Here is a 541,667-nt window from a genome sequence, read left to right on the forward strand (position 1 = left end):
GGGAACCACTCTGTGCCCTTCACTCCAGAAAGGGGCTTTCAGCCCAGATACTTCCTGCTCAATACTTCCCCCCACACAGAGTCTGTTTGCTGAAGGCCCCCTGCAGGAGTGAAGGGCACAGAGACAATGCCAGCCCCAGCAGCAGCTTAAGACTCAGGCTCGTAGATAAGACCATTGATTTTTAAGCCTTGTTTACTAGTCTCTGAATATAAAAAAACAGAAAATGAGCACATCGGGGAAAAAAAATTAATGAAACGTTCATGGCTCCCCCGCTGAACCCTTCTTGGCTCCCCAAGAGAGCATGGCTCAGACTTTGGGAAAGGCTTAACTACAGTATCATATGGTTACCCATATTATAATCTATATTTTGATAACTGAGTTAAATGCACAAAAGGGAAGCATTTAAAGCATTTTCAGAAGTGACATGGCTGGATGCTAGAGCCCTAGTGACAAACACAACTCTGCAAAAATGCTCTTCATGCATTGTATGTTAACTATGCGTATCAATTTCTAGCTATAAACACCTGATTTTACCCCAGGATTTCAAAGATGCCAAAATCGTAACAATCTACAAGCACAAAGGGGACGGACCTGACTGCAGCAATTATTGTGGCATTTCGCTCCTCTCCACCACTGGTAGGACCCTAGGTAAGCTGTTGCTGAAAAGACTTCAGGTTATTGCAGATGATGTACTTCCTGAATTCCAGTGTGGGTTTTATTCATCATAGAATCTTAGACCTTAAAGTCAGAAGGGACCATTATGATCATCTAGTCTGACTTCCTGCACAATGCAGGCCACAGAATCTCACCCACCCACTCCTGTATCAAACCCCTAACCTATGTCTGAGCTACTGAAATCCTCAACTCATGGTTTAAAGACCTCAAGGTGCAGAGAATCCTCCAGCAAGTGATCAGTGCCCCATGCTGCAGAGGAAGGTGAAAATCCCCAGGGCCTTCCCGATCCCAAATATGGTGATCAGCTAAAACCTGAGCATGTGGGCAAGACTCACCAGCCAGACACCCAGGAAAGAAGTATCTGTAATAACTCAGATCCCACCCCATCTAACATCCCATCACAGGCCAATGGGCATATTTACCACTAATAGTCAAAGATCAATTAATGGCCAGAATTAGGCTATCCCATCATACCATCCCCTCCATAAATTTATCAAGCTTAGTCTTGAAACCAGATATGTCTTTTGACCCCACTACTCCCCTTGGAAGGCTGTTCCAGAACTTCACTCCTCTGATGGTTAGAAACCTTCGTCTAATTTGAAATCTAAACTTCCTGATGGCCAGTTTATATCCATTTGTTCTTGTGTCCACACTGGTACTGAGCTTAAATAATTCCTCTCTCTCCTTGGTATTTATCTCTCTGATATATTTATAGAGAGCAATCATATCTCCCCTCAGCCTTCTTTTGGTTAGGCTAAACAAGCCAAGCTCTTTGAGTGTCCTTTCATAAGACAGGTTTTCCATTCCTCAGATCATCCTAGTAGCCCTTCTCTGTACCTGTTCCAGTTTAAATTCATCCTTCTTAAACGTGGGAGACCAGAACTGCACACAGTATTCCAGATGAGGTCTCACCAGCGCCTATATAATGGTATTAACACCTCCTTATCTCTACTGGAAATACCTCAACTGATGCATCCAAAGACCATATTAGCTTTTTTCACAGCCGGCGCTCATAGTCATCCTGTGATCAACCAATACTCCAAGGTTCTTCTCCTCCTCTGTTACTTCCAACTGATGCCTCCCCAGCTTATAACAAAAATTCTTATTATTAATCCCTAAATGCATAACCTTGCACTTTTCACTATTACATTTCATCCTATTATTATTACTCCAGTTTACAAGGTCATCCAGATCTTCCTGTATGATATCCCGGTCCTTCTCTGTATTGGCAATACCTCCCAGCTTTGTGTCATCCACAAACTTTATTACCACATTCCCACCTTTTGTGCCAAGGTCAGTAATAAAAAGATTAAATAAGTTTGGTCCCAAAACCGATCCCTGAGGAACTCCCCTAGTAACCTCCCTCCAGCCTGACAGTTCACCTTTCAGTATGACCTGTTGTAGTCTCCCCTTTAACCAGTTCCTTATCCACCTTTCAATTTTTGTATTGATGCCGACCTATGTCAGTTACAGGAGAAAACTACTGGACAACAAATGCCCCTGTACTTTCCTTTGTCTACCTTAGTAAGGCATTCAGCTCACTCAGATGCTCTGCTCTCTGGTGCTTTCTTGCAAAGTTTGGCTGTCCAAACAAACTAATCAACCTTATACGCTGTTTCCATGACAACATGCAGGCCCATGCACCAGTGAGTGTCGACTCATCTGATCCTTCCCTGTAGCCCAAGGGGTTAAACAGGGCTGTGTGCTTGCTCCTATATTATTTACTTTGTTCCTGGATGGAGTGCTATAAGTCGCTGCACTTACTACCATTATAGGTGTCACTCTAACAACCTGATTCGATGACAGACTTCTAAACCTCCGCTGATTCTAGGACAAAAGCAAATCCCAGCAAAGTGAAGTAAAGGATCTACTGTATACCGACGACTCAGCGTTCGTAGCCCTTTCTGAGAACAATCTGCAACATTTGCTGAATTCCTTTGCCCATGCTGTATCCCTTTTTGGCCGCTGTGTTAATGTAAAGAAAACAGAAATCCTGTACCAATCATCTCCTGGCACAAACCCATCATTTCCATCACCACCAGAAATAAAACTGAACTGCTGCCAATTCAGCAATGTCAAGTCCTTCAGCTAAGTAGGAAGCACAATTAATGACAACACGCACAGACACAAGAGCTTTCAGCTTTCCGTCATCTACATAAAAGACTATGGACAAGACAGGGGATCAAAGTGTCCACAAAATGCCAAGTTTACATAGCTGTTGTGCTTCCTTGTCTTCTATACACATTAGAGACCTGCCCAGTTCATCATATTCATATCCAAAAACGCAACTGTCTGCAACAATGCCACCTACGCAGTATAATGGGAATCAAATGGCCAGACAAACAATGATGTACCATGGCTGGCAGCTGTGCTAAGCATGGAAGACATCTTAGCACGGAGGCAAATGACCTGGATTGGCCATGTTATATGTATGGATAATGATGGACTGCCTAAGAGAGTTCTGTATAGTGGACTCAAAAAAGGCCGTAGGAAGGTTGGCCATCCCAAACTCCACTACATTAAGCGGTACATATAGTCTGCCGGGCTGGACTTAATGACCTGGGAAGCGAAATGAGCAACAGAATAATCGTTGTGCCACCTGGCCAACAGTAAGAGGGAACGTATATACCAACTTGCCCTGGCACATCTCCTGAACCCTACACGGGGAAATGTATTTGTAGTCATAGTCATACTAGAATACGAGTGACAGTCATTATAAACAGCCATTTTGTACTAAGGGCATCTGGTATTAAATACAAAAAAGTGAAAGTGCTGAGAAGAAGCCATTTGATAGTTCCAAAGGAAATTATTAGTATATGTGATACATGAGATTGTATCTATATCCATGTAAAGGGTTTCCACTCATCAAAGGTGTGTTGGGGCTGGGAATCAGCCCTGTCTGTCACCACTTTCCTCCCACTTCTATCAGTTGCTTGCACTGTTGCCCCTCTCTTTCTGTCCATGACTCAGGGTACTCCCTCTTTGTGATCAGCTCACTATATAGTCCTCCCCTTCCAGGGTAACAAAGTCCCACCAGACAAACTATCCATAAGCCATTTCAGGCAGTCTTCCATTCCACATCTCCAGGTCCTGTGCCACTTTTCCACTGGCTGGTAGGGGAGCCCAGGCCCACCCATTATTCCAGGGAACCTATAACTAGCAACTTAGGCCTGCTTAGTCTCAGACTCTGTTATTTCCCTGAGCTCCTTTCTGCACTGCCTGTCTGTCTTCTTGCCTATCTTTGGATTTAGACCTGGAGCATCCTCTGCTCCCTGTGGGCTACTTCACCCTTCGCAGCATCTTGCCTGTGTCCTTAGTCCAGGAAAGGATGCCAGGGCTTACTCTTCCCCTGTACTTCCTCCTTGTCCCTACCCAGGTCCCTTTCCCTCTAGAGAGTGAATGCAGACCCCTTCCTGCTCTGGCTTCCTGTGTTATAATCCTATCCCAGCTCCTCCCCCAGCTGCGCTTCATCTGCCATTAGACTTTATCAAACCTTGTTTTCCCTCCAGGTGCATCATATAAGGCTAATTGGCTCTTCCTGGCCCATATTAACCTGATCTGGGCTTGGGTGAGGTGAACAAGCCATCACAATTCTACATAATTACTACATATGATTACATCATTAGATAACAATTATAAGACGATTAATTGTTTAACATGAAATCTACTTCCCTTTCAATGTTCAGAAATGAATATATTTCCCCCCTTTAAAAAATGGTGATTTTGAATAAAATAAAAGCAAACAGGTGAAATAAGTGACCTCTCTTACATTATGTTACTCACTGCAACAATGAACTCTGCAAGCAGAACTGGCCATTGTGTTCATTGTCTATTTCTATGTCTACACTCTGGGCCTGACTCTGCCACCCATACTCACACTGAATAGTTTTGGGACTAGTCATGGAATAAGATCCTAGTCAGCCTATGTAAAAGTGACAGAGTTAATCCCTAGATAACTGGCCCAGTTATATGACAAAATGACTATTCCACACTGCCCCTGTTGAATTGTGGAGAAGCCAGAACATTACCCAACGTATTTACATTCATATTCATTTCACAGCTGGGATAGATAGTAAACTTCTGTTAATGTAAGATTATAAGTAAAACCCTTGCTGGCCTTTAGGCTGCTGTTTGCATGAAGTGTGTTGGGACTTCGTTTTCCCCTTATTATTTCTTAGCCATCATTCAATCTAATCAGAGCTTCTGAAACCTTTACAGAGTATTATATGGATAATTCTGGTTCATCATCACTTTTTTGGTTCTGGTTTTCTTTGGCTGTGTAATTATTATTATTTATTTATTTTTGCCCTTTTTCCCCTCCTAGAGTTGCACTTTCAGTGAATTAAACAAATGGAAACCTGAAAGACTCAGGAAACTAAAGATGTATTAAAGAAAAAAGCCAGATAACTAAAAGGAGAATTATTTGCTGGAGCACATAATCTCCCCTTTTGTGTGGTTATCCACTGATTACAGGCAGAGCAACATTAGTGAAATCACAGGTGGCTTTCAAAAGAGACTTGCATAATGGGGCAAATTTGAGGTGGGAGGAAAACATTTACATGAAAATCCCTGTGGAAGAAAAGTAACGTAATTTAATAAGGATGAAACCATTATGGTTTTGTAGTGGTTGGGTTTTTTTAAAACCCTCCTCTGGAACTCTACAGTAAGGATATAATTCCTCCAATTTTTTTGTGAAGGTTTAAAAATCCTATAGAAAAGTTACCTATAAAATTCTGAAGAATATCTCCACATGCATATACATTCACAAATTTCCTTTCCCAGTCATTTTCTGTATCTCTTCCTAATATTCAAATATTTGTGTTTGACTAAGAGCTTTCTTCTTCAAAAAACAGACCTTTTTTAATTTTGTCAAGAAATCATAAATCAAGATTTAGGACAGTCTGTTGCCATGGAAATAACTGTGTTGTTACAAATTTAGTAATATGACTTCCTGTGTCAGAGAATAGTCTGGAAAATAGAAAACCTTAAGTTTGAAAACAAATTTTAAAAAAAATAGATAATCTGACAAGCAAAATCCTGGAGAAAGGTATCAGTGAGCCATTAACCATAGAATATTAGACTTATTACTGCGTGTTTATTGGTGTGCCATGCGTTCAGAGCATGCAAGCACTGTGGTTGCGATTAACCCCTAAGTTGGTGCATAGCTGGGAGGGAGAAATATTTCTCTGCCTTTTTCAGACTTGCACAAGTCAAGACACAATGTAACCCTAAAACAAGCTTTGAGGAGAGACATTGCAAGATTAGGATTTACCCTAATAAGGTGCACCAACATTTTCCCAATTCTCAGCTCTCCTATCCCTAATATTGGAGATATGTACTTGGGCTTAAACCTCTTTCACAGTTTGCTCTGCAAAACAAAGTCAAGAATAATGTCATTATTGTTCGTACTGCGTCATTTTGACATATGATTCTAATTGCCCTGATATTAGGTGAATGAAGAAGCAATGATGGTGCTACAAGCTCATCACTGCCTCCAGGTACTAAAATATACCTCTTATGGGTTTCTTCAGGTCATCATTGTTCAGAATTGAAAGAATGGGCAAAATTCAGCTGTGCTGTAAGCAGATGTGACTCCACAGTAGTCAAGGCAGCAGAAGGTAGTGTTTTGGAGGAATAAACACAGAGCAAGGAGTCAGGGGCCCCTGCACTGTAATCTTGGCTTTACCACTGATTATCCATCATTTAATTACTTTGATTAGCAGTAAAATATTTATTAATATTGACAGTCCAAGTCCTTATAAGTAGACTTCAGCATTAACACCCACTGAGCTGAATAAGAGCCCTATTGGTTCAGGCAGTCTGCAGACTCAAGTTGACATCACTACATCGGTGACACTCATGTCCATGTTCAAAGGTTAGAGATGTGTTTTTTAAAATGAAAATGTAGATTCTGGAATTGGCAGCCACCACCCAACAGTTCCAATTCAATCAGTTGCAGGCGACTCAGTGCAAGCCAGGAATATAACAAAACCATCTTCAAAATACAGAGTAAAATTGTCAGTTATCTCAGTTGAAATTCTTCACCTCTTAATTTAACCTGATATGATCTCTGAAGAAAAAAATAAAAATAAAAACCCTACACAAGGCAGCAATAAGACTGATGTTGGTAGGAGGACATGCTCTAAAAGCCTGATCATCCAGATGGAACAGATAAATCTGTTACCATTTCTCTAAATATCAACACTGCATAATTAGCAGCTGCTAAAATAATAGAAGCCAATTGAAGAAAAGCATGGTATACTCTACGTACATTTATTAAATACATTGTGTTTTCAAACATAGCTTTCCATATTTGCTGCAAAACTATGTGGCTTTGTGCACCACACAACTGAGGGGAAAATGACACCAGTGAAATAGGCTATTACTATTTCCATCAGGAAGATAGGGGACTAGTCTACGTGAGCAAGATGGAAAAATATATTCATCAAAAGGAAAAGCTTTTAAAAGCTGCCACTATCTAAGGGATCAGCATCCCGTCTCCCTTGGAGACAGCTAAACCCCACATTTATCTAAATTATCTTGGTAATATGACAGAGTGATTGCTCACTAATGGTCAGTAACAGTTTTCTTTGTCATTTTCCTTGTCATTACCTTCTCAGAATGAACTCCAGAATAAACTGCTTGTGTGCTGTGACTAGAATACAAAGCACACTGTTACAAGAGACACAATTTCTATCCAACTCGTGTACCCACACATTGGACTTTTGACATTTTCATTTATGAAAAATAATAGCCTGATGAGCTTAGAGATATTTTATACTTAATCAGAAAAGAAGCAGTATTTACTTGGCACAACTGTCTTCTATTTTTTCATCTGATATGATATACACTAGCTATGTTCTCTGCAAAGCGAAGGGTTTAAATGGATAGCTCTTCAAGGAGATCTACTTTTCTGGATGGATATTTTTGTGCTTTGTGGTCCATTCATCTGCATTTTTTAATTTGGATGTTTAACTCCTTTTGCCCTTTTTCAATGGCTATGGAGAATCACTGATTATACAGTCAGTCTGAAACTCATTTCCCCTGCTGAGCCTGAGAAAAGCCCTTACAGAAGGCTGGTACACATGCAAACTGATTATTGGCTCTTTTTCCTCCCCTTAAAGAATAGAGTTTTTCAATGCCTGACCTCCATTGTGTTTATTTGTAATTAAATGGGAATGATACACTGAGTTGCAAAGAGGAAGGAACTAAACAAATTAATGGGCGGAAGCAAAGGAGCAGACATCTTCCCATCTCAAGCTGTCCAGCTTTAAATAAACATCAGACTGAAAAAGGAAGATTTAGAAGTCATACTCTGGCAGTGAACACACAAAGTTTATAAGTAGTTCACAAAATATTTAGGTCCAGCTCCTCTAGTGCAGTTGGGAAGCTTTGTGCTGTTCTGTTAGGACACCGCTGCCCTAAAACCAGTTTAACAGTCCACAGGAAGAAGTCCTCTCCCCAGGCATAAGAAGGCTCAGTGATCTAGAGCTATCTCAGCGCTTCCAACACATTCTCACTCCCTTTGGCTTGCACTAACTGGATGTTTTCAGGGCAGTTCTGAACCCGGATGATCCCTGACTGCTGTAACAACCCCTTGACACCATAGACACCTGGTAAAACTTAGATCAACCTTGAGATTGCCTTAAATTATGCTGGGGACTGGTCCAGCACCCAGTCAGCTAAAGATGGGGGCAGGAAGAGCAAACCTCTTAAGATGTGCCATGTGATCCTCCATTTATAAGCCAACTGAAATTCAGATGAGCTGGTAGCCATGTAGTAACAGCGACAGCACATGTTGTTGTAGTGTCTCAGCTATGTACTGTTGGCCTCCTCCATAGACTCTTGCCATTCTGATAACATACTATGCTTTGCTGCTGGAGCCTTGCAATAACTGAATTACCAGCCACACCAGATGGATCACATTTTAGCTACACTTTGCTTAGTCCTCCATAGCAGTGTTTCTCAATGGGTGAGACACAACCCCCCGGGTATCATGAAAGGCACTGAAAATTTCCTCTTGTCATTTGAATAAGAAGCTGCCAACCTGAAACTGAGAAACACTGCTTTGTAATATTCTAAGGACACTAATCACTGTGGTATTTGAGACACCCTAGTTGAAGAGTTACATCTCTCTTAAAACAAGCTCTGCCTCACATCACAGAATTTCCATGGACTCAAGGCTTCTAATTTCAACTGTCACCATGTTCACCAGGTCCTGTAATTTGAATAGCAATTTATGAATGCAAAGCTCAACCATGGAAAACATTTAATCCTTATGCAGAACTAATTACTAGGAAAGGTTTGATTGATTTATTTCCATGTATGTGTTAGTATTCAAAGGACAGATACTAATCTCTGATCCAGGACACACAGTGCCACATCTGAGACTGAAATGTCTGCTACCGAGATGCTAAAAGGGCAAGAGTGCCCCAGGCATGAACAGCCAGTTGTCCCTTTGTTACAGGGAGATTTCCTAAGCTGAGGCAAGGTAGCCCATGTTCTGGCAGCAAGGCTGCTGAACTTTGTGGACCTTTACTAGAGTCACTCAATAGTGTAGTTCAGACAAAGGCACCTTTGTTTATTTGGCTAAACAGCTGCTAATACAAGGAGCTGATGCTGCAGTGATTAAAACAAAAATAAAAACAGACTTGCATAAAATACTGTAGACCTTTATGAGGCACCTTTTTGTACCTCACCCTCAGAAAGAGGCTGACCTCACACTTAAATGTGATAAAGCTTCACAAAAACCACTATGACAACTGGCACTAATTAGAATCCTTTGCTGGCAGTCTCTGCAGAGAGGCCAAGAATTGAATGGTAATGGCCTCTCCCAGCCCACTGGAGGTGGTCTCCTGTGTTGAGCCACATAGGCAGGAAAGCCATAATAGCCAATCCTTGACTTTATCAGAAAAGTGGATGAATTAAAGAGTTCAGTCTCCATGGCTTTCAATATGGAACATTTTATATTAAAATACGGCAGGGGCAGAGAATGAGATCAGCTTGAATTTAACTGGGCTTTCAAGCAGAGTCCATGTTCTTTCACACATATATTTTTCACCCTGAAACACAGCCTCATTGTTTGCTGTATTTTTAGTGCCTGTGCAGATACTAGATCTCTTTGGCAGGGTATGTGTTTGAACCAGAAGAGAGTGGATGATTGGCACAAAACATTAATAGCTTTTGTGTCCAGGCTTTGGTGCATCGTTGGTTGTCACATCTACTCAGACTCCAGTTTCTTGTTTTAAAAATATCACTTACTGCCTAAAGACAAGCAGTCTCCTTGAGTGTTATGAAACACAGCAGCAAATCATTTCCACACACTGAATTGTGCACAAGCCTGAGATCATCAAATCATGCCTAGGGAAGGCTGGCTGATGCCCACACATATGATCTGGGAAATCAGCACATCCTACGTATTTTAGATGAATCAGCCACTGCTGTGTATATGTAGCACTTATCTCCTTTGCATCCAATTTCAGCATAGCACTGTTTACGACCTAGTATTCTGGAAACAGATCAACTCTTAAATTTTCCAGATGAAGAGAGGCTAAGGCCTTGTCTACACTACAAAGTTGCAGCGCTGGTGAAGGAGTTACAGCTCTGCAACTTAGGATGTGTACACACCTGCAGGGCATTACCAGCGCTGCAACTCCCTGTTTGCAGTGCTGGCCGTACACCCGGTCGTGCCTCGGGTGTAGAGGATCCAGCGCTGGATCACCAGCGCTGGTCATCAGGTGTAGACACTCACCAGCGTTTTTGTTGACCTCCGTGGAATAAGCAGGTATCCCAGCATACCTGAGGAAGCCTCTCCGGTAATCAAGCAAACTCCATTGCCCTCCAAGCAGGTCTCCTTCCCCGCGGTGTGCTCTGGCGTTCCCCGACCCCCCCTCCAAGCAGGTCTCCTTCCCCGCGGTTTGCTCTGGCGTTCCCCGACCCCCCCTCCAAGCAGGTCTCCTTCCCCGCGGTGTGCTCTAGCGTTCCCCGACCCCCCCTCCAAGCAGGTCTCCTTCCCCGCGGTGTGCTCTGGCGTTCCCCGACCCCCCCTCCAAGCAGGTCTCCTTCCCCGCGGTTTGCTCTGGCGTTCCCCGACCCCCCCTCCAAGCAGGTCTTCTTCCCCGCGGTGTGCTCTGGCGTTCCCCGACCCCCCCTCCAAGCAGGTCTCCTTCCCCGCGGTTTGCTCTGGCGTTCCCCGACCCCCCCTCCAAGCAGGTCTCCTTCCCCGCGGTGTGCTCTGGCGTTCCCCGACCCCCCCTCCAAGCAGGTCTCCTTCCCCGCGGTTTGCTCTGGCGTTCCCCGACCCCCCCTCCAAGCAGGTCTCCTTCCCCGCGGTGTGCAACAGCGCTGCAGTGTGGCCACATCTAACACCACTTGCAGCGCTGGTTGCTGTAAGTGTGGCCACTCTGCAGCGCTGGCCCTATACAGCTGTACTAATACAGCTGTAACAACCAGTGCTGCAAAATTGTAGATGTAGACATACCCTAATACAAAACTGAAAGCTACAGATTTGTTCCTCTAGAGAGTCTAGGAAGGATTTAGAGTGGGAGCTCTACCACAAAATTTCAAGTAAAACTAGCATTATGTAAAATATTTTGCATAATGCAGGTCTGTCAGAAATTGACTATCTGTCTAAAGATAAATATCTGTCCAGATAGCCGCGGACTGCTAGTCAGGTTATTTTCACCAGTTAGCCTATCACTCCTGAATCATGTTCAAACATTTCATAATAAAACATTGCCATAAATTGTCAATAAAAGTGTCACAAGGTGCTGCTAAAGTGAGGGAGTTTGAAGTCAGCTCCCAAATTTCCACAACTAACAATCTTTTGCATACAATGAGAATCTATTCTACTCTATACATTTTCCGCTGTGTAGAATTACTTTCTTTTGTATCAACAAATTTATGAATGCTGTTGAGAATGATTCTGCACATCCCAATGTTCTGCAGTGTGCACCGAGGTCTTAGACACACTGAATGTGTGTGTTTGTGTGTTGTATGAGGTGCCATTTCAAGTGACCATCCTTTATGGGTGAGTTTGTGCTGAACATACCCAGTGCCAAAGCAGCAGTAATAATTTAATACTTAATATTTAATAATTTATTACTGCAGGATGACAGACTATCTAACTACTGAGCAGGCGGCACAAATCCAGTGGGGCTTTTCAGAAAGTACAGTAAATATGAAAAGATTGTATGACTCTAGAGGAGAGTTAATTAATGTTAGGACACTCTTGGATGGGTTGTCTGCAGGAAGTGAACCCAGACTATCTGAATCTAAAGCATGAATCCCTACTATTTGAGCCAAAGGGCCAGATCTGCTAACCTCAAAGACTGGCACAAACATGCATGCATAGTCTAGCCACTAGAGGGGGACAAAGAGCCATCCTGTATTAGCATGGGTTACATTTAGGTCTACACAGTAAGAGCTGTGCACTGGCTAATTTACACTACCAAGCTAGTTTGACTCCCACTAGCTTGGGTAACAATAGCTAGCCTGTGCTGTCTTCACTGCAAGCTGAGTACATACCCAAGATCCATGCCAGGTTTGTGCTGCCCATGCTGAAGCTCACCCTGTTCTAACTTCACTACTATTGTTTCCCCACTAGCTGAATTCAAACTAGCTCAGGTAGGCTAATTCATGCACAGCTTGTGCTGTGCAGAACAGTTAATTTTAATGTTTGCTTATTTTTGCATATTTAAGAGTTACTACTTAATAGGATCTGGTATGCGTGCAAGCCTGTTGCCTCTAGGAACAGGCAAACAAAGAACTTCCCAGTGTATGTTGGCATGCACACATGTGCACATCTAACAGTCTTCCCTAAGAGCATGTGATGTAAGTGTGCCCGCACTAGGGTGACCAGACAGAACATGTGAAAAATCGGGATGGGAGTGGGGGGTAACAGGAACCTACATAAGAAAAAGACCCCAAAATCGGGACTGTCCCTGTAAAATCGGGACATCTGGTCACCCTAGCCCACACTGACACTCAGGCTGCCAGTCACTGGACTGCAGGCGTGCTCCTTCATGAGGGAAGTGCTGCAAATTAACACGCATGTGTTGCTCAGACCAAGACCAAGAACAAAGTGGTTGATGGAGGTTGTTCGCAGTTACACAGTAATTCCTCTTGCCTTCTTTTGGGAACTTGCCCTTCCACTCTCTTTTCAGCATCATCTTTTCCAAGATAAAGAGGTTGAAGATAAAAGGGAGATAGGAATCCATGGATGACTCAGTCCCAAACTCCACAGAGCCCTGTCCATAGTGGTGGAGCTCAAGTTTCACAAAGGCTTCAGCAGCAATCCATGCTACCACTGACCCTTGGTTCTTCTTCCAGAGGGCTAATGCCAGGGTGAGGGAGTTACAGCTGCTCCAATCAGAAGAGTGGGCCCAGAAAACAGCGTCATTTTATTTTGAAGTAACTTTGCCTCTTTTTATGGAAAAAGCACACTGAAGTGGGATCCTGATCCTGCCAAAATTTGTTTTATGGGAACGATGGAGGGAAACACTGCAGAAAGGCAGGATGTTCCCCACTTCTCTGCCCCCTCCCCTCACCCAGCTCTTTCCATCCCTGGAGAGGGTCAGGTCCAAAGTTTGAATTTGTGGGGAGAGGGGAGTTGGAAGGAAATAAAATAATTCTATCACATGTATATAGGAGGCAACCATAGAGCCTTTAGAGAGAGAGAAGATGTAAAATCAGAAACTCATCATTTGTAATTTTAACAAAGGTGCTCTTCTGAGTTTCAACCCCCGCCTAACTTCCTTCCTTTGGACACTTCACCTAGGTGCTTACTGTGCTGATGGAGACCACAGATCAGAGCACTCTCTCTTTTTCTTACTCTCTCGGAGTCCATGGTATGCTTCTCCAGTGCTGATTTTCTCTTCTCAGCCACAAATTCAACAAGAGAATCCCATTGTACTTACAGAGATAGTCACCACCAGGGCTCAGATCCACAAAGGTGTTTAAGTGCCTAACTCCTTTGAAATCAATGGGAGTGAGGCACCTAAATATCTTGGATGATGTAGGCCCAGAATTTAATCTCGCATGAATTGCTTTATGTATGACTGTAATGGTCCCTCGCTCTCCCGCTCAGAGGGAGGCCACTCAGGCTGGTCCTGTCAAGTCAGGACCAGGACCATCCTGATTATCACTACAAAAGTTTTTTGTTTCATGCTGATAATAGCCCACCTTAATTGATTAGTCTCGTCAGATTTGGTATGGCAACACCCACTTTTTATGTTCTCTGTGTACATATGCCATCCTTTCACTGCATGCATCTGATGAAGTGGGTTTTAGCTCATGAAAGCTTATGCCCAAATAAATTTGTTAGTCTCTAAGGTGCCACAAGTACTCCTCATTCTTTTTGCCAATAGGGCTGGGTGATTAATAGCCCCTGTCAGGCTTTTGCCTGGATTTGGGCGGCTCAAGCAGTCAGACCTTAAACCAAGTCTATTCGGACTGGCTGTGGCCTTGGTGGGGCTCAGGCAGCCAGCAAACAAAACAGTCTATAGGTGAGTGGTATGGGAAGCTCCTCTTCAGAGCTAGAGCCTCCTTTCACAGTGTAGGGGGTCAGCCACCCTGGGGTGAGGTGGCAGGGGGATGCGGGCCCACCCTACTCCACTGCGTCCCAGTTCAAGGCCCTGGCAGGTGCAGAATTGGCTGCCTCTGCATCAGCGGGGATCCAGATGCAACACGCCGACCGGGCCACCCCTGACTTTGCAGCCAGCTGCTTCAGGGCTGCCCCTGGGCCACTTCCTGCCACCCAGGGGTTAGGTACCTCTAGCCTCCAGGCCTCTTCCGGCTCCTTGGGGGAGATGGTGGCAGGCACTCTGGGCCAGTCCTCATGAGCATCTGTGGATTGGGCACCACCTGTGAGAGTTCCTCTCAGGGATGCGGCCGAACCAGCAGACTCTTCCCAAACTATGCTGCAGGGCCGGCCTTTTATATTTCCGGCCATGCCTCGGTACTTCCAGCAAGGGGAGTGTAATGGTCTCTTGCTCTCCTGCTCAGAGAGAGGCCACTCGGCCTCGCTACAATGACCAAATGATTAACACAGACCATTATCTGTTCAAATATCCTGAACCAATACATTAATTAATTAGAAAGAGCCATATCCTCTTCCTTATCAAATACCAATGCTATAGTGGGCAGTAATAATAAAAATAATGACATATAGAAATTATTTATCATTTCCCATGTCCAGAGCACTGTATAGATCAGGGATTGGCAACCTTTGGCATGTGGCCCGCCAGGGTAAGCACCTTGGCGGGCCAGGCCAGTTTGTTTATCTACCGCATACAAAGGTTTGTCCGATCGCAGCTCCCAGTGGCCTCTGTTCGCCGCTCCAGGCCAGTGGGGGCTGTGGGAAGCAATGGTCAGCACATCCCTCGGCCCACACCACTTCCTGCAGCCCCCATTGGCCTGGAGCAGTGAACCACGGCCAGTGGGAGACGCAATAGGACGAACCTGCAGACACGGCAGGTAAACAAACCAGCCCCACCTGCCAGGGTGCTTACTCTGGTGGGCCACGTACCAAAGGTTGCCTATCCCTGGTATAGATATTAACTAAAAATATCAGAGAACCAGGAAACATTTCTGCAATGCCTTCTATTCCAAATAGGTCAAGAACTCTTGTTTGCAGAATAAAATATTTTATATTAAATGCATAAGAAAATCTCAACTCCTACAGTTAAAGCCTTGAGACAGCTTGTATGCAATGCTGAATAACTATCAGTCCAATGGAGAAAGTTACAAATGGATGGTTGAGATGCAAAAAGAGATCTAGAATTGAAATAGTGTCCAAGTGTGAATGGTGGCAAAGAGTTTGGTTTCACTGAATCCTTTTCTCCCAGACTTGGTCTTCTTAATCAGTTGATGGCTTTCTGTGGAGCCTCGGGTGGAAAAAGAGGGAGAGCTACAACTGGTAGTTATGTGCAGGAAAGAGCATATTCTTTCAGTGACTGATTTCTGGACCAAGCAGTTGGACATGTCCAGTTATCTTTTTTAAAATGTATCAAAAAACTACTTTTCTGTAGTGTCTGTACATTTTCTTTCCCAACTCTCACATCAATAAATCAAATTCCTTCCTCCCACCAGCAAGTGGAGAAACCTTCTGCAGTTGTGTTCCCTTTACTTTCACATTGGATTCAGATCTCTTCAAAAACGTGTTATGGCTTGTGAGAGAAATTGCCTGCATAAGAATACAGACCCTGTATAAAACTGAAAATCTAAGATTGTCCATTAGTTTCATCTAGAGAAGCTTCAAAGTAGCTTCCTCGATTAAGGTGAACATTTCAGGAAGAGAAGCCAATTGCCTTATGGCCCAGTGCCAAATGTTACTGTAAATTTATCTTTGTGACAAGAGTGGTGACATTGGTCATAAATTGTTTAGAGATGAGTGATTGGTTGTTGCTAGGATGGTTCTTTAATCAGCTATTTTATAGGATTTTTTTTATACTGTACTTTCCACTAATACCTTAAGACCTTTTACACACATAAGACCTCGCCGCCTTCCTCAAAAGTGTATTAAAATCCAAATTTTATAGGATTTTTGGGATTGGGTCTCAGACTTTCAGTTTCTGCAGTATGAATTTTTTTTTAATTGATGCTTGCTATGGATGACCTCATTCAAACTAGATTGGGCAAAGCTGCATAGCTGTAAGGCAGGCCTTGCACCAGATGTATCCAAAGACATTGGAGGGAGAGGGCCTGAAAAGTGAAGTAAGAGAAGTTCACAATCTAGAAGAAATCAAGGGTAGTCAAGACACTTTTGGGGTCAAGTCACCTGAGGAAAGACTGATGTTTCTGAAACCCTGAGACTGATCACCTGGGGCAGAGAAAGTCCAGCTTTTGACCAATCCGTCCCTGCACACGATGGAGGCCCACTAGCACAAGCTACTATGCAAGGAGAACATCACCGTCTGGCTCCTTGACCACAGTCTCAGTTCCTGCATTGAGAGCATTCAGAATACTGCAAGAGCTGAAGAGTTTGTGAGCCCTTTGTCACCTTAGGTAACTTATTTTTCCTTTTTCTATTATTATCTGGGGCATGTCCTAGTCCTTTCTATACTCTTTAATTTTAGGGTATGAAATTGTGACTGTTTGCCTGGGTTAGCATTCAATGTCCACATGGGACCATCTAATGTGGGACCAAACTACAACTCCCATAATGCAGTTGAATGTTTTGTTGAAATAATTTGAAAAAAAATGTTTCATGTCAGTTTAGTGAAAAGAAATATGTTGATCTGAGTCAAACCAACAGAAAAGGAACCATTACATTTTTATTTTCCTAATGGAAAAAAATCAAAATATTCCCTCAGAAAATTTTAATTTAGCAGAAACTGCATTTTCCATTGAAAAATCACTCCTATGGAAAATTCCCAACCAGCTCTAGTGAATAGGTTCTCTTAGTGTCTCAGGCTTGCCTGTGTATTTATTCACAGCTTGTTGCTTTTTCTAAGAGCTATTTATAGCAGAAAGTAGAATCTCAATGAGCTGGAACCTATTACTGCTTCAACAGATGTTTTGGCAAATGGTTTCCTGGCTGCTCATAGACTCATAGACTCAAGGACTGGAAGGGACCTCGAGAGGTCATCGAGTCCAGTCCCCTGCCCTCATGGCAGGACCAAATATTGTCTAGACCATCCCTAATAGACATTTATCTAACCTACTCTTAAATATCTCCAGAGATGGAGATTCCACAACTTCCCTAGGCAATCTATTCCAGTGTTTAACTACCCTGACAGTTAGGAACTTTTTCCTAATGTCCAACCTAAATCTCCCTTGCTGCAGTTTAAGCCCATTGCTTCTTGTTCTATCATTGGAGGCTAGGGTGAACAAGTTTTCTCCCTCCTCCTGATGACACCCTTTTAGATACCTGAAAACTGCTATCATGTCCCCTCTCAGTCTTCTCTTCTCCAAACTAAACAAACCCAATTCTTTCAGCCTTCCTTCATAGGTCATGTTCTCAAGACCTTTAATCATTCTTGTTGCTCTTCTCTGCACCCTCTCCAATTTCTCCACATCTTTCTTGAAATGCGGTGCCCAGAACTGGACACAATACTCCAGCTGAGGCCTAACCAGCGCAGAGTAAAGCGGAAGAATGACTTCTCGTGTCTTGTTTACAACACACCTGTTAATGCATCCCAGAATCACGTTTGCTTTTTTTGCAACAGTATCACACTGTTGACTCATATTAAGCTTGTGGTCTACTATGACCCCTAGATCTCTTTCTGCCATACTCCTTCCTAGACAGTCTCTTCCCATTCTGTATGTGTGAAACTGACTGTTCCTTCCTAAGTGGAGCACTTTGCATTTATCTTTATTGAACTTCATCCTGTTTACCTCAGACCATTTCTTCAATTTGTCCAGATCATTTTGAATTTTGACCCTGTCCTCCAAAGCAGTTGCAATCCCTCCCAGTTTGGTATCGTCCGCAAACTTAATAAGCGTACTTTCTATGCCAACATCTAAATCGTTGATGAAGATATCGAACAGAGCCGGTCCCAAAACAGACCCCTGCGGAACCCCACTTGTTATACCTTTCCAGCAGGATTGGGAGCCATTAACAACTACTCTCTGAGTACGGTTATCCAGCCAGTTATGCACCCACCTTATAGTAGCCCCATCTAAATTGTACTTTCCTAGTTTATCTATAAGAATATCATGCGAAACCGTATCAAATGCCTTACTAAAGTCTAGGTATATCACATCCACCGCTTCTCCCTTATCCACAAGGCTCGTTATCCTATCAAAGAACGCTATCAGATTGGTTTGACACGATTTGTTCTTTACAAATCCATGCTGGCTATTCCCTATCACCTTACCACCTTCCAAGTGTTGGCAGATGATTTCTTTAATTACCTGCTCCATTATCTTCCCTGGCACAGAAGTTAAACTAACTGGTCTGTAGTTTCCTGGGTTGTTTTTATTTCCCTTTTTATAGATGTGCACTATATTTGCCCCCTTCCAGTCTTCTGGAATCTCCCCCGTCTCCCATGATTTCCCAAAGATAATAGCTAGAGGCTCAGATACCTCTTCTATTAACTCCTTGAGTATTCTAGGATGCATTTCATCAGGCCCTGGTGACTTGCAGGCATCTAACTTTTCTAAGTGATTTTTTACTTGCTCTTTTTTTTATTTCATCTTCTAAACCTACCCTCTTCCTGTAAGCATTCACTATATTAGACATTCCTTCAGACTTCTCAGTGAAGACCGAAACAAAGAAGTCATTAAGCATCTCTGCCATTTCCAAGTCTCCCGTTACTGTTTTCCCCTCCTCACTGAGCAGTGGGCCTACCCTGTCCTTGGTCTTCCTCTTGCTTCTAATGTATTGATAAAAAGTCTTCTTGTTCCCCTTTATTCCCATAGCTAGTCTGAGTTCATTTTGTGCCTTTGCCTTTCTAATCTTGCCTCTGCATTCCTGTGTTATTTGCCTATATTCGTCCTTTGTAATCTGACCTAGTTTCCATTTTTTATATGACGCCTTTTTATTTTGTAGGTCACGCAAGATCTCATGGTTAAGCCAAGGTGGTCTTTTGCCACATTTTCTATCTTTCCTAACCATCGGAATAGCTTGCTTTTGGGCCCTTAATAACGTCCCTTTGAAAAACTGCCAACTCTGATATGAGTTAAAATGACAAGAGGGTTTGGCACTGACCAATGGGAGATTTCAAGGTCCTGTCATTATCATGAAGTAAGTCAGGACTCGTTTATGTAGTAGACCATACACAGTAACAAGGGCCAGTGGCTACAATGGATGCACACAACACCGGGTTAGTAAAGATGAGATCCTTTACACAATATCACTAACAGGGTACTAGGCCTTGACACACATGCCTATTCCCCATTGCGCTTGTTATAGCTCTTTGTTAAGGCTGGGAGTTGTAGTTGCAAGGTACACTCTTACACCTAGTCATATGCCTTATATGACCTCTCCTAGAGGGCTCCCTGTCACTTAGGCAGAGAAGCAGGTGAGATCTAGAGATAGGGAAGGAGCTAAAGACCTGGAAGGGGGCTCTCATCACTCAGATGGAAGGCCTGAGAGGGAGACATCTAAAGAGTAGTGTCTTCTGGGAAGGTCTGTAAGGACTACGAAGCTTGGAGACAAGAGCTAAGATAAGACCCCCCAGGGGAGGTGAGAGCACATTGGGTTGTGTCCGATTCTTTATTAATAAAGAATGTCTTGAGAAGAGAACTGGGGCTTTGCCATTGTTTGGAGAGTGCAATCACCTTCCTTGACTGGTAGGCCGGTCCACCAGCATACGTACCTTGACAAAGGAAATCTGGCATCTGCCTAATAGACTAACACTCTGGTTTGAAATTAAGAGAGACAGACATCGGTAATAAATGACACCTACAGCCAAATTCGGAGGTGGAGCTAAGGACATCCATGTTGATGGAACTTACAACTTCTCATAGACCCCTGAACACCAGCTTGGAGTCCCTTAGACTTAGTTAGATTCCCCTAAAAATTACACCCTTTTATAAGCTGTACTCCTCTATATGTCACCTCTGAAGTTATGTCAGCAGTCTAACTGTATCTGAAACAGAGACAAAAACGGTCTGTAATTTTAATGCACAGGGCTTGGAAGAGCTAGGTGGTATAGGAAAAAAACCCCTACACCATCCTTTTCTATCTTCTCAGCACCTAGATTAAACCAGCTTGGACTCCTGTCTCAAGAGCATATTCAAAATTATATTGCTTGTTTGGAAGTTGAATTAGATCTATGCAAAAAAGAGTGAATCTTTACTTACCAATTCTTGTTTGTCTGACTGTTTACACACAATGCCCTAGCCATGCTACATGATCACATTACAAATTAAAAAAAAATACAGGATTTGAAGGTCTTCCAAACCTGAGAAGTTTGGAGCTCCTTGATGTACTGAAAGGTCAGAGAGGGTGTACCACAACTCACAGATTGCTGGAAGATCTTTGGTTTCAGGATCTGTTAGCTGGAAAGTAAAGTTGGATAATTGGTCAGGCTACCTAATAACTGGGAGATCCTACCTTGAGGGATAAAAAAAATGTTGACTTTCCCAAGCCATTAGGATGCTCTTACTTCCTTCTTTTGCTTCCTTGCTGTTAATTATTATTAGTTAAGTGCTGATGTTCTTTCCAATTTATTAATGGAAGACCATGCTATATGTTCAGCTCACTACCATGCTTTACTCTAATTCATGAAGGCTATTGGGTGAGATACATCTAACTGGCTTGAGAGCTGCTTGATGAGGAGAACTTTCACACATGAACCTAATACCCAATATTCATCAACTCGTCATCTCCAGAAGTAAGAGCATGACATAATCACTGCCTGTTGCAAGCTGGAAAGGGAAATTTAATTTTCTAAGTTTTCATCTGAAATGTACTAGAAATAATATAAAAAGTTTACTACTCTTTTGGGGTGAAGGAGAGATGAATTGAATTTTTATATGGAAAACATACTATTTTAAAAATAAATACCCTCTTGACCTTAAACATTCATGAAAGAATTGAATTATAATCTTCTTAAGAGTAACCTTTGTGCCATAACATTTTGAGAGGTGTTTTAGCACTTTATTGCCAAGGCTGCATGAATTCAGAGAGCACATGACTAGCATTAAACCAAAAAGCATTTTAGTCCCTTTGCAAACTTAAAAGGTTGCCAAGAAAATAAAACACAGTGTTTCTGGCTCTTTCTAAATCAAACTTTATGCCCAACAAAAGCAGTAAGTTTTAGAGATGAAGAACTTGAAGGTTATATGCCTTAGATTCTGGTGTGACTTAAATGGATGTCTAAATCCAGAGCAACTCCATCAGCTTCAGTGAAGTTACTCTAAATTAATACCAGTGTAACAGAGCAGAATCTGCTCCACAGACCTCAGATGTTAATCAAATCAATGGTGGATTATTTACAGCTCCCTAACAGAGAAGCTTACAAATAAGTGGCTCAGGTTAGTAAGGCCAGTTTACAAGTTGCATGGTACAATATAAAGCTTCCTGGGGAGAGGGATAGCTCAGTGGTTTGAGCATTAGCCTGTTAAATCCAGAGTTGTGAGTTCAATCCTTAAGGGGGCCACTTAGGGATCTGGGGCAAAAATCAGTACTTGGTCCTGCCTAGTGAAGGCAGGTGGCTGGACTTGATGACCTTTCAAGGTCCCTTCCAGTTCTAAGAGATTGGTATATCTCCAGTTATTACTTTATTTTAAACAAATACACCAATTTTAGTTCAGTCTCATTTGTTATTGAAATGAGAGCCCAACAGAAATTGATTAAATCAAGATTTTAGGTTTCAAGTCTTGCACACCTGTACCACTGATCAATAACTAACTCAGTCATTTAAAAAAGTCTTCCATTTTTGCAAACTGTGCACATATGTTTTTGAAAGCCTAGCTGTTTGTATTATTGCCACTCTGTCCTTTCCCTGCCCCATTTGTAACCTCTTCTGTTATGTCTTTAACTATCATTGTAAGCTCTTTGGTGCAGGGATTTTCTTTTACCGTCTGTGTATATAGTACCAGAAATATGCTTAATAAAACTATATGAGTACTATTCAAAAACATTAAAGAGAGATATTCTCCCATCCATGTACAGTAGTTTGCATGGCAATTTTCCATTATTGCTAATGGAAATTACATGCACATCAGTGGAAGGCTAGATTTCATAGTCTAAAGCAGGGGGAGAGAGAGAGAAAATCTAATAGATGTTTGAAGGATAATAGAGTGGGCCCCATTACTGCAGTATAAATAATATACAATTCCCCCCCAAAAAAAAATACAACTAGATTGTTACTTACTTTGAATGTTGGATGTCAAAAAAGAAATATTTACAAGCCCCCTGACAGATGATGTGCTGCAGTATGACAGGTGCACACATACTGTGGTAACAGGGTTATATGTCTGCATTAGATAGACAGATGCAAAAACAGAGAATCAAGACTTTGGACCTGATCCAAAACCAATTTAAGTCAATGGAAAGACTCCTATTGATTTCAGGGGTCTTTTAATTGGGCCTTTTCCTCTAGGTCCAATGAGATATTTATTCTTCAGCTGGTTGCCCTTTTAAACAAAATAGTAAAGGAAATATATTGATAAGAATGATATTTGATGAGGCTATTACTGCTACAATATTCTACAGCAACAGAATTCAAACAGATTGCAAAGTTTCCAGGGAGGATGTTCAAATGCTATATTTGTTTTATTTAGAGCTAGTGTAACTGGATCCACCTCTTCCTAAGTGGCCCCTTGTGGCCTAGGATGGCTCTGCAATACCATGTCTCAGTTTCCCTCTTTCACTGAGTGACTCAAAAGCTCTACCCAGTCCACATCGTCTTAAGACGCTCCACTTCTGGAAGGGGATCCAATGTATTTAACACACACAGACATCCATCCTTCATGTTGGCTTCACCTAGCTGGCCACCAGTTCTGGGGTTCCAACGATTCTCTCTTCTTGACTCAGGAGTCCCAGCCCCACTTTCTGGAGCTGGGTTATAATCCACAGTTGCTTTCTCCTCTGCAGAAGCCTGTCTTGCTCCCAGCAGCATTCACTGGCAACTGCTTCTTTGGGTCAGCTGCAGCTTTCCAGACTTTTGTCCTGACTGGCACTCGCAGCCCTACCTACCTACTTGGAGCATTACAGGCTCCCACTCTTCCTTGGGTCCTTCTGTGTATCTCTGCTCTGCAGCTGGGAGCAAGCCTCCTAGCCTAGGAAGATGCACAAGTCATGCAAGTCTTAGCACACTAAAAATAGCTGTGTGGATATTTGACTCAGGCTATCAAACTCACCCAACCCTCTAGGCTTCAGAGCCCAAGCCAGAACATCTACATTGCTAGTTTTAGCATGCTAACTCAAACCCCAGTAGTGCGAGTCTGTCTACCTGGGCTGGGGTGCAAACATACACTTCTTTAGGGCCTGAGTTAGTCACATGACCTCATTCATCATCACTCATTCTCCCCAACTGGGGCTAAGCTTGTCATAGAGGAGGGGCTGATGTCTATCTCCCCATAAGGGGCCCAGCCAGTCTGACAGCTTAGATTCTGCCACCCTTACTCATGTTTGGTAGTAACTTACTTTGCAAGTGGGCCCACTGAAATCAGCACTGGATATCAAAATATGGTATTAAGGCCCCAATCCTGTACAAACTTGTTCTTGTTAGCCTAAATTTACACAAAAAACTAGTGATTTGCAGTATGTCATAGGGCAAGTATACCCTGTCCCCCTTTGGGGCGGGGAAGGGCATTGTAGCCTCATGGTTAAGTCTGGCTGACTACTCTTAGCCTCTGGGAGGGGGCTCAGGGCTGGGGCAAGGACTTGGGGTACAGGAAGGAGTTTGGGGTGCAGGCTCTGGGACGGGGCTCGGGGTTGGGGGTTGGGGTGTGGCCTCCTGCTGGGCAGCACTTACCTTGGGTGGCTTCTGGTCATTGGTGCAGCAATAAGTTATTTCCCAAACTGGAGCACTTTCAATTTGAAAGGGCTTTTTATTGTATAAACCAAAAATACTTATTATAAATTGTATACAAATACTAGACTATAACCAATCATGTCCATTACCTAATATCACAACATTTTTCTAGCAATCTGTGATAAACAGATCATATGTAAATAGGTCATATGGAAAGCATGGAGCATAACCAACAGCCCTATACTTCAAGAGTAAGAAATTAAAACAGTGAAGTAAAGCAAAAAGTAAATCATAACTTCATAGCTGCTATAATACATCTTGTTAGAACAACCATAGAGTCCATTGATTTTAAAATTGTTCTATAACAGGGTTTCTTTCATCCTTTGACTGTCAAGATGATTGCACTACAGACTTTTTCCCTTCAGAGTTGAGAAGATATGTTGAAGAAGAGTGTGACAAAACTGCAGTCCTTAAATAAATGAAGAAAGAAATATTATAGGTGTACTAGTATTATAAAAGTACTAGTACTGTTTTAGGCAGAGATCTCAAGATGTAAATGAAAACCAACTCTACCACAATGTTGCAAAAAGGGGTCATTTACTAGCAAGTACTCATTTTTTATTCCTAATGAAACAGAATAATTTTTCATTGAACTATAAGTTTCCAGACATGTCTATAGACTGTCTTCCATTGCCTACTTGAGCCTATTTGAAAGGATGTTTGTATTCAGTGTGAACATTGTCTGGACCCTTGAGAGATCTACTGCATGGTGATCATGTGAGGTAGAAATAATGAATACAGAAGGCTAGATTCTTAGCTGCAGCTGAAATAGGCTTGGCAGAGCTGAGAAGGACGACAAAGGTAGCTGCTTTAAGATCTCTGTGGTTTCCTAATCCTGATGTTGCAAACATCCTGGCCACCGATATAAATTAGAACAGCCCTGAAGTTGCTCTATATTATGCAGACCTGCCAGTGGCCTGAAGGGGCCTTTCTAGCAGCTGGAAATCATCCTTGCGACAGCACTCGAGCTATATAACCTTTTCTTCTGCACTAGCTGCTGATTGCTCCTGAAAGGTATTTAGCACTCTCAACTCATTAAAAATATCAATGGCAGTATAAGGTGCTTGACAGGGTTAGCCCCTGCAAAAAAAAAAATAAAAATAAAAAAAGCAGAACTCTAGGCAACCTGCTGCTCCTCTCCACCTGCACTGAACAGCGTGTATTTACATGTGTGTAGTTGCTGGAATGTGTTAAATTGTATTCTTTTTGGATAAGGCTGTTAAATCATTTTTTCTCTTAAGCAATTGACCTTGTATATTGTCACCTTGATACAGAGACCATTTTTATGTCTTTTTTCTTTCTTTTTATATAAAGCTTTCTTTTTAAGACCTGTTTGAGTTTTTTTACTGGTTAAGGCGAAGGAACGACGGGAGGGGGAAAATCTCTTTGTGTTAGATTTACTAAGCCTGACTTTGCATACCCTCTGGGTGAGGGGAGAGAGAGATTGAGGTCTCGGTACTTGTGTTTCAAGGGCTTGAAGCAAGGAATATCCTAGAGTACCCAGGGCAGGGAAATCTGGGAGGAGGTAAAGAGGGGGAAGGGAAGTGGGTTATTTCCCTTTGTGGTGAGACTCAGGGCATCTGAGTCCGGGGGGTCCCCCAGGGAAGGTTTTGGGGAGACCAGAGTGAGCCAGACACTGGAATTTTCTGGCTGGTGGCAGCGATATCAGATCCAAGCTGGTAATTAAGTTTGGAGGTTTCATGCTAGCGTCTCATGTTCTGAACTCTAAGGTTCAGAGCTGAGTAGGACAGTTATGACATAGGCATCCTGCTGCTCCTATCCACCTGCACTGAAGAGTGGAGATGGTTTCCCAGTGTGTTCAGAGTCAACTGTGGCCCTTTCTTGGGCTGGAGGAATTTGGCCTAATAAGGAATAAAAACCTGACACACCTTTAGAGTGAAGAGAACCCTATCTTGGATGTATGCTTGGAACAATAGAATTCCATGCCTGTCGAGAGAGCAGCCTGTTTTCTCAACAGGGAAAGCTTGAGATACAAAGTGACTCCACGATTCCTAAGAAAATCAGCCGCCATCTGAGCTAAAGCACAAGCCAGAAAAGCTCCTCTCTCTATACTGGTGCCTTGTACTAATCAACAGCAATCAGCGTTAGCCAGATAAAGACAAAGCTTGTTACTGGTTATGCAAGAGACAATTTCTTCCAGGTAACAAGAGAGGAGGGACATTGCTCTGGCATAAAAGAGAATTACACTGTGGTGTTATCTACCTGATATGGAAGACAAGCATGCACTATGTAATGACAATTCGAAGTGATATCAAATAAATATTTAATAGATTGGCTCTGGAGAATGACCCTGAGGAAATCTCACACACTTACAGCATGGATGAGTAGCTGTATAGGAATGGGCCCTCTGAGAACTCAAAGCAAACTAAGATGGACTGAATAGGTCACAGTGAAGCTCCACAGACATTTCAGTAAAAGTAAATGGCCTGCAGTATCAAGGAGTATTGGAGGGAAAAATCTTCCAGTTATACATTTCGGTGAAGGGATGGGTTGGGAGGCAGGGAGTTAGTTTGAGAAATAGGTCTGACAAATAGTTACACCCTATGCACCACTGGCTTACAGTTTCATCAGGTATGCTTGCTGGGCCAGATCCTAGCCAAACTAGCAGAGAATCTGGCCCCCTTTCTTTAAGGAAATTAGCAAATCCCATTTATGCTGAACGTAACACCCACCTTAATTCATAAAATTGTAATTTAACAAGAATGCAAAAAAATCTGATTCCAGGATGCTGTTTCAAATGTTAAATTATTAACAATTAAACACCTTTTTATTTTTCTTGATTATCTCCCCCTTCACCACCACATCACTTTAAAATATCTTGCCTTGCTTTTAAAGGCCCTAAGAAATTATACTCCTGCCTCCATTTATGACCCTGCTCGCTCATATCACCCCTGTTTCTTCCACTCTGCTAACAACTCTGGCCTCAGCATCTGACTTGCCTGCTTCCCCCACAACAGTCTGTGCCTTCTTCAGTGGTTCCCCCATACATGAAATGGCATCCAATTGCTCCCTATCAAACCACACTCTACCATATTACCACCATGAAGTTGTGAAAGAGTTTGGAAACGTAATGCTACTTTCTAGGGGAAAATCAATGTATCATCTCTTGTGGTTTCCTGGGAGGCTGTTGATAAATCGGTTAGTGCCACCTTTAACATCATGTATTTTAATGTAATGGGCACCTAGAAGTGCATCAGGGAAGTTGAACAAGTACTTCATGAGGAAAACATCTATCTATCAACAACTTAGATATTGGCATAGAAAGTACGCTTATTAAGTTTGCAGATGATACCAAACTGGGAGGGATTGCAACTGCTTTGGAGGACAGGGTCATAATTCAAAATGATCTGGACAAATTGGAGAAATGGTCTGAGGTAAACAGGATGAAGTTTAACAAAGATGAATGCAAAGTGCTCCACTTAGGAAGGAAAAATCAGTTTCACACATACAAAATGGGAAGAGACTGTCTAGGAAGGAGTACGGCAGAAAGGGATCTAGGGGTTATAGTGGATCACAAGCTAAATATGAGTCAACAGTGTGATGCTGTTACAAAAAAGGCAAACGTGATTCTGGGATGCATTAACAGGTGTGTTGTGAGCAAGACACGAGAAGTCATTCTTCCACCAGTTAGGCCTCAACTGGAGTATTGTGTCCAGTTCTAGGCACCGCATTTCAAGAAAGATGTGGAGAAATTGGAGAGGGTCCAGAGAAGAGCAACAAGAATGATTAAATGTCTTGAGTACATGACCTATGAAGGAAGGCTGAAGGAATTGGGTTTGTTTAGTTTGGAAAAGAGAAGACTGAGAGGGGACATGATAGCAGTTTTCAGGTATCTAAAGGGTGTCATGAGGAAGAGGGAGAAAACTTGTTCACCTTAGCCTCTAAGGATAGAACAAGAAGCAATGGGCTTAAACTGCAGCAAGGGAGGTTTAGGTTGGACATTAGGAAAAACTTCCTTACTGTCAGGGTAGTTAAACACTGGAATAGATTGCCTAGGGAAGTTGTGGAATCTCCATCTCTGGAGATATTTAAGAGTAGGTTAGATAAATGTCTATCAGGGATGGTCTAGACAGTATTTGGTCCTGCCATGAGGGCAGGGGACTGAACTCGATGACCTCTCGAGGTCCCTTCCAGTCCTAGAATCTATGAATCTATGAATCTATACTGCTGCTATTTTAAAGAAACAAAGCAGGTTTTGACTGCCTGAGGAAGGAACACAAGGGAAAAGCTGGTGGAGGAAGACACTCAACCACAAGAGAGACATGGAAGTGTATGAGATGAACACCCCTACTGAGTTGGATTGCGTCACTATCAAGTTCAAGGATGAGGTGCTCAGAACTGTTAATGTCTATCATTCAGATGCCAGCCTAACTGACAAAGAGGAAAATGCGATAGCATTGGGAAACTTCAGCCACACAATTATCTGTGGAGATTTTAATTCCATAAGTGAAGTTCGGGGGTGGAGGGGAGAGAAAATGACTGATTGAAATAGAATTTTAATAGAGAACTTTGTCATTGACAATTATTAAGTTGTTGTTGTAGTCATGTTGATCCCAGAATATTAGAGAAACAAGGGGGGGTGAAGTAATATATTTTATTGGATGAACTTCTACTGGCGAGAGAGACAAGTTTTTGAGCTTACGCAGAGCTCTTGGGCATTAGCTATAACTCCGATCAGCAGCATGTCCATGAGCTTGGGTTTGTTTTGGAGGATGTTGGATCATTGACCTGCACTCACTTGTTGGAGTAGGAAGTTAGTGAGCTCTCAATTGATAAACAGGAGATAGAACTTTCATAAGTTGATGGGTCATATTTCACAGACGCACTTGAGACCATTATTTTTCAAACATTACGAAACAATCTTGAGGAAGATCTTAAGGACTTTTGAATCTGCTGTGCAGAAATCATCTTGCCTCTTGAGATGCTTTTTTTACTGAAGAAATGGGGTCTCACATTAGGAATGATACTGGCAGAGAAAATCTTATTAAGGAAAAGAAGTTTGATTTGAGGTTGAATGGAATCCCAGAGATGAAGAGACCAGAGGAAAATAGAACAAAGTCTTGAAAGAGGTCAGTATGAAAATAGCTGAAAGTAGACTAAGGCATTGGGAAGAGATTTGTGCAAGTATGGATCCTCACAGAGGAAAAGATTTCTAGCTACTGAAGAAAATTGAGAGCAAAGAAATGAAGACTTATAATCTAAAAAAACCCCTCCACCAATAACCTGAAAACTGGGTGTACAGTGGCATTAGATGACAAAGTCTGTGAATATGCTGGACAGACATTATGCCAAGACTAGCATGCTTATGTACAAAGATGAGGATAGAGCCACTGCAAAATATTCAAGACAGATTAAACAAAGTGTGAAGGAGTAGAGGAACTGCTGCCTGGCACAGCAGGGGTTGAAGAAAACCTGTGGGTTCAGCTAGCCCTGCCCCATTATACCTGAAGCCAATGCCAGGCCTGGAGGGGGGGAGAAAAGAAGGGAGCCCAGCTCAGTTGGGGGATGACTGATGAGGAGGCAGGAGCTCTCTGTTTGCCTGCCTGAGGCTCAGACGAGCAGCCTGTCAGCCAAGGCAGCTACTGAAGTCAGTCCTCCCCTGCCATGAGGAGCCCCAATTGCAAAGTAACTGGCCCAGTGGGGCCACACCACAAACTAAAAGGACTTTCATAGGAAGCAGCCCAGGAAAACATGTCCTGAATCCCCCTGGCCAGGAGAAAGATCCATCTCCCCTGTTTAGGGGGTTGAGTGACACAGGACTCTGGGCCAGAACCTGGTGGAGAGGGATGGGTCAGGTCCCCCCTATAGCCCATCCCCCTTAACCAATGATCCAACCACTAAACTGCCCAGCCACTAAAGGCCCTATCACACAGAGAGACAAATAATCTGATGTACAGACAGATTCAACTGAGTACCTCGGCTTCAGGAAGCTCTCATACATGAGCTAGAAGATGCATCAGAGAAGCGCAAGCCAAGCATATCCTCTGGACTGGACCATATCTATGGCTATATGGTAAAGCACTTTGGGAAGCAGGCTAAAACTATGTTGCTGGACATCATAAACAAATCATGGACAAATGCAAAGGTATCTAACTGCTGACTTCCACCATTTATTTCTTCCTAGAACGCGAGGATTCCTCTTCTCTGGGCACCTATTGACCTGTGTCTTTAACCAGTCAGCACTGTAAGACAGTGGAAGGAAAGGTACAATCGAGACTTCTATGGTGGCTTCTAAAAGAAAGGAAGCTAGAACATAGCCAAATGGCATACAAGCCCTTGCACTTCTCAACTATGGACATTTGTCTTTGGTCAACTTATTATTGATGGATTTCAACAAAAGTCATCCACAGGAATCTTTTTGGATCACAGTGTTGCATTTGTTAGAGTCTGGCATGATAAGCTCTTGGTGAAATTCAGTGAGATGGGAATCCGTGGCAAAATGCACATCTAGATAAGAGATTTTCTACAGTATAGGAAAACAGTAAAATTAAATGGTACTCTTTTGAAGACCAGGCCAATCAGGATGGGAGTTCCTCAGGGCTCAATTTTAGTCCTCTTACTTTCCTGCTGTATTTCTCTGAACTATCAGGCCACTTGAGATCTGCGTATGTATTGATGTTTGTTGACTTGCAAGTGGCAAGTTCCTTGGTTCCTTTAGAAGAAACCAGATTGCTATCAACAATGCAGTTTACTTTACAAATGCAAAGTACTCTACTTAGGACTGAACAATCAGTTGTACATAAACAAAATGGGAATGACTGCCTAGGAAGGAGTACTGCGGAAAGAGATCTGGGGGTCATAGTGGATCACAAGCTAAATATGAGTCAACAGTGTAATACTGTTGCCAAAAAAGTGAACATCATTCTGGAATGTATTCGCAGGAGTGTTGTAAGCAAGACATGAGAAGTAATTTTTCCACTCTACTCTGCACTGATTAGGCCTCAGCTGGAGTATTGTGTCCAATTCTGGGTGTCACATTTCAGGAAAGATGTGGACAAATTGGAGGAAGTCTAGAGAAGAGCAACAAAAAGGATTAAAGGTCTAGAAAACATGACCTATGAAGATTGAAAAAATTGGGTTTGTTTAGTTTGGAAAAGAGAAAACTGAGCGGAGACATAACAATTTTCAAGTACATAAAAGATTGTTACAAGGAGGAGGGAGAAGCATTGTCCTTCTTAACCTTTGTCAACAGGAAAAGAAGCAGTGGGCTTAAATTACAGCAAGGGAGGTTTAGGTTGGACATTAGGGAAAAACTTCATAACTGGTGGTTAAGCACTGGAATAAATTCCTAGGGAGATGTGGAATCTCCATCACTGGAGATTTTTAAGAGCAGGGGATGGTCTAGATAATACTTAGTCCTGCCATGAGTGCAGAGGTCTGGACTAGGTGACCTCTTGAGGTCCCTTCCAGTCCTATGATCCTATGATTTATACAGAGGCTCAGAAAGGAAGGCAATGGATCTTTTCAATGTATCCAATAACACATTGGTATATATGGGAGTGAGACAGCTGATGATCTGGACAAAGTTGGAAGATTGATAGGAATGATAACGGTCAAGGATATTGATGCCTTATCAAGGAAAAATATTAGCTGAAATAAATGGTCAAGAGAGAAAAGATCCTCTGATATCAAAATATCTTGGAAAATAACATCCACTATTGAGAGGGCACACCTCAGGAATGAAAAATCAATAGAGATGGGACCAAGATATATCAACGTTGCTAGTTGTGTCAGGAGCAGGCTTTAACACATTCTTTTGAGCATGATATTGTAAGGAAAGCAATGATCTTAGATTTCACTCCTGGGATCAATCCCTGGATTTCACTCCTTGGATCAACAAAGGACCCTGTAAGAGTCACTGAATTCATTCTCAGACTTCATGTCTTGATATGATTATTGTGGGACAAGATGAGATCACACCACTCTACCCTCTCTGAGGATAGAAAATCCATCCACAGCAGGAACTTGAAATAGTCAATTTTGCAGATGAATCCTGAATCATTTTCAGAAAATCACTTAGAGAAGGAACACTTGGGAATATGTTCCCATTTCTCAAATGTGTGCCTGATGTGCTCATTTAAAAACAGATTATTTCAGTCTGTGACAGACCATTACAATGCATGCCTTCACCTCTCCCTTTGCTTTATGCATAATAGTCTTAAATGCTCACTTAACCTGGTCAAACTGAGCCCAGCAAATCTACTTCCACTCCAAAATGCAAATCAAATAATGACTGGAAAATGAAGGCAAACTACCACCTCAGAGAGAGAGAGAGAGAGAGAAAGAGAGTGTGTATTATATATATAATGGTCCAATGCAAATAATGGTCTCTAGAATATGTCCTAACACAGATCAATACCTATAATGAGGTTCCTCATGCTCCAATAACTACTGGAATTGAATGGTAAGAAGCATACTGGACAACGAGTAAAACTGCCTTCTCCGGGGGGGGGGGGGGAATGAATAAAAAGGAATTCACTTTAAGTGAAAATTATCTGAAGCTAAAGAATTAACCCAAATGGCTGTTGAATAAAAAGAGTTGCGTACACTAATGAAAAAGCTCCCAGAAATGGTTTAGAACTATATGCAACCATAACATAAAACATAAGAGCACCCAAGCAGATATAAAAATATTTTCTATTAGGTTCTGCTTAAGTGGTGTGACCTGTGCAGTATTAGTGGAAGTGAGGTCTTTTTCCTCCTTTGCAGCTGGACAATTACATTTTAATTCCTTGTTAAGAATGTGATGACTCTTCCTACTATAAGTAGATATGTGAGAGGGCTTTGTAACAAAGTAATTGGAGAGACCATTCTCCTCACCTCACATTTAAAAATGTGTCAATTTCTAAGAAAAATTTGGCCAAGTTATAGTTTAAAAATGTGCTTGGTTTTTTGTTTACTTTAATTAACAGATAGGGAAATTCACAATTATTTCCCCATACTTTTAATGCAAGAACAAGATTTTGCATAAAGAGATTTGGGGCACGCAAAAGAAAACAGAATAAAACACATTCACAAGAAATTGAATGAAATGGTCATTAAGTGTCTCACAGCTCTATCTGAAAGTGTAACAAGAAATTACATGACTCTAGGCTCCTACTTTTGGATCCAAATACAGATACACAGCATTTTCTGATAACCAAAGAAATAGAAAACCTATCACATCAATTCTACTGTTCAAATCCACAATGAGAATGTTAACTAATGCAGGAAGATCTGTCAGTAATACATAAATAATAATTAAAAACAACCCCACAAACACACACTTCTTGCAAATAGTACAGATTGGTCAGCTTGACTGTCAGGATAACATTAGACGTTTTGCACTAAGCATACAAGTGAATACACTATTACAGCTATCTAGTACCTGGTCCTACTCCCATTATCATCAGTAGGAATTTTTCTGCCAACATCAATGGAAGCAGAATCAGGTCCTTGGTGGTTCTGTGTTGATTAATCACATCTAACACATCACTTTCTAATTCAGCAGTGAAGGACAGTGTGCTTTTGTTTGTTTTGATGGTTTGAAGAATTTACCAGTTTTATTCATTCTCAATGGGAATAAAGTAACCCATTAAAGCTAAATAACTAACACAGAAGGCAAGCAAGACCTGTTTCTTTTTCAGGATCTACCTCCAGTCACCTGATCACACTGCCAGTTAGTTCTTCACTGTGTTTCTGGCAGCCAGCAAGCAACCTCAGAGAGCAAAAACCAGCAGGAGAAGTAACAACTTGGGAGAGAAAAGTGAGTAAAATTATTTCAACCGAGAAAGTTAGATTCCAACGTAAATAGAAGAGAAACTAGGGTTAGAAGCTAAATCTCAATGAAGGGAGGCAACTCAGATTACTGACACTATAAATTGGAATAAAATTACATCATACAAAAAACGTCGATGAAAAGTGACAAGGATTCAAGTGAAAACATTGAAATGAGACAGGCAACTACTGTGGCATGATTTAAGAAGAGAGGATCAGAGGTAAAACAGAAAGCAAGATGCAGCTGACCCAGAACTGAATGAGAAAATAGAGTAAAAATAAAGTGAAAGCCCAGTAAAACTAAATTGAGATAGAAATCAGTAGGTAAATAGAAAAGGGAAAAGAGAAAAGAAAGAAGATGATTTCAATGGTACTCTGCAGAAAGTGAAATTAAGTACATAGACTGATGGGGAACATTTTAGTATTCTGCATTAGTTTTCACAGAAATATACTTTTGATTGACAGAAAAATGCTATTGTTATTTAGAAAACAGGCAGATTGTTTTTATCACCCTGGAAGTGCACTTACAAAGTCTTCCATATGCCCACATCCGCATTTGTAAAAGAAAAAATGCACCTGTTTGCATCAGATTCATCAGCAATAGCTATTGTATTGAGCAGGCTACAAGCAGCTTGCAGCAAACTGCAGTTTATACCTACCTGAATTTTGATAGTCTCTTCTATACACAGGGGTGGGAGCAGAGCACAGATCTATTTCTGGAATACCCCCCGAGGGAGTGCTTTACCTTACCTTGGATACACCTACAGTACCACTGGATGTCACTGTTGCTTCATGAAAGACAAAAGCTGTACCAGGTGCCTATAATATTTTGTAAGAAGCTTACTTGTTATCTGGAAGATTTTTCCAGAAGGACCAATGTTATAAAAGTAATATACACTATTACAGAGTACTTTACAGTGCTTATGTTGCCTTGTATGGCATTTTAATCAATCATTCCCCTCATGAATTGTTTCTTTCTGTCACAGATATACTGTTTAGCATATTTCCAATATTGAAGTTTGCTCATATTGCGTTACTTCACTTTTCCTTGTACCAGTTATTGAGGTTTGTGGGTTTTTTTGTTTTGTTTTTAATTATTGTCTCCCTGTGTGGGGAAAACAGGCTTTCTCCACCTGTTGCATCTGGTCATGTAGGCTGTGAGCCTCTCTGAGGCAGAGACTTCTTTATTTGTCCATGCATTGCCTAACAGAATGGAGCCAAGAACATTGACTAAGGTACCCACATGCTCCTCCAATACAAATATCACATCAGAAGCAAATGGGGGGAGAGGAGGCTAAGGGGGGGGGGAAGAAAGGGGAAGGCAGTAACAGTTCCCATTAATTGCTTGTGTTACTGGTGACTGATTGAGGAGAACTTATCTTTCTATGTAGAATCCCCTAAGAAAAAGGGGAGCCAGACTCCACCTAAGCCTCTGGGCTAGCACTCAAGGGCACACTTGGTGCATCAACCCATTAAAGAAATGAAGTTATATTGATTTACATCAGGTAAGGGAGTGGCCCTCTGTGTTCTTGTCAGCATAAAGTCAAACTGAGAATTTCAAACAACTTTTATCGTGGCGAACACTGACTGTTTTAATGGTCACCAACACTAACTGCTTGCACTATTTCCCTGTGCATAGAATAGGAAATAAATGAAGTACCTCATAACACTGAGTGGTAAGACCTGGTGAATGCTGACTTTTTAAATGGTGGCCATAGTGTAGTGCCCCAAGTGAATCTAGGCACAGAGTTCCCTTTACCTACTTCAGGAATACACAACTTTTCTATGTATTTGTGTACTTATGAGTGTACACAGCAACACAACGGAGCAGGAATCATGCCTTATCCAATTGAACCCCCCAGGACAATTTTAGGGAGGCAGAAAGTACCACAGTTATCCACACAGGAATTTAATTAGGACCATGTGCAGATGATAGGGTGTTAGACCCAAAGTGCCATGGACTCTTTAATAACCACATCCATTGTTGTATAATATAAAAACAAATTGTCAGAAACAATCCTACATTGGGGTGTAAAGATCGAGGTGACCCAATGGGTGTTCTCTGTCTGTAACATATACAATTTACCAGTGATCAGAAAGACCTTGGTTCTATGAATTATTCAAAAGACAACTCCCAAAATCATACTTTCATCCTAGGACACTCACTCATAGTATTGACTTAGAGGGGAGAGTGTTATTTACTCAGTCCTACAACATTTGAGTATCTCTGGAGGTCTCCCATCCACATATTGACCTAGCCCAATGCCTGATATCTATTACATCCATGTAAATGGGTATCAGACTGTAGGTTCCTATATGGAGGTACAGTGCTATTCTTTTGACTCACCTTGGCAGCAGATCAGGTGGCTCTCACTAGCATCAGTCAGGAATATAAAAAGCGGAGAATCTCCCTGATTTTGAACTAGAAGGGGAGAGAGATCTTGCTAAAAGAAATCCTAATTAGGAATTGAGGAGTAAGCAGGCTTGGGGCTAAGGTTTATGTTCATGAGTACAGGGTGACCTTAGGAATTTGCTATTTAAATTAAAGGCAAAGCCCCAAAGGAGGGGGTGATAAAAGCCATTTTGTGTGTGTTATGCTATATTGAGAATGGGATGGGCAAGGCACTCCACTACAACCCCGTTTAGCAGTGACATTTTAGTTATGGACTCTTCTTCTGGTTGCATAATTAATAAATAGATGCTTGGGTGATGGCATGTGTTAGTGAAAATATATGCATCATGGGGCATTAGCATCAAGGTAACCAAATATGTTAATGCCAGTTTTGGAGAAAACTGTGTCAGCTTGAGGTGATGTCTTGAGAGGAAGGCAATAGATTATTATTTTAAGATTATGTTGAAAATTAGGTGTCACCACAGAATTTGGAGAAGCTGAAGTCAAGGTGCCACTGGGAAACAGGAATGGTGGAGAGAGATAGGGAACTAACCAAGTCATGTGGAACAAAGTGATTGCTAGAGGGCTGGTCTGCACACGGGTATGAGGATTGATTGGCAAGACTGAAATCAAAGGAAAGAAACCATCGTGAAATAAGATGTGATTCACAAACCCAATGAGCTTTGCCTTGGCTAACCTCTTACCCAGTTCATTTTCTGTCTGCAGTCTTTGTTTGGGGGTTTCTAACAGCAAACAAATGCTGTTAATTTCCTCATTTTCAATACAGCAGATACCATAGAACCAAGGCATCAGAGAGGGAAAAGACTAAGTAGACCACTCAGTTCACCTTCCCACTGACTCTTCATAAGAATACACCGCTACCCCGATATAGCGCAACCTGATATAACATGAATTCGGACATAACGCGGTAAAGCAGTGCTCCAGGGGAGCGGGGCTGCGCACTCTGGTGGATCAAAGCAAGTTCAATATAACGCGGTTTCACCTATAATGCAGTAAGATTTTTTGGCTCCCGAGGACAGCGTTATATCGGAGTAGAGGTGTATTCTAGCCTACATTGGAATAGTTCCAGTTATGGAGTTTTCACAACTGAGATTTGCTGCAGTTTCCATTGGCTGGCAGAGCTTATGTTACATTCTATCATGGGGCACATAGGGAGCTTGGATACTTGTTTATCTGATCCAATAAAGTTTTGACCTGGATATTCATTATACACTAGAGGGTCGCACATTTTGTGGCTTCTGTCAGGCAAACTTATTACACACCCTAGAGGCTCCTTGCATTCCTCCTTTCCTGCCCCCCCCCCACCCCAATCTCCTTGGGTGTTAGCTGCCAGTGCCTTCTATTTAAGGGTCTTCCTGCAACCCCTCCAGCCCTTCTTTCATACCAGGGGCTCTGTGTGCCCCCATTCCCCTTCATCCCCCATGCTAGTGGCTTTGGGTGCCCTACTTTCCCCCTTCCCTGCACATGCTAGAGTCCCCAATATCCCAGTACAACAGTCCTCCCTTCTTCCCCCCTCCCCCACCATGGACTTTGTGAGTCCCCCATCCTTTGCATGCTAGGTGTATCACTGTGCCAGTGGGGATAATTAAATGTGTGTCTTTTAAACAGAACATTGTAGAAGTGTATGTAGGTAATGTGCCTGCCAAAGCACTGTCAGTGTACATCCCTACGTAGAATTGTGTATACAATTGTATCTATTTGAAAGATATGTAAGGTATCTGGGATATAATACAGTGGAAAAATCCTCTGTCTTAAGATTCATGTGAGCAGATCTACATACCCATTCTGTCCTCACTGCAGGATTTGGACCTACAATTATATGTACATATTCCTCCTATTTTTCAAAATGTGCAGATACTGATTTTTATAGCACTCACCATGTGACCAGTTCTTCACAGAAAATATAATAGACATGATCTCTGCCTAGAAAAACTCTTTACATTCATTATACAGGTTATTCTGTGGTGCTCAGCACCATAGCTGGAGGGACCCACATCTGGTTCATGCTCATAATCTAGCCACTCTAACATCAACATAGGTTCGTTGGTGAAAACAATATTTTCTTTTATCCTGCGCAAGACTGAGAATTCTTTTTTTTTTAAATCCATGATTCTGACACCTCAAAACAGTGTGTGAGCTCCTCCTGGTGGTGCAGAAGTCTTGGAGAGTCAAACAACAGGAACAAGGAATAAAAGGAGAAAAATCAAGTGGCTATGCTGAAGCTTCAAGAAAGGTATTACACATGAGGGTGGGGAGAAAAACAAAATAAGAGCTAGCTGGGGCAGTGCCTCTTTAGAAGGTTTTAGCATCTTCTCTAACGTCCATGAGATGTACAAATGTATTGCACAGTCAGTGCAACTGTTAACCATTAACGATAAAGGACATTTCTAACAGATTTGCTACTCTCAATAGTCTCCACCTCTCTTATGTTTGCAAACTGAGTCATTTATTCTCCAAGATGTGCTGACACCGATACTAGTAACAGGCAAAATTTCCCTTCTCTCCTCCCACTCTACTCTAATTTTTTTTCAGTCCTTCATGATTTTAGTCTGCTGCTTTAAAATTTCTAAGCAATTAATTTTTTGGCTCAAATACCCAACCAACAGGTGTGGAATGATTGACATGACCCTGATATGCTCCATCTGTTCGCTCCTGATAACGTAATCCTGTTGGCTACTGGGTAATATCTTCAACATACTTAAAAGGCAGCAGTCTAATCTATCTGCAGGAAAAGAAAAAGCCCTGCAGTTAACATCATTATGTGACAGGAACAATTGGCAACAGACAGCACTTCTGTAGGTACAGTGGGGAGGCTTTTATTCAGCTATTTTCTCCACTGGGAGTGATGATTCACCTACTGCACAATTTCTCTCTCTTGAAAATATAAAAAGCTTTATTTTGTGACTAGTTTGTAAAAACAAAATCTGCATGTAGCCATTCAATTATTGTTTTGCTTTCACTTCCATATGCCGTAGGAATCTTACTTAATTTTAAGAAAGTGATGGAAAAAAAGACTAATATTAACTATACTATGTATTATAACTACAAAGCTATGATGGTAAATATATACCAAACTAGCAGGGCTGGTGTCTGCGATCTAGGTAAAAGAAAATTTACATGTTCTCATGGGTATTTTCCTGTATGTAACTAACAGTAGTAGATTAAGGGATCTATTATCTCCTCAATGCACATTTTTCATTCTCATTAATGGTAGGAAGGGCTCTGCATGCATAATAAGCAGGGAATACAGCTTTAGATCTGGGCAATACCTTTTGCTAGATTGTGAAATAAAATACAGAGTGCAAAACTGAGATTGCATGAAACTTCTGTGGGTTGGTCTTCACTGTACAGTTGAGAATGAACCTGGCTCTCCCTCAGACTGTAATCTAACACCCCCTGACCCCAAATATTAGAGCTTGCCTTTTTGGGGGGCTGAAACATTTTTTCCACCAAACAATTCAGATTCAGGACAACCAAAACATTGTTAATTTGTATCAGTTTTGGCTAACTGTTTTGGTCAAAATGAAGAAAATTCAAAAATATCAAAATGGTTTATTGATGTTAACGAAAAGGCTCATTCTGATTTTTGGGAGCTAGATTCACAAGGGGATTTAGGCACTAAAACCACTGGAGGAAGAGATGATGGTGGTCCCTCTTTTATAACATTTATGGCAGTGGTTAGGGCCCTCAACAAGGTTGTGACAGACTGAGCTTCAAATCTCTACTCTCAATTTCTTTTGTTGACAGTGTTCTACTTGTAGAATATATTGTAATAGTCATGAGGTGTGTGTGAGAGAGAAATTCTATAGCCCAGTGGTTAGTGCACTTATGTGGAAGAGGGGAGATGTGGGTTCAAGTCCCTGCTCCAGAGGGTATTTGAACCTGGGCCTCCTGCTATCAGAGCAGCCTAGCCTAGCAACAGGCACAGGCCAGGGACCCAGGCCAGGTTGGAACACCAGAAAAATCAGTGTCAAGTGACAAACTAGAGGACCAGAACCAAGAGACAGGTGTCTGGCAGAGTCAGGTTACCTGCAGGTCAGGATCAAACAACAGTATCAGACAGCCAGAACCAGGATACCGGGGACAGGGAAGCATTCCATGGCAGGGTGAAGTCCACTTATTCAGGCAACTTTCTGGCTTAAATAGGTGCTTCAGTCCAATCAGACTTGGACCTATCCTAGCCAGAGCGTAGGGGTAAGGCTGGTGCCCCAGTTGGTCCTCATGGGTCCCAGTCCCAGCTGCTGTCTGTGAACTGCGAGAGGGAAGATTGGAGTGTGATGACTCCATGGACCTGGGTTCAACTCAAGGCCCATAAGGCCTGACACTCACATCCCAGTTGAGTGCGCTGAGCTAAAGGTTATAAAGGGAACCCCACCACCATCTCCTTCGACATTGGTTTTAGTGCCTAAATCCCCTTGTGAATCTAGCACCCAAACATCAAAATAATTAATCACAACCCCCATCCCTCCCTCATCGCCTTTGATTTTATTAAAGATTCCTGAAATGAAACATTTTGTTTCAGGTCAAATGAAAACCCAAAATGAAATTTTTCCAACCTTTTGAATTTGCCAAAAATTCTGAAGAATTTTGGTTTCATTTCAATCCATACCAAAATTTCATTTCCATTTTTCAGAATTGGCAGTGTACTGAAACATGAGTTATTCACTCGGCTCCCCTACTATCCCCACAGGAAAACCTCTGACCCAGGTTTTAGGTGCTTTAAGCCAGGGCTACCTTACCTGGCTAGGGTATAGGTTAGAACCCCAGCTCCACTTTCCCTCATGCTGGAACCCACCTACCCACAGTGAGGAGGCAGAGAGAAATCACTCAAGTTCTAAGAGTCCTCCAATGCCTTCCCACAATTCCCCCCAAAAGACAGACAAGTTCTCCTCCAATTGACTGGCAAAGAACCGTAGAGCATCTCTGTACAAAGAAGCAGGGGATATGCTCCCAGGCATACCCACAGGTGAGTGCAGAATCAGTGAGGACACAGTGGCATGAGTAGGGGGCTTTGCTGTGAGAATGTTCACACTAATTTAGACTAACCCAAGAGCTCAGACCTGGGTGACACTCACCCAGGTTAACTGCGTAGTGAAGACACCTCTCGGAAGGTTTCCTAGGCCCAAGCATATTTACCCAAATGCCCAATAACATTCTGTGGGATTTCTGCCTATAGATCTGGGATGCCTTTTACTTACTGTAACAGTGTCAGCATCCACCTCTCATGAGCACCCCCTTTCTGGTCAGGTGTGACAGCCTGCTGTTTCTCTGTTTGGCATGGGAGCAACACTCACCTCTCACGGACATCCCCCACTCAATGCCTTCAGTGACTCAGCCCTCCTGAGGCATCACACACACTGTCTGTAGGTGGAACAGAACATACAATCTTCCAGGGTATAGAGTCTTTACCTTCCACCAACGCTTCCTACCTGGAGTCACTGCCCTTTAGAACAGTACAATAGGGCCCATTGCAGTACCCTCCATTGATGTGTCTTTTTCATCAGGTCATCCCCCTCCCCCAGGCTCAATCTTTACCCAGACCAACAAGGCTCATCACAGTACCCTAGCTTGGTCTGGCTAGGTTCTGGACTCAGTTCCCAATGCCAGCCAGGAGCTCTTTCTTAGCACCCCCTGTCTTCGGTAACCTTCCCTAGCCTCATCCCTGCCAACCCTGAGCTGTGCATGGTCCTGTTGCTCTTTCAGCCAGAAACCCAGTTTTCTCTCTCTTTTCCAACTCCAGGCAGTAACTAACTGCTCTGTGTCTGCTGCTCCTTTATATATGGCCCTCCTGGCCCCTGATTGGCTGCTCCCCTGCAGACACTCTAGGCTGCCTGGAGGATTTCTCCTCTGCTCTTTTCTTGGGTGGGGTGAGGCAGCGCTGCAAAGCCTCCAGCAGAGGGCCTGTAGACCTAGTGCATCCTGTCACACTTAACTTATTCTTAGGGATTTATTTGTTCACACACCTTATCTTAGCATCTCTTACAGCCTCAACTCAGCAAAGCCCATAAGCATGTGGGCCTGGTCTCCTGTGGATTCCCAGAGTTCCACAGGGATTGGTAGAGTTTAGTGCTGGGCCATGCACCCTATTCTGTGGGGTGCAGCACTGCCAACTCCCATATTTTATCGTGACTTCAGTGACTTTTGGGTGTTGTTTTTACCAGTCTCATGAAAACATGATGACAGTCAGCCAGCTCATAAATTTCCCTTTATTTGAAATGGCCAACATTTCCTACTAATGGAGCTGAAGTCAGCAACATGGCTGTAATTACCTTGCAATCTACCTGCATGCTCTGAATAAACTTGGCTGCCACCTCCCACTGTTTTCAATTAGATTGAAGCCAGCCCACAGACAAAATGGCTGCCATTGTATTGTTCAGGGTGCTAAATAGGACACAGGAGTGTGAGGAGCAGTATACACACTGTGAAAGATGGATAGGGAGAATGAGAGGGAAAAGGTGACTGTGGGGAGCAGGAGGCAGATTTGGAGGCTGCAGAGGAATGGGAGCACAGGATTGTGGGAGAGAAGGGAGGCTGAAGGGTTGCAGAGGACAGGGATGGGAGATGGAGGAAATACAATGGCAGCATCTCAAGCTTGGGGGCAGTGGTAGGGAAGGGGAGTCCCCTCCAAGTGGCCAGGTGAAGGCAGTGTTGACATCTTTTGTGAACTGATTGCATGTCATGGGATTTTGGCACCTGCAGGAGGAGCTGTCACAATGACATGAGAAACTCCACTGATCCCACAGCTTTCAGGGCAAGGCAGAGATCTGGGTGAGAACCTCAGGGCTGAGGTCACAGACTTGCCCTGCACAGAGCCCTGCCTTCATGTATGGTCCCAGAGCAGAGAGACAGAGTCCTGGAGCAGCAGGAGGCTGTGGAGAGGGAAGTTGAAGAAATGCTGCTGCTGGGTCTGGAGCTTCAGACCTAACAACAGCCCTTCCCTGCCTATTTCTGTCTTGGGACTTCTCCTCTGGTCACGATTGTGAACTCTGCTGCCCAGGGGTCTGGCAGACAGGAAGCCGCCCCTCCCCGTTAGTGCCAATGAATTTTTGAAATTCTTTTTCCTGATTGCCTGGCTTGGTGAGCACACCTAGCAACTCTCCATTATTGTGTGCAAGTGACCAGCTGATCATGCAGGCTACATGCTGGAGCTGCACTCCTGTCTGGACATACATTGCAGCTCCTGGGCCGGTAGGGAGAAGAGGCTGTGCAGGCACAGCTCCGATGCAGCGGTAGAAACATGCCCATATACAAGCATTTTGTCAGGGGATGCAGGAGAAGGGCTACAACATGGACCAGCAGCAGTGCTGCATGAAAGCCAAAAAGCTGTGACAGGAATACCAGAAGGTCAGGGAGGTCAGCAATCGATCTGGAGGAGAGCCACAGACCTGCTGCTTTTACTGAGATTTACATGCCATTCTTGGCTGATACCCTACCACCACCCCCAAGAGCCCTGTGGATACATAGGAGGAGTTCAAGTCACAGGCCCCTGCCGTGAACAGTGAGGAGGAGGAGGTGAATGAGGAAGAGGAGGAGGAGTATGGGGGACAGACGACTGGGGGATCCAGCTGCACAGTGAGCCAGGACATGTTTTTGACTCCACGGCAGTCCAGTCAGTTCTGACAGTCGAGCCTGATGCAAGGGAAGGAAACTCTCATAAGTATGCAGCTTGCTTTGAAATTACAGGGATGGCACCTCCAAAGTAGCAGGACACACCTGTTGATTTACTCTTTTATACATGTGCTAGAAGACATAGTGAAACAACCAAGAGAGGTAGAGTTGCTCTTTGCTTTTTATTCCCATCTCGAGATAGGCAGAGGGGGCCATACAGAACAGTTTGTTTATGTGCACTGGGATGTCCCGTGAATCCTTCATAGAGATCATGATGGAAATTTCATGGAGGTACTCTCCCGTCCTCTGCTGAAGGTTTCTGGGGAGTGCTGCCTTATTTCTTCCGCAGCAGTAGTACAGTTTCCCACACCACTCAGTGATTACTTTAGTAGGAACCATTGCTGTATGCAGGCTAGCAGCATACGGGCCTGGGCGGCATTGGATCGCCAGCAGCAGTTATTCTTGGTTGGTCTCTTGTACAGTCCAGAGTGAGATATCAGCTAAAATCACCATCGCCCATAGAAAATGGTGCCGGTATTCAGTTCCATTGACCTACACAACTATAATCATGCCAGCCAGGAGCGGCGCCAGAGTTTCTGGCTCCCTAGGCAGAATTCGGGGGGCGGCATTTTGTGTGCTTCCCACAGGGCGTGCGGGAGCTTCCAGTTCCACTCCCGTCATGCTGCCAAAGAAAGACCCTCCGCCGAAATGCCGCAGGCGACAGCGGCAGTCATTGAGCTGCTCAATTGCCTGCCGCTGTTTTCTGCGGCATGTCAGCAGAAGGTCATTCTTTGGCGGTGCGACTGGAGCGGAACCGGAAGCTCCCGTGCGCCCCGTGGGGAGCGCACAAAATGCCGCCCCCCGAATCCTGGCGCCCTAGGCAACCGCCTAGAGTCGCCTAATGGAAGTGCCGGCCTTGATGCCAGCGAGCTACTCCTTCCTCGTTTCCCAAACCGCTCCCAAGGACCATACTTACCAAGGCTGGTGCTGTGACTTGTGCTGTGCTCTACCAAACCCAGGCAGAAGTAACACTTCTTGAGGAGCAAGGGAAGTGACTTCAGTATCTTAAGTTTCAATTTCTGTTGTAAATACACTGACAATGGTACCTCTGTGTGTTCTATCTGCAGCTGCTGCCAATGGAGCATTTAGGGTGTTTCCCACCACACCTGCAGAATGATTGAACCCAATAACAAAGAGAAAGAAGAGGACTTGGGATGGCATGTTCCAGGAGATTCTGTAAGCCAGTGCTGCATCAGAGAACAAAACCAGGGCCTGGAGGATCATCCTTGCAGACAGCTTGGAGAAGGATACAGCAGAGAGAGGAGAAAGGTTCAGGAAAAGGAAAAGGACATGCAACCGGAGATGCTTTCACTTCTCAGACAGCAAACTGAAATGCTGCAGACTCTGGTAGACCTGCAGATTAAACAATCCCATGCTTGCCTCCCTCTGCAGAACTCAATATTGGGATCTCCCTATGCCATCCCTCAACATTCCACGTGGCATCAAGGGGCCACTGCTCTACCCCTACCACTCCATCCCAGGGAATATTAAAGACAATCACAGCTTCACATACACTGCCCTGTGAAAGCCACGGGTGGTGTACATGTACCTGGAACAGAGTGTTCCTTCCTCTTCATAAGTTCTGTTCCCTTAATTTATTAAGTTTTAAATTTTTTTTAATTGCCTGGTTCATGTTACAGATAAAATTCAGTTTTTTGGAACAAAATTAATCTCTATTAGTTTACAACATATGCTGGTGCTGAGCATGTCTGACATGCACCAATTTCCTGTTATTTCACTTTGTCACAGAACCCATAATATCATTCACAGACACTATTAATAGGTTATATTACAATGTTATATTCCTACATACAGAGTAATCACTACAAGATTAATTCCAGGCTGCAAAAGAGCAACGCCAGGTAGAGAACACTGCAGCAACAAACGGTATTCTGGCTCAATATTAAAATGGTCTTTCAGAACCTCCATGTGTGTATAGCTTTACATTGAGCTCTTCTAATAGCCCTTGTAGCTGGCTGTTCAAATTCAGCAGACAGCCGATGCACCTCTGCCCTCCACCTCGATGGAGACTTTTGCCCCTTAGCTTCACAGATATTATGCAGGACACAGCAGGCAGCTATAACCACTGGGATATTTTTCTCATCGAGAGCCAATCTTGTACATAAACAATGCCAGCAATCCTTCAAACAACCAAAAACACATTAAACTGTCATTCGGCACCTGCTGAGCCTGTAGTTGAATCTCTCCTTGGTGCTGTCGAGGTGGCCAGTATGAGCCAGTGGAGCACAGGGTTAGCTGCGTCCCCCAAGATCACTACTGGCATTTCAACATCCTCAATGGTAATCTGTTGGTCAGGAAAGAAAGTCCTCTGAGACCAAGATCTGGTTTCTTAGGAAATCACTGGTGGCCTGAAACTCACCCTGCACAATGCACACAATGAACCCTGCTGGGCCATATAAGTGATGTTGTGAGAGTTTTGGATTACCAAGGACTGCTGATAGTGGGGTAAGAGGCCTTTGATCTTGGCAAGCTTCTCCACTTAATGCCAAGAGAGAGGCTTAATGTCAAGCCTCTCTCCTGATTTTGTCATTATTTATTTTTCTGCACTTGGTTTGAACTAGACCAGAAATGTCTGAATTTGATTTTTTTTTAAATCAATCTTTAAAAAATCCCCTCCTCACACATAAAACAATCAAGCCAAAGGTTCAGGCTAGTTTGTAAATTATCTCAATGTGTTCATCCATCCCTAGTCCTAACAAATTATATATGTAAAATATAACTCAACCTATGGCAGATGTTTAGTTCAAAAGCTTTTGTTCCTATAAGAGGTGGGCATGTTAAACACAGAAGGGGTGTAACTAATTCCATGGAAAAGAGCTAGTCGAGTCTTCCCATGGCTTTCAAGAAACAGATACTGTAAATAAGTAATTGGATGGGTCTGTTTACTGACATGTCATTTCAGGAAGGAACTATAAAGGCCAGATTCTGATCTCACACCAGCATAACTTCATTGATGTCAACAAAGTTACACAGGTATAAGATCAATGTAAGTAATCGCTGAATCAGGCACCACGTGTTTTGCTTTTCCTTTAGTTCTTTACAACTATGTTTTAGTCACATCAGATAGCGTCTGTCAAAGTGAAGAGTGTAACAAAAGGGAAAAAATAGCCTAAATAGTGATTAGTGAGAAACTGTCCATATTTAATCACAGTTTTTAACTCCGACTTTTATAATTTAAACTTCACAAACTGTCTTCACGATCTTGGCATCCATTTGTCCTGGCCAACGCGTTGTCTTTGAACTAACAGCAGAGCTTATCTTTGTAATTAAGCATTCAGTGTAGCAACAAATCTTCAGTTTGGTATGAGTCACTCAGCTGCTAAATCAAACAATGTACCATAAACAAACTGGTTTCCTCCAGACCTCAAATGATGATAATGTTATGCAGCTATACTTACATTTCTTTAGTATAATTTTCTGATACTTTTTGACACAGTCATTTTCAAAAAAGGGAACACACAAATATACATACAATTTATGCTAGTTATCCTGGAAAAATGACACCCCAGTTGATAAAAAGGCAAGACCTCCTTAAAATTATAAAACTTGGATGGCTATAGCAAAAAATAAATGTTGTACAATGACCATTATCATACTGATCCTTGAACTTCAGCATACAGTTAAGGTGAAAACTTAATAGTATTACCTTACCTGTGTTTGGTTTGAAACAGCATCTAACAGTCCTTTTGCTGAGACAGCACCTTGTGTTCTTACAACATAGGCAAAAGATAGCCTGATAAAAGCAACGGCTCTGGCAAAAGTTGCGAATGTACATGCACATTAATATCCATTTCATTTGAATCAAAAGAAGATTCACATAAATAGATTTTGGACCTTGCCAGATACAGACAATTGCTGACACTTATAAAATTGCCTCATTACATTCATGTGTTTGACATCATTCAGTATGTTTCAAGACTAGATGAAAAGATCAAGCAGCAATATAATGCAAAATAACAGAAGTCTAGCAACATATTAGATGAAAAGATAATTAAAGCTATTAATTAGGAAGCAGTTACAGGAAACAGGCTGTTACTCCAAAAACAGTGGTTAGCATTAAAAAGTTAGCATTTGTCATGTTACCACACAGATGTAGCTCAGGTGGATAGTTCCACTTTCCTCCATTCAGAACTGGAAAAATCTATGGTCTTATATTGGTGTCCATCACCACAGCCTTTGGGCACCTCTTCAGTACAGAAAGGAGAGAGATAGTTGTTGCCCTTCGTCCCTGTCAGCAAGAGGTTTAGGTTTTTCTGGGGTGTCAGAGTGTCCCTTTACATTGTTTGTGAGCCTGCTAGTGGCCTCCCTATCTTCTATATCTAAGAAGCCACCAGAACCCTAATGAGGTGCAATGTATATCTGTAGCTAGGTCTTGTATGCTACATATGTTCAGTAAACAGGACTATTTGGACCCCACCATATCCTTGTGGTTCCTTCATAGTATATCTGTTGTGTAAAGAGCAAAGGACACAATCATTTTTAAATTATTCCTGAACAGAGGCGAGTGGGAGCATCAGTGCACAGGCACCATTGTGGAAAGCTTGGGCGAAATGTGTGCTCTCTGCACCTTTTCTGAACGCAGCAAGATCAGCAGGTTTTGGAACTTTTTCATTCAGGGACAGAGACCTTGAACTGGACTCTGTGGACAGATGGACTGCTGTGCACCAGGCTAGGTGGAGCTTGTGGCAGACTGACAATATCCTGAACAACCCTGATGCAATTAAGATAAGCCTCAGGGAGTTACATTCAACCTTATTGAATTAGGGTTAAAACCTTTGGGGTACACAGTATTAACAATACAATTGTGTATGCGGTAGTATGGCATTGTAGGTACCTTCTCTAATAGGAGCACCTTTGTTTCTCTCCTCATGCTTTCTCTACCTTATCTATTTAGACTGTAAGTTTTGGAGCCAAGGACCCTCATTGTGTGTTTATAGAGCGCCTAGCACAACGGGGGCCTGATCTCAGTTGCAGCTTCTAGGTGCTAGTGTAAACACAAATAATAAAATCAGACAGCATCAAATACTTTGATTCTTTACACTGCTTCTTCTGATTAACTTATTAGATGTGATGTTAATATGATCCCCCAGTGCCCTGGTAGGCAATGAGGTACAACAGGGGTTGTGAATCACTTATTAGAAGTGATGCTAGTCTGTGGTGATTCCCCGATATCCCCTGTAGGGAATTAAATATAATAAAGTTATGAAGAGAACAACGTGTGCAATGGATGTTTCCATATCAAGAGCTGCACCCATGTGAGGGATGGGAGCAGGCTGTGAGGGCAAGTGCATGAAGAATAGAGCAGGGAAACAGTTCAAAAAGCGCTCTGACAATATTGGTTAGAATAAAAAGCTAGAATTGGCTGTGGCTGCTTTCCCACCACAGGTGGTTGCTTTTCATCAATAGTCTAGTGAACATGTTTCCTTCAGGAATCATTCCCCACTTAGGCATTATCTTTGTGTGTATGGCAGGACTGTTTTTTGGTAGATCACCAAGATGCCGTTTGAAGTATTTTTTAGAACATGAAGTGAGGGCCAGATCCTGCACCACCGAAGTCATGGGAGTTTCACTACTGACTTCAGTTAAAACGTGTAAAGTATTTTTTTGTATGCATGAGTCAGTAACATCACCATCTATGGTCTGTCCCACAAAGAGGATGAGCAACAGGCTACTGTTAACAGCTACACTAATAGAGGCCAGTGTTTTAGGAACCAAAGAAGCAGGGTGCAAGTTCCAGCTCCCTACGTGTATAGCTTAGAGAACGTAGAAATTGTGGGCCTGACTCTTCACTGCCTTTCATGCTGTGAACCCAACAGTACATGTGCAAAGCAGGTGCAGAATGCTACATAATAAAACATTTGTTCACAGTGTGTATTTAATATAGTATAGCAGTGTGCTGGGTGTTTTCCAGATGCTGAAGGAGAAAAGGTCCCTGCCCTAAGGCGCTCACAGTCTCTGGACACACAGAAGTTAGAAGAAGAGGAACACCAGATAGGGATTTATTTATATCAGCAAGTTAGATTCACTGCAGGCAGCATGTCAGAAGTGGGTCTTTAAATATGGGCAGGAGAGGGTCCTCCCCTGTGAACGAGTTCTGGAGGGTTGTCCCATGCACTAGGGCTGCATGGACCAAGGTATGGGGCAACATTGTGATAAATTGACAGGTAGGGAGGAACACTGGCAGAGTGGAGCGGCTGGGGGCAACAGAAAGCCTGAGGAGGGCTGTCAAGGGCAGAGTGTCATAAACAGATGGTTAAGGGTTAATGTCTCTTTTACCTGTAAAGGGTTAAGAAGCTCAGTAAACCTGGCTGACACCTGACCAGAGGACCAATAGGGGGACAAGATACAAGATTTGAAAGTATCAGAGGGGTAGCCGTGTTAGTCTGGATCTGTGAAAGCAGCAAATAATCCTGTGGCACCTTATAGGCTAACAGACGTTTTGGAGCATGAGCTTTTGTGGGTGAATAACCACTTCGTCGGATGCATGTAGTGGAAATTTCCAGGGGCAGGTATATATATATATATATATGCAAGCAAGCTAGAGATAACGAGGTTAGTTCAATCAGGGAGGATGAGGCCCTGTTCTAGCAGTTGAGGTGTGAAAACCAAGGGAGGAGAAACTGGTTTTGTAGTTGGCAAGCCATTCACAGTCTTTGTTTAATCCTGAGCTGATGGTGTCAAATTTACAAATGAACTGAAGCTCAGCAGGCTCTCTTTGAAGTCTGGTCCTGAAGTTTTTTTTTGCTGCAGGATGGCCACCTTAAGGTCTGCTATAGTATTGCCAGGGAGGTTGAAGTGTTCTCCTACAGGTTTTTGTATATTGCCATTCCTAATATCTGATTAGTGTCCATTTATCCTTTTCCATAGAGACTGTCCAGTTGGGGCGATGTACATAGCAGAGGGGCATTGCTGGCATATGATGGCGTATATTACATTGGTGGACGTGCAGGTGAATGAACTGGTGATGGTGTGGCTGATCTGGTTAGGTCCTGTGATGGTGTCGCTGGTGTAGATATGTGGGCAGAGTTGGCATCGAGGTTTGTTGCATGGATTGGTTCCTGAGCTAGAGTTCCTATGGTGCGGTGTGCAGTTACTGGTGAGAATATGTTTCAGGTTGGCAGGTTGTGTGTGGGCGAGGATTGGCCTGCCACCCAAGGCCTGTGAAAGTGTGGGATCATTGTCCAGGATGGATTGTAGATCCCTGATGATGCGTTGGAGGGGTTTTAGCTAGGAACTGTATGTGATGGCCAGTGGAGTCCGGTTGGTTTCTTTCTTGGGTTTGTCTTGCAGTAGGAGGCTTCTGGGTACACGTCTGGCTCTGTTGATCTGTTTCCTTATTTCCTCGTGCGGGTATTGTAGTTTTGAGAATACTTGGTGGAGATTTTGTAGGTGTTGGTCTCTGTCTGAAGGGTTAGAGCAGATGCAGTTGTACCTCAGTGCTTGGCTGTAGACAATGGATCATGTGATGTGCCCGGGATGGAAGCTGGAGGCATGAAGGTAGGCATAGCGGTCGGTGGGTTTTCGGCATAGGTGGTGTTAATGTGACCATCACTTATTTGCACCGTGGTGTCTAGGAAGTGGACCTCCCATGTAGATTGGTCCAGGCTGAGGTTGAGGGTGGGTGGAGGCTGTTGAAATCATGGTGGAATTTTTCCAGAGTTTTCTTCACATGGGTCCAGATGATGAAGATGTCATCAATGTAGCGTAGGTAGAGAAGGGGTGTGAGTGGACGAGAGCTGACGAAGCGTTGTTCCAGGTCAGCCATAAAAATATTGGCATATTGTGGGGCCATGCGGGTGCCCATAGCAGTGCCAGTGATCTGGAGATATATATTGTCATCAAATTTGAAATAGTTGTGTGTGAGGATAAAGGCACAGAGCTCAGCAGCCAGTTGTGCTGTGGCATCATCAGGGGTACTGTTCCTGACAGCTTGTATTCCATCTGTGTGTGGGATGTTTGTGTAGAGAGCCTCCACATCCATTGTGGCTAGGATGGTGTTTTCTGGAAGGTCACCAATGCATTGTAGTTTCCTCAGGAAATCAGTAGTGTCACGGAGATAGCTGGGAGTGCTGGTGGCATAGGGTCTGAGTAGAAAGTCCACATAGCCAGACAGTCCTTCAGTGAGGGTGCCAATGCCCAAGATGATGGGGGTCCAGGATTTCCACGTTTGTGGATCTTGGGTAGTAGATAGAAGAACCCTGGTCGGGGCTCTAAGAGTACGTTGATTTGTTCCGGTGTTAGTGTAGGGAGTGTCCTGAGTAGATGGTGCAGTTTCTTAGTGTATTCCTCAGTGGGATCTGAGGGAAGTGGCCTGTAGAATTTGGTGTTGGAGAGTTGTCTGGCGGCCTCCTTTTGGTAGTCAGATCTGTTCATGATGACAACAGCACCTCCTTTATCAGCCTCTTTGATGATATTGTCAGCGTGGATGGCTAAAACCCCTCCAACGCATCATCAGGGACCTACAACTCATCCTGGACAATGATCCCATACTTTCACAGGCCTTGGGTGGCAGGCCAGTCCTCGCCCACACACAGCCTGCCAACCTGAAACATATTCTCACCAGTAACTGCACACCACACCATAGGCACCCTAACTCAGGAACCAATCCATGCAACAAACTTCAATGCCAAACTTCAATGCCAACTCTGCCCACATATCTACACCAGCGACACCATCACAGGACCTAACCAGATCAGCCACACCATCACCGGTTCATTCACCTGCATGTCCACCAATGTAATATACGCCATCGTATGCCAGCAATGCCCCTCTGCTATGAACATCGCCCCAACTGGAAGTCTCTACGGAAAAGGATAAATGGACACAAATCAGATATTAGGAATGGCAATATACAAAAACCTGTAGGAGAACACTTCAACCTCCCTGGCAACACTATAGCAGATCTTAAGGTGGCCATCCTGCAGCAAAAAAACTTCAGGACCAGACTTCAAAGAGAACCTGCTGAGCTTCAGTTCATCTGTAAATTTGACACCATCAGCTCAGGATTAAACAAAGTCTGTGAATGGCTTGCCAACTACAAAACCAGTTTCTCCTCCCTTGGTTTTCACACCTCAACTGCTAGAACAGGGCCTCATCCTCCCTGATTGAACTAACCTCGTTATCTCTAGCTTGCTTGCATATATATATACCTACCCCTGGAAATGTCCACTACATGCATCCGACAAAGTAGGTATTCACCCTCAAAAGTTCATGCTACAAAACATCTGTTAGTCTATAAGGTGCCCCAGGATTCTTTGCTGCTTTCAAATCTTGCTGGAGGGAAATCTTCGTTTGTGCTTTTTGTTTTGTTCGTTGTTTACTCTCGGGACTGAGAGGGATGGGACATCTTTCCAGGCTCTCCAAATCTTTCTGAATCAGTCTCTCATGTTTCAAAATTGTAAGTAAGAGTCAGGCAAGGCGGATTAATCTTATGTTTGTTTTCTCAACTTGTAAAGGTTTCTTTTGCTGTAAGGAATTTTTACCTCTGTTTGCTGTAACTTTGAATCTAAGGCTAGGGGAGGGATCCCTCTGGTCTATATGAATTTGAGTACCCTGTAAAGCATTTTCCATTCTGATTTTACAGAGATAATTTTTTACCTTTTCTTTCTTTAATTAAAAGATTTCTTTTTAAGAACCTGATTGATTTTTTCCTTGTTTTAAGATCCAAGGGATTGGGTCTGAACTCACCAGGGATTGGTGGGGGGAAAGGAGAGGGGATGGTTAATTCCTCCTTGTTTTAAGATCCAAGGAGTTTGGATCTGTGTTCCCCAGGGAAGGTTTTGGGGGAACAGAAAGTGTGCCAGAGACTAAATTCTGGCTGGTGGCAGCATACCAGATTTAAGCTAGTAATTAAGCTTAAAAGTGTTCATGCAGGTCCCCACTTTTTGTACTCTAAAGTTCAAAGTGAGGAAAAAACCTTGACACAGAGAGACAGAGTCGAGCAGGACTTTGAAGTTGGAGAAGAGGTTAAATTTGACGCATAGTACATGGGAGCTAATAGACTTTTTATATATGGAACCCTTCTGCCAGGTGGAGCCAGCAGCAACCAGGGCTGGGTTCAATATCTAGGGGTTCCTTTCCATCAATACAACACAGAACCGGCTTGAGCCTCGCCAGTAAACTGGGAAAATGACGCACCACTCCTGGGCACCTCTGAGAGACAGTGCTTCCCCACTCGCAAGCAGAGTCCAAGTGTAGAAAATAAACTTTTAATAAAAGGAGGGAAATAACTCTGAGTTAATTTGGGAAAGAATGCAAACAGGGTTCATAAATACAAACCATGAGTAAAAGACCCACCCCCAAGTAGGTTATGCAGTGTCCTTTTCCCCTCAGGTTCTTAAGTCCAACAACCCAAAAGTCTCTTTCACATGCCCAGCCCTTCTCTGCACCCCACTTACAGTTGCTGTCCTTGGTCAGTGCAGACCCAGAGTTCAGAGGTGCATCTGCAGAGTTCATCTCCCCCCAGGTGGGGTAAAGAGGCATCTTACTCGCTCTGCTGGCCGTTCACTGACCACCTGCTCACTGCTTTCGCCGTGCCCCTCCACCAGCTGCCCTACTGGCTGCTCATCATGCATCTCCACCACCGTCCTGCTGGCTGCTTGTTGTGCCTCTCTGCTGCTGCCCTGCTGGCCACTCATTACGCTTCTCTGTCTCCACCCTGCTGGCTGCTCATCACGTCTCTTCACCACCACACTGCTGGTCAGGTTGTCTCTCGGTGATTTTCAGCTCTTTTGCAGGCTGGGCAGAAACACTGCCCCATCTCAAGTGATTTCAGCTCTTAGCAGGCAGGGCAGAAACACAGTCCTACCACAACTGGTTTCAGCTCTGACTGAACAATTAAAATAACAAAAGAGGCTCCTAAGGAAGCCTATGTAGCTCTATTCTTTGAACAGTGGGGGAGGAAAGAGGGCGGGGGGGAGGGAAGGGGTGCCATCTCTTGACCAGGATTTCTGTCCCCACCCCTCTTACTTTCACAGGACTCAGACATTTGAGCCCTGCTTAATAAGGTTCTTTCAACTGAGGGTACTTCCCCACCCCCCTCATTTGGGACAGTTTAAGCACAATCCTGCTACAATAATTACAACATCGGTAACCATATTTCACTATCCCTGCATTCAGCACTAAGGTCATTTCTACCCAACACCAGCCAAAGTTGATCCTTTGACACAGCTGTAAATGATGAATATGTAAACAGAGCAGGATCAAACTGTATTTACATAAACACACCCATATTCTCTTCCCCTCCCAGCTAGCTGTCATTCAGACTCTGCTTACAACTATGTGCAATTTGAGCATAAAATGATCCCTGAGCAGAATAGCAGGTTTTACACCTACTTTACGTAGAGCTAAATAATAATGAGTGAGGAAGTGGAGAGAATCGGGCCCACAGTTCTGATCTTGACAATTGTTAAAAACCTGGAAGAAAACATAATCACTGATAAAGTTTGTAGAGGACACAAAAATTGGGGGAGTGGTAAACAATGAACATGACAGGTCACCGATACAAAGCAATCTAGGTCAGTTGGTAAGCTGGGCGCAAACCATCAATGTGTGTTTTAATACAGCTAAATGTAAACATATACACCTAGGAACAAAGAATGTAGGCCATGATTACAGCATGAGGGACTGTATCCTGGGAAGCAATGGCTCTGAAAAGGATGCAGGGATCATGGTGGATAATCAGATGAACATGAGTTTCCAGTGCAGTGCTGAGGCCAAAACCACTAATGTGATCCTGGGATGCATAAACAGGGGAATCTCGAGCAAGAATAGAAAAGTAATTTTACCTCTGTATTTGGCACTGGCACGACCACTCTTGGAATTCTGTGACCAGTTCTGCTGTCCACAATTCAATAAGGACGTCGGTAAATTGGAAAAGGTGCAGAGAGGAGGTACAAGAATGATTTTAGGATTAGAAAATGTGCCTTATGGTGATAGACTCAAGGAGCTCAAACTGTGGAGCTTAGCACAGGGAAGGTTAAGGGGTGACTTGATCACAGCCTGTAAGTGCCAACACAGAGCGAATATTAATGGACACTTTAGTCTAACAGAGAAAGGCATAGCATGATTCAATGTTGAATAGAAGTTGAAGCTAGACAAATTCAGACTGGAAAGAAAGCAAACATTTTCAACAGTGAGGGTTATTAACCATTGGTACAATTTATCAAAGGCTGTGGTGGAGTCTCCATCACTGGCAATTTTTAAATCAAGATTGAATGCATTCTAAATGAACAGGAATCAGCAGCGGAAAGTCTATGGCCAGTGTTATACATGAAGTAAATCTAGATGATCACAGCGGTCCATACTTTTGATTTATATTCCTTGCATTTTCAGCACGTCAGTTGTCTTCCTACACATCAGCAGCCTGATTAGGCAAGTTAGCTTGATCACAATGGTTGAACCAATGGTACATATCATAGGTCTAAAGTTACTAATGCACCATATTTTAAGCAACTGGGAAAAATATATACATGTGCCCCAATTCTACCATATATTCATTCTCACAACAGTTGGGAGGTAGAAGAATATCACTATGCACATTTTGAAGATGGAGAATTGAGGCACAGAGAGAAATTAAGTGACTTGCCCAAAGACACACAAGAAGTCTTTAGCAGAGCCAAGATCAAAATTCACATCTCCTGAGTGCCAGCCCAGTGCCTTAGCTAAAATAAAATCTGCTCTGCATAAAAATAAAGTAAAAAATAAAATGCAGTACTATTTTTATTCTGCCTGCAGGCATTTTGGAGTCAATTTTCATCAGAGCCAATACCAGGCCATATATATATTTGCTGGTGTGAACACCTATTAAACTTACATGCTCCTGTTCTTTCAGTAGTCAAACATCAGAGCTGGTTGGAAGATTTTTCTTCAAAATGCATTTTTGCTGGAATATGCTGTTTTGTCCAAGCCAAAAAGGTTTCATGGAGACATATTGACTTTGACAGAAATTTCATCAGAAAGGTTTCTGATGTCCAGAGCTTTCCAAACAATGCAGACCTGAGAGAGAGGGGGAACAGAAGCAAATCCTTACCGAGAGGAAAAGAGACATTTTGACACTATTTTGTTTTGCCAAAGCATTGGAAAAGTTTGGGTTTTGTTCCAATGTGGTATGAAAATAAATTTTGAAACTTCAAAAGTTGTCACAAAACAAAATTGTCACCCTCCAGTCAGCGGTATCCCACACTTTTGTTGGTATACCTTTCATACAGTCTGACACCTGTGACACAAATATTTGCATTTGCACCTACAAAAACCTCTAGCTCCAAAACAAACAAAAAATTAATCTAGTATTACCCAAAAGACCATCTTTCCCCCCAAATTATTTTTTTCATATGCTCATGCCATATGGTGTAAGTCAGCATAGATCCATTGTCTTCAGTGTCGATTTACACCAACTAAGGTTCTGGCTTTTTTATGCCCAAACATCCAAATTATTGTAGATTAAGAACACTAGATGCATATTTCAAAATGTTATATCAATTTACAAAGAGGGGGCTTAAAAACTAACTATCTTTAAACTGATCTGAATGGTCTTTGATCCACCATAACATTTTATAACAAACATCTTAGGTTAAAATTGAAAAACAGGTGACAGCCTGAAGAAGAAAGTTTCTGTATAAATTTATATTGAGAGACCTAGGCCCAGATCTTCAACTGGTGTAAACTGGCATAGATATACTTCAAAGGACGCACACTGATTTGTAAACCTCTGAAGATCTGGCCTTTAAAACCTAATAATTCACCCATACTCCATACTTGAAAATAAAGAGTAACTTGCATCAGTTACTGGAAATACTACCTGCAAATGGCCTGCATTCCTACCTGTAGAATTAATCATATATAGAACTCTTATTGCAAAATACAGTAGATATCACAGATAAGTGGGCCTGCGTCAACAGTTACAGAATTATAGAAGGACGCCTGATTTGTGACCTGTGGAGATATACAAGCAGCTTAATGTAGGCAAGAAGATAAACATTACACATGCATACATGTGCACGGCAAGGTTTTAAAATGCATATTATGCTGCCCCACAACTTTCTCTTTAGAAGGAGAATGTTGGATATATTCTAAATCCTGCAAGATGAATCACATAACACACCATTTTTATACAACTAGCTGGTAGATCACCAGCAGGTATTGCATAATGTAACATAAATTCATATATAAATCTACGAGGGTTGCAGACTTACTGCTGGCACATTTTAATATCTTGAATCACTTATGCTGGATACCAAGAGGATAATAAACTGGTGCTTAAAACATTCAGTTTATGCTGTCACTGTTGCATCATGTCCTGGAATGTGTATTCACTTGTTCTGGACATGGATGCAGATAAACCATTTTTAGAAACAAGTGTCACCAAAATAAAAGTTTAATTTTAAATACAGTACAAGCACCCGCATTCCAGAGTCCTTTTGAGTTTAAGATGCCGTGACAAAGCAAAACACATTTTTCAAAAGGAGACGTTAAGTGGATTAAATTTATCTTTTTGATAGCAAAGAAAATACTTAGATACTGATGGGATTTATCACCACCCTCTAGAAAAGAATGGGCATTTGTATTGTTGAATGCTGCTGCAGCATGAAAGATTTGCTAATCCCTCCCCTTGCCTTAGAGTGGGTCAGCTGTGAGGATTCCTTCCTCACTCCATCAGCCCCTTTATAGCACCTCAGTGCACAGTTTAGTTATATGGGCTGTGTGCTGAGTTAAGAACTTGGCTCTACCGAAGAGTTCCACTGTGTTTTATAGCTGACATCGATATAACATTTACCAAAAACTAACTCTGATAGTTCACACTTGGTACCATATTGGCAATAACATTCTGATCATGTTGGTATCTCATCAGTCTAGCATCCTGCCTTGGGTTTCTTTTCTGAAAGCGCTCTGCAGACAATCTGCAGTTTTGCCACATGACTGCAAATGCATTGCTAGGCCCAGCCAAGGAGAAGAGCTAGTCACATTATTTTATGATTATCAAGCACCATCTGGAAGCACGGTCATATGCATTGTACAGCAATCATTTTGCACAACATGGTATCCCAGCAGTAGATGAAGCAATTAGAAATGTGGCCTGGTTCATTCCATACGCTGAAAAAAAATCTGCCATAGTCCTGCAGAGGGGAAATAAAATCATTGCTTGGGTACTATTCTATAGTTTCTAGCAAAATAAATCCCAATTGCAAAATGTGCCTCCTTATCCATTAGCCTGGCATTATGTTCCAATTATTTTTCTCCTAAGCACTCAGGCAGTAAATATGAAGTTACATGTTTATGCTGAACTTTAATGGGCTTAGGACCTTAATGAATAATAAAGTCAATAGAAAGATTTCCATTGGCTTGAAGAGCCAGGCCCTGATCTTTCTCTGAGATCCTCTTTGTGTAGATGGGTGTCATGCATGTTTCTTCCTGTTCTACAGTAGGGCCTGATTTTCAGATATGCCGAGCAACTCCAACTCCAGTCGATGGAAGCTGTGGATGATCAGCACCTCTGGAAATCAGAACATTTTTGGAGTCCTTTGGCATCTTTCTGGTTTGTGTCCCAACTAAAATCAATGAGAGTTTGTGTGCAAAGAGGCTTGGGCCCTTAGCGGTATGTATTTGGAGCCTAAAATACAGTGATTTTTATGCTGTACCTTTATATATGATACACACTGTAGTTTTCACATCTACCAAACTCCATCTATTGCTGGGAAGGAACACACAGAGTCTCTGTTAAGGTTAATGGTTTAACACACAGTCTCTCTGTTAAGGTTAAGAATAGAGAATGCTGCTCAGGCAGAAAGGAAAGCAAGGAAAATGTATTACTTGTTCCAATGAACTTTGTGATCTGCAGTTGTGTTTGTCCTTTCCTAGCCTCCTGTAGTGGCATCTTTATAGTCTTGTGAGTTATAATATTACATACATTGCGTCAGGGACTTCTGAAAATAGTATATTTTTTAATACTTTACTGATACTTGGTATTTCAAAGAATGATTGAAATAAAGCAGCAAAAAACTCCCAGCAACTTGGAATCTAATCTTGATTTGGTGAAGAATAAACTGTACCACAAATATATTGCATATGAGAATTGTACAGTTTACAATCAATCCAACCACAAGCACAGTGGTTTTCCCAAAAGTATGCTATGTATTGACATTTAGCTAGATCCTGTAAACTGGATCAGAGTGAACCAGGATCACCATGAATGCATCTAGACACAGCTTACAATACCACAGGAGGATATAGGCATTTGTAGGTCACCAACAACATTTTGATCTTCTCTGGGCAAATAAATCTTCTGAAAATCCTACAGTGACGTGAGGAAATCTAAGGTGGTGATGGCGTAAGTGATAGTACCCATGCTAGCTCATCAAGACACAAGGAAGAAATCTGTTTGTTTAAATCAAGGCTTTCTGGTGGAAATCTCTGCTGTCAGCTGGGAGTGGGATGAAGATGACCAAGGTTTATTGAGGAACAATACTTCAAAAGGTAACTATCAGCTCTAACATATTTGATAGTTTTTTCAAACACTTTTAAAGGATATTTCATAATTATTATTCGATGAGGGGCTGAGTATTGGTTCCAATAAAATGTAATGATTATAATGATTAAGTAGCACTTATACCGATTGCTTTCCAGCTCTAGATCTTTACAAGGAGGGCTGGATTAACATATAGACAAACTAGGCATGTGCGTAGGGCCCAAATGAGTGGGGGAACCAGTGAGCAAGTCCCAACAAACAGCCACACACTGCAGCCTGGCTGGCCATGCTGTGGATCCACCACAGTCGGCTTCTCCTCCTGCTGCTCAGGACACTGCTCACCATGACAGAAGGGTGGCTGGGCCAAACCTGAGTGCTGATGTGACCACATTACAATGTTTCTCACACAAAGTTGGCTGAGTCTTTAGTTATGACAGAGGGTGGCTGGGCCAAATTTGAGTTATGGCTACTTTTGCCTATTTTTTACAAACTCTCTATATTGGATTTAAGATTAGATTTGCATATCTAATCCCATTTATATTTATGAAAACTAAGATATCTTCCTTGCATGTATAGTCAAGTCATGAGAGCTGACTGATACCTGAAGGAACAGCTGAGAGGTCTTAAAGAAATTTACTCATTCAGAAAGTTTCAGCATCCCACAAACGCATCTCTGTAACAGGGACCTTTCCTTTCCATTACGTGTCTGAGCCCCGGTTTCAGTTTCCTCACTGCTAGGTAAATTACCTCTTACTGACTCTCTCTACACCAAAAAAGTTCCCACTTCCAGCGTAAACAAGAGCTCAATGGCACAAAAATTCAACCCATGTCCTCCAATCCTTCACCTGTTGCTGCATGAGCTCTTTTCTTATCAATGAAATAACCACAACTTCCCATACAAGACCAAACTGCCCCCACTCTTGATCCAGCAACTCCCAAGCACTCTTCCATGGAAAGATCAATTCACCTCTCCCTGGGGGTTCCTTAGTCTCATGCCTGCCTCCTCCTTGACCCATCCACAGCCTGTTGCAGCCTGCTCACCATAGGCTCCCAATCCCCTCTGCTATAGAGAGGTTCATCTTCCCACACTGCTACTCTCTCCAAAGAAAGGGAGATTATGTATATCCCAGCTCCCTTTCCCATCAGGCTTTGCTCTTGGGCTATAGTTCCCAGGGTCCTTCTGGGAACGATGAGTCTCAGAATGCCTTATTGCTAACTCAGAGTAATACCAAGCCATAAGCCTGCTTTAGTGACCTCAGTGCACCCTGTTACAATCTCCTTCACATTTCTGGCGGGGGCAGAGTGCCTGAAAGATATGGCTAATGACACTCTAGCACTGCGGAAGATAATTAAAAGAGACTGCACTCTCCAGAGCGCACAGCACACTGTCAAGTGACTACCATCAGCTTGGGCAACATATCACGAGGGATACAAAAGGAAGGAATGTGGTGAGTGGTATGAACACAAGTGATTTATTTGTGAAGTTTCTGGGGAGCAGGGAAGCTATGTAAAGCTCTAAACATTGATGCCTGAGGTGCTCAGCGTGTCAACCTATATAAAGCCAATTCCAATCCAAAACACAGAAAAATATGAGAGAGAGAGAGAGAGAAATGCATTTGCTGCCTGGGAAATCATTGCACATTGAGAGGCAGGGAACAGATTGATTAAGGGAGGAAATGTCCCTCACTTCCCTCATTACACATATATCAGTAAGGAATAACAGCATTCAGCTTGGCATTGGATAACCAGCAGTGTGTGAACTGGCATTAAATGAGGTTTGAAGAGGCTAGAGGGACAATGCCTGAAGAGGAGAAAGAGAACTGTGAGGATGAGACAAGTAGGGGGAAAGGAAAGGTGTCACATACAGAAAAAGCCAAGGAGCACAGTGAGAGAAAGAAAGGTGTCCAGGAACTTTTAAAGGGGTAATAGTAGCTTGGAGACAGAGAGAGAGAGAGAGAGAGACTTAATTTCAGCCAATAAAACCTGCAGCAGAAATGGGGATCTGGAAGCAATAAGAGATGAGGGCTGGGGCCTTGAAGAAGAGGAGGACAGGACTACATAACAACATGGGGCTGAATTCATACTCCCCACAGTTACCAGGGCACAGAGAATAGAATTCTTCTCTCCACCAATGATGCCATCTATTGCAAGCTAAAGAAGGACCACCATTAAGGACCATCAATTGCAGCAGGCTTTAAATACTCCCTTTCTACCACCACTACAGTGTAAGATCATCATAAACTATCAAATGTGCAACCGTTCTGCCAGGTGTTACCTGCAGCGAGCTCCCTACCCTCTAGAGTTTCAGGCCACAGGGCTTACTGATGCTTGAACGGATCGGATTCTATTCACTAGATCAGGGTCTCAAACATATGGCCGATAGATTGGATCCAGCATGCAATGAGGTATTCATGTGGCGTACATGTCATATGTATGCCAATGCAGAATCTCAGCTTTCATTTTGAATCAAAGAGTAAGTTTCTAGCCCTCTTGGCAGCAGAGAAAAATCTCCAAAGGAGAACTGAACATAAATTTGATGTTTATCTGCATCTGCATACGGCCTGAAACAGTGACCCAGAGAAGTGAACCCCCCTGTTCCCTATGAATTTCATTGGGGAGTCAACGCCTTAGTCCAGTGACGATACTTCAGGGTCAACATTAAGGAATCCATTGTTGAGCTTGTGAACGGGTAGAACAGGAAGGCGGTGGGAGTAAAGCCCTCAACAGGTGAAAACTGGGAGTTGCTGCAGGGAAGCAACTGCAGAGGGAAGAACAGAGAAGACATGCAATGACAGGGAAAGGAAAGAGAATCAGAGGAAAGAAGATGGGGATGAAAAGGAAACAAAGATCACAAGTAACACTGGGACTAATATTCTCTAACTGAGCCATACATTTGTGGGAGAGTCACTGTAGCTTAAAGGGAACATGAAATCCTGGATTTATATCTCCTAACACCTGAGCAATAATTAAACATGGACTCAAGCCCTCTCCTCTGACTGAGTTTGACACCTGTGCCCTGGAGTGTAGTGGTACATATAACACAAGATAGTATGTAACAATGAGTCCTGAGGGAGATGGGTTGGGGGGAAGGGAAACAGAGAAGGGGGTGGGGTAGGAAGTGTCATGGAAAGAATAAGGAAACTTTGGTAGAGACAGAGTTTCAAGTTTAGAAAGCCAAGGTCAAAGAACATTCCTGAGAGTCTAAGCATGAGAACTGTGCAATAAACGTGCGAGACACAGGGGAGCTGAGGAAAAAAAGATATTTCTTTCCTGGCTCCACTCACCTGGGTTGGGTCAATGTTACAAGGTTAATATCTATCTCTCATGACATGACAGGGGTCAGCATCCATTGTGACTGACTAATGTTACAAACGATGGGTAAATCATTTTGTTTTGTTTTATCAAATGTAAAGTAATCTGGGCAAAAATCACAGTAAAATATGTTTTTAAACAATTAGAGACATTCTAACTTAAAAAAAATAAACATTGAACAATTGGAACGTTTTGTTTTCTTAAATAGTAAAGATATTTTAGAAACAATGTTAGCGTAATTAGAATTTCTTCCTATCCACCATCAACAGTTACTGCTTCCTGTTCAGCACTGCCTCACATCTCTGCTGCGCAGAGGTCAAACTGTGCTAATACGACATCTGAATGTCCCCAAATATAGAACTGCCAATCTTGTTAGTGGCTGGAGTGTGAGTCCAGGATGACTCTGGGGCCTTGGAAGTTACCGTAGCAACCTACATTATAGATAAGAGCTTTGATGAGGACACTGGCTAAATTAAGTCTCTCTTAAACTGCACTTCAGCTTGATAAGCCTGCAGCTTTCAGGAGACAGTGGGCCACATTCTGTTCTCACTTACACCACTGCAAATCTGGAGTAAATACACTGGTTTTTCAGAAGATTTACAGCTCTGGGAAACTAAGAACCAAATTTGGCTCAGTGAACTGGTATCAGGTGCAAGAACCAACTGCTGGGCTGACCAGAAAGGAAACGAGAGCCATCAAATGATGCTCAGACACAAGCACTCACTGAGGCCTGCAATATTCACAGCTGCATACCTTGCAGAGATACTGCCAGCATTTGCAGCCCAATAAATATAGCTGGTGTAAGAAAACAGGGAATAGACACAGAAGTGAATGTATAATGCTGTGACACTTCAAGCTTGCTGCTGGTGGGAGCTCCTGTGCTGAAGAGCACCTTAAAAAAACAATAATCAAGTACTCAGCAGCAGTACAGCTCAGGGTCTGGTAATGATCTTTTTCTGGTGGGTTATTTTACCTTCTGTTTTTGTTTCTTTCAAGGCTTGTGTTGCCATCCACTGACCAGATTCTGTGATCCACAGACCTGCTTCTTGGATTCAAATTGGCTGGTTGTTTAGAGAAAGTTATTGAGTATAACATGCAGCACTTTACTTAGAATTTGTTGTCTGTTTCCTAATTATAATTATAGCATGATTTCTAGAGAGGCTGAGCACCAACAACTCTTCTTGGGTTCATTGGGAGAAATGGATGTTTGCCTATGCTGTATATCCGTCAGCTATTGCAGTGGTCCCCAACCTTTTTGTGGCCAGTAGCACATTCATGTTTTCAGAAGAGTATGGCAGGCACCAACAATTTTTCAAGGCTTATTTTGCATTTGTACATTAAATAATATGAAAATCATATTTAATATTACATAATTTATGAATCCATAAGAGTAAAAAAGGTAATTGTACATGTAAAAGGTATTAATTAAGTTATTCGTCAATTACTCTTTCACCTAACTATGTGAATTTGCTCTTTTTTATCTACCTGTAAGAAAAATTAAGAAGTTTTTACAAAATAAATATCATAAACAGTTTTCATCTTAGTTCTGTCCCCGGCTGGTGCGGGGCCGGAGAGAAGCGGCAGCCTTGCGCCTGCCGGGATCAGAGAGCACTGGCGCCTGTAGTCCTGGAGCTCTCTGTCCCCGGCAGGCGCGGGTCGGGGCTTCTTTCCGCTGCTGAGCACTTGGTGGGCGCACATAAATGCCCCAGCAGGCGCCATGGCACCCGCAGGCACCATGTTGGGGGCCACTGAGCTATTGCGTAGATGCTAGGGACTATTCCTGTCTCTCCTTAGACATTATTGAAAGAAATAAAACAATAACTGCGTAAACAGAAGACATTTTTTCCTGGACTGTGACGATAGGGTTCTGGCGGGACCCAACTGAGACTGCCAATTCAGGACCAATTGCTCAAACAGGGCAGTCACAGCCCAAGGCGGGGGTTTTTCCACCTCTAAGGCAAACCAAACCAGCCAGACAAAAATGACTTTGGTTTCACCCCACTAGCTAACCACATGTCACACAAGCAATTTCCTTAGACACTCCAGTCTCCCAGTATCACCACCAGTGCCACTCGTCCTGGGGATGAAAACCAACACCCCAGTAAAAGAAAAAGGTTCTCTTGATCCCAAAGAATCAAGCCCCAGACCCAGGTCAATATACACACACATCAGATCTTACCCACAAATCACGCTGTTGCCAATCCTTTAGAATCTAAAATCTAAAGGTTTATTCATAAAGGGAAAAAGGTAGAGATGAGAGCTAGAATTGATTAAATGGAATCAATTACATACAGTAATGGCAAAGTTCTTAGTTCAGGCTTGTAGCAGTGATGGAGTACACGGCAGAGTCAAATCAAGTCTCTGGAGTACATTCCCAGCTGGGATGGGTCATCAGTCCTTTGTGCAGAGCTTCAGCTTGTAGCAAAGTCCCTCCAGAGGTAAGAAGCAGGATTGAAGACCAGATGGAGATGAGGCATCAGCCTTATATAGGCTCTTCCAGGTGTAAGAACACTTCTTTGTTCTTACTGTGGAAAATTACAGCAAAATGTAGTCTGCAGTCACATGGGCAAGTTCCTGCACACCCTGCTGAGTTACAAGGTGTATCTGCCTCCTTTCAATGGGTCAATTGTGTAGCTGATAGTCCTTAATGGGCCATCAAGCAGGCTAGGCAGAGCTAAGACCAACTTGTCTGGCTTGTTTCCCAGAAACACAGCATAAATTTGAAATACAGACAGTATAGATCCAATACTCATAACTTCAACTACACAATGATACAGACATACAGACAGTATAATCATAACCAGCAACCCATAACCTGGTCTTAGACACCTTATATGACCCCCTTTACATAAGATTTGGTGCCACTACAGGACCTTGGGTGCAAACCATGTTCTATATGGTCCCAGTTTATATCAATAACGTCACATGGACTTACAGGAATCTCTCTTGCTCTCTTCTTCGCAAACAGCTTTCTAAATAAACCATTAAAGTTTTAACCAAAGTCATTTAGGGAATGCCTCCCTGCAAACAAATTGTTTGAAAGAGTAAATAGTTTTTATAGCCACTAACTAACTGTGTGCTCAGTGGAGTTTATGGGTTTTGTCTCAAATCTCTCAGTTTGTGCCTTTTTATCCAAACTGTGGTTCAGTCAGTGAGAGTGAGGTATATGACTTTATTGCTGTTGGTAGCACATGCAAAGCTGTGTCCTCCTTTCAGAGAAATGTACCGCTAAGACAAAGTGAAGGATTGGATGGGAGATATTCTGGTTAAAAAGCACCAATCTGAACTGAGGAAGCAATGAAGCCATCTCTACATTTTAGGTATTTCTCTGTATTTCCAAGTTCTCTGCAACCAAAATATTCCATCCCCACAAAAGCCTTTTCTTGTATTATTCTAGCTGGCTGGGTTTCTAAGAACCTCTAGTGAATTTCAGGTCTCTGCAGAAAGGAAATGAGATTATCTGATTATATTTGCGGCAGAGTTTTTAGACTTGACCACAGGAATTAAAAGAGCAACACACCAGCTGTCTCCTGACTTCAAGAGGCTGAGCGTGTGCAAGGTAGGAAACTTGCTACAACATGCCACCTTGTGGTTACTATCCAAATCCAACATGCTGTAGGAAAAAAGTCTTGTGCAGGCCAATAAAGAAGGTTGAGCAGTATCAGGTTATGGTAGAAGTCCACAAAGTAAGCATCAGGGCATGGGGACCCATTGGTAGAATTAAAATAGTGAACTTTCCTAGGTTGAGACTATAGAAAGAGTCAGACATTTCAGTCAGTGCTAAAAAAGGGTTCCAAGAAGAGAGACAGAGGTGCCTGAGGACAAACAGATAGAGCTGGTTCATGTGTGCAAGTGGGGAAAGAGTAATGCTCTGATTATGCAATGCTAATATGCCCATCCAAAGGTGTATACATACAAAAGGACTGGTGATTACTATACATCCAAACTGCCCCAGATCCATCCTGAAAGCCATTCCTTAAACAGAGTCCCATTATTATTATTATTGATAGTTATATTACTGTAGGCTAGGGGGGTAGGAGGCCGAGGGTATCGCCCCATTGAAATAGTTTTGAAAATGCATATCATTTGATGAGACATGAGCCAAGGAGGCTGGGTCTGGGGTTCAGGATGGACAAACTTGTCAGTCAGATTTTGGCTTTGCGAAACCCAAACAAGGGCAGGCACTGATCTGTCTTCCATTTTGTCCAACCCACTGAAATGCAGAGGGGCAGAGGAATGATGGTTAAATGACTCTAACAGTGCCCCATAGCTATATTTGAGGCCACGCAAAAGTAAAGTAAAAATTACCTTTCCATAAGTGTTTTATTTTTAATAATCCAAGGATAAAGAATCATCCATGGCAAGGAAAGTTTACTAGTATCTGGCAATGGTGACAAATGCCAACATGCCATGCAAGGGATTATAATAGCAAAGGGTTGCCAGAGCACAGTGGCTGAAGGCTGCGTGGCATATGAGTCAGCTACACTAACTTTGTGTCTGCTAGGGGCTCTTTCACACTAGGAAAATTCTCAGCTGGAGAGAGGCAGCTGCTATCAAGCCCCTGTGTGTGACCAGACTGGAAAGGAGCCAGGTTGCAAAAGAGAATCTGAGCCCTTTGTTTGGGTTACTTGCTCTATGGTAGAGTGTGAGATTCACTCTCAGAGCTAGAGAATTGAAAAATATTTATATCAAACATTTCATCTAGCATTGGCTGTCTGACACATTGCCAAAGCACAGGCCATCTAGCTTGGTTTTTTCCAACATTGCCTGATGAGGATAAACTTAAGGGAAACACATCACACATAGAAAGGTAGGCAGTGTGGGGCTGGATTATGAGAAGTCAAGTCCAGCCCCCTGCACTGAGGCAGGACGAAGTAAACTAGACCATCCCTGACAGGTGTTTGTCTAACCTGTTCTTAAAAACCTCCAGTGATGGGGATTCCACCCTTGGAAGCCTATTCCAGAGCTTAACTTCCCTTAGAGTTAGAAAGGTTTTCCTAATATTGAACCTAAATCTTCCTTTCTGCCAATTAAGCCCATTGCTTCTTGTTCTACCTTCAGGGGACATGGAGAACAATCCACCACAGTCCTCTTTATAAGAGCCCTTAACATATCTGAAGACTTTTACCAGGCCCCCCCAGCACCACCACCACCCTGTCTTCATTTCTGAAGACTAAATGTGCCCTGTTTTTTTAACCTTGCCTCATCAGTCAGGATTTCTGAAACTTTTATTGTTTTTGTTGCTCTCCTCTGGACTCTCTCCAATTTGTCCACATCTTTCCTAAAGAGTGGTGCCCTGAACTGGACTCAGAACTCCAGTTTAGGCCTCACCACTGCCAAGTGGAGCGGGACACTTACCTCCCATGTCTCACACATGACACTCCTGTAAATATACCCCAGAATTATATTAGCCTAGATCTCAGCTGTTAGTATACACAATAATTAATTGTTTTCATAAATATTATCAACTGCTTTCAGGTTTATTTTAAACTGTTTCATGCCTATTGTCTTACTTTGTTTTTTAATTTGAAAAAGATGGAGTTAGAGGACCAAAGTCAATTTTTACTCTGTCCTCTCTCTTACAAAGTCCCACAGCAATTCTCATGTGACCTACAAACTTTATATGGAAGTTAAAATACGAACAAGGAACAACTTAGATAAATATTCACACAGAACAACTTTGTTTAATGTTAGTTAGGGAGGCTTTGTTCCACTTTAGCAGTATTTTACTCAAATGCTGAAAAACTAGGAAATACAAAATTAAGGTCAACAACCACACTTCTGTTTCTCTACCTATGCTAATGTAAAACATATCAACTCTGACCTATTACTGTCCTCCTTCCACAACACATTGTTCGCACCCACAACTCATAAACTACTGTGCAGCCTTGATTCCAACATACATATAAGGAAGGCATCTGTTAAAAGTATATGTCCTTCTTTTGAGAGAAGCTTTTGTTTCTGGATTTCTTTGAAGAAAAGGTAAGTTTTAATATTTGTCTCCTTGATATATGTTGTAGTTAAGGCAGTAATTCAGTTTATAAAAGGAGGAGCCATTTTTTAAACTACATTACTCCTCCACAGATTCCATCTGCACAGAAAATTCAATGCTTTCCTCCATTCTTTGTGGCATGTTTCTTTCTCCCCACACCCAACTAAGACATTTATTGGATATTTCCATTTTCTTCCCATTAAGCAAAAATCTCTGATGCAACCTTAACTTTGGCTTCAGTATCACACCCTCAGCACATCTTAGTAAACTAGATGCCAAACCCAAAGATTCTAACTCAATATTTATTCATTCCATTGAAGTCAATGAGAATTGGTCCAGTTAAAGACTAAATAATAGCTGGCAGTCAGATCATTGCCTTCTATGCCCGCAGGATGCAGTGAAGGGTTGGAAATTTCTATCAGACTGGTTTTCTGATGGAAAATGCAGTTTCTGCAACATTTAAATTGTCATTAATATTTCACTTTGGATCCGTTCAACCTGAACTGGAATATTTCATTTTGTTAAATATTTTGTTTCAAGTCAGTTCAACGTTAAACTATATTTCCCTAGAGTAGCACATTGACTCATGGGAGTTGTAGTTTGGGCACCCATTCTCTTCTCTGAGCTGAACTCAATGGAAGACTACATATCTCATGATGCAAGGTGAACTCTCCTCTGATCAAACTACTTGGTGCATCATAGGAAAAGTAGTCCTACCAAGGAGCCTCGCCTAAAGGAAATAATAGAGACATCAGGCTCCTGAACTACAGATCCCATGAGGTAATGTGCCACAATGGGAAAACATAGTTTAATGTTGAACTGACTTGAAACATAGCATTTCAGGTTAGCTTACAAAACAAAATGAGGCATTCTGATTTTGGAATGTTTCCTTTCTATCAAAACTGTCACATGGCAAATTCTGATATTTCCACTTTTTGCCCCAATTTGGTATGAAAACAAATGCTGAAATATTAAAATTTCCTAGTCAATGGAAATTCCATATTTCACTCAGCTCTAGTGGAAACCTCTGTGAGTATGAGGTTCCCCTTGTGATGTTTTCTCCACATTATTCCTCCAATGACCCCCATGTAGAAGAACCAGTGACATCCATGAAGAAACACTAACCTCCATATTGGCTATGGGTCTTCAGCGCCACACTCCTCTTCCCTTGCTGGGTAGCTCAGTAATTCTGCTGGTCATGTCTATCACAAAGATCCCCTGAAGGTGGGAGTGCCTGTCATAAACAGATAGCTAAGGATTAATGTTCTTTACCTGTAAAGGGTTAACAAAGGGAACCAAACACCTGACCAGAGGACCAATCAGGAAACAAGACTTTTTCAAATCTGGGTGGAGGGAAGTTTTGGGTGTGAGTTCTTTGTTCTTTGTCTTGGGTCAGTGACCCTCTCAGCTCTGAGAGTGATCTTTCTATCTCCAGGCTTTCTAATCTTCTGTTTCCAAGTTGTAAGTACAAGGACAGTAAGACAATAGGTTTATATTGTTTTTTGTATTTACATGTGTGTAGTTGCTGGAATGTGTTAAATTGTATTCTTTTTGGATAAGGCTGTTTATTCATTTTTTTTAAGCAATTGACCCTGTATATTGTCACCTGATATAGAGACCATTTTATGTCTTTTTCTTTCTTTCTATATAAAGCTTTCTTTTTAAGACCTGTTGGATTTTTTTTTTTAGTGGGGGCTCAAGGGGATTGAGTCTGCAGCTCACCAGGGAATTGGTGGGAGGAAGAAGACAGGGGGGAAGAGAGAATCTCTTTGTGATAGATTTACTAAGCCTGAATTTGCATAACCTCTGTGTGAGGGGACAGAAATATTTGATCTCTCAGTACTTGTCTTTCAAGGACTTGAAGCAGGGAATATCCTAGAGTAACCAGGGCGGGGAAATCTGGGAGGAGGTAAAGAGGGTGGAATCCCTTTGTTTAGATTCATGGAGCTTGAATCTGTATATCTCTCCAGGAACCCAGGGAGGGAACACCTGGAGGAGAAGAGGGGAAAGGGAAATGGTTTATTCCCCTTTGTTGTGAGACTCAAGGAATCTGATTCTTGGAGTCTCCCAGGGAAGGTTTTGGGGAGACCACAGTGAGCCAGACACTGGAATCTTCTGGCTGGTGGCAGCGATATCAGATCCAAGCTGGTGATTAAGTTTGGAGGTTTCATGCTAGCTTCTCATGTTCTCAACCCTAAGGTTCAGATCTGAGTAGGAGAGTTATGACAGTGCCCCCTCATGAAAACATACTACAAAGCCTGGTTGTGGTACTACAATCTTTGCCTCCCTGTTTTTTGGTGCAGACTGGAAGGGGAATGAAAATGATGTCTACCCCACCACTCTCAGATTATGTATCGCCCATCCGTAATTTCACAGTGGAAATGCATGAAGAGTAAACAACAGTCACTGAGCTGAATTCCTGAAATTCAGGCCTTCACTTCATAGTACGTTATGACACATCAGGTTAGTTTTTTGATATATTAATTACAAGATGGGAACACACCTTCCATAGCTCTGTTCTCTGAATAATAATTCAGGCAATCAAAGACAATGAACCTATACTGCACAATTAATTAACTAATCCACAGACTCTAATGACAATTTACTGAAGGAGGCTATTCAAGAATAAATAGTACAAGTAGTTAAAATTGGGATATTTTACAAAATGATGAGGTTCCTGGCCAGATTTATCCACAGTAACTATGTATCTTCAGTAACTCCACTTTGAGATATGGTTCTGGTAATCTCAGATTATGGACAGAAAAATTTAGAGAGAAAGAAGAATGCATCCAGTTTTCAACATTTTGTATTGCGAAGGAGCAGATTTGAAATTGGACCTTAAGGCAGAACATAAGGAAGTCAACAGAAATATTCCAGTGATATGATGTGAATATTCCACAAGGGCTTTCTGTGAAGATCTAATTTAAAGGTGGATGAATCTTACTGTTATAGTCTCCTAGAAACACACACATCCTCACCACTCAGCTCTGTGAAACCATCCCTTACCACTCAGACCTGCTATATCTCATCTTCCAGCTGCCTGCAACATCTCTGGCCCCTACGCACAAACCCTCACCTGACCTGGCTCCCAGCTCCTGGAATTCTTCCCTGTCCCTTGGACAAGAGTCTCAAATTGCAACCACTTCCAACCGCCAGACCCCTCCCTTAGCTCCCAGACAAGAACCAAACTTGGTTTGCCTCATAATTACTAGACTCCCCCCATACCACATAGGAAGAGCTCAGCTTGTCCCAACTCTCAGCTTCTGGTTTCTTTTCATTACCCTGTAGGCAAAAGATTTGAGTTGATCCCTCCAAGCTGTGAGATCCATCCTTCTACTTACCTGGGTACTGGACCCAATTAGATCCACCTCACTACTGCTGCAGGGCTTCTGCTTCCTCCCAGAAAAGTGCTCCAGGACAAGCCACCTCTCAGTTCCCCAAAATCCTCCAACAAAACCCAGACAAGACCCTCGAGGACAGTTCATCTCCGTCCTACTGAGTGTTTCAACGGTTTTACAAAGATGACTTTCTAAGGGGAAAAATGGGTTTGTATCTATTTCCTCTTCCTTATGGTGTAATAGAGGCAGCCTGAAAAGTTGTTTTTGTAGTGTTTTTTTCTTTTTTCTGTTTCAAACAGGATGAATTAAAGTAACTTCCTAGTTCTTAACTAATCAAGTTTCACTGCCTTGGTATCTGTGATGTTCTCCATCAGTGGCTCTCAACCTTTTCAGACTACAGTTTCCCTTTCAGGAATCTGATTTGTCTTGTGTACCCCCACATTTCACCTCACTTAAAAACTACTTGCATAAAAATAGAAAAGTGTGACAGCACACTGTTACTGAATAATTGCTTACTTTCTCACCTCTACTATATAATTTTAAAATAAATCAATTGGAATATAAATACTGTACTTACATTTCAGTGTATAGTACATAGAGCAGTATAAACAAATGTTGGTATGAAATTTTAGTTTGCACTGACTTTGTTAGTGCTTTTTTTGTAGCCTGTTATAAAACTAGCCAAATACTTAGATTAGTTGATGTGTCCCCTGGGAGACCTCTGAGTATCCCCAGGGGTATATGTACCCCTGGTTGAGAACCATTATTCTACACCTCAAGTTCTTCAGCTGACCATAGAATTTCCCAGGGCAGACAAGATGTGGATTTTAATGTAAAACAAGTAGAAAAAAATTAAATTAGAATAATGACTTCCATCTGCTTTATATATCATAAATAATAAGGACAGGGAATAAAAAAGGACAGCAATGTGTGAGATACTGTATGGCATAAAAGGTCTGTTTTTCAAGTGTGGAGCTGCCCTTGCATTTAGATAATGCCACTCTCCTGCTGAGTGGTAGCAGATGTTGCTTCCTGGTGGAAGAGAAATTAGTGACACAGAGTCTGAGTATATTCTTAGGGTAGCTTGTTTATTTTAATATTATATACACCAGTCCTTGAACAGAGATGGCCACAATCAGCCCACAGGCAATTCTATCTTTCAGGGATCTCAGCCTAAACCACAATGCCCACTTCCAAGGCAGTAACTCTGCCTCAAGAATTGCCTTTTGTTAGAGAGATAAAGAGAGAGCAAACTTCCTTGCTGCTTGCCAGCTTCGCCAAAAATATCAAAAAAATAAACACCGCTGCGGTATTTTTTTCAAAGTCTAAAATCTTGCTTGTACATTAAGGAAAAGAATTTGTAAAGCTAAATGCAAGAGTGTCATCTTGTGACATGCTACAACAATAATATTTGAAACCGTCATAGAATGATAAAAATTAAGCCAGAAGCTATACTGATTTAACAAAATCCATTTCTAAACTGATTTAGTTTACTCTATACAGTTCCCGTTGCAGACACTCTAAGTTAAAGAGAGACTGTAACTGATCTAGCTGAAACATATTAATTAAATTGGAACAATTTTCATGTACAGAATGGGTGCTAGAACTGGGAAAGGATCTTTTAGGTCACGTAGTCTGTCCTGTTGCCATTAGAGGCATGTTACCTACAGGCTATTCTTGAATACTGTCCAGTTTAGTTTAACTTATTCAGCTACATCTCTGTGGATACCCTTCTCTGCCTATTTTGCAGTCTATTGGGCACTACTGATATGACATTTTCCCTGATACTCAGCACATACTTTCCTTTACTTAGTCTCATCCCCTGTAACTCATGGTTAAATGCTGTTACTTCTCGCTTCCTTCCAAAGGCAAAAACAAAGCATAACAACACCCCCTCCTACACTCACACTTCTCAATGCTGTGTTCTCATTAGGGTTTGGCTTCTTTCAATGTTCTGTCATTCCTAGCTAGTGTAAATAATCCCTTGTCCTGTGTTATGCTACCAACTCCCAGACAATTATAGAGGATAAAATGTTCACAAGTGTCTACATGAGTTAGGTGCCTGAGTCTCATTTTCAAATGGCATTTAGAAGCCTTGGTATTACTGACTTCCAAAGAGACTGAAGCACCTACATGCCTGTCATGTTTGAAAACGGGGTCTAGGTGCTTTTGACCATCTTACCCTTTGTTACACCTTTTTCTCTCCTTACCTCTACGTTTTACAGAACTGGCCAAACCCAGACCTGGTGCAAGTGAGTGAAATTCCACTGAAGTCAATGATATTACAAACCCACTTACACCGTGTCAGAATTTGCCCCCTGTGGGGCTGTAACCTCTTGGCATATGTTCTAGTCCACATAGCCTTTTCTGTTACAGTTTGTTTCTGGTTTCTCCAGTGTGCTGATGTTCCTTTTAATGATGAGATGTCCAGAACTGTACACAGTGCTCCTTTTCCCCTGCACCTTAGTTTATATTCACGTGTAAGAAACTCTTTTCTTTTCTGTCTGGTAATAGCAGTGGGTCATCTGGGAAATCCACATTCTGAAGGGGGCATGGAGCTATCGGACCCATGCCTTGGGCAGACAGGAATATAGCTGACTCTTCCCCCAATATTTACACTGAATGTGTCATTTTTCCTATGCATATATTTTAATCACTGATGTCAAGATATTTTGCTGATACAGTTTTACTCCCTAGGAACTAACAGGGCACATAGGGACAAACTGTAAGTGCTATATGATTGTTTTGGTCAGATGGAACAAAAAGCTCTGCCTGCATATTGAAGGCCACATTCCATTTACATTACTTACATGAGTACTGTCATTTAATTCAATGGGATTACTTACATGAGTAAACTGATCAAGATTTTGGGCCTTATCCAAAACCCATTGAAATCAATGGTCTTTCCAATGATTTTAGTGAACTTTGATTCAGGCTCTCGCTTTTAACTGTGTAATTTCTTCTCGTCTCTATCTATGTTTGCTGTAGGGTTAAATTCTGGCCAGAAATCATAAACAGGAAGTATTCAGGGTTTGAATTTGTTCAGCTACTATGGCTTACCTGAAGTAGAGCATCTACTGGGATCTTTTCCTGTTGATTTTTTTTCTTGATCGACAAGGTGCAGTAGCTTTCATTACATTTACACAATAGCTCAGAATCAATGAAATGAAAGCTTTCTCTCCTATGTAGTACTCCATTCTGTCCACTGAGGGTTGCTAATGTACTGGATTTGAATCAGTGCTGCCTGTCTCAAACTGATGTTACAAAAGACAGTGATGATGCAATCATCTTCCCTGCATGTATTTCCATTACAAGTATTGTTTTCACTTAAAACAAATGCATATGTCTATTTATAAACATCTTTCTAAGCAAAGACAACTCTCTTTATTCTGATTAGCCAACTGCATCCCAGAACCAGCAACTGAAAAGAAATGCAATGCAGAATGAAAGAGTAAATACTGTGCAGCATCCTTCAGTATGAATTGATTTGCCTTTTACACCTCTACTCTGATATAACGCTGTCCTCGGGAGCCAAAAAATCTTACCACGTTATAGGTGAAACTACGTTATATCGAACTTCCTTTGATCTGCCAGAGTGCACAGCCTCTCCCCTCCCCTGGGAGTGCTGCTTTACCACATTATATTCGAATTCATGTTATATCGGGTTGTGTTATCTCAGGGTAGAGGTGTACCTCTTTTCTATATCACTGTTAGCAATTATCATGCAATCTTTTCCCCTCCCAATTTATCCATGTCTCCTACAATCCTGTTATGAGTTGAGAACCCTGAATACTACATTTTTGGACATCACAATACACTACAGATAAATCAGCAAATTGTGTTGTCACAAAACAGAGACTAGAGCCTGGTGTCAACGGAAGCTGAGGTGGCCCAATGCCTGTGAAACTCAGACCACTCTTTAGGTCCCTAATTCTGGTCACACATGTTTGAAAGTTTTGGCCTCAGGGAGTCGCACAGGAGGATGGATTATCTCACCAATTAAACAGAGGACTGAAAATCCCAAAACCTCGGTTTTAATCCTCATTCTCAAAATGCCTTGATTTGTAGACTTGTGAATTTAACTTCTCTGCACCACTTATTCTCTGCCCCAGCTATAATATGGGAAAATGATATTTAAGTGCTAAACTGGGTTTTGTAATGTCCTACAGCGGCAAAGTATTATTAAGGTCAGTCAGTTCGGAGACATTTTTTAGAAGGTCCAAAATCATGCACAACAAACTGGTGAAAAATTGCATGACCTCACATAAATCCCCCACTATCTCATACCATTAAAATATTTTTGGTAGCCCCCTTAAGGAGAAGTGATAACATGAATCTGCAGGAGACAGCGCAAGTGCCTTGAATTAACTTTATCAATAGTGAAGACGAAAACACAAAAGAACCTTGTAGACTTGTGATGCATACAGAAACATCACTAGGTGGAGCTCTGGCATTCATAGATTCATAGACTCTAGGACTGGAAGGGATCTCGAGAGGTCATCAAGTCCAGTCCCCTGCCCTCATGGCAGGACCAAATACTGTCTAGACCATCCCTGATAGACATTTATCTAACCTACTCTTAAATCTCTCCAGAGATGGAGATTCCACAACCTCCCTAGGCAATTTATTCCAGTGTTTAACTACCCTGACAGTTAGGAACTTTTTCCTAATGTCCAACCTAAATCTCTCTTGCTGCAGTTTAAGCCCATTGCTTCTTGTTCTATCCTTAGAGGCTAAGGTGAACAAGTTTTCTCCCTCCTCCTGATGACGCCGTTTTAGATACCTGAAAACTGCTATCATGTCCCCTCTCAGTCTTCTCTTTTCCAAACTAAATAAACCCAATTCTTTCAGCCTTCCTTCATAGGTCATGTTCTCAAGACCTTTAATCATTCTTGTTGCTCTTCTCTGGACCTTCTCCAATTTCTCCACATCTTTCTTGAAATGCGGTGCCCAGAAATGGACACAATACTCCAGTTGAGGCCTAACCAGTGCAGAGTAGAGTGGAAGAATGACTTCTCATGTCTTGTTTACAACACACCTGTGAATGCATCCCAGAATCACGTTTGCTTTTTTTGCAACAGTATCACACTGTTGACTCATATTTAGCTTGTGGTCCACTATGACCCCTAGATCTCTTTCTGCCATACTCCTTCCTAGACAGTCTCTTCCCATTCTGTATGTGTGAAACTGATTGTTCCTTCCTAAGTGGAGCACTTTGCATTTGTCTTTATTGAACATCATTCAGTTTACCTTAGACCATTTCTCCAATTTGTCCAGATCATTTTGAATTTTGACCCTGTCCTCCAAAGCAGTTGCAATCCCTCCCAGTTTGGTATCGTCTGCAAACTTAATAAGCTTACTTTCTATGCCAACATCTAAGTCGTTGATGAAGATATTGAACAGAGCCGGTCCCAAAACAGACCCCTGCGGAACCTCACTTGTTATACCTTTCCAGCAGGATTGGGAGCCATTAATAACTATTCTCTGAGTACGGTTATCCAGCCAGTTATGTACCCACCTTATAGTAGCCCCATCTAAATTGTATTTGCCTAGTTTATCGATAAGGATATCATGCGAGACCGTATCAAATGCTTACTAAAGTCTAGGTATACCACATCCACCGCTTCTCCCTTATCCACAAGGCTCGTTATCCTATCAAAGAAAGCTATCAGATTGGTTTGACACGATTTGTTCTTTACAAATCCATGCTGGCTATTCCCTATTACCTTACCACCTTCCAAGTGTTTCCAGATGATTTCTTTAATTACTTGCTCCATTATCTTCCCTGGCACAGAAGTTAAACTAACTGGTCTGTAGTTTCCTGGGTTGTTTTTATTTCCCTTTTTATAGATGGGCACTATATTTGCCCTTTTCCAGTCTTCTGGAATCTCTCCCGTCTCCCATGACTTTCCAAAGATAATAGCTAGAGGCTCAGATACCTCCCCTATTAACTCCTTGAGTATTCTAGGATGCATTTCATCGGGCCCTGGTGACTTGCAGGCATCTAACTTTTCTAAGTGATTTTTAACTTGCTCTTTTTTTATTTTATCTTCTAAACCTACACCCTTCCCATAAGCATTCACTATGTTAGACATTCCTTCAGACTTCTCACTGAAGACCAAAACAAAGAAGTCATTAAGCATCTCTGCCATTTCCAAGTTTCCCGTTACTGTTTCCCCTTCCTCACTGAGCAGTGGGTCTACCCTGTCCTTGGTCTTCCTCTTGCTTCTAATGTATTGATAAAAAGTCGTCTTGTTTCCCTTTATTCCCATAGCTAGTTTGAGCTCATTTTGTGCCTTTGCCTTTCTAATCTTGCCCCTGCATTCCTGTGTTATTTGCCTATATTCATCCTTTGTAATCTGACCTAGTTTCCATTTTTTATATGATGCCTTTTTATTTTGTCGGTCATGCAAGATCTCATGGTTTAGCCAAGGTGGTCTTTTGCCACATTTTCTATCTTTCCTACCCTTCAGAATAGCTTGCTTTTGGGCCCTTAATAGTGTCCCTTTGAAAAACTGCCAACTCTCCTCAGTTGTTTTTCCCTTCAGTCTTGATTCCCATAGGACCTTACCTATCAGCTCTCTGAGCTTACCAAAATCTGCCTTCCTGAAATCCATTGTCTCTATTTTGCTGTACTCCCTTCTACCCTTCCTTAGAATTGCAAACTCTATGATTTCATGATCACTTTCACCCAAGCTTCCTTCTACTTTCAAGTTCTCAACGGGTTCCTCCCTATTTGTTAAAATCAAGTCTAGAGCAGCGTCCCCCCAGTAGCTTTTTCAACCTTCTGAAATAAAAAGTTGTCTGCAATGCAGTCCAGGAACTTATTGGATAGTCTGTGCCCCGCAGTGTTATTTTCCCAACATATATCTGGATAGTTGAAGTCCCCCATCAACACCAAATCTTGGACTTTGGATGATTTTGTTAGTTGTTTAAAAAAAGCCTCATCCACCTCTTCCACCTGGTTAGGTGGCCTGTAGTAGACTCCTAGCACAACATCACCCTTGTTTTTTACCCCTTTTAGCCTAACCCAGAGACTCTCAACACTTCCGTCTCCTATGTCCATCTCCACCTCAGTCCAAGTGTGTACATTTTTAATATATAAGGCAACACCTCCTCCCTTTTTCCCCTGTCTATCCTTCCTGAGCAAGCTGTACCCATCCACACCAACATTCCAGTCATGTGTATTATCCCACCAAGTTTCAGTGATGCCAATGTCATAGTTGTGTTTATTTATTAGCACTTCCAGTTCTTCCTGCTTATTACTCATACTTCTTGCATTTGTATATAGGCATCTAAGATACTGGTTTGATCTTGCCTCCCAGTTTTGCCCTGACCCTCCTTTCTCTCTGCCATTATAGCCCACGCTCCCTCTTGTTTCCGACCCATCTCCCAGGTCTTGTTCCCCACTTACCTGTGGGCTTTGCTCACCTGTCCCTGTCGAACCTAGTTTAAAGTCCTCCTCACTAGGTTAGCCAGTCTGTGTGCAAATAGGGTCTTTCCCCTTCTCGAAAGGTGAACGCCATCTCTGCCTAGCAGTCCTTCCTTGAGTAGCATTCCGTGGTCGAGGAAGCCAAAGCCCGCCTGGTGACACCATCTTCGCAACCAGGCATGCACCTCCATGATGCATCTGTCTCTGCCCTGGCCCCTACCTTTGACAGGAAGAATCGAAGAGAATACCACCTGTGCTCCAAACTCCTTCACCTGTACTCCCAGAGCCCTGTAGTCACTCTTGATCCGCTCAGCATCACACCTTGCAGTATCATTTGTGCTCACATGGATGAGTAGCATGGGGTAGTAGTCAGAAGGCCGGATAATCCTCGACAATGCCTCTGTAACATTTCGGATACGGGCCCCCGGCAGGCAGCGTGCCTCTAGAGATGAAATGTCAGGGCAACAGATGGGCACCTCCGTCCCCCTCAGCAGAGACTCTCTGACCACCACTACCCTACGATTCCTATTTTCAGTGGTGGCAGCATTCCTTGCTCTATCTCCTCCTGCCCCCAGCACTAACGTCGATAAATAAATCCATTTATATATTACAATTAAAAAGTGTTAACTTTTGAAAACTTTGAGATTTATTTTAATTTTACTACTATGTATAATTACAGTGGTTTATATAAGACCATTGCATAACATATAGGTTCAATGGTGTACTAAATGTAAAAGCACTAGAAATACAATCAAAAGCATTTCCCTTACAATCAGTATCCTGGATGGTAGGAAAGACTCAAATAAGCTGTTAAAAGTCCTCATATGATCTTTTTCTGCACTTCTCAGGTGCAATTCCTTGATCTTGCTGAATTGTGGTATCTACAGCCAGCATAGGGATGGTTGTAGTTAGTTTTTCCTCTCCTTACCCATACAAAGCAGGATTTGTAAAGCTCATTAGATATATCAGTTGCCATGCAGTAGCTAGTTCTTACTGTGACGATAAAGGAATCTCAAGATAACATCCTTGTTCCCTCCCCTCCACCTCCATTATGGCTGCTTTGCACTGCATATGTGAACCACAGCAGTGATAACAGTGGCTGATGCAGAGGGTGAAGGGTTCCCCTAATGCCAGGAAATCCCAAGGATGCATATATTACTCCTGGGAGGATTCTGTGCCACTGCATGTAGGAAGAATTCATGTCTGCTGCAGATTTCTTTGCTTCCCTGCAGAAAAATGGCTGTCTGACAGGAAAGCAAAGGCAAGCTGCAAGAGCAGTCATGTGCAACTTCCCAGCAGCACTAGTGCATTGTTTCAGGCACTCAGAGCAGCCATCGGAGTGGTAAATCACTGGAGGGGAGAGGTTTAGGGCACGCCCCAGCCAGTGGCTCCTACCCTGTGCCAGGCTCAGCTATTAGTCTTGGCTGGGGAGGACAAAACTTCCACTTCCTCTGCAAGGAGTGGCCAGGACTGGGTCAGATCCACCCCCAGAAACCTTTCTGGCTGCAGGAAGCGCTGCCTCCTCCCCCTGCTTCCTGCCCCCATCACTCCTCAGCTGTGGGAGGGAGGGGTCACTGTATGGGAGAGCTGCTTCCCCATCTGCCCAACCCCCATGCATCTGGACCCACCTCATATCCAGACCCTAGGTGACAGGACATGGATCACTTGATGATAACCTGTTCTGTTCATTCCCTTTGGGACACCTGCCATTGGCCACTGTTAGAGGACAGGATACTGGGCTTGATGTGGCCATTCTTATGTTAGTATATCCAGATTGTCCCACCAAGCCTCATCCCTGCACCCAGAACCCCCCAGTGACCTCCTCTGAACCCAAACCCACACCCTGACAAGCTTCACTCTCTGCATCTGGAAACCCCTGCACCAAGCTCCACCTCCCTGCATCTGAACCCCCCACCCCTGAACCCAGACCACCCCCCATGCTTGAACCCCCACCCCAACTAGTCCCACCCCACCTGAACCTGGACCACCCTGCATCCAGGCTCCCACCCCACTGAACCCACCAAGCCAGCACCCGACTCACACCCAACCAAGCCAGCATCTGGACCCTGCTGAGCCCTTGACACCAGAACCCCTCCTGCTGAGCCCCAACCACCTTCACCTGGACCCCTCTGTAGAGTCTCATTGTGTCTGCACCAAGAACCCATCCCCCCAATGAGCCTCTGTTCATCCAGATCTCCATCACACCCGAATCCCGCACCAAGCCGCCCATACCCAGATTGCCCCACACAGAACTCTCTCACCCTACACCTGGATCTCCCCACACTAAGCCCCGCCATACTTGGATCCTGTTGGGCTGAGCCTGCCTGCCTGCATCTAGTGTGCTTGGCATGGGGCAGCAGAGTTGGGGGCAGGGCCCCAGGTATTTCTGGGACAGTGCTGGTCTTTGCGCTGTTTCAGGGTCGGTTGCAGCTTACCACAGAGACCATGTCTGGGGGATTGGGAGAGGGGTGCACGGTGATCTATCTCTGTGCAGTCAGTGGCCTGTGCTCGCCACTGCCATGCCAGAGCCTCCACATTGATTTATTGACAAATATAATTTGCAGAATTTTAAAATATTTTGTGCAGAATTTTTTTTTTTTGGCACAGAATCCCCTCAGGAGTAATGTACACAGGATCGGGGTAAAGGGGAAGCATCACATTCTCCTCTGAGTTACACCTCTTCAACGTTGTTGATTTCAGTGGGATTGCCCCACTGTAACTGGAGGGAAAAGTGTATTTCCACCCAGCTCTCTGTCAACATTCTGTGCTCATGGCCACCGTTATGATCAGATGGCAGACACAGGGTACTCCCCACTATTACAATGTTTATCCCAGCAGGCTCATCCAATGGCCCTGGCCTCTCAGATGCTCTCTTTGACAGCATTGCTACATCCTTCCTGTGTAGGACTAGATCGCTATCCTTTCCTAACCAGTGTGTCCTTGACAGACCAGAATTACAACATTCCCGTCTTTTTCAGAAATGCCAACACAGGGACAAACATCCAACATGCATGTATAAATCAGAAACATACAGCTACAGGGCCCACTGCTGCCACTCGTTCTCGCATTGAATTGCGTCTCACTCTGGGAGTAGCCCTAAGTAAATCAGTGGAACTACTACATCCTTCGTTCTTCAGCAAAGCACTTAAAACGAGTGATTAAGTCCCCCCAAAGTCAATGGAACTAGACACATACCCAAAGTTGAGCACATGCTGAAGTGTTTTGCTGAAGAACTGTAGTCTGGGGCCAGCATAAGATGGGGTGCTTGGGGAGAGCACATTTTGCTGTTTCTGACACTGTGCTTGCTGCCTAGGCTGCTGAATGGGAGCAGCTGCAAGGAGAAGGCCTTTGGGTCAATCCCTGACAGGGAGTGGTACTGCAAGAAAGCCTGGCTCAGCAAAGCAGGAGAGCAAAGGTTTCAAGCTGAGAGAGACAGAGCCGAGAGCCCAAGGAAAGTGCTCTGGAGCTGACAGACAAGGAGGAGATAGACAGAAGGCAGCTGAAAGACAGGACTGGACTGGCAGATGCAAAGAGGCCTTTTCAACCAGCCCGAAAAATAGGGACTGATCCCATAAGGTGCTGAGGTCCCCATGGGAGATGAGAGGTCGTGGCTTTCTGGAGTACCTGCTCAACAAAACTATGCTTGAGAAATGACACATTCCAAAATCAGGAAATTCCAAAAGTTCAGGGTTATTCCATGTTAATGTGTCCACCTGCCCATCCTGTATATTTTCTTAATTAAACTGAAAACAGTAACATCTTACATTTAACATTGAAAGTGGGGTAGAAAATGCAACCTATGTGCAAGGCGAGTTTCTGCATTGAGAATCCACTTCTGCTCCCATTAAAGTCCAGGAGAGTCTTGCCATTGTGCACAGAGGATTGTTCACCTATGTGCTACACATCCTTATGTGAGATGTTCAGCCCTCACGTCACCATAAATGTGCAGTATGGGGCGGGTGAACATGAGCACAGTGTTTTCCATGACTGTTGGCTAGTAAACTGGAAACTTTCACCTCAGTCCTCTCCCCATGAAGTCAGTAGCAAGGATTCAGCAGGCCATGTAGCTGCATGATATGGAGCAGTGCAGAGCTGCCACACCACAGGGAAAGCACCAGTAGACATTTTCCAGTAGGCCACTTTTGTACACACATCCCTGTGTGAGATCGCTGCAGACTGGCTGTTCCCCAGCCCCTAAGAGTTTGGAATCATCTGAGTTTTGAATGCTTGATTTCTCAGCTTTACCACTGCAGTCACAATAGGTTTTGTTTTCAATATTATATATGCAATATTGCTAAAACTTACTGAGGAAGGATGGCCTGGTAGTTAGAGCACATGTGAGGGCTCTGGGTTCAAGTACTGCTCTGTTACAAAAACAAGTAATTTAGTTTCACTGTGCCTCTGGTCCCCAGCTATAAAATGAGACTAATAGCACTTCCCTACCTCACAGGGGTGTTTTGAGGACAAATACATTCAAGAGTGTTAGGTGCTCAGATACCACAGTGATGCGTGATATAATTACCTAAGCTGGAGAATGAAAAGCAAATGTTACATGACAGCCTTTTGGCACATGTGTACAGTAGTTTTAAAATATAACTGGAAGTGCTCAGCAACTCATAGGCCAAACAGAATTGCCAGATCTAGCAGTCCATCCAGTCCAGTGTTTTGTCTCAGAGAGTGGCTAGCACTAGATACTTCAGAAGAAGCTGCAAGAAACTCCTACTAGTTAGTGGCTGGCTTATGCCCTGAAGCATGAGTGTTTATGTTCCTTCATGAAAACATTTTTTAATTTTCACTAACATAACTACAATCACACATTTTGGGACAGTTTTTGAAAGGATCATTTTTTCCTGCTACAGCAGGAGTGTGCAGTTTTCTTTTCCTCCTAGGCCACGTCCAGACTAGGAATTAAAATCGATTTTAGATACGCAACTTCAGCTACGTGAATAACGTAGCTGAAGTCGAATTTCTAAAATCGAGGTACTCACCAGTCTGGACGGCGCGGCATCGATGTCCGCGGCTCTCCGCGTCGATTCCGGAACTCCGTTCGGATTGATGGAGTTCCGGAATCGATGTAAGCGCGCTCGGGGATCGATACACCGCGTCCAGACTAGACGCGATATATCGATCCCCGAGCAATCGATTTTAACCCGCCGATGCCGCGGGTTAGTCTGGACGAGGGCTCAGTCTAAGAGTCTTAAGGTTGCCTGGTTACCAGGGCCGGCGCTTCCATTTAGGCAACCTAGGCAGTCACCTAGGGCACTAGGATTTGGGGGGGTGGCATTTTGCGGCCCTCAGTGGCAATTCGGCGGTGGGGTGTCCTGCCGTACTCCGGGTCTTCGGCAGCAATTGTGCAGCGGGTCCTTCACTCGCTCTGGGACCCGCCGCCAAAGTGCCCTGAAGACCAGGAGCCGCGGAAGGACACCCCCTGCCGCAGAATTTCCACTAACGACTGGGATCGTGGAAGGACCCCCGCCTAGGGTGCCAAAAACCCTGGTGCCACTCCTGCTGGTTACTCTGAATCAGAATCTCTGTGAGATGTCTCTTGATGAAGAAGCAGTTACAATTTGGCAATTAGAGTAGCTTGATTTGTCATCTGAATGTAGAAATCCTTGGGGGCAGGGAAGAGGGGAACACTGAAAAATGATGGCTTATAGACCGCAGTGAGAAAATACTTATGCACATGCACTTGAACGGAACGGAATTTAAAAGAAATAAACGAAGGTTGCTAATAGTAGATGAGAAGGCAGTATGGCTGCTGTGGTGTCTAGAAATGGAAATTACCACATGTGACTTGGAAGAAAAGCTTAAAGAACGTATCAGAGGGGTAGCCATGTTAATCTGGATCTGTAAAAGCAGCAAAGAGTCCTGTGGCACCTTACAGACTAACAGATGTATTGGAGCATGAAATTTCGTGGGTCAAAAGTTCATGCTCCAATACTTCTGTTAATCTATAAGGTGCCACAGGACTCTTTGCTGCTTTTAAAGAATGTAATGAACTCAAACTGGGGGGACCAGATAATTTCCATCCCAGAATACTCAAAGAACTGGCACATGAGCTTGCAAGGTAGCATGGGATTTTTAAAAAAAAATTATGTATTCAGGAGCAGTCCCATATGACTGGAGAAAAACTAATATTGTACCTATGTTTAAGAAAGCGGAAAAACATGATCAAGGCAATGGATAGTCTGCCTTCAGTAGTACTCATGCTTTAGAACAAACTGTAAAGGAAAGACTAATTACATTCATGAAGGTAAATGGAAAGGAGGATGTAATGCAACATGAGTTTACCAATGGTAGATCGTGCCAGACTAACCTACTTTCCTTCTCTGAGAAAATAACAAATGTTTTTATAAAAGAAGCACAGTGTAAATACCTAGTTTTCAGTAAAGCATTTGGCACAGTACCACAGAGGAAATTATTGGTTAAACAGGAGCAGATGGGGATCAGTCCAAGCATTGTAAGGAACTGGCTAACGGGCAAAGGCAATGGCTTGTGCTAAAAGTAGAATTATCAGACTGCAGGGAGGTTACTAGCCGAGTTCCTCAAGCATCAGTCTTGGGATCAAACTTATTTGATGTTATTACTGACCTTGGCACAAAAAATAGGAGTGTGCTAATAAAAATTGCTGGTGCTACAAAGTTGAGAGGCATTGTCCATACAGAAAAGGATCAGAACATCATTCAGGAAGAGCTGGATGACCTTGAAGACTGGAGTGACGGAAATGAGATGAAATTCAATAGTACAACATGCAATGTCATGTACTTAGGCTCTAATAATAAGAATTTCTACTACAAGCTGGGGGTGCATTAGTTGGATGTGACAGAGGAGAGAGACCTGGATGTGTGGGTCAATCATAGGATGACTATGAGCCACCAATGAGATGCGGCTGTGAAAAAAGACAAATGCGATCCTAGGCTGTATCAGGTGAGGCATTTCCAACAGTGACAGAGAAGTATTAATGCCATTGTACAAGGCACTGGTAAGACCTCACTTGGAATACTATGTGTAAGTCTGGTCAACTATGTTCAAGAAAGATAAATTTAAACTGGAACAGGTGCAGAGAAGAGCTACTACAATGATCAGGAGACTGGAGGACCTTTCTTATGAGAGGCAACTGGAAGAGCTTGGCTTGTTTTTACTAGCAAAAAGAAGGCCAAGAAAGAGAGATGATTGCTCTTTCTAAATACATTGGAGGTGGGAGGCAGGGAGGGGGAAGAGCTATTTAAGCTGAAGGACAATGCTAGCCCAAGTACAAATTGATCTAAACTGGCCATGAATAGATTCAGGCTGAAATTAGAAGATGGTTTCTAACCATCAGATGCGCAAGGCTCTGGAATAGCCTCCCAGTAGGAGTTGTGGGGACAAACAACTTCATTGAACAAAGGTGAGTGTGACCATGTGACAGGGTTGCTGGTGATGGTGGGAGGCAGGGCTCAGCAGCTCTGGGCTCACTTACAATTTATATTCCTAACAGTTTCTGTTTCAGGATCACAGTCAGCCACCTGCAGGGGTCAGGAAAGGATTTTTTCCCTACCCTTTCAGGGGAGAAGGGGTAGCACCTTCATCTAAAACATCAGGGCCATGGCTCTGAGGTGGCACAGAGCATTCTCTGGCTCAGGTGCTTGGCTGGCTGGTTCTTGCCCATGTGTTCAGAGTCTGATTGCCACATGTGGGCACAAGAAGGAATTTCCCCCAAGGTCAGATTGGCAGTGACCTTGGTGTTGTTCCACCTTTCTCTGCAGCATATAGGTGTGGGTCCCTTGCTAGGATCATCTGGGTGTCGCTCACTTAATCATTTCTCGGCCTTGGTGCACCTCCGTCCCTCCTATTCTCTGCCTGTGGCATGTAGCAGTCTAGTCTCCTGTGAGCTGTGACACTTTGGTCTAATTTTATTTGTTGAGTTTAGTGTACGGGTGCTGGGTTGGTGACCTGTGGTGCACAGGAGGTCAGACAGATGAGCTGGTGGCCCCTGTTGGCCTTATATTCTACGACTGTGTGAGAGGACTAGCAGTAATACAGCTTTCTGCTGTGTTCCATTCATGTTTTAATATAATCCTGTTCCTACAACAGAGCAATTCCCAACATGATTAGAAAATCATTTTTGTTGAAGAACCTCCTCCCCCCTCCCACAATTCGCAGTATGAAAACGTTTCCAATCAGCTGGCAATCTACTCATCTTAATGCAGATTTAAAGGGCCACCATCAGTTCAGAGGAGGCCCAGAATTCAGCTACTAAAGCAAATTCACATAGAAGTCAGAGTCCCTTCAGGTATATGGTGTTGTCAAGTATATTACATTGGTGAAGACCTGGAAGATTTGTAACTGTTATAATGCTTTAACACTGCAAGATATTTCATTTAGAAGTGAATCAATGTTTTTATATCAATATCTGGTTTTGTGATGTATTTTTATTGTTTGAATTTTGCTTAATGGGAGCTGCCCCTTTAAGAACAATAAGGGGCACTTGCTTGGGGTATGTTTGCAGGAGGCTCAGATCAGCGGGTGAAACCCTGTTCTGGGGCCGGGAAGGGGAAGGGGTTGGAGGGGGAAAGGGATCTGCTTGGGTAACTCCAAAAAGTCAGAATTTGATTTAATAAATGTTCCTGTCAAGAAAACAAGCTTTATTCTTGAAGTTGTAGCATATTTCCTTATGGCAGCTTTACTGGACAGGCACTAGATACAAATCAAACACAAGTAAGAAAACCTGTGTTTTTTTCAGTATATTTGAATTTTAAATTGAGTAAATCCAATAATTTTATATGTACAGTTTCCCTAGGTGCACAGGACCATATTTTGGCCCTTCTGCAGTGTGTGTAGTGGAGCTGAGGTAAAACCACAACATTATAAAACCTCTTTTATACCACTTAGGCTTTTTAAGGCTCACATGTGTGCTTCTGGGTTGGCCTAAATAACTCAGATCTGATTAGTGTGTACATATTGCAGCTCATGCACTGAGCACTGTGATATTACTTTGAAAACTCTTTTATATCTCAGAAGCTCTGTTGGCTCACATGCTCAAATGTTTGAATTTTCCACTGACATGGCTGTTTCTTCAGCTAATCGAAACCAGAGGAGTGGAGTATAGCAGACATCCCTCTTTTTATAAAAAGGTAATAGAGATGATCCAGAAAATGACCATGTCAGTAACCCTTCCCCCTGCAGTACTAGGTAATTTGGTTGAAACAGTCAACACAAATAGAATTACAAAATGGTCATGACATCACAGGAGCTAAGCAGCCTGGCTTTGGACCAGGAAAATTGTGCCTTTTTAATGAAGTAGAATTTTTGAATGGGTCAGCCACATGGCTGGATATAGAAGAAAAAGATTGAAATAACTTTTAGAACTTTTCAAAAGACATTGACAAATTCCCTATCAAGAGGCTATTCAGGAAACTAAGTAGTCCTGGAGGGAGAGGCAAAGTACTGCCATGTGTCAGAAAATGGAGATTTGGAATGAATGTCCATTTTTTAGCATGGTAAAAGATTGGCGGCGGGTTGACTCAAGGTTCCACACAAGCACTGGTATTTCATATGATCATTACTTATCTGGAAAACAGAGTGAAAAGAGAGGTGGGAAAATTGCAGAAAACTAAGCTAAATAATTCTGTGTCATGACCACAGAAGACTGAGAAACTCCAGAAGGATTTAACAAAGCAAAGATGAGTGGCATGGCCACCCGGGGGGGGGAGCGCAAGTGGGTCAATTTACCCCAGGCCCCGGGCCCCTCAGGAGCCCCCACGAGAGTTTTTCGGGGGCCCTGGAGCAGGGTCCTTCACTCACTCCAGGGGCCCCAGAAAACTCTCGCTGGGCCCGGAGCTTCTTCCGCTCCAGGTCTTCGGTGCCAATTTGGCAGCAGGGACCCGCTCTGCCAAAGCATGTCCCTGCTGCCAAAGTGCCCCAAAGACCAGCTGTGCCCCAAAGTGCCAGGGACCCGCTGCCGAAGTGCCCCAAAGACCTGCAGCAGGGGGTCCTTCTGCCCTGGGACCAGCCGCCGAAGACCCCAGGCCCCCTGAATCCTCTGGGCAGCCCTGATGAGTGGGCAATGCAATGGTAGATGAAATACAGTGGTAATAAATGCACGTTGGATAGAATCATTTGAAATAATACTGACCTTAATGAGGTCTAAATTAATATCAACAAGGCAGCAAAAAGACTGATGCGTCATAATAAACAGGTCAATGACAATCTCTGCTCAGTGTGCATCTGCCATGAAAAAAAGCAAATACTGTTAGGATAAATAAGAACTAGGATAGAAAATAAAACAATGCCTTTTATAGATCAGTGATACATCCTTGCCTGGAAAACTGGATTCATTTCAGGGCTTTACAGAGAGGGCTTCAGGGATAGGTAGTGGCAATGATTAGACATGGAAAATTATCCATACATGAAAAACTGAAAAGATTGGGACTGTCTACTTTAGAGGTGAAATGAATAAGAGGAGACATGATAAAAGTATACAAAATAATGAAAAAGACTAGTGAAGATAGGGTGAATAGCAGTGCCTCATTATTCCAATAATAGAGGAATATAATGAAACTTCATGACACAAAAGTTTGAACTGATAGAAGGAAAATTTCTATATGCACACAGGAGCTCAGTGCCACAAAGCATGCTGGAAAACAAGAACTTAGCAAATAGTTTTTTTAAATTGAATATTTAGTTGAATAGTTCAAATATCCAAAGTTAGACAAGTAGGAACTTAAAAGAGCAAACAATCTATAAACAGTCATGCTTCAGTGTATGAGTCAATCTCAAAATTAGAGGGTGGGGAAGAATCTTCCTTATGGGCAAGTAAACCCATAATTGTCCCCTTCAGCATTTCTTGCATCTTGCAGCTGATACTGGCTGCTTCCTAAGACAGCTATTAGACTAGATGACCCACTGATCTGCTCCAGTACAGCGATTCCTATGTTTCCAGTGTCTTAAGGTACACTCTGGTCCTGGTTTAACAGGCTTAGTTGATTTGGCTGGACTTTAAGTGTGTATGGTAAATTATAAATAAAATATTTGTTATTTGAGCCTATACATCTTTTCCTTGTATTTGGTGCTTTGTTGGTTTCTATTTTGAATTTCATGCAGTCAGTGAGATATTCTCTTAGATCTTTGGCCTATATATTTTTGCTTATAGAGGTTGGACCCCAAGGAGATGCATCACATATAATGCAGATGGAAAGCCTAGGACATGAATAACAGCATGCTTGTGAGTAAGGCTCTCAGTCTCTCTCGTGCTTTTTTTCAGCAGAGTTTCATATAGCAGCAAACAGTTCCCAGCGGCATCACATATAAGGCAGTACTCTAAAACGCTCTGTTTAACGAAAGTATTAAAATTTACCAAAAAACAGACAGCAAGTAAAAAGCTTTCAAATCAAACCCAAGTGTTATGAAATTCACAGAGGAAAAGTCACTCATTATTAACAAAAGACGGTGCACAGTGGAGGAGACTTACTTTTCAAATCCTGAGGGACTAATAGATTCCTGACTAAATTGGATAAATGGCAATTTTGCAAATTTTACTCTTAGCTGAAGCCCTCAGAAGGATCTGCCTAATGGCAAGCTGCATAATTCATTTTTACACTTCTGATTTAGTTTTAGCTCATGGAAAATTGATTTAGATATTAGTCTTTTTCATAATTAATGATCAGTCTTTCAGATCTTTCATGGGAACTATCTTGGACCCGGTTCTGTTCCCACTAACTCTAGGGAGCAGCATCTGTCTTGGAGTTAAAAAGATCAGTATCCAGTATGTAGCATGTGTGTGAGAGAGACACGTAAATGCCTACGTTTGAGGACTTAGACGCTGAACTCCTTTCTACAGTACAGTCTACACAAGAGTACATCTCTCTTCAACTAAATCGAGTTGGGGAGAGGTAGCTAGTGGGATACCACAGGGATCTAGCTTCAGTCCAGTCATATTTAGTAACTTATTAATGATCTGGACCAGTATCAGAGGGGTAGCCGTGTTAGTATGGATCTGTAAAAACAGCAAAGAGTCCTGTGGCACCTTATTGACTAACAGACGTATTGGAGCATGAGCTTTCGTGGGTGAATACCCACTTCGTCGGATGCAGGTACATGCATCCAACGAAGTGGGTATTCACCCACGAACGCTCATGCTGCAATACGTCTGTTAGTCTATAAGGTGCCACAGGATTCTTTGCTGCTTTTACTGGACCAACATGTTAGTGAAATTCTCAAAAAATGAGTGGAGCTACAATTACCAGTGAGGACAGAGAACTAACCCAGAGAGCCAAGAAACTGACAGAAAACAACAAATTGATATTTCACTTGGAAAACTGCAAACTCCTACAGAGGTTGCTGTTTAAAATAGCTTCATTTACGAATGGTTATCACCCAGTGGTGTGGGGATGTTCTTGTTTTAACTTGTTTTAAATATAGGCTAATAAGCAGTACTAATATTTAGCTCTAATACAGCATTTTTAATCCATACATCTCACAGCACTTACTGCTGTGTCTCCGAGGCATAGTATCATAGACTATTTTAGAGGTTGAAGGCTCAGTGGCCAAGGTCAGAAATTTCTCACTTGAGTGGGAAAGGGCTGGGACAGCACAGTTGCAAGCTCTGAAATAACCTAGATTCTCAGTCTAATCATCATGCAGGTATAGCTGGCTGCACATGAAGGAGAAATGTGATGATTGCATGGAACATTCCTCTCCAGAGGCCAGTGCTGATGATATAGGGGGAGGTAGGGGGTGGCATATGTTCACATTCACAGTGAAACTGAACAAATTACCTCTGGGAAAATGGCCCCTTGACAAATCTTCAATGGGATTTCTGGTTTGGTGCAAATGTTTATGTAACGAAGGCTGTAACTGGAGCAGGGCCATTGAGCTACAAATGTTGTTCTGAATGCTGAAATATGTAGTGTAGTGGCGTGCATAGTAGCAGAAGCTGTGAATATATAGTGATGTCATTCAGATTTGTATATGATGGCCCCATAGACAAATGCCTGATGAAAAGCAGTCTGCATGTGTGTGTGACTGCATGCAGGAAATAGCTGCTTCAGACCTTAAAAAATCCTCCTCAATGTTATCTTTGTACAATAAGTAACTTCCTATCAACCCAAATAATGCTGCCCACACAGAGTTTGAATAAACAGGCTTTTGGTATCACTAACGCCAAGCACTTAAAAATCCTGAGTCAGCCACCCCCCGCGCCACACCATAATAAGATTGGTTTAAAAATCATGAGATTTTTAAGAATAATAAATTTGGGCTTTTTATTTGCAGTGTGGGGTTTGAGCCTTTAGGATTCCTCTTTTCAGGCCTTTCTCTGCCACCACAAGGGCTAGAAACTTTTTTCAAATGAAAGCTGAGTTCTCCCCATAATAATTAACTCCCAGCTCGAGGAGTCATGTTAAAAATAAAGTGTGAGACTCCTGATAAAATTGCGAGAGCTGCCAACACTGAATAGACGGAGTCTGAAACCGGTTGAGAGGGAAGGAACGTGTCCCTCGTCTATCCAACCTTTGGCTTCACATAAATGGGCCGGGCAGCCATGGTGCCATCACTACTGCAGAGCATAAAACAGAGTAGGAGCTGGGGACCTGCGCATTTCTTACACAGGAGCTGTTAGGCCTGTGGATCCACTGGCCATTCTCCTAGCTTGTCCCTGCCGCAACCTGAACACCCCTCTATATTGCCAGGAACCCAGACACCGTAACGCGGAGCTCAGAGTCATGCAGCAGAACCACTGCAGACGTGACACTGAAGTTTTTCCGCCGCCATAGGAATTTATCTCATTTGTTAGCAAATCCTCCGAATGGCCATCTTTAAATGGTATGGGCAGCTACTGGTGGGAGAGGACAGAAACTGCAAACTTTGTGACGCCTCAATGAAAAGAAGAGGCCAAGGGGGAAATGCTAGGAGAGAAGGGGCACGCTTGCTGTACCAGGACAACATCTTTTCCAAATGTAAGATAGGTTCAGTCAATGGCTGAGTCTTTCTGAAAGCCCTTAGAAACACTTCCTTGTCCGAAAAGATATCATCTTACACTGAGGGTGAGACGGGGAAAGAGGGGCGGTGGGAATGCCATAGCTACAGGGACAGGGTCAAAGTTGTTCAGCTGCTTTAACTGCACTTCTTTACTTTCAAATTTTCAGCTTGCTATTAGATTTAAAATTCAGGCTGAATTGCCTGGCTTTCTGCTAACTACAGCAGTGTTATAAGGTTTGGGTTTTTTCCCTGAAGTTACTGCTAGGTACTCTGAATCTTAGCGTTAATCAAGGTAAGTCTGGAATATAATACTAGTAGCAGTGTAGCAACTCTAACATGCTCAGCTATATAGCACCATACAGTCTGCAAAATAGTTGTACATTAGGGACTTGCTTTATTGTCAGTGGGAAAGTTGACAATGATACCAGCATTTTCCTTTACTCTGGAAAAAATACCATTATGTATTAAACCTCACCAAAGATGGGCAAAAAAGGACCAGGCTTAACAATGCTTGTTAAAATGGATTAAATATCACTGCAGTAACAACTGCAAAGTTCTATATGACACGCTGACTCTTTTTTTTTTTAATTAGTGCCTAGAACAAAGTTGATTTCTCATATCCACTTGTCTGAAGGTCTGCTTGCAAGGAGAACCAGTTCACGCTTTAATGAGTCACTCCAGCATATGTAACACAAACAATCTCCCAATGGTGCCTTGTTCTTTTTTTCTGAGTCAGACGTCACCCCAGGTGGCACTTACTGAATACAGATGGACTGATTGCTACCTTACACATTCAGTTAAAAGCTGGAACATGATCCAGATACATTGCAGAGAATGTTCATCCGGGTGAATTTGCACCTTAAAATGTTGGTAGAATCCCACCTTTACACTAGAATCATTGCGTCAGCATATGGCATCGTGTGTGTTATTATGGACTTTTTTGTGTACACTTTTAAAATAATTATTTTAAATGAATTAACCAAATATGTCAGGGTTTGTGGGCCGCATCCAGGAAATAGGTCAGATGAGTTTTTGAAAGGTATGTTAAGGAAGAGAGTGAGTTTGCAAGGCATATAGGACCATACTCCATATGTATTCAGTTCAATTTATGTATATATAAATATATGGCAATATGGGAGAACTCATGAAATTATTTGTGGGAGAAGCAGGAGAAGGATCTGTACGGGGAGATTTGGCAAACCAGTAAAATGCCTGAACCCACTACGGCATACTGCTAAAAGCAGCCAGGTCAGCAGGCTGTAAATTGGCCATGTCACAGCCTCAGCTTGACCAAGGCAGGAGGGGAGGGGGTTTTGGGCGCCATAGAAAGGACAGCTTGACCCTGCATCCTTCCTGATAAGAAATGTGTTAAAGTTGCTGATTCATGCATTTTAGAAGAGCAGGATGTGCCCTCAGGAATGTGTCTAACAGGGTCTCAAGGCTGCAAACTCAGGGTAGGGGGGAACACACCTGGTTAATCAATAATCAGAAGAAAACCTCTTGCTTGACCATTGGAACTGCTTGCTTAACAAGTTTTCTTTAAGGGACATGTCATTCTATTACTAATCCATAAATAAGGGGGAAAAGTTTGAGGTAGTTGGACTCTTCTGGATTCTCCCTCTGGATACATCTTGCAGTCCCCAGCAGCAGACGGGCTGCTGCTGTGCCACTCAAGAGCCACACTCAGCTTTGGTAATTATCAAGATTCGGGGGTGTTTTACTAGCCTGTTGCGGATGTGTGTAAGTGCTTGAGACTAAGTAAAGTTTAGCTTTAAGGGAAAGCACTCTTGTGTTGTCCTGTTTGTGCCACCCATCTATCGGTCAGACGGCCATGTCTCCCCTGATTTATTTCCTGACATGACTCGCATAGAGTAAAAGTTACCAAGAGCTTTGGGCTGAAAGAACCCCAGGTAACAGAGCACCCAGGCGCACTGGTGGCCACTGTGTCATCCAGGAATGAGGAGAGGTGGGCAGTCAAGATGTATGCAGAGGCAGAACTGTAAAAGGGGTTTGACTGCAATGTGGAGAGAGACGGGAAGCTATTGCAGTGGGGGAGCAATATGGCATAGAGGTACTAGTCAGAAGAAATATTTCATTAGTATCTCATCATTAAATTTACTGAATTAATGCAACGTTCATTCATAACTCAGCAGAACTTCTCTGAATTTTATCAAAACCAGCAGCTTATAAAGATAGCATTAAAGCATTAAATTGCAAGCAAGAAAAATAAAATATGGTTATAACTACAGAAATAGCTACATAGCTTATACACAGTGCTGAAAGCTCATCAAGAACTGTTAATAAACTCTTATGAACATAATCATTGCAAATTCATAATTGGATATTCATCTGATCAAACTATATGCTGGGAAGACAATTTTGCTTTCACCAGGGTGCACTATAGGTCATGTTATCTGTCAAGGCTGCATCCCCACTCTGTCACTCCGAGTGCAGAAGGTGGGGGCCTGCAAGGATTCTAAAAATAAATATTGGCCACTCCAGGCTGGTATTAAACTCCCAAGGTTACAGCTTTTCTCTGCCCTTGGCATGGCAAATGCTGCCACCAACTAAAATTAAAAAAAACACCTTTGAATCCAGGAAGGAGCACTCGGGAATTCCTCCCTGTGGGGTACCCTCAAGCCCTTTCACCCCCTGCCTCCAGAGAAGAGCAGAGAAAGAAAAAAAGGGAAATTAGCTGTAGCTATCACCTAATTAAACAAAATGCACAAACCTCTTGGGACACCAAAAATCCAATCCTGTTCTTAAAAAGGTAAATTTTATTAAAAACAAAAAGAGGAAAAATACTTAGAACTTAGGCTTTTGCTAGATTTTAAAAGAGCAATTCCAAAAATCAAGCACCTACAATAGCTTTCTTGGGGGTTCATCTTAAAGGTTACAAGCAAACAAAAGCATCTGGGGTTAGCACAGAGGAGATCCACAAGCCAAAATAAAAAATAAAAGAAATAACCCTAATCGTGCCTTTTTAGACATTCCCTAATTTTACTTACACATCTGAGGCTCCAGATAAGTAGGTTCGAGGTATGAATCGATAATCTATAATCAGACCTGGTTTAAAGCTAGTTACAGCATTACTGCTCCATGTCCCTGTAGCCCAGAGAACAGCAGAAAAAGGGAAAGTTTCTTTCTCAATTTTAAAAAGCTCTACCTTCCCATTGGCTTTTTTGGTCAGGTGCCCACTCCTTTTCTTTTACCTGTGGGCTTGTTAACCCTTTACAGGTAAAGCAAGCAGAGAACAGACGAAGAGGGATTTTATAGCTAACTGTCTGGGTGTCCACCAAAGGGAACTACACCCCCCGCCCCCGCCATGTATCACATTATTAAAGTATCAGGGGTTAGCTGTATTAGTCTGGATCTGTAAAAAGCAACAAAGAGTCCTGTGGCATCTTATAGAAGTAACTGGTCACAAGGGCCAATGGGGCTAAACCCATCAATTCAATCACCTCTCTTTTTCTTCATTAAAGCAAACTTTTTTTTTGGCAGATGTTGCCTTTTCCCTCCTCCTCCTCTCCAGCAGCAGAATGAAGAGCACAGCATGGGGTGTGCATGGGAGAAAAGAAGCAGGACTGGCAGAGTCTGGCCGCTTTAGTGCTGCAGTCAGTGGAAGGAGGGGTAGGTGAGGGTGCTGGGGTCTAGCTCCTAAGAGAGCTCCTCCCATCATCAAAGACAGAGAACCAGGCTGAGATCAGAGCATGTTCACAGGCTCCCTTCTCAGTCCCCTTTGGGGCTAAAGAATTGACCCAGTTAGAGCACAGGCTCAGCATCCAGACCAGAGCTGCACAGGAACAGAGAGAAAGATGAGGTAGAGGAGGTGAGGAGCTGGCCTGTAATTTCAGGCTTATGGCTTGGGAGAGGCACCAGTGACTTTGTAAAGGAGCTAAAAGGCAGAGAAAGGGAAGCCTATGACCCAGCAAGGGTCATGTGGTCATGTGGTAGCAAGCAGAGCAGAGGGAGGCTGCCAGTCAATTTTCAAGAGCAACAGGGGAGCAGAGGTGGGAATTATAGCAGAAGAGCTATGGGAGAGGGGGGAAGAGCATAGCATTTACTTCTTGGGGCAGGGGAAGAGTCCCCAATGATCTAACTGGTTGGGTGCTTTTCTTTGGCAGATCAGAAAATATTTGGGGGGGGAGAGTGCTCAGAAATATTTTGTCAGGTGGGGTGGGAGGTGCATCCCATTTCCAGCCCCAAAGCCCACCATTTATTCCAGCCCCAACCCCCACCACTTACCAGCCACCATCAATAATTGTCCAATCAAAGTAAATTCTCTAAGATTAACAGTTTGAATAATTCCGTTATTCACTAAATAAGGACTAATTTGGCAGTTGTTGCTATGGTCACTACACTTTATAGATACAGTCCCTCATGCTCTCTCCCACCCACACAGAAGATTTCCTGATATATCAAAGTACCAACCCCAAATTCACTCTATCAGTGTTCAACAGTCTCAGGTGTTGTAATACTCCTGTACTAGTTAGGCTTAATCATAGGTAGTTGTTCAATAACCTTAACATTCAAATCACCCTACATGTACATTTTATCATCAAACACTGTTACAATCCTGCCACTCTTAATTTCAGTAATTTAAGATGTTTGTACAGTATTTTAAAACGATATCTGTTTCATATACCTCAAGCCATGTATTTAAGTCATCTCAAGCTTCCAGGTGCTTTAGATGACATCTTTTCAATTACACCCTTTCAGAGTATATAGAGCAGTTACCCATCAAACAGGAGGAGTCATAGAGCTGCACTGAGTTTTCAAGGTCACTACATTGTTAACAAACCTTGTTATTTGACACAAGTATTAATCATAAAGTTGAGTAACAGCAACGATTAAGCCACTAAGTTCCTTTCAAACCTGTTGCTCGCTTTCTAAAAAATGGTCACTTAAAGTCTGATCCAAGGCCCATTAAAATCAATGGAAAGACACCCATCAGCTTCAGTGAGCTTTGGAGTAGGCCCTTAATAAAGAAGCAAACCATCACCATTATAAAAGAGTATAGAGCAGACTGATCACTTGGATAATACCACCAGTGACTTGTTCAGATATCCGCTTCTCAGTTACAGTTCATAGCTATAGCAGTCATCTCAGGAAACAGATGGAACTTGAGGTCAACTCCAGGTGGTGTTGTAATTACATTTTAGCACCACAGATTTCTCTTATTGTTAGAAAGCATGGCCTAAATATCGTCTCTGTTTGATGGGTCTTGTTGATGTTGCCGTATGGAGAACTGTTAAGAAGGAATGGTCTTTGCTGTAGATTCAGGTCTCTCCTATCCTGTTCCCAGGTTTCTGCATTTCAAACAGACTGGAAACAAAGAAACAGACATGTTCCTTCTTTTATGAGGCATCCGATGAGTAAACCTGTGGCATCTATATTTTTGTGTTCCTTCCAGCAATACATACGTGAACCAACTGGTGCAGAAGGTGCACTTTTGTACATCATTTTCCTCATCACTTAATAGGAAGCCCACTGTGGGTTTGATTATGTGAACTTACTTTCTAGTCAATAAATTTCCTCTTTTGGGATATTTTTTAATCGCCATGGGGTATTTTGGCTGGACTGCGATCAGGTGATATGAGGTCCACTTGCTGTAATATTTCCTTTGTTTCGTGTCAATGTTTTCTCTGTTGTTATAGCAGATGAAATTCACAACAACATTCACCTATGTGCAGAGTATTGAACAATACCCTTTGTATTGTCTCTGCATATAAGGATTAAGGATCTCAAAAACATGATGTATCACTAATTTCTGCCATTTAGCATATGTAGCAACCTATATGGAGCTTGGAAAGAAGACTACAGGTTGCAGGAAGGAAGCATTTGGAGGAGGCACCACAAAGTCAGTCTTTGTACACATGGCTAGAATGCTAGGTGCAGCATCTCTATAAACTGTCCTCTTGAAAATGAGCCTGATTAGTTGACAAGCATGCAGTCCTTTCTTCATGTTATCACCCAGCCTTCAGGAAATGAAACATTCTGGATATAAACCTCCCCCATTTATTGAACTGAGACAGCACAATTATTTTGATCGTTTAACAAAAAATCAATGGAAAAACCCACTTTTGGCTGATTATATTAAATATTTAATAGGAAAATCTGGCTAGGGAGGTAGCAAGCAGAGATCTCTGCTGGTTATGCATGTGTTCATTTTACTGTCACCATATCCTTCCTACACCCTATTTTGTTTGTTTTGTCCATCTGTTGTGTCCTAGACAGTAAGCTCTGGAAGATGAGCACTGTCTAATGTATATGTTCGTACAGTGCCCAGCACAATGAAGTCTCAAACTTTGATTGGGCCTTTAGATACTAATGTAATACAAGGTCTCGCTCTCATATAAGAGACCCTAGGTTGGGCGTGATGTGGTTGGAATGTCAGTCAAAGAAGGTTATTTTAGCGGCAATGAGCTGGACAGACCACACGCCTTACAACATTTCAAGTGGCTAAAGAGGGATGCAGTGCCCAAGCTGTTAACACCATCCACCCCTCTGCAAATGGAGATGGAGGGATAGATAGACCAAACCTGAGTGGTCCTGTGACCCTATGTGCCAGGTTGCAAAACTGTTTACAGGGCCGGCTCCAGGTACCAGCCGACCAAGCATGTGCTTGGGGTGGCACCTTGTGGTGGGGCTGTCATAAACAGATAGCTAAGGGTTACTGTTCTTTTACCTATAAAGGGTTAACACAGGGAACCAAACACCTGACCAGAGGACCAATTAGGAAACAAGACTTTTTCAAATCTGGGTGGAGGGAAGTTTTGGGTGTGAGTTCTTTGTTTTTTGTCTTGGGTCTGACCCTCTTGGCTCTGAGAGTGATTTTCGATCTCCTGGCTTTCTAATCTTCTGTTTCCAAGTTGTAAGTACAAGGATAGTAAGACAATAGGTTTATATTGTTTTCTTTTGTATTTACGTGTGTAGTTGCTGGAGTGTTTTGAATTGTATTCTTGTTGGATAAGGCTGTTTATTCATTTTTTCCCTTTAAGCAATTGACCCTGTATATTGCCACCTTGATACAGAGACTATATATTATGTCCTTTTTCACTCTTTTTATATAGAGCTTTCTTTTTAAGACCTGTTGGAGTTTTTCTTTAGTGGGGACTCCAGGGAATTGAGTCTGCAGCTCACCAGGGAATTGGTGGGAGGAAGAAGTCAAGGGGAAAATCTCTTTGTGTTAGATTTATTAAGCCTGACTTTGCATACCCTCTGGGTGAGGGGGAGAGATTAGCTCTCTTGGTACTTGTGTTTCCAGGACTGGAAGCAGGGAATCTCCTAGGGTCGTCCAGGGAGGGGAGCCTGGGAGGAAGTACCAAGGAAACAAGGGGAGGGGGTTATTTCCCTTTGTTGTAAGACTCAAGGCATCTGAGTCTGGGGGTCCCCCAGGGAAGGTTTTGGGGAGACCACAGTGAGCTAGACACTGTATAATTCTTAGCTGGTGGCAGCGATACCAGGTCCAAGCTGGTAACTAAGCTTGGAGGTTTTCATGCTAACACCCATATTTTGGATGCTAAGGTCCAGATCTGGGAAGAAATGTTATGACAGGGGCGATGCTTGGGTTTTTTTGTTGTGTTTTTTTGGTTTGGCTGGGCAGCGCTGGAGGGGTTTGTTTGTTTGTTTTTGTTTCGGTGGCATGGTGCTCGGGGGTGCAGGGGCTTGGGTGGTGCGGTGCTTGGGGGGGGTGTTACAGTGGGGGGTGCTCTTTTTTTTTTTTTGCTTGGGGCAGCAAAAAAGTTAGAGACGGCCCTGTTTGTTTAGGGGGTCCTCTCAAATGTGGGGGGAAACTGCCCCTTTGTCCCCCTTCCTGGAGGGCTCTGAATGCAAGAACTCTTCTGTTTCAACTGGGACAGGGGAGTTTGGGGGATTAAAGCAGGACAGTCCCCTGAAACTCAGGTGTGGTGGGAGGTCTGAGACTGAAAGGGTACAAAGTGAGAGTCCAAGAGGCAGGAGAGCATTGTGTTGTGGTAGTCAAGGTGAGGTTCGGAGAGTCTGCTGTCGGGATGGAGACGTTAGTATGGATTTTGGAGCTACGGTAATGCAAGAACCAGCATTACAGGATTTAGCAATAGCATAAATGGGGGGTTAATGGAGAGAGGGGAGGAAAATATAACACCATGGTTGCCAGGCTGAATGACTGGAGAGATGGTGGAGTGGTGAAATTAGGAAAGAGAAGGAAAAGAAAAAGGGGATAGGGCCCTGTGTGGGAGGGAAGATTGCTGTAGGATTTTTTAAAAGCCCCTAACTGACTTTGGAGAACACGGCCCTTTTAGTTTCAACGGGATTTGTGCACCCAAGTCAGGTAGGTGCTTTTGAAAATGCCACCAAAGAGGTTTTGTTTTAAGCATGTTGAGCTGGAACTGTAGTTGGACATCCAGGACAAGCTATCAGCCAGAGACCTGCAGGGATGGATTTCAATGGAGTAGAGCAGTACGTTTGGAAGCCATCAGCAAAGAGATTCTAACGTGTCTGTGAAAGCAGCTGAGATCACCCAGGTCATTGGTTGTAAGAGAAAAGGAAGGGATGAAGGTCAGATCCTTGAAGGGCACTAAGGGTGGGAGAAGGGTGGATCAGGAAACTAAGAAATGTGTTGAGAAGCCGCCTTCCAAGCAAACCCTGGGCTCATTTTGAAGGTGATATTAAGCACAAATAAAGTTATTTTCAGTTGTAGATTCCTTATCTGCACTTTGTGCCACTGTTTACATATTCTCTGATCACACTCAGCTCGGTTTACCTAGCCCAGATTTTCAGATAGGGATTTAAAAAGAAGCAGGCTTTGATATGTTTTATTTGCATTTAACTACCTCCACAGAATCAAAGAGAAATGAAAACTGGTATAATTAAATAGGTTTATGAAATTGCAGCTGGCAAATGCTGCAGATGTAAATATCCAAGAGGATCCCAATGACATTTGTGTGGTATTTGGAGTACTTGCTCCTCATGTGTACAATGGCATGGCACTATGTAATAGGCAAATTTAAAAGCAGTCAACGTAATGCCCAGAGTCCTTCTGAAGTCACTCAGTTTAAAATTGCAGGGCTTTTATTTCACATATTTAAACAACTGGGGAGCCATAAAACTGTAATATGGTGGCGTGTGTTCCCTCTGTGTGCTGCCCCAGCTCTGCGCAGATAGCTGACACAGCAGACCCGAAGAGAACCCCCAATGACCACAGAGTCTAGTAAGGTACTAAGGCACGTCAGCCAGGTTTATTGCGCTCGGACACAATTGCAGTTCCTCTGAGATTGTTACTCTACAGGGCATACTACGAGAGAGTGCCTCTTGGCAATGGACTCGGCTCAGTTAGTGGCGGGACTTTCCACTGCCCCCTAGGCCGGACAAAGACATCACCCCAGGGATACATTTTTATACACAGGTACAAACAAGTTACACATCACTCTTGACGTATTGAGGTGCAGCCCCTCTACGTAGTAAGGTACAACCCCTCTATGTAGTAAGGTGCCGCCTCTCACCTTGTACATGTTGGTTCGATCAAAACAACTCTATCCATCATTTTACCCTTTTGCCCCTGTCATTGGGATGGGTCAGTCTGTTCCTTGTTATCTGTGTGGAATGTGCAAGTATGTGAATGTTCTGATCTCTAGTGTTCAGTACCTTTTAGGTACGTATCTTCTTGCAGCATCAGCCCTTTCCTTGCCAGCTTCTGTGAGCAGGGCCTGCCTCTGGCTCACAGCTTCACTTTGCTTTATGTTAGCAAAGTCTTGACCATTACTTTAGTTCAGGCCTCAGGCCTCATACTGGGCCTTTATCAGGGCCTTCACTTACTACAGTTAGGTTCACTGATGATTTGCACAGCTTTTATTTCCTTTGTTAAGGAAAACGTTAAGGTATAGTATAGGGTCAAGATTTAGCCTCTTGTAGCACAAAGGTACAAGCTTCTGAACCAAGCTTCTACAACTTCCAAATTCCCAGTCACATATTTCATAACCCTCTGGGATTCAGGATGGATTTTACTTACGCCAGCTAGGATGTTAGAGGAATTAAATCCAAGTTAGTATCAAAGGCCAAGGACAATATACTCTTTTATGCCACCTCACGATCTTTCATGCCTCTCTCCTCACAACACCCTTGTGAAGCAGGACTATTATCCCATTTTGCAGCTGGGGAACTGTGGCAGAGAGATGGGGGCAGATTTTAGAAAGATAAACATAGGTGCCTTGTGAGATTTTCTGAAACACCAAGTTGCCTAATTCCTATTTAATTTCCTAACTTCCTTTTAATATCTGGCCCTAAGTGACTTGCCAAAGGTCACACAGACAGTTTCTACCGGAGCTGGGAACTGAACCTGAATCTCAGCCTAGTACCTTAACCACTGGACAACCCTTCCCCACTAGTTGCACTGCATCATTCTGTAGATGTATTACTCACGCGGCCTTAAAACCAATGGAATTACTTGAGTAAATGCATGTGAGGGCTGCACAATTGAAATCAATGACATTCCAAATGGAATAAAGTACTAGTCCAAATGAGAAAGGCATCAGAATCTGGCCCTCAATGTCTTACTGATTTTTCGGGGGGGGGGCATCTCACTGGGAAGTGTTGCATTGTGATGATAAGTGAAGTTTTAAAAGGTACAAACAATGTGACAGGAGGAGGTCAGGAGCATAGTGCTGCTGTGTACTCTGTGGCTGAGTTCAGAAAAGTGACTCCAGGGGAGCAGAGAGGCTTTAGCAGCAAGACGAAATGTTTGCCAAGAGCTTTAGTTTTGTATAATGCTGCCAGCCTACAACTGAAATAAAAGCAGAACCAAGCATGAGCAGGAGAGAAAGGAGCCACTGTGACATTTTACTGAAATGCCAAGTCTTTTGTTCTACCTGTGTGTGAGCTATATCGGGCAGTGCCTGATAAGAACCAGCTGTAAGGCAGGGCTGGAATGGAGGGACAAAGGAGTGAGGAGCATTTCCTCAGTTCTGAAATGTGTGTTTCTTAAGAAATGTTGGCCAATGGGATTGCTTGGAGCAAAGTCCTAGGGTGGGATCCACAAAGGTAGTTAAGTGCTTAAGTCTTGGGTTTAGGTGTCTAATTCCCTGTTTTGGCCCCACTGAGATCCACAAAATTCCCCATGAGAGTAAGACTGGGAATGACTCTGTAGTCCACTGGTAAAGGCACCCACGTAGGAGGTGGGAGATCCTGGGTCCAGTCCCCCTTCTCCTATCACTTTTTCATTATTTATCCACTGTGGAACAGCTTCAACAGGCCAGACTGCAGGAGCCCCACATCAGACTATCCCATTGCTCAGTGGTTAGAGCACCTTTCTAAGGAGACCCCCCCGGTCAAATCCTTTCCCCTGCCCCCCATCAGAGAAAAGGAAATTGTACCTGGGTCTCACACATCCCAGGTAAGTCCACTAACCATTGGGCTAAAAGTTGTCAGGTGGGTGGCACCACCACCATGGATCACTCAGAAGAGCACTGCACTTCACCCCAAGATAGGGGCAGGGCTTAGCACACAGCCCTCCCCTTGGCATTTCCTACTGGCTACCTTAGGTGACTCCCTGCCTCTCATTCTGGCTTTTGTGGGTCATATTCTTAGGCAACTACCCCTCCTCATTCATTGTATGGGGAGTCTGGGTGCCTAACTTGGCTTTGTGATTCACAGTGTTGTTCCTGTGATTTTCTAGATGCTGCGATGCTCAGCATTTCAATATCAAAGTCCTTTTGTGGATCCCACCCAAGGTATGCACATGAATCAGCAACCAAAAGTCATTACCACAGGACAGCTATTTAGTGCCCTGAATAAAATGATCATGTGGTTTCTATCCAGATCCAGATCATGTGGTTTCTATCCAGATCTATCCTAATCACCCCTTTCTGGTACTATTAATGCTGTTTTGGGTGGTCTGAGCAAGGATTGTCTCTGATTGAAAGGGTTATTAAAATTCCAATTAAATACAGTTCTATTTCTCATTGGAAATGGGTTCTCATGCAAAGAACCATTTGGCATGGTATCCAGCACTTTCATCTAAATTATCCGTTTACCAGGGCATTGTCTCTCATTTTTTCCCCTGAAAACATTCATAATCCTTTGTTCCAGATGTAGTATTCAGGGAAATAATGCAGTTACATTTGTTTAGGCAAAAGGTTTGATTTTTCTGACACAATGTATGTCAAACAGTACAGACCTTTGTATCAAAACAGAAAATCAGTACAAAGATTTGTCCAACAAAGAGAACAATAATTAGGATTTTCAAAGGAGCCGTTGGAATTCAGTGGGTTTTGGGCAAGTAACTCCCTTAGACATCTTTGCAAAGATTTGATTTCTGTTGTAAGTGTCAAGCTATTAATAATGTTCCTATGGCATGCTATAAAATCTACTTTGCAACTGCTGCCCCCCTCCCACACACTTGTGGATTTTTTTAAAATTATCCTGAATGTGTTTCCTTTTATCAGTGAAAGAGGAGGAGGCAAGGGGTAAATTAAGGAACAGTGTGAACTCTAAGGCAAATTATGTTGTGAAATAATTTTTTGTTGAAACTTGCCTTAGTGACCAATTGGAATTCTACATTACCATTTGTGACTTACTATGGATAAGGCTAAAATTTAGTCATGTGTATTTTTAGTAGAAGTCATGGACAGGTCACAGGCTCTAAACAAAAATTCATGGCCCCTGACCTGTCCATGACATGTATTATATACCCCTGATTAATCTTGGGTGCTCTGGAGCGGGAGCTCCAGAGGCACTGGGGGTGCTCTGGGGCAGGCGTGGTTCTGAGGATGCCATGGGTGTTCTGGGGCAGGGATTTCCAGGGGTGCCACAGGTGCTCTGGGACAGGGAGTGGCGGTGTGTGGCCAGGGACTGCTGCTGGTGCTCTGGGGTGGGAGGAGTGGCACGCAGCCTGAGACTGCTCCAGCAGCAGCTGGTGCAGCTGGCCTGGAGGATGCCTGAGCAGCTCAGGCGGCCCCGTGATCATTGCATCAGCCGCTACAGAAGTCACTGAGGTCCCGGAAAGTCACATAATCCATGACTTCTGAGACAGACTTGCAGCCTTAACTATGGATACTGACAACATGAGATCCTAAGTGCACACACACAAGCCTTGTCTACACTTAAAACTTATACCTGCTTAGCTTTGTCAGTCAGGGATATGAACAAATCTCCCTTGCTAGTGACAGAACTTTGCCAACAAAATCTCCAGTGTAGATACAGGTATACCAATAGAACAGTGCTTCTGTCATCATAGCTGATATCGTTCAGGGAAGTGGTACGATACTGGCCGAAAAACTCCTGTCAGTGTACAATGTGTCTACACAGGGGGGCTATGGAATCTTAGGAACCAGAAATGTAACAAAGTATTACTAAAAGTGTAATACAAAAAATAGGTGCTTTCTAGCAAAGTAATAATAGACTGACTGACTGCTACTGTGTTTGTAGAGTGCCTAGCACAATATGGCCCCATTCTTGGCTGGCCGTTAGGCACTACTACAGTAATAAATCAATCCAGCTGTCATTGATTACTCAGGGATGTTAGCATTTTTTACATCATTCCCATAACTGGTTCATAATTGGAAAAGATAAAACAGCTTTGAATCTTGTTATCTAACTGATTAGCATTGACTTTTACGTCCTGTAAGCCGAATTATAATGGAATTCCCATGGAACTAAGTACAATAGTGAAAACAGAACAATATATCTGACAAATATTACAGTAAACACTAAAGCACATAACTTGGCTTTTATTTAAAATGTTTCATAGGTACCTGCTCACTTGCACAGACAATATGTCAGATATGAAAAAAATATCTACTTACACCTTACGTTTTTGTCATAATATATTTTCTTGATTTCTGTTTTACTGCAGATGAGTGACAGAGTGGAAAGACTGTGCACTTCATAGTGGTAATTTATAATTAATTATAAACATTGGAAGCAAATATGAGCTTAGATGCTACTTGGATAGCAATGAACATAGTGTTTTCCTTGCAGTTCATATTTATTGTATTTTTGAAGGACATTACCAGTGAAAATGGAAGTTCTCATGAAAGTCAGCAGAATACAAATTCAACGTAACATGTACATGAATTTTCAACACTGTATTCTCAAACATTTGTTTTTCATCAGTCACTCTATAAACTGTGTCTCTATTGCTTTTGTACTTCAAGTGCATTTAAAAATATTTTGAATTAACAATGACTTATACTGAAGATGTTGAGTTATATACCAAAATATTACAGGAGGATGTCCTGTGAGTCAATACATATAAAAATATGAAGACAATAAAATTACTATTAACAAAAGAGAAGAAAAACATATAAGTAAAGAGAAAAGCTAGCCAGGTTTGTCTTTTTTAATTAAACAAATTGTGTATTTTCCATATGCCTCACAAGAAGGTAGCATGTCTGAATACCATTAGCACAGGTACCCTTTTCAGTACTGGTGAGATTTTCCAATAGGTAATATAGCTCATCTCTCAATTACAATTTGGACTACATAGGCTTTTTTAGAATCCTCTGTCATGTAACAGTGTAAGCATGGTTATGTGATTTTTTTTTTTAATGAAATGTGTCATATCAACATATTTTTCATTGATAGCACCCAACTGCTACAGCCCTCCAGTCACCATCTCTGCTACCCCAGCACCAACTATTGCACCTCGCAACCTCCACCTCTAACAACATCTAGCCAGCCCCCAGAACATGTCATCCATTCAGCATCCCCATAAGCCCACCACCCCACAAAAGCAGCTGCAGTTCCTTCTTGAAACCACTGAGGATTGTAGAATGTCACTGCAAAGTATTGTGGGATTGGGGTCATGAAAAGAAACCATGTCTAGCTGTGTGGTTCAGCCTGGAAAGGCTTGGGAACCCCAGAACTAGCAGAGCCAATTTACACGTATAGCTTTAAAAGAGAGAGAATGGATTGACTTGCACTACAAGGTTTGTATTGATCAGGCTTTAGAATGACATGTTTCATCATAAATTTAGCAACATCTGCCCTTCCTTTGAAATGGTCCCTATGACTGTTGCAATCCACAGTTGTGAAGCCATAATGATTCCACATACCCTAGGCCACCTGGATTATAAAGCTGGACACTAACCAATGTACAAAAGTGGTGGAAAAACATCTCCTCACATGGATGGCGCTAGTTTGATATTCACGTACCTGCACCTGAGAGCATGAGCATTTCTTTGCAGAGATAGCAGCTGCTATAGATTGAATGTCCCATATGCAGAGTCTACACTTCATCTCATTTTACAACTAGAAATTTATCTGTTATGTTCTCCTTCTTATCGTTGTTAGAGCACACAGCTGTAATATTTGGAGCACTATACTCTTTTACATCTTTGGAATGCAGTGGAAACTTAGCACCAATCATATCTTGGAGCGTAGATTTCAATAATTTGGTAGTAAAGTGTAAAGCATGACATTTGTTCGCAGAGAGTCAATAACTAAAACAATCAATAGCATGCATGAAAAAAATAATGTTCAACTTTTTGAGTATTAAAGGAACATAAGATTGAGCATTATTGCCAAACAAAGGGTGTACGATAAACCAAGTTAAAGAATAATAGAAATCTTTTGTTATACTCCTAATATTGCTGGAGCCAATCTGTGATTAAATTAGCCCCAAACAAATGTTAGCAATATTGCCTCTTTAGGAAAAAAAAATGTATGACAGAGAAACAGAGAACCAAAGAAATTTAGGGCTGGAAGGGGTACCAAGTATATCTAGACCAAGGCTTACAGGTGTTTGTCCAACCTGTTCTTAAAACCTTCCAATAACAGGGATTCTATAATATCCTTTGTTAACCTATTCCTGCGCTTAACTATCCTCAGAGTTAAAAGAAAATTCTGAATATCTAACCTAAATCTCCCTTGATGTAAATTAAGCCCATTACTTCTTGTCTAAACTTCAGTGGAAATAGAGAACAATTGATCAGTGTCCTGTTTATAACTGCCCTTAGCATATTTGAAGACCATTATCAGGTCTCCCCCTCACTCTTCTTTTCTCAAGATTAAACATACCCAGTTTTTTAACCTTTCCTCTTAGGTCAGGTTCTAAACCTTTTATCTTTTTTGTTTCTCTCCTCTGTACTCTTTCCAATTTGTCCATATCTTTCCTAAAGTGTGGCACCCAAAACTGGATACAGTACTCCATGAGGCCTCACCAGTGCTGAACAGAGCAAGAGCAGAACAATTACCTCCCATGACTTAGATATGACACGCTTATTAATGTTGTGCAAAGCACAAGTTATACTTCATCATAAAACTGAACCAAATCAAAAGTCATATTGAAATAAATATAATCAAAAGCTTCAATTTTGAATTTTTAATGAAAATTTTCATCCAAAATTCAATTTTTGACAGAAAAAACAAAAAAGTTGATGAAAATGCATTTTTTTTTATTTTGGTCAGTGACAGATACTGCCACCTATAGATCTGGTCAAAATTTTCTGATGATCAAAAAACTGTCAAGATTTCAAAAAAGAAGCACACATTTTCAAAAAAACTCTCCAATTTTTTCCATATTCCAACCAGCTTTAGAAATAATTATGACTATCTGACATTAACAGCGTGCCTAATTCTGCTGCAGTGATCTGAAGAAAATGAATATTATATGCAACATACGAGAAAAAAGATATTATCGTCATAAGATCAATGAATACCTTTAATGTGTTGGAAGACTCACTTGAAATGCTATTTTTCAAGCTAGATCAGAAAACAGTTCAGTTTGAAACAGCAGTCACTTTGCAATACAACATAAAAGGATCAGAAACAGATTTTCATATAAATGTGCTTTATTGCAGAGAAGTTACATTATTTATATGCTGTGACACATTACAACATAAAGCTATCAAATATTTCATGGTGGATACTGTAGGTTGCCAGATAATATTCTTATAAGAACTACTGAATAAAGTGAATAGACTTACAGCTTTATTTACTCTACAATTCTGAGTAGCTAAAATGTTAAAGTGAAAAGGCAGTGTTTTCTCAGGCGGGCCAGTCATCGAATGCATGCAAAAGCCTAAGGAGAGAAAATATAAAAGTGCTGTCTGTTTTCAGATCCATAATGCCACCAAAGCTGATGGGTGAGTAATTATTTGTATTTTAAGCATATAATTCTTGCATAAAATATACAAGTCTATTAAGATTGGTATAAATCTAATTATTTATGAACCATAGTTTAGAAACAAAGGAGAGATGCAGCTTACACATGCATTTGAAAAGGACAACCTAGCAAATGTTTGTGGCCTGAGCGATCATCATCTATCTTCTTAACAAATCTGCTAGAAAACATCTTAATTCTAGAGTAGCATTTCTCTTGGCTGAATAATGACAATGGAACTCCAGAAAAAGACAACTAAGCAATCTAGCTAATATATGCTGGTGGAGAAGAATCTATGGAATATAGAAAATCATTTAGGTATAACTTAGTATGCTTTCTTTAAGCAACGTTTCTAGCAGGACCATAGGGAAATAACAATTCAGTGAAATTTGGCCCCTTTGTTTTCTAAAGTGTTAAAACAATCTAAAGTACTAACAATATCAGTTACTGTATATGCCAGGGAAATCATTCCTTAATGAGTGTAATTGCTTTTTAAAAAAAGTTCTCCCATTTCACCAGGCTTAAAGTAAATGACGTGAGCAAGCCTAAAATCCATATGTATAATATTTAAAGAGAGGGAAACAGTTTGTGCATCAGAAAACAAACGTAAAATGAAAATATCCATTCTGGGTGAGATCCTTGGCTGATATAAGTCACTGTTATGCCATTGACTTCAATGGAGAGATGTCAATATACACCTGTTAAGGATCTGGCCCTATTTCTTTGCTGCTAATGAATTTTCCCACTCAAGATATCCTAAGGACAAGCAATCAGCAGAGGGATCAGCAGTGGCACAAATACAGTAACACATAGGAAATGATTCTGCCTGTGGTGCAATGGGTAGCACCAGAGCACGGCTCACATGTGGATCCCCAGCGGGCCTGGTTTGGAGAGCTACCCACACAACTGCTACATAGCAGAAGCAGTTCATTCACATGCCGCACCACAGGAGTGCACAGAGGGCAGAAGGGTCACAGTGACTAGCAAAATCAAGGCATGACATCACACCCCTGTGAACATGAGTCCTAGGAGGGGCTGGGTGGATGCAGAAGATACCCCCACCCCATTGCCCTCTGCATGCCAGCTGCAAGTGTGGGTGTCATCATGCAGACAGGGACCAGGCAGGGACCAAGCTGCATCATGGCACCAAACACACAGCCCTGCTGGGGAAAGGGGCATATCTAAAGACCCATGTGCTCCTCTGCTGCTCAACAGGGGCTGTCTTGTGCTGCACAGGCAGATCCCTGCACATGGACGGGATTTGTACTGTGTGCCTCTCCAGAGGGCCCCCAGCATGCTCCTGGAAGGCTCTCTCTGCTTGGTAGCACCCTGAGATCTATGCAATGGCAGAATGGAGCCCACATATCATCCAGAGGACTTTTGACTTGCTAACCAGGAGCCTGATCCTAATCCTACTGAAGTCAATAGACTCCCACTGACTTCAACAAGCTTCGGCTCAGGTCCTAGATAACGTTTGTGCGGGATGGGGAGGACAGAGAGAATCTGTGTGTGTGCATTCTAATTGTAACTCTTCACTATGGGCACAGTGCTGGAGGCAAGGCCAAGTCTCTCACTTTCCCTTTTCACAGCTCAACGCAACAGGACTGGCTGCCTTTGCTTACACCTTGAAAAGGAGAGGGAATGTCCTCCTCATTTCACTTTGCCCAAGTCTCTTAGGAACCCACTTCTATGAGGCCCATGAGAAGTCAGATTATATTACATATGTGTATCTCCATATGCATTAAATATATCTATTATGTATATATAATATACACACATACATTAAACAACACAGCATTAAGTTATCCTCCCTTCTGGTTTTCCCAGTGAATCCCATCATCTCTCTCAAACTGGAAACTCTTCAAGAGGACTGGGATTGCCTTTACTTTGGGGTATTGCACATCTCCAAGCACAAAGCTCGTTACATGACAAGTCCTAGATTTAGATAAGCCAAGGCCACACCTGGTCTGCTAGTACTTTACTTATTATTAGTCCTTGTAGCCTCTACAATAACTATTAAGCCCTGACCGTGCTAAGATTTATTCATGTGTAAATCCCATTGACTTCAACTGGTTACTCAGAGTGTATAAAGTTAAACACGCATGAGTCTTTGCTGGATCAGGGCCTTAGTTATCACTGGGGATTACTTGTATCTAACGTATATGTTATTACAAATAAAAACATTATCGGGGGGGGGAGTTTAAGGAGCGGGGAAGAGTGCGATGCCCCATCCTTTTCTTCTCTTTCTGTCTCTTGATTGCATTTCGGGGGGAAGTGCTGTGTTAGGGTTAATCTCTTCTCTTTTTGACATTTAAAGGGACAGTTCTTGAAAGTTCACCAGCAGGAAACATAGCAGCTCTAAACTATCTAAAATGTTTCCCTTAGCTGTGTGTTTCTAGTGAAACAGATCATATAAACTAAGGTTATTTTTTGTTATCTTTGTTCTTTTTCTTCAGCAGAATATGCTCAGTTTGAAATACTGAGGAATATATTGATGATGGATGATTAAAGCAGGAATTCTGGAGTGATAAATGATATTTGTCAAACTTGTAACAAACAACAGATAAGTTGTCCTTGGACTTATCCAAATACACAGCTAAATAGACGACTTGCTCTCCACTAATAAAGTCTATGAGTGCTAACAGAGAAGTGCCAAACAAATAACTTACCTTGTATAAAAACCCTGAATAATACAGTATCAAACTATAATTTTAAATAATAGACAGTAGAACAGAAAATTCACAATATAAATCACAATAAAACTCAACGTATTTTCCCATACAAGTTATGGCTTTCATAGCCAGTGAAAGCTTACTGTAATTCATAAATAAACAAAAGTCTATAGCAGGTATTGTAAATTGCGATAACAATAGAATATCTGCAGATTGCATAAATGTGTTGTTGTGTCACATAATATCAAAGGTATTTGCAAAATGTATACAATCTGGAATGCTTTAATATGAGACACAACAATGTATTTAAACATACATGTATAAGAAAATGAGAGCAATCATTATATAAAATGTATTTTTGGGATGCATTAAGTTAGCAGTGCTATCAAGGTTAAATATGAAAAGTCATCTTTTCAGTAAGTTGCTCATTGATACCAAATTTTGCAATCAAGACATTTTCCATGCCATATTTCTATTGGATCTTTAAAGTCCCAAGGGCAAGTTTCGCCCAGTTTGGGGCAATCAGGAATAATTCAGTTGGAATTTGATTGATTGTTAGAGCCATTCACTTTTTTTTTCTTTTTGTAAGAGAGAAATGGTTTTGCAAAGGCAGGTGTCTGTTCATTTAGACTGTAAACTCCTCAGCACAGGGACCATGTCCCCTCCATGGTTTGGATATCACTGATCACACTGTTGGCACTCAACAAATAAACAACAACAACAACAATAATTTATTTTGCTTATTTCCTACTTTTTTCATGTTCTGGTCCCCTCAGTTAAGTGATACTCCTTAGGAATTTTCAGATCCTCTTGGCCTACTCCCCCTGTCACTTTCCTCCTTCCTGTAGTCTTTCTTCTTGGTGCTGCTACTCTTTTCAGTCCAAAACTTCTTATTTTTGAGACATTGCTGTTTTATTTGCACCTAAAGCAGCTGTGTTTGATAAAGCTACACCTCTTTCTGCATTTGGTAAATCTGGTGTTTCAAACTCCCATGGACAGACTTCAGCTCGAGATGTTAAAGCTTGCTGTAAATTACTACTTGATCTATAGGAGTCAGATGAAAGCACGTTTCCCTCCAAGGATGTGTTTTTTTTCTTTTCTCCCAAATTATTGAGCTTTTCCCTTTCAGCTGTTTGCACTGCAGCTTTTTTTGGCAGTTCCTCAGATTCCCCAGCACAAATATTTGCTGCATAATATTTATTAACATTCTCACACTTAAACCCAGGGATGATCTGAGACTTGGAATTTAAATGTTTTTTCTCATTTTCAAAAACCTGCTGCTCTTGGGTCTCCCGAATGCACGCTTCCGACTTCTCTGTGCTCTTTTGATTTGATTGCTGATACCCTTCAGCTGTCTTAAGCTTGTGATGAGATTTCCCCTTTGGCTGGGAAGTGTGATTTTTCTCTGTTTCTGAGGAAGCAATAGACACATGTTTTTGAACTTTCGATTCAGAAGGCACAGAATCAGGAGTTTGGTCATAAATCTCCCAAGGACAAATTTCTGCTATGTCAAAATTGTCCTTAAGCAGGGACTTGCCTGTGCCTGCGTCAGGATTTGCAATTGTCTGACTAACCCTTTGTTGTTTCATAATTCCAGATTTATGTGGTTTCCTTGTCTCCTCAGTGTGAGTAGAGTTTTTCCGATGTGAATCTTTATGCTCCCCTTTATCGCTGGCTGAGTGTTTTTTGCTGGCCTCTTTACCCTTTTGCTGAGGTTTATGGGATCTATTGCTTTCTTCTAGACTTTGCGTTTTCCCAGTAAACCCCAGTGTCTTTTCCTTGGCACTAGCAATAACACTGAGAGATTTTTGTAACACAGATGTTCTTGGATGCAGAGGCTTCTTATCCGCACTCAAGTTGTGCGCACTTAGTGATTTGCACATTAAAGGGACAGATTCAGTGGACACAGCTTCAACGTTTTCTGTAGATTTTTTTGTTAATTTTTCCCCTGTCAAGGAATCCAGCAGTGAATTATCAGCAGTTATAACTTCTGCGCTTTCTGTGGTTAAGCTATTGGACTTTTCTGTTTGATCTCTAACATGATCATAAGTGCTATGGGACTTTTTTAATGAAAAGACTCTATTTTTCAAAGACTCCTCCTTTGGCTTTACATAACTTGTGGAATCCTGCGGGTTTTTTCTCACAACTGCAGTGTTCTTTGTAGCATTGTGGTCCATAAGGTCCTTGTCCTCCCTGGAGCACTGCCTGGTGACTGTCTCAGGGATTTCAGTAATTCGTCTCATTATTGAACGACCCAAGCCCTTCTTGGAGCACCTCTTTTTCTGGAGATGTGGGTTATTAGCAATCATCTTTTTCCTTTTATAGATTTCAAGCTGGGCATATAGTTTCTTCAACTCATCCTAGAAAACAAACGGCAAAACTAGTACATACGACATAAATCAAGTCAAATGAACAGTCTCAGTGAATTCCATTTAAGCTCCAGCTGTCTAAATATGACATTAAATTAATTGCATCTTTTCTACTGTTTAAATTTGTCACTGCTCCATGTAATTGGATTACATTTTTGTTAAGGGTAAGTTCAGATTTAACCCATTGCACAGAATAGCCATCACATATTGTCCCAGAGCATATTCCATGCACAGACAGTTATAAAATACTCATGCTGTAATTTTAGGCTTCTTCTGGAACCAAATGGGGTTACTGTGAATTCTTTATTAACCAGAGGAAAAGATAACAGCCCCCCCTTCTCTGGGCAGTGACAGTCAAAGCACTCTTGGGAGAGAAGTGCCCTTTTATCAAATGAAGTAGGGATGGCGTATTTTGATCAGTTTATGAAGTTTTATAACAAGTAACACAGTCTCTGCTCACATTAGTATGTTTTCCCCAAAATATGTCACATGATTTGATATTGCTAGAACTGAGCTGGCCCACTTCATCTGATGTCTGCAATAAAAAAAAAATCAAACTGACATGGCTCAGAGTTTATTGGTAGAAAAAAACTTGTCCTTAAAAATGAATTACAGTTAAAAGTTTTGTATTTACCCTGATGTCCTCAGGGTCCAAACTATGCTCACTCCAGGCTGAATTGATACTGCTGTTTAGATAGGACCCAGATCTACCCATGTCGAGTTCATCTTCATATGCTTCAGCAGCTATGTCATCTCTTGGGTTATTGCTTGAGTGTGAAAACTGCAATAAGTATTTGTAAAAAGATGTTGCAGTTAGTGTATTGATAAGGGTCCAATCAACATTCAGAAGTGTACAACTATTCTCCAGGTTTCATTTTACAAGCCTGGATTCAAACAATAGCTGTCTCTCAGTAGGCATTATTAGAAGAGGTACTATATTAATTAATTAATACTCTTATTGAATAGATACTATTATTAGTGGTGGGTTAACCTGAAAATGTTCAGAGGTTCACTTCAGAAAATCCAACCCTAAGCTGCGACTCCTTCAATTTCAACTCAGTGCTGGCCCTTGGCAATTGTTCCTGTTTCCTATCTGACTTTAGCTCTGACCCCGGGCTTGACTCTCAACCTCAATTCGTGATCCAACCACAAGATCTAACTTCCCAAGTCCCAGTTGTGACCCCACCTTACTATAGGCCAAAGATGCCACCCATACCTTGTATATCTTCCTGTTACATGCTAGATATCACAATATTCCCCCTCCAAGCATAGATCAAAATCAACATCCTCCATTCGGAGGGCCCAAATTCACCCGCACTCTTTTACACTGAACAAATAGAGGCCTCACAACAGTTACAGAACAGTTATACTGAGGAAAGTTACATTGCAAAACTATTACTCATATGGCACTGGTGTACTATAATCTAGATACTCAGCAGAACAGACATGCATTTCATGTGGCAAGTGATCAGCACTACGGGGCATATGCAGAAGGTGGCCAGGAATATGGAGACAGAATTAAGGCCATTGTAAGTATGTTAACTTTCAGTTTCCTTTTGTTTGTGTAATGGAGTTTTTTTCTTATTATAATGTTCTAACAATTGATTTTTATAAGTTAAATATATTCACAAGGTTAAATCTATTAACAAAACTATTTTGTGGGAATTTCCTTATTGTTCTTTCATCAAGAAATTCCATTCTAAAATTAAACTTTCCTAAAATGGAAATGCTCTGAACAACAACTGAAATTGAAGATAATCACAATAATGTTAAAATACAGCAGTGGGCAAACATATCATTTCCTCCAAGTCTTGGGTGAATTCTGATATGTTCCTTCGCAATACTTTTGAAATCGTATGCGTCTCAAACACTAAATGTCATAAAAGCACTTCTGATTAGCAAATAAACACAGTGGCTTGTGTTCTTTGTGGTTAACATTATAAAAAATAATTGATTATTCAAAGCAAGAATTTCTGCAAATGTAGTATTAAAAGAGAACAAAAAATAGTGCGTTTCCCCAAGTATTTTAAGATAAGAAGAATTTTAAAATATACATATTTGAAATTATATTGGACCAATATCATAGAATATTAAAGTTAGAAGGGGACCTTTACGCCAACCCCCTGCTCAAAGCAGGACCAATCCCCAGACAGATTTTTAACTCAGTTCCCTAAATGGCCCCCTTAAGGATTGAACTCACACTCCTGGGTTTAGTAGGCCAATGCTCAAAGCACTGAGCTACCCCTTCCCAGTTACTTGCTAATTTAACAAAGAACTGCTTCTGCAGAGTTATACTGTTCTTTCTGTGGACTTGACAAGAAAAAAAGATAGAAGAAGAATACCTTAGGTATCAGAAGTAACCCAATGGTAACTGTCAAAGTCAAGTGCGTGTGTGCAAAGAACAACATCAGCATCCAATCGGACTGAAGTCTTGAGGCAAGACTAAATCTGAAAATAGAATTCAGAGTGTTGGCAATTTGTCTTTTTTAACATGGTAAACTTAATATTCCTGGACGTAAATTGAAGATAAAATGATGTGTTTGTTTTGTATTACTTTGATATAGACTAGAAGTTCCATTTTCATCCTTTATACATGCACCATAACTCCAAAGGAACTGCGGGGGACAAAAAACAGACCTTTAAGACTATAGGATACTTAAATATTCTCACTCTATTTGTTCAGAAAGCCATTGACTACAACTGAGCTCTGATAATTTACATATGTTGAGGAGTTGGCCCTACAATTTTTAGATTATTCACAAAAACACATTCTTCTCCATTTTACAGCACGTTTTCTAACTAAGTTGCAGCTACAGAATGGGGCTGACAAACTAGCCAGCCGTAGTCACAGAGAACTGAACTGAAATACATTTTAGAAGGGCTAAGAGGGGAGTACAGAAATGGCCTTGATCGCAGGAGCTCCCAGCTCAATACTACAGGGCCTAACAATCTTGCAAATTCTAGTGAATGAAAAGCTAATTTGATTAAATTCATTACATTAAGCTATATTAAGTAATTCTTTGCTGTGCTTTTTTAAAGTGTCATAAAATAAGCACTGCAGTTAGAGCTGGCTGAAGCATGTTCGATTTATCTGCATATGAGAGTTCCCCAAAATGGTAAGCAACGTAATGGACGAATGGATGTACTACTGGCTTGTAATATGCAGGTTTAAAAAAATAATTCAAATAGAAATGATGTTTGCAACCTCTTTCAACTTAAGATACATTTTATAAGAACTTTTATTAATGTCACTGGTCCAGCATGAAACATTAGTTTTTGTGCTACAATAATATACACATAATTTCTTGTTTATTACTTGTAAGCATACTGGTTCATGCACACAATAAAATATAGCAGTCTCTTCCTTAAAGAGATGTTGCCACACTTACATTTTGGAATATTTTTTTTCTAAAGCTCAGAATATTAGAGATCACTAATTGTAGTCATCATTTGGTTATACACCTCTACCCTGATATAATGCAATCTGATATAACACCAATTCGGATATAACACAGTGAAGCAGCGTTCTGGGGGGCAGGACTGTGCTCTCCAGTGGATCAGCGCATTAGCGTGCCTGGCTCCAACATGCTGCTCTGAGTGGTGTGTTAAAGGTGCTGGGCCAGGGCCGAGGGGTTGGATAAGGCACAGAGGGTCTTGGGGGGCAGTCAGGTGTTGGATGGGGGCGGGGCGGTCAGGGGACGGGGAACGGTGACATTGGATAGGGCATGGGAGTCCTGGGGTTGATTAGGGACAGGGGGGGTCTCTGAAGTGGGAGGTCAGGGAACAAGGAGCAGGGGGGCTTAGATGGAGGTGGGGTCTTGGGTGGGGGGTAGTCAGGGGACAAAGAGCGGGGGGGTTGGATGGGTCAGGGGTTCTAAGGGGTCAGTCAGGGGGCGGGAAGTATGTGGGGGTCGGATATGGGGTGGGGCCAGACTGTTTGAGGAGGCACAGCCTTCCATACCCGGCCCTCCATACAATTTTGAACCCCTATGTGGCCCTCGGGTCAAAACATTTGCCCACCCCTGCATTAGGCATTCTCATCTCTCCCACTTATTTTAATCTCGTTTCTAAATTATGTGCAGTATAGACTAAGCTTAAGTTGTCTCACTAGTTGTATTTTGAAAACATTGTAACTCTGTGCTGACATTTTCTAAACAATTAAATTTTTTTAGCATTAATACAGTATTAAAATATCATTAATGTGATGGCAAGTAGTTCACAGCCACGGAAATGAAAGTCATGGTCAAATTAAAATTGGAAGCTTTGGACAGGCTGAAATCAGGAATAAGCCAAGCGAAGGTCTCAAAAGAACTAGAAGTGGGAGAATCAACATTAAAAGTGTGGATCAAAGATGAGGAAAAATTACAATCAATGCTAGCTGAACTGGATGAAAGTGAAGGCCTGGAAAGGAAGCGCCTAAAAACTTCCCAGGATAACCATTTAGACAGAGCAGTACTGATGTCGTTTACCCAAGAACGCTCCGATGGCACACCAATTTCTGGTGACATTATAAGGAAACAAGTGGAGAAACTGAAGAAGGATCTCGATTTTAGATGCTCGGGCGAGGATGCTTCTGCACATCAAGGTAATGAATTTAAAGCTAGCAGTGGATGGCTTAAAGGTTTTGAAAACGTCATGGCATTTGGCAAGTCGCAATTTCAGGAGAGACGTGCTCTGTAGGTATAAAAGCTTGTGACAAATACCCACTAAAGTTACAAGAGATCATCATCGAGGGTAACTATGTTCCAGAGCAAATCTATAACGCTGATGAAACCGGCTTATGTTACTATATGCTGCCGGATAGAACACTTGCTTCTAGGACCAAAGAACAAAAGGCCAAAGGTTTTAAGGTGATAAAAGAGAGAGTGACAATACTTTTTTGCGTGAATAAAACCAGTTCACATAAACTTAAACCTCTGTGCATAGGCAAATCCAGGTCACCTAGGGCTTTCCACCATAAGAACATGGATTCGGTTTCATTCATTTATCGCCATTCAAAAAATGCCTGGATGACATCAGATATTTTCAAGGAATGGTTTAAGAAATATTTTGTACCAGCTGTCTGGAGCCACATACGCAGATAAGCAAAGGCATTGCTCCTGCTTGACAACTGTCCCACCCACCCCCCGGTTGAGACCTTAACCAGCAAAGATGGGAAGATAAAGGTGAGCTACCTTCCTTAGAACACGACATCCAAAATACAGCCCCTCGATCAAGGCATTATAGCCAAATTTGAAATGAACTATCATAAAGCCTTAGTAAAGAAAACTGTTGAGGACAACTCAATGCAGCAATGCCCCTCTGCCATGTACATTGGCCAAACTGGACAGTCTCTACGTAAAAGAATAAATGGACACAAATCAGACGTCGAGAATTATAACATTCAAAAACCAGTTGGAGAACACTTCAACCTCCCTGGCCACTAGATTACAGACTAAAAGTCGCAACATTACAAGCAAAAAACTTCAAAAACAGACTCCAACGAGAGATTGCTGAATTGGAATTAATTTGCAAATTGGACACAATTAAATTAGGTTTGAATAAAGACTGGGAGTGGATGGACCATTACACAGTAAAACTATTTCCTCATGCTTATCTTCCCCTCCCTCCCTCCACAGTTCCTTATATATCTTTGTCAATTGCTGGAAATGGGCCATTTTCATTACCACTACAAATAGTTATTTTTCTCTCCTGCTGACAACAGTTCACCTTAACTGATCCTTCTCCTTATAATGTGTATGGTAACACTCATTGTTTCATGTTCCCTGTGTGTGTGTGTGTGTGTGTGTGTATATTATATATATCTTCCTTCCGTATTTTCCACTACATGCATCTGATGAAGTGAGCTGTAGCCCAGGTAAGCTTATGCTACATATAAATTTGTTAGTCTCTAAGGTGCCACAAGTACTCCTGTTCTTTTTGCGGATATAGACTAACACGGCTTCTACTCTGAAACCTGTATCTTTTAAGTAAGCTTATAAAATAATTATTGTAATTAAAGAAGATACAATTTAACCATTGTAGAACAGATTTATTTACTGCATACACCGTGTTAGTTCTAACAAAAATGATTTGCTGACTATTAATAACGGAAATGCTCGAGGCCAAATCAAGTTTGATATAACGCAGTTTCACCTATAACGTGGTAAGATTTTTTGGCTCCTGAGGACCACGTTATATCAGGGTAGAGGTGTGTATTAGAGCTGGTCAAAACATGTAGGATTTTCCATGGAAAAGTTCAACAAACAAGAAACAAAGGTGTTATTTTCATCTAAATTTTCCATAGAAAATTTCTATTTTCAGCAAAAATTTAAAAACAAATAAATTTTGTTTGGGAGACGCTGCTGCAAAGCATTATGAGAGTTGTAACTTGGGTGCCTCACACCCCCATTCTCTATAGGAGGCCAGGCACCTTGGTTGGACTATATCTCCCATGATGAATCATCTCTCTTCTCCAATACAGTTGGGGGGAACATTTCAGTTTTCAGCGAAAACACAATTTTTTCATGGAAAATGTTGACATTTTTAATCAAAAAATTCATTTGATCAAAAACTCAATTTTACTTTTAAAATGTTTTTGATGCATTTTTTTAACCAGTTCTCATATTTTTCATATAAAATTAGTACAAGTTACTTCAAAAATAATTCTATTCCGGCAAAAGGCAGAGACTGAGTAAAACTTGACAGCAATCAGATGGGGGTGTGACTGCAAGCCCACCTTGATTATTCACTGGCCTCCAGTATAAGTACTAGGGTGCCGTCAGTGCTGTTACTCCTGCCTCTCTGTGGGAGAGAACAGATCCTTTCTGCTCTTTAAGAGACTGGAGCCCCCGCTACCATTTCTGGGAGGACAACTAGGCCATATGCCAACTGCCTCAGCTTCTCTGGGAGGGGAGAGAGGGCCCCTACCACCAACACTGCAAAAGGAGACTGAGGCCAGAGTGCAGGGGTAGAGGTACAGGGGAGGAGCCAAGAGTGCCCCATGACGTGGTGTCCTCGTTGGATGGCTGTTCAATGGCCTGGCAGATGTAACTATAGCATTTTTAGAACATCCATTACTGCTAATGCCTTGTAAAAATACGTACAGTATTGTTCCAAACACAAAAAATAAAGGGACATTTCAAGGGCACTAACTGGCATTCTCAGCAAGAGGCCAAAGCCTGTATGGGTCATGGAGACTGATGTATTTTGTCACCCACAGATCAAGCAGAAGGCATGCTGGAAACATCATGCCTGTCCTGCGGGGCGGGGCCGGGCTTTGCTCTACCCAAGTCTGGTGCAGGGAGAAGGTGGGGGTGGGGAGCACCTGGAGAGCAAGCCCACCCAGCCCCACGCTCACCTCAGACAGTGGCAGCTCCTGTCTTGCGGCCATGGCACTGGGGGTTGCAGAGCAAACCCGACTGGCCCCACACTCATCCTGGGTACTAGTGGCTCTGTCCTGTCCCATGGAACTGGCCTGGGCCTATCTCCCCTCTCCAGGTCATTGGCTCTTGCTGCTAGAAGGAGCCCACCACCGCATCACGTGGTACAAGCCAAGTCTTTGCCTCAAGCTGAACATGTATGCAAAGGGCAGTTGGTGACCTGGGCTCAGATTTCGGGGGAGGGAGGGGTTGAGCTCCCTCTAGTCCTAGCCACCTGCTGTGTCTGACTGGGGCTGGTGCACTCGTAACCACCTTGGCATAAAATGCCCAGCAGAATTCATTCTGTCCTTATGGGGTGGAGATTTTGCTTCTCTACAGTTGTCTGATTTTGTCACCATTTTATTGTTCCAGCTCTGGCTATATATACCTAAGTTCTTATATGGCATGTTTCACAGTGGTATTTGAGTGCTTCCCCTAATTACCGTGCATACACAATAATACATTTATCTGTTTCCTCCAATTTTCAGAGACTGGACTGTGGTTTGTGGTGTTATTTTGGGAAGGTGAGCCCAAAGAAGTGGATTTTGCATTTTGGTGTGAAGATACAAATAATCATGGTTGTTCTGATCTCAACCCATTTCACCCAGATTGGTGGCCAGTTGTTGAGAAGTTCCGTCTCCTACATAGACAATTTTCACTCAAGCTTGACACATGGTCAATCGTTTCCTTATAAGGAGGTTCTATGTGTCTTGATGTTGACTAAACACATTACATAAGCATAATATTATCTAACTTGAACTACATCACAAAATACCATGATCTGCCACATAGTAACCCCATTTTATTTATGTGCCATGACTTATGTCACCAACGTATCCATTAACAAACTGTATCATATATGTGGGTGGGAGAAGTGAACATAAGAACAGCCATACTGAGTCAGTCAAAAGGTCCATTTAGCCCAGTATCCCGTCTTCCGGCAGTGGCCAATGTCAGGTGATCCAGAGGGAATGAACAGAACATGTAATTATCAAGTGATACACCCCATTGCCCATTCCCAGCTTGCCACAGCATGGGTCCCTCATGGTTTTACTTCTGCTGCCTGAAAAAGTACTTACTATCCATCACTAGTCCTATTGTTAATACTGATTGATAGGAAAGGGGGGACTCACTCTCTCATCTTCATATGCTAATTAAATAAAAATCTATTTAAAAAGAGGGATTCCTGTACACAAACTTAGAGGTGGTCTACAGTACTGTGGTTTTGAAAAGGGAATGATACCTGATATGTAAATGATTGGCAAATATCAAAAAGTTCAGGGTTTGATTTGGATGCTTATCTGAATTTAACTCAAACTATCTTAAGCTGCTGGAATTGTCAAATATTATGGTGTTTATCTCATCAGAACAGGTTATGCTGCAAGACATTCGATGCATCCAACTTTTCACACATACTCTGTGAAAATGCTTGGATTTTGGCTGTTTGGGTTACATCCAGAATTTAGGGAGAAGGAGGAGGATAAAAATGAAAGAGGATGGGAAAATAAGTGCACAAAACATTTCAAGAAGATTTAGTTTATGTTGGAATGTTCAAAAAGTTAGAAGGTGTCTTACATTTTCCAAACCAGTTCATTCATCCTTATTTAATTATGGTATATGCTCTCTTATTTCAACAGAATGCCAATACATCCAACAGTAAGAGAGGCACAGGACAACTATAACAAACAGCAAGGAAGGAAAAAAAACCTAGACCATGTGCTGAAAGGAGTAATTCTTCACCAGCAGAAACAGAGAATAAATGCCCTACTGGCCTCTTCCAGCTCACATTTATGTGATTCTTTTCACTTCCTTATTCTCGTTGTGCTATATTTACACTGAGAAAAGCAGCTATTACAGTCAGTGACAGATGGGAAATGTCTCCAGAACTGCACATTCAGAAAATGACAGCTGGTCTGGCCAGTGCAAGGACTATAAGAATGATAATAAAAGAGTCTGGAATTCTACTGAATTTTTGAAAAGTTGAGCTGATCAGAAAGGAAATAAAATCAGACTTATAGAATAGAGGGGAATTCTCAAAAACTCCAATGTTGCAACTTGAGTGGCATGGTAGAGTTGTCAGCTGTGATGAAGGAAATGGGGAGGGAAGAGAGTTCAGAAGGAAAGATGAGAAGTTCTGTTTTTCCTGTGTTTGAGGTTTGAATCAACTGTGAATCATCTAGCAAGACATCAGAAAGGCAGCAAGAGACATGAGCCTGATCAGAGGGGAAGAGGTAGATTTGAGAGTGGTCAACACAGAGATGGTAAGAGACCTTAGGAGTGGGTGTGGCTGTCCAAGAGACAAAAGGAGGAGGCAAGCAAAAGGATACAACAAAAGACATAAGAATCTCACATAGTGTGTAGATTATACCAATATTTTGGATTTTCCAGGACAATTTTATTTCTGCAGTGAAAATTTTGCAAAACCAAATTTGATCACCCCTAATTTTTTGTTATCAGTTACTATAATTTCCCACAACTAAATTCAGGGTAAATTATAATCCCCATAAGACATGAATTTTCATACATATTTGTTATAGTATTACATACATAAACAGTATATTATTATTTTATTTTATATCCAGCATATAAACCACTATGCTTCAAGCACAAGTCAATATAATTATCTCAAGGATTTTCACCTGCTGATCTGTTACACACCAGGAAGAATTCACATAAACTAATATACTTAATTGCCAGTTTTTGGGAGATACAAACCAGTGTGTGCTGTGTAAATGAATTCAAATGGACAGTAATTCTGCTAAATCTAATTTGTTATATATATTAAATTTTGATCCAATTGGCATAAAGAACATGTAAACTAGCTATACTGAAAAAAAATCACATGATTAATAAGTTGATTGCACATATTTTCCAGTCCTATGAGAACATTAGGTTTAATAATGTCTTAATTTGCAGATTAAAATATTTATGAGGTCATTCCATTATGCATCCTATCCAGATTACCCATTTTAAATTGCACCACAGGAAACCTGAAAGATAAACAGTTAAATACTAGATCTACAGATCACTTGCCTAATTGTATGAAATATAGCAGAGATAATGAGCTCATTGTGAACTGCAACAGTCATATAACGTGGCTCATGAAATGCTGATGGGACTGTCCGCACTGCATAGCAGAGATAAACACCCCACAAGAGGAATAAAAATTCAGCTGTGAGAAGAACAAAAAGAAATAATTTGCCATTAGTTTTATAGATGAAAAATAAAGGAAATTTGAAGTTACATAGCATGTTGTATATGTCTGTGTCTATATAAATATAGCCACATATAATCATAAATATATACATTCATACACAAGTATTCATATACTTTCAGATATTTTAAAATTGACATTAGTATCTAACATTTAACTTCAAACATTTAATTTTTACACAATGTGTCATTAGACCAGGAACTTTTGCCTTCATGTTTTCCCACTATTTTAGCTTACAAGTGTTAAAACCAGCCTTTAGAAATTTCTTGTCTGTTTTTCAGCTTGATACCTTAGAAGCCTGACATTATTTGTAATACATTCCTGATTTTTATCTCAGGTTCCTGTTATAAAGGCAGCTACAAGTGCCACTTCAGTTAAGAGTCTGTAAGCCTTTTTAACATGAATATTCTATTTCTAAGATTTATAACTCAGCTGTAACTGTTTCTTCTGGGTTGAAGTACATCCTCTGCTCACTTTAATTCTGTTGTGCCTATGTTTTATAGACATTATGAGCCTCTTTTGAGGAGCCTAAGGACTTGGCAATTACAACAAATGATACATTTCTCCTTAATAAGTAAGAAATAGGTGATGAAAGGAACAAAATAGGAATGGATGAATGCTCAGGGCCAGTTCAAACCATCCCTGTATGAAGGGACTGAACCCCACACTCAAGAGTTTGCATTTCAGTCAGTGTTTTACCGTGACACAATTTTGTTTGTGACACAAACATCTTTCACATCGGCCCAGAAAATGCCACATTCCAGGGATCTCTCTCAGGGGTGTGGTTATTAAAACAGCCTGTTTCTTTCATCTCTTTTCTTCTGACCTGGGATGTCCTCAAGAACTGGGCTGGAAGTGGCCAGCCCTGTCTTGCCACATGCACTGCCAGGATCAACTCCTGGAACATGGCTCTTCTGGGCCGGTATCAAGACATGATGATGTCTATGTTGCACTGAGTTTGCTGAATTTTGTGACTAGTATTTTGCTCATGACACCACTCTATATTTATCACCCTAAATTATATGTTGTTTTCTGAATTCAGGTTAGTTATATTAGAAACACGTCTTCATCACATTTCACCACATCATAACTCCTAGCTACAGACTCGTCTGTTAGATCAGCAAACAACCAGCATACCATGTAGGTACCTAAACAACCTTATCATTTTCAGATTTCTTCCCATTGAAATCAGTGGCAAAGCTCCTATTGACTTCAACCGATGGAAAATTGGGCCCTAACACAGGAAATGTGAAACAGGAGAAACAGGGAAATAATTGTCAAGGATACACTGCTACTGTTACTAATCAATTAACAATACTGTCTCTCTCTCAGAAGAAGTGTATTATCTCATTCAAACATTACCATGCTGGGAAGCTCTGCCCTAGAACATCTTATGCTCTATTAGAAGCAAGTTCATACACTATTAACACAAGAAAAGAGAAAAAGTAAAACTGTGGCTGTCTATCTCTGGAATTAATTCACCTGTATGAGCTAATGGAAAATTTGCTATAAATGCTTATTCCTTCTCTATACTTTTATGCTTATTTTTGATAATGTATTTAAATATATTATTGGCCATTCACAAAAAAGGAAACTTACAGTAAGAAATACAGATAATAATTGGTGTTACTTTATTTTTCTTTTTGAAAATTCTATTTACATAATGGGCACCTGTTCCATTTAATTAGTAACATCACAAGTAATGATTGGCTAAAACAATTACCAATCTGTTTTTAATAAATATGCAACAGTTTGGAATAGTTTCTGAGTTAAGTCTGAAATTATTCTCCTAGTATTTTAGACCTTCCAATTCTGTTTTTGGTCTTGTATGCAACCAGGAAGTGCAACGACTTGAGAAAGTGAAAATGAATTTAGCATTATGTGAACTTATTTCTGCCTCAATAAAAGAATCAGTGAGTTTTGAGCAAAGCTTTGAGTGGCTCTTGTTTTAATGTGAGTGGTTTGCCCAGCCCTAAATCTATACGTTTGCTGACCAAAAGTTACGTATCTTCTCACAACTGCTACTATGTAGCACACTTGTATTACTCTCTCTCTTTTATGTCTCCTCCCAAACCAACAGTAATTACTATTAAAAATGGAACAAATAACAGTTTGATTTGGGATTTTAAAAAGCGTCTCTTTGGGAACTCATAGTATGTCTTTTGTGATTTTTTTGACTGGGTCTATTTCTGGGCTTCTCAAATGAATGTAAAGTAGTACAGCAGGACAGCACTCCCATGTGTTCTATAAATGACTGCTTGGGCAAACTGGGTACTAGTTTCATTTCACTACCACTTCATTGGCTACACTGCCAGTGAAGTCTATTACTATATCGCATTAATATCACCAAACTAGGCAAGATCCACTGAAATATTTTTTCCCCAAAAGACTTGTCTGAGTATATGGAACACAACTTCTGGGTCGAATAAATTCAAGCAAACCTTAACAAGCTAAATAGCAATCTTAGCCTTTAGAACTATTTCAAATACATTCAGTGATCATTTGCAAGCTCTCTTTTTAAATATATTCTTCTCTTAAATCTAGAACCACAGCACAAAAAATGTGCAGTTCTAACTTGGTATTAACTTCACATACAATTAAAAAAAGAAAATCCTGTAATAAACTAAGGTTGGTACAGCTACTTCATTGGCTCTTCTAAGGGTCTGCAGAAATTTCTCATTGACCCAGCAGAGTTTGAGAGATGTGCCACCAGAACATATTGCCCCTGGTGTTTTTACGAATTCTATCTTTCAGTCCAGTGTCATCCTTGATAAACAGATATTAACAGTACTATAGGACACAACAATGTCAGTGCTAGCTGCCAAGGAACAATCAAATTCCTGAATACTACACACCTAGGCCTCTCATTTCTCTTTCTCCTGAACAACCAAACTAAGTGAGAAAAACCCCAAATCTCTTACTGATACAAGGAGAAAGTGATATGTTTCAAGAGCTAAGTGAGGATATACACTGAGAGTTCCAATAAATAAGTCTGTTAAGTGCATGGAAAGAGAAGTTTAAAACTCCATGTTCTGAAGATACCTTTATTGAAAAAAGGAACCAGTATATCTGGAATAACTCTAAAGAAGGCATTGTAGTTACTCTATATTTACAGTGCAGTAACCAAAAGAAGACTTTAACTATGTTTCCAGATACCTGTAATCTCTTAAAATATCCTAATAAGCAAGTGAAATGGAATAAGTCACACTTCAATTAGCAAAAGTCAATTACACTGGGCTTTCATGGGCATAAATGATGGCAGAATTTGATTCTAAGTTGAAAGAAGTTTTGTGCATTTCATTTTCACATATGCAGGTAATATCACTGTTTCTAAGCAGTCACTTATACTATGACTTTAATGCCAACAACAATGGAATTCAAAATACGTGTATACTAGAGCACAGCAGACAGTTGCAATATTTAATGTAAAATGTTTCTACCAATGCTTTTCATTTAGAACAGAGGTGGCATTTCTGACTGCAGAAAATAATTGGCATGACATCTAGTATACTACACAAATGGGAATAGCTCTTAAAATGCAAGGTAAAATAAGAGTGCATATACTAGCTAAGCCCAATATTATAATAATTTAATTAGAAATAGCAAACAAAATATTCTGATTGAGAAACAATATATCATGTAGAAGTTGTGCTTAAGGAAGAAAATCAGGTTTATATAATTAACTTCAGGATAACACTGCAATTTACAAAGAAAATCTGCAGATGTTACTGAATTTTGCTGCACTTTTTTGTACACGGGCATTGGACAACATATTGTGATTCTGAATATAAAATTAAGACTGATATTTTAATATCTGTATTATACTGATGGATAGTACATATATAAATAAATGAGTTTTTTTTTTAAATCAAGTAAGAGCATGGAACACACTTTTGGAATGCTGAAACTAATTCAACAAGAGAAACTGAACACTACTGTCTCAACTATCATCTAAATAGCGGTCACACACAAAACCACAGAGGAACCCCAGGGATGATTAGCATTGTTGATCATGCACTATCCTAGGCAGCTTGTGCCACACAACTTTTAATGATAAATCTGCCAGGTCTGAAATGAGGATTTATATTTGACTCAGGAATGAAACACTCAGAGAATGGACTAGAGGAGTGCATGGGCAAAAGCTAAAGGACTATACAGGTATGTTGCCAAAACTGCTAAGAAATGTTTTGCAGTGTAGCAATGTTATATCACTGATATGCTACAGTAGACTTTGTAAACTGCATTAAAATACTGTAAGGTGTAGGGTTTTGGACTAGCACTGTAGTGGTTTTTTTAAAAAAAAAAGGGATGGTGACATCTTTAACAGAAGCAGTGAGGTATATTTTGACCCACAAAGTACTAAAGTAGTATTTCAGTAAATGAAATCGGTCACACTTTATATTAATACCAGAAGTTGTGACATTACTATAGTTGTTGCTTGCTACCTGGATAAATAGTTTGTTATACTTTGCAGGGACATGAGGACCACTCTGACATCCCTTATTCACATGAGCACCAGTCCCTGTTAATTAGTGTTTATCTCGAAACACAGCTCTTGTTCTAACTGATACTGTTTCCTCTGCTTCAGTTCAGTTGGAGTGAGCAACAAATAATGATCTTGCACTGTTCCATGACCCTAAGCAGTGTGATACTTTCCATTCAGCATGTTGGACTAGGGACTAATACCCAGACCTGTGCTGGGTCATACCGTTTGCCAATCACTTGCAGCCAGCAGCGTGTACTGTACTTAATGATTTTCCACATAGCCAATATCATCTGTTGTTGATTCAGATAGGAATGCGTCTTCTGATTATAAGGAGCATACTGAAGCCTAGATGGAACTTCTGGAAGGCAGATTGGGGTTCCTGTACAGAGTACAGAGCATTGTAACCATCCCATTAAACATCATCTCCATAGAAGATGCAAATCGTCATTTCTGTTGTGCCATTTTTAAAGCTGCAAGTGCAACAATTCCATGTGGCTTCCAACCTGTATACATTCCACGTTTGAATGAGGATTGTGCACACTTGCTGAGGCAAAACAAGCAGTCAGGTGTTCCAGAGATTGCAGACCATCTTATAGAATCAAAGGGCTTCCAACATAAGCTGAAGACTAGTTTAGTTTTTCTTGACCAGACCGTGGCATACGACACAGTTTGGCACATGGGCCTTTCGGTGAAATTGTCAAGAACTATGACAAATTAGTTTGTATATGCAATGGCTTTGTTTTTGAGAAATCACTATTTCTGTGTGCACATTGGTGACAGAACAAGTGCTTAGAGGCACCAGAAGAATGGCCTACCGCAAGGATCAGTATTATCTCCAACATTATTCAATTTACATTTGAATGACCTACCACATATCAGACCTCACAAGTTTGTTTATACATATGACATATGCCTCGGCACTCAGTCACACTCCTTTGACATACTTGAGAGTGTTCTGAATGCAGATATAGTGGCTATGGTCGATTATTGTCATCAGTGGCATCTGATACCAGTGAAAGTAAGACTGTTTTGAGTGTTTTCCACTTACATCATGCCCAAGCGGGGAGAGAGATGAATATAGTTCTCAATGGTTAGCGAATAAAGCATGATTTACATGCATCTGAGGAAGTGGGTATTCACTCACGAAAGCTCATGCTCCAAAACGTCTGTTAGTCTATAAGGTGCCACAGGATTCTTTGCTGCTTTTACTGATCCACACCTGGTTTATCTACGCATCATGTTGGATAGCGCTCTCAGCTATCATGATCATCTTACAAAGACAGCAACTAAGGTCAAAATGCACAACAATCTGCTCAGAATACTGGCTGGAACGACATAGCCTTTGCACTCTGTTATGCAGCAGCAGAGTACTGCATTCCAGTATGGGCTTGCTTGTCTCACACAAGGATGATCAATGCACAACTTAATTCCACAATGTGTATTATTTCAGGCACACATAAATCTACTCCTCTACCATGGTTACTGGTTGTCTGCAATATTGCTCCACCCAGTGTTCGCTGAGAGGAAAACGTAGCAAATCTCATGACAAAATTGTGTGATATGCCACATCTATAGTTAATTAAAGGCCATGTCTACATCTAAAATTTTGCAGCGCTGGTTGTTACAGCTGTATTAGTACAGCTGTATAGGGCCAGCGCTGCAGAGTGGCCACACTTACAGCAACCAGCGCTGCAAGTGGTGTTAGATGTGGCCACACTGCAGCGCTGTTGGGCGGCTTCAAGGGGTTTCGGGGAACGCGAGAGCAAACCGGGAAAGGAGACCAGCTTCGCCGCGGTTTGCTCTCGCGTTCTGCGAACCACCCTGCAAACCGCAGGGAAGGAGACCTGCTTGCTCGGGTTCGGGGAACGTGAGAGCAAACCGGGAAAGGAGACCAGCTTCGCCGCGGTTTGCTCTCGCGTTCCGCGAACCACCCTGCAAACCGCAGGGAAGGAGACCTGCTTGCTCGGGTTCGGGGAACGCGAGAGCAAACCGGGAAAGGAGACCAGCTTCGCCGCGGTTTGCTCTCGTGTTCCGCGAACCACCGTGCAAACCGCAGGGAAGGAGACCTGCTTGTTCGGGGAACGCGAGAGCAAACCGCGGCGAAGCTGGTCTCCTTCCCCGGTTTGCTCTCGCGTTCCCCGAACCGCCGAGCAAGCAGGTCTCCTTCCCTGCGGTTTGCAGGGTGGTTCGCGGAACGCGAGAGAAAACCGCGGCGAAGCTGGTCTCCTTCCCCGGTTTGCTCTCACGTTCCCGGAACCACCCTGCAAACCGCAGGGACGGAGACCTGCTTGCTCGGGGTTCGGGGAACGCGAGAGCAAGCCGGGGAAGGAGACCAGCTTGATTACCAGAGGCTTCCTCAGGTATGCTGGGATACCTGCTTATTCCACGGAGGTCAAGAAAAGCGCTGGTAAGTGTCTATACTTGATTACCAGCGCTGGATCACCAGCGCTGGATCCTCTACACCCGAGACAAAACGGGAGTACGGCCAGCGCTGCAAACAGGGAGTTGCAGCGCTGGTGGTGCCCTGCAGATGTGTACACCTCCTAAGTTGCAGCGCTGTAACTCCCTCACCAGCGCTGCAACTTTCTGATGTAGACAAGCCCAAAGACTTGTTTAATCTACCACATGGTCGTCTGTCTTCAGAGTGCCCATTGTGGATAAGTTTATGGGTGTGGGATTTACAGTAGAGGATGCATGGCGAGCTTCATGGTCCACAGAGATAGTGACAAATAATTATCTTGTCTCAGACCCCACTCAATATCAACCCAGGTTTGATTTACCATGAAGGCAATGGTGCCTTCTCAACCGGTTTCATACCAGACATGGAATTCGCGCTGCAGCAGAATTTCGGTAGCATTTTATAGACAGTCCACTATGTCAATGTGGGCATCCACAAACCATGTCACATGTTGTTGAGGACTGAAAAAAGACTCATCTCTCTGGAAGTCTTTGTGCCTTGAACACTGTTGGTAAAAACGCTGTGACTTCACTTGACCGGATTGCATACACTACATAAATAAGTGGATTGTATCTGTCTAGACTGGAATCCAGCACAAATTGAGAGGTCTGATCCCAATTACTGGGTGGTTGCGGGAATTGGGAGTAGAAGGGAGTACTGTTACTTATCAGCTCTTTCCTCACCTCAAGTTAAGCATTTATTGGAAATTTAAGACACAGCCATCCATAAAAGACCAATGAACAACAAGCTTCCTGTTTACCCAAACTGAAATCTTCAGAGGATATGATTCTGTACATTTCATCTTGAAAGGTTTGCTACTAGATGTTTGAAAACTATTTTGTGCAACCCTTTCCTGGTCAAAAAAATGTCAACTAAACCTGTTTCCATAGAAAAATGACATTTAATCAAAATAGGAGTGTTTTGACTAACATTTTGTTGCTATAAAATGGAATGAATAGGAGAGCACGCCACCCTAGACTAACAGTACACAGCGATAAGGGCACTCACCTGAGATGTGGGAGACCCAAGTTCAAGTCCTTTCTCTGTTTCAGGGACTTGAATCTGGGTGTCCTACATCCCAGGCGAGTGCCTTAATCAAAGGGCTCCTGGCTATTCTTAGAGGGGGATCTTTCTCTCAATATTTTTCATGAAAATTTTCAGGTCTCAGCTTTGTTTCACATTTTGAAACATTGACTTTTTTTGTGAAATGGAATTTCTGTTTTCTGGCCAGCCCTAATGTTGAATACTACTTACTCATTGGGAATGACATAACCATGGATTGCAGAACCAGGCCCTTACAAAAACAAAACAAATTTGTAGGAGATGACTAACTATTCTTATTCATCAGGCACAAGAAATGGGCTGCACATTCTCCCATTCCTACAAAAAGAAAGGCAGGAGAGAAAAAAACAGAGAGCTGTCAACATCTGCATGCAAGAGAAAGCATTAGCTCACAAAACAGGTCAAGACAATGTATCCTCAGAAATGAAGTAACAACAGTATAACTGCAAGGTAAGCATTCAAGGTGGATGGACACATGAGAGATGTACTGAGACACATATGAGAGTAAGACAAGTGTTGCTATGAAGGCATATGTGGATGTTCATGTAATTAGACGGCAAAAGACAAAAACAGTGTGTAACTTAAATATCCCACATACGCGGATGGAGTTTTTAAATGATCTCTTCCACTGTTAACTACCTTGTTCTTATCTAGATTACATCTCATCCAGTCTTTGTGTTACCCAATTAACCAGTTTTATTGTATCCCCCAATTCCTAGGAACAACGGCTGTTTTCAATGGCATTTTTACATTATTTTGATAGCAATTAAGCTATTTCATGATTTTAGTTCATTTGGAACACATGGACTGGTTATCCAATACACTGAAACAAATTCATGCCATATTCTACACCAGTGGTGGGCAACCTGCGGCCCATCAGGGTAATCCATTGGTGGGCCGCAAGACAGTTTGTTTCTATTGACCGTCTACCAGGCACAGCTGCCTGCAGCTCCCATTGGCTGGGAATAGTGAACTGCAGCCACTGGGACCTGCGGGCAGCCATGTCCGTGAATGGTAAATGTAAGCAAACTGTCTCACGGCCCACCAGCGGATTACCCTGACAGACCACGTGTGGCCTGCGGCCTACAGGTTGCCCAGCATTGTTCTATGCCATTATTCATGCCTGGTGTAACTGAACCATAACATCAACTGTACCAAAGATGAATCTCTCCCCTTTTCTATTTAAAATTGAATTTGTAAATGTCTTTTTTTGGTGTTTTGCACATTTCGGTGAGGAAGGGCAATGATAAGCTTGCACTCTGTAGTGCATGTTTACTATATACAGTGGACCAGATCCTCATCTGATGTAGATTGGTATAGTTCTACTGACTCAATCAATTTATACCAGCAGAAGATCTGGCCCTGTATGTTTACAATGTATTGTATAACAGGGAGTTGTCTGTGAAAGTTAATTATTGTTCTTGAACAATGAAGTGTTCTTTTAATGCACATGCCTCTGACTCCAAAGCCTCCTATCTCCAATATAGTTTATTAATTATCTTAGTATTAATTGGCATTTTAATAAAACTTTCCCTACGATTTAGACTCTCTTAATGAAAAGGTTTAATGTCTACATTCACTCCTAGCTGCCATTTACTTTAGCTACAGTTCATATCCACTTTTCACATATGTAGTTAAACCGTTACCATCCACACAAAAACATGCAGATGGGGAAAACGCATGCATAAAAGACTGATGGCTTTAGGCATTCTGCATGCTGTGAGAAGGATTAGAACAGCGGTTCTCAAACTGTGGTTCAGGACCCAAAGTGGGTCGTGACTCTTTTTTAATGGGGTCACCAGGGCTGGCATTAGACTTGCTAGGGCCCAGGGCCAAAGCCCAAGCATGACCCCCCACATGACTCCTCCTTGCCCTACTCCCAGCCCGGGGCCCCGGCACTCTCCCTGTCCCCTCCCCATCCCACGTTACCTGTGGGGGGAGTTCTGTCCTCCCGCTGCACCGGATACCGATTTCTGAAGCACAGGGCTCTCCCAGGAACCGCAGTGGTGAAAGGAGCAGAACTTGGGGCTGCTGGGAGGCCCCAAGCCAGCAGCTCCTGCGGTGTAGCTGAACCACCCCCAGACCAGTCCTCCCGTGGGGCTGTACAGACCCCAGACAGAAGACGCAGCTGCGTGGAAGTGCTGGGGGTGGAGCTGGAGGTGGTACAGTTGTGCTGGAGGAGCTGCCAGCGTGAGGCCAACCGGCGGCCCCTAGTTCTGCTCCTTTCACCACTGCAGTTCCCAGGAGAGCCATGCGATTCTGAACGTGTGTCTTTCCAGTATGGTGTGCCGGCAATAAATATCTTAATGGTACGGTATCAGAGGGTAGCCGTGTTAGTCTGGATCTGTAAAAGCAGCAAAGAATCCTGTGGCACCTTATAGACTAACAGACGTTTTGGAGCATGAGCTTTCGTGGGTGAATACCCACTTCCTCAGATGCATGTGAGGAGATGCATCTGAGGAAGTGGGTATTCACCCACGAAAGCTCATGCTCCAAAACGTCTGTTAGTCTATAAGGTGCCACAGGATTCTTTGCTGCTTTTAATGGTACGGAGTACCTGACTGTATCTGCTTACTTGCACCACTGTTTACAAACATATACTGTTGCATTGTATTTTGCAGTGGTGATTTCCATTTGTAATGTACCATTCTGCAGTGTGTACAAGGCTCCTGCTCTCTAAAGGTGGCCTTCCAAATCACTGTCTAATCTGGCGCACCTTTCATTACAGTTATTTCAGAAGGGGAAACCATTAACAACTACAATTCACTACAAATTTACTAGGCAATTATGAAATATGTACCGCCTGCAAAACAAAGAAGTATTCCATTACACTGAGGACATCTTTTCTCAGAATACTGACAGATTAGAACGCTAATTAAACCCATAACACCGGCTATTCGATTTTACTCAGTTTTAACTAGCATTTTATTTCCTCAGTCTATTGTCTTTATTTCAAGTTCTGTTTGCTGAAATTCACTGAGCCATGGATCTGGAAAGCCGGCTGTTCCATCCATTTAACTGCTCAGACTGTCATTTGGAAGCTAAGTGAACACAATTTTAAAACAGGAAAAAATATTATGCCCTAGATTCTTCTTCTTCTCCCTGTAGAGTCTCTTTCCGCTTTGCTGCACTTCACCTCTCACCTGGAGGGCTGTGCTGTTTCATATTAAAAGTTCCTTTTCACAGACTGAAAGGGTTTTCAGACAATGCAAAGATCTGTAATCCATTTATATTTCTTCAGTTCTGAATTGTTTCCTAGATCAGTCTGTCACCAGGGTTTTATCTACCCCTTTTAATTAAGCTACACTTATTTCAGTGTCATTTTAATCTTCAAAGCAAAACAATATGCATTCCTTTGCAATACGCCATATGTGGCAACTATTAATTACCTGGGGCCAAATCCTCCCATCTTTACTGAGGCACAACTCCCACTGACTTCATCTGGGAGCAATGTGTGATCTGACTGCCCGAGTTGAAGCCTCTGAACACAGTCTCTCCCACTCCTATCCTCTCTCCCTCTCGTTTTATCCCCTCCATTATTCCACCTGCTTTTCCAGTCACTCAGTTCTTCTGCACTGACTCCTCTCCACACCCCGTCTTCATTACTGCATCTACACTCCCACCCACATTCTCCTTCTCCAGCCTCTCCCTCAATTTCAGTGTGTGTGTGTGTGTGTGTGTGTGTGTGTGTATATGTGTGTGTGTACAAAAGATAAAAGATGGAAACTGAAAGAGAGAAAAGATAGAGAAAGCGAAGGAAGGAGGAAAGGTGAGAGAGGGATAGACTCATAGACTCAAGGACTGGAAGGGACCTCAAGAGGTCATCGAGTCTAGTCCCCTGCCCTCATGGCAGGACCAAATACTGTCTAGACCATCTCTAATAGACATTTATCTAACCTACTCTTAAATAACTCCAGAGATGGAGATTCCACAACTTCCCTAGGCAATCTATTCCAGTGTTTAACTACCCTGACAGTTAGGAACTTTTTCCTAATGTCCAACCTAAATCTCCCTTGCTGCAGTTTAAGCCCATTGCTTCTTGTTCTATCACTGGAGGCTAAGGTGAACAAGTTTTCTCCCTTCTCCTGACGACACCCTTTTAGATACCTGAAAACTGCTATCATGTCCCCTCTCAGTCTTCTCTTTTCCAAACTAAACAAACCCAATTCCTTCAGCCTTCCTTCATAGGTCATGTTCTCAAGACCTTTAATCATTCTTGTTGCTCTTCTCTGGACCCTATCCAATTTCTCCACATCTTTCTTGAAATGCGGTGCCTAGAACTGGACACAATACTCCAGTTGAGGCCTAACCAGCACAGAGTAAAGTGGAAGAATGACTTCTCGTGTCTTGTTTACAACACACCTGTTAATGCATCCCAGAATCACGTTTGCTTTTTTTGCAACAGTATCACACTGTTGACTCATATTAAGCTTGTGGTCCACTATGACCCCTAGATCTCTTTCTGCCATACTCCTTCCTAGACAGTCTCTTCCCATTCTGTATGTGTGAAACTGATTGTTCCTTCTTAAGTGCAGCACTTTGCATTTATCTTTATTGAACTTCATCCTGTTTACCTCAGACCATTTCTCCAATTTGTCCAGATCATTTTGAATTTTGACCCTGCCCTCCAAAGCAGTTGCAATCCCTCCCAGTTTGTTATTGTCCGCAAACTTAATAAGTGTACTTTCTATGCCAACATCTAAATCGTTGATGAAGATATCGAACAGAGCCGGTCCCAAAACAGACCCCTGCAGAACCCCATTTGTTATACCTTTCCAGCAGGATTGGGAGCCATTAATAACTACTCTCTGAGTATGGTTATCCAGCCAGTTATGCACCCACCTTATAGTAGCCCCATCTAAATTGTACTTTCCTAGTTTATCTATAAGAATATCATGCGAGACCGTATCAAATGCCTTACTAAAGTCTAGGTATATCACATCCACCGCTTCTCCCTTATCCACAAGACTCGTTATCCTATCAAAGAATGCTATCAGATTAGTTTGACACAATTTGTTCTTTACAAATCCATGCTGGCTATTCCCTATCACCTTACCACCTTCCAAGTGTTTGCAGATGATTTCTTTAATTACTTGCTCCATTATCTTCCCTGGCACAGAAGTTAAACTAACTGGTCTGTAGTTTCCTGGTTGTTTTTATTTCCCTTTTTATAGATGGGCACTATATTTGCCCTTTTCCAGTCTTCTGGAATCTCCCCCGTCTCCCATGATTTCCCAAAGATAATAGCTAGAGGCTCAGATACCTCCTCTATTAACTCCTTGAGTATTCTAGGATGCATTTCATCAGGCCCTGGTGACTTGCAGGCATCTAACTTTTCTAAGTGATTTTTTACTTGCTCTTTTTTTAATTTTATCTTCTAAACCTACCCTCTTCCCGTAAGCATTCACTATATTGGACATTCCTTCAGACTTCTCAGTGAAGACTGAAACAAAGAAGTCATTAAGCATCTCTGCCATTTCCAAGTCTCCCGTTACTGTTTCCCCCTCCTCACTGAGCAGTGGGCCTACCCTGTCTTTGGTCTTCCTCTTGCTTCTAATGTATTGATAAAAAGTCGTCTTGTTTCCCTTTATTCCCATAGCTAGTTTGAGCTCATTTTGTGCCTTTGCCTTTCTAATCTTGCCTCTGCATTCCTGTGTTATTTGTCTATATTCATCCTTTGTAATCTGACCTAGTTTCCATTTTTCATATGATCCCTTTTTATTTTGTAGGTCACGCAAGATCTTGTGGTTAAGCCAAGGTGGTCTTTTGCCACATTTTCTATCTTTCCTAACCATTGGAATAGCTTGCTTTTGGGCCCTTAATAGCGTCCCTTTGAAAAACTGCCAACTCTCCTCAGTTGTTTTTCCCTTCAGTCTTGATTCCCATGGGACCTTACCTATCAGCTCTCTGAGCTTACCAAAATCCGCCTTCCTGAAATCCACTTTCTCTATTTTGCTGTACTCTCTTCTACCCTTCCTTAGAATTGCAAACTCTATGATTTCATGATCACTTTCACCCAAGCTTCCTTCTACTTTCAAATTCTCAACAGAGATTTTGAGCTCCTTACCACCAGCATGACGTACCACGAGATATTCAGTGACAGGGAAGCCCTCAGAACTCTTTCCTGTCCCCTCAGACAAACACCACAGGAACTGGCCATGCAAATGGGAAGCACCCATGGGCAGTGGTGTCAAAAGTGTCAGAGATAGGGGAAGTGGTCAGGGAAAGGAGAGCCCCGGCTTGCCTCCCCAGCCCAGGCCACTGCCACTGAAAGTGTCCAAAGAAGAGGAGACCTGGAACACCTCCAGATCTCAGCCAACAGTGCTAGAGTGACCTCCTCTGAGTGGCAGGTACCTAGCTGAGCATCAGGTTTGGCAGCAGGAGCACAGCCATGCAAGTGTGTGTTGCTTTGATGAAGCCTGGCATAGGAACTGTGCCTGAGGCCTGTTTTACACATGCCGCTTAAGTCGATGTAAGTTACGTCACTCAGGGGTGTGAAAAAATCACCACCCTAAGCAACATAGCTTACATCGACCTAACTCAGTGTCTACACTGCGCTATGTCGGCAGGAGCACCGACTTCGCTTCTGCCTCTTGAGGAGGTGGAGTACTGAAGATGACAGGAGAGTGCTCTGCAATTGACTTATTGCTGTTTCACCAGTCCTGCAAAATTGACACCACTAGATAGATTGCAACAGTGCCGATTTAGTGTGCCAGTGTAGACAAGCTCCGAGATAACAGAATTTGATCTATGCCTCTTGTAGGTGCTAAGAAGGGGCAATATTGTTAGCAGGGAGCCTAATCCTGCACTGTTGAAGTCAATGGGAATTTTGCCATGATAATTTTGCTATGATAGGTGGAAAATTAGGGCTATAATAATAGCATATGTGCGCAAAATATCGATTTCTTGTTCATTTGCCTTAGTAAACCTATGGATAATTAAAGTAATCATGATGTAATTACAAAACATTTGCCATGAAACACACATGTAGCTGTGTGATAAAGAATATTTATATGTTATATGTGACTGGTACTTTGTAAATATACTATACTTATACTTTTTGAGGTTTAATCATTTGTTAAAAATTTAGATTAAAAGTCAGCTGAAACAACAGTAATTTTAGAGGTTTTTTGTGGCTAAATCGCATTTTAGATTTTTTTTTATTAAAAATTTCAGTGGTTTTCAAGTATTACACAACAGTTTATAAGGGGCATAGAGAGGAACATAGTTAATTGAATTGCTTCATATTCCTAAACAATCTTTGTTATAGGAAAAGCTCATAGTGCTGCCTATAATTAAAGCATGATAAGATCCTGTTTTCAGCAGCTTATAACTTTGCCAATTTTTAACTGTTTAGACTGAAATTTCCCATGCAGGTTGTCTGCCTCTGGCTAAATCCTTTTGGAATGTTTCAGCTAAAACAGTGCAGCTATTTCTGAGAACATGATGAAGAAAAAATAGGTTGTTTTGCCCATTAAAAAAAAAATTCTTAGAACCATTTTGTTGAGCTCTAGCACCTATACACTAAAGCACAATCTTCAAATTTGGCAGGGTCACTTTGGTGTCAGTAATGTGGTTTTTGCTGTCCCTGGGAAAAATGACCCTTCAAGATCCCCCTTCCCCCCACCACCACCCCAAAAAATTTCACTTTGCAGATGCTCAGTAGAGATTTATTAGAGCTTGGTGGCAAAATTCTTCATAGATTCCATCTGACCAAGTATGCCCCAGCCCAGGCTACTGGAGCTGAGCAAGACTTTCCCTTTAATTGCTCTTCCCAGCAGCCAGAGGCCACTGCAGCACTAGGCACAAGTACTGAGAGCCAGGAGGTTCTCCCAATGCTCTCAATGCTCCCCTTATGTCCACTGAGCGAGGAGAAGGAGAAATCCAGAGCCGTTCCTTGGGTACGATGAATTGGGGCGACCACTCCAGGCCCCATGCTTTGGAGGGCCCCGCGGGCCAGTGTGATTGGCTGGCGCGGTCAGTCCCAGAAGTGATAGGTCGGTCCCGGAAGTGATGAATTCGTCGCTTCCGCCCCGGGTCCCGCAGTCCCCTAGGGATGGCCCTGGAGAAATCAACCACATTGGAATGCACATAAGTGAAGACTGGGGTTCTGGGCAGCAGGAGAGGGGATTGCAGAAGACACAAGGGTAGGGAGGAGCAGAGAGATTGGGTGACCAGGAACCAGGATAGGAGGATGGATAGCTTAATTAGGTTATCAATGGGCTCCTGATGGAGACATCTTGCCTCTTATTATTCTTATCTTCATATCAAGATAGTTTTCTGTCGTGCTTTAATATTGTCTCTTTGAGAAACTGCCAGCTCTGCTGAACTCTTTTTCCCCTTATGTTTTCTTCCCACGGGACCTTACCTACCAGTTCTCTGAATTATTGAAGTCTGCTTTTTTGAAGTACATTGTCTTTAGTTTGCTTCTCTCACTCCTTCCTTTCCTTAAAATCATGAAATCTATAATTTTACGATCACTGTCACCTAAATTGACTTCCATGTTTAGATTTATAACCCATTCCTCCCTGTTAGTCAGAATCAAGTCTAAAATGGCTGTTTACTTAGTTACTTCCTCCACCATCTGAAACAAAAAGTTGATCGCAAACCACAATATATTCTGAGTCCTGTGGCACCTTACAGACTAACAGACGTTTTGGAGCATGAGCTTTCGTGGGTGAATACCCACTTCGTCAGATGCATGTAGTGGAAATTTCCAGGGGCAGGTATATATATGCAGGCAAGCTAGAGATAATGAAGTAGTTCAATCAGGGAGGATGAGGCCCTGTTTTAGCAGTTGAGGTGTGAAAACCAAGGGAGGAGAAACTGGTTCTGTAATTGGCAAACCATTCACAGTCTTTGTTTAATCCTGAGCTGATGGTGTCAAATTTGCAGATGAACTGAAGCTCAGCAGTTTCTCTTTGAAGTCTGGTCCTGAAATTTTTTTGCTGCAGGATGGCCACCTTAAGGTCTGCTATAGTGTTGCCAGGGAGGTTGAAGTGTTCTCCTACAGGTTTTTGTATATTGCCATTCCTAATATCGGATTTGTGTCCGTTTATCCTTTTCCGTAGCGACTGTCCAGTTTGGCCGATGTACATAGCAGAGGGGCATTGCTGGTATATGATGGCGTATATTACATTGGTGGACGTGCAGGTGAATGAACCGGTGATGGTGTGGCTGATCTGGTTAGGTCCTGTGATGGTGTCACTGGTGTAGATATGTGGGCAGGGTTGGCATCGAGGTTTGTTGCATGGATTGGTTCCTGAGCTAGAGTTCCTATGGTGCGATGTGCAGTTACTGGTGAGAATATGTTTCAGGTTGGCAGGTTGTGTGTGGGCGAGGACTGGCCTGCCACTCAAGGCCTGTGAAAGTGTGGGATCATTGTCCAGGCTGGGTTGTAGGTCCCTGATGATGCGTTGGAGAGGTTTTAGCTGGGGACTGTATGTAATGGCCAGTGGAGTCCTGTTGGTTTCTTTCTTGGGTTTGTCTTGCAGTAGGAGGCTTCTGGGTACACGTCCGTGCTGTAGCATCATCAGAAATACTGTTCCTGACAGCTTGTATTCCATCTGTGTGTGGGATGTTCGTGTAGAGAGCCTCTACATCCATGGTGGCTAGGATGGTGTTTTCTGGAAGGTCACCAATGCATTGTAGTTTCCTCTGGAAATCAGTGGTGTTACAGAGATAGCTGGGAGTGCTGGTGGCATAGGGTCTGAGCAGAGAGTCCTCATATCCAGACAGTCCTTCAGTTAGAGTGCCAATGCCCAAGATGATGGGGCGTCCAGGATTTCCGGGTTTGTTGATCTTGGGTAGTAGATAGAATAACCCTGGTCGGGGCTCTAAGGGTATGTTGATTTGTTCCAGTGTTAACAGCACAACTGGCTGCTGAGCTCTGTGCCTTTATCCTCACACACAACTATTTCAAATTTGATGACAATATATATCTCCAGATCAGTGGCACCGCTATGGGCACCTGCATGGCCCAACAATATGCCAATATTTTTATGGCTGACCTGGAACAACGCTTCCTCAGCTTTCGTCCACTCACGCCCCTACGCTACATTGATGACATCTTCATCATCTGGACCCATGGGAAGGAGTCTCTGGAAAAATTCCACCACGATTTCAACAGCTTCCACCCTACCATCAACCTCAGCCTGGACCAATCTACACAGGAGGTCCACTTCCTAGACACCGCGGTGCAAATAAGTGATGGTCACATTACCACCACCCTATACCGAAAACCTACCGATCGCTGTGCCTACCTTCATGCCTCCAGCTTCCATCCCGGGCACATCACACGATCCATTGTCTAGAGCCAAGCACTGAGGTACAACCGCATCTGCTCTAACCCCTCAGACAGAGACCAACACCTACAAAATCTCCACCAAGCATTCTCAAAACTACAATACCCGCACGAGGAAATAAGGAAACAGATCAACAGAGCCAGATGTGTACCCAGAAGCCTCCTACTGCAAGACAAACCCAAGAAAGAAACCAACAGGACTCCACTGGCCATTACATACAGTCCCCAGCTAAAACCTCTCCACGCATCATCAGGGACCTACAACCCAGCCTGGACAATGATCCCACACTTTCACAGGCCTTGGGTGGCAGGCCAGTCCTCGCCCACACGCAACCTGCCAACCTGAAACACATTCTCACCAGTAACTGCACATCGCACCATAGGAACTCTAGCTCAGGAACCAATCCATGCAACAAACCTTGATGCCAACTCTGCCCACATATCTACACCAGCGACACCATCACAGGACCTAACCAGATCAGCCACACCATCACTGGTTCATTCACCTGCACGTCCACCAATGTAATATACGCCATCATATGCCAGCAATGCCCCTCTGCTATGTACATCGGCCAAACTGGGCAGTCGCTACAGAAAAGGATAAACGGACACAAATCCGATATTAGGAATGGCAATATACAAAAACCTGTAGGAGAACACTTCAACCTCCCCGGCCACACGATAGCAGACCTTAAGGTGGCCATCCTGCAGCAAAAAAACTTCAGGACCAGACTTCAAAGAGAAACTGCTGAGCTTCAGTTCATCTGCAAATTTGACACCATCAGCTCAGGATTAAACAAAGACTGTGAATGGCTTGCCAACTACAAAACCAGTTTCTCCTCCCTTGGTTTTCACACCTCAACTGCTAAAACAGGGCTTCATCCTCCCTGATTGAACTACCTCATTATCTCTAGCTTGCCTGCATATATATACCTGCCCCTGGAAATTTCCACTACATGCATCTGACGAAGTGGGTATTCACCCACGAAAGCTCATGCTCCAAAACATCTGTTAGTCTATAAGGTGCCACAGGACTCTTTGCTGCTTTTACAGATCCAGACTAACATGGCTACCCCTCTGATACTTAATACATTCTGAAAACGTGTTGGAAATTTTGTGTTTTGCCATATTACTTTTCCAACAGATGTCTGGGTGATTACAGTCCGCCATTATTATCAGATCTCGTGTTTTGGACATTGTTGTTATATTTTTTTCTACAAATGCCTCATCCACCTCTTTTTCTTCATCTGATGGTCTACAGTAGATTCCTACCATGACATCACTCCTTTTTTCCCCCCTTGTATCTTCTTCACCCAGAAACTTTCAATTGGTTTGCCTCTCACCTCCTTCTGAACCTCAGAACAAATACATATATTCTTCATGCATTATGCAACACTGCCTCTCTTTTCCTCCTCCTGTCCCTCCTGAACAACCTATACCTCTCTATACCACAGAGGATAACCACCTACTATTGCTACCATTTACTCCATAAGCTCAAGGTATGTTTGTGCTGTGGATCTAAAATTTCAAAGCAGGCTGATTACCCAGCTGGGGCTCAATATGGTTCCATGTGATGGAATTCCTGTTTTTTCAGATTTTTCTTTAAAAATATAGGAAATTATATCTATTAATTACATTACAAGAACATTAAGGTTACAAAGTCAAGCACTCCAAAGTTAAGAAATGCCAGAATTAAGGTTGCCTGTGCATTCTTTTTAAAGTAATATAGCATACAGTGAGAGGGAGTTCTTTAGGCACCACAAACACGAGTAGCTTCTTTGTTATTTTTGTGGTAGTGGCTGCTCAGTGGCCATTGTAACATTTTTATTTGCATGTTAGCTGACAGCCAGCATTGAAAATATGAGTCACTGATTGGTCAACGGTTCACTACCATCAGAGAACAGCTCAGGAAAATTGCTCGTCAATCAAGTGTGTGTGGGGGAATATTTGCTTGGGTTTAATCCACAAATATTTGCCATTAGTTTCTGATTTTAATAAAAGTTTTATAGACTCACATAGATAATATTTGTTAGTGTTATACATATTGTGTGAAACCCTAGCCCTGCTGAAGTCAATGGTAAAACTCTGATTAACTTCAATAGGATCAAGATTTCATTATTTTTATTTGGGTCTGTATATCTTTCTCTCCTGCTTGAGGTTTTGGCTATTAAACTTATTAAGTTGCTGTTAGTCCAGTTAGTGACAAGTTTTAAATCTTGTGCTGATATATATTTGGGTCAGAGAGGTCCCCAAGATGAAGTACCACAGTTTGATCTCTAATACTCTGAGCCCTTTGGTTTCATGTCATGTGTTTATTCCTGGCTACCAGAAATCTGTTTGTTGCCAGTTTGGAGACAGAAATGCAGCCCCTAAAAGAATACAGTCAAGTTATAAAATATAAGGTTATTGGATGGTTTTTTTTCAAGCCCTCAGCAAGTCTGCCTCTAAAATCTCAGAACTGTCAGTGGTGCCACAGCTACCAGTGTTATAGATGCCACAAATTTGAAAGTGACAGTGTAGATAACGGAGGGGAAACAGCAAGCTACAAATAAGACAGTATGGAGACTCACCATTATCCAAGCTCACAGAAGATTCAGATATATTATATTTCTTAAATTTAAATAAAATTCCTTTTATAGGATGTTGATTTTTCTCCTCAATACATCTCAGACTGCAGATGGAGGAATCAGGAACTGTGATGTCCAGTCTTGGTCTAAGACCACACTGCTCTCACCATAAACATATTGTCAAATGTAATAGAAACTTAAACACAAAACATTCACTGTTGCTAAAGGGTGTGGATAAATAACATGATTAGTATGGAAAATACTCCATAAATCCTAACTCCCATAATCTTTGTCAGCATAAAAACTTTATCTCATTACGGCTTTGCAGCAGAACCTTGTTAATTTTCACTTCAATAATCTGCAATCTGGATGATTCTCTCTCTGCCTTTCAGCAAAGATTTGACAGCAGAGTGCAATTATGAATCTCACATTAGTAGGATTTTATTTTACAAAATATACTACAGAACACTCACTAGTATTCTATGAAGCTTTATACTCAATTAAAATTAATTAAATCAACAAGATAAACTTTGCAAAGCAGCATCGTTGGTTTTCATTTTATTATTATTAATCACATATCTTCACATATGTGAAAATTTATAAAATGTAATCATTAGCAATGGAACTCCCAGTCAATGGTGTGAATTAGTGAGGTTCCACACTATGTATTATTTCTCCTGTCAAGTCTCAGAAAGGAAGTATCCTGGTTTTGAAAACACATCCAGTTGGTCAAGAGCTTTTCAGATCTTTAGTTACCACATAAACTTCTGGTGTGTGCAATTGTATTGCATCTGTAATCTTCTGGTATCTGTGATGCTGATTCTAGGAATATCTGTACGAACATATTTGCACATGTAGTTTGGGTTAACAGGCAAAATGATAAAAACACAAGACATTTATACTTTTCCATTTTTGTTCAGGCTTATATTCCAGTTTTATCTTCATTCCTATCTGATGCATTTTGATAGTCATCAACAAATCTAGATGTATATGCATCTTGAAATACATTCCTTGTCAATTTCTAACTCCAGACAGAGAGACTATTTGCCATTTGCATTGGTAATCACATTGGCTATTCACATTGTTCGGTGTGAATATTGTAATTCAGGCTGCTATTGTGGGTACAAAACCAGGAAAATAAAAATCTTTGTTTACCATTCTGTAATAACTACCAGTAGAAGAGCAGCAGGAATGTTCTAATATACTATTGTACCTGATGAGCAATGAAATTATGGGACAAACTAGCTTAATATCTGACAATAACAAATGTTTCACACTTTCTCCTCTTGTTATCGAACTTAAAAGAGAGGTGTCTGATGATGGCTGTGTTTTATAAACATGGCGTTACTGGAGAACTTCCTTTTACATCATCCGTCACACTTTATTATATTGCATAGGATAAGGCAACATACTTTAGTAATATTTCCAACACACCACAGAACAGCAAACTAACCCAAAGAAACCTTCCTACCTACGCTACAAAAAGAAGGATTCTGCATGGACTCCTCCTGAAGGTCAAAACAATAAACTGGACTTCTACATAGAGTGTTTCTGCCGACGTGCATGGGCTGAAACTGTGGAAAAGCAGCATCACTTGCCCCATAACCTCAGTCATGCAGAACACAACGCCACCCACAGCCTCAGAAACAACTCTGACATTATAATAAAAAAGGCTGACAAAGGAGGTGCTGTAGTCATCATGACTAGGTCGGCTTATGAACAAGAGGCTGCTAGGCAACTCTCTGACACCACATTCTACAGGCCATTACCCTCTGATCCCACTGAGGGTTACCAAAAGAAACGACCCCATCCATAGGCGCCGACTTCTTTTGGTGCCAGTGGGTGCTCGACCCCCCTCTATCCCTGGTCCCGCCCTGACTCCACCCCTGCCCTGCCCCCATTCCAACACCTTCCCCAAAGCCCCTGCTCCAGCTCCGCCCCCTCCCTGCCCCTATTCAACTCCCTCTCCAAATCCCCACCCCAGCCCCACCTCCTCCCCTGAGCACACCACATCCCACTCCTCCTGCCTCCCTCCCGGAGCTTGCTATAGCTGTTTGATGGCGGCAAGCGCTGGGAGGTACATGGAGGAGTGGGGACACAACACACAGAGGGGAGGAGGAGGCGGAGGTGAGGAGGGGTAGGGAGCTTAGCTGCCAGTGGGTGCAGAGCACCTACTAATTTTTCCCTGTGGGTGCTCCAGCCTCTGGCCTATGACACCATCTGCTCAAAAAACTGCCTGAAGCAGCACAGGAACAAATCTACACAGACACACCCCTAAAGCCCCGACTGGGAGTATTCTATTGGCTACCCAAGATCCATAAAGCTGGGAATCCTGGACACCCCATCATCTCAGGCATTGGCACCCTGACAGCAGGATTGTTTGGCTATGTGGACTCTCTCCTCAGGCCCTAAGCTACCAGTGCTCCGAGCTATCTTCGAGACATCACTGACTTCCTGAGGAAACTACAACCCATTGGTGATCTTCCAGAAAACAACACCCTAGCCACTATCGATGTAGAAGCTCTCTATAGCAACATTCCACACAAAGAGGGACTACAAGCCATCAGGAACAGCATCCCTGATAATGTTATGGCAAATCTGGTGGCTGAACTTTGTGACTTTGTCCTCACCCACAACTATTTCAGATTTGGGGACAATGTATACATTCTAGTCAGCGGCACTGCTATGGGTACCTGCATGGCCCCAAGATATGCCAATATTTTTATGGCTGATTTAGAACAACACTTCCTCAGCTCTCGTCCCCCAGCATCCTTACTCTACTTGCGCTACATCGATGACATATTCATCATCTGGACCCATGAGAAGGAGGCCTTTGAGGAATTCCACCAGGATTTCAACAATTTCCACCCCACCATCAACCTCAGCTTGGACCATTCCACACAAGAGAGCCACTTCCTGGACACTGCAGTGCAAACAAACGATGGTCACATAAACACCACCCTATACCGGAAACCTACTGACTGCTATACTTACATACATGCTTCCATCTTTCATCCAGACCACATCATATGATCCACTGTCTACAGCCAAGCTCTAAGATACAACTGCATTTGCTCCAATCCCTCACACAGAGACAAACACCTACAGGATCTCTATCAAGCGTTCTTAAAACTACAATACCCACCTGGCAAAGTGAAGAAACAGATTGACAGAGCCAGAAGGGTACCCAGAAGTCACCTACTACAGGACAGACCCAACAAAGAAAGTAACAGCCCCCAATTAAAACCTCTCCAGTGCATCATCAAGGATCTACAACCTATCCCAAAGGATGATCCGTCACTCTCACAGTCCTTGGGAGACAGGCCAGTCCTCGCTTAAAGATAGGCCCCCAACCTGAAGCAAATACTCACCAGCAACTACATACCACACAACAAAAACACTAACCCAGGAACCAATCCCTGCAACAAACCCCATTGCCAACTCTGTCCGAATATCTATTCAAGAGACACCATCATAGGATTTAATCACATCAGCCACACCATCAGGGACTCGTTCACCTGCACATCTACCAATGTGATATATGCCATCGTATGCCAGCAACGCCCCTCTGCCATGTACATTGGCCAAACCGGACAGTCTTTATGCAAAAGAATAAATGGACACAAATCATACATCAAGAATTGTAACATTCAAAAACCAGTAGGAGAACACTTCAATCTGCCTGGACACTCTATAACAGACTTAAAAGTAGCAATTCTTCAACAAAAAAAACTTCAAAAACAGACTCCACTGAGAAACTGCAGAACTGGAATTCATTTGCAAACTGGACACCATCAAATTAGGCCTGAATAAAGACTGGGAGTGGATGGGTCACTACAAAAAGTAATTTTCCCTCAGCTGATACTCACACCTTCTTGTCAACTGTTGGAAATAGGCCACCTTGATTGCACTGGCTTCATTAGCACTACAAAAGTGATTTCCCTTCCCTTGGTATTCACTCCTTGTCAATTGTTGAGAATAGGCCACTTCCACCTTAATTGAATTGGCCTGTTTGCACTGATTCCCCACTTGGTAAGATAACTCCCATCTTTTCATGTGCTGTAATATATACAGGTGCCTATTGTATTTTTCATTCCATGCATCTGATGAAGTGGGTTTTAGCCTACAAAAGCTTAGGCCCAAATAAATGTGTTAGTCTCTAAGGTGCCACAAGGACTCCTCATTGTTTTTGCTGATACAGACTAACATGGCTACCACTCTGAAACACTTTAGACAGTATTTTCAAAAGTAGTGATTTACCTGGTATATTATCAAATGTTCTACTGAGTGCCAATTTCTACCCACCAGCACATGGTCTGCAGGCCATTGGCTAGAATGTTAACAAAGAAATTAGGTATCTAAGGGCTGTCTCTGACTGACCCAGAGATCTCACACAAAGGAAAGAGGGGCAGAACAGAGGGAGTAGAGGGATGGGATGAGGTGACCTTGGAACCATCTCATACCCACTTCAGGAATAGTCCCTGGTGAAGTGGGAGCCAGGAGCCTGGTCAGGTGCTGTCTCTCTTTAAACTGCCATGATGCCAGCCTTCTGTGTGCTACTATGGTACCAGACTAAAGCTCGCTAAAAGGAACCGCTCTTATAACCCATAGCCAGCTTCTATCTATCTCTTCTTCACTTCTCCCTGGGAGAGACGGAGAACACCTTCACCTCACCCATCAGCAGAAGATCTCTACTGTAAACCTGGGGGCGGGGGCATGAAGAGGATGAGTCAAGGGGATAAGGAGGTGAAACAACTGTCGGGACAATATTGGAGAATTTGATATAGTTTGGTGGATCCAGACCCTTTGGCTCACCAGTACCACTGGAGAAATGACAGGATTTAGGTATGAAAATATTAAAGGCAACTACATATTGGCAGGTAGTCCTCTTTATAGATACACTGGACTTCAACATGTGAAACCCAGCACAACCTATTACAACAAATCAAAAACAAACATGCTGCCTTTCTCCTTCAACCTGTGATAAGACAAGAGCCATTGCAGGTTGTCACTTCCTCTGTGCCTCAGTAATCTGTCCCAAACCCTAGTAACACTCCTAATAAATAAATAAATGAAGTTGGCAGTTTCGACAAAAATTTAACATGTCATCACTTTGATAATAAATTGTGAACCTGCACTCTCCTAAATCAGCCCAGTTCACACAAGGATGATCTATCCAGATCTGGTAGAACAGAAATAAAATGCTTGCATTAAGCTTCTCCATACTTTGTCAGTTTAAAGAGGATGTAGTAGGTAGGACCTTCCTGGTTTCAAAGCTCTTATTTTCATGAGCACCAGATCACACTATCGTTGTAGTCAAAGTTACATACCTTTGAAAATGAAATAATATTCAAAATCTTTGGATTGTGTTTCATGTTTCAGCGCATTTAAAAAGTGTTATTTCTAGGGCTGTCAAGTGATTAAAAAATTTGTGATTAAAATAATTAATCACAATTAATTGCACTGGAACAATAATAGAATATCATTTATTTAAATATTTTTGGATGTTTTCAAATATATAAATTTCAATTACAACACAGAATACAAGGTGTACAGTGCTCACTTTATATTTATTTTTATTACAAATATTTGCACTGCAAAAAAACAAAAGAAATGGTATTTTTCAATTCACCTAATACAAGTACTGTAGTACAATCTCTTTATCATGAAAGTTGAATTTACAAATGTAGAATTATGTACAACCCCACCCCCCCGCATTGAAAAATAAAACAATGTACAACTTTAGAGCCTACAAGTCCATTCAGTCCTACTTCTTGTTCAGCCAGTCACTCAGACAAACAAATTGGTTTACATTTGCAGGAGATAATGCTGTCCACTTCTTGTTCACAATGTCACCTGAAAGTGAGAACAGGCATCTCATGGCACTGTTGTAGTTGGCGTCACAAGATATTTACATGCCAGATGCACTTAAGATTCATATGTCCCTTCATGCTTCAACCACCATTCCAGAAGACAGACCTTCATGCTGATGACGGGTTCTGCTAGATAACAATCTAAAGCAGTGCGGACCAATGCATGTTTATTTTCATCACCTAAGTCAGATGCCACCAGCAGAAGCTTGATTTTCTTTTTTGGTGGTTCGGGTTCTGTAGTTTCCGCATCGGAGTATTGCTCTTTTAAGACTTCTGAAAGACTGCTCCACATCTCATCCTTCTCAAATTTTGGAAGGCACTTCAGATTCTTAAACCTTGGGTTGAGTGCTGTAGCTATCTTTAGAAATCACACATTGGTACCTTCTTTGCGTTTTGTCAAATCTGCAGCGAAAATGTTCTTAAAATGAACATGTGCTGAGTCATCGTCCAAGATTGCTATAATATGAAATTTATGGCAGAAGGCAGGTAAAATAGAGTCGGAAACATACAATTTTTCCCCAAGGAGTTCAGTCACAAATTTAATTAGTGCATTATGTTTTTTTAACGAGCATCATCAGCATGCATATCCTCTGGAATGGTAACTGAAGCATGAAGGGGCATACGAATGTTCAGCATATTCGGCATGTAAATATCTTGGAAAGCTGGCTACAAAAGTCCTATGTGAACACCTGCTCTCGTTTTCTGGTGACACTGCAAACAAGAAGTGGGCAGCATTATCTTCCATAAATGTAAACAAACTCATTTGTCCTAGCAATTGGCTGAATGAGAAGTAAGACTGAGTGGACTTGGAGGTACTTAAGTTTTGCATTGTTTTGTTATTGAGTGAAGTTATGTAACAAAAGAAAATCTACATTTGTAAGTTGCACTTTCACGATAAAAAGACTGCACTACAGTACTTGTATGAGGTGAATTGAAAAATACTGTTTTTTTATCATTTTTACAGTGCAAATATTTGCAATAAAAATAATAATATAAAGTGAGCACGGTACACTTTGTATTCTGTGTTTTAATTGAAATCAATACATTTGAAAATGTAGAAAAACATCCAAAAATATTTAATAAATGTCACCTGGTATTCTATTGTTTAACAGTGCGATTAAAACTGTGATTAATTGCAATTAATTTTTTTAATCGCAATTAATTTTTTTTAGTTGATCGCATGAGTTAACTGGAATTAATTGACATCCCTAGTTATTTCATTTTCCTATATGCTTTTCAGGTGAAGCTCGAAGGTCTGACAAAGGCTTTGAGAGGTTTTGTTTTGTTTTGTTTTTTGTAAAGAAAACAAGCTTTATTTAAAAATTAAGAGACAAGCCAAAAACCAACATACCAATAGCCATCATGTAATCCCAGCGGTCTAGGAGGCACATATTGAAGATCAGGTGGTCTGATGTTTGCCCCTGGCCAATGACTGAAATATTTCTCTCCAAGTTTTGGCAGACTGCAGAAGTCCAGCCAATCAGGAACCAAAAGACTATCAGAAGAATTACAGCCAGCATCCTCATCACTCGACCACCTGTCATGTATGGAATACGTTGAGCAGTTTGGGACAGGAATACCTTCAAAACTCTGTAAAATCAAAGAATGACATTTGAAGCATCATTACTTTCACATTTATTATATTTAAATTGAACTGATTGCTTATTAGAGACTGCCAGGAACAAGAATTAGTGAATTTGAACAGTAATTTTTAAAGCAAACTTTGTGTCCAAATCCCCTAATCAGCCTTCAATTTTTTTCTACAAATGAAGAACAAAAATACACAAAGTCTTCTGTCTTGAGTCTCGTCATATGAACAACCCTTGATGTTCACCAATACAACTTTACTTCAAGATTAGCATCTACATTTACTTTTACAGGAGAGAGAGTAAACGTAACAGACATTTCCTAACAAAGAATAGAATAGGGTCAATTAAGGCAGAAGTGCTAGAGCTTAAATCACAGTTTGACTATAAATACAAGCTTAACACTGCACATTAGGTGAACTTGGAGATCTCAATAAGTTCAACATTATTCAGCTGTTTTCTTCCCAACAGCTACACCATACGGAGGCAAACTTCTTAATCTTTCCTTGTTTTATAGATGTGATATTCAGTTCTTCCTTTTAAGATACAAAATATTTTATGTTTGGTGCAGATTCCAAAACACTTCAGACAGGAAGAGAGACAGGATCAGGACAGATAACAATTTTCACAGGGGTGAGTCACACACAAATTCCCTGTACCTTTAGCAACCAAAAACTAATTTTGCATTCTCATTTTTAGAAGGAGCTTGCTACAGTTCCTGGACCCTTAAAAATTTAGTCTGACCAAGAGATTTCCTGCCCTGCAGGGTTAATGCCACTGAACAACACGGAGTTCCTCGGGGAGGAAAAATAACCACCCTTTTCTTGCATAACTGGGGGAATGCGAAGGCTATAAATTAGACCACAATTCAAGAAAAATTTTATAGCATGAAGGATATGAAGCTTTGAGAATTATGGAAGCATTACTTATAAACGATTTGAGAATTATACTAGCAAATTTCCTTTTCTATCTCTTTTGGCTCTTCAAAGTCAATTTTTAGATAATATTGAAAGCCAACATGTTAACCTGTTTTGGTTGTGATGAGTCAGGACATGTCAAATTTCTTCCAACACCAGCTCAATGACTGTTATCCATTAAATACTTTCCCAATGGAATTTGTGGAAGCTGTATTGTGTGATCACTGAAAACTAGATTGGACAGATCCCTGAAGACATGCTGTATACTGTTATTCTGGAAGGTATTAATGGCTACTATCAAGTTGATCTTAGATCTATAGAAAATCACAGACCTCATTAAAGCTGATAGGTGTGCTAACCATCCTTCTTTTAGGCTAAATGGAAAGAGCAATTAGCCCTTTTATGGAGTAAAACAACTAAAGACAGTTGAAGCTACTGTTCAAAGCAACTGGCGAAGATGGTGAAAGCCTGAGCAGAGATAAACCATGTGTTCTGAGGGGTTTCACCTGGACTGGTTGCAAACACAGGGATAAGGGGACTTACCGGTTGAGTGTTGTGTGAGAGTATGTCTACACCACGAGAAAGGGATGTGATTCCTCTGCTTGTGCACACATACTTGTACTAGCTCTCATGGAGCTAGCACGAGTATAAATAGCAGTGTAGCCACGGTTGCATGGGTAGCAGCCCATGAAACCCCCGGTTTCAGGCATGTACATACTTGGCTAAGCTGTGTCTCTGCTGCAGTCACCTGCACTACTACAGCTACCTGCTATTTATACTCATGCTAGCTCGATGAGTATACACAGCCTGAGAGGCTGAGAGTTGGCAGAAAGGCAGCACACAGCCAGAGAAGCAGGGATGAAAGTAGCTCTAAGAGGCAGTAGAGGGACAGAGCTCATTGGGGCACAGGACTGGCTGGAGAGGCAGGTCTGAAAACTGTGAGCAAGAAAATTCCCAGCTGTTTGATTCCTGCTGTGTTCAGGGAAACAAGACTTCATGTACATTCCCTTTAAACAAAATACTTGACTTGTATAATCAATTTCTCCTCCTAAAGGGAACAACTTGGCAAGCCCCCAAATATTAACTGCATGGATCCAAAGAGGCAACAGCATGAACAGTCCTGCAGTGGCAGCTGAATGTATTAAATGACCTACCTGAGCAATTCTTTTTAAATTCTAATTTCTATGATTGTATGGCCTTTCTGAGTCATCTTGTCAAACAGCTCCCTTATACAAAAGGTATATTTACACATATTAAAAGATGAGAAAAAGGTTAAGAAGTTGGCAGAGTGTATTGCTGACCAGACTTCCCTATGGAAGGCAAAGTTTGCTGGCTATTTTCACTGGAGAAACACAGTATAATCGGGCTAGCTACTCAGCATGTTTAAATTAGTATAATTCCAATGAAGTCAATGGAACTACATCAATTTACATCAGCTGAAGACCAGCCACGCGATTTCTACTTACTGGACCTTTTTTAAAGTAAAGTTTTAAAAGGTCGCATCTATCAGAGAAGTCCAAGAAATGTAGATTAAGGAGATTCAGGCTCAGGCTCTGCTATTTTTAGTACAGCTGAGCTTGCCATCACTTTTTGCATGACGTAGCACAAATGACACAAAAATGTTGCTCTAGAGAAGAGCATAACCTTGAATATATGGAGACACCCCACTGCTCTGCCAGTGCACGATATTAGCGCTCCTGGACAACAGTTCAATCTACTACTGAAAAAACTTTTCAAAATCATCTTCTCACAATTCTACTTGTGCAAGAGCATCGCAAACGCCAAAAGAAATACAGGAGACACCAGAATTTCTAGAACATTCTTATAGTGTTTCTTACCATGATGTCAGCAGAACTGTTGGAAAAACATGGAGAACTAGCACACCAGTGACCCATCAACAATTTACATCTATCATCCACAATAACAATAAAAAAAAAACAAAACTTAAATTATGCCCCTCATCTGGATATCCCACTTTGTCTTCTCTGTGTCTCTCTTTCAGACAGACTCTTTGGGCCAAGATGTCAGCAGTTAACAATTAAAAGTAGTCGCTGTAAACTGAAGTAAAGCATGCACTGGAGATGACTGCATGCTTCAAACAAACAGAGAACAGAATGCAGAACCAGCTGGTACATGGAATAGATGCAGTGTCTAGAGACTACAATAAGTAATGGGTCAGCATTTCAATTTTGTCTGTAAATTGGTTATCACTACCCCTGCATTGCTATTTAGGATCCAATGCTGCCTTTGCTGAGTGGGTGTGGGTTAAGGGAATGAAAGGGAAGAGAGACTCTTGGGGCTGTGGAGCTCCAGTGGGCTAATTTGCTCAACATTGCCTTGAATATTCTACCTAGCTATTGCACGGGCCCATCAGGAGTAGGGGAACAGGCCTTCCTCCCATCTGTTCCTCCAGTCCATATGTTAGGGACCAGATCATAGGCAGTCAGACCTAGTGGGTCAGAGCTGGAGCCAAGCCAAGGGTCAGAATGGAAGTTAGGAATTGAGCTGTGGGATGGTAGCCAGAAAATGGTCCTGACTCAGAGCTGAGACTGGTAGCTAATGGTCAGGAGCAGAGCATACGGGCACAAACCAGAGAAAAAGCAAGGATCAGGCATGAGGCAGGAGTGGGGCAGGAATTGAGGGCAAGGGCAGGAGCAAGGGATGAACCAGGAACAGGACGGGAGCAGAGCAGGAAGTGTGAACAGGAGTCGGATGCAGATTGCAGGAAACAAGCAAGAGTGGGGTCTGATGCAGCAGCAACAGAAAATCCATATGATTGCTCAGCCAGGCGACCCCGGTCATGGGTGGAAACCAACCAGGTGACCACACCTTGGGCACTCCAACAGACTTCCTGTGGGCCTGACGTTGGTGAGCTGCTGCTTTGTCTCTCTCACTTGGAGGCGATAAGGGAGCGTCAGAGACCCAAGCCCCTCACTGACCCAAGTTTAGACCCGCTGAAACAGAAGACCTGCCACTCAGATCCTTAGAGCAGTATAGTGACTCCAGCCAAGGAAGAATTTGGGCCAAAATAAATTACTGATCAAACAGACAGGGGAATTCAGTTATGTGTTTCCTAACAAATCATATTGACTTTTAAATAGACATTGTTTCCATGATTCCTTACCTTAAAGAGGACTTCTATTATAAGAGACCAGACCAGACCAGACTTGTCAGACAAAATGTGACTCAGAGGAAAGAGAGAAATGCTATTAAGGAGGGGTGGGATTTCTTTTTTTCTTAATGCATGGTAACAACTACCTTTGCAAGCACATAAATCTAGGATCTAAACATGGTCCTAATCTATATATTATTTCTGTACAAGTCCTCCCCCATATCTCCTGAGGGTTTCCTACTCCCTGTTTTCATCCTACATTGAGTGTAGCTATTGTACTGTATCTGTAAATAAATATTAATGTTTATACAACACACAGAAGACTATTGGACTGGATTTTGGAATACTCCACTGGAGCCAGAGAAACATTATTAAGGTAATTTTGAGACTCTTTGACAAAAGTTCTATTAAGAGTGTAGGGAATAATTTATGTGCCATAATTTCTATGCATATGGGTTAGGATGAGGAAAGTTTAAAGGAAGGAGGCGAGTGCACATGCAGGAATCAAGAGGAGGTTAGTGGTAGGAGACTGCAAAAAGGGGCTCAATACTTATCTCATTTAAATCAGTGGCAAATTTTCCCACTGACTTTAATGGGAGAAGGACTGAGCCCAGTATCATGCAACTTTAATAATATGGAAATATTAAAAATACTTTATTTGCTTTCATTGAAATTTATTAATTTAAACTAGATCTTGTCAATCCATCCACATGTGGATTTGGAACGAGCAAACTGATTATTATTTTCTTAAATTAAATCAGTGTCACCTAGATTACAGTATTTTCCCAGCCTGCATACATGTTTTGTATTCATCTTTCATCTCTGTGTCTAAAATTTCAAGCCAATGTTAAATGTAAAATGGGCCCACTGAAGAAAGCTGATTTTCTTTTGGAATTCTGATGAAAATGTTTCAGTGTGTGGAGCTGACTCTAAAGAGCACAGCTAGAGAGTCTTTTGACAGATCAGCTGAGGTTTGTTTGTCCCTTGAGTCTTCCCATTTCCCAGCTGACTCTTGTGCTGCATGCTTTTGTTCTGGTGGCTGCTGTACTCCATTCCAGAGGAGACTGCACTGCGCAGATGATGTTTTTGAAGCACTGTAGTTTGCTTATTACCATATTGCCAAGATATCCCACCCTCATCACAAATGGCTGCTCCTCCTCTGGTTTTGTCCATTCTGGATCTGGGTCTGTGTTGTACCAACTATCTTGGGATTGAGGGGTAATAAGAATCAACACAGGACCTGCCGTGACACATAACCAGGTTTCAATAATGCGAGCATATTGGATCTCATTAGTATGAAATCCTTGTCCACTATCCATTAATTATATCTCCTAACGGAAATAAACCACCCCAAGGATCAGTTTCTGTACTAACACACCAGGCTAGCCCACTGAGATCTTACAAGACTGCATAGAATATAAATCAGCACAGAATTTGACCCCTTAACTGTAAAGTTATCTGGTCACTCAGAACTATCACAGCATATACAACTATAATTTACGCTGTTAAATAAGGAACCCCGTCAAACCATTCCCAAATGATTAGTAGCAGCAAGACTACAGTCTGTCAACTTTTCACCTTTGGGGTTAAGCTGCATAGTTACGTCTCCTTCTTCAACATCTAGAGCTGTCAATAATAACGTCCTGTCTAAAATTCCTAGAATTTTGAAAAACACCTGCTGCCAAGAGAGCCTCTATAGAGTCTTTGACTCATGTCCTTGAGCCACTGATTCTACTTTTGTTAACATAATCACTTCAATTATTTCTCTGTGGCAGACATGTTTAAAATGATTATACATACTTCACCTGCTAAAAATGAATTCTGTGTTTCGGCTCCTCAAACATCCTTTTTCCACAAGCAACCCAATCCAGTCCAACCCTTTCCCTCCATTCAGACTGAAGGTGATTTGTTGTAGAACCGTTCACAAATCCCTAAGGTCTTTCTTCTACTGCTTTGGTCTAACAACTAAAAATCTTTCAGGCTACACAAGCACTGGCTAAGCTAATTATTTGCTTCTAAAAATCATCAGGTGATCATTATTTTTTTGTAAATCTAAAGCCATTCACTTCTTTACCCTTACCAAGACTTTCAGAATTGGCAGTACAATAGCTCTCAAGGTCACTATTTATCAGGAAGCTTATACCGTGAAAATAGATCTGAGTAATGCCTGCCTGTTAATCTCCTCTAACCATAGTTCAGCACATTTTCAAATCTTTCATTTCAAAACTAGGTTCACGTGGAGTTTATGGATTTGAACTCACCACTCCAACTAAACTGCAGGACTTCAACCTGTGTTGAACTGAACCCACCGATTTTAATTTGACTTAATTTGGTGAATGAAAGCAGTAGGTTTGAAAGAGTTCTATTTCCTTTTAGTTTTGCTCTCCACAGACATTCTCTTTTGCTGAAAATATATATAGACACTTATAATAAGCATCTTCAGAGTCAGAGATATTTCTCCACTGGTCAATCTTAGGGTACTGTTAACCAGATGTGGTCAAAACGTCAGTGCTGTGGCATACGTTTTTATTTGTAGCATATATGTTCACATACTGCTAGTGGCAGGGATTGTATGGTTAATTCACAGCACCAGGACTAGGAAGATATAGTTTCTGTTCCCAGCTCTGCCACTGACTTCTAGTGTGACCCCTGCCAAGTCACTTAACCCCTCTGTGCTGCAGGTTTCTCCATTTGTTAAATGGGGATAACAACAACTTCTAAAGACTTGCTTCTTCCACAGTGCCTCAAGAAAGGAGTTAATAACAGCATATAGTATAGATGCTAAACAGTTATTCCCTCCTCTGTGTTTTTCAGAGAATTCTGTCTTAAGCATTTGCTTAATTGCTTTGCTGGATCAAGGCATCAGATCTTTAGAACAGGGACTACTTTTATTTATATATGTTGTACAGTGCGACCACACTGTTGGTCATTTAATAACACAGAATTTCCAGCCCCAACTGATCAAAAATCATGAGTCAGACACAGGGCCAGCTTTAGGAAGCGTGGGGCCCAATTCGAACAGTTTTGATGGGGCCCCGGCAGGGATGACTAAAAAAAAACCCCACACATGTAAAAAAACACATGAGGCTTGTACTCACCGGGCAGTGCTCCGAGTCTTCAGCGGCGGGTCCTTCACTCACTCCAGGTCTTTGGCAGCACTGAAGGACCCGCAGCCGAAGTGCTGCTGAAGACCCAGAGCAAGCGAAGGACCCACCACCGAAGTGCCACTGAAGACCCGGAACGCCACCAGGTGAGTAAAAATTAAAAAGGCACCTCTAGCCAGGAAAGGGATTCTCACTGGGCGCAGGGCCCGATTCGGGGGAATAGGCCTAAAGCCGGCCCTGGTCAGACCCCCAAAACTCATAAGATTGGCTTACAAACCTCAAGGTGTTAAAATAATAAATATGAGTTCTTTTTATTTGCCTTCTAAGTTTTGAGCCATTATGGTTCACTTGGCTCACATTTTCTTCACAATCATGATGACTACTAGAAATTTACTTTTTTAAAAAATGAAAGCAGAGATTCTTGTGTGTTCACATACTCCAGGAGTTAGGACTTCGAGAAAAATACCACATATCATGAGATTTGTGATAACATTTCAAGAGCTGGCAACATTGATAACAACAGCCCTTGCCTACCTCACAGGATGTTGTGAGGCTTATTGTATGGCTACATTTGAAATTTCAAAGCGCTGCCACGGCAGCGCTGCGGGAGCGCTGCCACGGCAGAGCTTTAAAGTGTGAGTGTGGTCGGAGCCCCAGCGCTGGGAGAGAGCTCTCGCAGCACTGCACGTAAACCACATCCCTTACGGGTGTAGCTTGCAGCGCTGGGAGCTGTGCTCCCAGCGCTGCGGCACTGATTACACTGAGGCTTTACAGCGCTGTATCTTGCAGTGCTCAGGGGTGTGTTTTTTCACACCCCTGAGCGTGAAAGTTGCAGCGCTGTAAAGTGCCAGTGTAGCCAAGCCCTGAGTTCACCAAGGATTGTAAAGCACTTTGAGATCCTTTGATGGAAAGCACTATAGAATAATTGTACAAGGTATTATTTTGAGACAGAAACCAAAGACTAGTTCACTAACCATAAATATATTTATCAGTTGCATATTCACAAATTATCTTATTGGTATTTTGCTTTATTTTTAAAAATAAATTTTATTTGACAAACAAATAATATTTTAGCAACAGAGGAAAAAACCACAAGAGAGTCAAGAAAAGTATGTACTGGGATACTTAACTGTTTTTACTCTTTGTCTTGTTTTATATATGGCGGATATGACATGTTAATTGTTAATTTACCTATGGTGTAATTGTGTTTGAAACAGACAGATATCATATCTTTAAAATAAACTGCTATTTTAATTCACTGACTTTCCTATGCTCAAATTAAAGAGCAAGTTTCTGCACTAAATCAACCACTAAATCATTTCAATTCTAACTGGTCCCTTATGATTTATTATTGCTTTGAATGGTAGTACTGAAAAACACTAATAGTGCAATTATCATGACTTAATTCAATTCTGTTACTGAATCTTCTAATGGAATAAATTAGCTGAGTTAATGCAACCTGCTACAAAATTCAGGCTTGTAACCATAGTAGGATCTATGAACTCAGTGATTACTATGAAAACTCAAACGCTTACTGTTATGCGAAAAATAGAGTACAATTCATTTACTTCTACAGCCACATTCTGTTTTCCTTGCATATACCTACATGATTATAAGATTTTACTGAGATGTCTAACCCTGTCAGACAAGATTAAAGAAACATATTTAACAATATAAGCTAGTTCTTTGAAATGAGCAGTGGTTAATACCAATAGATCCTAGACTAAATCTACTTTGCTTAAATCCGGCATTAACACTTCCATTTTTAAAACACACTGCTTTGAAGCAGCCCCATTTGAGAAAGAAATGGGCTCTAGATACTGTATCAGATTATTTAGAAGGCACACATACATGATCATTTACTAATATCATTTCACTATTACAGAACTTCCTCTCCAGAAATTCCAAGTTATTTATTTATTGTTCTCTCTAAGCATTCTCCAAGAACACTGCAGAAAACGAAGAAGCCATTATGTGCTCAGTAATAACTCATACAGTGCAGATAAGAAATTTTGGACAGGATGGAGTAAAAAATGGAAGGATCAGAGGAATTCAGTTCCCCAATTAAAATACTAAAATAAAGAAAAGAGTAAGAATCACTTCAGAAATACTGTATATATACAAGCATCTGAAAAGCTGTTGCAGAGGGATGGATTGTTCTGCTCTGATTAGCCTCAGCTTGGCTTGTGAAGTGTTGGCAGCAAGGTACACAGCTGTGTGCAATACCCCTGTGTTTGTCTGTAATGTACTTCTCCATAAATTATGCACACTATCAACTAATGGTATTGTTATTTAAACAGATCAATTAAATTCAAACTCTGGAAGAGATGAATTACATTAATTACACTTTTTTCTGCAGTTTCAAATAACATGCAACCTTTAATTAAAGAAAAGATTTGAAAATTTAGGTCATAACCATTGTCTTGTTTCAGTAATGGCTGGAGATGATGAATCCTTTCTTAAGATTCAGTGTTTTACTGTCAGATAAATGCTCTTTCAGCTGTATTTACTATGTGTATGTGTGTAGCAATGGGAAGATCCACTCACAATTAGGTTAATCACGAATTAATATGCCTTATGAATATCACAGAGGATCTCTCCTTAAAACCAGTTTTTAAATTTTTTTAAATTGTCTGTCTGCATTTAAATTTGGTGAAAATGATTCAGGAGAAAAATTGCATCTCTCAGCAAGTACAAGCTTCAGGCTTCTTTCTCATGACCTAGTGACTCACTGCTCTAAGCTATGTATACACACTGCCAAGAATATCATACAACATGACAGGATTATCTACTGACAGTAACTCAGCATTAAAGGTGCCTATTCTGAAATAACTATTCTTGATCTTTATGTATGTTAGTGCAAGGATATGGAGGGAGGTGCAAAGAAACTAATGAACAGTGGTTCTAACAGAAAGCACGCTGCCTCAGGCTTCTTCTCAGGATCTTAAATCCTTTAGAATATCTGTTATTTAACTGATGCTATGAGACCTCTGTGCATTGATCAGATGTGTAGTGAAGGCACAAATCAGTTCAGTAACACAGTGGGAATATTCTGCTCTCAGATGCACACCAGGTACATTATTTCTCTTTAGTAATAATATTTAGTATTGTACAACATTACACACACGTAATGCAGTGAGTAATATGCCAGCCTCATTCCACACACAAAGCTATATACATACACCAAAAACAGCATATGGCTTTGTCGTGAGAAGGCGTGGCCTCCCTCAGAGAGTGACAAGGAGGGATCACAACACGCCCCCTAGGGGGCCAAACCATGTCCGCCCCGACAAAAGCACAGGATAGGAACAGGAAGTGCAAAAGGCGGGCCCTGCAGCTCAGTTGGGCTGGAGTCACTAGAAGAGATGGACACATCCCGTCTGCTGCTGGAGCATGCAGAGGAGGCCTTCTGAGGACTGGCCGGAGCAACCAGGACCACTGGCTGATCAAGACGCTGAAGAGTTGCCAGGGCTTCCACCCAAGGACTTGCCAGATCTCCTCGGGCTGCCAGCTGACCGAGACGCTGAGGAGATGCTGGGGCTGCCACCTGCAGACTAGCCAGAGCTCCCTGAGATGACAGACACAAGTACACCAAGGAGGAGAGTAGGAAGCAGCCCAGGGAAACCAGGCAACAATGTGGTTGGGAGCTGGCCTGATACAAGGTCAGCATGTTGTGGGTGGATCCCCATTGACCCCATGGCCAACCACTCCGCCGCTGTTAGGGCCCTGGGCTGGGACGCGTACATGTTGGAACAGAGGGGAGCCAGAATGACTTGAGACTTAGCCTAGGAATACTATTGTTACATTATAGCAGTGCTGGAAAACCTACTAGAATATTGTGACATACTTCTGTTGTGAGCCACCTCAGTGGGTTTTAATCGCCCGCAGCTGACACTGATATACCAACTGAAAGCAGACAATCAGCAGAGGGTCCTCAAAGGTAACACATTTTGGCCATGGTTTTGTGCTGAGGAGAGTTTCAACACACTTTAAGGGCCTCATTGAGCAATGATTTTGTTATATGTTAACCGCTCTTTTTCGGGTTGCTTTATAGGGAGCACTTAAGTAGGGCTCTGTGAAATCCGCATTAACGAGAATATGGACAGAATCAAAGAATCCTGCTCCCTCCAGCACTAGGACAACAGCAGTAGGCAGGGCTGCAAGGATGAGCTACCTGCAGCAGCTGCATGTAAGACAATCAAGTTGCTTTGGATCAGGAGCCTCTTGATCTGCTATCCTGCACAAAGCCAGGGAGGGGCTGATGTTGGGGTGTCCCCCTCCCCCCGCTGGTGTAGCTGGTCTCCACTGACCTGGGGAGGGGGGAGAAGGGGGTGCCTGTCTGTGAGCCAATCTCTGGCTCAGGAGTGAGTGCTGCTGGCTGCTCTCTGAACAAGTGTTCAGACTGGTGAGTACCCTGCTTACAGAGACAGTGCGTGGACACATTCACTCAGGCACGCACACTCCCCCAATGCCCACACACACACTCCCCCCAACACATAGTTTCTCTCTCTCTCTCTCTCTCATACACACACTCCCCCCATACTCACTCTCTCTCTCACACACACACACACGCACTCCCCACCACACACACACTCTCCCCCCATACGCTCTCTCTCTCTCACACACACACACACTGTTCAGCAGTGTTCCCAAGTTCTACTTAAAAAAATAATTTCAAATGTGTAACTTTTACCGTATACTGTATATCTGCAGAATGTTTTGCTTAAATTGTAAGATTTTTTCGTAAAATCATTTTTTCCCATGTGCAATCCAATTCTGAACATTTTTATTATTCATAGTAAGACTAATTGTTGTCAATGTATCAAACAATTTTGATGGAATTAATTTTTTTAAAAAGGAAAAAAAATCAGAAAATAATAAATCTGAAAATCTACAATAAAATGCAATTCATAGGGCCCTACTTAAGCATTAAGTTCTGTAAGGCTTTGAGAAGGACTTCACACATCCCTTCCTCACAATGTTTTCTGACACCATTGCCTACAGCACTTATCAGGTGCTATGCATGATTACTCCCTGGGCATAAGCACTACCATGGTTTCAAGAACCGATGACTGTTTGATAAGGGTTGAGTAGGATGAGTTGTAAAAGCATTGCTCAGTGTCAGATATCTTCAATGTTAATTTAGTTTTGTTTCCATTGTCTGTATTATCACTTAAATTATTAAGAAAGATATAAATATGATTCACTTAACTTGCCTTCTGGTTTTCATTCTGGTGCTTTGTACAGCAACAGTTATTTCATGGCTTACTTCATTGTCATGAACACTTGTTTTTAAGTATGACAAATTCATAGGCACTGGATCGAAGGGGTTGACGGAGGGAGGAAATTGTTTGCATTTCCATGGCATCAGACTTTTAAGAAATCACAGTCATGTGCTGTGAATGCTGCTACTCCATCCCAAACCTTTAGGATGAATCATGTTGATCGCACTCAGAAAACAAGCTGCACACACAAGTGAAGTGAACAGTAACTTTTATTTACATACAAATATTGAACAATAACTAAAAAAAATATTCCCAGAGAAGTGGGCAAATATTAATGTCTGTGGGCACATCTCCTCCACCTTCCCCTCTTCCTTGCCCTGACAAGGGAGAATGAGCTGTGGAATATTGTGCGGGCAGAACAAACACAGTCTTGTCTGTGTGGGGTTCGAGGTGAGGGCTGAGCATGGCTGGGCTACAGGGACTGCCCTAGGTTCACTGTTCTCCTGAACGCTCTGCAGGGTTCTCCTGAGAGGGTCTTGGGTGACTAAGGTGGATGTGGTGCCAAGAGTCCAGGATGCTCCTCACCAGCAGGGTAGGAGGTGGGATTCACCACCTTGGCAGCACACTGGATGGCAGCTAGATGAGGATGAGGTGCCACCTGTTCTGGGAGAGGAGCAATGGTGAGGCAGGAGGGCCCCAAAAGTCCCGAGTTGTACCACGGACTGCATGAGTGTATGATCCCATTCCTTCTGGCATAATCCATGAAGCAGTTCATGAGAGCTTCCTTCTGCCTAAAAGCCCGAACCTCCTTTGCCCAAAGGAATTCAAACTGTTCCTGATATCTCTCTATGCCAATGAGTCTGTCTTCCAGTGTCTTTCTTCATCTTCCTCTGTTGTCACTGGGGTGCCACTCCTGCCGTCCCAGCAAAATGGGTTCCTGTCAGCATTGGAATATCCTGGCAAGTCAAACACCTGACTAGCACTGTATTTCTTTTCTCCTTTGAAGAAACCTAAGAAATCCCACTAGATAACATAGTTGAGCTACCAAAAGCAACAATACTGATACTTTTTAACATCCCAGGAATGTTTCTGTTACAGCTTCCTTCCTTCAGACTACTTTTGCAGCCCAAAGGGAAGGAGCTGAGGGTAAAAATAGTAAGCAACTTGCATTACTTTTATTAAATTGTTGTGATGTTTACAGTGCATCAAAGAGACAGTTGGGGTGTGGTTTGGTTCCCTCACTGGTAAGGTTATCAGTCATCTTTTTCTTCCTTAAAGGCTGGAGAACTCCGGAGAACTGCTATGTTCTTCCATCACTTCAAGAACATAGTAGTTGAAGGTATTGGAATAGAAGAGAGATATGGTTTTCTACCCAACCATCTATGCCACAGAGATGTTTCTGCTAATGGTCACCCCTCTACATATTGCTGAGTGAAGGGGTATGGTGAGCTACCAAGGTGGACCAAGTACATTTGCCCTGACATTAAACTTGAAGAACCAGCTTGAATTGCTACTACACTAAAATTTTGCTGAATTATTCTTACAAGGCTGGATGTCAGTTTGAGAGAAAACCAACTACATTCTATGCTAGCAGACAGAGCGTGCCCATGGAAAAGGAACAGAGAATCATAGAAAACATCCACTCACCCCCAACCCCCCTGCATCACCAAAAAGTCCATCCTTGGTGTCCAGCAACCAGCACTGAAAGGGACAGGGAAACAGAGAGTGACTCCAGAAGTATATTTTCTTCTCTGAATTTTTGGATTAACACCACAAGCCAGAGCCTCTGCACTGCTATGGGACACAGTCTTGTGTATCTGTAACCATCAGAGTGGATATTTTACCCACCCCTGCTTCTCCCAGATCCTGCAGAGTGGCTCAGCATGGGGAGAGGAAAGACTTTCCTCAGACAACCAAATGGCTTTCTGCACCTAGGTGGACCTGTGCACAAACCACCAACCCTATTTCCACAAGGTTCCCATTTGTAAGGGGAGGGACAGACTGGACATGTGAGTGGAAGAGGGGTGGTACTGGGTTTTTGCACAACCATAAATGTTATGAAACTGTTCTTTCTCCATCCAGAGTCTTAAACCCTTCTACTTCCTCTCTCCCGCATGTGTCACCCTGGGACCATGTCAGGGTTGTGGGGGAATGTGGTGTGGTGGTGGGGGGATGTGCTGAGGCATGTAGCACCTGAACAAGAGGGGATGTTGGCAGGGAAGGTGGGGGGTCCATCCACTGTAAAATCTACCACTGTTTTCTGCAGTATCTCTTGGACTTTCTCAGGGCAGACTTCCTCATTTGGGTCCACCATGTAGGTGCAGGATCATGTGCTCCTCTTCCTCCATGTCTCCTTCCCAGGTCCCTACAATCTCCTGACTCTGCTCCTCATCGGTGTCCCATTGTATAATGAGGCCAATGGGGTTAAGGAGGGGTCCATGAGTCACTTCAGGCTCCATACTCAGAGACCTGGAGAGCACCTGGTCAAGCTCATCAAAGCAAGGGCATATGTTAAGTCTCTTCCCAGAGTGACTGCTGGAGTACTTCACCCTCCATTACAAAAGCCTGAGGAGCTTCATGCATTCCTGGTGCTGGGATGGAGTCCAGTGAATGCCAGCCTCCTTGAAATCTCCCAGCACAGGCGAATGTTCCTGCTGACCTGGGAGAAGTCGCAGAGGACGGTGTACTCTGACCACACATTGATCAGCACCTGGGTGTTCAGAGACCAGGCAGCTGCTCTCAGACCATGATCACTTGTATTGATCAATAGATTTTAGCAGAAAACTGTTCTGAGGGGCTCAGCACAGGTTACTACTACTGCTGGAAATGGGAGTTGGGGAGGGGGTAGTCAGGAATCTTTATACCTTTGAGTAAGGGTCATGCAGCAAATGGATCAAGGCATTGTTGGAATGGCCTTGGAGAACTACTGATACCCATGACCTGACACACAACCCTGCCCCCATCCTCACTACACTGTAGAATGGGTACAGTGCCATGCCACAGCAGAAGCATGCATATGCCCACACCCCTCATGCGACCTAGCTATTGCACACTACACTGTCCTTCAGGAACATGCTTCAGGGCTTCAGATATGGACAAGGGGTGCATAACATAACAACGCACACATAATTATGTACAGTCGCAAGGGTAGACGTACTTTTATAAAGAGAGTCACAAGCTATTAACCGATAAGCTAATGGCATGTACAACAACTACCAAAATATAAATATATTTAAATTGTGGACAAAGCATAGAAGATAGAGAAGGTTCTGGTATACTGCTGGCTGAATGATGTCTATGAGACACAATTATGCATTCACCTAAAGGAATACCTTGCACAGTCACAGATCCACCCATCTCATTACAGAAAATGAAATTCTTATGATAATAGAAAAGAATGAAAAGAAAAAAATGTTTTAGAGAGCAGAAGTTAAGAGAAAGACAGCAATGAGGAAGCAAGCAAAAACTGCCCCTGCTCTGTCGACTAGGCACAGTACAAAAAATTAATTAATTGCTATCACTATATTGCCAGCCACAGTAAACATTTTTAGAAAGAGATAAATTGGCTACCTAAGAGTAGCCTCATCAGAGAAACAGCAAACCCTAAATGTTAATGATCATGCTTCAATATGGAAAAAAAAGGGGGGGGGGGCTGAATAATGTTCAGACACTGGGTCACATTCTGCCCTGGAGACTTCAGTGGAGTTAAAATTGTTTACATCATCACTGAATTTGGCCCCTTCGATTTAGTACATTGCTAAATGTTCCATATAGCATGAAATAGAGAAGAAAAAGTCAGTACCATCTATTTGAACATGGAAGACAGAATATCAATGGAAAATCTACACTCCTTGCTGCTCAAGGCAGAGAATAATTTAACAATCCAACATTGACCTCCAAAATGGATTATTCCATAGGAGACAATGAACCCCTCAAAACACCACCTCAGTGAGAAAAACTTTCCCTATCACTAGCTAGATGAAAGACTACCACCGATCCTCTAGTAATTTAGCAATCAATCAAAAATTCTTGGTACATGTGTGGGGTGGGATTTGTTGTTGTTGTCGTCGTTATTTTAAATAGTCTTGGGAAATAACCTTAGTCCCAGATTTGGACCTTAGCGTCCAAAATATGGGGGTTAGCATGAAAACCTCCAAGCTTAGTTACCAGCTTGGACCTGGTACCTGCTGCCACCACCCAAAAAATTAGAGTGTTTTGGGGCACTCTGGTCCCCCTGAAAAACCTTCCCTGGGACCCCAAGACCCAAATCCCTTGAGTCTCACAACAAAGGGAAATAATCCTTTTTCCCTTCCCCCCTCCAGGTGCTCCTGGAGAGATACACAGACACAAGCTCTGTGAAACTATACAGAGACTCCCCCCTCTCTGTTCCCAATCCTGGAAACAAAAAGTACTTTCCTATTCCCCCAGAGGGAATGCAAAATCAGGCTAGCAATCCAACACACAGATCTCCCCGATTTCTTCCTCCCACCAATTCCCTGGTGAGTACAGACTCAATTTCCCTGAAGTAAAGAAAACTTCAACAGGTCTTAAAAGAAAGCTTTATATAAAAGAAAGAAAAATACATTCAAATGTGCTCTCTGTATTAAGATGATACAACACAGGGTCAATTGCTTAAAAGAATATTGAATAAACAGCCTTATTCAAAAAGAATACAAATCAAAGCACTCCAGCACTTATATTCATGCAAATACCAAAGAAAAGAAACCATAGAACTTACTATCTGATCTCTTTGTCCTTACACTTAGAAACAGAAAATTAGAAAGTAGAGCTACTTCTCCAAAGCTCAGAGAAAGCAGGCAGGCAGACAAAAGACAAAAGACTCAGACACAAACTTCCCTCCACCCAAAGTTGAAAAAATCCGGTTTCCTGATTGGTCCTCTGGTCAGGTGCTTCAGGTGAAAGAGACATTAACCCTTAGCTATCTGTTTATGACACGCCCCCCAAATTGCAGACAGTGGGGAAGCTCACTGGCGGCGATTTCCTTCTAGAACTTGAAAATAAACAGATTAATACAACACATGCACCTTTACATATACTCCTAAGTATATAACTAACAGACTTCTACATTTTAAGAACACTTTTTAACTACTGAATTCTGGGAAACTCTCACGGGAGAGTGCATCAGCTACTTTGTTAGAAGCTCCCGTGATGTGCTGAATTTCAAAATCAAAATCTTGGAGAGCTAAACTCCAACGAAGAAGTTTCTTGTTGTTCCCCTTGGCAGTATGAAGCCACTTTAGTGCAGCATGGTCAGTTTGTAGTTGGAACCGCCGTCCCCAAACATATGGGCGTAGCTTTTCCAGGGCGTACACAATGGCATAGCATTCCTTTTCACTGACTGACCAGTGACTTTCCCTCTCAGACAGTTTCTTGCTGAGAAACACGACAGGATGGAAGTTGTGATCTGTTGCTTCCTGCATGAGCACTGCTCCTATACCACGCTCAGATGCATCTGTGGTTACTAGGAATGGTTTGTCAAAATCCGGGGCCCTGAGCACAGGGTCAGACATGAGCGTTGCCTTAAGTTGGGTAAAGGCCTTTTGACACTCATCAGTCCACTTAACGGCATTTGGCTGGGTCTTTTTGGTCAGGTCGGTCAGTGGGGCAGCGATTTGGCTGTAGTGTGGTACAAATCGCCTGTAGTATCCGGCCAAGCCTAAGAAGGATTGGACCTGCTTCTTTGACTTTGGGACAGGCCACTTTTGGATAGCATCCACCTTGGCCTGTAGGGGGTTTATGGTTCCTCGACCCACCTGGTGCCCCAGGTAAGTCACTCTGTTTTGGCCTATTTGACATTTTTTGGCCTTAACAGTTAGTCCGGCCTGCCTGATGCGCTCAAAGACCTTTTCCAGGTGTAGTAGGTGTTCGGGTCAGGAGTCTGAAAAAATGGCCACATCATCGAGGTAGGCAACTGCAAATTCTCCCAGTCCAGCTAGTAGACCATCTACCAGCCTCTGGAAGGTGGCGGGTGCATTTCGAAGGCCGAAAGGAAGGACATTGAATTCATACACCCCCGCATGGGTGACGAATGCTGACCTCTCCTTGGCAGGTTCATCTAGCGGTACTTGCCAGTACCCCTTGGTTAAGTCTATTGTAGAGATGAACTGGGCACGTCCCAACTTCTCCAATAGCTCATCGGTGCGTGGCATTGGATAGTTGTCCGGACGAGTTACCGCATTTAGCTTACGGTAGTCCACGCAAAAGCGTATTTCCCCATCTGGTTTGGGTACCAGAACCACTGGAGATGCCCATGCACTGGTAGATGAGCGGATTATACCCATCTGTAGCATGTTCTGGATCTCCCGTTCTATAGCAGCTTGGGCATGAGGAGACACTCGGTAGGGTGGGGTTCTGATTGGGTGAGCATTACCTGTATCAATGGAGTGGTATGCCCGTTCAGTCCGTCCTGGGGTGGCTGAGAACAATGGGGCGAAGCTAGTGCACAGCTCCTTGATTTGTCGCCGCTGCAGACGTTCCAGGGTGGTTGAGAGGTTCACCTCTTCCACGCCACCATCTTTTTTCCCGTCGTAGTAGACACCGTCAGGCCACTCAGCATCATCTCCCTGGACTGTAAACTGACAAACCTGTAAGTCTCTGGAATAGAAAGGCTTGAGAGAATTAACATGGTACACTTTAGGCTTTAGTGAGGAATTGGGAAATGCTATGAGGTAGTTTACAGCTCCCAGGCGCTCTTGGACCGTGAATGGCCCTTCCCATGATGCTTCCATCTTATGGGCCTGTTGCGCCTTCAAGACCATAACCTGGTCTCCTACCTTGAAGGAACGTTCTCTGGCATGTCTGTCATACCAGGTCTTTTGCTCTTCCTGAGCATCCTTTAGGTTCTCTCTAGCAAGGGCTAAAGAGTGTCGGAGGGTGCTTTGTAGGTTGCTTACAAAGTCCAGAATGTTAGTTCCTGGAGAAGGCGTAAACCCCTCCCATTGCTGCTTCACCAACTGTAATGGCCCCTTAACCTCGTGACCATATACAAGTTCAAATGGTGAAAACCCTAAACTGGGATGTGGTACAGCCCTGTAGGCAAACAGCAACTGCTGCAACACTAGGTCCCAATTATTGGAGAATTCGTTGATGAATTTTCGTATCATGGCCCCCAAAGTTCCATTGAACCTTTCCACTAGGCCATTGGTTTGATGGTGGTACGGGGTGGCAACCAAGTGATTCACCCCATGAGTTTCCCACAGTTTTTCCATGGTCCCTGCCAGGAAATTAGACCCTGAATCTGTAAGGATGTCAGAGGGCCAACCTACCCTGGCAAAGATGTCTGTTAGGGCCAGGCACACCGTGTTAGCCCTGGTGTTGCCTAGAGCTACTGCTTCTGGCCATCGGGTAGCAAAGTCCACTAAAGTCAGTACGTACTGCTTTCCTCTGGGCGTCTTTTTTGGGAAAGGGCCCAGAATATCCACAGCTACTCGCTGAAATGGGACCTCAATTATGGGGAGTGGCTGGAGAGGGGCCTTGACCTGGTCTTGAGGCTTACCCACTCTTTGGCATACCTCACAAGACCGGACATACTTGGCAACGTCCTTGCCCATCTCCTCCCAGTGGAAGGACTTCCCCAACCGGTCTTTGGTTCTGTTCACCCCAGCATGGCCACTGGGATGATCATGGGCTAAGCTTAAGAGCTTCTCCCGGTACTTAGTTGGAACCACCAACTGTTTTTGCGGCTGCCATTCTTCCCGGTGTCCACCAGAAAGAATTTCCTTGTATAAAAGTCCTTGGTCTATAACAAACCGGGATCGATTAGAAGAGCTGAGAGGCGGTGGGGTGCTCCGTGCCGCCGCCCAAGCTTTCTGAAGGCTGTCATCCGCTTCCTGCTCAGCCTGGAACTGTTCCCTTGAGGCTGGGGTCACCAGTTCTTCCTCAGACTGTGGACTTGGGCTTGGTCCCTCCGGAAGCGATGTAGGTGATGGGGTTGTTTCCGTTGCTGGTGAACCGCTCTCCGCTGGTGCACCTGAGGGTATTTCAGGCTCTGGCTGAGCCTTTTGGGTATGGCTGTCTTTTGCTTCTGCCAGTTGTGGCTCGCTGGCGCCCTCTGGCGTCGAGTTTGAAGATGTGGTTGCACTTGCTGGTGCTGGTTGCTGTTCCAGTTCCGGGCCTGGGACTGGAGATGCTGTGGCTGTTTCAGTGTTAGGCATGGAATCCAGGTCCACTACCTCTGTCTGGGTCTCTGGTAACACAGACGGGGCCTCTGTGGACGGTTCAGGAACAGGAATGGGTCTGGAAGCTTGCCTGGTTTGGCTACGTGTAACCATTCCCACTCTCTTGGCCTGCCTCACCTGGTTGGCCAAGTCTTCCCCCAGTAGCATGGGGATAGGATAATTGTCATAGACTGCAAAAGTCCACATTCCTGACCAGCCTTTGTACTGGACAGGCAGTTGAGCTGTAGGCAAGTCTACAGCTTGTGACATGAAGGGGTAAATTGTAACTTTGGCCTTTGGGTTGATGAATTTGGGGTCAACGAAGGATTGGTGGATAGCTGACACTTGTGCCCCCGTGTCTCTCCACGCAGTAACCTTCTTTCCGCCCACTCTCAAATTTTCCCTTCGCTCCAAGGGTATTTGAGAGGCATCCGGGCCTGGGGATCTTTGGGGTGATGGTGGTGTAATGAATTGCACTCGCATGGTGTTCTTGGGACAGTTGGCCTTGATATGTCCCAGTTCATTACACTTAAAGCATCTTCCATCTGATGGGTCACTGGGCCGAGGTGAGTTACTGGAGACTGGTGAGGTTGAAGGGTAGGGTATCTGTGGCTTTACTTGGGTGGTATGTGGGGTCTTTGGCTGTCCTCGGTTGTAGGGTTTATGGTCTGTGTGCCCCCTGGGGTAATCGTTCCCCTTGACAGTAGCTTTCTTGCTTTCTGCCAGTTCCATCCATTTGGCTCCAATCTCCCCCGCCTCAGCGATATCTTTGGGATTTCCATCTTGTATGTACCGTGTGATGTCTTCAGGAACACCATCCAAGAACTGCTCCATTTGTATGAGGAGGTTCAGTTCTTCCAAGGTTTGAATGTTGTTTCCTGTTATCCAGGCCTCATAGTTTTTTGCAATGTAGTAGGCGTGTTTGGGAAATGACACCTCGGGTTTCCACTTTTGGGTTCTGAAGCGCCGACGGGCATGATCTGGGGTTATCCCCATTCGGTATCTGGCCTTGGTTTGAAAAAGTTTATAGTCATTCATTTGCAGCTTAGGCATTTCAGCTGCCACCTCTGCTAAAGGTCCACTGAGCTGTGACCTCAATTCTACCATGTACTGGTCTTCGGGGATGTTGTACCCAAGACAGGCTCTTTCAAAATTTTCCAAGAAGGCCTCGGTGTCATCACCTGCCTTGTAGGTGGGAAATTTCCTGTGCTGTGGAGCAATAAGGGGCGCCGGGTTGTTAGGGTTGGCTGGCACATGCAGCCCAGCTTTTGCCAACTCCAGTTCATGTTTTCTCTGTTTTTCCTTCTCTTCATTCTCTTTTTGTTGTTTTTTCCATTTCTTTTTGTTGTTTTTCCATTTCTTTTTGGTGCTTTTCCATTTCTCGGCGGTGGGCCACCTCTTCTTCTTCTAGTTTTCTTTTGTGTGCTGCCTCTTGGGCTGCCTGTTCTCTTTGGAAGGCTGCCTCTTTGATCTGTTCTTCTCTTTCTTTCATCTCCATCTCTTTTTGTTTTATTTCCAGTTGTCGCCTGTGTTCAGCTTCTTTGATTTGTTCTTCGGCCTCAATTTTTGCCTTAGAAGTCATGATTCCTGTTTTCTTGTGTTGGGGTGCCCTCCGGTGTTTATCTTCGGCACTGCAGGTTCTCTGTTGCCTCCTGAAGTCTGCCTAGCAACAGTGCCTTTAGCTAATTTTCCTTTTCTCTCTCTAGCTAATGTTCAATGAAGGGAAACCAGAAAAACCACTTTATTTGCATGCATAGAAGTGCTGGTACTTGCCTCCTAATGGGAGGGCTATTGCATGACAAAAGACCCTCAACAGTTTGGTAATGGCTTCTCGCTTAACATGCAAGCCACAAACTGCCAGAGAGAGCAGAAAAAAAAATTCTCTCTGGTTCCCTTTTAAAACCAACTGTTTCTCTCTGCTAAAAAGCCCTTAGCAGAGAAGAGAAAAATATAATATTCCTACTGGCTTCTGGATTCTGTCTATATCCCACCAGCTGCCACCATATCATAACCTTAGTCCCAGATTTGGACCTTAGCGTCCAAAATATGGGGGTTAGCATGAAAACCTCCAAGCTTAGTTACCAGCTTGGACCTGGTACCTGCTGCCACCACCCAAAAAATTAGAGTGTTTTGGGGCACTCTGGTCCCCCTGAAAAACCTTCCCTGGGACCCCAAGACCCAAATCCCTTGAGTCTCACAACAAAGGGAAATAATCCTTTTTCCCTTCCCCCCTCCAGGTGCTCCTGGAGAGATACACAGACACAAGCTCTGTGAAACTATACAGAGACTCCCCCCTCTCTGTTCCCAATCCTGGAAACAAAAAGTACTTTCCTATTCCCCCAGAGGGAATGCAAAATCAGGCTAGCAATCCAACACACAGATCTCCCCGATTTCTTCCTCCCACCAATTCCCTGGTGAGTACAGACTCAATTTCCCTGAAGTAAAGAAAACTTCAACAGGTCTTAAAAGAAAGCTTTATATAAAAAGAAAGAAAAATACATTCAAATGTGCTCTCTGTATTAAGATGATACAACACAGGGTCAATTGCTTAAAAGAATATTGAATAAACAGCCTTATTCAAAAAGAATACAAATCAAAGCACTCCAGCACTTATATTCATGCAAATACCAAAGAAAAGAAACCATAGAACTTACTATCTGATCTCTTTGTCCTTACACTTAGAAACAGAAAATTAGAAAGTAGAGCTACTTCTCCAAAGCTCAGAGAAAGCAGGCAGGCAGACAAAAGACAAAAGACTCAGACACAAACTTCCCTCCACCCAAAGTTGAAAAAATCCGGTTTCCTGATTGGTCCTCTGGTCAGGTGCTTCAGGTGAAAGAGACATTAACCCTTAGCTATCTGTTTATGACACCTTGTGATTTGTGTATTCCAGCTGACACACTCTGCAAACTATATCAATGATTCTGACTTTGTCTGTGTAGTAATCCTGCTGAATGATTACAGACCAAGCCTCTCTGATGGTAACAGGGCAAGGCGCCAATTCTTTATACATCTGATTGCTCTTGAGCAGCATCCAGCCACAGCAAATTAGTAAGCAGTAAGATGGAAGGGTCCCAGAGCTTGGACTGCAGCCTGAGCCCAAACATCTACACTGCAATTCAACAGCCATGCAGCCCGAGTCCCACAAGCTCAAATCAGCTGGTACGGAACAGTCTCGGGTTTTTAATTGCAGTGTAGACACCCTAGGAAGCTAGTCACAGAAGTAGTGTTCCTCCAGCTATGAGTTTGGGCATGCTTCAACTACTGGCCATTATAGGTCTCATTCCATTCAGTATCTCCAACACGGTGGTAACTCAGGATGACTGTTCAGTCATCCTAGAAGTTAGGGAGTCCACATAAGATGAAACGTTGGGGTTTAAAACTGAAGATAATGGTTGAGGCTTCCAGCGTGAATCCCTCTATATCAAAATCTTCAGGTTCATTATTGTGTTCCTTGAATTGGAGAAGGAAAGTTTTCATTTTTTTAAAAATTAATCCCTTTGTTTATATCATGCCAATGGATTACAGAAGCTAGAGTAAAACATAAACATGAATACTTTACAGCTTCACAGTTTTCTACACGCTAATATTGATATACTCCCTTTTGCTCTCTCTTCATAAATACATTTATGGAATGGATGTATAAGTATTCCTCTATATTTCTTTTCATTGTGGTGTAAGGGTGAAAGTGTTTAGATTTTATCTAAACACATGCCCACAAAAGGCATTGATTTATAAGGAGGCTGTAGAGATGGGACTTGAAGTTGGGTCTCAAAGTATCGGCATCCCCAGTTGAGTGCTCTGCCAGCTCAGCTGAATTTCTTCTAAGATAACCCAAAATTCCCTGCACACTTTCTCTGGCAGGCAGTTACATCTGAGATAGTTCAGTCTGTCTACCATCTGTGCCTGAGGAAAGCAACCTTTGGCTTGTGAGCCTTGAAAAGGATTACAATAAGCATGTATAGCATTCTGTCTGTTTCCCGGTTCTCTATAGCATCCATTACCATGTGGTATCAAAACATTTATAACATTAAAATAAAAAAATCCTTTACCACTTTCCTCTTCGGACCCTTGAAGGAACATTTAGATATTTTACTTCCCTTTATCTTCAAAAAAATCTTTCCCCCTTCTGTTAAAAACTCTGTATGATTTTACAATGTGCCTGTGTAATAGGGAGATCTCTCTTTAAGAGACCCATTGAGGGTGGTAGAACTGAGTTGTGTCTGGGTCATTGTTGTGAGGTGGATTTAGCACTCCCCATCCAGAAGCTTCTGGAATTGGGTTGGCAGTTTTGGATCTGCTTCAATAGGTTCTTTGTTGCTGAGGCCAGACTCCATGAGGGCAAGTTGTCAGGGCAGCTGCTTTACAGGGGGTCAAATACCCAAGGTGGTCCTTAGGCCACGCAGCCGCATAGGGCACCCTGAAATTTGGGGCACCAAACTGCCCAAAATTTCAGGGTGCCCTAGGCAGATGCATGCTACATATGCAGCAGCACCAGCCCCGGTGACCAGCCCTATCCCTTGGCTGCGCCCTATCCCCAATAAGGGGCAGGGCTGTCCCTCGGGGGGGGGGAGGGAGCGGCTCTGGACAACTCCCTCTGCCCTGTCTCTTACCCTTACCCCTGCTCTGCCTCCATTCCACCTCTTTCCTCAGCGACTCTGCACTCACCGGCAGCGGTGGGAAGCGGAGCAACCCAGCTCCAGCCCACTCTACTCCGCCAGCTGCGGCGCTCAGCTTCCTGCCGCCGGTGAGTGCCCCCTCCCCCGAGCGACACTGCTGGGGCTGGGGCGAGGGAAGCAGAGCATGCTGCTCCTGGCCCCCTGCTAATCCCCCAGGCCACTCCGGGCCTGTGGGGCTCCCAAAAGTGGCCCCCTATAGCTCCTGCCTCCCAGACCCTAGGGGGGGAGGCCTGGGGGCCCCCACAGCCCCCCTACAGGGGGGCTGCGTAAGGCACCCAAATGGTTAGGGATGGCCCTGCATGTACCCTGCATAAGTTGGGAGAAACTGAGCCCATGAGCAGAGCAGGCTGTTGTCCCCAACTCTGAAGCATTTTGCAGCAGGTTAGTGATATTGTTAACTCTCTAACAGTGAAGCATGGGCAATGTTAATTATAGAAAGGGGAAATTGGGAGGGAAAATAATTTCTTCTATATTAATTGTAAGCTTTGAATGTTGTTTTGATTTTGGACAAACTGTTTTAGTTAAATTGTCTCAACTAGTATGATTCACCAACTTTTCTTTAAATATAGTAATGGGGAAAGAGACATTTATATTTTGCTATTCTTAGTTTTGTATTTTCTTTTAACTTTTTTTGTTTTTTTCAAATCTATACACTTAACTGAGTGATTGGTTAATCAGTTAGCTGACTGGCTAGCAGTGATTTCAGCAGAGGAAGTGTCTGCATGGATTCCAGCTGAAGATTCCTACAAGCAAGTGGAGGGAAGATGTTTCAGACTCAGCAGACTGTATAGATTTCATGATCAACGACTCTGAGACTTAGGTGAACTCAGCCTAAAGTTTTGGGAACTCTGTTTCTTCTCACTGTTTCTGTGGGGACTGAACTATTCAGACTTTAATTTGTTTTCTTTATTTATGTACAACTGTGAAGATAATGTCTGTGGATTATAAAATAGCAGTGTTATGCTGGCTGTAAAAATTAGATTACATGTTTCTTTATCATAAGATTTTATAAAGTTGTTTAATTAAATTCATTTCTTTAGTTCATTTTGGGAAATGAATGTCGGGAGGTTGACCCTGTGCAATCCTTGCTGAAAATCCCTAGACTGAATTCTGGATCTCCAGCTACTTTTCTATGGGAGCTGGGTTGGTTTGTTTATTTTAGACACTGGAGAAGGGCAATGAAGTGAACTTGAGCCCACCCAAAGGTTACACCTGTATAAATTATTCCTCCTTAGTCAAATACTGCAGCCTTGACTCAACCACTCTGGCATATAGACTCCTCAAAAAATAATAATATTACTATTACTACTACTTCAGGAACATTGAGAAGAGATAGACATTGGTTTTAAAACTCAGAAAGAGCTATTGTTTATAATAAATTCCCACTGCTCTTGTTTCTAATTGACCACACAGAGTACTACCGCAGTGATGGAAATTACTAAGGCATGAAATACCTGTGGAGCTTGAGTGTCACAGTTCCGTAAACAGTAGTAAAGCCCAGAAGACGAACCCATCTTAGGAGAACACAGCGAAATATGCTTGGCTCAAAATACAAAATGATAACCTATGGAACAGAGAGACAAAGAAAGAGAGCTTCAGTGCCAGCTTTCATAGGGAAATAAAGAATTGGATTTGTCCAGTATAGGTAGTGGACATTTTCAAGCTTGTACTACTGTGTAACCCACACCTTCTGGGTGTGGTGTTCTGTCCCATCTAGTGGCACCGAGACCACTGAGAGAGAGAGAGAGAGAGAGAGAGAGAGAGAGAGAGAGAGAGAGAGAGAGAGAGAGAGAGAGAGAGAGAGAGAGAGAGAGAGAGAGAGAGAGAGAGAGAGAGAGAGAGAGAGAGAGAGAGAGAGAGAGAGAGAGAGAGAGAGAGAGAGAGAGAGAGAGAGAGAGAGAGAGAGAGAGAGAGAGAGAGAGAGAGAGAGAGAGAGAGAGAGAGAGAGAGAGAGAGAGAGAGATTAACAAGTCTGCTCTACAGCCTTAGCTAACAGCCTGATGGCTTTAGCTCATGTAGTAGAGGCTCCTGCACTAAGCTCCAGAGGCCCAGGTTCGATCCCGCCCACCAACAACCAGGGTCTCTTGGTGTTACAACAGCACATTGAGATTTTACAGTAAAGTAACTAGATAATCTGACCAACTCACTGGCACAGTTCTGGGTGCTGAGTGCCCTCCAGAGGGAGCTGGCAAAGGCCTAGTGATAAGCTATGAAATGATAGCACTTCTAAAGACTTAACAAAATGAAAGCATGTATGCAGAGGAGACAAGAGCACAAAGGAGATTTTTAGTGGACTGTTATAATATTCTTTGGTGGGGCTCTTCCCACAGTTTGATTACACTTATTATAGCAACTATATCACACTTCACAAGAATTCCTTCTAATAAACATGGAAAAAGCTGAGCATCCCATTTTCCCTCTCAAATCCTCCCTGTATTACTCTTGATAACATCACCATCCTTAGCATCAGGACATTGGTGTCATATATGACTTCTCTCTTCTTCTCCCTTTCCTCCCCAGCAACTCTGGACTCTCATAACCAGGCTGCCTCTTCCTCTGCAACATCCCCTCCTCACACTGATTGGTAGTTATTTTTGTTCACTTTCTGGCCTTGTCTTGTCCATACAGAATGCTGCTACTACAATCATCTTCTCTCATCACTCGAATGATGCACTCTTCTCTCTCAGTCACTGTGTTGACTTCCTCTCAGCTTCTTCATCAAGTTCAAGCTTTTCTTCCTATCCTTCAAGGCCATGAAATCAAGCCCTATTTATATAGCTCTGCTCATTTCCTGTAACAACCCCTATGGCTGCCAAAGCCTCCTTCATACACACCTGTTTTGTATCCTTCTACCAGTCTTATTCTTGTGCCCTCTCCATCCTCAAACCTATGCTTGGAGCATTCTCCTTTTTGCAAAATAACCTGCTCCTCTTCATTCTGACCCTTTTTTACAACTACATATCTCCAAGAAAACCTTTCATCATCAACCAAAAGAGACAGAGACAGGTAAAAAAACATCTGCACCATTATGAGATTGAATTTGATTGGTATCACGTGTGTCTGAAGCGTATTATCTGTATCTGACCTAGACTGTTCTAGAAGCACTTTGAGCAGTGGCAGGCAAACTGCAGCCCAGGGGCCACACACAGCCCATCAGGGTAATCCGCTGGCGGGCCATGAGACCGTTTGTTTAGATTCACTGTCCACAGGCACGGCCGCCAGCAGCTCCCAGTGGCCACAGTTCGCCATTCCTGGCCAATGGAAGCTGCGGGAAGCAGCGTGGACCACAATGATGTGCTGGCCACCATGTCCCACAGCTCCCACTGACAGGGAACAGCGAACCATGGCCACTGGGACCTGCAGATGGCCATGCCTGTGGATGGTCAATATAAACAAACTGTCTCGTGGCTTGCCAACGGATTACCCTGATGGGCTGCGTGCGGCCCACAGGCTGCAGATTGCCCACCACTGACTTAGAGTTTTTGGAGAGGAATGTTTTATAAGCTGGGAGGAAATAAAACTGGAAACTGATTGAGACAGAGATTGTGCCTTCCTCTATGTTTGCACAGCACAAATCCAATGACAGTGTTCAGTAACTATGAACAAAGAAAGAGTTATATAATGTAGTTGGTGTTCAGAATCAGTAAAATCTGATATTGCCCTTAGTCTAGGGGAAAAATGCACTGAAATGTTCAGGACCATCTGCCAGTCAGACCAGTACACAGTTAGCACTTTCCAGCAGCAGTGGTATTATTGTGCCTATGACCTGCCACATTATATTATCTTCCTAAGTAAACGCTTTATTCTGAGTGAGAATTCTAGCCCAGGACATTGGCAGAAAGCCCAGAACGAAGTCCTCTGGGTGGCAAAGATAGACTGAGGAATGGTGGAAGAAAAAAATGGCAGAGATGCAGATACAGAGCGAGAGCTGGAAAAACCTCAATTTCTCTTGCTGAAGAACCACGATGTAATTATTTTTTTTAAATCATGCTTTGCCAAATCAAAAACACTATGCAAAAGGTCATCTGTTTTTGTTAGTCCACCCTCAATGAGCTGGATGTGCTTCAGAGAAGCAGGTGATTCACAGGCATTTGACAAATGCTGCAAAGAGAGAAAAGAAATGCATGCACTTGTGTCTTCCATTACATTTCTATCTGCGGCAATGCATCTTAGAAGAGATGCTGCAAGAGCTACTGAGCCCGCACCACCGATGCTTCTTATGGCAGACAGGGAGATGGGGAGTGAGATGCAAATGGATGAAAGCCAGAGAGCGAGGAGAAGTGAATCTCAATCTTTCCATAAATATTCAACCCAAGATTCACTCATCTCTAGTATACACATTCTTGAGCTAAATTATATCACAGTGTGAAACCAATCACTGATGAGAAAGTTTACCCTCTCTGTTTCCCAGAAAGCAAGAATGGGAGGAGGACAGCATGGTCATGGTGGATGCATGTTATCCACCTTCCATCATGGAATGAACTTAGAATTAGAGCTGCTTGAGAATTTTTTGATGAAACATTTTTCTTCTGAAAATGCCAATTCATCAACATTGAAACTGTTCAAGGGAAAGGGTTAGTTTTGACAGTTTCAAAACACTGTGAAAAGAGTTTCAACCTGCTTAGACATTCTAAATAAAAAAAGTTCTGTTTTTCAGGGCAAAATGTCTTTTCATTAGGACTTACCTACACGGCCCGATAGTTTGGACTATGGAAGCGTGAATTGCAACGGTACCTTTTTGTTCATCATGGCAGCATCCACATGGGGGAGTTACAGCGCAACACACAGCAATTCATACCCCCTAGAGTTCAAACTACAGGGCCACGTAGACAAGACCTTTGGGAATATCTACACTGCACGCTTTTTTGATAGCACGTAGATTACATATCTGCATAGTCCTCCCATCCCCCAAGCATGGGTATAAATAACAGTGTGTGGCGAGGCACAGCTTAGTCAAGTAGACTACAGATACACCGGAAGAGTGCAGGTATGTATATGAGTATGTACCCTAAATGCTTTCTATCATCCAAGCTGTGCCCGTTCATCTACACCGGTGTTTTTAGCAGTGCAATGTCCCATTGCCTCCCCATTGTTGGAAAAGGCTCCTCCAGCTGGGAAAGGCACCTTCAGTTCCCTGTTGTTGGAGTCCTTCCCAGCAGCAGGGGAGGCAGAGCTTCTCCTTGCCACAGTGAAGACTCTAGCAGTGTGGATTTACTGAAGCTTTTCCCCTCTGCCGCCTCTCTGCTAAAGACTTTTACTGGCAGTATGTCCTCACCACAGTGCGGATGCTGCCTGCCTTTCCCTGTAGCGTGCAGCTACGTGTACACTGCCTGCCAGTGCCAGTGGAGTGCTGGGTAGACGAAGCCTTAGAGTAAAACAATGTACAAATAATTTTAAAAGATTAAAAATGAAAAGAATTTTCAACTGACCCTCTCAAGTTCTTTTTATATTTACAGTTTGTGAAAATTTTTGATGATTTTAACTTTTTGTCTTGATTTAGGAAGGGAATCTTTTTCTGAAATCTTGAAAATTCTCACAGGACGGGAAAACCATTTCTTGACCTGTTGTCCCTAGAATATTAGCTGGAAGAACAAAACAAATGGAAATACATTTTACATGCCTATTTTCCCCATAATGCTAATGGAGGGAGAGCATTTTAAGGGTGGTTTCTCATTAAGTTATGGATAGGACAGTAATTTCCTATTGCTATAGTTTTCAGCTCCCAATGTAATACATTAGTACTGTTGCAGATTTACATAGCAAAGTCAGTAACACTATCTCTGGTGTTGAAGTTTGTAGGAGGGAGAAACTGCCGTGATTCATCTGTGGTTCCTCCACACCAGAAAAGCAATATTGAAAGGGAATTTATATAGCAACTCTGAACATTTCAAGGTTGACTAGAGAAAAAAGTTTTTTTCAGAGCACTCGGTCTAAAGCAATAATTTCAACCACAGAATTTCCTGAATAAAGCCAATAGCTCTCTCTGGCATGAATTCTGACACAGCAACTTTGTCTTTCAAATACTTGCCGAAGTGTTAACTGCTCGCATTTAGATAAGCTTGTTTTTCTTTATTGTGTGCTTACTACCTGATGGATGTATACAGTGTTATCTGGTTTGGGGGGCAGGGGGCATGTGCTGAGCCTAATGGCCTGCTAGGCAAGGCTGAGAGCTTCTTAATGTGGCTTTGATCCCTAAACCCTTTAGCATCCATTAACTCCTAACCAGGGGATGGGGCTACCCAGGCAGAAAAGGGGTTTAAAAAGCAACTCCTAAGCAACCAATGGACCTAGTGAACAGGAGCAGCTAAGGGGAGTATTGTCTGGAAGTTCAGAGAGGGAACGTGAGAGCTAAATATACCTGCTTAACATTTGCCAAACTTAGGCCAGTAAACATTCCCCGAAACAAAACAAAAAACAACAAAAAAGCTGCAGGAGTAAAAAGAATGCAGGCAGAAGTCCAGCAGCTGATTGGGGTCTATCCAGATTATTGCACTGAATATATCATGTATGATTGCTGGCCTTGTGGATAGGTGGCATATGTATGCATTTGGTGCAAGGGGCTCATGGCCCTCAGAGACAGAGTACAGGCTCTGGAGACCAGAGTGGCTGAACTGGAGGGCTAAGGGAGACAGAGAGGTACAGAGATGAAACTTTTCGGAACACATCTTCGTTGCCTGAGGGGGAACAGGCACACCAAAGAAGCCAGGGAGTCAACGAGCAGGTTTTTTCTAGTTTCGTGGCAACAAAATAATTAGGCTAAGAGTAGGGCAGGGTTTCAATGCCTGACATGAACCTCAGAGAAACCAGTCTTCCCAAAGTGGCACACCATGGAGAAGACAGACCCAGATTAAGCCCAGACATCCAGCTCCATGATGGAAATGAAGGGAGGGGATGGGGGACCGGGAATTTCCCAAGAGGGAAGAGTCAGCCCTCTTGAAGCGGGAGAGAAGCTGCGGCCCCACGCCTGCCGAGGACAGAGAGCACCGGCGCCTACAGCCCCGGAGTTCTCTGTCCCCTGCAGGCGGGGAGCCACAGCTCCTCTTGAAGCGGGAGAGAAGCCGTGGCCCTGTGCCTGCTGCAGCCCCGGAGTTCTCTGTTCATGGCAGACAGGGAGCCACAGCTCCTCTTGAAGCAGGAGAGAAGCTGGGGCCCCGCGCCTGACGGGGACAGAGAGCACTGGCCCCGGCAGCCCCGGAGAGAAGCTGGGGCCCCGCGCCTGCTGGGGACAGAGAGCACCGGCACCAGCAGCCTCGGAATTCTCTGTCCCCAGCAGGTGTGGGGCTGCAGCTTCTCTCTCTTGCCATGGTGTTGGGGACCATTGGTACAGTACCATACTGTATTATACCTTAAAGGGGAGCCAACCTGTGATCGTGTTATATGCGATTTCGTGTTATGGCAGGGCGCGTTATTGCGAGGATTGACTGTACTAAGATGGGGGAACTTGAGTTCCTGGATTAAATGAGGACATTGATATAAAAGGCATCACAAAAACTTAGTGAAACAATAATAATCAGTGGGACACAGTAATATCAAGGTACAAAATATATAGGAATGACAGAGTAAATCACGTTGGTCGGGGAGTGGCACTATATGTGAAAGAAAGCATAGAGTCAAATATAGTAAAATCTTAAATGAATCACACTATACCATAGAATCTCTATGGATAGAAATTCCATGCTTGAATAATATGAATATAGCAATAGGAATATACTACTAACCACCTGACTAGGATGGTCGTGGTGATTGTAAAATGGTCAGGGAGACTAGAGAGGTTATAAAAAAAAGAAAACTCAATAATAATGGGGGATTTCAATTATCCCCATATTGACCGAGTACATGACAGGATGCAAAGAAAGTTTCTAGACACCATAAATGACTGGTTCTTGGAGGAGCTAGTCCTGAAACCCATAAGATAACTAAATCAAGAATTGTTTCTCCCAAGTGGATCACAGGACCTGGTCCAAACGGTGAATATAGTTGAACTGCTCAGGGATAGCAACAATAACGTAGTTAAATTTAACATCCTTGTGAGGGGGAAAAGAAGCCCATCGCAGTAGCATTTAACTTCAGAAAGGGGAACTACATAAAAATGAGGAATCCAGTTAAATGGAAATTAAAAGGTGACATGCCTGCAAGCTGCATGGAAACTTTTTAAAAACATGAAAATTAAGGGTCAAATTAAATCTATCCCCCAAATTAAAAAACATAGTAAAAGGATCAGAAAAGTGCTACCATGGCTAAACAACAAAGTAAAATAAGTGATTAGAAGCAAAAAGGGATCCTTTAAAAGGGCAGATGAAATTCAGTGCTGAAAAATGTAAAGTAATGCACATTGGAAAACATAATCCCAACTATACATAAAAATTGATGGGATCTAAATTAGCTGTAACCACTCAAGAAATAGATCTTGGAGTCATTGTGGATGATTCTCTGAAAATATCCACTCAGTATGCAGCTGACATTAAGAAAGCTAACAATGTTAGGAATCATTAGGAATAAGGATAAGACCACCATTAGGACAATAAAATAGTAAATAATCATGTCACTATATAAATCCATAGTCCACCCACACCTTGAATACTGCATGCAGTGCTGGTCACCCCATATTTAAAACAAAAGATACATTAGAAATGGAAAAGGTTCAGAAAATGGCAACAAAAATCAATAAGGGTATGGAACTGGTTCCACAGGAGGAAAGGTTTAAAAAGACAGGGACTTTTCATCTTAGAAAAGAGACAACTAAGTAGGGATATGACAGAAGTGTGGAGAACGTGAATAAGGAAGTGTTATTTACTCCTTCACATAACACAGGAACCTGGGGTCATACAATGAAATTAATAGTGTGATGGGGCAAGGCCAGATGGCTACAGTAAAGTACTGAGAAACAGGTATGTTAGCCCCAGGCTAAACAAATCCCTAGTACCCTGGTAACCAAATGGCAGTTGCTCCAGGTTAATCAAGGCACCTGGGGCCAATTAAGATCTTTCTAGAAGGCAGTAGAGATAGCTACTTTAATTAGAACACCTGCAGCCAATCAAGGCAGGCTAATCAGGGCACCTGGGTTTAAAAAAGGAGCTCACTCCAGTCAGGGAGGGAGGAGGAAGAGGAGAAGGAGCATGTGTGAGGAGCTGGGAGCAAGAAGGCAAGGAGCTGAGAGCGAGAGAGTGTACTGCTGGAAGATTGAGGAGCACAAGCATTATCAGACACCAGGAGGAAGGTCCTGTGGTGAGGATAAAGAAGGTGTTTGGAGGAGGCCATGGGGAAGTAGCCCAGGGAGTTGTAGCTGTCATGCAGCTGGTACAGGAGGCACTATAGACAGCTGCGATCCACAGGGCCCTGGGCTGGAACTCGGAGTAGAGGGCGGGCCCGGGTTCCCCCCAAACCTCCCAACTCCTGATCAGACACAGGAGGAGCTGACCCAGACTGTGGGTTCCACAAGAGGGGAAGATCACTGAGGTGAACAAATCCGCCAATAAGCGCAGGACCCACTAAGGTAGAGGAGGAACTTTGTCACAACTGGTGTCAGCAGTGGGATTCTTTGGTGTGCACAGCGTGGCGGGGGAAAAAAAAGGAGGGTGATTTAAAAAAAAAAGAGAGGGTTTATTTTTTTTTTTCATCACAATGGATTATGTAGTGCGGGCACTGATACAAGCCACAGCAGCGCAGCAGGAGGCTACCCGTGTCCAGCCAGTCGCCCAACAGGAGGCAGTGCGGCTGCAGCAAGAAACTAATCGCCTGCTGATGGATCAGGTTTCTCAAGACCGAGCTATGTTGCGGGAACTGGTAAACCAGGTAAAGACCCTTACAGAGCTAAACTGCGGCCATGATGGGACGCGGCTCATACGGGCCAAAAATTGGCTGCAGAAAATGACGCGGGAGGATGATGTAGAGGCATACCTTCTGGCCTTTGAGAGGACAGCCCTACGGGAGGCCTGGCCTAGAGATCAGTGGTCTGGCATCCTTGCCCCATTCCTGTGTGGGGAGGCCCAGAAGGCCTACCATGATCTGCCTGAAGATGCTGCAGCAGACTACCCCCAGCTGAAAGCAGAGATTCTGGCCAGATCTGGGGTAACGACTGCAGTGCGGGCCCAGCAGTATCACGAGTGGAGGTACCAGGAAGACAAAATCCAGCGGTCCCAAGTGTATGACCTCATCCATCTTGCACGAAAGTGGTTGCAAACAGAGTCCCGGAGTCCGGAAGAGATAGTAGAGGTTCTGGTCATTGACTGGTACATGAGGGCACTGCCACCAGATCTCTGCAAATGGGTAGGCCAGAACGATCCGTCCACCTATAATGAGATGATCACGCTGGTAGAAAGACGCATGACAGCCAGGGAATTGACCCGACTACCCAAGGAAAGGCCCTTTCGTAGCAAACACCCAACCCCAGCCCTGGAAGGTGGGACAGCCAAACCCCTGGGGACTCCTAGGTGGAGGAAGAGGGGGGCCAAAAACCAGCGGAGACCCCAGAAGGAAGCAATTGGCCTGAGTGAGGGAAACCCTGAGACTAAACCCCCTAACCCACATGATAGGGGAATGATTAGAAACAATTATAGATGTTATGCATGTGGGGAGTGGGGACACATAGCAGCACAGTGTCCCAGCACCGAGGAGCCTATGCAATGCAACTTGGGGGATTGGCAAGTCCCATGCTCCCTTATCCACCTTGCGGGAGTCGCATTAGCCCCGCATAACTACACCAGGCCGGTGAAGATAAATGGAGTAGAGACTACAGCGCTTGTGGACTCGGGGAGTGCAATCACTCTTATATCGGGTAAGCTGGTAAAGAGTAGCCAGCTGCTACAAGCCAAACGCGTAGCAGTGACATGCGTGCATGGGGCTATGAGTCATTACCCTACCATCCCAGTGGAGATAGAGGTTCAGGGGAACCCCATTGAGGTAACAGTGGGCGTAGTTCCTAAACTCCCATATCCTGTAGGCATTGGGAGGGACTATCCAGGGTTTGATAATTTACTCCCTCCAGAGAGGCTGGAGGGAGATGGGGACCCTGTTGGCAGCGACTCATCGTTGGGGGAATGTCAACCCCCAATGTTTTCAGAGTTTTCTCAGGATCTATTCTCAGCCCCCCAAAATGCCCGGAAGACAAAAAAAGAAAGGAAGGCCGTGAAGGCCTTGGGAACCCAGATCCTGACCCAGGGCCAGACGACCGTGCTAGTAGGCAGATGGACACGAGCAGCCATCAGAGAAACTAACAACACAGAAGGTGAGCCGGAGGCTGGGCCCAACCATGATGGTCATGAGCCGTTGGAAGAAACAGAAGCTGGCCCCTGGGAGCTCAGGCAGGTTAGTCCTGGGAGAGAGACTTTCAGGAGGGACCAGGCAGAGGACACTAGATATGATAATGTCAGGAAAGAGGTGGCTGAGATAGATGGGACACCAGTGGAGGGGAAGGTCCAGGGTCCAGGACCCTACAGTGAAGAAAGATCTCCTGTACCGTGCGGTGCAAATGCAGGAGCAGGAGATACATCAACTTCTGGTGCCACAAAAACATCAAAAAGCCATACTGAGCCTCGCCCACAGTCACCTGTTTGGAGGACACCTAGGGGTAGAGAAAACCCAGGCCAGGATTCTGCGGAGGTTCTTCTGGCCAGGAGGACATGAGGATGTCAGGTGATACTGCACCTCTTGTCCAGAGTGTCAGCTACATAGCCCTTGCCCACACTTGCGGGCCCCTTTGATACCTCTTCCAATAATAGAGGTACCATTTTAACGCATAGCCATAGATCTGATTGGGCCCCTAGAGAAGACAGTTCAGGGCCACCAACATGTTCTGGTTGTACTAGACTATGCAACCCGGTACCCAGAAGCCATTCACCTACTCAACACAGCCTCCAAGACAATAGCTAAGGAGCTACTACAGATCTTTTCCTGGGTTGGGCTACCCAAGGAGATACTGACTGATCAAGGGACACCTTTCATGTCCAAGTTGATGAAAGATCTCTGTTCACTGCTCCATGTATAAGCCCTACGGACCTCTGTATACCACCCACAAACAGACGGCCTTGTGGAAAGGTTCAATAGGACCCTCAAGGCCATGATCAGGAAAGTGGTGAGCTGGGATGGGAAAGACTGGGATACCCTATTGCCTTACCTCATCTTTGCCATCCGGGAAGTCCCACAAGCCTCCACAGGTTTCTCTCCATTCGAACTACTATATGGGCGCCATCCCCGGAGAATATTGGATATAGCCAGAGAAGCCTGGGAAGAGGAGCCAAATCCCGGAAGGAACATAGTCGAGCATGTACTACAGATGAGGGATCGGATAGCTCGAGTTACACCCATTGTACGGGAACACTTGGAGAAAGCACAGGAGACCCAACGTACCCATTATAACCACCAAGCAAAGCTTCGATGGTTCCAACCAGGGGATCAAGTAATGGTCTTGGTGCCCACAGCAGAAAGCAAGCTGTTGGCCCAGTGGCAGGGACCCTACGAAGTGATTGAAGCCGTTGGAGAGGTAAACTATAAGGTGCGGCAGCCAGGCCGCAGGAAACCTGAGCAAATTTACCACATCAATCTTCTAAAACCTTGGCATGGTCGAGAGACATGCTTAGTCGCCCAGGTGACCCTTCCCCAGAAGGATAACTTACACGAGCAAGTGAGGATATCACCCGACTTGACGCCAAATCAAAAGGTTGAGGCAGCCGACATGATTAATCACAATCGAGATGTGTTCTCTACAAAACCGGGGCGGACGACTGAGACCCATCACCATATCCACACGATCCCCGGAGCCAAGGTAACACTGAGACCCTACCGAATCCCAGCAGCCAAAAGAGAGGAAATCAAGGCTGAAGTAAAGAAAATGTTAGAATTAGGCATTATTGAAGAATCCTACAGTCAGTGGTGCAGTCCAATAGTTCTAGTGCCTAAACCTGACGGTACCATGAGATTCTGTCATGTCTTTCGCTGACTGAATGAAGTATCCCAATTCGATGTGTACCCCATACCACGCATCGACGAACTGGTTGACCAACTGGTGCCCGATTCTTGACTACACTGGATCTGACAAAAGGGTATTGGCAGATTCCCCTGACCAAAGAAGCTAAAGAAAAGACAGCGTTCTCCACCCCGGATGGGCTATTCCAGTACATAGTCCTCCCTTTTGGGCTACATGGGGCCCCAGCTACATTCCAGTGCCTCATGGATAAGCTGCTGCGCCCCCATATTAGTTATGCAGCCGCATACCTAGATGATATCATCATCCATACTCCAGACTGGGGAACCCACTTGGAGAAAGTTGAGGCCGTACTACGCACCTTAAGGCAGGCTGGCCACACTGCTAATCCCGCTAGTCCTAGCCATAGGACTAGCAGAGGCTAAGTACCTGGGATATATTGTAGGATGGGGTATAGTGAAGCCCCAAACTAATAAGCTAGAGGCGATTCAAAACTGGCCCCGGCCGACCCGAAAGAAGCAGGTCCGTGCATTCCTGGGTGTGGTAGGCTACCACCGACATTTTATTCCCCACTTTGCCAGTAGGGCAAGTCCTCTAACGGAACTGGTGAAGGCCCGAGGTCTAGACATGGTGAAGTGGACCGACGCAGCAGAGAGGGCATTCATAGACCTTCAGACAGCTCTCTGTAATGACCCCATCCTCATAGCCCCGGACTTTACCAAGGAATTTATTTTGCAAACAGATGCTTCCGAGGTGGGGTTGAGGGCGGTTCTGTCGCAAATGATTGGAGAAGAACACCCAGTCCTCTACCTAAGCAGAAAGCTGCTCCCAAGAGAAGAGAAGTATGTAGTAGTCGAGAGAGAATGCCTTGCTGTCAAATGGGCCACGGAGACATTGCGTTATTACCTCTTAGGCCGGCGATTTACTCTTGTGACAGACCATGCACCCCTTCAGTGGATGCGGAGAAATAAGAAAAAGAATGCAAGGGTCACCAGGTGGTTCTTATCCCTCCAATCATTCCAGTTCCACATACGGCACAGGGCTGGATGCCACCATGGCAACGCTGATGGTCTTTCATGAGCACACTGCCAGGCGTCCCAAGTTGCCCAACCCTATGTGTTGAGCGGGGGGGGGGGATACGTGATGGGGCAAGGCCAGATGGCTACAGTAAAGTACTGAGAAACAGGTATGTTAGCCCCAGGCTAAACAAATCCCTAGTACCCTGGTAACCAAACGGCAGTTGTTCCAGGTTAATCAAGACACCTGGGGCCAATTAAGATCTTTCTAGAAGGCAGTAGAGATAGCTACTTTAATTAGAACACCTGCAGCCAATCAAGGCAAGCTAATCAGGGCACCTGGGTTTAAAAAAGGAGCTCACTTCAGTCAGGGAGGGAGGAGGAAGAGGAGAAGGAGCGTGTGTGAGGAGCTGGGAGCAAGAAGGCAAGAAGCTGAGAGTGAGAGAGTGTACTGCTGGAGGATTGAGGAGGACAAGCATTATCAGACACCAGGAGGAAGGTCCTGTGGTGAGGATAAAGAAGGTGTTTGGAGGAGGCCATGGGGAAGTAGCCCAGGGAGTTGTAGCTGTCATGCAGCTGGTACAGGAGGCACTATAGACAGCTGCGATCCACAGGGCCATGGGCTGGAACCCGGAATAGAGGGCGGGCCCAGGTTCCCCCCAAACCTCCTAACTCCTGATCAGACACAGGAGAAGCTGACCCAGACTGTGGTTCCACAAGAGGGGATGATCACTGAGGTGAACAAATCCGCCAATAAGCGCAGGACCCACTAAGGTAGAGGAGGAACTTTGTCACAATAGGCAGTAGGTTTAAAACAAACAAAAAGAAATACTTCATGCAGTGCAGTCATCCTATGGAACTCATTGCTAGGGGATGTCGTGAAGGTCAAAACCATAATGGGGTTCAAAAAAGAGTTAGATAAATTCATGGAGGGCAGCTCCATCAATGGCTATTAGCCATGATGGTCAGAGATGCCATTGAATGTTCTGAGTGTACCTAGCCTCTGACTTCCAGAAACTGGGATTGGATGACAGGATGGCTCAGTCAATGATTGCCTCTTCTGTTCATTCCCTCTGAAGCGGCTGGCATTGGCCTCTGTCGGAAGACAGGATACTGGGCTAGATGGACCTTTAGTCTGACCCAGTATGGCTGTTCTTACATTTGAACTGAACCATTTCTATGAGTAGCTGAAGCATTACCTTTTCAGTTGCCTATCAGAAGGCACTGTGTGAGAACACCACTTTCAAAGGAAGTGTGGAGGGCATGGGAGTTGAAGTGTGATGGCAAATGGTGAGGACCTTCAGAGGTAATGGCACAGATGTTGAGCAGGTATAAACTGTCACATTTCCATTTATAAATCTATGGCAACTTACCCCAGCTCAGGATCTTCCCCAGTGTTTGATAATGTGGGGCAGATTTTCAAAGACACAAAGGGGATTGAGGCACACAATGGGTACTTTGTAAATGTCTCCCTGCATTTTTAGATTATGTAAAACAGCTGCATTTTTAGATTATGTAAAATCCTGTCAAGCTGAAACCATTCTTTCCTATTCTGTTTTTTATAGCTTGTATATGACATTGCACGGATCAAGTTTTTGGACAGCAAAAGCCACTACAGAGATGTTTGTCTCTTTGTGCTTTAAGGAAGGTTACTATAAAGATGTCATTCCCATTCCCAACAGGACTCCTTGGGTTGTTTTACTGCATACTCTGCATAAATATTTGTCACCATCAAGTCCATCATGCCAGTGAGAGGTTTAATACAGTGCATGGCTCTTCTGCTTTTGTTATTAATAAAGTTTATATAACTGCAAGTGGCATATTTTGAGTAAAGATGCTTGTGGTGTAGCCAGAGTCAAAGTGGCTCAAGAGAGAGTTCCCAGGTTTAAGCTCAGGTTTAAACACACAAACTGTGTCTGGGGTTTCTAGTTTGAGGGTGTACCCAGCAACTGTCTCGTGAGTGCCTCTTCGTGGCTAGAAGTTGCTCTGCTATACCTGCTAATAACTTCTCCAGGTTCCATACACAAACTCAGCACAGGCTTTGCTTGTCTATTCACCACCCCTTCTCAAGGGCCCAAGATTCTTCACATAAATAAAACTCCAAAATAAAACTCAAAACACAGTCTCAAAAAAAAGTCTCAAAATACAGTCCATCAGTTTTATCCTCTTGTTGGGTCACTTACAGACTTTTCCTCCCTGTAGTGTCTGTAGAGGAATCCCATGTCCCAGGTCTTTCTGCTGGAGCCTGCTCACTTCCAGCAGCCTCCAGTTCACTCTACTTCCCTGCCTTATTACCTGGGGCCTTTTCCACTTTGGCAATGACTCCCAAGCCCTATGGGTGGCATCTCAGCCTTCCCACTCTGGCTTCCAAACCCTCTGGTATCAACATAGGGGCTGACTCCGTGGGTGCTCTGAGCTGGAGCCCCTACAGGGAAAAAATGGTGGGTGCTGAGCACCCACCAGCAGCTCCACTCCCCTGCCCCCACCCAGCACCTCCTGCCTACCAGGAGGCCCCATGGATCAGTGCCTCCCCCTGCTGCAATCAGCTGTTTTGCAGTGTGCAGGAGGCTTTGGGGGGAAGGGGAAGGAGCGAGGATGCAGCGCGCTCAGGCGAGGGGGCAGAGCTGGGTGGGAAGAGGTGAGGAGGGGGTGGAGCAGGGGCAGGGCTATGGGGAACGGGTGGAGTGGGGGCAGGGTCCGGGACAGAACTGAGGTCAAGCACCTCCCAGCACTTTGGAAAGTCAGTGCCTGGGGGCATCAAGGTCTTCCCTGCAGGAGACTTTCTTGCTACCTGCAGTTTCCAGTGTTGTCCCCGCCCTTACTGCAGCTACCTACTGCCCTTTATAGGGAATTTCCTTACTCAGGTGGGGCTTATCCTGTAATCAGGCTGGCTTAGCTCAGGCTCTCAAGACCAGGGACAAGCCGCTCTGTTACAAGGCACTCTAGTTTAACTAAAACAACACAAACTTGACAAAAGTCTCTGGCTGCTGCATTCCATCCATCTTTCTGGCTAGTGAATACCAAACAAACTAGGGGAAGCTCTTAGATGTCCCCAAATCCCAAGATCACCCGGTATGTAGCCTTCTGGTCAGAAAAACCCCTGCCGCTCCCCCACAATGGGGATAACTCACTCTCTCTTTAAGGTGTTGAATGTATCAAGCCTCAGCTACATCTTGATTAGCTGGGAGCGCATTCCTAAAATGACACTGAACCACTGAAGGGAGTTAATCCCCCCACAAAACCAGGCTGCTGTCTGGGTCTGCAGGGCATCCATCTACTCTGGGCAGGGGGTCAGCAGGACTAAGGGGTCCTCTCAGGGACACTGAAAGACCCCTAGGCCCATCACAAATCTGATAATGCTTAGTGTTACTTAAATGTTCTTACCATGCTCTATTCCATGAGGGCTACATAAATCTTATGAAAAGTGTCCAGATACCATGGTGATGAATGCCATAGGAACTCCTCAGAGAGACAAGGTGGGTGAGGTAATATCTTTTATTGGAACCAACTTCTGTTGGTGAGAGAGACAAGCTTTCAAGCCACACAGAGTTCTTCTGGTATGAGAAAGGTACTCTGAGCATTACAGCTAAATGAAGTTGGAACAGATTTTTCAGCATCAATAGTTTGCACATATTCTTGTCTCTCTACTATCCTGTAACTGACAGGGCTACAACTACATTGCATATAGGAACTCCTTATCAGAGATTAGATTCGGTGATGCCATCAGCTTCCCTCAAATCCTGCAATACACTTAAATACTAGATATTGTCTCCTATTCTGCTGAACCACCTTCATTTGGAAAAGATGCTTGAAAGGTGTATTAATAGAGTCCAGGTCACATATCTCATAACCATTGGCAGCTGGTGAAAATATTTTTGTGGGGGCTAACACCACCCCACAGTGGCAGCTTTGGTCCCATGGGCCTGCGCCTGGCTTTACATTCTGGCCTACTGGCTCTTGCTGCATGCAGATCTGAAGGAGTCCACCACAGTGTCACTTGACACACGAGTCTGCCCACAGGTGGGGTCCTCTCCCCACAAAGCTGTGCCCCACACCCTTCCTGGCCCTAGCATTGCCAGATACAGGGCCTCAGGATCCCCCCCCCATTATCTCAGGATCCCCTTTACCCAAGACTCTCTTCCCCTCACCTTCTTCTTCCCCACTTATCCATGGTCAGCGGGTACCATAGGCTAAGGGAGGCTGTGCCTCTCCAAACAGCCAGGCATGGCTCATGCTCCACCGTTAGACTCCCTGTTTCCACTTTGTGGCCGTGCTGCCCACCCTCCATCCCGGTGCTGGAGAGGCTGCCTGCCCTCCCAGTGCTCTGGGGTTGCGGGCACTAGCCTGAGGTGAGGGCTGGTGGTGGAGCTTCTGGGCTCCAGTGGGACCTTAGGTGGAAGGGGCAAAGCTGGGGGCTAGCCTCCTCCAGCTGGCAGTTCACGTGCTGCCCATGCACTGATCCCCCTATCACTCCCCGTTTCACCCTCCCCCTCCCTCTCCTCTTCGTCTTTCCCTTCTTCTCCTTCATCCCTTCCCTCTTCCTCTCACCCCTGCCTCATTTCTCTTTTCTTCCCCCCACATCAATCTATCTTTCCTACAATTCTCACCCCCTCATACATGCGTCCCAGTGGGCTCCCTCAGGCACTGCACCAACCTTGCCTAACAGAGGAGGAGGGAGAGCAAGCTGGAGTGTTGTCTTTTATGTGTCCGTAATGCATCCCTGCCAAGGTCAGATGCGGTCTCTCTGGCACACGTATATTGTGGTGTGTGTGCCTCCAGCCTAACACATATATAGTGATGACCAAGCACAGGGAAAGGAGAGTACTTACTTCCAGGCATATGCATGATTGTAATCGAGGAGAGGTGGGAGTGGGATGGGGGAGAGGGTAGGCTGGTTTTGACACATTCAGAGTGTAGGGTAGGTTGAGAGAGTCCGTTGATTCCTCCCAGGGCAGAGCACATGTGTGGTGACCTGGCTAGGCTATGCTAACTGTGAGGAGAGGCAGAGGCAAACCAAGACAAAAGGGTAAGTTCAAATTTTTAGAAGTTTTATAAGAGAAAACCGCAAAATTGTACCAGGAGCATAAATAATATAGAACATTACAAAAGACTTACAACTTATAATAATAAACTATAAGTTCTCAACTTATTAACTTTTGTGAGCTTGTACAGGCTGGGCAGCTAGTACCAGAAGCATTGTTATTAACAGAACATAAGAGATTATTCTACAATATACTGTGTCACTTCAAGGAAGAATCAACATTTCCTCTCCTTGGCTGTAAGTCCATCTATACTCTTGCTGTGCTGTTCTTTGCTTCTCTAAGCTTGAAGTGCTCCTTAGATTTGACGTTCCTGTCTGTATCTCATTTTACAAGTTTATCCACAAATGGGGTTTCTTCACCTAATGGGCCCTCACTTGTCCGTTAGGCACTTTTGAATTGTATTCCCTCAATAATGTTCAGTCATTCTCTCTCTGTTCATACACATTAGCTCCTTTGTGGGTGGGCTTCTCATTTATCTCTTCCAGGATCTGTTTGCACCTATCACAGCTCTTTGATCAACTCCCTTTTTTACCAGTTATATTTCCTTTCAGCTTTTTCCCTTGATACTCACTCTCTGGTAAGTCTGTAGCTTTGATTTCTCTCTCTGTCTCTCCACTAACAGTGTCTGCTCACGTACCCAGGTCTATTTTTTCTGCTTCTCCTAACCTGAAATCTTTCCTATTTTCTCCTTCTCACTTCCCAACCCTCTACTTTTATTCTCCTGGTCTTCTTTTATGTAATCACCTCCCCTTCTATCCAGGCTCCAGTTCATCTGCTAGCTCAGCATCTCCATTCTTCTCCTTCTCTAATAGTTTTTTCCAAGTGCCCCCTTCAGGTGGATTATAAGCTCCTCTCCCCAGCTCGAGCTGCCCTCTCACTGGCCAGCTCTCTCCCCAGGGCAAGGGTTACTACACATGTGCACTAGGCAGCCCCACGCCTGGGTGGCAGTGGTACAGAATGTGGTGAAGCAGTGAATGTTTTTTCCCTTCCCTCTTCTTCTCCCACCCTGCCCCCTCCATGGGGCAGTGGTGCAGTCCAGGCCATGGCTCAGCCCAGAAAGGCAGAGAGATCTGAGTCCCCTCTCACCCTAACCACTTGCCACCTATCCTTTTCGCCAGCTATTGCAGCTGTGCCTGAGCCTTCACAGAATCACAGAACTTAAGGCCTGAATGAACCATCCAGTCTGACCTCCTGTATATCGCAGGCCAAGAAACACCGAACTACCCCCAAGCAAAGCCCAACACCCAGAACTAGGCCAAAGTATTACAGTCCTCCAAAGACTAAACTATTGTGTGCTACAGGCAGAAAGCAGGAGGCATAAATATTTTATGTTTGTCATCTGGACAACTGCATTTAGATATTTGTTCTTACCTCAAGCAGAGCATTCTTGCGAGTAGTTGCACTGCGACTTCTGGAGTCCGAAATTAAAAGTCCCTATGGGTATGTCTACACAATGATAAAGAACCCGTGGCTGGCCTGGGTCAGCTGACTTGGGCTCATGGTGCTTGGACTCTGGGCTGAAAAGCTGCTGTGCAAACATTCAGGCCCGGGTGGGAGCCTGAAATCTGGAAACCTGTGAGGGAGAGGATCCCAGAGCTTGGTCTCTAGCCCAAGCCTGAACATCTACTCAGCAATTCTTCAATCCATAGCCTGAACTCTACAAGCTTGAGTCAGCAGACCCAGCCAGTCACGGGTTTTTTATCCCTGTGTAGATGTATCCTACAAGACTAAGAGCTAACAAACTGAGTACACTCAATGCAGGAAAATAACAGAGATAGAACAGACAGAAACTTAACTTGCTGACATAATATTCAGCTGGCTGTTAGTATTCTGACGACATGCTGAACAATAGATCCATGCAGTATTTGAGAACAATGGGTAAGGCAGAAATTAAGTGTTCAAAGCTTCAAGTAAAAGGTAAACACATGATGGCACGGACAGGAGAATACCAGGTACAGTGTATACTGAGAGAGAACAATGACACTATTAATAAAACAAAACAGGAGTAGTATTTTCAAAAAGAGCTGAAGATAAATGGGTTGGGTGGCTTTTGCGTAATTATTTCTTAGAAGAACAAAATCACCCTCTAATGTCAGTAAAATGTTAGCCTATAGGATATACCTACTGTACTGAGAAATGCACTACCTTTCACTTGTTGTTTCAGACAGATTTTACTGCAGGTAAGTGTCACAGGACAATGAGTTTTGGGAAAGGCACCACTTCTGCACCCAGACTTTCAGAGAGACAGATAAATTGGTATGTTTACTTCAAGCTATACAAATTGCCAAAGTAAAGTGTTGCCTACTCTCATAATTTTATTGTGTGTCTTGAGATACTTTGTGTTCTATTTAAATCCTCAGCCTCTGGAGTCACATGGATGTGAAAATCTCAGCTCATTTACAAAAAAAAAATTGTAAGTTTCTAGCCTTCAAGGCTAAGAGCAAGAGACAGATGAAGGGAAGTGTAAGTCTTAGAGGGCAAGGAGAGTTAATAGCTGATGACATCAACAAGGATGAGGTGTTTAATGCTTATATTGCTTCAGCCTACACTAAAAAAAGTTAATTGTGACTCGGTGCTTTCCAAAATTAATATCAACAACAAAGGGGAAGGAACACAAGCCAAAATAGAGAAAGATGTACTCAAGTTGGCAGGGGCTGATGAAAGTCACCTTAGGGTTCTTGAGGAACTAGCCGAAACAATCTCGGAACCATTAGCAAACATATTTGAGAACTGCTGGGGGACGGGTGAGGTCCCAGAGGACTGGAGAAGGGCAACATAGTACCTATATTTAAAAAGGGGAACAAGGAGGACCCAGGGAATTATAGATCACTTGAGCCTAACTTTGATACCTGGAAACATATTGGAACAAATTATTAATCAATTTGTAAGCACCTAGAGAAAAATAGGGTTATAAGGAATAGCTAGCATGGATTTGTCAATCACAAAACAACATAATTTTCTTCTTTAATATGGTTACTGGCCCAGTGTGGGAAGATGCAGATGTGACATATCTTGATTAGAGAAAGCTTCTGACACTGTCCCATATGACATTCTCATAAGGAAACTAGGGAAATATGATTGAGATTCAATTATTATAAGGTGTGTGCAAAACTAGTTGAAAGAGTGTACTCAAAGAGTAGTTATCAATGGTTCACTGTCATTCTAGGAGAACACAGCTAGTGGGGTCCCACACAGGTCATTCCACGGTCCAATACTAATTAATATTTTAATTAATGACTTGAATAACAGAATGGAGGGTATGCTTATCAAATTTGAGGATGACACCAAGATGAGAGGGGTTGCAAGGATTTTGGAGGACAAGATTAGAATTCAAAACAATCTTAAATTGGAGAATTGGTCTACAGTCAACAACATGAAAATTCCAATAAAGACAAGTGCACTTAGGAAGGAAAAATCAAAATACAGAGCTAGCTATACAATGGGAAGATGGTAATATTGCTGAAGCAGATCTGAAGGATAGAGTGGATCACAAATTGAATGTGTGTCAACAATATGATGCAGTTATGAAAAAGGCTAATATCTTTCTGGGTTGTATTTCAAGGAGTGTCATCTGTAAGACATGGGAGGTAATTTCCCACTTTACTCAGCACTGGTGAGGCCTCAGCTGAAGCATAGTGTTCAATTCTGGGTGCCAAATTTTAAGAAAGATGTGGACAAATTGGACAGAATCCGGAGGACAGCAACAAAAATGATAAAAGATTTAGAGAAGTTGACCTTTGAGGAAAGGTTAAAAAACTGGGCATCTTTAGTCTTGAGAAAAGACAGCTGAGGAGGAACCTACTAGAAGTCTTCATATATGTTTAGGGCTGTTATAAAGATCATTATGATCAATTGTTTTCCATGTCCACTGGCGGGAGGAGAAGTAGAACTGGGCTTAATCTACAGTAAAGGAGATTTAGGTTAAATATTAGGAAAAACCTTCTAACTATCAGAATAGTTAAGCTCCACAATAGACTTCCAAAGGAGGTTGTGGAATCCCCATCATTGAAGGTTTTTATAAACGGATTAGACAAACACCTGTCAGGGATGGTTCTAGGTTTACTCAGTTCTGCCTCAGCACAGGAGACTGGATCTGGTAACTCCTCAAAGTCCCTTCCAGCTCAACATTTCTATAATTCTGTGATTTCGCACTGCTCTGAATAGGACATCACACAGCCTGTTTAGTGTCCAGTTAATGAAATTAACCCAAAAGGCATTAATTTAACAGACTTACATAAGAAACTATCAAATGAGCTGTCAGATCTATCCCTTTGTCACACTATCTGCCATTGTCTGACATGGAATAGCTGGCACATGCACTGCCTATAGGTAATTCTGTCACAGAAGAGAGTATTGGACTTGAAAAGTGGTTTTTTGTATGTTTCACACTTGCCTCTGCATCGGTACTTATCTTGTTGATAGCTTAGTGTGCCTTTGCAGCCTGTGCTTTCCTTTTCTCTACAGAATTTATATACTCTTTAAACACATAAATGTCATCCAGCATGATCTAACACACAGAAATACTTGTCAGTGCTTCAGTGCCTGGCTCTGAGAAAGGGCTTCCTGTAACAGAGATGATGTTTGCGGTGTTCTGTAGGCTTTCCATCTAAACTCTTCATAGTCTGGCCCTATGCCTTCTAGAAAACAGTCTGATCAACTTCTGCGTGAGCATAATGCCATCAATTCACAATAGCATGAACAGAGGTATTCAAGAGCCTATGTACAGTATGGGTATTGCATACAAGTGTTAAGGACATGATTCCCTGCCCAGATTATCTGCTGAAATATTAGTGAATGTATAATTTTTATCCAACCTTATATTACCAATAAATATTTCCCATGCAACCAAACAGAACATCTTAAAAGGTGCAGTAACTCCTGTAACTATTTTCAGACTGACTAACCAAGATGAACATTTCCTTCCACTTCTGCTCAATTTTTTTTAAAAGCCATTTGTGGTTTTTAACTCAAAACACTTTACACTAAAATGCCTGTGGCTACACAGTACCAACTTGTTGTGTGATCCTGTTGGGTCCCACAAGATAAGCATGATAGGACTGGGACACACAGTCCTCAGTGTAATGTACAGTTGCTACAGGAAACCATAACAGTGGTTCAGTAGGTTTTCCTTCCTCTGACTCAGAACTGTACTGAACCAGTGCCCCGTCATACAGAGTTGGAAGCACTTTACTGCTGGAGGGCATCGCTTACAGACGAGATGTAAAATCAAAGCTCTAACCTTTAAAGCTGCTTTGCATTCTTCATAGAAGTAGGTATTTTAGCTTTGGTGGCTCCACCAAAGACCAACTTGGATAAATATTTCTGCCTACCTAAATCCTTCCCTGTGGTTTCAACTGGAAGAACTGTTTTCTCCTCTTCAGGTGGCAATGACAAAACTCTAAAGTTACTCCATGGAATATATTTTTACAGCAAGCACTGTCTGACTCTCTGACAAGAATCATCTGGCAGCTGAGCAAACAGAACTTTGGATTTATCGTGTATGTGGTTGAGGGACTGTCCTCCTGGCTATCACTTTTGTTTATCCGACCTGAAATATTTGCCGATATTTTCTTTTGTTTGTGACTATGGACTTCTGTCAAAGCCTCACATGAGATTTTTTGTACAGTCTATTTTCAGGAAAATATATGTGCAAAATATTTCCAAATATCGACTCTTTCAGCAGCCTGATTTCTACCTCAGCGCCTCCAACTTGCAACAACTTCCAAAGCCCTATTTCTGCGCTCACTTCTGCCACTTACTACAATTTCTCCAGTCTGAAATTAAGAAGGAATGTAACACAGTAACTAATCCTGTTCCAATGTATGTTATTGGATCTTATTAATATTTACTGAAAAATAACAGAATCACTTATTATCATAAAATAAACCACACATCTCTGTGTAAATAACAAGACAGATAAGCCAACAGAGAGTCAGAGCTGAGTTTGTGTGTTTAACTCATACTGGATATTTTAATAGATTAGCTGAAAAAGAAAATATATTGTCACTTTCTCTGATATGTTTAATAAATTTTTTGCTCAAGTCCATTTTGAAAGTGGAGAGAGATGGAAAAAAATCGAGGTTAGGATGTCACTGCCCCTTGGAACCCTCTCATTTACATATACTCACCTCTCCCTCCCCCTCAAAAAAACCTCATTGGGGATCCAAAAATATTGGAATCAAAGGCAGAGAATGGCTGTGTGGCTGGCATCAATATATCCATCTATGTTGACATTCTAGTGTTCCATCTTGGGTACTGTGACAGACACAGACCAGTAGGGTACAGGAGTCTGGCAGAGGGCAAATATACTGGTCATTGGATGAGTAGTTCTCTATTCTCTGAGTGACCAGAGCAGGGGCTGCACCACAGTAATCAGGAATCTGCTAGAACCAATTAAGGCAGACAGGTTGATTAGAACACCTGCAGCCAATCAAGGCAGGCTAATCAGGGCACCTGGGTTTAAAAAGGAGCTCACTCCAGTCAGGTGATGGGGAGCCAGCGGAGAGGAAGTGCGTGTGAGGAGCTGGGAGCAAGAGGCACAAGGAGCTGAGAGCATGTGCTGCTGGAGGACTAAGGAGTACAAGCGTTATCAGACACGAGGAGGAAGGTCCTGTGGTGAGGATAAAGAAGGTGTTTGAGGAGGCCATGGGGAAGTAGCCCAGGGAGTTGTAGCTGTCATGCAGCTGTTACAGGAGGCACTATAGACAGCTGCAACCCACATGGCCCTGGGCTTGAACCCGGAGTAGAGGGCGGGCCCGAGTTCCCCCCAAACCTCCCAACTCCTGATCAGACACAGGAGAAGTTGACTTAGACTGTGAGGAAGATCACTGAGGTGAGCAAATCTGCCAATAGGTGCAGGACCCACCAAGGCAGAGGAGGAACTTTGTCACAGTACTTATAACACTCTCATTACTGTAGTATCTGAGCATCTCACTATCTTTAATACATTTATCCTCACAACATCTCAGGGAGCCAGGAAGCCCTGATAGCCTGGAGAGCCAACCACCCAGCTCCCCAGTTAGCCCAGGGAGCTGACCATCCAGGAAGCTGAGCAGCCCTTTAGGCTGCGTGCCTGACATCAAAAGTTTCAAGAATCAACATGTTCCTGTGGAAGATTTCAATTCCATTGAATCAACATTTGCCAATGGTAAACTCTTCCCTCAGAGCAGCAAAGTATCCTGTGGTACCTTATAGACTAACAGACGTTTTGGAGCATGAGCTTTCGTGGGTGAATACCCACTTCGTCACATGCATCTGACAAAGTGGGTATTCACCCACGAAAACTCAAGCTCCAAAACGTCTGTTAGTCTATAAGGTACCACAGGATACTTTGCTGCTTTTACAGATCCAGACTAACATGGCTACCCCTCTGATACTTTCTTCCATCAGAAGATTTTTGACCAGTTCTAGTTTAAAGCTTACATAAAATGAGACATGTGAATTCTGAACCCCCAATGATGGTACCTAGAACTTTTGTACTCCATATGTACTTCCCACTCCCAGCCAACCGCCTCAACATGCTCCCTTCATCCACGTTGGGCCTCCGTACTTCCTTACCACATTCAGCTTTTAAACACTGACATGTACACATGTTGATAGGCATGTGTGACGTTGCACTCTGTATGATTTTATGGAAGTGTGCTGATGAGTGTGAATATAATGTAACTGGAATATGCTTCATGCAAAAGGCCTCTTGTAAGGTATCATTACAAAGCTTATGACCTACTGAGTGTGGTCATCCTATTTGTATAAATGTATCTCTGTGGTATCTGAAACTAGAAACATGAAACATAACTCTGAGGTCCTATTGTAATTATGCAAAGGGTGGGCCATTAATGGTGGTTTGGAATCTTGGTGGCTCCCATTAACCAGGACAATTGACTGTAGATGGCTGTTTTACTTGTAAATCTTCCTGTATACATGTGTGCTGGCAAGTGGGTAATGAAGTCTTACAGTGACATGTGATGATGTTACCTGAACTGGAATCCATCTTTAACCTGGTGCATTTCCATTGAGAAGGAGGAGTGGGAACCCAGAGGGACAAAGGATTCCCGCCTTATGCAAAAGATATATAAGTGGGTGGAACAGAACAAAGTGAAGAGCCATCATGAGAAATCCCCTAGCTACCACCTGAGCTAGAACAAGGGCTGCACCAGAGGAAAGGATTGTGCCCAGACTAGGAAGGCATCCAGTCTGTGAAAGAAACTTACTGAAACATTGTTGAGGGTAAGATTTTATCTGTATTCAGTCCTATTACTGTATTAGGCTTAGACCTGTGTATTTTATTTTATTTTGCTTGGTAATTCACTTTGTTCTGTCTGTTACTACTGGAACCACTTAAATCCTACTTTTTGTATTTAATAAAATCACTTTTTACTTATCAATTAACTCAGACTATGTATTAATACCTGGCCCGGGGGTGGGGGGGACAGCTGCGCATCTCTTTCAGCATTATAGAGGGTGAACAATTTATGAGTGGGTGGTTACCCACTCCTGCCCTGAGGGGTTTAAAAAGTGGCCTGGGAGGGCTGAAAGCTGCAGCTCTAAAGGCTGGGCTGATTGGGGAAGTGGCCACAGCTGGACCACACCCTATTCAGGCCACAGCTGGCCTGTATAAAAAGGCCAGGGAAGCCAGGAGCAAACAGTCTCCCTCTGCCTATAGAGGGAGAAGGGCCTGGCTGCAGGGAGATAGACCCAGGGTACCTGAGTGGAGCAGGGCTGGGGAGCTCCTGCCTGGAAAGCCCCAGGCTGCAGCCTAGCATAAGGCCAAGAGGTACTGGGGATTGCAGGGGCAGTCCAGGGGTAGGCAAAGGCAGCAGGTCCAAACCCCTTTGCCTATGATGAGTGGCTGATACTGCAGTCTGCCCCAGGGCGTAGGGGCTAGATGGAGACTGGGCAGTAGCCAAAACTGAGGCATAGTGGGTTGGGGGTTCCCCAGGGAGGGGATACCCAGATTGGTGGGGTACTGCCAGGGGGCGGCGCCCCAGTTAAAAGGACACCTGGGTCCAGGGTGGGACATGGGGGTCCAAGAGGACAGGCGGATCACTGGCCTGCAGAGGGCACTCCTGGCTGGAAAAGAGCTAATTCCCAGGAGTCACTAGCAGGAGGTGCAGCAGGGGTGAGTCTGCACATCTACAGACCTCACTGGGAGTTGGGCATCTGAGTGTTAAATTGGGGTATGTGGTTCAGACCCTGAGTCTGTGCTGGAGCAGACTGGTGTGTCTGGCTCAACAAGACAGGGTGCTGGAGTCCCAGGCTGGCAGGGAAAGCAGGGGCAGAAGTAGTCTTGGCCCATCAGTTAGCAGTTCTCAAAGGGTTTCTGTGACCCAACCCATCACAGCATGGTAGGAAGTTGGGACATAGGAGAGCAGGATGTGTAGTGGAGGATAATGGTACATTGTTGTTTGCTGGGACCCACTTCACCTCCATTTCAACCCAATTGGAGAGGGGCTGAGGTCAACGTCCAGTACAACTGTACCCTCCCCACCTCCTTTGTTAGCCCTCCATAGAAGGAATGGAATTCTGCAAGGAAACAGGAGAAGCAAGACTATGGAGAAGCATAGGAGACAGTGTGGTTCCGAAAGGAGCTACACAGAATCATAGGACTGGAAGGGATCTCAAGGGGTCTTCTAGTCCAATTCCCTGCACTCATGGCAGGACTATTATTTAGACCATCCCTGACAGGAGTTTGTCTAACCTGCTCTTAAAAATCTCCATTGATGGAGATTCCACAATCTCCCTAGGCAATTTATTTCAATGCTTAACTACTCTTACAGTTAGGATACATGTGGTATCTATTAACACGGATAACTACGCAGGTAACTATAAGTGTTGATGAATATTAAAATGATGAATATTAAAAAGAAAAGAAATTCCCACACACAAAGCTTCATTAACTTGACTTGCAATTGCTGGACTGAATACTCCTCCAGTGCCAACTATTGAATAGAGATAAGCAGATAGGGTATGCAGCATTCCAGCTACAGTTGAGATGAGGAACAGATGAGTTTGGGTGTAGGTGGGGTTCTAAATACCACCTTATCTGTTTATTTCCTTTGGTTTTATGGCTTACTTGAGGTATACAGTCTAAAAACTTGAACTCAAAGTTAACAAAAAGTGTTGTGGGACATTTTCATTTATAAAGCATGCATGTGTGTACACTTCAAAAATTGTTAATATCAGTACAATAAAGAAGATTTAACTGTTTAAAAACTATAAATACTTTTGATTGAAAGAGAAAAAGTGTTTGTCCTTTTAAACTCAAAACATCAACTGGCAAAAATGTTTACTTCCACTACCAGCCATTATTTATACTCACACTCCAACATTTTTCATAATTTCATATAGGTTTTTCAGTGTGACGTATAAGACATGGCACTTGGATAGATGACAACAGTTAACTGCATGATTTAACACAGCTATTTTATCTCAGGAAAAAAATTACAAAGGAAAATAGAACTCCAACTTTGTTTTTTACTGTGCTTTTTTCTTTAAAAAATCTCACCAGCAATGGAAAGGAAAAAGAGAATTAGCTTCAGGTAATTCAGACATCTCAGATTAAAATGAATATCATTATCCATCCAAACCAATCATTGGCCAAAACTTTATATACATTTTAAACAAAGGAGCTAAGAAAAGTTATCCTCATTTTATAAATAAATAAATGCAATATTCCATATAGTATTTTACTAAAAATGATCTGACTACACTGATTTCATTTGCAAGACTATATTTGTTATTTTAAAGGAAAGAAAACCCTTTGAAAATATAACTATAAAGTGGTTTATGCTGAAGGGACTTTTGTAAGAACTGAAACCAAACCATAACATGTTAGGCTAAATTATTCAACGCAATTTGTCATTTATATTTAATTCGGGACTTGGGTCAGATAAACAGAGTTGGAAATACCCAGGAATGTCATTGAAATATGGCTGGAAACTCAATAGATATACAAAGCAAAGAAGGAAGTTTCCTTTTGAGTGTTTTCAAATCAATGATTTTTCAAGAAAAACAATAAAGAACAGTAAACTTTTTCTAATAAAAGATAACACCTATTGTGAAGGTCTCATCCTAATTACAAGAGGGCTCACAGTCAGTTTTCTCGCATAATAAACCTGGTGCAATGTTTAGTGTATGAGGAAAATCACCTGGGGACATAGGCTCTTCACAGGACACTGCCTCAGTGAGGTCATGGTCACTGCTGAGCTACAGCCTAGGGACAGTGTCCCTTCATAGGTTTATAACATCACTAAAGGCTTGTACACACTTGCACTTACTTTGATATAACTTAAGTCGCTCAGGGTGTGAAAAAGCCACCCCTCTTCCACCGAGCGACACAAGTTACGCCCACCTAAGCACTGACCTAGTTACCACCGCTCGGGGAGGTGGAGTAATTATGCTGATGGGAGAACATTGAGCATTCTATCCCATTGGCATAGAACATTCAGTACTAGCATCACTACAGCGGCACAGCTACGTTGGTGCAGCTACGCCGCTGTAGCGATTCTAGTGTAGACTAACCCTAAGTTTACATAGAAATTCTGTTGACTTCAAATTTCAAGATAGGAGCATTGAGAAAGATCGAAGGACAGAGGTTGTCTTCCTTTGGAAGATCCAGCTGAATCTCTGCTTGAGACAGGATGCTGGATTTGATGAGCAATGATCCTGTATGTCAAATCCTGATTTGTCCGGTATTTCAATTACCATTAATGACCACAAACACCTTCAGTTACACCAATCTGAGAAGTCTCTTTCCACAAAACAATGATTCTAAGACTGACATCATATACAGCCAATATCCAATAGCCTAACCTGGACATCGCTCCTGAAATTGCTGACTTCTAAAGAGTCATTTTGCAGATTGCACATCCTCAGGAACAGCAGCACTAGTGATATGCCAAAGGTGTCAAAGATTCTCTTCTAAGTAGAGTGGAAACCCAATTACATTTGAATTCAAATAAAAGTTTTGAAATTCTCAAAGTTTTGAGTGGGTTTGAAATTAGGTAGAATGAGTTACCTAGCCTGAGCCTTTAAATCTTAATTATACCTTAATTTTATTGCTGGTCACCTTGACTGTTTAATTTGATAAATTTCTCTGAACCTTTACCATTTTTATCAAAAACTGTACAATTCTGTTAAGATAGGAAAATATGTTGTGGAGATGTTTTACAAAGAGCCTTTCGGAAAACTAGATTTATTTCTTAGATGCAAGCCCTTGATAATCTCCACACAGTATTGTATATATTGCGGAACCAAAGGAGAAAGTTGAACCTTAGCAACTATGTCATTTGATATGAAAAGGCTTTTGATAGAGTTGAGTTAGCCTATTTATTAACACCATAGGGAAGTCTGGAACACAGTAGTTCTTATTGTTCAAAAAGTAGTAATTATAACGGATAACCATCCAAAGCATACAGTACAAACAAGGGCTTAATATCCTACCCAAGACAAAGTTCTCTATCATCTTCCTTATTATTTGCCTTACCACTGTAACCTCTAGCAGTAGTTGTAAGGGGCAGAAAGCAGTATAAGAGTAGGAGACAAAACAGATCCTGGCTACCTTAAAATGCCACCTCTCCCCTCTATCTATCAGGATTGCATCCATTGTAGTGGTACTTACGTGCCAACAGGATTACATGAAGTCAACTGTCTGTTACAGCTATCCCCCTGCTGCATTCCTTTTTCCTCTCTCCTTTCTGTTTGTCCTGTGTGGCCGCCCCTCCTGGCCATTGTGCTAACTAAAGTCACAGCCCTATTCATAGGAATGGCTTGTACAGACTAACTGGAGCCATTGCTCTGCCTAGGGAGAGGGCTTCTTGCTTCTTTGTTTGGCTCCTTTGTTCAGACCCGCGCTCGGTGTGGGGGGCGCTGCCCAGAAATGCAAGACCTGAAGTGGCCAATTAATTAAGCATATGAGTCATACCTGTGGCTCAGAACATGCCCAGGCATGCCTATGCTTACCTGCAGCCTTTCCCTGCCTTCTCTCCTCCCCTGTATGAAGAGGAGCCAATCAAAAGTACTGGTGGAAAACTGCCTAAGTTTGCCTTTAAAGCCGGATATTTTCTGATCAGACCTCGGAGAAGGTCCTTGCTTTGGTCTGATCAGCTAGGGGTCTTTGGGGAGCCCTCTCCCCACTCTCGTTTGTTTTTGAGCATACCTCTGTTTTTAAACTCCCCTCCCACGAACAACGAATCTGTGCCTGGAGATCTCCTGATTATTTTAAGAGAATCGAGTCCTCTCTCCATCCTCCGATGCTACTGCTGTTCCTGCCTCTGTGCTTGCTGCTGTCCTGGGGATTGGTAAGAACTCCCTCTTGCAGACTCCCCCTGTCCTAGCTGCTGGCCTTGTTTCCCCAGCAGACAGACCCAAGCTAACTCCTTGGTCTGTATCTGTAATCTGTTTCTTGCTCCGCAGTGCCTTTGCTGCTAAAAATAAGCCTGTGCCGCTGCTAAGCTGTGCCTTCCTGGACTGTATCCTGGGCCGCCAGCTTGCAGCTGCCCCACTGCTGCAGCCCCCCCCCCCCCAGGGGCTGTACCCTGGGCACACACCACTCTGCCTTCTGGAACTGCTCCCTCTCCCGATCAAAGAATCGGCATAGTGTAAGGTGCACCTATTAGAATCAGGTTCTTAGTCTAGATAAGTTGTAATTTCATTTTGCATAGCTGTGGTTAAGTTAGGTTTAAAGAATTGTTTGTATTGTGCTTTCTAAGTTAGGTTTAAAAAAGAATTGTTGCATTGTGTTCTGTTACTTGCTAATTTGTGTAGTCTTGGTTAAGTTAGATCATAAATAAGATTTTGCTGTGTTCTGTATAATTGTGGTTAAGTTTGTCTTCCCGCTGCCCTAACCCCCGCCCGCCCAAGCTTGCCCGTGTCTCCCCCCGGGCTCCCCAGTCACTCGTTGCAGTCTCTCTGCTGTTTAAACTTGCAGCCTGTCTGCTCTGTGTCTCCCTGAGTTTAAATCTCCCTCCGCAGCGCCTCTGCCTCTGGTCTCTGCTCCACCACGTGCTCCTCTTCCCCCATCCCCAACCTCATTCCTCTACCACTGCCTCTCTCTCTCTCTCTCTTTTTTAATCCCTTCCCCCACGTGTTCACCCCGCTCCTACTGCTGCCAAACCTCAATTGTATTACTGAAGTCTAGCATAAAACCCCATTGGTTACCTTTTTTCTCTCTGACACACCTCACATTTTACATTTACACCACTGTGACACATTTTTACCTAGTGTGTTGGTTATTTAACACATTTTACCCATAACAGTTAGTTGGTTATATGCTGCTGTGACACACTCTTTACACAGAAATTGTTAGCTACCTGTTACATTTATACTTCAGTGTTAATTGGTTACCAACTGTATTGTACCCCACTATTGAAACCCCCTATACTATTTACTAAAAGAAACCCCTCCCCAATTGTCTACCTTAACAAACCCCATACCCCTCACTATTGAATTTTCCGTTTTTGCATTTTCTTAATTAAACTTTATTTTGCACCCCACCAGTGCAGTAGTTATCCCCCAAGATCCCCTACCTGCTGGCAGGGTCATCAACAAGCAGGCTGAACATCTAATCTGTACTTTTCTCTAAAACTTTGTGGCATCTGAGATCGGCAAAGGCTTTTCTATTACGAGCACCAAGATTTAAACTCTATGAGAAAAGGCATTTTTGGTAAAGGGTCCTCAGCTCAAAACCAGTGCTTTGCTGGTCTCCCAGAGTCCGTGTTCATTGATCTTCAGGGCATGCTGAAAGGCCCATCTGTTTACTGAACCTTTGCCTGCATAAGGAGCTGGTTGGAAGATATTCTGTATTTTTAAAAGCCTTGTTAGGAGCTTAGTTAAGGAGCATTTTGAATTTTCTACCTGTGGTAGTGGTGGTTAGTAACTATTTGTGCCTGGAGAGCTTGCTGCCAATTGTTGACTGTACGTTGTAAATTATTTTCATTACAATTTTAAAGATGTAAATATGCCCAGAGGCTCAGGAAGCAGATTCCTGCTTTATAAATACGAATATAACTTAGTAAATAAGGCAAAGAGCTCTGTGGTACCTTATAGACTAACAAACATATTGGAGCATGAGCTTTCGTTGATGAATACCCACTCCGTCGGATGTTCATGCTTCAATACGTTTGTTAGTCTATAAGGTGCCACAGAACTCTGCCGCTTTTACAGATCCAGACTAATTCGGCTACCCCTCTGATAAGTAAATAAGTTATTTCTGTATGCAGATTTTTTCATACTAATTTTTTATGGTCCCAAAGCAATAACATGGGTGGAGAGGGAGAGAAGTTTAATGGGCTCAGCAGACCATGCAGCTTATTTATTCTTCTCTGTAACAGAACTTCAAAGTAATACTCAAGTGATTCAGTATACTTAGCAATCCTGGAATAGGGAGCTTAGAACAGTGAGTTCCTTTCTTAGACTGAGTGTTTGAAATAATTCGGCATGTACCCGAACACAGGTTATTATATTCGCGCAGGGCTAGAGTCAGAAGAATATTGCCACCATAGCAGATTTAGTTAATATATGTTTAGTATTTATAAACTAATTAAAATAAAACAAAAAACACGCTACAATTTTCAGAATTTGTTTTGAGCATTTTGGCATTCATCCCAGGAACGGGCTCAATGTTGCTGAAAAAATCTGCTCATGCAGTTGAGATTGCAGAATCACAGGGTCAGTGATTTTTAGAACATTTTAAATAATTAGCTATATAGAAAGTTGTCATAATTAAAAAGAAGATCCAAACTCAAAACACCGGGAGTATTTTTGAGCTAAAATTAGACACACTATCCCTTCCTGGTTTGTACTTCTCAACCTAATCTCAATTTTTCCAGCTCCTTATTCTTACAGAATGCCTATCATCTCTTGCAATGAAAAGATAATTGCATGTTATCAGACATCTGAGATAACAAAAAGACCACCTTTATTTTAAAAGATAAGAAAAATAATTAAAGAGCTATGGTACTCAATCAATCGTTATTGTTATTTATTTGTATTGCAGTAATGCCTGGGGTGCCAATTACAGATTAAAAATGTTGTGCATAGGCCTGTACTCTAAGCTATCCAAGGTAACAAAAGCTCAGCTCAGATTGTTGCATAAAATTTTTTTAGAACAAGATATAAAAAGGAGATAGACAGACTGAATTAGTCCAAACAAAAGGATCTTCTGATACAAACCAAAAGACTGTGTTAAGTTCATGACTGGTAAACAAGAATAATGCAATCAGAAATTAATGGACCGAGAGAGGCTTATCAAAAAACAATCCAAATAGAATCACAGAATTATGAAAATATAGGGCTGGAAGGGAAGTTGAGAGTTCAACTAGTCGAGCAGGAGGCAGGAGCAAGTAAACCGAGGCCATCTCTGACAGGTGTTTCTCTAACCTGTTCTTAAAAACCTCCAGTGACGGGGATTCCACAACTTTGCTTGGTGACCTGTTCCAGTGCTTAAGTATCCTTCTGGTTAGAAAGTTTTTCTTAATATCTAACCTATATATCCCTTGCTGCAAATTAAGCCCAATACTTCTTGTCTTCTCTCCCGTGGACACGGAGAACAATTGATCACAGTCCTCTTACACCAGCCCTTAACATATTTGAAGACTGTTCCTAGGTCCCCTCTCAGTCTTCTCAAGATTAAACATACAGTTTTGTTAATCTTTCCTCATAGGTCAGGTTTTCCAAACCTTTTATTATTTTGTTACTGTCCTCTAGACTCTCTCTAATTTGTCCATATCCTCTTCAAATGTGGCACCCAGGACAGGACACAGTAGCACAGCTGAGGCCTCACCAGTGCTGAATAAAGCAGAACAATTACCGCCCGTGTCTTACATTCAACACTCCTGTTAGTACACCCCACAGTGATATTAGCCTTTTATGTAACTGCATCACACTGATGACCCATATTCAATTTGTGATCCACAATAACCTTCAGAACCTTTTCAGCCTAGTCAGTTATTCCCCATTTTGTAGCTATGAATTTGATTTTTCCTTCCTAAGTGGTGTACTCTGCACTTATTTGTATTGAATTTCATCTTGCTGATTTCAGAGCAATTCCCCAATTTCTCAAGGTCATTTTCAATTCTAATCCAGTCTTCCAAAATGGTAGAAACTCATCCCAGCATTGTCTCATCTGCAAATTTTGTAAACATAATCTCCAATCTATTATCCAAGTCATTGATTAAAATGTTAAATACTACTGAACACAGGACAGACCCCTGCAGGACCATGCTAGATATATATCTTCAGTTTGACAGCAAACCACTGATAACTATCTTTCTGAGTATGGTTTTTCCACTGGTTTTGCACCCATTTTATAATAATTTCATCTCAACCATATTTCCCTAGTCTGCTTATGTGAATGTCATGTGGGACAGTGACAACAAGTCTTACCAAAATCAAAATATATCATGTCTCCTGCTTCCCCTCAATCCAGTGGTGGATTAGCACTGGGTCAATGGGGCCAGGGCCTCGGGCCCTGGCTAATTGGGGTCCCCAGAAAAATGGGCGCCCCTGCTCCCTGACCTGCTCTGCCCACCTGGTGCTCCTGCCGGGGAGCGTGGTTGGGGTTCAGGGGCTTGCCCCACTCCACTAGCCTGGTACTCCTGCTGGGGAGCATGGGAAGCCCCTCTGTGCCAACCCTGCTTCACGGCAGGCATGCCCTGATCCCACTCCCCGCTCCCCCGGTAGGAGAACCAGGCTCCTCGGCAGGAGCATTAGGAGGCGGGGTGGGGGGGAACTGCAGGCAGAAGAGGTGGGGAGGGGCCCCCATTTCCTCTGTCCCAGGGCCCCACAAAATGCTAATCTGCCTCTGCCTCAATCCATTAGACCAATAATCATTGACTGGTTTATAATTCTCTGGGTCCTCTTTCTTCCCCTTTTTATAGACAGGTACTGTATTTGCCCTTCTGCAATCCTCTGAAACCTCACCCATCCTCCAGGAGCTCTCAAAGACAATGGCTAATGGTTCTGAGATTACTTAAGAAAATAGCTGAAGCACCCTAGGTTAAATAGCATTAGGCCCTGCCACCATGAACAAATCTAATTTACTTCAATATTCCTTAACCTGTCATTTTCCTATTTTGGCTTGCATTTTCTCCCCTTGTTAATATTCATTGTTTTAAGTATCTGGTCATCATTAATCTTTTCAGTGATGACTCAAGCAAACTAGCCATTAAACATTTCAGACTTCATTGTTGCATATAAGACATGGGAGGCAATTGTCCTGCTCCACTCTGCACTAGTGAGGCCTCAACTGTGCTACTGTGTCCTGCTCTGAGTGCCACACTTGAAGAAGGATGTGGATAAACTAGAGAGTTTAATTCTGGATGTCATCTATTATTAGCTCTCCCTCCCTGCTATATAGAGGACCTACCGTTTCCTTCTTTCCTTTCCTTCTGTCTTTCTCTAAGGTATGTATAGAACCCTTATCTTATTGCCTTTTATGTTGCTTGCGAGGTGTAATTCTGTTTTTTCCCCTACATGCTTGTGTTAATCTTTTGTACTCATGCTTAGCAATTTGTCTCTGTTTCCAGTTTTTTTGTAGGATTCCTTTTTGATTTTCTGGTAATTAAAGAGCTTCTGATGGAGCCATATGGGCATCTTACTACTGTATTTTTCCCATCTTTCCTTCCCAACGGCATAGTTTACTATAGCACCTTTAATATTGTCTCTGGGGACTGCCAGCTCTCCTGAAATCCTTTTTTCCTTAGATTTTCTTCTAATGGGAGCAGAATATAATGAGTGGAATGGTTATTCTGCCCATTACCCCCTTTTGAGGGTCCTTAAATAAAGAGACTTTGGGGAATATCAAAATGCCAGATGGAGACGGTTGGACTGGAAGAAAAGAGCTTTACAAATACGGCTGCCACTACACCATCTCCTAGGACACCCCTGGGCTTTCATCATCCTAGTCTTGAGAGATGTTCTGACCAGACTAGGCCAGAGAGAGGGAACCAATGACATTGTCATTGCTATCTCCTCTGCTGTTGGCTAAATCTTGAATATCACCTGGAATGTGAGCTGTGGGTTCTTGTTCTGTTCCGCTCCCTCGCGTATAGTTTTCCCTCCTCACCTTATTTCTTCTCTCTCTCTCTCTTTTGCCTCTAGTTTAATAGGACTCTTGCTTAGCCAGTCAAGACAACTGCATCTTTTGCAAAACTGCCGTGTCCCCGTGACCAGAGAGCGAGCTAAAAACAATACCCTGAACAGTCTGATGCTGATAAATGTTTGAGAGGTGTCTGAGTAGCCAATAAGAGCATGTGCTGTGCTAATATCTTTACAGCAGCCAGATGGCAAGTCAGAGTCAGCACCAGACACAGAAGCTTTATTTTCTATCTTTGTTATTCTTTTCTCTCCCCTTTTTTGTGCGTTTGTCCTGTTTAGTTTTAAAGGAAACAAGATCAGAGTTTAACAGCAGCAGCAGCAACAGCTCCAGCCCATTTCAATTAACTTTTTCTCTCTTCCCCAAATAGAACAGCTATTACCATCTGTAATACCAGGGGATTTTCCCTGTAAAAGCTCTCCATATCTACAGGGAAAGGGGGTAAGGGATATTGTTAAAGTAAAAGCCTTATTTAATAATTCTCATTTAAATGATTTAACTGTTTTTCCTTCTTTTTCTGTATCTTTAATACAAAGTTATAAAAAATTTAATGGTCGTTGTTGCCACGGGACTTAGTAGGCTGAGGTCTCTGTACTCAAAACCCTGAACATTGTTTAACTGCTTAGTGATGTACAGTGATAGGATCACATTAATACCTTTGACTTTCTGGGCCTATTTATTCCATCAAAATTAACACAACAGGACCCCATTGTGCCAGGCACTGCCCAAATATGACAAAAAGACCAATACTGCCCCCAAAGAGCTTACAAGCTACGTATAAAACAAGAGACAACAGGTGAACACAGACACAAGGAATATAGGAAGCACAAAGTAACAATAGGAGTTTTGTTACGTTATGTAAGAGAGGAAAAAAGGAGGAGATTAGTCAAGATTAGTGAAAAGAATCTGACTTTTTTTTTTTGGCAGCTAGAGAACTGGTGATTTCACTTAGAATTAATAATTTTCCAGATGTCTTTGGATTGCATATATAGAAGATAACATGGCAGAAGAAAAAAGAAACAGAAACCAACACATTATCATTGTGCAATACTCCACGTCTGACTTATTTCTATTTTTACACTGTTTAGTTCCTTCATTTTTTATCCATGACAGATTTTAAATTATTTTTCATGAGAGTGTGTTAGCCTTTTTACTGGACCTTAATTTTATAAAGCCAAAATTTGCTACTTTTTTCTTCCCACTATCTTTCCCTTTTTCCAATATCATGCTATATTTACCAAATTATATTCAACAAAATACAATAGAGATTACACAGCATCAACATCCTTTGCTCATCTAACAGATTAACATGGAACTGATGGCCGTTATCTTTGAAAACTTGTGGCGATCAGGGGGAGGTCCCGGACGATTAGAAAAAGAGCCCATCTTTAAAAAAGGGAAGAAGGAGAAGCTGGGGAACAACAGACTGGTAACCCTCACCTCAGTCCCTGGAAAAATCATGGAACAGGTCCTCAAGGAAACCATTTTGAAGCATTTGGAGGAGAGGAAGGTGATCAGGAACAGTCAACATGGATTCACCAAGGGTAAGTCATGCCTGACCAACCTGATTGCTTTCTTTGATGAGATAACTGGCTCTGTAGATATGGGGAAAGTGATGGACGTGATATACCTTGACTTTAGCAAAGCTTTTGATATGGTGTCCCACAGTATTCTTGCCAGCAAGTTACAAAAGTATGGATTGGATGAATGGACTATAGGTGGATAGAAAGTTGGCTAGACTGTTGGGCTCAACGGGTAGTGTTCAACAACTTGATGTCTAGTTGGCAGCTGGTATCAAGCGGAGTGCCCCAGGGGTCGGTCCTGGAACCGATTTTGTTCAACATCTTTATTATCTATCTGGATGCTGGGATAGATTGCACCCTTAGCAAGTTCACAGATGACACTAATCTGTGGGCAGAGGTAGGTACGCTGGAGGGTAGGGATAGGGTCCAGAGTGACCTAGACAAATTGGAGGATAGGCCAAAAGAAATCTTATGCGGTTAAACAAGGACAAGTGCAGAGACTTCCACTTAGGATGGAAGAATCCCATGCATCACTACACACTGGGGACTGACTGGCTAAGCAGCAGTTCTGCAGAAAAAGACCTGGGGATTACAGTGGATGAGAAGCTGGATATAAGTCAGCAGTGTTCCCTTGTTGCCAAGGCGACTAATGGCATATTGGGCTGCATTAGTAGGAGCATTGCCAGCAGATCAAGGGAAGTGATTATTCCCCTCTATTCGGCACTGGTGAGGCCACATCTAGAGTACTGCGCCCTCCACTACAGAAAGGATGTGGACAAATTGGAGAGAGTTCAGTGGAGGGCAATGAAAATGATCAGGGGGCTTGGGCACATGATTTATGAGGAGAGGCTGAGGGAACTGGGCTTGTTTAGCCTGCAGAAGAGAAGAGTGAGGGGGCATTTGATAGCAACTTTCAACTACCTGAAGGGGGGGTTCAAAAGAGGATGGAGCTCGGCTGTTCTCAGTGGTGGCAGATGACAGAACAAGGAGCAATTGTCACAAGTTGCAGTGGAGGAGGTGTAGGTTAGATATTAGGAAAACCTATTTCACAAGGAGGGTGGTGAAGAACTGGAGCGGGTTACCTAGGGAGGTGGTGGAATCTCCATCCTTAGAGGTTTTTAAGGCCTGCCTTGACAAAGCCCTGGCTGGGATGATTTAGTTGGTGTTAGTCCTGCTTTGAGCAGGGTGTTGGACCAGATGACCTCCTGAGGTCTCTTCCAACCCTAATCTTCTATTATTCTATGCACTCCCACAGAAATTATGGAAAAAAATCACAGTGAGATCTATAATTTCTTCTGAGTTTGAACAGTCTTTGTTTAACATTGTTTTAATCATGGACCTGAAACACTGTAAAACTACTAGCTAAATAAGGGTGGTATATTTCATTCAGCTATAACTTCATGTCTAACTGTAGTTAGTCAGCTTAGTTAGTCTAACGGGGAAATTATTCACCTATTGGCCCCTCTGGCTTTACTGTATTTTAAACCTTGGCCAACTGTCATTTTAAACATCTCTCCCAGCTGACTAATAGGGAAAAATCTCAGAAATGCGCATCCACCTCTTCTGGAGTCAAAAATAGACTATGACTTCAAACAACAGCTTAGTTTTTTCTGGTGCCAATGGCAGTTGTCCAGTTGCCATACAGCCTATGACATTCCTACTCTGAGAACCCACTGGGTCTATAACAAGAGGAGGAGGAGAAGCCCAGAACTGAGAGGAGTTTCAACATACTCCTATTGCCTTTCAGTAGCCAACAAAAGTAGACATTTAAATTATTGACTAGTTCTACCAACTCCTGTCACTGATTTACAAAATTAGACCAGTATTTCAAACTAACACATGTTTGAGGTGGGGTAATTTTGCTATCCATATTCATATCCACAAAATAGAACACTGCGGCTTACAGATGGTTTCAGAAATTTTATACTGCATCCTCTATTTAAAAAATTAAACTTGTTTACACTTTCAGAAAGTTCTGGATAGTTCGTTTTCTTGCCAGTTCTTCTCCATAAGTAACAAGCTACTTTGTGAGTCCATAGAATGGACTGTTCTCTGGAGTCCCAAAACTTATTCTCTACCCAACTACTCACAAGTGTTGTATGTGAAGATACTTATAGCACTGCACCTGATCTTATTTCAAGTAGGTTGCTATTGACCTTGGGATTTAATGAGAAGCATTAATCTAAATTTGGAGCATCCCACACCACAGAAAGGTATAATGGGGAAAATTTAAAATATAATAAAAAACTTTCCATTTTTAAAAACAGTCTTCTCATAACTCTTTATGAAGTTCTAGACAGAAGACTTTACGCTACTTATCAAAGTCATTTTGCTTGCATAGTGAACGCTGTGATGTCAAATTTCAGCTCTAGCCACTGGCATTAGCAACGGCTAACCCACCACCCTTTGCAGCTTCTGGATTTTAAGCACATAGACCAATACTGACAATGGCCAGCCTGATCTTTGCTGTAAGAAAGTTCCCCAATGGAGAAGATATTAGTACTGATTTTTCTCATTATATATTGTAATATGTTGCATCTCTAATTTCTTCTGGAGTCAACCACGACAATTGCTCTGTACAGTATACTGTTTTTACAACAAATAGATTGTTACACATACTTCTAATACAGTCATATGTGGGGGGTGCTGAGGAAGGAAAAGATTGTGTGTCAGATATTCATTATACACAACAGTGTACAGGCTTTTCAAAGCAGGCTCCATCTTTCAGTTTAATTCGACTTTTCTGACCCTCCTTTACTCTTATTCCAAGTTTTCTGTCAAGTGAGGTGGAATTCATTAATACCTGGACGCTAGGGTGTAATACCAGGTTTCATTATCCAGTTCCATGCATCAATGTCTTACCTTTAAAATGTAAATCTCTTGCTCTGTGGCAAATTGAATTACCATATTAGCCATCTGCCTCTGATAATCTGGGTTCAAATCTGTATTTAGTAATGTGAATAAAAAGCTTGGTGATAGCATCCTAGTGCCTGATTCTAACAGTTCCCTCTGGCATAGGATGCCTCCACTTTTATTGTTTTGCTTCAGACACTTATTGATGCAGATCACTAACAACCCTAAGCTAAATAACTAGACAACAGCTGAAGTTATTATCAATTTGATCAGGATAGCGTAATAGATTCATAGACTTTAGGGTCAGAAGGGACCAATGTGATCATCTAGTCTGACCTCCTGCACAAAGCAGGCCACAGAACCCTATCCATCCACTTCTACAACAAACCCCTAGCCTATGTCCGAGTTATTGAAGTCTTCAAATTGTGGTTTGAAGACCTCAAGCTGCAGAGAATTGACGTTAAGACTTTTAAAACTGTCCCAGACCTTTCTTTTATCTACAGATTCCAGGACTCTCCTTGGGTCTCGTGTATGGAATTTAAAGTTATAAACAATAAGTAGGGACATGTGGTGGGGAAAAATATAAACACACCTTTAGCTACATTGAAATACAGATGGATAAATGGATTTTTTTTTGAAGTAAAACAGAATGAATGGAACTTCTCTCTCAAAAACTGATAACCTCTCACTATAAGTCTTGATCAATAATTGTGCTTTATTGATAAGACTTTCAAATTTGCTTACAGTTTATTATTTTCATATCAGATAAAACTTTAGAAGCTGCATGTTATTCAACATATTCACCTCTAAGAGCATTCAGATATATATCAAAATGTTTCAGGTGTAGTTCAATTCTACACCTTTTCTATAATTAGAGCTGAGTGAAAATTTTCTGGAAAATAATAAATTCAGCCTTTGAACTAAACAATTATTCACTCCAGTTCTATTTATAATACAGAAAAATCTTGACTCCCTGAATAAACAGTATACCTTTTTTTTGAGTGCCCTATCACATTAGTATTTTTACCAATATAAACTCAGACTTTAGGGCCAAAAATGACCATCATGATCATCTGGTCTGACCTCCTGCACACTGCCTTTTATTTTTATTGATTTTGTGTAAGTTAAAGCTTCTATAATAAAAACTGAAAACTCCATGAACTAAATACTGCTTATACAATCACAGTTCATATGAAGAATGCTAAATTTGATCTATTCTTACTAGGTGAGTCCAAGAAGGCTATTGCTGTTGCTTCTATCTGACTTTTATCTCTGCCATGAAGAGAATAGGACAACAGCTCACATTTCTATGTCTTAATGAGATCCACAAAATTAATAAAAAGAACTGTGTAGAAGAACCTTTCAGCAATAAAATGTGTAACAATCTATTCCCAGCCCTAAATTTGTTTTCTTGGAAAAGGTGCACTGTGAATTCACCCACATCCAAGCCCTTTGATCACTTGCACGTCAACACCTTCTGTGATCAGAAGTCAAATCTCCAAGATATTTATTCTTCAAAAGACCTCACATCTGTAACTTGTGCATGTGTTACTGCTTACACTGTGCATATCCGCTCTTTACTTCCAGTGCTGTCTTCTTTTAATAACTCACCTTAAACAGTGAACTTTTTAAAAAACAAAACCCTCTAATTAAATATTTTACTCTCACTTTTGGGAGGAGATACTATGACTTCTCAGGTTATACTTTTTATACTAAAGCATTTAAGGAAAAACACTAATTTAGGGCCTGAAAACAGTTACACATGTGAGTAATTTTATTCATGTGCATGACTTCAGCAGAATTGCTCACATGAGTAAAGAACCAGGCCCTTAAGGACCATTGTGGCAGCCCTTCATCACATGATTAGTTTCACTGGATTAGGGACTGCAAGCAGAGGTGAAATTAATTTAAAAGGACTTATTGGTACACAGGGCAAGATAGAGGGGGCAGTTCTGGCTCCCCAGAAGGGGTGTTGCCTTGGGTGGAAGGGGCAGTGCCTCAGGTGGAAGGGGCGGGGATGCAGCAAGACTCTCTCAGCCAGCCCTTCAGTGTTGTCTGGCCCCACACCTCCAGGGCTCTGGCAGCAACTGAAAGGGTTCGGGGCTCTGGCCGCTGGAGTGGTAGTGGTAGCAGCTGCTGGAAGCCCTGGGCCCTTTCAATAGCCGCCAGAGCCCCAGGGTAGCAAGCAGCCAGGAGCCCCGGGGCTCCAGCAGCGATTTAAAGGACCTGAGGCTCCAGCCGCTGCTGGGAGCCCCTGGCCTTTTTAAATCACCAGGCCCTGGGGTAGCTGCCCCTTTTGCCTCCCCCCCCACATCAGTAGCCCTGCCGGTACAGTCAGCTGTATACCAGCAGCTGCTTTTTACCAGTACACAGTACTGGACCGTACCGGCTTACTTTCACTTCTGAGTGCAAGACTGAACCCCATGTATCCCTCCAGACCAACAGTCTAAGAGTGTGGCTTAAAATCAAAAGTCCAGTGAAAACCTAACAATGTGGTTGGATCAATTTATTGGTCATTAATTCCACACAATTTAACATTGCTGTCTTCCTCCCCTTCCCCCTGTACACACAATTGGCTACTGGTGAGCATAGAGATTTCTTACACCTACAGGCATGTGACCTTCCAAATTGATTTTTTTTTAAATGGGAAGTTAGTATAGGGAATCATGGTGACAGTTATAGGAAATTCCTGCAATATCTTGGACAACCTTATTGAATTAAGTTAACGTATTTTAGGAGCTCATTGTATTAAAAATGCAAATGTTTATGTCTTATTGTGGGATTGTATTTAACTTGTCTAGGACATCTGACTAATAAAAACCTTGGAAAGTGTTGTGAGCTTCAAAGGAATCTATTAACAATGGATTAAGACAAGAATGAATTTTTAAAAATTAACTTTATTTCCCAAGAAATTTCTAGGGTTTTAGGAGGCGTATGAAAATGAACCTCATCTGGTTAAGCAAGAACTCAGCCTTTTGAAGTTTTATCCTGAGAGGGGGATCTTTGTCTGACTGATTACCTATTCATGGTGGTTTCAAAGACCCGAACAGGATCAAAGAGCGATTTACAGAGCCATAAGGGGGCTGGTTCTGAACTGAAGCTGTTATGAACTGGTGACCACAGGAAAAAACCTGTGAGGGATATAAACATGTGTGGTTCACCAGCCAGAGTCCTTGTTGGAGTGAGGGGATGATATCTGGTAAGCTTATTAGTATGTGTGTACGTTCTTTTACTGTTTTAATATGTTTTCTCTGTAACTCTTTCACCTTAATAAATGTCCTTGCTCATAAAGGGATGTGTGATAACTGTGGCAATTACACTGTTCGCCATCTCTGAGGAGAGAAATGAAGCAGGCCTGATTAGGCAGACTGTCTTTTGCTGGGGAGGGCACAGTATAGACAGAGAACTGTTCCGCCTGGAAATACCCTAGTCAGAAGGGAGAGAGAGAGGTGTCTCTCTACCCAAGAGAGGCAACGACTGGGAAGCCGGAAGCCTAGAGTGGGTGCTGCTGTTGGCCTATAGAGGGGAAATACAAATGCAGTTTCCCTGAACTGTGACAATCAAATGCCAGAATTCCACACTTTACCCCTAGACCTGGAAATGAATGGAATGTTTTTTTGGTCTTGGTACCACAGTGACCTTCACAATCACAAATGTCCATTCACTTAAGAAAAACTTGTGGGACTAATTAACATGAAATAACATGAATCTCCAGTCTCACTGACAAATCTAGCAAGTGCCATCTTAAAATCACACAACATGTCCTGACAGCATTACGTATTTCAAAGTTCAAGTAACTATAAACAGTTTGACTTTTTTTAAATATGTACTTTGCATGCTCCTATCCTGACAAAACATCCTTCATATTGAATTTTACCCAACTTTTTTTTCCCCCTTGGAATTGTTTGTGCCAGAAGTCCTGACCTTCAGGGTTTCCAAATCCCAACCTTGTCACATATGCAGACAAAACTGATGACTAATTGAAGATTTTCTCATTTGCTCCGATCAAGATTTGCACAGTCATACTGTAGGACCTGGGAACTTCTTTAAACTTCCTCTCTAATTAATATATTCTATTTTTGTATTGGTGCCAGTGAAACCATGAAGAACTGTTACATCATACAATTTACTTTTCTGGTATTCCAAATATCATTAATCAAAAATCAGTGGATTTTTAAAAGTAGTACTGCACCCAATACTCCAGGAAAGGCAGAAAAAAGGAGATAATTTTTTCTAACCACATGAACTGGCATATATGACTGCCTTTGATGAGGATACTTCCTGGACTGAGTTTAGATGTGGTTTCTTGACTTACCTCAGAAGTGACACCATCACGTTATTCAGCTTTGATTATTTTGCTGATTATCTGTACTGCTCCCAAAACTGGCTAGGTACATACAAGGGCTGATATACACTTTGGGGATCAGGAACATGGGCAAGGTCAGAGGAGCCCTTAACACAGATAGTGTCAGAGCAGACACCAGCCTCCCTGTCAGTGAACTCCCAGTGCAATTTCTTCCTCTTCTGGGATGGCGCCAATAACTCTAGCACCAAAGCCTCATCACTGCTTCTTTTTACTTGCCCCTGTGTTTGAGGGCAGCTGATTCCATTACTAAAGCATCCTCAAGATGAGAACTTGATCAAGGATTAGAAACCAGTGCCAAAGAGAGCCGTACACCAACAGCCTCATGCTGCACTACCAAGATGTTCAGAGTTGAACAAGTTCCTGGCACTTAGAGAATATCTGCATTGGCTTGTTCCAGTGGAACAAAGGTCTTTAGTTCACATGCAGCCTATAACATGTACACACAGATAGATGCCCGTTTTAGTACCTGGTTTCTTGGGTACCTAAGAATCTCTTTGTACAGATAAAGGATCAGCAAGCAACAAATACCTAGAGGCCATAATTGGTCTCAGAACCAAATCTCTTCAAACTCAAGGGTCGTCTCTTGGAGCAGATGTTCCCACGGCCAACAAGGCCTCTATGCTAATTGAATACTGAGATTTTTAAAAAGGTATTTAGGTTTGCTATGTTTACTGTTCTGCCACCTAACTGATTTAGGAGCCTAGATATCATTTCCCAAAGGAATTTGGGCACTTTGGAGCCTAAATCTCAACAACTGTCAATGGGATTTTATCACCTAAGTGCCTAAATTCCTTTTAAAAATAATTAGGCTCCTGATTCATAGTGGTGGTGCAACACTGAACATAGCAAAGCCTAAATTCCTTTTAAAATCTGGGCCTAAGGCACTATAGTTGTGGACCAAAATCTGTCTGGCCCGATGTCCTTTGGTGCAAGGGTCATCCCTGCCTTCCCTGGCTTTTTACTGAAGGCAACTGAAGACTTCCGAGGAGCAGTCTGCTGCTCTGATGTTGGATCCAGGACTGTAGATAGTACAGAGTCTCTGATGCCTATTGTGAACATTCAAAGTGTAAAAGGCCTGTAACAAATTTGGGTTCCATTAAACAACAAATCAGTGAATGAGAAAGGAATAAAACTTTAATAAAACAAACTGGAGAGCATCTCTGGTGAACTGCTGCACACAGCCATGCAGTGTTCCCAACCCTCGCTTTCAGGGCACATCTCCAAATTCCTACATCCCTTATGAGGGAGCATCTCTAAATTATAATCTTCTACAAACATCTCTCTAAAGGGCCTACACACCCACAGCAGCAGTGTGGTTTATACAGCCACCTCTGCAAACATGGAGGAGCATAATGCATGCCATTTAAATCATCCCCTTCTGCTAGATCTGTGAAGGTCTGAGTTGCCATAACCCAAGTAAGTGTAAAGACCCTGTTCTAGAAGAAACACCAAATGTGCAATGAGAGAAAGTACTTTACACTTACTAATTTTTAGAGAGCCAGCTGCAGCAGGGTCAGTCTCCTAGTAACACACTGGGCATAGCTGATCCTGCCCAGGACTGCCTGATTGACTTTACTTCCTGCTTGGTGGAGCAGCCCTCCTTGACCCAACAGCAGCAAGAGCTCACTGGCTTCTCAATGTGTTCCATGCCGCAGCTGTGCTTGACCCTGCTTCCTGTGCCTGCTCTTCCTCCTATCCAGCCTTGGCCTGTTCCTGCCCAACCTGCTCTGGTGTCCACTCCAGTTCCTTCCCTTCTGCATCCTTGCCACCCCCGGCTCTGACTCCAATCTCTGCTTCCCAACTGCATCTTGGCTAGGATGATCAGATGTTTGGTTTTCGACTGGAACACCCAGTCAAAAAGGAACCCTGGTGGCTCCAGACAGCACCACAGACTGGGCCATTGACTGTCCAGTTGGTGGTGCTGTGCAGCAGGGCTGGCAGGCTCCTTGCTAGCCTCCGTGCTGCGTGACTCCTGGGAAGCAGCTAGCATGTCCCATCTCTGGCTCCTAGATGGAGGTGTGGCCAGGTGGCTCTGTGTGCTGCCCCATCTGCAAGTGTCACTGCCACAGCTCCCATTGGCCTTGGTTCCTGGCCAATGGGAGCTGCGGGGGTGGCGCTTGGGACAAAGGCTGCGTGCAGAGCCCCTGACTGCCGCTACACATAGGAGCCAGAGGGGGGACATGTTGCTGCTTCCACGAGCTGCCTGAGGTAAGCGCCACCCTGAACCTGCACCCCTAACCTCCTCCCATGCCCCAACCCCCTACCCTACCCCTGATCCCCCTCCCTCCAAACCCCTTGATCCAAGCCCAGAGCATCCTCCTGAACCCCAAATCCCTCATCCCCAGCCCAACCCCAAAGCCCAAACCCACAGATGGAGCCCTCACACCCCAATCGTACTCCAACCCCTTGCCCCAGCCCTGATCCCCCTCCTGCTCTCCGAACCCCTCATTCCCAGCCCCACCGCAGAGTCTGAATCCTGATGTTCCTTAGATGTAGTAGAGAGGGACAACTGCATGGAGCTGGCTGAGTACAGTATGGTGATGTACTAAACAAGCAGCAAAAAGTCTGATAAATAAATTTAACCTATTAGGCAGGAAGTCTAAAAGTGGAAGCTGAGCTTTTCAGTAACTGTCATGCTACAAAATATCCATTTGCCATATAAAATGAAGAACAATTATCACTGTAGTCTTTTAATTATGAAATCAAAACAATTCTGCTCCTGTTTCAATGTTTTAAGTGCATTTTCCCCAGATCTATTAATTCTTTAAACAATTTGTTCTGATTCACAGAATTATAAAAACATTTCTAGACCTTTATAAATAAACAAATAAAAATCCAAAGAAACAGAAAGAGAGTTGAAGAACAGCAGCTGCACATATGTGAATTAGGTCTGATGTTACAATCAATATCTCACACTCTACCTATCTGGCATGAATTAAAATGTGTATGAGTGCTAACTAGGTACAGGTTATTCACTCATTTTATAGCCCACACCTGATCTTTTATTCAGCTATGTGTTCCTTAAAGGTTCACGCGAGCACAGGCTTGGATATGGTGTATGCACAGTAGGACCTCATTAATTCACACTTCAAGAATCCACACATCCCATAATGGCAGTCTCTCCCTATTTAAGAAGCTTTCATAGCAGAATTCTACCATAAGCTTACAGAAGTATGTTCTTAAAGCTGGTGAAACAATGGTTAATTTATCTGTCTAGGCTCAACAATGGCCCCCCTTACCATGGTATTTAAGCCCTTTCCCATTTATTTAAAAATAGAAACAACAATCTTTCTCTCATTTGTCTCAGCTTGTAGGAGTAATAGCTTGATTAGAGCACAGTTATGTATGTGAGGGAGAAAGAGAGCCCCACCAGAGAGTATATGGGAGCACAAAACTATTGCAGAGTGGAAGTTTGAGCATGAGTTTTGCATTTAGCTCTAAACAGAGTGAGTGAGTAGTGGTCATTCTTATACATTATGAGTGGGTTCCTTAGTCTAGGACCAGTTCCATTCACAGCACCATCTCACAAGCCTCCTGCATTGGTTGAGAGTTTCATTGTCAAGTGGAACATAGCTATCATGGGAGCTCATTGTTCTAAAGGGAGAAACAACCTGTCAGATAACCAGGTGCAGTCCCATAGAGGGCACAGAAAATCTGGACAGACTTTGAACTTGACTCTGTTCAATGCAGAGCTGGTGCAGAGAGCAGAGCACAGCGGCAATGTACTCATGGCAACCCCTGTGTGACTATGCCCATTGTCTGCTGTATTTTGTACTAGCTGGAGCTTTTGTAGCCAGTGTGCTTCATTCCTAAAGGTGCAAAAATCAACAGGACACAAGGTTTTTGGAGAAGATCTGGGATCAAGACAAAAGGCTGGGTAAAGACTAGGGTGAGCAGATGGGAGCCACAGCAAGATCAGGGATGAATTAAGCCAAGCTAGGGCTTTAGGCATATCTCACAGGAGAACTCTCTGCTATGGCCTCACCCCTTATACTCTGGCCCAACCTCCTGCTTCAGATGGTAGTAGCTGGGTCTAACCTCCCTTTGGCTGATGGCAACTGTGGCAGTGTCTCTGCCTCCTTCTTCCCCCAACCACCTAGCAAGTATGGCTCCCCACTCCCTTCTCAGGAGCTGCACTCTTCATCATAAGGCCTCCTGCTCTAGTTGGGTAGCAGGTCACCGACCGGCATCCCCCTACCTGGCTGGAGAAAGTGACAGCTGCGGTAGCCATGGGACTAATCCTTCTTCCCCAGAAACCCTGAGGACCTGTGAGGTCCTAACCCTCTGAACTGATGACCATGGCTTCCTCCCCGCAGCAGTGGCAAAAACTGCAGTAGCAGAGTTCCCAAAGAGTAGCAGGCTTCCCTCCTCTTCCCTGAAAAAAGCAACAGGGGCGTGGTCTGGTCTGGTGGATGGGCCAGATGGCTTCTAACTCAGCTTTTGTGACTGCCCTTCCTTCTCTGCTGAATGCTCTCTACAGATTCAAACACTCCTAACTGCAGCAGTTACACCCAGTTCACACTTCGACGCTTCTTTTCATAACTATGAGGGCCGGAGGCTTACATTGTTTTTGTTTTAAAACTAAAGCAGGGATTCTGAACTCACCATCTTACTGTGGTAGCAACCCTAGACCCAAGTTTATTGGTGCCTACCCTTTAATCTAGGCCTGGGCAGGTGTATAAGGGGTCAGAATACAAGGCTGGGAAAAGGTTGGACTGTCAGGGAGAGAGAGGGATGGACTGAGAGGAGGAGATGAGAGGATAAGGTTGCGTGTTAGAGAGCGGAAAGGTAGTTACATCTTTGACCAGAAGTACTGGTTTCATTGACATTCAGACTGTGAGGCAATGAACTCTAAAGCAATGAGCATAGGCTGGGAGTCAGAAAGGGTGTGATATTCTAAAATCCCAGGTCTGACACTGATTAGCTGTGGGATTTTAGGCACATCATTTCATCTCTTCCTCATCTGGGATTCAATTTTGTCCTCTAGCACCTGGGTGCTGCTCTCACATAAGTGAAGACAGACCCAGTCCCTAGTGAAATGGGGGTAATAATTATTTACCTCAGAGGGTTATTGTGAGAAAAAATTAGCATTTGTACAATGCTCTGAACATGTGAACCACTAACTGTTAAGTATGATTATATTTCTCTTCCAAGCACTGCATGACTGACTTTAACATGTTTCTCATTTGTTTCTTCTAATGGTGATGTCAGCAACACAAAAACATTAAAAAATGAAATCTTCTTCCTAACAACCTCAGAATTAAAGATGAAATTCCAAATAAAACAATCTTAGCAATTAACAAACACGATTTTTTACCTTTAACCTAAAAGAGCAACACAATTTTGAACAATTTAGAAAACAAACTCTTGCGGGATTTGTCTTTATTACAGCATTTATCTCCCCTCCTTTAGTACTCCATGTTTGCAAATTGCTTACATGTTTGCCTGGGTGTTTCGCTTTCCAGAGTCTCATTAGTGAGCAGGAGCTCTATAAAAGCCATATAAGCATTTGATCGCTGGAGAAAGCTATAAATTAGAATATAACCATATTCAAAGCGGTCTCTAATTCTATTTCCTCCTCCATCACTTCTTGATTCCTATCGTCTTCCCCCTTCGTCCACTTCCACCTTTCTTTCTTCCATCCACTCCTTAGACCTTAGACTGCATGACCACAAACTTGCACCAAAATATCTTGGTTCTCCCTTTTCAAAAATTCCAGAAAACTCAACTGATTCATTACGTATTCCGGCTCAAACAACCAGAACTACATTGTTCCATATTTTGCCCACTTATACTACATAAATAACAACACATCTTCCTAAACTTACACTACACTTACACTATATAAATAACACATATTCTCAAACATAAAGTATTCCAGATGTCACACAGTTTCAGAGATATTTAATAAAACATTAAAATAACTCCCCTGCTTTGTAATAAACTCCCGAAAGCACTAGATATATTCAGTCTTTGTTCTTTATACACAAACTTGACATTTTTGTTATTTTTAAGTACAGTAGAGGACCTAGTTTCCAGCTTTTGATAGTCAGTTCAACTGGGAACATACAATAGGCAACCTTAGAAAGTTTCCCCCCCTTTTTAAAAAATATCACTATTTAGTGTATTTGCAATATTCTCTCTATAGTACTCCCTGCACTTGGAATTATCAGAAATACCAAAAAGTTAAAAGAGCACTTACTGCACACAGTACATTAAAATAATTGTATTAACTTACCTAGTATGTACATAGTTTTGATATCTGTATTTATCACCAAACTGCTTACTTTTTAAAAGTTCAGCAATAAAAGCAGTTTAAAAACAACAACATAACTCACCGGGAAGTACAGGAGGAGTGATCCAAAAAGGATTGTTTCCAAAAGAACCAGGCCTGAAGCCCTGATGCTCTAGAAAACAGAAAAGGATGCATGACATTAGAAAATATTATTCGCTTGCTATTTAGGTTCTGAGCTATTTATGACAGAAACCTTCATACTTGTCTGTACAGTGCCTGGAACAATAACTACCTATAAATATTATTAATCCTAATACAGTAGTTCAAGTTTAATGGACTTCAACCATAACATCTCATTCCCTCTTCAGTTCTGAATGTTGTTTAAACACAAAGCTGTTGCCAAATTTTGCCCTTGAATGTAGATATATTGATTTAGATCATGGGAGTTGCGATGATGAGTTTAAAGGCAGAATTTGGTCTGTACTGTTTGGATTTCAAATAGTTCTTCAAACCTTTTCACATGCATATTTAATACCAATAACCTGGCTTCTGTAATATGTATGAATGTTCTAAAATTGTATTATATACTAAAAGTGGCTTTTTTAGAATGAAAGCATATAACTTTATTTCCCGCAACTGTTGTCTGAGAATGCTGATTCAGTCATTCATTTTTAAGGACTCTAAATCTAGCCAAGTACTGTACCCCTTAATTCTATCTATGCCACTCTGAGGCCTAAACATTATGTTCCCATTATCATTTGCTTATTGTTGTAAGTAAAATAAAAATTGATCAATCCTCTCCTCCCATTATAAATCTTGTTCCAATAAGTTAAATGATTTATATACAGTACATCTACAGCTTACATAAGATAAAATGTAGACACTGCATTTCCCATTTCTTAACTACCTACTTCATCCAACATGCAGTAATAAATCACTCTATGAAGCCATTGTTTTCCTTTCAAACAAGGCAATTTTACAGTAGGCTGTCTCTCCTCAGCGAGGCAGGGTGGCAGAAGGGCCCTTTGAAAAATCCCCTTGCTTCCCATTAAGAAATTTTTTTATAGTAAATCTCTCCTGTGGCTTTGATTGGAGGCCACCATATCTGTTGTAAATAAGACAGTAATTTTTAAAGACTTTACAAAAATGTTTTACAGAAGAACTGGGGCCAAGGGATCCTTTTTTCCCTTGACCAAAGTCTCTGCAAGGAACTCTCCAGATGACCTCATTCAGGGAGTTCACAATCTCAATGACGGGGCACACCATCCCCCTAAACAGGGGCGGCTCCAGGCCCCAGCACGCCAAGCGTGTGCTTGGGGTGGCAAGCCGTGGGGCGCACTCTGCCGGTGCCGCGAGGGCAGCAGGCAGGCTGCCTCTGTGGTTTGCCTGCGGAGGGTCCGCTGGTCACCTGTGGTCATATTCCAGCAGCCCTATGATTTTCTACACAAGCTGCCTATAAAAAGGTATATTCTAAGATGAATCTGCTTATTTCTCCTGTGGTGAACTTGCAGACACAATACATAACCTTCTGGTCATGAATCATGACTACTGTAATTGCCTCTTGGATTTTGTCTACACTAATATTTTTAAACATGTCTGAACAAGTTAAGTAACACCATTGCAAATCCTCGTGCAACCAGGATACAAATGTTCATTCCTAGTTGTTTGTAACCCTTTTGGAACACAGTCCCAATTTTTGGACCTTTGTCTTGTATAGGTTCCTATTACCCCCCACCCCGTCCTAATTTTTCACACTTGCTGTCGGGTCACCCTAGACCTCAGTAGGGCTTCTAGCAATGTTTCACCAACCATTTGCATCCAGTGTAGAGATGTAAAAGGACATTTGTGTACTAAATGGTCTCCTGTGGTCATATTCCAGCAGCCCTATGATTTTCTACACAAGCTGTCTATAAAATGGTATATTCTAAGATGAATCTGCTGAATCTTAGAGATGTCACTAGGGAGAGACTGAATAAAACAATCTCCTAACAGATTTCTGTGCTCTCATATTTCATGCATTTTAGGGGTTCACCTTTGTGCCTCGAATCAGAAGGTGACGAATCCTTTATGAGGTGCTCCCTAAGGCATGGATATTGATAACCTTGGACTTCTGCATCCATCTGTCTCCTCTCCATTTACATGTTCAAACACACACTCTTTTTGGAAGTGCTTTTAATATAATCACTTTCCTGCGTGTTAAGATATTTTAATTCATATTTTATGTATTTATCGTTTAGCTGCTTTTGCACATGGCATCAGGGAACATGTATTAATATCTTTTGAAATTTTAATTTCCATGTAATCCAGTCTGAAGATTTTAGGTTCCCCCAGTCCACTCCCTTAACATAAGATAAATCCACACCACATTTCAATAGTATGTAAGGGGCCAGGAAAAAACAGAACATGGAGACTTTTGCATCCCGAGTGAATAAAACAGTCTTGTTCTATCTCCCTGATTTCTGGTAGGAATACTTTATGTCTTCTTGTGTCATAAAGAAATCTGTATTTCTTCCACTCTGGGGAATCATTAAATGTCCATACTGAAATAATGCAGCTTCTTTGGGCATGGTCGCTTTCCCACAGGCTGACAAACCAAGTGACTTCTTTGGTTAGGGAATTTTATACCAAATGTTAAAATACTTCTATATTTTCCTCTGGAATGACTGTCACAGCATGACCCTCCATACTTTATACAGAGTTATAAAGCACTTAAATGGATGCGACTGAAACAAATTTAGCACAACTTTTGTGCCTCTCTGACAACAGAATTATTTGAAAAAGTTTTAACAAACAGTAGATAATAAACAATTGGTCCATTTTACTTACTTAGACTTTCAAAAGGCATTGGACTTTGGTGTTGTCATAACATTTTTTTCCCAGATCTGGACCTTAGCATCCAAAATATGTGTGTTAGCATGAAAACCTCCAAGCGTAGTTACCAGCTTGGACCTGGTAAAGCTGCCACCAGCCAGGAATTACATAGTGCCTAGCTCACTGTGGTCTCCCCAAAACCTTCCCTGGGGGACCCCCAGACTCAGATGCCTTGAGTCCTACAACAAAGGGAAATAACCCCCTCCCCTTGTTTTCTGGTTACTTCCTCCCAGGCTCCCCTCCCTGGACGACCCTAGGAGATTCCCTGCTTCCAGTCCTGGAAACACAAGTACCGAGAGAGCTAATCTCTCTCCCCCCCTCACCCAGAGGGTATGCAAAATCAGACATAGTAAATCTAACACAAAGAGATTTTCCCCCTAACTTCTTCCTCTCACCAATTCCCTGGTGAGCTGCAGACTCAATTCCCTGGAGTCCCCACTAAAGAAAAACTCCAACAGGTCTTAAAAAGAAAGCTTTATAAAAAGAAAGAAAAATACATTAAAAATAGTCTCTGTATAAGGTGAAAATATACAGGGTCAATTGCTTAAGAAAAAAGAGTGAATAAACAGCCTTATCCAAAAAGAATACAATTTAACACATTCCAGCAACGACACCCATGTAAATACAAAAAAACAATATAAACCTATTGTCTTACTATCCTTGTACTTACAACTTGGAAACAGAAGATTAGAAAGCCAGGAGATAGAAAAATCACTCTCAGAGCCGAGAGGGCACAGACACAAGACAAAGAACAAAGAACTCACACCCAAAACTTCCCTCCACCCAGATTTGAAAAAGTCTTGTTTCCTGATTGGTCCTCTGGTCAGGTGTTTCAGGTTACTCCTTTCCAGGTAAAAGAGACATTAACCCATAGCTATCTGTTTATGACAGGTGTGAATGAACAAGGAATTAAAATTGCAAAGCTTGTTGGCAAAGCAAAGTTATTTAGGTTAATCAAAACTAGTGAGGGTTGTGAATTCCATAAGGATCATACAACATTAGGTCCTTATTCTGCAAAGACATACACAAATGTTTAATTTTATACTTGTGGAAATCTCTCTGAGAATGTGAACTCCTTAATTCCAACCGGCAAGAGAGTTGTAAGACTATCCTGATTGTGGTATGTACATTCTCTACAAAGAATGTCATATGAAGTCTTACATGAAAACCAGGGTCACATTGGTCATTGCTACCATTGTGAAATGTATGTACACATACTACATAAGGAGTTATGTATATGTACAGAAACTATATTCTTAAATTCTGTGTAACAGCAGAAGTGGAGAAACGGGTTTTCTATCAAACAAAAGATGGTTTACTCACCAGTCTCTCTGTTGAGATGTTAATTGAGTATTGTAAGTTAACACAATGGATGCTCATTTACATACAAAGTTATCAAAGAGATGTGAAGTCAACAGGAAACAGCACACAGGAAAAACAAACCATGGGGGAGATATCCTGTCTCTGAGTACAATGAACTTTGGGGATATAAAAAGAAGGCAAAGACACCACCACCTCATCCCGCATCTAGGAAATAAACGGGCAGTGCATTTACATGAAAACTGGATCTCAACCAATATTGGGTGAAACCCTGTAGAAAAGACTTTGGGTGAGATAAACTTCTTTAGATAATAGAGTAACCAGTTAAATTTAGTCTATAGAAAGCATGTCATGGTTTTATTTTTACATAACCTACTGTTTCCAGTGTCCTTACTCTCTATTACTTTACTGTTGAACCTGTGGTAATAACTTTATTTGTGTTTTCACATGTGAATATATGTAAGTGTGGTCTGAAATTCAAGGTTGATAAGTGCAAAGTAATGCACAGTAGAAAAAATAATCCCAACTATACATACAAATGATGGAATCTAAATTAACTGCTAGCACTCTGAAAATATCTGCTCAGTATGCAGTGGCAGTCAAAAAGGCTAACAGAATGTTAGAAACCATTAGAAAAGGGATAGATAATAAAACAGAAAATATGATAATACCACTATATAAATCCATGGTTCACCCACACCTTGAATACAGTGTGCAGTTCTGGTTGCCCCGTCTCAAAAAAGATACATTAGAATTGGAAAAGGTACAGAGAAGGGAAACAAAAATGATTGGGGTATGGAACAGCTTCCATATGAGGAAAGATTCAAAATACTGGGACTATTCATCTTAGAAAAGAAATGAATAAGGAGAGGGATAAGATAGAGATCTATAAAATCATTACTGGTTGGGAAAAAGTGAGTAAGGAAGTGTTCTTTATCCTTTCACATAACACAACACAAGAACTGGGGTCACCCAATAAAATTAATAGGCAGCAAGTTTAAAACAAATAGAAGGAAATACTTCTGCAGACAACACACACCACCTGTGGAACACGCTGTCAGGGGATGTTGTGAAGGCCAAAACCAAAAGTGGGTTCAAAAAAGAATTAGATAAATTCATGGAGGACAAGTTCATCGGTGACTATTAGCTAAAATGATCAGGGCACAACCCTGTGCTCCGGGTGTCCCTAATCCTCTGACTGTCAGAAGCTGGGACTGGATGACAGGAGATGGATCATTCAGTAATTGCCCTGTTCTGTTCATTTCCTCTAAAGCATCAGGCACTAGCCACTGTCAGAGACAGGATACTGAACTAGATGGATCATTGATCTGACCTAGTAAGGCTGTTCTTATGATACTAAACAAGGTGCTGATCCTGAACTGAATCATACAAGCTGGTGCATACATTGTTCTCTTGGGGACAGCAGCCCTGATATTTCCATGAGTGTTCAGTGGATACGGGGCTGAACACTACAAGGGAATGCTTTGAAGGGGCTCCGGACTGGAGTGCACCTATTGTTAACCTACAAAGCAAAATAAGGGCTGGCATAGCCCAGAGGAAAGTGCATGGATGTGTAACAGGGTGGTGCTGTCCTGGAGCCGACAGTAAGTTAAGTACAAGCAAGTCTCCCTCATGCTGGAGGCAGGGGGGCAACAAGATGACTCACAGTTCCTAGGTATCCCGAGAACCATCACAGTAGTGTTAGGGCCTCAGGTTACTGAATAGCAGGACAGCAGATGAACTTCAGTGTGGACAATTGCACAGTAATGCACATTAAAAAGAATTATTTAAGTTACTCACGCAAACTGAGTTCAGGGATAACTGAGAAAAGATCTAAACATTGCGCCAGACTCTCATCTTAACATGAATGGAACCACAATGATTTATGCACATTGAGGATCTGGCCCATCACTGTGAATTGCTCAAGACAGTCCAATATTTTATTCGCTTTTAAAAATCATTATTGCACATTCAGCTGACTCCTTCATTAAGATGGAATCAGAGCAATTGAGATGGAGGTGGGGCAATTACACAGATATTCCAAAGAATCCTTTTTTTTTAAATTACATTTTAGCCCTTCTGGTTCTAAAGAAAGCCCACTGAATGTGAGAAGCTGGAGTAATTAGCTTTATTGACTATATAGGATCTGGGAACATGCAACTCGTGATGTTTTTGATAAAATGCACTGAATCTAAATGCCTTTTTTGGCCAGGTACTACACAAACAAATGATTATGTAGTACAGCATTTTGAGAGCAGGTGCACAGGCCCCAGGCCTCTGTGAACCAGGAAGCGGTTAAGCACTTTCAGCGGGCAGAGAAAGGGCAAAGCAGAAGGTCCACCATAAAGGGTATAAGAATTTAAACAGAATTCAATACAACCCTCAGCATGTGCTGATGACATTATACCCACCCACAACTAAAGCTTAAAATTTACACCAACACCACTAGATTCCAACATGGGAGGGCTTTATTTTAGTCAACGAAGTAAAAGTCTCTCTCTCACTAAATACGTTATGTTTGATAAAGCCATAAATACAATCAAACTACTGATTGCTAATATGCTAGTGGCATTCTCTTTAGATATAAATGATCCAACCATTCAATGACTTGCCAAATTCAATCACTGTAGGAGTGAGTGTTTTATCTAATTCATTTCTGTCCTTTTGGCTGGATTTAGAACATCACCCACTACTGTGCTATCCTCCAAATGTTTCCCCCTAAAGTAATGGCTGTTGCTGACTTCATCCAGCAGAGTCCTCCGTATAGAGACACAAGGAAAAACCTGTATATCCAAATACAATTAACAACCTTGATTCTAAATTTGCAAGTCATTCATCCTGTTTAACTGTCCTTAAAAGGCCTAAAAGGCCTGGCAGTGTCTTTTATGTCTGCAGAACTAAAATTATACATGTACTCTGATTTTGTGAATTCAAATTACACTATAAAATCAATACATAAAGCCAACTTCTTCAAGATTGCTTTCAGCAGACACACTTCTATTATAATCTAATATAAAGAGCAAATAAGCAGGAACTAGATTTGAAATGGCCAATTATGAAGTAATGACATGGAATGTTTCCATTTTATTTTAATTACAATTATTATAATCACAGATCTAGTTGTTTAAAAGGTTTGACATGAACTGATCACACATATCAAAGTTTTAGTAAGTTTTTATAAAATATAAACAACTTTACAAGTTGGTTCACGTTTCTAGAAAGTCTCAATAAAGGAAACATACCTGGGTTTGATTAAGACATACGCTCTTTGTCAGGACAGCGGACAAAGTCAGACTTTTCCCCATGAAGTAGAGCAATGCAGTCTTACAACACAAAGTAAATGGACGCTGAGTGGCTTGTACAATAGTACTGACTACCGCACATATCATTAGGCGTGAGTAAATACACTAAGTGCCTGGATCTAAGGCAATTTATACAAATGAAATGTATCAGCCATCTACTAAGGTATTTATACAGTCCCCCTTACTGTAGTGTCTGAGCACCTCACAATCTTTAATGTATTTATCTTCACAACACCCTGGTGAGGTAGGGAAGTGCAATTATCCCCTTTTGACAGATGGGGACCTGAGGCATAGAGAGACTAAGTGACTTTCCCAAGATCTCTGGTAGAGGAGGGATTCATAGCTCCTAAAGCCAGAAGAGACCACTGTAATCAGCTAGTCTGACCTCCTGAATAGCACAGGCCATAGAACGTCCCCAGAATAATTCCCAGAGCAGAGCTTGTAGAAAAACATCCAATCCTGATTTTAAAATTGTCAGTGATGATGAACCCACCACGAGCCTTTACAAATTGCTCCAGTTGTTAATTACTCTCATTGTTAACAATTTATGCCTTATTTCCTGTCTGAATTTGTCTCGCTTTAACTTTCAGCCATTGGATCATGTTATATCTGTCTCTCTTAGATTAATGAGCCCATTACTATTATGAGCCTCCATGTAGGCACTTACAGACTGTAATCAAGTCACTCTTCTCTTTGTTACCTGTCCCTGCCTGCAGGTATATGGGATCTTGGGGAGCAATTACCACACAGGTGGGGTGCAAAATAAACTTTATTAAGAAAATGCAAAAACAGGGAAAATTTAATAGTGAGGGGTATGGGGTTTGTTAAGGTAGGCAATTGGGGAGGGAGTTCTTTTAGTATAGTATAGAGGGTTTCAATAGTGGGGTACAATACAGTGGGGTACAATACAGTTGGTAACCAACTAACACTGAAGTATAAATGTAACAGGTAGCTAACAATTTCTAGGTAAAGGGTGTGTCACAGCAGCATATAACCAACTAACAGTTATGGGTAAAATGTGTTAAATAACCAACAACTCTAGGTAAAAATGTGTCACAGTGGTGTAAATATAAAATGTGAGGTGTGTGAGAGAGAAAAAGGGTAACCAATGGGGTTTTATGCTAGACTTCAGTAATACAATTGAGGTTTGGCAGCAGTAGGAGCGGGGTGAACACGTGGGGGAAGGGATTAAAAGAGAGAGAGAGAGAGAGAGAGAGAGAGAGAGAGAAAGGCAGTGGTAGAGGAATGAGGTTAGGGGATGGGGGAAGAGGAGCACGTGGTGGAGCAGAAACCAAAGATAGAGGCGCTACAGAGGGAGATTTAAACTCAGGGAGACACAGAGAGCAGACAGGCTGCAAGTTTAAACAGCAGAGAGACTGCAATGAGTGACTGGGGAGCTCGGGGGGGGGGATTGGGGCAGTGGGAAGACAAATTCAAATAGTAAAAACCTTATCTATCCCCTAACTTAATCAAACTTATAGAAAATGACAAGCAGCTACAGAATACAACCAGGCAATGATTTTCTAAACTTATCTTAACCAACAATTAGGCAACACAACAAATATCACAGAAACTTACAAGCTCTACAATCTTAACAAACTATGACTTATTAAATTAAAAAAAAACAAGACCTATGGTGCACCTTATGCTATGGGGAGGTTACAGAGGGCAGAGTGGTATGTATCCAGGACCCAGCTCCCAAGGAAGCCAAGGGATGGTGGCTACAGCGGTGGATACAGCTGAAAGCAGAGAGCCCCAAGGCAAAGCCCACAGGAGCAGAGCTTAGCAGTGGCAAAGAGCCCTGTAGTTTAAGAGAGGTTTTAAGACACAGACCAAGGTTTAGCTTGAGTCTGTGTGCTGGGGAAACAGAGCCAGCAGCTAAAATAACAAAATAAAAGTATAGAAAGTTTTACAGAGGGATTCTTACCAGTCCCCAAGGCAGCAGCAAAGGCAGAAGCAGCAGCAACATCAGAAGAGGCAAGGAGGGTTCGGTACAGTCTCAATAATCAGGAGATCTCTCAGGTAGCAATTCGTTCTTCGTGGGGGGGTTTTCAAAAACGGGGGTACGCTCAAAAATAAAACGAGAGCGGAGAAAGGACCCCCCAGAACCCCTGGCTGATCAGACCAGGCAGCAATGCAGGAACCTTTCTGAGGTGTGTTTCAAAAATGTCTGGTTTTAAAGGCAAACTTGGGCAGTTTCCCACCAGTAATCCTGATAGGCTCCCTCTGTCACAGGGGAGGGGGCACAGGGGAAAAACTGAAGGTAAGCCCAGAGACATGCCTGGACATAGTCCTGTGCAATAGGTGACTCAAGAGCACATGAGACTATGACTCATGCCCAGGATCTTAAAACCACAATAGGCCTTGCAGCTCTGGACATTGCCTACCCTACACCAAGCCCAGGTTCAACGAGGTGATAACAGGACTAACCCTTTGAAAAGGGCAGTGGTCCCACTTAGCATGCAGCACAAGTGGCCATCCCTTTGAGAAGGGCAATGGCTCTTGTTAAACAACTTAAGGGGCCCTCCCTTTGAGAAGGGCAGTGGCCCTGGTAAACAACTTAACAGCCAGGGAAGGGCGGCCACAGGAGAACAGAAAACAAAATGGAGTCTGGGGAAACAAAATGGAATAGGGGAATAGCTGTAACAGACATTACCTAAATAGATTGAGCTGTTTTAGTCTAAGGCATGTTTTCTAATTCTTTAATCATTATCATAGCTCTTCTCTGAGCCTTCTATCATATATCAAAATCCTTCTTGAATTGTGGGCACCAGAACCGGGACACTGTATTTCAGCAGCAGTCACACCAATACGGAGGTAAAATAGGAACAGAAAGACTACTAGAGATTCCTGTTAAAGCATGCCCGGATTGTGTTAGCTCTTTTGGGCACAGCATGAACCCAGTTCTCCCACAGCACAGGAAAGCGCTCTAAGCACTGAACCATCTTTCCACTTATGCAATACATTAGCATACGACAAGTTAGCTGAGCAACAGGATGAGATAGGCATCACTTAGAGCAGCATTATGAGAAGATAAAGAGATGTAAAAAATTGGAAAGAGTCCAGCAGAGGGCAACAAAAATGATTAGGGGGCTGGAGCACATGATTTATGAGGAGAGGCTGAGGGAACTGGGATTATTTAATCTTCAGAAGAGAAGAATCGGGCGGATTTGATAGCTGCTTTTAACTACCTGAAAGGGGGGTCTAAAGAGGATGGATCTAGACTTCTCGGTGGTAGTAGATGAGAGAACAAGGAGTAATGGTCTCTAGTTGCAGTGAGGGAGGTTTAGGTTGGAGATTAGGAAAAACTTTTTCTCTGGGAGGGTGGTGAAGCACTGGAATGGGTTACCTAGGGAGGCGGTAGAATCTCCTTCCTTAGTGGTCTTTAAGGTCAGGCTTGACAAAGCCTTGGCTGGGATGATTTAGTTGGGGATTGGTCCTGCTTTGAGCAGGGGGTTGGACTAGATGCCCTCTTGAGGTCCCTTCCAATCCTGATATTCTATGATTCTATGACTCAGAGTCCTATCATGTGAGGCCTCCAGCTATAGAAGAGCTCACACAACCAATCCTCTAACAGCGTCCCTGTGAACAACCCTTCTGTGAAAAACTTTTCAGCAAACTTTTCAGTCTTTCCCCTCACTGTCTCAAAAACTAATTGTCTTTCTCTGGATGGCACCCTCTATAGCAGAGATGGTGTGAATGCTATTAATGGGGCTGTACCATGCCGTCAGTATTTGGTGTATCCAATAAAGACAGGAGAGTTACCTATACACTGGCCACAGCTTGCAAGGAGTGTTACCAGGGTGCTATGGGTAGATCTACACTGCAGCTGGAAGGTGTCATTTCTAGGAGAAGTAGATAAATCCCTTGTAACCTTAACAGCATCCCAATGAAAATGGGCACAGGGCTCACTGGTATCTACTAGTGAGTTTCAGCTGGCTTGAAAAGCTCCAGTGTACCCCAACTCACTAGTGTCATAACCTGTATCTAAAAGGTGTCATGTCAGATATCAGTAGAAAGCTAACACCACACCAATCAAATGCAAAATCACAAACTTATTGGAAATTATGTTCTTAATGTGTGTCTGACAGGCAAGGCTGAAGTTACCCCACCCTAGACAAAGGAATGTAGTTCTGCACCTTGAACGTGCTTTCAAGACATATTAAGCGATAATGGGAATGTATTTTAAAAAAAAGGTAAAAACAGGACCATCAAGCCAACAAGGGGAGGAAACAACCACTCAGCATCATGGCAGGGGTGAGAGACTTCAGGAACAGATCAATGTGCATTTTAGCAAAAAATAGCAGAGGAAGAAACCAGCATGGAACGTCCTTCACCCAGAGACCCCATGTCACCTTCCTCACAGCTTGAATTTACTTTGAGGTGGAAGAACATTCTGAAGAATGCATTTCAAAGGCTTACTGGGCTATAAAAGAGAGGGACAAAGAACTCCAAGTTATCTTTCACCTAAGGAAACAAAGGATCTGAGCACTTTGTGGGAGATCTCGAACCAAGGAGTAGTGAGCCATCTTGCTAGAAGGAAGTGTGGTAAGAATCTTACCTTGAACCAACACTATAGTTTTGTTAAGTCTTAGTCTCTAGAAAGTGTTATTCACTTTTATTTGCTTGTAGCCTGAACTCAAAATCCTCTCTCCTTTAGTTCATAAACTCGTTTTACTTGTAATCTAAACGAACCCTGTGCTGTGTTCAAACTGAATTGTTAACTCCAGTTAAAGTGATAAGCTGTTCGTTTTGTCTTTATATAGGCATAAACAAACCTTATTATTCCTCTAATGGTCCAGGAAAGGGTTGGACATTGAAGAGCTCATGGTTCTGGGAAAATTCGGAACCAGAGAGCGAGGGGGTCATCTTGCCAGATGTAACCAAAGTTGGTGGATGGGGTGTAGCAAGCAGGCTGCTGGAATCAGAGCTGCTGAGTCTCAGCAAGTGCGTGCTTGTTTGCTGGCTGTCAATGTCCAGGCTGTGAAAAACATCAGAGCATTTAAGGCACTCAGGGTTACAGGACAAGTGGTGATGTAACCCCTTACCAGTCTGGTAACGTAACCCCAGAACGTGATACCCACTCTAGCTTCAATTGAGTTACATACTAAAAACAGAATTACAGCTGCAGCAGCACAAACAGCAGAACAGGGTAACCACCCTGAGTACAATCATACTTGTCTAGTCTCATCACTTAAAAGAAAAAAAATCCAAAGCCCACCACAAACAATCCCTGACAGCTCCATTGTTTGTATAATTAATAAAGGCATCGCTATCAGGTGTTTTAGGATAAAGCCCAGTGGAATTTTCTTCCATTTGCACGCAATGTTAGTTGAGCCCCCCCATCAGCTGCTTGTTTTGTTACATCTGATTGCTTATTTATTCCTCCAGCAAGATAGTGTTGGTCTTGTGTACTGTTTGTTCATTTGCTGCTTTGTTTATGTGCTTATTTGCTTTCAGTTTTATTTCTCTGTTTGCTTGTTTGTGTCAGTGAAAGTGTCCTGTCTTCTTTCCTTTGTCTCCCTTACCAGTTACATGCTGCTGCCACCACAACAGATTTGACTTCTGGTTAACTTTTACATTTTCCCCTCTCTCATTAGGGTTTTTTGGGTTGTTTGAAATTAATTTACTACTTGTTTAAAAAGTAATAATTCTGAATAAAATGTTCACTAAGATGAAGAGTGAATGGGAGTGACCTGAGGACTCCTGGTTTACAGCTTCAATCCAGCAGTACTGGGCTCAATCCAGGAGTGATTGGATTAAATGCTATGGCCTGTGTTACATATTAGGTCAATCTAGATGATATAATAGTCCCTTATGGTCTTAAAATATATGAACCTCTCAATGCCCCTCCTATACTCTGCCCTGGAAGATTCTTGCCACCTCAGTCAAACTATGTAGTGTGGAACATTGTTCACTTGGGAGAATTCCATCAAAGCCATTGCCACTTCTCAACCAAGAGAGTAATACAATCTAATTACTGTCAGTTCCCTCACAGGAAGCCCCCAAGTGGACCAGACACTAGCTGTACAACAGAATTAGATGCAATGCAGCAAATAAAAAGTAATGGTGAAATAATACTTATTCAGTTAACTTTTTAAAAAATGTTTGTCAGCAGATGGGTGTAATCACTGGGGGGCTGGAAACAGACTGAAGCTGTGGAAACAGTGAATTTAAAAAAGAAATTAAAAGTAATCTTGATTAGAGGGGTATTTGGAGATGCCCTGAATGGTGACAGAACTAATTGCACCTGTATTCCCCCTCCATGGTCCAGCAAGGACACTCATTCTTAAGCTTCTGGCTCCGCAGCAATTACCTCTCTTGGTGGGGACTCGCATCTCTTTCCCTCCTGACTAGGGTATTTTCAGGCTGCTCAGTTCCCTGACTACACTGTGAATTCTCTGTCCAAGCAGGCCTGCTTTGCCTTCTCCTCTGAGGCTAGAACAGTGTAATTGCCCATTATATTACCCCACAGCTCTTTCTAAGTAAGCACATTTATTCTTAAGGTGAAAGCATTACCAAAAAAAATATTAAAAGCAAGAAAACAACACATACACATGCTAATAAGCTTACCGGAGATCACCCCAACTCCAACAAAGGGTCTGGCAAATGACCAGTCCTTCAAACCCCACAGGGGATTTTCTGTGGTTACAAGTTCATAGCATTTCTTTGCTCAGAACAAGCACCCCCACAAATAGGTCAAATTTTCCCAACCCTTCCCTCAAAGGACTGGGGCTTCCCTTAGATAGAAGATCCTGTCTGGTTGCTGGATCAGAAAGAAGATACTGAGCTAGATACTCAGGCTATTTATTCACAAGTCCCTTCTTTGTCTGCTGGTTTCTAGAGAAGCCAGTTTGAACTAGTATATGCAAATATGTCTAGGCACTAGTACCTCTCGGGAGGTGTTACAACCTGAGTGAATTTGCCTAAACACCCCAATTGTTCTTAGTTTTTGGAGGGCTGCAGTCCCACTCTCCTATGAAATTAAATACAATCCCTAGCCCACAGTGATCAGGGCTGGCTCCAGGGTTTTTGCTACCCCAAGCAGCAAAAAGAGGGGGGAAAAAAAAAAGCCACGATCACGATCTGCAGCTCTACCGCTGCCGCTTCAGTCTTCGGCGGCAATTCAGCAGCTGGTCCTTCGCTCCAAGAGGGAGTGAGGGACCCGCTGCCGAATTGCCGCCGAAGACCCGGATGTGCTGCCCCTCACCATTGGCCACCCCAAGCAGCTGCTTGCTGGGCTTGTGCCTGGAGCCAGCCCTGACAGTAACACAAACTTAATATAGTATGATCTCCCAAAGATATTGCAGAATATTGCTATATCTGTCACAAGTTCCCTTTAAAGTATACATGTAGATAAACTAAGATGTCATGTGCCTATCACCACCTTGATCACTTTTCCCCCTTTCCTCTCTGATTGCTGAGATCTACTTTTACCGATCTATAAATGTGTGTACCCTAGTGGAAGTTACAGCAGACTCCATTAGAATCTCTTCTCTTCTGTTTGTTTCTACTCAAGAATGAATAGTCCTCAAAATCAATACACAAATAGACCTGTCGCTCTATTCTCAAACCTAAATGCAAACTGAAACCAGTTAAAAAGTAAACTGTAATTTAAAAGAATGTGCTCAAAGAAATAATTTTATCTTCATCCCTCCGATGAAGCAATCTCAGCAGTCTCCACATACAAATTCTTTAGAACAGCAGTACAACTATTTTCCCACCTCCTCACAATTAGCCTTCTGTCACAAAATACCACCCAACCAGAAAAACATTTATCAAATTTTATTGTTGTTCCATAGCATAACTTGGACTCCAATCTGAGCAGAGAGTGCCCCGCATACTAGTGTTTGAACTCTTACTCATAAAATTAATCAAAATAAGACTGAACCATGAACTGATACCTGGGATAGGAAACTGGTTGAAGGCTTGTTTCCGAACCGAAATAATAAGTAGCAGAGGGCTGAGCTGGGATCCATGTTAGGTGCAGCCTTAATAAATATCTTCTTTAATGAAGGACTAAACAGCATATTAATGAAATTCACAGGAGATTCCAAATTGCAAGGTAGCTGAATAATTAATACAAATGGACCAGGAGATTAGAAATGTGGGAAGAAGAGACCACAATGAGATTCATCTTGGATAATGCAAGCTGGGGGAGTGAATCCAAAACAGAGATATTCGGTGTGAAGAGAAACATGGAAAGCAATAATACAGGAAAAGTCTTAGGGGTGACCGTGAGTTTGTAATCTTGTGATGGCAAAAGTGACCAATGTCACTTTAGAGCAAGGCATTGCATCACTGGGCAAGAGGAGTCTTTAATTTATTTATTTGTATATATTATTAGAAAGGGAGCAATCTGAGGGGACTGACTTTTAAGGAAAAAACATTACAAATACAGCAGTCTACAAACAACTAAAGGGTGTAGCCAATGGGGAGGAGGATAAGGAATTAGTTTAATAAAAGGTGTAACTATGAGTGATGGAATAAAATTAAGAGGAGAAACTCAGGCAATTACAAAAAGCTTTCTAACAATGATATTTAGTAGTTAGTATAATACAGTTCACTGGGAAGTAGTGAAAGCTCCATTGCTTGGTACATTTAAAAGTTGTCTGGACAGAGGAATAGAAAACGTACATGTAACAGTTCTGCACCAGAAGGGAGATGGAGTATATTACCTAACACCTCTTTTCGCTTGTCCCTATTCTAGTCCCATGTAGCTGACAAATGTACACTGGTGCATACTGTATATTACATGACTGTACACTAAAACCTGGTCTAGTCTGAAGTAGAACATTTTATTCGTAGAATGGATAGCGTAAGGATAAGGTTATACTGGATGAATGGAAAATCTACCTTATGAGAGGAGACTCAAAGAGCTTGGCTTGTTTAGCCTAACCCAAAGAAGGTTGAGAAGATGTATGATTGCTCTCTATAAATACATCAGAGGGATAAATACCAGGGAGGGAGAGGAGTTATTTAGGTTAAGTGCCAATGTGGACACAAGAACAAATGGATATAAACTGGCCATCAACAAGTTTAGGCTTGAAATTAGACAAAGGTTTCTAACCATCAGAGGAGTAAAATTCTGGAACAATTTTCCAAGCGGAGCAGTGGGGCAAAAAAGCTAGCTGGCTTCAAGACTGAGCTTGATACATTTATGGAGAGATATGAAGAGACTGCTACAATGGCATGTAGCCAATCTGTGCCTGTTAGCACCAAATATCTCCAGCGGCCGGTGATGGGACATTAGATGGAGAGGGCTCCAAGTTATTTCAGAGAATTCTTTCCCAGGTGTCTGGCTGATGGGTCTTGCCCACAAGTTCATATTTGGGGTCAGGAAGGAATTTTCCCCGAGATCAGATTGGCAAAGATCCTGGGTTTTTTTGCCTTCCTCTGCAGCGTGGGGCATGGGTCACTTGCAAGTTTAAACCAGTGTAAATGATGAATTCTCTGTACGTTGAAGTCTTCAAACCACGATCTGAGGACTTCAGTAACTCAGCCAGAGGTTAGGGGTCACAATATCCTATAACAATAAATCTTGATGGGAAAAGGTGCAAAAGGGAGACAGAATGATTAAATTACTACAAATAAAAAAGCCTGGTGATATAATTCAAGGACTGTGTCAAGATCACGTCTGATAAACAAGAGAAATACAGGTCTGGAAATCAGTGAACCAAAACTGGTGTGTCAGACATTAGAACATAAGAATGGCCACGCTGGGTCAGACTAATAGTCCATCTAGCCCAGTATTTTGTCTTCCGAAAGTGACTACTATCAGGTGCTTCAGAGGGAATGAACAGAACAGGGCAATTATTGAGTGATCCATCCCACCATCCACTCTCAGCTTCTGGCAGTCAGAGGCTTAGGGACACCCAGAGCATGGGGTTGCCTCCCTGATCATATTGGCTAATAGCCATTGATAGACCTATCCTCCATGAATTTATCAAATTCTTTTTTGAACCCACTTATAATTTTGGCCTTCACAACATGCTCTGGGAATAAATTCCTGATAACCTTCTTCTCCTCCAAGTGCTTCAAAATGGATTCCTTGAGGATCTGCTCCATGATTTTTCCAGGGACAAAGGTGAGACTTACCAGACTGTAGTTCCCAGGATTCTCCTTCTTCCCTTTTTAAATGATGGGCCCTATATTTGCCTTTTTTCAATTGTTCGGGACCTCCTCCTATTGCCCCGAGTTTTCAGAGATAATGGCCAATGGCTCTGCAATCACACCAGCCAACTCCCTCAGCACCCTCAGATGCATTATATCTGGATCCATGGACTTGTGCATGTCCAGCTTTTCTAAATAGTCCTAAACCTGTTCTTTCACTACTGAGGCTGCTCACCTCCTCCTCAAACTGTGCTGCCTAGTGCAGCAGTCTGGGAGCTGACCTTGTCTGTGAAGACTGAGGCAAAAAAAAGCATTGAGTATTTCAGCTTTTTCCACATCCTCTGTCACTAGGTTGCCTCCCCCATTCAGTAAGGGTCCCACACGTTCCCATACCACCTTCCTGTTGCTACTATAACTGTAGCAACCCTTCTTGTTACTCTTCACATTCCTTGCTAGCTGCAACTTCAATTGTGCTTTGGCCTTTCTGATTACCCCTGCATGCTTGAGCAATATTTTTATACTCCTCCCTAGTCATCTGTCCAAGTTTCCACTTCTTGTAAGTTTCCTTTTTGTGTTTAAGCTCACTGAAGATTTCTGTGTTAAGCCAAAGTGGTCACCTGCCATATTTGCTATTCTTTCTGCACATCAAGATGGTATGTTCCTGCTCCCTCAATAAGACTTCTTTAAAATACAGCCAGCTCTCCTGGACTCCTTTCCCCTGCATATTAACCTCCCAGGGGATCCTGCCCATCAGTTCCCTGAAGGTGTCAAAGCCTGCTTTTCTGAGGTCCAGGGTCTATATTCTGCTGCTCTCCTTTCTTCCTTTTGTCAGGATCCTGAACTTGACGATGTCATGGTCACTGCTGCCCAGGTTGCCACTCACTTCTGCTTCCCCTACAAATTCTTCCCCATTCATCATATCTTTGAGGCAGGACATCACTATTACACAGTCAACTATACTAGCTGCTGTGGAGAGGTCCAGGCCCTTGTCCATGGCAAGCTTCACAAATGCCTTGTTTGTTCCACGTCCCAGCTTGACTGAGAGGATGTCCAGAACATTGCCAGTATCTTGATGGAGATGGAAAATTCTCAGTTAGCCCATTCCAGAATGAGAGGCTAGATAACAGGTGGCTGATGGACAGGTCAGTTGTTTCAAGTGATGGGCACATTATGGCATGCTGTAGGGTAGGAGGTTGATTTTACTCCTCAAAGGAAATGTTCTTGATCTCCATTAGCATAGGTTCCAGATGCTCTCAATTCTCTTTCCTTAGCTAAGAAAGCAAAGGTCAAAGTCACAACTGATGGTCACTGAGCTGTCCCTCTAGGATATAGTTTGCACAAAATCTCCCTGTGACTCCATGTTCAGCCCCAACACCTGAATCATCAACCTGTTGATTCATTAAGGTGTCTAATACATCTTAAGGTGTCAGTGATGGCACTACACTGATGAGTATGTTTCACTGTGCGACTCTGATCCACACACAGGAGTGCTCTTCTCCAGAGAGACTTTGAATCTGAGCTTCTGTTCCCTATGCATACACTACCCTTGTTCTAAATAAGGTTTAGGTCTTCAGAAAATCAGATTTTCCAGTCCTCTAAAAGTTCTGGCATGGCTGCCTCCTACATCAGCGGCCCTGTTCCCATCTCCATTGTAAGGGAGAGGAGGGGGGATGTAGGAGGCGGTACAGAGGCAGAAAGGGGGCATAGCAGAGTCAAGCTTCCCCTGCACTGCCCACCCCAGTGGCATTGTCCAGGTTGAATCCCCACTCTGGCACTTCGAGTGCTGAATGTGGTGGCCCGCAAGGATTTTAAAAATTAATACTTGCCACTCCAGGCTTGTATTAAACTCCCGAGGTTACAGCTTTGTTCTGACCTTGGCTTGGTAAATGCTGCCACCACCCAAATGCAAAAAAACCCCTTGGACCCAGGAAGGAGCACTTGGGAATTCCTCCCTGTGGGGTACCCTCAAGCCCTTTCAACACTACACCTGAGTGCAGCATGTGTCAAACCAAGCTACTTCGACGTTTCAGTAGTGACCTCTTTAATAACCACCTTTGGTTTTAGAAATTTACCTTCTTTTTATTGTAAATTTTCTCCTTAAAACATCTGAGTCAATTTAGTGCCTGAGAAAGCTAGAAATGAACAGTGCAAACTGCACTACTGCTACAGAGTGCAGACAAGTGTTTTGCAAGCATCCTCCGCAGTAGTCTTCAGTCTGATCTTTTGCCTCCTCTACCACTAACAGTGGCCTTAGTTAATTAAGCATTTTTCCGTACTAATTTTGAATTTCAGTGCAGCAAAAAAAATATTAGTTTGCAAATTGTGTTTAACTGTTCCATATTTTGGCATTGCTCAATATTTGTTCATAGCATTTAGAAATGTTAGTAGGCCTTAGGATAAATAATCACTCATTGTCCCCACACCTCTGAAGGCAATGACCACATCAGCTCTTTACTTTCAAAACTGCAGTAAATCACATTAGAGAAGGAAATTCCCACATGCCTCCCCGGTACTGCTAGAGAGCCATAAATGAACTTAATTATTTCCACAAGGGAAATAAAATAATTTTTAGATGGCTAAGCTGCATCAGATAAAATGAAACAAAAAGCTAAAATGATGGAAAAACAAGCCTGAAAGATATTGCATTTCAATTCTCTGTGGCCCCGAGCAGTTAATGAAATACAACCACATTAATTAGCATTGAATTTCCAAACATTCACACACAAAACAAAATTTTGTGCTTCAAAGTATTTGCAATGAGGAGAAAAAAAAATACAAGAAGAAAATTAGAATAATTCTCTATCTGAGCTGTCACATTCTGTATCACTGGATTCAAACAACTAGATCTGACAGACATTTGGCAATACTCCAGCAAAGCTGTAGTTTTCTCTAGGGCCACATGTCACTATGAGCCATATGCAACGTGGAAAGCAAGTGTGTGTGTGGGGGGTAACATATTTTGATTTTTCTCACTTTCACTGAGCAGCTCTGCCATTTGAAAGACTGCTATTCCTAAGAAGGAATGAAAGAACAGGCGCACTGACTGCAAGACAATTTACATTGGCAAAGGTAGCCTGCTAACAAGATGGGTGCACCTGATACAATCTATTAGAGAAAAAACAAGGAAGATTTGCTCACTGATCCAAAATACGAACACTGCACATTACTACTTCATAAACTGAAAAGTAACCCTATGTAATTCAGTGCATATCAACAGAGCAGAGTTGGATGCATAAGACAGAATTATGGAGGTGACTCGTTTAAATCAATCCTCTGGGAGACTAAACAGATAAGAACAATACAGAGACCAGGCAATTCACCCTGGGTATAAAACAAAGCTACAGCAGATCACACTGGGCACAAGTGCAAGATAAATTACTCAGTTGGAAGGCACTGGGAAGATAACTGCTACCCACATAAACAACAAATTGTCTGAAAAAATAGGCATTTGTTAAAGATTGTATGTGTAATGGGGTCTATGTGCCTGTAAACGGGTTGGAATCACCACCCGGCGCCTCCTGCTGGTAACTCTGGGAATTAGCTCGATTCCAGTGGAGCACCCCTTCCTGGCGGTGTCCTGTCCGTTGTTCTGCCCTCTGTTGGTGTCTCTGGACCCACGTTGCTCCCTGTTCGGCGGCGTCCTCTTCGAGGCCACTGCCCTCCAGCAGTGTCCCTTAGTTCATCTGGATCCCCTTCCGGGGATCGGTGATCAGCAGTCCTCCACTCCAGCCACTATGTGCAACCACACACCCCAAAGTCTAATCCCTCTTGTCAGGGATCGGGCATAGTCTATAATGGCCACTCCCTACGGCCAATGGTTAGATGTACTGCAAGGAGGAAGGGGGGGGGATACCCAGGCCCACCCTCTACTCTGGGTCCCGGCCCGGGGACCCTCTGGCGTCAGCCTCGCTGTCCTCTTTCTTTCCCCTCCTCTGTCTGTTCCCCTGGGCTGCTTCCCCTAGCCCCTTGCACCTGCTAGGCCCTTCCCTTCAGGGCCTGCAGCCTGGCGGCTATGGGCTAGGGCCTTCTAGCTTCCCTGAGCCTGCCCAGCACAGCGCTGTCCGTGGTGCTAATCTCCTTCTTGGAGACCAATCTTCCCCTGTCGAAGGCCTGAGACAGACTGACTGCTCCTGCTCTGGGCAGCCTCTATATATGGGTGAGCCTGGCCCTGATTGGTTCCCTCCAATCTGGGCCCTGATTGGCTCCCAGGCTGCACAGGCTCCCTGGCCTGCCACAGCCCATCCTCCCACGGAGTGGGGCAGTCCACCCCACTACAGTGCCCTTTGGAGTTTACAAGGGGATATTTTCTTGGATTAGTACCATCCCGCTCCAGGTTGGCAGGTTTCCACTTGTGTTGTGGGTGCAAGGATATGTGTTCTAGGATTGCCAGGCATGTGGTTTCCACTAGAAAGCCCATTTGAAAAGGGCAGTGCCAGCTTTAGGCACGAGCAAAACAAGCAGGTGCTTGGGGCGGCACATTTCCAGGGGGCATCATTTTGGCCATTTTTTTTTTATAAACTCACTTCCTCCCCTCTCACAACCCTACAGAAGCAGAGCCACGGAGCAACTAGGGATCCAGCATGAAAGCAGAAAACCCATGGGACCCTGGGAGCTGTAGTTCCTTGCCTAGCTCCTTGCCTATAGAGCCATCCCTGGAACAGGGGAAGAACTACATTTCCCAGCAATCCTTTGGCAGCTATCAACAGGAAAGGGAGGGGTAGCAAGTGAGGTAGCTGAGCCATGCTGCCAGTCGAAAGGAGTGGCACTGTGAATGGGGAATAAGCGTGCCCAAGGAGTAGAAAGCTTTGCCCCAGATGTCCCCTTCAGAAGACTTCCCCAGACTGCATTAGGGATACTGGTGTGACTTTACCTTGCAGCCCCCAAAGAAGGAATTGGGTGGACTAAATGGACAGTGCACCTCTCTATCTGAAGCCTAGCAAGGGAGGAACGTGGATCCCACTAGAATTTAAAATGAAAAATAAGGGAGGGGAGGCTCTGCTAGGGGACTTTGGCAGCTTTAGATACAGTACCAGGCACATAGGAGGATTTCCACTTCTGAGCCATGGAAGCAGACATTGACTTTTCCTTTCCAGATTTAGCTAATATTCAGAAAGGGAATCTAGCACCTGCCTTCTAGATTTGAACACCCTCAAAATTCAGGAGTGCTCAACCTCAATTTGGGCAGCTGTTACTTCATTTCTCTCAAATCAAACATACTGATCCACTGTAACTTGCTATAGAAGAAGCAGAATAAGAAATGAAGAAGTAAGAAATGCTTCCCAGTGGTTTTTAGGACTGGAATTGCTATTTTCAACAGCTATTGCCCTTTTTTAAAGTTTTATTTGTTTAAAAGGAAGACAGTGATACTGCATTGGCAAATTCCCCATAGAAACAAAGAGTGGAACAAAAGAATAATAAAGGCATCTCAACTTTTCCTAATTTATGGAGGACAGTCTTATAATATGCATCCAGATATCCTCCAATCACACAAGCTGAAAACTGTTCCACTTTACTGCAGTTCTGTAACCATATGGAAACCAATCCTGTCTGTGTTCTGTGCACATCCAAAATTCCTGCTGAATGATCCGCCCTGGGAGCAAGTTACCAGTGACCCAGGGCAGGGACAGCAGGAGGGTGCAGGTTGGGGGGAGAGCCCAGGGCTGAGGCAGCAGGGAAATGCGAGTGGTGGGGAGGGCACTGATGGGGAGAAATAAGGGAGCCCAGTGCTGGGGTGGCAGGGAGTGCGGGAGCCTAGGACTGGGGCAGGAGGGGAGTGCGGGGCGGGGGGCAGCCAAATATGTTTTTGTTTGGGGCAGCAAAAAACCTAGAGCTGGCCCTGGAAAAGGGAACCTGGCAGCACCACTGACCGAGCCATTAGAAGTCCAGTCAGAGGCGTAGCAGGGTAAGGCAAGCTCATTGCCTGCCCTGGCTCCGCACAGCCCCCAAAAGTGGCCAGCATGTTCCTGCGGTCCTTAGGTGCAGGGGCAGGCAGGGAAGCTCCGTGTGCTGCCCCCGCCTCAAGCACCAGCTCTACAGCTCCCATTGGCCAGGAACCATGGCTAAGGGGAGCAATGAGGGCAGCACCTGTGGGTGCGGGCAGCATGCACCGGGCAGAGCCGCTGGGCTATGCTTCCACCTAGGACCCAGACATGCCAGCTGCTTCTGGGAGCCGCGCAGAGCCAGGGTAGGCAGAGAGTCTGCTTTAGCCCCACTGCGCCACTGACTGGGAGCCACCTGTGGTAAGTGCCCCCCGGCCAGAGCCTGCACCTTGACCCCCTCCCGCACCCTAAATCCCTGCCCCAGGTTGGAACCCACTCCAGCACCCTAACTCCCTCCCAGAGCCCACACCTCATATCCCCTCCCACACGTCAACCTCCCGCTCCAGCCCTGAGCTCCCTCCTGCACCCAAACTCCCTCCTGGAGCCTGCACTCTGACCCCCTCTGGTACCCAATCCCCTGCCCTAGCCTTGAGCCCCCTCCCACACCCAAAGTCCCTTCTGGAGCCCACACACCCTCCTGCACCTCTGCCCCAGCCCTAATCCTCCTCTCGCACTCCATACTCCTTGGCTCCAGCCCAGAGCCCCCTCCTGCACCCCAAACCCTTCATCCCCAGGCCAACCCCAGACCCTGCACCCCCATCCAGAGCCTGCCAAAATGAGTAATATCCTGCCAAAATGAGTAAAAATTTTCAATAGGAAATTTTGAAATTAAACAATTTTTGTTTTGCACTGCATGTTTTGGTTTGGTTTTCAATTTTTGGTATTTGGATTTTCAGCGTGTGTGGTATTTTCCCCCTTTGTTGCCCCTCACCCCCTCTTTCCTACTGGAAATGTTTGGGGGGGGTTAATTGAAAAGGTAAAAAATGTGAGAAGAAGGGCTACTATTTAAAAATTTAATTTCATTTCAAAATTTCCCACAAAAATAGAAAAAAAAGTCAATGTAGTGAGGATAGAGTTTAAACACGTAGGGAGTATTTCACTGAACCTTCAAACTGGAATTCAATGAGCAGACTGGGCTGAATCTTCTCTTACCCCTTTTGTAGTTAGAGAAAAGGCTGAGACTTGCTAGTTCCCAGCCAGCCTCGCCTGTGATTCCAGGAGAGAAGGACAGCCTAGAAACCAGCAGTTATATTCATATTCCTAGCATTTGACAAGGTCTAATGGAATATGTATATATAAATACTGACATTCCCACCCACCCCCAGCCAGAGAGTCCTATAGGGCCTGAATCAAAGCCCATTGAAGTAGGGCTGGCTGTAAAACAACATTTTCCTTTTGCAAAACAGTTTTGAGGTTTCAACACTTCTTTTCATTCTAATGTGGAAGGAAAATGACACCTTTTGAAACCTCTGTGAAATGAGGTGACCACAAGTTCTATAGGCCAGTGGTTAGGGTACTAGCCTGAGATACAGGAGCCCCAAGTCAAGTCCCTGACTCCAAGTTAGGCAGGGCAGAGACTTACCTCGCATCCCAAATTGGTACCGTAACCTCACAGGACTATAGAAAAAGAGTACCCCTTTCTTTCTCAACATTTCTGTTTCAACCAAAAAAAGATTTTGTCAAAAATACTCCAATCAGCTCTACAGTGAAATCAATGAGAGTCTTTTCATTTACTGCCGGCCTTATCCAAAGTCCACTATAATTAATTAAGCTGTTGAGATCATCTCTCATGGAAGGAGTGCAATAAGTAAATTCATTGCTTATATGTATTATTTTTTCAATTATTTCCTTTGTAATTAATTTGGAGACAAACTAAGAAAGTTACCCAGAGAATTTCCTGTTAATACATTCCAAGGACTTACTAGGGGGTTTTTTGTTTGGTTGGTTTTGGTTGGCTTACAACTGCACACAACAAACTCATTCACATACAGACTACATTAAATGTATATAGTAGTGCTGTAATGTTGGCATTCTGGTTTTTTTTATAGCTTATAAAATGCTCCATTTGAGATCTTTTAGGATGAAAAGAACTGTACAAATGAAAATTATTGTCTACTACTCAATTCAGTCTTTTACAAAATCATTCACTACTTTAAGTGTTTACTGTCTTATTTTAAAGTATTTTTCAAACAAATTAAGATATGAAAATATAATACATTCAAATTAAATCAAAAGCCAGACTTGTAAGTTGGTTATACACAATGATGTGCAGACATCTAATTTATACAGGCAAAACTGTCTGGAATCGCTGGCATTTGGGAGTTTTTGCAGTACTTCTGAACTCAATAAATATACCCCTTGTATATCTTTCATTTCTGCTTTACAAATTAATATTTAGACAACAATCTAGTTTTTCTCTATAACTAGCTAACCTATTACTGTACCCAAACAGAATACATCTTGCATTTACTTTCTACTTTTAAAAAATGAGGAGAAAACAAAGGGCAAGCAGCCATCAATAATAAATCAATCTTATTAAGAGAGAACATGCACAAGATGCCAGAAGATCAAGAAATCCCCAAACATTTTCTTTTTAAATTCACCTGCCCCTTGATCCTTTCTGTTATACAAGTAATTAAATTTGTCATGGTATATTATGAAGATAAGCTGGTTTACATTTTAAAGCAGAAATTCTGTTCTATACTTATATGAGAGCTTAAAAAGAGCCTATCTAAAGGCATATTGTGACTATATAGAAAATGGGGAAAGGACACAGTTGTGAGCTCCATTTAGAAACAAAGGAAATGGGCAATTGACTAAAAGAACAGCCATACTGGGTCAAATCAAAGGCCTGTCTAGCCCAGTATCTGTCTTCTAACAGTGGTCAGTGTCAGGTAATCATCAAGTAATCCATCTCCTGTCACCCATTCTCAGATTCGGGCAAACAGAGCCTAGGGACACCACCCCTGCCCATCCTGCCTACCTGTTCTGTAGACAACAAGCTCAGTGTTTTCAAAGATATCCATCAACACTACAACATAACTCTTCTAATGTACACTATGAATCTTGGTTCATGATCATAATTCAGTGCTGAAGAACATTTATGCAAAGTAAACTAGCCCTGCACAGAATCAATATATAGTTTAGGAATTGTCAAATGTATATCACCAATGCAGGATGCAAGGGCAGCTGTTCCATCTATGCAAAAGCTCTTCCAAGCTTCCACCTCAACTGAAATTTCAGACTTTGGTGCACACACACACACCCCACGAGCAGCAGAATGTGCATGTAAAGCTGGACCTCAGTCCTATAGCACCCCAGCAGTCCACCACAGAATGACCATTGTCCCTGCCTCTGTTTCTCTTAGTTGATTCCAGGATGGAACCTATATCCTTCAGTCTTTGTCTGTAACTCCAGTCCTGCAGCTGGGTTATTTGAGTCTTTCCCCTCCCTGGGCTGAAAGGAGTCTGGCCCCCACCCAAAGTTCTACCAGCCCCTTTAGTGGAGCTTTGGTCAATAATCCCAGGAGTTTGACTTTCATCTCTGGGCCTCCTCTAACACCCTTTCTGATGTTGCCCTTTTGCAGGTTCCTCCCCTTCTGTCTTCAACATGGCAGAAGTAAAGTTAAAGCAGAAACACAAAGGCAAATTCCAGTATTCCTGTTATTGTCCCCATCCCTAATTAGGAATCTCAGTTGTCTTTACCCCAGTCTGCGTGCGTAGGGAGGGTGGCGGTAGATAAGGAGACCCAGGCCCCGCCCTGTTCTCTGGATTACACTAGCAAATAAGGAGTTAGTGAGTTAGGAAACTCATTATATTTAGATATTAATCAATATCCTAGCAGTCCTATCCCTTTAAAGGTGTGGAACACCAACGGCCTCAGATTATCTTACTCTGGGGAAACTAATAATTCTTGCAGTGCAATCATTGCTACTGTGAACCTCAGAGCTGTTATAGGGGACAAGAAGCTCTGTGATTCTAATATAGGGAAAAGGGGAATGGATAGCTCTGGCAAGCTTAACTTATATATTATAATTCCATCTCAGTGCAGTTCTGTGCATGTTCTCTGTTGTATTGCTTGGAGGTCATTTACAGTCTCATGTTGGAAATTATATTAAATGGTGCATATAGATATATTTGTAACAAGAAGAAATTATTAGAGGTATAGCCTGGGGAAAATGGGTCATCCTGAGCTGATAGGTAGTTGACTTTGAATTTGGGTTCGTTACAAAATCAACAAAAAATAAAAACTCTAAGGGGACAGATTCTCAGCTGGCATAAACTGTCATAGCTTCACTGACAGAGCTATGACAGTTACCACCAGCTGAGAATCTGTCTTGGGGTCTTGTTTTGTTTGGGTTTCCTGTCCAGGAATTATGATAACTGTATGGCGCTGATTTGTTGTACCAGACCTGTCAGCAGTGGGGCTGACTTCATGGGACTGGACCTGGTAATACTAGACTTAACTCTGTAATACAGGACATGATCTGGTGGCAGCTGAGCAGATGGAGCTGACTTCACAGGCAGGGTCAGGCCACAGCCAAGCTGACTTAATGGAAGCAAACGTGGCAATAGCAGAGCTGGTGGACTGATTTCACTGGACCAGGACCTAGCACTAGCAGGCCTGGAGATGACTTTGCAGAATCAAACCTGGCAGCCACTGATTGGAGCTGGACCTGTTGGTGCAGACTTCATTGGATGGCAGAGGACAAGCTCAGGAGAGCCACCTCCTGGTGCCTACTTGACTACCACAGATTCTAGCTGGATTAATGAATAAGCGAGGTTTGGCGTAGGTGAGGATTGTGTTCTGAATAAGAGTTCTGGGCCACCGACAAGCTGGCAATTAATTACTGAGAATGTGGAGTCAGCCACATCCCTAATAAGTTATTTGTGTCTTGCTTATTTCATTTTTCATGTAAAAAGAAGTTTATCTTGTTTCTCCCTTCCAACCCCGCCCCCCAATAAAAGGTATTTGTGGCTTCATATTCCCAAGGATTCCTGAATGCTTGTCAATGGGGAAGAAACACCTGCAACAGGTGAAAAGAGGATTTAAACTATCCGTTCCTAAACCTGGGAGTGGATAAAGGTTTTAGGTGAGGGGTCAAGCCAATCATTTTAGTTAGTTTCAAAAGGACTGAGAAAGAAATGCACCAGGTCTTTACCACTGCTAACAACACCTGGCTGCAGGGTTATGTGATTGCTATTTTACAGTATGATTAATTTTGGAAATTTTTAAAACTTATTGTTAAGTGACAATTGTTTAAATATACCTTTAATGTGATGGTTGCTATAAAAGTTCACCAAAGTACATTGGAATTACAACTAACTTCCTCCTGGTGATCTTAGTTCCTAACTTATATACTGTATGCCCATCATCTCCCTGAATGGGGATACAAATACTACACAAACAGCCCCTGTCACGATAGCCAGGCACTTCCACTTCCAGTCAGAACTTGGCAGTATAGAGAAGAATGAAAACAAAATGTAACAGAAGAATAAGCTAAGTTGGTTTCTGTGGAACTACTCATAAGCCCCAATTCCCAATAAAGTAAATGGAACTTCAACAAAGCACCTAAAGACATGCTAAATATGGATAGTTTGGTGAATCAGGGCCATAGCGCATAAAATTAAATACACACATAAGTCTTTGCAGGATTGGGGCCTTAGCTGGCATTTCTTGACTTTTGAGTACGTGAATCACAACTGCTCTCCTTCACACACTGATCCGTCTCAATGGATTGGAGCAGTTTTATATCTCAACCATAACAAGGCACACATCTTTTAATATAATAAAGATTGTTTTGTTTGCTTTTAATTATAAATTTTTCTCAGCGTCTAGATATTTTAAACATTCCAATAGCTTTTATTTTATTTTTATGACTTTTCCTCTTGACAGAAAATACATGGTCAGTTACCAGCTCCGTTCTTTCATTCCAATGTTCTGTCATTACCCAATGTAACAGACAGCTTTCTGATGCAAATTATCATTGTTCTCAGTATGTTTGCCCGGTCATAAAGCTCCTCATTTCATGTTAATTACACAAGATTCCCCCCACCAAAAAAATCATGCTGTACCAACAAGATAAAGGACACAAAAGGAATCCAAGAGAAAATTCAGCTGACTGACAGGACAAGCAGTGGGACATAATTTTTCAATTTCTATTCATTGAAAACACTGCTCAAAAAGGAAAAAGCTTGTTTATCAATTCATTGCTGCTTTTTAGATTTTTTTCCTTTGTAAGAAGTTTATTTAGAGAAAAATCAACATTTCTTAAACTAGTAAAACTATAACAATCTGTCTTCATCTAATTTAATGAAAACGGAATGTTCAAAGACAACTCTCTGTCTGGGAAAAACATTTATTTTGTCCCATGTCTGACTTCTGAAACACTCTTTATTCAGGCCTTAAAGATAGCCTACAAATCTGGAAAAACCAGGCTTGTGCCTTTTTCTGCCTCCATATGATGTATAAAGAAAGCTGGACAGGAATTTTAGAAGTGGAAAGGACTGGAGATGCTGGTTGAGTTTTTTAATATTAAAAATTCAGGTCCTGTCTGGGGTTGTGTATACACTTGACTTTTTGAGAAAATGCCAATCACTTATTATGTTACCACAGATGCAGCTTCACTACTACCAATGGTCGCAAAAGTGGGAGGCTCCCACTCCCCCCCCCAAAAAAAAGTCTGTAATATATGTAATAAAGTAGATATATTTATTATTTGTTTTACAATAGTATCTACACACTCACATACCTGGTCAGTACTGTTTATGTGAAAGAGTTAAAAACGTCCACATCCTCCTCTTTATTAGGCTTATAAAACTTAATATAGGTTTCAATGAAAGGAGGAAAAAAATGTTAACTGAATGGGAAGCAAACTATTTTGTTCGCTCCACTTCAGGCTTGGAATCTGATTTAAATTCACAAGAAATGCTTCTCTTAATGATATTATCTATTTAACACAACCATTAGAAGACTATAAAATTACCATAAGGGGTAAAACCTCATAGAATTGGAATGGAGTTATTCTGCTAAATGACAACTAAACAGATGCTTTCAACAGACTTTTTTCATTAAGAGAAACTTTATAAATCCAATCAAGTCTGTTGTCTGAATCAATCTAAACAATTTCAGTAACATTTCAGTAAAAAAGTAGAATTTCAGCAAAGACTCTGTAGGAGACAGAAGAAAGAGAAAAGAGTTTTACAACTCATTCTGAGATTTCCTACCAGGATACCGAAGTAGTTGGTTGAAGAACGTGACACACACTTTTCTACCTCCATAACTTTCAGATTCAGTAGACTGGGCAATCGCTGTTCAAGAAAGCCAAGTGGAAATCTATTTATGGACAGTAGTTGAAGCTATTAATTTCAGTAATGTGGTATGCTGTATGCACATGTAGATCTTCCCAAACTAGCTAATAAATATGTGCAAGCTTCTATTCATTTTTAAGTAAACTGGAAGTTTTCAAGAGAGTGCTGTGAACAACAAGACAATAGTAAAACTAATAGGAATATTATATGCGGAAATGTTTGCAATAAAGTGAATGTGACTAGTTTATCAGGGCAGCATATAAAATGAAACTATAGGAATGCCAGAGACAGCCTACAAATTGCTGGGACATGTTCCCATTTTTTTTAAACCAAAACTTTACCCAAAGGTACCCAATTAAAACTTTCATTAACTATCAGCATTTTGGACACATTTCTTTCAATTAATCATCAGCCATGTGGGCTGTCTGCAGATTTAAAATGTCTGTCCTTCCTAATGGGATTCAAATACACTCAGGCTGAGATTTTCAAACATAAGTGCCTCAAGTTAGGTGCCTAAATCCATATTAAAGTGCCTAAATAAATGGCCTGATTTTCAAAACTGCTGAGTACCCAACAGCTCTCACTGAAATCAGCTGGATACACAGCACTTCTGAAAATGAGGCCACTTATTCAGGCACCTAAAAACGGATTTGGGCATGCCTGAAAATCTTGGCCTATGTAAAATAGATTAGAGTTGCTTGGTTAAGAAGTTAATCATTCAAACTGGGAGCATTTCATTTAAAACAAATGTGTCTGCAACACATAACAGGCATGAAGGTTAAAAGAAAACATGCCTATGATTACCTTTGCCTTGCGAAAATGGTAGACTACCAGCATGCTTATAAAGTCCAACAGCATACAGAGTGTTTGGAATGAGATGATAGCAAGTCGTAAATGCTTGTCCTCCTGTGCATAGCAGGGAGTATCATCTGTACAGTAAGAACATCCTTCCCTGCAGGGTAGGCAGGTGTAGACTTCCTCAGACATCTCGCCTCCAGAGAAGTGATTATCTGTATCTTTTCCTGAAAGTATCAAATGGGGGAAGTAAACCATCTTTAATTCCATGGAACAGGCTGTTCACACATACAGGAGCAAAACACTTCTCTGTTGACCTTTCTCCCACTCCCCATTTTCCTCTCTCACTAATTTACAGCACAGCTAGCAGGGATTGTTCAGGTCGCTCCACCTGGGAAATGCAGCCCAGTTTTGAAATCAGAGGAGAGCAACCTCACATGCCAAATGCTTTCCCACTATTCTTAAAATAGGTTCAGATTGTAAAGTTAGTTCTGTGCAGGCAACTGGTGAATGACAGAATTTATCACATCAGAGGCCTGGAGCATGAGAAAAAGAAATTTTATACTTGTTGAGACATGAAGACCAGACCCTGCTAGCTTCTTAACACTCAGAGTACAGACTCTGATCTGATTTTGTATTGTTTCTTAATTCCATAAAGATGTTATCTATGGAGTTAATTACCTTCAAATTAGACAAAACCCAATTTAATTAACAATCGTTCAGCACACTATTGGATGATTACTCAGTTCCTTACGCAAAGTGGAACTCGTTCTTGGGTAACGTACCTAATTTTCATTTAGAAACACAAACCATGAGAGCAAGAAGTCTTGTAAGTATGTTAACATTTTGTCTCTCTCAGTGGCTCTCAAAATTTTTGTACTGGTGACCCCTTTCATTTAGCAAACCCCTGAGTGCGACCCCCCCTTATAAATTAAAACAACTTTTTTATATATTTAAACACTATTATAAATGATGGAGGCAAAGCAGGGTTCGGGATGGAGGCTGACACTTTGCGACCCACCATGTAGTAACTTCATGACCCCCCTCAGGGGTCCTGACCCACAGTTTGAGAACCCTTGATCTATCTAAATCAGTGATTCTCAGTTTTTTTCCATGCTGTGATCCCCTTTTCCACACCATGAAACCCTCTCAAATGTCCTTCTATTCAGCTGGATTCTTGCTGGGTTACTTGCCCCCCACCTGCAAATTTAACAATACAACAAGGGTATGCAGGTCATGACCCAAAGACACCTGTTTACAATCTCCAGTATGAGAGCTCCTGATCTATATACAATCTGTTTACATTGGCCAAGAACAGGGTTTTTTTTATTTTGACACTCCTACAGGGAAAAAAAGTGAAATGTTCACAGAAACAATTTGCACAAATTTCAAACCTTGAGAACACAATTAGGTTATGTCTACATTACACATTGCTTTCAGGGGCATGTAGTGTAACTATGACTGCACGCCACAGTGAAAAACACACCATGTCCGCACCACGGATATGTGTCAATGAAAGGCTCTGGCAGAGGGGAGGCAGCGCGGAAAGGCTAAGCCTTTTTCCTATTGCCTCCCCCCACAAAAGCCTTTTGCCACCGACAGAGCTTTCCCTGTGGCAGGGAAGGGTTCCAGACATGGGGAGCTGTCAGAGCCTTCCCCTGCTGCCAGAGCCTTTTGCTGTGGTGGGAAAGGCTCCAGCAGCAGGAAGCAGTGGAACAGTACAGTGCTAGTGTAAACAGGGGCATGGCTTGGCCAGTAGAGAAGGAGAAATATAAATACTTCAGGAACATACTCATACCCTTCAAGTGTACCTTTATTGTGCTGGCTTAATCCATGCCTCATCGTTTACACTGCTGTTTATACCCAAAGCTAGGGGTCTAAGTGGGTATGCATATTATACGCCACTGAACGAATCCTGCAGTGTAGATGCACTCCTAGTACATAACAGTTGAAGAAACCAAGGGAACTTCTGCAAAACTTGTCAGCGGCATAGTGGCAAGTTGGGAAGTGCATGAGTTAGGAGGAAGAATTTAGAGTCTGATTTAGGTCTCAAGGGATCTATCAGCAAACCTCTGTATGATAGGTACAGGCAGGCACTGACATTGCAGGTAATTCAGAATTAAATGGAGCAAAGTAGAAAGGAAAAGGAGAGCTGTAAACAAAAATAGTAAACCAAACTTGCTGGAAGTGCTAAATACAAACTCTAGGTAGGATTTAGGGGCTTCCATAAATAACTTTTGGAAAATTTGATGAAAGCACCAAGCAATTTAGTGTCAAAATAAATGTGACGCCTTTCTTCACTTTTCACAAGAGCTGAGAATTGTTCCAGTATCTTCCATTAAAATTACCCTCCTGAGCAATGTATGCAGTATGACTTGCATCTGTTGGTTCCTGCTCTTCATCCCAGAGGTGTTATATATGTATATGGCTAGTAAAGAACTTTTGGAGCCTTTGCAATGAAATTTGTGAAGTAGTAAAAAACTAACTGTAAGGATAATTCTCTCCTCTTCTTTTCAGGTGTGTGAGATATGTGCACAGACAAGCTAAGTCTGTAGGAGGTGAGCACAGAATGCATACGTTATGGGTCTAATCCTATTGTCTTAATCAGAGTTTTACCTTTGCAACTCGATAACATTGACATAATATTCTGATATTAGCAATAAGGCTGTCAAGCGATTAAAAAAATAATTGTGATTAATTGTGTGATTAACAGCATGATTAATTTTTTCAACAATAATAGAATACCTTTTATTTAAATATTTTTTGATATTTTCTACATTTTCAAATATAGTGTACAGTTCTCACTTTACTTTATTATTTTTATTATAAATATTTGCACTGTAAAAAACAAAAGAAATAGTATTTTTCAATTCACCTAATTCAAGTACTGTAGTGCAATCTCTTTATCATAAAAGTGCAATTTACAAATGTAGAATAATGTACAAAAAAAGTGCACTCAAAAAATAAAACAATATAAAGCTTTAGAGCTTACAAATCCATTCAGTCCTACTTCTTGTTCAGCCAGTCACTCAGACAAACAAGTTTGTTTATATTTGCAGGAGATCATGCTGCCTGTTTCTTGTTTACATCACCTGAAAGTGAGAACAGGCGTTCGCATAGCATTGCTGTAGCTGGCATCTCAAGATAGTTAAGTGCCAGATGCACTAAAGATGCATATGTCTCAACCTGCTTTACCTACCATTCCAGAAGACATACGTCCATGCTGATGATGAGTTCTGCTCACTAATAATCTAAAGCAGAGCAGACCAACACATTATCATTTTCATTATCTGAGTCAGATGCCAACAGCAGAAGGTTGATTTTCTTTTTTGGTGGTTTGGTTCTGTAGTTTCTGCATCAGAGTGTTGCTTTTTTAAGACTTCTGAAAGCATGCTCCACACTCATCCCTCAGATTTTGGAAGGCACTTTGTGAAATATATGGCAGAATGCAAGTAAAACAGAAGACACATACAATTCTCCCCCAAGGGGTTCAGTCACAAATTTAATTAACTCATTATTTTTTAACATGCGCCATCAGCATGGAAGCATGTCTTCTGAAATGGTGGCCAAAACATGAAGGGGCATACAAATGTTTAGCATATCTGGCATGTAAATACATTGCAATGCTGGCTACAAAATTGTCATGTGAACATCTGTTCTCACTTTCAGGTGACATTGTAATTAAGAAGTGGGCAGCATTATCTTCCATAAATGTAAACAACCTAGTTTGTCTTAGCAATTGGCTGAACAAGAAGTAAGACTGAGTGAACTTATAGGCTCTAAAGTTTTACACAGTTTTGTTTTTGAGTGCAGTTATGTAACAAAAAAAATCTACATTTGCAAGTTGCACTTTCACGATAAAGAGTTTGCACTACAGTACTTGTAAGAGGTGAACTGAAAAATACTATTTCTTTTGTTTATCACTTTTACAGAGCAAATATTTGTAATAAAAATAAGATAAAGTGAGTTATCATGGAGTTAATAGAGGAGGTATCTGAGCCTCTAGCTATTATCTTTGGGAAATCATGGGAGACGGGGGAGATTCCAGAAGACTGGAAAAGGGCAAATATAGTGCCCATCTATAAAAAGGGAAATAAAAACAACCCAGGAAACTACAGACCAATTAGTTTAACTTCTGTGCCAGGGAAGATAATGGAGCAAGTAATTAAAGAAATCATCTGCAAACACTTGGAAGGTGGTAAGGTGATAGGGAATAGCCAGCATGGATTTGTAAAGAACAAATCGTGTCAAACTAATCTGATAGCATTCTTTGATAGGATAACGAGCCTTGTGGATAAGGGAGAAGCGGTGGATGTGATATACCTAGACTTTAGTAAGGCATTTCATACGGTCTCGCATGATATTCTTATAGATAAACTAGGAAAGTACAATTTAGATGGGGCTACTATAAGGTGGGTGCATAACTGGCTGGATAACCGTACTCAGAGAGTAGTTATTAATGGCTCCCAATCCTGCTGGAAAGGTATAACAAGTGGGGTTCCGCAGGGGTTTGTTTTGGGACCGGCTCTGTTCAATATCTTCATCAACGATTTAGATGTTGGCATAGAAAGTACGTTTGTTAAGTTTGTGGATGATACCAAACTGGGAGGGATTGCAACTGCTTTGGAAGACAGGGTCAACATTCAAAATGATCTGGACAAATTGGAGAAATGGTCTGAGGTAAACAGGATGAAGTTCAATAAAGATAAATGCAAAGTGCTCCACTTAGGAAGGAACAATCAGTTTCACACATACAGAATGGGAAGAGACTGTCTAGGAAGGAGTATGGCAGAAAGAGATCTAGGGGTCATGGTGGACCACAAGCTAAATATGAGTCAACAGTGTGATACTGTTGCAAAAAAAGCAAACGTGATTCTGGGATGCATTAACAGGTGTTTGTAAACAAGACACGAGAAGTCATTCTTCCGCTCTACTCTGCGCTGGTTAGGCCTCAACTGGAGTATTGTGTCCAGTTCTGGGCACCGCATTTCAAGAAAGATGTGGAGAAATTGGAGAAGGTCCAGAGAAGAGCAACAAGAATGATTAAAGGTCTTGAGAACATGACCTACGAAGGAAGGCTGAAGGAATTGGGTTTGTTTAGTTTGGAAAAGAGAAGACTGAGAGGGGACATGATAGCAGTTTTCAGGTATCTAAAAGGGTGTCATCAGGAGGAGGGAGAAAACTTGTTCACCCTAGCCTCCAATGATAGAACAAGAAGCAATGGGCTTAAACTGCAGCAAGGGAGATTTAGGTTGGACATTAGGAAAAAGTTCCTAACTGTCAGGGTAGTTAAATACTGGAATAGATTGCCTAGGGAAGTTGTGGAATCTCCATCTCTGGAGATATTTAAGAGTAGGTTAGATAAATGTCTATTAGGGATGGTCTAGACAGTGTTTGGTCCTTCCATGAGGGCAGGGGACTGGACTTGATGACCTCTCGAGGTCCCTTCCAGTCCTAGAGTCTATGAGCACTGTATACTTCATATTCTGTGTTGTAATTGTTTTTCTACATTTTTAAATATATTGATTTCATCAAAAATATTTAATAAATTACAATTGGTATTCTATTGTTTAAAGTGCAATTTAAACTGTGATTAATTGTGATTAATTTTTTTAAGCGCAATTAATTTTTTTGAGTTAATCACATGAGTTAACTGTGATTAATTGATAGCCCTAATCTGCAATATTCCCTACATTTAGTGTAGGGACTACCCTAGGGAATCTCTCACTTTTCATAACAATAGTGTAATGGGATGGCAGTGTCCAGGAACCCATATAGGACATGGGTCTCTCTGTGGAGCCGCATCCTAAATGCAGGTACTAAAGCCCTGGAAAAAGTACTAGTGACTCATGCAGGTAAGTGCATTTTATTACCTCCAACCAGGATATAAGAGGAGATGTAGTCTCATTCTGACCCAGAGAGAAGTAAGAGATGGGAGACAGAAGCTCCCATGGGGCAAGAGAAGGGAAGCTAGAAACAACCAGACTTGGGTCAGCTGAAGAATCCCACAAAAGTGATCTCACCAATTATTAGCTACCCAAGAGGGACCAGAAGTCATTGCCACCAAATTCAGCATCGACTTTAATTTTGTTCCAAAGTCCATTAATCTGGGAGACTTTCTGGACCTGAGAATTTCTCATTTCTACATATCCCATATATGTAATTCTGCCTGTCAGCATTCTGGGAGCTCTGCCAGAATTAGGGTCAGAGTGAGGCAAAAGAGTAAATCTCTATTTACTGAACTTCTGATAGACCAATGAACAACCAGCAGATCCACATCACTCCTCTTCTCTATCATCTTCCCTACATTCCAACCATCCTCACATCCAAATTAAAAGTACACTATTGGTTTTCAGAGTTTGCTATGAGCTAGCTCACCCTGCCTCTGACCTCATCTCCACATGTTCTCCAAGCTCTCATCTGTTCTTTTCTTATTTCCTATAGATAGGGGTCACCTTTCACTTGTTCTACCCATCTAGCTAGAAGTCTCTCCCTTCTTCTCAAGCACTTGATCATCTCTTTAATCCTCACAGTTCTGGTTTACAAGCAAGCCCTTCCTTAATGTATTCTGTATTGTGGCCACTATATAAATAACAATAAAATATTTTAATATCATAAATCAAGGATGACTAATCTGAGCCTGAGAAGTATCCAGAATTTACCAGTGTACATTGCTGAAGAGCCACAGTAATATGTCAGTAGCTACTCATCAGCAAACCCGCTCCCAGCATCTCCCACCCACCGTCAGCCTTGCCAATCAGCATCTCCCCCTCCCTCCCTGCACCTCCCAATCAGCTGTTTCGTGGTGTGCAGGAGGCTCTAGGGGGGAGGGGGAGGAGCGAGGGCATGGCAGGCTCAGAGGAGGGGATAGGAAGGGGTGGAGTGGGGCAGGACCTGTGGCAGAGCCACGGGTTGAGCAGTGAGCACCTCCACGGCACATTGGAAAGTTGGCACCTGTAGCTTCAGCCCCGGAGTCAGTGCCTATACAAGGAGCCGCATATTAACTTCTGAAGAGCCACATGTGCCCCAGAGCCATAGGTTGGCCACCTCTGTTATAAATGCTGAAAAAACAGCCTTTACGCATTTATCAGAATTAAGACATTTACATTTTTATTTACATCAGATATTGGCTATGGATTGAAAGTTTTGCATGATGTAAAAACTGAAACTATTATAATTTTTTCTTAAATCTTTAACCCTGACAAATTGTCAAAAATATTTTTTAATCCATGTTCTCAAGCATTTATTTATGTAAGTTTTGCTTGGATGTTTTTTTCATGTCTGTGCATGTCACATGTTATAGAGATAACAGCTGACAAACAGTTGCATGTTACAGCAAATATCACAAGGATATGGCTTAATAATGAAACAGCATACCTTGGTTTAGCCATATCCGGTTAAATGATTCCAGTTGTCTTAAAGAAAGGTCATTAATATGCATCTAAGGCACTGCTTGCTTTGAGTAATTATGTGATGAGTATCTTTTGACTTAAGAAAGATTCTTCCCTACAGTTAATCCGCAGATGATATATATTGGGCCTGGCTGAAATTTTCCAGAATTTGACAAAACGTTTTCCATTATCGACAATTTTCCCCCTCACAAAACATTGCCACTTTTATACTTTTACACACAGTCTCTCTAAAAGACATTCCTATTTATTGTCACGGCTGCCAATGAACAAGAAATTTGTTGGGGCGGGGAATTTAAACCCAACCTATCCCCCAGGTTACATAACCTGAAGCACTGCAAGACGGCAACATTTCCCTCTGTGTATGTGCAAAAATGAAGAGTTCCACCTTCTAGCCTCTGACTATGCAACATCCACTCAAACTGAGAGCAGCTCAAGTGATGCATGAAACGTGAACACTTCACTGCAGCGCTGGCAGGAATGGGGCCCCTTGTGCCACACTCTTGTGCTGTTACGGCAACATCCTGGGCCCAAACATGGCTCCAGCAAGAGACTGTTCTGCTCAAAAGTGGCACTGGCTGGGACCATTGAGAAAAGAAAACAGTTCAGTGAGTAGGCAATGACTGGGAGCCAGATCCTCCTCTATTTAAGTTAACCGGAGTTTTCTCTTTAACATCAATGTGCACAGGACCAAGCACATAGAAACTACTGAAAGAGTTAGAAATAAAGAGAGAATAAGGAAGGGCCTGTCATAAACAGATAGTAGGAGTTAATAGAACAGAAGTACTTTATATCTCTTTTGCCTGTAAAGGGTTAACAAGTTCAGTGAGCCTAGCTGTCCCCTGACCAGAGGACCAATCAGGGGACAGGATACTTTCAAATCTTGAGGGAGGGAAGTTTTTTTTTGCGTGTGCTGTTAGTTTTTGGTTGTTGTTCACTCTGGGGGCTCAGAGGGACCAGACGTGCAACCACGTTTCTCTCCAATCTCTTTGATACAGTCTCTTATATGTCCAGAATAGTGAGTACTAGGTAGATAAGGCGAGTTAGGCTTATGTTTGTTTTCTTTATTTGCAAATGTGTATTTGGCTGGAAGGAGTTCAAATTTATATTTTGCTGAAAGGATTTTAATTTGTACTTGTATACTTAGGCTGGGAGGGTATTCCCAGTGTCTATAGCTGAAAGACCCTGTAACATATTCCCTCTTAAAGTTACAAAGATAATTTTTACTGTTTTTTCCTTTCTTTAATGAAAAGCTTTTCTTGTTTAAGAACCTGATTGTTTTTTTATTCTAGTGAGACCCCAGGGGACTGGGTCTGGATCCACCAGGGAATTGGTGGGGAGAAAGGAGGGAAGGGGGAGAGAGAGGTTATTTTCTCTCTGTGTTAGGATTACTTTCTCTCTCAGGGAGAGTCTGGGAGGGGGAAAGAGAAGGAAGGGAGGAGGGTGAATTTTCCTCTCTGTTTTAAGATTCAAGGAGTTTGAATCACACAGTGATCTTCCAGGGTAACCCAGGGAGGGGAAGCCTGGGAGAGGCAACGGTGAGGGAAAGGGTTTACTTTCCTTGTGTTAAGATCCAGAGGGACTGGGTCTTGGGGGTCCCCGGGCAAGGTTTTGGGGGGACTAGAGTGTACCAGGCACTGGAATTCCTGATTGGTGGCAGCACTACAAGTACTAAGCTGGTAATTGAGCTTAGAGAAATTCATGCTGGTACCCCATCTTTTGGACGCTAAGGTTCAGAGTGGGGAATTATACCATGACAGGGCCACAGAGAAGAAAAAGACTAAAGGGACAGTGGAAAGGAAGGATAAATTGAGTGAAGGGAAAATAAAAATTTAGCTGAAAGGAAAGGGAGAAGGAATAGAAATGAATATGAAAGAGTTATTGAGAGAATGTGTGAATATTAAATGGAAAAATAAGAAGCTTAAAGTGGCAGCATCAGTATAGAAGTCTTGAACAGATGAAAAAGGTTGGTCTTAAAAAGGGAAATATAAAAATATAAAGGAATTTCAAAAAATTAATCTGCAGGGGAAGAAAAATCCTAATCAAAACTGAAAGTATGAGGAAAAGGCACCCACTTACTGTGGACAATAAAAAAGAAAAGAAAAAGTGGAGTGAAGAAGGAACAAAAGTGTATTTATTTTTATTGGTTTACTACCAAAATATTATCTATCATGAGTATTTTCACAAACAAACAGATATCTGCACAACCCAAAACACACACACAGGTACCTATTTAGATACATATATTAATAAATACAGAGAGAGAGAATGAACAGATGCATACATCCATGTATTCACAAACAGAAAGTGACGTGGGAATAATGTGTCTTCCTAAGGCACAAGCTGACCCATCAGTTGTAAGCTCTTTAGGATAAAGACCTGTCATATGCCTAAAATACCTAGCATGTTTTTTTTATATATATATACACACACACACACACACACACACACACACACACACACACACACACACACACACACACACACACACACACAGAGATCTGCATTAATGTTGCAACATCAAGCACATAAAAGTTAAGAAATGCCAGAATTAAGGTTGTGTGTACAATTTTAAATCAACCCCTTTGTGCATATGCCATCTTCAGTTATATGATCTCATTATCTCATAGCAGTTTTTTCTCTATTCACCCTGAGGCAGACTCCCACCATAGGAAATGTCAGGCCAAATAATTAAAGTTCAGCAAAGTTATAAACCTGAAAACAGTCTTACAACGGGAAGTCTTGAGCAATCTTCTAAACTTCTAAAAATATTCTAAAACATCAGAAAAGAGTATGCTCCATCCTAACGAACTGAGAAAAGAAATATACAGCACACATTTTGGAGACCTCTGAGCAAGGTTCTAGGCACTCTGAAGCTTTTCAACCAATGTCTCGAGGACTCTTCATTATCTAGATAAACACATAAGGGAAAATAAATAGCCTCAGTAGTGATTTGCAAAGAACTTCTCTCTCAATTACTCTATTGTGAATTATTATTAGCTCACTCACAATCTAGTTTTAATCCTGAAATTGAGGTATTACCAGGATCATCACAGAAATATTCACCAATAGCTGCTAATGATTTTTCTTCTTCTTTGTATTTCATCATGTTAAACATTTCCTATTCTTACTGTTATGTGAAATGTAATTATCCAATCAGTATTTGGCCAACACATCTGGAAAGTGCGAATCCTAAAATAGTTAAACTTGGTGCCTGTTCTGCAGTACTTTAGGAATCCAGAAAAACCTCAATATATTACATGAAACCCGGAATGGTAATCAGCACGTGAATGAGTTATGACTGGCATCAAACCACTTGGCAGAACTGAAGATGCCAGCAATGAAGCCAATTCCGAGGACACAAAGAAATAGACTTTTAAAATCTCCACAGCATATAAAGCAATAAAACAACAAATTAAGGAAATGTTTTTTTAAGGTTTCTGAGGTTTTCTTTGCCTCCCCAGTGATGTTTACAGCACTGAGCACACTGCCCTCATTTCAATGCATTATAAATACTAACATTAAACAACAATGAGAATATGGTAGAATGCTAACTAAGGCAAATGCAGAAATGAAAAGTCAGTCCTGAAATAACTCAAAACTCTGATGATGGACTCTAGAAAATGGCTGTATATCAGCACTTATTCGAGAATCTCCTTTCTACTCTGTTGCTATTTTTGGCCTGCCAAGATTAACGCCTGAACCAAGGCCTATTGATGGTCAATGTACTTTTAATTTAAGTGAGAGTCCTACTTTAATTTTCTCATTACAGCCTTTCTGTATAGTTTATTTATTGAAGATGGTCACTCACTGCCCCACTAGAGATCAAGGACTTTGTCTAGGTACTATCATCTACAACAAACGCCATTATTTGTCCCTGCAGCAGATGAATACTGAATGCTAAGAGAACCCAGGGAAGCCATAAAATGCACACATTTACATCTAATTTTGTTGCAGGTTTCTAGATATTTTGGGGAGATTTGATTATATTTCATTCTTTGTCACACAAATGCATGTTTCCCCTATGCTTATCGCTGTATGTGCTCATGTGAGTGGGAGGGTTCTCATATTTCACAGACACAACCACCATTAATTTGGAATGTACATAAGGTTTTAACCAATACTTATACCTGCGATCTGTGCATGTACTTCTAGCATATTCTATAAACTCAAAGAGTCTCATTCTATTTTGTAAATCATAAAATGGGCTCCCTACTTATTTCGTGAACTATAGTTATAAAGCAAATTTCCCAAACTTGCTACAGCATTAGCTTATTCCCCCTTCTAGAAGTATGTCTGAAAACATTTTCCTGATAATGTCATGGTAGCATTCCCTAAATTCACACACACACACACACACACACCCTTAGAATACGGCAGACATTTTACAGAACAAACTACTGCTTCTGCTTCCAGTGACCATATACTAGGTAAATTAGGAGCAATTCTAGCAACAACACAGTGTGAGAGTGAAATGAGGTCCACTACTGCCACAAAGACTCTGCCATCGACAGCCCTAAACCTGGGAAAGACATACATATGCACTTAATTTTATGCTCACGCTGACTCTCACTGAAGTTGACAAGACTCTTCACAGATGTGAGCGGGGTCTGCCTGTGTGAAATCTATTGCAGAATCAGGACTTAAACGTATATATAAGAGCAAGATTCTGGGATTCTCCCATCTGCTGTGGCCCTTTTCTGCTGCTGCAGTAACATAGGAGAGGCATTAGAGCAGGGTTTCTCAAACAGGGGTCGCCGCTTGTATAGGGAAAGCCCCTGGCGGGCCAGGCCGGTGTGTTTACCTGCCCCGTCCGCAGGTGTGGCTGATCGCGGCTCCCACTGGCCGCGGATCGCTGCTCCAGGCCAATGGAAGCTGCTGGAAGCAGTGGCCAGTACGTCCCTCTGCCCGTGCCGCTTCCAGCAGCTCCCATTGGCTCGGAGCAGCGACCCGCGGCCAGTGGGAGCCGCAACTGGCCGGACCTGCGGACAGGGCAGGTAAAAACACCAGCCCGGCCCGCCAGAGGCTTTCCCTGAACAAGTGGTGACCCCGTTTGAGAAACTCTGCATTACAGCTCTGGAACCAGCCGGGCAGAATTCTTTCTGGTATAGGTTTTGGTATACAAGTCTCCCACCAGAAGCACTAACATAAGGGACATGTCAGCAGGAGGTGAATATAAGGGGTGGAGTAAGGTTGCCAGCCCTCCAGGATTCTCCAGGAAATAAAGATTAATCTTTTATTAAAGATTATGTCATGTGACAAAACCTCCAGGAATACATCCAATCAAAGTTGGCAACCATAGGGTGGAGTAGACAGATCCCCAGCATAAACTCATAGAAATGTAGGACTGGAAGGGAGCTTAATAGGTCATCTAGTCTAGTCCCCTGCAACGAGGCGGGACTAAACCTTGCCCAGGGACCCCCAAGACCCAGTCCCTCTGGATCTTAACACAAGGAAAGTAAACCCTTTCCCTCACCGTTGCCTCTCCCAGACTTCCCCTCCCTGGGTTACCCTGGAAGATCACTGTGATTCAAACTCCTTGAATCTTAAAACAGAGAGGAAAATTCACCTTCCCCCCTCCTTCTCTCTCCCCCCCCAAGACTCTCCCTGAGAGAGAAAGTAATCCTAACACAGAGAGAAAATTAACCTTTCTCTTCCCCTTCCCTTCTTTCTCCCCACCAATTCCCTGGTGGATCCAGACCCAGTCCCCTGGGGTCTCACTAGAATAAAAAAAAATCAGGTTCTTAAACAAGAAAAGCTTTTCATTAAAGAAACAGTAAAAATTATCTTTGTACATTTAAGATGGAATATGTTACAGGGTCTTTCAGCTATAGACACTGGGAATACCCTCCCAGCCTAAGTATACAAGTACAAATTAAAATCCTTTCAGCAAAATACAAATTTGAACTCCTTCCAGCCAAATACACATTTGCAAATAAAGAAAACAAACATAAGCCTAACTCGCCTTATCTACCTAGTACTCACTATTCTGGACATATAAGAGACTGTATCAAAGAGATTGGAGAGAAACCTGGTTGCACGTCTGGTCCCTCTGAGCCCCCAGAGTGAACAACAACAACCAAAAACTAACAGCACACACAAAAACTTCCTTCCCTCAAGTTTTGAAAGTATCCTGTCCCCTGATTGGTCCTCTGGTCAGGGGACAGCTAGGCTCACTGAACTTGTTAACCCTTTACAGTCAAAAGAGACATGAAGTACTCCTGTTCTATTAACCCTTAACTATTTGTTTATGACATTATTCCTTTCTCAATGTTATACTTGGCATTTGCCCTTATTGAATTTCATCCTATTTATTTCAGACTATTTCTCCAATTTATCAAGATAATTTTTAATTCTAATTCTGTTCTCCAAAGTGTTTGCAATTCCTCATAGTTTGGTATCATCTGCAAACTTTGTAAGTGTACTCTCTATGCCATTATTCAAATGATTTATGAAGATATTGAACAGAACCAGACCCAAGACAGATTCCTCACGGACCCCACTTGATATGCTCTTCCAACCTGACTGTGAACCGTTGATAACCACTCTCTGAGTATAGTTTTCCAACCAGTTGAGCGCCCACCTTATAGCGGGTTTGTCTAGGCTATATTTGTTTGTCATGTGAGACAGTATCAAAAACCTTCCCAATGTCAAAATGTATCAAATCTACTGCTCTCCCCATCCACAGGGTTTGTCACCCTGTCAAAGGAGGGTATTACTTTGGCTTGACATGATTTGTTCTTGACAAATCCATGTTGACAATTCCATGTCACCTTATTTTTTTCTAGGGGCTTCCAAATTGATTGTTTGATTATTTCCTCCATTACCTTCCTCGATACCAAAGTTAAGATGACGGGTCTATAATCTCTTGGGTTGTACCTATCCCACTTTTTATAGATAGGTACTATATTTGCCCTTTTCCAGTTCTCTGGGATCTCTCCCACCCTGCAGGAGTCCTCAGTGCTAATCATTAATGGCTCAGAGATCTCTTCAGGCAGATTCCCTTAAGTAGTCTAGGAAGTATTCTGTCAGGCCCCGTTGACCTGAAGACAACTCACTTGTCTAATTCTTAACTTGTTCTTTTCCTCTTTTGGCCTCAGATCCTACCTCATTTACATTGATGTTCACTATGTTAGTCGTCCAACCACTGTTAACTTTTTTTGATGAAAACTAAAACAAAACAGACATTTCACATTTCAGCCGTTGCTGCATTTTCTATTATTGTCTTTCCCTCCTCATTGAATAATGGTCCTACCCTATCCTTGGTTCTCCTTTTGCTTCCTATGTATTTATAAAATGGTGTTTTTGTTATCCTTTATGCCCCTAGATAGTTTAATCTCTTTTTTGCCTTGGTCTTTGTAATTTTGTTCCTACGTGCTTGTGTTGAGGATTTTTTGCTATCCATTCTTCATAAACTGACCTACTTTCCACTTTTTGTATGACCTCTTTTTTGAGTTTCAGGTCGTTGAAGACCTCCTGGTTAAGCCAGAGTGATCTCTTACCATATTTCCCATCTCCCCTATACATTGGCATAATTTGCTCTTGTGCTTTTAAAAATGTCTCTTTAAAAAACTGCCAACTCTCCTGAACTCTCTTTTCCCTTAGATTTGCTTCCCACAGGATCTTAACCTACTAATTCTCTGAGTTTGCTACCATCTGCCTTCTTGAAGTCCACTGCCTTTATTCTGCTGTTTTCCCTCCTACTATTCCTTAGAATCAAGAAATCTATCATTTCATGATCATGTTCACCCAAGCTGCCTTCCACCTTCAAATTCTCAACCAGATTCTCTCAGTCAGTATCAAATCTAGAATAGCCTCTGCCCCTAGTCACTTTCTCCACCTCCGCAGGTAGCACTGTAAAGATTCAAGGCAGCTGGGACATGTTGTTTTAATGTAGGCAGCTCTCCAGGCCCGTCCAAGTTACTCCAAGGCCCAAACCAGCTCTCACTGCAGCAGCCTAGATTTGGGAGGGCACAAAGCTGGCTTAAAGCCACCTTCACCTCCACTCCTTCTGGGCTGCAGAGCAGCTCAAACCCTGACCCAAGTTTCAAAGTGATGACATTTTAAAATTTTTTATTTTCTCTACTATAAGACTATTATATAACTAAATAAAATTTGACCATTTATTGTTAGTGTTTGCTAATTAATTCTCAGTGCTGGAAAGAGAAAATGGGGGAAGTTTCCCTTTATCAAATGTGATATGGAAGCAGAAATATGTGTGTGTCAGATATGTTTGTTTTAATTTCTCTGGAACTAAACTCTCTCAGAGATTATCGAAATCCATACAGGGCTCTTGGGCACAGTATCTCAGATTAGGCTGTTTACCAATGAGTGACATCTCATTTAAGAAAGGAGTGAGCCAACCCCAGTGGAAAAGCAGAATGGTCCCCCTCATCTTCATAAATCCAACACTGGGCACAGAACACCTTTCCAACTACGAGCTTGACCCAACCTCTAATTGCTATGTTTTCTCATTGATTTTGCAGTGACTACACCAAGCTCCAGCAACGCATAACATCTGCCAACATCTTGGATATCTTACAAATGGGCTTCACCCTGGGTCCTGGCATGGAGACAGCCCAGTTAGCACTACTAGATGATTTCCTCCTCACAACGGTCACTGGCTCAGTGCTTGTACTACTCAGCTGCTCTGCTGCTTTCAACACACCAACCACAAGGTATGGCTAACTGGCTGGAGTAGGCAGGTTAGTGCTATCATGGCTCAAATCAGTTCTCTTCAGCAGGACTCAGAGGTAATGGGCAGCTGTTCCCCCTTTCCCTCAAAACTCTCACTCCTAGAGTCCCTATAGGCACCTATCTTGTCTCCTGCATCTTCACTGTCTACATGAGATCACTTGGACAGGATGTGGACTATGCTAAAGATACCCAGCTAAAGATCTCATTTTCTGAAAACAACACAACAAACATCCCAATGCTTGCAAGAGATCAGTCCTTGGATGAAGAACAGTGGGCTCAATCAGACCAAAGTGACGCTGACTCGAAGAAGAAATGTTTCAAAGAACTAGCTGAGATGCTGGTCTCCACTCCCATCAAAGGCAGCTGTCACCACTTTATCAAAGAAGTGCAAAGCTTCAGGGTCCTGCTGGATTCATCAGTAACCCTGGGTGACCAGGTAGCAACAACACTAAACACATTCTAATGTGGCGCAGAATTCCAATAAGATCATTTGTAAATACTTCAGTCTAACATACACGCCACTCAGGTCAATGTTTTGACTTAAGGCAGATCAAGACTCAATGACTATGCAATTCTGTTGCTATTTATAAATCTTATCTTGGCCCTTCAGAATCTTCTCAGTTTTTATGTTTTTGCTCTAGGAACATTTTCTTTTACACTTCTCCCAGATATATCTCTCTTATCGTCAGACTTTACCAGCCTATCTATACTAGCTGACTTTCAGGTCAGACAGTTTTCATCACAACAGCACTCAGACTTCACAGGATTCACACCTGGAATTCATCTTAAGGCTAATGCCTCTAACATTCTCCAAACGTGTGTTGTAACTCCCTGAGCCTTGTTTCATTTTTGTTGCATTTAGATTACAGGGCTAAGTTGCCTTTGAATCAATGTCTTTTGTTCTGTCACTTGATAATCTTCCCTACTTCTGGCATTAGCTGTCTCTCACTGTTGGTTTTTGACATGATTTGGCAGACAGAGCTGAATCTAGCTGAATAAAAGTAGTTCTTATAAAGAAGAGAGCATTCTCAAACTCAAGCTCCATTACGTTAATTCAGAGCAGTTCAGAGTGATCCCAGAGAACTGAATTTGTAGGCCATTAAGTTTCAGCATATGCCGGTACTAGTGATCATGTTTGTTGATATCCCTAAATATATATTATTCTTCTCTTTTGTGTGTTTTGGGGATTTGTTTTTATAAAATCATAGAATTTATTTTGCATAGTCACATTCAAGGAATTAAATCCTGATCTCCATAACAACTCACTCTGCATGGCAGAAATAACAAAGCATCACTCTCAGTCCATTAAAAGATTCATGCAAAGCCTGGAGAGAAATAAGTATCACAAAGTTGTACTTTGTCTGCTCTCATCTCCAATGAGAAATCAGTTCATTACCACTTGACTGTGACACGCAACATGAATGAAACAGTGAAACAAAAAGAATCATGCAAACTTTGGAACAACAAACTGAACTATTTATACCACATACATACATACAGGATATAATGTAATGAGACAAGACAGATCTCTTTGTGGCTCCATATCAGGACTGACCTATTTAATTACCCACTGATAGGCTGACCCAGCAGATACCCCATACAAAGTGCAGGATGGCTTCAAACAGACATGGGAATCTCAGCCTTTCCTACCATTAAAAAGGGCCCCTATTCTGCTGCTATTCCTTCTGCAGTGCTTGTTACTTTTTACTTAAGTGAACATATACCACCACACTTGTACACCAACACAAATATGAAGTAAGAACCTGGATGTTTTGAACCTGGCAGTCTTGCAGTCTACCCTCCAGTTCACTTGAGAGTTCAGACTCAATAATGCAATCAACCCATCCATGGTACACATGTGCACCACTTACATATTTGGGTGTTTTGTTCCAGTGGTTTCAGGTATATTTAAAACAGGAGAAGGAGTTTCTCCTCTAAAGATTGCAAACAAGGGGAAAAAATATAATATAAGAAACAAAGTCGGCTCATTAAGTAACATTGTGCGGAACCACTGAGAGAGATCTATAAATGGAATGTATTGGATGGTTACATTTATTCAGACTCCTTAAGGCCATGTCTAGTCTAGCACTTATGTCAGCAAAACTTAAGTTGCTCAGGGATGTGAAAAAACCACCCCCATGAGTGACATGAGTTTTTCCATCATAAGTACTTGTGCACATAGTGCTGTGTCAGCAGGAGACACAGCTACCGTCACTCATTGAGCTGTGCCACTGTAAACTTCTAAGTATAGACATGGCCATAGGGTACTACTCATGCCACATTCAGGCCATGGTTCCCTAGAATCTAGCTTTTTTTTTTTTTAGTAGCTTTAAAGAAATAAAAGCAATTGAGCATCTATGACTACGACACTACAAGGGGAAAACTAAACCAGTTTCAGGCTTTGTCTACACACAAAAGGTCCTGTTAGTTTAACTATACCAGCATAGCTAAAACAGTATAATCCCCTAGTGTCGACACAGTTAAACCTGTATAAAGGTGTTTTATATCTATATAGCAATTTCTGTACAGGACGTGGAATATGCCATGCCAGTAAAAGGCACCAACATACAATATAAATGTGTTCAAACTAGGAGTTGGACTGGTATAACTACTCTCTTAACCTAAATAGTACACCAGTACAAAATTTGGGTGTAGACTAGGCCTCAGCATCATGCAAATGAGATGATGGGCTCATTACCATTTAAAATAGTGTGCATTCTGGGAATCAGAGTATATAAATTGATTAGCAGCTTTCCTGATATTCATCAAGTCTCTCCCCTTGTGGCAAAACAGGATAACATGCCAAGCATTCACCTCACGTATTTTCAGGAAGCCTGTAGAAGTTATATGTTATGCACATCAGACAAGTGACCAGTTTCTCAGCCCCAACCATCTCTAATAACCATTTTGCAAAAAATTATAGCTTGGATTTTCCTATACAACTCAGGTAATATTAAGATAATTAAAAAATGCAAAGAGGCAGTGACTAAAGCATCGATTCTGCACTAGTACAAGGGAAAACAAATATGTATTTGTTTCTTCACAGTCTGTGTACAAATACTGATGCCAGAAATCTTCATTCCCTGGTACCAAGATTTCTTTTCATATTTTTAAAATTAATTTACAAGTCAAATATGATTAAAGTAGGTATGTTTTACAGGATCTTCAATAGTATCACAAATGACAAACCAAAGGGCTAAAACTCCTTAAGTGATTTTATAATCCTAGAGTTGCAGACCATTGGGAATTTACTGTATAACCCTGACAAGGATAAAAAATAGTCCTGCATTATTAATACAATTTCTATTTTTTTCTCTCTCTTTTTTCTTTTTTTTTTAAAACTCAAGCAAAAGCACTTACTCTGAAAGCTGTTCACTGAAAAGATGTTGGGATGATAGAATCCAGCCTTGCAAATGCATTTGTAGGCTCCAAGAACAAATCCAAGGCCTTTAATTGGCATGCACTGTGAGAAAGAAGAAAGGAAGGAAAAGAACGTAATGCAGATGATCACACTCCTATAGACACACGTGCATATTCAACTACGATACAAACAAAATAAGCTATATCAGTTGGCCTTTTTGCAAGAACCATGTCCTGATTTCAGTTTGTCATTATGTTTATCAGTTATTTTCCCCCTAGTCATATTTCACCTATGTATTTTTTCTTGCTGCTCAGATCCTGCAAACTGCAATGATGACAGTTACATTCAAGCTCATTTAACTGATAGGCAGAAGTGACCAGTGGCAGATACGGTTTTCACCACTTTTGGAGTGTCGCTCCATACATATCCTTTTTCAATTTCCATACCACGGCCAACATTCATTTGTAAGAATAGACAGAGCCCTAAACCATTCTGAGTAAAGAGAACAAACGGCTGGGTCTTTGTGTTGATCTACCAGAGATGCAGAAGCTAAATTCTCCAGTACAAAATTCATCATTCTACACATAAGATCCACACCAATTTGAAATAATGGGGTAACAAAATGAGTGGAATTACAAAAGAAAAACTGTTTAATGAAAAATATCTAACGAGTCTTTCATCAAAAGCAAAAATATTCTACCTATTTAAGTGGAAGTCGCTTAAGTGGAAGTCCTTCCACTTCCTCTGAGCTCCCTCAATTCTCTGCCCTAGGAAGTAAGAAGCAGTGAAATGAAGTGAAATCATACAAAGATTACCTTTCACTTAATCTGATTATCAGGGCCACCTTGTCAAAATGATTGAAGCAACATTAAATCCACTATCAGAAATTTTTCATACCATAAATAATGTTGTGTCCTCTCACAAACCCTGTTCCCTATACAAATAAAACATACCTCTACTTACAAACCAGCGAATTCCACAATATTACCTTTGCGATGAATGGCTTAAGCAAAACCGACACATCAACGGGCGCTTTCTCCTGCATTAACTGAAGAGGTGGAGGAGCGTTTAATACATAGATCTTTCTTCCCAACCCTTGCTCAGGCAATTGAGTTAAACAGGTGTTAAAAACGAAACAAGTAACAAGGTCCTAGGCCTGGCCTACACTTCAAAAGTTTTATCAACATAACTATGTCAGTAACAGCTGTGATTTTTTTTAATCAATACAGTTATGCCATTAAGCGCTCCAGTGCAGATGCAGTTAAGCCAGAATTTATTTGGGCATAGTTTATTTTGTTTTGTCAAATCAGAATAAGCACTTATACCACTACAAGCACTTCTCTATCGGTACAACTGTGCCCACATGTAGAGGAGTTCTGCCTCTAACTAGCCAGCATATATTAAAGCAGCAAAATTTTGCAATGTAGACAAGGCTTTGAACAGTCTAATGAAAAATCCCTGTTCTTCATTTCCTCAGGTTTTACTTTCTAGCACTAGTGATTTAATGAACCTGCTAATTGTCCAGTCTAACAGAAAAAAAATAAAAAAAACCCAACAAACAAAAACAGCAAACAAATATCAGAATTTCGAATGTAAAACACAAACAAAGAGGATGGGCTTATGGATGGGACTCAGTATATCTGGGTTAAATTCCAGGCTCTGCCACAGAATTCCTGCGTAAGTCACTCCTGGGTAAGTCACTTCATCTTTCTGTGCTTCAGGTTCCCTATATGTAAAATAGGGATGATACTGCCTTTCTCCCACCCTTTGTCTGTCTTGGTGGACAGAAACCATTTCTTATTATGTGTATGCAGAGCCTAGCATGATGGAGCCCCAATCTCAGTTGAGTCCTCTAAGTGCTACTATAATACAACTAACAAACAATAAACAGAAAATGGATATATATACTGAAAAACCATCCAGCCCTTTATTAAACACAAGAGGAAAAAAAGGTCACAAATCCATTGTTTCCTTTGCACTTCACCTTCATCCTACTGAGGATACAGCTATTCAGACTGCTTGTTGATTCAGCAGAGAGAGAAATAAAGATCAAAGTGGTATGGGAATGTGAGTCCAAAGGCATCAAAAAAATCAAGTTTGCTAATTAGCAACTGCTGCTTATCAACTTGAGGAAAAGAATGTTAACACCAATCAGTCTAGATTAAGTGGATCTGAAAGTACAAAAATCAATGTTTTTAATATGAGCAGCTCTGGTAAACTATCTTTTCCCCCTTAACAATGAATAAAATAGCAATTAAAGGCGTAAGAGAGTTTATAAATGGTGACATATCAAGCATCTTTCAGTGTTCATGTTCCAAGAAATACTTCGCAGGCAAGAGTTCTGTGATAGTTTTTTTTTTCATTATAAAAATTATAACATGTTGTTATAGATAATATATTTTTCCTTTGAAGTTGAGCAAAATCTAGATTCTACTGGATTTTGTGAATATTGCAGTGTTCCTAATTCCACAGCCACAGAGTATCCTCATTGCATGAATATTTTATATCAAAATGTGACACAGCCTTATATAGCTCTGTGTTAAAAATATGCTCCTGAAACCCAAAAAAAAGAATTCTGACAGGGAAAAAAGATGAAATAGTCTTCTATTCATCGCATTGTTACACTTTAGTTTAAATTGCTACAAGAAGAGAATTGAAAAATATCACAACAGTTACGTCTCCCCTTTAGCTGGAATATTATGAATATTTAAAAATCTTGGATCAAATTCTACCTCTTGTACACTCATGTGTTCCCTTTAATATTGTACAGGTGTAAGAAGGCAGAATTTTGGTCTTCAATTATTTTTAATTTGGAAGGAGAGCTGGATCATTTCAGGAAAAAAAGCAGCTACAAACAATTCAATTCATGGAAACTCTATTATTCACATTATGAATTTTCTATTAAACAATTTTGGTTAGGCCAACATCAGAGGTAGTAAAAAATGGGAGAATTTTTTTTTAAAGAAAATATTTCCCTTTTCAAAAATGTTGCCATTTCAAAAGTTGAAAAATGTTGACTAGCTATAGTGAAACATTATTGTGGAAAAGGTGATGAATGAATTAAACTAATACAACTTGATGAAAATAAAAGCCTTTGACATGGAATAAGAAGAGGCTTTGTGTTTGTACACACCTAGCACAGTGGAGTTCTGATCCTTGACTGGGGCTTCTAGATGTAATGATAATAAAAAATAAATAATAACAAAAAGGTCTAACAGCTGCACCCAGGCCAGTCTCACTAAACAGGTGTGCAGGCAAGGAACTGGAACATTCACAGTTACTTTGTTAGACCTACTGACTTGAATAAACTGCTCATTTTTAATATGTGCTGGATAAGAATGGACCTACTGTTTGCACGTTAGAATCTCTGACAAATGGATTCCAGCTGTATGCTCTTTCTGACTAAACATCTTGCTGAGGGGAATGACTGAGATCTGACACTCAAAACACAAGAGATCTTTAGCGTATTTGGGGTAAGAATAACACCCACAGGAACAGCAATTGAAGCAGGGCCTGAAAGAAAATGCAAATTGAAAAGAGCAGTTTGGCAAGAGCTTTTGAAGAGTGGTATTTCTAGCTTTAAACAAAAATCCTAAAATTTTATGTAAGTATTTGTACTATTAACTAACTCTCTCTCCACATATACAACAAATTTCAGGAAACTATCTCTCAAATACCTTTGCTAACTTACTCTGGATCCAATCCAATCCATACAAAAGTTAGCACTGCAAAATAGAAGTGTTCAGCATGTTCACAAAAAAAATAATAATAAAAAGCTGAAACATGAAATCACCTGGTTTCAAGTTTTCTGATAAACTCAAAAACCAAAGCTGGATGAATACTGCAGAACATTTTTTATGAACATTAGGTTATTAAAAAAAAAAATCCAGTAACTGTGATCGCTCACACAAATGGTATAGTAAATTGACAGGAAAAGTTTGCCAAACCCACACATTTTAATAAAATATTCCAGGATATTCATAGAAAGTACATTTTGAACTCTTTGCTGTTTGAACTGGAAACCCAATTAAGAATTACATTCAACCAATCCAGGAACAGAAATATATTATGTGACCAATGTATCTAATCAAAACAGCTCATATTTTGAATACTAAAGATGCACAATTAACCGTTCATGAAATAGTGACAGATTCACAGGTTTATTCAGCAAACAACTTCTTAATACTAAAATTCAAGAAAACCCAATCAGTTCATGGACAATTTGCATAACAAAGAAGGAGGCTAACTTTGTCAAATAAATTCTTAGATTCACTGACTTTTAAAGGCCAGAAGTGACTATGAGATCATCTAGTCTGACCTCCTTTATAACACAGGCCATAGAATGTCACCAAGTTACCTCTGTATTGAGCCTAATAACTTGTATTTGACTAAAGCATATCTTCTCAAAAAGCATCCAGTCTTGAAGTGAAGACATCAAGATATGGAGATTCCACCACCTCCCCTTGGTAATTTGTCAGTTACTCTCACTGTTAAAAATCAGCAACAGATGGAATGCAGCTATATCCGAGTGGTAGCAACAAAAACAGAAATGGCCACGCAGTCGGCCTCCAAAGAGGTAGGATGATTTCCTAAGAAGGAGATATGGACAAGCATGGCGAAGGATGGCCAGAGCAAGAGAAGATTGGAAGACGTGTTGTGATAGGCTCAGTCTCGACTGACGAAGGACCGACAGTCTACGCATTTCTAATTTGAATTTGTCTGGCTTTAACTTCCAGCCACTAGTTCTCATAAATCACTTTCTCAAAATTCAAACTAGGTTTGTCAAAAGATTTGCTAGCTTTTCTAGCTGAATGTTTGCTAATAAGGTCATCTGCATAGCTAACAAAATAGGCTTATTTCAGAAATCCATGACATGGTTTGCAAACTTTATGTTTTCAGCTTTAGACTATTTGTGCAATATGACGACTCACAAATGTATTCCATTGCCTATAAATTATGCATTCAATCCCAAAGAATGAAGCATCCAACTGTATATTTGCAATGTTCTGATCATGTTACATTTACCAACACAGTGAACACTGTATTTATCTTTAAATTATTTATGGTTAAATAACCTCTGAAACAATATAATCGCAATATCAAAACCAGTAAAAAGAAGTCAAATAGATGTGAAGTTTTTTCCTGCATTATGTCATAAATAACATAGTTGGAAAAATCTCAGGTCATGTTAACTGAAGAATTGAGATGTTCAGGACTAAGTTAATTCACTGGTGACAAATGATGCAGTGAAGGGTTAAAATCCATGTGTATTTTATAAAACAACCACTCCATTGGTATATGGAGCTCTTTCTCAGACCCAAAGCCCAGAGTTTGGTCAAGAGACCAGAGGACTAGCAAATAGTGATTAGCTAAGAGAAAGCTAGGGTAAACAGATAATCTTGTCTTTGCTAAAATAGGCCTGGTCAGCAAATTGCCAGGTGTTGGAGCTAAGAACTAAATAATTGTGTCTTATTCAGAGTTTCAAACTGAACAAAGGATCCCTGTTCCTATTGTGTCAGTCTCTTCTGTAGGGAATGTTCTTCCCACAGATCCAACCTTGAGTTTATGAAAAGTTGGCATATGTCAGTATAAGATATGGCATCCTCCCACCTCCCTTCCCAGGGACCAATGCCTGCCTTAAGACATAAAGGGAACAATCTTTATTGTCATATACTTTCACTGTTTCTTTGCTTTAACCCCTAGAAATGTACCTGCTGGACAATCAAAGGAGTTGCTCCATTCCTATGGACCTCAAATCAGAATTCAACATATATATTTTATACTAATAACATTTTATCAAAGTATTAATTAAATGTTAACTTGCTAACTTGAGACCATAGGCGGACACATTATGTAACCTTTTAACCATTGGCTAATGTGCTATCTTTTCTTGCTGCAAAACCTATCCCGGGGTGTGGAACTGCCTACCCCGTCACTTTCCCCTGCCCATGGAAAATCTACATATTCTATTGCAATCAACATGATGATATAGTATAAGGTAGGTGATCTTACATCTCACATGTAACTTAAAGAATTGATTAAGTCACCAAGTAAATTTGGCCTGTACTGTTTTAAAATAAAGAGGTTAAAAATATTAATTCAGAACCAGAGTAATATGACTCAAAAATGCAACCAGCCTGACTCAGGTATTTTAAATGTTTGAAGATACAGGAAAGGCTGTCAAATTCTGTATTTCTGCATGCATGGCTCGATGAAACAAGTCAAGCTGTCTCTGCATAATAAGGTTAACGCCTTCCTCAGAGAATGAAATGAGAGAATAAGACATAATAGAAGAGTTTAAGAAAGGTACTCAAGAGCAGCATACATTTCTTTGCTCAGTTTAGGTGCAGCAGTTAAGGAATTTCTTGAACATATCACAACCTATGCTTACTTTTTAAAGGCAGATAAATGTCTTTTCTCTGCACTATGATAGCAGAGACTAGCTATTATGTTCTCAGAGACTGAGAACTCCCTTCTAATTCTGGTGTTCTCGTCTATTCAAGCATATTCAGTCATAAAAATAAATGAAATAAAATAGAAGTCAGAGTGAAATCCTGGCATCACTGAAGCATAGAGGAGTTTTATCATTGATTTCAATGAGGCAGGATTTCACCTATCATACTTTCTTCTATTTATCCCCTAGCAGCCAAATTCTAGCCTGAAATGAGTTTCCACTGAAGTCCATGGGAATCACATGAATGCATCTATTAGAATTCTTTAAGGGGGTCAACAAACAAACACATAGACAAAGGTGAGCCAGTGGATATAGTGTATTTGGACTTTCAGAAAGCCTTTGAAAAGGTCCCTCACCACAGGCTCTTAAGCAAAGTAACCAGTCATGGGGATAAGAGGGAAGGCTCTCTCAGGGATCAGCAAATGATTAAAAGATAGGAAACAAAGGGTAGGAATAAATGGTCCGTTTTCAGAATGGAGAGAGGTAAATAGTGGTGTCCCCAAAAGGTCTGTACTGGGAGGAGTTCTGTTCAATATATTCATAAATGATCTGAAAAATGAGATAAACAGAGAGGTGGCAAAGCTGGCAGACAATACTAAATTACTTGAGAGAGTTAAGTCCAAAGCAGACTGCAAAGAGCTACAAAGGGAACTCTCAAAACTGGGTGACTGGGCAACAAAATGGCAGATGAAATTCAATGTTAATAAATGTGAAGTAATGCACATTGAAATACATAATCTCAGCTATACATATAAAATGATGGGGTCTAAATTAGCTGTTACCACTCAAGAAAGTGATCTTGGAGTCATCATGGATAATTCTCTGAAAAACATCTGCTCAATGTGCAGTGGCAGTCAAAAAGGTGAACAGAATGTTGGGAGCCATTAGGAAAGGGATAACTGAGAAGACAGTAACTATAATGCCACTGTAAAAGCCATGGTACACCCACATCTTGAATATTGTGTGCAGTTGTCGTTACCCATCTCTAAAAAGATATATCAGAAATGAAACAAGTACAGAGAAGGGCAACAAAAATGATTAGGGGTATGGAACAGCTCCATGTGAGGAAAGATTCAAAATACTGGGACTGTTCGGCTTGGAAAAGAGATGAATGACGAAGGCCAAGGGAGGGACATGACAAAAGTCTATAATATCATGAATAGTATAGAGAAAATGCGTTATTTACCTCTTCACATAACACAAGAACCAGGAGTCACCGGATGAAATTAATAGATAGCAGGTTTAAAAAAAACAAGAGCAAGTACATTTTCACTCAACACACAGTCAACCTACAGAACCCTTTGCCAGGGGATGCTGTGAAGGCCAAAAGTATAACTGGGTTCAAAAAAGAATTACATAAGCCCATGAAGGTTAGGTCCATTAAGGGCTATTAGCCAAAATGGTCATAGATGCAACCCTGTGATTTAGGTGTCCCCAAGCCTCTGACTGTCAGATGCTGGGACTGGACAACAGAGGATGAATCACTTCATGATTGCCCTGTTCTGTTCATTCCCTTTGAAATATCTGGCAATGGCCACAGCTGGGTGACAGGATACTAGGCTAGACTGACCACTGGTCTGACCCAGTATGGCCATTCTTATATTCATGACCACAAGCTAAATGCATGCATCTGAGAGTCAGTAGAATTACACTGATTCACACCCGCTGAGGATATGGCACACAGATCTTGTTACTCATAGCTAATACATTTTTCCTCAAATATATTAGTTCAGTTCAAGAAGAGGTTCTTGATGAGGAAAAACTCCATCCTGGAGCAGACTCCTTCTTTCTGCTTGTAGACGTCCGCTGTTGGGGTTCGCCCCTCTCTCTGGGGCGGCAGGGAGCGAGGCCTCCTCACTACATGTCACAGTAAACGACAGTTCCAGGCTCAGACCCTCAGGCAGGGGCTGAGCAACCAGTTTAGTATATTAAGCCCAGGCCCTGGGTCAGAGTGGGGCAACAAACAATAGTTCAGGGCTCAGACCCTCAGGCAGGGGCTGAGCAAGCAATTCGTTCGGTCTGTTAAGCCCAGGCCCTAGGTAAGGGCGGGGCTACAAACAATAGTGCAGGGCTCAGACCCTCAGGCAGTTCAGTAAGGTAAGCCCAGGCTCTTGGGCCTGAGCGTCGGGCAAGGAGGAGACTGCCACCCATGAGTGGGGTGGCAGGGGAGACACAGGCCCGCCCATTCCTCTGCGTCCCAGCCTGGGGCCCTAACAGCAGCAGGCAACTTGCTGCTGTGTCAGTGGGGATCCTGGCCACAACACTTTGACATTGGCTCTGGGAGTGCTGCAGCCAGGCTAGGGTCAGCTGCCCCTGGGCTACTTCCAGACTCCTTCTCGGGGCCTACCTGGATCTTGTGGTCATCCTCCACAGGGTCCAGGTGCATGCGTTCGTCACGGCCGGGGCTGGGGGGTAGCTCCAGCGGCTTCTCCAGGTAGCAGGCACGGGGGAGCTCCGGCGGCTCCTCCGGGTGGCGAGCACGGAGGAGCTCAGGCCACTCTGGGCAGCGGCCCTGGGTCGCAGGAGTCTCCCAGTCCCGAGCTCCCTGAGGGACGTTGGCTCGCTCCAGCTGCTGGGGCTTAACTGAGCTCTGAGGGCCCGCCTTTATAGTTCCGGGTCGGCGCCTGACCCTTTGCGGGGCGGGCTCAGAGCTCTTTAGCTCCGCCCAGTCCGGCCTCCGGCTGGGCTCTTCCTCTTCTGGGGTGTCTGGGAGTCAGGCCGCCTCACTACACACACACCCACTCAAGTCTGGCTCCCGTGCGGCGGGGCCAGACCCTTCCAGGCCTTGCAAGCGGGAAAGAAAGTCTGCATTAGCGTGGTCCTTCCCAGCCCTGTGGCGAACTGTAAAGGCATAGGGCTGTAATGCCAGGTACCACAGCTGTAGTCTCATATTATGGTCTTTCATTTGGGCCAGCCACTGGAGTGCGGCATGATCGGTGAACAACGTGAATGGAACTCCAAGGAGATAATATCGCAATGCATCACAAGCCCACTTTACAGCGAGGGCCTCCCTTTCCACTACCGCATAGTTCTTCTCCCGGGGGAACAGCTTCCGGCTGATATAGACGACCGGATGCTCTTCTCCGTCGACCTCTTGGGAGAGGACAGCCGCGAGTCCTACCTCTGAGGTGTCTGTCTGGAGGATGAACACCTGGTCAAAATCGAGGCTATATAGGACCGGTTCACGGCAGAGGCTTGCCTTGAGTGTCTGGAATGCATTATCGCACTCTTGGGTCCATACTACTTGCCGTGGGCAGTCCCTTGTCAACAGTCCAGTCAAGGGGGTTGCGATCGCCGCAAACTGGGGAATGAACCGCCGATAACAGCTGGCCATTTCCAGGAACTGACATACTTGGCGTTTTGTGGCCGGTGGTTGGCAGGTTGCAATGGCCTGAACTTTTCCTAGAGGGGTTTTACTTGTCCATTCTCTATGGTATACCCCGGGTAGGTCGCTTCTTACCAGTCAATGCGGCACTTCTTTGGGTTGGCGGTTAACCTGGCTGCGCGCAGGGACCTCAGGACTGCGGCTACCCGCTCTAGGTGGTTCTCCCATTGGCGACTATAAATAACCACATCTTCCAGGTAGGTGGCAGTGTAGTCCCGGTGGGGCTGGAGGAGGCAGTCCATCAGCCGCTGAAATGTGACCAGAGCCCCATGGAGGCCGAAGGGCATCCGCGTAAACTGATACAGACCCGTAAGGGTGGGAAAAGCGGTCTTTTCCCTGGAGGCCGACTCGAGGGGGATCTGCCAATATCCCTTGCTCAGATCAAGGGTGGTGATGTAGCGGGCCTCTCCCAACCGGCTGAGCAGCTCATCTACCCGGGGCATCGGATATGCGTCCAACTTTGAGATGGCATTGACGCGTCTAAAATCGATGCGGAACCGTCGGGTACCATCAGGCTTCGGTACCAGCACTATCGGGCTGCGCCATTCCCTTTGGGACGGTTCAATGATGCCCAAGTCCAGCATGGCCTGTACTTCCTCTTCGACAACCTGTTGCATGTGATATGGCAAGGGCCTGGTCGCGCCCCGGATCACCACCCCAAGCTCTGTCTGAATGGTGCGCTGGACGAGGGTGGTGTATCCCGGTCGGATTGTGAAGGTGCTGGGGAACGCTTGTAGGAGACACCGGGTCTGTTTGAGTCGTTCCTCAGTCAGCATCTCTCCAAGCTGGGGCCCTCCAGGGTCCTCTGAACGTGTTACCTGGGGACTCAGCTTGGGTTCCAGCGGGTATGGGTTAATTAAGAGTCCCTCTCGCTCCCGCCAAGTTTTGAGAAGGTTCACATTATAGCAATGCCTTTTCTTGCGCCGCTTGGGCTAGTGGATCTCATACGTGACAGGCCCGATCTTTCGGAGCACCTCATAAGGCCCTTGCTACCGGGCCAGAATCTTTGATTCGCTTGAGGGGAGGAGGAGTAAAACCCAATCTCCAGGTTGGAAGTGGTGAATCCGTACATCCCGGTTGTAGGCCTGGGCCTGAGCTTCTTGGGCGGCCTTCAAATTCTCGCGTGCCAGGGCTCCAGCCTGCATAAGGTGCTCCTGGAGCTGGAGTACGTACTTTAAGAGGCCCTAGGCGGTTGACGGGGCTTGCTCCCATGCCTCCCTCATTAGGTCCAATAGGTCCCGTGGGTGAAGACCGTACAGTAGTTCAAACGGGGAAATTTTTGTGGATGACTGAGGAACCTCGCGAACCGCCAGGATCTCCCATCGGCGGAGATCCTCTTGGGGGAACTTGCGCAGCATGTCCTTAAGGTCCAGTTAAAGCGTTCGACCAACCTGTCGGTCCGGGGATGGTAGACTGACGTACGTAGTTGCTTGATCCTCAGGAGCGCACACACCAGCTATAACAGCCAAGAGGTAAAGTTGGTGCCCTGGTCTGTGAGAAACTCCCGGGGGAGGCCTACGCGGGCGAAGATCTTCACGAGCTCACCTGCGATGCTGCGGGCCATGATGTTTCAGAGGGGTACGACCTCGGGGAACCGGGTAGCATAATCCACCATGACCAGTATATATTGAAACCCGGCAGTGCTTTTGGGGAGAGGCCCCACCAGGTCCATGACCACATACTCAAAGGGGGTTTCAATCAAGGGCATGGGGACCAGGGGTGCCTTGGGGGTCTGCGCAGGCGCAGCCAACTGGCTGCCTGAGCAGGACTTGCAGTAGTTCCTTACCTCCTGGTGTATGCCCAGCCAGAAGAAGCATGTCAATATCCGGGACAGAATCTTCTCGTGGCCCAGGTGTCCAGCCACCGGGACATCGTGGGCTAGTTTCATGACGGCTAGCCGTTGGCACTGGGGCACGAGAAGTTGGGTCTGGGACTCCCCCGTGCGGGGGTCCCTCTCCACCCGATAAAGGCGCTCCTGCCGCAGTTCAAAGTGTGGCCACTGGACCGCCTGGTGTGGATCAATGACAGTGCCATCAACAGTGGCCAATTGCTTGTACGACCGCTTGAACGTGGGATTGGCCCTTTGATCACGGCAAAAGTCAGTGTGAAGCGAGGGCTCCCCAACAGCTTCCAGGGGAGAGTCCTCCAATTTTCACGTCGGCTCAGTACGTGGGAGAGTCCTCCGATTCTCGCGTTGGCTCAGTAAGGTTGAGCGCTTCCCTTTCCCCTTCCCCGGTCTCAGGGGGGTCTCCTTCCAAGACTGGCGTGACCCTCAGGCGTTCCCCGGTGTTGCAGCGGAGGACTTCTGGGAACTCTGGCCAGACCCGCCCCAGGATCACTGGATATGCAAGGCGCGGGGCGAGACCTACCACCATCGCTCGGGTAACCCCATCGACTGTTAGCTGGCTCGAGTACTGGGGTAGGGCCATATGTCCCTGTGGATGCACTGCAGCTGGATTATCCCCAGACGGGCGTTAGCCTGGGGGCCTAAGTTTTGGCGGTTCAGCGTCTGACCGCAGCCTGAATCAATGAGGGCCACCGTTGGGTAACCCTCAATGACCACGGGCACTGTGATCTCAGCGGCCAGAAAATCCTCCATCAGGGTGATGGCAGCAGCTACCGTTGCAGGCCGATGGCGGAGGACCCAGGCCTTTCCTCGCGGTGGGAGTATGTGGACGAATTGTTCCAGCACGATTTGTTCAGTGAGCTCCTCCGGGGTTCGTCTTTCAGGCTGCAGCCACCGCTTACACACCTCACTTAGCGCCTGAGCCACCATCCGGGGCCAGGCTCCTGGAGGGTAGGCCAGGCTCCAAAACCGCTGGCGGATGGTCTCCGGACTCATGTCCAGGGCATCTAAAATTGCCACCTTTACTTGCCTGTAGTCCCGTGCCGCATCCGTGGACAGGCCTCGATAGACCATCTGAGCGGTCCCATTCAGGTACGGGGCCAGGAGGGTAGCCCATTGGTCCGGGGCCCATCCAGCGACGACCGCCACCCATTCAAATGTTACGAGGAAGGCTTCTGGGTCATTGTTGGGGCTCATCTTCATTAGCTGGATAGGAGGGGCGTTGCTGGGTGGAGCCGGGGGCCCCGCCGGCTGGGGCTCGACAAGACGGGACAACAATGTCGCCAGCTGCTGCAGGCATTGCTGCTGGTGGTCCCGGTTCTGGCGTCCCAGTTCCAGGATCAGCTGCTGCTGCCGCGTCCAAAGCTGCTGGACCAGTTGCTACTGCTGCTGGAGCTGGGCGGCGGCCTACTGCTGCTGCTGCTGGAGCTGGGCCGCCTGCTGTTGCTCTTGGTTCTCAGCCAAAAATTTCATCAGCTTGTCCAGGTCCATGGCTGCCTCGGACAAGGCTCCTCAGATCCCTTCTCACAGGGATCAGGGTTCAGGACGGAGGACTCCCCACTTCTGGTACCACGTATAGACATCCGCTGTTGGGGTTCGCCCCTCTCTGGGGCGGCAGGGAGCCACTACACACCACAGCAAACGACAGTTCAAGACTCAGACCCTCAGGCAGGGGCTGAGCAAGCAGTTCAGTAAGGTAAGCCCAGGCTCCTGGGCCTGAGTGTCAGGCGAGGGGGAGACTGCTACCTGTGAGTGGGGTGGCAGGGGGGACGCAGGCCCGCCCACTCCTCTGCGTCCCAGCCCGGGGCCCTAACAGTGGCAGGCAGCCTGCTACTGTGTCAGTGGGGATCCTGGCCGCAACACATTGACATTGGCTCTGGGTGTGCTGCAGCCAGGCTAGGGTCAGCTGCCCCCAGGCTACTTCCAGACTCCTCCTCAGAGCCTACCTGGATCCTGGGGTTGTCCTCCACAGGGTCCAGGTGCATGCGTTTGTCATGGCCGGGGCTGGGGGGTAGGTCCGGCAATGCCTCCAGAAAGTCAGCCCAGGGTAGCTCCGGCGGCTCCTCTGGGTAGCAGGCGCAGGGGAGCTCCGGCAGCTCCTCCAGGTAGCGGGCACGGGGGAGCTCGGGCCGCTCTAGGCAGCTTCCCTGGGTCGCAGGAGTCTCCCAGTCCCGAACTCCCTGAGGGACGTCGGCTCGCTCCAGCTGCTGGGGCTTAACTGAGCTCTGAGGGCCCGCCTTTATAGTTCCGGGTCGGTGCCTGACCCTTTCCGGGGCGGGCTCAGAGCTCTTTAGCTCCGCCCAGTCCAGGCTCTGGCTGGACTTTTCCTCCTCTGGGGCAGCTGGGCGCCAGGCCACCTCACTACACTGCTCTTTGTGGATGCCAAGAGAATGAACTATTTATTCTTCATCTGGCTATCTCCAGGAAGGTGAGAAGTCTTCCACCAGCAGCCTCCTTGCCAAATCTCTGCTACTGCAAATTCTGTTGGCACACACCATCTCCAGTGTATTTTGTTTTTGATTCATAGATTTTTTTATGAATTTCAGAAAAGTTACAGTTTGGGATTTCTGTAGCCTTTCTTCCTGAGAGCGACGTAACTTCTTATTCTGTATGTCATCTACACAAAATGGTAGTCACAAAAGATTACAGTTCTGTTGGATCAGACAGCTTCTTATATTGTTGAATTATCTGTCAGTCTTGTATTCATTAACATAAGGGTCTGTAATAACGCTACACTGCACAGAGATGCAGCGCCATAATATAGACTGCTTTATAAGCAGCACTGATAATCACTGTATAGTTTATTAGTTTAACTAAAGAGATTTTAAAATGATCATATCTTCCATGCTTGACATGACTGTCATTGACTTTGACCACCAAGCCTCTCAGTTTTATCATCAATTAGTTTATTGTAACAAATAAGAGAAATGCTGCTAACCAAATGAAAGCATTACCATTCATATTGGAAGTGATTAATATGACTTAACGTAATGACACCATCAGTGACTTTTAAAACAATATCCCAGAAATAGATCAGACCTTAAAAATCAAAACTTCCTCAAACCACTTCAAAATTCAAACTCCAGAATGTAGCAGTTAACCTGAGCAGTCTCCAAGCACAGAATGACTGGATTAATATGCCAGGGACACAGAAACTTTGTCCAATTGGTGACCGCTGTGGCAACTTTCCAGTGAGTAAGGGGCAACACCTAACTAACAACGTGGAGTGGATTGCTGGTACCCTCTCCTTTAGTATGAGATTTTCCACTCACTCTGTGTGCCTTTACTCCCCTGCAGAGGGTACCCATATCATGGGCAGCAATACTAAGGTGGAATCAGAAGTCTCTGCAGGGCTGCAACTTCCCCTCCAATGCAGGTGGGCAGGAACTGGGTGGGCAGAAGTGGGAGAGTGGTAGCAGCCTTGCCTTTGTTTCCCGCATCCCAAATGCCCCAGGCAGTGCAGCTGGGAAGTGCAAATAGAGGGGAAAGAGTCTATGCCAAGTACAGTGTTGATGCAGCTTACTTCCCTCGAGGCAAGGGTAGAACCTGGGACCATATTGTCTATATATTGGGTATGTCTACACACCTGTTGAGAGGCTTGCAGCCCAGGCCAACTGACTCAAGTTAGCGGGGCTCAGACTAATGTGCTAAAAATAGCTGTGTAGATATTGCTTTGACATTTGGGCTTGCACAGTACCTTGGGCTCTGATGCCCACCCACCCCCACCTACCTGTGCTTCAGACTCAGGCTGGAACACCCATTTTGCTGTATTTAGAACACTAGCACAAGCTCTGCTAACACAATTCTGTAGACCCGAGCTGCGAGACTCGCTCCCAGCAGTTGTGCATATCCATTGTGACTGAGTCACAGTATCATCCCTGCTCTGCTTCTGTAACAGTACAGCTACTCAGAGTTAGTAGCAAAACCACAATTTAGCTTTTAGTAAGGAGATTCAGCAATGTAAGTCTTTGTGGGACTCACTTGTGGGCCACCAGCTGTGTACTAGTCATCCCATAATTTGTAGAATGTTATCCTGTGGCTCATTGGAAAGAAACATGTGATTGTTAGGCATGGAGAGCTTTGCTGTTCTACACTTTACTTGGCATTTATACCTTAACTGGGGTTTTACACAGAATTTTAAAATACCAATTTAAAACAGTGTTTTCCAACAGCAATTTAGCTCTGTAATCATAACCAATTGTTTAAATTCTAAGTAAGACAAAGCATGCTGAACGGCCTGACAGTATTTTAGTTAGGCAAAGCTATGAACCTGAAAAATGTTCATCTCAAATGAGCAACTCTTGGCTCAAACCCTCACCAAAAATTGCACACTGCTTTTTACACAATATTTTCATCTCCTCATCAGGCATATTATCAGGTTAAATGTTGATGGGAAAGAACACTCAGGTTGTTCACTTGATTAAATAATTATTACTTCAAAAAGCAAGTACGTGATTTTATTAAAGTTATAATGGCTGGTATTTTATTAGTTTTAACAGTGAATCAAAAGACATAAAACTCAGAAGACAAAGCAAGCAAGCAAGATCATTATTGGAACACACTGGATACTGCTGACAGATCTGGGAACAAAAAAGCTATGTCAAAACAGCTACAGTAATTCAATGCCATCCCGTGAAGATGCTCACTAATGGAAGAGATCACACAAAATGTTGAGTTATAACTAATCACACTGCAACTATGTGGAATCGGCACCAGGAACTCATGCTTTAAATGACCACTGTTCAGTTCTAATCCCCACCACCACTGTGATCCAAAAGCAGTAACGACACAAGCACTGGTGGGAAAGAAGGCCAATGTCTGTGCCAGTAATTAAAAAATCAAGAGCCAATGGGGATGGAAGGAAAAGAGTGAGAGTTGCCAGTGAAGAACAATGCACATTGACTGCAGGTCTTGTTGGGGCATCATCTACACTGGGTACAGAGCTCTCAATGCATAAACATGAGCCAGGTATTCCGTAGCCCAGAGACCTTACTGAATGGTGGAAGCATTCTGTTCATCTTCTAAATCTTGTTATTAGTGCAAGGTCATTTTCAGGAGCTCTGCCAAGCCACATTTCTGACAGACTTTTTAATACTGCTGAAAATATCTATGCAGACAACAAACACAGACTGCCTCTTGAAAAGACAGAGCCTTTTAAATACATAGATATGATTTCCCAATCATAATCTGAACATAACATTGAAATATTTGCGTAATTGCTTCAGATTAACTGTGCAAAATAATATCACATCTCATAAAAACTTTGCACGGCAAAACCTGTTAACAACAGGCAAAGAGACTGCTAATTTTATAGACATTATAATCTGTGGTCACATAATGCAAAATAATTAATTTGAAGGAAATTTCATAGGGACAGAATTCACTGGCCATTCAGCGCTTCTACCAAAGGATTCACTGCTTCCACACTGCTGCTTCTTGCACCACACTCAGCCTCCTGTGTACCTTGGCAGCATGGCACAATAGGTACTCTATCTGAAGGTGGGTTCACAGACTTGAGGAGGAAGCCTTCCAAGATATCGGAGATAGTGTCTATAACATATGAGGCATTGCCAAAAGGCTTTAGTGTGGAAAATCTAATGCAGGCCACCCTAGCAGAAGCAGGAGACTTGACTGCTCTAACAACCAAAATTTGTATTCAAATTATTGGTAGATCAATCCTCACTTTGCAAACTCTTTCTGACAATGCAAAGATTGCTGATTTTCATATTAGTTTATCAGAGCAGGTTTTTTATAACTTGTAATCAAATATTTTCATTGTATTTCTACCTCTGACAGCAAGTACTATACACAGATTGAATGCCATTGCAATATTATAATTAATTGTTGATTGTGATGGGGCAGTTGTCCCTCACTGGTAGGTAAGGGGTTAAAGCCACCCTGGGGAGGCTGAACGGGAGGCAGACAGTGAGGAAAAGGCTTATAGTGCCAGCCAATCAGGAGAAGATTTATTGGAACAGCCAATTGGGGCCAGGCTGGCTCATATTAGAAGGGGCTGCTGAGCAGAGGGGGAGGCAGTCATTCCCTGAAGGAGGAAGAAGAAGGGCTGGCTGCTTAGAAGGCTGGAGCACCATGGACAGAGCAGTGCTGGGCAAGGTCAGCAGAGTAAGAGAAAGCTCCAGGCTGATGGCTGCCAGACTGAGGCCTGATACAAGGGCAGGGAAGGTGCTAGGGCTGCAGGGAAGTGGCTCAGGGAAGGAAATGGCAGAGTTGGAGGAGGGGCAGTACGTGACTGCCAGCTATAGGGTCCCTGAGTCGGGACCCGGAGTAGCAGGCAGGCCCAGGTTCCCCCACCCATCCCCACTTGCCACTGAGGGGAGTGGCCAGTGAATAGACTGCAGTTTGCCACTGAGATGAGCAGCTAGAATTGGGACTGCAGTTTGGCACTGAGGCAAGTGGTTGGACTAAGGACTGTCGGTCCCCCGGAATGGGGGAAAGGACCGAGTGGGACACTGCCAAAGGGCAGTGTCCAGAAGAGGACAACGCAGTCTGGGGAGCAATGCAGGTCCCAGAGGTGGAGACAGACGAGATGACGGGTGAGACACCACCTGAGAAGGGTGTACTGGCAACCCCCAAGCTAATTCCCAGGACAGCCAGCAGGAAGTGCCGCAGTGTTAAGTCATGCCCCGTTACATTGATGGAGTCTTTTATTTGGAAAATTAAAGAACTTTAGTGAATAACTATAGTTATTAAAATGCTACTTTTGTTTGTATTACTAGCGTCCATTCACATTCTCTTTAATGTTTGATTTAAAATACTTGTGTGGTCAGTCAAAGCTAGCATCTCATCAAAAGCATTGTGTATTTTAGGCAATGAAAATTAATTCTACTTTAAAAAATGAACAATCCTTGTGCTCTGTGAAGGTACCAGGAATAATGCACATGCACTAGAATTGCCACATGATTTGATCATCTTCTACAGAATATGAACTTTAAAATGCTGATGGTGGGAATAATTTGCCCGCCTGAATATTTGGGGATGAATACTACTACTTATTGTTCCTTGGATACCAAAAAGTGTTTATTCCATAGCCAATCAGTAATTGATATGAATAATTAAAAGGAGAAGAAAATGCTGCAAAATCTCAAATATATTACGATTTTGTTAAATGTTAAAAATTCATTGCTTAACTAGTAAGTCCTAGCCTCTCTCTATCCCTGTCCTTCCTATTGTATTACATACATATCAATATCATATAGTCACACATTTTTAACTTATAGTCAAGTTTTTAAACGTTGGGTAGTTAATTCTTGGCACTCAAATCCATATTGAGGCAATTAAAGAAATGGCCTGTTTTTCACAAGTGCTGAGTACTCTGAAACCAATGGCATATCTATGTGAAAGTGTGTGATCACTTCCTCTAAATATCAAGGCACTTCTTAGGAAGTTCTATATGGATGTTTTGTATGCAATACAATAGGAAGAACAGGTATGCAGAGGCTAGGGATAACTGAGCTGGCAATGAAGTTTACCTTTAACAGAATTTGAATAGTTTAATGAAATTTTGCAGCATTCTGCCCTTTTATGTTAGTACCGTGTCATATGTTAACCAAATGAGGATGGCCACCACTTTGGCATTTGGGCAAACAAGTGGTAGTATTCATCCCAAACAGGGCCTGATTCAAAGCCACTAAAGTCTACTTTCCCTCAACTTCAGTGGTCTTTGGATCAGGCACAGAGCCAGGTTAGAAGATTATCTCCATCAACAACATTATTTATTTACATTAGTGCATACTGTTTCTGTATTAGAAGACCTTTTAATTAAGTGGCAATCTCAATGGGTGCTCCACAACTCAACACTCTTATTCATTTTATCCCATTCAAAATACTAGTCCCTACAGTAGCTGTTATAAAATGTATCACTTGGCACCCAAGATAGATCAGCACGCCTGAAGAATAAAACCCAGATGTTTGTTTTTTCCACAGATAAACCCCACTTCCATGTACATCATTCAAAGTTTAGTTACTAAGTTTTCCTCTCTCTCGACAGCAAGAACAAGATCGATCTGTGTTTCAAGTTCAGAATTCAACTTCAAGATTTAAGTTTAATTTAAGATCTTAGATTTAATGAGCTACAGACTCTGCTTGATCCCACACCACAGAAAACCCCACTCAATCTGAACAGAAAAGATGATTTACCTGAATGGGTTTGTATGTGTAATCCTTTCAGCACAAAGAAAAGCCCTAAGGGCCCTGGGATCTCGCTGGGGGAAGATTCCCCTAGTGCAGGCACTGCAGTAAGGCTCAGTGCTTAATTTGCAATAAAAGATGTGCCAGGGATGAAGCACTTAAGTACTGGGGCTCAAGCAATTTTTTTACATTCAATAACTGATGCAACAAGCCCAGAGACGTTGGAGCTATGAACTGCCAAGCCTAGAGGAGCCGTGGCTCAGCCCTGGCACAAATTAAGCATTGGTAAGGTTGATCTCTGAGAATCCTCTCACAAGACCCAGGATAGGGGTGGCACACCGTGTGGGGGGGGGGAGGGAAACGTGTGTTTGGGGTGGGGAGCGGGTCTTGTTGTTGTAGCCTGGAATTAGTCTAGACTGCAAAGTACACCTGTCACAAATAACAGATTCTTTATTCAGGCGGCTACTTGGAGTTAATTAAGAACATGAGATTGGAAGAACACACTGAAATCTTATGAGCTTTAATTAATACAGACAAATATAATTGAAATAATAGGAAATCAATATATATGTGTGTACAGTAAAATGATTTCCTGCATTGTCCATATGTACAATCTTACACTGCACACAACGGAGACTATTAGAAACAAAGATGGAAGCAACAGTCAGTGTAGCTCGCCCCAAAAGAAAGTTGCTGGGCCAGGCTTCCTACCTGGCTTCCTTATGTCGTCATCCCAGTGTCTCAATTAGGGATGGTTTTGACAACCTTTTATACACTATTTTCTGTTCCACCCACATACATCCAGAACTATATCTGATCAAGTCTCAGCCCCTGTTCATATTTGGTATTCAAGGAGACCAGTTTTACGGTTCCAGTTGTCCATGTGTAGCATTCCAGTTGACTATAAATTACATTTCCAACAGTTAACCCAATCATTCACATCAGTCTGTCCCCCAGCAGTGCTACTATGTCAATATGATTAGCTCTTATTGCAAAAAGCCCCTAAGATGCTACCATATATTCATTTGTGGTTTAATGTGTATCACATGATGCATTGCTGGAATATCACTTAGTACATATTGCTAAATTTTATAACCTTACACCAAGCACATATCACTTCATAACCAACAGTCACAAGCACACAATAATCATGCCATCGTATACCAACTTCTACTAGGCCTCAGGCTAAACACTTAACCCTATAGTCAAGCCTAATTTTAATACATAATTAGGTTCTTCTGTTTGCGGTTACAGCTTCAATAATTTTATTATTATTTCTAAAAGCATGCTTTGCAGACAGAGTATAATATACCCCAAACTACAGGGTGGGGCCTCAGGGGAGAGGTAGGACCAGGATGTTCAGTTTTCTGCCATTAGAAAATTGGCAACCCTAGTCCCAGGAGACTGTGAGGGTGCCATCCGCAATGTTGAAGCTTGCTCCTCCCCCTTCTCTTGTCTTTCAGTCAGCCAGTGTTGCAGTAGTGAGCTCTTCTCCCCAAAAAATCTCTTTCTGGGGACTCCAAAAGTGAGGAATGGGTGGAATAGCCCACCCCTTTATTATTTTGTTCACCAATTAGGCATAATTTCTGACACACCAATTTTGGTTCATTGATTTCTGGTCTCCTGCTAATCTTGTTTACCAGACATGATGTTAACAGAGTCCTTGTATTATATCAGTAGGCCTTTTTGTTTGCACTAATTCAGTCTGTCTCTTTTTTGCATCTTTTTCCACCGACATTTATTATAAAACTTATTGTGACATTTTATGAACTTTCACTCACTTTTCACAGTTGAGCTCATAATTAAGGTAAATTTGTAAGCACTGCAGAGACTATAAGCAGTGCTGCAGCACACAGGACAGCCAGAGGAGGCTGTCATAACTTAGACAGGTCCCTGGGGTCTCTCCAAGCTCTGAAGCAGCCCATGATCACAAGGGCACAAAGATGTCTTTGTGCCAGTCCTTCCTCTCCCCCATCCTGGGACTGTGCGTCTTAGGCTTGGTCTACACAAAGCGTTTAGACCAAATTTAGCAGTGTTAAACCGATTTAACCCTGCATCCGTCTACACAGCGAGGCCCTTTTGTATCGATATAAAGGGCTCTTTAAACCAGTTTCTGTACTCCTCCCCGCCGAGAGGAGTAGCGCTGAAATCGGTATTGCCATGTCGGACTAGGGTTAGTGTGGCTGCAAATCGACGGTATTGGCCTCCGGGCGGTATCACACAGTGCACCATTGTGACCGCTCTGGAAAGCAATCTGAACTCGGATGCACTGGCCAGGTAGACAGGAAAAACTCCGCAAACTTTTGAATTTCATTTCCTGTTTGCCCAGCATGAAGCTCGGATCAGCACGGGTGGTCATGCAGTCCCAGAATCCAAAAAGAGCTCCAGCATGGACCGTACGTGAGATACTGGATCTAATCGCTGTATGGGGAGACAAATCTGTTCTTTCAGAGCTTCGCTACAGAAGACGAAATGACAAAGCATTTGAAAAAATCTCCAGGCTATGATAGACAGAGGCCACAGCAGGGACTCAGCACAGTGCTGCGTGACAAGCGTAACGGAAAGCCAAAGAATCAAAGGGATGCTCATGGAGGGAGGGAGTGGGGATTGAGGACTCCAGCTATCCCACAGTCCTCGCAGTCTCCGAAAAGCATTTGCATTCTTCGCTGAGCTTCCAGTGCCTGTAGGGTCAAAAACATTGTCGGGAGTGGTTCAGGGTATATCTTGTCAATTTACCCCCTCTCACCCCACCATGAAAGAAAAGGGAAAAAAATAGTTTCTTGCCATTTTTCTATGTCACCGTATGTCTACTGCATGCTGCTGGTAGACACGGTGCTGTGGCGCTGAACAGCAGCATCCCTTCCCCTTCCTTTCCTGATGGCAGACGGTACAAAATGGTGGAAAACCGTCATCATCCCATGAGTGCTTCTGGCTGTCCTCAGTGAGGTCGGCCAGGGGCGCCTGGGTAAAAATGGGAATGACTCCCTGTCATTCCTGGCAGATGGTACAAAATGCTTGGTAACCGTCCTCATCATAGCAGCTGGAGTCTGAGCTCCATCAGCCCCCCCCTTCGTGTCTAAAGAAAAGATTCTGTATTCCCTGGACTATCATAGCAGTGGGAGGCTGCGCTCCTCTCCCCCCCACCCTTTAATGTCCTGCCTGGACTATCACAGCAGCTGGAGGCTGCCTCCCCCTCATTTTATCTCACTAAAAAGTCAGTGTTTCTTATTCCTACATTCTTTATTACTTCATCACACAAATGGCGGGACATTGCAATGGTAGCCCAGGAGGGTTTGGGGAGGAGGGAAGCAATGGGTGGGGTTGTTGCAGAGGCACCCTCTAGAATGGCATGCAGCTCATCATTTCTGCGGGATCTCTGGGGCTCTGACCCAGAGCAGCTGTGCTCTCTGGCTCTCTAGTAGACTTGCCCCATATTCTAGGAAGGACTGACTCTATTTTTAGACAAAACAAAGAAGGGAATGACCCGGGGAGTCATTCCCATTTTTGTCCATGCGCCCCCAGCCGATCTCAGCGAGGCCAGCCAGGAGCACCCATGACAGCAGCAGATGGTACAAAATGATTGATAACCGTCATCGCCAATTTCCAATTGCAAACAGTGCAAAATTACTGATAACCATCATCTCATGGCCAATTTACAATGGCAGACGGTGCAATAGGAATGGTAACCATCTCTGCTACCTTGCAAAGGCAAATGAATGCTGCTGTGTAGCACTGCAGTACCGCATCTGTCAGCGGCATCCAGTACACATACGGTGACAGTGACAAAAGGCAAAACAGGCTCCATGGTTGCCATGCTATAGCATCTGCCTGGGCAATCCATGGGGAAAAAGGGCGCGAAATGATTGTCTACCGTTGCTTTCACGGAGGAAGGAATGAGTGACGACATTTACCCAGAATCACCCGCGACACTGTTTTTGCCCCATCAGTCATTGGGATCTCAACCCAGAATTCCAATGGGCGGGGGAGACTGCGGGAACTATGGGACAGCTACGGGATAGCTACCCACAGTGCAACGCTCCAGAAGTTGACGCTAGCCTCGGTACATGGACACACACCACCGAATTAATGTGCTTAGTGTGGTCGCGTGCACTCGACTTTATACAATCTGTTTTAAAAAAACGGTTTATGTAAAATCGGAATAATCCTGTAGTGTAGACATACCCTTTGAAACAACATAGAATCTCACCAATAGAATCCAGCATTACATCTTGAAAATGACTAACATTTGCCCATGCACGTAAGCAAGATAGGTGATGTTCCAAGACATGCAGAGACACACCCATAAACTGAAGGGCAGGTTCAAACCCCAACCTGGGGAGAAGGGGAGAATGTGGAGACAAAACTACTGAAATGAAGAGACATTTTAGCCCTGATCAGTTCAGTACTTCCCCACCACCACCACCACCACCCTCTTCTGTTCAGCGGTGCACAGATTCTGAGCCAGGACTATGTCTCACACTGACAGACGGTTTAACTCATTCTAAAAAGAATTTCCTGCTGTACTGAATTTATTGAGCCCTCCATGCTAGTTCAAATGGCAGATGGCAACACCACAGAGGCATGAAAAAGATGAAAAGGTTTTCAGTTTGCACCAGAAGGCTAAAGCATCAGCTCAAATTATCTCTAGAACCAGAAACAGGGGAACATTTTATTCCTTTTTACTCCTGGCAATATAACTACTGATATTGTTACTTGAAAATACTGTAACTGCAGATCTGGAAGTGAATTTTCTAGATATCACTAGCAATGTCAGAAAATGCCACAATCTTATCCACAATGCAATTACTTCTTTCACAAGCACTTGCAAGATTACTTGCAAACAGGTAACAATAAAACATGTGACTCAAAGTAGGCTCCAGGCAATCATAGGGTACACATCACCCACACATTTGATCAAATAAACTTCCACAAAAACAGGGATTCATGAATAACAATCGCCACAGAATATTCACTGGAGAAAAAAAGACCTAGCATTTTGTCTCTATTATTTAGCAGCTGCCGGATGCCGGCTCACAAAGCATGATGGACTGGAGCTTTCCTGACATCGTTAAATTTAAAAAGGCAACTTTTCTATTATTAATTGTAGAAATGTACCTCTTGTTCTCTTTGGTATACATAGCTCTCAGAGCATATACAGCATGGGTGAAGCAGAATCCAGCAGTGGCACATTACAAGCTTGATGCTTGGTGAGGATTGCTACTGACTCGATAAAATGTCAAGTTTACTTCTTGTCTGACAGAGCAAGTCCATTTTATTGGAAGCCATTACAGAAATAGCCCGAAAGGCATGATAAGAGTAAATTCTTAATGTGCACACACAAAAAAGGACCCAACCTTATAGTATCTCACTTTTTTACTCTCACTTTGTAATCCCTTGAAATGTTTTATGGCCAAATCCTCTCATCACTTCCACTGGTATAAATTAGTAGAAATTCCACTCAAGTCAGTGGAGTTAAAGCAGTGCAAATGAGAGTAGTATCAGGCTCTACTCCCAACTTACAAGTATTAAAAGTGAACTTACATGACCTGTACAAGCAACAACAAAAAAGCAACATCAAGATTAAAAGAATTTTATTTGTACCCAGTTAACAGATTCAGTCTCGGCTTTGTGTTTATAAATAATGAAGTACCATCCTGCATACCTCTCTCTGGGCTAGCAGCTCTGGAAGAGTCTGACACATGCTGACTTACCCAATTAGACTGAATTAATTTTAAATATTTTGAAATGGTCTTACGGTCCCTCCCTTCTCCTTCAAGCCAGTGCTATGTTGCAGAATACTACACCATCAGAGCAGCAGTATCTCGTTGAAAAGCTAAGCCTTATGAATCACCTCATCTGAAAAGTCCCTCAACTGGCCAATTGTGAATGATAAAAACTGTCCATGCATCTGATTCCTACAGAGAAACCACACTCAGAGCACTGGCTATGCATAAGACCATCTTCAGATACTACCTCAATTAAACAGACATCCTTCTGAAGACAGAGCACAATGAAACGTTACTGCACTGTAGGTGAATAATACTAGCCTGGTTTGATGGCAGGGGTTTTGGTATGGGATCAGCTCCCCTGAGTGTACTTGTGTACAGAAACAGTATTTCTAACTAGGACCCAGGACAGGAAACTCTGGAGACAGGTTGCCTTGTTTATATGGGTTTGTTTAAGGCTAAATTGCATGAAAGGAAAATGGCCAGAGATTTGAGGTGAAATCCTGGCCTCACTGAAGTCAATAATAAAATTCTCATTGACTTCCGTGAAGTCAAGATTTCATCCTTGGAGAGATTGCTTTGTTTGCTATAGAAAACCTGTATAAGGAACCTAAAACCCAGAAGTAATGTTTCCTCGGAAAGGACTGAAAAGCACTTATTAACTACATGAGCACTCAGCTGACTGGATCTTCTTAGACTTCTGAAAACATATCGTTCACTCTGAGAAAGCTCAAAAGTTTAACACAGTCATAAACATAGTCACGCCTATAGACTCAGACTCTAGGACTGGAAGGGACCTCGAGAGGTCATCGAGTCCAGTCCCTTGCCCTCCTGGCAGGACCAAATACTGTCTAGACCATCCCTAATAGACATTTATCTAACCTACTCTTAAGTATCTCCAGAGATGGAGATTCCACAACTTCCCTAGGCAATCTATTCCAGTGTTTAACTACCCTGACAGTTAAGAACTTTTTCCTAATGTCCAACCTAAATCTCCCTTGCTGCAGTTTAAGCCCAATTGCTTCTTGTTCTATCATTGGAGGCTAAGGTGAACAAGTTTTCTCCCTCCTCCTGATGACACCCTTTTAGATACCTGAAAACTGCTATCATGTCCCCTCTCAGTCTTCTCTTTTCCAAACTAAACAAACCCAATTCCTTCAGCCTTCCTTCATAGGTCATGTTTTCAAGACCTTTAATCATTCTTGTTGCTCTTCTCTGGACCCTCTCCAATTTCTCCACATCTTTCTTGAAATGCGGTGCCCAGAACTTGACACAATACTCCAGTTGAGGCCTAACCAGCACAGAGTAAAGCGGAAGAATGACTTCTCGTGTCTTGTTTACAACACACCTGTTAAGGCATCCCAGAATCACGTTTGCTTTTTTTGCAACGGTATCACACTGTTGACTCATATTAAGCTTGTGGTCCACTATGACCCCTAAATCTCTTTCTGCCATACTCCTTCCTAGACAGTCTCTTCCCATTCTGTATGTTTGAAACTGATTGTTCCTTCCTAAGTGGAGCACTTTGCATTTATCTTTATTGAACTTCATCCTGTTTACCTCAGACCATTTCTCCAATTTGTCCAGATCATTTTGAATTTTGACCCTGTCCTCCAAAGCAGTTGCAATCCCTCCCAGTTTGGTATCGTCCGCAAACTTAATAAGTGTACTTTCTATGCCAACATCTAAATCGTTGATGAAGATATTGAACAGAGCCGATCCCAAAACAGACCCCTGCAGAACCCCACTTGTTATACCTTTCCAGCACACACACATTTAATCTAATTTGCAATGTTACTCACATACTAGCAACTTGTTATCTACCCTTACACCTGGAGAGGGGTTTTGTTTGTTTTTTGTTTAACTTGGGACATCTGCTGAGTTTCTGTCCAGGCTCACAGACTCTTCAGGTGAGGTGTTTTCTATGTTCCACTAGAGCGAGAAATGTTTTGGTGAACCAGGATATATACTTTCATAAACCTATACACCAGTAAACATCTCCAACCACACATCCTGGATCAGGAATGAGAAAGAAAAATAAGTTCAATCCCCACCCTATCAAGTAATTTCTGTATCAGTGTAACAGGTGAGGAGGCTACCTGCAAACCGAGACTGTATTTAAAGTTTTGGAGTTCAGTAACATGAACGCTTTAATACCTGTGCTACCTAATTTTAAGTTGAAGTCTTGACCTATTTGGAAGAACCCTAATACTGGCCTGTGCTGAAGCGGCATCAGTTCTGTGATGTGGTACCTATCCTCACACAAGGACCAACCAGCTAAAACAGGACAATTAACCTTTTAGGCTTCATCTGGAGGAAAGCTAGGGACTAACAAGGCCTAATGGCTGATGAAGCTCTGCTGGTGGAGGAGTTGGGATAACCTTATAAAGAGATGAAGCTGGTGGTAGGAGAATGTCTGCAGGGAGGAGCTTTGCAGTCAATCCCTAGAGAGGAGAAAAGTTGGCTAGGTACAAGGAGGTGTTCTAGAGGGCGAGTGTGTCCTGGAATCTGCACTGGACTACAGATTCCGGCAAGAAACCAAGAGGGGTGAAGTAGCCCCAACGAACAAAGGACACTGCAGTAGTAAATCCAGAGGTGGGCTAGATGATAGAGAAGAGAGGTGGGGGAAACTGCCCAGGAAAACAGCAACAGGGTTAGAGCTTGAGCATACTGTGGTTGCTGGGCATAATGTCACTGAGCTGGACCTTGGAGTAGAGGGAGAAGTTCCCCTACCAGCTTGTGGGAAGATACCACAGATCAGAAGATTTCCTGAGACTGCAGATAAACAGTTTGTCCAGTGGGACTCTGATACCCCAGAAGGGGAGGACTATAGTGACCTGACCGAAAGACCGTGTCATCAGGAGGAGCACCCCAGACAGAGACACTCCATGGGGTGAGCAACCAAAAGTGGGGGCACCAGACTGGGAAAGAGCTGATTCCCAGACCCAGATTGTGAGGCGTGTCCTATACTTCCTCCAGAGGGATTTGGAAGTGTAGCTGTGATCCTTCTCAGGAGGTCCTGGAACTGCCTGTCATCAGATGGTGATTGTCATCCTCAGCCTTGCCATGGGAACCCTATTGGCACAGGTGATTCAGTCAGACCCAGTTTGTCCTCCTCTTGTATCTATTCCTGGAGGGGTTGAGGTTCTTCCCTGCATGGGGAGGGTTGCCTTATTACAATGGGATCTGAAAGATTCAGGGTGACATATGTATGGATCCCATGAACTCCAGTAAGAACATTGAGAGGAACTGTAGGGAAATCTGATTGGCCCCCATGGGGGAAGGTACCACTGCTCCTGCAGTGCACAGATCCTTGTAAGCGAGTGGAATGGTGCCCACAATACCCTACATCCTCTGTCTGCGCTTATCCCTACTCACACTGGACTCACCCAAGGAGGAGAAGGTTTCACTGTCAATGAGTGGGCCAACATTACCAGGGGGCTTATTATGCCCCTGCTGGTCAATGGTACCATAACATATCATCTCATCTCATATCATCTGTCTTTCCTTCCCATACTGAACTAATGGTGTGAGGCCCTCCCTTATTAGGACAGATCTGACAGTACTGGAGATTCTGGGTCCATGTAGATGATAATGTCTTCTGGGTGACGTATCTAGCCCTTGATGTGAGGCAGAAGGCTGGGATTCTGTCCCTCAGGTGGGGTTGGTCTTGTTGGCACTAATGGCAGTACAGGCAGCATCCACCACCTTCCTTCCCTTGCTGGTACCAAAAACAGCTCCTTCAATGAAGGCCAGTTTGGAAGCTCTTTTTGCATTTGGCTCCAAAAAACTGGCACCATGCTCCTTGTGAGCTCCTGAGACCCCTGTGCCAGGGTGCAGAGTCTCATCCAACTTAGAGGGTGTCAGAGAGGGTGTCCTCTTTTCAGATAAGGAGTTGGAGGGGGATTTTTCACATTTCTTGTGAGAATATTTGATCTTTTCCTCCTCCTTCCTTTGTTTGAAAGAGTCATTATTCTATTCCAATTTACTCCAGAGCTGGAGGGCACAGTGCTCAGAGGGGTGCTCCTGGGTTCCATTGTCCAATGGGCCAGGGTCAGATGGGGGGTCTTATCACATGGTCCATTAGGAATCTTCGGAGTCTGTACTTACAGGCTTGACAGATTCAGCTTGGAAAAGGGCAGGCAGACATTGCACTTGGAAGAGGCATGAACTTCCCTGAGACAGTAGAGGCATTTGTTGTGGTCATCACTGACTGGAAGGGCCCTGGGACAAAACACATGTTGTTGTCTGGGCATACTAGGCATCCCATGAGGGGGGGAATATGTCCGAGTAGGGGAGGAACCCGAAGTCCTAACTACTAAAAATTATTAGAACAACATTATCTAGCTATAAAAACTATCTAACATATTTTAAAAATTACTTACAGATGAGAACAAAGTTTGACAAAGGGGGCTACCACCTAACATTGCAGACACTGGGGGGTTCCGTCTCACACCATGTGCTAAAGAAAAGAACTGGAGAGGTGGTCAGTTCGCATCACCCTTACACCCTCTGTTTCGAGTGCGATCAGACAAGGAGCACAGGCTAGTAAAAACCTTGAATGCGCATCCAGAGTAGAATATACTTCAGGACCATTACTCGAAGAAGAATTAAAGTGCTCACAGAAAAGAACAGAAAAGGCTCAACTTGTTAAATAATTCCACTCAGCTGCAAAATTAATACATAGCACTTCACACACATTTATCCACATGATTCTCAGCTCCTTATCAAATTTCAACTTTAGTAACTACCAGTTTCCTACAAACCTAAGTTTCCCCCTATATTTTCCACTGGATACAATAATGTCTTCTCACTTTAAACTATTGTATAGTGTTGATGTGAAATGATCAACAGTTGCCATGTTTTACCCTAGAAGTAGCTGTGTTTCCATAGTACTGCTACATGAAATAATCCCTGTGTTTAACTTGAAGTCAGTAAAGCATGTTTTGAGATCTTTGAGAGATTACAAGGGTTATATTAATGTAAAATGATATTATTAAAATTAATGGGCATCTTTCCACTAGACACTCTTCTCATTACACTGAAAACATACACAGTTTCTGTACATAGTCTAAACTTAAATGATTAGGGTCAGCAGGTTTAAAACAAATAGGCAGCAGGTTTGAAACAAATAAAAGGAAGTTCTTTACGCAGCGCACAGTCAACTTGTGGAACTCCTTACCTGAGGAGGTTGTGAAGGCTAGGACTATAACAGCGTTTAAAAGGGAACTGGATAAAATCATGGAGGTTAAGTCCATAAATGGCTATTAGCCAGGATGGGTAAGGAATGGTGTCCCTAGCCTCTGTTTGTCAGAGGATGGAGATGGATGGCAGAAGAGAGATCACTTGATCATTGCCTGTTAGGTTCACTCCCTCTGGGGCACCTGGCACTGGCCACTGTCAGTAGACAGGATTCTGGGCTAGTTGGACCTTTGGTCTGACCCAGTATGGCCGTTCTTATGTTGTTCTTATGTAGAGACTTGTATCTATATTTAAAAATATATATCCTGTGGGATATCCAAAGATGGCCTAAAATTACCCAAAAATCAGGTTCATAATCTAACAATCTACACATCACAAATGATTCACATGCTTACAGTAAATAAATGCAACTAAAACAGCTATTATATGGCAGTAAATATGTTTCAGAGAAAGCAATTCAGCTTGCAAAACTTCTGATGGTCCAGTAAATATATCCTTTCTCCTTCAACAATGGAACTCACCATTTTGTTTACATTGTAACCTCTCAACACTGCATCAGGACTCTGATGATTCATTTTCTCAAGTAACATTGAAATCTCTCTTTGATCAACATATCCTCCATAATCTCTCAGACTCTCTTCTCTTGTCTATGCTCTTTGACCTAATATTGTACCTTCCAAATTAGTTTCTTATTACAAGTTTCAAAAAGTGCAATGTTCAGTTTAAACTGTCGTTATTTTTCTTTTCTTTTCTTCTCCATCTGGTATTAGCTGCCAGTTTTAGAAATGTGCCTCCAAGGTCTTTATTCCTTCATTGATCTCACTATGACAAATGGAATCTCAACAGCAATCCCTGTTCATCAGTATGTTTCTCTGTTCAGTTTGAAAAGCTGCCAGCTAAGGCTATCTTTTCACTTGCCTTTCTTCAATCATTTCTTTATGCAAGTCTTCAATCAATTTTTACATTAAGTGTAATTGACTATATGATTTTTTAAGAACCCAAGTCAACAATAGCATTTATCAGCCATACCTTTCATTAACTGATGTTACAGTACCTTCTCAAAACTGAATATCAAGTATTCTTTTCTTTGTAAAACCATGCTGTTTTCAATCAAAGCATGCTGCGTAAAATGCCTCCCTGCTTAGTCCTTTAAAATACCTTTGCAGAACACCAACAAAAATAATGTTAAAATAAACGTATACATTTCAATTAGAGATGTAGTTGAAATTCATTTTATCATAATTTCTTCACCATAATATACATACTGAAGTATAGACTATGTGGTATATGTTTTAAAAATAAAATTGAATTCCATCATTAGATGCCGAATTTTGCCATGCATAAATTACTTGCAGAGTAAGGTAGTACTCAGTGTGAGTAATATGTTACTCTGCAAGTAGTCTCATTGATTTTGATGAGACTGGTGATGGAGTAAAGGATTACTCAAAAGAGCCAGGCTATCAAAATACGGCCATAAAATAATACGCAGTATGAAGCGATTATATTGCTAACTGTGGAGATGTCAAGAATTCCTCAGATTTTTGAGGAACCATTTAAACAAATATTTTAAGATCTCAAAGTTGGCACATTTACAAACCATGTAGACATCATCATTTTGTCATTGACACACTTTTTAACAACATGTCCTTCGAGGAAACCCCACAATGTAATTAACATTGGACTGAATGACAACTGAGGAAGTGCATTCTAAGTATTTCTTTCAACCCTGGAAACAGACATACAGCGTACCTTAACTTTCATTTCACCTGGAAGGTTCAAAATCTTTTATTACTCTCATTGGCAAACATAGATCAATAGATTCATAGATTCTAAGGCCAGAAGGCACCACTGTGATCATCTAGTCCAGGGGTGAGCAAACTACAGCCAGAGGGCCGCATCCAGCCCTTCAGACATTTTAATTTGGCCTTCAAGCTCCAGCCAGGGAGCGGGGTCAGGGGCTTCCCCACTCTGCGCAGCTTCTGGAAGCAAAGACATGTCCCACCTCCATCTCATACATGTAGGGGAAGCCAGGGGGCTCCACACACGCCCTCGCCCCAATCACAGTCCCTGAAGCTCCCATTGGCTGGGAACTGTGGCCAATGGGAGCTGCAGGGGTGGCGCCTGCAGACGGGGCAATGCACAGAGCTGCCTGGCCGCACCTCTGCGTAGAAGCCAGAGGGAGGACATGCTGCTGCTTCTGGGAGCTGCCTGAGGTAAGCGCCACCCGGAGCCTGCACCCTTGACCTCCTCCCATGCCCCAACCCCCTGCTCTAATCCCCCTCCCACTCTCCAAACCTCTCGGATCCAGCTTGGAGCACCCTCCTACACCCCCAACCACTCAACCCTAGCCCCACCCCAGAGTCCACACTCCCAGCCAGAGCCCCCACTCCCTTCCACACTCCAATCCCCAATTTTGTGAGCATTCATGGCCCGCCATAAAATTTCCATACTCAGATGTGGCCCTCAGGCCAAAAAGTTTGCCCAGCCCTGATCTAGTCTGACCTTCTGCCTAGCTCAATTCTTGTTTGAATACAGCATTATCCTTTACAAAAACATCTACTCTTGATTCTATAATGCCAGGAATGAAGAATCCACCACAGCCCTTGGGAAACAAGGAGTGGGCAGTGCTTCGGTCAGACCGATAGGAAAGGTAGAGTCAGAGAGAGAGGAATGTTCCCCACAGAATGGGCTGGGCGGCCACGTGCTTGGCAGGCAGATGCAGCCAGGCTACGCTGCGTTGCAGTTTGTGCCGCTCTGGTTAGCTGCAGCAGCCTCGTGCCAGCTGTTACTAGGCCTCTGTGAGCCACCATTCTCCCAGGTACGTGCCTGCATGGTCAGTGTCTCACTGCTAGTGGCAGTGAATCCCCAGCAGAGAGTAGCCTCCTGCACGGCTAGGCCAGGGATGCCTGTAGCACCTACCACATGGTTGAGGGCTCCACGCAGGCAGGAGCAGCAGCAGCAAGGTTCGGGGGGAGGGGGCGTCTTGGGCATTTGCGGCCTGGCTGCTCCCTGTGGCATCAGGCCCTGAGGGAGCGGCAGCTGGTGCTGATCCCTTCGGGAGACTGATGCTGCTCTTTCTGTGGGGAGCTGGGAGCAGCTAGTGCTGCTCCATCTGCACTGCAGCCAAGAACTCCTGGCCCAAAGTTTGGTCCTTCCTTTCAGAAACAGCTCCCTATTTTCCCCCCATAATTCAAGCACTGAGTAAAGCAACAAAACATTACAGTAGCAGTTCAGCTCTATAAGGCATGGCAGTTTCCCTGAACTTGAAGACAGGCTGGGTTACCTGACAGAAGAATGCCCCCAAAATATCATCTCTCTGTTGTAAATATTTTATAATAATACACAACAAATCTGTAAAACTACGTTGTGGTCATGTTCACCACTGTTGTGGCATATTTTATCCACACTGCTTGGAAAGATATACAAAAATATTATTTGCCAATACATTGTTTTAAAATAGAAAAACCGTTCTCTGAACCAAATAATACATTTGAGCTCATAGTTGCACAGTAGGTCTCACCAGCATTTCTGAATTCTGCATAAAGTGCTATTAGTGACTGATAAAATATTAACTACAAGAATGTAGTTGAACAGCAGCTGACCGAGGAAATGCCATTAGTGAACCACGATTTTTCTGCCAAAAAATACCAAGCACCGCACAGTTTTGCTTTCTGCTCTATTTAGTAAGGATCACAAGTTTGTAGCTAGTGGTCTGAAAGCATCTTGGAGTCATCCACACTAGGGAGACCCGCAGACAGCATGCCCACTCCTCTTAAAACAAACCAAGCCAAAATGGTCACACAGTGTGCCTTGAAGGGATTAATACAGTTTTGTTGTTTCAGCAATAGCAGAATTACAGTTTTGCTAGACACACTTCATGTTAAAACCCCAATGAGATGTTCAGCCTTTCTGTACTTGGGGAGTTGAAGTCACCACTACTCTAAACTGCTCATCTCCAACTACCTCTGCCTCACTGGTGTTTCCCACTGTCTCCCCTCCTTTTGTTTCTGTCCCTATCTCTGCAGTCTAAATCCCAGGTTGTGCATTCAGATTCAAGCATCGCTGTCCCTAGCTGACATACAAAGATTTTCTCTAGTATGCCAGTTCACTTTAGGCTGATTTGCAGACTGATAATGTTTAATCTATATCCCATGCCTAACTTAACTACAGTCTGCTCCTCTCACTCTGGAGTCCAGATCCTCAATTGCTACAGAGGGCTGGAACCTTGTTTCTGACATCTCCCAGCAGGAACTAAATGACTAGGCACTGATAATATGCTCCATGGCATAACAATGAACCAGTCTCACTGTAACTAGTCTCAAAACCTTCCTGTCATCTCTACTGACTAGAGACTTTTACAGTTGCTACCAAGCTGACTCTCTAGAATTCAGTTTGAACTTTAAAAAAAAAAAAAAGGTATATTTCATCATTTTAAAAAACGTTTCCCTACCCCACCCCACCCCCCAATGCTTTCAGGGATCTATTAGATTCGTGAAACTGAAGCATTCCCTTACAGAAGTTTTTTGGTCTATAACACATAGACATACATACATATTAGGCTTGTCTACATCAGAGGTGCCCAACCTATGGCCCACCAGACCATTTCATAAGGCCTGCAGCCTGCTTCAACACAATGTACTAATGGTCGATTCATTAGTGTTTTGTCATCACATTTACATCACTTTAGTTACAAGTGTGTAAAAATAGACAATACTGTACATAGGTTGTTTCTATCTAAATACATATAAAACAAGCTGAACTTAAAATATAAATCAATACAGGTAACTTTAAATCTTTTTAAAATATGTAGAATCTGTTTGGCCCACACAAGGTTGTCCTTAGGTTTATGTGGCTCTCCTACGAAACAAGGTTAGGCACCACTAGTCTACATGGTGTGTTATCCTTACCAGAGGGGTGTACATTCTAGTGAGCACTAGCATGTCAGGCACTGTATCACCAATGTGGACCTTGTTGGCATTCACTAAAAGTTCCCTAGAGGAAGTTAATGTAGACTCAAAAACTAAATTTTCCAGAATTTTCATTCAACTCAAAACTACTTCATTTCAATGTTGTCCAAACAAAATATTTCATTTTGACCTAAAACTAAACATTTTATTTCCTTTTTGACCATTTTAAAGGTTTTTGTTTATTTTTCAATAAAATTAAAGGAATTTTTTAAACAGAAGTTGTTTCATACCAAATATGTCAAAATGTTTTGTTCAGAAAATGTTGAAACAAGATGTTTCAACTTTTGAGGAATTTATTTTGTTGTTGTTTTTTTCCAGCATGAACAATTTGGCGAAACCAACATGAATTCATAAAACTTTTCAGTGTCACCAAATCTTCATTTTTCAGTAAAATTTTTGTCCAAAATAATTTGACCAGTACTGTTTATATGTCCCTATGTTAGGCTGCTTGCTGAGATGAGAGATCCCAAACCTAGCCTCTTTTGGTTAATAAAAGGAAGGACAAACAAACAGAACCCTGATTACGTTTTGCTTTCCCGTGGCACAGCACAAACATGAAACACTTGGGATTAATAGGTCAGAGAACCCGGCAGATTTATGTGAGCTAATTGTGTTCCTCAGCTAGACTTATTTAACAAGGAATCCATGATTTAGGAGCATCTATTTATTGGCTTTCATTAAAACAAACAGACTCCTTGGAGACCTGTATTTATTCTTTGTCCTACCCATTATGGTTCCTGCAAAACTGTATTACAAAGTTTTCAGCAACTTTCTATAACTTGAAAGTGGTTGCTGTTGTTGGGGAACTAGAGTTATATTCGAGATGCTTAAAAAAAAACCAAAAAGTGTGAAAGCTGGTGAAATACCATTAAATTTAGAACTCCCTAGTGCACAGGGATATATGTTTCCCCATCTGGTCTCTGGAAGGAATTACTAAGCAAACAGTTTTCTCTGTGAAGCTGCAGAGCTTCATTCAGCAACAGATTCCAGAGAGCCTCACTTATATATTCATTCTTTACACTCAGCTTCCCCTGTTATATGTAGAATCACTCCCCCCTGTTCTTATTTGGGTATATAAGAATTTTAGCCCATATAGCACTAGGAGCAGGAAATTAACAGCTGTGGAAACCAGGCTTATGTTTTGCCCAAAGTAAAATGTTTTGCTAAGTAAATGATGTAGTCTGCTATGGAAGAATGCAGAAAGCAGATTTCTTCCTCTCTCCCTCCCACTGTAAGATTGCCCTTTTAGAACTGGAATCAGAAGGCATCTCGCATGGTAAGTTCTGCGTTCAAGTATTCTTTCAGCCATGGAAGAAGTATGTGAGTATTTGCCCTTATTTGTGGTTTCAGCTACTTCTATATTATTATGGTATTATTGCTATCACTAGCTGATCTTAATCAACATAGAAGTGATAGGACACGTCTTTATATATAACTGTTATAGGGATGTAGGTAAGAATCTGATGACATAGTTATTGCATAGCTTTCTAAAATATTGTATAATACTAGCAGATTTTTAAAAATGTTCATCTTCCATTAGCTAAAAAATTATCACAGAACATAGTGATAAATTTTAATTTAGTGTTATTTCCCTTTCCTTTATTGCATCAATTTTTAATGGACTGCATGTATATATTTAAATATACACACAAACAATCAAAAGCAATTAAAAATCTAAGCAATACAAACACTATAGCTATTCTACATGCAGAATTACTGTCAGAAACTGTGATGGGATTGTCAGGCCTAGTAGTTGGAGCCAGGGGGTCAGAGCTGGAATCAGGAATCTGGAGCGAGGTTCGAATGAGAGCAAGGCTGGAACAGGACTGGGAACAGGGTGGAAGCAAGGCTTGGGGAGTCTATTACCACTGTCAGGCAGGAGAGAGTTCCAAGCCCTGGAGTGACGCCGAGCAGACTGAGCTGCTGTTCCTTCTCTGGGGCTTATATACCTGCCATGGGAGTCGCCAGGCCAGTTCCTGGCTTGTGGATTGGCTGGAGCCCAGTCCAGAAGTGACTCATCACCTTACAATTATCAAATAAATTTTAGGAGTAATGGGGGAGGGTCTTTCAATTCATATTTTCCTCTATAGTATTATCTCCTTCTTTTGTATCCTTCCTCAGCTTCTCACTGAAGTAGTTAAAAATAACTGAAGCCCACTAGGACAGTCAAGCAATCAATCCCAGCACTAGTACCAGTGATAAAAGCTGCTGTACTGTATTTAAAATAGGCCTAGTGCTTCACTGCTCTTGCCTTCCGCATGCAGTAATCATAAATCCCAGCTCCCTCTCTGAAATCAGAATCAGACTGCTGAGGTAGAGAGCTCCAATTTCACCTGGGAGGTAATGAGATGAAATCATTCCACAAGGGAAGAGAATAATATAGCCAGCTGACTATGCACCATTTAATTCAATGACTCCCTAGTGAGGAGCATCAATGGCTGGGGTGCAGCTGACAACAGAAATGTTGCTTTATATAACACTTTATTGTCCATTTGTGTGGCATTGTAGTAGCAAATAGTTAACAGGCCACAGAGGAATAGTCAAAGTCAAAGAAATCTGCTCCAGTAAGTACTTTTGATGGTTTGGAGTCAATTCAGTGATGCTGCAGGTTTGTGGGTTGGCATATTTTTGACCCTGGAATATACTTTCACTATAGAATATTTTTCTCAAAACTATTTATACAGTCACATAAGTGTGTGCAGTGCCTTACAGGCAAGTATGTACACAAAGTCCTTGCCCTGAGCAATTTGTGATCTACAGTGGATGGGAAACAAGATGAAAGACAACAGATTTTAACATATAAAAAGGTGCCCCCACTTTAGGGGCAACTTTCTAATCACACAAAACTGAATATCCCTGTCGCCATCCCTGCCGCACCCCTTCTACGACACTCCTCCCCTGCTTGTTCCATCCCTCCTCCCTCCATCACTCGGTCTTCCCCACACTCACTCACTTTAACTGGGCTGGGGCAGAGGGTTCGGGTGTGGGAGGGAAGTGAGGACTCTGGGTGGGGGGACAGTCTCTGGAGTGGGGCCAGAAATGAGGGGTTCAGGGTGAAGGAGAAGGCTCCAGGCTAGGGCAGGGGGTTGGGGTGCAGGAGGGCGGTTGGGGTGCGGGGTCTCAGCAGTGCTTTACCATAGCTCCCAGGAAGCAGCCGTCAGGTCCATGTGGCCTCTAGATACATGGGTGGCCAGGGAGGCCCCGTGCACTGCCCTCGTGCCCACAGCCACCGCCCCCACCATTCCCATTGGTCACGGTTCCTGGCGAATGGGAGCTGCAGAGCTGGCCCTCAGGGTGGGGGCAGCACACAGAGCCTCTCTGGCCACCCATAGTTTGCCCACCCCTGCCCAAGGGCCACATCTGGCCCTCGAGCTCCTGCCAGGGAGTAGGGGGTTGGGGGCTTGCCCCACGCCGCACAGCTCCTGGAAGCAGCAACATGTCCCCCCTCGGCTTCTACACATACAGGCACCCAGGGGGCTCAGCACACTGCCCCTGCCCCAAGCGCAGCCCCTGAAGCTCCCATTGGCCAGGAACCGTGGCCAATGGGAGCTGCCGGGGCAGCACCTGTGGACGAGGCAGCGCACAGAGCTGCCTGGCCACGCCTCCACGTAGGAGCCAGAGGGAGGACATGTTGCTGCTTCTGGGAGCTGCTTGGGGTAAGCACCTCCCCAAGTCTGCACTCCCGTGCCCCAACCCCTCTGCCCCAGCCCTGATCCCCATCCCACCCTCCAAACGCCTCAGTCCCAGCCCAGAGCCAACCCCAAATTCCCAACCAGAGCCCCCACCCATACCCCAATCTCCAATTTTGTAAGCATTCATGGCCCGCCATACAATTTCCATACCCAGAGGTGGCCCTTGGGCCAAAAAGTTTGCCCACCCCGGTCTAGGGGCTGCAGGAACCTGGTAGTCACTTCTGGGAGCCGCACGGAGCTAGGTCACGCAGGGAGCCTACCTTAGCCTCAGGCTCCTGCTGCATTGCTGAGCAGACTTTTAACAGCCCAGTCAGTGGTACCGACAGGAGCTGCCAGAGTCCCTTTTTGATTGGGCATTCTGGTTAAAAAACACATGCCTGGCAACCCTACCCATTTGCTCTTTTAGGTGCCTTTGATATTATTTAAATAAAAATACAACAAACCCATCCTGCAGCAAACCCCCATTCCAGCAGAACTCCATCCCCAGCACAACCTAAGAGGCAGAATTTTCCCACCCAAAACTCAATTCCTCATAAATAATCAGTCCCAACAGGATCCAACTTGTTCAATCATTCAGGAAAAACAGGTAGGTCTTGCAATGTGCCCTGAAGGTCAACAATCCCTGAATATTTGGGGCCCATGGCTAGAGTTTGTTCCACAGTTAAGGGTGCCTCATGGAGAACACACTACCTCCATTAGAGTGACCAGATGTCCCAATTTTATAGGGACAGTCCCGATTTTGGGGTCTTTTTCTTATATAGGCTCCTATTACCCACCCCCTGTCCTGATTTTTCACACTTACTGTCTGGTCACCCTAACCACCAGGCTCCTTTATATTAAATCAAAGGAAATCCATCTTGCATGCTTCTGCTAACTGAAACAGCAGCACTAGGGCATGGAGAGAGGTGGTCTTTCACATAGAAAGGTCTATAGTTATTTAGGGTTTTATGGATCAAAACTAGAGAAAAAAAACTAGAAAAAAATATTACCGTCATAATAATCTTCGTCATTACTTCTAACTAATCAGGATCATTGCAGCTTTACCTAGACTGACTATTAGACAGCTAGCCAGCTCTCATATATAGCCCAGTCTCCAGGCCACGCCTTCAGCAGTGCTTCGAAGTCAGGTACAAAAGTAAAATGATCTGAGTGTTATCCACATTCAGAAAACACTGCAGGCCATACCTCCTCACTAACCTTCCTAGCTGCCTACCTACAGAGGTAGAGACAAGATGGATTCCTACAGAACCCCACAAGGCAGTGACCTTTGGGAGAAGAAGCAACTTCCCCACACCAGGCTCCAGAAATGCTCAGCAATGAAAGAATAAAGCCATTAAAGAACAGCCCCATCCACTCCTGCTGCTGTCAATCATCAACACCTCATGATCAATGGTATCAAAGAGTTAACTATATATTAGCATGGACAACTGCTTTTAAACCATCCTGAGGAAATCATCCACTAATGCCATCAGCATGGTTTCTCTCTTGTACTCTGGTTTGTTCCCAGACTAATAAGGATCAAGGAGATCTCAGGCCATAGGTAACTCAGTTGTCTCACCACAACCCGTTCTGTGATCTTAACCAGAAATGGAAGACACTGTGCAGGCTGATAATTCACCAGACTGTCAACATCGGGCATTGGGGTTTTGAGCAAAGTTTTCACAATTGCCTCCTTGAGAGACAGTAGGACCCTGTCATTCCAAAAACGATATTAACAAACTTCTCCAGAAGTGGACCAGCATTTCTCCAGTCAGGAAGAACAGAGACCAGATTGTAGGATGAAGTTCCCCAAACACCTCTTCTGCTTCAGTGAGCCAGAAAACTTTGCATTTGTCCCCTTGAGAATCCCTTCTGAAGCCTTGAGAACAAGCATCTTACTCTAAATCTGCATGATTTTAATTGTAAAATAATCTGTAATTTCCTCACAGTAGGAGGGATTTGCATCAGCTACCAGGCAGGGTGGAGATATCCTGGATTAACCAAGATGCCCATATCCTTAAATGAATCTGATTGAGATTTTACAGATGCTAATAATAGGATGGAAAAGAGAAAACTGCTTATGGGAGAACTTATTTTCCAGTATTGTCTTCCTGGTGAATTTCATTCATGAGATTATTTATATTATATCATATTTCAATACAAACAGCAGAGAATCTATTTTTTCCCCATAGTCAGAGACACCGCTTTGCAGTTTTCCCTTCGCTGGTTCCAAGTATTCCAGCTGTGTCTTCAATGGTTTGAACAGATTTTTAAGAGAGCTCCAGTACAGAGTCAGCTGGCAGTAAGAGTTTAGAGTATGGGGAAAGGATATTTCTTCTTCTCCCTCAGTAAGACTCCAGAGTTTGAATAGCTGATAGAAGCTTTGTCTTTCTGTCAAAGGGAGTTTCAAACTGTTGCCAGAATTCTTATAGAAAAATATAAAAAGGGGAAATAAAAAACCTATTTAAAGTGTAGTTCCATTTACTGATGTTATTTTGCCATTTAAGAAAATACCCCCTGACTAAACAGGCGCTATTAGTTTATCATCATTATTATCAGACAAATTTTTATTTGCTTTGTGTGCCAGTGCTGATATGGAAATACATTTCCACCTATCCTCCACCCTTTCTTTAAATTTGAGATTTAACCCTTAATGTATTAGGCGATAAAGAACTACAAACATTCTAATAATGTTTTACATATATATTTACAATCTTAATTATCTTAATTACAAATAACTGTAAAAACAACTGAGGAGAGTTGGCAGTTTTTCAAAGGGACACCATTAAGGGCCCAAAAGCAAGTTATTCCGATCGGTAGGAAAGATAGAAAATGTGGCAAACGACCACCTTGGCTTAACCATGAGATCTTGCATGACCTACAAAATAAAAAGGAGTCATATAAAAAATGGAAACTAGGTCAGATTACAAAAGATGAATATAGGCAAACAACACGGGAATGCAGGGGCAAGATTAGAAAGGCAAAGGTACAAAATGAGCTCAACTAGCTATGGGAATAAAGGGAAATAAGAAAACTTTTTATCAATACATTAGAAGCAAGAGGAAGACCAAGGACAGGGAAGGCCCACTGCCCAGTGAGGAGGGAGAAACAGTAACGGGAAACTTGGAAATGGCAGAGATGCTCAATGACTTCTTTGTTTCGGTCTTCAGTGAGAAGTCTGAAGGAATGTCTAACAAAGTGAATGCTTATGGGAAGGGGGTAGGTTTAGAAGATAAAATAAAAAAAGAGCAAGTTAAAAATCACTTAGAAAAGTTAGATGCCTGCAAGTCACCAGGGCCTGATGAAATGCATCATAGAATACTCAAGGAGTTAATAGAGGAGGTATCTGAGCCTCTAGCTATTATCTTTGGAAAGTCATGGGAGACGGGAGAGATTCCAGAAGACTGGAAAAGGGCAAATATAGTGCTCATCTATAAAAAGGGAAATGAAAACAACCCAGGAAACTACAGACCAGTTAGTTTAACTTCTGTGCCAGGGAAGATAATGAAGCAAGTAATTAAAGAAATCATCTGCAAACACTTGGAAGGTAGTAAGGAATAGCCAGCATGGATTTGTAAAGAACAAATTGTGTCAAACCAATCTGATAGCTTTCTTTGATAGGATAACGAGTCTTGTGGATAAGGGAGAAGCGGTGGATGTGGTATACCTAGACTTTGGTAAGGCATTTGATACGGTCTTGCATGATATCCTTATCGATAAACTAGGCAAATACAATTTAGATGGGGCTACTATAAGGTGGGTGCATAACTGGCTGGATAACCGTACTCAGAGAGTAGTTATTAATGGCTCCCAATCCTGCTGGAAAGGTATAACAAGCAGGGTCCCGCAGGGGTCTGTTTTGGGACCGGCTCTGTTTAATATCTTCATCAACGACTTAGATGTTGGCATAGAAAGTACGCTTATTAAGTTTGCAGACGATACCAAACTGGGAAGGATTGCAACTGCTTTGGAGGACAGGGTCAAAATTCAAAATGATCTGGACAAATTGGAGAAATGGTCTGAGGTAAACAGGATGAAGTTCAATAAAGACAAATGCAAAGTGCTCCACTTAGGAAGGAACAATCAGTTTCACACATACAGAATGGGAAGAGACTGTCTAGGAAGGAGTATGGCAGAAAGAGATCTAGGGGTCATAGTGGACCACAAGCTAAATATGAGTCAACAGTGTGATACTGTTGCAAAAAAAGCAAACGTGATTCTGGGATGCATTAACAGGTGTGTTGTAAACAAGACACGAGAAGTCATTCTTCCACTCTACTCTGCGCTGGTTAGGCCTCAACTGGAGTATTGTGTCAAGTTCTGGGCACCGCATTTCAAGAAAGATGTGGAGAAATTGGAGAGGGTCCAGAGAAGAGAAACAAGAATGATTAAAGGTCTTGAGAACATGACCTATGAAGGAAGGCTGAAGGAATTGGGTTTGTTTAGTTTGGAAAAGAGAAGACTGAGAGGGGACATGATAGCAGTTTTCAGGTAACTAAAAGGGTGTCATCAGGAGGAGGGAGAAAACTTGTTCACCTTAGCCTCTAAGGATAGAACAAGAAGCAATGGGCTTAAACTGCAGCAAGGGAGATTTAGGTTGGACATTAGGAAAAAGTTCTTAACTGTCAGGGTAGTTAAACACTGGAATAAATTGCCTAGGGAGGTTATGGAATCTCCATCTCTGGAGATATTTAAGAGTAGGTTAGATAAATGTCTATCAGGGATGGTCTAGACAGTATTTGGTCCTGCCATGAGGGCAGGGGACTGGACTCGATGACCTCTCGAGGTCCCTTCCAGTCCTAGAGTCTATGAATCTATAAAGAACCTTTTTTATCTGGGAACTGTAGCATTTCTAAATGACTGTGGACTAAGAACATGCTAAGTTGGGAACTTATGTTCTTAAAGAGAAAGACAGGGTAAATTAGGCAATATATTTTATTGGACCAACTGCTTTGGTGGAAGGTACAAGCTTTTGAGCTACACAGAGCTCATTTACTGGACCAACTTCTGTTGGTGGAGCTCTGTGGAGCTCGAAAGCTCATGCCTTCAACCAACAGAAGTTGGTCCAATAAAAGATATCGCCTCACCCACCTTGTCTCTCTCATATCCTGGGACTAACACGGCCACAACATCTATGGAAAGTTTATTAAAAAGGATTTACATTTAGATTCTTGTTCCCACTTAATTCCAAAATACTCATTCAAAACCTCTTTCATCTGGACACTGATGAAGCATTAGAATGGCTGTACTTTTTCATAAATAAGATATTATGCTAATTTTTATCTAGCAATCAGTGGTGGATTAGCCACTGGGCCCATGCCTGGGGCCCCCTGGAAAGCCTGACTACCTGGGTGGGCAGGACAGGGGAAGACCCTGCACCCCAGCCCCGCTCCACAGTGGCAGCGCCGGGTGGGGGAAGGGTTCCCTACCAGCCCCCAGCCGAAACCACAGGACAGGGGAAGCCCCCCCTCCCCCTCCAGCATCTGCCAACCCATCCCCAGCTGAAGCGACGGGATGGGGGGAAGCCCCTCCCAGTTGCCCCCAACCACCTCCCTGGCAGATAACCCTGGGAAAGGGAATCCCCAGTACCCCCACCCATCCCTCCCACAGAAGCTGTGGGGTGCAGGGGAAGCCCCCATGCCAACCCTGCTCTCTGGCAGAAGCATCAAGTGTGGTGGGAGAAGCCCCAGAAGCTCAACCCTGGTCCCCTGCAGAAGAGCGGGGAGTGGCGGGGGAAGCCCGAGCACCCAGACTCCCACTGAGGCCCCGGGACTGGAGGAGCTCTCACTCCCCACTGTGTCCCAGGCTGCGGGACAGAGCTTCTCCAGTCTTGGGACCGCAGTGGGGAGGGAGAGAGGCAGAAAGGAATAAAAAGGGTTGCGGGTCTGCAGTGGGAGGACCAAATGGAGAGGACCTTGGGTGAAACAGGGCAGACTCCGCCCCCAAGGGAAAGGGGCAGAAAGAGATGGGGCTGTGGACAGGGCCAAAGGCAGAAGGGGCGGAACGGGGGTGGGGCAACAGGCAGAAGGGGTGGTGCTCTCGTCCAGGGCCCAGGAAACCTTAATCCGGCTCTGCTAGCAATATAGGTAGCTGCAATTTTACACACATGTAATTATCATAATTTACAGCACTAGATTTAAATATTTTAAAATATTTTAAAAAATGGAAAGAATCCCTTGAAGTGTTTGCTCACTGTATACATCTCAATATGTGGAAACATTATCATGAGTGCAGTAAAGAAGTTTCAGTGAATAGTTATTCAAATTTTAACCAAGCTCATTTGGGTTGTTTTTGCACCATTTTCATGTTGGCCTTCTCCAAATATTCTTTGTAGTTTAGCAACAGAAATATTGCTAGAAATAATGAAATCTGAATTTATACATGAGAGTATTCAATAGTTAATCCAGATTCTAAGAATCTGCTACATAAATAATGGAACAGAAGCATAACATGTGATATATATGTCCAAAGAAAACTTACACACACAGTTTGAATTTCATATATTGAATCCTTATGCAGAGTGGCCCACAATCTACAAACCAAGAATTATTCACCAGAAATATGTAGTAAACAGTTCTGAGGAAATCCTTCTCTGCTGATGAAAAAATTCCAAAAAGAAAAAGAAAAAATTATCAAGTACATTTTAATTATGAATTATTTACTTAGCTCTAACTAGGATCCATACAGTAAAAAAAATGAAAATTACAAAATTATACAGTAAATTAAGGGCTTGATCCAAAGACTATCAAAATTGATGGAAAACTCCCATTTATTTAAATGGGCTTGGATCAGGCCCTAAGAGACTATACTAGCAAGGAGAAGATATTATTCTATGCAAATAAAACAGAATTTTGAGGAAAGATAATCCTTGACCTTCAATTTTTACTTTTTTTTTAATCAGTAAATAATTTTTAGCACATTGCATTATTTTAGTATATCAGATTTGGCTGTGGTGTATATTGTTTGTTTCATATCCCCTCTCTCTATTCCCTCACTGTTTTACATCCACTACATTAACGTTGTTTACAGAGGGGGCAGAGTCTCTGTAGTGGAACAGAGGGGTGAGGGTACCGTTGCCAGGATTGTCCTGGAGTCTTCCGGAATTAAAGATTATGTCATGTGATGAAACCTCTAGGAATACATCCAACCAAAACTGGTACCCCTAGGTCAGGGAGGGACTCCAAGCCATCCTCAGGCCCTCTGACCAAAATGGCTGCTCTTCCTCTTGCAGCGGAGAGCAACAACCAGCCTACTTCCTGGTCACAGGTCTCTCAGACTAGGTTCACAGGGGCCTGGCAGCCCTGTGGAGGCTTTTCAGGGCCTGCCATTGGTCCCTGGCATGCCAGCCAAGATCCTGCTCCAGGCTCAGTGTGTCCCTCCAGCACAGCCATGAGAGGCTGTCTTCATCCCAATTTCTGTCTCTCTGGTGTTCGCTGTGGGAGCTTCATCTTCGAAGCCCCCAAGCTGGCAGGAGCTACATATGGATTCTTCTTTCCTCTGTCATCTTACAGGCCCATGCACAGTAAATACTATACCACTATTCCCTTCCAAATTCATGTCGCTGAATTGCTCTGTATCACAAATCCCATCCCAGCTTATCCTAGAACGTTGCCTTCCTTTATTTCTAAACTCAACAATAGTCTTTCTATGACTCACATAACGTTTGAAAGCTAGTAGTCAGGACAGAAACTGCTCCAAGGCACCTTACAATAAACCCTTCAGAGACCTGTATATACTTCCTGTATCTCCAAATCCCTTGTCACTTCATTTCCAGTTCAGTCAGACAGTGCTTAATTTGTAATGAAAGAGGTGATGACGCTCAAGCAATTTTTTTACATTCATAACTGATGCAGCAAGCCCAGAGGTGCTGGGGCTATGAACTGCCAAGCTTAGAGGTGCCAGCCCTGGCACAATTAAGTACTACAGTCAGCCCTAAGCATTCAAGAATCCTGACTTACAACCCCCAAAAACATGCAATTGCCACAAAATTAAGATTTTTTTATTATTTATTTTTGGTCATCTGGTGTTTGAACTCTCTCTTTTCACTCCAATATGCATGTGACAGTTACAGGTTGAAAATTTAAATTTCAATCCACGCAAAACACACAAATACAAAAAATGTAGTTCCCACCACCACCACTGCAGAGTACTACCCACTCCCTAAGTCTCCTTTACAAAGCTCCCTAGAAGTGACACTTCCCTTCCAACCTGAGGGAAATAGGTAGTTATAGGTCTTTCAAGAGAATAGACTGCAGCCCAGGCCAGTCACCAGTGCCAGTAGAGGAGCAGATGTGAAGACATCTTGGGACTCCTTGAGGAGGAAGTGTGTCACTTGGGAGCCAGTCAGGTGTCAGTTTGGGAGAGAAGAGGTGGGCCCTATGTATAGTAACTGAGTATGCAGTGAATGGCCAAAAAGTTCAAGTCTGAGGGGAGGAAATGCTTTCTGGACCCCACGGTTGGTATTTTCAACCATGTTCTTGAGCAGTTTGGAACATCTCACTCTAAAAGTAGCATGTTGAGGGAAAGGGAAAGTGGCCAGAGGAATTGACAGCAGATTAAAAGAGCCTACAGCCAAGGAACTGTAGGAAAGAGCCCACTGGCTGTTACGGAAAGCCTACAAAAATGGGCACTAGTGAATATCTGCTCAGGCAGGGAACAAAGAGTCAGCACGAACTGGGGAGCCAAGTAGTGCAGCTATGTACTGAAGCAACCAGAGGCCAATGTAGTGAAGCAGCAAATTGAGAGGAAGAACTTACACACGTTTGTCACAGAAATTGAGATTCTCTGTAAGGAGGGGTCATACCTAGGGACAGCAGCCATAGAATCCCAGCGAAACCACAGGGAATGCTTGCTATTCAGAGCAGCTGCCAAAGAAGAACCTGCAAGAGCTGCTGGCACAGTTGCTGAGCTGCAGAGTCCAGGAGAAGAGGCTGAAAGCATGTGTCAGTAATAGAGGCCTCCAAGAAGCAGCCATCTGGCCATTCAAGGTATGTCTGCACAGCAATTAAAAACCCGCAGTTGGCCCATGCCAGCTGGCTCGGGCTCGTAGGGCTGTTTAATTGTGGGGTAGGATGAGCTAGAGAGTCCTGAAGAGAAGCACAGAGCACCTTTAATATCTGAGAGCAAACAATCCTCCAAGGCTGCCTTAAAGAGGACATGAAAGCTTTAAAGTTAGAAGTGCTCCAATGTTAGTACCTATTCAGAGCCAGGTTTCTGAATGTCCCCTATACAGGGTATAGAGATATGTTTGTGGAAAATTATGATTTAGAGACACTCCGTCATAAGGGATGGTATGGTAAATATCAGAATTTATAAATTTGCCCTGGAAACTGGGGTTGAGAACAGTGTAACTGTGCACAGCAGTTCACCACAACAGCTCTCTGGTTTGTTTTATTATAAGGTTTATTCCTTTTTCATTCACTGTCTTGTGTTTAATGAACCCCAAGATCATTGCACAGGGGAGTATGGGTGCAAGGATGGTCCACAGGGATCATGCACAATTCTTCACTCTTGTCATATAAAGACTGTTCCCTGCTAACACATCATCAGGTAGAGGGCACCCCAAATTAGGTTGGGAGGAGAGGATGACGTGTCACATTCTCTCTCTTCTGCTATCCTGGCAGCAAGCTCTGAATCTCTTACTGATACACAGAATACATAACACCTGCATGCTACGCCAACGTAAGAACATAAGAATGGCCATACTGAGGCAGACCAATGGTCTATCTAGCCCAGTATCCTTTCCTCCGACAGTGGCCAATGCCAGTTGCTCAGGGGCGGCTCTAGTTTTTTTTGCTGCCCCAAGCACAGCAGGCAGGCTGCCTTTGGCAGCCTGCCTGCAGGAGGTCCCCGGTTCTGCAGATTCGGCAGCATGCCTGCGAGAGGTCCTTGGAGCGCTGGTGCCTGGAGCCACCCCTGCAGGAGCTTCAGAGGAAATGAACAGAACAGCAATCATTGAGTGATCCATCCCATGTTGTCCACTACTAGCTTCTGGCAAATATCCATTTCTCTGTGTGTACATGATCTCTACACTACTGTCTGCTGACCTATCAGTATGTAATAATTACTGGACTAAATATCTGTGTGCACACACATATATGTAACAATATCACACCAAATACCTGTGCATGGCCTAGTGAATAACAAGATATACCAATTATCTTTTACTTGTATATAACAACACTACACCTAAAAACTGTATTCACACCAGTTTGTTTGACATGCATTTACCTTGAAATGCCCTATGAATCAAATCATTAAAAGGAGGTAGAATTTTTTGTTGTTTAAAATAAAGCACATAAAAAATGCATTTCATCTTAGAGAATATCTCTCTTCACTTTCACTGGCATAGAAAGCTGTTTTCTCAGGGGAGAGGTGGAAGCAGAGAATAGCATGCTATGTCTCCTAACAGCACTTCTGGGAACTAATGGAAAGATGGGCACTAACTAAAATTTTGCAAAACTGTGCAAACATTTCAGCTTTCAAAATGAGAGTTGGGCATAATGTGACTTGCCTACACTCCAACAAACCTCACTTTAACAAAATTCCCAGCAGCATGGAATGCTGAATAAAGAGCCTGATGATCAAAATACGTGAATTTAGGTGGCAAGAGATAAGACGGGAGTCATCATACATTGTTGAAGAGCTGCTGTCTTCTTTCCCCTTCCCAGAACCAATGACCCTTGCTTTATAGTGATCATCAGCTTCAACTTTTCTCTTATCTAAAAAATCCTGTAGATGGTTATAATAGGTTATGTGATAATACTGAGGACAAAAAATCATACTTCTGCTTTTGTGTGGCAGTTCTCTGAAACCCTCATAAAATATGCATGGCTTAAGCTTCTTTGTGGCACTTATTGTGCCTGGTCATCTCATGAAAGCTGTGCAATAGCATATTTAAAGGGAAACTGCCAACTAGTTTAGGTCTCAAATGTTCCTGTATATGCCTCAAACTCTGTATGTTTACGCACACATGCATTTCAGGTGATGTTAACAAAACACTGCATGTACAGAAATGTGTATTTCTATGAATACATTTTAAAATTTGCATGAAAACAATTTGATCATTTAAACATCTCTTGGCAGTATTGTGAACCCCCAAAACAACAACGGTCAGTTTCCTTTTCTGGTTCTCTCACACTAGCACAATCTCTTTTCATTGCCCAACCAAACTGTGCCAACACTAATACACTAATCACACAGTATAAACCAGAGTTGAGCAAACAATGGCCCGCGGGCCACATCCGGCCCATGGGACATCCTGTCAGGCCCTTGAGCTCCTGGCCAGGGAGGCTATCCCACAGCCCCTGCCTACTGTCCCCTGCAGCCATGCCACCGCGTGGGCAGTACTCTTGGCAGCGGGGCAGAGCGTTCCTGCAGGGCAGCAGAGTGGCGTGTCTGGCTCTGGCCAGGTGGCGCAGCTGCCAGACATTCTGCTCTGAGCAGCATGGGTAAGGGTGCAGGGAGCTGGATAAGGGCCTGGAAGTCCCGGGGGGCAGTCAGGGGACAGGGAGCAGGAGGCGGTTGGATGGGGCAGAGGTTCAAGGTGCAGGAGCATGCAGCCTACCGTCCAGAGCGCTGCCCATGCAGTGGCATAGCTACAGGGGTGGGGGACAGCAGTGTAGGAGCCGGGGGCTAGCCTCCCCAGCCGGGAGCTCAAGGACCGGGCAGGACGGTCCCATGGGCTGGATGTGGCCCATGGGCCATAGTTTGTCCACCTCTGATATAGAGGCAATATGATATTTTCTGTCTTATTATATATCCCTTTTTAATGATGACCAACATTCTGTTTGCTTTTTTGACTGCTGCTGCTGTTTTCAGAGAACTATCCACAATGACTCCAAGATCTCTTTCTTGAGTGGTAACAGCTAATTTAGACCCCATCATGCTATATGTATAATTGGGATTATGTTTTCCAATGTGCATTACTTTGCATTTATCAACATTGAATTTCATCCGCCATGTTGTTGCCCAGTCAGCCAGTTTTGTGAGATCCTTTTGTAGCTCTTCGCAATCTACCTGGGGCGTAACTATCTTGAGTAGTTTTGTATTATCCGCAAATGTTGCCACCTCACTGTTTACCCCATTTTCCAGATCATTTATAAATACATTAAAAAGGAGTGGGCCCAGTACAGACCCTTGGGGGCCACCACAATTTACCTCTCTCCATTCTGAAAACTGACCATTTATTCCTACCCTTTGTTTCCTATCTTTTCACTAGTTATCAGTCCATGAGAGAAACCTTCCCTCTTATCCCATGACTGCTTACTTTGCTTAAGAGCCTTTGGTGAGGGACCTTGTGAAAGGTTTTCTGAAAATCTAAATACACTATATCCACTTGGTCCCTCTTGTCCACATGCTTGTTGACCCCACAAAGAATTACAGTAGCTTGGTGAGGCATGGTTTCCCTTTACAAAAACCATATTGACTATTCCCCAAAAAATTATGTTCATCTATGTGTCTGATAATTTTGTTCTTTACTATAGTTTCAACCATACTAGCGTTTTGCCCGGTACTGAAGTCAGGCCTACCGGCCTGTAATTACCGGGGTCATCTCTAAAGCCCTTTTTAAAAATTGCCATCATATTAGCTATTCTCCAATCATTTGGTACAGAAGCTGATTTAAATGATTACAGACTATAGTTAGTAGTCCTGCAATTTCAGATTTGAGTTCCTTCAAGACTCTTGGGTGAATTTGGTCCTGGTGACTTATTACTGTTTAGTTTATCAATTTGTTCCAAAACCTCCTCTAGCCCTCGTCCAGACTAACCCGCGGCATCGGCGGGTTAAAATCGATTGCTCGGGGATCGATATATCGCGTCTAGTCTGGACGCGGTGTATCGATCCCCGAGCGCGCTTACATCGATTCCGGAACTCCATCAATCCGAACGGAGTTCCGGAATCGACGCGGAGAGCCGCGGACATCGATGCCGCGCCGTCCAGACTGGTGAGTACCTCGATTTTAGAAATTCGACTTCAGCTACGTTATTCTCGTAGCTGAAGTTGCGTATCTAAAATCGATTTTAATTCCTAGTCTGGACGTGGCCCTAATGACACCTCAATCTGGGACAGTTCCTCAGATTTGTTACCTAAAAAGAATTTGGGGATTCTTGGGAAGATTTTGGGAAGGTTTAGGAATCTCCCTCACATCCTCAACCGTGAAGACCAATAAAAAGAATTGAATTGGTTTCTCCGCAATCGTCTTATATCATCCTTGAGGGCGCCTTTAGCATCTCAATTGTCCACTGCCCCACTGGTCGTTTAGCAGTCTTCCTGCTTCTGATGTACTTAAAAAAACTTCTTGCTATTACTTTTGGAGTCTTTGGCTAGCTGTTCTTCAAATTCTTTTTTGGCCTTCCTAATTATATTTTTACATTTCATTCCAGAGTTTATGCTCCTCCCTGTTTTCCTCACTGGGATTTAACTTCCATTTTTTAAAGGATGCCTTTTTGCCTTTCATGGCTTCTTTTACTTTGTTGTTTAGTCACAGTGGCTCTTTTTTGGTTCTCTTACTATGTTTTTTAATTTGTGGCATACATTTAAACTGAGCCTCTATTATGGTGTCTTTAAAAAGTTTCTATGCAGCTTGCAGGGATTTTACTTTTGGTGCTGTACTTTTTAATTTCTGTTTAACTAACCTTCTCATTTTTGTGCAGTTTCCCTTTTTGAAATTAAATGCTACAGTGTTGGGCCGCTGTGGTGTTTCCCCCACCACAGGGATGTTAAATTTAATTATATTATGGTCACTGTTACCAAGCGATCCAGCTATATTCACCTCTTGGACCTGATCCTGTGCTCCACTTAGGACTAAATCAAGAATTGCCTCTCTTCTTGTGGGTTCCAGGACTAGCTGCTCCAAGAAGCAGTAATTTAAGGTGCCAAGAAACTGTATCTCTGCAACCTGTGCTGAGGTGTTATGTACCCAGTCAATATGGGAATAGTTAAAATCCCCCATTATTATTGAGTTTTTTTATTTTAAATAGCCTCTCTAAGCATTTCACAGTCACGATCACCATCCTGGTCAGGTGGTTGGTAATATATCCCTACTGCTATATTATTATTATTATTCAAGCATGGAATTACTCTTCGTAGAGATTCTATGGTACATGGGAAGCCGCAAGTCAAAAGGGAGGGGTAAGGAGGCAGGGGCAGGGGAGGGAGCATGGCCAGCACTTTGGTTCCATTCCACCTGCTGGAACCCACAGCAACTCCTCTCAGCACCAGGGACTGGCAGAAAGTCTTGAGCCAGCAGGAAGGAGTAAGGATTTAGGTGGGGCAGTGAGGAAGTTGGGTTGTTCTTCTCCTCCAGCCTGGCAGGGAGCTGCGGTGTATGGAGGAAGGAGGAGCCTGTGTTGCCATCTCTGGGGCAGGAGTGCCCAGTCCATGCACTCCTGCCCATTCTTGCTGCAATGGCAACTCTCTCTTGAGGCCCTTGCGGGGGTAGAACAGGGCTGGATGTGGGGCAGAGATGGGAAAATTCTAAAATCCCTTCCCCCAAGGAAGCCTTGAGCCAGCTGAGAGGAGGTAAGGAGCAGGAGGGTAGGGGGAAGCAGAGGCTCCTGAAAAGGAAATTGGGAGGCTACATCTGCCCCTGACTGCAGCAGTAGGTAAAAAAAATATTACAGAACTTCTGGTGCATGGCAGAAGGGTGAACAGACCATTAGCACACATTGCAGACTATAGCACTGTAGATTTACACCCCGGCTTCCTGCACACTAAGTCTCCATATAGATAAGCCCTGTGTTACTGCCCTGGCTAGTTTTACCTCTGTTGACTTCTCTTCATTGAAGTGATTTAGTAAATATGACACAAAGTGCTGTCCTTTCTATCTATCTAGGTACTTATGTGTCCCTCATAATCATGCAATTTGAGCACCTTACAGTCATTAGCAGATGTTTACACAACCCTGTGACGTAAGGAAGCACTATCCCCACTTTACAGTTGTGAATCTGTGGCTCTGGGTAGATTAATGACTTGCCCAAGATCACACAAAAGGCCTGTAGCTAAGCAGGGAAATCAACCTAAAATCTTGAGTCCCAGTCCAGTATCCACTAAACTATCCTTCCTACCTCTATGACTTCCAGCTTTGTTGGAGTAGAAGGCAAAAAAGAACCTACTGGGATCAACGAATCCAAGCTGCAAGGGGCTCCTCAACTTTACAAGTGTCTTCAGCCTTCAGGAAGCATTCATTTTTCAGCAGATTCCCCACAGAGTATGTAGGGGATGATGTGCCTAAAACGTCTGGCCCCTGCTCCCCAGCTGATCCCAAACCTGCAGAAAGGAGGAAATGGTGCAGTGCATGTGGCTAAAACCTCCTTATGTGCAGGTGAGGGCACAATCAAGGCAATAGACACTGAGATGGAAGAGACTGAGTGAGTTCTCTTGTCCAGTCCCCTACCAAAACAGACTTGTTGCCTATAGTATCTTCTATAGTGCTTTCTCCTGACTGCTTTTAGAGGACTGAAGCATTACAGCTTCCATCACTCACCCTCGGATCTCTTGTAGAAAACAGGGATGCAGTTCACAAAAGAGTAAATGTTTTATTCTTGCAGTCTATGTGGTATTTAAGAACCAGCCACCTTCCTGAGCTATTGTTTATGGCAACTGCTACCATGCCAGTGAGGTGCATAATTCTAATATAAGACTATCTTTCCGCACGCAGCTTCCTCTTCTGGATGTTACCCATCAGAGAAAATAACTGGTTTCAGACCTTAGTCATTTCAGCCTGCATAGGATTTTCCAGTTCAACATGTAGAGAATTTACTCTTAACTTTCCAGTACATCCTGAGCTGGCTGCTTATGGACTCTGGCACTCAAATGAATCATTATCCATTTTTGTTAACAGAGCAATCTGTGTTTTATCATCATTCCTTCAGCTCCCAAGAGGATAAATCAAACTTATTATCACTCACTAAGGACTTTTTTTCCACCTCTCACTATATATCTCTGCTGCCTACCTACATCTGTATAGTTCACAGAATTATCTCAATATACTGAAGATAAAGTAGCAACAGATAGTAGGATACTCTTATTGTCAGAAAATCTGGAGTGACTCATCTTCACTATAGCAAGCCATGTGAGTCACAGCCATGACTCAGAAACACGACAAAAAGGTACCTGTCTGAAAGAAAGGACTGAAGGACTGTCGAGCCAAGTATGCGCTTTAGAGGGGGGTTTTCCACTGGGGTTATTTTATTAAATCATTTTTTAAAAGTTAAGACATTATTGTTTGAGGAGTTTTTTGGACTATTAAAATACAAATTAAACTGTGACTCATTGTATTTCCCTCCTTAGAACTTCTGTTTGATAAATTTAAAGCATCTATCTTTTCTCTTGCACTAGTGACTGAAACTGAATTAGGCTTTTTTGTTTATCTAGTTGATTGCATGACTGCAATGAACATTCAGAGGTGATTTAATCCATACAATACCAATAATCACAGAAAGGAACAAAAGTTAGAAAACATCCCACATTGCAGAGGCACAGGAGCCAGCAAACAGAGCTGTAAACAGGGGAGTTTGAGTGGGACTTCTGCTGGAGGAGAAGGTATTTGTAGCTGTCATAACCTTAGTCCCAGATTTGGACCTTAGCGTCCAAAATATGGGGGTTAGCATGAAAACCTCCAAGCTTAGTTACCAGCTTGGACCTGGTACTTGCTGCCATCACCCAAAAAATTAGAGTGTTTTGGGGCACTCTGGTCCCCCTGAAAAACCTTCCCTGGGGACCCCAAGACCCAAATCCCTTGAGTCTCAAAACAGAGGGAAATAATCCTTTTTCCCTTCCCCCCTCCAGGTGCTCCTGGAGAGATACACAGACACAAGCTCTGTGAAACTACACAGAGTGACTCCCCCTCTCTGTTTCCAATCCTGGAAACAAAAAGTACTTTCCTATTCCCCCAGAGGGAATGCAAAATCAGGCTAGCAATCCAACACACAGATCTCCCCTGATTTCTTCCTCCCACCAATTCCCTGGTGAGTACAGACTCAATTTCCCTGAAGTAAAGAAAAAACTCCAACAGGTCTTAAAAGAAAGCTTTATATAAAAAAGGAAAGAAAAATACATACAAATGGTCTCTCTGTATTAAGATGATACAATACAGGGTCAATTGCTTGAAAGAATATTGAATAAACAGCCTTATTCAAAAAGAATACAAATCAAAGCACTCCAGCACTTATATTCATGCAAATACCAAAGAAAAGAAACCATATAACTTACTATCTGATCTCTTTGTCCTTACACTTAGAAACAGAAGACTAGAAAGTAGAAACTACTTCTCCAAAGCTCAGAGAAAGCAGGCAGACAGACAAAAGACTCAGACACTAAATTCCCTCCACCCAAAGTTGAAAAAATCCGGTTTCCTGATTGGTCCTCTGGTCAGGTGCTTCAGGTGAAAGAGACATTAACCCTTAGCTACCTGTTTATGACAGTAGCTAGTTGTAGTTGTACTTGTATTTGTCTGTGTGGAGGCTGGTTGGGGCACTGTGCTGGGAGAGAAGCTGAGCCCTGATTAGAGGGCAAGGCTTCTCTGATTAGGTGTCCTGTAAAGGTAGCCAGCCAGCCAGTCAGGCAGCGGCACAGGAGCCAGCATACAGAGCTGTAAACAGGGGAGTTTGAGTGAAGACTAAGAGGCAGGAAGAGGAACAGACAGGCTACTGAAGGGAGTGTGCAGTGTTCTAGCAGTGTCTTGGTGCTTGTTGGGAGTTTGTTTTGCTGTGGGTGGTGGTGTTTTGGGTTTGTTTGTGTTTCCCAGATTTACAGGATTTAGGTGGGAAGCCTATAAACAGATACAGAGACAGCAATTGTAGTGACCCAAGCAGTGGAAGACACAATGAAGATGACTGGATGTGGAAGCTGTGGCATATACATGATCCTGGAGGGGGTACCTGAAAAGTTTTGTCTGCATGAAGTGCTGCCTGATAGAGCTGATGGAAGAAAAGATCCGAGGATTGGAGATGCAGGTGGAAACTCTGGTCGAGTTTAGAAGGGGGTTCGAGTGATGATGGAGCAAAGACACGAGGAGACTGATGGGAAAAGCTCAGATGTGCAGATGGAAGCAGGACCAAAGAACTCTGAGGGGAGACTCCTGGGGGAGGAAAGTGGATGGTGGAAGCATGTGACTAAGCGAACCAGGCAGAGGAAAAGACGGGCTAGTGAAGGAGCAATAGAGCTCAGGAACAGGTTTGCGGAGTTGGAAAATGAAGAAGGGGCCAAGCAGGTGGTCACTGAAGATGAGAGGACAAGGAAGAAGAGAAGAGCAGCTAGCCCTATAAGGAGAAGGGAAGAGTCAATGGAGATGACACCAAACATGAGCCCCAGGAGGATACGGGATGGGTTGCAGGGGATTGCAAGGGTGAATAAGAATCAAGAGGCCTTGCAGCCAGAGAGAACAGGGGATAGACCAGAGAATCACACTGTCACCAGGAAAAGGCAGGTCTATGTGATTGGGAGCTCCTTACTGAGGAAAACAGAAAGGCCTGTAACCAGAGCTGATCAAGAGAACAGAAGAGTGTGCTGTCTGCCAGGTGTGCTGTCTGCTGAGTACTAAGATACAGGATGTGGACCTGAGGCTGAAGAGGATCCTAATGGGAGTGGGAAAGAATCCGCTGATTGTCCTTCATGTGGGAATGAATGATATGGCTAGATTCTCGCTGGAACATATCAAAGGAGACTATGCCAGGCTGGGGAAGACGCTTAAGGAAATCGAGGCTCAGGTGATCTTCAGAGGGATTCTGCCTGTTCCTAGAGAGGGGCAGCAAAGGTGTGACAAGATTATGATGCTCAACAGATGGCTCAGGCAGTGGTTCTGTAAGGAAGGCTTTGGGATGTATGGCCACTGGGAGGCATTCATGGACAGATGACTGTTCTCTCAGGATGGACTTCACCTGAGTAGGGAGAGAAATAGACTTCTAGGATGGAGGCTGGCACAACTAATTAAGAGAGCTTTAAACTAGAAATTGTGGGGAGATGGTTGGGATATGTCCAAGTAATCTCCATGCCGGATTTTAACATTGAGAGGGAAGAAAATGAAGCAAGAAGGGATACTGTCATGGGTAGGAGAATGGACATATGGAGGAAGGGTACTATAGATACAATTCTAATAGGTGATACTGGTGGTAGAACATCTGGGCCTAATCAGGTAAAGAATGTGAGTGAAGCTAAATAGCAAGAATTAAGATGTTTGTACACCAATGAGAGGAGCCTAGGTAACAAACTGGAGGAACTAGAGTTACTGGTGCAGGAAGTGAATCCGGATATTACAGGGATAACAGAAACATGGTGGAATAGTAGTCATGACTGGAGTAGAGGTATTGAAGGGTATGTGCTGTTTAGGAAAGACAGAAATAAAGGCAAAGGTGGTGGAGTAGCATTGTATATCAATGATGAGGTAGACTGTAAAGAATTAAGAAGGGATGGAATGGATAAGACAGAGTCTGTCTGGGCAAAAATCACATTGGGGAAGAAAGCTACTAGAGCCTCCCCTGCGATAGTGCTTGGGGTGTGCGATAGACCACCAGGATCTGATCTGGATATGGACTGAGAACTTTTTAATGAAGTAAATACTAATCGAAATTGTGTGATCATGGGAGACTAACTTCCCAGATATAGACTGGAGGACAAGTGCTAGTAATAATAATAGGGCTCAGATTTTCCTGGATGTGATAGCTGATGGATTCCTTCACCAAGTAGTTGCTGAACCAACAAGAGGGGATGCCATTTTAGATTTGGTTTTGGTGAGTAGTGAGGACCTCAGAGAAGAAATGGTTGTAGGAGACAACCTTGGTTCGAGCAATCAAGAACTAATTCAGTTTAAACTAAATGGAAAGATAAACAAAAATAGATCTGTGACTAGGGTTTTTTATTTCAAAAGGGCTAACTTTAAAGAATTAAGGAAATTAGTTAGGGAAGTGGATTGGATTGAAGAACTTGGGGATCTAAAGGTGGAGGAAGCCTGGAATTACTTCAAGTCAAAAGTTGCATAAACTATCAGAAGCCTGCATCCCAAGAAAGGGGGAAAAATTCATAGGCAGGAGTTGTAGACCAAGATGGATTAGCAAGCATCTCAGAGAAGTGATTAAGAAAAAGCAGAACGCCTACAAGGAATGGAAGATGGGAGTGATCAGCAAGGAAAGCTACCTTATTGAGGTCAGAACATGTAGGGATAAAGTGAGAAAGGCCAAAAGCCATGTACAGTTTTCCCTTGCAAAGAGAATTCAAACCAATATTAAAAGGTTCTATAGCCATATAAATAAGAAGAAAACAAAGAAAAAAGAAGTGGGACCGCTAAACACTGAGGATGAAGGGAAGGTTAAGGATAATCTAGGCATGGCCCAATATCTAAACAAATACTTTGCCTCAGTCTTTAATGAGGCTAATGAGGAGCTTAGGGATAATGGTGGGATGACAAATAGAAATGAGGATATGGAGGCAGATATTACCACATCCAAGGTAGAAGCCAAACTCGAACAGCTTAATGCGACGAAATCAGGGGGCCCAGATAATCATCATCCAAAAATATTAAAGGAACTGGCACATGAAATTGCAAGCCCATTAGCAAGAATTTGTAATGAATCTGTAAACTCAGGGGTTGTATCGTATGACTGGAGAATTGCTAACATAGTTCCTATCTTCAAGAAAGGGGAAAAAAGGGATCGAGGCAACTATAGGCCTGTCAGTTTGACATCTGTAGTATGCAAGGTCTTGGAAAAAAAATTTGAAGGAAAAAGTAGTCAAGGACATTAAGGTCAATGGTAATTGGAACAAAATACAACATGGTTTTACAAAAGGTAGATTGTGCCAAACCAGCCTGATCTCCTTCTTTGAGAAGGTAACAGATTTTTTAGACAAAAGAAATGCAGTGGATCTAATTTACTTCGATTTCAATAGAGCATTTGATACGGTTCCACATGGAGAATTATTCGGTAAATTGGAAAAGATGGGGATCAATATGAAAATTGAAAGGTGGATAAGGAACTTGTTCAAGGGGAGACTACAACGGGTCATACTGAAAGCTGAATTGTCAGGCTGGAAGGAGGTTACTAGTGGAGTTCCTCAGGGATCAGTTTTGGGACCAATCTTATTTAATCTTTTTATTACTGACCTTGGCACAAAAAGTGGGAATGTGCTAATAAAGTTTGCGGATGACACAAAGCTGGGAAGTATCGCCAAGGACCGGGATATTATACAGGAAGATCTGGATGACCTTGTAAACTAGAGTAATAGTAATAAGATGAAATTTAATAGTGAAAAGTGCAAGGTCATGCATTTAGGGATTAATAACAAGAACTATTGTTATAAGCTGGGGAGGCATCAGTTGGAAGTAACAGAGGAGGAGAAGGACCTCGAAGTATTGGTTGATGACAGGATGACTATGTGATAACTCAAACCTGTGTCTGAGCCATTGAAGTCCTCAAATCATGGTTTAAAGACTTCATGGTGCAGAGAATCTTCCAGCAAGTGACCTGTGCCTCACAATGCAGAGGAAGGCGAAAACCCCCCAGGGCTTCTGCCAATCTGCCCTGGAGGAAAATTCCTTCCCAACCCCAAATATGGTGATCAGCTAAACCCTGAGCATGTGGGCAAGACTCACCAGCCAGACACCCAGGAAAGAATGTGATATGGCTATGAAAAAAGCTAATGCAGTCTTGGGATGCATCAGGTGAAGTATTTCCAGTAGAGATAAGGAGGTGTTAGTGTGATGAACTAGGGATGTTCTTAATGTTTTCTCTGAATACTGTGTTGGTGCCTCAGTGTCCCCTATGCAGTTCTTAAGTATCTGGCAGAGCAGGGGGCCAGTGCAACTAAATGCCGGACACTCTGTCTCCTGATGGCCTGGGTCCCTCCTCCCCTGCAAGGTGCCAACCGAAGGTGTTGGAGACAAAGAGGTCACATGACCTCCTGGCCCGGGAAAGGAGCTGAGCAGAGGAGGAGGAGGGGCTGGAGGGGGTTTGGAGTCTGGAGCTGGCTGGGGATGAGGAGTGAACTGCAGATGTGGGGGGTCTGGCTCACTACCCCCCAGAATGGACCCGGCCGAGGGGTCCCGTTCGCTGTACTTACAAGCTCTGTTTTAGACCATGTTCCTGTCATCTAATAAACCTCTGTTTTACTGGCTGGCTGAGAGTCACGTCTGACTGCGAAGTGGGGGTGCAGGACCGTGAGGCTTCCCTAGGACCCTGCTAGGGAGGGCTCACTGTGGAAAGCGCACGGAGGGGCAGAGGATGCTGAATGCTCCAAGGAGAGACCGAGGAGGTGAAGACATGTGAGCTTCTTGCTCTGAAAAAGTCTGCTCCAAGGGAGAGGAGGCTCCCCAGAGTCTTGACTGGCTTTGTGAGGAGCAGTTCCAGAGCATCACCCAGAGACTCAGTGACAGTTAGTACCATTACACAAGGCACTGGTGATACCTCATCTGGAATACTGTGTGCAGTGCTGGTCTCCCATGTTTAAGAAGGATGAATTCAAACTGGAACAGGTTCAGAGAAGGGTTACTAGGATGATTTGAGGAATGGAAAACCTGTCATTTGAAAGGAGGCTCAAAGAACTTGGCTTGTTTAGCCTAACCACAAGAAGGCTGAGGGGACATATGATTACTCTCTATAAATATATCAGAGGAATAAATACCAGGGAGGGAGAGGAATTATTTAAGCTCAGTACCAATGTGGACACAAGAACAAATGGATATAAACTGGCTATCAGGAAGGTTAGACTTGAAATTAGATGAAGGTTTCTAACCATCAGAGGAGTGAAGTTCTGGAACCGCCTTCCAAGGGAAGTAGTTGGGGCAAAAGACATATCTGGCTTCAAGACTAAGCTTGGTAAGTTTATGGAGAGGATGGTATAATGGGATAGCCTAATTTTGGCAATTAATTCGTCTTTGACTACTAGTGGTAAATATGCCCAATGGCTTGTGATGGGATGTTAGACGGGGTGGGATCTGAGTTACTGCAGAGAATTCTTTCCTGGGTGTCTGGCTGGTGAGTCTTGCCCACATGCTCAAGGTTTAGCTGATCACCATATTTGGGGTTGGGAAGGAATTTTCCTCCCGGGCAGACTGGCCCTGGGGGGTTTTCGCCTTCCTCTGCATTGTGAGGCACAGGTCACTTGCTGGAAGATTCTCTGAACCATTAAGTCTTTAAACCATGATTTGAGGACTTCAATGGCTCAGACACAGGTTTGATACAAGAGTGGGTGGGTGAGATTCTGTGGCCTGCGTTGTGTAGGACGTCAGACTAGATGATAGTAATGGTCCCTTCTGACCTTAAAGTCTATGATTCTATGATTCACTTTAAAAAAAAAAAAAAGTCAATCTGAGTAGCTAAGGAGAATGCATTGGTGGGCAAACTGCAATATCTGGATTGACATGAAACTAACACCATTCATATTCCAGTGTATCAGAGATATCAGATCAAATTGGTTTAAATGTAAATACTGTAAACTATCCAAGGTCTGGTTGGTTCACTATAACTAGTAAATAGATCTAGACTGCATATTTTAAAATCTGGTGGCTAAATTTATTCCACACATTACCATAGTTATGTCACACTTGTGATTCACAAGGCGAGATAAAGGAAACTAGACACCCTCTAGCTAAGTCATTAAGATGTGTACTAAATGTCTCTTTATATGGCTTATGCAGATCTACATGGGAGTGGGGGTGGAGAATTAAAAAGGGGGAAATGCTATGTACACACAGGAAAGAGCTTCAGAAACCACTACTTGTTTGACCCCTGGAATTTTCAGGGCTGCCTGGCTTACACAACTAGTTTTGGACTATTTGTAGAATTAATATTTCACCCAAGAAAGCAAAGATGTTCCAGTAGTTAGGGCACTACCCTAGGACTTGGGAGACTCAGGGTTTCAGTCCCTTCTCTATCACAAATTTTCCAGTGTGACCCTGAGCAATCAGTTCCTCATCTATAAAATCGAAATACAGTAACTCCTCACCTTCACTTAACATTGTAATTATGTTCCTGAAAAATGCTACTTTAAGCAAAATGATGTTATGCAAATCCAATTTCCCCATAAGAATTAATGTAAATATGGGGGGTTAGGTTCCAGGGAAATTTTCTTCACCAGACAAAAGACATTATATACATATACAGTATAAGTTTTAAAGAATTTACAACAATTTAATACTGTACTCACCAATGATGATTGTGAAGCTTGGTTGAGGCAGGTGTATAGTGGGGTCGGGGCGCGGGGGCTTGACTCATTCCGCCCGCTTGGTGCTCCTGCCGGAGAGCGGGATCAGGGGTTTGCCCAGTCCCCAGCTGGAACGCCAGGTGGGCGGAGTGGGTGGAGCCAAACAACCTTATAACAGAACATTTTTAAACGAGTATATTTTAAACATATTTAAATGAGTATATTCTCTAACAAATCAGCAACCTAATAACGAAACAATGTTAACCGGGACAACTTTAAGTGAGGAGTTACTGTAATAGTACTTCTCTACCTCACAGTTTACTAGGAGGATAAACACAGAGACTATGAGGCACTCACATACCACAGTAGTAGGGGCCATACAAGTACCTAAGATAAATTGCTTCCATGTCGGTCTGTCCCACTGACCAACTACTTCTAGTCTTAAGTCATTTCTAATATTTAGTCTATATTTTCCCTTGCTTAGACCATTGCGCCTGGTCCCGATCCTACTGACTTTAGCAAATATAAATAACCCCTTCCTCTATTTATATTATTGCCTTGAAAATATTGATAGACTTTGGCTATATCCAGAAGTGACCAGTAATTCTGGGTGACCCAATTTCTGGATGCCCAAACTTAGATACTTGAAAGGGGCCTAGTCTTCAGAATGTGCCAAGTACTCATTCTCTGAAAAATCTGGTCATTTAAAGGAGTCTCAAGTTGGGCACCCAAAAATCACTAGGGCCTTTTGACAATATATATCTGATCCCATCTCCCTGAATCTTCACTACATCTGGCCAATACAAATGTAGCACATTCAACCTCTACTTCAATTCTCTACTTTTTTTATATTCTTCTCACTTTTTGGAAACAGAACTGTAGTCACACCATGGAACAGCTGACCTGGAGAACTGACTAAAAGGAAGCCATCAAGAGCTTACAATTAGAGCTGGTCATGAATTTTTTCAGTGAATCATTTAACAGACAAAAAAGCAATTCATCACAATTAGAACTTGTCATGGTATAACCCCCACTCTGAACCTCAGCGTCTAAAAGATGGGGTACCAGCATGAATCCCCCTAAGCTTAATTACCAGCTTAGATCTTGTAATGCTGCCACCAACCAGGACTTGCAGTGCCTGGTACACTCTGGTCCCCCCAAAACCTTCCCAGAGGACCCCAAGACCCAGACCCCCTGGATCTTACACAAGGAAAGTAAACCCTTTCCCCCACCGTTGCCTCTCCCAGGCTTTCCCTCCCTGGGTTACCCTGGAAGATCACTGTGATTCAAACTCCTTGAATCTTAAAACAGAGAGGAATGCACCTTCCCACCTCTTCTTTTCTCCTCCCCAAGAGGTAATACAGATTCAAGCTCCGTGAATCTAAAACAGAGGGATTCCACCTTCTCCCCTCCCTTCTCTCTCCCTTTCTCCCACCAATTCCCTGGTGAGTACAGGGAATGCCCTTGAGCCTCAACAAGGGGAAAATATCAATTAGGTCTTTAAAAAGAAAAGCTTTTAATAAAAGAAAGAAAAAAAGTAAAAGTTGTCTCTGTAATCAAGATGGTAAATGTTACAGGGTCTTTCAGCTTATAGACACTAGAGAGAAGCCTTCCCCCCAGCACAAATACAAATTAAAATCCTTCCAGCAAAATACACATTTGCAAATAAAGAAAACAATCAAAAAGACTAAACCGCCTTTCTACTTGTACTTACTACTTGAAGAGAAATTTAGAGAGCCTGTAGGTACGTCTGGTCACTCTCAGAACCCAGAGAGAACAACAGACAAACAAACAACACAAAACAAAGACTTCCCTCCACTGAGATTTGAAAGTATCTTGTCTTCTGACTGGTCCTCTGGTCAGGTGTTCCAGGTTCACTGCTTGTAACCCTTTACAGGTAAAAGAGACATTAACCCTTAACTATCTGTTTATGATAGAACTAACCTACAATTTTGAACTATCCCAATTCAAAAAATTACTGAAAAAAGTTTCAAAGCTGTCAACACACCCTGTTTTGTCATCTTTTACATGAAAAAAGTTTTGCATTTTTGAGTTGAAATGACTTAGTTTTGAAATGTTAGTGAGAGAAGAGAGAAGAAGAAGACTGAGAGGAGACATGATAGCAGTTTTCAGGTATCTAAAAGGGTGTCATCAGGAGGAGGGAGAAAACTTGTTCACCTTAGCCTCCAATGATAGAACAAGAAGCAATGGGCTTAAACTGCAGCAAGGGAGATTTAGGTTGGACATTAGGAAAAAGTTCCTAACTGTCAGGGTAGTTAAACACTGGAATAGATTGCCTAGGGAAGTTGTGGAATCTCCATCTCTGGAGATATTTAAGAGTAGGTTAGATAAATGTCGATTAGGGATGGTCTAGACAATATTTGGTCCTGCCATGAGGGCAGGGGACTGGACTCGATGACCTCTCGAGGTCCCTTCCAGTCTATGAGTCTATTTTAGACATTTTCATTGCTCATAGTTAATAGCTTCTTCTAAAAAAATAAAATCTCTCTCTAGGCTTCTTCTCAGGGCTACACTCCCAGAGCTTGATCTAGTTGTGTCCTTCGCTTTCCTACTGCTTCTCCTTCACACACACACAAACACACAGCTTCAATCAAAATAATTGCGCACCCCTGCATTTCTTACCAGGTCTCCAGGAAACCCCTTGGACTGCGTGATCCAGTCACTGCCCAAACATGCATGTGATCTAATCCTTGGGTATTGGTTTTCCATTGTTTCAGCTACTACTGAACAAGGAATCATTTAAATTCTATCCTCATTTAACCTAAATGGAAAGCAGTCACTACACAAAACAGGCTCAGTGAGGCACCGCGACTGCCTAACCCCTAGCATAACACTATAAAATAAATAAAATTAAAGAGCACCTGGGACACTAGCAAGACTGGCCAACTTGGGTATGACCCATAACTACTTACAAAAGGCACTGAAATGTAATCAAGACAATCTACTTGTATGTGAATTTCAAGGAGATGTCCAAGACCAAATAAATGGGTTAATGATTGCTGTAGTAATAGAAATGAAGGGGAGTGCTATGTGTATCTATCTGTTTTTACCTGTATCTTGTTAGAAGTTTAACAATGTGATCTAATTAGCTTGTAGATGCTAATCCTGTTCCTGTCTCATAATACTTCATTACTGTATACTATTGATTCATAGATCAAAGAGGGATATCATCATTTAGACGGGATTTGTGATGTAATAATATTATTGTCCTAATCTCTCCTTGTAATTCTACATAGTAGTCTACCTGTGAACTGTCTTGATAGATAGCTATTGCTTAAGGTTTTTTCTGAGAAAGGACTCACTGAATAAAGATCACAGCCCGCTTTCATCAAAACCCACGTAGTGGGGTTACCTGTCAATGCCTAGCTTGCTTCAACTACAAAGGAAGCTTCCGTCCGGATCCTTTTTATCTCAAGTCTGCTTAAAATTTACAGGGAAGGTCTAAACCACAAGACTGAGGTCTCCAGGTTTACTCTAGATTTACTCTGGAATTTTCATGGAAGAATTTGAACAAACTCTACACCTGGACTGCCTATTGGACTACAACCTTTTAAAGTGATTCCAGAAAGACTTTTACAAATCAGCAGCCTCACCATCTCTGCTATGAAACTGACCTAAGGACTTTTCACATATCTTTATGTATATTGATCTCTTAACCACTGCAACTCTCTTCCTTCTTTTTCCTGTTGTTATTAAAACCATTAGTTTTAGTTACTAAAGGATTGGCTCTGCGTGATTATTGGATAAGATCTGAGACTCATATTGACTTGGGGATAAGTGTTCAGTCCTTTGGGACTGGTGAACCTAATGTGGTGAATCTGGTTTTCAGTAACCAGTCTAGATGAGAATCAAGAGCTGAGATACTTAAACGGTACTGTCGTCGGGCTTCTTAGCAACCACTGTGGTATTACAGAAGCTGTTTTATTACTGTCTTGGTGAATCTCATGAAAGAACAAACCACCAATGTGGGGGGATTGTCTGCCCTGTTCCCTGGAATTCCTTGCAATTTGCCCAGAGCATAGCATCCTTAGTGTGGCCCATCCAGGCATCAGGTCACAGCCCCCTTGTTCATTCCCACTAGTGTATAAACTTACATTGATTAATGATAAATCTCACCTGATCACCAACACTGTTTTAATCTCTCCAGGCAAATTTTTCATTTGATGTTGTTCTCCTCTGTGCATCTGAATTAATTTATGATTAATTCGATATAGAATATTGTGATGCTTTGGAGTTCACCCAGGCCAGTAAGGGGTTCAGTCAAACCTGCCATGCAACTCTGGGTGCCTTAAATGCTATGATGCTGTCGCTCACAGCCCTGATACTAACAGCCAGAATATAGGCAAGAAAATCTCACCCTGCCTTCCCCCACCCTGTTGCTCTTTGCAAGCAGACTAAACAACCCTTCTAGCCTTCAGTTTCCTCAAAAACATTTTTCTGCCTTGCTTAGCCCCTCTCACTGTAACACTCACAAAACCTTATCAAATCCGCGGCTCCTTTAAAGAGACAGTACACAGCAGCCTGTTAGTTTAACTGGGATTAACACACCCTCCACTTCAATGCACAGCACTGTTCTGGTCTACAGTAAAAGTAAAACAAGTCTGTTAACAACAGAACATAGATTTAAGTGATATCAAATAAGGGAGATAGAGACAGAAATGGCTACAAAAAAATAAAAGTAAAAATACGCTTCTAAGGCTACAATCTAACTTAACAAATTAGAGTCTTTTGTTCAAAGTAGTTTTCTCACCACATTCATTCTTCCTGCTTAGCTGGCCAGTCTTTGGCCAAGATCAAACACAGAACCCAAAGCACTTGGTTTCTTAGTCTCCTCAGGAGAAGGATGATAAAAGAGAAAGCAAAAAGCCATTTTATCTTCCCAAAGTTCATTGACCCTGTTTCAAGAGACAGGAAGGCTTCCAGGAGATGGAGTCTTTATCCCTAGTCGAGATTGTTAAGTGGTCATCTTCCCCCACTTGCTTGCCTGATAGCTTTGTTTATCTTGCATGTAAATGTGCTTTTCATTGTCCGAGGTCACACCTTGCTTAATTTACATTGGAGACACAGTCAAGCCTGCAAACAACATTCCTTTGTCAAGGACTGGCTGGGCTGAGGCACTGTCTGTATATTTTTTCATGTTAATCACACATACATCATGCAAGAATACTAATGATTAGTGAGCTACTAAGTTCACAATGATATATTAAATGACACAATTTAAATAAATGACCATGACAACAGTGTGCAAGGTACACTGGGCTGAGCAGGCCAGCTGAGCCTCACTGCTACATATAGCAGCAAAGTGTTTGCCCTCTGGTAGTGGGGAGCTCTCAGGGTCACAAATATTGGTTCTAACAATAGTATTGGTTCTATACAATAGTACCCTTATTATTATTGTTACACAGATGAAGATCTTAGCTCTGCTTCCTATTTAATACTCACTTTGTCACTCTTAAAAATCTGGATCCTCTTTATCTAATTTGCTTTTATGTTTATTGTGTGTCAATACATCAGAAGTTTTACTGAAATGCAAATATACTACATAGCTATAGTATTTCCTTTAGCTTCTAAAGCAATAATTATTGCATTGATAACGATCAGATTTGTTTGCTATGACCTATTTTTCCAAACACATTTGTCTGTTGTTAGACCCTTTTCTCCCAAATGTTTACATATTGATTCCATTACAATCTGCATTGTCCCTATAAGGTCAGATTCATTGGCTGGTAGCTGCCTGGTTTTGTCTTACTACCTTTATTTCATAGACTTTTAGGCCAGAAGAGAGAATTATGACTATTTAGTACAGGGGTTGGCAACTTTTCAGGAGTGGTGTGCCGAGTTTTCATTTATTCACTCTGATTTAAGGTTTCGCGTGCCAATAATACATTTTAACGTTTTTAGAAGATCTCTTTCTATAAGTCTATAATATATAACTAAATTATTGCTGTATGTAAAGTAAATAAGGTTTTTCAAATGTTTAAGAAGCTTCATTTAAAATTAAATTAAAATGCAAAGCCCCCTGGACCAGTGGCCAGGACCCAGGCAGCGTGAGTGCCACTGAAAATGAGTTCGTGTGCCACCTTTGGCATGCATGCCATAGATTGTCTACCCCTGATCTAGTACAACCTCCTGCATAACAGAAGCCACAGAATTTCACCCAGTAATTCCTGAAGTAGAGGAAATTATTCTTCCCTATTATGGAAGAAAATACTATCAAGCCCAGTAATTTGTAGTTGAACTAGAACATTCGTTTCAGAAAGTCTCCAAGTAATGGTGAGTATACCATTGCCCTTGTTAGCTACTCTACTGATTATTTTCATCACTTTAAAAGTTGCATCTTATTTCTAATTTGAATTTTTCAGGCTTCTACTTTAGAAGGTGGGTGCCACTTTTGTCTTTTTCCAGCTAAGAACTGTTGAGAAATATTGAAATTTCCTTTGTTAGTTCTAACAAAGCTCTCAAGCTCTGATCTGGGCTTACAAATCTATACAGATGTGCCAGATAACTCTCTCACTATTTCTTTATCCTTTACTCACTGTTTCTCCAACTATGGTACTGAAGATAGAGAAAATACTAAGGGGCATAGCTGCAACATGCTGCAGTCTAGTTAGTCTCAGCCAGTATAATGATATTTATGGAGCCTGTACAAGATGGTACACATTAAGAATGGCCTCTTAGCTACTCTAAGTTTCATCTGGAGCTGGGACCTAGCAGCCACTTAGCACAGAGACAAAGCAACACAGAATCTACTTGAGAGGACTTAGTTCAGCCCTGTTATAAGAGGGACAATTGCCACTGGAAGTGAATAGTAGTTCCTGCTTACATTCGAGTTGAATTTGGTTCATAGATATCCAGTGCATCTCCAATTCAGTTGTAGGTGTCATAATTTTCCCATCAACAAAAAGCAACTGCACATTCTGTTTGAAATATTAATTTTAGACTCAAGAAAACAAACAAACTTGGGAGCATCACCACATCTTGACATGTCATTACCAAGATTATTTCTCCAGCAACTGTCTATTTGAGAATGGTGTATTGTAACCTTAAATAGAAACAACTGAACTCTCCTAAAGATATACATATGGGGAGTGGGGCGAGAAGAATAGGATGAATTTTTCCCACGTGGCTCTGTCTACAAACCACCTAACTATACATATTCTCTGCTATTTCAACTCTTGCCACTCCTCCATTATGGAGACTGCCTATCATATTGAACTGTTGAGTGAACAAAGAGGATGTGTGTTATCCTCTGCACTTTACCCTAGCTTTGAAATCTATTTCTGGAAGTGATTGCTAAGATCCTGAATTACATCAATAGAAAAAGTGGACTTTTGTACAGCACCGTTCATTAATTCCTTTGTGAACCCAGCTACTCAAGGAAACCAGAAAAAAACAAAACCCACTGATTTCACTTTACAAGAGACTCTGGACACACTCACATCAGGACATCAAATAAGCCAGTATAGTTATATCAGATGATAAATCATTGCTACTATTTGATATGCACCATTATTTCAGAATTTTAGCTGAGAGAAGCTAGATAGCATGCTATATTTTAATTATTATTTATAATCTGGATAAGAGGATATACATAAGCCATTTCTGCCCATCTCTGGTTGATGACCAAGTGGAAGTTAAAGATCCTATAACACATTCTGGAATCATTATTACCCTAGTTTCCTGTCCAACATGACTTCTCCCAATAAAACAAATTTCTTGTATGCTTGTTGATTACAATAGGCTGGTAAACACATGGCTAACTAAAGGATTAATTGTATGCAATATTGCTAGAGCTCTGTTGGTCCCAGGATATTAGAGAGACAGGGTGGGTGTGGTAATATCTTTTACTGGACCAACTTCTGTTGGTGAGACAAACAAGTTTTTGAGCTTACACAGAGCTGAAGAAACCCTGTGTAAAATCAAAAGCTTATCTCTCTCACGAACAGAAGTTGGTCCAATAAAAGGTATTATGTCACCCATCTTGTCTCTCTAAAGCATCGGTTCAGAATAAGTCCCTGGTGGGCCACGAGACACTTTGTTTACCTGAGCGTCGGCAGGTATGGCCACATGCAGCTCCCAGTGGCCGCGGTTTGCTGTTCTCGGCCATTAGGAGCTGCAAGCGGTCATGACTGTGGACGCTCAGGTAAACAAAGCGTCTTGTGGCCCGCCAAGTTTGGAAACCCCTGCTCTAAAAGGATTGTCTCAGTAGGTATTCATTTAAATTAATCTGGAATCTATGCAAACTGCTAAATTTCTATTGGCTAGAAGGGCAACTCAGAACACAATGGCTAGGACATTTTTCTATATGCCCCTGCACTATCAGTACCTTATGTACATGCTCTGAGAAATCTAGGGCAAGAAAGGTGATCTAGCAAGCCAAGTTTTTATTTATACTGTTTGTTAGAAAATTAAAAGATGTATTAATAGACTAGCTTAGTTTGCGTCTTTGATTTCATTTGCTTAGTAATCTGCTTTGTTCTGTTTGTTACTCCTTCTACCACTTAAAATCTGCCTTTTATAGTTAATAAATTTTGTTTTGTTTATTATTAAATCCAGTTTCTGTAATTTCTAACTAGGGGGTAAGAAGTGTGCCCGCCTCTCTCCACATTTGGGTCTGTACTGCTAGGGAAGTGGACATCTGAGTGATGGAGCAAGCCCTTAAACTGAGTCTTCCCAAAGCTGACCTGCAGCTGGGTGAGGCCTTTCCTGTGTGTGTGTTAGAGGAGGCAAGACAGGTTAAAGGGGGCCCATGCTAGCAGAACTGGTAGACTCAGTGGTATCTTAGCATATCAGGTGGCTTCCCAAGGAGTCCAACCCATCACACACTTATGTAGTAAAAATAACTTGCTCCACAGCTGGAATTTCTGGACAACATTCTATGTGCTATGTTATACAGGTAGTCAGACTAAGTAATCATACCTGTCACTTCTAGCCTTAAAACCCATGTTTCATAGCTGAGGCAAGAGTATCTAATCTGAGATGGCCTAGTTTCTCTGAATGAAAATTCTATAAACCTAAATCAGAATTGTCAAAATGTGTCTCAAATTTTAACAAATTGTCTTGGATTATGAAATTTTCTTTCAACAACATTAACCAATTAAAACTACTTAACACTTGGGGTGAACCTAGAATTTGGAGCAAAAAATTTGTAAATGGTTTTTCATACTGACTGCATTTTTCATATCTTTGCAAAACTCAAAGAATAAAAATTACACTGGTTCAAGACTCATTATATTCACATCCACACTGCTCCCAAAAAGGATCACTGCTAGTCTGAGGCACCTGTGAAAATATTAAAGTCTTACATCACATGCACCATCAATGATAGAAACACATGCCTTAGACTAATGCAACACTGTGATTCTCAATTCTCCCTAGTGGTATGAGGCAGTTCTTTTTATCTTTGGCAAGTGGCATAATATCAGACCTTAAAATCAAATAATTTCACTCTTATAACCTTTTAGCTTTCTCTCTCCCACCTCCCTCATTTCAATTTCGGTGTGATTTTACTGGCTGATAATTTAGGAACAGCTAGAAATAGAAACCAGTTCTTTGTACTATTTGAGAATAGATTAGAAACTCATATTTTAAAGGGCATAAAACATTAATCTTCTATTCAAACGGTTAGCAATATATTGGATGTTTAAATTGTATCAGAATTGAAGGGGTGGAAAAGCCAAGTTGGTAATCAGAATGACATGATATTAAAAGGTCATTATCTCACAACATGCAAAGGCTAAAACACTTTGGTAGAAAAGTTTAATTACAAGGTTAGAATTTTTTCCAAGCACTAATCCTGGATTGATATGCAGTACAGTGGGATACTGCAAACAGTTGAGGTTGGATTAGCACCACCACCCCACCCCTAAGTTACAAAATACTGTGATGAATCTACTCAGCAGGACACTATTGTTCCCATTGACCTTCTCTCTGGTGACCAAGGACCCTCCTAGGTGGATACATAGGTGTGTTGCCCTGAATTTAAGAGGTATGTAAACCTCAAAATGTAATAAAATTAATTATAATCATATTATATGCAGTCAGCCACTCTAAATTAATAAAACACAATTAAACATTTAAAAACAAGCTTTTAAAAGCAAAAACATATCTAGTTAGCAATTTCTACTAATCAAAATAAAAAACCAAGTTAAAACTAAAAACCTTAATAATTAAAAAACGTTAACTCTAAAGACCTCTAATATTAAACAAATACTTTTTTAAAATTATCTACATATTTTATAAAAAAAATTGTACAAATTAATAAAATATATTTTAAAGCAAACCTCTAAAGCCACCTTAAAAAATGATTTTCTTAACACCCTATCTCCCCAGTGCGTAAGCAATTAGCCATTGCAAAGCTGCTGTTAATTACTCAATACTGTTCCAAATATTAAGTAAATATCTAAAATGTTCTAAACCTATTGCTTATGTTTGTGTGTGCTTAAATCTAATAAACTGCTGTTTTAAATAAAGCACACTTATTTGCATAACTGTTATCAGGTAAAATTGCTGTATTCCTATTAATTTATTCCTAACACTGCCTAAAATAAAATAATTAAGTTGCCGCTGTTGGAGGTTCTAAATAGCCCGGGTAACAGGTGCACTCACCTCCTTTGGCTCACGGGTACATGTGGAAAGTTCCAGGAAGTTCCTCTGGGAAGACAGTGGATGTGGACAGAGCAAGTCAGGCAGGAGAACCTAAAGCCAGGTCTACACTGAGGGGGCGGGTAATCACTCTAAATTATGCAACTTCAGCTACGTGAATAATGTAACTGAAGTCGATGCAGTTAGACCTACTCACCGTGGTGTCTTCACTGCAGTGAATTGACTGCTGCCGCTCCCCCATCGACTCTGCCTGCGCCACTTGCAGCGGTGGAGTACAGGCATCAACAGGAGAGTGCTCAGAGGTCGATTTATCGCGTCTAGACTAGATGCGATAAATCGACCCCCGCTGGATCGATCGCTGCCCACCAATCCAGCTGGTAGTATAGACATACCCACAGTGTGTATTGAGGACTGTGATGGACTTGCAAGCTATCATTTTAAGAGCTGGAGTTTCTGGTCCTCCTAAAAGGCTAGAGAGTTTGTAGCTAAGCATGTGATCAGATGCAGCTTGGAAAGCGCCAATGCAAGGTACATGTGAGTTCTGCCTCACTGCCTGTTTTCTCCCGCTCTGTTTTAGGGTTCTTGTGTACAATTGTTCTGAATTCTAGGAAATAAACTAGTGTTACATTGTAACCTTCCAGCAAGGGCATTTATGTTTTTATCTAACTTGTGTGTGTGTATGCTGCTAAAACAACAGCCATGTGGCAACCCAAGAGCATAGTGAGAAAGCTGGAGCTGGAAGCAGCATGGACTTAGCCACATGGCATCTTGGAGCAGAATAGAAAGCAGGCTGCAAAGAAGCTACGGAGACATGTGTGGAGCAGGCTGTGAGTGGCATACATTGCAGTCAGTTGCAGAACTTGTAGGAAGCAGCAGACAAAGCCTGACCAGAGCCACCAGGATCCCTTTTTGACTGGGTGTCCTGGTCCAAAACAGGACACCTGGTCACCCTATGGGGACACAGAGCCAGCTGGTGTCAGCTCAGGCTCTTAAGGGGCAAGAAGCCCAAAGAAGGCTATTGCAGAGAAAATGCCCTAGAGGCTAGAGCTTAATCCTGAAAGAAGCCACTGTGATCTGACCCAGGGCTGGACCCAAGAAGAGGGGCCACTGTTCCCGTAAAGGACGACAATAGACAACCAGGACAGGCCCGTGTGGTTAAAGCAGCCTGCTACCAGGAGTTGAGCAACAAGTGCTGCCACAGCAGTGGAGAACCAATGTCGATGGATCTCCAATTAGATATGCCACAGACTGATCCTGGCCATGAAGCCTGCAAGTTATTTGCTGGCTTTAATAGAGGAACAGACTGAAGAGGGCACCCCAGAGCTAGGCCTGGAGCACCCTAACCCTCTGCTGGATGCCTCCGGGGGCAAGCCAGGAACCAGTATGTTGTATCTTGAAATACAGCTGCTTAAGCCACTGTATCTAGGGTGTTTGCAACCTCTCTTTCGTGCCAACTTTAGTAAAATACCTCCTCACTTCAGTCATGTGCCTGAGTGCTTATTGGACCTACCAGGGCTAGAACCTATAGGACCTAGCAGCTGATAAGTCTATGCTTGCTGACGAGTCATGGTACACCTGGTGTTACTGAGTACATTAAGAGGCTTGGGTTACCACAGCACTCAGCAGCTCTATTGATTAAAATATCTCACGTGGGGTAGCAAAGCTTTTGCACAAGATAGCATCGGCTCCTTCCCACCAACCCTTGGGGGGCACCTTTGGGAAATGAGCGAATGAACAACTTCTCTGCTTCAAATATTTGCTGGGCTTCTAATGCAAGACTAGTGCCAGCAGACTGCTTTCTCCAGTTATCTAGCTGCAGAAACTGACAGTGGTTCCCTCACCAGCTCATCAAATCTGATATTTTATTTAAGGAAACAATGGTCTTTACGCAGATGGATATATAATTATGATGTCTAGATTTCAGCATTATTATAACTTAACATTGAAATCTGATCTAATAAGATCTGCCATCATACAAGTACTTACTGTGACTCCTGAAGTATAATTTTCTATTGTCAGATTTTTTAAAACTTCTATAGCAGATAACTCTGGACTTTAAAAAAAACTTACCTTTTCTAGGGAAATGGAAGGAGGAATGCTCAGTAACTAAATGAAATAAATAAATATAGGTTCAGAGTCCCAGCTGGTATAAACTGGCATAGTTCTATTAACTTAGATAGAACTACATAAGTTTACAGCAAGTAAGGATCTGGCCCACAATTTTTAAATTAATAAATCAGGGACAAACATTTAAAGATAAGCCATACTCCAGACTGCTGCTGTAGAAGGTCTGATGAGTAGTGTGAGATCTCCAAAAACTTTTAATGTACAGTGCTTCACGTTTAAGCTGTATGTTGTTCAGAACTGAAACTGTCAAAATGAAAATATTAACCAGTATGCTGTGAAAGGCATGCTACTAACATGCTGAAAGAAATATTGGGTGGTAACTGTGTGAATTTATCTCCTCCCTCTTTTACATGCACACACACCTCAGTGTCACTCAAGTGTGAAGTTTCATTCATACCACCTGTCACAAACAGATAGCTAAGGGTTAATGTCTCTTTCACCTGAAGCACCTGACCAGAGGACCAATCAGGAAACCGGATTTTTTCAACTTTGGGTGGAGGGAATTTTGTGTCTGAGGTCTTTGTTGTCTGTCTGCCTGCTTTCTCTGAGCTTTGGAGAAGTAGTTTCTGCTTTCTAATCTTCTGTTTCTAAGTGTAAGGACAAAGAGATCAGATAGTAAGTTATATGGTTTCTTTTCTTTGGTATTTGCATGAATATAAGTGCTGGAGTGCTTTAATTTGTATTCTTTTTGAATAAGGCTGTTTATTCAATATTCTTTTAAGCAATTGACCCTGTATTTTGTCACCTTAATACAGAGAGACCATTTGTATGTATTTTTCTTTCTTTTTAAAACCTGTTAAAGTTTTCTTTACTGGGAAATTTCAGGGAAATTGAGTCTGTACTCACCAGGGAATTGGTGGGAGGAAGAAATCAGGGGGAGATCTGTGTGTGTTGGATTTGCTAGCCTGATTTGGCATTCCCTCTGGGTGAAGAGGAAAGTGCTTTTGTTTCCAGGACTGGGAACGGAGAGGGGGAGTCACTCTGTTTGGATTCACAGAGCTCGTGTCTGTGTATCTCTCCAGGAGCACCTGGAGGGGGGAAGGGAAAAAGGATTATTTCCCTTTGTTGTGAGACTCAAGGGATTTGGGTCTTGGGGTCCCCAGGGAAGGTTTTTCAGGGGGACCAGAGTGCCCCAAAACACTCTAATTTTTTGGGTGGTGGCAGCAAGTACCAGGTCCAAGCTGGTAACTAAGCTTGGAGGTTTTCATGCTAACCCCCATATTTTGGACGCTAAGGTCCAAATATGGGACTAAAGTTATGACACTACCTCTTCAGAAATAAAAGTAATCAAATGATTTGTGGGAGAAATTAATTTGCATTCATCGTGACTCAGTCTGAAAATTAAGACTAACTTAATATGGTAAAGACATGTAAAAACCTCAATAAGAGCAAGTTAGCCCGAATGCTGTTTTGGAAGTCAAAATTTAGATACATTTCTCTCCTCTCTTCTTCCTCAGGATATGCAGATATCCTAACCACCAGTACCTGCAAGAACTTCTTTGTCCAAGCCCTTTAAAAAATGTAAGGATACACCTCAGTACCTCCTTCCAATCCTCCCCGGGCTTAACCTAACCTAGACACTAACCTGGGCCTAAATGCTCCAAATAATGGGCCAAATCCTTAGCTGTGTGAATTGACTTCAATGGAGCTCTGCCAAGTGACATGGGCTCAGGAACTGGCCCAGCATCTCCAATCTGAGAAAGTTTATCCATGCATACCTCACTTATGCTGTTGTTTGGAAGACAGCAACAATACCCTGACAATTACTACAAGGGTCACTTCTCTTGAGATTACCAGAAACAGTTCTGACCAGCAGTCCTGTAGAACCATTAAAACCTGGGAAGATAGAAACTAGGTTAACTTCCAAGCTACCCGAGAGTATCTTAACTGCAGATAATTATTCTGCTTCATTATGTTTCTTACTGTTACAACAGTACAGAGAAGCATTCTACAGCAATGAACTGTAGAACTGAGAGCTCTGATTTAAAAAGAGTCAGGCAAGAAAATCCAAACAATATGGTTTGTTGGCTAGTGGTGGCAAAGAACATACTCAGTAAAGACTACAGAGAGAAGTAGGAAAATACGTTCTTTTAGTCATTTGTTTTTATGCATTCTATGGAAATACTGTATTTTGCAGGTGTGACTGCCGCCATCTTGTCCAAATTGAGAATTAAACAAGGGATCTCAAGAGCAGGAACTTCTACAGCTTGAGCTAAAACAGCAGCCTCAATAGCTGGGTCTCTAACAAACACACACCTCTGTGAATCAGACAGGGACTTGGATGCATTACACATAGCCAGTGGGTTATATAAGCAATAGGATGAAATCCCTTACTATTCCTTAATTGTGTACTGTACAGTTCTTGTATGTTACTCCACAATGAAAGTCAAGAAATACCTTTTCTTATCCATCTGCAACCAAAAGGAAGCCATGTTTAGAGATAAAATAGAGTTGCTTTATTAAATAAATTAAAAATCAATTCATTCATGCTTTCTTCATCTGGTTCTCAGCAATTAGATATGTTGCTTTTTTTTTTGAAAATGGGAATTTTGTAGATTTACCAGCTTTTTTCCAGGGGATTGTAAATGCCTCAGATGTTTATGTTTAACGTAGATCTGAATTGTTCTCTGATTTCCAGAAGGTTACTGTGTGCAAGCTGCATAGCTATGGAAAAAGGAGCTCAGAAGAATATTTGCTGGCAAAGCCACAAGACTAGAAGATTGGTACAGATACAGAGGTAGGCACAAAGCGCCATTAGAGGGTTTACATAGCTAAAAAAGTGTAGGAAGTCACCATAGTTGCTTAGCCCTCTGCACCCTGAACAGAGCTAAGACTTGGGACACATGGCCCCAAGCAGCCCCACATTCTGTTCTCAAAAGTGCCGCATGGTAGGAACCCTTCATGGAATTTCCCATTGTGAATGTCCCTTTAAGAAAGCCCTAGCTCCCATCAAGATGTCATCATCATGAAAAGAGAAACCGTCTCACACAGCTAGAAGCAATTCCACACAGGACTTTGAACAATCAGGATAGAAGCCTTGACTGGAACACAGTGTTGAGTGGAGATTCAGCAGCACAGGATAGGATTACCACCTGGTCAGTATTTAACCAGCCTGCTCTGTTTTTTCATGGATTTGCCAATTGCCAGAAAAATAATTTTATCTGCCAGGGTTTTTTTAACATGGGTCTAAAGATTTGCCTTATTATCACAATACACTGGAATATCTAATGTTAAAAGTTTCTGTGTCCAGTTAAAGTTGCTGCAGTGTTCTCACTTCCACAGTTTAAGCAATAACAGATCAAAACTGTTGAAAATACAGCAGCTGTGGGCCCACCAACATGCAAGTGCACCGTGTGTGTGCGGGAGAGGGTTTGAGTCACGCAAGAGTGAGGAGACGTGTGAAGCTGTTAAATAATGGAAGATCAGAGCAATGGTGCGAGTGATCCTACTACACCCCCCCCCCAAAAAAAGAACTCGCATCAGAAGCTGCACGTTCAATGACAACTGGCTAAATGAAACAGACTACAAAGACTGGCTGGCAAAACGTGCTGATAAATAAATGATGTTATCAATCTTATCTCTGTGTGTTCTCTCTCTAGATACAATAAGTGGTTGTTGAAGAGAGGGTTGCAGAGATGCCTTGTGGTTGGGGGTTGGGATTGCAGCAGGCTTGCCTTCTGGGGGGTGCTGGCTGCCAGTTTTTTTGCATCTCAAGGGTAGTAACTCTAGTACAGGATGAGGAGGTCCCAGTAACTGGTTTTGGGAAGCAGCAGTCTGCTGCATTCTGAGCTAGATGGAGCTCTTTCAGAGCTTAGGAATTCATTCTTAGTGCTAGAGAGCTGTATTCCATAATTCATGGAAGTACATAAAGGCTAAATAAGAACTTCAGTGTTGTGACAATTATCTTTTATCCACTGATTAATTGAAAGCTATGGAAGAACTACCTCACCAAACTCATATGAGACAGGAAAGCAATTATCACAAGTGTGTACTGAATATAGGCATTTTAGCTTGTGGGGCACCTGAATTATTTCTGAACCAGGCAGCACATTTGTGGGGGGCACTATGTTCAAGAGGAATAAGGCATTAAATGGGTTTTCATGTAATTACTCACTCTTGGAGGGATAGACAGTATATTCCACTCACTGCATTTATATCCAGTCAACATTAATAGGAGTTTTACACAAGTGTTGAGAGAATATAAACCTTGGTGAAACTGAAATTGCATGTATCTGTTTTATGCATGCAGTCCACTTATGAACAGTGCAGGCAAGTTGAGTGTGCATGTCATACCAGAACACGTATTTGTGTAAAAATAATCAATACATGTAAGGTAGACATGGGACTACCTGTATTCTACTTAACTTTCCTAATAAGATCAAATTGGAAGTAGTGGAGAAATCATCACACTGCAACAAGTATGATTCCAAAAGTTTTGGCTCTGCCCACTACTGGTATAGATGTAAAATGACATTCACTTCACACACGGATAAACAATAGGCTCCAAAGTAACAACTACAAACACACGACCTGCAGGACTGATCTGTAATAGAGAGCTTGGGAAAGGCACCTTTTGCCTGATGAAGTTGTGAAGAGGTTATGCAACTCCTTGAATTCAGAGCTGTCTACAAGTACTGCACACAACATGCACACACAAACCCACTCAGTGAAATCCTGTACACTCTTACCCACATTCTAATCTCACTTACCTTGGCGTATATCCAGAATAGTTCCTTTGCTTAAAGGAGTTACTGCAAATTTAGGCTCTGAGATAAATCCATGGGATCCACCCACATAGAACTTATTGCCAGAAGAGGGCATTTGATAAGCTTAATAGAAAATAGATATTAGCACTATAGCAATACAATCTCACCTAGTAGGCATTCTGGAGTCCCAACCTTCTGTCCAAGTTCTTACAACAAGGAAGGACTGGTAGAAGCTGTATTCCCAGACAGAGATCTATGATTTTCTCCTCTTTCCCCAAGGCCAGGAGTTATGAGACCCAGGTCTTTAAATTCAAGGGTGACTCCTTATATCTTAATCACCTTTGCTCTCATAATTCTCAGAAATTATGTATACTTAATGCCTACATGCATGATTACAAAAAAGCCACACAGCACATCTAAATTGGCATTTATAAGATTAAGGGGATGGGGAAGGTGCTGATGTATATTGCACCAATGCAAAATGCAGTAACAGGAATTCTGTTACAATTACTATTTAATTCTGGTCTGTTATTCTGGGTTTTTTGTTCCCCCTATGTAGAATCACAATAATTCCCCTCACACATACACCTCTCTCCCAATAAAGCAAGCAATAAAATGCTGTTATGGAGAAATCTCCATTGCAACAACAGAGACAATGCTTTTCTGGATTCAGTGGGTTTTGTGCATCTTGCAGAAATATCTTACTTTCTCTCTTGCAACATTAGTGAGAATCCAAATGGATCACATTCTGTTTTGCTGAGACTTTAGAACTCATCTACCAAAATTAATTAGCAGAGCAAAAACCATTCATACTAGAAAGCATTATCCACCAGAAAACAACAAAATTTTTCAGACATAATGGAGAGAAAGAACACAAATTAGAAATGTGCTTAGACAAAAACAGGCTAAAAATAGTAATTACCAAATTCCAAGTATATAATTGAACCATTTTCATGGAAAGTGTACCCATTCCACCAACATCTAAGGTATGTTCTATATGTGCAATTTTAACCCACACATCTAGTGACACCAAAACCACTTTAGAGAGAGATTAGTGAGTCTGCTCTACAGCCTTAGCTAACAGTCAGTCGGCTTTTAGCTCATGCAGTAGAGGCTCATGCACTAAGCTCCAGAGGTCTCAGGTTTGATCCTGCCCACCAAAACTTGGGTCTGTGGGTGTTACACAATGATAGCTCATTTGGGGTGAAATGTTGCTATGTACAGAAGCAGTGCAAACAATTTAAACAATTGGTGGAGCTCACTAGGAGGAGATGGAAAGCAAACTCATCTTTCTCTATATGCTACATAACCTTAGTTGTTAGGGACGGAAGGAAAGGGTAAACTATAATGATCTGTAGTTTACCAAAAAGTAAGTCTCTACCAGTCTTGTGCTGGTCATTGAACATCATTTCACAGGAAATCAGTTGTACAGTGTGTAGCATTAGTTAATAATATTTGAAAGAGATTCCAGGGTCCCACCAGATAAACTTAGATAACATTACTTAAAAGGAAAAGGTTTCTAAAATATCTGCTCTACTGTATTTCCAAATGTGAACATTTATTCTATTTTATAGGATTGTTTCATGAAATACTGTTCTGTAGGATTGCTGCAATTACTGGGACTCTGGGGTTTCATCTGACCACTATTGGTGAGACAAACTAAGCTACTGAAAATAATTGAACAACTAGGGAGCAACGGCTGTTTATCAGATAAGTTATACTGCCCTTGTGCCACATGAACATCTGCAAAAATTGTACACTTATATGATTTTCAAAACAGTAGTGTTTGATCCAAAGTACTAATGCAAAATGCATTAACATTTGGTAACAAGAGATCCAGATGCACCAGTGCCAAAGGGCACTATAGTCTTTGGATACCCCAGCTGAAAACAAAGTTTCAGGTAATCATTTATGATATGTAGAATCTACAAAATTCTATGTCAGTAATTCAGCCACTGAAGTGCTAGACCTAATTTCAAACAAAGAAGTTGTTAGACTGATACAATGAAAGGGAAATATTAAAAGCTTTACAAGAACATATGGGAAAAAATTTAAATAGCCTTATCGAGTTGAAGGAGCACTTATCAGGAGGAGAAGGATACAGACATATCCTCCCCTTGAACTATATATGAGAAGATCCCACTTATGTAAACAGAATATAGGGAACATATATTCTGGAAAAATGGACCTGAGCAGAGAGCTTGGCCAAAGACAGGTTCCAGGAACAGTACATAAGAGACTAGAATGGATAAGAGCACATTTGATGACAGACATTTTCTAACTACTGGGCTAGATTAATAAAACATGCATTTTAACACAGCCAAATGCAAGGTCATATGTCTAGGAACAAAGAATGTAAGGTCACATTTACAAGATGAGGGAGTGTATCCTGGAAAGCACTTACTCAGAAAAGGTTCATGGCAGATAAGCAATTGACTATAAGCTCCCAGTGTGATGCTGTAGCCAAGAGGGCAAAAGGGCTGCTTGGATATATTAGCAGGGGAGTGTCAAGTAGGAAAGAGGAGGTGCTATTAGGTCTTACTAATGCTACACATGGAATATTAGTGAAACACCATTTCCAATTTTGGTGTCCACATTTAAAAAAAAAAAAGATACTGACAAATTGGAAAAGGTTCAGAAAAGAATAACATGAATGATCTAAGGGCAGGAAAACATGTTGGAAACTAAAAAGAACTCAATCCATTAGGTTTATCCAAGAGGAAGTTAAGAAGTTACTTGATTATGATTTCCAAGCCATAATTTCTTACTATAGACAGCTCTTTATTCTAGCAGAAAGAGGCAGAAAAAGATCCAACAATTGGAAGGGGAAAGTAGAAAAATTCAAACCATTTTTAAACAGTGAGGGTAACTAACCATTGGAACAACTTACCTAGGGATATAGTGAATTCTCGATCACTTTTGTAGGCATTAAGTCAAGACTGAATACGTTTCTGAAGGATATGTTCTTATGGACTTGATGCAAAAGTTGTTGAGTGAGATTCTTTAGCCTGTGCTATGTAAGAGGTCAGACTACACAATCATAATGATTTTTTCTAGCCTTAAAATAAAAAAAAAAATCTACAAATCCAAAAGCAAAAAGGTTATGCTCTTAGTTACCTCAGTGTAATTCCACTGACTTCAATGAAATTATTCAAGTTTTCCACTAGTACAACAGACATCAGATTTTTCAAATAGTGCTGTACTATCAAATATTCTTTTTGAAGGCTTTATCCCAATTAAAAAGTTATACCTCCAGCACCTATTTCCAGGAGTGTGGGTTTAACTGCTACAAGATATAAATTATCTAATAGCTTTAATAGTGATGGTCAAATCTCAAAGTTCAGAGGTTGGTTCAGATAAATAACCAGTCTTTGTATATAGTCTGGATAAGTATCTAAACATCACTGCTCCCTGAGCATAGGGGCTCCTTTGAGTTGCTGTTTGTCAGCAGGATGAAAAACATATGAAGATGCTTTCTTGCATATTTGTAATATTTCCACTTCCTAACAGCAGCACACACTAGGAAGCATGAACACAAGTGAAAATATCAATACCTATATCAAGTTTATCAAAAAATATTTTAAAATATGCCAAAGACTCAGTTCAGTTTATGTTTTGGTAGAAGATTCGCACCAGTTCTTATTTTACCCAGATAGTTTTATCCCTCCTTAACAAAAACTTGATGGGAAAATGAAGTTAAATGTGTCAGTCATCTGGCAGTTGGCCCACGGAAAATTCTGAACAATCCTTGAATCCATAAGCAGGAAAATATCAAGCCAAAGTAAGAAGGCTATATCACCTCTGTACATGGCATTCGTGAGAGCAATTCTGAAATACTTCAGAAAGGAGTGGGTTCAGAAAAGCGCCACAAAAATAATTTGGACTGGGAAACGTGCCTAACAGTGAGAGCCTTAAGGAACTCAATCTATTTAGTTTATCACAAAGAAGGTTTGGAGGCGATTTGATTACTTGCTATAAGTATTTACAGAGGGATATATCCGATAGTAGATGGCTGTTTAATCTAGGATATAAAGGCATGAAAAGATCCAATGACAATTAAATTGAAGCGAGACAAACTGGAAATAAAAGGCAGATTTTCAACAGCAAAGGTAATTAACTGTTGGGACAACCTAAGAAGAGATGCAGTGGATTGTCCATCATTTGAAACCTTTAAACCAAGATTGGATGTTATTTTCAATGATATTTTGTAATAACAACCACAAGTTACTGGTTTTGATGCAGGACTTATTGGGTGAAATTGTACATCTTGTGCTATATAGAAGGTCAGACTGGATGATCACATTGTTTCCTTCTGGCCTTAATTTATTAATATACTGTACAAAGAGGGCTTTGGAGCTGTGCTCCGGCTCCGCTCCAGCTCCAGGCCAAAACCTGCAGCTCCACTGCTCCAGAGCTGCACCGGGCTCCAGCTCTGGGCTCTGCTCCAAAGGCCTGGTACAAAATTGTTCCTCAAAAGCTATAGTGGCATTCTTGGGCACTCTCCATGAATAGATAAGACATCTCTTTTTAAGAAATTCTGTTATATAGATATGCAATTTATGCCTTTGGTTTGTGTTTATTGCACCTTTAAATCTCTAGGAGCTCTGCTGTCTGTAAAACTAGACAACTATTGTTATAATAAGAATGGCTACAGATCATTACAATGGGACACACTGTACCATGATCATGGAGACTTCACTTTTATTTTACATTCTTGAAAACAAGAACAAAAGTAATTTTAGCTTCAGAGCCTCTGACTGCTCCTGGTTTAAGGAAGAATGACAGAGTGCTTGGCTTTCTGTGTTTGAATTTAAAAAGATGACTAAACTCAAAGACAGTCAGAATAAATGAGGCTAAATGGGTCTACCAAAAGTGCTAAAATCAATTATCTTAAGAGATAAAGAATGGTTCAGCAACACTATTCATAAAAAATGAACAAACAATTCTAGTGGCAAAAAACTTTTTTCTTAATCTTATGAAGTGTTAATGAAAAATGTGTCATTATTCAGTGGAAAGCAACTACACAAGCCTACAGATCTTAATCAGAACACAATGTGAACTTGGAGAGTGATGGTTCTCATCTATTTTAATCACACACTAAACATCCCTCTTCCAGTTTTAGCCAAGGATTCTCTCATGATTCAGCTAATCACTATGCCCAGCAGAAAGGATTCTCAAGACTGAAGTGAAAGAAATTAACTCTCTATATATGAATGTATTAGGGAGAGGTGGAAGAAAAACAGCTTGGAAATAAAGTTGTTTTTAGAAGAATTTGCCTGTTTAACGGAACTCCTATACAGAATGTTTTAATGCATACCATAGATTGAGAGGTACTAGGGAAATCCAGAGTTCTAGATTTGGATATTGTTACTCACACTGAACAGTACCATAATCCACAAGTAGTCCTATTATGGTCCGTGGGCCTGTTTGTGAATTAAGGTGCTACTAAACCGGAGTGAGTGTCTCAGAGTCTGGCCCAGGAAATGGTCCTGTATTTTATTAAAGACATAGATTCATAGATTCCAAGGCTAGGAGGGACCACTATGATCAGCTAGTCTGACCTTCTGTATAACACAGGACATAGAACTTTCCCAAAATAATTCCTAGAGCATACATTTTAAAATATTGATTTAAACATTGCCAGTGATGGAGAATCCACCACAACCCTTTGTAAATTGTTCCCATGGTCAATTACTCTCAGTATTAAAAAATTACAACTATTACCATTCTGAATTTGTCTAGTTTCAGCTTCCAGCCACTGGATCATGTTATACCTTTCTCTGCTAGACTGACGTGCCCATAATCAAATATTTGTTCCCCAAGTAGGTACTTACAGGCAGTGATCAAGTTATCCCTTAACCTTATTGTTAAGGTCACTATAAAGCACATCTTCTACTCCTTCAACTACTCATGTGGCTCTTCTCTGAACCCTCTCCTATTTATCAACATCCTTCCTGAATTGTGGGCAGAACTAGACACAGTATTCCAGCAACAATCATACCAGTGCCAAGTAAAATAATCTTTCTACTATTAATCGAGATTCCCCCATTTATGCATCCAAAGGTCACAGTAGCTCTTTTGGCCAGTGTTGCATAGTGAGCTCCTGTTCAGTTAATTATTCACTGTGCCCTCCAAATCTCTTTCAGAGTCACTGTTTCCCAGGACAGAGTCCTCCATCCTGAAAGTATAGCCTGCATTCTTAGTTTGTAGATATATACATTTATATTTAGCTATATTAAAACTACTTCTGCCCAGCTTACCAAACCAGCCAGACTGATCTGCATTAGTAACCTGCTGTCTTCATTATTTACCAATCCCCCAATTTGTGTGTCATCTGCAAACTTTACTGGTGATGATTTTAGGTTTTCTTCCAGGTCATAAATAAAAATGATAAATAGCACAGGGCCAAGAATCAATCTCTGCAGGGCCCCCATTTGAGAAATACCCACTTAATGATTCTTCACTTGTAATTACATTTTGAGATCTATCAGTTAGCCAGCTTTTAATCCATTTATTGTGTGCCAAGTTAATTTTAAATCTTTCTATTTTTTTTAATCAAAATGTCATGCAGTAACAAGTCAAATGCCTTACAGAAGTCTATTACCTCACCAGTATTACTTTTATCAGCCAAACTTGGGGTATGTCTACACTTACCGTGGATCGACGCTACAGCAATCAATCAAACACACAGCATTCTCCCGTCGACTCCGGTACTCCATCAGAACGAGAAGCACAATGTAAGTGGACAAGAGAGTTACTCCTGTCGGCCCAGCGCAGTGTACACACCGCAGTAAGTCGACCTAAGTTACAGCGACTCCCACTACATTATTCATATAGCTGGAGTTGTGTAACTTATGTTGCCTTAACGCCATTGTGTAGACCTGCCCTTGTAATCTCATCAGAAAAGTTATCTAGTTAGTTTGATGAGATCTATTTTCCATAAAACTATGTTGACTGGCATTAATTATATTACCCTCCTTTAACCCTGTCAATTGGGTCCAGTATAAGCTACTCAATTATCTTGCCTAGCATTACTGTCATACTAACAGGGTCTGGGTTATCCCATTTACCCTTTTTAAATATCAGCACAACATTAGCCTTCTTCCAGTCTTCTGGAACTTCCCAGTGCTCCAAGACTTTCTGAAAAATCAACATTAACAATCCATCATGCTCCTTACCCAACTCTTAAAACTCTTGGATGCAAGATATCTGGACTTGCTGATTTATAAATGCCTAACTTTAGCAGCTGTTGTTTAACTCCTCCTGGATACTAATGGAATGAAAAGAATGTTATTGTATGATATGACTACATCTTTTTTCTCCCAAAACAGGAACAGAAGTATTTATTAAACTCTTCTACCTTTTCTGTATTATTATTGATAATTCTAGCATTTCCATCTAGTAATGGATCAATACCATTGTTAGGATTCTTTTTGTTACTAATATACTTTAAAAAAACACCTCCTTCTGATTGTCCTTAACTCTGATGGCAATAGATTTCTTCTTGGGTTCCTGTGCTTCCCCTATCAATTTTCTTCAGTTCCTAATTTCTGATTTATATTTATTACTATCAACTATCTCCTTCTTCCATTTGTTATACATATGTTATTTTTTTTAAGCTACCTTCACTTCCCTTTTAAACCAGGTCAGGTTTTTAACCAATACAGCCTTCTTCTTCGACCAGGGGATTGTGGCTTTGGGGATATCTACTAAAATGTTCTCAAACAATTCCCAGTTATTATTCACTTTTTTATTACATTCTTCCTCTCAGCTGATTTGGCTCGTAATTGTTTTCAGCTTTGTGAAACTGACCCTACTAAAGCTCTAAGTGTGTATATATGTACTATCATGCTGGACTTTATGCTGTTTGCACATTATAAATGAGATCAAATCATGATCACTTGTAACTGAACTACCATTAAGTCTTATTTCTGTGAGAGGTTCTTCTTTGTCTGTCAAGACAAGGTCTAATATAGAATTCTCCTGTAGTGTATGCAACAATTGCTTTTTGAGTTAGGAAATTGTTATCTATAATATTTACTAATACTAAGGATGTTTTAGTACTAGCAGCATGAGCCCTCCAGCATCTGTCACTCAAATTTAAGTGCCCCATGATCACACAGCTTTTTCCCCCCCCTACACATTATAGATAGGTGGATAAGGAGCCAGTCATTGTGTTCCCTAGAGTGAGTTGGTAGTCTGTATCACATACCAACTAGTACCCCATCTTGTGCTTTGATCCATAAGCATTCAGAATCATTTTCTTCCAAGTTATCTGTGACTCAGAAATAGGTAATGCCACTTTTGACATGGAGTGCCACTCCTCCTCCCCATGTGCCCACTCGATCCTTCCTAAATAGGTTTTAACCACTGATTTTGACATTACAAACATGTGAATCATCCCCACCAGGTTTCAGTAATACCAACAAGATCGAATTTATGCTCATAAATGAGCCATTCCATTTTCGTCTTATCTTTAGTAACAAGGGGATGTGATGAAAAAATTTACATGCAATTTAAAAATCATATTGACAAAATTACTGAAGAGACAAATCCAAAATCTGTTCTTTCACTTAACACTGACAGTACTGTCTCTCCTAAGAAAATTCCAGCACTGCATTCTGGTTTACAATTGCTTCTATATTTGTATTACAGTGGCACCCAGCAGCCCCAGGAATGGATCAGTGTCAGGTGCCCTCGGGTCTGAAATCCAGGCCCATGGGGTTGCCAGGTGAAAGCCTTACCCTCCACACCACCACACTGCAAGGGCAGATGAGGGAACTGCAGTTAAACACACGACCACCAAAGACTACACCCACTGATTGAAGTCATATGACTAGCTGTGGATTCTTAATTGGATACCACCTAGCGTAAAACTTCCTATTCCTGTGTCACTCCTTGTCTGAGCAACTACTTGCTGCCTTCTTGCCTGCACCTTGTTCCTGCCACCTCAACTTTGTTCCTTGTCCCTGGGTTGCTGCTTCCTTATCCTGACCTTCAGGTGCTGACACCAGCTTCGACCCTCGGCATGACTTCTGACTCTGTTTTAACTACTAGCATGACCACTGACTCCAGACTGACCCTCTGTCTATGATTCCTACACTATTTCTGGCTCTGACCACTAGGTCACACAGCCCCCATTATGGGCCCTGACAACCAGGACCCCATTGTGCTAGATACTACACAAACAAGAATAATGGTCCCTACTCCAAATAATTTACTGTCTTAGAAGCTCTATAGTAAGAAATGCTGTTAAAAGGGATAAGATTTTGGGGGACAAGAAGGATCATTTGCAAGAAGACAAATGAAGTCCACAGTTTTATTCCAATATATCACCACCACTACCATCCCGCGCATTCTTTTTTACCACCTTTGTTTCCTCTTATGCTTTTCCTCTCTGATGGCCTACAGTCTTACCAAGACTGGGGAATATGCCATTCTTTCTATAAATGTATTATCTCTTAAATAAAAATAGCTTGCATAAATGATTACATTTCACTTAGATCCCTACTATCTAGATTAAGCTCCCTTTACTCATGTTCAAAAGTAACTTACTCCTCAAACATTTCCACTGATTTCAAGGGTACTACTTGCAGGGTGAAATACTAGTGACAGTATTGGTGGCAGAATCTGGCCTTATGAAATAATCCTGTTTTCCATTAAGAATCAACCGTACTTCCCACTGTAGGGTTAGCAAGGATTTATTAGAAGGCTGGATAAAGCACATACCCTAGGAATACAACAGCTCTGAACTTGTGTTAGTTTTACATTGATCTAACTACATTGATTTCATTGGAGTTACTCCTGACGCAGGTCTCAATTCCAGAAAATTCTCAGACACGTGCTTCAGTCCCACTGTCTTCAATGGGACTTAAATAAGTGCTTAAGTCACATCATGAATAACGTTTTCCTGAAATCGGGGCCTTAAACTAGCATGAGAGCAGAACCAACCCCATCATCTTTTATATCAGAAAATATCTAAAGTTAAAGGATCTACCAGCCAATAAGACTTATTCTTCATTGTAATTTTATAGAAAAACAAGCCCACGGTACTTTTTGAGAAAGTCTGTCGTGCCATCTCATTTAAACCAAGTTATTATGGCTTGATGTCCCTATTCCAACTGAATTTAATAAGAGTGTCATTAATGTCAGTAAGAAAAGTGGACCCTAGAATATGACTATTCATGTTTACGGCACTTGGCATGTTTCATAATTCAATTTGTGAAATTGTTTCATATTTTTGTGCCACATATGCAATACTTCAAGCAGATTATCAAACCACATTAAACAAAGCTCTCTTCACAATAGCCTTACAAAAGACTTTCATGCACTCAGCAGCCACCAGCGGACTAAATTTTCAATGGCTCCAGTAGCGAAGCCCCACTCTCAGAAATAGCTTGTCTGGTTACAGTCACGCTTCCTGACCTACTTTTCTTGTTTTTTCCGAAGAGGATCTATAACCTAAAACCTTCAGAATTTAATGCTGGCAATGTTTTATAAATCAAAATTCAGGTTTAGAATAGTCTAGGTAAGTCCCAGCAGTTCTGAGAATTAAGTTTGCATATTAGTTTGCTTCACTTTCAGTCTTGGCAGTGCTACCTTTTGGTTAGTTGACAAATATTGTATTGATAATGTACACCAATATTTGGGAATACCAAGTTCTAAATGAAGTTTAGGCCATTGCTAATTTTTTAAAAAATCTGCTCCCCAAATTAATGCTTATTCTATATATAATCCAATTATTTTAGACAAACTGCAATTGTATAAGCAGTGTATAGTACAGTCATACTGAGTGCAGGATCAAGTTTTTTACTCCTTCATTAAACCCAAGGAGAAAGCTAGCCCACAGAATGCATGAACTGTGAATAACAGATGAGTAATGCATCCCACACGTGTTTGCATAGTACAGTTATTTGATCTACTTTGACTGCTAGAGAGTAGCACAAAGCAAAATCATTGCTTTCCTATTTTTTACAGGAAGCCCTCAGTAATTCAGCCTTTCTAAAGACCGGAAGACAATGTAGAACATTTAGATTTAGAATGTTATATAGAGTCATTACTTCACAAGTGTTGCAACCAGGCAAAAAATATGGTAGATTTTGAAACTGTCTTGACACTTGCATGGTGCAGCTAATTGCTGATGGGCAGCTGTCTGTCTTAACAGAGAAGTAGGAGTAGGAGGAAAACTAAAGTCCATTGATCTTGGGGTACTGGGAAAGAGAGTTTGCAGGGGGAGCGAACAGCTAAGCTATTTGGGAGGGCTCATTATTTTGATGGGCTTGGACCACATTGAACAAGAACATTGGTTGATTACAGCTAATTTTAAAACTCACATCTCCTCCTTTCACAATAATTATGAAGCTTCTAAAAAGCAACCATGAGGGCTGATTTGTCATTGCCATTTGGTATTCTGTCCACAGAATGGGCAAATTCCAATGGAGGGCTTATAAAGCCTTCAGAAATTCCTTTAAAGAGACATAACACATCACAGCTTATTAAACTAACTGGGATAAGGACACCACTCCCTTTAAACACAGATCCCAAGCAAAAGAAATAAAGTTAGAAAGGGTTACAAGCAAATAAGTGTGTGGGGGGGGGAATCTAAACACCTTAAAACTTTATCTAGCAAGATATATAGGCTTTGTCCAAGATGGTTTCTCTCACCAGTCTTTCTTCTTCCCAGCAATGGCTGACTTTCCCCTAGATCAAGACCTTCCATAGAAATACAAGATCCTGGCTTTCCTTGTCTTCCTAGGTGAAAGATCTGTGCCTGAACAGGTTTCTCACCTACATTCAGTTCCCAGGGACTTCAACGCCTGCCTTTTGGTTGAAGGACTCATCTTTCTCAGCTTGCAAGGGCTCTTGCCTCTTGTGTCTGTCTAGTGATGGGCATCAAAGATGGCTTCTGTCCTTTCTTATATCTTCCAAAGTCCAATGATCTTGTCTGAAATGGCAGAATGACTTCATGCTGTTTTTCCTTTCCTTTGGTCTTCCCATTCCACTACTGACTTCTATGTAAATGGAGCTTCCATTCTTTTTAGTCACACCTTGCTTAATTTCTCTGGAGAGAGGTAGATAGCTGCCTTTCCTCCTGTCTGGGGGACAGCCTGTTTCTCCCTTTGTTTGGTCACAGAGTGTAAAGCATAATCTCAATGGATATCCATAGTTCCTTATATAATGTTAATACATACAATTCACAATATCACCAGTGTGTACTAGACTTTCATAAATAACCTCCTTCCATACCCTTTTATAATATAGTAATATTGTATACAAACAGCTAATTCATTTGCTTGTCACTTGAGATTCAGGCCCCCTGTCTTTATAGGCTAATAAACCTTTGCAATGTATTTTGTGAAAAGTTAAACCCAGACCTAGCATCTCTCTCCTGCTGGGTGTACGTGCTATGTTGTCTCCTCTCCCCCTTGTTAGCTTGAGAGCATTGTTTACCTAATATCTAAAAATAGACCTCCACTGTCTTTGCCTGAAGACCAGGCTTGTCAGAGAAGCTAATACACAGGCCTTTCTTTAGGGCAGATCTGTTTACCAACTCTTCCTGACATGCCTGATTTAAAACACACTTCAGTCATCATTCCAGCATATATCGATTACTCTTAATACACATTGTGTATATACATTACACAGAATATTAATGATCAGTGAATTAGTTTTCAGATTAGTTCAGAAGGCATATTTTGTACAAAGATTACGAAAATAGTGTGTAGGGTATAAATACAGGAGTGTTTAGGATCACAGAGCCTCCAGAGTCATCCCATCAGCCTGGATCAGGATACAGCTTTGGCTCAGTTAAGAACCTTGTCTTCATCTCTGGACAATTCTGTGGTGCCCAGCTCATCCTTCCCTTCAGTATTAGAGGATTTTAAGGCATACCAAGATCTTTTGTGGTATGTAGCTGCTTCCCTCAGTATCCAAGCAGAGCTCTTGCAAGAGAACATCCACAAATTAGTGGATATCCTGCAGCCATCTGTCCTTGGGACAAGTTACCCTCTCTATCAATGATGTGCTCCTTGGACTGGCTAACACTCTCTGGAGCATGCTTGCTTCGGTACCACCAATCGTGAAGCATATGGAAAAGCATTATTTTGTTTCTGTGCACGGATCTGAGAGGTTTTACTCCCATCTGCCTCCAAATTCCCTAGTTGTAATTTGCGGTGAATGACAGAGCCTGACAGGGCAGGTTTAAGTCCACTCCCAAAGACAGGAATCGTAAACAATTGGATTTCATGGGCAACAAGATTTACACCTCCTCTTCCTTACGGATGCAGATTGCTAACCAGCAAGCTCTGCTATCCAAGTACAATTTTGTTAACTGGATAGCTCAGGCATTTGTCACTGAGGGCTGCTTGGTGGCTAAGACATCCTTCCAGTCAACACTAGATGTTGTGGACACCTAGGCCAGGGTGATGGCCTCTCTGATCACCATGAGAACAGCTTCCTGGCTACAGAATTCAGATATTGCACTTGATGTCCAGCAAGCCATTGATGATTTGCCCTTCAATGGCCAGATGTTGGTTTTGGACAAAACTGACAAGATGCTGCACTCCTTCAAAGACTCTAGGGCTACGCTCTAGTCCTTTGGGGGTGGACATGCCACTACGGCATTCCACAGCAATGCAAACAACAGTAGAAAGAGGAATAGATCCCACAGAAGAAAGCAATCAGGCTCAGGGTTCAGCCAGTCCACACACTCTCCCACAGTGCTCTCCAAGTCCACATTTTGACTTGTTGGTCCAGAGCATTTTGGTCCTCCCTCCTCATCTTCCCCCTTTGGGGACAGGCTGGCCTGCTTTTACAATGCTTGGGGCTCGATCACTACTGACAGATGGGTCCTAACCACCATCAATCGAGTTATGCCATACAGTGCCTCTCTTCACACCTCCTCCTTCCCCATCCCTTTCAGAGACCCCTCTCATGAGTTACTGGGTCTTGAGCAGGTCTGCTCTCTGCTGGCTTTGGAAACAGTGGAAGAGGTTCCATAGGAACATTGGGGTCGTGGCTACCAATCCTGGTACTTTCTGGTACCCAAATCCAAGGGAGGTGTTAGAATCATCTGCAACCTTCACTGCCTTAACAAATATAACAGGTACGTGAGGTTCTGAATGGTCACTCTCTCCCTTCATTGTCTCAGAAACTGGTTGAAACTATAGAAAAGAATAGAACTGTCAGATACATAGATGAACATGATTTGTTGGGGAGGAGTTAACATGGTTTCTCTAAAGTGAAATCATGCCTCACCAATCTACTAGAATTCTTTGAGGAGAACAAGCAGCATGTGTACAAGGGGGATCCAATGGATATAGCAGGGGTCGACAATGTTTCAGAAGTGGTGTGCTGAGTCTTCATTTATTCACTCTTATTTAAGGTTTCACATGCCATTAATACATTAACGTTTTTAGAAGGTCTCTTTCTATAAGTCTATAATATATAACTAAATTATTGCTGTATGTAAAGTAAATAAGGTTTTTTAGATGTTTAAAATGCTTCATTTAAAATTAAATTAAAATGCAGAGCCCCCCGGACCAGTGGCCAGAACCCGGGCAGCATGAATGCCACTGAAAATCAGCTCACATGCCGCCTTTGGCACACGTGCCATAGGTTGCCTACCCCTGGGATACAGTATACTTAGATATTTAGCGAAGAATCCTGTGGCACCTTATAGACTAACAGACGTTTTGGAGCATGAGCTTTCGTGGGTGAATACACGAAATACACCCATGAAAGCTCATGCTCCAAAACATCTGTTAGTCTATAAGGTGCCACAGGATTCTTTGCTGCTTTTACAGATCCAGACTAACACGGCTACCCCTCTGATATTAGATATTTAGAAAGCCTTTGACAAGGTCCCTCACTAAATGCTCTTAAGCAAAGTAAGCTGTCCTGGGATAAGAGAGAAGGTCCTCTCATGGACTGGTAACTGGTTAAAAGACAGGAAACAAAGGTTTGGAATTAATGGTCAGTTTTCAGAATGGAGAGAGGTAAATAGTGGTGACATTTAGGAATCTGTTCTGGGGCCAATACTATTCAACATATTTATAAACAATCTGGAAAAAGGAGTAAACAGTAAGGTGGCAACATTTGCAGATGATACAAAACTACTCAAGATAGTTAAGTCCAAAGCAGACTGTGAAGAGTTACAAAGGGATCTCACAAAACTTGGTGACTGGACAACAACATGGCAGATGAAATTCAATGTTGATAAATGCAAAGTAACGCACATTGGAAAACATAATCCCAACTATACATATAGCATGATGGAGTCTAAATTAGCTGTTACCACTCAAGAAAGAGATCTTGGAGTCATTGTGGATGGTTCTCTGAAAACAGCCACTCAATGTGCAGTGGCAGTCAAAAAGGCGAACAGAATGTTGGGAATCATTATGAAAAGGATAGATAATAAGAGAGAAAATATCATATTGCCTCTATATAAATCCATGGTATGCCCACATCTTGAATACTGCGTGTAGATGTGGTTGCCCCGTCTCAAAAAAGATATACTGGAATTGGAAAAGATAAAGAAAAGGGCAACAAAAATTATTAGGGGTATGGAACAGCTTCCATGTGAGAAGAGATTAATAAGACTAGGACTTTTCAGCTTGGAAAAGAGATGACTAAAAGGGGGATATGATAGAGGTCTATAAAATCATGACTGGTATGGAGAAAATAAATAAGAAGTGTTATTTACTCCTTCTCATAACACAAGAACTAGGAGTCATCAAATGAAATTAATAGGCAGCATGTGGACAAGGGGGATCCAATGGATATAGCAAACAAACAAAAGGAAGTATTTGTTCACAAAATGCACAGTCAATCTGTGGAATTCTTGCCAGAGGATGTAGTGAAGGCCAAGACTATAACAGAATTCAAACAAGAGCTAGATAAATTCATGGAGGATAGGAGTCCACCAATGGCTATTAGCCAAGATGGGCAGGGGTGGTGTCCCTAGCCTCCATTTGCCAGAAGCTGGCAATGGGCAACAAGGACATGATCACTTGGTGATTACTTGCTCTGTTCATTCCCTCTGGGGCACCTGTCATTGGCTGCTGTCGGAAGACAGGATATTGGGCTAGATGGACCTTTGGTCTGACCCAGTATTGGCCATTCTTATGGTCTTAATGACCGGTTTGCTATTCTAGACCTTCAAAATGCCTATTTTCATGTGGCAATTTTGCCAAGCTACAGAAAGTTCTTTAGATTTGTCATTGCAGAGAACAAATTTCAGTACACAGTGCTTCCATTCAGCCTCTCTTCTGCCCTTCTGGGTTTTTACCAAATGCATGGTTTTTGTTATGGTGCATATTCCCCTACCTGGATGACTGGCTACTGAGGGGCAGATCTAGAGATAAAGCTCATTCTATGAGCTCATTCTATGAGGGTGCAAGCAACATCCATTGTGTTCTGGGTGACCTTTCCATACTGGACATTTGCAGGGCTGTTACGTGGTCATTGATATATTCATTCATAAATCATTATTTCATAACCGCATCTTCCAGGGTGGATGCAGGTTTGGTAGAGCGGTCCTGCAGTGCTTGCTTAGGTAAAGTCTGAGCTCTGCTTCCTGGGGAAAGAGCTGCTTGTGAGTCACTAAGTGAAATACACATCTGCATGTACTCACAGAAGAAGAAACACTTACTTACTGTAACTGTAGTTCTTCAAGATGTAATACAGAAACATATTCCACAACCCACCCTTCACCTCCTCTACACTGGAGTCTTGTTTTCTGGGCATTTGGTGTGAAGGAACTGAGAGAGGGTCAGGGTTGCATTGCTTCATGGAGCCAGGGGAGGGCCTACAGCCACAAGGCGCGAGTGCCACCCCTTTATGGGTATTGCTAGGCAAATTTCTCTGGCTCCAGTGCACTGGGCATGCACACACCTAAGTGGAATACACACCTGTCTCACATCCGAAAGAACCATTTACAGTAGGTAACTGTTTCTTCTATTTCCAATTTAGCTTCTGATATCAGCTAAGGAAACAACTTCAGCAGACCTCCTGTCCCATTTCTTTGGCATTTGTGTGGACTGATTCAGCTAAGCTTGGACTAATTATCTGCTATCAATAGCTGTTGCCTTGACATGAATGTGTATTTGACAAATATCTGTGTAACATTCAAAGACACTTCTGAATCCACATAGACCTTTTTGGTAGGGAGAGTTTTCTCTGAAACTACTATATCAGTTTCTCTACCCACACTTATTTAATTCAATATTGACTTTATGTGACTGTATAATTGACATTTTGTTGTTGAATTTTTTTTTCATTTCTTGGCTTTTTTAAAGATTACTTGTTAAATCCTATGAACTGTTATTGATCAGCAAACTGCTGAGAAATAAAAATAGTTCTCAATCTTTTCTTTGCACATATTGATATAATGCAATGTTCTTTCAAGTTAAAATACATCACAACTGAAGTATAGTAATTCCATATAATAGCTGTCAAATTCCAGGACTTCTTTTTTTTGTCTATACTCTGGATTTGTGTAGAAAGTTGTTACTGTAAAAGTATAACTGGGTTCAAAAAAGAATTAGATAAGTTTATGGAGGATACATCCAATCGATGGCTATCAGCCGAAATGGTTAGGGACGCATCCCCATGCTCCAGGGGTCTCTAAAACTTCCGACTGCAAAAAACTAGGATTGGATGACAGGGGATGGATCACTCAATACTTGCCCTGTTCTGTTCATTCTGTCTGAAGCATCTAGCACTGGCCACGGTTAGAAGACAGGGTACTGGGCTAGATGGACCACTAGTCTGACCCAGTATGACTGTTCTTACATTATTGTTCTTATTATTTGTTAAACACAAATTTTAAACTCAGATTTACAGTTGAAAGAACGCCTCAGTTAAACTTCTACAGCAAACTGACACCAGATAATGAGTTTGGGAATCGTAACCTTTTAAACGCAGTGATTAGTTTTGAGCACATTTTATCATTAGTATAGAGGTTTTCACAGGTATTGCTATCAATTGGGAGTATGAAAGGCTACACAGCTGCCATAATCCACTGGTCCATCAAGAGATGCTAAGGGAGAGTACTGAATCCCTGATAAAGTCCTTGTTTTCATCTCCTGGATCCAAACAGATTTTTGCTCATTTTTTCAGGTCTACTTTCCTTTTAGGACAGAAATTCACTGTTACTTCATTACCCAAAGGAAGAAAGATCTCAGTACTCAATTGCATCACTCATTGCAAGCGGTATATTTCCTTAGTGGTTGTCTTACTTTATCTTTAGGAGCTAGCGCTATTGAGAAACAAGAGTGATTATCATTAATAATGGACTTTAAAACCCTGCTTTTTATTATTTTGCCAATGAGGTGTGTTTTTGTTGTTGTGATGTACAAGATCAACCTTAGTTTAAAACCCACAAAATAAATCACAAAGAACTTCTTCCAAGTAGCTCTAAAACACAGTGCTCTTCTGGAGAGAAATGGTTCACTCCTCTGGAATAAAAGCAATCAATGTAATCATTCTATATTTTTCAAGATTTACTTTATTTAATAAAAGGGACATTGCACCATCTTGATTTGTTTAGTTAATATCTTCACTATGCCTTTGCAAGCAATTAAATCCCTCAGGTGTGGGGGTTCTCATTTATTTTCTGTTACAGTTATTTTTGTTTTAGTTGGGAACCCTGCTGCTCTCTTCTCTTCATCTATTTCACATGTCTGAAAGGACCATTTGTTTTATCAGCTAGTGTGTTTCTCCAGCATAGCTCAGTTTTCAGGTTCCAAGAGAAGAGACTAATAAAAGAAGGGTCTTCTCCTCATTATGGTTTAAAAGTCACTGAACTGTGCCTTAGGAAACAACAATGAATGCAGGATGTGCACTCATCTGTCAATATTCATATCACTTAGATGTACTGAGAAATGAGGCTTCATTAAATACTTTCATTACATCTGAGCGGTGACTGTTCACTGACAAACATGCGAGGGAGTGTGTTATTGCACTTACACAACAGCTGCTTTAATTTAATAACATGGCATTGCATGCACTGGGGTGCCATAGAAGTCAAACAAGTCAAACTAGGTCATTAGAATAGTTTCACTACAAATATTTCATGTTGCTGATTCTTCTAGCAATGTTTTATTTATATGTACATGCATTATTGAATATAAAGGATGAGCTCAATCCAGATCCACATTTCATAGCTGTTCCTACAGACTTTTGGGTCAGCTCATTACAAAGATCCAGTGTTGTCAAATCTAATACATGGTAAAGACATATCAGATCATCCAATCCTAACACAACCTAAGTTTCACTGTCAGGACATTTTTCTTGATATTCAGCGTAAATTTTCTCTCTCAGTTTTATCTCATTACTGATACTTATAAGCCTATGTACTTCCCTAAATAACTCCTCCCTATTCATGGTAAATCAGTGGATTATAAAACATGTAATCTATCACTGGAAAAAAAAACTTCAATCAAATTTGTGGGACTACCAAAACGAATGTTCAACTTTTCTACTCAATCACTGTCCTCACTCCAATTCACACCGTTTCTTTGCTGGCATGCTATCTATTTTGATTGATTCTGAGTAAGGTTAGTTTATATGGTGGCAAGAATGTCTGCATCCTGTACACCAGTGCCACTGCAGAACCAATTCCAAATTTTCCTAGTGCAGACACACACTTTCAGGAGCAAGGACTTCATCTTGACAGCTGTCTCCAAGCCTTCTAGCATACTCATGGCACTACACAAAGAATTAAAGAAAGTGTCCTGCTTGCCACCCACTATAACCCCTACATAGGGTGCCAGCTTTGAAATTCAGATCCAGGCTGCCACAAAATCCAGGATTCTTTGGATCTGAAGCAGATTGTCAAAGGAAAATGCTCCATGATTCTTCAAGACAAAAGGAGTGATATATAAATGCTCTTTTTTAAGTAGTATCTTTAAAAGGATATACTTTGATATCTAGAAATTAAATATCCTATGGCACATTGATAAACAGAGCTCATCATGCCTCAAATCCCTCTCATGAGATCTGCATTAAGTCCTGCCTCAAACCATTTCCCCATTGGGTGAAATGGTAAACAGGAAGGGCAAACAAATTTAAGTGGTCTATTTTTGGTTCATCTTCCCCTGGACTTTCCCCTTTTACAGATTCTCTGCCATTCCACAGCACTTTCAGTTCAGTTTGAACTTGGCCTGAGTGCCTTGCCTAACCCCATTTCTTTCAAGTTCTTCTGTTCTCTGAAAAGTGATGCTGTAAAAATGGCATTGTGAGGTCCCACACATATCGTCTCCATAATTCTGGATCAAATGTGCTCAGTCTACCAGTAAATCTCCACTCCCTTGCCCCAAAACTGCAGCAGACTCAATCTTGAGTCTCAGTCAGGCTTTTCCTGCTTATGCACTGTCACCAGCAACAGATTCTATACTTCCAATCCTGTCCTCTATTACACTTGTGCAACTGTGTAGATTATGATTAAGCTGTACAACACATCTAATTGTCTTCAGTGGGGTCAGTGATGCAAATCAGGGCAGAATTTGGCTCTGTAATATGAAAATCTCCTCCCTCTAAATTTCAGTTACAAAGACAAATTAAATAGGAGTTGGGTATTTAACCACACTTTGTGCCTTTGAAAATCTCCCTTTTAGTTAACAAGTCTAAGGAAGATACAACAGAAGAAACAGAATTAGCACCTTCTACTATAAGCTGTATTGCGCTCTGCAGCATTACGAGGAGTTTTTGTCACTAAAGTAAGCAGACATAGTTCTGAATAGATATAGATTGAGCAAGGTGCTGCCATTCTTATATACTTGCCTTTCAGCATACAGCCACACTTTAAAGCATTGTTACACTGCAGCAGCCACTCATTTCTGTGTAGCCTTTTGAAATTAGTGGAGTGTTGCTTGTTACTCTGACTGCGTAGTGTTCTTTTTAAAGCCAAACGTAGTTCTTATCTTGTTGAAACTCATGGAGAATCTAGCAGAGTTTTAAAAGGTTTTGAAGGAGAAACATCACTAATCAGGTTATACTAAATAAAATTACATTGAATTATTGTATAATTACTTTGGTTTGGAATGCTCTCAAACCAATCAAAATGCTGCTTTTATCCAATCTACGTTTAAAAGTGACATGGAACAGGGAAGACCCAATGTCTGTCCAGAAAGACACTTCAGCAACCAAAATTGTCACATCACCAACAAAGAGAACAGGTGACACGTTTCAGCTCTTCCCCATATTCATATATTTTAAGGCCAGAAGAGACCATTAGATCACTCACTCTGACCTCCTGTATAACATAGGCCATAAACTTCACCCAATTACCCCAGTATTAAGCTCAGTTACTTGTGTTTGACTAAAACATCTTACAGAAAGGCACCCAATCTTCATCTGAAGACATCAAGAAATGGAGAAACTACCACTTGTCTGGGTAGTTTGTTACAACAGTTAATCATCTTCACTGTTTACATTGTTTTTTCCTTATTTCTAATTTGTATTTGTCTGGCTTCCACTTCTTGTTAGTCCTTTCTCCCCTAGATTAAAGAGCCTTTTATTACCCAACATTTTTCTCAGTTATTTCTATACTGTAATAAGTGAGAGAGAGAGAGAAAAAACAGCTACCAAAAATATAGAACCTTCCAGCTATCCAGCCACACTGCAGCTGGTTCTTGAATTTAGGGAAGGAAGGGTGCAAGAAGCAGAAAATCCATGCTGCCCCCATAATGTGCTATCCACCAGTGCAACCACGAAACAATAGTCCCGCCCACTCTCTGCATTGGACAGCAGAACTGGGCTTGTTCTGGGGAGAGAGAAGAAAGCTATTTCTAAGGGTGTCGCAGGAGCCATCCAGCCTGTATTCCGAGAGTCCGGCATGGATACACAAATGTGCATCCACATCTGATCACAACTGCAAAAATTATCTGTGGATATCCACATCCGCGGATGTGGATATCTGCAGATATACAGGATTTGCAGGTCTCTACACTGGGGGTCAAGCTGAGGCTCCGAGGCATCCTCGCCGCTGGACCCTGGTCAGGGAGAACCACGTGGGCAGCTGGGGGGGAACCTGCACGGAGTCGCGGACCCTCCACCTATCCTCGGCCAGGCAGGGAGCCTGGGGCTGATCTCGCTGTGGGCAGGTGGAGGGTCCACTACAGCTCCCCCCGGCTCGGCTCCATGCTTCCTGGGGGCTGCTCAGGCCCCCTGCCCAGGGCAGGTGGAGGGTCCACCACGGCTACCCGCAGCTGCCTGCCCGGCTCTTACCGTGGAAGGGCTGCAGCTCTCAGCTGCCCCCCTCCCTGGCCAGAACCGGGTTGGGGAGAGCTGGGCAGGCAGCTGTGCGGAGCCCCGTCAGACTCTTCCCTGGCCCATACCCCTGCCACCAGCCCAATGCCCTTGCCTCCCTCCCCCTTGCCCAGTGTCCCTGCCCCCAGCCTCCCCACTCAGTGTCCCTGCCGTGGTTCCTCATAGCTGCCCACTCAGCTCTTACCAGCAGAGCCCTGTACAGGTACAAAATTTGTATCCACATCCACGCTGCTATGCGCAGAAACGGTCCACGGATATAGAGCAGATACCTGCAGATTTGCAGGGCTCTTTTTATTCCCCCAGTGCTCCAGGAGATCATCTGCCTGCCTGAGGTACAACAATTCCAGGAGCTCCTACTGGGGTGGTAGTCTTCCTTACCTATTTCAACCCAGCAATACATTGGGAGATGCTGCATATTGCACTGAGAAAAAACAAGAGGACTTAAAGAGATCTGAAATATAGCCCCAAAAACACCTAAAAAACTCCAAACAACTTAGAAAGAGACAGTGTAGAGACATGCCAGGTAATGAAATATAAAATTCAGTCACTTTACAGGATAATGGAACTTGAAGAGGAGCAATGCAGAAAGGCTTAGGGGTGATATTAGACAGCCAGTTAGACGTGGAGTTTGCTTTGCAGTCTTCAAAGCAAGTGTAAATTTTGTGCTGCATATGTGTATTTTACATATATGCATACATCCCAGAGCTGGGAAGGTAACTTTAAAAGCAAATGTAAGAGCTACAGACTTTCATTTAAAAATAACACTTAGATTTTGGGCTACAAATTGTGGAGCAATTTTTTTTTAAAAATTGGGGAATTCTACATAAGACTCTGATTATCACTAGATACGCCATTATCTCATGGAAAGAGGTTGCAGTACTGTAACATGCAAACAACCCAGTCCGGATCAAAATACTGTTGTGCCACGTGCTGTACAAACACATAGGAACATATCAACTCTACACCAATAAGCTACCAATGTAAGAAAACAGTAAGTGATGGGTCACTGTTGTATTTAAGAAGGACTATCAATGAAACATTTTTGTGGACATTAGAAAGCAATAAAGCAGTACCGAAGTATTATTTGGAATCATATAGAAGATTAAAGGAAACATGATGAAAGGCTGGCTCATTTTAGAAAACATTTTCTTGCAGTAAATCCAAGAAAGGGAATAGAAATGAAAGGGTCATTTTAAACTACAAAGATACATTATTCAAAGGTTAGAATGCATACCTGCCATAAACTGATTTGAATTCAGCTGTCTAGACCACATCCATAAGGCTATACTTTATAAGAATGCGCTGCTGGCACTGTAGGACAAATTGAATCCATAAAGGTAATAAAGAAAGATTGATCTGCTGAATGGTAAGATAATTAGCCATTGCTGAGAAACAGAAGAGCATATTCCATTTGTTCCTTCTCTTCCTCAAAGATTTAAATTGCAGGATTAACAGAGGGTATTGTAAACTCGAATAAAATTATAGCACAGTGCACAATAGGGACTCTCAGGTTCAACACAACAGGTTGGCAGCTACACTCATCTTGACGGAGATCACAGACTCTGGCTTGTGCTGTACAGGATTAAGTGAGAATTAGAAATGTATCAAGGAAACTGGTTTCACAACCCAGCAGCGCAATAACAATGAATACCTGCAGGACTGGAAAGCTATTAGTAAGAAGCCATTGACCTAGGGAGATGCTGAAAGTAGAACCTTGTAACCAAATACTACTAAATATATGTTAAAGGTCTTTAAACCAAAACCTATTTGAGAATGAATCAGACTGAGAAATAAAAAGATGCCTGAAAAACAGAATTAGGTGAGGCCATAGGCGCCGATTCCATAGGTGCTCCAGGGCTTGTGCATCCATGGAAAAAACTTAGTGGGTGCTTTGCATCTCCCAGCAGCCAAACTTCCCCTCCTCCCCCAGTGCCTCCTGCCTGTAAGTGGCCTCCCCAATCAACTCCTCCCCCTCCTTCCCAGCACCTACCACCTACCTGACCAGCTGTTCCGCAGCATGCAGGAGGTGCTGGGACAGACGGGGCGAGTGAAGGAGAGGAGCAGGGATGGAGCATACTTGGGGGAGGGGACAGAACTGGGCAGGAAAAGGCAGGGTGGGGATGGGGTCTTGGGGGAAAGGGTGGGGTGAGGGCAGGGCCTAGGGTGGAGCAGGGGGGTTGAGCACCAGGACCTGGAGGAAGCTGGCATCTGTGGTGAGGCCAGAAACTTATCTAGCCCACCAAGTAGCCTCATGGCCACCCTCTGGTTTGCAAAGCAAAGAGCACAGGTTTTGGAGAAAATGTGACATCGAGCTCTATAAATGGCTAAGATGATCTGTAAAAAAAAAAGTGTGTATATGTGAGAGTCACATCATTCTCAGAGCATCAGCTTGGACCAGCAAGGGAAGTCACAGCGTGACCAATCGATTTACTGCTAGCTTCAAGGGCTGAAGAAAGTGGTCTTTAAAAAACAAACCTGGCAAACCCATTAGATGTTTTTAAATAGCAGGTCCAGATAACTTTCATCCAAGAGTTTTAAAAGAAAGAGTTGAATGAGAAACTTAGTAGACCATTAATGTTGATATTCAATAAGTCATGGGACACTGGGGAAGTTTCAGAAGACTGAAAAAAAGCTAATCTTGTACCAATGTTTAAAAAGGGTAACCAGGTGACCTTGGTAATCACAGGCCTGTTAGTCTGACTTAAATCCCAGGCAAGAAAATGTACCAGACAACATGGGATTCAATTAAGACAGAAATATAATTAATGCCAATCAACATGAATTTATGGAAAATAGATCCCAACAAACTGTTTTTTTGATGAGATTGCATGTTTGTTTCATAAAGATCATACTGTTGGTGTAAGGCATTTGACTTGATACTGCACATCATTTTGATTAAAAAACTGGAAAGATAAAATTAATGGCACACATTTGATGGATTAAAAGCTGGCTAATTTATAGGTCTCTAAACATAATTGTAAATTGGTAATCATCATTGAGCAAGGTGTGTTTCTAGCAGGGCCCTGCAAGGATTGGTTCTTAGCCCAAAGCCATTTAATATTTTTTTAGTCACTGACTGAGAAGAAAATCTAAAATCATCACTGATAAATTTTGTCAATGACATAAAAATTGGGGGAACAGTAAATAATGAAGAAGACATTACTAACACAGAGCAATCTGGATGGCTTGGTAAACTTGGTGCAAGCAAACAGTGTGTTTTAATACAGCTAAATGTAAATGTATACATCTAGGAACAAAGATTGCAGGTCATAATTTTGAGACATGAGATTCAATCCTGGGAAGCAGTGACTCTGAAAAAGATTTTGAGGGTCGTGGTGCATTTGGTGACACTGTGGCAAAAAGAGCTAATACAATCCTGGGATGCATAAACAGGGAAACGTTGAGTAGTAGAGAGGTTCTTTCACTTCTGTATTTGGCACTAATGCCACTGCTGCCAGAATAACGTGTCCATTTCTGTTGATCACAATTCAAGAAGGATGTTAATAAATTGGCAAGGGTTCAGAGAAGAACCACAAGAATAATTAAAGGATTAGAAAACATGCCTTATAATGATTGAGCTCCTTGAGTCTATCTGTTTAGCATAACAAAGAGAAGGCTAAGGGATAACTTGGTCACAGTCTGTAAGTATCTACAAATATTTGATAATGGGTTCTTATATCTAGCAGAGAAAGGTATCATATGATAAAAAAGCTGGAAATTTAAACTAGACAAATTCAGACTGGAAATATGGTGCACTATTTTTTTTTCTTTTTACAGTGAGAGGTAAACAGCTATTGGAACAATTTAGAATCGCAGAACCATAGGATTAGATGGGACTACAAGGGTCATCTAGTCAGGGCCGGCTCCAGGGGTTTTGCTGCCACAAGCAGCCAAAAAAAACAAAAGCGGCAATCGCGATCTGCGGCAATTCAGCGGGAGGTCCTTTGCTCCAAGTGGAAGTGAGGGACCCTCCGCCGAATTGCCACCGAATACTTGAAAGTGCCGCCCCGCTCTAGAGTGGCCACCCCAAGCACCTGCTTGATAAGCTGGTGCCTGGAGCCGGCCCTGCATCTAGTCTAACCCCTTACCAGGATATAGGTTTTGATGTATCTAAACCATCCAAGACAGATGGCTATCCAGCTTCCTTTTGGAAACCTCCAGTGAAAGAGCTTCCACGACCTCCCCAGGCAGTCTATTCCATTGCCTTACTGTTCTTACAGTTAGGAAGTTTTTCCAGTATCAGAGGGGTAGCCATGTTAGTCTGGATCTGTAAAAGCAGCAAAGAGTCCTGTGGCACCTTAGAGACCAACAGACGTTTTGGAGCATGAGCTTTCGTGAGTGAATACCCACTTCGTCAGACGCATGTAGTGGAAATTTCCAGGGGCAGGTTTATATATGCAGGCAAGTTAGAGATAACGAGGCTAGTTCAATCAGGGAGGATGAGGCTCTGTTCTAGCAGTTGAGGTGTGAAAACCAAGGGAGGAGAAACTGGTTTTGTAGTTGGCAAGCCATTCACAGTCTTTGTTTAATCCTGAGCTGATGGTGTCAAATTTGCAGATGATGCAGAAGTTTTTCCAGAGATTTAATCTAAATCTGCAATGCTGTAGTTTGAACCCTCCTTCCCTGTCCTCTGTGGCAAGAGAGAACAACTTTACCCTGTCTTTTTTATGACAGGGTTTAAAGTATTTGAAGACAGCTATCATGTCCTTCCTTAATCTCCTCTTTTCCAAACTAAACATACCCAGTTCCTTTAGCCTTTGCTCATATGGGTTGGGTTCCATTCCTTTGATCATCTTTGTCGCTCACCTCTGGATTCTTTCAAATTTCTCTCCATCCTTTTTATACAGCGATGACCAAAACTGGACACAGTATTCCAGCTGAGGCCTAACCAGCATCGAGTAAAGCAGTACTATCACCTCCCATGATTCTCATGCTACGCCTCCATTAATGCAACCTAAAATTTCACTTGCTTTTTTACAAAAGCATTGCATTGTTGATTCATATTGAGGTTGTGATCCACCAAAACTCCCAAATCCTTCTCAATAGTGCTGCAGTCAAGCCAGTTTTCCCCCTTTCTGTTTTTGTGCATTTGATATTTCTCCCTTAAGCGTAGCACCTTACATTTGTCTTTGCTGAGTTTCTTTTTTGCTGTCTATAGCCCAGTTCTCCAATTTATCAAGATCCCTTTGAATTTTAGCTCTAACCTCCAACGTGCTGGCAACCAACCCCTCCCCACAAGATGTGTGTTATCTGCAAATCTGACCATTATGCTGTCTATTCCTATATCCAGGTCATTAATAAAGCTGTTAAACACTGGACACAGAACAGATCCCTGTGGAATGCCACTTGAGAACTCCTTCCAATTTGACTTCATTCTATTAATAGGTACTCTTTGTTTGTGGTGGTTTAACCAATTCTGTATCCACATAATGATAGTTCCGCCAAGCCTGCATTTCTCCAGCTTACTTACCAGACTGTCATGTGGGACTATAACAAAAGCCTTGCTGAAGTCCAGGTATATCATGTCCATCACATTTACCCTATCCAATAACTAGTTACCCGTCAAAGAAGGTAGAAAACTTGGAATTTTTCACAAAACAAAGTATTCCAAAGCATGTCATTTCAGTCAGATTGGAACATCATTAATATTATTTTATACAGTAATCAAAACATCCTGACCTTACGGAAACTACAAGTTCTGATGTTTTCCCATCAAAATTTGACAAAAATTGATAGATTCCCACCAAAGTTTTTTGATTTTGTCAAATCAGCCCTTTCTGTCAGAACATTTTCAACCAACTCGACTTTCAATGTCTTGATATGGCAGTTCACTAGTGGAGAACAATACCAGACATTGGGTCTGGACATACTAGAGAAAACATCATGCATCCAAAACATTTTATATCATGCACAGGGAAGGGGCACATCCACATAAAAGTGTAAGTTTTATTTTCAGACTACAGTGAGATAACCTAGTGAACCCAATAGGTACATTTATGGTGTGCTTTTTTTAATCCATTTCTGTTAGACTTTCAAACATATGCTACCCATCAGAACAGCCCCAATAAGAGTCTGAATATTATTTCTGAATGGTTAGATGAGAACTCCTCCTAAACTATTACAAGCTGAAAGACACACCATATGTAAATGTTTGCAATCATGCTTGTGTTTTCAGTTGGCTTCTTGCTGCCACAGCAATATCAGCAAAAGCCCTGCTCTTCAGACAAGTTACTTTATAAGTATTGTGAGGGACACTTATTAATTTAGCAACAGAGCTAAATAGATCTTAGATACTTTACTGAATGACCTTTGGCCTCCAGGTGAGAGTGTTGTGACCCTTCTTACAATTCTGAAAGATCTTCTTCTGCCCAACTTAGCGGTGGGATTTGAAGTCACAGCTTTGATACCTTCCAGATGAGTGCCTTAATCACCACACTGCAAAGTCACACTCATTCTCTCTTTTTGGCCCAAGAAATATTTAAGTATTTATACAAAGTAGAACAGTTTCAACAGGAGAGACTGAGTTAAATCCACCCCAGAACAGCCTAGCGGTTAGGCTGCTCACCTGGGTATCAGAAAACCAGAGTTCAAGTCCCTGCTCCAGAGTGGGGATTCAAACCTAGGTCTTCTACATCCCAGGCAAATGCTCTAACTCCCTACCCACATGGTTTTCTGACCCTCAACATTTTTTCTCTGGCTGAAACTATCAGGTCAAATTCACAAATAGTTTCAGGTCAACTGAAACTGCATTTTTCAGCAAATCAATTAGTCCAAAAAAATTCACCCAATTCTACTTTAACTAAACTAACTATATACCTGAAGAAGAACTCTGTGTAAGCTTGTTTCTTTCACCAACGGTATAACTATGGTGAACTCACTGCATTGGTGTTGCAAAACAGAATTCAGATTTTTTCATTTTGTGTAAGATTTTGAGATTCATCTTGATGCCTGCAGTCTTAATTCAATACTCTTCCCTTTTCCCAGTCTAACAATGACATTACTTCTTGTTTTATACATTATAACTTGTTTCAAACCTAGAAAAATCAACAAGCAGATAATGAAATTTGAGGTCACTTAGCAATGCCTCTTCTAATTCTATTTTAAAAGTTCTAGAGACTGAACAGTAGATATATTTGTAGCTACAACATGCAAAATGAAAATCAGAGTATGCTTAATTTCCAGTCTTAATACATAAACGTTGATAAATGCAAAGTAATACACATTGGAAAACACAGTCCCAACTATACACACAAAATGATGGGGTCTAAATTAGTTGTTACCATTCAAAAAAGTTCTTGGAGTCATCATAGATAGTTCTCTGAAAATGTCCACACAATATGCAGTGGCAGTCAAAAAAGCATACAGAATGTTAGGAACGGGATAAATAATAAGACAGAAAATATCATAATTCCACTATATAAGTCCATGGTATGCCCACCCCTTGAATACTGCATGAGTGTGGAACAGCTTCCATATGAGGGGAGATTTAAAAGACTGGGATTATTCAGTTTGGGGAAAAAGAGGACTAAGGAGGGATATGATAGAGGTTTATAACGTTGTAAATAGTGTGGAGAAAGTGAATAAGGAAGGATTACTTACTCCTTTATCAGAGGGGTAGCTGTGTTAGTTTGGATCTGTCAAAAGCGACAAAGAGTCCTGTGGCACCTTATAGACTAACAGAAGTATTGGAGCATAAGCTTTCGTGGTGAATACCCACGTCAGAAGTGGGTATTCATCCACGAAAGCTTATGCTCCTATATTTCTGTTAGTCTATAACAGTGGTTCTTAAACTTTTGTACTGGTGACCCTTTTCAAATAGCAAGCCTCTGAGTGTGACCCCCCCCTTATATATTTTAAAATGTTTTTAATTTATTTAACACCATTATAAATGCTGGATTCAAAGCAGGGTTTGGGGTGGAGGCTAACAGCTTGCGACCCCCCATGTAATAACCTCGTGACCCCCTGAGGGGTCCCAACCCCCAGTTTGAGAACCCCTGGTCTATAAGGTGCCACAGTACTCTTTGTCGCTTTTTACTCCTTTACACAATACAAGAACCAGGGGTCACACAATGAAATTAATAGGCAGCACATTTAAAACAAAAAAAGGAAGTAATTCTTCGCACAAGCAACCTGTGGAATTTATTGCCGGGGGATATTGTGAAGGCCAAAACTATAAGCAGATTCAAAAAGAATTAGATAAGTTCATGGAGGAATAGGTCCATCAATGGCTATTAGCCAAGATGGTCAAGGATGCAATCCCAGGCTCTGGATGTCCCTAGGATGCTGGAACTGGAGAATTTAGGATGTTTTCAATTATCCCCATATTGACTAGGAACATGTCACCTCAGGATGAAATGCAGAGACAAAATTTCTTGATACTTTAAATGACTGCTTCTTGGAGCAGATAGTACAGGAACCCACACGTGGAGAGGCAATTCTCAATTTAGTCCTGAGTGGAGCACAGGATCTAGTCCAAGAGGTAACTATAACAGGACCGCTTGGAAATAGTGACCATAATGTAATAACTATAAACATTCCTGTGGCGGGAAGAACACCTCAACAGTCCAACACTGTGGCATTTAACTCAGAAAGGGGAACTATGCAAAAATGAGAGGGTTAGTTAAACAGAAATTAAAAAGGTACAGTGACTAGAGTGAAAACCCTGCAAGATGCATGGACACTTTTCAAGACACCATAATAGAGGCCCAACTTAAATGTATACCCCAAATTAAAAAAAAAACACAGTAAAAGAACTCAAAAAGAGCCACTGTGGCTTAACAACCATGTAACAGAAGCAGTGGGAGATAAAAAGGCATCTTTTAAAAAGTGTAAGTCAAATCCTAATGAGAAAAATAGAAAGGACCATAAACATTGCCAAATTAAGTGTAAAAATTTAATGAGAAAAGCCAAAAAGGAGTTTGAAGAACAGCTAGCCAAAAACACAAAAGGTAATTACTAAAAGTTTTTTAAGTACATCAAAAGCAGGAAGCCTGCTAAACAACCAATGGGGCCACTGGATGATCGAGATACAAAAGGAGCACTTAAAGACGATAAAGCTATTGCGGAGAAACTAAATGAGTTCTTTGCTTCAGTCTTCACGGCTGAGGATGTTAGGGAGTTTCCCAAACCTGAGCTGGCTTTTGTAAATGACAAATCTGAGGAATTGTCACAGATTGAGGTGTCACTAGAGGAAGTTTTGGAATTAATTGATAAACTTAACAGTAACAAGTCATCAGGACCAGATGTCTTTCACCCAAGAGTTCTGAAAGAACTCAAATGTGAAATTGCAGAACTAACAATTATGGTTGTAACCTGTCCTTTAAATCGGCTTCTGTACCCAATGACTGGAAGACAGCTAATGTAATGCCAATATTTAAAAAGGGCTCTAGAGGTGATCCTGGCAATTACAGACTGGTAAGTCTAACATCAGTACCAGGCAAATTAGTTGAAACAATAGTAAAGAATAAAATTGTCAGACACATAGAAGAACATAAATTGTTGGGCAAAAGTCAACATGGTTTCTGTAAAGGGAAATCGTGTCTTACTAATCTATTAGAGTTCTTTGAAGGGGTCAACAAACATGTGGACAAGGGGGATCCAGTGGACATAGTGTACTTAGATTTCCAGAAAGCCTTTGACATGGTCCCTCACCAAAGGCTCTTATGTAAACTAAGTTGTCATGGGATAAGAGAGAAGATCCTTTCATAGACTGAGAACTGGTTAAAAGACAGGGAATAAAGGATAGGAAATGGTAAATTTTCAGAAAAGAGAGGGGTAACTAGTGGTGTTCCCCAATGGTCAGTCCTAGGACCAATCCTATTCAACTTATTCATTAATGATCTGGAGAAAGGGGTAAACAAAGGTGGCAAAGTTTGCAGATGATACTAAACTGCTCAAGATAGTTAACACCAAAACAGACTGTGAAGAACTTCAAAAAGATCTCACAAAACTAAGTGATAGGGCAACAAAATGGCAAATGAAATTTAATGTGGATAAATGTAAAGTAACGCACATTGGGAAAAATAATCCCAACAATACATACAATATGATGGGGGCTAATTTAGTTACAACTAATCAGGAAAAAGATCTTGGAGTTATCGTGGTTAGTTCTCCGAAGATGTCCACGCAGTGTGCAGCAGCAGTCAAAAAAGCAAACAGGATGTTACGAATCATTAAAAAGGGGATAGAGAATAAGATGGAGAATATCTTATTGCCCTTATATAAATCCATCGTACACCCACATTTTGAATACTGCGTACAGATGTGGTCTCCTCATCTCAAAGAAAATAAACTGGCATTAGAAAAGGTTCAGAGAAGGGCAACTAAAATGATTAGGGGTTTGGAACAGGTCCCATATGAGGAGAGATTAAAGAGGCTAGGACTTTTCAGCTTGGAAAAGAGGAGACTAAGGGAGGATATGATAGAGGTACATAAAATCATGAGTGATGTGGAGAAAGTGAATAAGGAAAAGTTATAAGCTCATGCAAGTTATAAACTCATGCTCCAAAACGTCTGTTAGTCTATAAGGTGCCACAGGATTCTTTGCTGCTTTTACAGATCCAGACTAACATGGCTACCCCTCTGATACTTGACACCATGCAAGGCACTGCATTTAGCCGTATGGAGTGGAAATCCAACAACCTCATGGAGAAACTTGCACAAATACAGACAGACATCAGCTTCCTTTCAAAATGCAAACAGATGGACACCATACCAAATGGACTAAAGGTAAAAAATCCACTGCTATCTACATATACACAGACCACAGTGAGAGATTATGCCATACTCTATCAAAGAAACTGAGGAACCACCTGATCAGCATCCTATACAGCAAACAGGAAAACATCAAAAAAGAGCTCTGCAACCTGCAGACTCTCATTAATAACCAAACTTCCATACAAACGGACTTCACTAAAATAAGACAGGAGATCTACATTACTCACTTCACCTTTCTACAAAGGAAAAAGGACTGTAAGCTGTCTAAACTCCTACCTGCCTCATGGGGCCACAACCGTGATACCCCCAACCCACCCAGCAATATCGTCAATCCATCCAACTACACACTCAGCCAAGAAGAAAAGTCTGTCCTATCTCGGGGACTCTCTTTCTGCCCTGCCACCCCCACCAACATGATACAGTTCTGTGGCGATCTGGAAGCTTACTTTCGCCGTCTCTGACTCAAAGAATACTTTCAGGACAACACTGAACAGCGCACTGATACACAGGTACCCTCTCACCAACAGCACAAGAAGAAGAACTCCACATGGACTCCTCCTGAGGGTCGAAATGACAGTCTGGACCTATACATTGAATGCTTCTGCTGACGTGCACAGGCAGAAATTGTGGAAAAACAACATCGCTTGCCTCATAACCTAAGTCGTGCAGAATGCAATGCCATCCATAGCCTCAGAAACCACCCTGACAGTATCATCAAAGAGGCTGATAAAGGAGGTGCTGTTGTCATCATGAACAGGTCTGACTACCAAAAGGAGGCCGCCAGACAACTCTCCAATACCAAATTCTACAGGCCACTTCCCTCAGATCCCACTGAGGAATACACTAAGAAACAGCACCATCTACTCAGGACACTCCCTACACTAACACCGGATCAAATCAACATACCCTTAGAGCCTCGACCAGGGTTATTCTATCTACTACCCAAGATCCACAAACCCGGAAATCCTGGACGCCCCATCATCTCCGGCATTGGCACTCTCACTGAAGGACTGTCTGGATATGTGGACTCTCTACTCAGACCCTATGCCACCAGCACTCCCAGCTATCTCCGTGACACCACTGATTTCCTGAGGAAACTACAATGCATTGGTAACCTTCCAGAAAACACCATCCTAGCCACCATGGATGTAGAGGCTCTCTACACAAACATGCCACACACAGATGGAATACAAGCTGTCAGGAACAGTATCCCTGATGATGCCACAGCACAACTGGCTGCTGAGCTCTGTGCCTTTATCCTCACACACAACTATTTCAAATTTGATGACAATATATATCTCCAGATCAGTGGCACCACTATGGGCACCCGCATGGCCCCACAATATGCCAATATTTTTATGGCCGACCTGGAACAACGCTTCCTCAGCTCTCGTCCACTCACGTCCCTTCTCTACCTACTCTACATTGATGACATCTTCATCATCTGGACCCATGGGAAGGAAACTCTGGAAAAATTCCACCACGATTTCAACAGCTTCCACCCCACCATCAACCTCAGCCTGGACCAATCTACACGGGAGGTCCACTTCCTAGACACCACGGTGCAAATAAGTGATGGTCACATTAACACCACCCTATACTGAAAACCTACCGACCGCTATGCCTACCTTCATGCCTCCAGCTTCCATCCCAGGCACATCACACGATCCATTGTCTACAGCCAAGCACTGAGGTACAACTGCAACTGCTCTAACCCCTCAGAGGCCAACACCTACAAAATCTCCACCAAGCATTCTCAAAACTACAATACCCGCACGAGGAAATAAGGAAACAGATCAACGGAGCCAGACGTGCACCCAGAAGCCTCCTACTGCAAGACAAACCCAAGAAAGAAACCAACAGGACTCCACTGGCCATCACATACAGTCCCCAGCTAAAACCCCTCCAACGCATCATCAGGGATCTACAACCCATTCTGGACAATGATCCCACACTTTCACAGGCCTTCGGTGGCAGGCCAGCCCTCGCCCACAGACAACCTGCCAACCTGAAACATATTCTCACCAGTAACTGCACACTGCACCATAGTAACTCTAGCTCAGGAACCAATCCATGCAACAAACCTCGATGCCAACTCTGCCCACGTATCTACACCAGCGACACCATCACAGGACCTAACCAGGTCATCCACACCATCTCCGGTTCATTCACCTGCACGTCCACCAACGTAATATACGCCATCATATGCCAGCAATGCCCCTCTGCTATGTACATTGGCCAAACTGGACAGTCGCTACGGAAAAGGATAAATGGACACAAATCAGGTATTAGGGATGGCAATATACAAAAACCTGTAGGAGAACACTTCAACCTCCCCGGCCACACTATAGCAGACCTTAAGGTGGCCATCCTGCAGCAAAAAAACTTCAGGACCAGACTTCAAAGAGAAACTGCTGAGCTTCAGTTCATCTGCAAATTTGACACCATCAGCTCAGGATTCAACAAAGACTGTGAAGGGCTTGCCAACTACAAAACCAGTTTCTCCTTCCTTGGTTTTCACACCTCAACTGCTAGAACAGGGCCTCATCCTCCCTGATTGAACTAACCTCATTATCTCTAGCTTACTTGCATATATATACCTGCCCCTGGAAATTTCCACTACATGCATCTGACAAAGTGGGTATTCACTCACGAAAACTCATGCTCCAAAACGTCTGTTAGTCTCTAAGGTGCCACAGGATTCTTTGCTCCTTTTAAGGAAAAGTTATTTACTTGTTCCCATAATATAAGAACTAGGGGCCACCAAATGAAATTAATGGGCAGCAGATTTAAAACAAATAAAAGGAAGTTCTTCTTCACACAGCGCACAGTCAACTTGTGGAACTCCTTGCCTGAGGAGGTTGTGAAGGCTAGGACTATAATAGGATTTAAAAGAGAACTAGACACATTCATGGAGGTTAACTCCATTAATGGCTATTAGCCGAATGGGTAAGGAATGGTGTCCTTAGCCTCTGTTTGTTAGAAAGTGGTGATGGATGGTGGGAGAGAGATCACTTGATCATTATCCGTTAGGTTCACTCCCTCTGGGGTACCTGGCATTGGCCACTGTCGGAAGACAAGATACTGGGCTGTATGGACCTTTGGTCTGACCCAGTACAGCCATTCTTATGTTCTTAATCACTTGGTGATTGCCCTGTTCTGTTCATTCTCTTTTGAAGAATCTGGTACTGGCCACTGTCAGAAGACAGGATTCCGGGCTAGAAAATCAGGGGTTCTCAAACGTCATTGCCCCATTATCTCTCTCTGACCAAAAAAATTGCTACAAACCGCAGGAGGGGGACTGAAGCCTGAGCCTGCCCAAGCCCTGCCAGCCTGGGTGTGGGGCTCAAAGCCAAAGCCCCACTGCCCTGGGGGAAGAAAGGGGGAGCTGAAGCCCAAGGGCTTCAGCCCCCAGGCACGGGGGCTGTAATCTGAGCCCCACTGCCCAAGACTGAAGCCCTCAGGCTTCGCCCCAGACAGTGGGGCTTGGGCTTTGGCCTCTGGCCCCAACAAGTCTAAGTCAGCCCTGGGACCATTAAAACAGGGTCCCATTTGGGGTCCCAGCCCACAGTTTGAAAACTGCTGGGCTAGATGAAGCGTTGGTCTGACTCAGGATGGTCATTCTTATGATCTTATCACTTTCTACCACTAAACTGTTAAAATGACATTGATGAAGTGTTGGACACATTATCAGGGTGTCAGATTAAGGAGGTAAAGAAGAATAGTCAATTAACTAAACCCAAATACCAAAAATGTTAAACATAAAAACTAGTAAAATAGTAATCTGAGTGGTGAGAACCAAACAGTAGAAACTGTATGGTCAAGCTCAACAGCCACTCAGAATTCATATAAACATTCTCAAATACTGTGTGGGAAGGGGCTGTGCAATATTTAATCAGCTCTACAAATCGGAAATGGGCAAATCTCAAAGAGTTTGGTATTTGGGTTTGGTTAATTGACATATTGGAATGCTTATATGAAAATTATCCATACCTCTTGGGTCTGCAACACTGGGTGAGACACCTGAAAAAGATTCTCACAACATGGTAGGGCAGAGGATACCATAAGAACAGACTGTTGTGACAGTTTGCAACTTGCATGTCTGCTTTCCAATGGAACTTGAAAACACACTGATGTGTAAAGGTGTCGCTAGCTTTTTATTTTTAAAGTCTGAACGAGTTTTGGATGAAAATTACAGAGTTCTTATTTTGTCTAAATTAGTTTGCCCACCTATAACAGTAATACATCCACGGGTAGCAGTTTATTTCTTGGCTTTCTACCACAACCATTTTTGAAACGGTAAAAAGACACGTAATTCAGAAAAGATAGGGAGACTGGATGGAACTGCTAGTGCACAAGCACTGCAACTGCTCCATTCTGCCAGCGGTTGAATTTCAGAAAGTGCTTGTGGGTTTAAATTGCACAATTTTTGCAAAGCACTTCAGTACTATAGGATAAAAACTTGTAAAGTTCATGAATGTAATATTTATTCATTCTACCATTCACTCCTAAAAATGACAAAGCACGACATAGCTATGCTGAGTTTCCAAATAACCTCTAGAACCTACCCTTATTCTGTGTTTATACAAAAACGCATGAAACATAAATGTAAAGCAATAGGCACCTAAGCACATAATTTAGTCATTATGGCACAGGCACTAGTTTTTCTTATTGGATTCTGAAAATAGTGGGGATTAGTATTAGCATCGAAGTATTTATGATAATACAGTTTCAGACTCAGTTAAAAATAATGATTCATAATCACCTTTCATATATAATTAGAGCTGTTTAGAATGAATAATGTGAAATTCATAGATTCCAAGACCAGCAGGCACCACTATGATCATTTAGTCTAGTCTGACCTCTGATATAACTCAGGCCATAAACTTCTGCAAAATAATTCCTAGAGCAGATCTTTTAGGAAAAAAAAACACTGAATCTTCATTTTAAAAATGCCATTGAGGAGGATTTCCACCATGACATTTGGTAAACTGTTCCAAAGGTTAATTACTCTCACTGTTAAAAATGTTTGCCTTATTTCCAATACAAATTTGTCTAGCTTCAGCTCCTAGCCATTGGATCATGTTATACCTTTCTCTGCTAAACTAAAGAAAACTCATTATCAAATATTTGTCCCCTACATAGGTACTTATAGACTAATCGGGTCACCCTTCAACCTTTCCTTTGTTAAGCTAAATAGATTGAGCTCCTTGAGTTTATCACTATAAGGCATGGTTTTCTAATCATTCAATCATTCTCATGGCTCTTCTCTGAACCTTCCCCAGTTTATCAACATCCTTCTTGAATTGTAGACACCAGAACTGGACACAGTATTCCAGCAGCAATCACAACAATGCAAATCAGAGGTAAAATAACCCCTTTACTCCTACTTGAGATTCCTCTGTTTATGCCTCCCAGGATTGCATTAGCTTTTTTGGCCATAGCGTCACACTGGGAGCTCATTTTATGCTGATTATCCATTATGACCCCTAAATCTTTTCTAGTCATTGCCTCCACAATAGAGGCCTCCATTTTGAAAGTATGGCCTACATTCTTGGTTTCTAATATTAAAATGCATATTGTTTGCTTGCACCCAATTTACCAATTGATTCATATCACTCTAATATCAGTGACCTGTATTTTGTATTATCTATCACTCTCCCAATTTTTGTGTCATCTGCAAACTCTATCAGTGAAGACTTTAGGTTTTCTTCAGTCATTAAAAAAAATGTTAAATAGCATAGGGCCAATAACTGATCCCCTGTGGGGCCCCCATTTATATTATCTGGGATCAGTGTCAAACTGACAAGCCCATAATTACTGGTTCACCCCCTTCCATCCTTTTTAAATACTAGAACAACAATAGATTTCTACCAGTCTACTGGAACCTGCTCAGCATTCCCAGAGTTATTGAAAATCAACATTAATGGTCCAGTGAGCCCCACAGTCAGTACTTTTAATACTTTTTGGATGCAAGTTACCTGGACTTGCTAATTTAAAAATGTCTAACTTTAGTAGTTGCTGTTTAACATCTTCCTGAGACACTAGTGGAATGGAAGAGCATTATCCAATTATATAAATACATCATCTGTTTTTCCCCAGGACAGAAATATTCATTGAACACTTCTGCCTTTTCTATATTATTGATAATTCTACCATTTCTATCTAGTAACAGACTGATACCATTCTTAGGATTCTTTTGGTTCCTAATATGAAACCTCCTTCTTATTGTCCTTAACTCTGCTGACCTTAAATTTCTCCTTGTGTCCCTTTGCTTCCCTTATCAATTTTCTACAATGCCTCACTTCTGGTTTATGTTCATTAATATCTTTCCTTTTCTTCCTTTTGTTATATATATTTGCCTTCATTTCCCATGTAAACCAGGTCAGTTTTTAACCAATACAGCCTTCTTCCTTGATTGTGGCTTTTGGGGCATCTAGCAAAGTGTTCTTTAACAATTTCCAATTATCATTCACATTTTTCTGATTAAATTCTTCCTACCAGCTGACTTGGTTCATAATTGTCTTCAGCTCTGTGAAACTGTCCCTACTAAAGCACCAACTACATATAATATTGATATGGACTTTATTCTGTTTACACACTATAAATGTGATCCAGTCACAATCACTTGTACCTAAATTACCATTAATTTGTGTTTTGTGATCAGTTCCTCTTTAACTGTTAAGAGGTCTAATACAGAATCCCACCCCTCTTAAAAAAAAGATACAATAAAGTCAAATCTGAGAAGTTAAGTTTGTAAAACCTATTCCACATATTTGTGTCTTACATTGTCCCACCCAAAGATGTAGCAGTGTCAATTTCTGAAAATCTTAATTATGGACAGTTGAAAAAAAAAATCATACCCAAGATGTCTATAAACTGGTCAACCATAGTTTGTGGTGGTGACATACTCAGAGCTAGCCAGCAACGGAGCTGTGGAAAATATTCATCTCAAAATAAAACCCTGCAAAGATTTCCCCTTTGTTAGTGTAAGAAACTTCTAAAAACCCTCCACATTCCATTCAAAAATTTCATCAATATACCCCTCTAATGTTTCCCTCCACCAAATGGATTTAGTCAAAATTTTCAATGTAACTCTTTGAGTTGAGATGAACTTTCAAGTTTCTAAGGCCTTGTCTACAGACAAACATGCACCTGTTTAGTTAAACTGGTGCAAAACCTAAGTGGACATACTTATTTAGCTTTAGAAGTGTCATATTTCAATTTAATTTAAATCATTCCTACATGAATTCAGGTAAACTAAAATAAGCCACTCTTAAACCAAAAAACTGGGGTTTGCACCAATTTTACTAGTTTGATTTATATTTGCAGCTTAGGTTAAACTGGTGCAACTTTCTGTGTAAACAAGGCCTAATCGTGCTGGTTGGATGTGGTCATCCGGATGAAGTCACACTGTATTGCCAGATTCCTTGATTGAGTGTGCCTTACCCATGTATTCAGGAGAAGCCATTTTGGATGTGTTTATCACACCTGTGTGAAAAGGAGGGAAGAAGTACATCCCCAAAAGGTAGTAGCAGAGGAAACAAGCTTGCCAGCTGCCACATGCTTTGGATAAGGGTAACAGTCCCTCATCCTGTCCCATGTTAACAGTAAGGGTCCAAGGGAGACCATAAGCCAGGGGTGGGCAAAATTTTTGGCCCAAGGGCCACATCTAGTTATGGAAATTGTATGGTGTGTCATGAATGCTCATGAAATTGGGGGTTGGGGTATGGGAGAGGGTGAGGGCTCCAATTGGTGGTGTGGGCTCTGATGTGGGGCCATAAATAAGGAGTTCAGAGTGCAGGAGGGGGCTCTGGTCTGGGGATTGGAGGGGGCGGGCTCCAGCTGGGGGTGGGGCTGAGGATGAGGGGTTGGGGTGCAGGAGGGTGCTTCAGGCTGGGACTGAGGGGTTTGGAGGGCAGGAGGGGAATCAGGGCTGGGGCAGGGGGTTGGGGCACAAGAGGGGCACAGGGGGTTCAAGCTCCAGATGGCTCTTACCTCAAGCAGCTCCCAGAAGCAGCAGCATGTCCCACCTCTGGCTCTTAGGCAGAGACAGGGCCAGGAGGCTCTGCACACTGCCCCGTCCACAGGCACCGCCCCTGCAGGTCTCATTGGCTGCAGTTCCCAGCCAATGGGAGCTGAAGAGGTGGCGCTTCGGGCGGGGACAGCGTGCAGAGCCCCTAGCTGCCCCTACATATAGGGGCCAGAGGGGGGACATGCTACTGCTTCCGGGAGCTGCGCTGAGTCATGGCACGCATGAAGCAGGGCAAGCCCCCAACCTCACTCCTCAGTGGGAGCTCAAGGGCTGGATTAAAACACTGAAGGGCTGGATGCAGGCCCCGGGCCGTAGTTTGCCCACCTCTGCCTGAAGCCAAAGTTACTTGATATACAAAGCTTGTAATTCTGGTCTAGAGACAACTTCTCCCTCTTGTTGCTTGAGTGAGGGGCCCCAGGGCCAATGAACCTGAATGGAACCTTTAGACTGGGACTCCCATTGCCAAGCTTGAACAGGTTCAGAAGAGGCTGGAAGGATATGGATGGGGAGGGGCACAGGTAATGGGGAGGCACAGCTAACTTCTAATCCTAACTTCCTCTAAGGGGCTAGGTGGGGAGAAGGCAGCAGAGTGTCAGGCCAGCCAGTGGAGCCAAGGAGGTAACACTGGCTTTTTTGTGTGTAATTCCAAAAGGGAATAAGGGAAATACCTTATTTTCTGTTTAAATTTTGGAAGCACGAAAATGGCCTGACAGTTGTCATTAGAGGGTGTGTGAGTGCACAGACACAGTTTTCAGTTTGTGGAGACCATGGTTGTTCAGCAACAGGGACTGAAAAAAGTGTGAAACTCTGTTAGGGCCCAAACTGACCAATTTTTAATTGTTTGCTATGGAAGAAATACCATATATTTTAGCCAGGTAAATACCACAGAAATTCAATTGCCATGTGTATAACAACTGTGCTAAATTTGGAGACTAAATTCAACAACTGATTTTTATTAACTATAGTCATTTCTAGTATCTCCATTATAAGGCATGCTTTTCCTCACTTCTGTCTTGCCAACAAACGAAAAATGTTGAGATGGCCGCAACCCTATTTCTATTCAAAATTTCACATGCACAAAATTTTGTGCAAAACTGGCTTTTCATGCTCTCCTCATCCATTGAATGAAAAAAAAACTCCTCATAAGTACTGAACCAGGGAACTAAGCACCTATGATATGAGGGGGCAAAGAACTGCCATGGATGAGAAACAGGCTCAGAAATAAAGCAAATAGAGTAAGAATAAATGGCCATTATTCAACTAGGTAAAAGGTTAACAGGTAGGTGCCCCAAGGATCCATATTAGTATTGGCATTTAATAAATTAATGAACAGTGAAGAGGAAAAAAAAGATGACACAAAAGGATTTAGTGAAGACTTCATAATTTTAATGAGGCTTAGCACAGCTAAGTGAATGGGCCACATGATGGCAGCTGATATTCAGTATTGACAAATGCAAGTTAATTCACATAGGAAAGACTGATTTAAACTAATCACACACATTTGTGGGTTCTAAATTAACTCTCGTGGAGACAGACTGGAGTTATTTTTCATACACAAGACGGTGCTGGAAGAAAATGCTTATATCCCACCAAAAATTTCCAATGGTACCTCAAGTCCTGATGTTAGAAACATCCTCCCATTTAGAAAACAAAATAAACTTGAATCCCTGGAAGTTATTAATTTAGCTCCCTGCATAAACATACAGAATTCAATAGCACTTGCTCTCTCTGGTTTCCCTCCTGGGCTATTTAACAGCTTTCAATCTCATTTTAACTCACTATGGGTGGAGTGGGCGAGGGAAGCACAAAACACTTTCTCCTCAGGTCTAATTTAGACTTGCCTCCTCCTGCGCAGTTTCCACTGTGCGCAGTAAGGCTTGAGAACTGCTTGCTCCATTTTAATACAAGGCTTCTTAAAATGAGATAACAGACAAGCTTTTTCACTCTTATGCTTCTCAGTGGTTTTGTCAAATATTACCCCGCAAATGCATAACACATACTGTTTATCAAGTCCACATTTCTTCAATAAAAAAATTTACTGTCCAATACTGCAGCTGACATGAGCAGAATATTTCTCTGGCCACTACCAAAAACAGTTTGCAATATATTGCCTGAGTAAGCAAGCAATTAAATATGTGACTTTGTAATAGCACAGTCAGAACTCACATATAGTTGGTACCAGGGACAACAGAGATCCAGCTTAAGTCCCTACTCTGCCACAGACTTCCTATGTGATCACGGTAATTCATTGTTTCTCTGTGCCTCAGTTCCCCATATGTAAAATGGAGAATAATAGTACTTCCTTACCTCACAGGATAAATGTACTAAAGACTGTGTGGGAGGTGCTCAGATACTAAGGTAATGGGAGCCACACAGATACCTAAGATAATATGTAGCCCTTATTATACAGGCTAACTGTAGTTTTACTTTGTGCGTGATAACTATCTGAGAGATAGTACATATACTGCACAGCCATCATTTTTTGTGCCTGCTAATTAAAAAGTGCCATATTGACTACCCTGAAGAATCAAGTTCTCTGTTTATATACAGAGCCTGGGGTAGCAGCAGTGCAAGTTTTCCCATCCTACTTCACTAACATGCCTCAGCCACCTTAAGAAGGAAGAGGAGAGGTCTGTCTCCATGCCCAGTTAGTCCTCAACTTCTCTAACGTGGCCCACCAAAGTATCAATTAGTGCCCCTTGTAGCAATGGCTTTGGGGATTGGATACTTGTCACTTTGGAAATATACTGAGACCATCAAACTCATTTAACATAGGCCATTGAAGAGTCATCAGATTGTAACAGCTTATAGAGAGCCCCTTCATGGGCTGGATCCAAACTAATATCCTAGATTTGAAAAGCTCCCCTACTGCCAACCCTTTGAGTCTCTAAGCTTGCAGATCTCTCCTGTTGTGATGATACACATGTTCTGCTAAGTTCACCCTGTAGAATGGTATGGAGGAAACAAAATCTCATAGACAGTGATAAGCAAATAAGAAGAGGGGCCAAAAATGAAGACTAAAAGGATCTTGTCAGCTATTACTGTTCCCCAAAAGGAGCAGGGAAGCTCTGCTAATATAGTAACAAGTCACTCCCATGACCCTCAATAGAAAGAATTTATCTACACCTGGGAATACCAGACCTGGATCTGTCTGGGTCCACTCCATGCCAACTAACTTAAAGGTTCTACAAGTCAGTTGAGGGCACCTGCTTTCCTTTGCCTCTACAGACTTGCAAGGATGGCATCATGACCTCAGCTAATAGGCACTAGCTAATGTTGTGATGTCATCCTTGGCAACACAGCTTTCAGACTTTTCAGTGACAGCACTGAAAATAGCAACATCAGTGGAGAAAGGAGATTGGGGAGGGGGCGGGGGAAGGATTGCCACTTCTAACATGACAACGGATGAAACGCTAGGATTGCACATCACTGCGAAGCAAAATGCATTTTCATTTTATTTTGATTCTCTCTGTTCTACTTGCAGCATCACTCAATCACTCACCCACTCTCTTTCACTTCTCAACCCTTAGGAAGGGAAAACAACAGTAAATAGAATCTAAACTGGATGAATACACAGTACTGAGTTAGCAAAGCTACTAGGAATCAGGCATTGGTTGATAAGGCTCTCTCCTTTTGAGGGAAACAGTAAAAAGCCAAGTTTAACTCTTGTGTAACAATGAGTCAGTTAATGCTTTCTTAAAAAGGGAAAGAGTACTGTAGCTAAGCAACCTGACTCTTCATTGTACTGAAAAGTTGATTTGCAGGGCACCTTGTTTATCACTAGGGCCCTACCAAATTCAGGGTCCATTTTGAACAATTTCACAGTTATAGGGTTTTAAAAATCATAAATTTCATTATTTCAGATATATAAATCTGAAATTTCATGGTGTAGTAATTGTAGCGGTCCTGACCCAAAATGAGGTAGTGTGGGGGTTGCAAGGTTATGGTAGGAGGGTCGTGGTATTGCCACCCTTATTTCTGCGCTGTTGCTGGTGGCGGCTCTGCCTTCAGAGCTGGGCAGCCAGAAAGTGGCAACTGCTGGCTGGGAGCCCAGCTCTGAAGGCAGCACCACTGCCAGCAGCAGTGCAGAAGTAAAGATGGCATAGTATGGTATTGCCACCCTTACTTCTGTGCCGCCTTTAGAGCTGGGCCCTCAGATAGCAGCCACCACTCTCTGGCCACCCATTGCCATTTTCTGGCCAGCAGCTTTCTGGCCAGCTCTGAAGGAAGCACAAAAGTAAGGGTGGCAATAGTATGTCTAATTGGGAGCCGGTATCAAGCGGAGTGCCCCAAGGGTCGGTCCTGGGGCTGGTTTTGTTCAATATCTTCATTAATGATCTGGAGGATGGCATGGACTGCACCCTCAGCAAGTTTGCAGATGACAATAAACTGGGAGGAGCGGTAGATATGCTGGAGGGTAGGGATAGGATACAGAGGGACCTAGACAAATTAGAATATTGGGCCAAAAGAAACCTGATGAGGTTCAACAAGGACAAGTACAGAGTCCTGCACTTAGGACGGAAGAATCCCATGCTCTGCTACAGACTAGGAACCGAATGGCTAGGCAGCAGTTCTGCAGAAAAGGACCAAGGGGTTACAGTGGACAAGAAGCTGGATATGAGTCAACAGTGTGCCCTTGTTGCCAAGAAGGCGAACGGCATTTTGGGCTGTATAAGTAGGGGCATTGCAAGCTGATTGAGGGATGTGATCATTCCCCTCTATTTGACATTGGTGAGGCATCATCTGGAGTACTGTGTCCAGTTTTGGGCCCCACACTACAAGAAGGATGTGGAAAAATTGAAGAGAGTTCCAGCAGAGGGCAACAAAAGTAATTAGAGGGCACATGACTTATGAGGAGCGACTGAGGGAACGGATTGTTTAGTTTGCAGAAGAGAAGAATGAAGGGGGATTTGATAGCTGCTTTCAACTACCTGAAAGGGGGTTCCAAAGAGGATGGATCTAGACTGTTCTCAATGGTACCAGATGACAGAACAAGGAGTAATGGTCTCAAGTTGCAGTGGGGGATGTTTAGATTGGATATAAGGAAAAGCTTTTTCACCAGGAGGATGGTGAAGCACTGGAATGGGTTACCTAGGGAGATGGTAGAATCTCCTTCCTTAGAGGTTTTAAGGTCAGACTTGACAAAGCGCTGGCTGGGATGATTTATTTGGAGATTGGTCCTGCTTTGAGCCAGGGGTTGGACTAGATGACCTCCTGAGGTCCCTTCCAACCCTGATATTCTATGATTCTATGTCCCTCCTATAACAACCTTGCAACCCCCTGCAACCCCACTTTGGGTTGAGACTCCCAGTTTGAGAAACGCTGGTCTCCCCTGTGAAATCTGTATAGTATAGTGTAAAAGTATACAAAAGACCAGATTTCACGGGGGAGAGCAGATTTCACAGTCCGTGACGTGTTTTTCATGGCCATGAATTTCGTAGGGCCCTATTTATCACTGAAAGCTCTGACAAGCCTCCACCATGTTTTATGTAATTGTGTCTGGGGCAGTGCCAGACTAGATCCAATTTGTTATCATAGGGGGACTTTTCCCACGAACACTGATGATGCAAAGCTATATTATTTTAAAAAGCAGTCTAAGATGGTCTGTGTTTGCTGAATGCTTCTCATATACTCAGAATTGTACGAGTAGCAATTTTTCTTGCAACTATGAATGTGACAGAGACAAATATTTCTTTCCCCAGTTGGTTCTACGAGGTGTTAGCTGCAATTTTCAGAATGGAGAGGGGTAACTAGTGGCATTCCTCAAGGGTCAGTCCTAGGACTAATCCTATTCAGCTTCTTCATAAATGATCTGGAGAAAGGGGTAAACAGTGAGGTGGCAAAGTTTGCAGATGATACTAAACTGCTTAAGATCAAGACCAATGCAGACTATGAAGAACTTCAAAAAGATCTCACAAAACTAAGTGATTGGGCAACAAAATGGCAAATGAAATTTAATGTGGATAAATGTAAAGTAATGCACATTGGAAAAAATAACCCCAACAATACATACAGTATGATAAGGGCCAATTTAGCTACAACTAATCAGGAAAGATCTTGGAGTCATCGTGGATAGTGCTCTGAAGATGTCCACGCAGTGTGCAGCAGCAGTCAAAAAAAGCAAACAGGATGTTAGGAATCATTAAAAAAGGGAGAGAGAATAAGATGGAGAATATCTTATTGCCGTTATATAAATCCATGATACGCCCACATCTTGAATACTGTGTACAGATGTGGTCTCCTCATCTCAAAAAAGATAAACTGGCATTAGAAAATGTTCAGAGAAGGGCAACTAAAATGATTAGGGGGTTTGGAACGGGTCCCATATTAGGAGAGATTGAAGAGGCTAGGACTTCTCAGCTTGGAAAAGAGGAGACTAAGGGGGGATATGATAGAGGTACATAAAATCATGAGTGGTGTGGAGAAAGTGGATAAGGAAACGTTATTTACTTGTTCCCATAGTATAAGAACTAGGGGGCACCAAATAAAATTAATGGGCAGCACGTTTAAAACAAATAAAAGGAAGTTCTTCTTCACACAGTGTAGAGTTAACTTGTGGAACTCCTTGCCTGAGGAGGTTGTGAAGGCTAGGACTATAACAGGGTTTAAAAGAGAACTAGATGCATTCATGGAAGTTAACTCCATTAATGGCTATTATCCAGGATGGGAAAGGAATGGTGCCCCTAGCCTCTGTTTGTCAGAGGGTGGAGAAGGATGGCAAGAGAGAGACCACTTGATCATTACCTGTTAGGTTCACTCCCTCTGGGACACCTGGCATTGGTCACTGTCTGTAGACAGGATACTGGGCTGGATGGACCTTTGGTCTGACCGAGTATGGCCATTCTTATGTAATATTCTACACCTATTAACTACTCTGTGCTGCTTGTAACTCATTTTTATTGGTTCAATCTTAGCTCTCCTTCTTAGCCCAGGATTTGTTATAGTATTTGGTGCTCAAGTCCTTTCTACCACCAAAAGATCTTTCTTCCTTCTAGAAACTATATCTCCACCCATCCTCTATGGCCCTGTTTATATTTTCCTGCTGCCACATCTCAAGTCCATAACTTTATGCTTTCTGCCTGCGCTTCCAAGGAGTATCACTGCCAGATTGAACGTTAACTACATTCTGCAATCCATGTTCACCCTCAGATTGCATCACCAACATATCACATTCCTTTCAGTGCTTCTTATGCTGGGTGCCTGTTTCATAATGGGCTAGATGGAAAATATCTGAAAGTGGTTACTTGGAAATTTTACTTGACATAACCCATTGGGATCTTACGTTGGATGCTGACCTCATCTCACCTCCACTTCCCTAAGAGAACTTCAGTCAACAGTTTTTCCAACATTTGACATTGATAATGATATTGGGAAGTGTTCCTCTTGGGAAACTTTAAAGGCATTGTTTTTCCTGTTTTAGCTGCACCATTGCATGTTCCACACACTTCTCTTCTAAGGCTCTGAGAACTGCAACTGCTACCCATTCCCTCTCTCAGCACCACAGAACCAAGTCTCTGGTCCATGTATTCCTCAGAGATATGGCTTCCCTCTCAGCTGTTAAAATAGAGGAGAGCAGGTGGGAGAACACTGCTCTCTGTTAAAGGATGAGCTGTCCCTCCTTTCCCTGGGCTTAGCTAAGCAGCATTTCCTCACAGCTCCCCCTCCTCACTGAATGAGAGCTACACCAGTTGTTTCAATAGGCTTTAACCTCCATTTTCACTTGACCTCACAGAATTGGTTCCAATCTACTTCTACCTGTGCCATCCGAGCTGCAATTCTCCATTCAATCATCAGAGAAAGGCCTACTCCAAATTTCATCACCATCTTCCCGGCCCCCAGGAGTCACCTCAGAATGATGAGACTTCCACTTTGCTATCTGCCTCTTTCCCTCCAAGTTACCCAAACTATTGTCCCCATCCAAAAATTAAACATTTTATTGCTCAAACTTCAGGGCAGCTGTTCACATTCCAAAATGCCAAACTACCCTTCCAGTGCTGAAGCTTTCAAGCTAGCCTCCTAGGTTGAAGAGACAACAAGGAAACCATGGATATCATAGCCTTATGTCTGAAATCAATATCCCCCCTCAGCTTTAATCCTGTGTGTACAGGGCATGTTTGAAAAACCCTGCCGATGTTTACTGGACTAGAGAGAGAAGAAGGAATTACACCTCAAATTCCAACCACTCATTTAGGAAGATAAAGCTTTTTATCAAACATGAGAATACGTCATTCCTCATGTAAAACCATTTCATGCCAAGTCACTCTCCCACATGAATAATTGTTAAAGTATGTACTTGTGTTGGTCCAGAAGGCAGCCATCATACAATAGGGATTGACCTGGGCACTCCAGAGATGAAAGCAAGAATTGCTACAGCTTGAGCTCAAGAGTCAATGCTCTCCAGCAAGGGATTGCAACAACTCATACCTTTTGTGGATCGGCCTGGGGGCAGGTGGGATAAGGGGGGAGCTGTAACACATTCACCAGTGTGTTACACTTGCATTTTTACCAAACTTTGGGGGGAAATTTCAGAAGGGCAGCATTCCATTTGAAAATACAATTTGCTCTTGCATTTGAATTGCAAGCATAAAACTGATAGTAGGTGCACATTCAGGTATTTGGAAGCACAAATACTCTCAAAGTGTGCATTGTTTGAAAAAAGTATATTTCTTTTCATCGGTTTTAATTTCTTTTATGCCTTTTAACTGAATGTCACTGAATATCTCCCTGTTCTTGTATTGTGAGAAGGTGAGTAAAAGTGCCTAATCTACCTTCTCTTCTTATTATAGTGTAGTTATCATACCCACTCTTACTTGTCTTTTCTTTAAGGCTCTATCTACACTACAAGCAAGGGGTGGGATTTCCCCTGCTTTTGTACATACTCGTTTTCGTTTTAGCTAAGTTTGCGCTTTTGCCAGTTTTCTGATTTAGTTGCACCATTGCATGTTCTATTCATTCCACAATGAGTTCATTCTCATGGTCTATTTCTAAACTCTTTGTGGGCACAGAAATATGGGCACAAAGGAAGACTGTGCCTCAGTCATACTAAATGTATCCCTCAAAGTTCTGCTTTGTTTCCATCATTCTCTCTCTCTCTGTTGTTTGCCTGCATGACAGTCCACAACTCAGCAAATTGGCACACAATACATTTTATGAAAAGTACTCTATAGAAATGAAATGTGTGTTTAAAATTACTCCTGCAGATAAAATGTAATTCACAAGTCCACACCTGCCAAACAGATGCTAAAATGATTTTCCATAAGAATAGCAAAAGGAAAAATATTAACTTTATATTTCTTCTATTCCCCAAAACAGGTGACATTTAAAGATGGATGCTGTGGTCTCGAGACCTCAATTTAAGGCTAAGCAAAGGCTGAAGGAACTGGGTATGTTTTGTTCAGAAAAGAGGAGTTTAAGGGGAAGACATGATAGTGGTCTTCAAATACTTGAAAGGCTGCCATAAAAAAGATGGAGAAAAGTTGTTCTCTTTTGCCACAGAGAGCAAAACAAGAGGCAGTGGGCCAAACAACAGCATAGACGATTTAAATTAAATTTCTGGAAAAAATTCCAAACTGTAAGGACAACAGGACAATGGACAGACTGCCTAGGGAGGTTGTGGAAGCTCGTTCACTGGAGGTTTTCAAAAGGAGGCTGGATAGACATCTGTCTTGGATGGTTTAGTCATAACAAATCCTACATCTTGGCAGGGGGTTAGACTATATGACCCTTGCAATCCCTTCTGATTCTGTGGTTCTAAGTTTCTGGTGAGTACATTTTTCTTATCACCATTTTCCTATGATTCATAACAATATGAGCATTAACAGCACATATTTTTCACTCCTTATTTTATGCTAATAATAGTCAATTAAATTAAATTATCTTATTTTCCCTAAAACTGTCTCTTTTTCAGGATGAGGCACATGGAAGATTCATTTTGGTTTTAATTTCTAATGCAGAAATTTCACTCAAACATTAGTAAACGCAGAAGGCAGTTAAATTTTCCTTACAGTAAGCATGTTCTTCCTATATTTTTGTCTCAAAAAGAATTTAAGTTAAACATGGGAGAATAGTATTCCTGCAACAATTAAGTAAAGCACATACAAATATCTTCATTATTAGCCCCATCTAGAAAGTCATGTAAAGTTCAGTGAGGTGAGAACATTTCCAGCCTTTAAAAATAAATACAGAAATGTACATATAAGCTTGTACATGTACAATATAAAGCACCTGAAACTGATACCAGAATTCTAAAGAGACACTTGAATCTCAAAAGCAAGCTCAGTATGTTTATTTGACAATTAAGAACCTGACGTGCCAACCCAGCATTAAGTTTTAGGATCAGATCCTCAGATGGTGTAAGTTGTTATAGCTCCACTGTTGCAGATATGACATTATACCAGCTGCGAATCTGCCACTTGCTCTTTAACATGATGAATGAATGAAATAACAGAGGGCGCTGCAAACACTTACTCCTAGGCCTGGCACTTACCACTGTATTGTTGAGCCATAAAAGTATGGTGATTATGGGCTATAAAAGTACCTACACAAACATCTATCTAGGTACTTTTGTGGCCCCCGATCACTCTAGTCCCTGTGGTATTAGGCACTTGAAGTTACAAATGAACACCTAGTGGGATTTTTCATCTGTGCCTAGGTGCCTAGCTTCTATTGATTTCATAAGTTGCATTTGTATGCACTTCTCATTCTGGCATCACTATGTGCAAACATGGAAATGCAACCACTGCTGGGATAGAACACAGCAGTCATTTCTCACACCACGAAAGACTTACATTTATTGTGACCTAATTTTTATTGTTTTGCTTTTTCTGAAAAGTGGAGGAACAGAAACCCATATACCTGAGACCACAGATTTGGCTTTAATAGATCAGTCCCAAAGGAGACTGGAACAATAACTACACCACCTCATTTTCATCCTTGCACTGAAAGTACTAATGCTACGTTTGCATCATTCCTACAGCCAAACTTTGTTAAACCATTATTGTTACTTGCCCGCATAGTTATCCACCATGTACAATGCAATTTTAACTTCGAAGTTTATTCCATGAAGTACTTATACAACATTTTGTTGGCAATAAATAAAAAGCTCAGGTTATGTGGCTAAATATTACTTTCAGCAGTTCTGAAACTCTGACCTTTCAACTAGGTTTTCCATTTTGAAAAATACTGTAAAGTGTCAATTGAGAAGTGCTGTGAGATAGTGTGACACAGCAGAAATGCTTCAAGGGAGACACTGCAGCAGCTGTGAAAGTACCAACAGCAGAGGAAGAATGGCATCTTGGATGGAAGAATCTATGCAAAAAGCCCAGAATGAAAAAAAAGACAGCGTCCAACACTGTAGTGGGAGGTAGAGAAGTGACTGGCAAGTTATGTTATTGATAGGGAAGTGTCACTATCAGATGTTTATAAGATTTGAAGTAATAATAGATTTTTCTGTGGAAGGACTATTGCCAGTAACTTCACTGCAGTATAATCTTGGTTAAACAACTCCCTGTTATCCAAAAAATGTTAACCAGGGTTGACTTATGTCCCCTGATGGCCCCCTGCATTATAGGTCCTTCATTTGTTTGAAAATTTGTTTATCTAAATACCATGTTATAGACTCATAGACTCATAGACTCATAGGTCAGAAGGGACCAATCTGATCATCTAGTCTGACCTCCTGCACAAGGCAGGCCACAGAACCCCACCCATCCAATTTTGTACAACCCCTATCCCAGGACCGAGTTATTGAAATCCTCAAAAATGGTTTGAAGACCTCAAGCTGCAGAGACACCACCAGCAAGCGACCCGTGCCCCACGCTGCAGGGGAAGGCGAAAAACCTCCAGGGCACCTGCCAATCCGCCCTGGAGGAAAATTCCTTCCCGACCCCAAATATGGCGATCAGCTAAACCCTGAGCATGTGGGCAAGAGTCACCAGCCAGCACCCAAGAAGGAGTTCTCCGCAGCAACTCAGTACCCATCGCATGCAACATCACCCCGCAGACCATTGAGCAGACCTGTCTGGTGGTAATTCAAGATCAATTGCCCAAATTAACGATCCTATCATAACATCCCCTCCATATACTTATCAAGCTTTGTCTTAAAGCCAGGAAAGTCTTTTGCCCCTACTACTTCCCTCGGAAGGCTATTCCAGAACTTCACTCCCCTAATGGTCAGAAACCTTCGTCTAATTTCAAGTCTAAACTTCCTAATATCCAGTTTATACCCATTCGTCCTCGTGGCTACATTAGTACTAAACTTAAATAATTCCTCTCCCTCCCTAACGTTAACCCCCTTGATATATTTATATAGGGCGAGCATATCCCCCCTCAGCCTTCTTTTGGCCAGGCTAAACAAGCCAAGCTCTTTGAGTCTCCTTTCATAAGGCAGTTTTTCCATTCCTCGGATCATCCTCGTAGCCCGTCTCTGAACCTGTTCCAGTTTGAATTCATCCTTCTTGAACATGGGACACCAGAACTGCACACAGTATTCCAGATGGGGTCTCACCAACGCCGTATACAACGGTACTAACACCTCCTTATCTTTGCAGGAAATACCCCGCCTGATGCATCCCAAAATCGCATTTGCTTTTTTAACAGCCGTATCACATTGGCGACTCATAGTCATCCTGCTATCAACCAGTACCCCAAGGTCCTTCTCTTCCTCCGTCGCTTCCAACTGATGCGCCCCCAACGTATATCCAAAATTCTTATTATTAATTCCTAAATGCATGACCTTGCACTTTTCACTATTGTATTTCATCCTATTTCTATTACTCCAGTTTACAAGGTGGTTCAGATCTTCTTGAATAGTATCCCTGTCCTTCTCCGTGTTAGCAATACCCCCAGCTTCGTGTCATCCGCGAACTTTATTAGCACATTCCCGCTCTTTGTGCCAAGGTCAGTAATAAAAAGGTTAAATAAGATCGGTCCCAAAACCGATCCTTGAGGGACTCCACTGGTGACCTCCTTCCAGTCCGACAGTTCACCTTTCAATACGACCCTCTGGAGTCTCCCCTTTAACCAGTTCCTTATCCACCTTACAACTTTCATATTCACTCCCAGCTTTTCCAATTTAACTAACAGCTCCCCGTGCGGAACTGTGTCGAACGCCTTACTGAAATCTAGGTAAATTATATCTACCGCATTTCCTTTATCTAAGTAATCCGTCACCTTCTCAAAGAAGGAGATCAGATTGGTTTGGCACGATCTACCTTTAGTAAATCCGTGTTGCAATTCGTCCCAATTACCATTGACCTCTATGTCCTTAACTACTTTCTCCCTTAAAATTTTTTCCAAGACCTTACATACTACAGACGTCAAGCTAACAGGCCTATAATTACCCGGATCACTCTTTTTCCCTTTCTTAAAAATAGGAACTACATTAGCAATCCTCCAGTCATACGGCACAACACCCGAGATTATCGATTGCTTAAAAATTCTCGCTAACGGGCTCGCAATTTCACGCGCCAGTTCCTTTAATATCCTCGGGTGGAGATTGTCCGGGCCCTCCGACTTCGACCCATCGAGCTGTTCAAGTACGGCCTCTACCTCAGTTGCAGTAATATCCACTTCCATATCCACATTCCCGTTTATCATCCCTCCATCATCGCAAGGTTCCTCACTAGTCTTATTAAAAACCGAGGCAAAGTACTTGTTTAGATGTTGGGCCATGCCTAGGTTATCCTTAACCTCCATTCCATCCTCAGTGTATAGCGGCCCCACTTCTTCTTTCTTTGTTTTCTTCTTATTTATGTGGCTGTAGAACCTTTTACTATTGGTTTTGATTCCCTTTGCAAGTTCCAGTTCAATGCGGCTTTTAGCCTTCCTCACTTTATCCCTACATGTTCTGACCTCAGCAAGGTAGCTTTCTTTACTGATCCTGCCTTCCTTCCACTCCCTGTAAGCTTTCTGCTTTTGTCTAATCCCCTCTCTGAGTTGCTTGCTCATCCAGTTTGGCCTGCAACTCCTGCCCATGGTTCTTTTCCCCTTTCTCGGGATGCAGGCTTCCGACAGTCTCCGCAGCTGTGACTTAAAGTAATTCCAGGCCTCCTCCACATTTAAATCCACTAATTCCTCCGTCCAATCCACTTCCCTAACTAATTTCCTTAACTCTTTAAAATTAGCCCTCGAGAAGTCAAAAACCCTAATCGCAGATCTACATTTGTTTATCCTTCCATCTAGTTTGAACTGAATCAGCTCATGATCACTCGAACCAAGGTTGTCCCCTACCACCATTTCTTCTACGAGGTCCTCACTGCTCACCAACACCAAGTCTAAAATGGCATCCCCTCTCGTAGGTGCTTCAACTACTTGATGAAGAAATCCATCCGCTATCACATCCAGAAAAATCTGACCCCTATTATTTGTGCAAGTACTCGTCCTCCAGTCTATATCCGGGAAGTTGAAGTCCCCCATAATCACACATTTCCCCTTTGTGTTTACTTCATTAAAGACATTAAAGAGGTCTCTATCCATATCCCAATCCGATCCCGGCGGTCTGTAGCACACCCCAAGCACTATCTCAGGGGAAGCTCTAGTTGCTTTTTTACCCAGCGTGATTTTTGCCCAGACGGACTCCGTCTTATCCATTCCATCGCATCTTATTTTGCTACATTTAATTTCATCATTGATGTACAAGGCTACTCCCCCACCTTTGCCTTTCTTCCTGTCTTTTCTGAACAGCACATAGCCTTCAATACCCGTGCTCCAGTCATGAGTACTATTCCACCAGGTTTCGGTAATCCCTATAATATCCGGCTTCACTTCCTGCACGAGTAACTCCAGTTCCTCCATCTTGTTACCTAGGCTCCTCGCATTAGTGTACAAACCTTTTAATTTTCGGCGTTTGGCGTCAGTGACATTCTTTCCCCCGTCGTGCACAAACTGTCTGCCACCAGCATCACCCGTTACTCTGGTTTCTACTCCACTATTCCTCCTTGGATCAAATCTTGGGGCCGCAAGGGTATCCCCGCTCACTTTGTTTACGTCCCTCTCCAGGTTATGTTCTGGCGTGGAGATCTCCCGAACATTTCCCAACCATCTCCCCCAACTTTCTAGTTTAAAGCCCTCTTGATGAGGTCGGCGAGCCTCCATCCTAGAATCCTATTTCCCTCCTTGCCGAGATGAAGTCCATCCTGAGCAAACAGTTGTCTATCCGTAAATGCGTCCCAGTGACCGTACATCCCAAAGCCCTCCTTATAACACCACTCCCTGAGCCATCTGTTGATCGCCATAATCTTGTCCCTCCTTCGTCGCCCTGCTCTAGGAACCGGCAGAATCCCACTGAAGATCACCTGAGCCTCGATGTCTTTAAGCCTCTTCCCCAGTCTGAAATAGTCCTCCTTGATACAGTCCAGTGAGTAACTAGCTGTATCGTTCGTTCCCACATGAAGGATAATCAACGGATTTTTTCCCGCTCCCGCTAAGATCGTATTCAGGCTCAAGTCCACATCCTGTATCTTAGCCCCCGGCAGACAGCACACTCTTCTGTTCTCCCGATCCGGTCTAGTTACAGGCCTGTCTACTCTTCTCAGTAGAGAGTCTCCAATCACGTAGACTTGCCTTTTCCTGGTGACAATGCGATTCTCCGGTCTATCCCCCACAGCAGCTGGCCGTGATTCCTCCTGATTTGTATTTGACCTCACAATCCTCCTAGGGCTCGTACTTGATGTTGCCTCCACTGACTGCTCCCCTCCATCTGCAGGACTAGCTGCTTGCCTCTTCTTCCTTGCCGTTACTCCTTCAGCAGCCCGCTGTGTTCCATCTTCATTTCCCAACTCAGCAAACCTATTCCTGAGTTCTATTTGTCCATCGCTGGCCCGTCTTATCCTCTGTCTGGTTCTCCTAGTGACATGCTTCCACCGTCCACTTTCCTCACCCAACAGTCCCTCCTCAGAGTCCTTAGGTCCTGCTTTTGTCTGCTCGCCTGAGCTTGTCCCCTGTGCCTCATCATGTCTGTGTTCCATCATCTGCTCAAATCCCCTTCTAAACTCAGCCAGAGTTTCCACTTGCATCTCCAGTCCCCTTACCTTTTCCTCCAGCAGCTCTATCAGACGACACTTCATGCAGATGAAACTCCTTTCAGGTGCTCCCTCTAGGACCATGTACATGCCGCAGCTGCCGCACCCAGTCATCCTCAGTGTGTCTGCACCTGCTGCCTCTGCCTCCATCGTAGCGCTGCAACTCTGTGCCTGGCAATCCACGCCTCACACCGCACCGCAGGCCACCGACCAGCGCAGGGCTGCCTCTTCCCTGGTCTGCCTTCCCGGTTCCTCTGCCTTGGTCTCCCCTGCAACCTCCCCCCGGGCACTCCCACTGAAACTCCCCTGTTAGCCGCTCTGTTCGCCGCCTCCTGTGCCGCTGCAGCTGACTGTGCCGCTGCCTGAGTGCCTGGCTCCTTATATAGGACCCCTAATCAGGTAAGCCCCGCCCCCAACTCAGGGCTCAGCCTCGCTCTCAGCACACAGCCCCTAGCAGCCTGCACACACACTCACTCACACACAAACACCACAAACTACAAAAACCACAAAAACCTGCTCCTCCAACAGCACTCCCACTGAAACTCCCCTGTTAGCCGCTCTGTTCGCCGCCTCCTGTGCCGCTGCCGCTGCCTGAGTGCCTGGCTCCTTATATAGGACCCCTAATCAGGTAAGCCCCGCCCCCAACTCAGGGCTCAGCCTCGCTCTCAGCACACAGCCCCTAGCAGCCTGCACACACACTCACTCACACACAAACACCACAAAAACCTGCTCCTCCAACAGCACTCCCACTGAAACTCCCCTGTTAGCCGCTCTGTTCACCACCTCCTGTGCCGCTGCAGCTGACTGTGCCGCTGCCTGTTTGCTTGTTCCAGAGAAATAAATGGTGCTCTGTTACAGTTTAAAGATAAAATGTCAAGTTTTTCTTTAAGTTAAACCATTAGTTTCTGTTTTGTTTTTGAATGGACGAAGAGCAAAACCTGTATTTCCAAAGTGAATGATTTACCAGAGATCAAGGGGAATAAAGATTTTGTTTTCATGAATCAGAGAATATAGTTTCTCACTAACATTGTGCATCTAAAGTGAAATGGTAGGTGCCCATGCAGCAGGGGCAGAGAGTGGGGCGTGGGTCTTTTCTACACCTTTAGAGGTACAGCACACAGACAACGGAATAGAAACATAAGAGTTGCCTACTGGGTAAAACCAGTGATCCAACAATTCCAGTGCCTGACAGCGGCCAGTACCAGATGCTTCAGAGGATCTGCGATCTCTAAATCATACCCTTAGACTCTGATCCAAATTTAATTGAAGTCAATGGAGAGAGATTCCTATTAACATCAATGGGCTTTGGCTCAGGCTTAAAGTGACCCACAATACAGAGTGGATTTCAACATTTTCAAATGACTGGAATTTACTAAACAATTCTGTCTATCATGCACAAGGCTAGTCGAGGTCACACATATTGAGTTGTATGGTCTCTGCAGGGGTAACAGGACTAAGAGCATTCAGATACTATGGCAATGAGTTTGATAAATGTACTTAAACAGGTGATGGGATATTACTAGCCCTAAATAAAATAATCTTATTCATGATAATTGGTTGCACACAAGAGTGTCCCTAAGAACACAGAACTGAGGTAAAGAATTGACCAACTGCCCTTATTAAGTTCCTTCCTACTATTTCCTCTTTTTCTTCCCTACAAAGACTCTCCAAATTCTCCATAGACAAACTTCCTGTTTGCTGCTTACACAAATTTGTGCCTAAAGGCCTGTTATTCATTGACTGTGCTAATTAACAGTATGTTTTAAATATGTTAAAAAACATATGAGATGAAGGGAGTTACAAGAAAACACACAGGTTAAACTTTGCTGTGAGGGAAGAATCTGTCTTAGGGAACATCAGAAGCCAAGAAAGGACTCTGTGCTGGAACACGGAAAGGCGCTGCAGCTCCATAAGAACTTTCCTGTATTACAAAAACTTTGAGGGACGAGTAAGAAAACTGCATAAACCATTATTTTACTAAACATTCTGTTCAGTGATTGACCCATTATAAGACAGCCCTGATTGAAAGCCTTGGCATATCTTCCTTCTTGAGTAAGATCTGTGCCTGAGAGTTTTCTAGAAGCTGGAGAGTTAATATGGTGAACAGAAGACGGTAGGAATAAAGCACCTGGCTCACACACGCATGAGCTCCATTTTTCTTATACAACATGGAAGGAAGCAAAAGGAGCAAACAGAAAGGCCTAGAGGCATTGAAAGCAGCCTCAGATGCGTACTTCCTCCTCCCCAAGCAAGTAGAAGCCCCTCAGAAGGACCACCACATAGTGGCTAATTATTTTTGTTATGATAATGTCAATCATGTCCTAGGACACTGTCTAGATATTCTAGAAGGAACAGTCCCTGCTCTGAGGAGCTAACAATCTAAGGACAGACAGGTTAAAGAGAAGAAGGAGAATAGACACTGTGTATATACATTATGTTTCCCCTCTCCAAAAAAAAACAACCAACCCTACATTCAAAGAACATTCAAGTTGCAAAGTCAAGCACTCATAAATTATGATATGCAAGAATTAAGGCAGCTCATGCAACCTTATTTCGGTCCCCTTGTGCATTTGTATTATGAAAGTTTTGCAATTACATGATCACACACTATTTTTCCATAGGTACAGCGGCCATCACTGGAATTTTTCAGTGCCCAATGAGGTTACTTTTGGTGACTCCCCGAAGCCAAAAATCACATTGTGCAGTTGTAACACCAACAGACCCCAATTGTCAAGATCGAACCAGGGACCTCTGGAGCATAGTGCACGAGCCTCTACTGTATGAGCTAAAAGCCACACAGCCATTAACTAAGGCTGTAGCAGACTCATTAATATCCAAGTGGTCTCGGCCCCGCTAGAAGGCACACACCACCACACCCAGGAGGTGTGTGGGTTACATACTTCCCCCAGCTGAGGAAGCGCATCCCAAGCATCAGAGACTTCCCAGTTGAGATAACACACAGCCAGCATCTAACCACACAACTAAATTTACCAAAATAACACTCCACTTGCCTCACGTGCTGTAATAAAATGGGAGGCATGTAAAATTACAGCAATTTTACTAAACGTCACATTCAAAGGGAAACCCCTTTTTCACAGCCAGGGTGCTCTGTCCAGGATACCATTGTTAGGCCTCAGGTTTGGGAGGAAAGTTTGATTATGGAAATATGTCTCTGTTGGTTTGACTCGGTGACCTCACTTTCTAAAATATAAAGGATAGGGCCTGGTCTGCTGCATATTAAAGTAAATGGAAAGACTTCAGTGGGCTTTGGATAAGGCCTAAAGTGAGTTAAAGACCAGTACTGTCCTCTTGTTTCATTGTTCTCTCCATTTTAATTTTAATATATTTTGAGGCTCCCTCGAAGATTTTTCCTTTTCTTCTTGGTTGCAGGAAGAAATTTAACCCAACACTCACACTCACCCTGCTTATGTCTCTGTTTGTGACTTATGGGAGGAGAAGACAATACTTTCCCACCAAAAAATACAACTATTGGCCTTAAGCTCAGGACGACTATCACATTTTAAAGGATGGCATTCACTGGGGATGAGAGCTGAACAGAAAACTGTTTTACCATCGCAGGAAAATTTTCAAGATTTCAAAGGTTTTCCTGTCCTGAGCCTGGACAAAAAAATCAAAAGATCCTGAAAACTTTTGCAAAGTAACAAACAATCTGAATTTGTTTTAATTCAGGTCAGTGTAAACGTTTCATTTTAAACAAATTTAAACTTTTTAAAAACTATAATAACCTTAAATTTTAAAACAAATTTGTTTCCAAAAATGAAAAGAACAATTTGTTTTCAAAGAAATGGAACATTTTTACAACTTCAGAACTATTTTTTCCCCAAAAAGAGTTTTTTTAACTGAGAAATCTGCTGAAACCAACCTTTTCCCACAAAGTTTTTCTTCTACTAATTGACATTTTACAACACAACACATTTTGTTGAAAAATTTCCTATCAGCTCTCCTGATGACACCACCACCTAAAGCAGAGGAAAGCAACAATTGTCTATGTATGTTTTAATAACTATTTGAGAGTTTTTCAGAGGTAGAAAGCGTAGTTAGATGCCCAATTCCTATTGAAAGTAAAGGGGAGTTGGACACGACTTCAATTTGTGCCTTTGAAAATATCCCCCATATAAATAAAAATACTAAGAATCTAATTAGTATTCTAATCGGTATTCCAGTGTCAAAGTCTCATTGCATACAGGTGACTGTCCAGTCTGGATGATCTGTGATGCAGCTACAAACTGAGCTAATCACAGACCCTTGAGAGAGTGCAACTGAGAGGAGAGAGAAGTGGTGCAGGAAGATGTGGAACACTGAAATATTTAGTCAGCTCTGTCAAAGTGTTAGCATTTCTATTTTAAGAGTAAAAAAATACAAAATCCAATTTTCCCTCTTAGTGCATATTACTCTTCCAAATGAATATACAAAAACAAGTCTTTTTGATCGAATACCATCAGCATTTCAACCAGTTCTATTATATAATCCACAATGGGTTTGCCAGCCAAAAGTGATAAACTTTAATTGTAAGGCTATTTTAAGATGTTGTATAAAGTGATGTCTATTATTTGACTCTCAAGCAGAACTTCATAAGTCATTTCACAGATAATCTTCTTTGCCGCTAACACTGTTATGTCTGCACAGTGAGATTCAGTTTTATTTTGTGCTGATATTCCTACTATTCATATACTACCATATTACCCTGAGGCACAGAAAAATCTTTACAGCACAAATTGCCTTTAAAGAAAAATATAAAACAACACAACATACAATAAACACAAAGCAAAGTGTTACATGATGGAAAGATAGTTTTTACTATTACAGTTGAGTTCAATTCTCTAATGGGCTTACCTCAGAATTGTTGAGATGGCATTTGTGAGTTCCTGAAAACCATCCCTCACTTGAACATTGGTCAATGTCCACCTTCTGCAGATTTATGTCAACTTTGACAACACCTCTGAAATAAGAAAGCCGCAATTAATACAGGGACTTTGGAGCAACTGGTTCAACTTTTATATCTGTGAATTGTGTGCATGTACAGAGCACAAAGCACAATTACATCTTTATTGTATTTGGTACAAAATGTTTAATCTAAATACAGAATTTTGTAAGAGATCTGAAAACAGAAGATCAGTTGCTGAGGTAATGGCTGCAGAGAGATCCTCTGTGATGTTATTGCTCCCTGACATGAATCACCATGAGACCAGAACTCACAAGATCATTATTTTAGATCTAAAGCAATCAGCAAAAGTAAAATGGTAGGTAAGAATAAGTTATATACTCAGGTAATTTGATGTGTCTCAGTCGTTCAAGTTTTAGGGCCTAGCAATTGCCTGGTACTTCTGGCCTTCAGTTCTGATTTTCAGACCAGAATATATCCGAGATTAGCACATATGGGATACTCTCTGGAGGGGATAGCTTTAGTTTCCAGGTAATACAATAAGCATTACACTGCCAGAAACTGCCAGCCACATCATTCTAAAAGACTAACCACCTTCCAAAAGACACACATGCCCTATTGTCTACTCTAGAGGGAGCTATTTACCAAGGTAATAAGACCCAAATCCTGCTCCTGTTGAAGTCCATGGAGAAAGCTCCCATTGACTTCCAAGTAGCTCAATAAATCCTAAGAGAAAAAATAAAGCATGTCCTTTGGAGTGCATTGCTCTACTCCATTGCAAACTCTTTTTATTATCCAATACACACAGCACCTTAGCCAAGGGAGACCAGATAGCAAGTGTGAAAAATTGGGACGGGGTGGGGAGTAATAGGTGCCTATATAAGAAAATGCCCCAAATATCAGGACTGTCCCTATAAAATCGGGACATCTGGTCACCCTACCTTAGCCCCAGGCCTGATTTTTCATTTGAATTACTTGCCTCATTTAGTTACCATTTCAATTACCCATTTTGAATCATGTGATTTCTGTTCTGTGTTTCACTGATTTACTAGTGTAAATGAATATACAAAACACAGGGCAACAGAGAATTGGGCCCCAAAGATGCTCCAGAATGTGTAACAATGGACTATGTGTTGTGCTCACCGAGCTACTATGCAGCAGGACTCTATTGTACTGGTGCTTTCTCCCCTCCCCACTACCACTTAACCATCTGCTTCTGGTTCTAAAGCAGCCACCTTGCCAAAGCTACCTCCCATCACTCCCGGCTTACATCTTCACATCTGTCCTCAGCCCCATCACATTACCCTCAGCATGTTTCTTTCATCCATCTGCTGACTGACCTTCACTTGCCTGCTCTCCCTCCAGCTCAGGCAACACATATCAATAACCAGAGCTAGCCAAAAAAGGAAATAAATTTGACAAAAAGTTTGAAATTTCAAAGTCATTTTCCTTCTGAAGTGACTTTTTTGTCTCAGTTCATCCCCGCCTTGGTCTTTGGGGAGAGGGCAGCTCACAAATAATGGGATCCCCAAGTGGGCATTTCTCATTTCTCCCACGTGGAAAACACAATTTGTGTGATTTTGTACAAGCCCTCTGACCTTGAGTCTCTTCTTACCATTCTCCTCAGAGGGATGGGATCCCACCAGGGAACAGACAAACCTCCACCAATGAGGCAAGGACTCCTCTACCCAGTCCCCACAAGAAACCTGTGCAATGGACCCGTGAACCTGACCTCAAGCCCCTGAAGGAGATCATGGTCCAGTGGTTAAGGTGTTAGCAAGGAACTCAGGAGTCCTGGCTTTGAGCATCACAGACCACACAGCAGGTCTCAGACAAGTCACTTAATGTCTCAGTGACTCACTTATATCCTTTACCTCACAGGGGTGCTGTGAGGATAAATACATTCAAGATTGTGGGGTGCCCAGAAACTACAGTAATATAGGCCTTATAAGTTCCTTAGATTGACAGAAGCCAGGAGCCCAGATAAAGATACTCTCTAAATCCAACATCCCATCTGCACTCCCAAGTATAAACTTCCTAGACACCAGATGTGTAGCAGGGCCCTTCTCCGCTCCCCACTACCACTTAACCATCTGCTTCTGGTTCTAAAGCACCAGTACAATAGAGTCCTGCTGCATAGTAGCTCGGTGACCACAACACATAGTCCATTGCTACACATTCTGGAGCATCTTTGGGGCCCAATTCTCTGTTGCCCTGTGTTTTGTATATTCATTTACACCAGTATTAAGCAAGGGAACAATGCCAACATTCTGACTCCACAGCATTTTACACCAATGTAAATGATTTCACAAAGTGAAGGACAACAGACAATCAAGTCCTTGGTGTCTAGGAAATTCAAAAGGCTGCTTCCAGTATATACATCAAATAAATGAGCAAGCATTCTCTCAAGAATCATACTCATGTGCCAGGAACTTAAAAGCTTTCATCATCAAAAGTTTCTCCCACAGTATTAGAAGATTCCTTCCACTGCAAACAGACTGATCCAATTTCCAGTTAATCACACTGTGTTACAAACACCTCAAAAGGGACAGTATGAAAAGCAAAAAATTTTTCCTTCCTTTCTCTTAGAATAGTCAGTAGAATGAATTAGTACTGAGGAGATGTATGTTCATCTTCAGAGATTACATACCTGTTACTAGTATTTGACTAGTATCGTGTGTTTAATTATAAAAGGTTTTAGTGCAGTGTTTTTGTAAGGGATATTATATAATTGTGGGACAATGCCACACTAAAATGTCATAGTAATTAGAATAACTTGCAGAGCATAAATTTAGCAAACTTCAATGTTGAATCCTCAAACTCATTAAAGTTTCGAAGAAGCCAAACTATGCTAAAAAGCACAGCCTCGTTTTGCAGCCATTTACTTTATGAAAAAAACATACCACTGCAAAGTCTTAATTTCCACTACCAAATACAGAGATATCCTTACAAGCTACGGATTGCCAGCCTAGCACTTTCAGCCAGTACTCATGGCCTTCTTGGATCTGTGCCCCCCCTGAAATGCATGACATCAGCTGTGGGCTCTCTAAATTTAACCTGCTAATTTCAGATTAGGAATCCAATTGCTTAACATCAGTTTTTTAAAGAATGTGACATGTTTATTATGCCAACAATATTACTCACAAACAATTAAAACAATTAAAGCTATGTCTATAACACCTTAATCTTTTCGTGATGTACAAGCTAATTATTTTTCACAAGAACCTTGTATGGTTGGAAATACTACTATCCCCATTTTACTGACGGAGATACAGAGTCACAGATGCACTAAATGACTTCCTCAAGTCCATGCAAGGAGCCAGAGGCACAGCCTAACCCTAACTCAGAAACTCTTGACTTAATCCACTAGAACATGCAGCCTTTTTTGGTAAGAGCATAGTCTACACAAGTAAGACTGATTATCATAAAACAGGAACAGAGCAATAGATTCATTTAATCCTTTGGGCCATTTATGACCAAATTCAGACTTCTTGTAAGCAAGTGAAACTCCACCAAAATCAACAGTTACACTGACTTAGAGTCTAGTTCATCTATCGAGGAGATTTTATCTGAGATTCAAAACAATTCACCACCTCTCAGACTCATTTTATCCTCTTCATGTAAAACATCTTAAAGTGCTTCTTATGTTCAGCCATAAATTATAAAGTATTAAGCAGACATTTTTAAATTCATTCATTCATCATTATGAATTCATTGTTAATATTTAGACAAACACATTTAGTTCATATCTTTGTGCAAATTTACATCTATCCTATAAAATACATTCAGAAGTGCTTGCTGGATTTGCTTAAATGAGGGTTTGGGGATTGTTCAGCCCTCCACAGCCTGCCTCAATCCAAATCAAAAGATCTTTCATATTTCAGGTACCGAAGGGGTGAGTTTGGCCAGGAATAGGAAAGTATGGCTTACTAGTTTAGTATTTTATATGTGATGTAGGTGTCAGTGGATCAAGATTCTTGAGCAGAGTTTAGTCCTCAACCTTATTAGACTTCACAGTGCTTCCAAGCTTCTGACGGCATGCAAACAGTAACAAACTGTCTAGGTGCATGTGATTGCTCACAGCATTCAGTTAGCTCCTAACTCTGCCCATCACAAATTTCACCACTCAGGCATGACCTGGAGCACTTTCAGATCTTTAAAAACACATACAGGCCAACAAATGGGGTTTGCAGGGTAGCCAGTCCTGCAAAGTATTCATTTCAATGGGGCACTGCATAAACACAGGAGGAATCCAGTCCTGCAAAGGAACTTGCATGATTGTAGCCAAACTCACTTGCCCATGATAAAGCAGAGGCTTTTGCAAGTGTTGGAAACCTCTCATAAACATTAGCTAAATATTTTCTTCTACTTGCTCTGAAGAAACTGGTTCACCTGCTGAAAGATCTGTGATGAGTCATCCTTATTAGAGCTGCAGCAGCCTCACCTGGGAGACTTTATAGAAGCCTTAGGGAAGGCGGGCTTCACTTCCTGTTAAGGAAGAGAACTTATCCCTTGTGTAGATTTTGTTTTTAATTGTTAGAAGGGAGGGTTATTCCCAACACCCTTTTTTTCTCCTAAAAAAGGTTGGGTGTATAAGAGAGAAAATAAGATAATTTAAGAATTTCCTAATCACTCTAAGAGTGGGGGTAAAACTATAAAGCCTTTGTCTACAACAGTAGGCTGTGCTGTGTGGGGAGCAAGCTGTCATACAATTCCTATCATGATTAAGAGCTATAAGGGGATGGAAAAGAGACCAGAAAACAAGAGTGTAGCTAGAGGTGGTTACTTATGAGTACAGCAGTATGCAGGACTCAGAGCAATTAGGGACTGTAAATGCAGAACAAGCATTTGAATGTGATTGGACTTATTTTAGACTGAGGAATTTGTAACTAAGGTACTCTACCCTTTAGTGCACTAGAGTAGTACATCATCCTAAGTGGTTTCTGCTTAGAGAGAAGTATGGTTGTTTTCAGCCTTTTCTACATGCAAGATAATTGAAAAGTCCAACTTCATTCTGTGAGAAGTTTTGAGTGAAATGATTTTGTTCAAACATTTCCATGGAAAATGTTCATTTCCTCAACAAAAAAAAATTTTTAAATATGATTGCTTTAAATTGAAGTTACTTTTTCATTTTATTTTGGGTTTTCAAAACTAAACATTTCAATTTGAAACAAGACAAATTTGTTTTCAACTTTTTTAATTGAAAATTATCCAATCAAACTTGTCACAACATTTTGATTTTGGCAAAGCTTCATTTTTTATTTTAAAAAAGTGGACAAAACATTTATCAGTTCTAACCCACATTCCTGTCACCATTCAGATTCTTCCTCACTTCCTGCTTGAAGTCCTAATGTGACCAGTCTTCTTCCCCTCACCCCATCCCTTGTGAATTGCTGGGGTTGGTAATCAGCAGAATGGGGAAGTGGGTGTGTCAGGAGGACAGGGCAGAGGAAGAGAAGTTCCTAACAGAGAGGAGGAAAACAAAACTGGCAATGGTTCTTCCTAGAAGCAGTCAGAAACTTCATCTCTTCAACACATGGTGCAGCCCAACAATAAAACTAGGAAAGAGATTTCTCATGAGTAAAGCTGAGCAAATAATGGATTTTTCAGTTTGCTAGCAATTCCAAAAGAATCCCTCCCCTCAGCCAAAAAAATGCAGTTTTGGGTCAAACTGACAAACAGAAGTTTTCAGCATGTTCAGTGAATCAAAAAGTCAGAAACAAAAGTTTGTCAGGGTGAATTAAATATTTCATTTCACCCAACTTGAAGGCTGTGATTTCAACTTCAGGTATTTTAACAAAAGCAGAGGACAAGATTCACAAAATGAGTGGAGAAGCAGATGCCTTCCTTATAACTTTTAGCTCAGCCATTAGGGCACTCACCTAGGATGTTCGAGACCTGGTTTCAATTCCCACCTAGGCTCTCCATAATGTGGAGGAGGTATTTGAATTTGTGTCTCCTACATTCAAGAAAGTGTCTAGCCACCAGGCTATTCTGATGTATGCCTGTCTTAGTCCATCCTGTTGAAGCTGTTCCACTTTGTAATGAATTGAGTTAATAACTGAAGCAGGGATCTGCACTCGGGTCTGCCATATCCTGGATGAGTACCCTGACCATGAGGCTAGAGAGTATCTCTCTAGGTACAGAGACATTGGGGGGAAAAAACAGCAGCAAGTCACAGTGTCCTGGTCAACCGACTCAGGCTCTTGTGCTACAGGACTGAAAACAGCAGTATGGACATTGCCACTCAAGCTGGAGCCCAGGCTCTGGGACCCACTCCGCTCACCGGGTTTCAGAGCCAAGGCTTTAGCCAGAGCAAGAACATCTACACTGCTATTTTTAGCCCTATAGCATGGGCCCCAGTCAGTTGACCTAGGCTCTGAGACTCAATGCTGGGGAAGAAGGAGGGGTTACACTGTAAATGTAGTTTCTCTCTCCCCCATCCATTTCTCTCTCTCCATCCCATCCTGCCCTTCCCCCAAATGGACTATTCATTGTCATTCATAGTGGCAATTCAGAGCCATTCGTGATTACAAGGAATAGTCACTGGCCCAGGGAAATTGTGTGGGAATGACTATAGCCTGCTTGTTGGGGCACTCCTCGGGGATGTGGCAGACTGCTCCAATCACTATTTAAAGATTTATACAAAGTGGAGTAGCTTCAAGGGGAGAGACTGAGAAAGACCTCTGCCAGACTATCCCATACCCCCATGGCTACAGCAATTGGCTGGGAAAAGAGATGGGAGACTCACATTCAAATCCCTTCTCCATATCAGGCAGAGATGGGAATTGAACTTGGATCTGCCACATCCCACGTGAGTACCCCAACTGGTATGCTAAAAGTTATTAGACCACTTCCCTTAGCCAGAGCTACTTATGGGGATTAGGCAGTGCCTTAAGTATTAAGGCCATCACTTTTACACTGTGCATCTTAACCATTTTTTTTACTAGGCCTCTCCAGCATGTGTTTCCCATCTCTGTATCTCTGTCTTATTTTAACTCCACAGTTCTGGTAAGCCAGTAATAGGGATTGGAATGGGGCTAACAGAGCTTTTCAACATACTTGAGAGATGTAAAATAATTTTAAAATAGATTTGTGTGTGAGGTGTGTGGCATTTACAGAATATGTCACCACAGTACAGTGTAGTAAAAGGTTTATTGGCATTCATTTGTGATGACCTCCCTTTTGCATCCATCCCAGACATATACCACACCATCATATGTCCGTGTAAAACACATACAGTTATGTAGGATGATTATATATTTCTTACATCTTTTACTGGTATTAATACAGTAGCTAACACAGGCTGTTTAGCTACCCACATTTTTAGTTATTTTTGGTTCAGTATGCTGAAAAGGGAACATATGGAAGAAGACATCCTGCTAGTACATATAGGGATCAACTACTTCCAAATGTTATATTTACAGAACTAGCTGGGAATAATTTTAGCTTTGCTGTCTTGGTCCAAGAGATCAAGACACAAATGTAAACAGCATGATAGTAAAACTTAGCTTGTCAGCACATAGTATCAGTCTGATATTCACCCAGGCTGACAGAACAGCTTAGCTGAACCCAAGTCACAACCACAGTGATAAGTTAATAATAATATTAATGGTAATTGTAGACCATCTGGCAACCAAGTGTATTTTGTGCGTTGAAAGCTAATCTCCTTATTACTATAAATATTCTGTTTTCTATCCTTGTTTTACAAAGCTGACACAAAATACTGCTTCAAGATTAGAGGGTCATATTTAACATTTTGGATCTCCACAGACAAGAAATTATTAGTTAGAATAATATGCAATGGAGAATTGTCGAAGAATGATGTCATCAAGGATTTTCCCTCAGGTCAGAAGGTTTGATTTAAGAGGCTTTCATGTCTGCCTTAATTTCCAGCACCACTGTTTGTTGACATTCTGTCTGCTTCAAAATCAGTGCCAATAATTGATTTAAACTTGTTTTCCCAGCTTAGCGGTTATCTTGATATTTTCAGTAGTGATACTTCATTGTAACAATGAGTTACAAACTTGTGTGTCTGCAGGAGAATTTTTGACACCAGTGTCACTCTGTGAAATAGAAGGAGTATGTTTCCTTTTCACAGTGCTGCTTACAAGCAGAGGCGCACAGAATGGTTTGCCAAACATTTAAACAGTGACAAACATGGTCCTTCTATCTCCTAGATTTTAGGAGTCTTTTTGTCAAAGCGGTCAAGTCTCAGTTGAACAGGAATGCAGTTTGTCTAGTGCTTACCTATATAAAATTAAATGCATGTGAGCAGAGGACAAATAAAAATGAAGAGATGTCAAACGTACCAGTAAAAGATCCTTGTAATCAGTTCTGCTTATAGTCTACCCATATAAGCTACACAAGCCTCTTAGTCAAGAAGATATGAGGAGAGACAAAGAATTAGCAAGACTTCCAGCAAGTTAGAGCTAGATGTGAACATATAAAGACACAACCTTTAAAAAGGGAATTTGGAAAAGCTCTCTAGGTTATAGTCATGCTTTGTAAAAGCTTCAACTGTGAAATATATATTTCTTTTGAAAGATGCTAGACTGACCTCCTAAGCTGACCATTCTGGGCATGAAAGGATTCTGTATAACTAAGTGGAGTATAAACACTGTTATGTGCTATATTAGAAAACACAGAAATCAATGTAAAGAATTTAAAGGACCAAACACAAACATCACAGTGCTTCTCTCAGCTAAAGACAAGCTTTAAGGCCGGGCTGTCAAGTGGTAGAGAAGATGTCATTCCTCGGCTCCAGAACTCTTCCTAGAGGCCCTTCCTGACTCTTACTACCAGACTCAGGCTCCCAGCTCCATACAGTACATCCCTCTTACCATGTGCTGCAGAAGAATTGATTAATTCCCCACAGATGGTGCAGCCTGACTACTCTGCAAATCCCTGCACTCCTAGACAGATACATACACATAAATTAGGTTGGCCAAGATTTTCAAGAGTCACTAGTAATTTTGGGTGTCAATTTTTGGTTGCGCAACTTGAGACACTTTAAAAGGATCTTGAGTCCTCAGAACTTTCTGAAAATCAGGCCCCTTCAAGGTGTCTTTAGCTGGTTTTCCAAAATTAACAATCACTTTCTAAAAACGTTAGTATAAAATTTACAAGTGTGCCCAAGTGACTTAGGTGCCTATGTCACATAGACTATCAATGAGACTTAGGTTTCTAAGTGCTTAAGTCACTTTGGAAAACACTCTGCCATTTTTAAAAAAATTGGTCTATAGGTATGCACGATTGCCACTTAGAGCTTCAGATGGCAATAGGGACTTACTGTATGTGTGGCAAAGAATAGGATTTTGATCTGTTCCCCCCACTACAATTCAGTTTTCATTAATACAGAGACAGATTTTTCTAAGACCTTAGCAGTAGCACTATTGCTGTTTTGCAACATATATTTTCATAGGAGTACCAACTTTCACTAAAAATATACCTGATCAGAGAACAGGGGATAGCAATGTGGGCACATGAATTAGGATTCACGTCAAAGGAAATCCCCATGGGCTTTTGGAACAGTATTACAAGTGTGGAGTAGTTATATCTGAAAGAAGATTAGAATCCTCAATCTCATTGACAACATAGGCTTCAGATCTATGGCGCACATTGCTGCATATCTGGGGATTTCCCTGTAAATAAATCAAAAGAGCTTCTTAAAATAGTCTCCTTCTTAAATTACTACTTGGCTGAATTCTGCCATCAGGGACAGCCTTGCACATGGGGACTTCTGTGTCCACAAACTGAGACTCTGGATTGAAGGAATAAAAAGTGGTAAAGATCAAGGGGCAGATCCTCAGCTGGTGTAAACTGTCAGTGCTCCACTGAAGTCAATAGAGCTACGACAACTTATCCCAGATGATGTGCTGTCATGGGGGAGGGGAGGAGAAAGAGCAGGTTCTTTCTAGTCTTCCTTCCAAATGTTCAAACCCAAAATAACCCTCATAACTGTAACATGCACTTCAACCCTGTCCACGGTTTAGTCTTCACATAAAGCCACACTGTTACTGTGTTTCGGACTGAATTCCAGCAGTCCAAGATTCCAACAGTTACTCAAGATTTGTTGGTTTTTAATTTATTTATTTATTGTTCCTCTTTCCTAACCTCTCTCTATCTGTCTCTCCTTAGTCTTGTGAGATCCTTAGGGCAGGGACCATCCATTCATAGATGTCTGGAGAACATTGTGGGTGCTATGCTAACAGATAATAAATTATCCATCCCATAGTAACGGGCCTTCTCTGATCCCACCAGTTGCTGTCCTTTCATGACCATAAAACCAAAAGTTCTGAAATTTTTAGGAAGTAAATGCTTAAAATGATCCATTTATTATCTTCAAAGTCAAATCTATTCTCCCCCTTCCACTCCCAACTTATTATGGGTCATAGTATCTTAGAATAAGAAGGTATCAATTTCACCATTTTACAATATTTTTAGGATTATACAACTAATATGTGAAGTCATGTACATGTAATCCTCCATAAACCTTATCCTATGTCTTTCCTTCACTATTTGAAATATTTCAGACTGGATTGTAGAGTTTAGGGAATTAGAAAACTAGTTTAAAATGTGAGAAAGGAATTAAGGTAAGGACTTGAATCACCTATAAAGGGAAAATATTAATGGCCAAATTATTTTCTTTCATTTATTCAGGATTTGTTTTGACTTATCTTTGAAAAATTTTAATAACAAACTTGATTCCTGTTACATATTTAACAAACTAAGAAGCTAAGTAAAATATTCCCTAAGAAATTGCTGTTTGTTCATATACATGAATTTATTTGCTTTCAGTAATGAACTCCGAACTAAATACCATTCTACATGGCTTAATATGGGTTTGGTACAATTCCTGCTGAAACTGAAATGATGACTCAGTGAACTCCACTATCTTTATGAAAGGAATGACCACGTTTGACTATACAGCGAAAAAAAATCAATGGGCATTAGGCACCTAAATACATTTGAGGAACTGGATCTGAAAGCCAGAAAGACAAACATCAGAAAACAAAAAACATAGTACCTGGTCAGCTGAATTTCATAGTCAATTTATTTTCTGTAAATGCTCCAGCACGTAGCATCCTTCAAAATAAATGGTCAGCCTGCTGATAATGGGCATTGAATTGCCAAAAGAATCATCTTTCAGATATAGTCTCCCAATAGTTCTTCTTTAAAAAACAAACAAAACCAAAAAAAAGAAAGAAAGAAAACTCGCAGATACCGTACCAGACTCAAAGAGGAAGCAGTCTGGACTTGTTACAATAGCAGGAAAAGGAGTATCTGTGGCCTTATGGTATTCAGGCCTAGTGGAAGATACTGACGAGTAATAGTCATAATCACTGCCTACAATGTTAGTGCATTACAACAGGATATTAACAAAAATGAGGGCTGTATTCAAGATACTATGTAGAACTGAAAAGGGAACCATTAATGGCAAGTCTACTGAATACCAAACTGTGTGGTTAACTTCCACCAGAGCTGTCCAACCTCCTTGTTGACCCACTAATCATCTCAGAAGCAATATACTAGCATCCAACTCCTTCTCCAGAGGCCAAATATGCACTTCTAGAAAGTGAAATGCATCCACAGTGGGGAACACATATGCAAGTTTCTTCACACCATTTAAATTCTGCAGTGGGGTTGCACCAGCACCAGCTAAACATGATGTTGCTGCACCATAGAAGGTGATTCCAGGTAAGTATATAATGGAGGTCTGGGAATTACAATGAGAGGGTTCCACAAGATTCATGACAAATCCTATTGCTCCACCACTCTGTGCAGGAGTAGCAACTGCAGAGGGACTGAGTTCTAGCCCTTTCTGTGCCCATGCTTTAGGTGGTGAACACCATCCCTAAAACCTCATTACTCAGGTTTTATAAGGAGAAGGAGGAGGCGGGGTGGTGGTGGGAGAATTTCACTATATGGTGCATTTAGCCTCCTTAAAATATCTATCCTTGCGATTAAATATATGTTTTCCCAAATGGTAAAATAAAGCACTGCCATTGTCACCGTGTGATGAACAGTCCCTTCTAAAAAAATCTCAAAGCCAACAGAAATGGCTAAAAATATAACAGGTTTCTAGGGAAATAAGAGGTCCAAGCTATGTTAGAACTATTTAGACAGTGATTATCTTAAAAAAGCCGGGATATTATCATGCGTATTTTGAGTTCTCTTTAGTTTCTCGGCTTCATTTTAATATCGGCCTACTTTGCTAGCCTTTTCAAGACAAGATATAGGACCATATTTTCTTCTAAATTCTTTTTCTGGGGCTTCACCTCAGATAGTCTGGTTTCCAGTTCCTAGGGCAGAACTGTCTAGGACAGATGACAAGATGTTTTCAGTAGAAGGCTCTAACCTTGCAGGTCACCTCCTCTGGCAGTGCAGAGTATGGAGGCCTTCATGGCCCAGAGTAAGAGGTTACTCTTTAAACGGGCTTATGGTTAAATTTCCAGAATGCCATTGAAGAAAGGTCTAGCAACAAATAGGAACAGCTATTGGACAGAAATAGTAGTCATTTGTCCACTCTATATTTGTGGTAGTACTCATGTTCAACCAGGAGAGACAAATTCTACTCTCTTTTGCACCAATGTAGGTCTGAAACATTTCTGCTGACTTTAATGGGATTACTCCAGATCTACCTGGGTGTAACTAAGGGCAGAGTTTAACCGTGTTTTTAATAATATGAGGTGTCCATATACTATTCGCAGCATTTCTCAAATTTCATTGCACTGTGATTCCCTTCTGACAACAAAAATTACTACATGGCCTAAGAAAGGGGGACAAAAGCCCAAGCCCTATTGCCTGGGGAGGGTGAACAAAGCTCGAGAGCTTTATCCCTGGGTGAGGGGGTTGTAACCTGAGCCCCGGTGCCCAGGGCTTCAGTCCTGGGCGGTGGGGCTCGGACTTTGGCTTCATCTCTGGGCCCCAGCAAATCAAACACCAGGCCTGTTGACCTCATTAAAGGGGGTCCCAAACCACCTTGGGGTCCCAAACCACAGTCTGAGAACTGCTGAACTGCAATGCATTCATATAAATACAAGCAAAGGCAAACTCCTATTCTGTAAGCCTAAAGAATACTCTCCCATCAAGAAAATTAATGTCTCACTGTGTCACACCATGCATACAATATCATACTCCAGAGATAAGCAAGCAAGCAAGTATATAGAAAGTTAGAAGATGTTTAGAGTGGGCATGCACTAAATCATTGCTACTGCTCTCATGCCAGACAACGAATGGAAGCAGCATTAACGCATCCCTAACAGATGGTTCACAGACATATTTTGTTGGAGAAAATCAGTGTAACTTCTTCAAAAGAAATAGACCAGCATATACGCATTTTCTTAGCATATGGGCTTTAAATAGGAATTTGAAATTTAAAACATGTTGTGTCACTTAACGACAGATGGAAAGGGGAAATAAAAACCTATTTTGGGAGGCAACTTATGGTGATAAATACTAATGTTGTAATGACTCGAATTTTTCACTCAGTTTCTGATTTCATATTTTTAACTGATTTCTTCTTTTAAAAAAGTATTAGGGTTTGGACTGACTAACTTTGCACCTAAGAATTATAGAAAATGTTGTACAATATTAGAATAATTTATGTTTTTAAAAAACTACAAGGCTAATCTTTTGTTTTCTATAAACTATAATAATGTATTTTTAGACCTGTCAAGCAATTAAACAAATTAATGGTGATTAATTGCGCTATTAACCAATAATGGAATACCATTTATTTAAATATTTTTGGATGTTTTCTACATTTTTAAATATTTTGATTTCAGTTATAACACAGAACACAAAGTGTACAGTGCTCACTTTATATTTATTTTTATTACAAATATTTGCACTGTAAAAACCAAAAGAAATAGTATTTTTCAGTTCATCTAATACAAGTACTGTAGTGCAATCTCTGTATCATGAAAGTTGAACTTACAAATGTAGAATTATGTACAAAAAATAACTGCATTCAAAAAGAAAACATTGTAAAATTTAGAGCCAACAAGTCCACTCAGTCCTACTTCTTGTTCAGCCAGTCGCTCAGATAAACAAATTAGTTTACATTTGCAGGAGATAATGCTACCTTGTTTCCTGTTTACAATGAGAATAAGCATTCACATAGCACTGAATAGGTGTGAGAACAGGCATTCACATAGCACTTTTGTAGCTGGCGTCGCAAGATATTTACATGCCAGATGCGCTAAAGATTCATATATCCCTTCATGCTTCAACCACCATTCCAGAGGACATGAGTCCATGCTAATGACGGGTTCCACTCTATAACGATCCAAAACAGTGCAGATCGACACATGTTCTTTTTCATCATCTAACTCAGATACCAACAGCAGAAGGCTGATTTTCTTTTTTGGTGGTTCAGTTTCTGTAGTTTCTGCACTGGAGTGTTGATCTTTTAAAACTTTAGAAGGTATGCGCCATACCTCATCCCTCTCAGATTTTGGAAGGCACTTCAAATTCTTAAACTTGGGTTGAGTGCTGTAGCTATCTTTAGAAATCTCACATTGGTACTTTCTTTGTGTTTTGTCAAATCTGCAGGGAAAGTGTTCTTAAAAGCTGGGTCATCATCCGAGTCAGCTATAACATGAAATATATGACAGAATGTGGGTAAAACAACAGGAGACATACAATTCTCCCTCAAAGAGTTCAGTCGCAAATTTAATTAATCCATTATTTTTTAATGAGCATCATCACCATGGAAGCATGTCCTCTGGAATGGTGGTCAAAGCATGAAGGGGCATATAAATGTTTACCATAACTGACATGAAAATACCTTGCAACGCTGGCTACAAAAGTACCATGTGAATGCCTGTTCTCACTTTCAGGTGACATTGTAAAGAAGAAGCGGGTAGCATTCTCTCCTGCAAATGTAAATAAACTGTCTTAGCGATTGCCTGAATGAGAAGTAGGACTGACTGGACTTCCAGGTTCTAAAGTTTTACTTTTTTATTTTTTTTTGAGTGCAGTTATGTAACAAAAAAATCTAAATTTGTAAGTTTCACTTTCACAATAAAGAGACTGCACTACAGTATGAGGTGAATTGAAAAATACTATTCCTTTTGTTATTCACTTTTACAGTGCAAATATTTGTAATAAAAATAATAATATAAAGTGAGCACGGTACACACTGTATTTTGTACTGTAATTGAAATCAATATATATGAAAAAGTAGAAAAACATCCAAAAATGTTTAATAAATTTCAATTGGTATTCTATTGTTTAACAGTGCACTTTAAAACAGCAATTAATTTTTTTTCAGTTAATAGCATGAGTTAACTGCAATTAATTGACAGCCCTAGTATTTTTCCAGTATTTTGTAGAATATCTTTGTATGTATATTTTAAAGTACAAGCTCATCTTTCATGTATCACTCTACAAATTGAAAATAGGAAATAAAACATTTTACCCTGACAGCGTAAATCAAATGTATGTGCTTCTCCCCACCCCAATCACATACAATATTTACCAGAAACATTTAACAAGCTGTATTTCCATTGGGTTTTAACAATAATAGAACATATATAATAGTTTAATCACCTTTAATATTAACCTTTCAACACAATAGAATCTGTTTTAGACATGCAAACAACATGGCCCCTTTCAGTATGTTCAAATGAAAAAAAAAAGAGATGATGAACATAGAACTCCAAAAAACATGTATAACAGCTGCCCAGAGGTGCATACAATTGTTGCAATGGACTCTGTATCTAGTTAATCACTGTTATGCCAACATGCTAAAAAGCACATTTATGGGGAGGTAGGGTGGGAAGGCTGCAGAGGTAAAGGAAATGCTTTGTATTGCTACCATGATGACCCCTATTGGTCAATTTGTGTGGCAAGTATTGCTCCAAAATGGATGTAGTATATTGCCTGGAGTAGAGAGGAGTATCACAGTGTGGGCCTACATCACAGAGATGTGTCTATGGCAAGGCTCGGGCTGCACCCAGTCCATCAGATGTGTTCTTTGGTAGGATGAAGAGAAGTGTTAAGAGATCATGTGGCTAGAATCCTGGCATGAAACAGAGTTACTTTAAAGCTCTAGACCCTCTGCTGCCTCAGGGCCTGATTCTGCTCCTGCTGAAGTCAATGGCAAACCTCCTATTGACTTCAGTGGTGCAGGATTAAGCTCTAAGTAAGATCTTCGTTCTTAGATGGACAGAGCTGAAGGGGTCAGCCAACAGCCAGACAGCACTTGTTTAGGGATGAATAAACTTTTGTGCATTATATGTTCCCCCTCCACCCCAACAAGAGAAGGCTCCATGCTGTGCACCACCGCATGTACAGTCATCTCCATTTATCCGTACCTACAAGTTCACTGAGTGTAAAAACAACGGATGTCAGTGAAACACCAGCACTTTTCTGGCACATGAACTCCTCTTGTGCTTTGCTGGGCCAAGCTCTGAAGAAATTATAAAAGAAAAGCTAAGTTGAATTTGCCCTTTTGAGAAATTCGGCAACAAGGAGCTTGCAGCTGGGCTCAACTCTTGTTAATCCAACCAATGCAACGTGTGAGAAAAGTTCAGGATACAAGAGCATCATTCCACTGGAGAAGAGTCACTCTCTATTGGGCTGGAGTTTTCAGAGACGTGGCCATATTCATCCTTGGTTTGACTCCAGCGGATTTCATACTAAGCCTAGAAAACCGTAATTCACAAAAATGTTTGGCTGAATTGCATTTGTTGTCATTGCTGTCTTGCTCCCCTATCTTAAGTGCCGGTAAAGCATATAATGTACCTCTTTGTTCTTGGCTACCTTTGCTCAACAGCTGATTCCCAAAGTAAAGGGGCACCAAATACACAAAAGAAGCTTTGCACCTCTATTTTACCCACAAAAAGGCTACCACTCACTTCAGAAAAAAAATAAAAATACAAATAAAGTGAGGAACTCAAAGGAACTCCAGTATGCGTTATCTGGTGCTTTTCCTAGCAACAAAAGTTCCTATGGTCCCATCCATGGGCTCCAGCCTGCAGTCTTTACTCAGGCAAATCTCCTGCTGATATCAAAGTGTAAAGACTTCAGACTTGGGCCTTTGTACATTTTTCTCTAGTGTTTCTCTACTGCTCATTGGCTACCAGGGAATAACTTGTATACAGCTCTTTAAACATCCCATGTATCAGCTTTTATGACGTGAAATAGCAGAGGCATAAGGGACCATTATATTATACTTTTATCTTTAAGAAAAAATATTAATGTCTTACCTGTAGCCATCTAAGGATCTAACTATATGCATTGTGTTGTGAACAGAGGTGACACACGTTTATTCATCTGAATGTGCATTATTATCACCTTTGAGCACATCCTGGAGTGGATGGGTTTGAAAGACTATAAATTGCAGTTTGCAGAATAAAAATGATGTTTTCTGGCTGGTTAAAATTATGTCTGGGATTTTGCTTGTTTTAATTATACACCATAGTAACTAATGACACATCAGCAAACATTTAACTACCAACTCTGCATTCCTCCTGCAGTTAGAAATAACTAACTACAACAGGCAACTTCTCCTGCTTTCTTCTACACACAGACACACACCCTGCTTTCTGACCATGAAAATTACTTCCCCAGACTCAGGAAATTAGAGAAAACAGTATTTTATATATTGTCACAAACAGTGATGCTTTTACCAGGCAACAGCTCCCTCGAGCATGGCAATAAAGAGCTCAGCCAAGGTCTGCCTCTAAAGGAAGTTTGGTTTTGCTGTGTGTTTGATTGGGGGTGGGAGAGTTGTTCTAGAATTGCATGATCAAGTTAATTGAGACAAGTTCCTGGGTGCCCCTTCCCTACAACAAACCTATCTGGAATGTGTGGCACCTTCCCAACACAACTCTGAGGACTAGTAACTACACAGAAAGGAGTTCTCCTCCTACCTGAATTCGGGGAGAAGGTTTGGCTGCAGCCCATAAAAAGCTGCTGACAGAGTCACTAGCCATCCAGGTTTGTAATTCCCATTCTCACACTCCAGGTAGGGCGAGGACCATTTGATGTGGTTCTTATCTGCTGTGTGGCTGTACTTCTTCTTCCAGCTGCTCTCCAAAGTTTTAGGGCCCGACGTTAAAACCTTCCTGTGCAGATGTGGCCTCCACTTGCGCTTCAAGCTGTGGAACCACTCGGTTTCGATCGAGGCATTGGCTAAATGGTGAGCTGTGGAGGACAAATCCTGCAGGAGGATCTGGGTCTCCTGCCGGCTGGCCTGGAGGAAAACCTGGGGAGCAGAGGACAAGGGCTCTACATTGAAAGTAATAGCTGCTCTAGATATGTTGGGGTTTCCTTCCAGGAGACTCCTGATCAAGGCTTGGTACCACCCCATGTCCTCCTGCAAGTTCTGCTCTCGGGATTTATTGCTCTGGAGGATCATGCTCAAGAAGTTGGTAGCGTGGAGAAGCGTGTCCAGAGCACCGTGCAAAGAAGGGTGAGCGGGGACGCGAGACTTCCCAGCCAGGCTGGCTAGTTCGTACCTCCGGGAGCAGTTGGCGCGCCCCAGTTCCTGGGAGTCCCCCGTGTAGAGGAAGGAGGCCACGTTTTGGGGCACCTCTTCGGTGAGCCTCTGCGCCAAGATGGTTCTCTCGGTAGATCTGCTCCAGGGAGCCCGGGGAAGATCCGGACTCTTGATGTTGTTGTAAACAGGCTGTTTCCCTGTGATTGCTTTCTCTTTGTGGTGCACTGTCCGCCCTTGGCTGGATCCAGCCCCGACCCCCACCTGGGCAAAGAACAGGAGAGAGAGAAGCAGGCGCCGAGCCATGTCCTCGGATCTCGCAGGCACGGCTAGGTCCCTTTATCACGGCTGTCCCCACCCGCCTCCAGCCAAGGTAAAAACAACGATCAGTGGCAGTGGCGTGTCTTGGCAAGGCAGCTGCAGCGGAAAAATTCAAGTCACCTGTGGCGATGCCCAGCGAGTGCGCCCTCTGCACGGCGGGCAGCGCTGGGATTACGCAGCCCGGCTTCCGAGCAGGTTGCAGCCCGTCTGGCTCCGGGGAGACGCTATAGTTAGCCTGCCTACGTCCTCAGCCCCCCGCCGCTGCCACCGAGGTGTTCTAAGGCGCCGCACGCAGAGGCGGCCGCGCCCTCAGCCGAGCAGGTGGCAGGTCTCGTCTCCCACTCCGGACACACGCGGCTGGGCTCCGCATCCTGCGGGCATGGCGAGGGGCGCGGGGCTGGGTCCTGTCCGACCGGCTCGTTCCTGTGGAGCTGGTGCCGGGCTAACGGAGCGCTCGGCTTTCCCAGCCAGGAGACCCACGCTCCGCCCTCTCCCGGCTGCGGGAGGCTGTTCACCAGGCTGCTCTGCCAGAGCCAACCCCTTATTACCGCTGGCCCCTTCCCACTCAGCCCTCGTAGGTGCACGCCCGCTGTCACGCTCCCCGTATGGCCGGGCCGCCTGTCAGTCACCCGAGAGCCACTGGCGGCCCGGGAGGAAGGCGCTGTCTGGTGCTGGGCACGGAGGCGGCGGCGCGGCTCGGGACCTGGAGCCCGGGTCCCCTGCCGGCGGCCCCGCTGAGAGCGGGGACAGCGCCCTGCCGGGGGAGCCGCGGCTCAGCCTGCAGCTGCGGGGCCGGCCCAGCAGAAGGCGGGAAGTTAGGGCGAGGGTGTCTCCAGCCCCCTGTGCCTCCCCATGCCCAGGGGAGGGGGCCCGGGCTGTGCGGAAGGGGGACAGGAGGGCGGCTCTCGGCCCCCAGGAGAGGTGAATAAAAGATGATGTAGTTTAACTGGGTGGGGATGGGCGTAGATGAGTCGAATAGAGACATCTGCTGGATGGGCTTGAAACCATACCGCTGCTGCCTTAGCCACACTGACTGCACTGGGAATAGATGAGAAACGGGTCAGTTATAGGTAAGGAAGAAGAAGAAAAGGAGGGTGGCTGAGAAGGGGATCAGGACGCTTAAAATACCCTTCGCTCAACACAGGGAGGAGCGCGCTCAGGCTTGGGGAGCTACAATTAACGCTTCAGGCTCACTTTGGGGCCTGGCTGTCTGCTGTTATGAAGAGCATCTTCTTGTCAATTTCCAGCAAATGATATTCCTCATTAAAGAAGTAAGTTCATCGCACTGGCTAGGAAAAGGTGGATGGTACATGTCAAAGCCAGTGTATATTCTTTTCATACAGCTCTTCCGGTGCACTGGAATCCGGGGTCCCTGCTAGGCTTGTACTGAACTACTTCTAGTCCAGGATAGATTGGATTGAGACATTTACTTTAGTTATAAAACAAATTCTGCTTCTGATTCCAGCAATTACTGCTTCAGCTACCAATCTCAATACCCCCTTTCATTTCTTTTTTCCCTGCTGCTGACTCCACACCTATTTCTATGTTGCCCCTTAAGCGTGGCCTGTCTTCCAAAATCTGTTTGCCTAGGTTTCACCTCATTCAGATTGCTCCCATAATCACACTTCTGCAGCATTATCAAACATATAAAAAAGCACACATACAACTGAGCCACCTAGATGTATCCTTGCCTAAACTGACTAACCCTGCAGTCATATTTCTGTAACCCCTGTCCTTCCTTGCCTTTTCAATCTTCTATTCTCCACTTTTCTGTTAACTCCATAACGCCAGCTCTGTGTTCACTCTCCCAGAATAAATGCTTTAATCCAGTGGTTTGCAGAGCACTTGCTTAGGGTCCATGGAGGGCTGACAGATCACATGGTTTTCCTCCTTATCAAAAGACAACTAACATGCATTTAGAACTTTATTACTTTTCCGCATAAGCAACCTTTGTAATTGCCAGAGGGATGTTATGTGAACAGGAACGAGGCCCTAAACCAACAAAAATATTTAAGTACATGTTTAACTTCAAACATTGACTTCAGTGGACTATGCACATGCTTAAAGTTTTATTACTAGATCAGAGCTCTGCAAAATTATGCACTGAAGGGAGGTGGTCCATGACACCATGTAATGGGGCATGGCACCCACCTGTCACAAGCATCCCCTTCTAGTCAGGTGTATCTGCAGCCTTTCAGTTTATGGTTATCCATCAGTGGTGTCTTACGCAGTTTTTCAGTAACTCGGCCCTCCAGTTGAGTCACATACACTGTCAGTATGTGAAACAGAACAAACCCCTTCTGGGATATACAGTCTTTAACTTGTCGTGGCCCTGGTATAGGGCCATACCTTCAGGGCTTCCTGCCTGGAAACCCTGTCTTCTTGTGGCCCTCTCTGGACTCAGTACTACTCAGTCCCAGCAGTCAGCCAGGAGCTACTTCTTAACTCCCCCATCCCTGTCCACACTGAGCTGTCCATGGTCCTGCTGCTCTTTCAGCCAGCCAGGAACACAACTCACTCTCCTCCAGCTCCGGGCACCAAGGGACAGGTGCTCAGCCTGCAGCTCCTTTTATATGGCTCTGCTGGGTTCTGATTGGCTTCTCCCTGCAGCTTCTCTCATTGGCTGCTTCCCTGCAACCATTCTAGGCTGCTTGCAGGACTTCTCTTCTGCTCCTCTCTAGGTTGGGGTGAGGCAGGACCCTGAGGCCTGCAGCAGGGGGCCTCTGGGCCTAGCACACTCCATCACACACTATTAAATTGCAGTCTACTCTTGTTTAATTTAAATATCTATTTTGGAATTACAAAAGAGTAGCTGAAAATGACTAGTTAAGGAGGGTGCATATTATCATTTATGTTTTTATATACATGAACACACTGTAGCAGGAAGGTCTTATGACCAGATGGCTTAGAGGTCAGTTCATGGCCTTATAGTTTCTGTCAGCCTAGTCATCCCAGAGAGGGCACCCACTGCAGCCTCAGCCATCCCCACTTGCTCCTATTTCTCCTCAGAGCTGTCACTATGGAAGAACAAAGGGGGGTTAAGGTAGGGGGACTTAGGCCCTCCCCTTCCACTGGATCCAAATCCAGGCCCTAGGGGTTTATTAGAGTGTCCATCTGTACCTGGGGTCCCAGTGGGGGCCAGCTGAGGTCACTCAATTAGGGTGAACTGCAAAGAATAGGGGCAGATAATCCCCAACACCAGTGGATATTTTCAATACTTAGATTTACCAAAACAGCATAAAACAGCTTCTTTATTACCTCATTGTGTTGTTGGTTTCTAGGCAATCAATTCCCTGGAATTAACCCAGCCTCAGGCCTCCATCCAGGTACCCAAGTCAAATATGATGAAGATTTCTGAAAATCTTATTTCATCATATAAAAGAAAAGGTTCTACTAGTCCCAAAGGATTGGATACATTATCTCCCAGATTACTGAATATTCCAGATTTTACCCAAATACCCGCTTACAGCCAATTCTTATTAACTAAACTAAAATTTATTAAAAAAAGAAAAGAGAGTCATGGTTAAAAGAGCAATATAAATACAGACATGAGTTCAATTCCTGAGGTGCAGATACATAGCAGAGATCATGAGCTTTATAGTTGCAAAGAGTTATTTTAGAATTTAGACCATTGGACTATAACCTATGTCCAATATCATATTCAGAGTGTTTCCAGCTGAACTGGGACCTCAATCTTGCAACTCAAACTTCCCCGAATGAAGCTTAAGCAGATCTGAGATAACAGGATCAGGACCCAATGGCCTTTTATACAATTTCAAGCCTTCTTTGAAAGGTTGGAATCCCTGGGGGAACAATAGGTAATTAGATGAATACAGTGATATCCCGTGTTTACAATTCATTTAAACGCTAGGATGTTTTTGATCTCTGAATTATCAGAATACAGCATAGACAGGGACTGGTTATTACATTGTTGACTGTTACCTGAGCTTCTTTCAACCCAAAGCTTTTGGTACTTTTACTCTGTGCGAGGTGGTGTCAGGAAATAAATCAGGGGAGACACGGCGGTCCGACTAATAGGTGGCTGGCACAAACAGGACAACACAAGAGTGCTCACTTAAAGCTACACTTTATTTAGTCTCAAGCTCTTACACACGTCCGCAACACATTAGTAAAACACCCCCGACCCTTAATAATTACCAGAGCTGATTGTAGCTCTCACATGACACAGCAGCAGCTTCCAGTGGCCAAATCTTCCATCTGCCGGTGGGAACCGCAAGATGTATCCAGAGGAAGAGTCCAAACAAGTCCCAAAAGAGTCCAACTACCTCAAACTTTTTTCCTTTATTTATACATTAGTAATAGAATGACATGTCCGTTAAAGAAAACTTAAGTAAGCAGTTTCAATGCTCAAGCAAGAGGTTCCTTCTGATTATTGATTAACCAGGTGTGGGTTTTTCCAGAGTTTGCAGCCTCGAGGCCCCAGTAGACATTCCTGAGGGCACATCCTGCTCTTCTAAAATGCATGTATCAGCAACTTCAACAAAATTGTTATCAGGAAGGACGCGGGCTCAAGCTACCCTTTCTGTGGCACCCAAAACCCCCTCCCCTTCTGCACTGGTCAAGCTGAGACTGCTGACTAGGCTGCTTTTAGCAATAAGCCATAGTGGTTTCAGGCACTTTACTGGTTTGCCAAAATCTCCTCATACATTGGCCACTATCCATATATATGTAAATACACAAAAACACAAACATTATCTCCCCATCTGTCTTTAAGGGTTGAATTTGAGTCATTTATTCTGCAGGATGTTTAACCCTTTCTGGTCATGAGTCACACCATCCCAGTTACTGAACTGCCCCAAACTATGTTTCCGCCTGGATCACTTCCTACCAACTCGGAATCAACTCAGTTTGAGGTATGATCACTGGCTTAGCAGATTCTCCTCTGTCTCTTAGTGTTATCTTCAGTCAATTACTCTCTTTTAGGACTTTCAACTCTGCAAGAAAGCAGGGTTGGGGAAGGTCCAGGTCCCTATTTCTAAAGCAACCTTCACAAAGCTTTTGACACTCCTGCCACAGCTCTCAGCATCAGCTTTGCTTCCTGGTGCCACATATAATTCATTCTCATTTCTCCTGGGCTACTAGTGTCCTTTTAAATTGTTCCTCCACTAGGAACATGTATTGCACCAGGTAAGGGGTGGGGCCTTCTGTGATGCTGGCAGATCAGGTCATGTCACAGTGTATTCAGGCCAATTCACTTGTGTATTAGCATAGATCAAAACAACTGTTAAATGTATAAGTGTATTGAGTGTTTAAACTTCATAAAATCAATGGGATGTTATATGTATTGTTTTCTCTTATCTGTATCCTGTTATGATGCAGCAAACATTTATATTGTAATTTCTCCTGTAACTTAAGGGTATGTCTACATCTACAATTTTGCAGCGCTGGTTGTTACAGCTGTATTAGTACAGCTGTATAGGGCCAGCGCTGCAGAGTGGTCACACTTACAGCAACCAGCGCTGCAAGTGGTGTTAGATGTGGCCACACTGCAGCGCTGTTGGGCGGCTTCAAGGGGGGTTAGGGGAACGCGAGAGCAAACCACGGGGAAGCAGGTCTCCTTCCCCGCAGTTTGCTCCAGTGTTCCCCGAACACCCCCCCCCAAGCAGGTCTCCTTCCCCGCGGTTTGTTCTCGCGTTCCCCGAACCCCCGTGCAAGCAGGTCTCCTTCCCAGCGGTTTGCTCCGGTGTTCCCTGAACCCCCGTGCAAGCAGGTCTCCTTCCCAGCGGTTTGCTCCGGTGTTCCCCGAACCCCCGTGCAAGCAGATCTCCTTCCCCGCGGTGTGCTGTCGCGTTCCCCGAACCCCCCTGCAAGCAGGTCTCCTTCCCAGCGGTTTGCTCCGGTGTTTTTTGAACCCCCGTGCAAGCAGATCTCCTTCCCCGCGGTGTGCTGTCACATTCCCCGAACCCCCCTGCAAACTGCGGGGAAGGGGATCTGCTTGCACGGGGGTTAGGGGAACGCGAGAGCAAACCGCAGGGAAGGAGACCTGCTTCCCCGCGGTTTGCTCTCGCGTTCCCCGAACCCCCCTGCAAACCGCGGGGAAGGAGACCTGCTTGATTACCAGAGAGGCTTCCTCTGGTATGCTGGGATACCTGTTTATTCCACGGAGGTCAAGAAAAACGCTGGTGAGTGTTTACACCTGATGACCAGCGCTGGATCACCAGCGCTGGATCCTCTACACCCGAGTTTCAACGGGTGTACGGCCAGTGCTGCAAACAGGGAGTTGCAGCGCTGGTGATGCCCTGCAGATGTGTACACCTCCTAAGTTGCAGCGCTATAACTCCCTCACCAGCGCTGCAACTTTGTGGTGTAGACAAGGCCTTAATAACTCATCAGACATCAACGCAGAATTGGGAATGCTAATGAAGGACTTTAACAGAAAAAAAGTGCTAATTCCAAAGCAAATGGCCATTGTGACTGAAGGTCAGATACTCAAAGTGCATTCCTCACTCATCAAAGGAAAAGCCCACATGATTAGAGACACTCTCAGCATGTCTTCTGTCAGAAGAAGATATAAGAATGGATTCTAGGAAAAATTCTTCATCTCTGAGCTGTTTGGAATCTTGCAGGGAAGTGTACTAGATACAAAGTGGAGAGTCCCAGAGTCAATGTGGGTGCCCTGGAAAGACTTTTGGGAAATTAGCAGTTTATTACATCACTGCCACAATTTGGAATTACAAACTATGATTCACCTTTACATATATTTTACCTGCTTTAACCTCTCAATAACTCTCATATCCTTTTCCTAGCTAATAACCCTTTAGTTTACTATAGAATTGGCTGCCAGTATTGTTTTTGATATGCAATCTGAAGTATCAATTGGTCTGGGGTAAATGACTGGTCTCTTGGGACTGGGAGCAACCTGATGTGGTGCGATTTTAGGTTTGAGTGACCTTTTATCACAAAGCCCAGTTTGTCTGAATGGCAAGATAGGCTGGAGAGTCTAAGGGGACTGTCTAACTCCATGGTGAGACTGGCATAGTGATCCAGGAGTTCACATTTGTCAGTGGCTTGGTGAAATCTAATTACAGAACACACCACCACTTGGGAGTTTTCTGACACTCTGCCCCGAGGTAGACATTCACAGTTGTGAGCCACTCCAGACAGTGTGACACCCTCATAACCCGGTATTACTCTACTCCCCACTGCCCACTTCAGTGTAGTTCCTGTTGACCTCATCTCTCTCTCTCACACACACACTCTATAATAAAGGAATGGATGCCATTGCTGTCATGCAAAGTATTATAGGATCTAATTTTGAACTAATGATAAAAATATATACCTGCTCCTCAATCACACTCTCATATTAGAGTTATTTGCATGTACAGCTAAAGGAGGATTCACATTAATATAGTTAAATGTAAATAAATTTGTATCCCATTTTTCCATAATGTAATACATATAATCTTTGTTTAATATTCAAATTTATTATTAGCATACATAAGAGAAAATTATTTTTTTAAATTTTCCTCTAAGCAGACAATGTGCATGCACATTAATTGCCTCAGTCAAGAATAATTTACATGTAGTTAACTTCCCCACATAAGTATCTCTCTGATTATTTTGAAATTACTATATTAAGCAACTCAAAAACTGTTGTGTTTAACAGCACAGAAGGCAACATGTTGAAAAACTTGTGCATGAACAAATATTTATAGGCACACTTATTACAAAGTGCAAGTGGGAAATAGGCATGAGTGGGCTTTCCTAAAGAGTAGGTTGCATTGTAAACTGGCCTCTTGGATGGGCAGATACAGCCTGTTTTCAAAATTGCACAGTACTGTCTGGGCCAAAGCTAACAGAATGAGGATAGTCATGGTTTAGGCAGGTGCAAGTCCAGAAGTAGTAGTGGAGGTGAACTCCCATCAGATAACAATTGCTTTGATAGCAGCCCACTACAGTTCATAAAAGAAATCAGCAGAGACACACTGTTAAATAAAAGGCAGATTCACCAGTGCATCAAAGCAGAACAAAACTGTCAGAGCATATCAAACAGTTAAGCTGACTCTTATCATCATCATAAGGGTAGCCAAAAGCAGCCAAATGGAACGGATTGCTCTGGCCCTTAATTTATAATTGGTGTGTTGACTTACATAGTTGTGTTAGTGAGACTGGTGCAATGAGAGAGGGGACAGGAAGAGCCAAGTTCCTGAGTTCAAATATCTCTGTGCTTTAAGGTCTTCCCCTGAGCCTCTACCTTAATTCCCTCAGCAGTGCATCCTCAGTGCGCAGCGGGGTTATGGCAGCAGTGCAATGGAGAGCCTTTCAAGCCATGCTGCCCAAGCTAACATATAGCCATGGAAAGCTGTGGCAACTGGGCCAAGTAATCTGGCAATGAAAACACTTGAGACGTGTCCAGTCTCCCTCATACTGCTGAGTCATTACAATCAATAAAATTGTTTCATGCAAACAGTTGTAGAGGAAGAGTGATCATTGGTTGAGTTACCTCTGATGTCACAATGGCCCCACTTAAGAGTTACCTGGGCTGTTGACCACAGCCTGACTGTAGCCTATATAAACATAGAAATTAGCTATATTAAGTTATTAATCACTTCATAATTACAACCTACTTAAAATATAGACTATGCAAGAAATTTTAATTAATTTTAAACATATGGAAAGTTTGAAGTCTGAGTTATTCCACAGTTAAGATCACACAGGACAAAGAAAAGACTGACACAGATTCAAAATTTCTTAAAGGGCCCAGCTTTCAATTAATTTAACCCAAACTAATTAACAGAAATACTTCTAAATGCTCAGAAAATTCATTCTGTAATTGAAGAATAAGTGTAGTAAATTTGAGGATGATATGCTGTATTTTTCTTGCAAAACAGAAAGGTCAAATCCCTGTCTTAAGTGCAGACTTTGACTTCCTCAGAGAACTGATGGGCAGGATTCCCTGGAAGAATAACATGAGGGGAAAATGAGTCCAGGAGAGCTGGCTGTATTTTAAAGAATCCTTATTGAGGTTACAGGAACAAACCATCCCAATGTGTAGAAAGAATAGTAAATATGGCAGGTGAGCAGCTTGGCTTAACAGTGAAATCCTTGCTGATCTTAAACACAAAAAAGAAGCTTACAAGAAGTGGAAGGTTGGACAAATGAACAGGGAGGAGTATAAAAATATTGCTCAGGCATGCAGGAGTGAAATCAGGAAGGCCAAATCACACTTAGAGCTGCAGCTAGCAAGAGATGTTAAGAGTAACAAGAAGGGTTTCTTCAGGTATGTTAGCGACAAGAAGAAAGTCAAGGAAAGTGTGGGCCCCTTACTCAATGAGGGAAGCAACCTAGTGACAGAGGATGTGGAAAAAGCTAATGTACTGAATGCTTTTTTTGCCTCTGTCTTCATGAACAAGGTCCCAGACTGCTGCGCTGGGCAGCACAGTATGGAGAGGAGGTGACCAGTCCTCTGTGGAGAAAGAAGTGGTTCGGGACTATTTAGAAAAGCTGGATAAGCACAAATCCATGGGGCCAGATGCTCTGCATCCAAGGGTGCTAAAGGAGTTGGCGGATGTGATTGCACAGCCATTGGCCATTATCTTTGAAAACTCTTGGCGATCGGGGGAGGTCCCGGATGACTGGAAAAAGCCTAATGTAGTGCCCATGTTTAAAAAAGGGAAAAAGGAGGATCCGGGGAACTACAGGCCAGTCAGCCTCACCTTAGTCCCTGGAAAAATCATGGAGCAGGTCCCCAAGGAATCAATTCTAAAGCACTTAGAGGAGAGGAAAGTGATCAGGGTCAGCATGGATTCACCAAGGGCAAGTCATGCCTGACTAACCTAATTACCTTCTATGAGGAGATAACTGGGTCTGTGGATGAGAGGAAAGCAATGAATGTGTTATTCTTTGACTTTAGCAAAGTTTTTGATACGGTTTCTACAGTATTCTTGCCGGCAAGTTAAAGAACTATGGGCTGGATGAATGGACTATAAGGTGGATAGAAAGCTGGCTAGATCATCAGGCTCAATGGATAGTGATCAATGTCTCCATGTCTAGCTGGCAGCTAGTATCAAGCGGAATGCCCCAAAGGTCAGTCCTGGGGCTGGTTTTGTTTAATATCTTCATTAATGATCTGGAGGATGGCATGGACTGCACTCTCAGCAAGTTTGCAGATGACACTAAACTGGGAGGAGTGGTAGATACGCTGGAGGATAGGAATAGGATACAGAGGGACCTAGATAAATTAGAGGATTGGGCCAAAAGAAACCTGATGAGGTTCAACAAGGACAAGTGCAGAGTCCTGAATTTAGGATGGAAGAATCCCATGTACTGCTACAGACTAGGGACCGAATGGCTAGGCAGCAGTTCTGCAGAAAAGGACCTAGAGGTTACAGTGGATGAGAAGCTGGATATGAGTCAACAGTGTGCCCTGGTTGCCAAGAAAGCTAACAGCATTTTGGGCAATATAAGTAGGAGCATTGCCAGAACATCGAGGGACATGATCATTCCCCTCTATTCGACATTGGTGAGGCCTCGTCTGGAGTACTGTGTCCAGTTTTGGGCCCCACACTACAAGAAGGATGTGGAAAAATTGGAAAGAGTCCAGCGGAGGGCAACAAAAAATGATTAGGGGGCTGGAACACATGACTTAGGAGGAGAGGCTGAGGGAACTGGGATTGTTTAGTCTGCAGAAGAGAAGAATGAGGGGGGATTTGATAGCTGCTTTCAACTACCTGAAAGGGGGTTCCAAAGAGGATGGATCTAGACTGTTCTCAGTGGTACCAGATGACAGAACAAGGAGTAATGGTCTCAAGTTGCAGTGGGGGAGGTTTAGGTTGGATATTAGGAAAAACTTTTTCACTAGAAGGGTGGTGAAGCACTGGAATGAGTTACCTAGGGAAGTGGTGGAATCTCCTTCCTTAGAGGTTTTTAAGGTCAGGCTTGACAAAGCCTTGGCTGGGATGATTTAGTTGGTAACACTGCTCTACAGCCAAAATGCTTCTGAAATAAATGTAGTCCAACTTTACTAATTCTGGGTCACTAAGAACGAAAATGATGCTTAAAATTGTTGATTGGCTCTAGTTTTCAAGATATGCTATTGGGTCAGTATATACGACCCTTGACTTGGGAATGGCGGAGAAGAAGTGAGTTATAAAGGGAAGGGATCTCAATTTAAACCAGAAATGACTAAAATACATCTTTGACTGGATCTATGAATAAATCTATGACTGGGTTTGGACGGTACTTGCTTTTTAGGCAAAACAATGAATGATGCAATCTGAAGCTGGTGTTGCGTCATACATGATATGAATTGCATCATGTTATTCCTAGAAGTCATGGATGATGCGATCATAACGAAGCTTACATCACTCTGCTGAACAAATTGCCCTATATCAGCTCTAGAAATCATACAGTGTCATGCTCTCTTATTTGTCAGTGTTTGATTTTGCAAAGGGACACATTTCTGTTTAGCCAAAGTGAGCAGAGATGCCCCGTACTTGTATGAACAGTGCAAATAACTTCTGCTATGTTTGTGGTGAAATGACTTTTGCATCACAAAAGCACAGTATAACCACTATGGTTAAGAAAGCCTATCACCTTTATTTTGGCTGCAAAATTGGAGATCAGAACAAGAGGTGGGCCCCACACATATACTGCAACATTTGTGCAACAAATCTTCGCCAGTGGTTGAACAGGAAAAGGAAATCTATGCCTTTTGCAGTGCCAATGATTTGGAGAGAGCCAACAGATCATACCAGCAATTGTTACTTCTGCACGGTGCCTCCAATTGGGAAAGGTGTGTCAAAGAAGAAAAAGTGGACTGTGCATTATCCAAACATTCCATCAGCTATACGCCCTGTACCCCACGGAGAAGGACTGCTGGTTCCTGATGCACCAGACTCATTCTCACTTGAGTCAGACGAGGAAGAGGAAGAGGATGAAACTTCTGGTCCTGAACCATCAATGTCACAGGACCCACATTTTCTCCCATCCTCCTCCTCTGAACTACACCTCATAACACAAGGTGAACTGAATGACCTTGTCAGGGATTTGGAACTACCCAAGAGTAAGGCAGAGCTGTTGGGCTCCAGACTACAGCAGTGGAATCTTCTGGCAGGCTATCAGGGCAAATGGAGCCCATCAATGCTTGCAGACTATTGCTGGACAGTGACAAGAGATGCTCTATTTAATGAATACAAGAGACAAGCCAAGAAGCACCGAGTAGACACTGAATAGGACTAAACTATGTACATAATAGTTTTTTGCCTTTTGTTTCATAATAAATTTTATTTATATAACCCTTTTGCTGATTTTAAAGTGTTACATAAACAGGACAGATGAAATATTATCATGTAAAGCAACCATAAATACATGAAAAGACCTAGGTTTACAATTTATGATTAAAACTCTACTATCTACACAATATACATAGACATAAAATGTAAAAACTTAAATATCTTAGGAACAGTAGCCAATCAGTTGTTTTAATTGTCATATTTGAATTCAGCACATCAAAATACATAATAAATATCACATTTTATCTCTGAAGCAGACGACTTCTCAAAAATTGTAGACCAGTGTAATTGGTCCTGCTTTGAGTAGGGGGTTGGACTAGATGACCTCCTGAAGTCCCTTCCAACCCTGATATTCTATATTCTATATATTCTATGAAACTACACTGATTTACCCATGCGGAGGCTCTGGCCCACTGTGCTTTAATACAAAAGGCTAAATTCATTCCTTGAGTAATACCATTTACTTCAAAATTCCTAGTAAAAATTCTTCCAAACCCCACATCATGATAACATTTGTCCTAAGATGCTGCAGATGTCAGCTAATGGAAACATATTTCAAAAGGAGGAAATTAACAGCTCACTAACAATTTCAAAATAAATTCTATTTTGAAGTACTCTTTTTATATTGTGCTATTAAACTGGGTTTAGCCTAATAAACTCCACCTTTAGGTATACCATCCCCTCATTCATAATACAGTACATTTAAAATAAATAGTAAGCTATTGACTGTGCCTTTTGAAGTCTGAGGCAGACCTTGCTACCAGGCTGAGCAAATGCACAAAATAAAGCACTATGTTTGAGATGCTGCTTTTGTAGTTTCCATTTTGGTTTTTTCTCTAAGTGAGATTCTTCCCATCCACCAATGGGTATCTTTGTGAAAGTCAAATTAATCAAAGCCAAAGGAAAGCTGTGATAAAGACTAACTCCAGCTCATCAATGAGAGAAAAGAGAAGTATGGATGCTATCAGCCAGGTAGGAAGGAACAAGGATTGAGGAAATTTCACTTCCACGTGTCATCCAGACAACAGGTTGGAGGAGACAGAAAATGTGGTAGAAGGCAACAGAGCAGAAACAAACAAGTCAGTGTGCTAGCCAGATATTCTTGTTGCATATACAACAGCGCCTTTTATTTTTCTAGGAAAAATCATTTGTAATGAATGCTAGTTCCTGGAAGGTTCTCAGTTGACAACCCTTGAGACAGAAGTCCTTAATATAGGCACAGAACACAAAGAATGGGCAGCAGAAATGTAAGGCTACCCATGAGTTTGCTAAAACCCTGATATAGTAGAATCTCCTACGGGATGGAGAGGTCAGTTTAATCTCCAGAGCCTTCTGATAACAAAGTGATGGACATACTAAAGAACCTAAACAGACTAGATTGTCCAGAATATATTCTGGACAATCTAGTAATATCCTTAACAAAAATGCCGATTAGTTTCAACTGCAGTGATGTGATTTGTGATGTGAGCAACTGTCCACTGGGACCTGTGCTGAATATTGAGACCATCATATTTCATAGAGGTTATTGAGCAGCCATGAGATGATGAAGCTTTTGTTTTGTCTTTTCTGACTGGAAATGAATTCAAAACCATTCCCTAAAAGTGAAAAACTCCATCTGCCCTGATCAGTCCCTGAAGCCATCCAGTGCTACAATGAAATCCTTCTGGAAGAAGATGTGAATTTGAGAGCAGATAAGAATATCTGTAAAATCAAAGGCACTTGAATCTGTGGCTTGACTAAGAAGGGATGGAACCGGGGAGAAAGAGCTCAGTCCCTAAAAACTGTTAGCTCCTATGTATATTGGAAGTTAATGTTGGGCGAGGGGGGTTATTTTGGTTTGTTTGTGGGGGGTTTTGAGGGGAGGGAGATTCACTGATATTTTGGGTCATTAACAATACAATATTACAAATACATTGTCTTGACACATATAGGTACATATCTTAATACAGAATTAACAATATTAAGCAACATAAACTACATGGGGTATTCACAAAGGAAAGACTCAACCATATGATCAAGAGGAATGTTATTTGAGAATAACATTTCAATGTACCTTTTTTTCCAGAAAGAGTGATGATTTCCTCTGAGGAGAATGAAGATATTTCGCAGTAACAGAAGATGAGGATAATGCAGCAAACAGATAGCAGGGTTTACTGAGCCTGAAAGGCAATATTGGTGGGCCCAGGTAGCCCTGCCAGTACAGGTCTGCCGAGCATGCTCCAGCTGGAGGAATGGGTTACAAGGAACTCCAGAGCCAACAAAAGGAGTAGTGGATAGGTTGCAGGAGAGAAGACTCCTTGTCCAGGAAGCCAGAGAGAAGATGGGGACTGAGAGGGGATCACATAGCAGGTCAGGCCCCTGACAGTTCCTTGTCCAACCACTACCCCCTTCTAGATGGGTCTTGCCCTGCTCATTTGAGACTTTGTTTGAAATATAGGATCCATGCCCCAAACTGAAGGGGCACATAGATAGGAAGTATCCCAAGGTAGCAGATTAGGCTCTGTATGGTGAAGAGCCTGGCAGTGTTACTTCCCAAAGGGCCCTGGGCTGGGACCTGGCGGAAAGGGAGGGCCCTGGTCCTCCTACCATGTCCCAGTTACGGGCAAAGGCTCAAACATTCACATCCTGGGGCAGTGAGCAGGCACTACTACTGCTCCCTGAAAGCAAGACAAAGGGTTGTCATCTGAGTATCCTACAATTACTGCCTTCCCTTTCTCACTCCCACCCTTCTCCCCCAAAAAATTAGACAAATTGATATTTTTGCACTGGATTTCCAATTCTTGTATTAAAATAACTCAAATCTAAAATGCATCCAGATTACATATTAAAATGACAGCTTCAAGGTAATTTTGAATATGTACAATTTCTGCTTATAGCTGACCAGTACATGTCAGCATGTTTTACTTTGTTTTATGCAATTCATGATGCTGCCCCAAAATAAGATCAGACAACAAGAGTCAAAATGTAGGGAAAACCACAATCTCACCCTATACAGTAATTTACCATCTTCACTGACTTGCAACCTTTTTTTTTACACCATCAATGAGTTTTCCATTTCTTTTACTGAACATCAGTGAGCAATCTAAATAAACATGTATTTGATACAAAATAAGCTGACAGTGAAGAAGCAAACCAACTCCAGTTCTTCCAATATATCCCCAGTACCAACATTCCAAAAGATGTCAAATTAAGGCCTGGGCACTCTGTGGCTGCCAAAGATCCTGTGTCACCTTTTTTCAAGAGCAAGGTTGTAAGCTCAGGTTTCTAAGCCAAATTCCACATTTGCAAATTACTTTTTGTCTCTCTAATTTTTACCCATAGTTTTTAACTGGGCACAATAGATGATATCTTGGCCACATTGAATTAGTGGCAAAACTCCCATTGACTTTGATGGAGCGAATATTTCATTCAGTACTTAGCATATTTGGACAATTGAGTCATGGTGCCAGTCACTACCCTGTGGCTAGATTGTCCCCTGCAAACCTAGAAAGGGGGATTCTCAATGGAAGAGATAATGTAACTCCTAGCCCTGTCCCAATCTTCCCCCTTTGCCCTCAACCTCTTCACAGATCCTGGACTTTTAGAGAGGCACCTGTGAGGTCTGGAACTGTAGGACAGTGCCCTGGACATGGCTGACAACGCTTCCATGCAGCAGAAGGAAAATCTGTTTCCAGTGGGGACCCTGCATATATCGATCTGGAGGAGATAATCTGGGTCACTGTCTTTGCCATTGATTTGCTCTTGCTGTTATATAAGAACGCCTTCCCCTTGTGACTAAGGGTGCCTGCCCATCAATCTCATTGTCAGAGCAAAATTAATTTTAGATAAAATTTTCAGTGTGCCCAAGTGACTTGGAGCCTAAATGCCATTGACATTCACTGAGACTTAGTCCTAAGCATCTATGTCACTTTGGAAAATGGAACTTAGGCCTCTAAGTTATTTGGACAATTTAGAAAATGTTACTCATTATCTCTAACAAACCTCAAACAGAATGTTAAAAGAAACCTAAAGCAGTATCCCCTTCCTGCGGGTGAGATAGGAGTCTTGAACATGTTGGTACATCTTATCATGCAGCATCTGTATCATCCAGGCTAGCACCTACCTTTTATGAGTAATTCCCCTTCTCCAAAGCAAAACAAATGCATCTTCCCCCCCGCCCCGCCCCACACACACACTTCTCTCAATTTCTTCTACACAGATTTATGTGTTATTGGTGTTACAATGCACTGATTTTAAAAAAAGACACAAATCAAATGTGTCTGGAAGGTAGAATTCAACCTTAGTTGTTGTGTGCCAACATAGCTGCAAAAACAATTTTACGTTTTGTTGGTTCTGTGATATGACTCATGCTGGTTAACTTTACCACAAAATATGCCTTCAACACACCATATAGTCACCAAAAGTCGTAGCAACAAACAGCTTTTAGTTTTAGTATAAATCTTCACAGTAAAATTGGGGACACTAGTGATCATTCATGTTGGCAAACCACATACATTTTTCCACAAGGGATCATTCATCTTGGCAGGGCCAGCTTCAGCAGTTTTGCTGCCCAAAGCAGCCAAAAAAAAAAAAAGCCGCAATTGCGAATGCCTTCTGCAGCAATTCAGCGGGAGGTCCTTCGCTCCGAGTGGGAGTGTCATAAACAGATAGTTAAGGGTTAATGTCTCTTACCTGTAAAGGGTTAACAAACAGTGAACCGGACACCTGACCAGAGGACCAATCAGGAAACAAGATACTTTCAAATCTCGGTGGAGGGAAGCCTTTGTTTTTGTTTTTTGGGTTTGGCTTTGTTCTCTCTGGGTCCTGGAAGGGACTAGACGTGCAACCAGGTTTCTTGCCAATCTCCCTGCTACAGTCTCTTATATATTCAGAATAGTGAGTATTAAGTAGAACAGGCGGTTATAATCTTTTGATTGTTTTCTATATTTGCAAATGTGTATCTGGCTGGTAAAGTTCTAATGTGTATTTGGCTGGAAGTATTTTAAATTGTATTTCTGCTGGAGGAGGCTTTTTCTCCAGTTTCTGTAAGCTGACAGACCCTGTAACTTTTACCATCTAAATGGCAGAGATCACTTACTTTTTTTCTTTCTTTTTATTAAAAGTTTTGCTTTTTAAGACCTGTTTGATTTTTTCCCCTTGTTGAGGCTCAAGGGAATTGAGTCTGTACTTAACAGGGAAGGAGAAGAGAGGGGGAGAGAAGGGGGGAACCACCCTGATTTCTCTGTGTTGTGATTCAAGGAGTTTGAATCACGGTTATCTCCTAGTGTACCCAGAGCGGGAAAGATCTGGGAGGAAGAAAGGAGAAGGAGAGGGAAATGGTTTATTCCCCTGTGTTGTAAGACTCAAGGAATTTGGGTCTTGGGGTTCCCAGGGAAAGTTTTTGGGGGGACCAGAGTGCCCCAAAACACTATATATTTTTGGGTGGTGGCAGTGTATCAGATCTAAGCTGGTAATTAAGGTTAGAGGAATTCATGCTGGTACCCCAATTTTCTTGGACTCTAAGGTTCAGATTGGGGAAATATACTATGACAGGGAGTGAGACACCCTCCTCCGAATTGCCGCCAAATCTCTGAAAGTGCCGCCCCACTCCTGAGTTGATCCTGCTTGATAAGCTGGTGCCTGGAGCCGGCCTTGCATCTTGGAAGATGGGTGTTTAACAGAATGGGAATATGGGAGGGAATTGGGGTTTTTTGTTTGTGTGTTTTTTTAAAAGATCTGCAATGTCTCGAATGCTCTGTAGCAAACAGAGCAGAACAAAATTCTACTGAATATTCTAATGAATAAGTGCTCAGAATGAGCAAATGAGAGACAATAAGGGAAATCAAATGCAAGAGACTTGATAATTATTTCCTCTTCCAGTCATTCTGTTTGACTTTATGTAATTTTATTTAAGGTAGGAATATTGTACGTAGAGGGTTTAATATTGTTTTAATTAAATATGCTCAATTAGTTTGTGAAGAAACACTTCCCAGCAAAACTCGACTGTGATGCTTTGTGAGCTCATTCTTTCCCTAAAGCTACAATCAACTTTAATAGATTTCCTAACTCTAACAAAACCTTTATGTAACTTAATAAAGGCTGTTTAGAACTGCAATAGATGAAGGTTACAGAAAGAAAGTAAGTTGTCTTGAGGGTGCACTTACACCAAAAATGAGAAGAGAAAGGAAGCATGTCTTCAGAGTCTGCAAACTACTGCAGCTTCTACAAACAACAGTGAGCCTCAAAGGAGTCAGCTGCTTGCTGACTAGGTCTTAGCATGTGGGTATTTTAAGGCAGCAGGAGCCTCCTTTCTATAGTTCCAGATGTATGAAATATTTCTGCTTGTTGTCATTTTGATATACCTTGGGGGAAAATTCACTTCACCTGCACAAAGTCAGAGTCACCTTGCTTTATGTGAGCAAAGTGCGGATCTCCCTATCCCCCTTCTAGCAACTACAGACCCACCAACCTGAGCTCAGAAGTATGCAAGGCTTTAGAAATTTTGAAGGAATGAATAATTAAAGACATAGAGGAAAATGGGATGAAATGAAACACACGTTTACCAAAGGTAGATCATGCCAGACTAACCTGGTATCTTTCTCTAATAGAGCTGATTTACTAGAAAAGGGAAATGTGGTAGATCTAATCTATCTGGATTTCAGTAAAGCCACATGGGAAATTATTAGTTAAACTGGAGAATACGGGGATTAGTTCAAGAATTGTAAGGCGTGTAAGGAACTAGATAAAAGGGAAAATGGGTGTGCTGAAGGGGGAACTATCAGGCAGGAAGGAGATTACTGGTGGAGTTCCTAAAGGATCGGTCTTGGGATTGATTTTATTTAATGTTTTCATTAGATACTCACACCCTCTGCCTCCTTATGCACATGCACCTACCACCTAAGACACACACCTGCAGGGAGCTTGAATTTCTGCCCACTTCACTACAGCTGTTCACCTGCCACATTGTCCTATCTTGATAAATACCTTTTACAAACAGCAGATAAACTTCATGTTTAGCAAACTGGAATTCTACCAAATCTAGTTTCATTTTCTGCTACTGCAGCAATGTCCATTATGCATATAGTTCACAAGTACACCAGTTGGACTCAATTTTGTACCCTCCTGTTTCCAAAAGTATTGCCTTTGTTTGGGCTGGGACATAAGGATTCCAACCCTATAAAAACAATATTTCAGTACATAACTCCAGCCAGCAACTTAGTAGCCTATTGCCTTAGCTTTGCTTGGAGCCAGAGGGACAAGGGCTTTGTGTGGGGTCCTTGCAATAGAATTTGAGGAGCACAAAATGACGAGCCAACAAGTCACTCCCTTTCTCTTCTGCTTTTCTACCTCTTCTACTCCAGAATTGACCCTTGTTTCTCTTCTCTCCTCACTCTCTCCAGCCTGGTCTACACTACAAAATTAGGTCAACATAAGCCACCTTAGCTCAATTTAATAATATATGTGACTACGCTAGTGAGTCCCTTCTGCCGACTTAAGTGGCTTGTAAAGTCAACTTTTGTATTACACCTCCGCGAGAGGCATAACGCCTGATTCGACATTGTCATAAACAGATGGTTAAGGGTTAATGCCTCTTTTACCTGTAAAGGGTTAAAAAGTTCACCTAGCCTAGCTAACACCTGACCAGAGGGACCAATAGGGGAACAAAATGTTTCAAAGGAAGGAGGGAAGTTTCAGCCGGAGTGAAAAAGATCAAGGAACCAGCCTCTTATCAGAGTAGTAAGTTTTAGAAAGGAATAAATAGGTTTATGTTTATTTCTTTGTAACCTGTCTTATGCAATTAGAGGTAGAATCAAATTGGGTATTTGGGTATTATATTTTTTTTGTGTAACTAAATTTGTGCCCAGGGGAACATCCTCTGTGTTTGAAATCTGTTGTCTGTGAGAGTATCTGGTATGCTAATCTCTCCCAGAGGGTTTTCTTTTACTTTTCTTTTCTTTAATTAAAAGCCTTTTTTCTTAATACCTGATTGATTTTTCCTTGTTTTTAGATCCAAGGGGATTGGATCTGGACTCACCAGGGATTGGTGGGGGGGAAGGAGGGGGGGTGGTTAATTTCTTCTTGTTTTAAGATCCAAGGGGATTGGAGCTGTGTTCACCAGGGAATTGGTGAAGTACCTCAAGGCTACCCAGGGAGGGGAAAGTTTTGGGGGGACAAGGAGTTATCCAGACACTGAAAATTCTGGATGGTGGCAGTGATACCAGATCTAAGCTAGTAATTAAGCTTAGAAGTGTCCATGCAGGTCCCCACATCTGTACCCTAAAGTTCAGAGTGGGGAAGGAACCTTGACAGACATCTCCAGGTTGACCTGGGAATAGTGTAGACACTGCGTTGTGTAATTTGAATGAATTGGCCTCTAGGAGGTGTCCCACAGTGCTCCCCTGTGACCATTCTGGAGTGCACTTTCAACTCCACTGTATGTCAGCCAGGTATACAGGAAACCGCTGCTCCACTGTTAAAGGCCTGGGAACTTTTGAATGTTCATTTTCTATTCAAACAGTGTGGCGAGCTCGTCAGCACAGCTGACCATGGAGACTCAAGGTTGCAAACACACTCCAGCATGGAGTACACAAAAGGTGCTGGATCTTATTGCTATGTGGGGAGAAAAGTCTGTGCAGGCAGTGCTCTGATCCAGCAGAAGAAATGCCGAAATCTATGCCAAAATTGCATTGGATGTGGGGGAGAAGGGCTACACCAGGGACACGCACCAGTGCCACGTGAAAATAAAGGAGATTTAGCAAGCGTACCAGAAGACAATCGAGGCAAACAGTCATTCTGGTTCTGCCCCACATACATGCCGCTTTTATGAGGAGCTGCATGTGATTCTCAGTGGCAAACCCATGACTACCCTAAAATGCTCCGTGGATACCTCCCAGTAACCCCAGGCTAGCTCAAGCAACAACGAGGAAAACATTGTTGATGATGAGGAGGAGGAGAATGTGAGGCAGGTAAGTGAAGGTTCTATTCTCCCCAACAGCCAAGAACTGTTTTTAACCCTATAGCCCATCCTTTGACAGGATCAATTGTCGATGGAGCATGATGCCGGGGAAGGCACCTCTGGTAAGCACACATTTCCAATCAAACTGTAGGGGTTAACATGCTACTATTTTTAATGTTTAATCGGAACAAAAAAGTAGGTGTAGTGGGTATCAGTGGCCATTCCCGCTACGCAGAGAGCACTCTCCGAAAAAGACTTTATGTGCACGGGGATGGCCCTGGAATCCTCCATGGAGATCTCTAGGAAGCTTTCATGGAGATACTCTGCAATCATTTGCAGAAGGTTTCTGGGAAGGGCTGCCTTATTTTGTCTACCATGGTAGAACACTTTCCCACACCACTCCAGCATTAACTCTGCTGGTATCATTGTAGCACACAGCATTGCAGCATAAGGATCAGGTCTGTACCCAGACGCTTGCAGCATCTGCTCCTTTGCTGCCTCTGTTACCCTCAGGAGAATGATATTGCTTATGGTCACCTAGGGGAAATGTGGGAACTTTTAAGTGCTAGCCCTTAAACCGCAAACAGTTCAACAAGTAATCCACCCGTGTTTGGTGAAATGTATCACACAGCCATGCTTTCCCAAGCGTGCTGTGAGTGTGGTTGGAAGGGATCACTGTGTATTGCAACCAGCATTGAAAAAAGGAGGGTGCCAGCTTCCTGTTTGTCTCCCTTCCTACCTCCCACCCCCAACCTGGTGCTACTTTTGTAAAAATCAAACTATTTGGGTGGCTTTCCACTGGTGCCTGTCATCAAGGACCATCCAGGTTGCTAGGGAAAAGGGGGATTTTCTGAAGTTGCAACCAATGATCCCAAGGTTGATGTCTTCACAAAAGCAGCAACACAAGACCTCTCACCCATGTCGCATGGCCTTACTCACCATGGCTGGAGCAGCAAACCGACTCTGGCAGTAGCCAACAGTTGTGATTACATTGTGGCTTGCAGGGAAGTGCATTAAGGGGTGTTTTGTTTTATTAAAAAAATTAACCTTGTGCCTGAAATAATGTATGCAGTGTTAATGCTCCCCTTGTGCTTTGTGTTCTTTGCAGCTGAAACCCTGTCCATCAACGCATCCTCTGCACCGGAACAGAGACTTTCCCAGATTAGAGGGTGGAAAAAGAAGACTCAGGAGGATATGTTCAGTGAGTTAATGCATGCCTCAGAGTGACAAGACAGAGCTCAGCGCATGGAGGACTACACTGTCCGAGGACATGGACATGGACATGGACATGGACAGGGAGGACAGGAGAGCATGCAGGGAACAAGAGTGTGCCATGAAGGAAGAGATGCTGAGGATTGTGAGGGAGCAATCAGACATAGTTAGGCATCTGGTTGAGATTCAAGAAAGGCAGCTGGATGCTAGAGTCCCTCTGCAGCCTCTGTTGAACCTGCTGCCATCATTGCCCAGGCCTACATTCTCCTCCCCAAAACATCCTATGAGGTGGGGTGGGGAAGTTTGGTGTCCCTTGCACTCAAACTCCAGGGGAGGGTACAAGGAACAGAAGGTGCCCATTCCCACACCTTTGTTTGCTATTGTAGTGCAATTGTGAGCAAGCTGTCCTTGTTTCTCTCTCCCTCCAGTGTTACCAGCCCTTTTGCACCAGGTTATCTTACTTTTCTTTGCTGTCTCTCTGTGTGTATGCGCATAGTAAAACGTAATGGATTGAAGAGAAAAGACTCTCTATTCATTCAGCACATGGTGGTTAGTGGGGGTGGTATTTATAGGGGAGAAAATGCAATGGAGGGGACAGCTTGGTAAAGAACACCAAAGATAAGAGTCACTTTGCTGAAACTGGTTTACAAAGCCTCACGGAGAAGCAGAGCCCCGCGATGTGCTCTTCTTATTGCTCTGGTGTGTGGCTGATCAAAACTGGCTGCTAGACGATCAGCCTCAACCCCCTACCCCGGAGGAAACTTTTCTCCCTTTGTTTCACAGATATTATGGAGCACACAGCAGGCAGCAGTAACATTGGGGATATTGCTTTCACTGAGGTCTAACCTAGAAAGCAAACAATGCCAGCAGCCTTTTAAACATCCAAAGGCATATTCCATCACCATTCTGCACTTGCTCAGCCTATGGCTGAACCGGTCTTTACTGTCGTCCAGACTGCTGGTGTACGGCTTCATGAGCCATGGAAGAAAGGGGTAAGCTGGGTCTCCCAGGATCACGACTGGCATTTCAGCATCACTAATAGTTATTTTGCAGTCTGGAAAGAAAGTCCCTGCTTGCAGCTTTCTGAACAGACCAGAGTTCCTAAGATGCCCACATCATGCACCTTCCCCAGCCATCCCATGTTGATGTCAGTGAAACGGCCCCTGTGATCCACCAGCTCTTGCAACACCATTGAGAAGTACCCCTTTTGTTTTATGTACTCATTGGCAAAGTAGTCTGGTGCCAAGATAGGGATATGCATTCCATTTATCGCACCACCAGTTAGGGAACCCCATATGGCAAAGCCATCCACTGTGTCCTTCATGTTGCTCAGAATCACTATCCTTCTTAGCAGAAGTCTGTTGATTGCCCTGCTAACTTGAATCCCAACAGACCTCACTGTAGATTTATCCACTCTGAATTGATTCCCTACTGACCGGTAGCAGTCTGGCATTGCAAGTTTCCACAAAGCTATCACCATTTGCTTCTCCATTGTCAGAGCACCTCTCATTTTTGTATTGCTCTGCGTCAGGACTGGGGAAAGCTCTCTACACAGTTCCAAGAAAGGGGCCTTACATATTTGAAAGTTCTGCAGCCACTGCTTGTCATCTCATAGCTGCATAACGATGCAGTCCCACCAGTTACTGCTTATTTCCTGGACCCAGAAGCGGCACTCCATGTCAAGATGATGCATGACTGTCACCAGCAACTGCGAATTGCTCTGCTCCATGGCTTCCAGCAGGGCTGCTTGCATGTTATTACATTGTTTCACATGGTGGCTCCTGCTTCAGCTGAGTAAATACTGAATGATAAGGTGCAAGGTGTTTGTAATGCTCACAACAATAGGGTACAGCTGAGTGGGGTCCATGCTTACTGCACTATGGTATCTGTGCAGGTTACCCAGGTTTAGGGAAAAAAGGCATGAAAAAGGCTTGGTTTCTTTGCTGTTGACTTCAGGGAGGAAAGTAAGTGCATCATGGGAGGCTAATGCCATGTTCCCATAACCACTTGCGCAAATGTTTTGACCCATAAGACATTGCAATACCAACCCAAAATTTCACTCAGCTACATGCACTGTAGGATAGTTACCCACGGTGCAGTGCTCCGTGCATCGATGAAAGCCCTGCTAGTGAGGATTCACTCCCCAACACAATGAGCATAGTGGGGATACGCAAGATGGACCAGAGGCTAGATGTCGACTTACATAAAATTGACGTAACTTTGTAGTGTAGACATGCCCTCAGTGAACTACAGTGATAACAAGCGATGGTTACAAACACCACCCTATACCGGAAACCTACTGACCGCTATACTTACCTACATGCCTCTGGCTTTCATCCAGACCACATCACATGATCCACTGTCTACAACCAAGCTCTAAGATACAACCGCATTTACTCCAATCCCTGAGACAGGGACAAACACCTACAAGATCTCTATCAAGCATTCTTAAAACTACAGTACCCACCTGATGAAGTGAAGAAACAGATTGACAGAGCCAGAAGAATACTCAGAAGTCACCTACTCCAGGACAAGCCCAACAAAAAAAGTAACAGAACGCCACTAGCTGTCACCTTCAGCACCCAACTGAAACCTCTCCAGCGCATCATCAAGGATCTACAACCTATCCTGAAGAACAATCCCTCACTCTCACAGACCTTGGGAAACAGGCCAGTCCTCACTTACAGACAGCCCCTCAACCTGAAGCAAATACTCAACAGCAACCACACACCACACAACAAAAACACTAACCCAGGAACCTATCCTTGCATTAAAGCCCCTTGCCAACTCTGTCCACACATCCATTCAAGGGACACCATCATAGGACCTAATCACATCAGCCACACCATCAGAGGCTCATTCACCTGCACATCTACCAATGTGATATATGCCATCATGTGCTAGCAATGCCCCTCTGCCATGTACATTGGCCAAACCGGACAGTCTCTATGCAAAAGAATAAATGGACACAAATCAGACATCAAGAATTATAACATTCAAAAACCAGTTGGAGAACACTTCAACCTCCCAGTTCACTTAATTACAGACCTAAAAGCCATAATTCTCCAACAACAAACTTAAAAAACAGATTGCAACGAGATACCGCAGAATTGGAATTAAATTAAAACTTGACACCCTTAAATTAGGCTTGAATAGAGACTGGGAGTGGATGGGTCATTACACAAAGTAAAAACTATTTCCCCGTGCTAATTTTTTCCCTACTATTACTCACACATTCTTGTCAACTGTTGGAAATGGGCCATCCTGATTACTACTACAAAAGTTTTTTTTTCCTACTGCTGATAATAGCCCACCTTAATTTATTAGTCTCACTATAGTTGGTAAGGCAACACCATTTTTTCATGTTCTCTGTGTATATATCTTCCTACTGTATTTTCCAATGCATGCATCCGATGAAGTGGGTTAACCCCATGAAAGCTTATGTCCAAATAAATTTGTTAGTCTCTAAGGTGCCACAAGTACTCCTCATTCTTTTTTCAGTGAACTCAACCATTCTATGGTTTCAACCACCACCTGTATGCAGACAATTCCCAAATCTACTTCCCTACACTGACCTCTTCCCCCTCTATCAGATATCGCCTCTTTGCCCTGTCTGTCTCCTCCATTCAGTTTTGTGCCTTTGTCATACTGCTTCATAGGCTTGAAGCAATCTTCTTTCCCTTTTCAGACAAGCATTCACTCTCTCCTTTAAATCCTTCAGTAAATTCCAGAGATTCTTTCTACCTTGCTCTCCCCAGAGAGAGAGAGAGAGAGAGAGTCATTTTTTGTTGACACAACTCTGGAAATAATTATTTTCAGATGGTAAAATATTTTTAGTAGACATATAAAATCTCATTGTCCTTTTTCTCTTGCCTCTTTCTCTTTCCTCTCAGTCATCTTATCTAGTCACAATAATTTACCTACAATTTTTTATTCATTTCTCAAACCCTTAGAATTCACCAGCACCCTGTCATTCCCTTTGCAGCTTTACAAGCTTTTGTTGTATATGTAGAGTCCACACTTAATCTTCCCTGGAATTATTCATCTCTGCAGGTGACTTACCTTTCCTGCCACTGCTTCACACTTTCCATGTGCTATGTATTTGCATAGTGTAGTCATCTGCTGAGTTTCATTATGGTGCCTTTTATAACCTTTGCTATCATTTTTAATCTTGCCTGCGTTTTTTGTGCTGCTTCTCCTTTCCTTTTTATCCTGCTGATAGAAAGGCCTTGTTAGATAGTTCTGTTCCCAATTAAACTCTTTCCACATCACAGTGTCAGAATGCAAACATTTTTAAGATTAGTGCATAACTCCCTAGACCCTGGTGAGCTATGGTATTGAAAGAGATTCATATCCCAAAGGTTTCTTATTCTTTCCTGTACTCAGTGCTAATCAATCTCTTCCAGCCCCTGAAGTATCTTTACCACTGAGTGTCTCTCTCACTACAGATAGCTCTTTGTCGGTTTTTGAAATCTCTTCCTTTCCCTATTACCTTGACCTGCTGTTTTTACATTCACTTTCTTTACTCACTAAAATATTTAAAGGCAGTATCCCAGTTGTTGCAGGATTAAACCAGCCCTTTGAAAGGTGGGGGGCAGGGGGAGAGGACAACATAGGCTACAGGAAGAAAAATCCGACAATGTTTCTGCTGGCAAGATGTGCTAAAAAATGTCACGGCTAAGCCACAGAACAGAGTGGGCTGCAAGGTCCTAAGACATATAAGTGCTCCTAGAAGTAGAGCAAATCAGATACAGATCACCCACTGGTTCAGCTGGAAAACTTCGTATTTTCTGAATTTTGGTGCTTTTGTACAAGGATAATAAACAGTCAAGGAAAATGATAAATATGACTCCACAGATGAAGCAGCGTTGTTAGAACCTAGCTCACCATTAATGCAGTTTCACAACCTCTTTCTGAAATGTAATATCAGTGTTACAGACCCAATTATCAGAATTACATCCACAAGTTTTAAGAAAAAAAGTTCAGTCTTTATCCCCCTATTTTTTCCCAGTTTTAAGCTCCTGCTCTTTCTTCTTTCACTTTGCCAGCTCCATGTCTCTTTGCCGTCTCTTTTCATTTCATCAGTATCTTGTTAAGAATTTTCATGGACATTTTTATATAGCTCCATTCATTCTGCTGACACAGAAGACAGTGTTCTTCCTGATATTGGTTTCTGCACAACAGCAAATGTATTAAACCAATTTTAATACAAAGAGAAATTTGAATCTATGTAGTAACACACTATATTTGTCTGTATGTCCATTCCCATTATATGTGCACTGTTCCCCTGTAGCGGAGAGAATGTCTAACCCGCTCAAAGGTGTAGCTTACACATGGTGTGTAACATTCATCCTTGTGTTCCTAACACATACATATGGGGCATTAGTAATACCTCTGATAATATAACCCAGGTTCACTTCACAGTTCTGTTATCCATGCCATTCAGGAGATTGCACTTTCATACTATAAAAGGTACTTCTAAATGAGCATTATTAGTATATACAACTTAGATAGTGTTAGATTCTTAAACAATACCTCTGTCTTCTCTTTTAGTGTGGTGAACCTGTGAGACCCTCTCTCTGGCTTGAATGTGTGTTTAGTTCCACTGTCAATTCCTGCAATCTGCTAAATTTTATTCTTTAGTTTTTTTATTTCCTTTTTCACTTGTTTCCCTCCACCCTTTTTTGGCTTGCTATTAATTTACACCAAAAATTTGGTAACAGACCCCTAAAATACCATTAGTTATGCAATGTTATCTAGTTATTAGAATATGTTACTATGCTGTATTTGAGCCTAAGTATTTTAATATGGGTTTTCTGGATATATGGTCATAGACACAAACAGTAGAGGTATATAAAGCTACCTTCACTGTGACCTTTAAGAATCCACAATGCTAAACCATATTGAAAGAACTCAGATGAAAAATAAGAGCGATAAAGAAAAGCAATATCCAGTGTCCCTGATGCAATATTTGTAAGATAAGGCTTTATAGCAGTTATTTTAACCTTTGACTTGTCCAGGACTTTTGCATCTATCACATGGCCACAATATTAACTTTTCTCTTGAAAGAATTCACATTTGACTTGGTTTTCTCTCACTTCATTTAGTTCCTGCCTCAAAACACCCCGCTTAGGTTTTTCTGTGTGAATTATCCTGTGACACGATATCATCTAACACAGCATCCTAGGGATTCCTTCCAACTCCACAGACCTTTGGCATCTTGCAGGAATTGATGCTGCTCCAAACGGCAGCCTAGTAACCTGGAACAGCCCCCTAGGAGTATTTACTCTGGGTAGTGCATGAGATTCATGGCCCCATCTGTAAATAAACATGAGTTAAGACCACCTGTGTGAACTTCTGCCACCCTACTCAGCAAAAATGTCTTCTATATTTCACAAGAGAGATTTGCCAACTCTTAAAAAAAGATCATTCATCTGAAATTACCCCCAGATCCTTAAATCTCCATTTTTTCATGACAATATTCACTTTGATTTACCTTACTCAGAATCCCTTCACACTTTCATGGCTCCAACCCTAGCTTAATTTTTGTTCTGAAGGCATACGACCTCTTTCTAAAGCTTGGCTGGACTCCTCCTCTCGGTGTTCAGGAGGCTCAGATTTCCTTTAGCTTATCATTAGTGGTGCAGAATTTATGTAACATTGTATGCATGGCTGAGAATTCTGTGCTGTGGAATGACATAAAAACACTGTCAATTGAGCATGGAGCCATTCCTTCCCAAAAGCACACGGCTATCCTGCTCTACAACTAGTTGTGATTGACATTTCAATCTGCAGGACTTCCACCTGCTTTATTTCTCTTTTGGTGTACGTCTCACACTAAAATGCAGTATAAATGAGTAGCATGGCTCAACACGGTCTTTCTTCAGCTTCACTTCTCCTATTCTTCAGCTAAGACTGCTCACCCTGGGTCCACTTGCATTTTTAAAGAGACTCTCTACCTGTTTCAGTGTCATCTGAATGAGATTTGAGCTTCCCAGGGGGGTTGCTTATTTTGAATGTATTCATACTGGCTACGTGTATGCAATCACTTGGCAAATGTGGCATTAATTTATTGCACATCACTCTTACACTGGGCCGTTTCTTCTATGTCTTTTATCCACTAACACAGCATTATTCACAATGCGGTAATATGTAAAACCAACCTCTGTTAGTCAACATTTCTGTAAGGTTTCATCACTCAGACCACACACCAAATGAACACTCAAAGCGTAATCCAAATTTTCCCCAGATTCACAACATTGACTTTACTTTAGTTCTGCCATATATGTGCTTATGGACCCCACAGGCTGCTGAGTCTGCTTATGTAACCAGAAATGTTCCACTATGACAAGAAGTTTCTGAAGACAAGGGCCTTTGTAAAATAGCTATCATTACGTTTAGAGCTATTCTTTCAGCTCTAGTACTGCTGTGAGTGTAACAGGCCACAGGTTTTATTTCCCGTAAGACACAACTAGAATCATACCTATGTTTCCTGTTATACTATTCGCATCAAAAAATGATTCCAGCCTTTCGGTATGTGATTCCCAGTCCTTACAGGATCCATCATAGGTATCTGTGTGTCCAGTAAACCCAGCTATTATGCCTAGCCATAAAACAAGCTTTAGGGCTGATTAGAAGAAAGTTTACAAAGCTCTCTCTCCACTGACCAAGGAAATAGCAACTTAACCAATCTTCAAGTATCAGAGGGGTAGCCGTGTTAGTCTGGATCTGTAAAAAGCAACAAAGAGTCCTGTGGCACCTTACAGACTAACAGATGTATTGGAGCATAAGCTTTCATGGATGAGTACCCACTTTGTCAGACACATGTAATGGAAATTTCCAGAGGCAAGTATATTTATACATGCATCTGACAAAGTGGGTATTCTCCCACGAAAGCTTATGCTCCAATACATCTGTTAGTCTATAAGGTGTCACAGGACTCTTTGTTGCTTTTAACCAATCTTGTTTGTGCTAACAGCTGGGTTAGAAACTTGCACTTTCAGTAATAAGCCTCTGCCATTTGAATTAAATGACTAGATACTCTAGTTGATAGAACTATTAGATACAAACATCTTAAGCAGTCCGGTCATCAGGAAGGACAAAGATCCGCACTTTCCTTGTGTGGGTTATATTAACAGAGACTGATTGTCCAGGAATCCCATCCCCAATCAGTTTGTGGAAGTGTTATGCTTTCCTGAGGAGAAGTTGCAACATGAGGCATACACATTTACACACACCACCTCATCAGACTCCTTCTTGAACTAACTTTATTAACAAGAGACTGGGAAAACAGTACTGTACACAGAAAATACTGAAACTTGCCATAACCATAGAAACACCATTAGGGGGAGCTCTATTACTTATTCCAATATCTTACAAAATTAACATCATCTGTGTCACTGGCAGCGTAGAAGCCAATTGTCAAAGAAACCAGTTTCCCTGCAGCTTGAATATTAAACTAATATCAGAAGAGACAATTTTTTGTTAAGAATTACATTTTATTGATTATTGAATTATTCCTATTGCTAAAGCAGCCTGGAAACTGACAGAGTCCATATGCTGCTAGTGTCAGAAATGCTGCCAGTCATCAACAATATTATGACCGTCTCCAGAAGAAGTCTCAGCAATGCCAAATTGAACTACAGTCTTTAAGTTTAGTAGACTGATTAGCTCATGAGATTGATAATCAGATACAGAGCCTTTCATGCCATTGCCACATTGTGTGAAATGTGCTGGAATGCTCACTGCAAATTTTAGGACTTCTCTACACTTGGAAGCTTACCAAAATAATTATTCCAGAACAGATATTTCTGTATAAGCCTCCCTGCGAACACTTTTACTACAAAATAATTAACAGAGGAGAGAAGGCAGAAAAGGGAATGTAGAAAGGAGGCTGTGATAGATATGGTATTTTCCTGCAATATCCTTGGGAGACCTTATTGAATTAAGTTTAAATAACTTTGAGGCCCATTGTATTAAATTAATGGTTTATGTATTATTGTGGGCTGGGACTGTATGCAACCTCTGAAGGGAGGAGATATGACAGACTGGCCCACCTGGGGGGGGCGCATAAGAGGGGCAATTTGTCCCAGGCCCCGGGCCCCACAGCGGCCCCCATGAGAGTTTTTTGGGGCCCCTGGAGCAGGGTCCTTCACTCGCTCCGGGGGCCCCGGAAAACTCTCACGGGGCCCAGGCCCCTGAAGCTGCTTCCGCTCTGGGTTGTCATCTGCAATTTGGCGGTGGGGGGGTCCTTCCACTCCAGGACCCACTGCCAAAGTGCCCCAAAGACCCGCGGAGGGGGCTCCTTCCGGCACTTCGGCTGCGGATCTCAGGGCGGGTCTTCGGCGGCAATTTGGCAGCAGGGGAGTCCTTCCGCCCCAGAACCTGCGCCAAAGTGCCAGGTCTTCGGCAGCAATTCAGCAGTGGGGGCCCCCCGCTGTCAAAGACCCCAGACCCCCTGAATCCTTTGGGCGGCCCTGGTGACAGATGAGACACCCTGGTGGCTACAAAGGACTATACTGAAAAAATGCCAGAGAAGAAGGGATTTTGGGGGTAAAAAGTGTTAAGTTGATTTCCTGGGGAATATCTAGAGGAGGGTAAATGCAAATTGCCCATCTCTCATTATGCAAATATCCAGCCTTTTGAAGCTATGCCCTGCAGAGTGGACCACTGGCTGCTGATCACCTGTTAAATGCAGTTGCTATGAAAGGCACAAGCTGCATAGAGTCATGGTTGTTCTTATTCTGAATCTAGGCAGTCGTGAATTTGTAACCACAGGGAAAACCTACTTCTGAATTTTGAAGGGCTGATACCTACCAGAGGCTGAGGTTACAATTGGGGAGACCTTTAGTAAGCTCTTGTATTGTTAATATGTTTTCCCTGGACTGCTTTCACCTTCAGAATAAATGTTATTGCTTATAAGTTACCAGACAGCTCTTTGTAACTGTGGGCAATACCCTGGACATAGCCACTGGAGAGAAATCCAGCACTGGCCTTTTAGACAGTCTGACTTGTTGGGGATATCACAGTATAGGCAGAGAACTGGGGAACGAAGGTGCAGTTAGCAGAACTCTGACAGAGGTACTAGAGGGAAGGATGTAAAAGAGTCCTTGGTAGTTCAACATAGAGGGTGAGGGAACCTGACCACACCCAGTTATCTACATTGGGTGGTGTCATAAACAGATAGTTACAGGTTAATAGAACAGAAGTACTTCACATCTCTTTTGCCTGTAAAGGGTTAACAAGATCAGTGAGTCCGGCTGTCACCTGACCAGAGGACCAGTCGGGGACAGGATACTTTCAAATCTTGAGGGAGGGAAGTCTTTGTGTGTGTGCTGTTAGTTTTTGGTTGTTGTTCGCTCTGGGGGCTCAGAGGGACCAGACGTGCAACCAGGTTTCTCTCCAATCTCTCTGATACAGTCTCTTATATGTCCAGAATAGTAAATACTAGGTAGATAAGGTGAGTTAGGCTTATGTTTGTTTTCTTTATTTGCAAATGTGTATTTGGCTGGAAGGAGTTCAAATTTGTATTTTGCTGAAAGGATTTTAATTTGTACTTGTATGCTTAGGCTGGGAGGGTATTCCCAGTGTCTATAGCTGAAAGACCCTGTAACATATTCCATCTTAAAGTTACAAAGATAATTTTTACTGTTTTTTCTTTCTTTAATTAAAAGCTTTTCTTGTTTAAGAACCTGATTGTTTTTTATTCTAGTGTGAGATCCCAGGGGATGGGGTCTGGATTCACCAGGGAATTGGTGGGGAGAAAGGAGGAAAGGGGGAGAGAAAGGTTAATTTTCTCTCTGTCTTAGGATTACTTTCTTTCTCAGGGAGAGTCTGGGGGGGGAGAGAGAAGGAGGGGGGAAGGTGAATTTTCCTCTCTGTTTTAAGATTCAAGGAGTTTGAATCACAGTAATCTTCCAGGGTAACCCAGGGAGGGGAAGTCTGGGAGAGGCAACGGTGAGGGAAAGGGTTTACTTTCCTTGTGTTAAGATCCAGAGGGACTGGGTCTTGGGGGTCCCCGAGCAAGGTTTTGGGGGGACCAGAGTGTACCAGGCACTGGAATTCCTGGTTGGAGGCAGCGCTACAAGTACTAAGCTGGTAATTGAGCTTAGAGGAATTCATGCCAGTACCTCATCTTTTGGACGCTAAGGTTCAGAGTGGGGAATTATACCATGACAGGTGGTCACGACACAGGCCCTACTTCCCTACTATTTGCAAGGCAGGCTTTGCCCTTTGTGGGCCTCCTTAAGTTTCTCTGGCTGGGGGATCAAAATGAAAGTCACAAACCCCACCCATTCATGGATACTCCTTCCCTGCAGTCCTAGCAAAAAGGAGGGGGATGAGTCTATAGTGCTACCAACAATCCAGCCTCAGCGTAATAGGTTTGGGGAAATTGCTCTTGCTGGAACTCTGAGAAAGGCTCAGCCTGTCTGACTAACTCTGGGAATCCGCTGTACTTTCCTCAGGGTCAGAGTGAAGGTTTCCTGCCTAGGAGCTCCCTACACAGGTTTGGGAGTTGCTCCTGCAGCCTGCTGCTTAGGGCAATCCATCTCCCTCCCCCATGCTAACTGCAGTTTCCTCCCTTTAAAAGGACTCCGCCCTATCATGCAAGATTGACAGGGCCAGAGGGGTGGGGTTAGCCCTGCTGCCACAGACTTTCTAGCCCCTGCCTCATCCATGTGGGGCCTAATCACCCCATCACAGAAGGAATGAAGTAACATTGCAGAGAGTGAATACAGGCAGGTTGTGGATGCTGCTGGTAAAGCAACTGGGGGAAGCTGATGGAGGAAGGATCTAGGAAGATGAGGAGAGAGGGAGCGGCTGGAGGACAGAAGGGATGAGGTAAGCCATTACTAGAGGGAGATAATCCAACGATCAACTCTAGTATTGTTTAAACAGCAAAATCTTATTTGAAGTGAAGTGATCTCAGGGGGATGCTCTTACCCCTCTAAAAAGGCTATTAAAGACTATTTCCATAAAATCATCAGTGATGTCCTCACAGTACTTTTCAGCCACATTTGAAAACCCCTAACGCAGAGGGAAGAAACCCACATTTAGGTTCTGCAGGCACCATCTGTTAAGCAGGGACACACAGAAATACTGAAGGCTGCCAGCTGGCTGCGCATTCCTCACTCTTTTCAAATAAACATGCAACATGTTTTCAGTAAATTCTGAACATTACAACTTCTCTTTCTCCTACCTCCCTTTCTCACTTACAGCATAATAGAAATAGGGTGAGAGCGCTATTTGTCTCAGCCATATTGTTCTTTCCTAGCAGGATAAATTTCCACTTCAGAAGATTATTAGTTTGTAAAACAGGCTGCCCAGACTAATATTAGTTATTAATCATTTTATGAACTGGAAAGGGAGTTATTAGCGCCTTGAATGAGACTAAAGAAATAAGATAAGATCTCTTTTCAGCACAAACCTTAATTACTTCAAAGATATTTCAGTAGATAATGACTTAATTTTAGAGAAAGATTTTCATTCCAAAGAACTTTTGAAATTATATACAGAAATTGCTGAATGCAGCTAACTCTGCCATGAGATGCAGCAACTAGATAACTCTGCACTGCAACTTGTTTAGGCCAACAAATGTCTTACACAGTTACTGGGGAAGCAGACACCCTCCCAACACAGAATTTGACCAGGACACTGGTGCTAGCACCACAAACTCTTGCTAAAGGTCACATGGGACTCTTTAATAACCTCAAAAAGTCAAGATCTCAGTTTTACTTCTCAGTAGATGCCAATAGTCCCTCTTTCTCCATTCAATATCTATATAGGAAGCCACCAGAAAAGCTGGTGCTTGCACTCTAAGTGGAATGGAAGAATCAAATTAGCATGGTGAAAAGGGGCTCGCAATCCCACCACATGCCCATGAGCAGCTGAAATGCCATGGCACACTTTGTCCATATGTTTACCTATATATTTTAGGGTATTATACAGCCAACCCTCCCCTTAGCACCTGCGTGCCTCCATGCAAAATCAACTGTAATTTTGGAGTCCTTAATTGATTAGCTCTTCCCCCTTTCTTAATATCTGGAATAACTCCACTAAAATCAGTGCAGTTATTCTGGATTTAACTAGCATAACCAACAGGATTTTGTCCCAGGGGTTTGTGCAAAGTACTGCTTTACCTCTTGCATAAAAGGCTTTTTACATGTAAAAAAAATGTTGCATTTCAGAAGGAGATGAAATATGGAATCTGTGGTTTTACTCTGTCATGTCACAGAATTATCAGCTTCATGTTGTTTCTTCCCAAAGAATGCTTCAGATTACACAGTTAGCCAGGCTGTAGATTCTTGAAAGCAGAGGGCAATGTGCGTGTACATTGCCTAGCACAATAGGTTCATGATTCCCAAGTGAGACCTCTAGGGTCTATTGCAATGTAATTAATAATAATCAGACACTCAATAAATTGTATACAAGTAATTAAGTAATAGTTTTCATTGAGTACCAACAGTTAATTCTATGTCCATTTGGGAGCTTCTTCTCATAATGAGCTAAATTTCTTCATCTGGAGTCAAGTTCCTTTTCCTTCATTTACCTTGTTCTAGATTAGCATGGCTTAGTTTAAAAAAAAGACACACACACCATTCACAGCAATGGCCTGACCCTGCAAATATTTAAACATGTGAGTAACTTAACTCAGACAAGCCATCCTATCGCTTCAGTAGCAATACTTATGTGAGTAAAGTTACTCACATGCATAAGTGTTTACAGGATCAGGCCCAAAATTAATCCCAGGAATGGTTTCACACCACTCAATAGCATTTGCTTGTTTTTATTTTGACGATACAAACTCCTGTTTCAAATTTATTAGACACTAGGGCCCAAATTCACAAAGGTATTTAGAGACCTAACTCCCACTAATTTCAATGGGAGGTAGGCACCTAAATACTTTTGTGAATCTGGGACTAGAGACTTGATCCAAGCAAAGCCCAGCGTATTCCCATTTACTTTATGATGCTTTGGGTCAGGCCACAGGGCACTTAAACTTCCAGTGGGAGCTAGCATTTAAAAAAAAATCCATCAATTTGTACACCTCCTAAAAATCTGTTATAAGAAAATTTCAGAATATGCTCATTGATTTCTGGTGAAGAAAGCAGTAACGTTAGTGGGAGTTTCCCATGAGAGAATGTAGGGGATCCACCACAATTAATGTGGCAATGCCAGAGCCGTATAGGAAGGAAATGCAATTCACTTGAATGGCTAATTCCATTGTAAGAAATGCTTCACATGCTGACACACTTCTGACAATGCAAATATATCCTCACACAACCTAAAAACATCAGGAAATTACATACCAAAACAACAAAAAGGTATCAAAATACCTCAGGATGGACTAAAACAATTAAATCAAGGAAATTCCATGTGAAGGTTGTCATTGCATCTTACAAAGCCATAACAATATAAATGTATATAAATAAACTAATACATAATCAAGAGTAGATTTACTGCACTGCATCCCACACAACTCATATCCTGTAGCATTATTTCCTGTCATTAATTACATTGTCTACATCAAAAAGTTATCAGCCAGCCAATTGGAAACAACTTAATGAGCTAAATTTCATACTCTGGGGTCAAGTTCTTTCTCCCTCATTCGTCTTCATTAGCAGCCTCTCTCCAGGCTTTCCAAAAATAGAAGACAGAAAATTAGTCAACAGATTTTAAAATTCTGTCTCAAAGATGCTCACAAATTAAACATAACAGCTTTTAGGACCAATTTTGGATTGTTATTGTTGAATAATATGACCAAAAAAACTGCACATTTTCCTTACTAGTTATTTACATTGTGGATATTAATAGTAATAATCTCACATTTACCTAGCACCTCTACCTTCAAGGATACCAAAGCACTTTACAGAAATCCTAACTGGTTGACAAGCTACAGCTAGAATATTATTTCATACATAGGCTACACCTGTGTAGTGGAATGGAAGCTCTGAGATTCCTCAGTTTTCTATACATTCTTCCACTGATGGAGGGTGGGTTGCCCCTCTCCAGTGACAAAGTAGGTTCAGCCTCTACAAACCAGTGATATCCCTCAATATCTGCACAGTATCAGGAGATCCATGAAAGCACTGGTCATCTACACACTGATCCTGTTTCTCCACACTAGCCCCCAGCTCCTTTCCGTCTCCTGTCACTGTTGGTACAGCAGGAGCCATGAAGACAAGAGCTCCTCCGCTGGACCCTGCACCACATGAAGGAAAGTGGGTTAGTTAATGGTCACAGGGTTAGCATTTGTTTGCCTACAAAATCACTATGAGGGTAGAGGTACATAGGGGATGCCCATCCCCTCTGTAGGCACAGACTCTGACCCCACAAACCATTCACTGGAGAAGAGGGGAAAGCAATGCCACAGAGGCAGCCCTTCTGTGCCCAATGTCAGAATATGTTTGATACTCATGCCCTCTGCTCACAGCAGTGGAGAACATAACAGGGCTTTATACTCGGAGGAATCACACCATATTTCACTGAAATGCATGCATATGTCAGGTGAAAATGTAGCAGCTATTTAAAAGTTCACTGCAATAGACAGACATATACACCAGTTTAAGACAGAAAGTGAAGGACATCAGCATATCTAATTGGAATTGCAGGGGGAATTTATAGTAAGTGGGTGGAGTATGGAAGGAAGCCAGAACACCAGCATTAAATACCCTCCTCTTGCATCAAGTACCAGGGGATCTCTAATTACCTCAAGTGGCCAGGACCTCAGATTTGCATCTCACGTGAAAGAAATAATTCCTTCTGTACTAAATAAAAAAAGTGTGTTTACAAAAGAGAAGGTTGCTAATATGCAGTATTGTTATAGCTGTGTAAGCTCGCAAGTTTGTCTCTCTCACCAACAGAAGTTGGTCCAATAAAAGATATTATGTCACCCACCTTGTCTCTCTAAGGTTGCCGATAGCCAGACACCTGCTCTTTCATTTGAGTAGAATGGTAATTTACCCATAGGTATGAGGAAAGTTTCAAAGGATCAAACAGGGTCATGTAAAAAAATTATCAAGTCATCTTTTAATGCAATCCTCTCCACCAGTAATGCAGCAGGAAAAGGAATTGGCAAAGCCATTTGAGCACTTGGACATATAATAGGTAGCAGGTTCGTCACACAATTTCTTCTTTGGGAGACAAAGATTTGTCTGCTGGACAGGGTGTGGGAAATTCTCTAAACCTGTGAAGAAAGAGTAGGAGAGTGTGTTGGAGCGGTCAGACCAGATCATTGAGGGGTCTGATTACTAGGTTCTATTTACAGCTCTACCACTGACTTGCTGTATGTCCTTCAGTAAATCGTTAAAGGGGAATTTTCAATGAATTTCCTTTGTGTGTTCTGTAGGGACCCTGCAGGTTCAGAAATGAGAGGGCATCTCAAAATAGATTGTGTAATCTGATCTTGGAACACGCTCTTTCCATGCCTCATCCTACTATCTGGGTGTTTAGGCCTGGGCTAGGGGCTAAGCCTCTGCAATTTTCAAAAACACATTGATATACGACGCTCTCCCCTCTTCACACTCTGTTACCCCGGTTCTAAGGATCCCAAGTTCCCCTCCACCTCCTAGGCCAATGAAAACACTTCAGCAATCCTTGTGTAGGACATCCTTGGCCTACCGGGACAGTGCAATGTCAGAATCAGCCCTTGAACTGGTAGAAAAGTCTCAATTGGTGGGATCAAAGGGAGGCATGCTTATGTGACCAATGGGCACAGGGTGTAGAAAGTCCCTGCCAGGCTGCTTTGTCTATGAAGCTATGTAAATCTGTCAGAACCAGGGAGATGGAGACATCATCTGACTCTCTTTTCGGATCTAGTCAGTCAAGCTGGTCTGCTGCTATGCCAATTTTGTAAGCTCAGAGCTTTGAAAACCCCTAGTCAGTTATTTTTGTTCAAACAAACTCTGTATCCGTCAGTTCTACTAATCTGTTGTTTTGTTCAAGCCACTGGGCACTTATACTTCAGGGGCAGCTGAAAATCAGATTGAGAGGCCCTTCAATGCCCAGCTCCCACTCAAACCCCAAGATGAAAGCCAAAATGAGTATTTACCTCCACCCATGCTTTTAAAAATGTGGTGTTAGCCTCTCTCTATCTTCCTTTGCTATGGCTCAATAACCCTGTTTGACTTGCATTAAGGCAGTGTTTCCAAAATTTGCGATCCACCTCCCTACAGCCCGCTGGGGGCATGATGGACCAGCTTGGAGGGGGACCCAGAGGGCTTTAAGAGACCATGCTGTCATTCTCCAAAGCCTCTGCTTTATTTATTTTTAATTAAGTCTCTAGCTGTTATAGTTGCAGAGGAAAACCTTACAAATGGGAAGCAAATGCAACTGGTGCAGTGAAGACTGCTTGAATTTGCAGACAGCCTGAACCAATAGTACTGAGGTCTGAACACCATCCATTATAACACGTACTGACCCAGACGCCAATGACAATACTTTAAATATCAGCATGGTTAACTATTTCATTACTCATTAGTGTAAGAAAGAGGGCATGGGACCATATTACAAAGTGCTTCACCATCCTTGCCCAAAGTGTTTGTGAGGGTGGGAGGTCTAGGAGGTGAACAAATTAAGAGCTTTAGGCCTTCACCATCACATTTCAGGGTTGAAGGATGGGTGCCATTGGTTTCATTTTCCTGAAAGAAGGCTCAGCCTTCAAAAATGTGGGAAACACTGTAATAAGGCCTGAATTCAGGCCCACAATCACGTGGCCCCTTAATGATGCATAACCAATTGTGCATCAGGCTGACTGATCCTGATCACCACAAAACCCCAGGTAGAAATGGAGCCGAGGAACTCTACCTGCTCTTGGTCAGGAGACACTTAAGTGAGCAGTAAGTTGATACAAGAGAGCCCACGAGCAGCCCTCTCTGGATCTCTGTCCCTTTCTTTCCCTGTACTTGAATTATGATGATAATGGCAACCCTAGGGCTGCAATAACTCCTGCAGGGGCACAGGGGAAAGTGGGGGCGGGAGCAAAGGAGCATCAATAAATAAGCTGTTTCCTGACAATTCTCTTACAATCCACTTAGGACTCTGTAGATCCCAGCCACACTTCATAGCTCCAGCCAGTTTTGTCGCATGGAGACTCAAAGGCCAGGATCTGGCAGAAGAAACTTAATTCTGTATTGCTTTAGTTGTGGACATAACTGATAAAAGAAAGTTTTTTTAAATAAACTAGAGTTGGTGGATAAGAGTCACTCGTTTCACATGTAATTCCCTACAACGACAGTGATTGGAGTATGGAGACGTAATGGGTCTCTTGCACACATTATTTTCTTTTCCCACTACTTTTAGAATCATTGCCAAAATGTATTATTGAAAACCAGCTGTGGTTGGAGGATTAGTCTGAATGAACTGGCATCTCTTTGAACTTGGTAACTCAGTCTATGAAATTGCTGTTCTGTGGGAACAGAATTTGCAAGTTAGTTAAGACAAATTCCTAAAGAAAATGACAGTTTCAGTTTTGTCACTTTCCCTGAGGAGGTTGCAGGGATGAATGGAAACGGCACAGATCCTTCCTCTCAGACCTCAGACAGAGTGTTATGGGCAACTGCTGCTCAGCCGCCTAAGTTCTCACCTATAGAGTCCCATAGGACTCAGGTTTCAGAGTGGTAGCCCTATTAGTCTGTATCAGCAAAAACAACTAGGAGTCCTTGTGGCACCTAAGAGACTATCTGTTAGTCTCTAAGGTGCCACAAGTACTCCACAGGGGTCAGTCTCTCCCATCTCAGTCAATATATATACAAAGCTGCTGAGAGAGCTGATGAGGAAACAGCAGGGGACATATGACAGCCAACAGATCCAAATTTCATTTAAGTCCAATGCAAACAGCACTGCCGCCCAGTGCTGCAAACATAGTACCAAAATCAGCCCCGCACCTAGCGAAAGCTGAATCCAGGCAAGACTGAGGTGGTGCTGATAAAAAGAAAGAAGCTCTTCAAAGGACTAGTGTGCCCCAATAATCTCTCCCATTGTCACTGGCAGCAGTCCTCAGATTATCAAATCAGCCCATATTCCTGGTGTTATTTGACTCCTCAGTGCTTTTGGATGCCCAGTTAGCCATGTCAGAAAAACAATGCCCACTTTCATCTCTAAGTGGCTAGAAGATTAGGTCTGGGTCTCAAAACGTTAAAAAGCTCCAAGTTGTACAAAATGCGGCAGCCCATCTGATTGCTAATAGGGGTCTCCATGAACACACCAACCTAGTAAACCACTCTATCACTGGTACACCTCCTTGAACATGGATTCCAGTTCAAGGTCTTTCTCCAGATATAGGACTGGCCCTGGCTACCTAAGACATACTCTCTCCTTCCAATGCAGTGATCTCGCATGACAGTTCCACTCTACTGGAACCATGAAATATCAACCAATAGCAAGAGGTTCATGAAGGCAGGAGACAGAATTTTAATGGGAAAAGGACCTAGACTATGGAATTCCCTCCTGCAAGAAAAAGGAATGATCACTGTTCTCAGCAAGAACAAAACAAAATGCAAATCTCACTTGACTGACTTTCCCGCCATATATTTTTTCATCCACACTAAAAATTATGAAACAAAGGAGCTGTAAACCAAAAATTACTCAAGCTACTTCTTCAGCAGGCTGGGAAGGAAAAAGGAAAGAGATTGTCTTTGTTATTTTTAATCACTTGCCAGGTGCCCAGATGCCATGCTGATGAGGCTCTATAAGTTCCTAAATAGATTAAACAGGGATAGTAATTTATCTAATTTAACTCTGAGCTTCAAAGGAAAAGCTTTGGAACGTTAGAACGTTTGGAACGTTTGGAGCTTTGTGAAACGTTGGACACAATTGTTTCTGCGAAAAGCAGAAGCTAAGTTTGAACATTAGGCCCTAAATGGACTTGCTGAGTTTCTCACAAGATGTGGGAAATATTACACAGCCTTCCTCTTTGAGAAAGCTTTCCACTATAAATGACATTCACATTTTAAACACTCCTTTATTCCCAAACCATACCAACTCCCCATCCCCCCAAAACTCCTACCCCAACCAGAGTTCTGATCCTGTAATAGAAATGCCAAAGTCTCTATAAAGTCCACTGTGAACTTTGCTGTTGCTACTGATTTCATGAGGAAGGCATTCAGATGTAATGATGGATGGTCTGTATAAAACCCGAAGACAGATAGGCAGAAGTCTGTCACAGAGTCTGATATAGAGGACAGAGGTATGATTCTCCACTGCATTGTAGTCATTTACATCAATACAGAGCAAGTGTAAACTCTGACATGGGTATGAGTGAGTGGAAAGTTCTGTTTCAATAGCATTTTTCAGACACTTTGCACAAGTCTAAATCACTAAACAAAATGCAAAGGAGTAGAGAATCAAGCCCCTTGCTCAAGCCTCCCAGAGTTGACAACTCACAATTTTATCATAAGTCCCAATATTTGTTGTTTGCATTACAGTTCCAGGGGCTGGAGTGACATGATTAAAAGAGACACTCGGCTTTGGTTTTTTTTAAAAACCAAGTTTTAGCCATTATGGTTGTGTAAGCAGAGTCAGGATGAGCTCTACCCTGACATCTGGTGGTGAATTGCAGTGAGTTGTGGAAAAGAACTTCAGGGGCTGATCTTGTTTGCCTGGGCACACCCACCCCATCTAGCATGAACGCACAGCAGCCCAAATGGTCACTTTGGCTGCTGGCGGATCCCCGTTTCTCTGTTATTGGGGCAGGAAGAATAAAGTATTGTTACCCATTACCCTGATTATGTGAATCAAGGACAATGAAACTGTTTTATGCCAGAGGGACTCGCCATCAACTAAGTAGCACTCACTAGACAAGGGACATGGGTTTGAAAACCTAGTGAATTGAGAGAGACAGTATTTCACCCCTGCCCCCACTTTGAAGGCCTGAAAGGCTAACTGCACTGTGTCTTCCTCCTTCTCTACTGTGGAATATCAGAGCAATTTTAATTCTATTAGGAGCCTAGTTACAGGCTGCTGAGCTGAATTCATGTTGGGCCAATGGTCTACCAGCACTGAGGCTCCCCTACTACAAGCTGAAATCACTGAGTGCTGTGGGGGTCTGAAGCTATGTTGCTGAGTGGCTGGTAGAGTGGAGCAGTTTGCAGGATGACTGGAGTGGCTTGTGGTGAAGGCTGCAGCAGAACCACCTGGAGAGGTGGGCAGTTGGACTCGGACCATGTAAGGTGCCCCTTAATACCGTTGTGTTCTCCCCCCAAAGGCTGAGAAGTAAAACTCTGCAGATAAACTTTTGAACTCTGGGGCTGCACTAACCAGGGACAGAGACTTTTGGGTAGTTGGACTTTTGGATGATCATTTGGGTTGCTGGACTTAAGACCCTGAGGGGAAAAGGATACTGCCAAACTTACTTGGGGGTGGGTCTTTTGCTCATGGTTTATGTTATGAATCCTGTTTCTGGTGTTTCCCCAACATAATGCCACATTGTTTCCCTCCTTTATTAAAAGGATTTTGCTATGCTAAGACTCCACGCTTGCGAGAGGGGAAGTATTGCCTCTTAGAGGTGCCGGAGAGGTGGTATGTAATTGTCCCAGGTCACTGGGTGGAGGAATTGAGCCGGTTTTGCATTACGTTATTGAAACAGAACCCCTAGATACTGAACCCAGCCCTTGTTGTTGCCAATTCAGATGGGCAGAGGGGTTACAATTGCAAAGAAAAGCTTAAACATGTGAAGCTTTCTAAAGGCTCAGAAGCCAGAAGGTAAAGAAAGAGAACCCAGAATTTGTTAGTTAGAAGCATCTCGTAATTTGGGGGAGGGGCTGACTGACTAATTTTGAATGCTCAGGTTTGGCAATACTGAAGCTGTGTCTATAGGATATCCCTTTTTGTCTGTGACTTTAGACTGCACAGCCTTCCGGGTGGGATTGTCTTATTTCTGTGCTTGCACAGAACCCATAACAATGGGGCCCTAGATCTTTGAGTGCTACCATAAGATAAATATTACTACTAATAAAAAATCAGGTTTAATTCCACACATACCTAACACTGGCCTCCCACGTCCATTCACATATTCTTGCTCTTCTTCGTGACACAGCCTGCTTCTCTGCAGTTATTGCTCCTTGGAGCAACCTCCCTGTCTCTGCCCATTGATTTGCCATTTCTTTTCAGCCCTCCCCACAATTATTTATCCCTCTGAATAGCACTCTCCCTCTGGCATTATTTAGCTCCATCATTGTGATGTTTGACTCGATAAGCCATTTTTGAGTAGTTTATATGACAGATGCTGAAGCCTATGTAGGTATATTTTATTGCTCCTGGGGCTTCTGCTGACATGCTGCATTAGAAATAATCCACATGTGCTCTGGGCTCACTGTAAGGATGCCACCTGCTATGTTTTTACCCATTTCAGTAGGGCTGGTAAAACACTGCAGCTATTTTAAGCCCTCCACAAGATTTGCTGATTAACAGAGACAACAGTAACACTGATTGGCAGGCATCCACACGTCTTGAATAGTCAGGAAGCACTGCTCATTACACTAAGACTTCTTTAAGAACTTTACACCCTCTATTTCATTAAGAAGGGAAATGAATCATTCACAGCTACAGAGCTAGAAGCTTTCACTAGACACCAGCTTTGTCCACCCTAGCAGTAAAGAAACACACTTAAAAATCCCTGCAGGGGCAAGTGCTCTTCTTATTTTTTACATATACTGACTCCTCCCAAAGGAAACCAACCAACAACAGTACGTAAAAAATAATGATTTGCCAGAACAAAAACAGGCAATCCTGCTCCTGAATTCTCTGGTTCCTCTTCAGTTTAAACTTAACTAGGCTTTTCAGTTTGCTGTGACATGGCTAACGGATGCTGGGGAAAACTAGAAACTCCACCTACTAGCTCTGTGTTTAAGGGAATAGGAGCAGGCATTGCTCAAGGACTTACATATATTAGACGGTTACTCACCTTCGTAACTGTTGTTCTTCGAGATGTGTTGCTCATATCCATTCCAGTTAGGTGTGCGCGTCATGCGTGCACATTCGTCGCAAGACTTTTTACCCTAGCAACTCCAGTGGGCCGGCAGGTCGCCCCCTAGAGTGGCGCCAGCATGGAGCTCGATATATACCCCTGCCAGTCCACCCGCTCCTCAGTTCCTTCTTGCCGGCTACTCCGACAGTGGGGAAGGAGGGCGGGTGTGGAATGGATATGAGCAACACATCTCGAAGAACAACAGTTACAAAGGTGAGTAACCGTCTTTTCTTCTTCGAGTGATTGCTCATATCCATTCCAGTTAGGTGAATCCCAAGCCTTACCTAAGCGGTGGGGTCGGAGTGAGAATTCGCGGCATGGAGCACTGCAGAGCCGAAGGCTGCGTCATCTCTGGACTGCTGGACCAGGGCATAATGGGAAGCAAAGGTGTGGACGGAGGACCAGGTCGCCGCCCTACAAATCTCCTGGATGGGCACGCGGGCGAGGAAAGCCATCGATGATGCTTGTGCTCTGGTGGAGTGCGCAGTCACATGGCCTGTAGGGGTGTGAGCCAAGTCATAACAGGTCCTGATACAGGACGTCACCCACGAGGAGATCCTCTGTGAGGAAATGGGTAGTCCTTTGATTCGGTCCGCTACTGCCACGAAGAGCTGGGGGGATTTGCAGAACGGTTTGGCCCTCTCCACATAAAACGCGAGTGCCCGGCGGACATCAAGTGAGTGGAGTTGTTGCTCCCTGCGGGACGAATGGGGCTTTGGGAAAAAGACGGGGAGAAAGATCTCCTGGTTGACATGAAAGGCTGAGACCACCTTGGGGAGAAAGGCAGGGTGTGGCCTCAGCTGCACCTTGTCTTTATGGAAGACCGTATATGGGGGATCTACCGTGAGGGCCCGGAGTTCTGACACCCGTCTGGCTGAGGTGATGGCCACCAGGAAAGCAGTCTTCCAGGAGAGAGAGAGCAGGAAGCAAGTCGCTAACGGCTCAAATGGAGGGCCCATGAGCCAAGTCAAAACCAGGTTGAGATCCCAGGTAGGGGCAGGGGGTCGAACCTGGGGGTAGAGACGTTCTAATTCTTTCAGGAATCTCGTCACCATAGGGTGAGAGAAAACCGAACGGCCATCTCCCCCCCCCGGATGAAAGGTGGAGATAGCCGCCAGGTGAACCTGAAGGGACGATATCGCCAGGCCCTGCTGCTTGAGGGACCAGATGTAATCTAGAATAGTGGCGATAGAAACCTCCATAGGGAGGGAACCCCTCTCCGTGCACCAACAGGAGAAACGCTTCCACTTGGCCGAGTACATCGCTGTAGTGGAAGGTTTCCTGCTGCCCAGGAGTACTTGACGTACCGAGGTAGAGCACCGTAGTTCCGACCTGGTCAGCCAATCAGGAGCCACGCCGTGAGGTGCAGAGACTGGAGGTCCGGGTGACGGAGCCTGCCATGGTCCTGGGTGATCAGGTCCAGGTGAAGGAGCAGGGGGACTGGGTCAGCTAGAGACAGGTCCAGCAACATCGGATACCAATGTTGCCTGGGCCACGCTGGAGCTATCATAATCAAGCGGGCCCTGTCCCTGCGCACCTTCAGAAGGACCTTGTGGATAAGCGGGAATGGAGGGAACGCATAGAACAGGTGCATCATCCACGGAATAAGGAAGTCATCCGCTACCGACCCTGGTTCCCGGCCTTGAAAAGAGCAGAACATCTGGCATTTCCTGTTCCCTCTGGACGCGAAGAGGTCCATCCGGGGACAACTCCACCTCTGGAAGAGTGAGAGGGCGACGTCCGGGCGAAGGGACCATTCGTGCGAAAGGAAGGATCTGCTCAGACGGTCTGCCAGCGTGTTCCGTACTCCAGGGAGAAATGATGCCATGAGGTGAATGGAATGGGCTATACAAAAGTCCCAGAGCCGCATCGCCTCCTGACATAGGGGAGAGGATCTCGTGCCGCCCTGCTTGTTGATATAGTACATGGTCATCGTGTTGTCGGTGAATACCGAGACAAAGCGACCGTGAAGCTGATGGGAGAACGCTTGGCAAGCAAGGCGGACCGCTCTCAACTCCCGTATGTTGATGTGGAGGGCCAATTCCTGAGGAGACGACTGGCCCTGTGTCCTCAGGGTTCCAAGGTGGGCCCCCCAACCCAGGTCTGAGGCATCCGTTGTTAGGGATACCGAGGGTTGGGGCGGATGAAACAGGAGCCCCGCACACACTACGGACTGGTCTAGCCACCACCGATGGGAATCCAACACCTCCTGGGGGATGGTGATAACCGCGTCCAGCAGATGCCTCGCCGGACGGTATTGGCTGATAAGCCAGGACTGGAGGGGCCTCATGTGAAGCCACGCATAACCCGTAACAAAGGTGCAGGCCGCCATGTGGCCTAAGAGGGTTAGGCACGTCCTTATAGAGGTCAAGGGAGCCCCCTGTAACGCCGAATGATGGCCGACAGCGTCTGGAACCTGGACAGCGGCAGAACAGCCCTGGCCAAGGTGGAGTCCAGAATGGCTCCGATGAACTCTGTCCTCTGTGTGGGAAGCAGAGTGGACTTGTCCACATTAATAATGAGGCCCAAATCTCCAAAGAGTCTGCTGATCTTGCGGACGTGGTTGAGGACCTGCGACTCTGACGTGCCTCGAATCAGCCAGTCGTCGAGGTAGGGGAATATGTGTATGCGACTGCGTCGAAGATAGGCAACGACGACAGCCATGCATTTTGTGAATACCCTCTGGGCTGTGGAGAGGCCAAACGGGAGGACCGCAAATTGATAATGGTGGTGGTCGATCACGAACCGAAGGAAGTGTCCGTGTTGTGGGAAAATGGCTATATGAAAATAAGCATCCTGCATGTCGAGGGCGACGTACCAGTCTCCAGGATCCAGAGATGGGATAATGGTCCTCAGGGATACCATGCGGAACTTCAACTTCACCATATATTTGTTGAGTTCCCGCAGGTCGAGGATGGGTCTGAGGTCTCCCTTGGCCTGGGGGATCAGAAAGTAGCGGGAATAAAAACCCTTGCCCTTTTCGTTTTCCAGAACCGCCTCTATGGCTCCTTTGTTGAGGAGCGTCCGCACCTCCTGACGGAGGAATTGCTCGTGAGAGGGATCCCTGAAGAGGGACGAGGGTAGGAGGCGGGAGGGAGGGTGTGAAATAAATTGCAGACGGTATCCCATTTGCACCGTGTGTAAGACCCAACAGTCGGAAGTTATTTGGGTCCACGCTGGGAGGAAGAACGAAAGGTGGTTGGAAAACGGAGGGGACGGATCCGTGGAGGAAACTGGTACAGCGTCCTCGGGCGCACCTTCAAAATGAAGGTTTTGGGCCAGGTGGGGCTTTAGAGGAGCCCTGATTCTGTCCCCCTTGGTTGCCCGATTGTCTGCGCCGGCCATTCCTGCTTCGGCGCCTACTAAAGTCTTGACGCTGTCGGTACTGGGGATAGGGCAGGCGCTGCTGCTGCTGCTGAGGCCAGAAGGGTCTGCGCTGCGTTCCGGGCGTGTGCATCCCTAGTGAGCGCATGATGACCCTATTGTCTTTCAGGCTTTTCAGCCTGGGGTCAGTCTTCTCTGAAAACAGGCCCTGACCTTCAAACTGGAGGTCCTGGATGGTGTGTTGGAGCTCCGGAGGAAGGCCAGAAACCTGTAGCCAGGAGATGCGGCGCATGGTAACCCCCGAAGCTAGAGTTCTGGCGGCTGAGTCCGGCATGTCCAAGGATGCCTGCAATGAAGTTCTTGCGACCCTCTTGCCTTCATCAAGAATTGCCGCGAATTCTTGACGCTCATCCTGAGGCAACAACTCCTTGAACTTATCCGCCGCTACCCAGGAGTTATAGGCATAGCAGATAAGGAGTGCCTGTTGGTTAGAGACCCTGAGTTGGAGGGTGCCTGCTGAGTAGACCTTCCGGCCTAGCTGGTCCATGCGCCTCATTTCCTTGGACTTCGGTGCTGGGGCCTGCTGCCCGTGGCGCTCCCTCTCGTTCACAGACTGCACGACGAGGGAGCACGGGGGCAGGTGGACATGCAGGTACTCATACCCTTTGGAGGGTGCCATATACTTGCGCTCCACCCAGCGTGCAGCAGGAGGGATGGAGGCCGGTGACTGCCAGATGGTATTAGCATTGGCTTGAATAGTTCTGATGAAGGGAAGGGCGACTCTGGTGGGAGCATCCGCTGAGAGAATGCTCACCACAGGATCTTCGATTTCCAAGACCTCCTCAGCCTGCAAGTTCAAGTTTTGCGCTACATGCCTGAGGAGGTCCTGGTGTGCCCTGAGGTTGAGTGGAGGGGGACTGGAGGATGACGTTCCCGCCAGTGCCTCATCGGAGGAGGACGATGAGGAGACCTCCGGTAGGAGCGGGTCCACGGGGGGCTCCGTCTGTACCAGCGCCTCTGATCCTGGAGGGAGCTCAGGGTCCTGCTGGTTAGATCGGTCTTCCCCCGTCGGAGAAGGGGGAGGGTTAGACAACGAGGCCTCCGGAGCCCTGCGCTCAGATGTTGCTGGTTGAGGTGGAATGTGCTGAGGGCCCTGGGCTTGATGGTACGCCCAGGGTGTCCAGAAGCCCCACTGTTGCGGTCCCTGATCCTGCGGAGGAGGGTCATGGAAGAGGGCCGTGGGTCTGTCTGCATCCAGGGCGTACATGCTGTCTGCCTGCGATGAGACAGACGGCTGCTGGGAAGGCCATGGTGTGGCCGAACGTTGCTGATAGGGCTCCCTCGGTCTCGACGTCGACGACCTCCTTGGTGCCGGGGACCGGTACCGGGAATCGTACCGGTGCCAGGATCGGGACCGGGACCTGCCACCAGCGCGGTGCCGGAAGGTCGACTGGGACCTGCCACCGGCGCGATGCCGGGAGGTCGACCGGGACCGGGATCTGCCACCAGCGTGGTGCCGGGAGGTTGACTGGGGTGCTGACTGGCCGACGAGAACGGCTCCTGGAGTCTCGGTGCCGGTAGCGGCGACTCAATCCAGACCGGTGCCGGGAGTAGCGAGACCGTCTGGAAGATGACCAGCGCTGTGAGTACGACCGGTACCGCTGGGGGGAGCGGTGCCGGGACTGCGAGCGGCACCTGGAGCGAGAACGTCCACGGTGCCGGGACCTCGAAGGGGATCGGTGCCAGCTGGGCGAGTCCGGAGACGGCACTCACTTTGTCGTAGGCTTGCCTCTAGATAAAACCCGCACCGGGGGCACCGGGGGTTGAGGCTGGGTGGGCTCCGTGAGAGCAATTAGGTCCCGCGCCGAAGTTAATGTCTCTGGCGTCGAAGGGACCAATAGCTCAACCCCGGATCTTATAGGGGAGCTAGGAGGGACCAGACTCGACGGACCTCCAGGGCCCGGAGTCGACGGAATCCCTGCTGGTGGTGCCGCGGCAGAGGTAGGTGCCGGGCGCTCCGCTCGAGTCTGCGAGGATGGAGTGGCAGACGTCGAGGGCTTTGCATCGAGTCCCGGTGCCGGGGAAGGTCGGTGCCGGGGCGTCTTTCTGGTGCCGGCGCGGTCCGGTGCCGGTGCTCTGCGTCAGGGCCACAGGGTTAAGTGCCGCTTCCATCAGGAGAGTCCTTAACCTCTGGTCCCTGTCCTTCTTTGTCCGAGGCTTAAAAGCCTTACAGATGCAGCACTTATCTGAAATGTGCGATTCCCCCAGGCACTTCAGACAGGCGTCGTGGGGATCGCTTGTTGGCATCGGCTTTTTGCAGGCCGAACACTGTTTGAACCCCGGCGAACCAGGCATGGGCCCGGTGCCGGGTGCGGGGAAGGGCTACAGCCCAAGCCCGCTAACTAAGTATATACAGCTATACTAAAATTAACAATAACTAAAAGTCCAACTACAATTTACAGCTATCTACAACTATCTACAACTATGAGAACAAAGGAGAGCTAGGGACGTGGAGGACAGCTATGCCGTGCTCCACAGTTCCAACGACCGACACGGCGGTAAGATGGAATTGAGGAGCGGGTGGGCCGGCAGGGGTATATATCGAGCGCCATGCTGGCGCCATTCTAGGGGGCAACCTGCCGGCCCACTGGAGTTGCTAGGGTAAAAAGTCTTCCGACGAACGTGCACGCACGGCACACACACCTAACTGGAATGGATATGAGCAATCACTCGAAGAAGAACACCAGTTTTCCATGTGTAGGACAATAGAAGGCCTCCGGAAATGTGCAAAGCAGCTGTAACAGACCTGAGAGTCTGACCCAATGTGTCCAAAACTGAATTTCTCATCCTTGCTCCCATAAATAATCTTTTCCTTTCCTGCTCTGTCTCTCTTGACAACCTCATTATCCAGGCTGACAACTTCAGAGTCATTTTCTACTCCTCTTTCTCATCCTACACGTGGGCATATGAATATTTGCTGAGAGACTCAGGCTTGAGAATGTCCAGCCACATTTGTGCTGGAGCTGTTTTTCTGCATAGCTCACACCACTGTTTGCATTGTCCAGGTCCTTCCCATAACAAAATGGAGTGTGTCACTATTCAACATGACTCATGAAAAACATAAGGCTTTTCATCCATTGGAAATAATGGCAGCCAGAAGGGAGAGCTCCCATGTTATAGATGAGTGATGGTGTTTTTATGGTTCACCAGGAGGTGGCAATATATCCAACCTGATACAATGGGAGAGCAAGATATTTTGCAAAAAGTGTGTTATGGATATCCTAGTGCAGGGGTCTCAAATATGCAGCCCCGGCCCACCATAGCTCCCCTCATCCCCTGGCCCCCCGAGTGCGCTGCATCCCTGCTCTTCTGCCTACTTTCCAGTGCTTCCCGCCAAAGTCTGGCAGTGCTTAGGACTTTCAAGCAGCGGGGAGGAGCGGGGACACGGTGTGCTCAGGGGAGGAGGTGGAGAAGAGGCGAGGCCGGGGCAGGGATTTGGGGAAGGGGTTGGAAGAAGGGCAGGGAGGTGGAGGAGTTGGGGTGGAGACTTTGGGTGAAGGGATTTGACTGGATGCAGGGAAGGGGTGGAAAGAGGTGGGGCGGAAAGAGGTGGGGCAGAGGCAAGGCCTCATGGAAGGGGTGGAGTGGGGGCGGCGGGGGGACTTTTGTATCTTTGAATGAAAAGGTGTCAGTGATGCAGCCCTCGAGCCAATGTACTAGTCCTCATGTGGCCCTCCTGGTGATTTGAGTTTGAGACCCCTGTCTTAGTGCATGACTTACAGTTTCCTTAAACTGGTAGCCAGGCCCCAGCTTCCATGGCTCACCAACTATCTACATTGGATTCAGGTACTTTGACATTTCTATATACAGCAAATTCTAATTGGATTCAATATAACAGCATTTGCATTTATCAGCATCACCGGCAATACAGGGTAGAATTATTATTATGCAACTGTTCTCATTTTCAGCAGGCTGTCAGTCAACCACCTACGGGCTTGGCAGAGAGCATTTTGTTGGCAGAAAGACTATTCCAACCCCTTTCTACCGTCATTTATTTGACAAACATTATTGTACCAGCCAGGTACCTTAGCTATCTGTCACCATGCTGACAAGAATCTAGTCTATCATTAAACAAGGAAATCTCAAAAAAAAAAAAAAAAGTATACACACATGATAAAATTCTTTTAGCAACTCATTAACAAAATTATATTCTGAGCAAAGTGAACACATTTTTCCATTAGGATATTCTTTCCATTTTCCAAGTGGTGATAAAAAGGGATAGGATAAGCATTATGAACAATATCGATATCAAAACTGCTTAACCAGTGTGGTTACTCAATGATAGGAGTTGTGATGGAATAAATATTGATGCTACTTTTTAATTTTTCAAAAAAGTATTTAATATATTTTGGCAGTTTCACCTTTCCTGGAGAACAAATTCAGAGGCTGAAGCTCCTGGCAACCTAATGTAAACTTGAGTATTGCAAATGACATCTTCATTATGCATCCAGAATGAGGTCAGTCTTGTTGATGGCAGAATAACTAGGGAGCATTTCTGGGGGCGGAAAAACACACCACAAGCATAAATGAACTACCTGACATGGTTGCCTGGAATGCTTTGAATTTAAAATCTGTCTTGTTTCTAAAGTTATTTTTGTTTTAGTAAGATACATTTAATAAGATACATTGTCTTGTATTACATGTTCTACACATTAATTTATGTTACACTGAATAAACAGTGTTAAAGGACTGAAAAAAAAGCAGATAAGCATAAATTGGGCCTTCAGGGTCTGGGTGAACAGTATGCACAGAGCAGCTATTAAGCCTGTGAAAATTTCCATTGCTTTGCAGAGAAGCAGCTTCCTTCTGCAACTGGCAACTTCATTTTAAAGCACTGGAATTCTAGAGATGCAAGTAATTGACAGTCACACAAACTGTGTGCCTGATGAGTCTGTGGCCTCTTTCCAAGGCTTAGCACATTTGTCACAATCTTTGTGATAAGTGCAAAACAGCCCCTGATTTTAGTATCGCTGTGGATAAAACCTGTGATGGGGAAATAGAGAAGGTAGTGAGTTACTGTCAAATATCTGTCAAAGCAAAATACAAGTGTCATTTTCCAGACAATGTTGCTGTATTAAATATGCACTCAGAAACAGTGTATTATGCAAAGCAGGCACAAGATGGAGAATTTGGCAGAAATTCAGTTACCTCGGGCAGATAGATTCCTGCCCGTCTCTCTGTCGGGTATGTATTTTGCTAATTGATAGGAAAATTCCAGTGTACCCCTTACTCTATAGTATGGGAGGCATGTAACACCATACCATCCACTAGGAGATGTTAGGGAAAGGTTGCTTTCAGCCAGCTCCCCTCTCCCTTCAGACACAGCAGGATTCATGTGAGGATTCCAAGTGAACATGCGTGACTCACTCTCCTAGGTAGGGACACCTCCTCTGTCATTCCATGGCATTTGCTATCCTGAACACTACTCCTGTATTAGATCCCTGCTTACACTTCTATAACACCTTCAGTCTAGCAAAATCCTAAAGCACTTGACAAGCTCTGTACAGAATTCCCTTCACTCAGCACTGAAGTGCAGTCACCTGTTGATTGTAATAAGCATTCTATCAGGTTAGGACAGGAAATGAGGAATCTTATCCAATTGAAAATACGGGGATTGGTTTCTGGATTAGACATTGATCAGGACACCCTTCTAAATATTCTGGCTGGAGAGGAGGTATCAAGTGGGCAGGTTCCTGTTTTTCTCAACCAAAAGAGAAAGCTGCCAGCAGCACAGTACAGCCTAACAGCATGCACGTTACATGTCAGAACTCACTCAGAAGTAGAGCTAGGCCTAGCGGGAAAAAATTCTTGGTCAAATATTTTAATGAGAGTTTTGCAAAATTTGTCCAATAATTTATTCAGCCAAAGTATTTGCAATTTAGTCCTGTAGCTCTGCAATTTGGGCAAATAAGGAGAAGAAATGTGTTGAAAAATAGCAAGATTCCTCATGATACTTTACACATTTAAGAAATATGGATTAGCCTATTTACCAAAGCCACGTCAGACACTAAGTGGGAAATAATTTCTGGTCACTGATTTTCACAATATAGGGAGGTTTTTTAAAATAAACCCATAGTTCCTTCTTTGGTTCTAGATTAGAGCAGAGATTGTAGGAACAAAAAATGCTGCGAGTTGTTTTTGTTGGAAGAAGGTGGATTTGAAATCTAGGGTTCATAGTTTTCTCCACAATCCAGCTCTTGAGAACATGAGATTATATGGATAAAGAAGCTGTAGCTGCTATCTCTTATCTCCAAAATAAGAATGATTAATTATTCATCCAGCAGGTTCCATTTGTTTGGATTTACCAATCCAAAACATTTATGATTAAGCAAGTATGACTGAGGCACAAGGAATGTCCTGGGGATTAGTGACAGACTAGGAGAGTTGGTGACTCAGGACAAATCAATTAATTCCAGTGTCATGACGAGCACATAGGTGGTGTCAAGGCTGATTCCCCACTCTGGCACTTCGAGTGCAGAAGATGGAGAACTGCAAGGACTCTAAAAATTAATACTGCCCACTCCAGGCTGGTATTAAACTCCCCAGGTCACAGTTTCTCTCTGACCTTGGATGGTGGATGCTGCCACCACCCAAGTGCAAACTCGCCCCCCTTTTTGAAAACCCAGGAAAGCGCACTTGAGAATTCCTTCCTGTGGGGTTCCCTGAAGCCCTTCCACCCCCACTCCAGGGAAGAGCTGAGAAAGAAAACAAAGGAAATCAGCTGTTCCACCAGCTAATTAAACATATGCACAAACCTCTTGGGACACAAAAAAACCCCCATCCTGATCTTAAAAAAGGTAAATTTTATTAAAAACAAAAAGGAAATACATCTGGAACTCAGGCTATTGCTAGATTTAAAAAGAGCAAATATAATAATAAACATCAAGAATAGTTTTCTTGAGGTTCAGCTTAAGGGTTACAAGCAAAACAAAAGCATTTGGAGGTTAGCACAGAGGAGTTCACAAGCCAATAAGAAATAACCCTAATCTTCCTAGACAGTCCCTGATTTACTTATATATCTGTGGTTTCAGATAAGTAGTTCTAGGTATGAGCTGATTATTTTCCATACCGGTCTTAAAGCTTCTTATAGCATTGCTGTTCTGTGTCTCCTCCCTCTAGAGAACAGACAGACAAAGGGAAAGTTTTTTCCCCAATTTTAAAAAGTTCTAGCCCTCCCTTTGGCTCTTTTTGGTCAAGCACCCACGCACTTCCTTTTACCTATGCATACAGTTAGACTTTTTAACCCTTTACAGTTAAAGCAAGAAGAGAACAATTACTAACAAGGATTTTATAGCTAACTGGCTGGCAGGGTGTCCGTAAAAGGGAGCTACTCCCCCCATCCTTTCATTTATCACAGGTGGTCTGACCCTTCATTTATCACAGGTAGTCTGACTCAGAGCAGGAGTCAGGTCAGGTCTGATGCCAGGAGATCAGCATCCAAGACAGGTCAGAGAGCACACTGAGTGTCAGATGTCAGGAGACAGGCAGGGTCCGGTTACCAAGAGATTGGGAGCAGGTGTCTGAGGGAAACAATCCAAAGAAGGGAAAACCCAGGTGCATGGACAATTCCCTGTCCTCTGCTGGGCTTATACAGAAGCTGACCCCCAGCATTCTGCAACTGGATTCCAGGACTGTCAAAGTTCAGTTTCTATTCTGATCATAAGTGCTGCAACTAGTGATGTGTGGGATGCTGCCACACCCTATGGCTTGAAGTAGTTTCCATCATAGACATGGTTTACAGTTTGGTTCAATGGCTTTCAGTACACCCACTACAAATTGTTCCAGCACCCCTGATTCTGATAACAGTTGCCAGGTTGCTTATTAGCCCCAAAGAGCCCACAGTCCCTGACACCCAGACAGTTATTAATTCCCAAAGCACTGCCTTTGGCTGAGGTCATTGTTATGTATGAGAACACATTTTTAGTACAGCAGGAGCAAGTTTGACTCGTACTGCTGCTGCACTAGGCATATTTAGAGAATGAACACCCATCCAGCAGCCAATGAAAATTTTAATTTCCTTTGTGAAGATGGTCATCAAGGCATAATTTGTTTCAAAGGGAGATTATCAAGGTGGCTGAGCTTTACAATGAGTCTGTTTTGACAGATGCCCCACTTTGTAAGATCTCACCAAAAGCTAAACCTGATTCTTGGAGAACTGAATGTAAAAGTAAATCCAGCTTACTCTGTATCACACTGAAGCCAGCCAAGGCAAGCATAGTATGACAGACATCCCCGCCAAAAAAGGAGAAGTTATATGTTCACTCCTCGTCCATACTCTACAACTCTTAAATTCAAAGATATCAACTGGAGACAGTGTCTTTTTATCAGTTGTCACTGAATTTTCTCTAGATAAATGGTGCATACAGTAAAATGTCAGTGTTTTAACCCCTAGATGCCTTTGGCTGCTACTCCCAAATAATAGTGTTAACAATGCAAGCAAAATATGGTGCCCAGGTGTCTGGAAAAATCTCAGCCGCAAGGGTCAGGAGTTGTGAATTTGGTTGTTAGGAGAAATATATTCCCTTTTTCTATTACTGCTGAGAGCTTTAGCCGAAAGCCATTTTCGCAGAGAAATTATTTCAAAACAAAGATGGAGAGGAAAAGATTATATACAACTGTGAGGCTGCTGAGTAGACTCTTAAAAAGAAAGCAGCATGGCGGTGGGGGGGAAATATGGTTGCATGTGTATTAGTAAGTGTCCTTAACTTTCTCTCTTCAAGATCCAAAAACACTCATTTCTGAACAAGTAAAATCCTAAACAAAAGTTTCCAAGGATAATCTCAGCAACTAGAAACATAAAAAAGGACTTGATCCTGAAGGCCTTCCTCAGGAACAACTCCCATTGATTACCCAGGGAGTCTGGGTCTGAGCACAATGGGCATCACTCAACAGTTAACATTTCCCATTTGAAAGTAATTCCTGTTAATTATGGTATCACACATATTCTCTTTACTTATTATGGGTATCTAAGGGGTACCTGTAATACCACAGCAACAGCAACTACTGCCTCAGGGTAACTGTCAACAACTTAATGGCAACCTCCATAAGAACAGCACGTTCAGCTCACAAAGAGCATCTTACAGCATCAAATGAAAGTGATTGTTCTTTTCATATTTTTAAAAACTTGTGAAGCCCACGGATAACAGTTGTTATGGGCTCAAGACAAGACTCTGGATAGACAGACTTTTGGTTGTGAGACTGGTATCAGATTAACTTTAGGGTAAGTGAGAACTCTTCGACTTTCTCAGTGAAAGCCCATGTACTGAGTTAGAACAATTTCACATTTGTAAAGTGCAGGCAAGTAAGAAACATGACTATGTAAAAACAACACCTTCTTACTCAAAATACTTACTCTCTCTTGTTTCTCACAACCACATTTGTCTACTTTCTTACCAAACAATTTTAACTTGCCAGTGCTGCAAAGCCAATACAGTGGAATCCAATGTATCATTCTGCTTTGTGCATCAATCCAATTGTGTGCCAACTTCCGACTGCCAAATTTATTACCAGAATGCAATCTGATTTTCAAATCCAGCCTGAGTTAGCAGGGTTCGCAATTAAAAAGACATCTTCTGGCTGGTGAACTGAGCAAATAGGATATGAATTTCATTAGAAGAAAATAAATATGGAACCCACAATGTCATTTTTCTGACTACAGTCATGATTTAAACATTGTCTGTTCTGGGGAACTGTTGGAGGCTTGGGAGGTTGTTACTGGAATACAGAGCCTCTTAGGTCACCAGTTCAAATCCAGGCTAGATGGCATATATATGAAATGAGTTGGTGAGCTCCATCTACTTTGGAGGCAGAAAGCATCCACATTACAAAAATCGCAATCAAAACTGGCATCTTTCTTCACAGAATCAGCCAGTGACTGATTGGGCGCAGAGACAGCACTCATTCCAGAAGTGGTCCCTCCAGATCAGGGTTGAAGTGTGCTGGCAGGAAGGAAAGGGAAGCTTGTACTGTAATTGCATGTGCTGTACCTATCATATGGGTAAACAGAGCAATTCAGTTTCTAGGGCTGTCCAGCCTGTATCTTTTGCCAGCACTAGGGGACCAGAGTAGATAAAATGGATGATTTAAAAAAAAATTAATATTGGCTTTTAAAAAAAATAAAGCCATTTAAAATTAATTTGAAAATAGGACAATATATATAAAGCCTTCAATTTACTATAATCTATTAAAATAATGTAAAACATAATATTAAGCAGTATCTGTTTACTGCCAGGTTTTATAGAAAGTGAAACCACTGAACAGGTGGAAGTTATTGGCTAAGCAGACTCTGGTTCCAGGTGAAGTGCTAAACCAGCTTTTGACAGCAATATCCTCTTCTGCAGGCACATAGTTTTTTATTTCAGTTTGTTCAACTAGTTCAGTACAATCATTATTTCATTCAAAGTTAAAAAAACTAATTGGGAGTTGAAAAAGCAGGAAAGCTTGTTTTCATCTTCCAATCTATGAAGAAAAACAAGGCATGAGATTTACTAGTTCTAAAATCTTGAAGGACATAGTAACCTAGAAACAATCAATCCACTAACTACAGACAATGCTTCCTTTGTTTTGCATATAAAACTCATTTATTAAAAATGTTTTGATAAACTTTTTATAAAACTTATTTAAGCACCCAGTACAAAGGCAGTTGTTTAACTAATAAAACAACTATTTAAAAGTGTTTCTGTGCAATGACTTGAATTTCAATCTCCATCCTAGGTTTGACACAAATCACAAGTAAAAAAAAAAACCTAGTACAAATAAATGCAACATTCACCATTTTCTAACAATGTAAAAAATTAAGAATCTGCATGCATGTAAATTAACCATCTATATAGCTTAAATAAATGTGTATAGATATAGTATATCTTCCTGTTTACCAAAAAGAAGCACCAAATTAAGTGTAATGGCTATATTTAATTTCAAATAAACATTTTAATGCTTAACACTGAATGAGAATCAACTTTTAAGAAAATAACTTAAAAATACAAATACAAAACAAGATTAAATCAGTTATTTAAATCAAGGTTTTTTGCTTAGTGATTTAAATTGTTTTGATTTAAATCAATTCATCCTGCTAAAAGGTAATTTACATAGGAAAGTTTTCAGTTTAGTTTATGATGCTTTGGAAGTTTTTGTAAAGGAGTACTCAGTGGACAAGAAACACTTCACTTATGGTACTGAAGGCTGGGAAGTGATGCTATATACAGACAGAATGGGGGAAACGAATTAAACAGAAACTAAGGGAAGGGTGGAGCATGATTCTAACCCATAATACTCTGAGTAACCCAGTTAACCCCTTGATGACCAGCTTACTACAGAAGTAGTTCAAGCTAAACTCAAAAATAGCCACTCTTATTCCAGAATAGGAGTGTCCATAAATGGTGTTGTACACTATAACTATACTAATGATATTACACCAGTATAACTGGCAAAAATTTCCTGTGTAGACAAGCCCTAAGTTAGCTAACAATAAATCAGATTTTTAACTTAATAACCATCTTTGACCTGTCTGCAAGTATATGGAGGCACAGGTTTGGGAGAGAGAAGGCTGATTGTTCTGCTATTGTGCAATTCTGCAGAACAAAATACACTTAGAGTCACATTTTGAACATAAGGTTTTTAGGATATGCAATCAGGCTTTCACCTGTATTAGTGGTGCCAGGAAAGCTGATGATATTATCTTCCTGAGAAAGTCAGTGGAGCTTCCACATCACAATTTTAGACAACTTAGTTTCCAAAAAATTAAACAAAGTGGTTTGGGATGGGAAAGGGCATTCAAGGTTTCAAGACTGCATTCTCTCCCATCTTGACTAGATCAAATCCTTAATAACGTAGCAGCCAGAACACCATTTGACAGCTATGAAGATTGAGTGTGTCCAGTCAGTGGATGGAAGGAAGAACAACTGATGTAACCGTGGGAGGAAAGTAGGGAGCCTTTATTTGTACTGTTGCCTGAATTCTGACAAATGACAACTGGGTTTTACCAGTGATTTTGTCAAGTGATACATTTCATTTAGTTAAGGCAGAAGAAGCTGGAAGGCTGTTATGAATATTCTCAATAGTAAATACACTGTGGTTTTATGCTAATAAGATTTCTCCCCTTTAATGGGAGTAATCTGAGTACTGACTACTTTAAGAAATTGGAAGATCTAAGCAGGCCTGACATTTAATCAGAGACTTCACACTTAATAATTTAAAGGTTCATTTAATTTCAGAAGAGTTGTTCACTCAGTAAGGGTATAAAATTATCAAGCAAAGAAATGACACATGCCCCACTTTCTTATTGGATTCCTCAAGAACAAATAATCCCTATGCATCTCACTGCTTCATGAGACAAGGACCTGAGGACTGGTCCCTACATAAAATTTATCAAATTGGCATAGCTATGTCAGTCAGGAAAGTGAAAAAAACCCACATGCCTAACCCACAGAACTATGCCAACAAAACCCCTAGTGTAGACAGAGCTATGCCAACAGAAGAGTGCTTCTGTCACCACAGCCAATGTTGTTCAGGGAAGCGGTGTGCGTACAATGGCAGAAAAACTCCCTCTGTCAGTGCAGATTGCATCTATGTTAGGGACCTATGCTAGTATAGGCTCTGTAGTGTAAAGTAAATAATAAATAAATAAATTAAAACCCAACCCTTAGTTCAAAGCCTGATCTCAGTTCTTCACTCCCTAGTCCAGGTGCAAGGGGACTTTCTGCTAATACCCTGGCAGCCTGCACTCGCTGATCTATGTGGGAAGCAATGTTCTGAATGTAAACTTGTATCCCCCCTCAGTGGCACAATGACCTCAAGCCATGGCCCTGGGAGTGGGAGAAATATTATCCTGCCATTATCTAATGCTCCTCCTTGTTGGGCATGAGCAGTCAGCAATGAGAGGGGAGAAGAAGTTTAAGGGAGGAAAACTGCACTGCACTGCCATTGAGGTGCAGCTTCAAGATACCTAGGACCTGGCTTTGATGGAAACGGCTATAGAGAAACTATTTATAGTTCCCATTTAACACTAAGAAAATATTTAGATACTGTCATAACTATAAAGGGAAGGGTAACAACCTTCCTGTATACAGCACTATAAAATCCCTCCTGGCCAGAGGCACAAAATCCTTTTACCTGTAAAGAGTTAAGAAGCTCAGGTAACCTAGCTGGCACCTGACCAAAAGGACCAATAAGGGGACAAGATACTTTCAAATCTGGGGGCTGGGGGGAGGCTTTGTTTGTCTTTTCTTTGTCTGTTGTGTGTGCTTGCTGGAGATAGATCAAGCAAGCAAGCAATCCAACTCCATTAGTATTAGTAAGTACCAGCGAAGAAATGTGTTAGCTTACTTTTATTTTGGCTTGTGATTTCCTTTGTCTAAGAGAGAGGTTTATACCTGGTTTTGTAACTTTAAGGTTTTGCCTAGAGCAGGGGTTGGCAACCTTTCAGAAGTGGTGTGCCGAGTCTTCATTTATTCACTCTAATTTAAGGTCTCGTATGCCAGTAATACATTTTAACATTTTTAGAAGGTCTTTTTGTATAAGTCTATAATATATAACTAAACTATTGTATGTAAGTAAAGAAGGTTTTAAAAATGTTTAAGAAGCTTAATTTAAAATTAAATTAAAATGGAGAGCCCCCCAGACTAGTGGCCAGGACCCAGGCAGTGTGAGTGCTACTGAAAATCAGCTCGTGTGCCACAGATTGCCTACCCCTGGCCTAGAGGGGAGATCCTCTGTGTTCTTGAGTCTTTTGCTATTCTGTACAGTACTTACCATCCCGATTTTACAGAGGTAACTCTTTTACCTTTTCTTTAATTAAAATTCTTCTTTTAAGAACCTGATTAATTTTTAAATTGTTTTAAGATCCAAGGATTTGGGTCCATGTTCACCTGTACCAATTGGTGAGGATATTATTCTCAAGCCTCCCCAGGAAAGGGGGTGTAGGAGCTTGGGGGGATATCTGGGGAAGGTAGGGCTCCAAGTGGCCCTCCCTAAATGTTTGTTTAAATCACTTGGTGGTGGCAGCGTTACTTAATCCAAGGAATAGGAGAGTTTTTAACCTAAGCAGGTAGAAATAAGCTTAGGGGGGTCTTCATGCGGGTCCCCACATCTGTACCCTAAAGTTCAGAGTGGGGAAGATACAAAACTCAAGATAACAGTACATAAATACCAACAGCCTGAGTCAGAGCTTAAGGTGGTACATTGTGATCAAATACTCATTTTTCTGTTTTTGATCTGGGTAACCTTGATTACATGGGCAGTGTAAGATTTAAGAGATTGTGTTTTACAAGTGCTAAGTCGTGTTTAAAAACATGATAGCTAGTGGGACAAATGGACTCTACACAGGTTCTGATAGAGAAGGAGTTAAAACCTTTCCCAAACAGATGGGTAAATGGGCAGGTGCTCATCACCATTCCTGTTCAGATTCTCATGGGCAGCAGAGAGGATTCCTTGAGAGGTTGAGTATATAAGCCAACAGGAATGGAGGTGGGAACAAGAGGAAGGTCAGTATAAGGTATAGGTCTACGTCTCTACCCGTAGAATAGCTGAAACAAGCCTTTTTTTCTATCCTTCACTCACATTAAAATGATCAGCTCATATGTTTTCAATCATAATTGTCTGTGTACACAGATGCTAAATGGTGTTAGTTAAAATGTGTTAGCTGACATTTTAAAATCCCCCTTATTTTCCCAGTGTAGAGAAACCCAGTGGTATCACTCCTGTTTTGATCAGCCTCTCTTTATAGTGAATGGTTCCTAATGTTCAGTTTCTCCTGTGTACGACAGAGACTTTTTACTCTTGAACTGTCAAAATTAAATACCAGGTTGCCAATGTACATTGATATTCCACCCCCCCCCTCAGATAATGTCATCAATGTAGAGTTTATGTTAGAGCCAGGTATCCTTGTCACCCGGTGTAAAGAAAGCAAAATGACTCCATATTCACAGCATGACCACTGCCAGTGTGCCCTGGAAAGTGATCCCACTGTGATGAACAGACATGTACAACACATAGCAGCCATTAGAAAAACACAAGTGCTTCTGAATTATACATAGAGTGACTTGTACTGCAAATCCTGAGTAGCACTGAAGAGTTAACATTTATTTTGTTCTTGTGCCATAAAGCTCCCTAAATTCACTCAAGGACATTGTTTTAATATCCAGCATATTGCTGGAAAGCCCATAAATAGCTTCTCTTCAAACAATGCTGAAAGCCCAAAGTAATAAAAAGAAAAGCAAAACATTTCAGTGCTGTAGTGCTTACTGTATTTTTTCAGGCAAAAAGCTGCAGTGGCTCTACTCTGAGTTTAAATAAAAGCCACAGTATTTAAGAAATGCTGTATCATTCTTGAGACTCTTAAAATGGGGCCATTTTCCTTCAGGTATCAAAAATACCCATGGAGTATAAAGGGTAGGATGTGAAAACGGCATTGATGAACTGGGCATATGCAGTGCTAGACAGTTAAACCAGGATGGAGATTACAGCCAGCTGTTTCACACTTGGATATCTAAAGGCCTTGTCTACACTGGCAAGTTTCTGCGCAGTATAGCAGCTTTCTGCATTGTAACTCCTGAGGTGTACACACTGCCAAGCCACTTAGTGTGCAGAATCTGAGTAGTTGCAGCACTGTAAAAAAAAACCACCCTGACGAAAGGTGGTCTGGTGCCAGAATTGGAATATGCGTGCCATCTATTGCCCCTCTGCAGTTAGGGAAGCCCATTTGTGCAAAGCCATCCACAATGTCACATACATTGTCCAGCATCATGGTTTTTTGGAGCAGGATGCGATTAATGGCGACGCACACTTCCGTCAACACGAGTCCAACGGTCGATTTCCCCACTCCGAACTGATTTGCGACCGATTGGTAGCAGTCTGAAGTAGCCAGCTTCCACAGTGCAATCGCCATGCGCTTCTCCAACAGCAGGGCAGCTCTCATTCTCGTGTTGACAAGAAGGTGTGGGGATATTTAACATGGGGAAATAGATTCAATATGTGCAATGACCCAGTCACTTCCAGTCTCTATTCAAACCCAAGTTAATGGTATCTAGTTTGCATATTAATTCAAGCTCAGCAGTTTCTCATTGGAGTCTGTTTTTGAAGCTTTTCTGTTGCAAAATTGCCACCTTTAAGTCTGTTACTGAGTGACCAGAGTGGTTGAAGTGTTCTCCTACTGGTTTTTTAATGTTATGATTCCTGATGTCAGATTTGTGTCCATTTATTCTTTTGCGTAGAGACTGTCCGGTTTGGCCAATGTACATGGCAGAGGGTCATTGCTGGCACATGATGGCATATATCACATTGGTAGATGTGCAGGTGAACAAGCCCCTGATGGCGTGGCTAATGTGATTAGGTCCTATGATTTTATCATTTGAATAAATATATGGACAGAATTGGCAACAGGCTTTGTTGCAAGGATAGGTTCCTGGGTTAGTGTTTTTGCTGTGTGGTTGCTGATGAGTATTTGCTTCAGGTTGGGGGGCTGCCTGTAAGCAAGGACTGGCCTGTCTCCCAAGATCTGTGAGAGTGAGGGATCATCTTTCAGGATAGGTTGTAGATCTTTGATGATGCGCTGGAGAGGTTTTAGTTGGAGGCTGAAGGTGACGTTCTGTTATTCTCTTTGTTGGGCCTGTCCTGTAGTAGGTGACGTCTGAGTACTCTTCTGGCTCTGTCAATCTGTTTTTTCACTTCAACAGGTGGGTATTGTAGTTTTAAGAATGCTTGACAGAGATCTTGTAGGTGTTTGTCTCTGTCTGAGGGATTGGAGCAAATGTGGTTGTATCTTAGAGCTTGGCTGTAGACAATGGACCATGTGGTGTGTCCTGGATGGAAGTTGGAGACATGTAGATAAGTATAGCAGTCAGTAGGTTTCTGGTATAGGATGGTGTTTATGTGACCATCACTTATTAGCACAGTAGTGTCCACAAAATGGACCGATTGTGTGGATTGGTCTAGGCCGAGGTTGATGGTGGAATTCCTCAAGGGCTTCTTTTCCATGGGTCCAGATGATGAAGATGTCATCAATGTAGCACAAATAGAGTAGGGACATTAGTACAGCACTTCCCTAGTTCTCGTCCCCTAAGTCAGCCATAAAAATGTTGGCATACTGTGGTGCCATGAGGGTCCCCATAGCAGTGCCGCTGACTTGAAGGTATATATTGTCCCCAAATGTGAAATAGTTGTGGGTGAGGACAAAGTCACAAAGTTCAGCCAACAGGTTTGCCGTGACATTATCAAGGATACTATTCCTGATAGCTTGTAGTCCATCTTTGTGTGGAATGTTTGTGTAGAGAGCTTCTACATTGATAATGGCAGGATGGTGTTTTCTGGATTGTAGTTTCCTAAGGAAGTCAGTGGTGTCTTGAAGATGTGTCTCCCAGCTATCTTTGACTGGAAGTGGCTGGGTCATTACACATAGTGAATCTCTTTCCCCATGTTAAGTATCTCCACACCTTGTTGTCAACTGTCTAAAATGGGCCATCTTGATTATCACTACAAAAGTTTTTTTTTGCCTGCTGATAATAGCTTATCTTAATTAATTAGCCTTTTACAGTTGGTATGGCTACTTCCACTTTTTCATGTTCTCTGTAGGTGTGTGTGTGTATATATATAAATTAAAGCTTTCATGGGCTACAGCCTACATATATCTATATCTATATCTATATATCTCTTCTTACTATATGTTCCATTCTATGCATCTGATGAAGTAGGCTGTAGCCCACAAAAGCTTATGCTCAAATAAATTTGTTAGTCTCTAAGGTGCCACAAGTACTCCTGTTCTTTCAACTAGGAGATGTATTTTGCTAATTTTGGCAATGTCTGCTGTAAGTGTTAAGTAGGTTGTGGAACTGACAGTATCATAAGGAGAATAGCTCTGATGAGACGCCATGACAAAGGTATTAGAACTCCCTCATGATATGTCAGCTAATGCCCCTAATCTGAGGAAACAAGCACACAGGACTGCAAAACTGTCACCTTCAAACGGCTAACATGTGCATAACTTTGACTGTTCTGAAAGAGGATTGAAGTCTGTATTGTGCAAACAACTCCTTTTTTTAACCCTTTGTATTATCTCTGCTATGACAGAGTATCATCCACTAGAGGGAGCATGCAGACCCTCCACAGAATAAGGTTCACTCAGTGCTTCAAAAAAAGAATATGGTTAATCTTATCCTGAAGTGTGAATCGTATTTATCATGAATGACATTAGGAGCAGAACATAAGATTTTTTTCTCAGATGACCAAGAGTCAAGCTGACATCCCATTGCTTTAGGAATATATTACAGTAAGTAGCTCGCAGTGTGAAGCACACTGCAATCTATGTAAATAAAACTTACATCCTTAAATGTGGTGTTACTATCTCCACTTTGTGAGAAAGGTACAACCTCTCCCCTCTGCATTGACTTTCTGTGTTATCTGAAATCTCTCTGCTAGCCGGGTCAATGCCCTCTGACTCACTGAACTCTTTGTTGTCCCATTTACTTTGGCACTTCAGCACTTGAATCTAGACCTTGTACTTTGAGACATTTGTCTAATTCCTGATACTGTTCTCCTCTTTCCACCAGTGGCTGGAATGGCAATTGTTTAACAAGGGGAATGCTTCCTTTATCCTTCCCCTATATCAGGAGCTCTGGAGCCACATGCGACTCTTCAGAAGTTAATATGCGCCTCCTTGTGGAGGCACTGACTCTGGGGCTGGAGCTACAGGCACCAACTTTCCAATGTGCCAGGGGGTGTTCACTGCTCAAGCCCTGGATCTGTCACAGACCTTGCCCCCACTCCACCCCTTCCCATCTCCTCTCCTAAGCCTGCAGTGCTCTCGCTCCTTCCCCCTCCACCTAGAGCCTCCTGCACACCACGAAACAGCTGATTGGAAGGTGCAGGGAGGTAGGGGGAGGTGCTGATTGGCGGGGCTGCCAGTGGGTGGCAGGTGCTGGGGGGGAGCTGCTGACATATTACTGTGGCTCTTTGGCAATGTACATTGGTAAATTCTGGCTCCTTCTCAGGCTCAGGTTGGCCACCCCGCCCTATATTTACCACACTTGATACTTTATTTTAAGAAGATGAAAAATTGTGCTTCTCAAGTTTTCAATTCAGTGCTCTTTTTTGGATTTTATCCTGTACTGTGACAGTTTGGCCAACAATTTAGTCAAGGAAAGTGCTACATTTCCTAGTATAATTATTATATGTATTTGTATTATTGTAGCACCTAGAAGTCACACTCATGGATGAGGACTCCTTGGTGCTAGGCCCTGTACAAATCAGAACATCCCTACCCTAGTGGGTTATACTAGTACAGAAAGCTCATGACCAAATATAACTTTATGGCCATTTTCTTCTTTCCATAACTCCTAAATTCAGTTTCCTTGCCACGAGCCCTGATATTTGTATCTAATAATTTACCTGTGATTTAGGAAATTGAAACCCAAACATACATATAATGCTAGAACTGATTCTAATTCTGCCTCTCTCTCCTTTATATTGTGTTATTTAGCAGAGCCCATTCCCAAGTTTCAGTAATGAGTCATATTGGCCCCAAAGAAATAGATTTTAGTTATAAAATCACATTAAGAAATCAGAGCTAAGGATCAATCTGCCTCTTTGCTGAGATGGAGTCTGATAGGATACACTCCCAGCCTCAGAAAACAGGCTGAGCTGTTGTTGATGTCACAAGCAGGTTAGAATGTCTCAGAGTACCCAGAGACCAAGCAGTCTCTGTGGTAAGATAGGGGAATAAGGCTGAAAGTTGTTAAAGCAGCAGTACAGAAAAAAGAATCCCCAGCTGGCCAATGTAAAAATGGTGGGTGAAGAGAGAGCATCTTAATAGTGGTGATATTAACAGCTCATTTGCAATTTTTTACTAGAATCTACACACTTCAAAAGCTCAGCTTGGGGACAGATGTTTTTCAACAAAATATTAGTCTGAATTAACTGAATGTAACTAAGATAAATGAGCTGAAAGAGGAAATTGAAGCAGATAAAGTCTGTGAGGCCATTAAATCCATAAATGCAGAAAAGATGCTTAAACTTGGAAGACTTCCTAATAGATTCTTCCAAAGTATTCCGAAGCAGGGTCAATATGAAGAGCATGGGGCCCTCTTAGACAAGTGATACCGAGAGCCCAGTATTGGCACAGACAGTTGAACAACAATGTAATTCATAGCGGTAATTGTGCATTATGGGGTTACAGTTACTGCTAAGAGGCTTTGGGTATTTGAATGGGTTAGACCAACAGCGTGCAATATGAAAGTGGAACTGGCACATTTCCAATATTTTTAAAGTGAGAACCACTTCACTATGAGAGAGTGAACACAAAATCTAAGACTAAGTCAATATGCCTTCTGGGGAAACCCAAATATGACTACAACTGAAGTCTCTCTCCTGGACCATGATCTGCTTAAAATTATGCATGCGTGTGTTAGTGCTTTGCTGGATGGGGGCCAAAGAGTAAACAAACTGAAAAAATAAAGATAAATATTGTTGACATCAATCATAGGTGTTGCCAATAACTAGAGCAAGGCCAACATTTTCAGATAGGCCATTCTATTATTAAATCAACAGTACTCCTTTAAGAGAACATTGATGTCTTCAGAAAGATCAGTATCCTTGTCTTCTGGCTCCAAGCAGGTAAAAAGTCACACAAGCAATATCTTGGGAGAAGGCAGGTTCTGCTCCTATGAAGAATTGCTGAGGAATTGGAGAGTATGTTGAAGGCAGCGTGAACAAAATTATCACCAGGGAACAGGGGTCATGGCAATGCTCAGCTGCCTTTTTGAAATATTTGAGATAGGTTTATCATACCAGACATTTCCCTCAGGAACCATTACACCCTCAGCAGAACTGCAGGGTGCAGCAGATGGCTATTGGGTACCTCTTACTGTCTGGAAAAGACAGAATAAAAAGGATGTGTCACAGAAACAGCTGATCTTTTAATAAAAAAAATCATAATGTTTCCACCTGAAGTTATGGCAGGCTTAAAGGAGCTACTGAACCCAACAGGATGTCAGTAGGAATGTTTTCTTTGCTCTCTAAATATACTACACTTTAGAATCGAATGGAAGGCAAGTATATTGAACAATGATAAATTAATCGATTGGCAAGAAGCATAGCCTGCTGATCCCATTGTGAGGATGAAAGATGATTACATGTGTTATTCCTGGAGTTCAGTGTATGATAAACCATACAAACCTTCAGGAAAACTAGGATTTCAACTAGTGAGAAATTCTAAAGAAAGTCCATTTACTTATTCTGTTATTGTCATGGTTTGTTAAAAAGGATGGAATCTCTCACTGCAGGGTAGTTTGATTGTTTTCATTATGTTTTAACTAGGTTTTTATAATGCTGGATCTTCCAGGAAACCTAATAAATGTACCTGATGGCTTGTGTGTGCACCATATGATGCACATTTTCAGACAATGAAATACCTGCTAAACTGTGTAATGACTCTTTGTCACGGCATATGTAAAACCTTTGTTTTTCATGGGCCTTCAAAAAACAACCTCTCTCCAAGCATGTCTAAACTGGTGCAAGGAGAATGACCATCTAAGGCACCCACCCAAGCTCTGGAAAAATACAGTACATTTATAAGTGCTTTCAGATGGTTACCCAACATAAGCTGTGAAGAAATCAATTTAAAGCAACTAAACATTAAAAAGAGCAGATATGCAAAGTACTTCCCCCACCCCCCAACAGACTTGTAAACAGTGGTATGCTCTTAGCTACTTAGATAAGGAGTCATTATTTTCAGCAGTATACAGTAGATCTCTTTAAGATGATATTTCAACTTGTTCTTTATCTTTTCAAGGTAACTTCAAAAGTCTTTTTCAGTGTTTCATACATCAGTAGATTCCGTCAATTTTTCATTTTGAAAATGGATATTGCATAACTTATCTAGGTAGATTTCTATTATCTATTCATACAGTTTGAATTAAACAAGACTTTCTACTTAATGGAAAGCTATCTCCTGTGTTTCTCGCTGAAGAGAGTATCCGTTGTCTCAGAGGCAGACATGAATAATTGCTTGGTTACGTCTCGTATTGTGCTTTGTTTTTTTACCATGAGTCTATTCCCTATGCAATGACTAATTAGCTGCTGCAAAAAGGAAAAAGCAGATTGAGTATGGTGTTAGAGCACTCTCGTTCCTAGCAGATTGTCCTTATTTCCACATGTCCCAGTCTCATACAAGCTAAATCTCCATTCCACTATCTCATTTAGCAAAGGATTGACCAGCTGTTGAGGTCCTCTCAGTTTAGCAATTATGTTGCTTTGTACCAGTGTCCAGGGCAAAACAACTATCCCCTCAAGCTCCAGTTAACAGCTGATAAGGGGCATTCCAGTTACATCAACATGCGGTGGCAACATTGCCAAGCATTTATCCAGGGATAATCAGTTTGGCTACTGTTTTCACATCAGAAAATGTAAAATGTGCCTAAATTGTAACATGATTCCTTTCTGTCTTACTTAGGTTCTCATAATATTCTTGTCACTGGAGTGGTAGAGTACTGGACCTATTCCCGCCCCCACTCCCAATACTTTATGGAAATTTGGTTTCCAATCAAAGTTCAGATTAGAACTTTAGAATTTGGGCATATTTGTAATGCAATAGTCTCCATCAGGCAGATCTCAGGAAAGGATCTGCCCTCATGTATTTGCATGAATATGGGTATGTTCAGAGTGAATACTAACTTTAATGAACTCAAGAGAAAGTAATTCTAGAGTCTTTCTAGGAAACTGAGGGAAATATTTTAGGCAACAACTTGCTTGATGTCCTATGAAGTCTTTTCCAGCCCCATTCCCTATGATTCAGAACCAAAATCCTGCTCACCGTGAACTTAGTGGAAATACTCATGTGAGTAAGTAGAACAGGATTTGACCCTCATTAAGTACCACTTTTGGGTCTTCAAAAAATCTATACCATGCAAAGCTGCAGACACATATGCTCTCCATGGGCCTGAGACTAAGCTCAGCGAAGTCAATAGGAATCTTTCCACTAGCTTCAATTGTCTTGAAGGGGGCAGGGGAGAGTTTCAAAAAAAGAACTAGATAAATTCATGAAGGATAGGTCCATCAGTGGCTATTAACCAGGATGGGCAGGGATGGTGTCCCTAGCCTCTGTTTGCCAGAAGCTGGGAATGGATCATTTGATGATTACCTGTTCTGCTCATTCCCTCTGGGGCACCTGGCATTAGCCACTGTCGGAAGACAGGATACTATGCTAGATGGACCTTTGGTCTGACCCAGTACAGTCAGTCATTCTTATGTATTTTGATCATGTCCCATGATTACCAGAGTTTTCACTGAGCAGTAATCTTCCTATACTAGTAGAATAGTAACAACATTAAAGTTCCCTGATCAAAGGTGGTTTTCTACCTGAACTGTGTACTTTACTAGGAAAGTGCTGACTGCCAATCACAGAATTCCTACTCTATTGGAAAATAAGCTAAAGTGAACAATTGCAATTTCACTATTCAGGCCATTAGAGCATGTATGGTAACTTCATTTGAAATGGGTGCTGTATACAGTGCTAGCAGACCAATTTGAAGTGTGCCCTAGCACTCTGAAATATGACACATTTCAAACATACTTGAGGAAACTAGAAGCAGAAGGTTCCATCCAATGGAGACAGAGTGAAGCAGGGAAAGAGAAGAAGAAGGTAGAAGAAAGAAAGACAACTGTGAAAAAGAAAAATGTGAAAAAATATATAATTGTAGGCAGAGATGCCTGTAGCTAAGGTTGCTTCCCACTTATTATAAAACTCTGTTTCAATTGCTCAGAACTTTGCTAGATTTTAACCCTTCAGGCTGCATTTACATGTCGGATGTCTACCTCAAGCTAATTTTTTTTTTTAGTATTTTAGCTAGGTCCTGTGGGGGAAAATTGTGCATGATTATGTAATTAAAAACTATCATAATGCATATGCACAAGGGGGACAAATTAAGGTTGCACGGGTAATTGTAAATCTGGCAATTCCTAACACTTGAGTGCTGAAACCATAACATTCTTTTACCATAGTTTTTGTAGGTAATAGTATGTAGTTAGTAGTTTTATAAGCTTTAGCCACATAGTTGACATGGCTCTCCAGAAACTGTGTCCCTTGTTGTGCTTCTGCTTCATTGTGCATGCTGTGTGAGAGGAGAGAATGAATAAAATATTTAATAAGTTTTAAAGGAATCATTTTATTTGTGTTAAAATGTATATAGTCACTTGTTCAGATAGCTGACTTTTAGCACATTAAGATGTTGCTAGAAGAATGGTTCAGAGAGAAGATTGTGATGTGTTCCCCCCAGGTTGCCACCTAGAACTAGGGTACCACTGAGACCCACTGACTCACAAGCCTGGTCTCCCTTTACATTGTACTGCTGTGACCAGCCTGCATTTTCACCAGCACAGATACAGGGATGGACACACCCAGCTGCAGTTACATGCAGACACCAATCAGCTCTGCATGGGAAGGCTCAATCTAAGCAACTTCCCAGCTACTGAGGCACACACCCCTCGCTGGAAGGTAACCCCAAAATTATACAGTCTTGCGCTGCACAGGGAACTCTACAGCATAAGCTCATGTTAGTCCCCTCCACATTGAGGGAGGGGACAAATTTCAACAGCTTTCTGCCCCAAGTTTGACTCCCACACACTGGTTTTAGACAAAGCAAAAAGTCTATTAACTACAAAAGATAGACTGTAAGTGATTATAAAGGATAGCAAACAGATCAAAGCAGATTACCTAGCAAATAAATCATACACAAACTAAGATAAATATACTACATAGGGTGAGGATTTGCTATTCATATCTGATCTAAGTGATGATACAAGCAGGCTGGAGATTCTTAAATGGTAAGCTGCACTAGCTTACAGCTTGGAATCCCCAGATGTTCCATTCACAAGCTAAAATTGCTTTAGCCTGGGTCCAGCACTTCCCCCAGTTCAGCCTATGTTACTCAGGTGTTTCCAGGAGTCTCTTTGAGTGGGGAGTCAGTGAAGAACCATGATGATGTCACACTCCTGCCATATACAGCTTTTGCATATGGCGGGAACACTGTTTCAGAGCTTGGTTCCCATGCCAGCCAGTGCAAAGACACTGATATCCCAAGATGGTGTCCAGCACCAGATGACCTGGTCACATGTCCCTGTAGTGTCACAGCAGCTACGCGTCAGAGACTATCTGCAGCATCCCCAGGAAGGTTCCCCAGTGGGAGATAAGATTTTTCTAAGGCCTATTGTTTTCTCCTAATGGCTCATTAACCTGAATGGGCCCTTCCCAGCCAGCCATCTAGACTAAGAGCCTTTTGCCTAATGAGCGTTCCCCAGGTGGAATCACATTTGTAATTCAGATATGTAGTCAATATTCCCCAACTTCAGATACAAAAATGATACATGCATACAAATAGAGTAATCATATTCAGTAAACCATAACCTTTCCAGTGACACCTCACATGACTTATCTTGCACAAAATACATTACGATTATGTCAATCATTATAATATTGTTGTGAAGAATTTAGGGTGCAGTGTCACAGGGATGTCAGGAATAATTATCTTAACATTGATGAGTGTGTAATTTGTGTCCAATTTACATTTTATAATAGCCCAATCCTGGTCCTATAAAATGCATTGGCAGTTTTGCTACTCACTTTTAAATGAGTCAGATCCTAGCAGGCAGTGCCTAGAACTTACAGTAATACCTAGCACATATATAGCTCTTTTCAGCCACAAATCTCAAAGTGTTTCCGAAAGGTGGGTCAGGGACATTATCCCCATTTTACAGGAGGACCTGAGGTTAAATAACTTACTAAGAATACTGTATAGGACTAGTTTAAAAGGTAGTTTCAAAGCAGCCTCCAAATATGCCTTAATTTTAAATTTAGAGTTTCATTTTATTGCTTGCATTTGTGTCTCTATGATAGAGCTAATGTGGTTTTAGATACTGCAATTTCATTTATATGGTCTCATTTAAAAATGTGCAATTGATTCACACTCTTCTTTTCCAGAATTCAAATGGTATATTGCACTTGGAAAATGAGAAAAGATGATTTGTCGGGGGGGGGGAAGGCATATTTTATGTAAATTATTTCCAATGGGTAATTTTTCACCTTTATAATTTACAAAGGAAGTTCAGCATCTCTATCAATTTTGTAAATACTGATTAAAAACTGCATTCTGATCAAAAGAATGAGTTGACTATTAATTCCAAAGACATCTGCTCCGGTGTCTTATTGGAAATGTACAATAATCTCTCTCATTTATATCAGACTAGAAAAACTAAACGATCATAGACAATCAGGGTTGGAAAGGACCTCAGGAGGTCATCTAGTCCAACCCCCTGCTCAGCACAGGACCAATCCCCAACAGGCCCCCTGAAGGGTTAAGCTCACAGCCCTGGGTTTAGCAGGCCAATGCTCAAACCACCGAGCTATCCCTCTCCCTATATATATAACCTCAAAGTTGTCTCCACCATTTTTACGTTTGCAAAATACTTGAGAAATTGACACAGAATCATTCCTATTCTTTTCAGGATCCAACAACATATGGGCAGAGCACACTCAGAGCAGCCACTGCCACCATAATAGCTAGGATACTATTAGTTTTTCTCCTTTGAGCTGCTACATTCTCAGTTTGGATTTAGATATCCCCCTTTGCCCTGCAGGGCTCTCTGCTTCCCCTTGGAGGCTGTGTATAAGGATGCCATTGACAGCATGATGCTGACTGATAAACTTCTGTGTCCAAGTTTGTGTCTGCTCAGACTTCCTGTGACAAAAAGGCATATGAATGCCGATTAAGATCCATAGAGTCAGAGTCCAACTTATACTACTCACAAAGGGGTAGCTGCAATGGGATCAGCACCTGCCTCTCATAAGCACTCCCTTTTCTCTGGGCAATATACCTGCACTCACAGTTCTTTTCACAAGGGGAGAGAGGGGCACCCACCTCTCGTGGATGGTCTCCTTTCTCTCAGTTATGTATGAGCCTGTCTCTCTTTTTTGGTCTTACATCAGGGTGGCACCTGTCTCTTGCAAGCACACACTCCCCCCCCCCCGCCAGTCTTCAGCAGCTCAGCCCTCCGGCCAAGCCACACACACTGTCCCCCATTCTGGGGTACACCATCCCAAGTTCTTATCACAGCCCTGGTATGGGACCGTAGCTCTTAGACTTCTTCCCCAAGACCCTGCATTCTTCAACCATCTAACTGGGGCCCATCTCAGTACCCTCAGCTGGTGTCCTTTTCAGCAGCCCTCCCTGGGCTCAGTCTTCAACCAGACCAGTAGGGCTCATCTCAGTACCTTCGCTTGGTCTGGGCAGGTCCTGGGCTCAGTCCCCTGGGTTCAGCCTGCCCACACTGACCTTTTCATGGGCCTGCTGCTACTCTATCCAACCAGCCAGGCACCCGGTCTTTGGCAGCCTCCCTGGGCTCAGCTCTGCCCAGTGAACTGTCTGTAGTCTGCTGCTCACCTAGCTAGCCAGGCACCCAGTACTCCCTTGTCAAGCTCCACACAGCAACTAAAAGCTCAGCTCTGCTGCTTTCCTTTTATCTGAGCCCTCACTGGCTGCTCCATCAGTCCCTCTGATTGGCCATTCCTCTGCAGCCACTGTAGACTGCCTGGAGGACTTCTCGCTGCTTTTTTCTGAGCAGCGTGATGCAAGGTCACAAGGCCTCCAGCAGGGGCCATCCAGACCTAGTCCATCCTGCCACAGTAGCCCAAGTATTTGTGCCTAACATTCTCGCCCTTTGTCCACTAACTCACCCATTTTAGGGAAATGTGTTGGATTATGTACAAAAACTACAAACAAAACTAACAATGAGTTCTTCTTTATTAATATTTAAATCAATCAGTATTACTGAAAAGGCTCGTCCCAGTTATACATTAATAAAAGGGTGGAAAACATCCCAAAAATTAACAGCTTATCTGTGATACCCTTTTGATTCTGAGTTGTCAGATACCTTGGCAATGCTACTTATTTTCATTGTACTTAAAAAAACAAGAAAAAAAGGCACAGCTAGCTTTGATTCCCTGCATATTTCTATACTTCAGAGCACTTCTCAAAGCAGAGCAGTTAGGGTAATAGGCTTCCAGCAGCCAGCCTGTAAAAACTTGTGATACTTCTGAACAATATTATTTGCCCATTTTTCTTTCTCTGCCATGAACTGAACTGTTAAAACACTGTGAGCTGTGGTACAGCTAACTGGCATTGCCTAATACTACATGCATCCCCCCCTTTTCCAACAAATATGTTCTGCAACCCCATTAATGGACAAATGTATAAAGAATTCAAATTCATAGGAATGAAAGTAAGAATAGTGGGTTAAGCTCTGAATATGTTGTAGTGGGGAATCATTAATACACCAGTACCATGAGACTGTTCTCTCCCTTTGCAACAACTTCCTCTTCAAAATATGCTTCTGCCTATCTTTTTACTAATGCCATATATTAATCACTACCCTGTGTGTTGGGCAGCGACTGTTCCAGGTTCAGAACACACAAAACAGTACTTGATGTGCTTAGAGAATGGGTTGGGAGGCAGCCATTAGAGAAAGTTGCTCACAGTAGAACTACAGAATCATTTTATTTCTAGCTATTTCTCTCTCTTTCCCACAAGCAGACATATTTCTACAGTTTCCTCCAGTGATTTAATTAATTACTCTCTAGGCAAGTGAGTTTATTCACCGAGTGGATTTTCTCCGCATCTTGCCCAGATCTAGTTCATGTAATGTGGTTCTAGCTATCTCTTGCCAGGGTCAGATCTCACTAACATTTTGTAGCTAACATGCATAGTTTTGCACAGCATAATAAGCAGTAGGGGAAAGTCATCCAAGAACAAAAGTTTATAGGTAAAACTGAGGTCATGTCTTTCTCTGTCCATAATAAACAGCCTTCCAACATGACAGCCTAACTTCTTTCCAGATGAAAAAGCTTATTTTTATGGCTACCCTTTATTTCCTGCTTTGTACCCAACTATCAGTCTAAGGAGCCAACTTTCCACTTATTCCATTACACTTTACCGTAGATGTTATACTCTGATGTGAAGCTTTGCCAAATGCTTTAAAAAAAATCCATTGTGTTTCCTTTGTATACCATAGCATAAATATCTTCAAAAAATTCCAAACATTAACGAGCTCTGATCTTTCTTCCCTAACACTATGGTTGCTTTCCAGCCTTCTGCTCCTGGCTCTGTTAGTTTTCCACCACTTCTTTATTTCTCTCTTTTTCTTACAATAGTTTGTAAGAATTTCTTGACCACTTAGATTGGGAAGTTATAGATCGGGGTTTTCAACCTTTTAAGAATTTAATTTGAACATCAATATCATAATACTTCCTGCATTTGCAGTTACAGCTCCAGTCTGACAGGTGGCACCAGGTTATGCAGTACAATGGAAGTATAATAGCATTCCAACTTGAAACTAATTAATAAGATGCCATTTTCTTTTTAAGAGAAACTGATTTTGCTGAGATGTGTTATAACTATCAGTACCCAACATCACAGAACACTAAATAATCCCACTTCAAACTTTGCTGTCACTGTGGACACTCAAGGGAAGTGTGTTCCCTCCCCAGTGGTATCATTCAGTCAGAGATTTTTGAGTATGAAGGGGTGGGCATGGAGAAATGAGCAGGGAACCAGCAGAGATGGACTGGCACGAACAGGAAGAAGTGGCAGAGCCATGGTCTCAGAATGAGTACTATACAATACATACAGTAACCTTTAAAGTCTACAAAATCCTCTTAAAAAGAGGCTTACACCCTAAGGAGGAGGGATAGCTCAGTGGTTTGAGTATTGGCCTACTAAGCCCAGGCTTGTGAGCTCAATCCTTGAGAGGGCCATTTAGGAATCTGGGACCAAAAATTTGTCTGGGGATTTGTTCTGCTTTGAGCAGGAGGTTAGACTAAATAACTTCTTGAGGTCCCTTCCAACCCTGATATTCTATTCAAGCTGTTGGTACCTGGGTATCAGAAGTGGGCACTCTAGAAATGTGGTGGTAAGTATTTACTACAGCTCTTAAGACTTGCTGTAGTCAAGTCACACAACAAGCAAGTATAGCTAAAGTTTTACTATATTTGTGTGCCATTTTATATCCTGCAATGCTTCCAATCAGCAAGTCTAGGAAGGCTATTTGCTAATCACTCCTAGCATGGAGAAATCAGGGTCATACCAATAGATGCCTAGCAGGATGTCAGTGCAGTGAAAAAGTAGGGAAAGGAAAGGCAGGGTGGGATGGAGATATAAACATCAAGGGGACAGAGGGTAGGAGGACAACTTCAGTTCCCTTCACCCCTTTCTATTAAGTGTTGTAGAGTTAAAATTTACACTACATAAGTAAAACTGACTAACCCATTTCACAAAACCAACATAAAATTAGCTAGTAAATCTAAAGAGATTATCATTGCTATTGCTACCTACCAAGAAAGTATGTTCTGAAAATATTTTTTAAAATCACAAATTAAAGAAGATTGGGTATTTAGCTGAAACAAACTATAAAAGAATCATCCACTGTTAAATTTCTTATTCTCTAAGTAACATAATGATTGTGGTGTACTGAGGACTGAGACAGAATTGTAAACTAGCACTTTAAGAAGCAGGGGGCGGGAGGACATTCCTAGGCCTGTTTGCAGACTGTGGTGCTCTGTAGGGAAGCATCTTGGAGCAATCAGTTCTGGAGCTAATCAGCTTTAAGCAAGGCGGTGGTGAGTTGTGCCTCTCTGTCTTAAGGAGCAGCCTGCTTTGTCTCTTTCTTTTGGGTGTTCTGAATTCCAAGAAATAGAGCAGTGTTATGTTGCAACCTTCCAGAAAGAATATTTATATTTGCATCAAACTTGTGTGTATACTGTGAATCTAACAATTATTGTGCACTTCTAGCATTATGCCAGCATGAAGGATCAAGAGACAGGTGGCTCCTGAGATGACAAAAATTTTTTGAAACTGAGTGAGCTGGGTGTTATGGTCTTTCATCCACACACACCCTCCCTTTTCCCCTTTCAAATCAGTGTTGAATTCACAAATCTCTCTCATTCATATTTGTTTTTCTCTTTTATTCCTTGTGCAGGGTTGGGCCAATGTTGTTTTTGCTATGTAGTGATGCTGCAGGTTGGGAAATCTATGTATGTATCACAAACGTAACTGAAATTCTTGGTTTCCTTCTGGAGTAAGCTTCTTGGCTTAGTGAGAATTTCTACATTACATGACAAAAGGGAAGATTAAAAGCATACCCCTGAATGTATATCTTATCTTCATGCCTGTACAGCGCTTATGGCACCTTAGAGACTAACAAATTTATTTGAACACAAGCTTTCATGGGCAAAAACCCACAAAAATGTATGCTCAAATAAATTTGTTAGTCTCTAAGGTGCCACAAGTACTCCTCATACTTTTTGCTGATACAGACTAACTCGGCTACCACTCTGAAACCTGTACAGAGCTTGTGACTCAGAGACCATTTAAGAACTCTCCCTCATACCTTTCTAATGCTTTGTCTTGTCACCTTGCAAATTCAATTATTAATTTAGGGCATAGGCCATGCCCTTTGGGCCTAAAGTCTTAAGGTGCTGAAGAGCAACTAAAAAGTGGTGAGGGTCTTCAACTCCCACTGAAATCAACAGGAGTTATGAGTGCTCAGTATTTTGGAAGGTCAGGACTTCTTAATCAACATGCAAATCAAAACAGGTTTTAATACTTCCGCTATTTTCTTATTTTCCCATCAAATCCCTCAAAGTTAAAACTTAATTTTCTTTTGACGGTCATCTGCCTAAGCAGTAAAGTCTGATCCAAAGACATCACATGATGCACATTTATTTTCTATTACCATTTGTTTATTTGCTTTTACTTGCTATTTCTTAACATCTCTCAGATCTTCCAAGCTTTTCACACTTTTGCTATGATTTGAACTTTCAATATTGTTTCCTACTGCTTTGTTGAACTTGTCTAATAACTGGTCATTTCTTGATGCTTAATCACAAACTGGCCTGAACATGCAATAACATCATTGTCATTGCCACTCCTGATGGTCTGTTCTGACTAAGTTTTGTTTTTCATGGTAGATTTGGGTGGTGGGATAACCATTCATTTCTGCTTTTTCATCTTTTCCTATAAATCTGGACATTGTGAAGCTGTCATTTTTGAACTTTACTAAATGTACCAGGCACCCTCCTGTGGCCAGAGGTGTTTCCGCAAGGCCATCCCTCTGCTCCCTCTCTTCAGAGGTCTTTGGGAACACAGTATAGTCTTTCAAGTGAAACTGGCACTTGATTTTTGGTCCTGGCTAGAACTGAGAAGTGCAGAGAGATGAAAACATGTCAAAAGTTGGCTTTTTACATATTATAATCCACTTTTGTAATATAGCTTTAAATTTACTCTACAGAGGCTGATTTTAAATTCTTCTGCAGGAAAGGAGTAGAGAATTAAAAAGTTATGCTAAGATGACTTTATGATAATGAATGACAGAGAAGAATTTCCATGCATTACATAGACATCTGCTTTGCAAACACAAAAATTATCAAGGTGGTCTCAATGACACTCCAAACACCACTGCGGCATGGATGATTTCTCCACCATCCTCATCTGTGCCCAGTAAAAATGATGTATTTACAAACTCCATCCACTCTAACCACATCTAATCCAATTGCGCAAAAAGGAAAAAAACCTGAATATAACAGTGAAACTGAGGTGACAGCAAACTCATTAGGGGAAAGACATAGGCAGTTAAAGGAAAGAAAATCAATTTCTGCCTTTGTGGTTCATATTAATAATAACCATTGGGCCCAACAAATTGTCAGTTTAGCAGCAGCAGATGTGCTTTTAGGCTTTTCCACTGATAGTTTTGGTTTATGAAGAGTTCAAAACTGAAGCACATCATCCAACTAATACAGGCACAAAACTCTTGTGACTGAGAGACTCTGCACCTGCTCCTATTGAAATCAAGGGAAATTTGGACTTTGAACTCAGTGGGAACAAGATCAAGGCCAAAAAGTTAACCTTCATCTCTTGCACTCAGTGCAGCAATCTGAGTTCACAGTAGGCATGCCTACAGACCAAGCAGGAGCCCCAGCTGTAGCACATGTAGGCATAACCAAACTAGCTTTGATCAAGCCAACCACCTTCTCAGTTCTCAAAGCCTGGGCTCCAGTTAGAGTTGCCAAACTTCCAGGATTGTCCTAGAGTCTCCAGGAAATGAAGAGTAATTAAATATTAGGTTATGTATTGAAACCTCCAGGAATATGTCCAACCAAAATTGGCAACCCTAGCTCCAGCCCAAGCACAGGCTGCATGGCAAGAGACTATAAAAGGCAGCTGCACCTTCTCCACTTTTTTTTATCCTGTTTCTTACCTCCAGAGGAACTTTGCTACAAATTGAAGCTCTGAACTATGGACTGAATGACCCATCCAAGCTGTGAATGTACTCCAGAAACTTGACTTAAGCAAGCAGTTTATTCCATCACTGTTACAAGCCTGAGCCAAAAACTTTGCCATTACTGTATGTAATTGATTCCTTTAACCAATTTTAACTCTCACTTTTCTTTCTTTTTATAAATAAAATCTTTAGATTTTAGTTAATAAGAATTGGCTGCAGCGTGTGTTTGGGTAAAATCTGAAACATTCGTTAACCTGGGAGATAATGTGCCTGATCCTTTGGAATTGGTAGAACCTTTTCTTTTATATGATGAAATAAGATTTACAAAAATATTTGATCTAGATGGAGACCTGAGACTGGATCACTTTAAGGGAACTGTGTTTGGACTTCTGAGTAACCAGTAAGGTAATAAAGACGCTGTTTTATGCTGGCTTGGTGAATCTTAGTATTGGAATATCTGCCAACTTTTGGGGGTTTGGCTGCCCCAAGCCCCCAATTCTTTGCAGTTCACCCTAATTGAGTGACAATAGAGTCCCCCTAGGATCCTGGTCACAGTGCTGTTCGTCTCAGTTCTGCACCCACAGTAGTTTAACATTTCAGGCTTGTACATTAGTAATATTTTCCCTGAATTTCTTTATTTTAGGAAATGAATAAGAGTATTTTGTTTTTAACATGCAAAAAATTACAATAAAGCTGCCAAAAGAAATAAGGGCTGGGGAAAGACAAACTTTTAAGTTTCCTTTCCTCCCTAGATATAAATGAACTATGAAAAATATAAACTCCCCTGAGAGCTGTATGCTTTTCCAGACATTTTTAAAGTATGCAAATGAAGATAGTGTACTACCTGCAAACCTCCATCTCATAGGCCATCATAAGCCTTCGCTCCTTTCCCCCCTCAAAACAACAACAACAACATTACTCACACCAAAGCTAAGGGACAGTGTGATTTGTGCTCTTGACTTCAGCACTCTGGATCTGAGAGAGAACTTTCTGGTTTTCTTCCCCTAGGTTAAAGCAGAAATGACTCAAAACTTGTAGCTGAGAAAAAGCCTGCTCCAACAGCATACAGCACTGTTGATCTAACATGTTGTTTTCCTGAGCTGAAATATCCACACATCAATTAACATGGGACAACATGATTTTTGAATAAAATTTTTAAAGTGTTTTTCTGTTCATTAAATTGCAGTTTCAGCCCTTCATGCAGAACCCCCCAAGAAGTGCTGGAAAGCTTCATCACTAATAAACCATTACAGATGCCATCTTGTGGTAGAGAGCTGGGATTCTAGCATATCAAAAGCAAATGTTCACTTGTAAAACACCATTTCTGCAGAAGTCATCTTATTTTACCATCAAGAGCTGTTTTTTATGCTTTTACAGGTCATTTATGGAAGAAAAATGGCCACAGATATAATTTCCTAATACCCTGTATGTCTAATTGTTTTTATGTCAAAAAGAAAGAGAGACAGGAAGAATGGTGAAAATATTGCCCTCCTCTTGGGAGATTAGGTCCCAAACATTAAAGGACTGTTTATTTTTCAGTTGTATGTATGGGACTGCTCTGCAGTGTTGACCTCTTCTAGCAGTTTAATCAGTGTAGAGCAGTCGTCCCCAACGTGGTGCCCATGGGCGCCATGGCGCCCGCCGGGGCATTTATGTGCACCCGCCTAGTGCTCAGCAGGGGAAAGAAGTCACAGCCCTGCGGTTGCCGGGGACAGAGAACTCCAGGGCTGTGGGCACCGGTGCTCCCTGTCCCCAGCACACCTGGGCTGCAGCTTCATTCTGGCTTCAAGAAGAAAAGCCGCGGTCCCATGCCGGCCGGGCACAGAGAACTCCAGGGCTGCCCCCAGGGCCTGCCTAGTGCCCAGCAGGGGAGAGATGCCAGGGCCCCCCACCTGCTGGGGACAGAGTATTCCGGGGTTGCAGGCTGCGCAGCTTCTTTCCGGCTTCTCCCTGCACTGCCCAGAACTGCTGCCAAAAAAACCCAAACAAAAAATACCATGCTCCGCCTCTGCAAAATGGACCAAAGGCTGCCCCGTAGCATGTGCTGACAGAGGCACATGCCTGTTTCACTGGTGCCTGCCTGGAGCCAGCCCTGTGTGTGAGTATTCTTCCTGCACTGATACTGCTGTTTTCTTGTGCTTTGCAATTTATTATTTTTTTAACATTTTGCTCCAAAATGAGTGGGTCAAATAAGAGACAACGTACATATTATTTCAACCCAGAATGGGAAGAATATTAAATATGATGTTTTTCATATTATTTAATGTACAAATACAAAATAAGCCTTGAAAAGTTGTTGGCGCCCGCCACGCTCTTCTGAAAACATGAATGTGCTACTGGCCACAAAAAGGTTGGGGACCACTGATATTGAGTCTTGCTGGAAGCATTGACTGTCCAAAGTCACATTCTGGTTGGCCAGGTATCCCTTTCTGATGATGTGACATGCTAAATCCGAGCACAGCAAGGCTAAGACTTCATTACTAAAACAGTTTAAAAATCCCTATGTTAAACTGCAGGCAGAACAGGCAGCCAGGGGATGTAGGAAAGTTTTTGAAGAGAAGCAGCTAAGAGGAAAGAGCTGGAGAAGAAAAATGGACAGTTGAACTTCCTCTATCCCCAGAGTGCTATGCTGCCCTTCAGCAGCTGTTTATGGCCCATTCCGGCCCACCGGTATGAGGAGAGAGACTCTCACAGCTGAGCAGGGTTTGGGTGGTTATTTTTTTACACAATACTTCCTGCCAAGGGAAGCAGAGTGGCTGCTGTCTCCGATGTATGCCAGCAGCAAGCTGTCTCTGGCTCTGCTGGATGCCTCCCCCTTGGGGAGCTCTGACCATCTCATTGCCAGGGGTGATGGATGAAGGAAGAGAGAGGCTGGAAAGGAACTGAATAGCCATGGAGTTATTTGGGCTGATGGTGCTGAAGGGCTGTTGTATGGTTCTCAGGAGGCTGAAAAACTATGGTGTGTTCTTGGGGTGGGGTGAGATATAATTTGAAAGTAAGAAACCATAAGAAGCAGGATTAGAGCTTCAAAAGGGGAGACTCTCAAGTTGGTAGAATTGATAGAAATCCAACCCCAGATGGAGAGAGGGAAGGAGGCCCAAAGGACTCTCAATGGGAAGGGAAAGATCCAAACTGACATGAGGCCCTCGGGTGGGGTGCAGAGAGACAGAGCAGTATTGCCAGCCCCAGGACATCAAAAATCATTCAGACCCTTCTCACTCCCCAAATCATGAGTTTGGCCCCCAAAACCTCATTTTTTAAGTCTCTATTGTGGATCTGTTGTCTATCTTTGATGGTTGAACTCCCCCACCCCATCCCCAGGGTGTGACAATTCCTGTTGCCCCTGCTCCAGTATTTCTCAGCTCCACATCTGTCCACTCCCTGCTCTGTCCTCACCCCATCAGTTCAGCCTCTGCCAGTACTAACTTCCATCTGTTCAGAACCCAGCCCCCACATTCAGCCTTCCCTGAGTTTACTCAACCAACTCCCAACCCCTCAATTCTGCCCCCATCTGTTCTGCCCACCCAGCCTCACTGCTGTTCCTTCTTGGGTTCTTCCCCTCCCCAGACCTGGAAGAGGGAATTCCACTGCAGTCTTTCCCCTTCCATGCTGAGGGGAAGCTCCAAGGGTTCTTCCCTCCCCTTACCAGGCCTGATGTCGAAGACAGAGGGTCCATCCCGTCTCCATTGCTCACAGGAAGTGGGAGGGAGCAGAGCCACCCTGATCTGCTGTTCTGTTTAGCTCCCTCCTCACCTCGTCCTCCTGTGAAAATTTTTGGGTTGCTGTGGGGTTGCCTGCGGCAGCTCTAATTAGTTATTCTGGCCCAGGATATAGGCAAATGGGGCAGGCAGCCAATTACAGGGCTCAAATTAGGTAGAGGGCTGGAGCTTCTATCATTCCAAGAGTTGGCAAGGCTGAGAGAGGATTACAGAAATGGGGAGAGCAGGGGAAAGGAATCCATGGAGGTTTGGAACGAAAGAGAGAGAAGACACAGAACATCAAGAGCAAGAGAGATGCCAGGGAGATGAAAAAGGACAAGGGAAGAAGAAAGAAAGGGTTGGGGGCAGACTCAGAGAAGCAAGCATAGAGACCCAGAAGAAAAGTCTGCAAAATAGAAATGAGATGAGAGGACAGAAAGATCAGAGAATGGGGAGAGAAGGGAGGGGAGACCCAAGGGAGATGGTTAGAAAATGGAACAATAACAGGGGAGCAGCTGTGGGAGATAGGTAAGCAGGGCCAGCTTTAGGAAGTGCGGGGCCCAATTCAAACACTTTTGGCGGGGCCCTGGCAGGGATGACTTAAAAAGAAAAAAGTGTAAAAAAAAGCCTTCCATTTCTTCCATGTATTATTTACTTTCCATAACTATATAAATAATAAAATTGTATATTATGTACATTGCATCATATATGCTGTTGATTAGTTATTAATGACTGCCGTTTCACATATGTGGGTCCCCGCCACTCCCTGGGGGTGTGCACATGTGTGGGTCCCCACTGCTGCCTGCCCCCCTCATTGAAGCAGGTGTGCAGGTTACTGGCCTGGGAACTGCAGGGCAGCAGTGGACATGGGGCTGGTTCGAGGCAGGGCAGGGGCTGACTGGAGGTAGGGTCTGGCTGCAGGCAGGGCAAGGGGTGCACGGCTGGCTGGAGACAGGGGAGTGTGGGGTGGGCTGGCTTCAGGCAGGGCCACAGGGGAGTGCAGCAGGGGTTGGCAGGGCTGGAGACAGGAGTATGGGACTGGCTGGCTTCAGGCAGGGGGGTGCAGCAGGGGTTGGCTGGAGACAGGGCAGGGGGTTTGGTAGGGGCTGGCTGTGGGCAGGGGGTGCAGAGCTGGCTGCAGGCAGCGGGGGGCAGGACTGGTGCGGGCAGGGCAGGGGGTGCAGCAGAAGCAGCTATAGCCTCGGCCCTTTAAAAAGCCCCCAGAGCCCCCCGCTATCCCAGGGCTCTGGGGGCTATTTAAAGGGCCCGGGGCTCCTCTGCTTCTACCCCACCCCAGACCTTTTAAATAGCCATGGGAGCCCTGGGGAATGCATGGGGGCGGCGGGGCTCCGGCAGCTATTTAAAGGACCGGGGTGGCAGAGGCAGCTGGAGCCCTGGCCCTTTAAATAGCCCCCAGAGCCCCCTGCTACCCCAGGGCTTTGGGGGCTATTTAAATATTTTGGCTGTTTTCTACATTTTCAGATATATTGATTTCAATTACAGCACACTGTACAAAGTGTACAGTGCTATCTTTGTATTTATTTTTATTACAAATATTTGCACTATAAAAACAAAAGAAATAATATTTTTCAATTCATCTAATACAAGTACTGTAGTTAGCGCAATCTCTTTATCGTGAAAGATGAACTTACAAATGTAGAATTATGTGCAAACAAACAACTGCATTCAAAAATAAAACAGTGTAAAACTTTAGAGTGTACAAGTCCACTCAGTCCTACTTCTTGTTCAGCCAATCATCCAGACAAACAAGTTTGTTTACATTTGCAGGAGATAAGGCTGCCCAGTTCTTGTTTACAATGTCACCTGGAAGTGAGAACAGGGGTTCGCATGGCACTGTTGTAGCCCGTGTCGCAAGATATTTACGTGCCAGATGTGCCAAAGATTTATATGTCCCTTCATGCTTCAACCATCATTCCAGAAGACATGCATCCATGCTGATGATGGGTTCTGCTCGATAATGATCCAAAGAAGTGTGGACTGAAGCATGTTCATTTTCATCATCTGAATCAGCTGCCACCAGCAGAAGGTTGATTTTTTTTTTGTTTGTTTTGGTGGTTTGAGTTCTGTAGTTTCCACATCGGATGTTGCTCTTTTAAGACTTCTGAAAGCATGCACCATGCCTTATCCCTCTCAGATTTTGGATGGCACTTCAGATTCTTAAACCTTGGGTCACGTTCTGTAGCTATCTTTAGAAATCTCACATTGGTACCTTCTTTGCGTTTTGTGAAATCTGCAGTGAAAGTGTTCTTAAAATGAACATGTGCTGGGTCATCATCTGAGACTGATATAACATGAAATATATGGCAGAATGTGTGTAAAATAGATCAGGAGTCACACAATTCTCCCCCAATGAGTTTAGTCACATATTTAGTTAACTCACTATTTTTTTAACAAGCGCCATCAGAATGGAAGCATAACCACTGTCATTGTGGCCGAAGCATGAAGGAGCATACAAATGTTTACCATATCTGGCACATAAATACCTTGCAATGCCATCTACAAAAGTGCTCTGCGAATGCCTGTTCTCACTTTCAGGTGACATTGTAAATAAGAAGCAGGCAGCATTATCTGCTGTAAATGTAAACAAACTTGTTTGCGTTAGCTGAACAAGAAGTAGGACTGAGTGGACTTGTAGGCTCTAAAGTTTTACATTGTTTTGTTTTTGAGTGCAGTTACATAACATAAAAAACCCCTACATTTGTATGTTGCCCTTTCACAATAAAGAGATTGCACTATAGTACTTGTATGAGTTAAATTGAAAAATACTATTTCTTTTATCATTTTTACAGTAAATATTTGTAATCAAAAATAATATAAAGTGAGCACTGTACACTATGTATTCTATGTTGTAAGTGAAATCAATATATTTGAAAATGTAGAAAAACATCCAAAAAATTAATAAATTTCAAATGGTATTCTATTAAGTGTGATTAAAACTGATTAATCATGATTAATTTTTTTAATTGCAATTAATTTTTTGAGTTAATCACATGAATTAACTGCAATTAATTGACAGCCCTACAAACAACACATAATCCATGGTTTGATTTTCACTGTTGCTAGATACTAGGAAACTTGATTCTTTGGGATGAGGATGGTGGTGGAGTCACAGAGACAAAGGGCAGAATAGTTGCATGTGGTTGCGAATGGGAGATGGGGAATAGGATCCCAGAGATCTTATGCAGGGGGAAGGGAATATACAGTTTTCATTTTAGTTTAGGGTTTGGGGGCATTGGTTTTACAGTGTTGATCTGGCATTTTTTATGTTTTGATAGTTTCCATATTCATCTGATGGAAGATGCATGAGAGTGTTTGGAAAGCAGTGTTTTACTGGGATTTTGTGACATTTATTGGTATTTTAAGGAAACTTGAGTCCCATGTATAGCTTATCCTAGTACAGAATTTCAGTTCAGTGCCAGGAGAATGATGGGTTGCCCCCTTTAAGATGCCACCTGAAGTGCTGAGATACCACTGAGCACAACTGTTCCTCCAGCATTGGCCTCCTTTTTAACCTGTCTTGCTGAGCCAGGCTCTTAAGCCTCCTCCAGTACACACAGGCAGGGCCACACCCAATTGCAGAAAAACACAAAGCACTCAGCTCAGCTCTAGGAAGACTCAGCTTAAGGGACTTGCCCCAGCACCCAGATGTTCTCCTCCCTTGGAGTGCAGACCCAAAGGTATATTACAAAATCCACTTCGTCCCCCAATGTGGAGGAAGGTATGCACAGATAGAAATGGGTTTACAGTTTCTTATGGTCAGCACCCCTTCTGATATTATTACAAATTTTGTAAATATATGAATCATCAACTTGCTCCATACTGGGATGGAATTCACAGATTAGAAGGCCAGAAGGGTTTGTTGTGATTATCTAGTCAGATCTCCTGTATCCAACATAGGCCATAGGACTTCTCTGAATGAATTCATCATGTTTGAACAACTGCAAGTCTTCTAGAAAAGATCCAGTCGTGATTTTAAAGTTTCCAGTGATGGAGAATCTACCACAATCCTTGATCCAGTGGTTAATTATCCTCACTGTTGAACATGTGCACTTTGAGTCTGAATTTGTGAGCATTGGCCTGCTAAATCCAGTTCAATCCTTGAGGGGGCCATTTAGGGATTTGAGGCAAAAATTTGTCTGGGGATTGGTCCTGCTTTGAGCAGGGGGTTGGAATAGATGATCTCCTGAGTTCCCTTCCAACCGTGATATTCTGTGATTATTTCAGTATCTGCCACTGGATTTTGTTATATCTTTGTCTGCCCAATTAAGAGTCTTCAGTTATCACATTTCTGTTCCCAATAAAGGTAATTATAAGGTGTTTTCCAATCCTTTAATCATTCTCATGAATCTGAACCCTCCCTAACTTTATCTTGATATCCCTAATATCTTTCTTGAATTGTGACACTAGAATTTGACACAGTATTCCGGTGGTCCAGAGGTAATAAAACTTTCCTATTTCAACTCAGTATTCCCTGTTTAGACATCCAAGGATTGCATTTGCCCACACCAGGTGACTTGGGCTCACTGGACTCCAGCTAAGGGGCTGTTTAATTGCCGTGTAGGCTCAGGCTGCAACCTGAGCTCTGGGACCCTCCCACTTTGGACAGTACTCAAGCCCGGGCTCCAGTCCAAGTTCAAAACTCTACACCACAATTAAACAGTCTCTTAACCTGAGCCTGGCAAACCTGACTCAGCTGGCATAGGCCAGCCAAAGGGTTTTAAGTGCAGTGTAGACATATCCTTAGTCACACCCATTCCACTTGGAGCTCATGTTCAGCTAATCATCCACTATGATCCTCAAGTCCAGAGTCACTCCTTCCCAGGATAGAATCCTGTAAGTATGGTTCATAGTCTTTGTTTCTAGATGTAAGACTCTATTTTGCCATACTGAAATGCAAAGTTTGCTTGCATCCAGCTTTCCAATGGATCCAGATCATTCTGTATCCGTGACATGCCTCCACAGTATTTTTAGGCTTCTCATAATTTGATTTTTTAAAATCACTTTGATGGACGGTACTGATGCTTATTTTTAAGCCTTTTTTTTTTTTTTAGTTTTTTATCACTTTCATTTTTCACAGTTGCAGGATATTATTGCGGGGAGGTCAGACAATTATTTAATGACAGTAGATGTTAAACCTTTATAACCATTAAAGCACAAATTGTCATCATCACGTCATAATGTACAAACTAATAAGCTCTCAAGCAGCATTTTCTTATTTTGCCCATCTGTAAATTTTGATTATTACTAATGCAAATATGTTTTCAGCAGTTTGTGTGTGTGGTGAAATTGTGTACCAATAAAAATCTAATCCTTCCAAGCCTAATTATGTACCATTCCTCCAATCTTTGTGTCAGCTGCAAACTTTATCAGTCATGTTTTTATGCTTTCTTCCAGGTCCTTGACAAAAATGTTAAATAGCACCGAACCCACCAGTAACACTGGGACTCAATGATGAGTCCCAACCTACAATTACATTTTGAGATTGTCATTTAGCCAGTTTTTAATCCTCTTAATATATGCCATGTTGATTTTGTATTGATTTGGGGGACAGGACTATGCTTGTTTTCATAGCAATACTTTACTTCATCTGGAAGAAATCTAAAGATATTCTAAATATAAGTGGCACAATTTGTAATTAGAACTCTGGAACCACTATTTTCCATGTTAAGTAACTGATTTTGTGAAATATAGGATACTCTTACAATCAGAGCTGGCTCCAGGGTTTTTGCTGCCTCAAGTGGTTTGGGGGTGTGGGGGGGACGGAAAAAAAAAGCCGGGATCATGATCGGCGGCAGCTCCACTGCGCCGCTTTCTTCTTCGGCGGCAGGTCCTTCCCTCCGAGTGGGACTAAGGGACCCACCTCCAAAGAGCCTGACATGCCGCCCCTTCCCCTTGGCCGCCCCAAGCACCTGCTTGCTGAGCTGGTGCCTGGAGCCAGCCCTGCTTACAATGAAAAAAATATATTCCCATGAAAAACATGGGAAATGTTCATTTTTTTGCTGTTTAGTTTCATTTTATTAAACATGCTGATATGTAAACAGCTAATTCATCTTTTTCATTATCCTTTGTTTAATGACTTCCCTATGTAACTCTTATTTAAGCCTTGTTTCGTGTGTTTCATACTTGTAATAAACATTTTACCCCCACTCTGGTTCCCAAACTACCACTCTGACCAAGGAAAACAGCCAGAAAGCTGGTTTCACCAGTAGCTGGGAAATAATCTCAAAGAGTCAGGTTTGGGCTCCACATCACACTTCTCCCAGCTGCTAATATAGAGGACACAAGGGGGAGGAGAGAAAACAATGTGTGGTCATATGGCACCAAGGTCCAGCCATTCACAGCAGCTAGAATGGACCCTAAAGGCCATTGGTAGCTGGTCATAAATTAGAGCAGCTTTTGTGCTGCTAGAATTGATGCAAGGGACCAAACCAGGCCCAGAATCTGGTGGCCACAAAGGAAGCAAAATGGAAAGGGCTAAGAGGGTAGCATTAAAGTAATACAAGTTAATAAAACAAACACAAATGATTGGGTTTGGAAAAAACATGTTGTACGATTTCTATTACTTTCTCTGTACAATGTTTTTAGACTCAGATTTTCAGAGCACAGCATCCAGCATGCTGGGAGTCCAATCCTGACCAGGGCCCCTAGGTGCTACTATAATACAAATACTAATAATATATTTCTATGAAGTGCCTTGCACACTTTTGACCAATATGGAAAAACATAGTAAAATGTAATCCTTTGCTCTTGGCTGAGGAGCCTAACACATGTACTAAAGTTGGTGGCTTTTGTGCTGAATATATCTGTCTACCAGGAACCATACCGAGACCGGCAACTCATTTCACAACGTCCATTCAATAACTGTCAGATACAATAACTTTCGGTCACTACTGACCTGGGCCAGTTTCAGACTGGTGATCTTAAAACAAAACATTCCATATCACTTGCATCATTCATTTCCCATAGGACTGTTTAAGAGCAACCAGTTCCCCTCCACAGGTAGTAAATAGATGGGTGGGGAGGTTAGGTAGGCATGGATTTGCTCATTATTTTCACAGATTGTGAATTCCTCAAAGAAACCGTTTATATCTATACAGCACCATATAAACCTATTGTGCAATATAACTGTTTAGATACATTCTGCATACTGCTAGTGATTTTTTTATGTTCTTCCTACAATAAGGTAAGAGATTTCTTTTACTTCACTCACACAGATAGATATTCTTTACTAGATCATTCAGTATATACCCCTTATTCAATAAGTCTGCATAGACTGCTTATGCGGGCCATATCTTTCAAATCCTTTTATCACTATGAGAACTATTCTGAAACCATAGTTTACTTAGATTTCATTTAGCTTTAGAGCATATTGATGAAGGCTTGACAAGTAAGACATAGCTAGGACTAATTTATTAACTGCCGCTTATGATTATGCTAGCATAGGCTGAACTTTAGGTCCAGTTTGGAACTATTCTGCATGTTTGACAGTGGGAAAAAAACAGATGTGGCAGGAAAATTTAAAATAGTTGATCTCCCAGTATTTGTTGGGGACAATATATAGTGAATAGGAACAGCTTATGTAGACTGTACAGGAAAAGTAGAGAATATAGGGTGGTTGAATAATTCTAACACTTACTTATGTTGCTGATGTCCCTAAATAATGCAGAGCTGATATTTTTTGGAAAACTGATGAATGTTCTATTTAGAGACAATTATGCTGAAATATCACAAGTTGTGTATATATGAAAACATCTGAATTTTTATTACTAGGGACATTCAAATGAAATCAGGACTGCCCCCTTAGAAATTAATTTGCTTCTGCTTTTCATTCTTTTAGTCAAGTCTGGTATCGCAGGTACGTGTTGGTAACAGAAACAGAATTATGACTTAAGGTGAGTTATGAGCAACTGGTCAGTTCCTAAGCAGCACAGATCATATTTGCATGCAAATATCCATAGGTTTTATATACACACACACAAGCACATTATATAAGCAGAACTCTTCCAACAATTGTCCTTTAAAGTTCTCCATGAGATAGCAGTGGGTCAGTTTAGGGAAACTAGTGTAGCTTTACATGGGGACACTCTTACACTGTGTAACCCTGGCTTACATCAAATTAGCTTCCAACACCACACCTTTATTTAAACCACTGCAACTTGTGCGCAGCCCAGGCCCAAATAGTATTGATACTGTCCATACATCACAATGCTGATGTTATGTTTTCCTGCAAATACTATATATGTATTATTTTCCTGGTAAAAGTAAAAACATTATTGCATAGCACTAACAGTGCAACACAGTATTTGTAACACTAAATAGGTTTTGGTATACGTTGCATGAAATGGAAGTTAACATTGTTTTTTAAAAAAAAAATTGAGTGAATTTAGTCCTCATGAAAGGTAGTGGACAGCTTGAGAAACTAAATTATTTAAGGCTATGGCAACACTATGCTTTTAGCGACATGATTGTGTCGCTACAGCCTTGCCACTAAAAGGCATGTAGTGTAGCTGCTCTATGTCGGCAGGCGACTGCTGTTTTGTCCTGCCAACAAAAATCTTCCCCCCGCCCCAAGTGGCAGCAGCTTTGTCAGCAGGAAAGCACTCCTACCGACAAAGCACTGTTCACACCAGTGCTTTTCATCGATAAAAAACTCTTCTCGTTCGGAGTGGGGTGTGTGTTTTTTTAAAAACCCCTGAACAACAAAAGTTTTGCCAACAAAGTGCCAGTGTAGACAAAAGTCTAATAGTTATCTATTGCCAGGACAGGTATAACACGGACAGTAGCAGTGGAAAGCTCCCCAGGCATTACCTTTTGTGTCTCTCTCTACCTTAGAATTCCAGGGCTGAGGCTATGTATTCACTAGAAATGCTGCAGCTCCACCGCTGTAGCACTTCAGTGTAGACGCTCACTCCCGCAATGGGAGGGGTTCTCCCATCACTGTACTTAATCCACCTCCTTGAGGGGCAGTAGCTTAGTCAACAGAATTCTTTGCACCGCTGAGTGACATAGCTGGATCAGCCTAACTTTTTAGTGTAGACATAGCCTAAGCATGAGAGAATTAAATGTTCAGTTTCCAAATCCATTCAGTTCTTAGTCTCTCCCAGATAACAGTGCCAACTATGATTGCCTTCATATCACAGGAACTGTCACCTGGAAACCCGACTGAATTTTTTCCTCAATCAACCAAAATTGAGGTACTTCAGTGAGCTTTTAAATATTAGTGCTAGCCACACCACATTCAATCCTTGTATATAAAATATTGCTCTTATGAGTATAGTTCAGCTGTTGTCTTATTCCTTTATAAATAAAATACACCAC

General features: G+C 42.5%; 1 protein-coding gene across 1 annotated transcript; it reads right to left on the reverse strand.

Moving 5' to 3' along the window:
* Positions 1-110,950: 110,950 nt before the first annotated feature.
* Positions 110,951-446,972, reverse strand: GPR158 (G protein-coupled receptor 158). Its single transcript, XM_050939019.1, has 11 exons — positions 445,687-446,972; positions 427,753-427,858; positions 284,863-284,965; positions 265,406-265,623; positions 233,910-233,978; positions 182,214-182,323; positions 155,311-155,549; positions 127,030-127,168; positions 118,939-119,044; positions 117,231-117,377; positions 110,951-116,587 (listed from the first exon to the last, which is right to left on the reverse strand). The coding sequence occupies exons 1-11, from the start codon at positions 446,556-446,558 to the stop codon at positions 115,118-115,120; spliced, it is 3,579 nt and encodes a 1,192-aa protein (XP_050794976.1). The 5' UTR covers positions 446,559-446,972; the 3' UTR covers positions 110,951-115,117.
* Positions 446,973-541,667: the final 94,695 nt, after the last annotated feature.

The sequence above is a fragment of the Gopherus flavomarginatus genome, chromosome 2 (assembly GCF_025201925.1).
Source record: "Gopherus flavomarginatus isolate rGopFla2 chromosome 2, rGopFla2.mat.asm, whole genome shotgun sequence".
Classification (NCBI taxonomy): domain Eukaryota; kingdom Metazoa; phylum Chordata; order Testudines; family Testudinidae; genus Gopherus; species Gopherus flavomarginatus.

Coding starts and splice junctions, on each gene's coding strand:
- GPR158 (XM_050939019.1), bottom strand. CDS start 446,558: ATGGCTCGGCGCCTGCTTCTCTCTCTCCTGTTCTTTGCCCAGGTGGGG. Junction 284,966..427,752: donor GCCATCTCAACAATTCTGAG/GTAAGCCCATTA, acceptor TCTTTCTCACAG/TGCATGCCAATTAAAGGCCT. Junction 119,045..127,029: donor GCTATATTTCATACAATTAG/GCAAGTGATCTG, acceptor TTCTATTTTCAG/ATTTAGTCTTGCCTCAAGAC.